General features: G+C 45.6%; 3 protein-coding genes and 2 long non-coding RNA genes across 15 annotated transcripts in view; 2 read left to right on the top strand and 3 right to left on the bottom strand.

Annotated features, from left to right (window-relative positions):
• The window catches only part of MOV10L1 (Mov10 like RNA helicase 1), a 432,265-nt gene extending 426,459 nt beyond the window's left edge, over positions 1-5,806 (bottom strand). The window contains exons 1-2 of the mRNA XM_063929997.1: positions 5,653-5,806; positions 5,390-5,527 (exon numbers count right to left, since the gene is read on the bottom strand). Coding sequence (XP_063786067.1) covers positions 5,390-5,527; positions 5,653-5,806 — 292 coding nt within the window. The remainder of the gene's footprint in view (positions 1-5,389; positions 5,528-5,652) is intronic.
• Positions 5,807-47,364: 41,558 nt separating this feature from the next.
• MLC1 (modulator of VRAC current 1) lies at positions 47,365-218,478 on the top strand. 8 transcript variants are annotated; one of them, XM_063927133.1, is made up of 13 exons: positions 47,372-47,627; positions 64,856-64,952; positions 65,690-65,860; positions 75,912-76,001; positions 77,091-77,144; positions 79,027-79,128; positions 101,648-101,749; positions 110,547-110,618; positions 149,303-149,419; positions 181,823-181,879; positions 185,598-185,720; positions 208,586-208,753; positions 217,936-218,478. In XM_063927133.1, exons 3-13 carry the CDS (start codon positions 65,696-65,698, stop codon positions 218,008-218,010), a joined length of 1,125 nt encoding a protein of 374 aa, XP_063783203.1. In that variant the 5' UTR covers positions 47,372-47,627; positions 64,856-64,952; positions 65,690-65,695; the 3' UTR covers positions 218,011-218,478. The 8 variants fall into 8 exon arrangements, with proteins under 8 accessions (XP_063783209.1, XP_063783206.1, XP_063783207.1 ...); XM_063927134.1 differs by lacking the exon at positions 47,372-47,627 and adding an exon at positions 47,912-48,848 and having other exon boundaries at positions 64,888-64,952; XM_063927132.1 differs by lacking the exon at positions 64,856-64,952.
• Positions 210,432-293,724, bottom strand: LOC134932585 (uncharacterized). Its single transcript, XR_010179412.1, has 4 exons — positions 293,663-293,724; positions 277,463-277,592; positions 216,732-216,846; positions 210,432-212,642 (listed from the first exon to the last, which is right to left on the bottom strand). It is a non-coding gene; the product is annotated as an uncharacterized LOC134932585 (long non-coding RNA).
• IL17REL (interleukin 17 receptor E like) lies at positions 259,745-379,195 on the top strand. 4 transcript variants are annotated; one of them, XR_010179411.1, is made up of 11 exons: positions 259,745-259,839; positions 295,759-295,786; positions 303,912-304,061; positions 314,440-314,549; positions 325,723-325,837; positions 334,009-334,053; positions 339,023-339,162; positions 340,888-340,959; positions 341,698-341,752; positions 377,458-377,514; positions 378,970-379,195. XR_010179411.1 is itself a non-coding variant. In XM_063927142.1 (10 exons), exons 1-10 carry the CDS (start codon positions 259,768-259,770, stop codon positions 379,029-379,031), a joined length of 729 nt encoding a protein of 242 aa, XP_063783212.1. In that variant the 5' UTR covers positions 259,745-259,767; the 3' UTR covers positions 379,032-379,195. The 4 variants fall into 4 exon arrangements, 3 of the variants coding, with proteins under 3 accessions (XP_063783212.1, XP_063783210.1, XP_063783211.1); XM_063927142.1 differs by lacking the exon at positions 377,458-377,514 and having other exon boundaries at positions 339,023-339,042; XM_063927140.1 differs by lacking the exon at positions 377,458-377,514.
• Positions 356,383-358,236, bottom strand: LOC134935361 (uncharacterized). The gene is made up of 2 exons (XR_010180090.1): positions 358,090-358,236; positions 356,383-356,536 (listed from the first exon to the last, which is right to left on the bottom strand). It is a non-coding gene; the product is annotated as an uncharacterized LOC134935361 (long non-coding RNA).
• Positions 379,196-465,511: the final 86,316 nt, after the last annotated feature.

The raw sequence follows: 465,511 nt of genomic DNA, 5'->3' as shown, positions 1-465,511 counted from the left end.
TTCCCAGCATCCACTAGGACGTCAGAGAAAAATATAAATGTATTTGCTCCCCATGCATGGCAACATAGGGTGTGATTCAGACCGGATGCGGAGGGACACCCAGCACAGGTACAGGTCTATTCCTCCCCGCATATCAGGCCCTGCACAGGAGCGCAAGCACTGCATGGCGGCAATGCTTTCGCACCTGCCAAGTAGCTCCCTACCTGCACAGCCTAGCTACCTGCCACTTTCTGGGTTGCGGCGGCCCGCTCCCGCAATGGTCCGGACACACCTTTGTTGTCCGGACCGTACCCAACGGCGTTCTAACACTGCTGGCATGTCCCCTCCCGCCCCGCCTCTGCCTGTCAATCACAGAGGCAATCGCACCAGTGAGATGCTTTAGCATCTCACTGGGTGCGCACGCGCAGTACGCCCACTGTAGGCAAAGGGCTTCAGACTGCAAATCGCTGTCGTTGCAGCCATCGGGTCTGAATTAGGCCCATGGTTTGTACCAGACACAAAATTACATACTTTTTTTTTTGTTTGCCAATGTCGCTTTCAGACATGTGACCCGGGATTTGGCCGGATCTAGCAAGCTGACAAATTCCCAGATCTCAGCTCCATGAACTTGGTCGGGAGCAATGTCGTGGGTTGTTTCCTTTTACACACACAGAAATCCCAGGGGTGGTGCGGCTTCACATGCAAAAACCCGGGATATAGCTGCATGCGTGAAAGGGTATTAGAGATATGTGCTTTCTTGCAAACATGAATCAAACCAAATCGAATTGATCGCTAGCTGCCGAAGTTCGCTGCATTGCGATCATTTTTAAAAAAAGGCACAACTACGCATGCGTATGGGGCGCAATAAACACACGCGGTGTATGGGTACAAAGAGCATTGTTGTTTTGCACTGCTTATAGCGACAATTCCATTCGCACAGCCGATCGCAAGGAGATTGACAGGAAGTGGGAGTTTATGGGTGTCAACTGACCGTTTTCAGAGCGTGTTTGGAAAAACGCAGACGTGTCCAGGCGTTTGCAGGGCAGGTATCGGACGTCAATTCCGGGACCTTCGTCGCTGCAATCATCGCACAGAATAAGTAACTACAGGGCTGGTCCTGCTCTGCACAAAATGTGTTTGTACCCGCTCGGCTGTACAGGCGTTCGCACACTTGCAAAGCAAAAATACACTCCCCCGTGGGCGGCGACTATGCGTTTGCACGGCTGCTAAAAGTAGTTAGCGAGCGATCAACTCAGAATGAGGGCCTACATCATGAAAATGTGAATCACCCTTCCTCCAGGGAATCTACACCGTGGTGAAAACTGGTAGTGACATCCTTTCACACATGCAATCAGATCATAGATATGTCCTCATACTCCTAGCCTCAATATGCCAAGCGGTGCGAGACACCTGCCATGCATCTTTTGTGCAAATGTGCGTCTTAAGGGGGGGTACACACGTGGCGATGTGTACTGAGCAATGTAGCACAGACCGCTCTGCACGCATCTCAACACCAGCTCAGCACACAGCGCGATGTGTGCTGAGCGAGGGGAGGGGAGGACGCTCACTTCACACAGCGGTGAAGTGAGTGATCTACTAGATTGATTTGCATGCAGGCCCAATCTAGTAGCGGCGATATGTCCGTGTCTGTCATGCAGCTGGGCAAGCATTTGAATTTGCACATCCAGCTGTGATGCAGCAAGCATACGGACAGTGGGCAGACTGCCTATGCACACAGTACGATGCGCAGATATACCGGCCATCAGCTATGCTGCAGGGCCAACATACACGATTTTGGAGGATATACATCATCCACTGTGTACACAAGCATAACTCACACTGTACGAGCACCCAGCTTCTGTATGTACAGAGCTGGAGTTGCGATTGAGGTGCATTGTCTCAGAAATGTTTTAAAATAGGATTTTAATTACCTACCGGTAAATCCTTTTTCCGTAGTCCGAAGAGGATACAGGGGTCCACATTAGTTTAGTTTAGAAACTGTGCCTGAGGAGGCGGACATACTTTGAGAGAAGGATATAAAAAAGGATAGTGGTGAGATTCCAAACCAGCACACAAACAAGAGGAAAGCCATGCTAACCAAACTTTAAACCAGGAATAGCAACCGCTGAACCAACAATACTTAACCAAGTAACAATGCAGGAAGAAAACAAAGAACTGGGCGGGCGCCCAGTATCCTCTACAGACTACAAGAAAAAAGGATTTGCCGGTAGGTAATTAAAATCCTATTTTGTTTCGAGTCCTAGAGGATACTGGGGTCAACATTAGTACCATGGGGATGTAACAAAGCTCCCAAACCGGGTGCAGAACTGATTGGCCTCTGAGGACCTTCAGTTTGGTCAAGGTAAAGTATCGAACTTGTAGAACTTAGCAAACGTGTTCAAACCTGACCAAGAAGCCGCTCGGCAGAGCTGTAAAGCCGAGACAACCTGGGCAGCCGTCCAGGAAGAACCCACCGATCTAGTAGAGTGGGCCTGCACAGATTTTGGAAACTGCCAACCTGCCGTGGAATAAGCATGCAGGATAGTAAGTCTGATCCAGCGTGCAATAGTCTGCTTTGAAGCAGGACACCCAATTTTATTGGGATCATAGAGAACAAACAGCGAGTCAGATTTTCTGTGACGAGATGTCTGCGTCACATAGATCTTCAAAGCCCTCATAACATCCAAGGACTTTGAAGTAGCAGAGGTGTCGGTAACCACCGGAACAACAATGGGCTGGTTGATATGCAATGCAGACACCACCTTTGGAAGAATTTGCTTACGAGTTCTAAGTTCAGCCCTATCTTCATGGAAAATCACATAGGGCTTTTGTGAGACAATGCTCCCAGCTCCGACACACGCCTCGCAGAAGAAAAGGCCAACAGCGTGACGGTCTTCCACGTAAGAAAACTTGATGTCAACGTCCTGTAAAGGCTCAAACCAGTCCGATTGCAGGAACTGCAACACCAAGTTCAGATCCCAAGGTGCAGTAAGAGGCACAAAGGGAGGTTGGATGTGCAGAACCCCCATCAAAAAGTACTGAACCTCAGGGAGGGAAGCCAACTGTTTCTGGAAGAAAATGGATAAGGCCGAACTCTGGCCTTTTATGGAGCCCAAACGTAGGCCCACATCCACACCTGACTGCAGAAAAATGAGAAAACGTCCCAGTTGAAATTCCACCGCAGGAAATTTCTTGTACTCACATCAAGAGACATTTTTTTCAAATACGGTAGTAATGTTTAGACGTTACCCCCTTTCTGGCTTGGATCCCAGATATGGTTATTCCAACCCTGATCCGTTTCCGGGGCGAGAATTTGACGCTCAACCTACATGTCGTCAAACGTAGCCGTGATAAGTCTTGATAGACCAACGGCCCCTGTTGGAGAAGGTCCTCGAAGAGGTTGAGACCATGGGTCATCTAGGAGCATCTCCAGTAGATCTGCATACCAGGCCCTTCTTGGCCAGTCCGGAGCAATGAGAATTGCTTGAACCTTTTCCCTTTTTATTCTTTTGAGACTCTTTGGGATCAATGAGAGTGGTGGAAACACGTACACCATCTTGTAGACCCATGGAGTCACAAGAGCGTACACCGCCACTGCTTGCGGGTCACTCGACCTAGAACAATACCGCTTGAGCTTGTTGAGAAGAGGACATCATGTCGATTTGTGGCATTCCCCACCGTCGTGTCAAGCACCCGAACACCTCCGGGTGAAGGCCCCACTCTCCTGGGTGGAGGAAGTGTCTGCTGAGGAAGTCTGCTTCCCAGTTGTCTACTCCCGTAATGAAGATCGCGGACAACGCCACAGCATGTCTTTCTGCCCAAAGGAAAAACCTTATTACCTCCGACATTGCTGCCCTGTTCTTCATTCCGCGTTGTCGGTTTATGTACGTTACTGCCGTCACTTTGTCCGACTGAACCTGAATGGCTTGATCTTGAAGATGCGATGCCTGTAGAAGGGCGTTGTATATGGCCCTTAGTTCCAGAATGTTGATTGGAAGAATGGCTTCCTGACTTGACCATTTTACTTGGAACTGTTCCCCCTGGATGACTGCTCCCCCACCTCTGAGGCTTGCGTCTGTGGTTAGCAGAATCCAATTTTGAATCCCAAACCTTCTGCCCTCTATCAGGTGAGAAGTCTGGAGCCACCACAAAAGAGAAATCCTGGCTTTTAGCGACAGACTAATCCTCTGGTGCATGTGAAGATGAGATTCAGACCATTTGTTCAGCAGATCCAACGGGAAGGGCCTTGCGTGAAACCTTCCGTACTGCAGCACCTCGTAAGCTGCTACCATCTTCCCCTGAAGGCAAATGCAGATGCACCGATGTCTGGGTTTGTCTTAGAACATCCCGCACCATTGACTGGATCACCAATGCTTTTTCCAACAGAAGGAATACCTTCTGCTACCCCATATTAAAATATCATCCCCAGGAAAAGAAGCCTCCGTGTTGGTTCCAGATGAGATTTTGGTAGGTTCAAAATCCACCCGTGATCCTGGAGTAGTCGGGTTGAGAGGGCAATGTGACTTTCAACCTCTCCCTGGATGCTTTTATCAACAGATTGTCCAGGTATGGTATTATGTTCACTCCCTGTTTGCGGAGGAGAAACATCATCTCTGCCATTACCTTGGTGAACACACTCTGTGCCGTAGATGGGCCAAATGGCAGGGCCTGAAACTGGTAGTGACGGTCCCGTAATGCAAACCTTAGATAAGCCTGATGAGGCGGCCTAATCGAAATATGAAGGCACGCATCCTTGATATCCAGAGACACCAAGAATTCCCCCTCCTCCAGACCGGAGATCACCACCCTCAAAGACTCCATCTTGAACTTGAACAACCGTAAGTACGGGTTCAATGACTTGAGATTTAAAAATGAGTCTTACCGAACTGTCTGGTTTCTTAACTACAAACAGGTTGGAATAATAATAACCATGGTTTTGCAGCTGAAGTGGAACTGGAACAATGACCAGAGTCTGTGCCAATTTCTGAATTGCTTCCTGTAAAGTCATACTTGCTTCTGGAGAAGCTGGTAAGCCCGATTTGAAGAATCTGTGAGGTGGGAGTTCCTGAAACTCCAGTCTGCAGTCCTGGGCTATAAGATCTTTGACCCAGAGATCCTGGCATGATGTTGCCCACATGTGACTGAAGAATCTCAAATGGGCTCCAACCTGCCTGTCTTCAAGGCAGTGCGGTCCACCATCATGCCGAAGGCTTAGAGGAAGCAGAACTGGGGTTCTGTTCCTGTGAACCCACAGTTTATGGTTTTCTGGGTTTACCTATATTGCCTTTGAAGGCTGTAGAAGAACCTTTGGTTTTGTTTTTAAACTTTGCTGTCCGAAAGGACTGCAGAGTTGGAGCAGTGTAATTTTTTCTAGCCTGGGGAGCTGCGGAAGGTATGTATGTAGACTTACCCGCCATTGCCTTGGATATCCACGTATCCAGTTCATCTCCAAAGAGGGCTTCACCTGTGAATGGTAGGCTTTCCACAGCCTTCCTGTAATCCGCGTCCGCAGTCCACTGGCGTAGCCACAAGCACCTGCGTACTGACACTGCCATGGCAGTGGAGCGTTCATTGAGTAAACCAATTTCCTTTATGGCCTCCACAATAAAGTTAGCAGAATCCTGTATATGCTGTAGGAGTAAAATTAACTCCCCCCTGGATAAGGAATCTAACCAGTCAATTTAGCAATGGCCATATAGATCCATGCACAAGCTATAGTGGATCTCTGGGCCACCACCACAGCTGTGTACAGATATTTGAGTGTGGTCTCAATCTTGCGGTCTGCAGCATCCTTCAAGGAAGCTGCCCCAGGAACAGGTAAAACCATCTTGTCACGATCCGGGTATCTGGACGCCATTACTTACCCTTCAGATGCCTCCTAAGGCTGGCTCAGCGTTCCAGGACCGGATCCCGCTGTTCCTGAGTTTCCACATGCAGAATGTCAGAGTGATGATTTCATCAGCTGCGGCCTCCGCTGTGCCCGCGTGGTTAAATGTGCGCTTGTCAGTCTGGCGTCTGTCTCCTGTGGCCGGCGTCGCCATTACTGTTTCAATTCTCACATGGATTACAAACCAAACTTCCCTCCAAGTGTCTGCATGGGCGCAGCCATCTTGGATTTTGTCATCTGAGCATTTCCACCAATCTGCTGTCTGTATTGTTGATTTGCATAATTGCCTAGCCAACCCCTTCCTTGCTGCAGGTATAAGTAAGCTGTGCCTGAGCAAGGAAGGCGTCAGTGCTTTGGTTGTCTAACCTAGTTCCAGTTTGTCTCTCTCCTGTGGTTGTCTTCCAGGTTCCAGCTCCTGTCTCCAGACTTCTGCTATAGAGACCCGCACCAGCATTCCATCTGCGGTGTAGCCTGACTCTCCGATCCATTCTGGACTCACTTGTTTCCAGCTACAACAATCACCTGCTTCCAGCCCAGCTTCCAGCAGTGTACAGCTTCTCTTAAAGGGCCGGTGTCCTTTCTGCAGTTTACCACTCTCCACCGGTATTATTTCACCGCTCTCAAACAATCACCTGCTTCCAGCCCAGCTTCCAGCAGTGTATAGCTTCTCTTAAAGGGCCGGTGTCCTTTTCTGCAGTTTACCACTCTCCACCGGTATTATTATTTCACCGCTCTCAAACTCCAAACTTCATTATTATTTTATCGCTCTCAAGTTCGTTTATTATTTAACTGGTTCCAGCCAGTATCCACTCCGTACCAACAACAGTCTGGTTCCAGCCAGTATCCACAGCAGCCGTTTTACCTTCAGCAGCCCAGCCTTTCCTGGAACATCAGCTGGTACGATCCTGGGTTCTCTCCATTGCTACAGTCAGGCCTGGTAAGGACTTTCCAACTAGAAGATTATAAGAACTGTCTTACCCTACCAGTGCCTGTGGCCCTTGCCACCCTGTAGTACCCAGGAATTGTATTTATCCTCTGTTGACTTTTACGTTTCCTTTTACTGCTGCTGTGTTACGGAGTTTGTCATAATAAACATCATTGACTTTTATCCTGGTTGTCGTGGTCACGCCTTCGGGCAGTTATTCTACATGTTACTTACATGTCTAGGGGTCTGATACAACCTCCCAGGTTCCGTTACATCTCAGCCCCTACAACTGAGGCTGCCTCCAGTCAGCTCAGGCCCTCAGTTGTGACAGTAAGCACTGACCTAATGAATCCAGCCGGAGACCAGGATCAAGTGGCCAGGCCGATGCAAGAACTGGCAGCCCGACTTGAACATCAGGAGGCAGCACAGGGCCACATCATCCGCTGTCTCCAGGATCTCTCTACACGGCTGGATGGGATTCAAACGACCCTCCGTGGACCTGGCACGTCCGGTGCGTCCACTACAGTGACACCAGCTGTAACCCCACCCACCTTACCCATTTCCAGTCCACATCTTCATCTTCCAACGCCAGCAAAATTTGATGGATCTCCAAGGTTCTGCAGGGGATTTCTCAATCAATGTGAAATCCACTTTGAGCTTCTACCTGGCAATTTCTTCAGTGACCGTACCAAAATTGCCTATATCATCTCCCTTCTCAGTGGCTCAGCCCTTGACTGGGCATCACCTTTATGGGAGAAGTCTGATCCCCTGCTATCCTCCTATACTGACTTTGTAGCTACATTCAGGCGCATCTTCGACGAGCCAGGCCGGATAACATCTGCTTCATCTGAGATTCTCAGTTTACGCCAGGGAACACGTACTGTGGGACAGTATCTTATACAGTTTAAAATCCTGGCATCCGAACTGGCATGGAACGACGAGGCCCTGTATGCTGCATTCTGGCATGGCTTATCAGAACGCATCAAGGATGAGTTAGCTACCAGAGACTTGCCCTCTAAGTTGGATGAGCTAATTTCTCTTTGCACGAAGGTTGATCTACGTTTCAGAGAGAGAGCAACCGAGCGAGGAAGATCATCTACTCCTAAATCTTCTGCTCCTCCTCCTCGTCAACCATCTCCATCCAAGGATGAGCCTATGCAAATTAGTCGTTCCCGTCTATCTCCCGCTGAGCGCCGAAGACGTCTCTCTGAGTCTCTCTGTCTCTACTGTGCAGCTCCGTCGCACACTATCAATGCCTGTCCCAAACGTCCGGGAAACTCCAGATCCTAGCTCGCCAAGGAGAGGGCCGGCTAGGAGTAATGATCTCCTCTCCATCTCCTCATGACTGTAACCTCCCAGTGTCGCTCCAAATTGCTCAACGTTACAGGAACGTCATTGCCCTCCTCGATTCCGGAGCAGCTGGGAATTTCATAACCGAAGCTTATGTTAAACGGTGGTCCCTACCCACCGAGAGACTGTCCTCGTCCATCTCTTTGACTGCCGTGGATGGCAGCAAGATTTTTGACGCAGTCATTTCCTTAAGGACTCTTCCAGTTCGTCTGAGAGTGGGAGTTCTTCATTCGGAGTATATTTCTTTTTTAGTGATTCCAAGAGCCACACATCCAGTGGTTTTAGGCCTTCCATGGCTCCGTCTCCACAACCCATCAATTGACTGGACGACTACGCAAATACTGGCATGGGGTCCCTCCTGTGCTGAGACTTGTTTAGCCAAAGTTCTTCCTGTTTGTTCTTCCTTCCCCAGGTCATCTGATGTTCCGCCTCCTCCATATCAAGACTTCACGGACGTGTTCAGTAAAGCCTCTGCTGATATCCTTCCTCCTCATAGAGAATGGGACTGCCCAATCGACCTCATTCCAGGGAAGGTTCCACCGCGAGGCCGAACTTATCCGTTGTCTCTGCCTGAGACACACTCCATGGAAGAGTACATCAAAGAGAACCTGGCGAAGGGTTTCATCCGACCATCTTCTTCTCCAGCCGGCGCAGGCTTCTTCTTCGTTAAGAAGAAAGACGGTGGTCTGCGTCCGTGCATCGACTACAGAGGTCTGAACGACATTACCGTCAAGAACCGATACCCTTTACCCCTGATTACCGAGCTCTTTGATAGAGTTAGTGGTGCAACTATTTTCACAAAGCTGGACTTGAGGGGTGCCTACAATCTCATCCGAATCCGTGAGGGTGACGAGTGGAAGACCGCCTTTAACACCCGTGACGGACATTATGAGTACCTCGTCATGCCCTTCGGATTGAGCAACGCTCCAGCAGTCTTCCAGCACTTCGTGAATGAGATTTTCAGGGACATCTTGTACCGCCATGTCGTGGTTTATCTAGACGACATCCTCATCTTTGCTAATAATCTCGAAGATCATCGTTTCTGGGTAAAAGAGGTTCTTTCCCGTCTCCGTGTCAATCACCTCTATTGTAAATTGGAGAAGTGTGTGTTTGAAGTTAAAACCATTCCGTTTCTAGGTTACATTGTGTCCGGTTCCGGACTAGAGATGGATCCTGAGAAACTCCAAGCAATCCAGAATTGGCCTATACCCTTAAGCCTCAAAGGGGTCCAGAGGTTCTTAGGGTTCGCCAATTATAGAAAATTTATACGAGACTTTTCCACCATTGTGGCGCCTATCACTGCATTAACCAAGAAAGGTGCTAATCCGTCCAAGTGGTCCGAGGAAGCTACACAGGCCTTTCACCTTCTGAAGCAACGGTTCATCTCTGCACCAGTTCTGAAACAGCCCGACACCGACTCTCCTTTTATCTTAGAGGTAGATGCCTCCTCCGTTGGAGTAGGAGCAGTGTTATCCCAGAGGGCCAAAGATGGACATCTACATCCTTGCAGTTTCTTCTCCCGGAAGTTCTCCCCAGCTGAGCGCAACTATGCCATTGGCGATCAGGAGTTGCTAGCCATCAAGCTCGGTCTGGAGGAGTGGAGATACCTGTTGGAGGGAGCTTCCCATTCAATCACCATACTTACCGACCACAAAAATCTTTTATATCTCAAAGGCGCACAATGTCTGAATCCTCGTCAGGCCAGATGGGCACTTTTCTTCTCTAGGTTTGACTTTAAACTCCAGTTCTGTCCGGGTTCTCAGAATCGTAAGGCCGATGCCCTTTCCCGCTCATGGGAGCAAGAAAATGAGTCCGAGTCTGCAGACAAGCATCCTATTATTAATCCGTTGGCATTCTCCACGGTAGGGATGGACTCTACGCCTCCACCAGGGAAAAGTTTTGTTAAGCCAGTTCTAAGGAAGAAGCTCATGCATTGGGCCCATGCTTCCCGTTTTGCTGGACATACAGGCATTCAGAAAACCCTTGAATTTATTTCTAGGTCCTACTGGTGGCCAACTCTGAAGAAGGACGTTATGGAATTTATTGCCTCCTGCCCAAAGTGTGCCCAACACAAAGTCTCCCGCCAGTCGCCTGCGGGGCAACTGGTTCCATTATCTGTTCCCCGTCGACCTTGGACCCATTTGTCGATGGACTTTGTTTCCGATCTACCTATCTGCAACAAGTTTAATACCATCTGGGTGGTAGTTGACCGGTTCACCAAGATGGCACATTTCATCCCTCTCACCGGTCTTCCGTCAGCTTCCAAGTTGGCTCAAGTGTTTATACAAGAGATCTTCCGACTTCACGGTCTTCCTGAAGAGATCATCTCGGATCGTGGAGTACAATTTGTAGCCAAATTTTGGCGAAGTTTGTGTCAAGCCCTCCAAGTCAAGTTAAAGTTTTCCACGGCTTACCATCCTCAGACCAATGGTCAAACAGAGAGGGTGAATCAGGACTTGGAGGCCTTCCTCCGTATATATGCGTCTTCCTCTCAAGATGACTGGGTTCAACTCCTTCCTTGGGCCGAGTTCAGCCACAACAATCAATACCATTCCTCATCTTCTTCTACACCATTCTTCATTAATTATGGATTCCACCCTAAAGTCCCAGAATTCCAACCGCTTCCCGCAACTTCTGTTCCAGCAGTGGATGTCCCCTTGCGTCAGTTTTCAAATAACTGGAGGAACGTCCGCGCAACCCTGCTTAAAGCCTCATTCTGGTATAAGAAGTTTGCCGATAGGAAGCGTAGAGCGGTTCCAGCTCTCAAGGTGGGTGATCGTGTGTGGCTGTCCACGAAGAATATGAGGTTGAGAGTTCCCAGCATGAAATTTGCACCTCGCTACATCGGACCCTTCAAGATTGAACAAGTCATCAATCCTGTTGCCTACAGGTTACAGTTACCATCCTTCTTGAAAATACCCAGGACATTTCATGTTTCTTTGTTGAAACCGCTGATCCTGAATCGGTTTCATTCCGCACTTCCTCCAGCTCCCAAAGTTCAGACTCAACGGGGAGTCGAGTACGAGGTGGCCAAGATTTTGGACTCACGTTTCCGTTACGGTCAGTTACAATACCTCATTGACTGGAAGGGCTATGGTTCTGAAGAACGCTCTTGGACCAATGCCTCAGACGTCCATGCTCCTGCCTTGGTCCGAAATTTCCACGCAAAGTTTCCTTTAAAGCCTAAGAAGTGTCCTGGGGCCACTCCTAAAGGGGGGGGGTGCTGTCACGATCCGGGTATCTGGACGCCATTACTTACCCTTCAGATGCCTCCTAAGGCTGGCTCAGCGTTCCAGGACCGGATCCCGCTGTTCCTGAGTTTCCACATGCAGAATGTCAGAGTGATGATTTCATCAGCCGCGGCCTCCGCTGTGCCCGCGTGGTTAAATGTGCGCTTGTCAGTCTGGCGTCTCCTGTGGCCGGCGTCGCCATTACTGTTTCAATTCTCACATGGATTACAAACCAAACTTCCCTCCAAGTGTCTGCATGGGCGCAGCCATCTTGGATTTTGTCATCTGAGCATTTCCACCAATCTGCGGTCTGTATTGTTGATTTGCATAATTGCCTAGCCAACCCCTTCCTTGCTGCAGGTATAAGTAAGCTGTGCCTGAGCAAGGAAGGCGTCAGTGCTTTGGTTGTCTAACCTAGTTCCAGTTTGTCTCTCTCCTGTGGTTGTCTTCCAGGTTCCAGCTCCTGTCTCCAGACTTCTGCTATAGAGACCCGCACCAGCATTCCATCTGCGGTGTAGCCTGACTCTCCGATCCATTCTGGACTCACCTGTTTCCAGCTACAACAATCACCTGCTTCCAGCCCAGCTTCCAGCAGAGTACAGCTTCTCTTAAAGGGCCGGTGTCCTTTCTGCAGTTTACCACTCTCCACCGGTATTATTATTTCACCGCTCTCAAACTCCAAACTTCATTATTATTTCATCGCTCTCAAGTTCGTTTATTATTTAACTGGTTCCAGCCAGTATCCACTCCGTACCAACAACAGTCTGGTTCCAGCCAGTATCCACAGCAGCCGTTTTACCTTCAGCAGCCCAGCCTTTCCTGGAACATCAGCTGGTACGATCCTGGGTTCTCTCCATTGCTACAGTCAGGCCTGGTAAGGACTTTCCAACTAGAAGATTATAAGAACTGTCTCACACTACCAGTGCCTGTGGCCCTTGCCACCCTGTAGTACCCAGGAATTGTATTTATCCTCTGTTGACTTTTAGGTTTCCTTTTACTGCTGCTGTGTTACGGAGTTTGTCATAATAAACATCATTGACTTTTATCCTGGTTGTCGTGGTCACGCCTTCGGGCAGTTATTCTACATGTTACTTACATGTCTAGGGGTCTGATACAACCTCCCAGGTTCCGTTACATCTCAGCCCCTACAACTGAGGCTGCCTCCCGTCAGCTCAGGCCCTCAGTTGTGACACATCTTACGTGACAGCCTAGAAACCGATGCGTCAACTATCGGTGGGTTTTCACATTTTTTTCTATCATCCTGAGGGAACGGGAAGGAGGTGAGTAACTGTTCTGGGACCTGAAACTTCTTGTCAGGATTTACCCAAGTTGCTTCAAATAGGGAATTTAGGGGGTAATTCCAAGATGATCGCAGCAGGAAATTTTTTAGCAGTTGGGCAAAACCATGTGCACTGCAGGGGGGCAGATAAAACATGTGCAGAGAGAGTTAGATTTGGGTGTGGTGTGTTCAATCTGCAATCTAAATTGCAGTGTAAAAATAAAGCAGCCAGTATTTACCCTGCACAGAAACAAAATAACCCACCCAAATCTAACGCTCTCTGCACATGTTATATCTGCCCCCCTGCAGTGCACATGGGGGTCATTCAGAGTTGTTCGCTCGTTATTTTTTTCTCGCAACGGAGCGATTAGTCGCTAATGCGCATGCGCAATGTCCGCAGTGCGACTGCGCCAAGTAAATTTGCTATGCAGTTAGGAATTTTACTCACGGCATTACGAGGTTTTTTCTTCGTTCTGGTGAACGGAGTGTGATTGACAGGAAGTGGGTGTTTCTGGGCGGAAACTGGCCGTTTTATGGGTGTGCGCGAAAAAACGCTACCGTTTCTGGGAAAAACGGAGGAGTGTCTGGGCGAACGCTGGGTGTGTTTGTGACGTCAAACCAGGAACGAAACTGACTGAACTGATCGCAGATGCCGAGTAAGTCTGGAGCTACTCAGAAACTGCTAAGAAGTGTCTATTCGCAATTCTGCTAATCTTTCGTTCGCAATTTTGATAAGCGAAGATTCACTCCCAGTAGGCGGCGGCTTAGCGTGTGCAAAGCTGCTAAAAGCAGCTTGCGAGCGAACAACTCTGAATGACCCCCATGGTTTTGCCCAACTGCTAAAAAATTTCCTGCTGCGATCAACTTGAAATTACCCCCCCTATTCCTTAGATGCAGGGAAAGTAGCTGAGAATTTATTTTTTACATTAAAATAAGAATTTACTTACCGATAATTCTATTTCTCGGAGTCCGTAGTGGATGCTGGGGTTCCTGAAAGGACCATGGGGAATAGCGGCTCCGCAGGAGACAGGGCACAAAAAGTAAAGCTTTAGGATCAGGTGGTGTGCACTGGCTCCTCCCCCTATGACCCTCCTCCAAGCCAGTTAGGTACTGTGCCCGGACGAGCGTACACAATAAGGGAGGAATTTTGAATCCCGGGTAAGACTCATACCAGCCACACCAATCACACCGTACAACTTGTGATCTAAACCCAGTTAACAGTATGATAACAGCGGAGCCTCTGAAAAGATGGCTCACAACAATAATAACCCGATTTTTGTAACTATGTACAAGTATTGCAGATAATCCGCACTTGGGATGGGCGCCCAGCATCCACTACGGACTCCGAGAAATAGAATTATTGGTAAGTAAATTCTTATTTTCTCTATCGTCCTAGTGGATGCTGGGGTTCCTGAAAGGACCATGGGGATTATACCAAAGCTCCCAAACGGGCGGGAGAGTGCGGATGACTCTGCAGCACCGAATGAGAGAACTCCAGGTCCTCTTTTGCCAGGATATCAAATTTGTAGAATTTTACAAACGTGTTCTCCCCTGACCACGTAGCTGCTCGGCAGAGTTGTAATGCCGAGACCTCTCGGGCAGCCGCCCAAGATGAGCCCACCTTCCTTGTGGAATGGGCCTTAACCGATTTAGACTGTGGCAGGCCTGCCTCAGAATGTGCAAGTTGAATTGTGTTACAAATCCAACGAGCAATCGACTGCTTAGAAGCAGGCGCACCCAACTTGTTGGGTGCATACAGTATAAACAGCGAGTCAGATTTTCTGACTCCAGCTGTCCTGGAATATATTTTCAGGGCCCTGACAACTTCTAGCAACTTGGAGTCCTCCAAGTCCCTAGTAGGTGCAAGGCACCACAATAAGCTGGTTCAGGTGAAACACTGACACCACCTTAGGGAGAGAACTGGGGACGAGTCCGCAGCTCTGCCCTGTCCGAATGGACAAACAGATATGGGCTTTTTTGAGAAAAAACCACCAATTTGACACTCGCCTGGTCCAGGCCAGGGCCAAGAGCATGGTCACTTTTTATGTGAGATGCTGCAAATCCACATATTTGACTGGTTTTAAACCAATGTGATTTGAGAAATCCCAGAACTACGTTGAGATCCCACAGTGCCACTGGAGGCACAAAAAAGGGGTTTGTATATGCAATACTCCCTTGACAAACTTCTGGACTTCAGGAACTGAAGCCAATTCTTTCTGGAAGAAAATTTACAGGGCCGAATTTGAACATTAATGGACCCCAATTTGAGGCCCATAGACACTCCTGTTTGCAGGAAATGCAGGAAACGACCGAGTTGAAATTTCTTTGTGGGGCCTTCCTGGCCTCACACCACGCAACAAATTTTCGCCACACGTGGTGATAATGTTGTGCGGTCACCTCCTTTCTGGCTTTGACCAGGGTAGGAATGACCTCTTCCGGAATGCCTTTTTTCCCTTAGGATCCGGCTTTCCATCGCCATGCCGACAAACGCAGCTGCGGTAAGTCTTGGAACAGACATGGTACTTGCTGAAGCAAGTCCCTTCTTAGCGGCAGAGGCCATAAGACCTCTGTAAGCATCTCTTGAAGTTCCGGGTACCAAGTCCTTCTTGGCCAATCCGGAGCCATGAGTATAGTTCTTACTCCTCTACGTCTTATAATTCTCAGCACCTTAGGTATGAGAAGCAGAGGAGGGAACACATACACCGACTGGTACACCCACGGTGTTACCAGAACGTCCACATCTATTGCCTGAGGGTCCCTTGACCTGGCGCAATACCTGTCCCGTTTTTTGTTCAGACGGGACGCCATCATGTCCACCTTTGGTATTTCCCAACGGTTTACAATCATGTGGAAAAAACTTCTCAATGAAGTTTCCACTCTCCCGGGTGGAGGTCGTGCTGAGGAAGTCTGCTTCCCAGTTTCCATTCCCGGGATGAAAAACTGCTGACAGTGTTATCACATGATTTTCCGCCCAGCGAAAAGTCCTTGCAGTTTCTGCCATTGCCCTCCTGCTTCTTGTGTCGCCCTGTCTGTTTACGTGGGCGACTGCCGTGATGTTTTTCCCACTGGATCAATACCGGCTGACCTTGAAGCAGAGGTCTTGCTAAGCTTAGAGCATTATAAATTTACCCTTAGCTCCAGTATATTTATGTGGAGAAAAGTCTCCATACTTGATCACACTCCCTGGAAATTTTTTCCCTTGTGTGACTGCTCCCCAGCCTCTCAGGCTGGGCTCCGTGGTTACCAGCATCCAATCCTGAATGCCGAATCTGCGGCCCTCTAGAAGATGAGCACTCTATAACCACCACAGGAGAGACACCCTTGTCCTTGGATATTGGGTTATCCGCTGATGCATCTGAAGATGCGATCCGGACCATTTGTCCAGCAGATCCCACTGAAAAGTTCTTACGTGAAATCTGCCGAATGGAATTGCTTCGTAGGAAGCCACCATTTTTACCAGGACCCTTGTGCAATGATGCACTGTTTTTAGGAGGTTCCTGACTTGCTCGGATAACTCCCTGGCTTTCTCTTCCGGGAGAAACACCTTTTTCTGGACTGTGTCCAGAATCATCCCTAGGCACAGCAGACGTGTCGTCGGGATCAGCTGCGATTTTGGAATATTTAGAATCCACCCGTGCTGATTGTAGCAGTATCCGAGATAGTGCTACTCCGACCTCCAACTGTTCCCTGGACTATGCCCCTATCAGGAGATCGTCCAAGTAAGGGATAATTAAGACGCCTTTTCTTCGAAGAAGAATCATCAATTCGGCCATTACCTTGGTAAAGACCCCGGGGTGCCGTGGACAATCCAAACGGCAGCGTCTGAAACTGATAGTGACAGTTCTGCACCACGAACCTGAGGTACCCTTAGTGAGAAGGGCAAATTTGGGACATAGAGGTAAGCATCCCTGATGTCCCGGGACACTATATAGTCCCCTTCTTCCTGGTTCGTTATCACTGCTCTGAGTGACTTCATCTTAATTTGAACCTTTGTAAGTGTTCAAAAAAAAATTATTTTTTTTTTTTTTTTTTTAGAATAAGTCTCACCTAGCCTTCTGGCTTCAGTACCACAATATAGTGTGGAATAATACCCCTTTTCTGTAGTAGGAGGGGTAATTTAATTGTCACCTGCTGGGAACACAGCTTGTGAATTTTTTCCCATACTACCTCCTTGTCGGAGGGAGACTTGGTAAAGCAGACTTCAGGAGCCTGCGAAGGGGAAACGTCTCGACATTCCCATCTGTACCCCCGGGATACTACATGTAGGATCCAGGGGTCCTGTACGGTCTCAGCGCCATGCTGAGAACTTGTCAGACGTGGTGGAACGCTTCTGTTCCTGGGAATAGGCTGCCTGTTGCAGTCTTCTTCCCTTTCCTCTATCCCTGGGCAGATATGATCTTATAGGGACGAGAGGACTGAGGCTGAAAAGACGGTGTCTTTTTCTGCAGAGATGTGACTTAGGGTAAAAAACGGTGGATTTTCCAGCAGTTGCCGTGACCACCAGGTCCGATGGACCGACCCCAAACAAATCCTCTTCCTTTATACGGCCATACTGTGCCGTTTGGAATCTGCATCACCTGACCACTGTCGTGTCCATAACATCTTCTGGCAGTTATGGACATCGCGTTTATTCATGATGCCAGAGTGCAAATATCCCTCTGTGCATCTCGCATATATAGAAATGCTCTATAGTCAATAAAATACTGTCCCTGTCAAGGGTATCAATATTTTTAGTCAGGGAATCCGACCAAGCCACCCTAGCTCTGCACATCCAGGCTGAGGCGATCGCTGGCCGCAGTATAACACCAGTATGTGTGTATATACTTTTTATTATATTTTCCAGCCTTGTCAGCTGGTCCTTGAGGACGGCCCTATCTATAGACGGTACCGCCACTTGTTTTAATAAGCGTGTGAGCGCCTTACCCACCTTAAGGGGTGTTTCCCAACGCGCCCTAACTTCTGGCGGGAAAGGGTATACCGCCCATAATTTTCTATCGGGGGGAACCCACGCATCATCACACACTTTATTTAATTTATCTGATTCAGGAAAAACTATGGTAGTTTTTTCACATCCCACATAATACCCTCTTTTGTGGTACTTGTAGTATCAGAAATACGTAACACCTCCTTCATTGCCTTTAACGTGTGGCCCTAATAAGGAATACGTTTGTTTATTCACCGTCGACACTGGATTCAGTGTCCCTGTCTGTGTCTGTGTCGACCGACTAAAGTAAACGGGCGTTTTAAAAACCCTTGACGGTGTTTTTGAGACGTCTGGACCGTACTAATTGTTTGTCGGCCGTCTCATGTCGTCAACCGACCTTGCAGCGTGTTGACATTATCACGTAATTTCCTAAATAAGCCATCCATTCCGGTGTCGACTCCCTAGAGAGTGACATCACCATTACAGGCAATTGCTCCGCCTCCTCACCAACATCGTCCTCCTACCTGTCGACACACACGTACCGACACACAGCACACACACAGGGAATGCTCTGATAGAGGACAGGACCCACTAGCCCTTTGGAGAGACAGAGGGAGAGTTTGCCAGCACACACCAAAAACGCTATAATTATATAGGGACAACCTTATATAAGTGTTTTCCCTTATAGCATCTTAATATATATATAAGCATATCGCCAAATTAGTGCCCCCCCTCTCTGTTTTAACCCTGTTTCTGTAGTGCAGTGCAGGGGAGAGCCTGGGAGCCTTCCCTCCAGCCTTTCTGTGAGGGAAAATGGCGCTGTGTGCTGAGGAGATAGGCCCCGCCCCTTTTTCGGGCGGCCTCGTCTCCCGCTCTTAACGGATTCTGGCAGGGGTTAAATATCTCCATATAGCCTCCGGAGGCTATATGTGAGGTATTTTTAGCCAAAATAGGTATTCATTTGCCTCCCAGGGCGCCCCCCTCCCAGCACCCTGCACCCTCAGTGACTGCCGTGTGAAGTGTGCTGAGAGGAAAATGGCGCACAGCTGCAGTGCTGTGCGCTACCTTTAGAAGACTGAGGAGTCTTCTGCCGCCGATTCTGGACCTCTTCTTACTTCAGCATCTGCAAGGGGGCCGGCGGCAAGGCTCCGGTGACCATCCAGGCTGTACCTGTGATCGTCCCTCTGGAGCGGATGTCCAGTAGCCAAGAAGCCAATCCATCCTGCACGCAGGTGAGTTCACTTCTTCTCCCCTAAGTCCCTCGTTGCAGTGATCCTGTTGCCAGCAGGACTCACTGTAAAATAAAAAACCTAAGCTAAACTTTCCTAAGCAGCTCTTTAGGAGAGCCACCTAGATTGCACCCTTCTCGGCCGGGCACAAAATCTAACTGGCTTGGAGGAGGGTCATAGGGGGAGGAGCCAGTGCACACCACCTGATCCTAAAGCTTTACTTTTTGTGCCCTGTCTCCTGCGGAGCCGCTATTCCCCATGGTCCTTTCAGGAACCCCAGCATCCACTAGGACGATAGAGAAAATAAGATTCCTCATCTTCCTCTGTCACTTTGTCAGGGATGTGCAGGACATCTCTAATAGCTTCCATCAGGGCCTGCATTCCCTGTGACAAAGCTGCACCCACTCTCCCGAGTCCACCTCACCCTCCTCTAGGTCTGATACATCGTCATCATCGGTATCAGCCTGCATGATTTGGGCCAGAGTACACTTCTGTGGACAAATGGCAGGGGTCTAAGACACTGGAATAACCGCTGAATCTCTATTCATCAGGTCATCAACAAGTATTGTTAAGTATACTTAAGTATTAAGTATTGCGTCTCCTTCTCATTTTGGGATAATTTATTCAAAATCATCCCTTTTAATGAATCTAACCATACTGGTTCAGATCCACTAGCCTGAGAATGTGTACTGTCCTGAGTACATGGCAGTGATCCCCCAGATTGAGAAAAACACCCTGCTGTGCATGATGCACACTCCTTTGATATAGTAAATGTGAAACACACACACACACACACACACACACACACACACACACACACACACAGGAAATTAGGGTAAAACACAGTTAACCCACACACAGCCTTCTAGGGAGACACAGAGTATATTGGAGCCAGCCACATAGCACCCCTGTAGCTAAAGTACACATTCAGCTGGGTCACAAACTAAGTACCCTTAATAGGGTTTTGGTACACCAAATATTGCTCCTCCCCCTGGTACAGCTGAGGTGCTCTGGAGTCCTTGTGGAGGAGCAGTGCTTCCCTGCCAGACTGGCAGTGTTCAGCTGTAGAGGAAAAATGGCGCTGGTGAGCTGCTGGATCCGCTCTTAGTGAAGCCCCGCCCCCTTAATGGCACGCAGTCTTCCCGGGTTTTTTTTATACTGGCTGAGGTAATTTCTGTCCTACAGTGGGTTAAAACCCCTGTAGAAGAAGCGCTGCCACTGTGGATATATGGATGTTGTGGCTTCAGCTCGCCCCTCACAGCGGAACACACACCCTGTATGCCTCTGAAGCCTGGAGCCGCAGCCTGCTCGTCAGCGCTGCGCTCCTACCCTTGTGCTGCCATTATAGCCGTGACCCGCTAACCGGGACGCCGGCCACCTACTCACTACTCTTCATTCTTCTGGCTCTGTTAGGGGTGGCCGCGTGCTGCGGGTCTGTACACTCACCGTGGTGGGGCTTGTGAATAGAACCCTCAGGAGCTCAGTGTCCTGTCAGCGGGGAACGGTACCATTAACCCTAGGGAGGTTGGGCCGTTCCCCCCCTTAAGTCCCACGAAGCAGGCAGTCTGGTGCCAGTCAGACTGCCTGAAAACAACAACAAAAAGAAAATAAATGCAGAAAACTCTTCAGGAGCTTCCCAAGCGTGACCGGCTCCTCCGGGCACATTTTCCAAACTAAACTAATGTGGACCCCAGTATCCTCTAGGACATAAGAGAAAAATGTATTGGGCATTCCTGGGCAGTAATAAGGAGGTGGCTAAGCAGACATACATAGATGGTCCCTCTTATGGTAGTGTCGCTGCTAGCAGTTGCATAGAGAGATGCAGAATCATTCGCAATATTCAGAAAAGATAATGTGCACCTGCCATAGGGCTGGTGCAAGGTTCGATGATGCAACCAATGGTGTGTCTAAAGAAGCACTAAGCGGTATTGGAGCATTTGAAGACGCTCAAAATGGGCGCCTCAGTCCTTGCACATGTACACCAGAGATGAACTTGCAGCGGTATTTGCATAAAGTTAAAGAAGAAATACTGGCAAAAGACGCACACACGGACGCTACAGTGTGCAACTCAAAATCAGGCCCATAATTGGTTCATTTATAGACTAGACTCAGAGCTTAATTCAGAGATAGACACCATATGCAAGCAGCATTGAGTTTCCATCCGATCGATTGGAGGGGCATGCAGGAGAAGTCTCAGTAGAAGTGACGCCACCTGCATGTACTGTAGATGTGCTCCCAGCACTGCAACCGGCGTCACAAGCTGGGATCCAACATCGCGACCATAGCAGAAGGCCAGCTGAGTAAATATCAGCTTGCGCAGCTGGCTAACGGAAACGGGAGCTGCAAGGCATGCTCCTGTTTTCTGGAATGCAGCCCTCCCGCCACCTACCCCCTCAACGCAAGGGAACTGTGGGCGACAATGCAAGGCCCATTCTGGGCATGCACAGAAAGGACCTTGCACAGCTGCAGATTCCTGGTAACTGGGAATCTGCGTGGGAAGCAAGCACTACTCTGAATCAGGCCCTAAATCATTAAAAACATAATACCAGTGTACAGACCTATGGTTGGTAAAGGGTCAAGATGATTTAGCAGTGCCTGTTTAGAGGCTCTCCCCTGAGACTGGAGGACTACACCCTAGTAAACTGTTGTTGTGCTAATCTGGTCTCCCGCAGCTAGGCCTTTCATTGCCTGATTGCACAACAAACATGTCCTCATTTTCCAAAAGCTGCCCAGTAGGATTCTGCCTAGTTTACACAAAGATCTTTTATTTAATCCTGAAACTGTACTGAGGCAGCACAAATTCACAGATTACAACACAATTATTTAACTCAATCCTGTGTCCAATAGATGTAACACTTATACACACAAATGCAATTCATGTGGTCACATTTTATAGGCATCAGAGAGATTCATCCAAGTGTCTCATTACTGTATAACGTTAACGGACATGGAAATCTACTTCTGGTTCTTTTCATGCAGGATGCTTGCTAGGACTGGTACCTGATGACTACTGTCATCTTTTGGAAACAGTAAATGCACACCTGCAATTGGCAGTAGACTGGAAATCTGCTCTTTTCCTGCTGTTGTACATTTATCAAATAAAATACACGACTGATTCTAAACTCAGCAAACTCATTCCATAAGACTTGGAAACCCTGGGTTATCAATAACAACATTCAACTGCCATTCTCCAAATGATTCATTTTACATTTCTCACTGCTTTTTTTCATATATTAAAACCTCCTTCAGGTCATCCTCTGCAAGGAACGCATACATTAACTTTGCGGGTGATTCAGACCTGATCGCTGGGCTGCTAACTTTGCTGTCCTGCGATCAGATAGTCGCCGCCTCCAGGGGGAAGCGTAAATTTGCCATGCAAGTGTGCGATCGCATGTGTACGCAAAGCTGCAAAAATCCACTGTGTGCAGTCTCTGTGCAGCCCAGGACTTACTCCTACAGTGTGATGAGAACAGGCTGATCGGGGCAGGAGCCGACGTCAGACACCCTCCCTGAAAACACTCGGGAAAGCCTGCATTTTTCCGGACACTCCCAATAAACGGTCAGTTACCACCCACAAACGGCTTCCTCCTGTCAATCGCCTTGCGAACGCCCATGCGATCGGATTTGTTGCACCATCCAGACGCTGACCGGCGATGCCCTTTGTTGTTGTCCGACGTGCGTGCATGCACTGTTATGACCTGATCGCCCGCTGTGCGAAAACGCACAGCAGTGATCAGGTCTGAATCACCCCCTATGATTGATCAAACTAAACACTATGGAGGAGATGTACTAAGCAGTGAAAAGAGTTGAGAAAAGAGCCAGTGGAGAAGTTGCCCATAGCAACCAATCAGCATTGAAGTAACATTTAGAATTTGCGTACTATAAAATTATACAAAGCAGCTGATTGATTGCCATGAGCAATTTCTCCACTCTTTTCACTGCTTAGTACATCTGCCCGTATTTCTTCAATCCTAGTGTAGAAAACTTTTCCCCCCCAGATTACTGGCTCACTGAACAGCATAGCTGCAGGCATGTCAACCGGTCAGCGCAATCTAACTGGTTCCAGTGACCATATGGATTAAACATCTGAATTTTTCGGATTTAAATTTTTTTTTAAATGCTTTGTCCTAGGATCATTGTAAGTTTTAGGTCAGTGATAACGGATATTTCCAGATCATCCGTACAGCATGGGCTGATAAAATTTTAATTTTTCTATTTGAATACATAACATCTTACCTTAATTGCTTTCCATCCTCCAGATGTCTTGTCCTTTTTATAAGTAACAGTAACTTTTTGTCCAACACTTAAAGGCTCTCGACCAATCACAACTTCACTTGTGAAGTAAATCTGGTCATTTATCATTCCATAATCATTACAAAAGCGAGTAACTACTCCATCTGTATCCATTCCAGTCTCAGAATCTGCATAGAGAAAGATATAATACTATAGTTTCAGTATCTGAAGTGAAAAAAATAATTTAATACAAGTATGACCACCTCTAACATGCTAACATTTACCCAGACTAACATTTACCCAGATCTAATTTAAGAGTCAAAAAACCCTTCCAATAATTATATATTCTTCCTACAGTAGTCTGCTAATTACGAGGGATGTGTAATAAGTTTCCAGATACATAAAATAAGAATTTACTTACCGATAATTCTATTTCTCGGAGTCCGTAGTGGATGCTGGGGTTCCTGAAAGGACCATGGGGAATAGCGGCTCCGCAGGAGACAGGGCACAAAAAAGTAAAGCTTTACTAGGTCAGGTGGTGTGCACTGGCTCCTCCCCCCATGACCCTCCTCCAGACTCCAGTTAGGTACTGTGCCCGGACGAGCATACACAATAAGGGAGGCATTTTGAATCCCGGGTAAGACTCATACCAGCCACACCAATCACACCGTACAACTTGTGATCTAAACCCAGTTAACAGTATGACAACAGAAAGGGCCTCTTAAAGATGGCTCCTTAACAATAACCCGAATTAGTTAACAATAACTATGTACAAGTATTGCAGATAATCCGCACTTGGGATGGGCGCCCAGCATCCACTACGGACTCCGAGAAATAGAATTATCGGTAAGTAAATTCTTATTTTCTCTATCGTCCTAAGTGGATGCTGGGGTTCCTGAAAGGACCATGGGGATTATACCAAAGCTCCCAAACGGGCGGGAGAGTGCGGATGACTCTGCAGCACCGAATGAGAGAACTCCAGGTCCTCCTTTGCCAGGGTATCAAATTTGTAAAATTTTACAAACGTGTTCTCCCCCGACCACGTAGCTGCTCGGCAGAGTTGTAATGCCGAGACCCCTCGGGCAGCCGCCCAAGATGAGCCCACCTTCCTTGTGGAGTGGGCTTTTACAGTTTTAGGCTGTGGCAGGCCTGCCACAGAATGTGCAAGTTGAATTGTGTTACAAATCCAACGAGCAATCGACTGCTTAGAAGCAGGTGCGCCCAACTTGTTGGGTGCATACAATATAAACAGCGAGTCAGATTTTCTGACTCCAGCCGTCCTTGCAATGTATATTTTTAAGGCTCTGACAACGTCCAACAACTTGGAGTCCTCCAAGTCGCTAGTGGCCGCAGGCACCACAATAGGTTGGTTCAGATGAAATGCTGATACCACTTTAGGGAGAAAATGCGGACGAGTCCGCAGTTCTGCCCTATCCGAATGGAAGATTAGATAAGGACTTTTATAAGATAAAGCCGCCAATTCAGATACTCTCCTGGCAGAGGCCAGGGCTAGTAACATAGTCACTTTCAATGTGAGATATTTCAAATCCACCTTTTTCAATGGTTCAAACCAATGGGATTTGAGGAAATCTAAAACTACATTTAGATCCCACGGTGCCACCGGAGGCACCACAGGAGGCTGTATATGCAGTACTCCCTTGACAAAAGTCTGGACCTCAGGGACAGAGGCCAATTCTTTTTGGAAGAATATTGACAGGGCCGAAATTTGAACCTTAATGGATCCCAATTTGAGACCCATAGATAATCCTGATTGCAGGAAATGTAGGAAACGACCCAGTTGGAATTCCTCCGTCGGAACCCTCCGATCCTCGCACCACGCTACATATTTTCGCCAAATGCGGTGATAATGTTTCACGGTGACTTCCTTCCGTGCCTTAATCAAGGTAGGAATGACTTCTTCTGGAATGCCTTTCCCTTTTAGGATCTGGCGTTCAACCGCCATGCCGTCAAACGCAGCCGCGGTAAGTCTTGAAAAAGACAGGGACCCTGCTGTAGCAGGTCCCTTCTCAGAGGTAGAGGCCACGGTTCGTCCGTGAGCATCTCTTGAAGTTCCGGATACCAAGTCCTTCTCGGCCAATCCGGAACCACTAGTATTGTTCTTACTCTTCTTTGCCGTATGATCTTCAATACCTTTGGTATGAGCGGCAGAGGAGGAAACACATACACTGACTGGTACACCCAAGGAGTTACCAGTGCGTCCACAGCTATTGCCTGTGGATCTCTTGACCTGGCGCAATATTTGTCCAGTTTCTTGTTGAGGCGAGACGCCATCATGTCTACAATTGGTCTTTCCCAACGGTCTATTAACATGTTGAAGACTTCTGGATGTAGACCCCACTCTCCCGGATGAAGATAGTGTCTGCTGAGGAAGTCTGCTTCCCAGTTGTCCACGCCCGGGATGAACACTGCTGACAGTGCTATCACGTGATTCTCCGCCCAGCGAAGAATCTTGGCAGCTTCTGCCATTGCACTCCTGCTTCTTGTGCCACCCTGCCTGTTTACATGGGCGACCGCCGTGATGTTGTCCGACTGAATCAACACCGGCTTTCCTTGCAGGAGAAGTTCCGCCTGGCTTAGAGCATTGTAGATTGCTCTTAGTTCCAGAATGTTTATGTGAAGAGACTTTTCCAGACTCGTCCATACTCCCTGGAAGTTTCTTCCTTGTGTGACTGCTCCCCAGCCTCTCAGGCTGGCGTCCGTGGTCACCAGGATCCAATCCTGAATGCCGAATCTGCGGCCTTCTAATAGGTGAGCCTTCTGCAACCACCACAGAAGTGACACCCTTGTCTTTGGTGACAGGGTTATTCGCAGGTGCATCTGCAGATGCGACCCTGACCATTTGTCCAACAGATCCCTTTGGAATATTCTTGCATGGAATCTGCCGAATGGAATTGCTTCGTAAGAAGCCACCATTTTTCCCAGGACTCTTGTGCATTGATGTACTGACACTTTTCCTGGTTTTAGGAGGTTCCTGACCAGATCGGATAACTCCTTGGCTTTTTCCTCTGGAAGGAAAACCTTTTTCTGAACCGTGTCCAGAATCATTCCTAGGAACAGCAGACGAGTTGTCGGGATTAAATGGGATTTTGGAATATTCAGAATCCACCCGTGTTGTCTTAGCACCTCTTGAGATAGTGCTAAAGCTGTCTCCAGCTGTTCTCTGGACCTTGCCCTTATTAGGAGATCGTCCAAGTATGGGATAACTAATACGCCTTTTCTTCGAAGAAGAATCATCATCTCGGCCATTACCTTGGTAAAGACCCGAGGCGCCGTGGACAATCCGAACGGCAGCGTCTGAAACTGATAGTGACAGTTTTGAACAATGAACCTGAGGTACCCCTGGTGTGCGGGGTAAATCGGAACGTGTAGATACGCATCCTTGATGTCCAAGGATACCATAAAGTCCCCTTCTTCCAGGTTCGCTATCACTGCTCTGAGTGACTCCATCTTGAACTTGAACTTTTTTATGTAGAGGTTCAAGGACTTCAGATTTAGAATAGGCCTTACCGAGCCATCCGGCTTCGGTACCACAAATAGAGTGGAATAATACCCCTTTCCTTGTTGTAATAGGGGTACTTTGACTATCACCTGCTGAGCGTACAGCTTGTGAATGGCTTCCAACACCCTCTCCCTTTCGGAAGAGACGGTTGGTAAGGCAGACTTCAGGAAACGATGAGGAGGATCCGTCTCTAATTCCAACCTGTACCCCTGAGATATTATCTGCAGGATCCAGGGGTCTACCTGCGAGTGAGCCCACTGCGCGCTGTAATTTTTGAGACGGCCCCCCACTGTCCCCGAGTCCGCTTGAGAGGCCCCAGCGTCATGCTGAGGTTTTTGCAGGAGCCGGGGAGGGCTTCTGTTCCTGGGAAGGAGCTGCCTGTTGGTGTCTCTTCCCTCTTCCTCTGCCTCGTGGCAGGTACGACAAGCCCTTTGCTCTCTTATTTTTGTAGGAGCGAAAAGGCTGCGGTTGAAAGGTCGGTGCCTTTCTCTGTTGGGGAGTGACTTGAGGTAAAAAAGTGGATTTCCCGGCAGTAGCCGTGGCCACCAAGTCTGATAGACCAACTCCAAATAACTCCTCCCCTTTATACGGCAAAACCTCCATGTGACGTTTTGAATCCGCATCGCCTGTCCACTGTCGTGTCCATAAGGCTCTTCTGGCTGAAATGGACATAGCACTCACCCGAGATGCCAGTGTGCAAATATCCCTCTGTGCATCACGCATATAGATAAATGCATCCTTTATTTGTTCTAACGACAGTAAAACATTGTCCCTATCTAGGGTATCAATATTTTCAATCAGGGATTCTGACCAAACTACTCCAGCACTGCACATCCAGGCAGTTGCTATAGCTGGTCGTAGTATAACACCTGCATGTGTGTATATATTCTTTTGAATAACTTCCATCTTTCTATCTGATGGATCCTTAAGTGCGGCCGTCTCAGGAGAGGGTAACGCCACTTGTTTGGATAAGCGTGTGAGCGCCTTGTCCACCTTAGGGGGTGTTTCCCAGCGCGCCCTAACCTCTGGCGGGAAAGGGTATAATGCCAATAACTTTTTTGAAATTATCAACTTTTTATCAGGAGCAACCCACGCTTCATCACACACGTCATTTAATTCTTCTGATTCAGGAAAAACTGTTTGTAGTTTTTTCACACCATACATAATACCCTGTTTTACGGTATCTGTAGTATCAGCTAAATGTAACGTCTCCTTCATTGCCAAAATCATATAACGTGTGGCCCTACTGGAAAATACGTTTGAATTTCTACCGTCGTCACTGGAATCAGTGCCCGTGTCTGGGTCTGTGTCGACCGACTGAGGCAAAGGGCGTTTTACAGCCCCTGACGGTGTTTGAGGCGCCTGGACAGGCATTAATTGATTGTCCGGCCGCCTCATGTCCTCAACTGACTGTTTAAGGGAAGATAAACCATCACGTAATTCCACAAATAAAGGCATCCATTCTGGTGTCGACCCCCTGGGGGGTGACATCTGCATATTTGGCAATTGCTCCGCCTCCACACCAATATCGTCCTCATACATGTCGACACCACGTACCGACACACACCGCAAACTCACAGGGAATGCTCTAATGAAGACAGGACCCACTAGCCCTTTTGGGGAGACAGAGGGAGAGTCTGCCAGCACACACCACAAAGCGCTATATATACAAGGGATATCCTTATATTAAGTGCTCCCTTATAGCTGCTTTAATATATATATATATAGCCATTAATGTGCCCCCCCTCTCTGTTTTACCCTGTTTCTGTAGTGCAGTGCAGGGGAGAGACCTGGGAGCCGTTCTGACCAGCGGAGCTGTGACAGAAAATGGCGCCGTGTGCTGAGGAGATAGGCCCCGCCCCTTTTTCGGCGGGTTCTTCTCCCGCTATTTTTCCAGTCAGGCAGGGGTTAAATATCTCCATATAGCCCCTATGGGCTATATGTGAGGTATTTTTAGCCTTGTATAAGGTTTATATTTGCCTCTCAGAGCGCCCCCCCCCAGCGCTCTGCACCCTCAGTGACTGCCCAGTGAAGTGTGCTGAGAGGAAAATGGCGCACAGCTGCAGTGCTGTGCGCTACCTTATGAAGACTGAGGAGTCTTCAGCCGCCGGTTTCCGGACCTCTTCACGCTTCAGCATCTGCAAGGGGGTCGGCGGCGCGGCTCCGGGACCGGACTCCACGGCTGGGCCTGTGTTCGATCCCTCTGGAGCTAATGGTGTCCAGTAGCCAAGCAGCAAATCCACTCTGCATGCAGGTGAGTTTACTACTTTCCCCCTAAGTCCCACGTTGCAGTGATCCTGTTGCCAGCAGGACTCACTGTAAAGAAAAAAACCTAAACTAAACTTTCTCTAAGCAGCTCTTTAGGAGAGCCACCTAGATTGCACCCTTCTCGTTCGGGCACAAAATCTAACTGGAGTCTGGAGGAGGGTCATGGGGGGAGGAGCCAGTGCACACCACCTGACCTAGTAAAGCTTTACTTTTTTGTGCCCTGTCTCCTGCGGAGCCGCTATTCCCCATGGTCCTTTCAGGAACCCCAGCATCCACTTAGGACGATAGAGAAAATATATTATATTTACAAAGTGAACATTACATTTTTTATTTTTTATTTTTTTAAGTATTCGTCAGAGGAGTCTATGCAAAATTGCATGTGCTCAAACCACTTGGTGGAGCAGCTGGACCAGTCCAAAGCAGGTATGTCTTCTACATGCTGGATGAAGGTCTCCACACATTTTGCGCTTGATTCGTGGGAATACAAAGAAGTCACAGGGAACCAAGTCTGGACTGTATGGCGGATGACCAAACTTCTGGATGTGTTCATGGGCCAGAAAATTCACTACTTCCTGAACTTGTGGGCAGATGCATTGTCAGAAAATATTGGAGGAAAATTTGCAATCATCAGCCCGGAAGCTATGCATGGGACGTACTTGGACGTTCCAACATGACAATGATCCAAAACACAAGGCCAAGTCGACCTGTCATTGGCTACAGCAGAATAAAGTGAAGGTTCTGGAGTGGCCATGTCAGTCTCCTGACCTCAATATCATTGAGCCACTCTGGGGAGATCTCAAACGTGCAGTTCATGCAAGACAGCCCAAGAATTTTCAGGAACTGGAGGCTTTTTGCCAAGAAGAATGGGCAGCTTTACCATCTGAGAAAATAAAGAGCCTCATCCACAACTACCACAAAAGACTTCAAGCTGTCATTGATGTTAAAGGGGGCAATACACGGTATTAAGAACTGGGGTATGTAAACTTTTGATCAGGGTCATTTGGGTAGTTTCTGTTGTCATTATGATTTAAAAAGAGTAAACACAGTTGTTTGACAATAAATGGCATCACCCAACCACTAACCATGAGTGAAAGAAAAGTTTGTGAGCTATCATTCATATTCTCTGACAAATGGACAGAAAATCACAAATTCTGCTAGGGTATGTAAACTTATGAGCACAACTGTAAATAAGAAATACAGACACCTCCCACAGCTTTAGAATATTAGTTGTATGGTATTGCAAATCCAATTCCATGTACATATTTGAATTAGGCCCATAGTGTATAACAGGCCTGGCCAACCTGTGGCTCTCCAGCTGTTGTAAAACCATCATGCTTTGCCACAGTTTTGCTATTAGGGAATGCTATAACTGTGACAGGGCATGCTGGGATGTGTAGTTTCACAACATCTGGAGAGCCACAGGTTGGCCAGGCCTGGTGTATAAGATACAGTATTTTGGATTAGTTTTTTGTTATTGCAAAAGAATTGGTATAAAGTTGAAAATGATGCATAACATTGCACGTCATCACATCGGACTTGTCTTTTGCGTTTTTACACTAGATTGTGTATTATTTCAAAAATTTCGTTTTTGCCTCCTCTTTGTTTGCTTGTTAGTGTACTAGGTACTAATGTGAAGTCTGCAGTGTCCCCACTCGTTTAAAGATTTTGGGAATGTCAAAGTTGCCATGATTTGATCCATAGGATAGATACACCATATAGAATTGATATGTGAATAAGATTGCTCATCAATAGATTTCCAGTGGGGAGTTATCAAACACCTAGATGAATTTAACACATCCTAGATCTGAATGAATTAAATATTCTTATTAAATACTTTGTTCTTCACATAGTTGAATATGCGGACAACAAAATCACACAAAAATTATCAATGGAAATCAAATTTATTAACCATGGAGGTCTGGATTTGGAGTCACACTCAAAATTAAAAGTGGAAACACACACTACAGGCTGATCCAACTTTGAGGTAATGTCCTTAAAACACGTCAAAATGAGGCTCAGTAGTGTGTGTGGCCTCCACGTGCCTGTATGACCTCCCTAGAACGCATGGGCATGCTCCTGATGAGGTGGCGGATGGTCTCCTGAGGGATCTCCTCCCAGACCTGGACTAAAGCATCCGCCAACTCCTGGACAGTCTGTGGTGCAACGTGGCGTTGGTGGATGGAGCGAGACATGATGTCCCAGAAGTGCTCAATTGGATTCAGGTCTGGGGAACGGGCGGGCCAGTCCATAGCATCAATGCCTTCGTCTTGCAGGAACTGCTGACACTCCAGCCACATGAGGTCTAGCATTGTCTTGCATTAGTAGGAACCCAGGACCAACCGCATCAGCATATGGTCTCACAAGGGGTCTGAGGATCTCATCTCGGTACCTAACGGCAGTCAGGCTACCTCTGGCGAGCACATGGAGGGCTGTGCGGCCCCCAAAGAAATGCCACCCCACACTATTACTGACCCACTGCCAAACCGGTCATGCTGGAGGATTTTGCAGGCAGCAGAACATTCTCCTTGGCGTCTCCAGACTCTGTCACGTCTGTCACATGTGCTCAGTGAGAACCTGCTTTCATCTGTGAAGAGCACAGAGCGCCAGTGGCGAATTTGCCAATCTTGGTGTTCTCTGGCAAATGCCAAACGTCCTGCACGGTGTTGGGCTGTAAGCACAACCCCCACCTGTGGACGTCGGGCCCTCTTACCACCCTCATGGAGTCTGTTTCTGATCGTTTGAGTAGACACATGCACATTTGTGGCTTGCTGGAGGTCATTTTGCAGGGCTCTGGCAGTGTTCCTCCTTGCACAAAGGTGGAGGTAGCGGTCCTGCTGCTGGGTTGTTGCCCACCTACGGCCTCCTCCACGTCTCCTGATGTTCTGGCCTGTCTCCTGGTAGCGCCTCCATGCTCTGGACACTACGCTGACAGACACAGCAAACCTTCTTGCCACAGCTCGCATTGATGTGTCATCCTGGATGAGCTGCACTACCTGAGCCACTTGTGTGGGTTGTAGACTCCGTCTCATGCTACCACTAGAGTGAAAGCACCGCCAGCTTTCAAAAGTGACCAAAACATCAGCCAGAAAGCATATGAGCTGAGAAGTGGTCTGTGGTCACCACCTGCAGAACAACTCCTTTATTGGGGGTGTCTTGCTAATTGCCTATAATTTCCACCTGTTGTCTATTCCATTTGCACAACAGCATGTGAAATTGATTGTCAATCAGTGTTGCTTCCTAAGTGGACAGTTTGATTTCACAGAAGTGTGATTGACTTAGAGTTACATTGTGTTGTTTAAGTGTTCCCTTTATTTTTTTGAGCAGTGTATATGGGGTAGGTCTAAAAAGTAGGGAGTAAAAGGAGAGTCAGAAATTTGTATTCCAATAATTGATTTTATTAGGTTGTGAATGGTCTGCCAATAGCTTTGTATTCTTGGAGAGGAACACAATATGTGCAGCATAGTGCCCTAATGTTTTCAAGATCGACAACATAGAACTGAGGAAGTTGTAAAAAATGGAGTGTATGCAAGTCAGAACAAAGCACCAACTGTAAATGATTTTAAAAAGCATTTTCTTTCATTTTAAGAGATTGAGCTTTTAGCCAATGCTAAGGGAATGGTGGAACAGTCCTCAGGATCCAGTTTCCTCGTCATCCTTTCCCATGCAAGTTTGCAGGGCTCTTTAAGAAGGCGTTTTTATACTAGATTGTGATAGAACAATAGTAGTTTATATAATGTAGAGATGAAGCCTTTAGAATAACTATTATCGGCATAATGAGTCCAGCTGGGAGGTATCGGCACCTCGAAGACTGGTGTATATAAATGACAAAAATGCAATTATTGAAAGAAAGAAAGAAAGAAAGAAAGAAGAAAGAAAGAAAGAAAGAAAGAAAGGAAAAAAGAAAGGAAAAAAAAAATCTTTAGGGAAGAGATAGTCTAGACTCCACGTCATTTTTTTTATGGCACTGCAGTAACACCTACAGTTACCTGGAGTGAGCTGGAAAGCAGTGTTTGACAGCAGGCAAAGGAGAGAGCCACCAGCACTGTTTGGCTAATCCTGGTGGTAGAGTAGAGGCATGAATAAAAGGACCTTATTAAATGACTGTTAGGGCTCTGCCATTTATGTTGTCTGACCTGCAGTACCTCTGAGGATCAGGGCCAGTTAGCCTGTCACAGTTTGAGTCCTGTTAGCCTTGTCCTGTTCTGGAATCCTGTACCCTGCCTACACCCCATTTCAGAGAATGTAACCCTTGCCTTAGGTGTGTGTTCTCCAAGTGAAGTAACCGGATTCTGTGTGCCTATGTTTTTGCATCTTCCGTTTTCCTGCAAAATAGTTTTGTTTTGATACAATCATCCTGGCATCAGTAGTTTGTGCTACCCCAGTTGTAATCTCGGTCTTGCAGTTCACCCGTCTGAATTTATAGGCAGGTGAAACATTATAACTGGTTATAAACAGACTTGCTGGAGGTAGAACCTATGATTTATGTTCCTCTCCTGCCTTGTGAGATATTGTCCAGATGGATCCTGTTTTAGAGGATCCTACTCCAGCCCTGGCAAGGTAGATTCTGAACTTGCTTCAGCAGTCATGAGATTTAACTCCTCAAATCACCTCCCAGGAAGAGAACAGAAAGTTGGTTGCTCCTGCTCAGAGAATTAAAAAGGAATCAAAGCTAAATCTTCCAGATCGGTTCTCAGGAGACCAAGGGCAGTTTTCACTTCAGGGAGAGGTGCAAACTGTACTTCAGGCCACTCCACTTGTCATCTCGTTCCGAGTCTCAGCATGTGAGAACGGTCATCTCACTGCTCCAAGGGGATTCCCAGACTTGGACCTTTTGTTCGGAGGATAACAATCAGTGTTACATTCAGTTGATTCCTTCTTTGCTGCCCTTGGCATATATAGCGGTGTCTCCGACGATGTTGAGACTCCAAGAGCCGTGACTGATGTTGCTGACAATGTTCTGACCCCAGGAGGGGTGTCCAATGTTCCCGTCGATGCTCTGACCCCAGGAGGGGTAACCGATGCTCCTACCGATGGCTTGACCCGAGGAGGGGAGTGCGTGGGGCAAACCCCAGGAGTGGAGTGCATGGTGCCAACCCCAGGAGGGGAGTCTGATGTTCTAGATCCAGGAGTGATCGCCATAGCCATAGACCCAGGAGGGGTCTCGTGTGGCAAACCCCAGGAGGAGTCTTGTGTACCTCCGGGCCCGACGACCTGCCTGCCCTTGCCTCCGGGCCCGACGACCTGCCTGCCCTTGCCTCCGGGCCCGACGACCTGCCTGCCCTTGCCTCCGGCCCGACGACCTGCCTGCCCTTGCCTCCGGGCCCGACGACCTGCCTGCCCTTGCCTCCGGCCCGACGACCTGCCTGCCCTTGCCTCCGGGCCCGACGACCTGCCTGCCCTTGCCTCCGGGCCCGACAACCTGCCTGCCCTTGCCTCCGGGCCCGACAACCTGCCTGCCCTTGCCTCCGGGCCCGACGACCTGCCTGCCCTTGCCTCCGGGCCCGACGACCTGCCTGCCCTTGTTTTTAGGCATGAGGACCTACCAGCCTTTGCCTTCGGGCATGAGGACCTACCTGCCGTTGCCTCCGGGCATGGGGAGGTTGCCACCATGCCGGCCACCATTTCGGGTGTATTTTCTTTTAGACCTGTCCAGTCACCCAAGGCTTTTGGCTCGTCAGAGAGCCAACCGACGTCTGCCGTGCCCGAGGGGTCATAGATTCCTGTTCTGCCAGATATTCAGTCTAAAGCCACTTTGTCTGATGTACCACAGATGGTCGTTCTGTCTATGATTATCACCTTGCTGGGAATTTGTGGGACGTCTGCTGCTAGCCAAGTGATGTCTGTCTGCCCAGCCTTGTCTCTCAGAACTGACTGTTCCACCTGGAGAGGAGAGCCTGAAGTTTTGCCTCGAAGGAGTATTTGGAATCCGCTCCTTAAAGGGGGGGGGGCTATGTTAGGACTCTGCCATTTATGTTGTCTGACCTGCAGTACCTCTGTGCTGCTGCTGCTGTTCTGTCTGGTCAGCAGTACTTCTGGGTGGCCAGAGGTGCAGAGGTCACATTTCGGCCTGCAGTACCTCTGGGCCGCCAGAGGTGCTGCTGTTGTATTCTGGCCTGCAGTACTTCTGGGTGGCCAGAGATGCTGTTGTCTGAGAGCAGTCCCAGCTGGTGTAATCAGCTGTAAAAGGCTGCTCTCATAATTACCTTTCTCCAGCTGCAGCACATTGGTGCAGATGTATTAAGCCTGGAGAAATGATAAAGCAATGAGAAGTGCAAGATGATAAATGCACCAAACAATCATTATGGGTTTGAAAAATGACAGGAGCTGATTGACTGGTGCGTTATCACCTTGCACTTATCACTGCGTTATCACTTCTCCAGGGTTAATACATTTGCCCAAGAGTGTTTTAGGGGCTAGCCTTTGTGTGCTGTAGTGATTGGCCCTGGCCTACTTTAAATGTGTGTTAGCCCTGAGGATCAGGGCCAGTTAACCAGCCAGTTTGCCTGTCACAGTTTTTGAGTTCCTGTTAGCCTTGTCCTGTTCTGGAATCCTTGCCATAGCGGGAATCTTGTACCCTGCCTGCACCTGTTTTCAGAGACTTTAACCCTTGCCTTAGGTGTGTGTTCTGCAGGAGAAGTAACCCGATTCTGTGTGCCTATGTTTTTGCATCTTCAGTTTTCCTGTATGCCTTTCCTGCAAAATACAGTTTTGTTGCGATACCATCATCCTGGCATCAGTAGTTTGTTCTACCCCAGCAGTAATCTCTGTCTTGTAATTCACCTGTATGACTGACTTTATAGGCAGGTGAAACATAACAATGACTCTGGCTCCTGTCCTATAACCATGTAAGTCTGGAGTATATGCAGACAATCTCTAGTCCTGAGAACTTTTCTGCTCTCACTTTTGTCACAATGCACTAATGTGCTTCCAGTCTACAGTTACATGGGACATATCCAAAAAAGGCAGTTAGTTTCCCGCTGTCGGGATGCCGGCAGTCAGGATACCAACGCCGGAATACCGACAGCCAAGAGAATCCCGGCGGTTGGAATACTGACCGGGGTCCGGAATCTCCACTCGGGGGTTGGTCCATGCCACTCTCCGAGGGAGAATATTTTAGTGTGGCGAGCTAACCAGACCAAAGTGTGGCAAGCGCAGCGCGCCTGATAGGGGACATGCTGCCCTCCCCATCGGGATCCCGCCTGTCGGGATTCCAGCGCCAGTCTTATGACCACCGGGATCCCATACTGAATCCTCCAAAAAGGTTATTACAATAGGATACAAAAAGTTATCCGAAAGTGGAATGCCTTCATATAATAAAATCAGAATAATCTGTGTCTTTTTATGCGCTTACTGATCAAAGTACTAATGTCTCCTGTGAATTTTGATTATATATTCAAAATGACAATTAATTATCAGAGAGCGCATATAGCTATTTAGCTCAAATTTATTATATATATAAAATAACACACATATATACTAATTAATACAAATAAATATAAATATAAACTCATATACACATATAAATAAAAAATCAATAAATAAAAATCAATAAAAATGCCCCCTGCTGCAGCGGATACCTGGACGTTATTCTTATGTCCAGATTTGTAGTTGGTACAATTTTATTAATAGTTAAAGAGTCCTGAACGGTGTACCGTCTAATATAGGAACACTTTGTTGCCTGTTGTTTTTAACAGCTGTAGACGTTTTGTACTTGTTAATAGGTCTCCTTATATATCTAATAGCACCAGCTTCCCACTCCGTTAATTAATGTAGCTGAACGGCCAAGAATTTCAAGTGCTTATACTCCGGTATCTGTGTCAAATAGACCTTTTCATTCATTCCCACTGTGCTGATGGGCCATGATTGCAAATGTCCACTTTATACTCACAGCCAGGAGTATATCCTTTAGGTATCCGTGGACGGCCCCCGTTGCAGATCTCAGTCACAGTTGCAGGGAAACACCTTTGGCGAGGTGTACCGGAGAGTCACCACAGTCGACCAGCATGCAGACGGAAACGGCACCAAGGGATATTGCTTGCTCGTAAGCCGCTGATAACAGGAGGGACACTGATCTGAAGTAAGCCCCGGGACTGAGATCTGCAACGGGGGCCGTCCACGGATACCTAAAGGATATACTCCTGGCTGTGAGTATAAAGTGGACATTTGCAATCATGGCCCATCAGCACAGTGGGAATGAATGAAAAGGTCTATTTGACACAGATACCGGAGTATAAGCACTTGAAATTCTTGGCCGTTCAGCTACATTAATTAACGGAGTGGGAAGCTGGTGCTATTAGATATATAAGGAGACCTATTAACAAGTACAAAACGTCTACAGCTGTTAAAAACAACAGGCAACAAAGTGTTCCTATATTAGACGGTACACCGTTCAGGACTCTTTAACTATTAATAAAATTGTACCAACTACAAATCTGGACATAAGAATAACGTCCAGGTATCCGCTGCAGCAGGGGGCATTTTTATTGATTTTTATTTATTGATTTTTTATTTATATGTGTATATGAGTTTATATTTATATTTATTTGTATTAATTAGTATATATGTGTGTTATTTTATATATATAATAAATTTGAGCTAAATAGCTATATGCGCTCTCTGATAATTAATTGTTATCTTCCGTAATACGTTTTTATGTGGATAGGTCAGTACTGTCCGGTTGAGAGCAGCATAAGTTCAATCCATATGATCCATATTGTATAAATTAGGTGGTTTTGACGCGCTGGAATTATTTGTTTCTTATATTCAAAATGCCCTATAGTTTATTCAAATATTAGGTCTTCATTTAAAAAACAATCTGCCAGTTTGTGTGAATTGTATTATTTATGTAAGGATTTAAGGACTCCATAAATCTGCTGTAGATTGATGCAATTACCTGATCCCGATGCCTGGGAGGGAATTTTAATATGCAGAATTTCCCCGATTCCCAGACGGATCGCCAATAAACATATTTGATTGGCATAACAGGAAAATTAATCAGATCGGGGAATCAGGGATAGCTATCGCAGATGTTTGCGGAACTTTAGGCCAAAAAATAAGGGCTAAGGGAAGCACACTGGCAGGTGGTAGCTTAGTTTGACTTTAATCCTGATACAGCATTAAAATGAGGTCTGTTGAATGTATCATAACTTGTCAAATACTGTATGTATTTCAAATTCAGAACTAGTAACATTTAAGCAATATTATTTATTTGCAGTTTGCTAAATAGGCAAAGGTGTCAGATGGGATGTAGTTATGTGACCGGCAGTCAGGAGACCGCCGGTCACAAATCAGACGCCGGGATCACGAACCCTCACAATCCCGACAGTTGGCATGTGTCAGCGTCCGGAGTCTTACCGGTACGCTGGGGCCGCGGGGCTGGCTTCCGTGGCGTTGTGCGGGCAGCGGCGGAGGTGGGCTGCTGCGCCGGATCCGTGGGCAGCAGTAGCGGAGGTGAGGGGGTCCGCTCGTGGCGGCGGGACGCCGCTACAGCGGGTCGCTCTTGCTGAACCGTTGCTTGGAGACCAGGGGCAGTGAGCAATGTGGCTTTGCAAAAAGGTCTGCATTACTGGGCGCCGCCATGTTGGAGACCAAGTTTTAAGCATAGTTCCTGTTTCTTCCAGCCAATCCAGGGGAAGCTCTCCCTATAAAAGGGGGCTGGTTTAGGACAGGGATGCCAGTGCTTCAAGTTACAACCCTGTTGTAGGTGCTTTAGCCTGTGCTCCCAGGATCCTTGTCATATTCTGGTTACTCCTGCTCCTGCTTGGTCGATTCCTTATTGCTGCTGCAGTCCTGCCGTTCCTAACCTGCTACTGCCTGTGGAAGCGCTCCTGGGAAACCCGGTCCAGTAAAACTCTTTGGGCACAGTCGGCCCCGGATCTTCTGCCTCGTCTTTCAAGCCACACTCCACAGATCTTTCACAAGCCACGCCTTTGTACCACCGACCATAGCCTGCAGATTACCTTCAGCCTCATTTTCCAAACCACAGTCCACAGTCCTTGTCTCCAGCCACGTCTTCATCCACCATCCACAGTTCATCATCTACAGTCTCGTCTTTCAAATCACAGTCCACAGTTCTTCGCCCCCAGCCACGTCTTTAACCATCGTGCTCCAGCCTCGGTTCTTTACCTCAGCCCTGTACATAATACTTTTCATTGACTCTCAAACCCCGCCTACGTTCTTCATTGCTCCGTGTCCCATGCGAAGGAACTATATCCAGCCCCCTCATCTGGTTTATTCATAGCCTGCTACCTCCTCGGGCAAATCTCAGCTGCCGGATCCTCAAACCCTGCCAGACGTAACAGCATGCCGACTAACAGGGACTATTCCTACTCGTGGGTGTCCACGACATCAACAGAGCGGGAATATAACCTGTGGCGAGCATAGCTCTCCGGGGCTTTGTTGCGCTCGCTCGCTCGCCCCCCACCCCCACCCGGGCATCTAAAAGCCAGGATCCTGGTGTCAGTATAGTGACTGGCGATCGCAACCCGTGTTAGATATCCCCGTTATCTGATACTTGGTGCAAGATCAAAAGTCTGCATATGCATAACTCTGCACAACCCCCAATTAAATCTATTTGCCCTTACTAAACTTAATAAGTGCAAACATCCTGTTATAGCAATTTCTTAATGCGACTGAGAGGCGTATGACTGAGGGGTTTATTTACAACAACCAGGCACTTCTGATTGACACTATGCAAGATATACAAAAAGGGCAATGCTTTTACTAGCACAACACTGCTAATAAAAGCACTGCCCTTTTAAGTATCATGCAAAAACAATTAGAAGCACAGGTTTTACAATGCAACGCTTTCTAAATAAACCCCTTAGGGACAATTTTAAGAATGAGACATTACCCCTTTAGCACTCTCTAACTAGACTATGTTATCCTTACAGTAGACAACAAACAGTGGTAAACTTTACACTACAGTACTGGGTAGATATACTGTATGAAGCGGCAATATGGGGAGGACGTGGCATCAGCGCATGTTATGTGCACGGATACCACTTCCTCCCCATGTATTAATGTGGCGGTGTGTGCAAGGTGACAGGGCAATATGCCCCTGCTTCATTATCGGCGCTGCTATCTTTAAGATAGCGCGCTGATGTGCAGGGCAATGTAAGAACGGTTAGTGCCGTTACCCCATTGACCGCTGTGGCTGTGCGCAGGATATCTCATGATAGTAGGGAGATCTCGTGCATGCTCACTGGAGCCAGGTGGACAGTTAGACACAGCGCATCAGCAATAGGATGATGCTCTGTGGAGCTGGCAGGGATCGCCAGAGGGAGGTGTTTTCACTCCCCCTCTCCAGCGAACGAGATGTTACATCTCGTCTGTACTGTTCCCTGCGTCGTCTCGGTAAAGAGGCGAAGCAGGAAGCCCTATAACGGTACGTGCTGCATAATATATCTGCCTTTATATAAGCTTATGCCATGATTGCCATCAATAGATGATTGGGGTAATATGGTCCTCATTGCCAGCAGTGGGGACCCAGAGCTGCCTTTCCAACTTCAGTGAAGCATTCCAGGCATGGGCGGTTCACGCACAGGCGCAGACTTGTCATTGTACTTGCATGACTCAGCAGCCGTCGCTGGTAGCACTAGGTTGCCAGCTGCAGAGCGGAGGATGACACTGAATAGAGGGAAGCTGCTGGACCACATTGGCGAGGTAATTAATGCTGAATACTAACGGCATATTTGTTAGTATCACTGCGATACTAAACTAAATATGCTGCTGGTATTAAGACTGCTTGTTAAATGGGGCCCTTAGTGTCTTGGAAGAAAAAATAAGAATTTACTTACCGATAATTCTATTTCTCGTAGTCCGTAGTGGATGCTGGGACTTCCGTAAGGACCATGGGGAATAGCGGCTCCGCAGGAGACTGGGCACAAAGTAAAAGCTTTAGGACTAGCTGGTGTGCACTGGCTCCTCCCCCTATGACCCTCCTCCAAGCCTCAGTTAGGATACTGTGCCCGGACGAGCGTACACAATAAGGAAGGATTTTGAATCCCGGGTAAGACTCATACCAGCCACACCAATCACACCGTACAACCTGTGATCTGAACCCAGTTAACAGTATGATAAAACTTAGGAGCCTCTAAAAAGATGGCTCACAACAATAAACAACCCGATTTTTTGTAACAATAACTATATACAAGTATTGCAGACAATCCGCACTTGGGATGGGCGCCCAGCATCCACTACGGACTACGAGAAATAGAATTATCGGTAAGTAAATTCTTATTTTCTCTGATGTCCTAGTGGATGCTGGGACTTCCGTAAGGACCATGGGGATTATACCAAAGCTCCCAAACGGGCGGGAGAGTGCGGATGACTCTGCAGCACCGAATGAGAGAACTCCAGGTCCTCCTCAGCCAGGGTATCAAATTTGTAAAATTTTGCAAACGTGTTTGCCCCTGACCAAGTAGCTGCTCGGCAAAGTTGTAAAGCCGAGACCCCTCGGGCAGCCGCCCAAGATGAGCCCACTTTCCTTGTGGAATGGGCTTTAACAGATTTTGGCTGTGGCAGTCCTGCCACAGAATGTGCAAGCTGAATTGTACTACAAATCCAACGAGCAATCGTCTGCTTAGAAGCAGGAGCACCCAGCTTGTTGGGTGCATACAGGATAAACAGCGAGTCAGATTTTCTGACTCCAGCCGTCCTGGAAACATATTTTCAGGGCCCTGACTACGTCCAGTAACTTGGAGTCCTCCAAGTCCCTCGTAGCCGCAGGTACCACAATAGGTTGGTTCATGTGAAACGCTGAAACCACCTTAGGGAGAAATTGAGGACGAGTCCTCAATTCTGCCCTGTCTGAATGAAAAATTAGGTAAGGGCTTTTATATGATAAAGCCGCCAATTCTGAGACACGCCTGGCTGAAGCCAGGGCTAACAGCATTACCACTTTCCATGTGAGATATTTCAAGTCCACAGTGGTGAGTGGTTCAAACCAATGTGATTTTAGGAACCCTAAAACTACATTGAGATCCCAAGGTGCCACTGGTGGCATAAAAGGAGGCTGTATATGCAGTAACCCTTGACAAACGTCTGAACTTCAGGCACTGAAGCCAGTTCTTTCTGGAAGAAGATCGACAGGGCCGAAATTTGAACCTTAATGGATCCTAATTTTAGGCCCATAGACAGTCCTGCTTGCAGGAAATGTAAGAAACGACCCAGTTGAAATTCCTCTGTGGGGGCCTTCTTGGCCTCACACCACGCAACATATTTTCGCCAAATGCGGTGATAATGTTTCGCGGTTACATCCTTCCTGGCTTTGATCAGGGTAGGGATGACTTCATCTGGAATGCCTTTTTCCATCAGGATCCGGCGTTCAACCGCCATGCCGTCAAACGCAGCCGCGGTAAGTCTTGGAACAGACAAGGTCCCTGCTGGAGCAGGTCCTTTCTTAGAGGTAGAGGCCACGGATCCTCCGTGAGCATCTCTTGCAGTTCCGGGTACCAAGTTCTTCTTGGCCAATCCGGAGCCACGAGTATAGTTCTTACTCCTCTCTTTCTTATGATTCTCAGTACTTTTGGTATGAGAGGCAGAGGAGGGAACACATACACCGACTGGTACACCCACGGTGTTACCAGTCTGCTGAGGAAGTCTGCTTCCCAGTTGTCCACTCCCGGAATGAACACTGCTGACAGTGCTACCACATGATTTTCCGCCCAGCGGAGAATCCTTGCAGCTTCTGCCATTGCCCTCCTGCTTCTTGTGCCGCCCTGTCTGTTGACGTGGGCGACTGCCGTGATGTTGTCCGATTTGATCAATACCGACTGACCCTGAAGCAGAGGCCTTGCTTGACTTAGGGCATTGTAAATGGCCCTTAGTTCTAGGATATTTATGTGAAGAGACGTTTCCATGCTTGACCACAAGCCCTGGAAATTTCTTCCCTGTGTGACTGCTCCCCAGCCTCTCAGGCTGGCATCCGTGGTCACCAGCATCCAATCCTGAATGTCGAATCTGCGGCCCTCTAGAAGATGAGCCCTCTGTAACCACCACAGGAGAAACACCCTTGTCCTTGGAGATAGGGTAATCCGCTGATGCATCTGAAGATGCGATCCGGACCATTTGTCCAGCAGATCCCACTGAAATGTTCTTGCATGGAATCTTCCGAATGGAATCGCTTCGTAAGAAGCCACCATTTTTCCCAGGACTCTCGTGCATTGATGCACTGACACCTGGCCTGGTTTTAGGAGGTTCCTGACTAGCTCGGATAACTCCCTGGCCTTCTCCTCCGGGAGAAACACCTTTTTCTGGACTGTGTCCAGAATCATCCCCAGGAACAGTAGACGTGTTGTTGGAATCAGCTGTGATTTTGGGATATTTAGAATCCACCCGTGCTGACGTAACACTACCTGAGACAGTGCTACTCCGAACTCTAACTGTTCCCTGGACCTTGCCCTTATCAGGAGATCGTCCAAGTAAGGGATAATTTAGACGCCTTTTCTTCGAAGAAGAATCATCATTTCGGCCATTACCTTGGTAAAGACCCGGGGTGCCGTGGACAATCCAAACGGCAGCGTCTGAAACTGATAATGACAGTCTTGTACCACAAACCTGAGGTACCCTTGGTGAGAAGGGAAGATTGGGACATGGAGATAAGCATCTTTGATGTCCAGAGATACCATATAGTCCCCTTCTTCCAGATTCGCTATCACTGCTGAGTGATTCCATCTTGAACTTAAACCTTTTTATGTAAGTGTTCAAGGATTTTAGATTTAAAATTGGTCTCACCGAGCCGTCCGGCTTCGGTACCACAAACAGCGTGGAATACCCCATTCCCTGTTGTAGGAGGGGTACCTTGATTATCACCTGCTGGGAATACAGCTTGTGAATAGCTTCCAATACTGCCTCCCTGTCGGAGGGAGACGTTGGTAGAGCAGACTTCAGGAATCTTCGAGGGGGAGACGTCTCGAATTCCAATTTGTACCCCTGTGATACTACCTGCAGGATCCAGGGGTCCACTTGCGAGTGAGCCCACTGCGCGTTGAAATTTTTGAGACGGGCCCCCACCGTGCCTGAGTCCGCTTGTAAAGCCCCAGCGTCATGCTGAAGACTTGGCAGAAGCGGGGGAGGGCTTCTGCTCCTGGGAAGAGGCTGCCTGGTGCAGTCTTTTTCCTCTTCCTCTGCCCCGGGGCAGAAATGAGTGGCCTTTTGCCCGCTTGTTCTTATGGGAACGAAAGGACTGAGTTTGAAAAGACGGTGTCTTTTTCTGCTGAGAGGTGACCTGGGGTAAAAAGGTGGACTTTCCAGCCGTTGCCACCAGGTCTGATAGACCGACCCCAAATAACTCCTCCCCTTTATACGGCAATACTTCCATATGTCGTTTGGAATCTGCATCACCTGACCACTGTCGCGTCCATAACGCCCTTCTGGCAGAAATGGACATCGCACTCACTCTTGATGCCAGGGTGCAAATATCCCTCTGTGCATCACGCATATATAGTAATGCATCCTTTAAATGCTCTATAGTTAATAATATACTGTCCCTATCCAGGGTATCAATATTTTCAGTCAGGGAATCCGACCAAGCCACTCCAGCGCTGCACATCCAGGCTGAGGCGATTGCTGGTCGCAGTATAACACCAGTATGTGTGTATATACCTTTTAGGATATTTTCCAGCCTTCTATCAGCTGGTTCCTTGAGGGCGGCCGTATCAGGAGACGGTAACGCCACTTGTTTTGATAAGCGTGTGAGCGCCTTATCTACCCTAGGGGGTGTTTCCCAACGTGCCCTAACCTCTGGCGGGAAAGGGTATAGTGCCAATAATTTGTTAGAAATCAGCAGTTTTTTATCGGGGGAAACCCACGCCTTATCACACACCTCATTTAATTCATCTGATTCAGGAAAAACTACTGGTAGTTTTTGCACACCCCACATAATACCCTTTTTTGTGGTACTTGTAGTGTCAGAAATGTTCAATGCCTCCTTCATCGCCGTGATCATGTAACGTGTGGCCCTACTGGACATTACGTTCGTCTCCTCACCGTCGACACTGGATTCAGTATCCGTGTCTGGGTCTGTGTCGACCATCTGAGGTAACGGGCGTTTTAGCGCCCCTGACGGTGTCTGAGACGCCTGAATAGGCACTAACTGATTTGCCGGCTGTCTCATGTCGTCAACAGTTTTTTGCAAAGTGCTGACATTGTCACGTAATTCTTTAAATACAACCATCCAGTCAGGTGTCGACTCCCTAGGGGGTGACATCACTAACACAGGCAATTGCTCTGCTTCCACATCATTTTCCTCCTCATACATGTCGACACAATCGTACCGACACCCAGCACACACACAGGGAATGCTCTGACAGAGGATAGGACCCCACTAGCCCTTTGGGGAGACAGAGGGAGAGTTTGCCAGCACACACCAGAGCGCTATATATATTCAGGGATAACCTTATATAAGTGTTACTCCCTTTATAGCTGCTGTATTATATATTAGCTGCCAATAGTGCCCCCCTCTCTTGTTTTACCCCGTTTCTGTAGTGTAGTCTGCAGGGGAGAGTCAGGGAGCCGTCCTTCCAGCGGAGCTGTGAAAGAAAATGGCGCTTGTGTGCTGAGGAGATAGGCTCCGCCCCCTTCACGGCAGCCTTTTCTCCCACTTTTTTCTGGAAAACTGGCAGGGGTTAAATGCATCCATATAGCCCAGGAGCTATATGTGATGCATTTCTTTAGCCACATAAGGTTTTTATCAAGTTTTATTGCGTCTCAGGGCGCTCCCCCCCAGCGCCCTGCACCCTCAGTGACCGGAGTGTGAAGTGTGCTGAGAGCAATGGCGCACAGCTGCAGTGCTGTGCGCTACCTTATCTGAAGACAGGAACGTCTTCTGCCGCCGCTTTCTCCAGACCTCTTCGCTCTTCTGGCTCTGTAAGGGGGCCGGCGGCGCGGCTCCGGGACCCATCCAGGCTGAACCTGTGATCGTCCCTCTGGAGCTAATGTCCAGTAGCCAAGAAGCCCAATCCACTCTGCACGCAGGTGAGTTCGCTTCTTCTCCCCTTAGTCCCGCGCTGCAGTGAGCCTGTTGCCAGCAGGACTCACTGAAAATAAAAAACCTAAGTATACTTTTACTTCTAAGCAGCTCAGGAGAGCCACCTAGATTGCACCCTTCTCGGCCGGGCACAAAATCTTAACTGAGGCTTGGAGGAGGGTCATAGGGGGAGGAGCCAGTGCACACCAGCTAGTCCTAAAGCTTTTACTTTGTGCCCAGTCTCCTGCGGAGCCGCTATTCCCCATGGTCCTTACGGAAGTCCCAGCATCCACTAGGACGTCAGAGAAAGAGTGGTAAGAAAAAAAATATGTCAAGCAGGGCAGCGTCAGGCTTTTATATACAACATTATACAGTAATGTCATGTATAATGATCATATGTTCTAGAGGTATATTTGCTAAATAATTAAACAACAGCACAGGTATAGAAACTAAGGGGGTGATTCAGACCTGATCATAGATGTGCTAAATTTAGCACATCTACTATCGGTTTCTCTGACATGCGGGGGGGACGCCCAGCACAGGGTTAGTCCTCCCAGTATGTCAGGCCCAACTCCCCACCCCTGCATGGGTGCGAAAGCGGTCACGCCCGCCAAGTAGCTCCCTACCTGCGCAGATGCGTTCTGGGTCGCAGCGGCTCTGTGTGACATCACGCAGCCACCGCAACAATCCAGACACGCCTGCATTGTCTGGACCTCGCCCCACCAACAGCGTTCTAACACTGTCAATCAGGCAGAGGCGATCGCATCTCACTGGGTGCACACGCGCAGCTGTGATCGCTATTGTACCAGTGATCGGGTCTGAATTAGACAAGAAATTAAAAATTGTATACTAACTATAGAGAACAAGTTTGAACAAGATGCGGAGGTTTAGACCTAGCCAACACCTCCAGAGGGTTAGAATACTTCTCTGTGTGATGTCGGGTTCTTCGGTGTCTGTAATGTGACTGCCGGCATCCCACCTGCAGGGATTACATACCGAACCAGTTCACACAGGTCAAGGACATACACATATTATGTAACCTAAATGCATGGGATGCTAGGAATGTGGAAAAATATAAATATTAATCAAAAAATATTTAGTTCTGACATAACACTGCACATACATACATACATATCATATATGCATCATCAGTCGTCCATAGCATCATATAATCGTATCATCCTTACCACTATTATACAATACATAGTCAGATATGCAGCTCCCCACAGAGAGCAGGTGTATGTGTGTGACAGTGTTATGCACATCCCTTACATGCCTGCCAGGAGGTGACCGGCTCCCCAGTCAGGAACCACAGTGACTGTTCCTTATGTACCTGTGAGACAGGCCAGGCCGTGCCGCGTATCCGCTCTCCTCCAGAAGAACGCTCCCACACTGTGGAGCAGGCTGAGCATGTTCCGTCACTCAGGGGCTTCCAGCTGTGCTGTGTGCGGCCAATGGGCGCGTCGTGTCCCAGTGCTGCTGCTGCTGCGTGCGGTTACAGGCCGGCCTCTGCCCTTCCGCTCCGTACAGCCAATGCTATTAGCGCCGAGCAGCAGTAACAGGCAGCGTTCCTACGGAATAACAACAGTAGGCGTGTAACGGTGTTTAATAGGCGGTGGCGCTTTTTTATGTCGTCATCACTGCGCTGCCCATGCGGGTCCGGTGTACAGTGCGCCGGCACACCGGCCACTGCCTGAGTGGAGGCGTGCTGCTGTCTCGAGAACAGAGCGTTCTCTGTGAAACTCTGCGTCCTTAAAAGTTGTGGTACTACGAAATTCAGCATGCCATGGCCATCCCTTACCTGTGTGCCGAGAAAGGGATTGGGGGGTGCCTGGTATGCTAGTGACCAGCTGGGGTTAGGCTAAACAGCTTATGTGTGACGTGTGCTGTATGGCACTAGCCCATGTATCTTTCTTCTAGAACGTTATGAACTGTATACACTTTATTACAAAAAAGTTTTGATACGTCTTGTGTGAGAGCAGTGCCTGCATGCGGTTCAGGGCAGCAGCCTGTACAGTAAGGGCTGTAACACACTACCCAATTTTTCCCGGATGGCAAAAAGCCGGACAAACTTTGTCCGGCTTTTTGCCATCCGGGAGGGTCTTTCACACACAACAGCTTTGAGCTGTGTGTAATGCTGTGCGCATGCGCAGCAGCAGTGGCGGCGGCTAAAAAAACAGTTGTGTGTGAAAGCTCCCCTTCACACACACGGTTCACTGCCTCCAAATATGGACCTTCCAGTGGATAGTTCCGGCAGCCCGGGCCGTGCCGTGTGAAAGGACACATTGCAATGCTGCATGTGTCTCTGCAGCACGGCAGCGTTAAAAAGCCGGGCGGGATTTTGACAGGCGGCGGGAGCCGGCGCGTGTGAAACAGTAAGTGCTGTAACACACGCTCCAGTTTTCCCCGGATGGCAAAAAGCCGGACAAACCTTGTCCGTTTTTTTGCCATCCGGCAGAGTCTTTCACACACAACGCTTTGAGCCGTGTGTAATGCTGTGCGCATGCGCAACAGCAGACACGGCTTGGAAAAAAAAAGTTTTGTGTGAAAGCTCCCCTTCACACACGGTTCTCTGCCTTCAAAGACGGCATGGCCCCAGCCCGGCAGCCGGACCTTACAGTGGATAGTTCCGGCTGCAACCCGGCAGCTGGGGCCGTGTGAAAGGACACATTGCACTGCATGTGTCTCTGCAGCACGGCGGCGGTAAAAAGCCGGGCGGGATTTTACCGGGCGGCGGGAGCCGGCGTGTGTGTTTCAGCCCTATGGGCTCTATTTAAAGAGGTTAGTTAGTGGCAGGCAGCTGCCTGAGACCTATGAACAGTTAAATATGTTTTAGACTGCTGGGACACAGCTTGCGGCACTGGTCTTTCCTGGCAAGGAAAAAAGAAGCCTGCAGTGGCCTCATTGCCCACTGTATTTTACAAAAGATGTCACTGAATTAATCTTACCCACTCCCAAGGACTGAGTGGGTGTCCCTGCCAAAGAAACAGACGGAGCGAAGTACTGTGGGAGACAGTAGGAAGAGAATGCACGTTACCAGTGTTATGGTGTTTGGGTATGTTATGCCTGCGCTTGTGATCATGGCGCCCAGCATACCGACTCTGGGATACCGACCGCCAGCATGCAGGCAGCGGGGTGAGCGCAAAAGAGACCCTTGTGGGCTCGCTGCGCTCGCCACTCTGTGGGCACGGTGGTGTGCCACGCTATTTTTTTCTCCCTCCAGGGGTGTCATGGACACCCCAAGAGGGAGAATAGTTGTCAGTATGCTGGCTGTCGGGATTCAGGCGTCGGTATAGTGAGTGCCGGGATTCTGACACCCGGCATATCAAATACCTCCCATGGTTTTTAGTATTGTTTTCAATTACAAAACTATCGTTTCTCCTTTTAAATTGGGAACATGCCCAGACCATATTGTAAGCTATGAGGCAACGATGTGGGCATTCCCGATCAATGGGAACGACCAATCGTTCAAATCGTTCTGTGTGTATGAACGAGGATAATGATGATGCGCGCAGCCGCTGGTCGCTAGGGACACCCTCAGATCTTTTGTACATGCAAAAATATCTGAGGCTGTCGCCAGCGATGCCATGCTGCTAAATGCAGCATTGCAGCATGGCCCCCGGTCCACCCCCTGCCGTCGTTCGTCGCAGCCGGCATCGGCAAGTGTGTATGCACTTGTCACTGCCAGCCCCGCCGCAAGGTCCCTGCGTTGACGATTTTGAATTAAACACAGCACAAGGTGAAACCGCATAGACATCTGTTTTTTTTGTTTTTGTTTTTTTTTAAAGTGGAAGAAAATTTCTTTATTTCATAAATAAATAGAGCCCCAATTCTTTAACATGGGTGGAAATATTTGTGTCTTTTATAAAGAGATTTTTTTCTATGGGACAATATAAAGTTTAGGTAGTAACAAAGCAATAGATTTTAAAAAACCTTCATTTTTGCAGATTTTGCCTGCCAGATTTAAAAGAGCAATCGTATTTAATGTAAAACAAGCCTGATTTTGCTTTTACTATTATTACACTTTTAAATATGGCAGGGAAAAATGAAGGGTTTTGAAAATCCATTGGTTAGTAAATATACCCTCAGTTTTGCTATAAAGTCATCCTGTCATTTGGTATTTTAGCATTATTATTATTTTTCCGTTACATAGTGCATTGTACTGTGCAGTTTGTGTAAAAAATACTTGGGTTTTCTCTTCATTTTATCCAGTCCATTGTGCTCTCTCCAGTGCAGACTTCTTTATACTCAGTCATGGGTTGGTTTATGTGACCGCTACTCACCATACCAATGGCGGGATCCCGGCTCTTTGATGGCCGGCGTAGGGGCGGGGGAGCGCAACAAAGCCCCTTGCGGGCTCGCTGCGCTAGCCACACAGCGGGCTCACCACAGGTTTTATTTCTACTCTATGGGTGGACACCCATGCATGCCGACCGCAGGGCTATTCAGCCTTCGGGTTCCCGGCATCAGTATAGTGACCGGTGGTCTCCCAACCGCCGGTCACATAACTGCATCCCCCAGGCAGGAGTAGAATTGAGACCCAAAAGCGAGCAGCATAGTACAGATGGGATGTAGTTATGTAGGATGTAGTTATGTGACCGGCCTCCACATTACCTTCACCTACATGCCGACCAACAGGGACTATTCCCACTCATGGGTGTCCATGACACTGCGGTCGCCACGAGACCGCAGCGTGAAGAGCGCAGTGAGACCACAAGGGGCTTCTTCTGCTCTCCCCCCCCCCCCCCCCCCCCCACACCGCCGGGATCCTGGCGTCGGGATGCTGACTGCCGGGATCTCGGCCACCAGTAATGTGTTTAACACCCATACGTACAGCTCAACAGTCTTTCAGGCTAGCACAGTAGTTCTCAACTCTAGCCATCAAGTACTCCCAACAGGTCATGTTTTCAGGATTTCTGGACACAGGCTGGACTTCTGCACTTCACAACCACTGCTTCACTTTTGCGCCAATCTTCTCTATACCAGCACAGTAGTAGAGCTGTGACATGTAAAGCATATTGCAGTGCTCTGGTTCTAATGCTAGGTACACACTAGACGACTTGCAAATGATCAATCTCAATGGTTTCTCTTGAACTCTCGGACAAATGTTTTACTGCATACACACTGTGCAATCTTACAAAAGATATTGGGGGTAATTTAGACTGCATCGCTGCAGCGGCAGCGATCGCAGTCTGAATTTTTTATTGGAGTACGCTCGCGCACCCCGGGAGCCCAGTGAGATGCTAAAAGCCTGATTCACAGGCAGAGGCGGTCGTAGGGTGGGAGGGTGCATGCCAATGGCGTCAGAACGACGTTGGCGGGGCATGGTCCGGACAATGCAGGCTTGTCCGGTCAGTTAGGGGGGCGGGTCACGGCGACTGCGTGACGTCACACACAGCCGCTGCGACCCGGGATGCGGCAGGTAGCTCTCAGCCAGAGCGCAGGAGCTGCGCAGGCAGGGAGCTACTCAAAGGGTACAAAAGCATCGCCACTGTGCGATGCTTTTGCACCAGTGCAGGGGGGGGTAGCCCTGTGCTGGGCGTTCCCCCACATGTCTGAGAAAATGATCATATATGTGCTAAATTTAGCACATCTATGATCTGATCTGAATTAGGGGCCTAATTCAGATCTGATCGCTGTAGCAAATTTGTTTGCTAATGGGCAAAACCATGTGCACTGCAGGGGGGGCAGATATAACATGTGCAGAGAGAGTTAGATTTGGGTGGATTATTTTGTTTCTGTGCAGGGTAGATACTGGCTGCTTTATTTTTACACTGCAATTTAGATTTCAGTTTAAACACACCCCACCCAAATCTAACTCTCTCTGCACGGGTCTGGGACTCAAGGTTGACACCAATTGGTCGACACACCTTAGGTCGACACCCAAAATAGGTCGACATGGACAAAAGGTCAACATGAGTTTTTCATGGTTTTTTCTCATACGTCCTAGAGGATGCTGGGGACTCCAAAAGGACCATGGGGTATAGACTGATCCGCAGGAGCTTGGGCACACTATAAAGACTTAAACTGGGTGTGAATTGGCTCCTCCCTCTATGCCCCTCCTCCAGACCTCAGTTAGTCTTTGTGCCCAGGAGTGATGGGTCACACACTAGGGGAGCTCTCCTGAGTTTCTCTAAAAGACTTTATGTTAGGTTTTTTATTTTCAGGAAGACCTGCTGGCTACAGGCTCCCTGCAGCGTGGGACTGAGGGGAGAGAAGCAGACCTACTTCTTCTTCGTTCAAGGGCTCTGCTTCTCAGCTACTGGACACCATTAGCTCCAGAGGGTTCGATCACTTGGTGCGCCTAGCTGCTTGTTCCCGGAGCCACGCCGTCACCCCCCTCACAGAAGCCAGAAGAAAGAAGTCGGGTGAGTATGTGAAGAACAGAAGACTTCAGTGACGGCAGAAGACTTCAGTAACGGAGGTACAGCAGTCGTGCTGCGCTCCATGCTCCCAAACACCAACGGCACTCACAGGGTGCAGGGCGCTGGGGGGGGAGGAGCGCCCTGGGCAGCAGGTTGCTGATTTCTTTTTGTGGCTGGCATAAAAGCATTTGGGTGCCTGAGCACCGTGTCTCATACCCCAGCCAGCATATACTGCGCGCTGCGTGCCATTACTTCCCCGCCGCCGGCTCCCACGGGTGCAGGGCGCTGAGGGGGGAGCGCCCTGGGCAGACATTTTACAGGTCTCTGTGTGACTCTGGCGGTGCCGGGGCTCCGTGTCCCGGACGCCCGCCAGCATGTATAGCGCACTACGCGCCATTTCTTCCCCGCCGCCGGCTCTCACGGGTGCAGGGCGCTGGGGGGGAGCGCCCTGGGCAGCATATCACAGGTGATTATGAATGGTTAAGCTGGCGGTGCCGGGGCTCCGTGTCCCGGACCCCCGCCAGAGTGTTGTAGCGCAATGTGTGCCATCTCTCCACCGGCTCCATGGGTGCAGGGCGCTGGGAGGGAGCGTCCTGGGCAGCATTTCTTGAATCTTCCCGGGCGGGGGAACATACTCGGACTCCGGGTGTCTACACCCCGCCAGGGCACCGCAGCGTGCGCGCTGCGCTCCATCGCTCCCACACACCAACGGTTTCCGTGGGTGCGGGGCACGGGGGGGGGGGGGGGGGGGGCGCCCTGGGCTGCATTTTGGACATATAAGGGTATATACAGGGGATTAATCCCTATATATAAGCCCCCAGCTCAATTTAAGATATATGTTTGTGCGGGCTTAAGCGCGCCGGGAGGGGGCGGAGCTTAGCCCTTACAGAGGAGTCAGCGCCATTTTCCTCAGGTCCCCGCCAAGATTTACTGTATAGTAAGAAGCAGGGGGGGCACAGTGTTTTTAATGCTATATGGGTGTCATATAGCATTATGTTAATAATAGACGCATAATCCTTGTTGTGTTACATAAATTCACTGTTTCCCTGTTTATTTACCCACTATTGGTTAGTCGACATATGTCGACAGGTGTGAGGGTTTGTCACAAGCTCCTGTGGGGGCCGACGCTTGGCGGTACTTGATTCGAAAAACTAAGTATTAGCAGGTTGCTTTTGTGTGCTTAAAAACAAGTAAACACGCTAGGGGAGACACAGTTGTCTGTCGATGCCCTGTCGGCATCAACGGTATTTCCTGGGTAAAAGAATTAACAGGCTGTTATTGCCTTGTACCTGTATTTGTATATATATATATATATATATATATATATATATATATTTATAGGTATATGTGGGGGGAGTGTTATTGAAATTGTATATGTATGCTTCCCTCAGACCCCTCGGGGTTCCAAGATTATTATTATTTCTTGCCCGCTTACTATTCCTTGCTGTCGACATTTACTCAGTTTCTGTCGACCGTAACGTTCCTGGTAGATCCACATCGGGGGCACGTCAGTACATGGTCATACACATTCACAACACATTGCTGTCACTAGGGACCTGACGGGTCTGGACAATCCACTTGCGTATAGGTTATATCTATATGTATATATATGTAGATATATGTTTATATATGCATGGTTAGGATATGTGTGTTTTATTGTATATTACATTATGTATATCCATGAATGCTGAAATAATGGTATTCTTCTCATGTGCTGATCGCTCTGTTGATTAAGCTCTAGATTGGCCGTGACGAGTTGGTTTTCGATCCTCTCGAGAAGTCCGAATATTATTCTCTTCCCGACGCGGAGAGAACATTACGGCAGTCAACTCCTGGTCGACGCAGAGTCCGGTCGCAAAGGATCATACACAGGAAAGCTAAGTGATATTTTATTTCTATACTTTGGCCTTATTTGCACTGTATGCACTTGAGGGAGTGTTGTATTCGGGTAGGCATCCGATAGAATTACCCTACCCAGAGTGGGTAAGCTTGCTTATGTTGATTCTATTTTATAACATTGCAGCAGGCTGCCGCGTGACAGCAGGAGGTGTAGCCGGGAAAATGCTGAGGTTGTCTCCGAGAGATACTCGAGGGAGGTATACAGCTGTTTGGTGAGCTCTCTGTTCAGTCACTATTTGCGGATACAACTGGTAAGTCTAACTTCGTGAGTTAGACTCCTTCACAACGGTTGGTGACGCATTCTTTTGTGGGATACAGTCGTTTTAACCGGTTCAATACCGTTCTTTTTTTCCTTTTCTGTGCAGACAGTGGAGGGTTGAAAGGTAAGAGTTCTGCAGCCTTGTTAGGTTCGCAGAAGTGGATGTCGTTTTCTGTTTCCAACACATCCAACACTTGTCGCTGAGTCTATCTGGCTAGTTGCCACTCCGGTGAGCACTCGTCTACTTATTTTCAGTTAGTCCAGGAATAGACTAAGACCTGTGAGTTATTTATAGAATCCAAAAGGGGAGCTTTCTAAGTTCCGGTTGTTCTCCTTACTGTTTTTTCTAATAGATCTTGCCGTTCCCCTCTGGAAGGGGAGGTAGTACGCGACGTCATACAGAGAGGTGCGTCAGGTTCAGGACATTGTCCTGTTGTCCCTGTATAAAGGTGCAAAGCGTTGTTTCTCTCTGACTGTTCTTCGACACAGGGATTGGCTGTTGTTCCCATCGACACAGTTGTCGGAGGTGGGTTTCAGAGTAGATACTGACCGGTTAATGTTCGGTGTTTTTCCTGTGGAAAGAGGTCTGGGGATCCAGAGTTGGATCAGCTTTGCTGTGACACTTCATCAATATGTTCTGTTACTAAAACAGATGGGTGCAGCCTACGAGGTTTGTTTTTTGGTGAGCAGGTCTACTGCCAGAGGGGCTTTCAAGGGGCCAGTTGGAATTGTGGTCCGGGTCTCACCTGCACATGCACCGGAATATAATCCTAAAGGCCAGGACATCACTCCTGTGGTGTCTGCTCGGTTCTCTCCTTCTAGAGGGATGAAGGTTCGGGATCCAGGTTTAGATCCTGGTGTCCGTGCATACAGATCTCCGAGGCTGGGGAGCAGTCCTTGCAAGGGACGTATTTCCAGAGGATAAGGTTAAGTTGGAAAGCTTGTCTGCAATAAGCTTTCTTGATTTAAGAGCTATTTTAGACGAACGTATTCTTCGTGTTCGGCCCATGTTAGTTCTGCCAGACCACTTGTCAGCAGTGGCGTAAGTAAGCCGCTATGCCGGAACAAGGAGCAAAGCGGCAATGGCAGAGGATGCACAGTTTTGCCGTGGGGCGGAAAGTCTGGTAAACACTATATTAGCAGTATTCGTTCCGGAGGTAAACGAAAGAAAAATAGATTTCCTCTGCTGACGCGATCTCCATCCGGGAGAAATTCAGTTATCATCGAGAAGTTTTCACAGACGTGACAACTTTTTGTGGAGTGTCGCAATTGGTCAGGTTGGCGTCTCGCTTCAACGAGAGGCCTCAGGGATATTGTTTCAGGTCAAGGGACACTCAAGCTATAGCAGTGGACACCCTTGTGACACCGTGGGTGTTTTTAGTCGGTCTATGTGGCCTCTCCTCTTTCATTTTTCTGAAGGTGATGTACGTAAGAAGAACAAAGGTTCAGGCGATCCTCTCAGATCCGATCTAGCCAAGGAGGGTTTGCTATCCAGTTTTTCATGATTTGCTCATGAAAGATTCCTGCCCTCTCCCTTTACATGAGGAACTGTTACAACTAGATCAGGGCGTGTATCAAGACTTACCGCGACGGCGTCTGCCGGCGTGGCGGTTGAATGCCATGTCCTAAGCCGGAAGAATGTTCCCAGTGAAGTCATTTCCTCAATGTTTCAGGCTAGGAAAGAAGTAACGGCAAAGCCTTACCGCCGTAGTTGGCGTAACTCTGTGTCTTGGTGAATCCAGGATGGTTCCTACGGAAGACTTTCAGCTAGGTCGTTCTTATCCATACTTTACAAGCCGGTGTGGATGCAGGCCTACAGTTAGGCTCCATTTCGGTGCAGTATGGCCTTATTATTATTTTCTTTAAAAAAATATTAATAATAATTTCTCTCTTGGAAAGTGGTTATGCTATTGGCTTTGGCGTCCACAAGGCGGGTGTCGGAAGTGGTGGTATTGTCTTACAAGAGCCTTGTTTGATCTTCCATGTGGATAGAGAGGAATTGTGAACTCGGATTGTAGTTCTGCCAAAGAGTGGTTTCTGGGTTTCGCAGAAATCAGTCTATTTTGATGCCGGTGGTTACTTAGGCATTAGCTGATTCAAAGTCTCTCGATGTTACCGGGGATTTGAATATTTAGGTCGCCAATTTGGCTCAGTTTGGAGAAACAGAGGCTCTGTGTGTCCGGTATGCTCCCAGCATGTGGGGCGACTGCAGTATGCAGTCTGTTACACGCTGAATCTGTGATGCGATTTGGCATGTTTGTTCTACGGCTAGATTGCCGTTCCCGAAGTCGGTGGAAGCCCATTCTACTGGAAAGATGGGCTCTTCTTGGGCGGATGCACGAGGAGTCTCGGCGGTTCAACTTTGCCGAGCAGATTATTGGTCGGGATCAAACTCTTTTGCTATGCTCTACAAGTTTGATACCCTGGGTTTTGGGGACCTTTTGTTTGCTCATTCGGTGCTGCAGAGTCGTCCGCACTCTCTCACCCGTTTTGGAGCTTTGGTATAAACCCCATGGTCCTTTTGGAGTCCCCAGCATCCTCTAGGACGGATGAGAAAATAGGATTTTAGTACCTACCGGTAAATCCTTTTCTCTTAGTCCGTAGAGGATGCTGGGCGCCCGTCCCAGTGCGTACGGTGTCTGCAGTTATTGTCTTTGGTTACACCCTGGTGGTGTGTCTTCTCTGTCAGGCGGTTGCTACCGTTTTTCATGCCATGGCATGCGGGGTCTCATTTTTGCTTATATGGACACACGGTTTGTGTTACATATTCTCTCAGCATGTGGCTGTGTTTTCTTCATGCCGTTGGCTGGTATTCTACTGAATGCCACGTTCTACGGTGTGTTTGAGGTGTGAGCTGGTAGGACACTCACCGTGTTTATAACAATAAATTCTTTCCTCGAAATGTCCATCTCTCCTGGGCACAGTTTTCTAACTGAGGTCTGGAGGAGGGGCATAGAGGGAGGAGCCAATTCACACCCAGTTTAAGTCTTTATAGTGTGCCCAAGCTCCTGCGGATCCGTCTATACCCCATGGTCCTTTTGGAGTCCCCAGCATCCTCTACGAACTAAGAGAAAAGGATTTACAGGTAGGTACTAAAATCCTATTTTTGGTGTCATTTTCTCTGTAAAGTGACCGGAAACCCCAATTAGTGCACCTTGGGGGTCATTCCGACCTGATCGCACGCTGCAGATTTTCACAGCGCAGCGATCAGGTCAGAACTGCGAATGCACTGCATTGTGCAGGTGCATCGTACGAGTGCAAAGCAGATCGGCACCCAGCAATGGATTCTACGACGATTCCGTTTGCACAGGTGTTCGCAAGGAGATTGACAGCAAGGAGGCGTTTCTCGGTGTCAACTGACCGTTTTCCAGGAGTGGTTGGAGAAATGCAGGCATGTCCAGGCGTTTGCAGGGCGGGTGTCTGACGTCAATTCTGGGACTAAACAAGCAGAAGTCATCGCAGCGGCTGAGTAAGCTCTGAGCTCACTATGCGTTCGCATGGCTGTTAAAAACAGCTAGCGAGCGATCAACTCGGAATGACCCCCTGTGTCCCCTCGCATGGCTCGCTTCGCTCCCCATGCTTCGGGCAAGATGCCTCGCTGCGCTCAGCACAGGTTTCCGTTCCCAATTGTAGTCCACGTGGATCATAAAGTATGAAAAAGTTTAAAAAATGAAGAAAAAAAAGGGAAAAACTCATGTCGACCTTTTTCCATGTCGACCTTGTTCGTGCCGACCTTTTGCACATGTCGACCTATTCCGTGTGTCGACCAATTGGTGTCGACCATTTGTTTGGATACCCTCTGCACATGTTATATCTGCCCCCCCTGCAGTGCACATGGGGGGTAATTCCAAGTTGATCGCAGCAGGAAATTTTTTAGCAGTTGGGCAAAACCATGTGCACTGCAGGGGGGGGCAGATATAACATTTGCAGAGAGAGTTAGATTTGGGTGGGTTATTTTGTTTCTGTGCAGAGTAAATACTGGCTGCTTTATTTTTACACTGCAATTTACATTGTAGTGTGAACTCACCACACCCAAATCTATCTCTCTGCACATGTTATATCTGCCTCCCCTGCAGTGCACATGGTTTTGCCCAACTGCTAACAAAAATCCTGCTGCGATCAACTTGGAATTACCCCCATGGTTCTGCTCATTTGCTAACAAATTTGCTGCTGCGACCATTCTCCTCTTTCCTAAGCTCAAAAGGGGAAAAATCTTGGAGGTGAGACCAAGTCATCACCGTGACCTCTGTCATGTTCCTTAAACCGTTTCTTAACAATTGCAGGGCGCTTTATCCTGCTATAAGAGGCCTCTACCATTAGGGAATACCGTTGCCATGAAGGGGTGTACTTGGTCTACAACAATATATAGGTAGTTGGTACGTGTCAAAGTAACATCCACATAAATGCCAGGACCTAAAGCTTCCCAGGAGAACATTGCCCTGAGATCACACTGCCTCTGTCGGCTTTCCTTCTTCCAATAGCACATCCTGGTGCCATCTCTTCCCTAGGTAAACAAAGCATACAAACCTGGTGCGTCCTAGTCACATTGTGTTGCGACTTAGATGCGTTTTTGGCAAAAAAAAAACACGTCAGATGCTAGCAGAGTTGCACGGGACTTGTCGGCTCACTCCTGCCAGGCATCTTCTGCTGCATGGTGTATTGAGGCTAGATGTATGCGGACAGATCTGTATGTATGTGATTGTAGTGGAAGTGGATGTTGATCTGTTGGGGTCACTGGATTCTGTTATATGTGGGGTCTGATATACGTACAAAAAGACAGATATAGGTTTGGTACAAATATGCTGATGTAAGACACTGTTGCTGTCAACGTTAAGATTACCGTACGAAGATGTTAAAAAAATAAAAAGCACAGTTGCTAGCAAGCTCACCGAATATTCTGTATGTCTGTGGATGGGTCCGACATGCAGATGCAGCCTGGGGAAATGAATGTCCACGTAATTTTTCTATGGCTAGTGCACCTCTAAAGCAAAAGACCTCTCTAGAACCAGAAGGTAGGGGGGTCATTTAAGATAAAGAGTGATCGACAGTCATAGCTGCCAGAAGCAAAGGCGAAACTACCGTTATTCCAGGGCCTGTGGCACTTAAAGGTCCCGCTGCCGGCATTAGCAGTACTTATAACGAGTCTGAAGGACTCCATATATTATGCAGGCCAGCTGCAGTCAATTACTGCATAAGAATACACAGCATGAAAATCTAGCGATGCTCTATCTATAAATAGTGCTTGTGATGAGGCGGTACTAACATTCTGTCATTCTCCCCAGTTCTAAACACCTTTTAAGAGTCCTTCTACCCCTCCGTCATGTATCCTTTGTCACGATCCGGGTATCTGGACGCCATTTCTTACCCATCAGATGCCTCCTAAGGCTGGCTCAGCGCTCCAGGACCGGATCCCATCTGTTATCCTAATGTTCACATTCCTGCATCCTCTCCTGTCTCTCTGAGACGCTGTCACAGTAACGCCTTATTACATCTGGCATGGCGTCTCCCGCGGCCTCCGCCGCCGTCCCTGAGCTTCTGCATGCAGAGTGTCAGAGTGGCGATTACGTCAGCCGCGGCCTCCGCTGTGTCCGCGTGGTTGGATGTGCACTTGTCAGCCTGGCGTCTCCTGTCTCCAGTGGCCGGCGCCGCCATTACTGTTTTCATTACCACATGGATTACAAACCAAACTTCCCTCCAAGTGTCTGCATGGGCGCAGCCATCTTGGATTCTGTCAGCTGATCATTTCCTCCAATCTGTTGTCAGTATTGTTAATCTGCATAATTGCCTAGCCAATCCCTTCCTTGCTGCAGGTATAAATACACTGTGCCTGAGCAAGGAAGGCGTCAGTGCTTTGGTTGTCAAACCTAGTTCCTGTTTGTCTCTCTCCTGTGATTGTCTTCCAGGTTCCAGCTCCTGTCTCAAGACTTCCACCATAGAGACCCGCACCAGCATTCCACCTGCGGTGTAGCCTGACTCTCCAATCCATTGTGGATTCATCTGTTTCCAGCTACAACATTACCTGCTTCCAGCTCAGCTTCCAGCAGAGTACAGCTTCCCTTAAAGGGCCGGTGTCCTTCCTACACTTTACCACTCTCCACCGGTATTATTATTTCTCCGCTCTCAAGTTCTACATTTCAGTTCATGTTTCATCGCTCCCAAAGTTCATTTATTATTTAACTGGTTCCAGCCAGTATCCACTCCGTGCTAACTCTGGTTCCAGCCAGTATCCACAGCAGCTGTTTTATCTTCAGCAACCCAGCTTTTCCTGGAACACCAGCTGGCACAATCCTGGGTTATCTCCATTGCTACAGTCGGGCCTGGTAAGGACTTTCCATCTAGAAGATCATAAGAACTATCTCACACTGCCAGTGCCCTGTGGCTCCTGCCATCCTGTAGTACCCAGGAACTGTATTTATTCTTTGCTGACTTTTACGTTTTCTTTTACTGCTGCTGTGTTGCGGAGTTGTCATAATAAACATCATTGACTTTTATCCAAGTTGTCGTGGTCACGCCTTCGGGCAGTTATTATTCATGTTACTTACATGTCCAGGGGTCTGATACAACCTCCCAGGTTCCGGTACATCTCAGCCCCTACAACTGAGGCTGCCTCCCGTCAGCTCAGGCCCTCAGTTGTGACATCCTTCACAAGTCACCCTCCAAATGTTCACTCCTTGTGCTCCTTATAGAAGACTCAGTTACATCGCATTGCGATTAAGATGTATTTCATTAAAAAAAGAATTCCCACTGCTAGCACTGTGGCTCAGGATCTGTCAGCTCACTCGCACCAGTCTTTTCCCATTATGTGGCTATTACAGCAGCGGCGTGCAGCTCCCACTGTCCGGTTGTCACTAGGTGACCGGAGCACTCCCGTGGTTGCTGGTGGACATGGAGCAGCGCAGCTGCTTAGAATTGGTCCTTGAGGGAGGCTAGCTGTGTTGTGGCTCATTGGTTCATTCTACCTTTATATTCTGTATCTGTCCCTCACTCCTTGCTGGTTATAGTTCCTAGTTGCAGCGGGAGCTCTTGACATCTGGGTTTAGTCTCAGTCTGTGGATTTCTCCTCCTGCCTGTCAGCACTCATTTCCAGAAAGTGTTCCTGTGCCCAGCCTCAATTCAGTACCAAAGTCTGTTTAGAAAATTCCTGCATTTCTTATTTTATGCCCTAGGTTAAATTCTGCTGTACAATTGTGCACTGGTGGTTAGCAGGAGTTAATGCTCCTCCCTTTCCGGAGGCAGCTCCCCGGTTTGGGGTTCTTTAGTTTATTATTCTCTCAGTGTCTCCCACCCCTCAGTCTTTTTATTTCCCTTTTTCCCTTGTACCTCAGTTTCAGACCTGTCTCCATTGTTTGCCTTCCCTTTGCTTCACTCTTCCCAACTGCTCTCTTGCTTTCAAACTCTTTCTTTCACCGGCATTGATTCAGGACACTCTGGGATTGAGCTCATACTACCGTCAATGGTGTAAGTTCTGGTGTTCAGGGGTCACTGCCAGAAGATCCTCGGAGTTCTCAGTTTAAATCAAAGGAAGACTCTCCAGTTGTAACAGTGGTGTATTGAGGCTAGATGTATGAGATAACATCTGTACTTGTCCTGCATTCTCTTGTACTGTAAGTAGCTGTTTTCTTGTTTTGCTCATTTGTTTATGTACTTGAGGAACCGTTGTGGTGCCATATAAATAAAGGATAATAATAATGCGGTTGTGATACAGAAGATACACATTAAAAAGATAGTCATTAGGTCGACAGGGTCAAAAGGTCGACACAATTTTTTTGGGTGTTTGTAAACATTTTTTACCTCAATTTGTTAAAATGCGTCCCATCCCAGGCTCGCATCGCTCTCCATGCTTCGGGCGCGGTAGCTCGCTCTGCTTCGTTCACCACAAGGTTACTAATGGTGATAGTTTGTGACATGAAGTCAATTTGATGAAATGCGTTCGCTCGCCACGCTTCAAGCTTGGTGGCTCGCTAAAGGTAATAGTTTGTGACATGGATAGTAAATGCAACAAAACTTGTAAAAAACCCTAAAAATGTGTCAACCTTTTGATCCTGTAGACCTAATGCGTGTCGCCCATTATTGGTCGATCTATTGACTGTAGACCTTTTTAGTATAGATCTATAGACCAGATCCTTAATAATGCAGGGCAGCATTATCAAGCCTTTGAGGGAGATACAGTGTAGTAGTTGCCCAAAGCAACCAAACTGCCATTTCAAAGACTGTGTTAGATAAATAGCAGAGGATGATTCGTTGCTTTGGGCAACTACCCCACTTTATCTCTCTCCAACACTCGATACATCTCTCCTGCACTATCCATGTCTCCCCACTGCTTCATTCCTTTGTCTCCTCTCTGTCAGCAACTCTAGCACTGCTTATACAGCTTTCACATCACAGATAGCAGGTCGCACCTGGGACTTGTCCACTGGAAATTCCCGGGTGCGACCCCTTTCATACAAGCTCCCGAACACGACATTTTGGCGCATCCATGATGTCACTGCGTGCATTTGATCCTGCATTTGTCAGGATTAGTGGTGACTATTATATTCTACATGAGAAAATCCACAGAGGTGATAGGGAATCGATTCATCAATAATGCAGTCCTACCCTGCTCCTAGTGATAACATATAATTCTCCAACTGGGATGCAGTTAATTTGCCAGCTGTCAGGATCCCGGTGATCAGGATACCGACGCCGGAATCCCGGCTCACGGGCTATTCCCATTCATGGGTGTTCACGACACCCATAGAGTGGGAATCAAACCCTAGGACGTAAGAGAAACTAGGATTTTAATTGCCTACCGGTAAATCCTTTTCTTGTAGTCCGTAGGGGATACTGGGAATCCAATTTAGCAGCAGGGGGAAGTACCAAACTCCCAAACTGGGTGGGAGAGTGCTGAGGTTCCTGCAGAACAGATTGACCAAACTGATGGTCCTCAGAGGCCAAGGCGCCTGGTGCTTCGTTCTTCCTGCAAGGTAACTTGTTTAAGTACTGTTGTTTGGTTCAGCTGTTGTTGTCCCTGTTTTCAAGTTTGGTTAGCATGGCTTTCCTCTTGTTCTGGTTGTGCTGGTTCGAAATCTCACCACTTTCCTTATCTATTTCCTTCTCTCAAAGTATGTCCGTCTCCTCGGGCACAGTTTCCTAGACTGAATCTGGTAGGAGGGGCATAGAGGGAGGAGCCAGCACACGTTATCAAACTTCTGTAGTGCCCATGGCTCCAAGTGGACCCGTCTATACCCCCATGGTACTAAATTGGATTCCCAGTACCCCCTACAGACTACGAGAAAAGGATTTACCGGTAGGTAATTAAAATCGCTGTACGGCTCCCGTCAGTGGTTACCGTCAGCGGCTCAGCTAGAATGGAGCCGCTGCCAGGGAAGGAGTCGCTGCCGGGGAGGAGGAGCAATGTCACATTGTGCACATCGCTCATCGCGGCTCCGTACACACATGCCGTAATGAGCGATGTCACAAGTGACATTGGGGGTCATTCCGAGTTGTTCGCTCGTTATTTTTTTCTCGCAATGGAGCGATTAGTCGCTAATGCGCATGCGCAATGTCCGCAGTGCGACTGCGCCAAGTAAATTTGCTATGCAGTTAGGAATTTTACTCACGGCATTACGAGGTTTTTTCTTCGTTCTGGTGATCGTAATGTGATTGACAGGAAGTGGGTGTTTCTGGGCGGAAACTGGCCGTTTTATGGGAGTGTGTGAAAAAACGCTACCGTTTCTGGGAAAAACGCGGGAGTGGCTGGAGAAACGGAGGAGTGTCTGGGCGAACGCTGGATGTGTTTGTGACGTCAAACCAGGAACGACAAGCACTGAACTGATCGCACTGGCAGAGTAAGTCTCGAGCTACTCAGAAACTGCACAGAGAAGTCTTTTCGCAATATTGCGAATCTTTCGTTCGCTATTTTGATAAGCTAAGATTCACTCCCAGTAGGCGGCGGCTTAGCGTGTGCAAAACTGCTAAAAGCAGCTTGCGAGCGAACAACTCGGAATGACCCCCATTGCTCACATTGAGCTGCATGCACGGCTGACCCGCGACCTGCTCTTAATGAGCACGAGTACACGCATCGGCCGTCGAAGTAGCCATATCGTCCATATCTTTTAAAAAAGTCGTTTAGTGTGTATAGCCCTTTAGATTGCGGGAGAAGGGAAGGGATTTTAGAAAATAAAAAAGGCATGGATTGCTTGAACACATGACATAGTAATAAGAATGACCTTATCCAGTTAACAAGGTCTGCAGCATGATATTTGCTAAGTGTAGAGGTGACTTTCCAGGACCAAGTATATTCTTGTTTTACCCCTTATGCACATAACAGCATGTTTTTACTGTCTACTAAATGTATAATTGCTCCCCTGGCACAGAACAATGACTTATGTACAGAAAATGTAGATGAAATGTCCTTATTTACTAACTTGGTATGCTGGAACACTATTAAACCTTACACAACCATCTTCTACACTTTTCCTCCTCATTAAAATTCAAGTGGCATTTGTGTTCTCTGGCTAAGGTCAGTTTTTCCCCTGCCTTTGTCCTGCATGTGAATAGAGGCAATCTCACAGCAAACATTTCCAATACAGCATGAAACTCTGACTGCCTACGGGGTACTCAGCACTACTTCTGTCTGACGTCCATACAACCAGAGGTATGTATCATTGTGTGACATATGGCTAGCACTTCATCATACATTGACGTATTCTTAATATTCAGCTGAACATTAATGTTACCTTGTGAATAAAACCACCCACTTTTGATTCGTTTATGTCAGTTTGTTGTTTTTAATCTGCAAGTACAGTATTTTCTGTAAACTTTTACACATTCTTACTGCAGCACTGCATAAAAATGTGTATTTCATTTATGATTTAAAGAAAATGTTTTGCATTTGGGTTTGTTTATTATGTATTACACTTAACCATGAATTCCCTATATGTACACACCGTATGTCCAGAAAACATTTTGTACAAGCGAAAAGAAGGTAAAATAACGTTGTTTTATGGTAGGGGTTCAGTATGATATACCGGCAGTCGGGATGTGGGTGTCAGTATACTGACAACGGCATCCCGGCCACCAGTATGCCGGCAGCGTGGCGAGTGCAAAGAGTAACTCCCTGCGCTTGCCACAGATTTTGTTCCTACTCTATGGGTGTCGTGGACAACCACTAGTGGGAATAGCCCCTGTTAGCCGGGATTCCGGCTGGCGGCATTTTCAGCGGTCGGGATTCTGGCGTCGGTATCCTGACCGCCGGGATCCCGACTGCTGGCAACCTAACTGCATCCCTATGGTAGTTGTTACATTTTGGTAGAGATCTCAGTATAGTGAACTGTCTGAAATAAAGTTGGGTAACTGTTAACAAGTCCTATGATCCTGTGTGTTTGTTTTTAGGTCAGGATGAGGAGAGGAGAAGGGTACAGTGAAGAATATAGCAGTGGCACAATGGCCACTTTGGAACTTGGCATGCCAGAAAGTAAGAAGTTCTATGCAGATCTGAAGTCACTTGATGGTGTACACCCTTGTGTCAAGTACAAAACCTGTGTATTTTCTCTACTGATTGGGGTAGGTGTTGGTAATTGTTATCTGCTAAAAACCTGTATCCTATGTGAATGATTATTTATTATTATTATTATTATTATTATTTATTTATATGGCGTCACATGGGATCAGCAGCGCCCAATTACAGAGTAAACAAATAAGCAAAACATGAAGACAATGACTTACAGTTCAATACAATATAGGACAGTACAGGGTATATAAACATAGCTGCATCACCAGACAACACTGAAATAAGTATCAGGGTGGCAGAAAACTGAGGGTTTTGGTGCCATCAAAGGGAGTACTGAAAAGAAGAAAGGCTAAGTAAGAAACGTAAAAGCATGTGAGGGAAGAGGGCCCTGCACATGAGAGCTTACATTCTAAAGAATGCCTACTATAGTTCACACTCTAAGGGGGATATTCAATTGTTTGAAAAGTCAGTTGGGTGTCTGTTTTTTCCTGTCTAATTGACAGGGGAAAAAAAGACACCCAACCGACTTTTCAAACATTTGAATTCCCCTCTAAGAGCGATATTCAATTGTTTATAGTTCCCGATCTCCCGTCTAAAGTGACGGGAGATCGAATGTGGCGATATCCCATTGTTTCTTTTTATCAGGCATGTCGCGTCCAGACAGGTTGGGTTTAGTCGTGTGACGCTAAAAGTCCGGTTTGAGTGCTCAAACGGGTAATTTTTTACTAATTTCAGCTCGCCACCCCCAGGGGGGTTTGAGCTGAAATGCCAACACCGGCAGCCGATCGCACCTGAACGGAGCATTCATTGAATAGCTCCGTTAGGTGCCATCTACTGATTTCCAATGCTCTAAACGATTTAATATGGCCCTAAATGTAAATATCTAGCTAAATTAGGTAAAGTAACCTTTTTCTTTTGTATGTGTGATTAATTATGAGAAAATTAGTACAGTAATCAGGGCCAGCTCTACCATTAGGCAGCTTTAGGCAGCTGACTAGAGGCGCCAGCCCCTTGAGGGCACCACTGAAATCATCAACCAAAAAAGGGAAGGATGTCTCCCTATGTGGCCTCCTACTTTTACATTGCGCTGGCTGCTGCTGCAGGTCTAATCGGGTGCAGCTGCCGCTATCAGGCTGTACCACATAGTGTCTCAGCACTTCCTCCGTGCTGACACATGTACCATCAAGTCATGTGAAGGCACATAGGAGGCGGATGTAACTATGGCTCCCAAGCAGCGGTGCAAGTATGCGGGTACGGGTGGGTACGGCGTACCCTTAAGAATTTTGCCGTGGGTACGCCGTACCCACACCGACGGGCCGCCGCTCGCTGATGTGAGGGGAGGAGAGCGCAGCCTGCGCCTCTCCTGCCCCTCAATGTCTTCGTTCAAATCAGCACCGCCCGTGAGCCAATCAGAGCTCGCGGAGCTTTCATTGGCTCACGGATCGGCGCTGAATTGAACTCACCCGCACCCGCCGGAGACTGAGGGGAAGGAGAGGCGCAGGCTGCGCTCTCCTCCCCTCACACACACAGGAGACAGGACAGCAGCAGCAGCGGTGAGCAGCAGTGGGGGGGCTTCATGAATACCTGGCACTTGGGGCATATCTGGCACTGGGGGGGCATGTATACCTGGCACTGGGGGCATACCTGGCACTGGGGGGGCATGTATACCTGGCACTGGGGTCATATCTGGCACTGGGAGGGGGGGAATGTATACCTAGCACTGGGAGCATATCTGGCACTGGGGGGACATGTGTATCTGGCACTGGGGGCATATCTGGCACTGGGGGGACATGTGTATCTGGCACTGAAGGCATATCTGGCACTGGGGGGGACATGTGTATCTGGCACTCTGGGGCATATCTGGCACTGGGGGGACATTTTATGTATCTGGCACTGGGGGGCAACGTATATCTTACACAGTGGGGGCATTTGTGTATCTGGCGCTCTGGGGGCATTTGTGCATCTGGCACAGTGAGGCAATGTGTATCTGGCACTGTGGGGCAATGTATATCTGGCACTGTATGGCAATGTGTATCTGGCACGCTGGGGGCATTTGTGTATCTGGCAATGTGTATCTGGCACTGTGAGGCAATGTATATCTGGCACTGTGAGGCAATGTATATCTGGCACTCGGGGCATTTGTGTATCTGGCACTGTGAGGCTATGTATATCTGGCACAGTGAGGCAATGTATATCTGGCACTGTGAGGCAATGTATATCTGGCACTCTGGGGGCATTTGTGTATCTGGCACTGTGGGGCAATGGATATCTGGCACTGTGGGGCAATGTGTATCTGGCACTATTGGGGTCATATATGTATCTGCCCCTCCCCCATATGTGTATCACGCCCACATTTTCACTGGCCACGCCCCATGTGCATTTGGCCACACCCATTAAGACATTTTTTCTACTTGCACCACTGCTCCCAAGGGGCACCCCCGCAGCTGCTACTCATGGCCCTGATGCATCTTCTCCAGGCCCCTGGATCCCAGCTGTCCAGCAGCAAGCAGCACCTGACTATACAGTATGTCTGTCTGCACCCAGCAGTGTTGCTGTAATGCTGCTGCTGTCTGTAGGAGGAACCATGGCAATTACGAGTTAAAACAAGAAAATAACTGTAGATGTGTAACAACAAAATCAGGACGACACTTGTAGCATGAATGTAATACAGGTCTTTACTCAGCATGAGCCAGAAATACAGTGGAAGTAACAGGAGACAAACAGGAAGTGAGTCACCTCGGCATGACATCATCTCCCATGATGCGCAGCATGCATTTACATCCCCTCTTTCAAACTGGAAGGATGCAGAACATAGATGAAACAAATGCAACAATGTGACAATGTTAGGCGTGAACAAAAGAAAAGACATTGGCCCTCATTCCGAGTTGTTCGCTCGGTAATTTTCTTCGCATCGCAGCGATTTTCCGCTATTTGCGCATGCGCAATGTTCGCACTGCGACTGCGCCAAGTAAATTTGCTAAGAAGTTTGGTATTTTACTCACGGCATTACAAGGTTTTTTCTTCGTTCTGGTGATCGTTGTGTGATTGACAGGAAGTGGGTGTTTCTGGGCGGAAACTGTCCGTTTTATGGGAGTGTGTGAAAAAACGCTGCCAGTTCTGGGAAAAACGCGGGAGTGGCTGGAGAAACGGGGGAGTGTCTGGGCGAACGCTGGGTGTGTTTGTGACGTCAAACCAGGAACGAAACTGACTGAACTGATCGCAGTGGCAGAGTAAGTCTCGAGCTACTCAGAAACTGCTTAGAAATTTCTATTCGCAATTTTGAGAATCTTTCGTTCGCAATTTTGCTAAGCTAAGATTCACTCCCAGTAGGTGGCGGCTTAGCGTGTGCAATGCTGCTAAAAGCAGCTTGCGAGCGAACAACTCGGAATGAGGGCCATTATACAATAAAGTCTTGGAACTTTGAGTTGGGTTTGGACACACGGCCCAATCTGGTAGTGGTACACTGGGAACCTATAGGCATGTCCACTGTGACACCAGAGGGCTCTATTACTTCAGAAGTGGTCTCTGAGGAAGGACTGTCCATGCAATGTGAATCATCAATGACATTGGTTGCAGCTGTGGTAGAAACTGATGAGTCAGGCTGTGTAGAGCTTTCTTCAGGTACACTTTAACAGATGGCGGTAGTTGCGTTCATAGAGGGCATTATCAGACTGTACCACGTAGCTATTTGGACGACCTGCAGGATGCTGATCCTCTGCCATTCTGTCAAATCCTTGCTTTGTTTGCATGCGGACAGGCTGGCCTGGAGACAGTGGGGGCAGGCGATATGCTGATCTGTCATAAGAAGCTTTGGCAGCCATTCTGTGCTTGCTGATATTCTCCCATACCTGTGGCTCTACTCTGGGTTGCAGGAGCTGCTTTGCTATTGGGATGCCTGTGCGGGTTCGCCGTGCTAAGAGGCACTGTTCAGGGGATGGAAGTCCATCTCGGGGCATGTTTCTCAAGTTTAACAGTGCCAAGTATATGTCCGATCCATCTTGTGCACAATTCTCCATTAGGTGCTTTGCAGAGCGGACTGCACGCTCTGCCAATCCATTTGACTGTGGGTAGTGTGGACTACTAGTGATGTGCTGGAATTCCCATGTATTCGCAAAGTACTTGAACTCTCTACTCTTAAATTGCATGGCATTATCAGTGATCAGCTGCAGTGGGGTGCCATGTGCTGCAAAGTGTCTCCTCAACTTTGCAATGATCATTTGACTTGTGGTGCTGGGCAAGTAGTTTATCTCGAACCATCCTGAATAGGAGTCAACTAGCACCAGGTACTCCTTCCCCCTCCATTCGAATAGATCAGCCGCAAGAATGGACCACGGAAGATCAGGAATGTCATGGAGCAATCATGGGCTCCCGTGGCAGGTGTGGACGCAAGGCATTGCAGGGTGCACAAAATGAGAAAGCAGTCAATGTCACCGTACATGGAGGGCCAGAACATGGTTTCACAGGCCCTACGCTTGGTAGCCTCCAGGCCGGCGTGGCCCTGGTGCATCTGCTGGGTGTAGAACTTCTGAAAGGCAGCCGGAATCACGAAGCGATGACCCCACAGGATGACACCATCAGACACGGTGAGCTCATCTCTCATACAGTAGAAGGAGCGAAGGCAGCGCGGCAGTTCCTTGGAAGAGGATGGGCAGCTGTTGAGAATTACAGCAGAGAGACGCTGGCAAAGATCATCAGCAAGTGTAGCAGCACGCAGCTCTTCCAGCCGCTTGGTAGGGAGCACCTCCACAGCCATAACCTCAAGTCATCCTCAGCAGCGTTCATGTCAGTAGTCGAAAGGAAGGCTCGAGACAGAGCATCAGCAATGTACATTTCTTTGCTTTGGTTATATATGACATCCAGGTTGTACCGCTGCAGCTTGAGCATCATGCCCTGAATATGGGAAGAAGCAGAGTGGATGGGCTTCTTCAGTATGGTGATGAGAGGCTGATGGTCGGTTTCCACCAGGACAGGACGGCCATAGCTGAAGTAATGGAAAAGGTTGCAGGCGAACACCAGTGCCAACAGTTCTTTCTCAATTTTTGCATACCTGGTTTAAGTGTCAGTGAGAGCCATGGAAGCAACAGCCACCGGTCTGCAGTGTTGGAGGCACACGGCCCCTACACCACTCTGTGAAGCATTGGCAGAGAGGACTACCGGATCATGCACGTTGAAGTATTGCAGGACCGGTGGATTTGTCAGCATGGTCTTCATTCGATCAACAGCAGCCGTGTGTGTGCGTCCAGCCAGCACTATTCTGAGTCCTGGTGGAGTAGCCGCCACAAAGGTGTTGTGGTTTCACTGTATTACGGAACAAATTTAGACAGGTAGTTGGTCATCCCCAGGAAGCGCTGCAGTGCCTGTTGGTCAGCCGGAAGCTGCATTTGCTGGATGGCAGTGATTTTATTTGGGTCCGGTTTGACGCCTTGACTAGTGAGCACGTGGCCCACGTACGCCACTTCTGTAATTCTAAACTTACATTTGTCTGGGTTGAGCTTGAGGTTCAAAGCACGGGCCCGTTCAAGTACCTGGTGCAGCCGCTGGTCGTGTTCTTCCTTGGTGCGGCCCCATATCAGGATGTCATCGATGATGATTTCACAGGGATAGCCTGCAAACAGTTGCTCCATTCAACGCTGAAAGGCCTCACTGCCCGTAGTGATTCCATAGGGCATGCGAGGGAAGACATACTGCCCTTTTTGGGGTCATGAAAGCAGTGAGCAGGGACGAAGCTCTGTCCAAAGGGATTTGCTAGAATCCGCACTTTGCATTCTGGGTACTGAAAACTGTGGCACCTGGCATGTCAGCAATCACTTGCTCGATGGTGCGGAGAGGGTGATATGGACACAGCAGTGCTTTGTTCAAGTGTAAATATTTTACCTGCGCACTGAGTGTCTTTTTGTTCGGATAAGCTGCTGTACTTATAAATGACCAACTTATCAAATTTCAATATAGTTTTCAGTACTGCGCTCAATCGTAGACTATGTGGTTGATTCTATCTGAGGCTGTTCCTGATGTACGTTAAATGTACCCCTTGAGTCCTATAGATTGATCCCTATAAATTACATTCAATGTGATTTGTTCAGGTGTACTGGATCAATACAAAGACGTACAGTCCCTTCCTTTTTTGATGTGGCCACCATAGCGGACACCCACTGTGTTGCTTCCTCTATGGGGGCAAAGACACCCAATTGAGTCATTCTGTGGATCTCTTTAATGATTTTGTCTTTCATTGCGATAGGAACCCTCCAGGGGCACAGACAGGTACAATGGAGTCATCCAGCCTCATATGATACACAACGGGAAGCTTGCCAAGTGTACTGCAATCAAATAAATCCTGAAAGTCTTTTATCTCCAGGAAGGTCATCTGTATTGCGTGTACCTCAGGCCCCAATTTGAGAAGGCCTAGCTTCATACTGTCAGGGAGGCCTAGCAATGGTTTAACCTTTTGATCCACAATGTGGAATAGCAAATCAGTATGGGTAAACTTTAGCTTTGTGGTACCCAGTGTTGTGATGATCTGGCCACCATAAGCTATCAAGTTGATCTTGTCTCGTGGGTTTATCTGTGCAGTTGGATCTAATTCACGTAGTTGTTTGTAGGATATGACATTGCACTTTGCTCCTGAGTCTATTTTGACTATGGCCACCTTGTTCGCATGCTTTGTTCTCAGTTTGATAAATATTTCGCCCTTCTCATCCAAATATTTCGCCCTTCTCATCTACACTAGCACAAACTGTCATGCAAACCAATTCACACCCTGGCTCTGTTTCAACCTGGTTAATCTGCCGTTGTGAGCGGCTATAGCACTACTCAGACTGTCGCTTTATGGCAGTTTGATCCTTGGAGCGGCAGCACCTTGCAAAATGATTGCATTTGCCACATGCATTACATCGTTTATCATATGCGGGGCAGATTTGTTTGTCAGTAGGGTGCTGTGCCGCGCAGTTTGCACACGTGGAGGATCGGCGCAGAACGGCCACCATGACACACAACTCAGCGTCCTTTCTTAGTTCCCTTGTGCCCTTTTCAGACTGCTCATTTAACATACAGATACTTATGGCAGTTTCTAATGTGAGACCCTTCTCCCGCAGCAGCTGTGCACATACCTTGTCGCTGCGTATGCCGCATTCGATTCTGTCACAGGTGAGCTCCTCTGTGAGGATAACAAAATTGCACTTATTTGCCAGCAGCTTTAGCGTGGAGACGTGGGACTGTATAGTATCATCACCCTTTTGGTTTATGCTGTTGAAAACATGCCTGTCCATAATTACATTCTTTACTGGCATGCAGATCTCTTCAAACTTTGCAATTAGGATGTGAGGATCCTCTCTGTCTTCTCCGTCAGCGTATACAAAAGCATCTGATTTGCCCACAGCATCAGTGCCTGTGAGGTTCAGCAGCGTGTATGCCTGGACTTTTTTTGATTTGTCTGAAAGGCCTGCTATAGAGTGTACGTGCCATTCCCTTTTATACCTCAGCCAGTTGTCAGCCACGTTTTCATCAAATTTCAAGGATCTATTCTCCTCAGACCTTGTGCCATGGCTTCCCAGTTCTGACACCATGTAGATGTGTAACATCAAAATTAGGACGACACTTGCAGCATGAATGTAGTACAGGTCTTTACTCAGCATGAACCAGACACACAGTGCAAGTAACAGGAGACTATCAGGAAGTGAGTCACCTCGGCATGACATCATCTCCCATGATGCATAGCATGCATTTACAATAACTTTTAGGAAAGTAACCCATGGGGGTTTCTGTGGGACCACAGACAGTACAGATATTACAGACCGATGGGTGGTTTGCACCTGTAAACAGCATAATAGGGAAAACACAGGCACTGGAGAAGAATACAGTACACATGGAGGGGGGGGCAGTAAAGAACTTGCAAATGGGGTGGTGCAATAGGGAGCATACAAATATACTGTATGTGTATATATGTATGTACAGTATACATATACGATTAAATATCCACACAAGACTCCATATGCAGATGCAGTGTGTGTGTGTGTGTGTGTGTGTGTGTGTGTGTGTGTGTGTGTGTGTGTGTGTGTGTGTGTGTGTGTGTGTGTATTATCCCAGCACTCAGTGAAAATGTGAAATTGGCCTCAGTGTCCTGTACAACTCCTTATATGCCAGCTAGCGTATATACATAGGCAGAAATAATGGCTGTCACTCAAGGGGTTGAAAGTAAATGTATATTGAGAACAAAGTAACAAAATTTAGTGACTTTGTTTACAATATACTTTTTCATTTTAAAATTGCTTGAGTGCTGTCCCTTTTCTCTGTATATGTATAATGGTGTAATTCACCCCAGACCAGCTAGAGGCCACCTGTATCTCCCCTCCGAGAGGTGGTGGTGGTGGTGGGGATTGCAGGTTAGGGGGCGCTAGGCTGAAGTTTTGCCTAGAGTGCAGAGAGATCCTGCATCGTCCTGACAGTAATGCATAATCAATAATAATAAAACAACTACCAAATGAACTCGGGAGAAATGCAAGACATAAGAGCTGCTGTATCACATGAAACATTGTCTGCCACACTCTTTCCAATCCATTTCACTCAGTCTATTACTATATGTGGGCAAGTGAAACATTCACACTGTAATAAATTTGCAATATGTATTTGTGAATATTATAGAGTACATTCTTTTATTGGCGTAATATGTTTTTGCTTGTGTGATCTGTTGAGATTTCTCTTAGCCACTTTTTAAATACTTTTTACATACATTATTTATGTATGTAAAATGCATATATACAGGGTATGATGCTAGAAATTACTCTTTCTATTCTTACAAAACACTCTGGGGCAGTCCGGTTGTTACTGCTGCCCGCGTCAGTATTGCGAGCCCAATGGCAGCATGATTTCTGCTCACAGCGTCCTGAAGTGGCGAGCAGAAATCTGCAAACAGTCCATGCTGCTGCTTGTGTGTGCTAACCAGGATGTTAGATGAGTTCAGTTGCTTTATGCAGCTAAACCCAGTCTATTTGGGCACAACATATGCAAAAAACATGCCAATTGAATCCCATCCTGCCAGTTTAGAGAAAGCGCCCATCAGGTGCTTAAAACCAGTTGAATTGCCCTCCCTGACTTACTTTCTTTTTTTCTTTTGCATTGTATTTGAGTAATATTTTTTGAATGCTACTTGTTACCTTTTCCATTTACCATGGGATTACATGTTAATAAGCTTGCAGGGATCTTTTTACTGTAGCTCTAGTAAAAATGCATGTCTGATGTGTAAATATGATTAAATTGCTTATCTCTCACAAGCAGTGCTCACTCTATCCTCTGTCTCACTACTTCCTTATCTGGGATGTAGTTACAAGACTGCTGGGATCCCGACTGCCAGAATGCCGACAGGGCGTTGAGCCTATTCCCACTCGTGGGTGTTCACGACACCCATAAAGTGAGAATAGAACCTGTGGCGAGCTCAGCGAGCCACCGAGCCCGCATCTTGGCAAGCGCAGCGATCCCACAAAGGGCTTCATTGCGCTCTGCCCCCCTGTCGGTATTCTGACGGTCGGGATCCTGGCATCGGCATGCTGACCACTGGGATTCCGACCACCGGTCTCGCATACCCAACGCCCTTCTCTTATTAAGTACTTGTTCTGTATTTACGTATGACTTTTTATGGATGATTTGTTATGACTGGCTTACACAACACAATGTTGTATTGCTCCGTAAATAATGAGTAGTTGCCCAAGGCAACTATTGGCTTCTGTCATTTCATAGACTTTGCTAGATAAATGAGTTACAAGGTGATTGATTGGTTGCTTTGGGCAATTTCTCCACTTTATCACTCTCCAAGGCTTGATACATCTCTCCCTTCTTCCCAAATTAGATCATCTTCAATGTGATCAGGAGTGCTGCTATATTTGTGGGTCACTTACTGTACTTGTGCTTATCTTCCATGCCAGTTATCACCATCCCTGTTTCCCATAGACTGTAAGCTGGCAGCCAGGTCCCTCTTACCGCTTTGTCTGTGTTATACCCAGTATTTTGTTCCCTATTGTAAAGTGCAATGGAATATGCTAGACTATAAAGTAAATGTTAATAATTACTCAATGTGTTTCTTATTACTGAGCCTTCTGCTTTGCTATATCATCGCAGAGTTGTCTTCTTGCTACATCAGGATTTTCACTTTACCTCGGTAATGTATTCCCCTCAGAAATGGACTACTTAAGATGCGCTGCAGGGTCTGTAAGTATGACTGACAGTAAGCTTACCTGTCATCCACACACAACTGCATATTAAACAAATGTCTGACCAGGCAAGAAATAACTACATTTACATTCAGTGTGCCTTACATCTGTATAGTTTCTTCTATAGCCACATTTGGGTTGGGTAGGTGTTACCGGTGACTGGGATCCCGGCGGTCAGCATTCCGACGCGGGGATCCTGGCTGCAGAATAGCGGGGGGGGGAGGGCGACTGCATCAAAGCCCCTTGCTGCAGGTGCCACAGGTTCTATTACCACTCCATGGATGTCGTGGACACCCACGAGTGGGAATAGTCTCTTGTAGTCAGCATGCCGACTGTCAGGATTTTCAGAGGCCGGGATGTAGGTGGAGATATTATGACCACCAGTCACTTAACTACATCCCCCACATTTATACATGTCATGTGCGTGGAGTCGGCCATTTTGCAGACAGCTATGAATATTAATGAGGGTATATACTGTACTGTCCAGATTAAGCGCAGTGTGTTTGTGAGAAACATTCTGGGACCTCCTAATGCTCCCTGTTATCAGGATGTTGGCTCTGTATGATCATGTGAGATCACTGTCAGGCATTCATAACACAGAGAAGGAGTGACACAATTTTATAGCTTTATTCTCAAGAATGCTGGATATATTAATAACTTTACATTGCAATTTATCGTGTACACAGTGCAGATAATACTACATTTGAGTTCGAGTAATGTTTAGGTTTATTATTACATAATGTTTTGTTTTTAGATAGTTGTTATGTGACGATTATTGAGACATTATATGGACTAATCTGTTACTTCTCCCAAGAATTGAGCACCAGGTCCATCTTTTATTTTAAGCATTCATATCTTAAAGATCTACAGGTGGAAATAATTATTTCACTTGTGATTCTGTGAGGAGATCTGGAAAACTTGAACTGTTGGGGATCCTTGATGACTGAGTTTGGGAACAACTGCGCTAATGTTTACTTTTCAGGACCAATTCTTGAAATTGTGTGCTCAAGCATGCTTTAGTTTACTGCAATATTTAAGCATACTATAAAGAACAATGATTGACATAAAATGTTTATTTTACTTCCAGTGTATACCTTCTGCTGTGGTAAATTTTGCGGTACTAAAGAACAAAGAAAATGTGGTAAGTCATTCACTTTTGCAAATTGCTATTAACCTCTTCTATATCAGCATGTAGTTTAATTGAAAAGCAATCTTAATATAAAGCACACAGATGCTAATTCTCATTGTTTTTAACTCAGACTGTTAAAATAGCAATAATACTAGTTGCAAAACATGTTTTGTGAAAGCCACTGCTTAATAAATCTAGAGCAGAGTGTGTGTTGACCTGTGGTTAACCAAAGACATACTCCAATACCAAGCAGAATGACGGCCACTCAACTCCTTTTACTTGTAGTAAACAAATTCCCATACTTACTGCATGTGTCCCAACACAAGATCACTGATATACTCTAGGAAAATTGTTTCATTTATTTATTTGTGTTACTGTAGCTGTATTTAATAAGTTTATAAATTGAGATAGTTTCTGCTGTACTATGGATGCAGAGTCACACTGACAAACAGGGGTACAGGGGAAACCCTCAGTGGGCTCCACTGCCTTAAGGCCCACAACCTCCTCTAGGGATAAGGTTCCAGACTCTGCACATGAGTTATACATATGTTACATTATACTGCACAGTACCAGTGCCGTTTCTTGCTGCGGGTGAGGCGTGTCGTCTCACGAGGCACCCGTCGCGGCACTTTTCAATGCTTTGGGTGCTCCCCCTCCTCCCTGTCATTAGTACTCCGCTCGGGGGGCAGAATGAAGCGTTTGCCGCAATACGTCATTTTGCGAAACTTCACCCCTTGAGCGGAGTACTATGACGGGGGGAGCAGGGTAGCTGCTGGTGGGCTGGTGCTGTACACACACATGACAACGAGCACTACACATCCCTGGCAACTAGCACACACTTCTGGCACTACACACCCCTGGCAACTAGCACACACTCCTGGCACTACACACCCCTGGCAACTAGCACACACTCCTGGCACTACACACCCCTGGCAACTAGCACACACACCTGGCAACTAGCACACACACCTGGCAACTAGCACACACTCCTGGCATTACACACCCCTGGCAACTAGCATTACACACCCCTGGCAACCTGCTTTACACACCCCTGGCAACTAGCATTACACACCCCTGGCATTACACACCCCTGAGCCCTGACAACGAGCATTACACACCCCTGGTAACTAGCATTACACACCCCTGGCAACTAGCATTACACACCCCTGATTCCTGACAATGAACATTACCCCTGGTAACTAGCATTACATACCCCTGAGTCCTGACAACAAGCATTACCCCTGGCAATGGTAATTTACAAGTAATTAGAAGCTTTACTGTAGGGCACAATGTATCACGGGCATTTCGGTGTGTGGCATAATATGGTGCATAGGGCATTACTGTGTGGGGCTAAATATGGTGGAATTATTATTTTGTTACCCTGTGGTGGCAGGGTCAAAAACATGGGTGTAAGGTAGACTTGTCAGGCGAGAACATACCCATCTTAGCAAGACCACACCCATTTAGCTAAATTTGGGTTTCTTATATCTATGGGGGGTGGGGGGCATTTTTAAATCTCGCACTAGGAGCCAAATTAGCTAGAAAACAGCCCTGTACAGTGCTATGGTGTATTTTCTACAGTGCATTTCTGTTATTAATGTGGTATGTTACCATGCACTAGCAGTATTTACCATATATATTAATCAAGGGCCCAGACAATGCACTTTCTAATGGTTAGCCAAGCCTCTGTGGTGGCTAGCCACGTGGGCCCTTCTTACCACTGCATTCTCCCGGTGGGCCCTTCATGCCACAGTCCGACACTGTATGGATATACAGTATATAACAAATATTAAAATATGTTATGATTGTCTACTAGAACAAAATGTGCAGATTCTCCTGTTTATACTTTAGTTTGCTAAATATAAAATCACATTTTTTTTTCTTCATTTTTTAGATTTCTCATTACCAGATTTTATTTGTGTCAGCTTTTTCTATTACTACCACCTGTCTAATATGGTTTGGTTGCAAACTTGCAATTAATCCAACTGCAATTAATGTAAGTAGCAGATTTGTTTATTACATTCTTAACTTCTCACCATTGTCATCTATACTGCATCCTGTAAAAAATATGTAATATAAAACACTGGACACAAAATAGGGTAAAATTGCTTAGCCCAAAAGTTTGCAACACAAAAAGAGGGTTTGACAATGTTGTGTAAGGCAATATGTAACAGTCCCTTCAAATTTACAGCCGTGGCAGAATATGAAATATAGCCAAAAGCTTAATTCTGTATCTGACCTCCGATAAGATACCTTATTAATACAAGTAAGCTCACTCTAAGCCAGATCCATACAGCCAGGTACTTTAGTAAGTGACCTCTCTCCCCTGTCCTGGAACTTAGAGATTTGGGCAAAAAAAAATTTCTAAAGAATAGACAACTCTTTCAAGCTATGTGACCTTTAACCACTTGCCTGGCATGGTTGCATCAGATGCGACAACACCAGCAAGTGCCTTATCTGATCTGGTCATGCAGGAAGTGACCTGTCCGATAGACAGCGTGTGCTGCTGCAGGGAAGAGAAACTTCCTGCTGCTTCCACCAATCTGGTCCTTCTGCCTCCCTGCACTCTCGCCCAGTGTTTGCCATGCAGCCGATCACTGCTGATCGCTCAGTACGGGTCATAGATCCACATTTGAAAGTAGTTTTCTCTGACGTCCTAAGTGGATGCTGGGGACTCCGTCAGGACCATGGGGATTAGCGGCTCCGCAGGAGACAGGGCACAAAACTAAAGCTTTAGGATCAGGTGGTGTGTACTGGCTCCTCCCCCTATGACCCTCCTCCAAGCCTCAGTTAGGTTTTTGTGCCCGTCCGAGCAGGGTGCAATCTAGGTGGCTCTCTTAAGGAGCTGCTTAGAAAAAGTTTTTAGGTTTCTTATTTTCAGTGAGTCCTGCTGGCAACAGGCTCACTGCATCGAGGGACTTAGGGGAGAGAAGTTCAACTCACCTGCGTGCAGGATGGATTGGCTTCTTAGGCTACTGGACACCATTAGCTCCAGAGGGAGTCGGAACACAGGTCTCACCCTGGGGTTCGTCCCGGAGCCGCGCCGCCGACCCCCCTTGCAGATGCTGAAGATTGAAGGTCCAGAAACCGGCGGCAGAAGGCTTTTCAGTCTTCATGAAGGTAGCGCACAGCACTGCAGCTGTGCGCCATTGTTGTCACACACTTCACACCAACGGTCACGGAGGGTGCAGGGCGTTGCTGGGGGCGCCCTGGGCAGCAATGTATAATACCTTATTCTGGCTAAAAATACATCACATATAGCCCCTGGAGGCTATATGGATGTATTTAACCCCTGCCAGGTCTCAGAAAAACGGGAGAAGAAGCCCGCCGAAAAGGGGGCGGGGCCTATTCTCCTCAGCACACAGCGCCATTTTCCCTCACAGAAATGCTGGTGGGAAGGCTCCCAGGCTCTCCCCTGCACTGCACTACAGAAACAGGGTTAAAACAGAGAGGGGGGGCACTTATTTGGCGATATGTATATATATATTAAAATGCTATAAGGGAAAAACACTTATATAAAGGTTGTCCCTGTATAATATAGCGTTTTTGGTGTGTGCTGGCAAACTCTCCCTCTGTCTCCCCAAAGGGCTAGTGGGGTCCTGTCCTCTATCAGAGCATTCCCTGTGTGTGTGCTGTGTGTCGGTACTTGTGTGTCGACATGTATGAGGACGATGTTGGTGAGGAGGCGGAGCAATTGCCGGTAATGGTGATGTCACTCTCTAGGGAGTCGACACCGGAATGGATGGCTTATTTGAGGAATTACGTGATAATGTCAACACGCTGCAAGGTCGGTTGACGACATGAGACGGCCGGCAAACCAATTAGTACCTGTCCAGGCGTCTAAAACACCGTCAGGGGCGTTAAAACGTCCTTTTTACCTCAGTCGGTCGACACAGACACGGACACTGACTCCAGTGTCGACGGTGAAGAAACAAACGTATTTTCCTTTAGGGTCACACGTTACTTGTTAAGGGCAATGAAGGAGATGTTACATATTTCTGATACTACAAGTACCACAAAAAAGGGTATTATGTGGAGTGTGAAAAAACTACATGTGGTTTTTCCTGAATCAGATAAATTAAATGAAGTGTGTGATGATGCGTGGGTTTCCCCCGATAGAAAATTATTGGCGGTATACCCTTTCCCGCCAGAAGTTATGGCGCGTTGGGAAACACACCTTAGGGTGGATAAGGCGCTCACACGCTTATGAAAACAAGTGGCGTTACCGTCTCCAGATACGGACGCCCTCAAGGAGCCAACTGATAGGAGGTTGGAAAATATCCTAAAAGTATATACACACATACTGGTGTTATACTGCGACCAGCGATCGCCTCAGCCTGGATGGGCAGCGCTGGGGTGGCTTGGTCGGATTCCCTGACTGGAAATATTGATACCCTTGACAGGGACAGTATTTTATTGACTATAGAGCATTTAAAAGATGCATTTCTATATATGCGAAACTCTGGCATCAAGAGTAAGTGCGATGTCCATATCTGCCAGACGATGTTTATGGACACGACTCTGTCAGAGGGGTTGGATACCCTGGACAGGGATACCGTATTGCTAACACTTAGCCATATTAAAGACGTCGTCTTATATATGCGGGATGCCCAGAGGGACATTTGCCTGCTGGGCTCTCGAATAAATGCAATGTCCATTTCTGCCAGGAGGGTCTTATGGACTCGGCAATGGACAGGGGATGCCGACTCTAAAAAACACATGGAGGTTTTGCCTTATAAGGGTGAGGAATTGTTTGGGGACGGTCTCTCGGACCTCGTATCCACAGCGACAGTTGGAAAGTCGACTTTCTTGCCATAGGTTTCCTCACAGCCTAAGAAAGCACCGTATTACCAAATGCAGTCCTTTCATTCTCAAAAAAGCAAGAGAGTTAGAGGTGCATCCTTTCTTGCCAGAGGCAGGGGTAGAGGAAAGTAGCTGCACCATGCAGCCAGTTCTCAGGAACAAAAGTCCTCCCCTGCTTCCACTAAGTCCACCGCATGACGCTGGGGCTCCACAGGCGGAGCCAGGAGCAGTGGGGGCGCGTCTCCGAAATTTCTGCAACCAGTGGGTTCGCTCACAAGTGGATCCTTGGGCTATACAAATTGTATCTCAGGGATACAAGCTGGAATTCGAAGTGACGCCCCCTCACCGTTACCTAAAATCCGCCTTGCCAGCTTCTCCCACGGGGAGGGAGATAGTCCTGACGGCTATTCACAAGCTGTACCTCCAGCAAGTGATAATAATGGTACCCCCCCTTCAGCAGGGAAGGGGTTACTATTCCACACTGTTTGTGGTACCGAAACCGGACGGTTTGGTAAGACCCATTCTAAATTTAAAATCCTTGAACATTTACATGAAAAAGTTCAAGTTCAAAATGGAATCGCTCAGAGTGGTCATTGCCAGCCTGGAAGAGGGGGAGTTTATGGTATCTCTGGACATCAAGGATGCGTACTTGCATGTCCCCATTTATCCGCCTCACCAGGAGTACCTCAGGTTTGTGGTACAGGACTGTCATTACCAATTCCAGACGTTGCCGTTTGGTCTATCCACGGCACCGAGAGTCTTTACCAAGGTAATGGCGGAGATGATGGTACTTCTCCGGAAGCAAGGAGTTACAGTTATCCCGTACTTGGACGATCTCCTCATTAAGGCGAGGTCCAGAGAGCAGTTGTTGGTCAGCGTAGCGCACTCTCAGGAAGTGTTGCTACGGCACGGCTGGATTCTGAATATTCCAAAGTCGCAGCTGATTCCTACGACGCGCCTGCCCTTCCTGGGCATGATTCTGGGCACAGAACAGAAGAAGGTATTTCTCCCGGAGGAGAAGGCTCAGGAGTTAGTGACCATGGTCAGGGATCTCCTGAAACCAAAGCAGGTGTCGGTGCATCACTGCACGCGAGTCCTGTGAAAGATGGTAGCGTCATACGAAGCCATTCCTTTCGGCAGGATCCATGCCAGGATCTTTCAGTGGGATCTGTTGGACAAGTGGTCCGGATCGCATCTTCAGATGCATCGGCTGATCGCCCTGTCCCCAAGGGCCAGGGTGTCTCTTCTGTGGTGGCTGCAGAGTGCTCATCTTCTCGAGGGCCGCAGGTTCGGCATACAGGACTGGGTCCTGGTGACCACGGATGCAAGCCTCCGCGGATGGGGGGCAGTCACTCAGGGAAGAAACTTCCAGGGGCTGTGGTCAAGTCAGGAGACTCGTCTGCACATAAACATACTGGAATTAAGGGCCATATACAATGCCCTGAGTCAAGCGGAGCCCCTGCTTCGAGACCAACCAGTGCTGATTCAGTCAGACAACATCACGGCAGTCGCCCCTGTAAACCGACAGGGCGGCACAAGAAGCAGGGTGGGCGATGGCGGAAGCCACAAGGATTCTTCGTTGGGCGGAGAATCACGTACAAGCACTGTCAGCAGTGTTCATTCCGGGAGTGGACAACTGGGAAGCAGACTTCCTCAGCAGGCACGACCTCCACCCGGGAGAGTGGGGACTTCATCCAGAAGTCTTCGAGCAGATTGCAAATCGGTGGGAACGGCCACAGGTGGACATGATTGCGTCTCGCCTAAACAAAAAGCTAAAAAAATATTGCGCCAGGTCAAGGGACCCTCAGGCGATAGCTGTGGACGCACTGGTAACTCCGTGGGTGTTCCAGTCGGTATATGTGTTTCCTCCTTTTCCTCTCATACACAAGGTACTGAGAATAGTAAGAAAAAGAGGAGTGAGAACGATACTCATTGTTCCGGATTGGCCAAGAAGGACTTGGTACCCAGAACTTCAAAAGATGGTCACAGAGGACCCATGGCCTCTGCCTTTCAGACAGGACCTGTTGCAGCAGGGGCCCTGTCTGTTCCAAGACTTACCGCGGCTGCGTTTGACGGCATGGCGGTTGAACGCCGGATCCTAGCGGAAAAGGGTATACCGGATGAAGTAATTCCTACGCTGATAAGAGCTAGGAAGGATGTGACAGCAAAGCATTATCACCGCATATGGCGGAAATATGTTGCTTGGTGTGAGGCCAGGAAGGCCCCTACAGAGGACTTCCAGTTGGGTCGTTTTCTGCATTTCCTACAGTCAGGTGTGACTATGGGCCTCAAATTAGGGTCCATAAAGGTTCAGATCTCGGCCCTATCCATTTTCTTTCAAAAAGAACTGGCTTCACTGCCTGAGGTTCAGATGTTTGTAAAGGGAGTGCTTCATATTCAGCCTCCTTTTGTGCCACCAGTGGCACCTTGGGATCTTAACGTTGTGTTGGATTTCCTGAAATCCCACTGGTTTGAGCCACTTAAGACCGTGGAGCTAAAATATCTCACGTGGAAAGTGGTCATGCTATTGGCCTTAGCTTCGGCTAGGCGTGTGTCATGTAAAAGCCCCTATCTGATCTTCCATATGGACAGGGCAGAATTGAGGACTCGTCCCCAATTTCTCCCTAAGGTGGTATCATCGTTTCATTTGAACCAACCTATTGTGGTGCCTGCGGCTACTAGGGACTTGAAGGATTCCAAGTTGCTGGACGTAGTCCGGGCTTTGAAAATTTATGTTTCCAGAACGGCGGGAGTCAGAAAGTCTGACTCGCTGTTTATTCTGTATGCAGCCAACAAGGTTGGCGCTCCTGCTTCGAAGCAGACTATTGCTCGCTGGATCTGTAGCACGATTCAGCTGGCTCACTCTGCGGCTGGATTGCCACATCCGAAATCAGTAAAAGCCCATTCCACAAGGAAGGTGGGCTCTTCTTGGGCGGCTGCCCGAGGGGTCTCGGCTTTACAGCTTTGCTGAGCTGCTACTTGGTCGGGTTCGAACACATTTGCTAAGTTCTACAAGTTTGATACCCTGGCTGAGGAGGACCTTGAGTTTGCTCATTCGGTGCTGCAGAGTCGTCCGCACTCTCCCGCCCGTTTGGGAGCTTTGGTATAATCCCCATGGTCCTTACGGAGTCCCCAGCATCCACTAGGACGTCAGAGAAAATAAGAATTTACTCACCGGTAATTCTATTTCTCGTAGTCCGTAGTGGATGCTGGGCGCCCATCCCAAGTGCGGACTTCTTCTGCAATACGTGTATATAGTTATTGCTTACTAAAGGGTTATTGTTATGAGCCATCCGTTGATTGAGGCTCAGTTGTTGTTCATACTGTTAACTGGGTATGGTTATCACAAGTTATACGGTGTGATTGGTGTGGCTGGTATGAGTCTTACCCTGGATTCCAAATCCTTTCCTTGTAGTGTCAGCTCTTCCGGGCACAGTTTCCCTAACTGAGGTCTGGAGGAGGGGCATAGAGGGAGGAGCCAGTGCACACCAGATAGTACCTAATCTTTCTTTTAGAATGCCCAGTCTCCTGCGGAGCCCGTCTATTCCCCATGGTCCTTACGGAGTCCCCAGCATCCACTACGGACTACGAGAAATAGAATTACCGGTGAGTAAATTCTTATTTTCGGGAACATCGACTTAATATCCTGAAAAAATATCCGTTCCACAGTGTGTCCAGACACATTATGGAAGAACATGGAGGTCACATTAAGGGACTCACAGTAATGGGGGTTCAACACATTAAGAATACAAAAAGAGGGGGAGATAGATATAGAACCCTCAGTTTCAAAGAGGCCTTGTGGATATTCAAATTGAAAACCATATATCCATATGGATTGAATGAGAATATCGATTTTGAATCGTTCATGTAATAGCATCAAAAATTGTGAAGGATTTTCATTGTTAGACATTTAGAAATAGGTTCTGGTTTAGGGATCAAGTGACCCATAGGAAATAGGGAAAGTACGTTTAGCATTAAAATAGTGGTATATACGGCATGAATTACAAGTGCCGACTATATCATAAGAGGTGTAGGTATTATAGAGGGTAAATGTACAAGGGATTTTTATGCAAGCCCACAAAGTTATTTTTAGGTGCTGTGTTGCACATATTAATGGTGAAACAACATACACTAAGTAGTGACATGGAATTGAGAATGGGAAGGATCAGACAACTATCGTTCGGATTGTCGGCTTTTATTATTCAAACATCTGGGGTCTAATCTACGGAGAACCTTTGTTAGTGCCGCATAATTCAGTACCATATAACCTTGTGGTTGCGGGATAGAGTTTCAGGGAAGATATGGCATTGTTCTCGGGTGGGAATTGAAGACTCAGATGTAGGAAGGATGATGATAGTGAAGGGGAGGGGAAGAATTTGGGTATGTGTGTACATGTATCTGGGGTTGTAAACAACCGATAGCCTAGTGGTTAGAATGTCAGCTTAGCGTTGAGAAGGTCCAGTGTTCGATACCCATATGGATGTGTTTTATAATTCATTATATCATTATTGTTATTATTATTTCTCTATCGTCCTAGTGGATGCTGGGGTTCCTGAAAGGACCATGGGGAATAGCGGCTCCGCAGGAGACAGGGCACAAAAAGTAAAGCTTTTTCCGATCAGGTGGTGTGCACTGGCTCCTCCCCCTATGACCCTCCTCCAGACTCCAGTTAGATTTTTGTGCCCGGCCGAGAAGGGTGCAATCTAGGTGGCTCTCCTAAAGAGCTGCTTAGAAAAAGTTTAGCTAGGTTTTTTATTTTACAGTGATTCCTGCTGGCAACAGGATCACTGCAGTGAGGGACTGAGGGGAGAAGGAGTCAACTCACCTGCGTGCAGGATGGATTGGCTTCTTGGCTACTGGACATCAAGCTCCAGAGGGACGATCACGGGTACAGCCTGGATGGTCACCGGAGCCACGCCGCCGGCCCCCTTGCAGATGCTGAAGACAGAAGAGGTCCAGAATCGGCGGCTGAAGACTCCTGCAGTCTTCAAAAGGTAGCGCACAGCACTGCAGCTGTGCGCCATTTTCCTCTCAGCACACTTCACACGGCAGTCACTGAGGGTGCAGGGCGCTGGGAGGGGGGCGCCCTGGGAGGCAAAATGATTACCTATAAAGGCTAAAAATACCTCACATATAGCCCTAGAGGCTATATGGAGATATTTAACCCCTGCCTGATTTCTCTAAATAGCGGGAGACGAGCCCGCCAGAAAAGGGGCGGGGCCTATCTCCTCAGCACACGGCGCCATTTCCTCTCACAGTTCCGCTGGTCAGGACGGCTCCCAAGTCTCTCCCCTGCACTGCACTACAGAAACAGGGTAAAACAGAGAGGGGGGGGCACATTTATGGCGATAATTTGATATAACAAAGCAGCTATAAGGGAGCACTTATTATAAGGCTATCCCTGATATATATATAGCGCTTTTGGTGTGTGCTGGCAAACTCTCCCTCTGTCTCCCCAAAGGGCTAGTGGGTCCTGTCTTCGTTAGGAGCATTCCCTGTGTGTCTGCTGTGTGTCGGTACGTGTGTGTCGACATGTATGAGGACGATATTGGTGTGGAGGCGGAGCAATTGCCAAATATGAGGATGTCACCCCCTAGGGAGTCGACACCGGAATGGATGCCTTTATTTATGGAACTACGGGATAGTGTCAACACGCTAAAGCAGTCGTTTGACGACATGAGGCGGCCGGACAATCAATTAGTGCCTGTCCAGGCGACTCAAACACCGTCAGGGGCTGTGAAACGCCCTTTGCCTCAGTCGGTCGACACAGACCCAGACACAGGCGATGACTCCAGTGGTGACGGTGACGAATCAACCGTATTTTCCAGTAGGGCCACACGTTATATGATTTTGGCAATGAAGGAGGCGTTACATTTAGCTGATACTACAGGTACCACTAAACAGGGTATTATGTGGGGTATGAAAAAACTACCTATAGTTTTTCCTGAATCAGAAGAATTAAATGACGTGTGTAATGAAGCGTGGGTTGCCCCTGATAAAAAACTGATAATTTCAAAGAAATTATTGGCATTATACCCTTTCCCGCCAGAGGTTAGGGAGCGCTGGGAAACACCTCCTAGGGTGGACAAGGCGCTAACACGCTTATCTAAACAAGTGGCGTTACCCTCTCCTGAGACGGCCGCACTTAAAGATCCATCAGATAGGAGGATGGAAAATATCCAAAAAAGTATATACACACATGCAGGTGTTATACTACGACCAGCTGTAGCGACTGCCTGGATGGGCAGTGCTGGGGTAGTTTGGTCAGAGTCCCTGATTGAAAATATTGATACCCTGGACAGGGACAATATTTTACTGTCGTTAGAACAAATAAAGGATGCATTTCTTTATATGCGTGATGCACAGAGGGATATCTGCACACTGGCATCACGGGTAAGTGCTATGTCCATTTCGGCCAGAAGAGCTTTATGGACGCGACAGTGGTCAGGTGATGCGGATTCAAAACGGCATATGGAAGTTTTGCCGTATAAAGGGGAGGAGTTATTTGGAGTCGGTCTATCAGATTTGGTGGCCACGGCTACAGCCGGGAAATCCACCTTTCTACCTCAAGTCACTCCCCCACAGAAAAAGGCACCGACTTTTCAACCGCAGCCCTTTCGTTCCTTTAAAAATAAGAGAGAAAAGGGCTATTCATATCTGCCACGAGGCAAAGGTCGAGGGAAGAGACAGCAACACGCAGCTCCTTCCCAGGAACAGAAGCCCTCCCCGGCTTCTACAAAAGCCTCAGCATGACGCTGGGGCTTCTCAAGCGGACTCGGGGATGGTGGGCGGTCGTCTCAAAAATTACAGCGCGCAGTGGGCTCACTCGCAGGTAGATCCCTGGATCCTGCAGATAATATCTCAAGGGTACAGGTTGGAATTAGAGACGGATCCACCTCGCCGTTTCCTGAAGTCTGCTTTACCAACGTCCCCCTCCGAAAGGGAGACGGTTTTGGAAGCCATTCACAAGCTGTACTCTCAGCAGGTGATAGTCAAGGTACCTCTTCTACAACAAGGGAAGGGGTATTATTCCACTCTTTTTGTGGTACCGAAGCCGGATGGCTCGGTAAGGCCTATTCTAAATCTGAAGTCCTTGAACCTGTACATAAAGAAGTTCAAGTTCAAAATGGAGTCACTCAGAGCAGTGATAGCGAACCTGGAAGAGGGGGACTTTATGGTATCCTTGGACATCAAGGATGCGTATCTCCACGTTCCAATTTACCCCTCACACCAGGGGTACCTCAGGTTCGTTGTACAAAACTGTCACTATCAGTTTCAGACGCTGCCGTTCGGATTGTCCACGGCACCTCGGATCTTTACAAAGGTAATGGCCGAGATGATGATTCTTCTTCGAAGAAAAGGCGTATTAATTATCCCATACTTGGACGATCTCCTAATAAGGGCGAGGTCCAGAGAACAGCTAGAGATGGGATTAGCACTGTCTCAAGAAGTGCTAAAACAGCACGGGTGGATTCTGAATATTCCAAAATCCCAGTTAATGCCGACAACTCGTCTGCTGTTCCTAGGGATGATTCTGGACACGGTTCAGAAAAAGGTTTTTCTCCCGGAGGAAAAAGCCAAGGAGTTATCCGAGCTTGTCAGGAACCTCCTAAAACCAGGAAAGGTGTCTGTACATCAATGCACAAGAGTCCTGGGAAAAATGGTGGCTTCTTACGAAGCAATTCCATTCGGCAGATTCCACGCAAGAATTTTCCAAAGGGATCTGTTGGACAAATGGTCAGGGTCGCATCTTCAGATGCACCTACGGATAACCCTGTCTCCAAGGACAAGGGTGTCTCTTCTGTGGTGGTTGCAGAGTCCTCATCTATTGGAGGGCCGCAGATTCGGCATACAGGATTGGATCCTGGTGACCACGGACGCCAGCCTGAGAGGCTGGGGAGCAGTCACACAAGGAAGAAACTTCCAGGGAGTATGGACGAGCCTGGAAACGTCTCTTCACATAAACATTCTGGAACTAAGAGCAATATACAATGCTCTAAGCCAGGCAGAACCTCTGCTTCAGAGAAAACCGGTGTTGATCCAGTCGGACAACATCACGGCAGTCGCCCATGTGAACAGACAGGGCGGCACAAGAAGCAGGAGTGCAATGGCAGAAGCTGCAAGGATTCTTCGCTGGGCAGAGAATCATGTGATAGCGCTATCAGCAGTGTTCATCCCGGGAGTGGACAACTGGGAAGCAGACTTCCTCAGCAGACACGATCTTCACCCGGGAGAGTGGGGACTTCATCCAGAAGTCTTCCACATGCTGGTAACCCGTTGGGAAAGACCAATGGTGGACATGATGGCGTCTCGCCTCAACAAAAAACTGGACAGGTATTGCGACAGGTCAAGAGATCCGCAGGCAATAGCTGTGGACGCGCTGGTAACGCCTTGGGTGTACCAGTCGGTGTATGTGTTTCCTCCTCTGCCTCTCATACCAAAAGTATTGAGAATTATACGGCAAAGAGGCGTAAGAACGATACTAGTGGTTCCGGATTGGCCAAGAAGGACTTGGTACCCGGAACTTCAAGAGATGATCACGGAAGATCCGTGGCCTCTACCTCTAAGGAGGGACTTGCTTCAGCAGGGTCCCTGTCTGTTTCAAGACTTACCGCGGCTGCGTTTGACGGCATGGCGGTTGAACGCCGGATCCTAATGGAAAAAGGCATGCCGGAAGAAGTCATTCCTACTTTGATTAAAGCAAGGAAAGAAGTAACCGTGCAACATTATCACCGAATTTGGCGAAAATATGTTGCGTGGTGCGAAGATCGGAGTGCTCCGACGGAGGAATTTCAACTGGGTCGATTCCTACATTTCCTGCAATCAGGATTGTCTATGGGTCTCAAATTGGGATCTATTAAGGTTCAAATTTCGGCCCTGTCGATTTTCTTTCAAAAAGAATTGGCTTCAGTCCCTGAAGTCCAGACCTTTGTGAAGGGAGTGCTGCATATACAGCCTCCTGTGGTGCCTCCAGTGGCACCGTGGGATCTCAATGTAGTTTTGGATTTTCTAAAATCTCATTGGTTTGAACCACTAAATAAGGTGGATTTGAAATATCTCACTTGGAAAGTGACCATGCTTCTAGCCCTGGCTTCTGCCAGGAGAGTGTCAGAATTGGCAGCTTTATCTTACAAAAGCCCATATCTGATTTTCCATTCGGACAGGGCAGAACTGCGGACTCGTCCGCATTTTCTCCCTAAGGTGGTGTCAGCATTTCATCTGAACCAGCCTATTGTAGTGCCTGCGGCTACAAGTGACTTGGAGGACTCCAAGTTACTGGACGTTGTCAGAGCATTAAAAATATATATTGCAAGAACAGCTGGAGTCAGAAAATCTGACTCGTTGTTTATATTGTATGCACCCAACAAGATGGGTGCTCCTGCGTCTAAGCAGACGATTGCTCGTTGGATCTGTAGCACAATCCAACTGGCACATTCTGTGGCAGGCCTGCCACAGCCTAAATCTGTAAAGGCCCACTCCACAAGGAAGGTGGGCTCATCTTGGGCGGCTGCCCGAGGGGTCTCGGCATTACAACTTTGCCGAGCAGCTACGTGGTCAGGGGAGAACACGTTTGTAAAATTTTACAAATTTGATACTCTGGCTAAGGAGGACCTGGAGTTCTCTCATTCGGTGCTGCAGAGTCATCCGCACTCTCCCGCCCGTTTGGGAGCTTTGGTATAATCCCCATGGTCCTTTCAGGAACCCCAGCATCCACTAGGACGATAGAGAAAATAAGATTTTACTTACCGATAAATCTATTTCTCGGAGTCCGTAGTGGATGCTGGGCGCCCATCCCAAGTGCGGATTATCTGCATAAATTGTACATAGTTATTGTTAACTTATTCGGGTTATTGTTGTAGGAAGCCATCTTTCAGAGGCTCCGCTGTTATCATACTGTTAACTGGGTTTAGATCACAAGTTGTACGGTGTGATTGGTGTGGCTGGTATGAGTCTTACCCGGGATTCAAAATCCTCCCTTATTGTGTACGCTCGTCCGGGCACAGTACCTAACTGGAGTCTGGAGGAGGGTCATAGGGGGAGGAGCCAGTGCACACCACCTGATCGGAAAAAGCTTTACTTTTTGTGCCCTGTCTCCTGCGGAGCCGCTATTCCCCATGGTCCTTTCAGGAACCCCAGCATCCACTACGGACTCCGAGAAATAGATTTATCGGTAAGTAAAATCTTATTTTTCTGCAGTTCAAGAATTATATACAGGTTGAGTATCCCATATCCAAATATTCCGAAATACGGAATATTCCGAAATACGGACTTTTTTGAGTGAGAGTGAGATAGTGAAATCTTTGTTTTTTGATGACTCAATGTACACAAACTTTGTTTAAAACACAAAGTTATTAAAAATATTGTATTAAATGGCCTTCAGGCTGTGTGTATAAGGTGTATATGAAACATAAATGAATTGTGTGAATGTACACACACTTTGTTTAATGTACAAAGTTATAAAAAATATTGGCTAAAATGACCTTCAGGCTGTGTGTATAAGGGGTATATGAATATTAAATGCATTCTGTGCTTAGATTTAGGTCCCATCACCATGATATCTCATTAGGATATGCAATTATTCCAAAATACGGAAAAATCCGATATCCAAAATACCTCTGGTCTCAAGCATTTTGGATAAGGGATACTCAACCTGTATTATATATATTTTTTTATATATGTATATATATATATATATATATATATGTTTTTTGATATGTAAAATATGTCTCTCCTTGACAAATAGAGTTTTTATTTATTGTATTCAGTATGGAGTTGTGTAGAAACACTATGCTGAATGGTAAAGATCTATTATATATGATGTATTACACCTGTGTATATATCTGGACGAATGGAAAAGGGCAACCAATTAGGATGATCAGGTATATAAAGCAATCTAAATACAAAGCATATTACTCTTTGAGGAAGCACCCAGGTGCGAAACTAGTTAGAGGGAAAATTTGCTGATCATTCTACAAATTCCTACAACTGATGGTGATCTGGTCCATAAGCTGGGAACCAAGGACGGCCAAACGTGACTCCTTAAATCACAAACCGGACGGCTGGGTCTTCTGCAACGAGGACGCAGCCAACCAGCTGATGGGGAGAGTCAGATCTGCACAGCCGTCCGTATACAAGCGGCTCCAGCTTCCCGTGCTCTGTTGAGCGGACATAGACGGGTGAGAGACAGCACCACACACCGCTGAGTGCAGCGCAAGCTCCTGCAAAACAGCCAGTTGGGCTGCAGTGGTAAGCTGCCATACATGGCACATAAGCAGCAATCACATTACGGTGCTCTCAGGATCGTTTGCACATAACGTGGGACACCATACTTAGTGCCACTGCTTGTATATACAAGAGAATGCACCTTAAAACTGAAAAGCATACGAGTGTGCAAAAGTTTTCATACCATTTTAAGAAACATATATATCATGTAACAATAAGCTGTGTGCATACAGCATATGAGTGGTAACCACAATTTGGGACAGCATCTTTAAACACAATTGTTTTTACAATATCTACATGGATAACATTTTAAAGTTAAATCGCACTTTTTTATGAAAGATGTATACTTAAGATTGGATACTATCTAGAGTGTTCATAAGTATTCATACTACATGTGGTAATATATATCAGGTGTTTTCCATTGTTATAGCAATTGGGAAACGTATTTGATGACTTGTACACATGAATTCTATATCGTAAAAGCAGAACGTTAACCAATTTTTTAATATATATATTTTTTATTGAATAAATAAATCAATCAGATGGTTATATATTATACAGGAGTTTTCATTCATATATGCACCATTTAGTATTTTAGCGCAAAACAGTCATTTTTTTGTTCTTTAACTTAGAGATTTGGGCAAAAAAAAATTTCTAAAGAATTGACAACTCTTTCAAGCTATGTGACCCTTAACCACTTGCCTGGCATGGTTGCATCAGATGCGACCACACCAGCAAGTGCCTAATCTGATCTGGTCATGCAGATAATGACCTGTCAGATAGACAGCGTGTGCTGCTGCAGGGAAGAGAAACTTCCTGCTGCTTCCACCAATCTGGTCCCTCTGCCTCCCTGCACTCTCCCCCAGTGTTTGCCATGCCATCACTGCTGATCGGTCAGTACGGCAGGACCCCCTACCCGGTGGTTGCAGACAATAGTAGCTGCTCGGGAAATGTAAATTGAACCCCCCCCCCACCCCAGCCCCCTGAGTGTGCAGCCCCTGTTGATGCTAATGGCGTACACTCTCAACACTTGCTCTGACTTCCTCATGTTTCTTATAGACCAATGTATGTCCGTGCCAAATTTTACTAAATTATAGCAATTACTTTAAAAGTAAAAAAGAAAAACGTTAGGGCCTATAGTGAGTGAAACTCCCTGTATTTTAATTTAAAAGATGGGTTTTGAAAGCCCTTTTCCTTTTTGAGCATACCAAACTTCTGCTAGCAGTTGTGACAGCCATTTTGTGGTCTGAACCAGTAAGCCTTAAACTACAGTCTACCAAGTCACCAGAAATTTGTAACAGCTCTGTGGCACTAGTTCATAGTGAATCGAAAAAGCTAAATATTTGTTAAACCTGCAATATTTGCTGCCTCCACTGTACTTATTTCTGCAAACTTGGTAACAGTGCCGTAACTAGGCATTTTGGCGCTGTGTGCAAGAAACGACATTGGCGCCCCCCCTCCCCCATGTAAGATAGGGGCAGTGCGCGTCGTAGGCGCGCGAAAAATATATAGGGGCGTGGCTTCATGGGGAAGGGGCGTGGCCACAAAATAATAGCAATTCATACTACGGTGCACAGTAGTCTCTATTATTCAAATTACGCTGCACAGTAGCGCCACTACACCAGGTAGAGCCCCTTTTATACATTACAGCAGACCGCATCCCCCTTTTTACACATTACGGCAGCCAGTCCCCCTTTTTACACATTGCGGCAGCCAGTCCCCCTTTTTACACATTGCGGCAGCCAGGCCCCCTTTTTTACACATTACGGCAGACAACGTCTTCTTTTTTACACATTGCGGCAGCCAGGCCCCCTTTTTCTCTATCGTCCTAGTGGATGCTGGGGTTCCTGAAAGGACCATGGGGAATAGCGGCTCCGCAGGAGACAGGGCACAAAAAGTAAAGCTTTAGGATCAGGTGGTGTGCACTGGCTCCTCCCCCTATGACCCTCCTCCAAGCCAGTTAGATTTTTGTGCCCGGCCGAGAAGGGTGCAATCTAGGTGGCTCTCCTAAAGAGCTGCTTAGGAAAGTTTAGCTTAGGTTTTTTATTTTACAGTGAGTCCTGCTGGCAACAGGATCACTGCAACGAGGGACTTAGGGGAGAAGAAGTGAACTCACCTGCGTGCAGGATGGATTGGCTTCTTGGCTACTGGACATCAGCTCCAGAGGGACGATCACAGGTACAGCCTGGATGGTCACCGGAGCCTTGCCGCCGGCCCCCTTGCAGATGCTGAAGTAAGAAGAGGTCCAGAATCGGCGGCAGAAGACTCCTCAGTCTTCTAAAGGTAGCGCACAGCACTGCAGCTGTGCGCCATTTTCCTCTCAGCACACTTCACACGGCAGTCACTGAGGGTGCAGGGCGCTGGGAGGGGGGCGCCCTGGGAGGCAAATGAATACCTAATTTGGCTAAAAATACCTCACATATAGCCTCCGGAGGCTATATGGAGATATTTAACCCCTGCCAGAATCCGTTAAGAGCGGGAGACGAGGCCGCCGAAAAAGGGGCGGGGCCTATCTCCTCAGCACACAGCGCCATTTTCCCTCACAGAAAGGCTGGAGGGAAGGCTCCCAGGCTCTCCCCTGCACTGCACTACAGAAACAGGGTTAAAACAGAGAGGGGGGGCACTAATTTGGCGATATGCTTATATATATATTAAGATGCTATAAGGGAAAACACTTATATAAGGTTGTCCCTATATAATTATAGCGTTTTGGTGTGTGCTGGCAAACTCTCCCTCTGTCTCTCCAAAGGGCTAGTGGGTCCTGTCCTCTATCAGAGCATTCCCTGTGTGTGTGCTGTGTGTCGGTACGTGTGTGTCGACAGGTAGGAGGACGATGTTGGTGAGGAGGCGGAGCAATTGCCTGTAATGGTGATGTCACTCTCTAGGGAGTCGACACCGGAATGGATGGCTTATTTAGGAAATTACGTGATAATGTCAACACGCTGCAAGGTCGGTTGACGACATGAGACGGCCGACAAACAATTAGTACGGTCCAGACGTCTCAAAAACACCGTCAAGGGTTTTTAAAACGCCCGTTTACTTTAGTCGGTCGACACAGACACAGACAGGGACACTGAATCCAGTGTCGACGGTGAATAAACAAACGTATTCCTTATTAGGGCCACACGTTAAAGGCAATGAAGGAGGTGTTACGTATTTCTGATACTACAAGTACCACAAAAGAGGGTATTATGTGGGATGTGAAAAAACTACCATAGTTTTTCCTGAATCAGATAAATTAAATAAAGTGTGTGATGATGCGTGGGTTCCCCCCGATAGAAAATTATGGGCGGTATACCCTTTTCCCGCCAGAAGTTAGGGCGCGTTGGGAAACACCCTTTAAGGTGGATAAGGCGCTCACACGCTTATCAAAACAAGTGGCGGTACCGTCTATAGATAGGGCCGTCCTCAAGGACCAGCTGACAAGGCTGGAAAATATAATGAAAAGTATATACACACATACTGGTGTTATACTGCGGCCAGCGATCGCCTCAGCCTGGATGTGCAGAGCTAGGGTGGCTTGGTCGGATTCCCTGACTAAAAATATTGATACCCTTGACAGGGACAGTATTTTATTGACTATAGAGCATTTCTATATATGCGAGATGCACAGAGGGATATTTGCACTCTGGCATCATGAATAAACGCGATGTCCATAACTGCCAGAAGATGTTATGGACACGACAGTGGTCAGGTGATGCAGATTCCAAACGGCACAGTATGGCCGTATACAGGAAGAGGACTTGTTTGGGGTCGGTCCATCGGACCTGGTGGTCACGGCAACTGCTGGAAAATCCACCGTTTTTTACCCTAAGTCACATCTCTGCAGAAAAAGACACCGTCTTTTCAGCCTCAGTCCTCTCGTCCCTATAAGATCATATCTGCCCAGGGATAGAGGAAAGGGAAGAAGACTGCAGCAGGCAGCCCATTCCCAGGAACAGAAGCGTTCCACCGCGTCTGACAAGTTCTCAGCATGGCGCTGAGACCGTACAGGACCCCTGGATCCTACAAGTAGTATCCCGGGGGTACAGATGGGAATGTCGAGACGTTTCCCCTTCGCAGGCTCCTGAAGTCTGCTTTACCAAGTCTCCCTCCGACAAGGAGGTAGTATGGGAAAAAAATTCACAAGCTGTATTCCCAGCAGGTGATAATTAAATTACCCCTCCTACTACAGAAAAGGGGTATTATTCCACACTATATTGTGGTACTGAAGCCAGAAGGCTAGGTGAGACTTATTCTAAAAAATTTTTTTTTGAACACTTACAAAGGTTCAAATCAAGATGAAGTCACTCAGAGCAGTGATAACGAACCAGGAATAAGGGGACTATATAGTGTCCCGGGACATCAGGGATGCTTACCTCTATGTCCAAAATTTGCCCTTCTCACTAAGGGTACCTCAGGTTCGTGGTGCAGAACTGTCACTATCAGTTTCAGACGCTGCCGTTTGGATTGTCCACGGCACCCTGGGGTCTTTACCAAGGTAATGGCCGAATTGATGATTCTTCTTCGAAGAAAAGGCGTCTTAATTATCCCTTACTTGGACGATCTCCTGATAGGGGCATAGTCCAGGGAACAGTTGGAGGTCGGAGTAGCACTATCTCGGATACTGCTAAAATCAGCACGGGTGGATTCTAAATATTCCAAAATCGCAGCTGATCCCGACGACACGTCTGCTGTGCCTAGGGATGATTCTGGACACAGTCCAGAAAAAGGTGTTTCTCCCGGAAGAGAAAGCCAGGGAGTTATCCGAGCAAGTCAGGAACCTCCTAAAAACAGTGCATCATTGCACAAGGGTCCTGGTAAAAATGGTGGCTTCCTACGAAGCAATTCCATTCGGCAGATTTCACGTAAGAACTTTTCAGTGGGATCTGCTGGACAAATGGTCCGGATCGCATCTTCAGATGCATCAGCGGATAACCCAATATCCAAGGACAAGGGTGTCTCTCCTGTGGTGGTTATAGAGTGCTCATCTTCTAGAGGGCAGCAGATTCGGCATTCAGGATTGGATGCTGGTAACCACGGAGCCCAGCCTGAGAGGCTGGGGAGCAGTCACACAAGGAAAAAATTTCCAGGGAGTGTGATCAAGTATGGAGACTTTTCTCCACATAAATATACTGGAGCTAAGGGTAAATTTATAATGCTCTAAGCTTAGCAAGACCTCTGCTTCAAGGTCAGCCGGTATTGATCCAGTGGGAAAAACATCACGGCAGTCGCCCACGTAAACAGACAGGGCGACACAAGAAGCAGGAGGGCAATGGCAGAAACTGCAAGGACTTTTCGCTGGGCGGAAAATCATGTGATAACACTGTCAGCAGTTTTTCATCCCGGGAATGGAAACTGGGAAGCAGACTTCCTCAGCACGACCTCCACCCGGGAGAGTGGAAACTTCATTGAGAAGTTTTTTCCACATGATTGTAAACCGTTGGGAAATACCAAAGGTGGACATGATGGCGTCCCGTCTGAACAAAAAACGGGACAGGTATTGCGCCAGGTCAAGAGACCCTCAGGCAATAGATGTGGACGTTCTGGTAACACCGTGGGTGTACCAGTCGGTGTATGTGTTCCCTCCTCTGCTTCTCATACCTAAGGTGCTGAGAATTATAAGACGTAGAGGAGTAAGAACTATACTCATGGCTCCGGATTGGCCAAGAAGGACTTGGTACCCGGAACTTCAAGAGATGCTTACAGAGGTCTTATGGCCTCTGCCGCTAAGAAGGGACTTGCTTCAGCAAGTACCATGTCTGTTCCAAGACTTACCGCAGCTGCGTTTGTCGGCATGGCGATGGAAAGCCGGATCCTAAGGGAAAAAAGGCATTCCGGAAGAGGTCATTCCTACCCTGGTCAAAGCCAGAAAGGAGGTGACCGCACAACATTATCACCACGTGTGGCGAAAATATGTTGCGTGGTGTGAGGCCAGGAAGGCCCACAAAGAAATTTCAACTCGGTCGTTTCCTGCATTTCCTGAAAACAGGAGTGTCTATGGGCCTCAAATTGGGGTCCATTAAGGTTCAAATTCGGCCCTGTAAATTTTCTTCCAGAAAGAATTGGCTTCAGTTCCTGAAGTCCAGAAGTTTGTCAAGGGAGTATTGCATATACAAACCCCTTTTTTGTGCCTCCAGTGGCACTGCGGAATCTCAACGTAGTTCTGGGATTCCTCAAATCACATTGGTTTAAAACCAGTCAAATATGTGGATTTGAAGCATCTCACATAAAAAGTGACCATGCTCTTGGCCCTGGCCTGGACCAGGCGAGTGTCAAATTGGTGGTTTTTTTCTCAAAAAAGCCCATATCTGTTTGTCCATTCGGACAGGGCAGAGCTGCGGACTCGTCCCCAGTTCTCTCCCTAAGGTGGTGTCAGTGTTTCACCTGAACCAGCTTATTGTGGTGCCTTGCACCTACTAGGGACTTGGAGGACTCCAAGTTGCTAGGAGTTGTCAGGGCCCTGAAAATATGTTCCAGGACAGCTGGAGTCAGAAAATCTGACTCGCTGTTTATACTGTATGCACCCAACAAGTTGGGTGCGCCTGCTTCTAAGCAGGCGATTGCTCGTTGGATTTGTAACACAATTCAACTTGCACATTCTGAGGCAGGCCTGCCACAGTCTAAATCGGTTAAGGCCCATTCCACAAGGAAGGTGGGCTCATCTTGGGCGGCTGCCCGAGAGGTCTCGGCATTACAACTCTGCCGAGCAGCTACGTGGTCAGGGGAGAACACGTTTGTAAAATTCTACAAATTTGATATCCTGGCAAAAGAGGACCTGGAGTTCTCTCATTCGGTGCTGCAGAGTCATCCGCACTCTCCCGCCCGTTTGGGAGCTTTGGTATAATCCCCATGGTCCTTTCAGGAACCCCAGCATCCACTAGGACGATAGAGAAAATAAGAATTTACTTACCGATAATTCTATTTCTCGGAGTCCGTAGTGGATGCTGGGCGCCCATCCCAAGTGCGGATTATCTGCAATACTTGTACATAGTTACAAAAATCGGGTTATTATTGTTGTGAGCCATCTTTTCAGAGGCTCCGCTGTTATCATACTGTTAACTGGGTTTAGATCACAAGTTGTACGGTGTGATTGGTGTGGCTGGTATGAGTCTTACCCGGGATTCAAAATTCCTCCCTTATTGTGTACGCTCGTCCGGGCACAGTACCTAACTGGCTTGGAGGAGGGTCATAGGGGGAGGAGCCAGTGCACACCACCTGATCCTAAAGCTTTACTTTTTGTGCCCTGTCTCCTGCGGAGCCGCTATTCCCCATGGTCCTTTCAGGAACCCCAGCATCCACTACGGACTCCGAGAAATAGAATTATCGGTAAGTAAATTCTTATTTTTACACATTACGGCAGACAGCGTCCCCTTTTTTACACATTACAGCAGACAGCGTCCCCTTTTTTAACATTACGGCAGACAGCGTCCCCTTTTTACACATTACAGCAGACCGTCCCCGTTTTTACACATTACGGCAGACGGTGTCCCCCTTTATACACATTGCGTCAGCCAGGCCCCCTTTTTACATATTACGGCAGACGGTGTCCCCCTTTTTACACATTGCGGCAGACGGTGTCCCCCTTTTTACATATTGCGGCAGCCAGTCCCCCTTTTTACACATTGCAGCAGCCAGTCCCCCTTTTTACACATTACGGCAGCCAGTCCCCCTTTTTACACATTACGGCAGCCAGTCCCCCTTTTTACACATTACGGCAGCCAGTCCTCCTTTTTACACATTACGGCAGCCAGTCCCCCTTTTTACACATTACGGCAGCCAGTCCCCCTTTTTACTCATTGCGGCAGCCAGGCCCCCTTTTTACACATTGCGGCAGCCAGGCCCCCTTTTTACATACTACGGCAGACGGTGTACCCCTTTTTACACATTGCGGCAGCCATGCCCCCTTTTTAAACATTATGGCAGACGGTGTCCGAGAGAGAGAGAGAGACTTACCATCTCCCCGCTGACAGGCTCCTCGTGCAGCTTCCTCGGTGCAGGCAGGTGAGAAAGAGGAGGAGGGAGGGGGACTGGTGCCGCAGCAGCGCTATTTCATTAGTAGTAAGCGCCGCTGCAGCAGCCCCCTCTCCTTCCGTATAGGCTGCCTGGCGCTGCTGTGGATGCTGGGATGAAGGAACCGCATCCCAGCATCCACAGCAGCGCCGGGCAGCCAATACGGAAGGAGAGGGGGCTGCTGCAGCGCGCTACTACCAATGAAATAGCGCCACTGCGGCTCCAGTCCCCCTCCCTCCTTCTCCGCTGCCCGGCGCTGTAGCTCTCCTCCTCAGTGCGGCGGCGGTGCACGGCGCAGACTTCAGAGGTGGCATGTAATGAGTCAATTTGACTCATTACATGCCGCTGGCCGTGCGCCCTCAGGGCAACTGTGCTGTGTGCCAAGCCCACTTGGCACACACGTAGTTATGGCCCTGCTTGGTAATGTAATAAGATTAAGTTGATTTTCTAATGCCCTTTGTTCACATGCTCTTACATAAGACATGCCTTTTTCCTAGATACATTTCAATTTGATTCTTCTTACTCTGATGGAAATTCTTATGGCAGCAACATTGATTATTGCTGCAAGATCAAATGCACATTGCTATCCTGTTAAAAGTGTAAGTATTGAAAATGCCATTTTCCCCCTACTTCTTTGTGATTATGTGAGTTTACTGTCCTGCACTAGTATTTGTCACCGACTGGCTGTGGAGCCAGGTATTTGCTGGGCTTAATTAGTATTTTTCCACTAAATAAATGGATAGGTAAAATTGTGCAGTATATTGTTTTAACTCTCAACATGGCTGCCTTAACTATGTTTCAGGAATGAAAAAAAAATTATATATATATATATATATATATATATATATATATATATAAAATTAGTGAAGAAAAAGGGCGACTATTTAGTGTTTTAAAGAATTAATAAAAAGTGAACCAAATGGTAATGTATGGACATCACTTATCTGATATAATCACTGTCTTCGGTCGCATGACCAATGCACAAATGTGAATAAAAATAGAACAGAAATAACATAGCGCGTACAGTTTTTAGAGCATATTCAACCATAAAAAACACTTGTATCTAAAAAAACCTCCTAAGGATAAGAAACTCCTCAATGGTAAAAATCCACCAGCAGGGATTCTGTAAAGGTTTTTCACAAATTTTAATACAACATATAAAACATAAAAACAGATGGTAAAAATTCAAGGGTACAGGATATAATAAGAATTCAAGCTTATCAGTCCGTATGTGCAATCGGATACATCCTGTTTTCCATGAAAATCCAATACTGGTAAAAGTGCAAACGTATAGGAATATTATAGTTAAAAAGCTTATCTGTCCATACGGAGGTCTCAGGTACAGCAGTCCCAACGCGTTTCGTCAGCAATATGACTTCATCATGGGGATAGGATCAGTGGTGACAAGTAGCCTTATTTATACCTGTGAACAGTGTGAGAGTCTGGCACATGGCCAGGCCAATAGTGACCTCACTTCCTGTCAAAGGTGGTGAATAGGTTCCAAGATAATAACTAAAATATATTGTGTATATAAAGAAATAATCTCAACAAGATTTACATTTAATTTATAAATCAATTAGAAACTGTTTTAATAAAGGATGTAGATAGTTGAGGAAGGAATAACATTTCTCTATCGTCCTAGTGGATGCTGGGGTTCCTGAAAGGACCATGGGGAATAGCGGCTCCGCAGGAGACAGGGCACAAAAAGTAAAGCTTTAGGATCAGGTGGTGTGCACTGGCTCCTCCCCCCATGACCCTCCTCCAAGCCTCAGTTAGATTTTTGTGCCCGGCCGAGAAGGGTGCAATCTAGGTGGCTCTCCTAAAGAGCTGCTTAGAAAAGTTTAGCTTAGGTTTTTTATTTTACAGTGAGTCCTGCTGGCAACAGGATCACTGCAACGAGGGACTTAGGGGAGAAGAAGTGAACTCACCTGCGTGCAGGATGGATTGGCTTCTTTGGCTACTGGACATTAGCTCCAGAGGGACGATCACAGGTACAGCCTAGATGGTCACCGGAGCCTCGCCGCCGGCCCCCTTGCAGATGCTGAAACAAGAAGAAGGTCCAGAATCGGCGGCATGAAGACTCCTCAGTCTTCTTAAGGTAGCGCACAGCACTGCAGCTGTGCGCCATTTCCTCTCAGCACACTTCACACGGCAGTCACTGAGGGTGCAGGGCGCTGGAAGGGGGGCGCCCTGGGAGGCAATGAAAACCTATTTTTGGCTAAAAATACCTCACATATAGCCTCCGGGGGCTATATGGAGATATTTAACCCCTGCCAGAATCCGTTAAGAGCGGGAGACGAGGCCGCCGAAAAAGGGGCGGGGCCTATCTCCTCAGCACACAGCGCCATTTTCCCTCACAGAAAGGCTGGAGGGAAGGCTCCCAGGCTCTCCCCTGCACTGCACTACAGAAACAGGGTTAAAACAGAGAGGGGGGGCACTAATTTGGCGTTAGAAATATATAAAAAAGATGCTATAAGGGAAAACACTTATATAAGGTTGTCCCTATATAATTATAGCGTTTTTGGTGTGTGCTGGCAAACTCTCCCTCTGTCTCTCCAAAGGGCTAGTAGGTCCTGTCCTCTATCAGAGCATTCCCTGTGTGTGTGCTGTGTGTCGGTACGTGTGTGTCGACATGTATGAGGACGATGTTGGTGAGGAGGCGGAGCAATTGCCTGTAATGGTGATGTCACTCTCTAGGGAGTCGACACCGGAATGGATGGCTTATTTAGGGAATTACGTGATAATGTCAACACGCGGCAAGGTCGGTTGACGACATGAGACGGCCGACAAACAATTAGTACCGGTCCAGACGTCTCAAAAACACCGTCAGGGGTTTTAAAACGCCCGTTTACTTTAGTCGGTCGACACAGACACAGACAGGGACACTGAATCCAGTGTCGACGGTGAATAAACAAACGTATTCCTTATTAGGGCCACACGTTAAGGGCAATGAAGGAGGTGTTACATATTTCTGATACTACAAGTACCACAAAAGAGGGTATTATGTGGGATGTGAAAAAACTACCGTAGTTTTTCCTGAATCAGATAAATTAAATGAAGTGTGTGATGATGCGTGGGTTCCCCCCGATAGAAAATATGGGCGGTATACCCTTTCCCGCCAGAAGTTAGGGCGCGTTGGGAAACACCCCTTAGGGTGGATAAGGCGCTCACACGCTTATCAGAACAAGTGGCGGTACCGTCTATAGATAGGGCCGTCCTCAAGGAGCCAGCTGACAGGAGGCTGGAAAATATCATAAAAAGTATATACACACATACTGGTGTTATACTGCGACCAGCGATCGCCTCAGCCTGGATGTGCAGAGCTGGGGTGGCTTGGTCGGATTCCCTGACTAAAAATATTGATACCCTTGACAGGGACAGTATTTTATTGACTATAGAGCATTTAAAGGATGCATTTCTATATATGCGAGATGCACAGAGGGATATTTGCACTCTGGCATCAAGAGTAAGTGCGATGTCCATATCTGCCAGAAGATGTTTATGGACACGACAGTGGTCAGGTGATGCAGATTCCAAACGGCACAAAGGTGTATTGCCGTATAAAGGAAGAGGAGTTATTTGGGGTCGGTCCATCGGACCTGGTGGCCACGGCAACTGCTGGAAAATCCACCGTTTTTTACCCTAAATCACATCTCTGCAGAAAAAGACACCGTCTTTTCAGCTTCAGTCCTTTCGTCCCTATAAGAGTCATATCTGCCCAGGGATAGAGGAAAGGGAAGAAGACTGCAGCAGGCAGCCCATTCCCAGGAACAGAAGCGTTCCACCGCTTCTGACAAGCTCTCAGCATGAAGCTGAGACCGTACAGGACCCCTGGATCCTACAAGTAGTATCCCAGGGGTACAGATTGGAATGTCGAGACGTTTCCCCTGCGCAGGCTCCTGAAGTCTGCTTTACCAAGGTCTCCCTCCGACAAGGAGGCAGTATGGGAAACAATTCACGAGCTGTATTCCCAGCAGGTGATAATTAAATCACCCCTCCTACAACAAGAAAAGGGGTATTATTCCACACTATATTGTGGTACTGAAGCCAGAAGGCTAGGTGAGACCTATTCTAAATCTAAAAAAATTTGAACACTTACAAAGGTTCAAGTCAAGATGGAGTCACTCAGAGCAGTGATAACGAACCGGGAAGAAGGGGACTATATGGTGTCCCGAGACATCAGGGATGCTTACCTCCATGTCCCAAATTTGCCCTTATCACTAAGGGTACCTCAGGTTCGTGGTACAGAACTGTCACTATCAGTTTCAGACGCTGCCGTTTGGATTGTCCACGGCACCCCGGGTCTTTACCAAGGTAATGGCCGAAATGATGGTTCTTCTTCGAAGAAAAGGCGTCTTAATTATCCCTTACTTGGACGATCTCCTGATAAGGGCAAAGTCCAGGGAACAGTTGGAGGTCGGAGTAGCACTATCTCGGATACTGTTACAACAGCAGGGGTGGATTCTAAATATTCCAAAATCGCAGCTGATCCCGACAACAAGTCTCCTGTGCTTAGGGATGATTCTGGACACAGTCCAGAAAAAGGTGTTTCTCCCGGAAGAGAAAGCCAGGGAGTTATCCGAGCTAGTCAGGAACCTCCTAAAATCAGTGCATCATTGCACAAGGGCCATGGTAAAAAAATGGTGACTTCCTTCGAAGCAATTCCAGTCGGCAGATTTCATGCAAGAACTTTTCAGTGGGATCTGCTGGACAAATGGTCCGGATCGCATCTTCAGATGCATCAGCGGATAACCCTATATCCAAGGACAAGGGTGTCTCTCCTGTGGTGGTTACAGAGTGCTCATCTTCTAGAGGGCCGCAGATTCGGCATTCAGTTTTGGATGTTGGTGACCACAGAGGCCAGCCCGAGAGGCTGGGGAGCAGTCACACAAGGAAAAAATTTCCAGGGAGTGTGATCAAGTCTGGAGACTTTTCTCCACATAAATATAGCTAAGGGTAAATTTATAATGCTCTAAGCTTAGCAAGACCTCTGCTTCAAGGTCAGCCGGTATTGATCCAGTGGGATAAAACATCACGGCAGTCGCCCACGTAAATAGACAGGGCGGCACAAGAAGCAGGAGGGCAGTGGCAAAAACTGCAAGGACTTTTCGCTGGGCGGAAAATCATGTGATAGCACTGTCAGCAGTGTTTCATTCCGGGAATGGAAACTGGGAAGCAGACTTCCTCAGTAGGCACGACCTCCACCCGGCAGAGTGGGAACTTCATGGGGAAGTTTTCCACATGATTGTAAACCGTTGGGAATTACCAAAGGTGGACATGATGGCGTCCCGTCTGAACAAAAAACGGGACAGGTATTGCGCCAGGTTAAGAGACCCTCAGGCAATAGCTGTGGACGTTCTGGTAACACCGTGGGTGTACCAGTCGGTGTATGTGTTCCATCCTCTGCTTTTCATACCTAAGGTACTGAGAATTATAAGACGTAGAGGAGTAAGAACTATACTCATGGCTCCGGATTGGCCAAGAAGGACTTGGTACCCGGAACTTCAAGAGATGCTCACAGAGGACTTATGGCCTCTGCCGCTAAGAAGGGACTTGTTTCAGCAAGTACCATGTCTGTTCCAAGACTTACCGCAGCTGCGTTTGACGGCATGGCGGTGGAACGCCGGATCCTAAGGGAAAAGGCATTCAGGAAGAGGTCATTCCTACCCTGGTCAAAGCCAGAAAGGAGGTGACCGCACAACATTATCACCACATGTGGCGAAAATATGTTGCGTGGTGTGAGGCCAGGAAGGCCCCACGAAGAAATTTCAACTCGGTCGATTCCTGCATTTCCTACAAACAGGAGTGTCTATGGGCCTCAAATTGGGGTCCATTAAGGTTCAAATTTCGGCCCTGTCGATTTTTCTTCCAGAAAGAATTGGCTTCAGTTCCTGAAGTCCAGAAGTTTGTCAAGGGAGTATTGCATATACAACCCCCTTTTGTGCCTCCAGTGGCACTGTGGGATCTCAACGTAGTTCTGGGATTCCTCAAAACACATTGGTTTAAAACCAGTCAAATCTGTGGATTTGAAGCATCTCACATGAAAAGTGAACATGCTCTTGGACCTGGCCTGGACCAGGCGAGTGTCAAATTGGTGGTTTTTTTCTCAAAAAAGCCCATATCTGTTTGTCCATTCGGACAGGGCAGAGCTGCGGACTCGTCCCCAGTTCTCTCCCTAAGGTGGTGTCAGTGTTTCACCTGAACCAGCTTATTGTGGTGTCTTGCGCCTACTAGGGACTTGGAGGACTCCAAGTTGCTAGATGTGGTCAGGGCCCTGAAAATATAGGTTCCAGGACGGCTGGAGTCAGGAAAACTGACTTGCTGTTATCCTGTATGCACCCAACAAACTGGGTGCTCTTGCTTCTAAGCAGACTTTTGCTAGTTGGATGTGTAATACAATTCAGCTTGCACATTCTGTGGCAGGCCTGCCACAGCCAAAATATGTAAATGCCCATTCCACAAGGAAGGTGGGCTCATCTTGGGCGGCTGCCCGAGGGGTCTCGGCTTTACAACTTTGCCGAGCGGCTATTTAGTCAGGGGCAAACACGTTTGTAAAATCCTACAAATTTGATAACCTGGCTAAGGAGGACCTGGAGTTCTCTCATTCGGTGCTGCAGAGTCATCCGCACTCTCCCGCCCGTTTGGGAGCTTTGGTATAATCCCCATGGTCCTTTCAGGAACCCCAGCATCCACTAGGACGATAGAGAAAATAAGAATTTACTTACCGATAATTCTATTTCTCGGAGTCCGTAGTGGATGCTGGGCGCCCATCCCAAGTGCGGATTATCTGCAATACTTGTACATAGTTACAAAAATCGGGTTATTATTGTTGTGAGCCATCTTTCAGAGGCTCCGCTGTTATCATACTGTTAACTGGGTTCAGATCACAGGTTGTACAGTGTGATTGGTGTGGCTGGTATGAGTCTTACCCGGGATTCATAAATCCTTCCTTATTGTGTACGCTCGTCCGGGCACAGTATCCTAACTGAGGCTTGGAGGAGGGTCATGGGGGGAGGAGCCAGTGCACACCACCTGATCCTAAAGCTTTACTTTTTGTGCCCTGTCTCCTGCGGAGCCGCTATTCCCCATGGTCCTTTCAGGAACCCCAGCATCCACTACGGACTCCGAGAAATAGAATTATCGGTAAGTAAATTCTTATTTTAATCAGCGTGGAACGCACGCTGGAACGCAGTATACTTCCGGGTTCGGAGGAGGTAGTTAAGACGTAACTTCCGGTGACGGGAAGGCCTTTAGAGAAATATAAAGTTATAACACTGCATGCCCGCTGTGATCAGCCGCCGCGGATGCTAGGCGCGCTGACACAGAACGGGCTAATGATGGGGCGCGCTGTGTAGGCGCTAGGGCTTCAGGAACGATATTGAGGCGGCCGGTGACGTCAGCCCGTCGGTCACGTGGTGCGTCATGAAGCTGGTGGAACGCACACGTGACCACTTGGCTGAACCGCACCATCATCTAGTGGGTGCGGTTCTTTTGTTTGCCCTTGATGACCTCCTCTTCGATATGTTCTATTTTTCTAGTAAGTGTGAGATCGTTCACTTTGAATTCCTCCTTGTCTTGGTGTTGCACAAGCACGATCTCACACTTACTAGAAAAATAGAACATATCGAAGAGGAGGTCATCAAGGGCAAACAAAAGAAGTACCTTAGAGACAAAGAAGATTACCTATAAAATAAAGTGAACAATTGGAGTAGGTTTCAAGATAGAAACACATACCACATTCCAGTGTTCCAAGATCAGAGGAAGAAAAGATGGAAGACAACTTCACACCAAAAGAAAAATATAGGACTACAAAGAACAATGGCCAATCATGCCTCTCCATACATAAAAACCGTGCCCTTAAGAAATAGATTCTCTGCACTACAACGCCTTGAATCAAATAGCGACTCTGATTTTTTGTCACCACTGATCCTACCCCCATGATAAAGTCATATTGCTGATGAAACGCGTTGGGACTGCTGTACCAGAGACCTCCGTATGGACAGATAAGCTTTTTAACTATAATATTCCTGTACGTTTGCACTTTTACCAGTATTGGATTTTCATGGAAAACAGGATGTATCCGATTGCACATACGGACTGATAAGCTTGAATTCTTATTATATCCTGTACCCTTGCATTTTTACCATCTGTTTTTATGTTTTATATGTTGTATTAAAATTTGTGAAAAACCTTTAAAGAATCCCTGCTGGTGGATTTTTACCATTTGAGGATTTGCTTATCCTTAGGAGGTTTTTTAGATACAAGTGTTTTTTATGGTGGAATATGCTCTAAAAACTGTACGCGCTATGTTATTTCTGTTCTATTTTTATTCACAAAAATGCAACTGCTGATGATCGTGTTCTGGGGGCCACACAGCATGCTAAGGGCCGCCAGCGAGGCAATCACAATTCAATTGCGATTGCATCGCTGGCCCCACAAAATAAGTGAAGCCCCCTCCCTCCTTTGCAGCGGGTGAGTGTGACGTCACACAGCCACCCCAAAAAATGCCCAGACTTGTCTGTGTTCCCGACGCCACACCCTGCAATGCCTCCGACTGCCCCGCGAACGCTTCTGCCTGTCAGTCAAGTGGAGGCATTCGCATCGATGCTATGTGACCACATTGCCCTGCCTGCGCACATGCAGATCGGGCCCTGCGCATCTGCATTGGGCTTTATAATTGGGAAATGCGATCACATCTCAGATGACTCGTTAAAATATGCAATTATTGCAGAAATGTTACAGGTTTAGGACCAATATGTTGCTATAATACAAGATAAGACCGGTTAACAAAACAAGCAAGATGACACAATATGTCATTATTTTAATATGAATCTAGCTAAAATGACTTGGCATAAGTGTTACACAACAATAATACAGGGGTTACAGATCAGGTTACATTGTTAAATTCAGACATGTGCATGAGGACAGTTGGGAAACTGACTTGAGGGATAGAGCAAAATTGTGTCTGAGATGTAAGAAATAGATAGTGAGAAGTTAATGGGGGTACTCAAGGAGCGATAATCTAAGCAATGTGACTAGATTACTTAGATTTTAAGCATGATCACTCTATGTGTACCCCCTACAGCGATAGCGATGCGCAGCCCCGCGCATCGCTATCGCTGGTGGTAATCTAGCAGGTTGCTCATTTCACCCGCTGGGTGAAATGAGCACCCCTTCCCCATCTCCCCCCGCACGCTCCGCACACATCGTGCTGTGCTGAGCGGTGGGAGAGATGTGTGCTGAGCGGTTCGCTCAGCACACATCTCTCCCACTTCGGCCCGTGAATACGGGCCTTTAGGGTATTTGTGCTGGTCCTTTTCCTGTAGTGATGTTGCAAAGCTTTATTGTATTATTCATGTCGCAGACTACTTCATTAATTATACTCTCTTCCTATAGGGCACAACTTGTGGAAGCTCGAATAGTCTAAGGCATGTCCATTTTCCTGTCCGAATGATAAAGTCTTATTCTGTAAGAAACAAGACCTTTCCATGATAAATGGTTTCTAGAAAATTAGTTATATGTAGGGATATAATACTGTAGTTCTGTTACTCGTACAAGTATGCCGGTAAAATTAATAGTTGTTCCCACACATTTTATGCTTTGCACTTTTACCAATGCAATCAATAACACATGAAATTTAAAGTGTGGGCATGCTTCGATCTAGAGTTTGGCTTAGCATTATGGTACGGGCATACTACGATGAAATGTTTACTGTAGCATTATAATTTCTCTATCGTCCTAAGTGGATGCTGGGGTTCCTGAAAGGACCATGGGGAATAGCGGCTCCGCAGGAGACAGGGCACAAAAAGTAAAGCTTTTACAGGTCAGGTGGTGTGCACTGGCTCCTCCCCCTATGACCCTCCTCCAGACTCCAGTTAGATTTTTGTGCCCGGCCGAGAAGGGTGCAATTCTAGGTGGCTCTCATAAAGAGCTGCTTAGAGAAGTTTAGCTTAGGTTTTTTATTTTACAGTGATTCCTGCTGGCAACAGGATCACTGCAACGAGGGACAGAGGGGAGAAGAAGTGAACTCACCTGCGTGCAGGATGGATTGGCTTCTTGGCTACTGGACATGAAGCTCCAGAGGGACGATCACAGGTACAGCCTGGATGGTCACCGGAGCCTCGCCGCCGGCCCCCTCGCAGATGCTGAAGCAAGAAGAGGTCCAGAATCGGCGGCTGAAGACTCCTGCAGTCTTCTAAAGGTAGCGCACAGCACTGCAGCTGTGCGCCATTTTCCTCTCAGCACACTTCACACGGCAGTCACTGAGGGTGCAGGGCGCTGGGGGGGGGCGCCCTGGGAGGCAAATGTAAACCTATATAAGGCTAAAAATACCTCACATATAGCCCCCAGAGGCTATATGGAGATATTTAACCCCTGCCTAAATACAATAAATAGCGGGAGACGAGCCCGCCGAAAAAGGGGCGGGGCCTATCTCCTCAGCACACAGCGCCATTTTCTCTCACAGAAAGGCTGGAGAGAAGGCTCCCAGGCTCTCCCCTGCACTGCACTACAGAAACAGGGTTTAAACAGAGAGGGGGGGCACTAAATTGGCGACATAAATATATTAAAGATGCTATAAGGGAGAAACACTTATATAAGGTTGTCCCTATGTAATTATAGCGTTTTTTTGGTGTGTGCTGGCAAACTCTCCCTCTGTCTCTCCAAAGGGCTAGTGGGGTCCTGTCCTCTGTCAGAGCATTCCCGGTGTGTGTGCTGTGTGTCGGTACGTGTGTGTCGACATGTATGAGGACGATGTTGGAGGAGGCGGAGCAATTGCCTATGATGGTGATGTCACTCTCTAGGGAGTCGACACCGGTATGGATGGCTTATTTAGGGAATTACGTGAGAATGTCAACACGCTGCAAGGTCGGTTGACGACATGAGACGGCCGACAAACAATTAGTACCGGTCCAGGCGTCTCAGAAACACCGTCAGGGGTTTTTAATAACGCCCATTTACCTCAGTCGGTCGACACAGACACCGACACTGAATCCAGTGTCGACGGTGAATAAACAAACGTATTCCTTATTAGGGCCACACGTTAAGGGCAATGAAGGAGGTGTTACATATTTCTGATACTACAAGTACCACAAAAAAGGGTATTATGTGGGAGTGAAAAAACTACCTGTAGTTTTTCCTGAATCAGATAAAATAAAATAAAGTGTGTGATGATGCGTGGGTTTACCCCGATAGCAAATATTGGCGTTATACCCTTTCCCGCCAGAAGTTAGGGCGCGTTGGGAATGAATAAGGCGCTCACACGCTTATCAAGTGGCGTTACCGTCGCCAGATACGGCCGCCCTCAAGGAGCCAGCTGATAGGCAGCTGGAAAAATATCCTAAAAAGTATATACACACATAAGGTGGTTATACTGCGACCAGCGATCGCCATCAGCCTGGAGATGCAGTGCTGGGTTGGCTTGGTCGGTTTCCCTGACTGAAAATATTTGATTGATATAGAGCATTTAATAGGATGCATTATATATTTATGTATGCGAGATGCACAGAGGGATATGTGCACTCTGGCATCAAAATAAGTGCGTGATCCATATCTCCCAGAAGATGTCATGGACACGACAGTGGTCAGGTGATACATATCCCATACGACACATGGAAGTATGGCCGTATAAAGGGAAAGAGTTATTTGGGGTCGGTCCAACGGACCTGGGGGTCTCGGCAACAGCTGGAAATCCAACCTTTTTACCCCAAGTTACATCTCAGCAGAAACAGACACCGTCTTTTCAGCCTCAATCCTTCCGTTCCCATGAGGGCAAGCGGGCAAAAGGCCAGTCATATCTGCCCAGACATAGAGGAAAGGGAAGTAGACTGCAGCAGACAGCTCCTTCCCAGGAAAGGAAGCCTTCCACCGCGTCTGCCAAGTCCCCAGCATGACGCTGGGGCCGTGTAAGCGGACTCAGGTTAGGTGGGGGTGTAGTCTCAAGAGTCTCAACGCGCAGTGGGATCACTCGCAAGTTGACCCCTGGATCGTACTAGTATTATCCCAGGGGTACAGATTGGAGAGTCGAGACATCTTTTCCTCGCAGGTTCCTGAAGTCTGCGTTACCAACGGCTCCCTCCAACAGGGAGGCAGTATTGGGAAAAATTCACAAGCTGTATTTCCAGCAGGTGATAATCAAAGTACCCCTCCTACAACAAGGAAAAGGGTATTAGTCTTCCACACTATATGGTGGTACTGAAGCCAGACGGCTTGGTGAGACATAGTCTAAATCTGAAATCTTTGAACACTTACATAAAGGTTCAAATCAAGATGGAGTCACTCAGAGCAGTGATAGCGAACCGGAAAGAAGGGGACTATATGGTGTCCCTGGACATCAAGGATTACCTCCATGTCCAAATTTGCCCTTCTCAACAAGGGTACATCGGGTTCGTGATACAGAACTGTCAATATCAGTTTCAAAAGTTGCCGTTGAATTATCCACGGCACCCCGGGCCTTTACCAAGGTAATGGCCGAAAAGATGACTCTCTTCAAAGAAAAGGGCATCTTAATTATCCCTTACTTGGACGATATCCTGAAAGGGGCAAGTTCCAGAGAACAGTTGGAGGTCGGAAAAGAACTATCTAAAGTAGTTCTACGATAGCACGAGTGGATTCTAAATATTCCAAAAATCGCAGCTGTGTTTTCCGATGATACGTCTGCTGTTCCCAGGAATGATTCTGGGCATAGTCCAGAAAAAGGTATTTCTCCTGGAGGGGAAAGCCAGGGAGTTATCCGACCTAGTCAGAAACCTCCTAAAACCAGGCCAAGTATCAGTGCATTAATGCACAGGAGGCCTGGGAAAAATGGTGGCTTCTTACGAAGCGATTCCATTCGGCAGATCTCACGCAAAACATTTTCAGGGAGATTTGCTGGACGAATGGTCCGGATCGCATCTTCAGATGCATCAGCGGATAACCCTGTCTCCAAGGACAAGGGTATCTCTTCTGTGGTGGTTGCAGGAGGCTCATCTACTGGAGGGCCGCAGATTCGGCATACAGGATTGGATCCTGGTGACCACGGACGCCAGCCTGAGAGGCTGGGGAGCAGTCACACAGGGAAGAAACTTCCAGGGAGTGTGGACGAGCCTGGAAAAGTCTCTTCACATAAACATTCTGGAGCTAAGAGCAATCTACAATGCTCTAAACCAGGCGGAACCTCTGCTTCAAGGAAGACCGGTGTTGATCCAGTCGGACAACATCACGGCAGTCGCCCATGTAAACAGACAGGGCGGCACAAGAAGCAGGAGTGCAATGGCAGAAGCTGCCAGGATCCTTCGCTGGGTGGAGAATCACGTGATAGCATTGTCAGCAGTATTCATCCCGGACGTGGACAACTGGGAAGCAGACTTCCTCAGCAGACACGATCTTCACCCGGGAGAGTGGGGACTTCATTCAGAAGTTTTCCTCATGATAATAAACCGTTGGGAAAAACCAATGGTGGACATGATGGCGTCTCGCCTCAACAAAAAACTGGACAGGTATTGCGCCAGGTCAAGAGATCCGCAGGCAATAGCTGTGGATGCGCTGGTAACACCTTGGGTGTACCAGTCGGTATATGTGTTTCCTCCTCTGCCTCTCATACCAAAGGTATTGAGGATTATACGGCAAAGAGGAGTAAGAACGATACTAGTGGCTCCGGATTGGCCAAGAAGGACTTGGTACCCGGAACTTCAAGAGATGGTCACGGACGATCCGTGGCCTCTACCTCTGAGAAGGGACCTGCCTCAGCAGGGTCCTTGTCTTTTTCAAGACTTACCGCGGCTGCGTTTGACGGCATGGCGGTTGAACGCCAGATTCTAAAAGAAAAAGGCATTCCTGAAGAAGTCATTCCTACCTTGATTAAGGCAAGGAAAGAAGTCACCGCAAAGCATTATCACCGCATTTGGCGGAAATATGTGGCATGGTGCGAGGGTCGGAATGCTCCGACGAAGGAATTTCAACTGGGTCGTTTCCTACATTTCCTGCAATCAGGATTGTCTATGGGTCTCAAATTGGGATCTATTAAGGTTCAAATTTCGGCCCTGTCTATATTCTTCCAAAAAGAATTGGCCTCAGTTCCTGAGGTCCAGACTTTTGTCAAAGGAGTACTGCATATACAGCCTCCTGTGGTGCCTCCGGTGGCACCGTGGGATCTAAATGTAGTTTTAGATTTCCTCAAATCCCATTGGTTTGAACCACTTAAGAAGGTGGATTTGAAATATCTCACATGGAAAGTGACTATGTTACTGGCCCTGGCTTCGGCCAGGAGAGTATCAGAACTGGCGGCTTTATCTTATAAAAGTCCTTATTTAAGTTTCCATTCAGATAGGGCAGAGCTGCGGACGCGTCCGCATTTTCTCCCGAAGGTGGTGTCAGCGTTTCACCTGAACCAGCCTATTGTAGTGCCTGCGGCTACAAACGACTTGGAAGACTCCAAGTTGTTGGACGTTGTCAGAGCTTTAAAGATATACATTTCAAGGACGGCTGGAGTCAGAAAATCTGACTCGCTGTTTATACTGTATGCACCCAACAAGTTGGGTGCACCTGCTTCTAAGCAGTCGATTGCTCGTTGGATTTGTAACACGATTCAACTTGCACATTCTGTGGCAGGCCTACCACAGCCTAATTCTGTTAAGGCCCATTCCACAAGGAAGGTGGGCTCATCCTGGGCGGCTGCCCGAGGGGTCTCGGCATTACAACTCTGCCGAGCAGCTACGTGGTCAGGGGAGAACACGTTTGTAAAATTTTACAAATTTGATACCCTGGCAAAAGAGGACCTGGAGTTCTCTCATTCGGTGCTGCAGAGTCATCCGCACTCTCCCGCCCGTTTGGGAGTTTTGGTATAATCCCCATGGTCCTTTCAGGAACCCCAGCATCCACTTAGGACGATAGAGAAAATAAGAATTTACTTACCGATAATTCTATTTCTCGGAGTCCGTAGTGGATGCTGGGCGCCCATCCCAAGTGCGGATTATCTGCAAGACTTGTACATAGTTATTGTTAACTATTTCGGGTTATTTTGTTTAGGGAGCCATCTTTCAGAGGCTCCTCTGTTATCATACTGTTAACTGGGTTTAGATCACAAGTTGTACGGTGTGATTGGTGTGGCTGGTATGAGTCTTACCCGGGATTCAAAATCCTCCCTTATTGTGTACGCTCGTCCGGGCACAGTACCTAACTGGAGTCTGGAGGAGGGTCATAGGGGGAGGAGCCAGTGCACACCACCTGACCTGTAAAAGCTTTACTTTTTGTGCCCTGTCTCCTGCGGAGCCGCTATTCCCCATGGTCCTTTCAGGAACCCCAGCATCCACTACGGACTCCGAGAAATAGAATTATCGGTAAGTAAATTCTTATTTTTAGAATGTATTTGTGGAAATCCATAAGATTGACCCTTTTTAGGGCTTTACTTACTGTGTGACAAACATAAAACAAAAAATGGATGGATATAAACCAGTGGTGCTCACACTGTGTGCCGTGGCACACTGGGGTGCCTCAGGGCACATGCAGGGGTGGCTTGGATTGGTGGTCCAAGACCAATTAAAATTATTTATGGTCAATGTAATAGGCAAACCAGTGCTGGTGACTGCTAATCATAAAATATGTGGACAAACAGACGCAAATCTTGTCCCTCATCACATAACTGGACCTAAGGATGACATATAAACACAATCTACTTAATTAAATATTTCTTTCTAAATTTCTCAATAAGAAACTTTTGTCCTAGGGGTGCCGTGAAAAAATTCTGATACTCTAGGGTGCTGTAATTAAAAAAAGTTTGGGAACCACTGGTATAAACAAATCCCCTACCTTCTCTGGAATTGCTAGTGCATAGAATATACCAAAATATTAAGCTAACAAAATCAAATTCTAACCTGTCTGCTCATTTACTACATTTACTGTGGGCAATGTGTAGTGCTTTTCAGTCAGCCTTATACGCCCTACACACTTGCCGATGCTTTTAATTTTGACGATGATCAATCTTTATGATGATCGATCATCGTACAAATTGACTTGCATTGCAAAGCGACTGAGAACCAACAATGAACGATGCAGGGCCGTGCATCGTTCATCATTGGTGCATACACACTGAGCAATATGAACGAGGTCGTTCATATAGCCTGCACACATCGGCAAGTGTGTAGGGCGCATTACAGAACTTAATTGTCCCATGCACCAGATTTTGCCACATATTCTGCCTATGCGTACACTGGAAGTAGCTACTCACATTTATGTTGAAGTTGCCATAATTGCATTATTTATGCAACTAAATTTGTGGAAATTCCTTTCTTAGTTTCTGCTTAATGTGATACAGATGCTTCGGTTTTCATAATTTTTGATTCGAGGATGAGTAAAATGATATCTGTCAATTATTAGTACATTTAAATGTCTCTGGTTAGAGCATTAGAACATCTATATAATAAACGAGAAAGTGTGTGTTTGACCTTTATGCATGGCCAGAGTTTGGCACCTATCTCCACCAAATTTGGCATTGTGGTGGAATTTGACTAGGATTAGATTTTTGGCTATGTTTCTTCTTCAAAATAGAAGTGAGTTCAGAAAGAATGCACAATAAAACATGGAGTGCAGCTAAAACAATGAAAAATTCATTCAACGTACACAGTAGCGGATCTTGCCACGGACAAGCAGGACTTTTGCCCGGGGCGCCGCCTTCCGGAGGGCGCCGCACCATGGCAAGATCCGCCACTGTGCCCCCCCCCCCCTCCCGCTGGTCCCCACAGGGAAGGGAACCAGACGCTACGCGTCTAGTTTCCCTTCGTGGAGAGGACCTTTGCTGTGTGGTGCGCGATGACGTCATCGCACACCGTACAGCATTGTGGCACAGACGCTAGGGGTCATAATTGACCTCTAGTGTCTATGCATCCGAGGAGAGGAACGGCGCCGGCGGAGGTCTGCAGCGGTCTGGAATCGGGAGCGGGGATGTAAGTATACTTTTTTTTTTCAGCGGCGCTACAAATGGGGGCGTAACTGACCACGCCCCGTATTAAGCCACGCCCCTAACGTTTTGCCCGGGGCGCGACAAGGGCAAGAACCGGCCCTGTACATACAGTATACTCAAAATACAAATGAGACAAGAAAGATTTGCAGTAAGAGCAAAGCGCTCTCCAATTTCCACATTTACATATACACAATCACCTTAAGTGATAAACAGGGAGAAATATTCACCATTAACAAAAAAAGTCCTGTTTAGTCAAGTCCTGTTGGAGGCAAATCTCATAGTGTACACAGCACTCAGGCTTAGGATTCTCTTCTTTTTAGATATGACAAGTTCCTCCAGAGTCGTAACTAGACCTTTTTGTGCCCTGTTCCAGAGAAAGAATTATCCCCCCCCCCCCCCCCATTATTTACAATAGGGACATAAAGCGCATGCCTCGTAGGGATGGGGTATGACAAGATTGATCACAGAGAAAGTACATGCTATGATGCCCCTTCCCACATTTTTAATATATATTATATAAATAATACACACACATTTATAGACCACTACAAGAAAGTGGATTTGAACACAAATCCTTTTTATATTACATTCGTGCACTTAACTTGAGAGCTCATTGTCATTCAGTTACAATACCCTTTATTAAATAACACATTTCAATATACTGCTATACCCAGGATTCAAATCTATAACCTGCTTAATTATAATCATATTCCCTACTCCTTGAACTATTTGATCCTGCATAAAAACTATGAACACTATATGAAGCTACTTGTACTTTGTAAAAAAATAAAAAAAAATAATCAGCATTGCAATTGAGCAGATCTATGTAGTGTGCAGCCACACATCCAATATCTTGCAGCCACACACTACATAGATCTGCTCATCCAAAATGCTGATGATTTTTTCACAAAGTACAAGGTAAGCTTCAAATAATTAGAATTCTCTAACTTAGAATGATGTACCTTTCTATGCAAGGGTATCTAGATCAATGAATAGATTGTCTGACTGCAATGCCACAGGCAATGGGTTTGAATCCCAGGTATGTCAGCATATGGAAATGTAATAAAGGACAGTGTGAATAACAAAGAAATCTCACATTGATTTAATGAATGTTGTATAGGTATTAGCGACAGAAGGGGTATGGGTAAAAGACAGTGGCGGACAGGAGATGCTGGGCTTTAAAAAGGGGGGCGGAGCTGCAAGTGAAAGTAATTAAAACAGATAATTGACAAGTGCCACCAACAGCGCCCCCTACACTGCAGCGCTATGTGCGGTGCCCCCTCTGCACACACCTAAATATGGCCTCCTTTTATTGGCTGTGATGTATCTGTGAAAGTAGTGTTTTGCCTCCCTTATAAACTCATCAAAGCAAGTATGGGTATAGGAAGACACACAGAGAAAACACAGAGATTGTGCAGATTTCCTTTAAAAATATGATTTTAATAACAGATTGCACTAACACTTTTAAAGCAGATACAAGTGCAAATTATGTCTCCAAAGGCAAACATAAGTTGAGGGGTCCCCCTGAATTCACTAGATGTTTCTAAGGTATTGTCAGGATCTGTAGGTCTAACATAGGGAAAACGCCACCACCAATCGCTGCATACACTTGGAGTCCACAAAAAAAGTACACGCTTAACGCTTTTCAGACTGTGGTAGTCCTTAAGAAGCTCATAAACCCTAATGTTTAAGAGTTACAGCTGGCGCCCCCCACCGCTAATCAACATTTTCCGTGAACTGTGCATGCGCGCAGAACCAGAAAGCGGAAAGCATGCATTGAAAGGCACCCAGAAGTTGTATTATGCGTTCCACACATGTTCCATCCAGTTCCACAGCGAGATACAGCATTATAGTCATCCTGGGTTAATCGTACAGATGTGTCCTCATACATCCCTGCTGCAGTCACTCTAAACAGCACCATGCCATGACGGGACTCGGTAGCACCAAGTGTCTTTTTCATTTTTCACGAAAATGTAATAGGACGTGCAAGTAGCTTCTGCTGATTAAAATAATGGGGGTAATTCCAAGTTGATCGCAGCAGGAAATTTTTTAGCAGTTGGGCAAAACCATGTGCACTGCAGGGGAGGCAGATATAACATGTGCAGAGAGAGTTAGATTTGGGTGTGGTGAGTTCAATCTGCAATCTAAATTGCAGTGTAAAAATAAAGCAGCCAGTATTTACCCTGCACAGAAACAAAATAACCCACCCAAATCTAACTCTCTCTGCACATGTTATATCTGCTCCCCCTGCAGTGCACATGGTTTTGCCCAACTGCTAAAACATTTCCTGCTGCGATCAACTTAGAATTACCCCCAATATGCAGCATGCCTATATTCTGTGAGTAATTGCAGCTCTATCTGCATCTCAAGTGCCACGTGTCAAAGTCAGAAAAATGTCTCAATGCACGTTGCCATATTTGCACCGCACACTGGTCCGCGCTGCGCGTGCGTACGCTCTCCCGTGGAGGCGCATACCCGCAATAGCGTGCACTCGCAGGCGCGGTATGCGTATTTACGGTAGAGTTTATGTAGTCGTAGCGTGCGACTCATTCGTTACAAATGTTCACAATTAATGTAGTTTATAGATCATGGTCCCTTTGATAGATTCTGAAAGTTTGGTTAAAATACAATGTCCCAGAGCTGAGGAATCCCTCTTTATATCGTACGAAGGGTCTAACAGGAATCATACAGCAGTGTTTGGTACCCATCGGAAGAGTATTTAATTAGCAATATTCCGGTGTTGGTTTGGAGCGTATTAATCGCTCGTGCGAATAGTTATGGACATAAGAAGTTTATGTCCATTTCTATTATTTACACATACTCAGGTATGCGGCGGGAAACCCAGTTTCCCACCCACCTGAGCTGTTGGAAATCGTCACAGCCCACCTGTATGAATCACCCTATGACCTTTTGTTATGATGCAGGGCCGAATTCCTTCGGCCAATGGACAATGGGATTGTAGGACCAGGAGATTGCATTGTGTGTGGGGCATAAATAGGCAGGCCGACCACATCCAGCTCTCACTCTTCAACGGTTCTCATTGCTGAAAATCGGGTGCTGGATGTCCAGGCGCATGCGATCGTTTCCCCTTGTGCGTAAGTTTCTCTCCGTAATCATTGTCTTTCTGTGAGCCAATTTCTCTCTATCTCTCTCTCTCTCTCTCTCTCCCTCTCTCTCCTCTTTTCTCTTATATCTCCCATAGTATTATAGTATTGTATTGTATTTCATTTAGGTCAGAGTAGTATTGTCTTTTTGTATTTTAGTTCTGTGGTTAGGAAGTCTCTGTTATATTGTAGTGTATCATTTGTACTGTTATCCCCTTTTACAAGTATATTAGATATAATACAGTTAATAGGCTTTGGAACCTAAACCAGTATCTGTGTGTTTTCTATAGTGTTAAGTGTTCACATTGAGCGTCGGTGACGCTCAAGCAGCTTTGTAGTTAGTCAGGTTACACAAGGTTGCACTTACACCCTGTACTCACATTAAGGTATTCTTTGTATTTCTTTGGTATAAGGTTTAAACATTAAGGTATAGCGTTGTGAGCGTCTGCGCCGCTGGTGATCTCCTCGTGGTCTCGAGCGTCCGCTACGCCATAGCGAATCATTACTCTAGTCATAGCCAATAACGTGTCCTGTGATCACTGGGCCGTGAGCGAACGTGACGCTTGAGCGTCTCACCTACGGCTGAGCGATCGCTACGCCAATAGCGTACCATTACGGTACTTCTTAAGCAAACAGCGTACAGTGTTCTTAGCTTCATAAAGGGTTGTTATACGACAAAGGAATTTAGCATTGTCAATTGGGGACTCGTCCTATCCTTCTCATATCTGCACTAGGTAGATCAGCAGACATTATCCCTCCAGCAAAGGGTGGGAGGTTGTCTCACAGTGCTGACGGGATAAGCGTCTGCTTCGCTTAGATAAAGAGTGCTGAAGGAATCCGGGAACCGGAAGTAAGAACAAAACGCTTGTGTCTTTTAAAACTGTTTATTTCTCTTCTGTCTTGCGTATACACGCACGCATACATATATCTGCATTTTCTGTTTCATTTTCGTATATCACTATTCCTGTTTGCCAAATTTTATAGTTGATAGAAAGTGCTAAAAAGAGATTTGCTGTTATTTCATAGTAGAGGTGATAGTTAAAGTATAGAACAAACACACGGTTTGTCTGAGATACAAGGCAGTCAGTGTGGATTGCGGTAGATGATCAGGGATCATTTACATTGATAAAAATAGAAATTGTGTTACGGTGGATCTTTATATTGCGTACACGTGTCGCTAACAAAGACTAGCGTACGCAATCCAAAGGCAGACGCACGCAGCGTTCATTACGCAACGTAGCGTCCGGTTACGCCCACGTAGCTCAAGCTGTGATAAAGTGAAGTAACGCAAAGGCGATAATTAACGCACAGCGGTAGATAACGCGACGCGGTAAATAACGCAAATCTATTTTTGGAAAAATCTGAAATTTAGTTTAACAGATCCTGCTCCTAATTGGTAACACTTTTGGCCTAAAGACAATTTCTGCGCAGAAATAGATATAGAAACAAAAGTGTACATGTGTTGAGTGAGTGTGTTTTGTATACAAAAGTTTATATAACTTTAAGGTGGAACCAAAAGGAAAGCCGGGTACTCGTCAAGGGACATACGTGTAAGTGACATATACGGTGGCTAGGGAGGCATCCCTGGTTAAATAATATTTGAGCATTAGAGTATAGCGGACCATAAGGTAACAAGACCAGGAGGTCATAAGGTAACAGACCAGGAGGTCATAAGGTAACAGGTAAAATAGACAAAGAGGTCCGCTATAAAAGTCCAGTGGCACAACGCCTGGGGCGTTGGTGCAGAACCCATATAGGCCATACAAGCTCTTGCTGAAGGAATCGCGGCCGGAAACATCGATTCCATTGATCTTTCAGTACATGACAAGTAGTGCTCGTGTACTGAACGATTGGACCGCACGTAATTGTGTGCAGTAGTTAGTAATCTGACCTAATACCATTAGAGTAAAGTGGTCACAAACGCTATTTGTACATTCTGACGTGATTTGTGTAATTTTTTATTTTTGGAAGGGAAGTTCGCTGGTCACTCAGGAACTATCCAACAACCGATACTTGCTGGGGAACGCGCCCCAGTAAATAAAGGTTCACAGGGGCCCTAGGTTGGGTACAGCAGCTCTGGTTACAGTGATTGCAGTACTGGCCAACGTGGGCGAGAAGTAAGTGGGGTACTTGATAAACCACCACCGCCGGCCTGCCCAAGGACATCTTGGTTTGTTTGTAAGGGTTCGCTGAAAACCTTGAGATAAAGATCCAAGGAGGAATAAGCAACGCCTGCAGATTATGGGGGCCATTTGTTCAGGTAGGGGGCGATCAACCTCGGTTCGGGTTGATTCAGAGAACCGACCAGTTGGGTCGGCACGATATGTAATGTGTGAAAAATACGGTAGTCACACAGAGGTTTTATGTGATGAATGGGAGAGAATGACTGTACAAGACAGGGACAAATTCCCAAGAATAGGTAGCTTCAGTCCAGAAGTGTTACAAAATTTAAGGAGGAGGATATGTCTCGTAAAATCAACAAAGAGACGAATTCAACATCATGATTGTTTACAGTTATGGCACCAGGAAGGTGAGATACAGAGAGGTTTGGCTCTGGCGGCAGGATCTGGGGCAGTCAGGAAGTTGATTGCCACAGCTCCTCCTCCACCATACATTGCAGGAGAGAAGTTGATTGCGGAGAGAAACGCACTGGGTTGTAAAACACAAACTCTTAGTAACACTGTAAATGTTAATGATGTTAACCAAATAACTCATGCAAGTATTAACCCGTGCAAGTTGTACCCTGTTTTGAACCTTCCTCAGGAGTGTGATCAAGAAGACGATTCAGCAACAATTTCAGCTCTCTCTCTTGCAGCCACCATAGCAGAAACCACAGTAGGCACAGCGACACCCACGAGATTAGTGAAAGCCCCTAGCGGAGGGATAGGTGAGGTCGTGTCAACGGGTAAGTACGGCACCATGCACTACACTGAAACAATTGTACCACAACAAGCAGTAGAATCTACACAGGAAGAGGCTGTTAGAATTGCTCCTGTAAGGGTAATAGCAGTTCCCAATGGAAAAACAGATGTGTCTGGAGCCACTCCCATAAGGAACATTGCCATGTACACTCCATTTTCCCGAATGGAATTAAGAACAATAGTGTCCGAATTTCCTGACCCCAGGAAGGATTTAGTTGCTAGCCAAAAATACATCAGGGATCTAGGTAACACTGTAGAACCCAACAACAAGGATTGGCAGATACTGCTAAGAGCTTGTTTACCTTCCAATGTTGACGCAACTCAATTTTTAGCTGATTGTGCATTGGATAAAGATGTACCGCTTACAGACGTGTACAACAAGGATAATGTAAAAAGGATAAATTTACAGCTAAAAGAGTATTTCCCAGCCGTTGTTAAATGGAATAAAATATTTTCCATTAAGCAAAAGGAGTCCGAAACGGCAATAGAATATTTTCACCGGGCACTATTAGAAATGGCAAAGTACACGGGTATAGAAGACATAAAGACCAACCCAAACCATCGGGAAGTAGCAGTATCTGTACTGATGGATGGTTTAAAGGAAACATTAAAGACTAGGGTTCAGACCACGCAACCATGCTGGCGAGGTCTGTCAGTGTCCGGCTTGAGAGAGGCTGCTATTGATCACGACAGAAACATCACTAGGCACAGAGAGTCGCAAAGTGATAAGTTGATGTCCGTAAGTATACAGGCGCTGACCACAAGGCAGCCTGCGTATGTACCACCGAATCCTGTGGGTAAGGCAAGTGTAATAACATGTTTTTCTTGTAACAGACCGGGACACTATGCACGAGAATGTAGAACAAAGAATGTACAAAGATCTTTTCAACCCCCTAGACAACAACACAACACACGACATTGGGAGCAGGGTCCACAGAGGCGGAGTTTTGAGCCACATACAGGGGAAACAAAAAGATATCCCCCGAACAGAGATTGGCATGCCTCTGGTAGTTCCCAGCTAACTCCCCCACAAGTAGTTGCTGCCAATAGGATTCAGGGAGGTCAGCATACCCAATAGGGGTATGGCCATACCTGTAATCTGCAGCCAGTTAAGTTGATTGCCAGTCTTGGAAGCGAACCAGAGATTGCAATCAATGTGGCTGGTAAAACTTTAAACTTTCTTGTAGACACAGGGGCGGCCAAGTCAGTGATAAATTCGACAGTGGGCATGAGAACCACTGGTAGGACAATTCCAGCCATGGGAGTAACAGGAGTAGTCCAGCACTACCCTGTTAGCAAACCAGCCGAGATTACAATAGGGCCTTTGCATACCAAGCATTCCTTTTTGCTGGCTGCATCTGCACCAACTAATCTCCTGGGAAGAGACTTACTATGTAAAATGGGTTGCGTCATTTATTGTACTCCTGAAGGTGTATTCTTGGACATTCCTGAGAATCACGCTCAGGAAGTACGAGACATGCTAGACTCCCCATCAAAATTAATGTCACATTCCATTATGACAAATAGGAATCCATCCCAAGTAGAAGAGATGACATCTCAGATACCAGAGTCGCTTTGGACAAAAGATGGACAGGACACTGGATTAATGGCAAACGTAGCTCCAGTAGTTGTGCAAGTAAAAGATGGTAGGATAGCTCCAAAAATCCCACAGTATCCTCTGAAGCCAGAGGTGGAGCTAGGAGTTTTTCCCGTAATAGAGCGCTTGCTACAACAGGGCATTCTAGTAAGAACGTCCAGCACCGCAAATAGTCCCATCTTCCCTGTTAAAAAGAGTGGGGGGAGGGGTTACAGGCTAGTGCAGGATCTAAGGGGGATTAACAAAATAGTTGAGAGTCAGTTCCCCGTAGTGCCTAATCCAGCTGTCATCCTAATGCAAATTCCTCCCACTGCCAAATTTTTCACTGTTATTGACCTCTGCTCCGCTTTCTTTTCGGTACCTCTGCACCCTGACAGCCAATATTTGTTTGCATTCACATACAGAGGAGTCCAATACACGTGGACTCGGTTACCCCAAGGTTTCATAGACAGTCCAAGTATATTTTCTCAGGCTTTGCATGATTGTTTACAGTCTTTCCAACCGGAGAGTGGATCAGTGTTGATACAGTACGTGGATGATCTACTACTGTGTTCTGATTCATTGGAAGCTTCCCTGAAGGATACGAAACAGCTCCTGTTTCATCTTTCAGACACAGGTCACAAGGTTTCCAAAGACAAGTTGCAATTATGCCAAGCTAAGGTAAAATATTTGGGACACTGTCTAACACAAGGACTGAGACACCTGACCGCTGATAGAATCCAAGCCATTAGAGACATGACACTGCCACAAACCCAACAACAGATCAGGACGTTTCTAGGAATGTGTGGGTATTGCCGTAATTGGATCCCAGGGTTTTCCATATTGGCGCTACCTTTGCAGGAAATGGTCTCTTCAAACAAACCTGATCGGATTTCGCATACAGACGAATCTGAAACAGCATTTGAGAGACTCAAACAGTGCCTAACGCAGGCACCAGCACTAGGTATGCCAGACTATGGGAAACCCTTTGAACTATACGGAACAGAAAGTGCTGGGTGCGCAGCAGGTGTACTAACACAAAAATACGGTGATGCCAGCAGGCCAATTGCATACTACAGCGCTCAGCTAGATACGGTAGCGCGATCCCTCCCCACATGCTTGCGTAGCGTTGCGGCGATAGCATTGCTAGTGACAAAAAGCGAAGATGTCGTGCTAGGCCACAACCTCACAATCCATACACCGCATGCGGTATCTGCCTTATTGAATTCTGCCCAAACCAGACACGTCTCATCAGCAAGGTTTACAAGATGGGAATTGGCATTAATGGCCCCCGTAAACATCACCATAAGAAGATGCAGTGCATTAAACCCTGCAACATTTCTCCCAGGTGTGCCTGGTCAGACACAAAGGGTGGAAGGTGAGAGTGATGGGGAAGGAGGATTTAATGCAAAGGAAGATACACATGATTGTATGGAATATTTGACCCAAAATTTTACCGCAAGGCCTGACATCAGTGACAATCCACTGGAAGATGCAGAACTCACGTTCTACACGGACGGTAGTTGTCACAGACAGTCAGACTCGGGAGACTTGTGTACTGGATACGCAGTCGTAGATGACCAAGACACCATAGAAGCGGAACCGCTAGGCCCACCTCACTCAGCCCAGGTTGCTGAACTGGTCGCCCTAACCAGAGCATGTGAATTGGCTAAGGGTAAGTCTGCCAATATCTACACCGATTCTAGATACGCGTTCGGGGTAGTACATGATTTCGGAGCGCTATGGCGTCTCAGAAATTTCATGACGGCAGCTGGTACACCGATAGCGCATGCAGCTCACATAAAAAGGCTTCTAACAGCGATACAGGAACCCGACAGAGTGGCTGTTATCAAATGTAAAGCACATACATATAGCCAAGACCCAGTATCCCTTGGTAACAGCCGAGCAGACGAAGCCGCAAAGCTTGCAGCTGCTACCCCCACACGGACAAACACCACACAGTTGATGGTATTTAATACCATCAACACACAGAAGTTGTGTGAGATGCAGAATTTGTGTTCCACACAGGAAAGAGCAGTCTGGAAGGCAAAGGGATATGGCCAGGAGTCCTCAGGGCTCTGGACGGATGGACATGGTAAACCAGTGGCCCCCAGGGCATACCTTCCATGTCTGGCTGAAGCAGCTCACGGGCTGACTCATCTAGGCAAGGAGGGGATGTGCAAATTGGTAAGAGCATACTGGTGCGCCCCAGGATTCTCCTCTCATGCGGGTAAAAGAGCAATGTCATGCCTTACCTGTCTGAGAAAGAATATTGGAAAAGCAATACCTACAGAACCATCCCATATCCCACCTGCCGGCGGCCCTTTCCAGGTAATACAAATTGACTTCATTCAATTACCCCCATGTAGAAATTTGAAATATGTACTTGTCTGTATAGATGTTTTCTCGAATTGGGTCGAAGCTTTTCCAGCAGCTACAAATACCGCTATGTTTACAGCTAAGAAAATTGTGCAGGAATTTGTATGTAGATATGGTATCCCTAGAATCATTGAAAGTGATAGGGGTACCCATTTTACCGGTGATGTCTTTCAAGGAATGTGTAAATTGATGGGAATTGATAGCAAGCTGCACACTCCGTACCGTCCACAGGCGAGTGCGAAGGTCGAAAGAGTGAACAGCACTATTAAAAATAAATTGAGTAAAGTAATGGCAGAGACAGGATTGACGTGGCCAGAAGCTTTACCCATTGTTTTGTATAGCATCAGAACCACTCCCAGGTCCCCTCTTAACCTGTCCCCTTTTGAAATTCTGTTTGGTCGACAACCGCATGTCATGATTAACCCTCAGGATGATTTGAAATGTAACAATGAAGTAACTGTAAAATACTTGATTAACATGAGTAAACAGTTGAGGAATCAAAATGATAATCTGAAGTTGGTGATTCCTGATTTACCAGATAGTAATTGTCATGACATTGAACCTGGGGATTATGTAATGATACGAAATTTTCTACGCTCAGGTTGTCTTATTGATAGATGGGAAGGACCATACCAGGTCTTATTGACTAGCACCACAGCATTGAAGGTTGCTGAGAGAGAGACTTGGGTCCATTCATCCCACTGCAAAAAGGTTGCCGATCCAGAGAAGTCCCGTGATAAGGAACAGACGGTAGAGGTTGTATCACTGGAGTGTCTGTTCCAGGAGGACTGAGGCGGCACCTGAGCCTTGAAGACCGAAAGCAGTTGTCGACTCCCTTCTCCCTTTTATTGTTTTTCTCCACTTCCCAGCCCCTCTCCCTTAAGATTTCTTTTTCCCCCTTCTCATTCTTCTCTATTTTTTTCCTCAAAGATGGACTTGCCCCAAGAGACTGTGATCCGGATTTTGATGTTAACCATGATGTTGACCAGAGCAGTCTGTTCCGGCGAGAGTACCATAGAGGTCGAGAGAGGTTCTGGAATGGGTTCCGATTATGATGATGGAGGCGTAGTTTTCCAAGATCAACCAAACCAACAAGCAAAGGCGAGTATCAGAAAACGATCCGATAGAAGAAATTGTGATGGATTGTTAGCTGAAGAAAATTGTATCTGTAGGCTCTGTGATAATCTGGTTGAAGATGGATGCATAAAGAAATGCCAATCTAGTTTTAATATCCATATGGACCGGCATCCATTGAGTGACTATCACTCTCTAGTGGGTAACGTGTTAAACCAAACAGATTGTTGGGTATGCTCTCAAGTACCTCAGGGTCACAGTAAATCAGGGCTAGTACCATTTCCTTTAACGTTAGGGGAGGTACTTGAGCTAAGTGGTGGGAGACCGGTGGACCGGAGGTTTAACATCTCCAGCCCTCCTAGTTTGAAGCTCCACCAATACCATGTGGATAGGTCCCTCTTATGTTTTAACATCTCCAATCCCAGAAAACCGGGAAATTGGGAAGTGTCATGGAGCAACCTTACCATGACCTTTTCACACAGAGCAGATAGAATGCCTACAGATACAGAGCTCGTACGCCACATAGCCAGTAGAGGAAAATCTTTCCGGTATCGATATACCTTAGGAAATAGGATTACTAGAGTTGGAGAGGTATCACCAGGATACTGTGCACATATCGTACAAACCGATACGTGCATTAGGCAGATGGAAGAATTAGGGTCAGGAGATTTCACCTGGAAGGTTTGTAACATGGTCATGTCCTTCTCCGTCCCCTATGTTCTCCCCGATGACGCATATTTCATATGTGGGAGAAAGGCGTACAAGTGGCTTGCCCCAAACTCTGAAGGATTGTGTTATATTGGAAAAGTATTGCCTGAAGTGATGACTGTTACACATGACAAAATGAAGGACATACACCGTGGTGCCCAAGCTCCTTATACTCACACTCATTACGAGCACCGAGTTAAAAGACAACTGTCAGAAAGGTTAGAGCATCCGGCCTCTGATCTTATCCATGAATCCACCGGGATTCAGGTTCTGGTAGCGTTAGATTTCACTCGTACCGCTCGAGGAGTGATGAATTATAGATACATTTCCGCACTCGCCAATTTGTTAGATAATATCACTGAAATGTATGATGACACGTTTAGATACACTGGAAGAGAACTTCAAGCTTACAAAACAGAACTAGTTCAGCATAGGATGGTTCTTAATTATCTTACAGCAGTAACAGGCGGATATTGTGTTACATTGGCAACACAGTACGGCATAAAGTGTTGCACGTATATCACAAATAGCACCGAGGATCCGGTAGAGGTCATAGACCAAAAGATGGACGATATTCTCCAATTGAAGTGGGAATTTCGTTGAAAACACAATCTCACCCTTGCTGCTGTAGGTAATGAGCTGACTGGTTGGGTGTCATGGTTGAACCCGCGAAATTGGTTCTCCGGTTTGGGAGAATGGGCTCAAGGAGTCATAATGGATGTTGGAAAGTTTCTACTATGTATCTTGGGTGTCGTTATATCGATTGGATTGATATTTAGATGCGGGCAGGCTTTAATGAGGTGCAAGCAAAGTACAAAAGTGATGAGCTTGAGGAGCGAGGAAACTGTAATTAACCTGGATTTGATTTATGACCCAATGATAGAAACCAGAATGTGATGAAAATGCGATTATACGGTCCGTTTCTTTCACCTGTTTTTCTGCTTTTCTCCAAGATACAAAGACCCCCTTGGACGAGGAAGTTGACGAGACGCTATACAGACAACAGACAAGCACCAAAGAAGAAGATTTGACAACTTTAAATATGGACACTTGATGAACTTTGCCATGGATCCCCAGTTTCCCTAGTATCTTTAAACTCACGCTAGCCCAACATTTTTGTAAATCTGATGGCACTGACAAAGCTTGTTGCTCATGCCTAAGGAGCAAAACAGCGCAAAGAAGACGACTCTCAACAGATACCGAACACAACTTCAACAACAGATGTACATTTCCCTGACATAGAATATCATTGCATTTTTCGTAAGTGTTCTTTATCTTCATCTCTACAACCCTCAGGTAACGACACACATAGACGATAGGGAATACAGGCACAGATATCAGCAACCACATACCTCCCCCATTCATGTATCATCAACTAAAATGTGCATCCCCATTTTGTTACAACCACAGCCGAAACGAGCTCGGTAGAGTTTGACAGCCCATCCACAGACCTGTACCACAGGATAAGAAGGAATTCAAATGTATACTTCGCAATACCTCGAAGCTAGATTTACCACACGTACGGCACGATGATACATGACCCTCCAAACATGGACTCATACACACATGCTTCTACTTTCTCACTAAGTCATACCCTCTTCACACCTACTCCACTCTTCTCCCCTACCCAACCATGGAAATCAATTAACCCCTGACTTACATTTTTCTCCTTAAATGTTTTGTGGCAGTTATTATTGACTGCCAAAGGGTGGACTGTCAAAGTCAGAAAAATGTCTCAATGCACGTTGCCATATTTGCACCGCACACTGGTCCGCGCTGCGCGTGCGTACGCTCTCCCGTGGAGGCGCATACCCGCAATAGCGTGCACTCGCAGGCGCGGTATGCGTATTTACGGTAGAGTTTATGTAGTCGTAGCGTGCGACTCATTCGTTACAAATGTTCACAATTAATGTAGTTTATAGATCATGGTCCCTTTGATAGATTCTGAAAGTTTGGTTAAAATACAATGTCCCAGAGCTGAGGAATCCCTCTTTATATCGTACGAAGGGTCTAACAGGAATCATACAGCAGTGTTTGGTACCCATCGGAAGAGTATTTAATTAGCAATATTCCGGTGTTGGTTTGGAGCGTATTAATCGCTCGTGCGAATAGTTATGGACATAAGAAGTTTATGTCCATTTCTATTATTTACACATACTCAGGTATGCGGCGGGAAACCCAGTTTCCCACCCACCTGAGCTGTTGGAAATCGTCACAGCCCACCTGTATGAATCACCCTATGACCTTTTGTTATGATGCAGGGCCGAATTCCTTCGGCCAATGGACAATGGGATTGTAGGACCAGGAGATTGCATTGTGTGTGGGGCATAAATAGGCAGGCCGACCACATCCAGCTCTCACTCTTCAACGGTTCTCATTGCTGAAAATCGGGTGCTGGATGTCCAGGCGCATGCGATCGTTTCCCCTTGTGCGTAAGTTTCTCTCCGTAATCATTGTCTTTCTGTGAGCCAATTTCTCTCTATCTCTCTCTCTCTCTCTCTCTCCCTCTCTCTCCTCTTTTCTCTTATATCTCCCATAGTATTATAGTATTGTATTGTATTTCATTTAGGTCAGAGTAGTATTGTCTTTTTGTATTTTAGTTCTGTGGTTAGGAAGTCTCTGTTATATTGTAGTGTATCATTTGTACTGTTATCCCCTTTTACAAGTATATTAGATATAATACAGTTAATAGGCTTTGGAACCTAAACCAGTATCTGTGTGTTTTCTATAGTGTTAAGTGTTCACATTGAGCGTCGGTGACGCTCAAGCAGCTTTGTAGTTAGTCAGGTTACACAAGGTTGCACTTACACCCTGTACTCACATTAAGGTATTCTTTGTATTTCTTTGGTATAAGGTTTAAACATTAAGGTATAGCGTTGTGAGCGTCTGCGCCGCTGGTGATCTCCTCGTGGTCTCGAGCGTCCGCTACGCCATAGCGAATCATTACTCTAGTCATAGCCAATAACGTGTCCTGTGATCACTGGGCCGTGAGCGAACGTGACGCTTGAGCGTCTCACCTACGGCTGAGCGATCGCTACGCCAATAGCGTACCATTACGGTACTTCTTAAGCAAACAGCGTACAGTGTTCTTAGCTTCATAAAGGGTTGTTATACGACAAAGGAATTTAGCATTGTCACACGTTACAGTGTTTTCCATGATTTCCACTGTAGCAAAGCATTTTGTATGCAAATATAGTCGCAGTAAATAATCACGCAGAAAAGGTTCTGTAACCCATAGCAACACAATGAACTGTTGCTTTCATTTTCTAAACTGTAGAGTGTAACTGCAGGAGAACATCTATTTCCAGATAGGAAATAGTTTTTTCACCATTAGCTGGATCACAGGTCATCCTTGATAGAAACATAGAATTTGACGACAGATAAGAACCATTTGGCCCATATAGTCTGCCTTAAACACATGTACATACACACTTGGGTTAATTTTCTGTCTGGAGCCATTTATCCCACCAGTATATTTTTGGATTGTGGGTGGAAACTAGAGTACCCGGAGGAAACCCACGCAAACCCAGGGAGAATATACAAACTCCACACAGCTAGGACCATGGTGAGAATCAAACCCATGACTTCAGTGCTGTTAGGCAGTAAAGCTAACCATTCACCATCACATACATTTGCACCCATATTGTGCTGGTCACCGGTCTGGTAAATTGTCCAACACCCCAGCATCCCGGATGTCCTCCCAGCTCCCCAGTTGAGATAAACTCGAGCCATAGGCACCTCTGGGTGCACCCCACCCTCTCCCCGCACAGCAGTAGTCTTCCCTGGGATAATGTTCTCAGGAACCACTAGTGCTGGATGCATGAGAGTCAGGTTGCCCCCAGAATCCAACTTTGGTTTCCTAAAACTGAAAACAGCTAGTGAACAGATATATTTAAACCAATTAAAAAAAAAAAAATCACATAACACTGTGTAGAACAGATGTGGCAGTATAGCCAGTATACTGTATACTGTGACAAGGAGTCTAGCAGAGTCTTGGATTGCGCAGGAGATTCAAACATCATTCTTTCACAACGATCACTTAGCTGACACCTTGTTGATGATCTCAGACAACAGTTCAATATTCCTTAAATACTCAGCTGGGTCAGGCCAACCATTGATTCTCTAGACTGCCATTCTAACACACTGGTGTTACATGCAATGTGGAACTACTGCTTCTGAATTTTGGACACTGGACGGATTTGCTTTATATAGAATGTTATAACAATTTGTTATCATGGAAGCTTAAAGATTAAGAGATATACAGAGTTGTTTTCATTTCTCTATTTTATGCTCAAACTATTGCCATTACTTTGTAGATAGGATCATTGTCATGATGAATTAAAAAAAAAAAAAAAAAAAAACCTCCCATTTGGAATAATGCTGTAGCATTTGATAAAGATGATCACTAGAACTTTTAAATAGTGATTAGCATTGGTATTGCCTGTAAGAGGATGGCTGCACCAAAACTGTGCCAGACTGTTGCATCCACTACATTACAGAAACCTTCACTGTTGGAAACAAATACGTAGAGGTCTTTAAGCTGGTGTTACATTTGTTGGGAGAGGCTGAAGGATAATTCATCGTATCAGTTGCCTTCTTTCACAATCGTACATTACCAGATGTTATGATTAGTTTATATACTGCAACTCTACAGTGATATCTTGCTCTATAGATTTCTCTTACGTCCTAGAGGATGCTGGGGACTCCAAAAGGACCATGGGGTATAGACGGGATCCGCAGGAGACATGGGCACTTTAAGACTTTAAATGGGTGTGAACTGGCTCCTCCCTCTATGCCCCTCCTCCAGACCTCAGTTAGATTCTGTGCCCAGGAGTGACTGGACACACACTAGGGGAGCTCTCCTGAGTTTCTCTGGAAAAGACTTTGTTAGGTTTTTTATTTTCAGAGAGACATGCTGGCTGCAGGCTCTCTGCTTCGTGGGACTGAGGGGAGAGAAGTCAGACCTACTTCTGCTGAGTTAAGGGCTCTGCTTCTTAGGCTACTGGACATCATTAGCTCCAGAGGGTTCGATCACTTGGTGCGCCTAGCTGCTTGTTCCTGGAGCCGCGCTGTCACCCCCCTCACAGAAGGCAGAAGCCGGGTGAGTATGCAGAAGGCAGAAGACTTCAGTAACGGAGGTACAGCGCAGCGGTCGCGCTGTGCTCCATTCTCCCACACACACACCAACGGCACTCACACCCTGGGGGGTAGTGCCCTGGGCAGCAAGTTACTGAGGGTCTTTTGACTGGCAAGAGATGCATATTCGGTGCCCGAGCACCGTATACGATACCCTCGCCAGTATAAAAAAAAATCAAATTTAAGCGGGACTACAGCGCACTGGGAAGGGGGGGGGCTTAGCCGCACAGCTTACCAGCGCCATTTTATCTCTTCACAGCCGCTGCAGAGACGCTGGCCCGGACCTCCACTATCCTTACAAGTACAAGGGAGCAAAACTTTGGGGGGGGGGGGGGTTTGGCACAGTCAATTTGGTGCTATATATGTATGTGTATTTACAGCGCAGCCATCCTATATTATCGATTTAGTAGTATATGGGCGTTGGGCTGTGAGCTGGCATACTCCCTCTGTGTTCTCTCTGCAGGCTTCCCTGTGGGTCTGTCCCCTTTTGGCTGGTGTGAGTGTGGGTGTGTCGGTACTGCGTGTCGACATGTCTGAGGCTGAGTGTTCCTCCCCGGGGGGAGTTACTGGGGGTGCGGAGAAAGATTTGGGAATGACTCTGTCGGCACAGCCGACTGCTGATTGGGTAAATATGTTGAGTACATTGAATGCAAACGTGGCATTGTTATCTAAGCGGCTAGATAAATCTGATTCTCAGACACAAACATGGAGAAAATCCATGGAGGACGCTTTGTCTCAGGTACAGACCCCCTCAGGGTCACAAAAACGTTCATTTACCCAGATGGCAGATACAGATACCAACACAGACTCTGATTCCAGTGTCGACTTCAATGAGGCCAGTTTATATCCGAAGGTGGTAAAGAGTATTCAGTACATGATTGTGGCTATTAAAGATGCTTTACATATTTCTGAGACACCTCCTGTTCCAGATACAAGGGTTAGTTTATTTAAAGGGAAAAAGCCGGAGGTGAAGTTTCCCCCCTCTCATGAACTGAACGCTCTTTGTGAAAAGGCTTGGGAGTCGCCTGACAAAAGATGGCAGATTCCCAAGAGAATTTTTATGGCATATCCTTTCCCCTTTGACGACAGGGAGAAATGGGAGTCGTCTCCCAATGTGGACAAGGCTCTGTACCGACTGTCCAAGAAGGTGGCGCTTCAGTCTCTTGACACGGCTGCCCTCAAGGATCCGGCGGATCGCAAGCAGGAGACGACATTGAAGGCCATTTTTGTTACTACTGGTGCACTACTCAGACCTGCTGTGGCGTCGGCGTGGGTGAGTAGTGCTATTGCTAAGTGGGCTGCTAATTTAGCTTCTAACATGGATACCCTTGATAAGGATAACATTCTTTTGACTCTTGGTTATATCAAGGACGCTGCTGATTACCTAAAGGATGCGGCGAGGGATATTGGCCTCTTGGGATCAAGGGCCAATGCCATGGCGGTCTCGGCCAGGAGGGCGCTGTGGATTCGTCAATGGAATGCTGATGCCGACTCCAAGAAAGCTATGGAAGCTCTCCCTTTCAAAGGTAGTGTCTTGTTTGGTGACGGTCTTGCTGACCTGGTGTCTACCGCAACTGCGGGTAAGTCATCTTTTCTTCCTTATCTTCCCACACAACAGAAAAAGGCGCCCCATTATCAGACGCCGTCCTTTCGGCCTAATAAGTACAAAAAAGGAAAGGGCTCGTCCTTCCTCGCTTCAAAGGGTAGAGGAAGGGGAAAAAGGTTGCATACTGTGTCTGGCGCCCAGGACCAAAAGTCCACCCCCGCCTCTACCAAGTCCACCGCATGACGCTGGGGCTTCCCTGCGGGAGTCCGTGCCGGTGGGGGGCCGTCTACGAATCTTCAGTCAGGTCTGGTTTCAATCGGCACTGGATCCTTGGGTCTTAGACATAGTGTCCCAGGGTACAAACTGGAGTTTCAGGAGATGCCCCCCCCCGCTGCTTTTTCAAATCGGCCTTGCCAGTTTCTCTTCCAGAAAGAGAAGTGGTAAATGCTGCGTTACAAAAGCTGTGTCAACAGAGGGTCATTGTCCCGGTTCCCCCGTCCCAGAGGGGGGAAGGGTTCTATTCGAGCCTCTTTGTCGTGCCGAAGCCGGATGGCTCGGTCAGACCGATTCTGAAACTAAAATCCCTCAATCCATACTTGAAAACTTTCAAGTTCAAGATTGAATCTCTTCGAGCTGTGATCTCCAGCCTAGAAGGGGGGGATTTTATGGCGTCAATCGACATAAAGGATGCCTACTTACACATCCCGATATATCCTCCTCATCAAGCCTTCCTAAGATTTGCGGTGCAGGATTGTCATTACCAATTTCAGACGTTGCCATTTGGGCTTTCCACGGTTCCGAGGGTATACACCAAGGTGATGGCGGAAATGATGGTACTCCTACGCAAGCAGGGGGTCACAATTATCCCGTACTTGGACGATCTCCTGATAAAGGCGAGATCAAAAGAGTAGTTGCTACGAAATGTGGAACTCTCCCTGACGGTTCTGCAACATCATGGTTGGATTCTAAATTTGCCAAAGTCTCTTTGATTCCGACAAATCGCCTGCCCTTCTTGGGCATGATTCTAGACACGGAACTACGGAGGGTGTTTCTTCCGGCGGAAAAAGCTCTGGAAATCCAGACCATGGTCAAGGACATTCTGAGACCGGCAAGAGCATCGATTCATCAATGCACTCGTGTGCTAGGGAAGATGGTTGCGGCTTACGAAACCATTCCGTTTGGCAGGTTTCATGCCCGGGTGTTTCAGTGGGATCTGCTGAAAAAATGGTCCGGGTCTCACCTGCACATGCACCGGAAAATAAGTCTATCTTCCAGGACCAGAATTTTTCTCCTGTGGTGGCTGCAAGGTTCTCACCTTCTAGAGGGACGCCGATTCGGTATCCACATAAATGTTCTCGAGTTAAGAGCCATTTACAATGGCCTCCTGCAAGCGAAAAACATTCTTCAAGGCCTCCCTGTCCTGATCCAGTCGGACAACATAACAGCGGTGGCGTACGTAAACCGCCAAGGCGGAACAAAGAGCAGGGCGGCAATGGCGGAGGCCACAAGAGTTCTCCGCTGGGCGGAACAGCACGTGAGCGCTCTGTCAGCAGTCTTCCTTCCGGTAGTGGACAACTGGGAAGCAGACTTCCTCAGCAGACACGATCTCCATCCAGGAGAGTGGGCCCTTCATCAAGAGGTATTTGCAGAAGTAACAAGGCGTTGGAGAATTCCTCAAATAGACATGATGGCGTCTCGCCTCAACAAGAAGCTTCCAAGGTATTGTTCTAGGTCTAGGGACCCCCAAGCCAGTGCAGTGAATGCCCTGGTAACTCTGTGGGTGTTTCAGTCGGTGTATGTGTTCCCTCCACTTCCTCTCATTCCAAGAGTGTTGAGGATTATAAGACGAACAAGGGTTCAGGCAATTCTCGTCGTTCCAGATTGGCCACGGAGGGCCTGGTATCCGGATCTTCAGGAATTACTCGTAGAAGATCCTTGGCCGCTTCCTCTAAGAGAGGACCTGTTACTGCAGGGGCCATGCGTGTTTCCGGACTTACCGCGGCTGCGTTTGACGGCGTGGAGGTTGAACGCCAAATCCTAGCTCGGAAAGATATTCCCGGGGAAGTCATCCCCACTCTCCTTAAGGCTAGAAAGGAGGTCACGGCAAAACATTATCACCGTATTTGGAGAAAATATGTGTCGTGGTGTGAAACCAAAACAGCTCCTGCGGAGGAGTTTCACTTGGGTCGTTTCCTCCATTTTTTGCAGGCAGGCATGGATGCAGGCCTGAAATTGGGTTCCATCAAAGTGCAGATTTCGGCTTTACCTATTTTCTTTCAAAAGGAATTGGCCGCCCTTCCTGAGGTTCAGACTTTCGTGAAGGGAGTGCTGCATATCCATCCCCCGTTTGTGCCACCCGTGGCCCCGTGGGATCTTGAAGTGGTGTTAAAGTTTCTTATGTCTCACTGGTTTGAACCTTTGCGAAAAGGTTGAGTTAAAGTTTCTCACTTGGAAAGTGGTCATGCTTTTGGCCTTGGCGTCTGCCAGACGAGTGTCAGAATTGGCGGCTTTGTCTCACAAGAGCCCATATTTGATTTTTCATGTGGATAGAGCGGAATTTAGGACTCGTCGACAATCTGCCGAAGGTGGTTTCTTCGTTTCACATAAATCAACCTATTGTGGTTCCTGTGGCTACGAAGGCTGTCGCGGTTCCAAAGTCTCTTCAAAAATTTATGTCGCCAGAACGGCTCTTGTTAGGAAAACGGAAACATTGTTTGTCCTGTATGCTTCCAACAAGATTGGTAATCCTGCTTCCAAGCAGACTATTGCACGCTGGATTTGTAATACGATTCAGCATGCTCACTCTTCGGCTGGGTTGCCATTGCCGAAGTCAGTAAAGGCCCATTCTACCAGGAAAATGGTCTCGTCTTGGGCAGCTGCCAGAGGGGTCTCGGCACTTCAGCTTTGCCGAGCAGCTACGTGGTCGGGTTCAAACACGTTTGCTAAGTTCTATAAGTTTGATACCCTGGCTGAGGAGGACCTCATGTTTGCTCAATCGGTGCTACAGAGTCGTCCACACTCTCCCGCCCGTTCTGGAGCTTTGGTCCTTTTGGAGTCCCCAGAATTCTCTAGGACGTAAGAGAAAATAGGATTTTAATACCTACCGGTAAATCCTTTTCTCCTAGTCCGTAGAGGATGCTGGGCGCCCATCCCAGTGCGTCTGTTACTTGCAGTTGTATTGTTGTTTGTTGGTTTCGGTTACACGAAGGTTGTGTATTGGTTATGTTCAGCTTGTTGCTGTTTTTCGTTCATACTATTATCTGGGATTCCTGCTAATCCAGTTGTACGGTGTGTTTGTGGTGTGAGCTGGTATGTATCTCACCCTTAGTTAACAAAAATCCTTTTCCTCGAAATGTCCTTCTCCCCTGGGCACAGTTCCTATAACTGAGGTCTGGAGGAGGGGCATAGAGGGAGGAGCCAGTTCACACCCAGTCAAAGTCTTTTAGTGTGCCCATGTCTCCTGCGGATCCCGTCTATACCCCATGGTCCTTTTGGAGTCCCCAGCATCCTCTACGGACTAGGAGAAAAGGATTTACTGGTAGGTATTAAAATCCTATTTTTTCTTTGAACCATTTTTTAAGATACAGTTTTTGCTGCTCCTACCACAGTTTAACATTTGTGGAGAAATGAGTTGCAATTGTTATTTTTGCCTTGCATTTGGAATGTATGTACGCATCTCAAAATCCTAAGTGATGCCCTTCCAACAACTGTTGCTCTTTAATGATGATGGTTTTCCTTAGTTGCAAGCTGACATTGCCTTTTCCACCATTGCGTGTGAAACATTAGCAAGTTGAGCAGTGTCCTCTTGCAGCCATACTAGCCATTGTAAGAGCCAGCTAGGTCAGCCTAGATTCTGACTGTGGGGGTCATTCCGAGTTGATCGCACGCTGCCGATTTTTGCAGCGCAGCGATCAGGTTACTACTGCGCATGCGTGTCACAACTGAGGGGTGGTGTCGGTAGCTAGAGGCCTCAGTTGTAGGGGCTAATGGGTACATGAATTTAGGAGGCAGGAGGGGACTCCTAGACATGTGCTGAGTTTGTAGTACCAAGTGCCCGAAGGCGTGACCACGACAACAGGAAGTGCCTTTGAGGGATTTTATTAAATCATAAGAATGTGCAACCAAACAATAACAGTCACAAGTGAGTCTCTGAATCACAACTGGTAATGACCAGTAATCCGGAGTGTAAGTGGGAGTACTTAATAACACTTGGAAATACAGGTGGAATATAAAGTGATGCTGGGGATCGTAGATAAAGCCTGAGCGATGCTAGGGATCGCAGGTAAGGCTTGAGTGATACTAGAGATCGCAGGTAAAGCTTGAGTGATGCTGGGGATCGCAGGTAAAGCTTGAGTGATGCTAGTGATCACAGGTAAATACTCCACTATTGGAGTGAGTAATGGAGACAGAGGACTACTAGAGAGTGGCTGCTGGAAGCCGGAGTCGTACACTCTGCTAGCGCTGGGTGCAAGAACTAGAGAGTCAGGTTGCACCACAGAGCCTCAGCACCAGAGAACTGGAGCTGCACCGCAGAGGGTAACCACCAGGGAGTCAGGCTATACTGCAGGGAGAGTTCACAGGAGAGTCCTTAATGAAGCTGCATACTGGAACGCTGGAGAGACAATGGAAGCACTGACAACCCTCTGGGTGCAGAGACAGGATATTTATACCTGCTCAATAGCAGGGATTGGCTGACAATTAGGTTCAGACTCCAGCAGCACTGTAGATAGGTGAGGAGTGTATCATGTGATTAGATCCAAAATTGCTGCGCCCATTGACGGGGATTGAAGGGGAAAAGCACTCTGAGACCATGTGTCAAACGGTAATGGTGGCAGAGGCCGCAACAGCAGAAACTCCACGCGCGCACAGCAGCCACAGGGATGATGGTGGCGGCCGCGGCACACAGAGGATGCACATCCAGCGGGGAACCACAGGCGCGGCAGTGACGACCGCAGCGGGGCTGAGAGCGCCACACCACCGCAAGTGAGTACACTGAGGAGGCCGCTAAACCAGCGCTGCAGGCCATATTATCTGTTACCTACTTGGCTGTTGTATAGCAAACCGAAGACAAATTCCTAGTATACGCAAGTATACCTGGCCAATAAAGCTGATCCTGATTCTGATAAGCAAGAGATGTAAGCTAAAACATAGCTATAGCCCGGCCCAGGCTCACTGAGCCAACCTCAGGAGACAGCTAACAGGCAGGAAACGGCGTCCAGTTACCCGGACCGCGACAATGCGTATGCACCGCAATGCGCATGCACGTCATATGGGTACAAACCGCATTGTTGCTGTGCAATGCTTCTAGCGACAATTCCATTTGCACAGCCATTCACAAGGAGATTGACAGAAAGAGGGCATTTATGGGTGTCAACTGACCGTTTTCTGGGAGTGGTAGGGAAAACGCAGGCGTGTCCAGGCGTTTGCAGGGTGGGCGTCTGACGTCAATTCCGGGACCGGAGAGACTGAAGTGAACGCAAGGGCTGGGTAAGTCCAGAGCTACTCAGAAACTGCAAAAAACTTTTTCGGCCCACTCGGCTGCACATGCGATCGCACACTTGTAAAGCTAAAATACACTCCCCCGTGGGCGGCGACTATACGTTTGCATGTGTCACGAACCGATCTCTCACCTCTGCGGGTTCTGGGGTTCATCCGTTGCCGGTGCGGTTGCTCGCGGTGCTGTGCGGCCGTGTGGGGACGCTGCGTGATCGGTGGCACAGGTGATGCAGGAGCTGGGAGTGCAGGGACCAAATGGCCAAAGGCACCGCTGTGTGTCTGCAGTATAGGAGGCGGCCATGTTGGAGACCAAATAAGCAATACAGAGCACTTGTGAAAACACCTGTGGGTAAGTGTAAGCCAATCCCGTGCTTGTGCTGCCTTTAAGTAGGCTGGGATTATGCTACTCTGGGCCAGTGCTTTGTTGTATTTACTCTATGCCCTAGCTCTGTGCTCTCTCCATGCATTCCTGTGTGATTCCCGTGGTCCAGATATCGCCTCCGCTCCCAGAGGTCCGTCTGCAGCCTTCACTGCTAAAGATCCTCCAGCTCCCTGCTGTGCTGTCAGTCAATCACTCTCCCAGTGGCAAACAAGTGGATTCCCAGAGTCTTGCAAGAGGTTACCCTGTCTGCCTGCTTCAACCACACAGACTTTGGAGGATTCTACTAACATCAGCTGTTCGTTTGCTCTGCTCTAAACTTAACCCATTCATCACCATTGTCGTCTGCTGCAGTTTCACAGTGATCTTCAGAACTCGCAAGTAACCCATTTCAGTACTGTATTTTCTGTGTTGCTACAATCAAGGACAATTCTTCACAGCCTCTCAGTTAAATCTCTAAACTTCATTACAAATCTCTACAGTTACTTATTTATGTCTGCATTATCCAGTTAACACATTTTACAGTTCAGCATTAAATCTTGTTTTTTTGGACAATTGATCATTCATTCACAAGCCTGTTTAAAACTCAGTTCTATGAACATTTCCTCAATTTATCTTTAAGATTGTTCCTGCTTATCATTTCTACCACTTTATGCAATACGTCCATTTATATATGGTGATTTATAATTTGTCATTTAACTCCTTACTGGAATTGTTGCTTACAATAAATATATGAAACAGAACTTTCTTCGTCCTCCCTGCTTTCATCATACCCCAGCACCTACACCTGTGGTTGGTCCAGGGTTAACGGATTCACAAAAACACCCGGCCCTGACAGTAAGCACTGGCCACATGGATCCGTCAGGTGACCAATTCGCAGGAGGCGGTGCTACGACAGACATCCTTTCCCGTCTGGAAAATCAGGAGTCTATTCAGACACAAATAGTTCAGTTTATGCAAACTATGGCAGATCGTTTGGAGATTCTTCATACGGCTATAAAGACGTCTCAAGTCCAAGTCCCAACTCCGGTTGTTTTGGCTACCACAACGGTTTCTCCTGTGACGCTGCCTATGTCCCGTTTGCAGTTACCCTCTCCGAGTAAGTTTGACGGGACTCCAAAGCTTTGCAGAGGATTTCTGAACCAATGCGAGATCCAGTTCGAACTGTTGTCCGCTAGTTTTCCATCAGCCCGTTCTAAGGTCGCATATATTATTGCCCTCCTGTCCGGTCAGGCTTTGGAGTGGGCGTCGCCACTATGGGAGAGGGGAGATCCTATTCTCTCTAATTACAAAGAGTTCGTATCATCCTTCCGGAAAATCTTCGATGAACCAGGCAGAACCACCTCAGCATCTTTGGAGATTCTCCGTCTACGTCAAGGTTTACGTCCTGTCAGTCAATATATTATTCAGTTTCGCACGTTATCTTCAGAGTTAAACTGGAATGAGGAGGCCCTGATCGCGGCGTTTTGGAATGGACTTTCAGAGAGAATCAAGGATGATTTAACCATTCAGGATGTGCCAACTAAGCTGGATGAATTGATTTCTATCTGTAATAAACTTGACCTACGCTACAGAGAGCGATGTTTAGAGAAATCCAAGGCAGAGCGATCTAGTCCGCGCTATCATCCTAGACCTCGACAAGATTCTTCATCTCAGTCTCCTGTAATGACAGAAGAACCTATGCAGATCGGGCGCTCTCGCCTCACAGAGGAGGAACAAATTCGTCGTCGACAGGGTAACCTCTGCATGTACTGCGGGTCCTCCGAACATTTAGTTAAGTCTTGCAAACTCCGGCCGGGAAACTCTCGCTTCTAGCTTATTCAAGAGAGGTTAAGCTAGGAGTTACTTTGGAATCACGTTCTGGGAAAGAGCCGACTTTGCCTATTCATTTAGAAGTTCCAAGTTCTACAGTTAAAAGTTTCAGCTCTTCTAGATTCTGGTGCAGCCGAGAACTTCATCACCTCAGCCTTTGTCATACGATCTAAAGTTCAAACTATGCCTCTGGGAGCGGCAGTTGCTGTTACAGCAGTGGATGGAAGTCGAATTCCAGATGGTATAATTAGTCATCGAACCGTATGTCTCAAGATGAAAGTAGGTGTGCTCCATTCCGAATATATTTCCTTCTTCGTGATTCCCAAAGCCTCTCATGATGTGATACTTGGATTACCTTGGCTACAGAAACATAATCCATAATTTAATTGGCAAACCATGGAAGTTCTTTTGTGGGGTAAATCCTGTACCAAGGACTGTTTAGCTGCAATTATACCTCTCCGGTCAGTTAGTCTTCCCGACTTACCCTCAGTCTATCAATCCTTTGTGGATGTTTTCAGTAAACAAGCGGCAGACTCCTTACCCCCTCATCGCGAATGGGACTGCCCAATTGTTTTGGTACCGGGCAAAACACCTCCTAGGGGGCGAATTTATCCGCTATCCATCCCAGAGACTCAAGCTATGTCTGATTATATACAAGAGAATTTAACCAAAGGATTTATCAGACCATCTTCTTCACCTGCAGGAGCCGGATTCTTCTTCGTTAAGAAGAAAGATGGTGGGTTACGACCATGCATAGATTACCGTGGACTTAATGAGATCACTGTGAAAAACAAGTACCCATTACCATTAATTCCAGAATTATTTGACCGGGTAAAGGGAGCTTCTGTGTTTACAAAATTAGATCTTCGAGGGGCCTACAATTTAATCCGCATCCGTGCAGGGGACGAATGGAAGACTGCCTTTAATACCCGGGATGGGCATTACGAATACCTTGTAATGCCTTTTGGTCTTTGTAATGCGCCTGCAGTTTTCCAAAGCTACGTGAATGAACTTTTTCGTGATCTTCTCTACAAGTGTCTAGTAGTGTACTTGGATGATATCTTAATATTCTCCAAGGATCTGAAGTCTCACCGTCACCAAGTTAAAGAGGTACTGACACGTCTGAGGAAAAATCGACTATATTGTAAGTTGGAGAAGTGTACTTTTGAAGTATCCTCCATACCGTTCCTTGGTTACATAATTTCCAAATCAGAGCTATGTATGGATCCTGTAAAGGTACAAGCTATCCGAGACTGGTCCACTCCTACGACTCTCAAGGGGATTCAGCGATTCCTTGGCTTTGCTAATTTCTATAGGAGATTCATTAAGAATTACTCTACGTTGGCCGCTCCCATCACAGCCTTGACTCGCAAGGGAGCAAATCCTATGAACTGGTCTTCTGAAGCAATCAAAGCCTTCTCTGATTTAAAACAAGCCTTTGTGTCAGCCCCCATTCTTCGGCAGCCAGATTTGAACCGTCCCTTTCTACTGGAGGTGGACGCATCTACGGAAGCAGTAGGAGCTGTGTTGTCACAAGTCTTTGAAGATAAAAAAGTCCATCCCTGCGGATATTTCTCCCGTAAGTTCCTACCGGCTGAACGTAATTATGCAATTGGGGAGCAAGAATTACTTGCCATCAAGTTGGCATTTGAGGAGTGGAGATACCTTCTAGAGGGAGCACAACATCGCATTACAGTATATACCGATCATAAGAATCTTCTATATCTGCAGTCAGCTCAGTGTTTGAATCCATGACAAGCTCGATGGGCGCTTTTCTTCACACGATTTAAGTTCAAGCTCACCTATCGTCCAGGGTCTCAGAACAAAAAGTCAGATGCCCTTTCTCGGTCCTTCACTTCTGAATTAAATGATGCTACCACAAATCAAGCCATTGTGAGTCTTACGTCCTTTTTAATGACTCGAACCTCTCCGGTTCCTCCGCCTGGCAAAACCTTTGTCGCCACAAATCTTCGAAAACGACTGCTTACTTGGGCTCACTCTTCATCCTTCATGGGTCATCCTGGGGTTCTAAAGACTCTCAAATTTATTCAACAGTCTTACTGGTGGCCACGTCTTAAAGCCGATGTTCAAGAGTTTATAGCAGCATGTCCTAAATGTGCCCAACATAAGAGTCCAAGGGGTTCTCCGCCAGGTTTGTTACATCCATTATCTATACCCAAACAGCCGTGGACTCATATCTCAATGGATTTCGTGACCGATTTACCTCCATCAAAAGGGCGGAATACCATTTTGGTGATAGTGGATCGATTTTCGAAAATGGCTCATTTCATTCCATTAACTGGATTACCGTCCGCTCCTTCACTAGCCAGATTGTTCATTTCTGAGATCTTCAAGTTGCATGGCCTTCCTCGAGAAATCATCTCTGATCGGGGAACACAGTTTGTAGCCAAGTTTTGGAGGTCGCTTTGTTCATCTTTAAACATTAAGTTAAATTTTTCTTCGGCATATCATCCTCAGACAGATGGACAAACTGAGAGAGTAAACCAAGATCTTGAAACCTTTCTCCGGCTATACATATCGTCCTCACAGGATGATTGGGTTGACTACCTTCCATTGGCAGAATTCGCTCATAATAATCTCTTTCATTCGTCTTCAGAATCTACTCCATTTTATACTAACTTTGGTTTTCATCCTCGTGTGCCAGAGTTCCATCCGTTGCCAGCCCTAGAGGTTCCAGCAGCAGATCAAGAGCTTCAACGTTTATCTAGAATCTGGAGTTGTGTGCGCAAGTCGTTGGTCAAATCTTCTGCTCGTTATAAATCTTTCGCAGATAGAAAACGTAAGGCTGTACCAAACTACAAGGTAGGAGACCAAGTTTGGATTTCTACTCGCAATCTTAAGTTCAAAGTTCCTTCTAAGAAATTTGCTCCCAAGTTTATTGGCCCATTTCCCATTGTAAAGGTACTCAATCCTGTGTCACACAAAGTCAAGTTACCACCGTCTTTGAAAATTCCTAACGCCTTTCATACATCTTTATTGAAACCTTTGATTCTCAATAAGTTTCGTACTACCCTGTCCAAACCTCCTAAAGTTCACTCTTTGCAGGATGAGGAATTTGAGGTTAAGGAGATTGTGGACTTACGTCGCCGATATGGACGTCTGCAGTTTTTGGTCGACTGGAAGGGTTATGGTCCAGAGGAGAGGTCCTGGGTTTTGCCGAAGATGTTCATGCTCCAAGACTGGTACAGAAATTCTATTCCAAGAATCCTGATAAAGTTCAAAGGTGTCCGGAGACCACCCTTAAAGGAGGGGGTACTGTCACGAACCGATCTCTCACCTCTGCGGGTTCTGGGGTTCATCCGTTGCCGGTGCGGTTGCTCGCGGTGCTGTGCGGCTGTGTGGGGACGCGGCGTGATCGGTGGCACAGGTGATGCAGGATCTGGGAGCTGGGAGTGCGGGGACCAAATGGCCAAAGGCACCGCTGTGTGTCTGCAGTATAGGAGGCGGCCATGTTGGAGACCAAATAAGCAATACAGAGCACTTGTGAAAACACCTGTGGGTAAGTGTAAGCCAATCCCGTGCTTGTGCTGCCTTTAAGTAGGCTGGGATTATGCTACTCTGGGCCAGTGCTTTGTTGTATTTACTCTATGCCCTAGCTCTGTGCTCTCTCCGTGCATTCCTGTGTGATTCCCGTGGTCCAGATATCGCCTCCACTCCCAGAGGTCCGTCTGCAGCCTTCACTGCTAAAGATCCTCCAGCTCCCTGCTGTGCTGTCAGTCAATCACTCTCCCAGTGGCAAACAAGTGGATTCCCAGAGTCTTGCAAGAGGTTACCCTGTCTGCCTGCTTCAACCACACAGACTTTGGAGGATTCTACTAACATCAGCTGTTCGTTTGCTCTGCTCTAAACTTAACCCATTCATCACCATTGTCGTCTGCTGCAGTTTCACAGTGATCTTCAGAACTCGCAAGTAACCCATTTCAGTACTGTATTTTCTGTGTTGCTACAATCAAGGACAATTCTTCACAGCCTCTCAGTTAAATCTCTAAACTTCATTACAAATCTCTACAGTTACTTATTTATGTCTGCATTATCCAGTTAACACATTTTACAGTTCAGCATTAAATCTTGTTTCTTTTGGACAATTCATCATTCATTCACAAGCCTGTTTAAAACTCAGTTCTATGAACATTTCCTCAATTTATCTTTAAGATTGTTCCTGCTTATCATTTCTACCACTTTATGCAATACGTCAGTTTATATATGGTGATTTATAATTTGTCATTTAACTCCTTACTGGAATTGTTGCTTACAATAAATATATGAAACAGAACTTTCTTCGTCCTCCCTGCTTTCATCATACCCCAGCACCTACACCTGTGGTTGGTCCAGGGTTAACGGATTCACAAAAACACCCAGCCCTGACAGCATGGCTGCAAAAAGTAGCTAGCGAGCGATCACCTCGGAATGAGGGCCTATGGGGGTAATTCCAAGTTGATCGCAGCAGGAAATTTTTTAGCAGTTGGGCAAAACCATGTGCACTGCAGGGGGAGCAGATCTAACATTTGCAGAGAGAGTTAGATTTGGGTGGGTTATTTTGTTTCTGTGCAGGGTAAATACTGTCTGCTTTATTTTTACACTGCAATTTAGATTGCAGATTGAACTCGCCACACCCAAATCTATCTCTCTCTGCACATGTTATATCTGCCTCCCCTGCAGTGAACATGGTTTTGCCCAACTGCTAAAAAAAATTCCTGCTGCGATCAACTTCTTGGAATTACCCCCTATGGTTGGATGTTACACCTGTTATGTAAAGCCCTTGCTTTCAATATGCTTGGAATCCCTCGGTTACCATGTGTTTCCATATACTGTATAGGGCACTACCTCTATGATGTTTAAATTTAGCTTTATTGTGTAACAGAGATTTAATTCTTGTCAGTGCTTCTCCTTTATTTCCATCCTCTTTTGATGCATTACAGAGACCATATCATCTCTTTGCGTCTTTGGAAAATAATACTTTTATCTTTAAGCTTTATTATTTTCTTTTTCTCTTTTGCCTACTTTCAGCAATGCCTTTTAGGTGTGATTCAAATTACAACTTTTTTTTTTTTTAATTGTGTTTTTCAGATTGTTGAAGTGGTTATGGGAATTTCTGTATTGTTTGGAGGCGTAATTGCATTACATATTGACGCCCTATTACACAGCCCTTATTTATATGTGTCCATATTTTGGGTACTAGCAGCTGTAAGTATAAAAACAACATTTCTCTTCTTGTAATGCTTAAATCCAGGACAGGCAGCTTTTGTTAAAGCTAAATGTACTGTGACACCTGCATGACTGACCTACTTGATCTCAGCTTGGATAGCATGATTATATTCTCCAGTGACTCACTGCATGGTCAGAAACAGACCTGAATCGTCTCCTGCTTTGTAACCGATACACCTTTCTGTGTATTGCACATACCTGTAACCTCTATCTTTAGCTTAAAGATGTCTAGTGTACATTTATTTATTTGTTGCTAAGCTCAGATTTCCTTTCTTATCTGCTGGAATTCATTTATAAAGTATCAAATAACTCCACTCCATGTTATTATAGGAAAATAAATGTCTTGCCAGTAGTTTTAAAAAGGTCTGTCTGAACTGATCTGTGATGACTCTTAGTGAAATTATGATATATTGCTAGTAGTGTGTGCCTCAAACTTATAATGATTGTATAAGCCCACATGACCAACTATGGTAGAAAGCTTTCCTGTGGGGAGGTATTTGATATGCCGGCTGTCAGGATCCCGGCGCTCACCATGCCAACGCCGGAATCCTGACAGCCGGCATACTGACAACTATTCTCCCACGACACCCCTGGAGGGAGAATAAATAGCATGGCCGCAGCGTGGCGAGTGCAGCGAGCCCGCAAGGGGCTCTTTTGCCCTCACCCCGCTGCCTACATGCCGGCTGGAGCCACCCATAGTGTCTGCTAACAAGCAGAAACTGCGATGCGTTCGTAATTTCTGCTTGTTCAACGGTCAGCATGCTAGGCGGCCTTTCTCAGTGATGGGCGGCCCCCAGCATGCGTATCCAAAGTTTTGGTAATTCTGCTAATTAGCAGAATTTGAAGACAAACAGTGGCAGTTGCTCGATCATTACTGGAGATAATTATATATCAGGTGCTAGAAAGGGGGAGGGGTCATAGACAAACAGCAGACATAGAGGTGCTTTTTCCCCCCCGGTATCCCCCAGCACACTAAAAATTACCTGTAACCATACCTGTACCTATCTGGTAATAGAAATTCAGAGAATTGGTCACACATGTTTGCAAATGCATGTTTAGCTTCTGAGCCACTTCACGGCTTCTCTGATATCAACAGTCCTAACACTACATAATAGCAGTGCCCACATAGGGCCATGTGATTTGTCTAAAGTAGGGCCTCATGATAAAGGCTATTACTAAAACACATCCTGACAGAGCTAACTTACCCAGGAGCCACCCCCAGGATCTCCCATTAGCACTACAAGGAACAGCATGTCTTCCAAATACTGCTCCCATTCAATGCCTTTCTCACACAAGCAGACAAACCGTGTCAGTTGCTCGATCATTACTGGAGATAATTATATATCAGGTGCTAGAAAGGGGGAGGGGTCACAGACAAACCGCAGACAAAGAGGGGGGGTGCTGGGGTGCTTTCCTACCCCCTGGTACACTAAAAAATTACCTGTAACCATACCTGAACCTATCTGGTAATAGAAATTCAGAGAATTTAGATTTGGGAACCAACTGAGAGTATATGAATCTCTCATTTCCAGGGCAATCCCTGATCCTATAGCCCAAGTAAATACATATAACTCTGTTATCCAGAAGGAGCCATCTTGCCTGCCGGTCCCATGGAAGGACTGCTTATTAATCTGCCCAGCCGGAGTCTCCACCCAGAGCTGTACAGCCAGAGTCTCCACCCAGAGCTGTACAGCCAGAGTCTCCACCCAGAGCTGTACAGCCAGAGTCTCCAGCCAGAGCCGCCCAGCCAGAGTCTCCATCCAGAGCTGCCCATCTGAGTGGCTATGCCCCTGGAGGGGTCCCTAGTGCCCTGGCCTCTGGGCCTGAGGTTCTCTCTGCCTGGGCTCTGAGCCTAAGGTTCTGTCAGTCCTGGCCTCCGAGCCTGAGGTTCTGTCTGCCCTGGCCTCTGGGCCTGAGGTTCTGTCTGCCCTGCCCTCGGGCCTGAGGTTCTGTCTGCCCTGCCCTCGGGCCTGAGGTTCTGTATGCCCTGGCCTCCAGGCCTGAGGTTCTGTGTACCCTGGCCTCCGTGCCTGAGGACCTGCTTGCCTTGCAGCATGAGGACCTGCCTGCCCTTGCCTTGCATCATGAGGACCTGCCTGCCCTTGCCTTGCATCATGAGGACCTGCCTGCCCTTGCCTTGCATCATGAGGACCTGCCTGCCCTTGCCTTGCATCATGAGGACCTGCCTGCCCTTGCCTTGCATCATGAGGACCTGCCTGCCCTTGCCTCGTGGCATGAGGACCTGCCTGCCCTTGCCTCGCGTCATGAGGGGTTTCCGAGCTGTGCCGTGCCTGAGGGGTCTCCGAGCTGTGCAGTGCCTGAGGGGTCTCCGAGCTGTGCTGTGCCTGAGGGATCTCCGAGCAGTGCCATTCCTGAGTTTCAGCTGAGCCCAGGAGGGGAGTCTCAGGTGCCAACCCCAGGAAGGAAGTTTCAGGTACCGACCCCAGGAGTCTGATGTCCGGACCTCAAGCCGTGTAGCCCCAGGAGGGGCATCTGTTTCTGTATCAAGTTATGTAGCCCCACAATGCGCACCTGTCTCTGTGTCAAGTCTTGTAGCCCCAGGAGGGGCGTCTGTCTCCATGTCTAGTCCTGTAGTCCCAGGAGGCTCATCTGTCTCAATTCCTGTAGCTTCTTGTGGAGTATCTGATCCTGTTAAGTTCCCAGCAGAGGAAATTCTGCCCAATACCCCAGTATGGGTAGATCCTGCTGAGATCTCAGAAGGGGAGATTCAAGCTATGATCCCTGTCTTGTCTCCTAAAGTGACTTCTAGGCAATCAACTTCTAAAAGAACTGCTGACCCTGCAAGATCTGGGGAGCAATCCCAACAAGTTACCTCAATGGGGAATTCACAATCTCTTTCTACACACCAGTGACGTGCGGTGGGGTGAGGCAGGTTAGGCAGAGCCTTTCCTTTCATACTAACGTTTGTGCCAGGGTTTTGGCTGGAAGCTGGCTGCTACATATGTAGCACACCTGTTTGAAATGCTTTTGTTACCTGACTCCTCCTGTGATTGGTCTCTTTCCCTTATATTAGGGATTCTGCCCTGTTCCTAGAACCGGTGATATTACTCAGTTTCTGCACCTAGTGAGCCTGCCACACGGTTGCTGCATACTGTGCAGTTCCCATTTCTTGTAACCCTGGTTTGTCTCTCTCTGAATCCCACATCTGTTCCTGAGTCCTAGTTCCTTGCCAGTCCTAGGACCCTTGCCTCATTGGATCCTGCCATCCTGTGTCTGTTTCTGCTCCGTGTCAACATCCAGCTATAGCCCTCCAATTATACTCATGCATGTTCCTGATACTTGCCTAACTCCTGCCAAGTCTTTGTGAGTTTATCCTGCTACCTCAGGTCTCGTGTACATCCAGCCTGTGTGCCCTTGGTTGTCGGTAAAAAAAAACTTTATTCACTTCAGCTGTGCCTATATTCACAGTCCTGCAGCAATTTCTGGATAGCTGTATCAGTACTCAAAGCTACAACTCTGCCTCTGTGTGTTATTACAGCCCAATCACTATTTATCAAGCAAGTTTCTCTGCTCAAACTGACAGAACTTTGCTTCTAATCAAAACACACACACGCACTCACCTGGTTACTCCCAGCAGTTATCACCTCATTCATTCATTTCTCATTGTTCAGTTACCAATGCATATTCAATCCTGTGGCTTCCAGTTATCATACCTTGTCAAGCCTGTCTGCAGTAACCATTTCAGTATCCTGTTAACCTGACCTGCAATAAACCCATGCTTTGCTATCTGATTTAATAAAGCCTTGCTGTCTTCATGTTAGGTTCCTGGTGCTCAGAACAAGGGAGATGTTCATGAAGTGAGTCCAGAGCACCAGGACGTAACGCTGGGAAAGGGGAATGGAAAGGGAATAGCCCCTGGCACCCTAACTCTGTTGTCTCACCCGTGCTGTCAGAAATCCCTTGCGAGACTATGGTTTCTTGAGCCCTTGGCAGCCGCGTTTGAAGGGCGGATTATGTCTGCCCAACTCCGATGCCCCCCGGTCTTAGTGAGAGACAAAGGGAAATCCGAGACAGGATGATAACAAGAGGCCCTCTAACTAAGCAAACAGGCCAGGGGCTACAAGCTAACTAAAAACCTAAAGTATGTGCGGAGAAACCGCCAAAGGAAAATAACAACAAAGGAAATGCTGATCACACGCCGACACAATACCTTTGTGTACCGGCGGTGACAGCATAAGCAGAACCCTCTGCAAAACACCAGGGACAGAAACAATAATGAAATACAGCGGCCTAGGCCAACGGACGCGGGAGAGCCGCTACTCACGGAACCGGTACGAATACTGGCAAACGGACAGGAACCCTCAATGATGCCAACACACTCTCAGAACTGGAGGACAGGCAGAATCCCAAACGACAGACCGGTGGACACCAGGAAACCAGGAACTTGACCAGGGATAGGCAAAGCCACTGGACCTCAGGGCAGGAACGCCTCACAGCAGGACACGGGAACAGACACAGGAATCGACACAGGGACTGACACAGGAATCAACACAGGAAGCAGCTAGTCAGACACTGCTATACAGGAGCTCAGGGACTGGCAGGAACCAGGTCAGACTTCAAGCAGACTGAAAACCAAGAAATATCACCAGCATCTGTGAATTGCAGTCAGCCAGCATATAACAGAGAGGCCTAATTAATAATCCCATGCAGCTGCCCTGTTGCATGATTCCAAACTGACAAGATGCAATTAGCAGCCAGGTGAGGCTGAACACATGGGAACAAGCTGCAATTACACAGACTCACCAGCGGCAGCAGACAAGAGTATTCTAAAACAGAGCAACAGGAAATCCTGGCATGCAAGACAACTTTATAAACATAAAATACAGAACAAAACTGCAAAACAGGAATGAGCCACAGCCGTGGCTCATAACATTACCCCCCCCCCTTGAGGAGGGGTCAAAAGACCCCAAAATTCAGACTATCCAGAACAAGGGATACAAAAAAAAAACCTGACACACTGGTCTAACAGACAAGAAAACAAAAACAAGCTGTAGCAACAACTTGTAACAGTGCCCTCCCCTTGATGGTGGCCACTGGACACAAGACAAGGGGGAAAAAAAAATCTTTTTTTTTTTTATCAAGGCAAGAGTCAAAAATTATTTCTTTTTCTTCTTCTTTTTACAAAGCTCTTTAGGTCTGACCAAGGTAATTCCCCACACATTGTCTGAACTGATGGTACCACCCAGCAAGGCTGCGTTCAAATCAGAGACAGGTCTCTTACCCTTGGGAGCTGAACTTTCTGGTAAAGTACTATTATTAGAAGAAGTCAGAAAAGCACATCCTGCAGTCAAAACAACGGGCTGAGACTCTTGTGCTGAGTTTACAGTATTTGGTGGACTCTCAGCATATAAGACGGGTGACCTAGAGGAACCTGAACCAATTTCTTTGGAACCATATCTTTTAATAATTGCATCACTGAATGCTAGGGGATCCTGAAGAATGGGATCTTCAGCTTTTATTAGGCTGGTTGCCCACTCAAAAGGCTCTCCTCTAAAAGAATAAATCAGATAGAGCCCAAGGTTTTCTGAAGTGATGCCCAGAAATGGTCTAGACAACATAATAGTGTAATAGTGTTTGAAAAGCGCCAGAAATTGGGCGAAGTCCCCATCAAAGGTTATGGATGTTGAGATATCAGAGTCAGGATCTGTTTCCTTCTCATCTGACTGACTGGAGTGCTTTGCTAGGACCTGGTCACTATTGACCTTACTCGAGGCTGAGACTCTCTGAACCCCACCCGGGGCAGTGACTTTCTGAACCCCACCCGGGGCAGTGACTTTCTGAACCCCACCCGGGGCAGTGACTTTCTGAACCCCACCCGGGGCAGTGACTTTCTGAACCCCACCCAGGGCAGTGACTTTCTGAACCCCACCCGGGGCAGTGGCCTCCGGGAACCCCGCTGGGGCAGTGGCCTCCGGGAACCCCGCTGGGGCAGTGGCCTCCGGGAACCCCGCTGGGGTCAGCACCTCGTATTCTTTTACTGGGACCGGGCCGTTGGCCTCCCTGACTGGGATCGGGCCATCGGCCTCCCTCTCCGAGTCGATAATTATCGAAAGTTCTCCCGGGACTATGACTTCCGGGACTTTTGCTGAAGCAATAACGTTCAGATCCTCCACTAATGCTATGCTTCTTAAGTTCTTTCCTGGGGAAGCGACTTCTAGACCCTTCTTTGGGGCTGCGTCTCTCGAGACCCCACTTGGGGATATTACTTCAAAGATTCCTTCTGGGGTTTTGCTTCTCGAGTTCCCTTCAAGAACTATGGTTTTAGAGACCCTTTGTAGGGTTGCGCTCTTCAAGTCCCTACCTGGGGTAACAGCTTCTGAGACCCCTTCTGGTATGGACACCTGAACTACAATATTTGATGTCCCTCTATAAGCTTGGGCATCGGGTACCGCACCAGCACTCTGGGCATCGGGTACCGCACCAGTACTCTGGGCATCGGGTACCGCACCAGCACTCTGGGCATCAGGTACCGCACCAGCACTCTGGGCATCAGGTACCGCACCAGCACTCTGGGCATCAGGTACCGCACCAAGATCCTGAGCTACGGGCACCACTCCAGGACCCTGGGCTACGGGCACCACTCCAGGACCCTGGGCTACGGGCACCACTCCAGGACCCTGGGCATCGGGCACCACTCCAGGACCCTGGGCATCGGGCACCACTCCAGGACCCTGGGCATCGGGCACCACTCCAGGGGCTTGCAACTCCGCTTCCACAGGAACCTCAAGAGAGGAGAGAAACATTCTCTTTTGATTCCTGAATCTATAATGGGGCTCCCTTGCCCAAGGACCCCAATTATAGGACAGACAGCTTTTTAGTGTGGGTTGTGTGACAAGTACCTCTGCCACAGTAGAGACAGGAGTAGGTCTTGTATCCTGACTCAACTTGGCCAGAGGGCAAGACTCGTCACCACACTTTGGCTTGCGCAACTCACAGGTCAGCAGATAGTGGCCTAAACCCCCACAATATAGGCATAAGTTTAAGTTTCTGCGACGCAGACGCTCCTCTTCTGAGAGCCTGGGCCGCAGAAAACTTTTAAACCTTTTCTCTTCAATTAAACCAGAGGATTCTCTTGTCACCATACTGTGAACAGGAGTCTCTTTAGAGATAGATGTACTCTCAACGACTTCTGGCAAGATGAGCAAGATTTTAGTCAGAAGGTTTTGCAGTTGCTTTAGGGATTGCTGCAAAACTTCTAGTCGCTCTGGTCTCAAAGCACTGAAAACAGAGTTCAGGGCTGCGAGAGATGCCTGCAGGGCTTGCATAGTAGACATAGGAGGATTTAAAACTAGACAAGACAAGGCAAGACTAAATTTTGCTAAACAAAACAAGACTTTTTTTTTTTTTTTTTTTTAACACCGGACTGGATTCTAAACATCGGACTGGATTCTAAACACCGGACTGGATTCTGCACACTGAATTCTAGACAGGACTGGATTCTAAACATCGGATTGGATTCTGAACACTGAATTCTAGACAAGACTGGATTCTAAACACTGGATTGGATTCTGCTCACTGAATTCTAGACAGGACTGGATTCTAGACTAGACACTGGACTGGGCCAAAAAAGAAAAAAAGTTTTATTTCTTTTTTGTGGTATGGCTGGTGATAATGTTAGGTTCCTGGTGCTCAGAACAAGGGAGATGTTCATGAAGTGAGTCCAGAGCACCAGGACGTAACGCTGGGAAAGGGGAATGGAAAGGGAATAGCCCCTGGCGCCCTAACTCTGTTGTCTCACCCGTGCTGTCAGAAATCCCTTGCGAGACTATGGTTTCTTGAGCCCTTGGCAGCCGCGTTTGAAGGGCGGATTATGTCTGCCCAACTCCGATGCCCCCCGGTCTTAGTGAGAGACAAAGGGAAATCCGAGACAGGATGATAACAAGAGGCCCTCTAACTAAGCAAACAGGCCAGGGGCTACAAGCTAACTAAAAACCTAAAGTATGTGCGGAGAAACCGCCAAAGGAAAATAACAACAAAGGAAATGCTGATCACACGCCGACACAATACCTTTGTGTACCGGCGGTGACAGCATAAGCAGAACCCTCTGCAAAACACCAGGGACAGAAACAATAATGAAATACAGCGGCCTAGGCCAACGGACGCGGGAGAGCCGCTACTCACGGAACCGGTACGAATACTGGCAAACGGACAGGAACCCTCAATGATGCCGACACACACTCTCAGAACTGGAGGACAGGCAGAATCCCAAACGACAGACCGGTGGACACCAGGAAACCAGGAACTTGACCAGGGATAGGCAAAGCCACTGGACCTCAGGGCAGGAACGCCTCACAGCAGGACACGGGAACAGACACAGGAATCGACACAGGGACTGACACAGGAATCAACACAGGAAGCAGCTAGTCAGACACTGCTATACAGGAGCTCAGGGACTGGCAGGAACCAGGTCAGACTTCAAGCAGACTGAAAACCAAGAAATATCACCAGCATCTGTGAATTGCAGTCAGCCAGCATATAACAGAGAGGCCTAATTAATAATCCCATGCAGCTGCCCTGTTGCATGATTCCAAACTGACAAGATGCAATTAGCAGCCAGGTGAGGCTGAACACATGGGAACAAGCTGCAATTACACAGACTCACCAGCGGCAGCAGACAAGAGTATTCTAAAACAGAGCAACAGGAAATCCTGGCATGCAAGACAACTTTATAAACATAAAATACAGAACAAAACTGCAAAACAGGAATGAGCCATAGCCGTGGCTCATAACATTACCCCCCCCTTGAGGAGGGGTCAAAAGACCCCAAAATTCAGACTATCCAGAACAAGGGATACAAAAAAAAAACCTGACACACTGGTCTAACAGACAAGAAAACAAAAACAAGCTGTAGCAACAACTTGTAACAGTGCCCTCCCCTTGATGGTGGCCACTGGACACAAGACAAGGGGAAAAAAAATCTTTTTTTTTTTATCAAGGCAAGAGTCAAAAATTATTTCTTTGTCTTCTTCTTCTTTTTACAAAGCTCTTTAGGTCTGACCAAGGTAATTCCCCACACATTGTCTGAACTGATGGTACCACCCAGCAAGGCTGCGTTCAAATCAGAGACAGGTCTCTTACCCTTGGGAGCTGAACTTTCTGGTAAAGTACTATTATTAGAAGAAGTCAGAAAAGCACATCCTGCAGTCAAAACAACGGGCTGAGACTCTTGTGCTGAGTTTACAGTATTTGGTGGACTCTCAGCATATAAGACGGGTGACCTAGAGGAACCTGAACCAATTTCTTTGGAACCATATCTTTTAATAATTGCATCACTGAATGCTAGGGGATCCTGAAGAATGGGATCTTCAGCTTTTATTAGGCTGGTTGCCCACTCAAAAGGCTCTCCTCTAAAAGAATAAATCAGATAGAGCCCAAGGTTTTCTGAAGTGATGCCCAGAAATGGTCTAGACAACATAATAGTGTAATAGTGTTTGAAAAGCGCCAGAAATTGGGCGAAGTCCCCATCAAAGGTTATGGATGTTGAGATATCAGAGTCAGGATCTGTTTCCTTCTCATCTGACTGACTGGAGTGCTTTGCTAGGACCTGGTCACTATTGACCTTACTCGAGGCTGAGACTCTCTGAACCCCACCCGGGGCAGTGACTTTCTGAACCCCACCCGGGGCAGTGACTTTCTGAACCCCACCCGGGGCAGTGACTTTCTGAACCCCACCCGGGGCAGTGACTTTCTGAACCCCACCCGGGGCAGTGGCCTCCGGGAACCCCGCTGGGGCAGTGGCCTCCGGGAACCCCGCTGGGGCAGTGGCCTCCGGGAACCCCGCTGGGGTCAGCACCTCGTATTCTTTTACTGGGACCGGGCCGTTGGCCTCCCTGACTGGGATCGGGCCATCGGCCTCCCTCTCCGAGTCGATAATTATCGAAAGTTCTCCCGGGACTATGACTTCCGGGACTTTTGCTGAAGCAGTAACGTTCAGATCCTCCACTAATGCTATGCTTCTTAAGTTCTTTCCTGGGGAAGCGACTTCTAGACCCTTCTTTGGGGCTGCGTCTCTCGAGACCCCACTTGGGGATATTACTTCAAAGATTCCTTCTGGGGTTTTGCTTCTCGAGTTCCCTTCAAGAACTATGGTTTTAGAGACCCTTTCTAGGGTTGCGCTCTTCAAGTCCCTACCTGGGGTAACAGCTTCTGAGACCCCTTCTGGTATGGACACCTGAACTACAATATTTGATGTCCCTCTATAAGCTTGGGCATCGGGTACCGCACCAGCACTCTGGGCATCGGGTACCGCACCAGTACTCTGGGCATCAGGTACCGCACCAGCACTCTGGGCATCAGGTACCGCACCAGCACTCTGGGCATCAGGTACCGCACCAAGATCCTGAGCTACGGGCACCACTCCAGGACCCTGGGCTACGGGCACCACTCCAGGACCCTGGGCTACGGGCACCACTCCAGGACCCTGGGCATCGGGCACCACTCCAGGACCCTGGGCATCGGGCACCACTCCAGGACCCTGGTCATCGGGCACCACTCCAGGACCCTGGGCATCGGGCACCACTCCAGGACCCTGGGCATCGGGCACCACTCCAGGACCCTGGGCATCGGGCACCACTCCAGGGGCTTGCAACTCCGCTTCCACAGGAACCTCAAGAGAGGAGAGAAACATTCTCTTTTGATTCCTGAATCTATAATGGGGCTCCCTTGCCCAAGGACCCCAATTATAGGACAGACAGCTTTTTAGTGTGGGTTGTGTGACAAGTACCTCTGCCACAGTAGAGACAGGAGTAGGTCTTGTATCCTGACTCAACTTGGCCAGAGGGCAAGACTCGTCACCACACTTTGGCTTGCGCAACTCACAGGTCAGCAGATAGTGGCCTAAACCCCCACAATATAGGCATAAGTTTAAGTTTCTGCGACGCAGACGCTCCTCTTCTGAGAGCCTGGGCCGCAGAAAACTTTTAAACCTTTTCTCTTCAATTAAACCAGAGGATTCTCTTGTCACCATACTGTGAACAAGAGTCTCTTTAGAGATAGATGTACTCTCAACGACTTCTGGCAAGATGAGCAAGATTTTAGTCAGAAGGTTTTGCAGTTGCTTTAGGGATTGCTGCAAAACTTCTAGTCGCTCTGGTCTCAAAGCACTGAAAACAGAGTTCAGGGCTGCGAGAGATGCCTGCAGGGCTTGCATAGTAGACATAGGAGGATTTAAAACTAGACAAGACAAGACAAGGCAAGACTAAATTTTGCTAAACAAAACAAGACTTTTTTTTTTTTTTTTTTTTTTAAACACCGGACTGGATTCTAAACATCGGACTGGATTCTAAACACCGGACTGGATTCTGCACACTGAATTCTAGACAGGACTGGATTCTAAACATCGGATTGGATTCTGAACACTGAATTCTAGACAAGACTGGATTCTAAACACCGGATTGGATTCTGCTCACTGAATTCTAGACAGGACTGGATTCTAAACATCGGATTGGATTCTGAACACTGAATTCTAGACAAGACTGGATTCTAAACACCGGATTGGATTCTGCTCACTGAATTCTAGACAGGACTGGATTCTAGACTAGACACTGGACTGGGCCAAAAAAGAAAAAAAGTTTTATTTCTTTTTTGTGGTATGGCTGGTGATAATGTTAGGTTCCTGGTGCTCAGAACAAGGGAGATGTTCATGAAGTGAGTCCAGAGCACCAGGACGTAACGCTGGGAAAGGGGAATGGAAAGGGAATAGCCCCTGGCGCCCTAACTCTGTTGTCTCACCCGTGCTGTCAGAAATCCCTTGCGAGACTATGGTTTCTTGAGCCCTTGGCAGCCGCGTTTGAAGGGCGGATTATGTCTGCCCAACTCCGATGCCCCCCGGTCTTAGTGAGAGACAAAGGGAAATCCGAGACAGGATGATAACAAGAGGCCCTCTAACTAAGCAAACAGGCCAGGGGCTACAAGCTAACTAAAAACCTAAAGTATGTGCGGAGAAACCGCCAAAGGAAAATAACAACAAAGGAAATGCTGATCACACGCCGACACAATACCTTTGTGTACCGGCGGTGACAGCATAAGCAGAACCCTCTGCAAAACACCAGGGACAGAAACAATAATGAAATACAGCGGCCTAGGCCAACGGACGCGGGAGAGCCGCTACTCACGGAACCGGTACGAATACTGGCAAACGGACAGGAACCCTCAATGATGCCGACACACACTCTCAGAACTGGAGGACAGGCAGAATCCCAAACGACAGACCGGTGGACACCAGGAAACCAGGAACTTGACCAGGGATAGGCAAAGCCACTGGACCTCAGGGCAGGAACGCCTCACAGCAGGACACGGGAACAGACACAGGAATCGACACAGGGACTGACACAGGAATCAACACAGGAAGCAGCTAGTCAGACACTGCTATACAGGAGCTCAGGGACTGGCAGGAACCAGGTCAGACTTCAAGCAGACTGAAAACCAAGAAATATCACCAGCATCTGTGAATTGCAGTCAGCCAGCATATAACAGAGAGGCCTAATTAATAATCCCATGCAGCTGCCCTGTTGCATGATTCCAAACTGACAAGATGCAATTAGCAGCCAGGTGAGGCTGAACACATGGGAACAAGCTGCAATTACACAGACTCACCAGCGGCAGCAGACAAGAGTATTCTAAAACAGAGCAACAGGAAATCCTGGCATGCAAGACAACTTTATAAACATAAAATACAGAACAAAACTGCAAAACAGGAATGAGCCACAGCCATGGCTCATAACACTTCACTTGCATCGCCTTGCCAGTATCACCTAGCCAAAGTGTACAATTAATCCCAGCCTTGCTAGTCATCTTGCATCCAGCCTGTCTGCAATTAACCCTTGCCTTGCCAGTTGCTATACTCCAGGTAAATTACCCTAGTGGATCTCTTCCAATCACGAACTGGACAGGCATATCCTAACACTAATAGAAGGCTAGCCCTGTACTCCATTGAGGAGAGAGTGAGAGAGACCCGGTGTGGTGGGTGGGACAAGTGGAGCAGACATGTACCTCAGACTCTGCTCAGTGAGAAGGATCCCCCAGCCATGAGGCATACCTTCCAACTTTTCAATGACGGGAGGCAGGACCCTTGCGCAACGAAACCGTGTGGCAACCCGGAAAGGGGTGTGACCTTGGGTAGGAGGGGTGTGGCTTCTGCATAGTGGGCTGGGCCTTGTGACATGGACCCATTTTTCATCATTTTGGAGGCATGCCCAGCGCTCCCAGAGCAGCTGGGCAGCCCCTTCTCACTTTCCCTCAACTAACCCCCGCCCGCGGGACACTGCGACCCGCGGGTGGGACAGTGTCCGAATAGGACAGTTGGGAGGAATGCATAAGGTGAGAAGTGTGCAGCCGAACAGATAGATCCTCCGATGAAGCTCCCTTCTCTGATCCACATCCAGTTTTAATTTTGACAAGGATTTTAAATGTGGTTTTAGTCTTAGTCACTTACTTAAAATTGTACTTGGTTTAAAGTCACATACTGAGTTTGACTTACCATAGAACTCCCTTATATCATATACCAATGAATGCCTTAAGTTTGTTAGAGCAATCATATTTCCTTCACAGTAGGTCATACTTATTTTCTGCAAATATCTAAAACATATCATTGTTCTTTCAAAATGTAAATCTCTATTTTCCAGTGTTAGTTTTGACAAGGTTTTTAAATTTAGTTTTAGTCGCTTTTTTGTTTTTTGCTTTGTTTTTGTCAAGATTTAGTCACTGGATCTCTGTTTTCATTATAGTCTAATTTAGTCAAAGTTGATTACTTTTAGTCAAAGTTCTTGTCAACAAAATGAACACTGTCCCTCCCTCATGAGGTCATCGCTACCAGAGAGGAGGGTGGCTTACTGAAGAAGGAGGACTGTCCTCCGCTACAGAACACCTCCCAGCCTAGATCCTGAGGGACGGACCTGTGCTCTGCAGTTGGCATGACTATATTTATAGATTGCGCATAGCTGCCTATCTTTAGACAGCGGCGCAGCTGTCGAGTTGACCTGGCATGTGGCGGTATGCCCGACATTAGGGTGTGTCTGTGCACACAAGGCACCCCACGTTCGCATGCCCATGTTTAGCAAACAGATGCACTGTTATACTACCTTTCCCTGTTTTTTTTGTTACACTGTTAAAGTTTATTGTAGTAGGTGGCGCTTCTCGCCTGTATGATACATTAAGTAATATGGTAAGATAGAGTCGGTTAGTGTTCAGTACGGTTGATGTTTCAAGTATATTGTAGATAAATAATTGGAGGAGTATGCAAAGAACGGGAGGGAGTGTTGCAAGCAGAATGTCGGCTTTCATAGACATGACAATTTTTATCTATAAAAAGTAACTGCCTACATACTTGTTTTGCCACTAGCTTTACCTGGTTGTTAGTTTTTTGTTGTGTTTTTTTTTTTTTGGGGGGGGGGGGTTTAGGTACTGCTAGAATCTAATCAGCGGGGTTGCTTTTAATATTCTTGTTTCAACCAGACCTCTGTCAGCGAGGTGGTTAAAAATTAAGTCAGTGACTTGCCTTACAAGTATGACATATAGTAAACTGATCTATTTCAGAGCTTTACAATATCAACAAACCAATTACAACTTTGTATCAATTGTAATTTACGTTTGAATAATGTACCGTATAGTGTTCAGAGATACCACTAGATGTCAGTACAACTCAAAGTAAAAGGAAGTGTACAGTATACTGTTAATTGTAGTACTGATGTGAACAAGTACCTTGTAACTCAACAATTCAATTTAATATGTTGTGACCTGCTTTATTATTATTATTATTACTATTATAATAAAAAGTAATTTCTCCTAAATGTATTTGATCCAAATAAACTCTCCTCTCCTCTTCACTATTGTTTCTTGATACCACATAGGTTTACACGGTCAAGTCACAATATTATGACCACCAGCTAATAACAAGAGTAACTGTTAGGTGCCGCGGTCTGCGGCGCCGCTCGGTCTGCTTCCGAGCGACGCTCACGGCCGCCACACCTCCCTCCCTGCCCGCCCGGCGCCTAGCAACGCCAGGACGCCGTGCGTCCTGTAGCCGCCGGGTCCCTGGCAACGCTAAGACGCCGGGCGTCCACAGATGCTGGGTCCATGGCAACGGGGACGCCATTGGCGGACCGCGTTCCCCGTTGCCAGATAAGATTGATTAGTTGTTCGTGCAGCAGGGCAGCTGCACGGCAAATAGTAATTAGGGTCTGGGGGCTGGCCTTGCTGGCCCTCCTGTCATTGGCCAGCAGGGCCTTTTTATGGGAGCCAGCACACTGCAGCCTCGCCGGTGATAGCTTCCTGCATGCTGTTCCTGCCTTGCAACGTCTGTTCCTGGTCAGCTGTATCTGGTCGATCCTGCTCCCTGTGCTCCTGAGTCCTGGAGTTCTGAAGCCGGTCCTGGGAATCCTTCCAGTCCAAGTGAACCTGTTGCAGTCATCTGGGGGTTCTCGCTTATTGGAGTTCTCTCCCGGTTTCGTGAGTAGCGGCTTCTGCCGCGCGTTTATTTTGTACTGGTGGTTTTGCGGAGGTTTCCGCTTTTCACTGTCCTCCCCGGTACACGACGGTACCGTGTGGGGGTGTGGACAGTGGTATCTTTTGTTGTTCTTTTCCTTTGGCGGCGTGCCGCACATATATTTAGTTTTAGGGTTGTTAGTAGCCCCTAGCTTTATGTTTGCTTTAGTTAGAGGTCCCCTTGTTATTATCCTGTCTCGGTTCACGCTTTGTCTCACTCTAAGACCTGGGAGCATCGGAGTTGGGCAGACCTAATCCGCCCTTCAAACGCGGCTGCCGTGGGCCCAAGAAACCATAGTCACTCAGGCGTGAACTGACCACACGGGTGAAACAATGGAGGTAGGGTGCTAGGGGCTATTTCCGTACCACACCTTATTTCAGCGTCACGTCCTGGTGCTCTGGACTCACTACGCAACATCTCTCTAGTTCTGAGCACCAGGAACGTACCATTATCACCGGCCAACACAAAAAAAAACAAAGAGTTATTTGTATTTGGTGGGCCTTGAAATTCGGCCTCATGAATCCGGCAGTATTAGAACCGAATCCCAGCCAGCTTTTGGCCAACCAGATTCAGGAACTAACTCAGATGGTTCAGGATCTTACTCTTCGGGTGAGATCGCAGGAAGATCTTTTGCGAGCCTCCCCGAGTATGATTCCAGAACCAAAGATGCATCTTCCTGACCGTTTTTCAGGTAACCGAAAGGATTTTTTTAATTTCAAGGAAGCTTGTAAGCTTTATTTTCGTTTAAGGCCCCGATCCTCTGGTACTGAGTCTCAACGGGTCGGGATTGTGATGTCATTACTACAAAGCGATCCGCAAACCTGGGCTTTTGGGATAAAAGCCGATGATGTTGCCTTGCTATCTGTAGATGCCTTTTTTAAGTCCTTAGGCCTTTTGTACGATGACCCTGATAGAGAAGCGTCGGCTGAGAGCCACCTGCGTGCACTTAAGCAAGGGAAAAATCCAGCAGAGGCGTATTGTACCGAGTTTCGCCGTTGGTCGAACGACTGTGGCTGGAATGACCCGGCCCTGCGCAGTCAGTTTCGCCTCGGTTTGTCTGAAGTTATTAAAGACAGTCTCCTTCAGTACCCCGCTCCAGAGACTTTAGACAAACTCATGGAGCTTGCTATTAAAATTGATCGTCGTCTCCGGGAGCGGAGGGCTGAAAGAGGAGCTAGTTTCAGGCCTAGTCCATGTGTGTATACTTTCCCTGAGGACGTCGAGGAGCCCATGCAAATGGGTCTCTCCCGGCTGTCCCCAGAGGAAAGAACCAGAAGGCTAAATTCTGGTCTCTGCTTGTATTGTGGTGGCAAGGGACATATCGCGCGTAATTGCCCGAATAAGCAGGGAAACGCTCTGACCAAGTGAATTGTGAGGGGGTTCACTTGGGTCTGCAATTGATCTCCTCTAATGATTTCTTATTAGTTCCTGTAAAAATTTCCTTTGGTAGTCTCAGTTCGTTGGTGTTGGCCTTCGTCGACAGTGGAGCTGCGGGAAATTTCATGGATCTTGGTTGGGCTCAGGCTTTGGGCGTTCCACAGATACCTTTGTATAAATGTATCACCATGCTCGGCTTGGATGGTGGTCCGCTTTCTAATGGGGTAATCACTCACCGCACACCTCCAGTACAACTGACAGTAGGGGCCCTACATTCGGAGAAAATCGAGTTTTACCTTACCCATTGTCCGGCTGTCCCCGTAGTTTTGGGTCACCCCTGGCTTGCTTTTCATAATCCCACCATAGATTGGCGGTCTGAGGAGATTTCCCGATGGGGTCCCTTTTGTGTTAAGGAATGTATTTCCCGTCCAGTCCGGGTTACGGCTGTCACCCCAGAACTTATTCCTTTGGAATATCAGGACTTTGCCAATGTTTTCTCCAAGGGTAATGCGGATATTCTGCCCCCTCATCGGTCCTATGACTGCGCCATTGACTTAGTTCCCGGTGCCTCTTTGCCTAAAGGGAGACTATATGCCCTGTCTGGGCCGGAAACTACGGCAATGAATGATTATGTACAGGAGAGCCTGAAAAAGGGCTTCATTAGGCCCTCGAAATCTCCATTGAGTGCAGGGTTCTTTTTTGTTGAGAAAAAAAGATGGGTCGCTCAGACCATGTATTGATTATCGGGCTCTGAATAAGATTTCTGTTAAAAACACCTACCCCTTGCCACTGATTTCAGTACTATTTGATCAGCTCCGTACTGCCGTTATCTTTTCCAAAATCGATCTTAGAGGGGCTTACAATCTCATCCGAATAAAAATCTGGGGATGAGTGGAAGACGGCTTTCAGCACACAGTCGGGACATTATGAATACCTGGTGATGCCGTTTGGGCTGTCTAATGCTCCTGCTGTATTTCAAGATCTCATTAACGACGTCCTTCGCGACTTTCTAGGAAAGTTCGTAGTCGTTTATTTAGACGACATTTTGATTTACTCTGAGTCTTTTGAACAACATATTACCCATGTGCGACTGGTCCTTCAGAAGTTACGGGAAAATCATTTGTACGCCAAACTGGAGAAATGTGATTTCCACATCACAGAAGTGTCCTTCCTGGGGTATATTATTTCTCCAAAGGGGTTTTTCATGGAATCAAAAAAACTCCAGGCCATCCTAAATTGGGCAGAACCCACGAACTTAAAAGCAATTCAGCGCTTTTTAGGGTTTGCAAATTATTATAGGCGTTTTATTCATACCTTCTCAGATTTGGTTGCTCCTATTGTGGCATTGACTAAAAAAGGAGCGGACCCTTCCAATTGATCGCCTAAAGCCAAGTCTGCCTTCCTGGCCTTGAAGCAGACCTTTGTCTCAGCTCCAGTACTCAGACACCCTAACCCGGATCTCCCCTTTATTGTCGAGGTAGATGCCTCAGAGGTTGGAGTGGGGGCTATCCTTTCTCAGGAAGACCCGGAGTCTCGGGAATTACACCCATGTGCCTTCATGTCCAGAAAATTCTCCTCCGCAGAATCCAACTATGATGTTGGTAATCGAGAATTGTTGGCAGTTAAATGGACTTTCGAGGAGTGGAGGCACTGGCTGGAAGGAGCAAGGCATACCATTACTGTGTTTACTGACCACAAGAACCTGCAGTATATTGAGTCAGCTAAACGGCTTATTGCTCGACAGGCACGTTGGGCGCTGTTTTTTACTCGTTTCAGGTTTATCATCACCTTCAGGCCCAGTTCCAAGAATACGTAAGCCGATGCCCTGTCACGTTGTTTTCTTCCGGTTCACAATAACCACCCGGCTACTACCCCCATAGTCCCATCGTCTGTCATCCGGGCTGGCCTCACACAGGATTTATTTACACAGCTAGTCCAGCTTCAGCAGCAGGCTCCCAATGTCACTCCTGCAGATCGTCTCTTCGTCCCTGAATTTCTGAGAGGCACTATTCTAGCTGAGTTTCATGATAATAAGGTTTCTGGTCATCCGGGTATCACTAAGACCTTGGAGTTAATCTCTCGCTCAGTGTGGTGGCCTAATCTTTCTAAAGATGTAAGGGAATTTGTCCGTTCCTGTCAGGTTTGTGCTCAGTACAAGGTATCTCGATCGTTGCCGGTTGGGCAACTCATGCCTCTAGCCGTTCCTCTCAGGCCATGGTCACATATATCCATGGATTTCATGGTGGACCTTCCTCTTTCAGCTGGGTTTCGAGTCATTTGGGTGGTAGTAGACCGTTTTAGTAAGATGGCCCACTTCATTGCTCTCCCCCGATTACCCTCTGCTCAAGGGTTGGCAGTTTTGTTTCTCCGCCATGTGTTCAGGCTCCATGGTTTACCCAGGGATATTGTCTCTGATCGGGGACCGCAATTCATCGCCCGTTTCTGGAAACGTTTTTGTGTCTCATTAAATATTTATTTATTTATTTATTTATTAACAGTTTCTTATATAGCGCAGCATATTCCGTTGCGCTTTACAATTAGAACAACAGTAATAGAACAAAACTGGGTAAAAACAGACAGACAGAGGTGGGAAGGCCCTGCTCGCAAGCTTACAATCTATAGGGAAATAGGCATAGATACACAAGGATTGATGCTAACTATTGCATAATGGTCCACCAGATTGCTAGGTTCTTAATGTATTGTATGATGATACCCCACAAAGTTATCCAAGTGTCAGGAGGGTGTGAGACTAAAGAAAGACAAGATATGTGATGTTATGAATACTCTACAGAGGATGTAATTAGATAGGGAAGCACTGAAGGTTATGTGGGTGGGTCTGGAATTTGATAGGCTTGTCTGAAGAGGTGAGTTTTCAGGGAACATTTAAAGGTTTGGAGACTAGAGGCGAGTCTTACTGTGCGTGGGAGGGCATTCCACAGAGTGGGTGAAGCCCGGATAAAGTCCTGTAATTTTGAGTGTGAACAAGTAATGCGTGTGGATGAGAGACGTAGATCTTGTGCAGAGCGGAGAGGTCGGGTAGGGAGATATTTTGAGATGAGTGAAGAGATGTATGTTGGTGCAGTTTGGTTAATAGCCCTGTATGTGAGTAAAAGTATTTTATATTTAATACGGTAGAATACCGGTAACCAATGGAGGGACTGACAGAGCGGATCTGCAGACGATGAACGTCTGGCAAGGAAGATTAGCCTCGCAGCTGCATTCAAAATGGATTGTAGTGGTGAGAGCCTATGTTTGGGAAGACCGGTCAGGAGACTATTACACTAATCAATGCGGGAGATAATGAGAGCATGGATTAGAGTTTTTGCTGTGTCTTGTGTAAGATAAGGGCGTATTTTGGATATGTTTCTTAGATGTATGTAACATGATCTTGAGACAGATTGAATGTAGGTAACAAAGGACAGTTCAGAGTCAAGAATGACACCTAGGCAGCGAGCTTGTGGGGTAGGGGTGATTGCAGAGTTCTCAACAGTGATAGAGATATCAGGTTGGAAACTACTATTGGCCGGTGGAAATATAATTAATTCTGTTTTGGAAATATTAAGTTTGAGGTGGCGAGATGTCATCCAAGATGAAATGGCAGAAAGGCATTCAGTGACACGGTCCAATACAGATGGTGACAAATCAGGGGAGGATAGGTAGATTTGAGTATCATCCGCATACAGATGGTACTGAAATCCGAAAGAGTTGATTAGTTTGCCAAGAGATGTGGTATAGATAGAGAAAAGCAGAGGACCTAGGACTGAGCCTTGCGGTACTCCAACTGAGAGAGGTAGCGAAGGAGAGGTGGAATCAGAGAAACGAACACTGAAGGAGCGATTAGATAGGTAGGATGAGAACCAAGAAAGGGCTGTGTCCTGAATACCTAGGGATTGTAGTGTTTGTATGAGAAGAGAGTGGTCAACAGTGTCAAAAGCAGCAGAGAGATCAAGGAGAATAAGGAGAGAGAAATGTCCTTTAGATTTAGCAGTGACCAAATCATTCACTACCTTAGTCAGTGCTGTCTCTGTGGAGTGTTGGGCACGAAATCCTGACTGAAGTGGGTCCAGTAGGCTGTGTGAGTTAAGAAAGTGTGTGAGGCGAGTGTAGGCAAGTCTCTCCAGTAGCTTGGAGGGGCATGGGAGCTGAGAGATGGGACGGTAGTTAGAGAGAGAGTTCGGGTCAGAGTTTTGTTTTTTCAGAATGGGAGTAATCACTGCATGCTTGTATAGAGAAGGAAAGATACCAGTAGACAGGGAGAGATTACAGATTTTCGTTAAGGTTGGGATGAGCACAGTAGACAGAGCTTTACTAATTTGTGAGGGTATAGAGTCAAGGGGAGAGGTATTAGAGTAGGCAGATGAAAAGAGTGCAGATACTTCATCTTCATTTGTATGATCAAAAGAAGAGAAGGTGTTAGAGGGTTCAGGCAGGGAATTGAGCAGGTCACTTGCTGTGGAAGAGCATACCATTTAATTTCGGATCTTGTCAATCTTGTCCTTGAAATAGGAAGCAAGATCTTGCGCATTGACAGTGGCTGGTGGGTTAGGTGAGGGAGGGACAAGAAGTGATTTAAATGTATTAAAAAGTCGCTTGGGGTTAGAGGCTTGAGCAGAGATGAGAGATTGAAAATATGTTTGTTTGGCAGTGTCCAGAGCAGTACGATAAGAGTGGTAGGTGGTCTTATATGTGAGAAAGTCACTTGAACTACGAGATTTACGCCACTGGCGTTCAACTTTTCGTGAGAGTTTTTGTAAGTGTCTAGTGTATTTAGAGTGCCACGGTTGACATCTAAGTCTACGTGGAGTGTGATGGGTAGCTGGAGCCACTTCATCAAGTGCTGTTACTAGAGTTTGGTTAAGGTGTGACACAGCAGTCTCTGGAGAGGTGAATGTAGAAATTGGTGAAAGCAGTGGTTGCAGAGAGGTAGATAGTTGTTGAAAATATGAAACTCTCTTTAACATCTGGGTACCATCCACAGTCTAACAGACAAACTGAACGTGTTAATCAGTCGTTAAAACAGTATTTACGGCTATATTCGGCCAAACTTCAGAATGATTGGTCTGAATTTCTTCCTTTGGCCGAGTTTGCCTATAATAACTTTTGTCATTCTTCCACCAAGGAGTCCCCATTCTTTTCGGTCTTGGGCTTTCATCCTAGAGCCAATTCTTTTTACCCTCATTTTCCAGTCTCTTCGTTGACCTTAACTTCCCATCTCAGAATGATTTGGAAAAAGGTGCACCTTGCCCTTAAGAAGGCTGCCTTCCGAGAAAAAAAAAATTCTGATAGGTTCCGACGCCCATGCACTTTTAAGGGGTTTCCGGTATGAATGGTCGACCATGTTATGGTCGACAGTCATTAGGTCGACCACTATTTGTCGACATTGACATGGTCGACATGGACACATGGTCGACACATGAAAAGGTCGACATGAGTTTTTTAACTTTTTTTGGTGTCGTTTTTTGCGTAAAGTGACTGGGAACCCCAATTAGTGCACCGCGTCCCCTCGCATGGCTTGCTTCGCTCGCCATGCTTCGGGCATGGTGCCTTCGCTCCGCTACCGCATCGCTCGGCACAGATTACCGCTCCAATCGTAGTCCACGTGGATCGTAAAGTATGGAAAAATTCCCCAAAAGAAAAAAAGTTAAAAAACTCATGTCGACCTTTTCATGTGTCGACCATTTTCATGTGTCGTCCATGTCGACCATGTCAATGTCGACCAATAGTGGTCGACCTAATGACTGTCGACCATAACATGGTCGACCATCTGAACGGATACCCTTTTAAGGTGGGAGATAAGGTGTGGTTGTCAACCCGCAACATCAAGCTCCGACTACCCTCGGCTAGATTGGGACCCAAATTTATTGGACCGTTCCTTATCGTTAAGAAGGTCAATCCAGTTGCTTTTCGGCTACGCTTGCCTAAATCACTCAAAATTGGCAATACTTTTCACTGTTCCCTTCTGAAGCAATATATTTCTTCCAGGAGATTCCCTCGGAAGACTTCCCAGGGTAGACCTCCGGTGGATGTTCAGGGGCAACAAGAGTTCCTGGTGGAGAAGGTTTTAGATTCCAAATTTTCTCAGGGCCGGCTTTATTTTTTGGTTCACTGGAAAGGCTATGGCCCGGAAGAAAGGTCTTGGGTCCTGGATAACAATTTACATTACAGTTGGGCAAAACCATGTGCACTGCAGAGGAGGCAGATATAACATTTGCAGAGAGAGTTAGATTTGGGTGTCGTGAGTTCAATCTGCAATCTAAATTGCAGTGTAAAATAAAGCAGCCAGTATTTACCCTGCACAGAAACAAAATAGCCCACCCAAATCTAACTCTCTCTGCAAATGTTATATCTGCCCCCCCCCCCTGCAGTGCACATGGTTTTGCCCAATTGCTAACAAACTTGCTGCTGCGATCAACTCAGAATTACCCCCTATGTGCAGCACGGACAGAAGCTAGATTGGCTGAACTGTCATTTTAGACACACACCTGGTGGTGAGCTGCTCCACTGTAGTGTGTCGGGTATCCCTCATGCACCTTCGTAGCCGATGTTCATCTCTCACGCTGTTTCAGAAATACTACCACCCTTGGCCCAAAAGCCGATAATCATCCCTTTTTGCAACTCGGATAAGTCATCCCTTTTACCTATGACAGCAACGAGTGATATGTGGGCAGACGGCCTATCGCACACCTTATATACCCATCAAGCCAGTGCATGACGTGACGTACTTCATGGGCTACAGTGATCGCGCTGAGCCAAAAAAAAAGTGGGTCCCAGGGACCCCTCACTTTTTAAAATTGGGGTCCTAACAGTCTTTTTCTGGGTCCCATCGGAATGAAGGTTTTTATTAATCTTAATCTTATTTGGACACTACAAAAGTGGTGCAAGGTGTAGTATGGGGTGACGATGCTGCTGGGCTGTGTAGCATGCAGGACACCCTGCACCAGAGGTGTAACTAGACATTGTTGTGCCCTTAGGCAGAAAGTGAATTGGTGTCCCACCTCCCAGACCGCAAAGCATAGGCAATGCGCGCCGCAAAATTTTATGGGCGTGGCTTCACAGGGAAGGGGCGTGACCACATAAGTGACAATTCACATTACACCACACAGTAGTGCCGCTTATACACATTGCGCCAGGTACAGCACGTTATACACATTGCGCCAGGTACAGCACATTATACACATTGCGCCAGGTACAGCACGTTATACACATTGCGCCAGGTACAGCACGTTATACACATTGCGCCAGGTACAGCACGTTATACACATTGCGCCAGGTACAGCATACAGCACGTTATACACATTACACAAGGACAACTAACATTTAATGATGTGAACGTAAATCTGAGGCGGTTAGCAGATGGTGACTTCAGTAGTATATTATGGAGAAAATTAAAACCTTTCCTTACCATATTAAAAAATAAAAATAAAAAAAGACGATCAATTGTCATTTTGAAACAAATACTCCTGCTGCTAGCTAGGTAATGCCAACCTAAACAACATGGCATGTAATAAATGCATTTAAAAGCTGAAACCCTCCACAAAACACATATACATAAATAGCAATATCGTGCTTGGCAAGGCCTCTCCAGCTGTGATGGCACTACAAGTCCAAGCACATCCAGTGGACAGGAACAGACATTATACAGCATTATGGTTACTGAAGACCCCCATGGCTGCTTACTTATTTTTACAGAGCTCTAGGACCAGATTGCATGGGACTTACAGAAGGTAACCCCAGGACAGGGCCGGTTCTAAGAGTTGTGGCGCCCCGGGCAAAATATGGGGGCGTGGCTTCAATTGGGGGCGTGGTCATGACGCTGCAAGAAAATAAATAAATAAATAAAAAGAATACTTACCATCCCCGTTCCTGATCCAGACCCCCTCCGCCGGCGGCACCGCTCTTCTCCCCTCTCTCTTCTCTTCGATCTATGGGAGAGACGTTATTACGTCTCTCCCATAGAACAGCATAGACACTAGAGGTCAATTATGACCCCTAGTGTCTGTGCCACTATGCTGTGCGGTGCGTGATGACGTCATCGCGCACCGCACAGCAAAGGTCCTCTACACGAAGGGAAACTAGACCGTAGCGTCTAGTTTCCCTTCATGGAGAGGACCTTTGCTGTGCGGTGCGCGATGACGTCATCGCGCACCGCACAACTAAGGTCCTCTCAATGAAGGGAAACTAGACGCTACGCGTCTGGTTCCCTTCAAAGCGGGGGGGCACAGCAGGGCACTGCGGGGGGCACAGTGGCGGATCTTGCCCTGGTGCGGCGCCCTCCGGATGGCGCCGGCGCCCTCCGGAAGGCGGCGCCCCGGGCAAAAGTACCGCTTGCCCGTGGCAAGAACCGCCACTGCCCCAGGACCAGGCTATACTGGCATCTATTCACCCCCTGCAGCACGCCGCGACCCGACTGTCACACACACACACACTCCCCGGCAGTTAGCTGTACACTTTGCCAGGGAGTTGCGCCATGCTGGACCCCATGGGGAGACCCCACTGGCGTTCACAAGTGGTCCACCCACCATATCAGCTCCCCGCGGGAACCCCGCAACGGTCATGACAGTAAAAACAGTCACCACTGCATAGCCAGCCTCCCTCCCCTCAGATCGCGGCACCGTGGGAAGCTTAGCCCCCTCAGCAAGAGCAGTCTAACACGGCCGTGACTAACACGCGTCACGGCCGGCACCTAATCACCCGCAGCAGACACAGGCAGGCAGCTACCGCATAGCCAGCCCCCCTCCCGCCAGAGACTCCAGATCTGCGTCCGTGATTGAGCAGGTAAAGCTGGGCTTAGTGAGAGGAGCTTCCCACTGTGCCGTCTGAGGCTGTGGCCGTGCTGCCGCGCTTGGTTTGAGGAACCCTCAAAGCAAGCGCGGCAATGCGCCCACCGGCTCAGACGGCACCGCGGGAAGCCCCTCTCACTAAGCCCAGCTTTACCTGCTCAATCACGGACGCCGATCTCTGCATTGTGCCACATCGACAGCACTCCCCAGACGCTGTGGCAATCCCCCTGTTCAGCAAGTTAGACCCGCTCCCCGCTTCACTCATCCGCCGCGAGCAGCGCCATGCACAGGAAAGGAGAGGAGAGGCGCTAAAGAGGAGGGGAAAGGATCCACCTCCTCTTTAGATCATTCAGCCGGGGCCAGCATCAATCAATCAGATTGGCTAATGAGGAGCGCGTCCCCGGGGACCCATCCACTTTGGAAACTTGAGTCCCAGGTCTTCAAAATTGGGTAAAAAACGCGCCATGGCGCGTTTTTGCGATCACTGGGCTACGTGCTGTCGACGTCGAATGTAGGAGGTGGTCATAATAATGTGACTCAACTGTGTATCTTTTTACCATCTCCTAAAATATCTCTTCAAGCCCAAAGTATTGATATTGCTTTGAAATATAGGTTATTGTAAAGTTTAGAGCTTTGTGTTTACAGCAAGCTGTGTTTTAGGTTGTTTTCATCAGGATTTTTGTTTTATGTAAGATCTGTGCATATTGTGGGGGGAATTCAATTAGTCCAAATCATTTTTCGGGAGAAAAAAAAACCCACTTGGTTTAAACCATGGTTTAAAATAGACAACCCTGCCATTTAAGGTCAGGATGCTGGCAGTGGGATCCCGACAGTGAAAATGCCCGCAGATGGTATTGTGAGCGTCGAGATTCTGACCATCGGGATGCTGACTACACTCCTGACAGTTGCATGAGGGACAGCATATGGAGATGTCTAGGCCATGGAGCATGTTACACCCTTCATTACCGATGGGCAGGCTCATAGTATACACATGTTGTGGACAACATGGCTCAACACCTTTGCGGGCATGGAGAGGGCTTATTTCATTTGTATTGGGTCCCACAGTTTCTGAAGGCAGCTCTGCCCGGAATAAAGACTCTTTCCTTCTATGAGTTTCTCTGATTTGTGTGTCAAAAGTTGTTCTGCTAATCTGATCAATGTCAACATTTTAATAACCCATGAACACTGGAGATTAGTAACTTGATGAGGAGAATAGATTCTGTATAATGTCATTTACATAACAGTGTTTTGACTCACTTCTTTACCCACTGTGATTTTTGGCGCATGACATTGGTTTATAATAATACAGATTATTCTGATTCCAATTGACGTGTTAGTACCCTTTTGGTTAGCGTCGAAGGGAAGATAAAGGCTGGCTTATTGAGAACAGTTAGGGAAGCTTTTCTACTAACCCCAGAGAACAATATTCTAATAAACCACATGGTGTAAACCAGCTGTTTGCAGGTGGATATTAGGCACAAAGCTTAAGCTCTACAAACATCATGGACAGTAGCCAGGATATTCTTCTAAACAAGAACATTCTGCATATTGTCAATAAAAACTCATTGTACATACTTGTATGTACATTGTACTGTACATACTCATTGCTTACCAAGTATTATTGCAAAGTACTGTACACAGATAATGTCACAGCTGAACTGACTATATTAAACAAATGAGCTGGAATAATGTAACAACATCTATATATACTGTAGTTAACAGGAAGAACTGCAAGAGGGTTGTGGCCTCAAAATAATAGTAAGTACCAAGTAGAGACAGTTATGTGCAAACAGTTACAGGCTTGTGCAATCTTGCAACTAAAATACCGTACATTATCCTCAAAAAGAGAACAATGGCTTCTCTACCAAAGTTTATCTTTATAGTTGCATTCTGAACACCTTTTCTGTATTCTTGAGTTCTGTCCAGGTGCACCTTGTCTGTATACTCAAACAATCCCTTTTATGTCCAGCTCCACATTACCCGCCAAATCTCTAGCTCTCTTTCTGTTGCCTAGAACTACTGGTACAGTGTGTGTCTTTTTGTAAAACCTCGAAAAGCTACCACTTATGCAAGCTATAGCTTTGTACAAAGTTTAGTAGCTGTCCATATATTCATTTTAGGTTTGGATTTATTTGATAAAATAACTATTTGTCAAACTAATTCATAGAGGGAATAAAACTAATTCATAGAGGTAATAAAATCCCCATGTACCGCCACTTTACAGGAAAATATATTGTATGCTATCATGGTGAATTATTTTTATCACTAGAGAAGAAAAATTATTTTTATTGCCTCAGCAAAGTGTGATGCATTTGTGTGAAATTTAGGAAGTTTCCAGAGAAAGACATAGGATTTCTGGGGGGGGGGGGGGGGGGATTTATGGAAACTGTTGAGAGCGCCCTGCAATGATGACTGGCACTGATAGTGACTCAGGAGTACTCTGGAAACTGTGGAGAGCGCCCTGCAATGATGACTGGCACTGATAGTGACTCAGGAGTACTCTGGAAACTGTGGAGAGCGCCCTGCAATGATGACTGGCACTGATAGTGACTCAGGAGTACTCTGGAAACTGTGGAGAGCGCCCAGCAATGATAACTGGCACTGATAGTGAATCAGGAGTATTCTGGAAACTGTGGAGAGCGCCCAGCAATGATGACTGGCACTGATAGTGACTCAGGAGTACTAGTAAATTGTAGAGAGTGCCCAGTAATGGTGATTGGCGCTGAGAGTAACTGCACTGGAACAACAACACTGAGGAAGTTAGATAACAGATTACAGCAGAAGTTGTTCTGGCTAGAAACAAAGATCAGGGAGAGACAAATATATAGGGCATTGACTGATGATAGACCAGGTGACTGAGGCAACATGGTGGCGTCTATGTCCCTGCGAAGGCGGACCCCACATGTTAAAACAAATAACGTTTGACAGCAACACAGTGTGGGACACATCCAGGCAGCTTGGGAGACAGAAGTAAAGCAATGAAGTGACAGCGCAAAGTATGGTAATGGGGTCTGCCAGGTCGGCATGTGACAATTGGGAGCTAATTTCATGACTAACATACATCACATAACAAGTGGAAAAACATGTGCTTCTGACCAGTAGTGGAACTTACTGGAGGGAGCTGTGTAGCCTATGTAAATGGTTACTCATTGCCTCTTTAATGCTATAAGCAGTGTGCAGCCAGGATTCCTGAGACTGCACCTATGCTATACCTCGGCACTTGACACTCAGAAGCAAACTCTTCCAATGTCTCTGGGAGTTATGCCGCTGACTAACTGGTTCTGCAACGTAACTGTGCCCTGTTCACATTGCATCTATGGTACAGTAGTCATGTACATCTCAAGGGCTCATACTCCACAATGGGACATGATTCACTGCCAGACAGTTTGGTGAGTGGTTGTGAACAGCCAGGGTAATTTATGAGTGCTATTGCAGTAACCCAGATCAGTAACTGAACATTCATAGGTGTTGATTTCTACAATGGCTGACTTGGTGACTGCAGCCCCCAGTGATGGTACATCTATCCCATTAGTGAAATGTCAGCTTTCACTAGGTCTGGGAGACAGTGAATTGGATTCATGGTGAAAACAAGCTATCATGTCTCATTATACTGAAGTTGGTTGTGGCACACCATAGTCTTTGATTGAGATAGCTCATACAGCTAGATCTCCAGCTACTTGTCTTAATTCAAATAATAGCAGCTGCTGATCTTGTGGAGCACTTCATCTGTTGATTCAATTATAAGCCCAGGGCTCCTTCTCACAGCATCCCCCATTCTACCTCACCAGGAATGAGAATACACTAACCATGCTGCTCTCTCCAGTGATTGGTATCTCTGGTCCATCTATTGGCAGGGCAGAGTTGCTGCCGGTGTCATTTTCTATGGGAACTGTGTTACCCACTTAACTGGCATAGTCGCATGTGATGCAACTGGAGCCAGGTGTACGTTACCTGGCTTGGTTGCTTTACATGTGACGTGCTCCCCCCTTCTTTGGAGCCCCCGGCGTCCGTTGCCCCCATTGTGCCCCAGACAGGCAGTGTGTGCTTATTGTACATAGCAGAAAAGGCAGTACAGCACTCCAGTCCCCACTATATACTGCAGTGTACCTTTTAGCAAGTTAAAGTTAACGCACAGTAGTGTTAAACTTTCAAATAGTTCTGTATGTCCTGCATCACCTCTGGTGAATGGGGTGTCTTCACATAAGGCTTAACCCCTAATTAATCAGAGCTGTGACCAATTTGCTCTCACCCCAGGAAGATCTATATTTTGGTGAGGTTTGTCCTGTGTGGTTACTTGAAGGTCGTCCTGTCTTAAAAAAAATATTTACAAAGTTTACATTGATTGCGCTGCTACTTAGTGTCCTGATTAGTTTTGTGATTTGCTTCCAGTTCTGACCTATATTTTCCTTAGTTTTCTAACTGGACTCTCCCCAGCAAGCCCCCAGCCCAAACTCAAAGGCGTTGTTGGCTCATTGTGATCTTTCACTGTATTCCATCCTCTTCTTTGTCTTTTAGCTTTGCCTTGACATTTTGCTACCTAACCCTTGTTCTGTAGCCTCTAGACCATTCATATTTATTATGCATGTCTGTGATTTCAACAGTTGTCTTTTTGTTGTGGTTCTGTTAAATCTGTTTTTTTTACATAGTTAACTCCTGGCAACCTCAGTCTATTCAGAGACATTTCATGAAGAATAAAGGGGCTGTCTTAGACATACGTTTTATGATCACATCTGGGCAAGCAGTGGTGCTGGTTTTCCTATATTGTCTCTCATTGGAGAGTTAATAATAAATAATTCTTTCTACAGCAGATTTCTTCTGATAGTACTCAGTGCACTTTACAGTATATTATTGTAGAGGACGAGACAACCATCTTGGGCATGCTCAGTTGCTATTCTTCAAGTAATCAGTCCCTGTCCCTTAGAACTTACATTTTTAAATTTCCTGCCTTTTGGCCACCTTTTTGTTGTTTGTTATAGAAACAGTCCCACTTTAGTGGTCAGATAACACACGTAATTCAATGAACTATACACATCTAGCTGCAACAATAACATTATTGAAGAGAAAAGGAAGTATGGACTTTGGCAAAGTCACTTTGTCTCTCTGTAGCTCAGGCACCAAAGATTCAAATATAAGAGGGAGGTTGCCGACACATTCTTCATAAAGTTGTAAATCCTATATAAAATCAGTAAACAAATATATGGAACTGTATGTATTGTTAAATTTAATTATTTGCTAAGAATACACAGGCTGAATTATTGACTCTGAGAAACTTGCTCATTAACCTGGTTCGAATCCTTGTGACTTTGGACAAATATAAATATATTTTACTATGCCCCAAAATGACCATATGTAAGCTCATTTTGGCAAGGAATATGTAGCTGATGTATTTATTACAGTACTAAATACAAGTGTACAGCCCTTGTAAAAAAAAATAAAATGAACAAACTGTGGTAGGTACAGTAGAACAGGAATTTTACTGTTATGCCCAAACTGAAATTGACCTATACATATACTTGCTGTACAGGGGAGACAAGCAACATTATTGATGTACAAGAGAAGCTAGCTGGGGTTGCACTATTGCATGAAAGTACGTACTGTTTTCCCTATGTAATATCAATAAATAAATCAAATCATGTAGTAATAATAATAATAATAATAATAATAATACTACAGGTTGAATCTCCCATATCCGAAATGCTTAGGACCAGAAGCATTTCGGATCTGGAATTTTCCTGGATTTTGGAACATTTGCATAGGGATTGGGTGGAGGAGAGTCCCAAAGAGCTCACACGGCAGCTGCAGGGAACTAATACCCCTTTTCCACTAGCTAAATTTACCCATGTTTTTGCACGGGGGCGCGCATCAACACGGGTGTTTAGTAAGTAGACACGGCTCAACACGGGTTGAGTGACCCTGGAATCCTACCCGGGTAGCTACCTGGGTTGAATACGATACCATGGTAATGACCCGGGTATTGTGCAGTGGAAACGGTCATTACCCATGTTTCAGAACCGAGTAACGAGTGACATCAATAGGGCTTTGACGGAGCTTACCCGGGTTAAGTGCAAACAGATCTGACCCGGGAATAACCCATGTCGCAGTGCAGTAGAAAAGGCGGGGCTGACAGGGGTTGTAGCCGGGTTAAACATCCCCGGATCGGACCCGATACTCAGGTGGAAAAGGGGTATAAGATGGCGGCAACTAATGCATGGAGATTGCAGAGAGACCACTGGTGAAGTGCCAGTAGTATGTGTGACGGGTCTCAGCTTGACATATTCCTTTTTTGGAACATTTTGGATTTTAGAATAATGGATATGGGAGACGCAATCTGTAATGCTGGAAAATGACTTCAGCTGCCAAATAAATAAATGAATCCCTTGGAAACTGGCAAAAAACAGAAGGGTGGAGGTGATTGATAAACATACTTTGCTAAATAATAAGAACCAGTATATGATCAGGCACAAAACATTTGTATGGCCACCCTGGATTCCAGTATGACACAGGCTGTCTAGAAGCATAGCACTTATCCATCGCTGATTGTGAAACTACTGTTGGCAGTCTTTATAACGAAGGACATTAATGAGTGGTTTCACTAGATCATTTTTTTACCTTGAAATGAGCAGCTCTTGTGATACATTTAATACAGTATATCTGATAAATGTGATAATAAATAGTTAATATATTTGTGTATACTATTAACCTAAACTATATGTTGGCTTTCAGTGTTTCCCAAGTGCCATTGCCAGTCATGTTGCATCGGAATATCCAAGTAAATGTGTGGTAAGAATTTGACAGGAAACTAAACATTACAATTCTACTTAAATACTAATTATTTAATTGTTTTGGTGTTTTATATTAAGTATAGAGAGGAAAATGTAGTAACATCTTGTCTGCCGATGCTCCCCCCTCCGGCGATGTCCCCAGAGCACACAGCCCGTCAGCTACTCACGTGAGATCCCCAGCGCAGTCCGGAGCTGGCACCTGCCACAGGCAGGACAGCTCTGTCCCTGCTGTGGTGAATGGGCATTGCCACCTGCAACTGATGTAATTGACAGGTGCAGGTGTCGGAACGGTCAGTGATGCTGACCATTCATACATTTCCTGTGCATATCGGCTTGGTATCTATTAGATAGGAGCGCCAATATAGACAGGGGCGTATCATGCCATTGTCATTGTGCACACTCAGCAGCCATCATACATGGGGAAGAAGCTGTAAAGCGCACATAACGTGTGCTGATACCGCTTCTCCCCCATGCCGCCACTTTATACATTTACCCCATAGAGAGAACCTGAGGATGAGGAGTAATGCTGTAAGGATAACCAGTTCCAGAATAGTAACTGAAGAGCCACAATTCAGTTTGTTGGCCACAACAAACAGTGGGGCAGATGTATTAAGCCTGGAGACGGCATAAGGAAGTGATAAGCCAGTGATATGTGCAAGGTGACAAACACACCAGCCAATCAGCTTCTAACTGTAATTTACATATTGGACCTGATTGGCTGGTGCGTTTATCACCTTGCACATATCACTGGTTTATCACTTCCTTATGCCTTCTCCAGGTTAATACATCTGCCCCAGTATGCCCACTGCATTCTGTGATGCTCTTCTCTCTAAGCTATTAGATGGGTAGTTAACAAGAGTGTAACCCCTGAAGTGGCATCTTTGACATTCCAATTGTAACTGTGTGAAGAAAAAAATCCCCAAACTATTGTTCACTGCTTTATTAAATATTAAATTTTATCTTTTGCAAACATGTCTGTACGAGTCTTAACAATGGGTTTTCTAAGTCAGGACCCCGAACAGTTTGTTTTCCTGGTCTCTTCACAGAATCATAAGTGAAATAATTAGCTCCATCTGTGGATCTTTTAAAATGAGTAATTAATGAATACACCTGTGTACCTGCTATGTGATCGGTTTGAGGTCCTGAGGACCAAGTTTGAGAACCTCTGGTCTAAATGAGTGTACAGTATTCCAATAATAGTGACTCATCACTCACTATGAAGGGCAACTGTTAAATGAACAGGAGTAACTTGGAGTCCCCTTAACCTCCAATCACAAGCAGTATACTCAAGCTTGGTAATTAAACCAGCTTCTAGGTCGTTAGAGCTGGGCTGTTAGCGTCTGTAAAAAAGGGGGCATGCATTTCTTAAGGCAGCCGTATCCATTTCGGAGGCTTCCCTACTTCCAGCCTGGGATGTGTTTTGACAACAAAATAGATCTTGAGATCTATATACATCTATGTGTGTGTGTGTGTGTGTGTATATATATATATATATATATATATAATATATTTACAGTGTATCCGGAAAGTACTCACAGTGCTTCACTTTTTCCACATTTTGTTATGTTACAGCCTTATTCCAAAATGGAATAAGTTCATTTTTTCCCCTCAGAATTCTACACACAATTTTTGGGAGTTTTTCGCAAATTTATTAAATATGAAAAAATAAGAAATCACATATACATAAGTATTCACACTTTTGCCATGAACCTCAATATTGAGCTCAGGTGCATCCTGTTTCCACTGATCATCCTTGAGATGTTCCTACAGCTTAATTAGAGTCCACCTGTGGTAATTTCAGTTGATTGGACATGATTTGGAAAGGCACACACCTGTTTATATAAGGTCCCACACTTGACAGTGCAAGTCTGAGCACAAACCAAGCATGAAGTCAAAGGAATTGTCTGTAGACCTCCGAGACAGGATTGTCTTGAGGCACAAATATGGGGAAGGGTACAGAAAAATACCTGTTGCTTTGACTGTCCCAGTGAGCACAGTGGCCTCCATCATCCGTAAATGGAAGAAGTTCGGAACCACTAGGACTCTTCCTAGAGCTGGCCGGTCATCTAAACTGAGTGATCAGGGGATAAGGGTCCTAGTCAGGGAGGTGACTAAGAACCTGATGGTCACTCTATCAGAGCTACAGCATTCCTCTGTGGAGAGAGGAGACTCTTCCAGATGGACAACCATCTCTGCAGCAATCCACCAATCGGGCTTGTATGGTAGAGTGGCCAGATGGAAGCCACTCCTTAGTAAAAAGCACATGGCAGCCCACCTGGAGATTGCCAAAATGTATCTGAAGGACTCTCAGACCATGAGAAACAAAATTCTTTGGTCTGAAGAGACAAAGATTGAACTCTTTGGCGTGAATGCCAGGCGCCATGTTTGGAGGAAACCAGGCACCTCTCATCACCAAGCCAATACCATCCCTACAGTGAAACATGGTCGTGGCAACATCATCGCTGATGTTTTTCAGTGGCAGGAACTGGGAGTCTAGTCAGGATAGAGGGAAAGATGAATGCAGCATTGTACAGAAACATCCTGGATGAAAACCGGCTTCAGAGTGCTCTTGACCTTAGACACACAGCCAAGATATCAAAGGAGTGGCTTCAGGACAACTGTATGAATGTCCTTGAGTGGTCCAGCCAGAGCCCAGACTTGAATCCGATTGAACATCTCTGGAGATATCTGAAAATGGCTGTGCACCAATGCTTCCCATCCAACCTGATGGAGCTTGAGAGGTTCTGCAAAGAGGAATGGGCGAAACTGCCCAAAGAAAAGTGTGCCATGCTTGTGGTATCATATTCAAAAAGACTTGAGGCTGTAATTGCTGTCAAAGGTGCATCAACAAAGTATTGAGCAAAGGCTGTGAATACTTATGTACATGTGATTTCTTAGTTTTTTATGTTTAATAAATTTTCAAAAATCTAAAAAAAACTTTTTCACAATGTCATTATTAAACTTTTTTGATGTTGCCATTATGGGGTATTGTATGTAGAATTTTGAGGGAAAAATGAATTTATTCCATTTTGGAATAAGGCTGTAACATAACAAAATGTGGAAAAAATGAAGGGATATCAATACTTTCCGGATGCACTGTATATAGTAATTCTGGACTTGAGGAGCCTGTGCAAATTCCAGCCAATTTTTTTTTGGTCTCCATAGTTTATAAACAGTCCCTAGAAGTACTGTATATTTGTCCCAAAGAAATTATGTTTATATACATATAGTCATTTTGGACACCTGGGTAGGAAATGCCGGCGTTTGTGATGCCGGCAGTCAAAAGACCGACAGCGGCATCATGATGCTTAGAATCCCGACAAAATGCACCCATAACCCCCCACTGCAGCATAACCCTAAACCTAACCCCCCCCCCCCACACACACACACACACCTCCCCAGCGTTGCCTAAACTGAACAGTATGTACAACTTCTTCTTAGATTAATAAAAGCATTGCACGAAAATACTGCATATTGATATGTCCATGTTTATTATACTGTGTATAGAAAGTGACTGTGTAATATCACAACACAGGCAGAACTTTAGGTGAAATGCAGCTTTCATTGTGTCACTGTTCTCATACTGGCAAGTGTTTTGTTTTAATTTTGTAAATTGTTCCATTAATGACATTATTTATTCAAGGCAGGACAGCTAGTTCTCTGTGTTCGGCCTATCTTCATTATGATCTTATTGATTCTTGTATGTATTAAACTAGGTGGAAGTTCTTATCGCTACTAGCAGTATTACATCTCCATTACTATTTACTACATCAGCTTACCTATCTGTCAGTATCGTCCGGACGATTGATATTTTTAAAACCTACCCACCTGCTGTTACTGTAAGTTTACTATTTTTCCTGTAATTTACTGTAGATCTACAGATCAAGATGTGTATCAGGAAATAATATTCCACCTATTTCCATGCATTTGTATAGGAGAGAAGGTTGAACACGTCATTTTTTCTGTGTAGTCTTTGACTCTGAATATATGCGTAGCAATGTAAATGAATGTGACAAGTTTTTGGTGTGTTACCAGGAACCATTGTAGAGGGAGTGTAAAGGTGCTTCTATACCAGGAGGTTGAAATGTGACATGCATTCTGTATACTACAGTATGTGCAGGGTAATGTATTAGCAGTATATTTCAATCAGGCGTTAGTCTACCAAGGCAGCTGTGATAAAGGAGAGAGTCAGTCTACACAGGTAAACATATTGCAAAAAGAAGAACAGCTCACTAATGGCCTAAGTTCTATAATATATCACAAGAAATAAAAACAGCATGTCTAAAAACATAAAATGTTCAGGTAGAAATCTGCCTGCAGTAAGGCTCTCCATGTCCCCCTTGATGGTATCACTGAGATCACTGCTATTTGTTGTGCTTCAGTCCCCCAGTAATGTCAGCCACTTATATGTAGTGACCTGATCTGAATCACTGATATCCCATGACCTGAATCATAAGACAGAGAGGACACATTTCCAGTGCAATGTACCTATAGTGTCGTTTGGTATGGTATGGTCCTAACTGACAAAGTTGGCCAGGCCACCAGATGGCAGTAATTTTCAAAGTGACGGAATCGGAGTTGGAAGAAACATCTATGCTTATCAGAATGGTGCATGTGAGTTTATAGGTGTTTGCATTTCAAACTAAACCCGATACTGTAGGGGCAGCAAAGCCTGTCACATACATTGCTATTAACAGGGCTGTTTATTTAATAATCCAGTTCTGTGACTTTCAGTGCACGTCATTCAGTGGTATAGTATAATAAGTCAGAGCAATTCACACACGTCTGTAATTTATCAATATACTTTTTATTCAGTTTCACATTAATTTGGATTTTAGATAATACTCCTTTTCAATGTTGCTTAATGTTCGTGTTGCATAGCTGTATTTTTGATTTATAATTCTGCGTTTCTCCAAGTTTCAATATTCAATGCAAAGAAAATAGTCTACATTTCAAAATACTGACGTCAGTTTAGTGGCTTTTCCATTTCTTTTACAAACCTCATATTACTATTATTTCTCTAACGTCCTAGAGGATGCTGGGACTCCGTAAGGACCATGGGGATAGACGGGCTCCGCAGGAGACATGGGCACTTTAAGAAAGACTGTGGGGTAAATTTACTAAGATTCGTAATTTCCGAAAAAAGGTCAAAGTTCAATCACGAATGACATCGACAGTGTAAAACTGCAACTTTTTGAATTGATTACGATGGATTTACTAAGCTGTCGTATTCGGGTTTTTCTTTTCTTCCGATGTCGATGTCATTCGTTTTTTTTTACCTATTTTTACGGCAGTGATTAGCAAAACACTGCCGTTTTTTTTTACAATCAATCTCGGCCGGATCTGTGTGATCCGTGCTGGGGTTTTTATTTTTTTTTTTTTTAATTAAACACTGTAAAATAATTAAAAAAAATGCGTGGGGTCCCCCCTCCTAAGCATAACCAGCCTCGGGCTCTTTGAGCCGATCCTGGTTGCAGAAATATGGGAAAAAAAATGACAGGGGTTCCCCCATATTTAAGCAACCAGCATCGGGCTCTGCGCCTGGTCCTGGTCCCAAAAATACGGGGGACAAAAAGAGTAGGGGTCCCCCGTATTTTTAAAACCAGCACCGGGCTCCACTAGCTGGACAGATAATGCCACAGCCGGGGGTCACTTTTATATAGTGCCCTGCGGCCGTGGCATCAAAAATCCAACTAGTCACTCCTGGCCGGGGTACCCTGGGGGAGTGGGGACCCCTTCAATCAAGGGGTCCCCCCCCCCCAGCCACCCAAGGGCCAGGGGTGAAGCCCGAGGCTGTCCCCCCCCATCCAATGGGCTGCGGATGGGGAGGCTGATAGCCTTTGTTGTAAAAGAAAAGATATTGTTTTTAGTAGCAGTACTACAAGGCCCAGCAAGCCTCCCCCGCATGCTGGTACTTGGAGAACCACAAGTACCAGCATGCGACGGAAAAACGGGCCCGCTGGTACCTGTAGTACTACTACTAAAAAAATACCCAAAAAAAGACAAGACACACACACCGTGAAAGTATAATTTTATTACATACATACACACATACATACATACTTACCTTAAGTTCCCACGCAGGTCGGTCCTCTTCTCCAGTAGAATCCAAGGGGTACCTGTTGAAGAAATTATACTCACGAGATCCAGGGGTCCAGGCTCCTCGGGAAATCCAGGGGTAATCCACGTACTTGCATAAAATAAGAAAACGGAAAGCCGAGCCACGAACTGAAAGGGGCCCCATGTTTTTACATGGGACTCCTTTCCACGAATGCCAGAAACCCACTCTGACTGATGTCTAAGTGGGTTTCTTCAGCCAATCAGGGAGTGCCACGTTGTAGCACTCTCCTGATCAGCTGTGTGGTCCTGTCCTCACTGACAGGCAGCACACGGCAGTGTTACAATGTAGCGCCTATGCGCTCCATTGTAACCAATGCTGGGAACTTTCTGCCCTGCGGTTGACCTAAAGTGACGTCACCGCTGAGCAGAAAGTTCCCAGCATTGGTTACAATGGAGCGCATAGGCGCTACATTGTAACACTGCCGTGTGCCGCCTGTCACTCAGTACAGGAGCACACAGCCGATCAGGAGAGTGCTACAACGTGGCGCTCCCTGATTGGCTGAAGAAACCCACTTAGACATCAGTCAGAGTGGGTTTCTGGCATTCGTGGAAAGGAGTCCCATGTGAAAACATGGGGCCCCTTTCAGTTCGTGGCTCGGCTTTCCGTTTTCTTATTTTATGCAAGTACGTGGATTACCCCTGGATTTCCCGAGGAGCCTGGACCCCTGGATCTCGTGAGTATAATTTCTTCAACAGGTACCCCTTGGATTCTACTGGAGAAGAGGACCGACCTGCGTGGGAACTTAAGGTAAGTATGTATGTATGTGTGTATGTATGTAATAAAATTATACTTTCACGGTGTGTGTGTCTTGTCTTTTTTTGGGTATTTTTTTAGTAGTAGTACTACAGGTACCAGCAGGCCCGTTTTTCCGTCGCATGCTGGTACTTGTGGTTCTCCAAGTACCAGCATGCGGGGGAGGCTTGCTGGGCCTTGTAGTACTGCTACTAAAAACAATATCTTTTCTTTTACAACAAAGGCTATCAGCCTCCCCATCCGCAGCCCATTGGATGGGGGGGGACAGCCTCGGGCTTCACCCCTGGCCCTTGGGTGGCTGGGGGGGGGGGACCCCTTGATTGAAGGGGTCCCCACTCCCCCAGGGTACCCCGGCCAGGAGTGACTAGTTGGATTTTTGATGCCACGGCCGCAGGGCACTATATAAAAGTGACCCCCGGCTGTGGCATTATCTGTCCAGCTAGTGGAGCCCGGTGCTGGTTTTAAAAATACGGGGGACCCCTACTCTTTTTGTCCCCCGTATTTTTGGAACCAGGACCAGGCGCAGAGCCCGATGCTGGTTGCTTAAATATGGGGGAACCCCTGTCAATTTTTTCCCCATATTTCTGCAACCAGGATCGGCTCAAAGAGCCCGAGGCTGGTTATGCTTAGGAGGGGGGACCCCACGCAATTTTTTTTAATAAAATAACAACTTTCCCACCCCTTCCCACTGTTATACATGCACGGATCTCATGGATCCGTGCATGCCTATCCAATCACGAATAAAAAAAGCAGGTCTGTTTTTTTTTAGCACTTTTTTACGAGTTGTAATTTTTCACGGCAGTGTTTGTTCTTTTTTTGCTTTGCACTTCTTAGTAAATGACCGAGATTCATACTTAAACAGCCGCGTTTTGACCGATGGTGTATTCATTCGTAATTTTTTACCTGAACTTGCAAAAAATTACGAATGCCCTCATCACTGCCGTGATTATTGCTTAGTAAATTACCGAGATGACACTTTGATGAAAAAACGGCATCTCGGTCAAAATCGGGAGCTTAGTAAATTTACCCCTTTGACTCTGGGTGTGCACTGGCTCCTCCCTCTATGCCCCTCCTCCAGACCTCAGTTTGATACTGTGCCCAGTGGAGACTGGGTGCATTTCAGGAGCTCTCCTGAGTTTCCTCTAAGAAAGCATTTTTGTTAGGTTTTTTATTTTCAGGGAGCCTGCTGGCAACAGACTCCCTGCATCGAGGGACTGAGGAGAGAGAAACAGACCCACTTCTCTGAGATCAGGGCTCTGTTTCTTAGGCTACTGGACACCATTAGCTCCAGAGGGATCGGTACGCAGGTCTCACCCTCGCCGTCCGTCCCAGAGCCGCGCCGCCTACCTCCTCGCAGAGCCGGAAGAAAGAAGCTGGGTGAGTATGTGAGGAAAAGACCCATCTGAGGCGGCAGAAGACACTTGAATCTTCACTGAGGTAACGCACAGCACTGCAGCTGTGCGCCATTGCTCCCCTTCACCTCACACACTCCGGTCACTGTAAAGGTGCAGGGCGCAGGGGGGGGCGCCCTGGGCAGCAATATAAACCTCTCTTATGGCACAGATGTATATATACATGTACAGCTGGGCACTGTACATGTATAAAAAGAGTCCCCGCCATGTATTGAAAAAATTGAGCGGGACAGAAGCCCTCAGCACTCACCAGCGCCATTTTTTCTCCACAGCACCACTGAGAGGAAGCTCCCCGGACTCTCCCCTGCTTGACACACGGTGACAGAGGGTTTTAAAGTAGAGGGGGGGCACATAATTGGCGCAGATACATAAAACAACGCTGCTGGGTAAACATTAATTTACTGTGTTATTCCTGGGTCATATAGCGCTGGGGTGTGTGCTGGCATACTCTCTGTCTCTCCAAAGGGCCTGATGGGGAACCTGTCTTCAGAAAAGAGCTTCCCTGTGTATGTGTGGTGTGTCGGTATGTGTGTGTCGACATGTCTGAGGTTGAGGGCTCACCTAAGGAGGAGGTGGAGTTTATGAATGTTAGGTCTCCGTCGGCGGTGCCGACGCCGGACTGGATGGATATGTGGAATGTTTTAAGTGCAAATGTTAATTTATTGCACAAAAGGCTAGACAAAGCCGAAGCTGGGGCACAGTCAGGGAGTCAACCCATGCCTGTCCCTATGTCGCCGGGACCTTCGGGGTCTCAGAAGCGCCCACTATCCCAAATAGTTGACACAGATACCGACACGGATTCGGACTCCAGTGTCAATTACGATGATACAAAATTACAGCCAAAGGTGGCTAAAGGTATTCGATATATGATTATCGCAATAAAAGATGTGTTGCATATCACTGAGGAAACCCCTGTCCCTGACACGAGGGTACACATGTATAAAGGAAAGAAACCTGAGGTCTCCTTTCCTTCCTCACATGAGCTGAATGAAGTATGTGAAAAAGCGTGGGAAACTCCAGACAAAAAACTGCAGATTCCCAAAAGGATCCTAACAGCGTATCCTTTCCCGTCGCAGGACAGGATACGGTGGGAATCCTCCCCTAGGGTGGACAAGGCCTTGACGCGCTTATCAAAAAAGATAGCGCTTCCATCCCAAGATACGGCTACCCTCAAGGATCCTGCTGACCGCAAGCAGGAGGTTACCCTGAAGTCCATTTACACACATTCTGGTACGTTACTCAGACCGGCTAGTGCGTCGGCCTGGGTTTGTAGTGCTGTAGCAGCTTGGACAGATTCCTTATCAACGGATATTGAGACTCTTGATAAGGATACCATTTTATTGACCCTAGGGCATATAAAAGATGCGGTCTTGTATATGAGGGATGCTCAAAGAGACATTAGTTTACTGGGTTCCAGGATAAACGCTATGTCTATTTCTGCTAGGCGTGTCTTATGGACCCGACAGTGGACTGGTGATGCCGACTCCAAGAGACATATGGAGTTGTTGCCTTACAAGGGTGAGGAATTGTTTGGAGAGGGACTCTCGGATCTCGTCTCCACGGCTACGGCAGGTAAATCAAATTTTTTGCCATATATTCCCTCACAATCTAAGAAAGCGCCTCATTATCAAATGCAGTCCTTTCGTTCCAATAAAAGCAAGAGAGCACGTGGATCGTCCTTTCTTGCCAGAGGTAAGGGCAGAGGGAAAAAGCTGCATAACACAGCTAGTTCCCAGGAACAGAAGTCCTCCCCGGCCTCTGCAAAATCCACCGCATGACGCTGGGGCTCCCCTGAGGGAGTCAGCTCCTGTGGGGGCACGTCTTCGACTGTTCAGCCACGTCTGGGTCCACTCACAGGTGGATCCATGGGCAATAGAAATAGTTTCCCAGGGTTACAAGCTGTAATTCGAAGAAGTGCCTCCTCGCCGGTTTTTCAAATCGGCCCTACCAAAACAACCCCTGGAAAGGGAGATAGTGTTACATGCGATTCACAAATTGTGTCTTCAGCAAGTGGGAGGTTCCCCTGCTTCAAAGAGGGCAGGGGTACTACTCAACTCTGTTTGTGGTTCCGAAACGGACGGTTCGGTCAGACCCATTTTAAATTTAAAATCCCTGAACCTTTACTTAAAACGGTTCAAGTACAAGATGGAATCGCTCAGGGTGGTCTTCGCCAGCCTAGAAGGGGGAGATTTTTTGGTATCTCTGGACATAAAGGATGCATACCTGCATGTCCCCATATATCCTCCTCATCAGGCGTACCTGAGATTTGCGGTACAGGATTGTCATTACCAATTTCAGACGTTGCCGTTTGGGCTTTCCACGGCCCCGAGAATTTTCACCAAGGTAATGGCGGAAATGATGGTGCTCCTGCGCAAGCAAGGTGTCACGATTATCCCATACTTGGACGATCTCCTCATAAAAGCGAGATCACGGGAGAAGTTGCTGAACAGCGTATCACTTTTACTGAATGTGTTACAGCGACACGGCTGGATTCTCAATATTCCAAAGTCGCAGCTGAATCCTACAACTCGTCTGCCCTTCTTTGGTATGATTCTGGACACAGACCAGAAAAGGGTTTTTCTTCCGACGGAAAAAGCGCAGGAACTCATGACTCTAGTCATGAACCTGTTGAAACCAAAACAAGGGTCAGTACATCATTGCACTCAAGTTCTGGGAAAGATGGTGGCAACATACGAAGCCATTCCATACGGCAGATTCCATGCAAGGATCTTCCAATGGGACCTATTGGACAAATGGTCCGGGTCGCATCTGCAATTGCATCAGCGGATCACCCTGTCCCCCAGGGCCAGAGTATCTCTCCTGTGGTGGCTAAACAGTGCTCACCTTCTAGAGGGCCGCAGGTTCGGCATTCAGGACTGGATCCTGGTGACCACGGACGCGAGCCTCCGAGGTTGGGGAGCAGTCACACAGGGAAGAAATTTCCAAGGACTTTGGACCAGTCAATAGACTTGCCTTCACATCAACATCCTGGAACTAAGGGCCATATACAACGCCCTACGTCAAGTGGAGATCTTACTTCGCAATCGACCAGTTCTGATCCAGTCAGACAACATCACCGCAGTAGCTCATGTAAACCACCAAGGCGGCACAAGGAGCAGAGTGGCAATGGCGGAAGCCACCAGATTTCTTCGCTGGGCGGAGAATCATGTAAGCGCTCTGTCAGCAGTGTTCATTCCGAGAGTGGACAACTGGAAAGCAGACTTCCTCAGCAGACACGATCTGCATCCGGGAGAGTGGGGACTTCATCAGGAAGTCTTCGCGCAGATTGCAAGTCAGTGGGGACTACCCCAAATATACATGACGGCATCCCGTCTCAACAAAAAGCTACAAAGGTATTGCGCCAGGTCAAGAGACCCTCAGGCGGTAGCTGTGGACGCCATAGTGACACCGTGGGTGTTTCAGTCGGTATATGTGTTTCTCTGACGTCCTAGTGGATGCTGGGTACTCCGTAAGGACCATGGGGAATAGACAGGCTCCGCAGGAGACTGGGCACTCTTAAAAGAAAGATTAGGTACTATATCTGGTGTGCACTGGCTCCTCCCTCTATGCCCCTCCTCCAGACCCCAGTTAGAATCTGTGCCCGGCCAGAGCTGGATGCACCTAGTGGGCTCTCCTGAGCTTACTAGAAAAGAAAGTATTTGTTAGGTTTTTTATTTTCAGTGAGATCTGCTGGCAACAGACTCACTGCTACAAGGGACTGAGGGGAGAGAAGCAAACCTACCTGCTTGCAGCTAGCTTGTGCTTCTAAGGCTACTGGACACCATTAGCTCCAGGGGGATCGAACACAGGGCCCGACCTCAATCGTCCGTTCCCGGAGCCGCGCCGCCGTCCCCCTTGCAGAGCCAGAAGACGGAAGATTCCAGGAGAAAATCGGCGGCTGAAGACTCCGGTCTTCAATAAGGTAGCGCACAGCACTGCAGCTGTGCGCCATTGCTCCCACAGCACACCACACGCTCCGGTCACTGGTGGGTGCAGGGCGCTGGGGGGGGGGGGGGGGCCCTGGGCTGCAATATGTATACCTTTGTTGGCAAAATGCACATAATACAGTTATAAACTGTATATGTGCCTAATCCCCCGCCATAAATATTATTAAAAAAGCGGGAGAAGCCCGCCGCTGAAGGGGCGGGGCTATCTTCCTCAGCACAGCCAGCGCCATTTTCTCTTCACAGCTCCGCTGGAAGGACGCTCCCCAGGCTCTCCCCTGCAGTATACACTACGGAAAGGGTAAAAAAGAGAGGGGGGGGCACATAAATTTAGGCGCAAAAGGTGATATAAGCAGCTATTGGGGGAAAATTCACTGTGTATTAGTGTAAATCCCTCTGTTATATAGCGCTCTGGTGTGTGCTGGCATACTCTCTCTCTCTGTCTCCCCAAAGGACTTTGTGGGGTCCTGTCCTCAGTCAGAGCATTCCCTGTGTGCGGTGTGTCGGTACGGCTGTGTCGACATGTTTGATGAGGACGCTTACGTGGAGGCGGAGCAGGAGCCGATAAGTGTGATGTCGCCCCCTGCGGGGCCGACACCAGAGTGGATGGATATGTGGAAGGTATTAACCGACAGTGTCAACTCCTTGCATAAAAGGTTCGATGACGTAACAGCTTTGGGACAGCCGGCATCTCAGCCCGCGCCTGCCCAAGCGTCTCAGAGGCCATCAGGGGCTCAAAAACGCCCGCTACCTCAAATGGCAGACACAGATGTCGACACGGAGTCTGACTCCAGTGTCGACGAGGATGAGACAAATGTACAATCCACAAGGGCCATCCGATGCATGATTACGGCAATGAAAAATGTGTTGCACATTTCTGACATTAACCCGGTTACCACTAAAAAGGGTATTATGTTTGGGGAGAAAAAGCAGCCAGTGACTTTTCCCCCATCTGATGAGTTAAATGAATTGTGTGAAGAAGCGTGGTGTTCCCCAGATAAGAAATTAGTGATTTCTAAGCGGTTACTAATGGCGTACCCTTTCCCGCCAACGGACAGGTTGCGTTGGGAAACATCCCCTAGGGTGGACAAGGCGCTCACACGCTTATCAAAAAAGGTGGCACTGCCGTCTCAGGATACGGCCGCCTTAAAGGAGCCTGCAGATAGAAAGCAGGAGGCTATCCTGAAGTCTGTGTATACACACTCAGGTACTATACTGAGACCTGCTATTGCTTCAGCATGGATGTGTAGTGCTGCAGCAGCATGGTCTGATTCCCTGTCAGATAACATTGATTCCCTTGACAGGGATACGATTTTGCTAACCATAGAGCATATTAAAGACGTAGTCTTATATATGAGGGATGCATAGAGGGACATTTGCCGGCTGGCATCTAGAATTAATGCAATGTCCATTTCTGCCAGGAGAGTATTATGGACTCGGCAGTGGACAGGTGATGCTGATTCTAAAAGGCACATGGAAGTTTTGCCTTATAAGGGTGAGGAATTGTTTGGGGACGGTCTCTCGGACCTCGTATCCACAGCAACAGCTGGGAAGTCGACTTTTTTGCCTCAGGTTCCCTCACAGCCTAAGAAAGCACCGTATTATCAAGTACAGTCCTTTCGGCCTCAGAAAGGCAAGCGGGTCAGAGGCGCGTCCTTTCTGCCCAGAGGCAGGGGTAGAGGGAAAAAGCTGCACCAGACGGCCAGTTCCCAGGAACAAAAATCCTCCCCTGCTTCCACTAAGTCCACCGCATGACGCTGGGGCTCCACAGGTGGAGCCAGGTGCGGTGGGGGCCCGTCTCCGGAACTTCAGCGACCAGTGGGTTCGCTCACAGGTGGATCTCTGGGTTCTACAAGTGGTATCTCAGGGATACAAGCTGGAGTTCGAGACGTCTCCCCCTCGCCGTTACCTCAAATCAGCCTTGCCAGCTACTCCCAAGGAAAGGGAGGTAGTACTGGCGGCAATTCACAAGCTGTACCTCCAGCAGGTGATAATCAAGGTTCCCCTCCTTCAACAGGGACGGGGTTACTATTCCACAATGTTTGTGGTACCGAAACCAGACGGTTCGGTAAGACCCATTCTAAATTTGAAATCCTTGAACACTTATATAAGGAAGTTCAAGTTCAAAATGGAATCGCTCAGGGCGGTTATTGCAAGCCTGGAAGAGGGGGATTTTATGGTATCACTGGACATCAAGGATGCTTACCTACAGGTCCCCATTTACCCACCTCACCAGGAGTACCTCCGGTTTGTGGTACAGGACTGCCATTACCAATTCCAGACGTTGCCGTTTGGTCTGTCCACGGCACAGAGGGTATTTACCAAGGTAATGGCCGAAATGATGATACTCCTTCGAAAGAAGGGAGTTATAATCCCGTACTTGGACGATCTCCTTATAAAGGCAAGGTCCAAGGAGCAGTTGTTGGTCGGAGTAGCACTATCTCAGGAAGTGCTACAACAGCACGGCTGGATTCTGAATATCCCAAAGTCGCAGCTGGTTCCTACGACGCGTCTGCTGTTCTTGGGCATGATTCTGGACACAGAACAGAAGAAGGTGTTTCTCCCGGAGGAGAAGGCCAAGGAGTTGTCATCTCTGGTCAGAGACCTCCTGAAACCAAAACAGGTGTCGGTGCATCACTGCACGCGAGTCCTGGGAAAGATGGTAGCTTCTTACGAAGCAATTCCCTTCGGCAGGTTCCATGCAAGGATCTTTCAGTGGGATCTGTTAGACAAGTGGTCCGGATCGCATCTTCAGATGCATCGGCTGATCACCCTGTCCCCGAGGGCCAGGGTGTCTCTGCTGTGGTGGCTGCAGAGTGCTCATCTTCTCGAGGGCCGCAGATTCGGCATTCAGGACTGGGTCCTGGTGACCACGGATGCCAGCCTCCGAGGTTGGGGGGCAGTCACTCAGGGAAGAAACTTCCAAAGACAATGGTCGAGTCAGGAGACTTCCCTACACATAAATATTCTGGAACTATGGGCCATTTACAATGCCCTAAGTCAAGCAGAACCCCTGCTTCAAAACCAGCCGGTGCTGATTCAGTCAGACAACATCACGGCTGTCACCCATGTAAACCGACAGGGCGGCACAAGAAGCAGGATGGCGATGGCAGAAGCCACAAGAATTCTCCGATGGGCAGAGAATCACGTGATAGCACTGTCAGCAGTGTTCATTCCGGGAGTGGACAACTGGGAAGCAGACTTCCTCAGCAGGCACGACCTCCACCCGGGAGAGTGGGGACTTCATCCAGAAGTCTTCCAGCTGATTGTAAATCGTTGGGAAAGGCCACAGGTGGACATGATGGCGTCCCGCCTCAACAAAAAGCTAAAAAGATATTGCGCCAGGTCAAGGGACCCTCAGGCGATAGCTGTGGACGCTCTAGTGACACCGTGGGTGTACCAGTCGGTTTATGTGTTCCCTCCTCTTCCTCTCATACCAAAGGTACTGAGGATAATAAGAAAGAGAGGAGTAAGAACTATACTCATCGTTCCGGATTGGCCAAGAAGAACTTGGAACCCTGAACTACAAGAAATTATTTCAGAGGACCCTTGGCCTCTGCCGCTCCGACAGGACCTGCTACAGCAGTAGTCTGCGGCTACTCGGGACTTGGAGGATTCTAAGTTGCTGGACGTGGTCAGGGCCCTGAAAATCTATGTATCCAGAACGGCTAGAGTCAGAAAAACTGACTCGCTGTTTATCCTGCATGCACCCAACAAGCTGGGTGCTCCTGCTTCAAAGCAGACTATTGCTCGCTGGATCTGTAGCACGATTCAACTTGCACATTCTGCGGCTGGACTGCCGCATCCTAAATCAGTAAAAGCCCATTCCACGAGGAAGGTGGGCTCTTATTGGGCGGCTGCCCGAGGGGTCTCGGCTTTACAACTTTGCCGAGCTGCTACTTGGTCGGGATCAAACACTTTTGCAAAATTCTACAAGTTTGATACCCTGGCTGAGGAGGACCTTGAGTTTGCTCATTCGGTGCTGCAGAGTCATCCGCACTCTCCCGCCCGTTTGGGAGCTTTGGTATAATCCCCATGGTCCTTACGGAGTACCCAGCATCCACTAGGACGTCAGAGAAAATAAGAATTTACTCACCGGTAATTCTATTTCTCGTAGTCCGTAGTGGATGCTGGGAGCCCGTCCCAAGTGCGGACTTTCTGCAATACTTGTATATAGTTATTGCTTAACTATAGGGTTATTGTTCTGAGCCATCTGTTGAATGAGGCTCAGTTGTTGTTCATACTGTTAACTGGGTATAGTTATCACAAGTTGTACGGTGTGATTGGTGTAGCTGGTATGAGTCTTACCCTGGATTCAAAAATCCTTTCCTAGTAATGTCAGCTCTTCCGGGCACAGTTTCCCTAACTGAGGTCTGGAGTAGGGGCATAGAGGGAGGAGCCAGTGCACACCAGATATAGTACCTAATCTTTCTTTTAAGAGTGCCCAGTCTCCTGCGGAGCGCGTCTATTCCCCATGGTCCTTACGGAGTACCCAGCATCCACTACGGACTACGAGAAATAGAATTACCGGTGAGTAAATTCTTATTTTCCTCCTCTCATACCCAAGGTGTTGAGGATAATAAGAAAAAGAGGAGTGAGAACAATTCTCATTGTTCCAGATTGGCCACGAAGGACCTGGTATCCGGATCTGCAAGAAATGCTCACAGAAGATCCGTGGCCTCTTCCTCTAAGGCAGGACCTACAAATGTGTGAATACAGTTGGAGAATATTCTCAAACTATATAACCTGGCGCTATATATAGTAGTATTCAAAAAGATAGTTGTGAACTATGGAGCCGCTGAGCAAGAACAGTTGATTAGACTGAAATAAAATATGGTGCGAAACAGAAAGAAGGGATGCTCTGCGCTCCAAGAATCACTTAGGATTAATCAATTAATTAATTAATTAATTTAATTAAGTGCAGTCTAGCCGGGAGAATGATTGACTCAATGCAACTCACTTTAAAAATGAATTTCTTTATATCAGAATATTGTGTGAAACAGACACACAGCTTAAAAAAGCAATTGATACATATAAAGCAGGTTAAAAAGAAACAAAAGTTGCAACTTCTTACATGCACAATAGGAAATAGTACTCACTGTCTCAAGAATGTGCTAATTGAGACAGCATGTAATGGAACTGAGTTAAAATTAAGACAAGGACAAAGCTCTCTCTAAAATAAATGATTACTAATTAAACCACTGGCATCCCAGTGTAACATTGAATCATAAAGCTCCACACTGATTATAAAATTATTTGAGGCATACAAGCCGTGATAGTTACCACCGTGCTGGTTCCTGAATATTGCTACAGGGTCCTGTGTGCAAATGCACGTGGTAAGTAGAAATGATGTATTTGTTGCCTCTGGAAATGAATGTAGAGCAAACCCACTGGTAATGAAAACTCGATGTTATGAAGGCCGTCAGTCATCAGCGGGATGTAGTTACATGAAAAAGCCTCACAGCGGAGGACGTCATCCGTTTGGCTGGCGGCAGCGGTGTGTGACAGTATACCCGCAATTGCCCAGCGCTGTCTCAGCCTTACAGCGGGGGTCTGTAAGTGTCCGGCTCCCGGAGATAGTGTCCAGAAATCAGCTGTGCAATAGATGATTGTGGTGATCGTACCTCACTGCGGAGGTTTAGCTGAGGTAGACTGGATGGCTGGGGTGTAAATGAGCAAGGAAGTGCGGGAATAATGAAAATGGAGAGCTGGTCCGTGCTGCTGTGCTGTTCATTCAAACGAACTCAATTGTGAAAAGGGGCGTCAACGCGTTTCGTCTCCTAGCAACCGGAGACTTCCTCAAGACGAGAGTGGGGACTTCATCAGGAAGTCTTCGCGCAGATTGCAAGTCGGTGGGGACTACCCCAAATAGACATGATGGCATCCCGTCTCAACAAAAAGCTACAAAGGTATTGCGCCAGGTCAAGAAACCCTCAGGCGGTATCTGTGGATGCCCTAGTGACACCGTGGGTGTTCCAGTCGGTATATGTGTTTCCTCCTCTTTGTCACAACTGAGGGCCTGAGCTGACGGGAGGCAGCCTCAGTTGTAGGGGCTGAGATGTACCGGAACCTGGGAGGTTGTATCAGACCCCTGGACATGTAAGTAACATGAATAATAACTGCCCGAAGGCGTGACCATGACAACTTAGATAAAAGTCAATGATGTTTATTATGACAACTCCGCATCACAGCAGCAATAAAAGAAAACGTAAAAGTCAGCAAAGAATAAATACAGTTCCTGAGTACTACAGCATGGCAGGAGCCACAGGGCACTGGTAGTGTGAGATAGTTCTTATGATCTTCTAGATGGAAAGTCCTTACCAGGCCCGGCTGTAGCAATGGAGATAACCCAGGATTGTACCAGCTGGTGTTCCAGGAAGAGCTGGTTGCTGAAGGTAAAAACAGCTGCTGTGGATACTGGCTGGAACCAGACTGTTGTTAGCACGGAGTGGATACTGGCTGGAACCAGTTAAATAATAAATGAACTTTGGGAGCGATGAAATGTGAACTGAAATGTAGAACTTGAGAGCGGAGAAATAATAATTCCGGTGGAGAGTGGTAAAGTGTAGAAAGGACACCGGCCCTTTAAGGGAAGCTGTATTCTGCTGGAAGCTGAGGCTGGAAGCAGGTAGTGTTGTAGCTGGAAACAGATGAATCCACAATGGATTGGAGAGTCAGGCTACACCGCAGGTGGAATGCTGGTGCGGGTCTCTATGGTGGAAGTCTTGAGACAGGAGCTGGAACCTGGAAGACAATCATAGAAGAGAGACAAACAGGAACTAGGTTTGACAACCAAAGCACTGACGTCTTCCTTGCTCAGGCACAGCTTACTTATACCTGCAGCAAGGAAGGGGTTGGCTAGGCAATTATGTAAATCAACAATACAAACAGCAGATTGGTGGAAATGATCAGATGACAGAATCCAAGATGGCTGCGCCCATGCAGACACTTGGAGGGAAGTTTGGTTTGTAATCCATGTGGTCTGGGAAACAGTAATGGCGGCGCCGGCCACCGGAGACAGGAGACGCCAGGCTGATAGATGCACATTTAACCACGCGGGCACAGCGGAGGCCGCGGCTGATGAAAACACCACTCTGACACTCTGCATGTGGAAACTCAGGAACAGCGGAATCTGGTCCTGGAACGCTGAGCCCGCCTTAGGAGGCATCTGAAGGGTAAGTAATGGCGTCCAGATACCCGGATCGTGACAGCACCCCCCCCTTTAGGAGTGGCCCCAGGACACTTCTTAGGCTTTAAAGGAAACTTTGCGTGGAAATTTCGGACCAAGGCAGGAGCATAGACGTCAGAAGCATTGGTCCAAGAGCGTTCTTCAGGACCATAGCCCTTCCAGTCAATGAGATACTGAAGTTGACCGTAACGGTGACGTGAGTCCAGGATCTTGGCCACTTCATACTCAACGCCTCGTTGAGTTTGGACTTTCGGAGTTGGTGGAAGTGAGGAATGAAACCGATTCAAGATTAGCGGTTTCAACAGGGAAACATGGAATGTCCTGGGTATTTTTAAGAAGGGAGGTAACTGGAGTCTGTAAGCAACAGGATTGATGACTTGATCAATTTTAAAAGGACCGATGTAGCGAGGTGCAAACTTCATACTGGGAACTCTTAACCTCAAATTCTTCGTGGATAACCATACCCGATCACCCACCTTGAGAGCAGGAACTGCTCGACGCTTCTTATCCGCAAACTTCTTGTACCTGAACGATGCCTTGAGCAGAGCTGATCGTACGCTCTTCCAGATATTGGCAAACTGATGCAAGGTGATATCCACTGCGGGAACAGAAGTTGCTGGAAGCGGTTGGAACTCAGGGACTTTAGGGTGGAATCCAAAGTTGGTGAAGAATGGTGTTGAAGAAGATGAAGAATGATACTGGTTGTTATGACAGAACTCGGCCCAGGGAAGTAATTGAACCCAGTCATCTTGAGAGGAGGACACATAGATGCGGAGGAAGGCCTCCAAGTCCTGATTCACCCTCTCAGTTTGACCATTGGTCTGAGGATGGTAAGCCGTGGAAAACTTTAACTTGACTTGGAGGACTTGACATAAACTTCGCCAGAATTTGGCTGTGAATTGAACTCCTCGATCTGAGATAATTTCTTCTGGAAGACCGTGGAGTCGGAAGATCTCTTGTATGAATACTTGAGCCAACTTGGAAGCTGACGGAAGACCGGTGAGAGGAATGAAGTGTGCCATCTTGGTGAACCGGTCAACTACCACCCAGATGGTATTGAACTTGTTGCACATGGGCAAATCTGTAATAAAATCCATCGACAAATGGGTCCATGGTCGACGGGGAACAGATAGTGGAACCAGTTGCCCCGCAGGCGACTGGCGGGATACTTTATGTTGAGCACACTTTGGGCAAGATGCAATAAACTCCAAAACGTCCTTTTTCAGAGTTGGCCACCAATAGGACCTAGAGATAAACTCCAGGGTTTTTTGGATACCTGTATGTCCGGCAAAACGGGAAGCATGGGCCCAATGCATGAGCTTCTTCCTTAGTGTCGGCTTCACAAAACTTCTCCCTGATGGGGGCGTAGAGTCCATCCCTACCGTGGAGAATGCCAACGGATTTATAATAGGATGCTTGTCTGAAGACTCTGACTCATTTTCTTGCTCCCATGAGCGGGAAAGGGCATCGGCCTTGCGATTCTGAGAGCCCGGACAGAACTGGAGTTTAAAGTCGAACCTGGAAAAGAAAAGTGCCCATCTGGCCTGACGAGGGTTGAGACATTGTGCGCCTTTTAGATATAGAAGGTTCTTGTGGTCTGTAAGGATGGTGATTGAATGAGAAGCTCCCTCCAACAGATATCTCCACTCCTCCAGAGCGAGCTTGATGGCTAGCAACTCCTGGTCGCCAATGGCATAGTTGCGCTCCGCTGGGGAGAACTTCCGTGAGAAGAAACTGCAAGGATGTAAATGACCATCTTTAGCCCTCTGAGATAACACCGCTCCTACTCCAACGGAGGAGGCATCCACCTCTAAGATGAAAGGAGAGTCGACGTCAGGCTGTTTCAGGACAGGTGCAGAGATGAACCTCTGTTTTAAAAGATGAAAAGCTTGCATGGCTTCTTCAGACCACTTGGACGGGTTAGCACCCTTCTTGGTGAAAGCAGTAATAGGCGCCACAATGGTGGAAAAGTCTCGTATAAACTTTCGGTAATAATTGGCGAACCCTAAGAACCTCTGGACCCCTTTGAGGGTTAAGGGTACTGGCCAATTCTGGATTGCTTGTAGTTTCTCAGGATCCATCTCTAGTCCGGAACCGGACACAATGTACCCTAGAAACGGAATGGACTTGACTTCAAAGACGCATTTCTCTAATTTGCAGTAGAGATGATTGACACGGAGACGGGACAGAACCTCCTTTACCCAGAAACGATGTTCCTCTAAATTGTTGGCAAAAATGAGGATATCATCTAGATAGACCACGACATGACGGTATAGAATGTCTCTGAAGATCTCATTGACGAAATGCTGGAAGACAGCTGGAGCATTGCTCAATCCGAAGGGCATGACGAGGTACTCATAATGTCCGTCACGGGTGTTAAATGCGGTCTTCCACTCGTCACCCTCACGGATCCGGATGAAATTGTATGCACCTCTCAGGTCCAGCTTTGTAAAGATGGTAGCTCCGCTAACTCTGTCAAAGAGCTCAGTAATCAGGGGTAAAGGATAGCGGTTCTTGATGGTAATGTCGTTCAAACCTCTGTAGTCGATGCACGGCCGCAGACCACCATCTTTCTTCTTTACAAAAAAGAAGCCTGCGCCGGCTGGAGAAGAAGAAGGTCGAATGAACCCCTTTGCTAGGTTCTCTTTTATGTATTCCTCCATAGAATGCGTCTCGGGGAGAGACAACGGATAAGTTCGGCCTCGAGGTGGAACCTTCCCTGGAACGAGATCAATCGGGCAGTCCCATTCTCTATGAGGGGGAAGGATATCAGCAGAAGCTTTACTGAACACATCCGTGAAATCTTGATATGGAGGAGGTGGAACATCAGACGACCTGGGGGAGGAGGAACAGACAGGCAACACTTTAAACAAACATGTCTTAGTACAGGAGGAACCCCATGCCAGGATTTGCGTAGTCGTCCAATCAATTGTAGGATTGTGAAGACGGAGCCATGGAAGGCCCAGGACCACAGGATGTGTGGCTCTTGGAATCACTAAAAGTGAAATAAGTTCGGAATGAAGAACTCCCACTCTCAGACGAACTGGTAGAGTCCTTAGAGAAATAACTGTATCAAAAATTTTACTGCCATCCACAGCAGTTAAGGAAAAGGACGAAGGAAGTCTCTCGGTGGGTAGGGACCACCGTTTAACATAGGCTTCGGTAATAAAGTTCCCAGCTGCTCCGGAATCCAGGAGGGCAATGACGTTCTGATAACGTTGAGCAACTTGAAGCGAGACTGGGAGGTTACAATCTTGAGGAGATGGAGAGGAGATCATTACTCCTAGCCGGCCCTCTCCTTGGCGAGCTAGGATTTGGAGTTTCCCGGACGTTTGGGACAGGCATTAATGGTGTGAGACGGAGCTGCACAGTACAAACAGAGAAACTCGGAGAGACGTCTTCGGCGCTCAGCAGGAGTTAAACGGGAACGGCCAATTTGCATGGGTTCATCTTTAGTTGGTGACAGTTGGCGAGGAGGAGGAGCAGAAGATTTTGGAGCAGATGATCTTCCACGCTCAGTTGCTCTCTCTCTGAAACGTAAGTCAACTTTCGTACAAAGTGAGATTAACTCATCTAACTTGGAGGGTAAGTCTCTGGTAGCTAACTCATCTTTAATACGCTCGGATAAACCATGCCAGAATGCAGCATACAGGGCCTCGTCGTTTCATGCCAGTTCGGATGCCAGGATCTGGAACTGTATAAGATATTGTCCTACAGTACGTGATCCCTGGCGTAAACGGAGAATCTCAGACGAAGCTGAAGTTACCCGGCCTGGCTCGTCGAAGATGCGCCTGAATGTTGACACGAATGCAGTGTAAGAAGATAGCAGGGTGTCGGACCTCTCCCATAACGGTGATGCCCAATCGAGGGCTGAGCCACTGAGAAGAGAAATAATGTAGGCAATTTTTGTACGGTCACTGGGGAAATTGCCAGGTTGTAGCTCAAACTGAATCTCACACTGGTTGAGAAATCCCCTGCAGAATCTTGGAGATCCGTCAAATTTTGCTGGCGTTGGAAGATGAAGACGTGGAGCAGGAATGGGTAAGGTGGGTGGGGTTATAGCTGGAGTCACTGTGGTTGACGCACCAGACGCGCCTGATCCACGGAGAGTGGTCTGAATCCCATCCAGCCGAGTAGAGAGATCCTGGAGACAGCGGATGATGTGGCCCTGTGCAGCCTCCTGATGTTCTAGTCGGGCTGCCAGTTCTTGCATCGGCCTGGCCGCTTGATCCTGGTCTCCGGCTGGATTCATTAGGTCAGTGCTTACTGTCACAACTGAGGGCCTGAGCTGACGGGAGGCAGCCTCAGTTGTAGGGGCTGAGATGTACCGGAACCTGGGAGGTTGTATCAGACCCCTGGACATGTAAGTAACATGAATAATAACTGCCCGAAGGCGTGACCATGACAACTTAGATAAAAGTCAATGATGTTTATTATGACAACTCCGCATCACAGCAGCAATAAAAGAAAACGTAAAAGTCAGCAAAGAATAAATACAGTTCCTGAGTACTACAGCATGGCAGGAGCCACAGGGCACTGGTAGTGTGAGATAGTTCTTATGATCTTCTAGATGGAAAGTCCTTACCAGGCCCGGCTGTAGCAATGGAGATAACCCAGGATTGTACCAGCTGGTGTTCCAGGAAGAGCTGGTTGCTGAAGGTAAAACAGCTGCTGTGGATACTGGCTGGAACCAGACTGTTGTTAGCACGGAGTGGATACTGGCTGGAACCAGTTAAATAATAAATGAACTTTGGGAGCGATGAAATGTGAACTGAAATGTAGAACTTGAGAGCGGAGAAATAATAATTCCGGTGGAGAGTGGTAAAGTGTAGAAAGGACACCGGCCCTTTAAGGGAAGCTGTATTCTGCTGGAAGCTGAGGCTGGAAGCAGGTAGTGTTGTAGCTGGAAACAGATGAATCCACAATGGATTGGAGAGTCAGGCTACACCGCAGGTGGAATGCTGGTGCGGGTCTCTATGGTGGAAGTCTTGAGACAGGAGCTGGAACCTGGAAGACAATCATAGAAGAGAGACAAACAGGAACTAGGTTTGACAACCAAAGCACTGACGTCTTCCTTGCTCAGGCACAGCTTACTTATACCTGCAGCAAGGAAGGGGTTGGCTAGGCAATTATGTAAATCAACAATACAAACAGCAGATTGGTGGAAATGATCAGATGACAGAATCCAAGATGGCTGCGCCCATGCAGACACTTGGAGGGAAGTTTGGTTTGTAATCCATGTGGTCTGGGAAACAGTAATGGCGGCGCCGGCCACCGGAGACAGGAGACGCCAGGCTGATAGATGCACATTTAACCACGCGGGCACAGCGGAGGCCGCGGCTGATGAAAACACCACTCTGACACTCTGCATGTGGAAACTCAGGAACAGCGGAATCTGGTCCTGGAACGCTGAGCCCGCCTTAGGAGGCATCTGAAGGGTAAGTAATGGCGTCCAGATACCCGGATCGTGACACTCTTCCTCTCATACCCAAGGTGTTGAGGATAATAAGAAAAAGAGGAGTGAGAACAATTCTCATTGTTCCAGATTGGCCACGAAGGACCTGGTATCCGGATCTGCAAGAAATGCTCACAGAAGATCCGTGGCCTCTTCCTCTAAGGCAGGACCTGTTACAACAAGGTCCCTGTCTGTTCCAAGACTTACCGCGGTTGCGTTTGACGGCATGGCGGTTGAACGCCGGATCCTAGCGGAAAAAGGTATTCCAGATGAGGTCATTCCTACGCTAATAAAGGCTAGGAAGGACGTGACGTCTAAACATTATCACCGAATATGGCGAAAATATGTTGCTTGGTGTGAGGCCAGGAATGCTCCTACGGAAGAATTCCATCTAGGCCGTTTTCTTCACTTCCTACAAACTGGAGTGAATTTGGGCCTAAAATTAGGCTCCATTAAGGTTCAGATTTCGGCCTTATCCATTTTCTTTCAAAAGGAATTGGCCTCTTTACCTGAAGTACAGACTTTTGTGTAGGGAGTACTGCACATTCAGCCTCCTTTTGTACCTCCGGTGGCGCCTTGGGACCTTAATGTGGTGTTCAGTTTCCTTAAGTCACATTGGTTTGAACCACTTAAAACAGTGGAGTTGAAATATCTCACTTGGAAGGTGGTCATGTTGTTAGCCTTGGCTTCGGCTAGGCGAGTTTCGGAATTGGCGGCTTTAAAAGCCCCTATCTGGTTTTCCATATGGATAGAGCGGAGTTGCGGACCCATCCTCAATTCCTACCTAAGGTGGTCTCATCCTTTCATATGAACCAACCTATTGTCGTGCCTGTGGCTACACGTGACTTGGAGGATTCCGAGTCCCTTGATGTGGTCAGGGCTTTGAAAATTTATGTGGCCAGAACGGCTAGAGTCAGGAAGACAGAAGCACTGTTTTTCCTGTATGCAGCCAACAAGGTTGGCGCTCCCGCTTCAAAGCAGACTATTGCTCGCTGGATCTGTAACACGATTCAGCAGGCGCATTCTACGGCAGGATTGTCGTTACCGAAATCGGTTAAGGCCCATTCCACTAGGAAGGTGGGCTCGTCTTGGGCGGCTGCCCGAGGGGTCTCGGCACTACAGCTGTGCCGAGCTGCTACTTGGTCGGGGTTAAACACCTTTGCAAAGTTCTATAAGTTTGATACCCTGGCTGAGGAGGACCTCCTGTTTGCTCAATCGGTGCTGCAGAGTCATCCGCACTCTCCCGCCCGTTTGGGAGCTTTGGTATAATCCCCATGGTCCTTACGGAGTCCCAGCATCCTCTAGGACGTTAGAGAAAATAAGATTTTAAACCTACCGGTAAATCTTTTTCTCGTAGTCCGTAGAGGATGCTGGGTGCCCGTCCCAAGTGCGGACTACTTCTGCAAGACTTGTATATAGTTATTGCTTTCATAAGGGTTATGTTATAGTTTCATCGGTTTTGGGCCGATGATATGTTGTTCTTCATACTGTTAACTAGATAATATATCACAAGTTATACGGTGTGATTGGTGTGGCTGGTATGAGTCTTGCCCTTGGATTACAAAAATCCTTTCCTTGTACTGTCCGTCTCCTCTGGGCACAGTTTCTCTAACTGAGGTCTGGAGGAGGGGCATAGAGGGAGGAGCCAGTGCACACCCAGAGTCAAAGTCTTTCTTAAAGTGCCCATGTCTCCTGCGGTGCCCGTCTATCCCCATGGTCCTTACGGAGTCCCAGCATCCTCTACGGACTACGAGAAAAAGATTTACCGGTAGGTTTAAAATCTTATTTTTTCATTCAGAATGATGGATTTCTTGACTTTCTCCCCATTAGCATTTTCATGAAGTTTTGCTCTTACTTTTGATGCTGATCCTGCTGGTACAGGCTGTGCTCACAAACATCACTGCCATCCAGTGTGTGCATTACAAATCACAAATGATAATGCAGGGTTCATCCTGGAATGTGTCACAGTTGGACAAGTCTGATTACAGAAATAATGACGTGAGTGCCATATGAAATACACAATATTTACAGTTGAAATCCATAATTTAAAATAAGAAGACCTCATAATTAGAGGAGTAATTTACTGTGACATGACTTAATTCACCAACTGGGGAACTATAAGCTAGGTCACAGGTCTTCAACCTGTGGCCCTCCAGCTGTTGTAGAACTACACATCCCAGCATACCCTGCCACAGTTTTGCTATTAAGGCATGCTAAACTGAGGCAGGGCACGCTGGGATGTGTAGTTCCACAGCTGCTAGAGGGCCGCAGGTCGAAGACCCATGTGCTAGGTCATGTAATATATATAAACAAATGGGAAAAGCCTTTGGTTTGCTGATATTTTAATTCCCTCCCCATTTATAATCAGTTTTTTCATGCAATATTCATATTGTTTTTATCTTAATTTACAAAACATTCAGACAGTCTGTAAATATCATGATTAAATAAATATTATGGTAGGTAAAGGGTTGGTGCTTTTTTAAATGTTTTCAGAAGTTAAAAGAAACATTATGTAAATGTGTGAAAGGAAGAGGTTGAATAATGCAGGAGGTAATGCTAATGATGTGTCTGCATTGTCTTGTTAAATTCTGGGTATAGAAAGTGCATACTGTAATCCATTCATAAAAGACAATGATGACCCTACCAAACACACTTTGAAACCTGTGTTGAGGCTTTATTACAAGTATAACCAATACATTATGTGTTTCTGAATGTGCCTAACACAAAATGAATATTATTACAAATAATCCCAATATTCTACTGACCCCTTTACAATCCATAATTTCTCCAAAGCCTCCTCTAATATACTTTGATACTCTAACCTGAACTCTAGCGATCTCATTTATACTAATATAATTGCCCATTTTAGTTTATCCATTCCAGCATTCTCCTAAACTTCCTCCCAAGTTACGTGAGAAATGGATTACTAAGTAATGCCTTTGGCGCTAGCTATGAGCTGCTTGACTAAAAAGCTGCTAATATACCGGGGTTAGTTAGGCCCCACAACTAGAACAACACAAAATAAAAATTAGCGCTAGAAAACTGGATATTAAATTTATCACAATTTTAATAAATTGATTTAAAAAATGGTACTGTTGCAACAGATTAGTAAAACACAATATATATGATTGAATTAGGGCATATCTTAGCACTGCAGATAATGAAAAGTTCCATAAACTTTATATATTGCAAGTTTTTTGCCGGTACTTAAATGAAACAGTTCATCCCCAGGAATGCTGCCACAGTCCAGGAACAAATGTAAGCGAATGGAATATTACCAACTGCTGTTGGAGGTGACCTTACGTAGCTTGGTTCAAGATGCTGCTTGGTCCAATTAATTGCTCAGGTCCATTGGTGCAGGTATCCAATTCGCAGATGAAAGGATGCCTATATCAGACTTCCAGGCTTTTAATATTTTCTCCACGCAATATCTGATTTCAATAATGCATCTACCAAGTCCGGATCCTTAAACCTCTTCCTCTGATTCTCTTTAATAAGCTCCGCATCCCCACCCTTGTCCTCACGAAACAAATCTAGATCTAAAACCATAGCGTAAAGAGAAGTAGGGACTGCAGACAAATCCTACGTGAATGTGGCTCCAACCCGCCGGTGATTAATGAGTGTGCCTCCCAAGTTATCATGAATCATATTAGAAAGTGTTAACTTACCCGAACAATAATTTTATTTATTTTTTTAATATAAATTTTATTTGTGAGAAGACATGGATATAAATGAAAATGACAAAAGACCTATGCAGAGGCCATTGAAAACATGAACAAACAGCGTACATCAAAGCCCGATTGGGATGTATTAGTAGGCCATTTGGGCACAGATCTCAAGATAAATCAAAACTAAGAACTAATAAAAGATTTGTAGGTAATACCTCTCAAAGTCTATCTCATTTTTTTTCCTATAGTATTTAAAAAACCCAAAAACCATTTGGAGTAAAGGAGTCACTAGAGAAACTAAAATTCAGAGTGACAATAACAGTTAGAGAAAGAAGAAAGGAAAGAGAAGACCAGAGAAAGGAGTAGATAGAGAGTAGGGGAGGTAAAGGGATGGGAGGGAACAGTCCGACAGGTCATCCCAAGTCCCAATCGAAAAAAACCCAAGAGAATTGGACATATTAATCTGGTTCAATATACTCTAGATGTTACTCTATCACTTTAAGTAAAGGCGAGAGGGGTGTTAAAGAATAAGGACCATGGGCTCCACACCTTTATAATCCGAACAATAATTGAAATAACTTTTCTAAATATATTAAAAACATTTATGCATCTGGAAAGTTTCCATCTATAACTAATAAAATCATTACAATCCTCCTAATAATACTTCCTCTAGTCAGTTCTGACAGCATTAACCAGATCAAGAGAAAATGGGGAGGACTGCAAGCCTGTCGCTCTGCAAATTTTGTAACCAGTCAGATCACTAGTTACCTTGCTCCGAATATCACTATAACATGGAAACCAGCAGAGTGACAATATAATTATGCCCAGGGGTGGAAACCCTGTTATTTTATCGCTGATGAAGGGCTGTAGGGCAAAAATAAGACATTAAAATAGAAATTGGACTGCCCAACCTTTTCAAAGAATTAACTCTCTATGGAGACCTCTCCGGCTATAAGGTTAACAACGACAAATCAGAAGCGCTCCCCCTACATATCCCAACTGACACACTGACTCTTCTTAAAACCAACTTCGCTTTCACTTGGCGTCATACCTCCATCAAATACTTAGGTATCCACATCACCAAATCTTATCACTCTCTATACGAAGCGAATTACCCGCCCTTATTTAAAGAGATATCTCAGGGTATTCTATCTTGGAAAAAGCATTTTATCTCTTGAATAGGCAGTATCAATGCTATCAAAATGAATGTTCTCCCCAAGATATTATATCTTTTCCAGACTCTCTCTGTCCCTGTTCCTCTCCGAATTCTAACACAAAAGAAAATATACTTCAATAGGCGCTGTGCAAGATTACATGCAACAAAGATTTGGTATGACCAAAATTAATGAACCAACTTCCCTTTAACAATATAAATGATGGTTTAATTCCTCCTTGTTTCTCTGTGGTCTTCTCTCTGGTCTTCCTCATCAAAGAACTCAGAGAGAAGGAGAAAACAACATCTAGTGCAATGATGTTTGATACAAATAAATTGAAGATTTGAGCGGGGGGTTTCACACTCACATTCCACAGATGTTATACAAGCGTATCTCTCACCAAATGGTGAGTATCTCTTGATAATTCAGTAGTTCACCACAAATCACAGGTAACACTTGATTGGAGATAATAAGTTGTAGAGATACCACCGATCCTCCAAATAAAAAAAGCAAATAATAGTGCAGATCCTTATTTAAAAAGGGATAACAATTTTAATAAAATGCACTCACAAACATAAATTTTCAAAGTCGCATATCTACCAACATGGGTATCCATAAACTAAATAGAAGTGACAATCAGTCCTGATAGATGATAAAATAGGCAAAGGATGGAGTCCGGATCAATCCATATGCTTGTCAGGAAAAGATGTCATCTACTGGCCTCGGTCCCGTTCGGTTAATCAGCAGCTTAACGCGTTTCAGACCCTCATGGGTCCTTCCTCAGAAGCATGCTGTCCTACTCATCTTTATCTCTATTTAAAGAAATCCTTAATTGATTCCCGTCCACCTCCCTTAGCGGCTCCCTCCCACGATCTTCGCGGGAAAACGGTATAGCGGAAGTGACGTACATCGGAAGTGACGTCTGGACCGGAAGTCGAGCCCGGCCGGAAACAGGAAGTACCCGCCGCTGTCATTGGATATGCATTCCACATGCGGGTCAGCGGTCTCACGGCCATAATTACTGTATCGGACCTGTCCTTCTGGATCAGATGCCACCAATATTACCTCAAAGAAAGAATATAAATATTAAAAACACAAAGAATATTAAAATAACATATAAATAAAAAACATAGCTGAGAGAATTATGTTAGTTTAGAAAATGTTTTAACTCGAAGTCCCCATTCCCCAAAATTCTGACATCCCTCCAGACACAACTTGGCAAATTCATCTGGAATGACAAGAAGTTGAGGTTACGCATGGAAACTCTTCAGAAGAGCTCTATAAGTGGTGGTCTCGGCCTTCCCTCCATCTCAAGATACTATCACTCCTCAGCTTTTAGCCAAATGGTTGCTTGGCACTCCTCACGATACCTGAAACGTTGGGTTGACTTGGAGAGTGACCTAGTTCAGGTTGATTCTATTTCTTGTCTCCCGTGGCTCCCTAGACCCCACAGGCCTAAAATCATCCAGTCAGTCCCGACGGTATCTCTCACACTATCGGTTTGTGACTTGCAATGTGGCAGGCTTTCCCTTCACACATCCCCCTCCCCGCTAACTCCTATCTGGAATAACCCCTCCTTCGCCCCAGGTCGTTCCTCTCATATGGCTTCCATTTGGTCTAAGGCAGGCATCACCTGCTTTCACCATATAATACATAATAACATACCTCACTTCTTCACAGACCTTCAAACAAAATACTCCCTCCCCACGTCCCCTTTCTACCAGTATCTTCAAATTCGAAATTTGGGCTTGTCCTCCACAAGGAAAGCGCCTCTTCCTACTGTCCCGACTCCAATGGAACGTCTCTGTATTTACAGCCCCTTGGATCGAGGCATTAATTCTATCCTGTATCAGTCCATTCTGACACCAGATTCTCCCCCCCCCCCCCCCCCCGCGCCTTACATGAAATTGCTTGGGAAACTGATTTGGGGACCTCCCTTGATGTCGACACATGGTACATGATACGGCTAAACATCTCTAAATGTTCTATCAGCGTCTCCGTTAAGGAGAACTCCTTAAAAATATACACGCACTGGTATCTCGTCCCAGAATGATTACACCAAATGTATCCCAACTCGTCTAACCTTTGCTGGCGCCATTGTGGCCAAATAGGCTCTCATTTTCATATTTGGTGGAGTTGCCCCAGGATCGCTCCCTTTTGGTCCTTGGCCCAAACTCTCATTAAGTCAGACATACCTGCCTGTCCCCCACTCTCCCCTGAGATGCTTCTCTTGTGTTCCCCAGCCTGCCGGCTATCTAGATCTGAAAACAAACTGATCCTTCATATAACATGTGCAGCTAAGCTCCAAATAGCTAAGTCCTGGAAACAATCCTCCCCCCCCACCCGTCATGAACTTTTGAGCTGTATATGGTTCTTAGCAAAAATGGAGTACCTTTCCTCCCTGATGAACAATGCTATAGACAAATTTCATGGCATTTGGACGCCCTGGTATGCCAAATTTCAAATGGCTCTCCCAGGCCTCCGCTAATTCTCCCTACCCTTCCACTCGTTTTTCCTCCCCCCCAGCTCGCTCTCTGCTCTATTCTTTTCTGTCTCCCCCTCTGACTTCTTATCTTTACCTTTTTTACTCTCTTCTCCTACTTCTTTCTCTTAGCCCACCTTTCTCTCCTACACTTGTCTTTTATATTCTTTTCTCAAGCTCTCTCAGGTGCTCCACTGGTTGGCCCTTAGAGACGCACTTTTTCTATACATGTTGAATACTTAGTGCATATGATTTTCCAGTTTACGTAACTCATTCTACAATTGTTTTTTTTCACCTGGATTTCGGATTGTATCAATATGTACCTTTTTATTCACTCTTTTTTTTTTTACTCCACTATGACTGTATCTATGTTCTCTACTTGTCAAAGATGGTTTCTTATCAATAAAAATTTGTGATTGAAAAAAAAAATAGAAATTGGAGAAAAACTATTATTTTTTTTGTAACTTCTTTTATTCTAGAAACATTTTTTAGTTTGTATTAATCTGTTAAAATTAGGTATGCACATTTTGTACTACATAAGTGTATATCCTCCATTCCTTACTTTAAAGATCAGTAGTGCTCCAAAGTCTGCAGCTTGCTAACTGTCCTCCACCAATCCATAGTGATCTTAATAAGATTCATGGCTACACACCAAACAGGCAACCACAGTCCAAGTTCTCTACGCTCATTCTGACATGCACACAGAACAATATATTGAATACTGAACACTATACAAAGCAGCATACTGTTTTGAGAAAATTACTGTAGCCATGGAAAGAATCAAGGGGGTTGTTAATTTTGTCTGTTATATGCTCTTTCAAATGTATGTACAGGTTGAGTATCCCTTATCCAAAATGCTTGGGACCAGAGGTATTTTGGATATCGGATTTTTCCGTATGTTTGAATAATTGCATACCATAATGAGATATCATGGTGATGGGAACTAAGTCCAAGCACAGAATGCGTTTATGTTACATATACACCTTATACACACAGCTGGAAGGTAACTTTAGCCAATATTTTTTGTAACTTTGTGCATTGATCAAAGTGTATCTATAGTCACACAATTCATTTATGTTTCATATACACCTTATACACACAGCCTGAAGGTCATTTAATACAATATTTTTAATAACTGTGTGTATTAAACAATGTTTGTGTACATTGAGCCATCAAAAAACAAAGGTTTCACTATCTCACTCTCACGCAAAAAAGTCCGTATTTCGGACTATTCCGTATTTCGGAATATTTGGATATGGGATACTCAACCTGTATTAACAAGGAGAAATCGATCCTCTGCACTGCATTTTGTGAAACAAAAATGTTCATTAAATAGTTTGAAGCCATTCCCATCCACATGAGTTCAGAATAATTATTGCTAAGCTTTTTATATGGGTTGGGTCTTGCCTACAATTTTTCAAGGCAAGTACTCCCCAAACAGTAGTAGCTAATTGGACTTGAAGAGAACTTTCAGAAGCTATAGGAACTTACAATAAGAGTTTGTTCATGAATGCCCTGTTGAGCAAAAATAGGAATATATCTCTCTCAACACCACCAATAAATCTAAATTGTCTGTAATAAAGGTGTGACCACAAGTTACAAATAAGAAAAATATATCATCCACGTTCAAATAACACATCTAAAATACAAATTTACTTTTTTATTATGCTAACAATAGAAAACTCTATCTGCCAGGAAAACAATAACATTTACAGATACAGATGAAGCAACTAAAAAATGTTTCCTTAGTTTAACCAACGCACCACAAAACTGTTAAATGTGCTTTGGTTATGAATGTATGAAATGCAAAAGGGTTTTAAAAATCAATAAAAAAGGTAAATCTGTTCCTCCATGTATGTATTTCGCCCACAGAAGTACTCTCCCTTCTGTCTTGTTGCAACAGTACAAAGAAAGAACAGAAAATGTAAAAATTAAATGTCCCCTGATGCACATACTAATATCAACCAGCACTAAATGTAAATGTTTTTCAAATCGCCTGATTTACTAAAGGGAAAACCACAAAGTAACTTTTTTTTATAAGCACCACAATATACCAGATTTATCAACCTGTGAGTTTACAAACCTCTTAAATACTGTAATGCTACGGGTACCAATTAATATATGATTATATTAAATGGCAAATATGTTTTTAACTTTTATTTTAGGGTGAAATAGTAGTAAATTAAGTGGGCAGTAATAATTAATTTATGATTGGGGCATACTTATTATTTTGTGTGACTGTATATGACTCCAAATAATGAAATAATAAATGTAGCACCTCCTCTTATGTTCTCAATGGCAGATAGCTTTTCCATGGTTTTAACCAAACCAACACCTGTGTTGCCAATTTTAAACCGCCACATCGGTGGTGGTTTCAGAGCCATCTTCCATATTGCAAAATAATAAACACGCCACTGATCAGAGCTAATTTTTCCCTTTCAACCTATAAAAACACTGTGGAAAATTAGCAATTTTTCTGATTGATTGTCAATAATTCATACAGATGGTTAGCATCCATTTCTAAAAGTAATGTCCTTCAATTTCTGTTGACGGATCTACAGCTAAATTGACTCCATGTATAAAGGTTGTAATTCGAAAACAACTAATCATGAGCTGGGGAAAATATTCCATACAGTAGTTACCAGTGTCAGACTGGGACAAGAAGGGCTCACCAGGGGGATGCAGTGGTAGGGGTCCATGTTCAGGGGTGTGACCAGTCTCCAACGGGGGTGTAGCCAGATGCCACATTGGTTTTCCTAACCATTAGAAATTGCATGAGCTTGGACCCTTGAAAAATATATATAAATACTGCATTATAATATATCAGATTAATAACAGCAATGCATTGTAGAAAATACACCATAGTCCTGTGCAGTATAAGGTAACATATGTATAATTCAAGTACACAGACTAGAACCTGATCTCTAGAAGATGAGGTGGGGCCCACATACAGTGGGGCGTATGCATTTAATTTCCCGAATGTCGGGATCCCAGCATTCGAAATACCAATACTAGAATCCCGACAGTGGAAACAATGCCGGTGGACGAAATCCCGACAGATACCCAATACGAGGGGATACGATGCGCTCGATGTTGGGATTTCAACTGTCGGGATTCCGGCATTGGTCTCCTGATCGCCGGGATCCCGACAGTTGGGAATTCATACTGAATCCCCGTGGCCCACCGGGGAAGGGGTATCCCTGCACCCCTATGGACCAGTACAAGCCTGGTAGTTACTGATTGGCTTGGTAGGAAAGTTGGGTCTTTGATGTTCTTGGCTTGTTAGTATGTTTTTATTCACAGGCTTTCATGGGGGTGTTTATACTCCCTTATGGACTGCATCAGATCAAAACCAAAAAGGATGATGGCTTTTCTAAAAGGGAAAACCCGGACTGCACTCCGCATTTTTCGGCACAGAAAACTATTTTGTTTATATCGAACTTAGTGAATAATATTGTTTTTTTTTTGGGGTAGCGATATGTATTTTCTTCATTAAAACATAACTTTCTAAAATAGTTTGCATATAATTTTATTTTTCCATGGAAAGATATGGGTGTACAGTGGTGCTCTCTTGGGTGGAGATGGGAAAAATGTATCAGAGTAATTTATTTTGATTCTTTATTTTTTAGAGAACAATAAGCCTTGATAAAATTTGCTGTTCTTGGCAAAGTAAAATAGTTGAAAGCGCAATCGGCATTTGCACTGTTGTTTGTGCACACCCACGTTAATTATTATGTACTACTCCATATATACAGTACAAAAGGTGCATGTTACAAACAGAGCATTCTGTAATTTGGTGTTATAAGTACCTTAAACAGAATGATTACTGAAAATATTAATGCAGGTTATACATAGAGTAATTCTCTCTATTTGCAGGTTGCCAACAAAACCCTGAGGAATTTTGACAAAGAGGGTGCATGGAAAGCCGTTATGGTACAAATGACCCAGTAGCCTGATCTCTGTAATTGATATTAAATAATTTCCTTGCAACCAGGCCATTCTTTACTGACAATATGTTGCGCACATGTATCAATCTATGTGTAAATTCATGTAGACAAATCCCTAGTCCTTCATGTAACTAACCTCAAAGTTCTCTGCATGTCTTCACATCTGTGCACCATTGTAACGGTGCTTAGTTTTCCCCAAAGTTATTTCCATGTCTTTTAAGATATTTTTATATAGTGTAGTCTACGTCAAAGTCTGTCCCATTTTTATACGATTATATACAGTAGGCAGACCACTAACAGCTGAGAAACCTATAAAGCTTATAGCTATGCTTCTCACTCATATGTATAAATTGATTATTTTAGAAACCCAGATGAAAACATTTCACTGCATTGCTCAGTCTTATGTATTTATTTCAGTTGTTGTGTAAAAGTATCTGAGAAATGTAATAAATTTAGTGAGTTGTCTGCCTCATATTTTTTAAAATGGGTGCAATTACTGTTCTATGCAAACAAAATTGTAAGCCAAAAATAAAGCATACTGTAATTATATACATATAACAATGTAATTAACAATTTTTGAGCAAGTAAAATAGTTTGAACTTCCATGTGAATAACAGGCTAGATGGAATGCGATCTTGCACAGGCCTGGACATTGGGGGTTATTCCGAGTTTATCACTCGCTAGCAACTTTTTGCAGCGCTGCGATCAGATAGTCGCCGCCTATGGGGCAGTGTATTTTTGCTTTGCAAGTGTGCAAACGCTTGTGCAGCCAACGGCACAAAAAAGTGTTTTGCATTTTCTGAGTAGCTCTGGACTTACTCCGCCGCTGCGATCACTTCCATCATTTTGGTCCCAGAATTGACGTCAGACACCCGCCCTGCAAGCGCTTGGACACGCCTGCGTTTTTCCAAACACTCCCAGAAAACGGTCAGTTGACACCCATAAACGCCCTCTTTCTGTCAATCACCTTGCATTCAGCTGTGCGAATTGATTCCTTGTTAAATCCATCGACCAGCACCGATCCTCTTTGTACCCGTACGACGCGCTTGCGCATTGCGGTGCATATGCATGCACAGTTTTGCAGCGATTTAACCTGATCGCAGCGCTGCAAATAGTTGCTAGCGAGCGATCAACTCGGAATGACCCCCATTGTGTGGCTCTACAGGTGTTGTGTAACTACAATCCCCACCATGCATTGTCATATTATAGAATGCAGTGAGGAGAGAATAAGATATGTGTGTATGGCTATGTATGTGTGCACACACACACAAATATGTAGTAATAATAATGGATATGCGCAAAGTCTTTTTAGTTTCAAATATTAAGCGTCAGTTTCCACTTTCATTATTGATGTCAGTCAGCATCATCTAGTAAGCCTCAGTCACAGGCAGAGAATGTTCACATACAAAAAGAATGGAGCACGTACAGTTGAGTAATATTTGAAAAAAACAACTTTATTGGTATATATGCTCATGTACATCAAAAAGAAGATATTTGCTCTTAGACCAGCTTTGGCCCCAGGTTCAGTCTGCACCTGTGTCTCTGGCACACACCAAGATGCCGACCTTCTGCTCTAGTAAGTTCAGATAATGCCGGCAGCTTCCTGAAAAGTTTCCCAGTGTTGGAAACAGCGTGTGATGTCACCGAATTGGAGCGTCTGTTTAGCCACGGCCGAAGCCTTTTGTCATAGAGGACTACGTCAGGGGGTGTGGCAAAACACATCCCTCTCTTCCTTATATAGGTTACATTAAAACAATCAGCTTCAAACATATAGCGATATTTGCAAAAAAAACATCACTATATATGAAATACAATATAAATATTACCAAAATCTATACAGTACATCCAACATGTTAAAATTTTTTATATATATAAAAAATTTTAACTGCATTACTTTACAATAATGAGTTTCCTAACATTATAGGCACATGCCCTGTGAGGTTTGCCTTGACAATTGGTGGGCAGGCTCATAATATTAGTCAATTTTATGCCAAAAAACTCAGATATGATGTATAATTATTAAATATATTATAAATCCAATGGTTGTATGGTGCACCTGCTCTCTTTTTCTATGTTGTAGTGTTAAGCCTCAGCTAAGTAGCACATCCCATTGTAAGCAGTTAGGGTGAGCAGTCCAGGCCCACCTCTATCTATCTATCTATCTATCTATCTATCTATCTATCTATCTATCTATCTATCTATCTATCGGTTCTATATATGAATTCAGGCTGGAGAATGGCAAAGCTGTCAGAGGAGGCAACTGGCCATGGGAGAAGCAGTCACTCCTCAGATCTGCACGAGCCACTTTCAAACTATGCCCCTGAGCTTTGTTAATGGTCATGGGGAACTGCAGCCGTTTGAACTGGAAATGGTAGTCTGATGGGATCAGAGGAATTCTCGGAATGAAGACAAGTGGATGCTAAAGAAAACCCTAACAATCCTCCTCCATATGTGCTCGCAAAAACCAACCGTTCAATGTCCTCTTCCCTCTTTTTAGGGGTGAACAGGTTCTCACGCTTGTATTGCATGCATCTCGCCACCGCTCGGTTTACCTCTCGTTTGTCATATCCTCGATCAATGAAGTTTTGTCCCATCTTAGCCAGAGCCTCAGGTATTTTAGCCACGTCCGAAGTGATACGTGCAACTCGTAATAGCTGAGAAAAGGGTAGACCCCTCTTCAGGGGTTGTGGATGGAAACTGGTTGATAACAACAATGTGTTTTTATCAGTTGGTTTTCTAAATACATCTTTAGTAAAGGGGAGAAGAGGACATTGAACGGTTGGTTTTTGCGAGCACATATGCCATTACAGCAGGCATGGTTAAAAAGTCTATATTAAAGCATTTTCACATCCTGCAAACGGATCCCGCACTGAGTAGATTTTGTGAAAAGCTCCTTTATTCAGCTACAGAAGGAGTAGAAATCTGAAAGAAAGAGTATCCTATTCGGACATTAGTCCAAGAGTGACAGCAAATACGGGATGGCTGAATCCGCAAGTCGGTGCCTTTAAATGTGGTAATTGTGTCAATTGTTGCTTTATGATGATTGGAAGCAATTTCATACATCCTGCCATGGGTGAGATCTATCCTCTGCGACACAGAATGACCTGTGAGACCAAATATGTAACATATGCGATAGTTTCCTCGTGCAAAAAGATATACGTTGGCAAAACAATACGTATGTTAAAAGAGAGGATATCGATGCACCGATCCTCGATCAAGAAAATAAGATTTTACTTACCGATAAATCTATTTCTCGTAGTCCGTAGTGGATGCTGGGGACTCCGTCAGGACCATGGGGATTAGCGGCTCCGCTGGAGACAGGGCACAAAAATAAAGCTTTAGGATCAGGTGGTGTGCACTGGCTCCTCCCCCTATGACCCTCCTCCAAGCCTCAGTTAGGATACTGTGCCCGAACGAGCGTACACAATAAGGAAGGATTTTGAATCCCGGGTAAGACTCATACCAGCCACACCAATCACACCGTACAACTTGTGATCTGAACCCAGTTAACAGTATGACAACGTAGGAGCCTCTGAACAGACTGCTCACAACAATAACAACCCGATTTCTTTGTAACAATAACTATGTACAAGTATTGCAGACAATCCGCACTTGGGATGGGCGCCCAGCATCCACTACGGACTACGAGAAATAGATTTATCGGTAAGTAAAATCTTATTTTCTCTAACGTCCTAGTGGATGCTGGGGACTCCGTCAGGACCATGGGGATTATACCAAAGCTCCCAAACGGGCGGGAGAGTGCGGATGACTCTGCAGCACCGAATGAGAGAACTCCAGGTCCTCTTTAGCCAGGGTATCAAATTTGTAGAATTTTACAAACGTGTTCTCCCCCGACCACGTAGCTGCTCGGCAGAGTTGTAATGCCGAGACCCCTCGGGCAGCCGCCCAGGATGAGCCCACCTTCCTTGTGGAATGGGCCTTGACAGATTTAGGCTGTGGCAGGCCTGCCACAGAATGTGCAAGTTGAATTGTGCTACAAATCCAACGAGCAATCGTCTGCTTAGAAGCAGGAGCACCCAGCTTGTTGGGTGCATACAGTATAAACAGCGAGTCAGATTTTCTGACTCCAGCCGTCCTTGAAATATATATTTCTCTGACGTCCTAGTGGATGCTGGGACTCCGTAAGGACCATGGGGAATAGCGGCTCCGCAGGAGACAGGGCACAAAATAAAAGCTTAAGGATCAGGTGGTGTGCACTGGCTCCTCCCCCTATGACCCTCCTCCAAGCCTCAGTTAGATTTTTGTGCCCGGCCGAGAAGGGTGCAATCTAGGTGGCTCTCCTGAGCTGCTTAGAATAAAAGTTTAGTTAGGTTTTTTTATTTTCAGTGAGTCCTGCTGGCAACAGGCTCACTGCATCGTGGGACTAAGGGGAGAAGAAACGGACTCACCTGAGTGCAGAGTGGATCGGGTTTCTTAGGCTACTGGACACTAGCTCCAGAGGGACGATCACAGGTTCAGCCTGGATGGGTCACCGAAGCCGCGCCGCCGTCCCCCTTACAGAGCCAGAAGAGACGAAGAGGTCCGGTGAAATCGGCGGCAGAAGACATCCTGTCTTCAGACTAAGGTAGCGCACAGCACCGCAGCTGTGCGCCATTGCTCTCAGCACACTTCACACTCCGGTCACTGAGGGTGCAGGGCGCTGGGGGGGGAGCGCCCTGAGACGCAATATAACAGAATACCTTAGGTGGCAAAACAGAATACATCACATATAGCTCCTGGGCTATATGGATGTATTTTAATCCCCTGCCATTTTACACAAAAAAGCGGGAGATAAGGACGTCGTGAAGGGGCGGAGCCTATCTCCTCAGCACACAAGCGCCATTTTCCCTCACAGCTCCGCTGGAAGGACGGCTCCCTGACTCTCCCCTGCAGTCCTGCTTCAGAATCAGGATAAAAAAAAGAGAAGGGGGGGCACGTTTGGCAGCAAATAAATATATTAACAGCAGCTATAAGGGAGTAACACTTATATAAGGTTATCCCTGTATATATATATAGCGCTGGGTGTGTGCTGTCAGACTCTCCCTCTGTCTCTCCAAAGGGCTAAGTGGGGTCCTGTCCTCTATCAGAGCATTCCCGGTGTGTGTGCTGTGTGTCGGTACGCGTGTGTCGACATGTATGAGGAGGAAAATTATGTGGAGGCGGAGCAGTTGCCTGTGTTGGTGATGTCACCCCCTAGGGAGTCGACACCTGACTGGATGATTGTATTTAAACAATTAAGTGATAATGTCAGCAATTTGCAAAAAACTGTTGACGACATGAGACAGCCGGCAAATCAATTAGTGCCTGTCCAGGCGTCTCAGACACCGTCAGGGGCGCTAAAACGCCCGTTACCTCAGTGGGTCGACACAGACCCTGACACAGATACTGAGTCTAGTGTCGACGGTGACGAGACAAACGTAATGTCCAGTAGGGCCACACGTTACATGATCACGGCAATGAAAGAGGCATTGAACCTTTCTGACACTACAAGTACCACAAAGAAGGGTATTATGTGGGGTGAGAAAAAACTACCAATATTTTTTCCTGAGTCAGAGGAAATAAATGAGGTGTGTGAAAAAGCGTGGGTTTCCCCCGATAAAAAACAGCTAATTTCTAAAAAATTATTAGCATTATATCCTTTCCCGCCAGAGGTTAGGGCGCGTTGGGAAACACCCCCTAGGGTAGATAAGGCGCTCACACGTTTATCAAAACAAGTAGCGTTACCGTCTCCTGATACGGCTACCCTCAAAGAACCAGCTGATAGAAGGCTGGAAAATATCCTAAAAAGTATATACACACATACTGGTGTTATACTGCGACCAGCAATCGCCTCAGCCTGGATGTGCAGTGCTGGAGTCGCATGGTCGGATTCCCTGACCGAGAATATTGATACCCTGGATAGGGACAATATTTTGTTAACTATAGAACATTTAAAGGATGCATTACTATATATGCGTGATGCACAGAGGGATATTTGCACCCTGGCATCAAGAGTAAGTGCTATGTCCATCTCTGCCAGAAGAGCGTTATGGACGCGACAGTGGTCAGGGGATGCGGATTCCAAACGGCACATGGAAGTATTGCCGTATAAAGGGGAGGAGTTATTTGGGGCTGGTCTATCGGACCTGGTGGCCACGGCAACGGCTGGAAAATCCACCTTTTTACCCCAGGTCACTCCACATCAGCAGAAAAAGACACCGTCTTTTCAAACTCAGTCCTTTCGTTCCCATAAGTACAAGCGAGCAAAAGGCCATTCTTTTCTGCCCCGGGGCAGAGGAAGAGGAAAAAGACTGCACCATGCAGCCGCTTCACAGGAGCAGAAGCCCTCCCCTGCTTCTGCCAAGTCTTCAGCATGACGCTGGGGCTTTACAAGCAGACTCAGATATGGTGGGGGCCCGTCTCAAGAATTTCAACGCGCAGTGGGCTCACTCGCAAGTGGATCCCTGGATTCTACAGGTTGTATCGCAGGGGTACAAACTGGAATTCGAGGCGTTTCCCCCTCGTCGTTTCCTGAAGTCTGCTTTACCAAAGTCTCCCTCCGACAGGGAGGCAGTTTTGGAAGCCATTCACAAGCTGTATTCCCAGCAGGTGATAATCAAGGTACCCCTCCTGCAACAAGGAAAGGGGTATTATTCCACGCTGTTTGTGGTACCGAAGCCGGACGGCTCGGTGAGACCAATTTTAAATCTGAAATCCTTGAACACTTACATAAAAAGGTTCAAATTCAAGATGGAGTCACTCAGAGCAGTGATAGCAAACCTGGAAGAAGGGGACTATATGGTGTCTCTGGACATCAAAGATGCTTATCTCCACGTCCCGATATACCCTTCTCACCAAGGGTACCTCAGGTTTGTAGTACAAAACTGTCGTTATCAGTTTCAGACGCTGCCGTTTGGATTGTCCACGGCACCTCGGGTCTTTACCAAGGTAATAGCCGAAATGATGATTCTTCTACGAAGAAAAGGCATTTTAATTATCCCTTACTTGGACGATCTCCTGATAAGGGCAAGATCCAGGGAACAGTTAGAAGTCGGAGTAGCACTATCTCAGGTAGTGTTACGTCAGCACGGGTGGATTCTAAATATTCCAAAATCGCAGCTGATTCCAACGACACGTCTACTGTTCCTAGGAATGATTCTGGACACAGTCCAGAAGAAGGTGTTTCTCCCGGAGGAGAAGGCCAGGGAGTTATCCGAGCTAGTCAGGAACCTCCTAAAACCAGGACAGGTCTCAGTGCATCAGTGCACGAGGGTCCTGGGGAAAATGGTGGCTTCTTACGAAGCGATTCCATTCGGAAGATTCCATGCAAGAACATTTCAGTGGGATCTACTGGACAAATGGTCCGGATCGCATCTGCAGATGCATCAGCGGATAACCCTGTCGCCAAGGACAAGGGTGTCTCTCCTGTGGTGGCTGCAGAGTGCTCATCTACTAGAGGGCCGCAGATTTGGCATTCAGGATTGGATCCTGGTAACCACGGATGCCAGCCTGAGAGGCTGGGGAGCAGTCACACAGGGAAGGAATTTCCAGGGCCTGTGGTCAAGCTTGGAAACGTCTCTTCATATAAACATTCTGGAACTAAGGGCCATTTACAATGCCCTAAGTCAAGCAAAACCTCTGCTTCAGGGTCAGGCGGTGTTGATCCAATCGGACAACATCACGTCAGTCGCCCACGTAAACAGACAGGGCGGCACGAGAAGCAGGAGGGCAATGGCAGAAGCTGCAAGGATTCTTCGCTGGGCGGAAAATGATGTGATAGCACTGTCAGCAGTATTCATTCCGGGAGTGGACAACTGGGAAGCAGACTTCCTCAGCAGACACGACCTTCACCCGGGAGAGTGGGGACTTCACCCAGAAGTCTTCCACCTGATTGTAAACCGTTGGGAAAAACCAAAGGTGGACATGATGGCGTCACGTCTAAACAAAAAACTGGACAGATATTGCGCCAGGTCAAGGGACCCTCAGGCAATAGCAGTGGACGCTCTGGTAACGCCGTGGGTGTACCAGTCAGTGTATGTGTTCCCTCCTCTGCCTCTCATACCAAAAGTACTGAGAATCATAAGAAGGAGAGGAGTAAGAACTATACTCGTGGTTCCGGATTGGCCAAGACGGACTTGGTACCCGGAACTTCAAGAGATGCTCACGGACGAACCGTGGCCTCTACCTCTAAGAAAGGACCTGCTACTGCAGGGGCCTTGTCTGTTCCAGGACTTACCGCGGCTGCGTTTGACGGCATGGCGGTTGAACGCCGGATCCTGAGGGAAAAAGGCATTCCAGAAGAAGTCATCCCTACTCTGGTCAAAGCCAGGAAGGACGTAACCGCAAAACATTATCACCGCATTTGGCGTAAATATGTTGCGTGGTGTGAGGCCAAGAAGGCCCCTACAGAGGAATTTCAACTGGGTCGTTTCCTTCATTTCCTGCAAACAGGACTGTCTATGGGCCTAAAATTAGGGTCCATTAAGGTTCAAATTTCGGCCCTGTCGATTTTCTTCCAGAAAGAACTGGCTTCAGTACCTGAAGTTCAGACATTTGTAAAAGGGGTGCTGCACATACAGCCTCCTTTTGTGCCTCCAGTGGCACCTTGGGATCTCAATGTGGTGTTGAGTTTTCTAAAGTCACATTGGTTTGAACCACTTTCCACTGTGGACTTAAAATATCTCACATGGAAGGTGTCGATGCTGTTAGCCTTGGCTTCAGCCAGGCGTGTGTCAGAATTGGCGGCTTTATCATATAAAAGCCCTTACTTAATTTTTCATTCTGACAGGGCGGAATTGAGGACTCGTCCTCAATTTCTACCTAAGGTGGTTTCTGCATTTCACATGAACCAACCTATTGTGGTACCTGCGGCTACCAGGGACTTAGAGGACTCTAAGTTGCTTGACGTTGTCAGGGCCTTGAAAATATATGTTTCCAGGACGGCTGGAGTCAGAAAATCTGACTCGCTGTTTATCCTGTATGCACCCAACAAGCTGGGTGCTCCTGCTTCTAAGCAGACGATTGCTCGTTGGATTTGTAGTACAATTCAGCTTGCACATTCTGTGGCAGGATTGCCACAGCCAAAATCAGTAAAAGCCCATTCCACAAGGAAAGTGGGCTCATCTTGGGCGGCTGCCCGAGGGGTCTCGGCTTTACAACTTTGCTGAGCAGCTACTTGGTCAGGGGCAAACACGTTTGCTAAATTCTACAAATTTGATACCCTGGCTGAGGAGGACCTGGAGTTCTCTCATTCGGTGCTGCAGAGTCATCCGCACTCTCCCGCCCGTTTGGGAGCTTTGGTATAATCCCCATGGTCCTTACGGAGTCCCAGCATCCACTAGGACGTCAGAGAAAATAAGATTTTACTTACCGATAAATCTATTTCTCGTAGTCCGTAGTGGATGCTGGGCGCCCATCCCTAGTGCGGATTGTCTGCAATACTTGTATATAGTTATTGTTACAAAGATTCGGGTTATTATTGTTGTGAGCCATCTTTTCAGATTCTCCTTTGCGTTTATCATACTGTTAACTGGGTTCAGATCACAAGTTGTACGGTGTGATTGGTGTGGCTGGTATGAGTCTTACCCGGGATTCAATATCCTTCCTTATTATGTACGCTCGTCCGGGCACAGTATCCTAACTGAGGCTTGGAGGAGGGTCATAGGGGGAGGAGCCAGTGCACACCACCTGATCCTTAAGCTTTTATTTTGTGCCCTGTCTCCTGCGGAGCCGCTATTCCCCATGGTCCTTACGGAGTCCCAGCATCCACTACGGACTACGAGAAATAGATTTATCGGTAAGTAAAATCTTATTTTTCAATGCCCTGACAACGTCCAGCAACTTGGAATCCTCCAAATCGCTAGTAGCCGCAGGCACCACAATAGGCTGGTTCAGGTGAAACGCTGACACCACCTTAGGCAGAAAATGAGGACGCGTCCGCAGTTCTGCCCTGTCCGAATGGAAAATCAGATATGGGCTTTTATACGATAAAGCCGCCAATTCTGACACTCTCCTGGCTGAAGCCAGGGCCAGTAGCATGGTTACTTTCCATGTAAGATATTTCAAATCCGCCGATTTGAGTGGCTCAAACCAATGGGATTTGAGAAAATCCAAAACTACATTAAGGTCCCACGGAGCCACTGGGGGCACAACCGGGGGCTGTATATGTAGTACTCCTTTTACAAAAGTCTGGACTTCAGGAACTGAAGCCAATTCTTTCTGGAAGAAAATCGACAGGGCCGAAATTTGAACCTTAATGGACCCCAACTTGAGGCCCATAGACAAACCTGTTTGCAGGAAATGTAGGAATCGACCCAATTGAAATTCCTCCGTGGGGGCCTTCCTGGCCTCACACCACGCAACATATTTTCTCCAAATGCGGTGATAATGTTGTGCAGTCACCTCCTTCCTGGCTTTTACCAGTGTAGGAATGACCTCTTCCGGAATGCCTTTTTCCCTTAGAATTCGGCGTTCAACCGCCATGCCGTCAAACGCAGCCGCGGTAAGTCTTGGAATAGACACGGTCCCTGCTGAAGCAGGTCCCGTCTTAGAGGTAGAGGCCACGGATCTTCCGTGAGCATCTCCTGAAGTTCCGGGTACCAAGTTCTTCTTGGCCAATCCGGAGCCACGAGTATCGTTCTTACTCCCCTTTGCCGTATAATTCTCAGTACTTTTGGTATGAGAGGCAGAGGAGGAAACACATACACTGACTGGAACACCCACGGCGTTACCAGAGCGTCCACAGCTATTGCCTGAGGGTCTCTTGACCTGGCGCAATACCTGTCCAGTTTTTTGTTGAGGCGAGACGCCATCATGTCCACCTTTGGTTTTTCCCAACGGTTCACAATCATGTGGAAGACTTCTGGATGAAGTCCCCACTCTCCCGGGTGTAGATCGTGTCTGCTGAGGAAGTCTGCTTCCCAGTTGTCCACTCCCGGAATGAACACCGCTGACAGTGCTATCACATGATCTTCCGCCCAGCGAAGAATCCTTGCAGCTTCTGCCATTGCTCTCCTGCTTCTTGTGCCGCCCTGTCTGTTTACGTGGGCGACTGCCGTGATGTTGTCCGACTGGATCAACACCGGCTGACCCTGAAGCAGGGGTTTTGCCAGGCTTAGAGCATTGTAAATCGCTCTTAGCTCCAGTATATTTATGTGAAGAGACATCTCCAGGTTTGACCATACTCCCTGGAAGTTTCTTCCCTGTGTGACCGCTCCCCAGCCTCTCAGACTGGCATCCGTGGTCACCAGGACCCAGTCCTGTATGCCGAATCTGCGGCCCTCTAACAGATGAGCACTCTGCAACCACCACAGAAGAGACACCCTTGTCCGTGGCGACAAGGTTATCCGCTGATGCATCTGCAGATGCGATCCGGACCATTTGTCCAGCAGATCCCACTGAAAAGTTCGTGCGTGGAATCTGCCGAATGGAATCGCTTCGTAAGAAGCCACCATCTTTCCCAGGACTCTTGTGCATTGATGCACAGACACTTTCCCTGGTTTTAGGAGGTTCCTGACAAGTTCGGATAACTCCTTGGCTTTCTCCTCCGGAAGAAACACCTTTTTCTGAACCGTGTCCAGAATCATTCCCAGGAACAGCAGACGTGTCGTCGGGGTCAATTGAGATTTTGGAAAATTCAGAATCCACCCGTGCTGTTGCAGCACTATTTGGGTTAGTGCTACTACGTCCCCCAGCTGTTCCCTGGACCTTGCCCTTATCAGGAGATCGTCCAAGTAAGGGATAATTAATACGCCTTTTCTTCGTAGAAGAAACATCATTTCGGCCATTACCTTGGTAAAGACCCGAGGTGCCGTGGACAATCCAAACGGCAGCGTCTGAAACTGATAATGACAGTTTTGCACCACGAACCTAGGGTACCCTTGATGTGAAGGGCAAATTGGGACATGCAGGTAAGCATCCTTGATGTCCAGGGACACCATAAAGTCCCCTTCTTCCAGATTCGCTATCACTGCTCTGAGTGACTCCATCTTGAACTTGAATTTTTGTATGTACAGGTTCAAAGATTTCAGATTTAGAATAGGTCTTACCGAGCCGTCCGGCTTCGGTACCACAAATAGTGTGGAATAATACCCCTTTCCCTGTTGTAGGAGGGGTACCTTGACTATCACCTGCTGAGAATACAGCTTGTGAATGGCTTCCAATACCGTCGCCCTGTCTGAGGGAGACATTGGCAGAGCAGACTTTAGGAACCGGCGAGGGGGAGACTTCTCGAATTCCAACCTGTAACCCTGAGATATTATCTGCAGGATCCAGGGGTCCACCTGTGAGTGAGCCCACTGTGCGCTGAAATTTTTGAGTCGACCCCCCACCGCCCCTGAGTCCGCTTGTAAAGCCCCAACGTCATGCTGAGGGCTTTGCAGAAGCCGGGGGGGGGCTTCTGCTCCTGGGAAGAAGCTGCTTGGTGCACTCTCTTACCCTTTCCTTTGCCTCGGGGCAAATATGACTGTCCTTTCGCCCGCTTGTTCCTATAGGAACGAAAGGACTGCGGCTGAAAAGACGGTGTCTTTTTCTGTTGGGAGGGGACCTGAGGTAAAAAGGTGGATTTCCCGGCTGTTGCCGTGGCCACCAAATCCGATAGACCGACCCCAAATAATTCCTCCCCCTTATACGGCAATACTTCCATATGCCGTTTGGAATCCGCATCACCTGACCATTGTCGCGTCCATAAACTTCTTCTGGCAGATATGGACATCGCACTTACTCTCGATGCCAGAGTGCAAATATCCCTCTGTGCATCTCGCATATATAGAAATGCATCCTTTAAATGCTCTATAGTCAGTAAAATACTGTCCCTATCCAGGGTATCAATATTTTCAGTCAGGGAATCCGACCAAACCACCCCAGCACTGCACATCCATGCAGAGGCGATGGCTGGTCGCAGTATAACACCAGTATGAGTGTATATACTTTTCAGGGTAGTTTCCAGCCTCCTATCTGCTGGATCCTTGAGGGCGGCCGTTTCAGGAGACGGTAACGCCACTTGTTTTGATAAGCGTGTGAGCGCCTTATCCACCCTAGGGGGTGTTTCCCAGCGCGCCCTAACCTCTGGTGGGAAAGGATATAATGCCAATAACTTCTTTGAAATTAGCAGTTTTCTATCGGGGTTAACCCACGCTTCATCACACACTTCATTCAATTCGTCTGATTCAGGAAAAACTACAGGTAGTTTTTTCAGACCCCACATAATACCCCTTTTTGTGGTACATGCAGTATCAGAGATATGTAAAGCCTCCTTCATTGCCGTGATCATATAACGTGTGGCCCTACTGGAAAATACGTTTGTTTCTTCACCGTCGACACTAGATTCGGTGTCTGGGTCTGTGTCGACCGACTGAGGTAAAGGGCGTTTTACAGCCCCTGACGGTGTCTGAGACGCCTGTACAGGTACTAACTGGTTTTCCGGCCGTCTCATGTCGTCAACTGATTTTTGTAATGTGCTGACATTATCACGTAATTCCATAAATAAAGCCATCCATTCCGGTGTCGACTCCCTAGGGGGTGACATCACCATTACCGGCAATTGCTCCGCCTCCACACCAACATCGTCCTCATACATGTCGACACACACGTACCGACACACAGCAGACACACAGGGAATGCTCTTATCGAAGACAGGACCCCACTAGCCCTTTGGGGAGACAGAGGGAGAGTTTGCCAGCACACACCCAAGCGCTATAAATATATAGGAACAACCCTATAGAAGTGTTGTCTCCCTTATAGCAGCTTAATATATATCAAAAAACGCCAAAAAAAGTGCCCCCCCCTCTCTTTTTTACCCTGTTTCTGTAGTGCAGTGCAGGGGAGAGTCCTGGGAGCCTTCCTCGCAGCGGAGCTGAGCAGGAAAATGGCGCTGTGTGCTGAGGAGATAGGCCCCGCCCCCTATTTCGGCGGGCTCTTCTCCGGAGTTTGTGAGACCTGGCAGGGGTTAAATACATCCATATAGCCCCAAGGGCTATATGTGATGTATTTTTTAGCCAGAACAAGGTATTCTCATTGCTGCCCAGGGCGCCCCCTGCAGCGCCCTGCACCCTCCGTGACCGCTGGTGTAAAGTGTGTGACAACAATGGCGCACAGCTGCAGTGCTGTGCGCTACCTCATGAAGACTGAAAAGTCTTCTGCCGCCGGTTTCTGGACCTCTTCGCTTTTCGGCATCTGTAAGGGGGTCGGCGGCGCGGCTCCGGGACCGGACTCCATGGCTGGGCCTGTGTTCGATCCCTCTGGAGCTAATGGTGTCCAGTAGCCTAAGAAGCCAATCCATCCTGCACGCAGGTGAGTTCACTTCTTCTCCCCTAAGTCCCTCGTTGCAGTGAGCCTGTTGCCAGCAGGACTCACTGAAAATAAAAAACCTAAAAACTTTTTCTAAGCAGCTCTTTAGGAGAGCCACCTAGATTGCACCCTGCTCGGACGGGCACAAAAACCTAACAGGCTTGGAGGAGGGTCATAGGGGGAGGAGCCAGTGCACACCACCTGATCCTAAAGCTTTATTTTTGTGCCCTGTCTCCTGCGGAGCCGCTAATCCCCATGGTCCTGACGGAGTCCCCAGCATCCACTAGGACGTTAGAGAAAGCAACATTAAAAATGGAATCCAGCACTCCACCTGTAGCGAAACACTTTGTTCTGGCTGGTCATACGCTGAAGGATTTCAAGTGTATACCACTTGACCATGTCCCGCCCTTGAGGAGAGGGGGAGACAGAAATAAAATTCTGCTGAGACAAGAAAGTAGATGGACTTATCATTTAAACTCATTGGCTCCTCATAGACTAAATGAGGAACTGTTGATGTCATAATATCTGTAGTAATGAAGACAGTTCAGGTAGTGAGTGGATTGACCCTGATCCACCTTGGGACGTATTATATGTATTGTAGGGTTAGAAAGTGTTTTTTTGAATGCAACGATTTAGCTCCTCTCTTTCAGTATCTTGATGTTGGTGCTCCTTCAATGACTGTTTTAAACATGTGTTTAATGTTTACATGCGGCATGTTTGCACATTCATGTACTTTAGAATAGATGATTGATACGCTTTGAGTGGAATACTGATTATAATAGAGGATTAAGACATTATGTGTATATGTAATCAGAAGATGATGTGCACACATGCCGGTGTTATATTAATATTTATATTAATGTTCACACAACTGATGTTTATTATATTTACATTATTGTATATTATTGTTGGTGGTATTTGGGCCCTCATTCCGAGTTGTTCGCTCGCTAGCCGCTTTTCGCAGCAGTGCACACGCTAAGCCGCCGCCCTCTGGGAGTGAATCTTAGCTTAGCAGAATTGCGAACGAAGTATTCGCAATATTGCGAAAAGATTTTTCTTTGCAGTTTCTGAGTAGCTCGAGACTTACTCTTCCAGTGCGATCAGTTCAGTGCTTGTCGTTCCTGGTTTGACGTCACAAACACACCCAGCGTTCGCCCAGACACTCCCCCGTTTCTCCAGCCACTCCCGCGTTTTTCCCAGAAACGGCAGCGTTTTTTCACACACACCCATAAAACGTCCAGTTTCCGCCCAGAAACACCCACTTCCTGTCAATCACACTCCGATCAGCAGAACGAAGAAAAAACCTCGTAATGCCGTGAGTAAAATACCAAACTTCTTAGCAAATTTACTTGACGCAGCCGCAGTGCGAACATTGCGCATGCGCAGTTAGCGGAAAATCGCACCGATGCGAAGGAAAAGAACGAGCGAACAACTCAGAATGAGGGCCCTGGACCACTGATGTCGGCTTTGGTGTGGACTTTGTATTTATTGATATTATCCACATTGTTATCACAGCTATTCCCGGTCCCGCAGTGTTCACGATCTTCTCGTAACACAGACAGAATGTACTGCAGTTTGGGTTGCTGGGCAGTGCGGCAAGATTGTTAGTTGTGCTGTCTAGTGATCACACAGCAGATTATGCTTTGTTGAGCAGTAACTAGGCAATGCTGGGAGAGCGGCACGGACGTCACTTCTGGGTGACGTCAGAACGCCGCGTCCAGCGGCGGCAGGCTGCCGCGATACAGGCATGTTCGGTCTGGTGGTGGGAAGTCAGTGAACGCTGGGGACCAGGTGAGCACACACTTATGGTTATTAGCTATGGTATAAGAGTACTGTGAGTTATGGTGGATTCTCCCCTGACGACGGCAATGTCCAAAACGGCCGTTGGGAGTCAACCCTGGACAGGAGTCTCGCTTCCCCAGTTTGGATGGTGTTCATGAATTGGACTGTTAAGTATTGGATATTCTGACTCACTTCCTGTTTGCCTCTGATATGGCATTAATAAATACCTTGTGATATGGGATTTAAGAGGAGTGCTGGTCCTATTTTACCATAGCCCCTGCTGGAGCCTCATGGTGATTGTTATACATCCAATGGACTGACCGGGCACCTGTGGATTGGAAATACACTAGTGTTGTGCGGCTTCAACATATATATATATATATATATATATATATATATATATAGCAATGCAGGGACTGGCACTCCTTAAGATCCAAAAAACCAGTAAAGGTGCCCAGGTGCCAGATATAGTAATTAGTAGCAAAGTAGAAGAGTACGGCACTCAGAGGACTTCGTTTGAAGCAGCAAGCTGGTTTAGAGATAAAGCTGACAGCGCAGCATTTATAGGTCAACGTTTCATTTATTTACTAAATTTTGTCAGGACAAGATAACATAAAACAGAACAATCTTACCTTAAGTAGCACCCCACACAGACCATCATGCACGCTGTGTGTGCTTCCTGGACGGGGGTTGATGAGGTCACCCCGAGGCGACGCGCGCTCTCCAGCGCCGTTTCCATGGTTACCCGCTGGAGGCAGACACAGCGCTGTAGATAGCAACAAAGTATAATCACCATAAAAACAGTACATAAAACGTGAAAAAACAAGTGTCAACAACAGCTTAGAAGTGATCAAGAGGCATGGCATGAATTATTATATGCATATTGATAATACAGGCATACTGAATAATTATATGTATAAATGGCAAGAAACACACGCCCCCTAAACATAAACTGTTTTGAAGTGGCATGAATGGAAATAATCATTAAGTATCAAGCTAGCAAAAAAATATATATAGCCCTGGAGGAATTGATAGCCTGAGTTATGATATGAGGAATAAATCCTCAGACACAATAATCAAGTAAAGATTAAATTTAGATTACATGATAAAAGAACATTACATAACTAAAGAAAGTACCCCAAATTATTGGACTCATTGAGACCGTAAAGTGAGAGTGTGCGGAGCTCAAAAATCCAGCTGGCTTCCCTGCGTAGTAACAGAGCACCCCGGTCACCTCCACGTAAATGGCAGGGACATGGTCGATGACCTTATGTCGTAAACTGGCCAATGTGTGTTTTGCTTCACGAAAGTGGCGGGCAACCGGTTGTTCTTGGGGGTTGCCTGCAAGGGCAGAGCCTATGGCTTGGCGGTGTAGTGCCATCCTCTCCTTAAATTGGCGGATGGTCTTACCCACGTAGAGTAAGCCACAGGGGCATTTAATGTAGTAAATGACAAAAGAGCTTTGGCAAGTTAAAACATGCTTAATGTTGATTTTGGATCCAGAATGTGGGTGAGTAAAAGATGAACCATATTCCATTGAACGACATGTCGTGCAACCTAAGCACTTGTAACAGCCAGGCTGTCGTGTTAGAAATGTCCTGGGGGTTATTGTGTCCATGTTAGAGATGTCATTTTTGACGAGCAAGTCTCGAAGGTTACGTTTGTAGCTTGGCATCAGCTTACAGTCCTGAAAGGATTTTAGGTCGGGATCTGCCGTGATTATGGGTCACAGACTCTTGCCATTTTGCATGATCTTATGGCAGAGAGGATGAAATTCCAGAACAAATGGTACCCTTTTGTCCAGTGTTCCAGTTGGACAGAGAGTGTCCTCACGTTGAATAGCTAACATCTGTCGTTTAGTGTCCATCAGACGGGTAACATCATACCCTCGGGTGACAAATTGCAGGATCATCAGATCTATTCGTTGCTCCGCTTTGACAAGCGTATCACAGGTGCGGATTGCACTGAGAAATTGAGATTTGGGAAGGCTCTGGGACACGAAGCCCGGGTGTTGGCTGCCTGCCCTCAAAATGGTGTTTCGGTCGGTGGGTTTTCTATATAAATCGGTTGTGAGCTTCCCATCCTGTATGGAGACTTCCACATCAAGGAATTGCACCTGTTTTTCACTGATGGAATAGGTGAAGTGTATGTTGTCATCCAAAGTATTGACATGGTCCATTGCAGTTTTGAAGACCTGGCTGGTGCTTGTCCAAATGATGAATAGGTCATCTATGTACCTGGTGAGGTACAAGATGTACGGTTGCATCATGGGGTTTAATAAAAAGAGATTGTGGTCAATATCAAACATAAAGATGTTAGCTAGGGAAGGCCCCACGCAAGATCCCATGGCGCAGCCTCTCAGTTGGATGTACCATCGACGGTCAAAAAGGAAATAATTCCTGGTTAAAGACAAATGTAATAACTCGCAGAAAAGGTTGATGTCTGGACCACGGTATGCCAAATTCCCAGTGAGAAACTTACGGACGGCCTGGACCCCCCTATCATGGGGGATATTAGTGTATAATGACACCACGTCCACTGTACAGAGATGGCAGCCCTCTGGTAGTGTAGAAAACGAAGATAATTTCCTGAGGAATGTGGAAGAATCCTTTAGGAACGTAGGTTGATCCTGGATCAGTTCCTGCTGGAAACTGTCCAGGTATTGGGATATGATGTAATAAATGGATTCTCGTGCACTAATAATGGGTCGTCCGGGCGGGCAACTGGGATTTTTATGTCATTTAGGGATGGAGTACAAGACAGGTGTTTTTGGGTGATTGGTGGTTAAAGCTTGGCGGACAGTCTCTGTAATGAGCCCATTTTCAGTGGCCTCTTTAAGGATGGCATCCAATTCACTTTGGAATGAAATTGTGGGGTCTGACCCCAACTCCTTGTACACTTCTATGTCGTTTAGTTGGGATTGCATCTCTTGGCGGTAATATTCAAGATCTAGAACAACCCCCCGCCCTTGTCTGCGGGGCGGATGATAATGTCCTTGTAGCTTTGTAGGTTCTTCAGGGCTATTCTTTCAGCTCTGGTGAGATTATTTCTGGGAGGGACAAAATTATTATATTCATCCATGGCACTTTTGTTAAGAGTCCTTGTAAAGACTTTAAGTGAGTTATTGGAGGAGGAGGATGGATCAAAAAATGATTTTGGTTTAAATCTTTGCAGTTGAGATGCCGGGAGTTGCACAGGTTGTTTTTCAAAGAACTCCTTCAATCTAATCTGTCGAGTAAATTTGTGTAAGTCCACAGTCCAAGAGAATTTGTCAAAAGTAGTAGATGGTATAAAGGAGAGACCTTTATTAAGGACACTTCTCTCGTCAATAGATAGGATTCTTTTAGACAGATTGAAGACTGTCTTTTTCTTGGCTGCGCACTTCTTGTTTGTGGATCCTTTTCCATTGGCCGCCTCGCCGGGTTTTTTTGTTGGGACCCCGCGTTGAGCGTGGGTACGAACCCCTAAAGGGGGTTTGCCATGATCTTTAGAATGTTCACCATCCTGATCGCTTTGCGAGGATTGAGTGCCAGAAGAATCATTAGAGGCCCGGTCACGCCGTTGTCGCCATCTGGATGTCCTTGTCGTTTGGTCGAGACTCCTGGGTTATTAACCCAGGGATATACAGTACCTTGTTGATAGTCCCTTTGAACCACTGTAAGTTTGTCACGCTTAAATTTCAGCAACTCCTGTTGGTACTTGTCGACTTGCTCCTGGAGTTTAATCATCCATTGGGTGTCCGGGTCATCTTTAAACGAGTTGTCCAAATTGGCCTCAAAGGCATTGATATTTTCTTTAATCTTGGTTAGTTCACGTTGAGATTCTTCAATAACGAGTAAAAGTAGATCAAAACTACATTTGTTTAATACTGCCACCCACCGTCGGCAAAACTCTGAGTTGAATTTACCGATGGTGGGGGCATTTTTGATCCGAAAACCCCTGGGAATTTATTTTTTGCAGTAATAATCGCTCAGAGTAGAGCCATGCAAGAAATAGTCAATGTCTTTCTTTTTTAATTTGAAAAGTTTAAAAAAGATTTGTTCATTAGGCAGGAAATTATCTTCGTTTGCTACACTACCAGAGGGCTGCCATCTCTGTACAGTGGACGTGGTGTCATTATACACTAATATCCCCCATGATAGGGGGGTCCAGGCCGTCCGTAGGTTTCTCACTGGGAATTTGGCATACCGTGGTCCAGACATCAACCTTTTCTGCGAGTTATTACATTTGTCTTTAACCAGGAATTATTTCCTTTTTGACCGTCGATGGTACATCCAACTGAGAGGCTGTGCCATGGGATCTTGCGTGGGGCCTTCCCTAGCTAACATCTTTATGTTTGATATTGACCACAATCTCTTTTTATTAAACCCCATGATGCAACCGCACATCTTGTACCTCACCAGGTACATAGATGACCTATTCATCATTTGGACAAGCACCAGCCAAGTCTTCAAAACTGCAATGGACCATGTCAATACTTTGGATGACAACATACACTTCACCTATTCCATCAGTGAAAAACAGGTGCAATTCCTTGATGTGGAAGTCTCCATACAAGATGGGAAGCTCACAACCGATTTATATAGAAAACCCACAGACCGAAACACCATTTTGAGGCAGACAGCCAACACCCGGGCTTCGTGTCCCAGAGCCTTCCCAAATCTCAATTTCTCAGTGCAATCCGCTCCTGTGATACGCTTGTCAAAGCGGAGCAACGAATAGATCTGATGATCCTGCAATTTGTCACCCGAGGGTATAATGTTACCCCTGGCACACTGGACAAAAGGGTACCATTTGTTCAGGAATTTCATCCTCTCTGCCATAAGATCATGCAAAATGGCAAGAGTCTGTGGCCCATAATCACGGCAGATCCCGACCTAAAATCCTTTCAGGACTGTAAGCTGATGCCAAGCTACAAACGGAACCGTAACCTTCGAGACTTGCTCATCAAGAATGACATCTCTAACATGGACACAATAACCCCCAGGACATTTCTAACACGACAGCCTGGCTGTTACAAGTGCTTAGGTTGCACGACATGTCGTTCAATGGAATGTGGTTCATCTTTTACTCACCCACATTCTGGATCCAAAATCAACATTAAGCATGTTTTAACTTGCCAAAGCTCTTTTGTCATTTACTACATTAAATGCCCCTGTGGCTTACTCTACGTGGGTAAGACCATCCGACAATTTAAGGACAGGATGGCACTACACCGCCAAGCCATACGCTCTGCCCTTGCAGGCAACCCCCAAGAACAACCGGTTGCCCGCCACTTTCGGGAAGCAAAACACACATTGGCCAGTTTACGACATAAGGTCATCGACCATGTCCCTGCAATTTACGTGGAGGTGACCGGGGTGCTCTGTTACTACGCAGGGAAGCCCGCTGGATTTTTGAGCTTCGCACACTCTCACTTTACGGTCTCAATGAGTCCAATAATTTGGGGTACTTTCTTTAGTTATGCAATGTTCTTTAGTTATGTAATGTTCTTTTATCATGTAATCTAAATTTAATCTTTACTTGATTATTGTGTCTGAGGATTTATTCCTCATATCATAACTCAGGCTATCAATTCCTCCAGGGCTATATATATATTTTTTTGCTAGCTTGATACTTAATGATTATTTCCATTCATGCCACTTCAAAACAGTTTATGTTTAGGGGGCGTGTGTTTCTTGCCATTTATACATATAATTATTCAGTATGCCTGTATTATCAATATGCATATAATAATTCATGCCATGCCTCTTGATCACTTCTAAGCTGTTGTTGACACTTGTTTTTTCACGTTTTATGTACTGTTTTTATGGTGATTATACTTTGTTGCTATCTACAGCGCTGTGTCTGCCTCCGGCGGGTAACCATGGAAACTGCGCTGTAGAGCGCGCGTCTCCTCGGGGTGACGTCATCAACCCCCGTCCAGGAAGCACACACAGCGTGCATGATGGTCTGTGTGGGGTGCTACTTAAGGTAAGATTGTTCTGTTTTATGTTATCTTGTCCTGACGAAATTTAGTAAATAAATGAAACGTTGACCTATAAATGCTGCGCTGTCAGCTTTATCTCTAAACCAGCTTGCTGCTTCAAACGAAGTCCTCTGAGTGCCGTACTCTTCTACTTTGCTATATATACAGAGCCGGCCCTAGTTATAGGCAGACTAGGCAATTGCCTAGGGCATCTGCCTTTACATAGTTGCCGTTTCCAGCTACCATTGGGAGTGAGGGGGGGGGGCACCCGCTGTTTGGCGCTGTCGGCGTCTCTGCTCTTCCATTATTAGAGCAGAGCTGCCTGCGGTAGCGCCGGAGGATGGAGCGGGTGAGGGCGGAAAATGTACTGTGCGTGCCGCGTGCGGCGTTTCACTGTGTTACGGCGCCGGTGCTACTCAGGGGCAGTGTGGGTATTCCAGCAGCGTCTGCTGCCGGCTGCCCCTTACAAAGATGGCCGCCGCTCCGGGAAGAGGGCTGCTGCGCATGTCCGGCCGCAGCAGCTCGTCCTCCCATGGTCCTTAGCGGAGTCAGTAAGACTCCGGGCACTGCGCCATCAATGTAGGTGGAACTTAAGGGAGCGGGCCGCGGCTAATTCCACCCTGACCCCACCACCGCAAAGCAGCAAAAGTACAGCTGCGGACCAACCCTGCGGACAGTAAGGCAGTCTAATTGTCAGTGTCCACTCTGTAATTTTGGTAATATATATATATATATATATATATATCCTGTAAATACATAATATATATTATACAAATATATATATATATATATATATATATATATATTTTTATATATATTTTTTTCTCAATTTTCCGGCACTCTTATTGTAACCTTTGCTGAGGTGCCATCCTAAGGCCTGTAAACCTATGTATATCGGCGGCAAAGAGGCGGAACTCATCAGAATTCTGTAAACATAAAATTTGCGTCATTTAATCCTACGTTTGAGGCTTGCGCCAGTTGTCAGGGACGAGTATCGTAGCAAGTCTGGTGAGTGTCGCCTCACCGCCGATATATATTTATTAGATAAATATAATATATACCATATATACTCGAGTATAAGTTGACCCGAATATAAGCCGAGGCACCTAATTTTACCACAAAAACCTGGGAAAACTTATTGACTCGAGTATAAGTCTAGGGTGGGAAATGCAGCTCTACCCGTACACAGACCTCATAGTGCCAGATATGCCCCACAGTGCCAGATATGCCCCACAGTGCCAGATATGCCCCACAGTGCCAGGTGTGCCAGATATGCCCCACAGTGCCAGATATGCCCCACAGTGCCAGGTGTGCCAGATATGCCCCACATTGCCAGATATGCCCCACAGTGCCAGATATGCCCCACAGTGCCAGATGTGCTAGATGTGCCCCACAGTGCCAGATATCCCCCACAGTGCCAGATGTGCCCCACAGTGCCAGGTGTGCCAGATATGCCCCACAGTGCCAGATGTGCCCCACAGTGCCAGATATGCCCCACAGTGCAAGGTGTGCCAGATACCCTCCGTCGCTCCCGCGCTGTCTTCTGAAGGAGGGACACGGAGAGCGCAGCGCGCGGCTCTCCTGTGTCCCTCCTGCGTCTCCGGCGGCAGTGGCGTGTGTTTAAAGGAAGTGCCGGTTCGTGCACTTCCTTCACCACACACACGCCGCTGCCGCCGGAAATGCAGGAGGGACACAGGTGCTCTCCATGTCCCTCCTAAAGCTGACTCGAGTATAAGCCGAGGTGGCTTTTTCAGCACAAAAAAAGTGCTGAAAAAGTCGGCTTATACTCGAGTATATACGGTATCTATATTATAAATACATATGTGTATATAAAATATATACATATATATAATATACATGGCAAAGCACACTCCAGTGGTACTGTTATAATAGTCAACGTTTCAGATGTCTTCTATTCATACATATTTTGTCAGAACCTGACGAAAGATGTATGAATAAAAGATATATAAAATGTTGACTATGTATGTGTGTATATATATATATATATATATATATATATATATATACCCCAATAGTGCATGGACCGGCACTTCAATCAGCTGGTCGTTATGGGGTGGCGAGCTAGAAGTGAGTGTTAGGGGCATATGTTCAGGCTGGGAGGCTGGATGACAGGCTAATGGAACGATGGAGATGATTCCAGAGGTAAAGAGGGGCCTAGGTTACATCCGAAGCTCACACATACACAATAGACTAGTACACAACATAACGATCAAACACTAAATAAATAGTAATCTCTCATCTGAAATAAATCCTTTACATTAGATGTGCATTGCCCCCAGAAACATAAAAGGGTTCTGCACCTAATTGTGTTTCACCTATACAGGAAGGACCCCTCTCCAACATAGCCCATTTCATACCTAACTAGTAGCCACTATCCAGTTCTGATTGCCACCTCTGAGGTCACCTCAGCTGCACCGCCCCCTCCCATCCTGTTATTCTTGCTTCCTATTCCTGGTTCTATTCTGTACAGTTGCTGCGGCGCGCAGCTGCAAATGTGATGATCAATCAGGCTCTAATTTTATAGTAATAGATATAATAGAGATGAATGGAAAGTCCCGGGTCAGACATGCTCAGTGGATGTCGGAACTCTCAGGGAATGACAACACTGACACTGGTAGGAGGAGTCAGAATACAGACCAACTGTCAATCACTGTAATGTACAGTGCCTGCTACTTAGCAACAGTCTTTGTTTCTCCCTTCGTTAACAGCAATCTACAGAGACAGTGGTAAGATGGGGAACATTCCAGGAGTAATGTCCGTGATGACGTACAATGAGTGTGACTGCAATCGTTTGGACCCGCAATCATATTTCTATGCATTTTTGCATAGTCACGACTAGATTGCTTAGAAATTAAGCATGGATCTCTCCGTGTGTAGGGTGCCGGCGACAGCGATGCGCGGTCCCCCGCGTCGCTATCGCCGGCTCTAGATTTGGCATGCATGCTTGCAAATCTAGTGAGATCGCTCATTTCACCGCTGGGTGCTGAGCAAGCAGTGTGCTGAGTGGTCTGTGCTAGATCGCTCTGCACACATCTCCCCTGTGTGTGCAGGGCTTAACTGTCAACATATTAAAAATAAGTAGCAGCTCTTCCAACACACCCATCAGGTGGCTGCCCAGTGTCGTTTTTGTTTTTGGGCTATCGCCAGCAGCCCTAATCCCCATATATGTATTTTTTTTGTGTATTTTATGTTTTGGTTATGCAGATTTGTGTTTTGTACATTTATGTGTATGTTTTTTGTTTTGTTTTTCAAGAAGTTTATTTTTGTGTTATTGATTTTTGTGTATTTTTTTTTTTTGTGTTTGCAGATGAGTATTTTTGTGTGTGTTTTTTCTTAATTTTTTTTTTTTGCTTTTTGCCGATGTGTCAAAAAGTATATTTTTGTGTTTTTTCTTTATTTTTGTGTATTTTTATGGTTTTGTATTTGCAGATGTGTATTTTTTGTTTTTTCTTAATTTTTGTGTTTTTTTCTATTTTCTCTTGCAGATGTGTTTACTTAATACAAGACAACTATCACATAAAACAAAACAACTTTGACCAAAAACTAGCATTGGATGGCCTGGCCTTCTGGACCGGGCTAGGGCCCGCCGGCTGAACAGCGCTAGTGCCTGCCGGCTGGACAGAGCTAGTGCCCGCCAGCAGGTCCGGGCTTGTGCCCACCTTCTGTGCTGTACTTTTGACTGCCGGCTGGGCTGGGCTTAGGCCCGCCTTATGGGCTGGTCTTAGGCCCACCTTCTGGGCTGGTCTTGGGCCTGTCTTTTGGGCCGAACCTGGGTCTGCCATCTTGGCCGAGCTTGGGCCCGCCTTCTTGGCTGGACTTGGGTCCGCCTTCTTGGCTGGGCTTGGGCCCACCTTCTTGGCTGGGCTTGGGCCCGCCTTCCTGACCGGGCTTGGGCCCACCTTCCAGGGTGATCTGGGGACCGGTGGCTTGGCCTGGTTGGGGGCCAGTGACATGGCCTGGTTGGGGGCCGGTGACTTGGCCTGGTTGGGGGCTGGTGACTTGGCCCAGCTGGGGGCCGGAGACTTGGCCCGGCTGGGGACCGATGGCTGGTTAAAGTAGAACTAATTTAAGTCCAACTAGTAATACCAGGGAGTGAATAATGGATAGTAGGCACAGCAGCTGGCAAATCAGAGCACCAATATAAACTGATATCTATCCAATAGTAAGCAGTGAAAATAGAGGGCCTCTGGCACCGTTTGCAGGACATAATGATGACCAAGGCAGTGCTCTCAGGTATCCATCAAGGCAATTTCAGGAATTCATAGTTTTACCGCAGATTCTGGGCACCTGGACAGATACAGGACATCAGGAACAGGCCTTGTTATCTTCAGGAGTCAAGGCAGCCATAACTGGCGGCTGCGATCTGGAAGCATAGTCCACATCCCCACCAGCCACTCTAGACCTCAAATCTGGAGTGTTTTGAAAAATTCCCCAGGGCTCCTCTAAAGAGCCACCACTCATACCCCATGGCACTTGGGTACTGCTGGTGTCTAAGTGAAAGCCAGCCAATAAGTAAAAGCCTCACTAATCAGCAATCTAAAAGACAAAGCTACAGGAGCTCCACCATTGCATGTCCGCCTTTGAAATCAGGCCACTCCCCCCCATTTTATATTTTTATACTGTATTAATGCACTAAGAATTTTTGTCATGACACACTACCAACAAATGTATTAGTGTGACACTCTGGAAGGGATACTACAGATACTTGTCTTACCGGATGTACCTTGACCGATGTTGACCACTTTTCTTCGCAGAGTGGTAAGTGTCACCTTGACTCATGTATTCGTGATGAATAACCAACGACAAATACTTAACTGCTTCAAATTTATTTAAACTTTTAAAGCGATAACAGGTTTTAGAAACTTTAGCCTTGGATAGGCTGACTCTAGGACAATTGCACATATCAGGTAAATACTTGGTGTAACAACATACTTTCCAATATCACAAAACACATGAGCTCAACATTATTTCTGTAACCATACGCTTTTCCTTTTTAGTGTTGTTAATACTGTTAGGCAAGGTCAGGTGGCGCACCGGGTAAAGTGGCACTAAATAATACTCCACTGGTATAGTAGAGAAATGAGTCTCGCTGCTCCTGACTTAGCGTAACAGTAGCACTGGAGTCAGTTAACCAATTGTCAATAACACAATATCAATATCACAACAGAATAAACCCACAACTGTAAGCAATGTATTACCCTAACACCGGGTACCCTCTTATTCTGTCACTTAAGAACGTGAGTTCAGGAATCTGACATGTGCACAGTGTTTTTCTGGTAGTGTTTCCGCAAGAACAGTTTATTCCAAAACAATGTGCAAAAATCACCTTGGGCAACAAGCCCGGCTTTATCCGGAATTGGGGTAAGTAAAGCCACTATCCACAAGGAAGCCTGGGCTAATCACGGCTCAATACCTTTCTCCTTAATACAAAGCAGATGATTGTGAATTTATTGGTGGCCACAAGTTGACACTGGTTTATTTCTGAATACTTGACTTTCCACAGCTTAGCTTCAATATAGGCAGTTAGAACAGTTTGGTGAAGCCGACAAACATGCTACTGTCCCAGCTTCTTCCATGAAAAGATCACTGAAAGAAGTAACAAGACAGAGATTATCTGACACCTCAAAGAGTCTGATTTGAGCTACTGACAGAGGCTCACCTCTTACACACCCTGTTCTCACAAAGGGAGCAGTTCCCTACAATTAGGGCATAATGAGGGCACAGGAATGTTTGCAAAGTCTTTACACATTTTCCCAGTGTCTTTTTCAGTTCAGGAGCCCTTTGTTACCGGCTGGTGTGGGCCTGACTGGCAGTGGATGTGAGCATGAATTGGGTCAGGGCCACTAAAACAGCGGAGGCATTAGGTCTTGTTGGTAGAGGTTATGGCTACCCCAGTACCTGTGCGTCTGCTGCCGCTGCTGGCTCCTGTCAGTCACGTCACCAGTCTCACGATGTGCTGGAGTCCCCAGCTTCAGAAGTCACCCCCTTCCTTGCCACGCTCACGTGCAGCTTTTCCTCTCCCTGTCCTGGGCTAGTATGGGCGCAGCTACGTTGCCGTACTCAGCCGGACACCAGGGTCTTAATTGGGCAGCGGGGCAGGAGTCACCACCCGCTGCTCTTTCCATAGGCCCCAGTCAGGTCAAAGGCGCGGGGATCAGATGAGCGCAAATCCCGCACGCCGCACTTCACTTCAGCGTTGCTCAGTCTGACCTATTCTCACACCATTTCCCCGGCATCTGACGTCGCCAGCCAATCCGCTCCTACTAGCCTTTCCGTGCTCATTCTCCAGGCATCTGCAGTTCCCTCTGGGTCTGAAAACCCTCCAGGTGGCCTTTCTCTGTCCCACCCGGGTTGCCTAGCAACTGGGTTAGAAGTGCATAGTCGCTGCATACAGTGCATCAAGTTTATAAGTGGCCCGGGGGCAGTTACTGTTCACAGCCACCAGTGGTACTCCACAAGGGGGTCTCCTAGCAGTGGGATGCCACATTAGTATTGTTTTTATCTTCAAGTTTAGTAATAATTTAGTTTGATGCAAAGAAAACCCTTATCATGGGTTGTATATACGTCTGGAAACTTATCCAGCATTTATTGATTGTATGGAGAGCAGTAGAAAGCCTGGCTGGGCCCAGGTATTTTTCAGGGCGTATTGCCTAATCACAAGAGGCGTGATCATGCACCCGTAAAAAAAAATACTGCCACAAGATTGTATTTTAAGCGCTTCCATGGCCACACTAAAGCCCAGCACACAGAAGCGTGTGCTGGGCTAAGAAGAGCTGCTGCCAGGTAACCTTGGCCTGGGTAATTTGTATCCTCCCCCACCCTCTCTCGGCAACACTTGTATGGAACAGTGAATGGACCGTAACTTCATGGTCCCTGTTGTGTTCAGATTGAACTATAGGGCTGATACAATGTTGAAAGCACACCTGTTCACATAGTTCTTTCATGGATTTGCACTGGGTATACTCACAAAATGAATGCACATAAATGAGGCTGTGCAGAGTTGTATGCAATTTCACTCATGGTCAGTCAATGGCAAATGTCTGGTACACTTATGTGCATGCACAAAATCTGGAAAAGCTACAGCCAAATTCCTGGCTTAATCTAATGACTGAGGTGCACTATGGACTTCTGAATCCATATACTGTATGTAGTTAACTCCATCAGAACACAAACAGTACATACACATACTGTACATACATATATACATAGAGGGCTATTTTGGAGCCGGACCGCCATTCCTGAAGGTCTTTTGTAAAATGATGTAACCAGGAACGGCATTCCAAACCTCCTGCAGCCCACCTGAAATGCGCCCCTGTGCAGTGCCTGACCAGAGACTCGACACGCAGGCAGTGGTGTTGGCACCGCAACGCCGTGTCTGTCAGCGCACCCCACTACTATAGTTCTGTGAAGAAATGCAAAAGAAACTACTGCTTCCAGAAGCCTTTACCGGCAGCAAGACAGCAAGAGCTGCTGGAATTGGTAGTTTATTTTGAAATTCTGCACAGTACTGTAGTGCGGTGCAGGGCCGGGAACGGTGCGGCTGCACCAACAGCACTGCCTGCTTTGCGAGTCTCCAGGCATCCGGACAGGCACTACACAGGTAAAACAGTAAGCATTACTGTGGGGGCATAATATGGTGTCAAGCATTACTGTGGGTGCATAATAAGGTGTTGAGGATTAAAGGGAGGCGTTGTTGTGTTCAGATTGAACTATAGGGCTGATACAATGTTGAAAGCACACCTGTTCACATAGTTCTTTCATGGATTTGCACTGGGTATACTCACAAAATGAATGCACATAAATGAGGCTGTGCAGAGTTGTATGCAATTTCACTCATGGTCAGTCAATGGCAAATGTCTGGTACACTTATGTGCATGCACAAAATCTGGAAAAGCTACAGCCAAATTCCTGGCTTAATCTAATGACTGAGGTGCACTATGGACTTCTGAATCCATATACTGTATGTAGTTAACTCCATCAGAACACAAACAGTACATACACATATGAGTTAGATTTGGGTGTGGTGTGTTCAATCTGCAATCTAATTTGCAGTGTAAAAATAAAGCAGCCAGTATTTACCCTGCACAGAAATAAAATAACCGACTTAAATCTAACTCTCTCTGCACATGTTACATCTGCCCCCCCTGCAGTGCACATGGTTTTGCCCAATTGCTATCAAAAATCCTGCTGCGATCAACTTGGAATTACCCCCCATGTGCACTGCAGGGGGGGCAGATATAACATGTGCAGAAAGAGTTAGATTTGGGTGGGTTATTTTGTTTCTGTGCAGGGTAAATACTGGCTGCTTTATTTTTACACTGCAATTTAGATTGCAGATTGAACTCACCACACCCAAATCTATCTCTCTGCACATGGTTTTGCCCAACTGCTAAAAACTTTCCTGCTGCGATCAACTTGGAATTACCCCCTAAGGGTCTACATAGCGATTAGCAAATTATCGATTAGCAAATAGCGATCCAACCAGAATTTTTACAATCACCCCGCGGGCGCATGTGCAGGGCCCGTCCTGTGCATGCGTCGGCATTTACTATGGGCTCCATGCAGAAAATGCGAACGTCTCTGCCGGTCAATCAGGCAGACGCTTTCGCGGGGCGTGTGCGAAGGGTGGCAATGCTCTGTTTCCTAGGCAGAGATGGAGCGTTGTGCGGGCGCAGCTTAAAAAACGGGGGCGGTGGTAGTCTAACCGGGGGCGTAGTGTGGCAATGATTGGGGCGGCTGCGTGACATCACACGCAGCCTCTGTGATCACAAAAATGGTGGCGGGCTTCCTGCGGATGCAGCACGGCTGCACCGGCAGGATGGTACCCTATTTTTAGCAATCACAATTGATTGTAAGTTAAAAATACATATGAATGTGCGTAAATGTCACTTATCCAGCTCCAGAGGTTGTATATTTTCTAAGCTATTACAATAGCTGCTACAGTAATTACTATCCCTGATATGTTTTTCTCATGTCTTGTAATATGCAAACTAGAGGTGGAACTACCATTGGTGCAGCAGGTGCGTTGCACCGTGGCCCATGAGGACTAACCCTCACCATCATCCTTGTCTACTTAATCCTTTATTTTGCCCCTTCCTCCCACCTCTGGGCCTAATTCAGCATGAAACGCTGCTGCTGTGGCAGCGTTTCATGCTGAAGCCCTGTGAAGTGTGCGCATGCGCAGAAGCCGCACTGCGTGCACACAGTGAGATGTGACAGCATCTCACTTGTGCGAAACGCCTCTGCCTGATTGACAAGCAGAGGCATTCGCGGGGCATCATGGAAGTGTTTAAGGGGCATTACGGAGGCTTTTGCAGGATAGGCTGCCGTCGTGCGATGCTTTGGCATGGGGGGGGGCTCGGCATGTGCAGCTGACTTGCCCTGTGCTGGGCATCCCCCCACTTGTCAGTGTAATGGATTGTAGATGTGCGATTTTTTTGCACATCTACAATTCATGCTGAATTAAAGGAAAGATATAACGCTCTAACTCAGACTTCCTCCATTTCAAATGTATGCTCCCAGTCTTAAAACCCCCAGTGCCTCTTTGCCACTCTCATCTCCCTCCTCTGCCCACCCCCACCTTATCTCCCCTCTTCACTCTCTGTTCTTGTCACTTAATTCACATGTCAGGACATGACATCCCACCAAACCATCAGCAACTAGCCACCTCCTTTTCCTCACCACCCCTTTTACCAACTCTGACATATTTCTCCCATGTATCTGGTGAGGAAGTCATGGCCCTCATCTGTCCCTCCCCACCTCCCCCCCCACCCCCCACTTGACCCTATCTCCTCCCACCTCCTCTACTACCTCTCACGTTCTGCCTGTTCCCATCTTACCCACCGCCTCAATCTCTCCCTCTCATCAGGCACTCTGCCTTCAAGCATGCACTTGTCTCCCCCTAGTCTTAAAAAACCTATCCTTTATCCACACACTCTCTCCAACTATCGACCCATATCGCTCCTCCCTTTTGCCTCCAAACTCCTTGGGCGTATTGTCTACAACAGCCTTACTGCCTTTTTTTCGTCCCACTCATTGCTTGACCCTTTCCAGTCTGGCTTCCATCCTCTCCTCTCCACTCCACTGAAACTGTCCTCACAAAAGTCTGCAATGACCTCCTTTCTGCTAAATCAAAGGGCCACTACTCTCTGCTTATTCTTCTTGACCTCTCTGCTGTGATCCTACCTCTCTACGAGCACCTTCTCTGCCTCATTACTCCGCCTCCCCCCCTTTTTACTAAATGTAGGTGTCCCCCAAAGTTCTGTTCTTGGTCCGTTTACTCTCTATATACATCCTCTTTCAGTGAGATCATATCTCTATGCTGATGATACTAAAATCTACCTTCCACTCCTGATCCTCCCCGCTGCTCTCATCACTCGTGTCTCCAACTGTCTCTCTGCTATCTCTTACCAGCACTTTCTTAAACTTAACATGTCTAAGACTGAACTGATCATTTTCCCACCCTACCACACAACCTCACCTCCCACAATTTCATTATCTATTGATGGCACTACTGTCTCCTCTAGCCCCACAATCCGCTGTCTTGGAGTTATCCTTGACTCCTCCCTCTCCTTCAAACCACATATTCAGTACCTCTCATAAACCTGTAATTTTCATTTTAAAAATATTTTCCAGGATCAGACACTTTCTCACCCAGGATGCCAATAAGACCCTTATCCACTCACTGGTTGTCTCCAGACTGGACTACTGTAATATTTTATCTGGTATCCCTGACAAATGCCTCTATCCACACCACTCTATCCTGAGTGTTGCTACCCGATTCATCTTCCTTACCAAACGTACTACGACCACCTCCCCTCTCTTACAAGCCCTTCCTTTCCCCTTCAGAATCCATTTCAAGCTTCTTATTCTCACTTACAAAGCCCTCACAGACTCCTCTCCTATTTACATCTCTGACCTTATCTCCCTTTACATTCAGACACATCCTCTTGCTCCGCTAATGCACACCGCCTCAACTGCCTACTGAGTATCTCCTCCCACTCCTACTTCCAAGACTTTGCACGTGCTGCTCCCTTTCTCTAGAATTCTCTTCCTCTCCCCTTTAGACTCTCCAACTCTCTACAAAACTATAAAACGGGCTCTCAAGACCCACTTCTTCACCAAACCCTGCCCTCTCTCATCTTCAGCCCTCTGTCCCATGCTCACTTTATACCCCATCTGTGTCACGCCTGTCTGTATGCCTCTCCCCTTTAGAATGTAAGCTTGACGAGCAGGGCCCTCTTTCCTCATGTGCTTTTCCTTCTCTTACTTAACTAATCTTCTATTCTATTCAATACTTCCTTTGACTGCCCCTAATCCCTTGGTTTTCTGCCGCCCTGCTACTTATTTCAGTGACGTGTGCTGACGCAGATATGTTAATATGCACTGTACCTGTCCTGTATTTTCTTGAATTGTAAGTCACTGCTTTCTTGTTTTGCTTATTTGTTTATGCACTCTTTAATAGGACACTGCGGATGCCATGTGGCAACATATAAATAAAGAATAAAAATAATAAGGGGCCCACTGCTGCCCAGACCAGCAATGAGTTATCCTTGAAACCCCCCACCCCTTCCTCGCAGACCATTTTGAGCAATGTTGGATGAATGGCCCACTTCAGAGAGCAGAGTGGACCCCACTGCCTGAGGGACATGCCCCTTAGCCTAGTGGGGCAGGGCTGGCCTTGTCTGTGCCAGACTGATAGATGAGTCCTGCCACCTATGAGCGCTGATAATCAAAGCCACATACTGCCTCTAATTAACAAACAGCTGTACATTTTTTTCTGATTCACTGCTGTGAATTAAAGGCAGCTCACAACCTATCTAACTGGCATTGTCAGAGTCTACCTGACTGAGTGCCGAACTGAGGAAAGCACAGACAGAGCAGAGGCTGCTGTTTCCTGCCCCCACCAAAGTACATGCCCCCTGTTCTCCACCCCACACAATATGTTGTGCTTGTACCCCTGTCACCCACTGTCTATCCGTCACTCACTGCTTCCTCCTGTCCCCTTTGCCTCCCCTAGCTTTCTGTTGTCACACTCTAACTCCCGCTGCCTTATGCTGTCTGCCTCTCCCTGTCACCCACTGCCATGTGGCATACTGTGAACTTGGGTTAGGGTGGAGGGAGGGGGCCCAAATATTTATGCACCTGGGCCCACCACTCGCAAGTTCCGTCACTGATGAAAACTGTAAAATAGGCAGATGTGTGTATGCCTGATATATAAAATGTGGGTATCACAATAATCTGATTTAATATTGAAAGATAATTTAAATTTATGGAGAATGGCAATTTTTGGTATGTGGTCCACTTTAAAATGCTATTTGTAGAACGCCTGTGATTACCAGGAAATTTAGTTAATTGGTTGACAGTGTGTCAATAGGAGCAATGTGGTACACAGGAACAAGAGGTATTTATCTTATAAACCCAGGGAAATCATATATTTGGAGGATAAAAAATATGTGTCTTACCTGCAGTGCACCTCACCCCTGCAGCCTGCTGCAGCTGAAAATATGTCAGTGATCAACCAGAGCACCTGTGAGGAACAGGCAGGGTGGGTATGTTGTAAGTCTGTCAGTCTGGGAGAGGAAAGTGGAGTCCAAGGTATAAAAAGACTGTTTATCTTTATGACCGATGCCAAGAAAGCTGGCTGGTGACTAAGGAGTAGATCTCTGTTATACCCCTTTTCCATTGCTTCAATAACCTGAATTATTGTTGGGTCTTCCTGGGTTGTGGCTCAGTGTAAAAGGATCCTTAAAAAATAACCCAAGTCGACCGACCAGGGAATCTGTTCCTGGTAGCTGCCAGGGTCGGACCCAGGTAAGGGTGCCGTGTAAACGGTACGACCAGGGTTATGCTTAAACGCTGCTAATTGGCTCTGTATGCAGAGGTCCGCCTCATGGGAGTGTCTGTGAGTGACATGCAGGGCAGACACGGATTCAGTATAAGCTGGGTCCAAGGTGCACTGTAAACGGGGTCTGACCCGGGTCTGACCGGGGTTGGAACTATGGCCCTCATTCCGAGTTGTTCGCTCGCTAGTTGCTTTTAGCAGCATTGCACACGCTAAGCCGCTGCCCTCTGGGAGTGTATCTTAGCTTAGCAGAATTGCGAACGAAAGATTCGCTTAATTGCGAATAGAAATTTCTTAGCAGTTTCTGAGTAGCTCCAGACTTACTCAGCCATTGCGATCAGTTCAGTCAGTTTCGTTCCTGGTTTGACATCACAAACACACCCAGCGTTCGCCCAGACACTCCCCCGTTTCTTCAGACACTCCCGCGTTTTTCCCATAAACGCCAGTGTTTTTTCACACACGCCCAGAAAACGGCCAGTTTCCGCCCAGAAACACCCACTTCCTGTCAATCACACTACGATCACCAGAACGATGAAAAATCCTTGTTATGCCATGAGTAAAATACCTAACTTTTGTATAAAATAACTAACCGCATGCGCTCTGCGAACCTTGCGCATGCGCAGTAAGCGACTAATCGCAATATAGCGAAAATCGGCAACGAGCGAACAACTCGGAATGACCACTTACAGTATATTACTAAACCTGGGTTGAACCTTGGTATTTGGTGGAAAAATGGTAGCGCCCTGAGTCCTGTTGAAGAAAGAGCACTATATAAATAAAATTATTATTATTAGATAGTGATAGAGCCGTGAACAGTTACTATATGATGGTTACTGATCTGTGGTCATCCTTACTAAATAAACTGTAGTGGAAAAGTCCTGAGTAAGTGTAAGCTTCAATACACAGCTGTGGACATCATTATGTCAGACACACAATGATCATACAGTTAAAGTGCTTTAAATCACATTACTACCATGTTGACATTCTGCTGTCCAGATTCTCAGTGTCGACAGTAGATACTGATCTCCTTAACAGATTTGAGTTCATTTTTTACTTAACTGGTGTAATGCAAATGTCAGTTTAGCCAACACCCATGTCCTACTCAGCCCTCTCTCGGTCTAAAGGCCCGTACACACTGGTCGATATATCGGCCGTTCTCTTGAACGGCCGATATATCGCGGGACCGTCGGGCAGTGTGTACGGCCGATACGTCTGTGAACTCCGTCGTTCACAGATGTATCGCGTCGGGCGCGCAGCACAGCCAACGGCCAATATATCTACCGTTATATTGGCGCGTCGATGTGTGTGTACGGGGCGGTTGGCCGACCGCCCGTACACATGCTGCGGTGGATGGCGGTGATTGACAGCTGAACTGGGCGGGCGTGGGTACACGCCCGCCCAGTTCATGACGTCAGTCCCCGACAGATCGGGCAGTGTGTATGCACAGCACACTGCCCGATCCGTCCATAGATATATCTGCAGATCAATTGATCTGCAGATATATCTATTAGTGTGTACCCACCTTAAGTCACATTCTTTTTATGGTAGGCCAGAATTGGGACAGTTGTCACATATGATTGTATAGTGAGCTTACAGTATGTTATGTTGAGGAAGTGAGTTGATTTATTTATTTATTTTACACAAAGCACAGACGTATTACTCTCTGACAGCAGTGTCCTGGAAATTACTTCCAGCTATACTTTTCATGCATACTTTTGTATGTAAAGGATTAAATGATCTTACTATGGCCCTCATTCCGAGTTGTTCGCTCGCTAGCTACTTTTAGTAGAAATGCAAACAAAAAGCCGCCGCCCTCTGGGAGTGTATCTTAGCATAGCAGAATTGCTAACGAAAGATTAGCAATTGCTAACGAAAGATTAGCAATTCTGATATAAGTTTTTCCTTGCAGTTTCTGAGTAGCTCCAGACCTACTCCTAGATTGCGATCACCTCAGTCCGTTTAGTTCCTGGTTTGACGTCACAAACACGGCCAGCGTCCGACCAGCCACTCCTCCGTTTCTCCAGCCACTCCTGCGTTTTTACCTGGCACGCCTGCGTTTTTTAGCACACTCCCTGAAAATGGCCAGTTTCCGCCCAGAAACACCCACTTCCTGTCAATCACACTACGATCAGCAGAGCGATTGAAAAGCTTTGTTCGCTCGTGAGTAAAATAGCATAGTTTTGTGTAAAATTGCTTAGCGCGTGCGCCCTGCTGTGCATACGCATGCGCAGAACTGCCGGATTTTAGCATATTAGCAATTCTGCTAAAAATAGCGAGCGAAAAACTCGGAATGACCACCTATAGCTCGAAGTTTAGTAAACCATGTACTGAGAAAGTCCACTAATGTGAATCTGTATATTTAGATTAGATTACATGGAGCTAACAGGCCCCTTTCCAACTGATTGCTATGCACATACTGTAAGTATTTCAGTAATGCAGAATGGAAAAAAATTATTTCCTTGAAAACATAAATAGCAAGTCCACAGTCCTATACGTCTAATTTGTTGATCAGGTTTGCATTTAACTTTTGAATTAAACAAATTCAAGAGTACAAACAATGCCTAAGGCACATACAAAGGTGGCCAGACATACAGTATGCTGGAATTTCCAGAGTGCATATTATAAGAATTGCTAAGGATGTTAACATATGAACAATTGGATTTTCCACTAATATGCTATTAAGTCATTTCTAAGCCTATATCAGCTTAATTGCATTATAAAGCCATCATTCTGGATAATGGGCTTAATTCAGATCTCTGATTAGAGAATTCCAAATTGAGTGATTATCGAATGACTGCGCATGCATAGCGTTTGTAAATGCAGTGTAGCCGTTGTTTAACTGAAAGGAAGGCGTTGTTGGGGAGGGTCTATGATGTCAGCACAGACCACTTCCAGCTTGTCTCAGTCGCAGATTACTGACAACCTCAGACCTACTCACATTTGCTCAGACGACAAGAAAGTACTAATAGGCATACAATGAGACTAAATTTGTAAAATGTAACTTTTAAAATTCTCGTTTAGATAAAATCTTGTGATATTCAATCACAGTTGAGTTGGATGTAACAGTGAAAATTAGAGGATAAAATCAGACTGACACAGACGTACAAATATGTGCTTATGAAAATAAAGAGTGTGATAAGATTAAAAAGGAGAAAGCAATGTCCACCTGTTGTTGCTGTCCTGTGTGCAGTATTAGCCATATAACCAACATAACCTAATATCAGACTGGGTTTAGTTTATACACAATACATGTCCTGAATTGTCTTGTTACACACTGGTAATTATAATAGATTCTAATTCATAGATTGTCAAGTTGTTACTCTAAAATGATGTTACAGTATGGTGTCTGTAAATGTATGGCTATATTGCTCCAACAAGACACTGCACCAGTAAAAGTACATTGTATTGGACTTTTGACAATCTATTGACATAATGATGGAATCAATACATGATATAATGATTATAACCGATGCACTACAAATCCTCCATAAGAGGTGTGTCATTAAATAGCAGAATGTTCACTTGGGTGCCTGCTGTTATTACCAACATCAATTAGATTTTTACATATAAAATATTTTTTTATCATGCATTATTCGGGACAAGGAATACATGGATATGAACATAAGTATATCCTCCTTCAAGTGTCAGTAGTATTCTTCTATATTTCAATAGTAAATTTGATTACCACTGAGGTGATTATATTATTGTTAGATTACAGTTTATTCCTAGTCCACACAGAGGCTATTTTGATCCAAGCTTCATTGTCGTATAGGGTTCTTATTAGAGCAGTTGTTATATTATTATTATTATTATTATTATTATCCTTTATTTATATGATGCCACAAGGGTTCCACAGCACCCAATTACAGAGTACATATGCACATAATCAAAACAGGAAAACAGTGACTTACAGTTGAAGACAATATAGGACACGTACAGGGTAACTAAGCATAACTACACCAGTAAATGACAGAGATAAGTTCCAGGGTCACCAAAAAACTGCAGGATTTGGGCAGTTGAGGATTATTAAAGTAAGAAAAGGATAAGCACATGAGGGAAGAGGGCCCTACTCGTGAGAACTTACATTCTTATTTGCAATGCACCAAACGTGAAACAATTCCAAAGTATAATAATATAGTATCACCATTAATGTACGAGGTGTATAATTAGCCAACATAAAATCCTATGTAGCCTTATAGTGATTGATTGATTGATTGATTTAGTTAACAGTGCTGTACAGCTGCATCAAAGCAAATAGTGTGTATCTGGAGTTTATGTTAAATCATAGCTCTGATCATTATCAGCTTCCCCAGGTCTGTGTTTCAGTAGGCTGGTTTATGAACTGGCAACACTACAAGCCTTTAATCATAACAGAATATACATTCATTTGTATTATAGAGGCACTATAGCATTCGTGGACAGTACACAGTGATTATGCTAACCGTCAACATGCATGTTTCAATGTCCAGAACAACTTCGTCAAGGCTGATACACAGAAGCTGCTTGTGCATCTTATTACATTACTTTGCGTCTAAGATGCATTTTCGCAGAAAAAAATGCAAAAAAGATGCTGTGCGCTACTGAGTCCCGCCACGGCACGGCGCGACTTCAAGGGCTGTTTAGCGTGATTGCAGTACGGATGTAAGAGGACACATCTGTAGCTTGTCCTCACCAGGCTAGATTGTAAGCTCTTCTGACCAGTCTCATTCTCTTGCTGAGGGTGATTACAACCTTATCTTTCCCCCATGCCTCTGTTTCTCTTTCCCCATGCCTCTCTTTCTCTTTTTCTCCATGCCCCCCCCCCCTCCCCTCCCCTCCCCTTCCCCCTTCTCTCTCTCTCTCCTTATCCCCGTGACTCTATGGGGTAAATTAACTAAGGCAGCAATAAAGATATGCAAGTATTTAAAGAAACAAAATTCATATTAGTTTATTAATGTATAATTATTTGAGATTTGTTAGTTTCAGATGAATATGTGTATCTTTTTTCAATTTTAATGAGTCATTATAAGCCAAGTATTGTAATGCCATGTTGGTAAATAATTAGTAGCCTCCTCCTACAATTTGATTGGATAGAGAATGCTGCTCCTGTAACAGCGACATGTGGCATGTTTAAATGGGGAGGGGGAGTGTACTTGTCAAACTGTAACGCAGGTGTCCCAAGGTGAGCTCAGGGAGGGCACAAACCTCCGGTGGAGCAGAAGGAATGCATACTCTACGTACTGTAAGTTATATTTTGGTCTTTCTATGGTTATTTTCATCTCTAGGCAGAAAATGTATAAAAGGCTTGCTTTACAAAACTGCAGCATTGTGGTGGTTTTACTGGTGGTTTGCTAAACCCCCAATTTACAAAGGCAGAAATGAGAGAGCCACTGTTTTACAATGATTTACACTTCACATCACCACCTAGATACAAACCACAAACCTCTTGGAAATACACAAAACAAAAAAGGTGGTTGTGACAGGTGTCATAGTTCAAACTGCATGCTGTCTGAGCTATTATGTCTTTAGAGGAAGTAAAATACTGTACATGTATTAAGGGTGAAAATATTTACTGATTACAGGGAAAAAACATTATACCTCAATTTATTTTACTGGGGCAAAATATTTTTTAAGTATGTGAGAAAGGGACAATATGGAATTATATGAAGAAGTCATTATGATTTCCATGCTATTTTAAGAAGGGCATTATTATTTAAGAATTAAAGTATGGAGGTTTAAGATAAAATAATAAGTGATGCTCCAGACATAATTAATTATTGTATAAAGCATTTAGAATTGTTAAATTAATATGAGAATGTATTAATTTTTACATCACTAAACTGCATATACGATATGTCTGAGCACAGACCTGTGTGTATACATTTAGAAATAATATAGGAGTATGATTTGGAAGTGTGTAAATGACACTTTACAGATTATTATAAAGAACAAGATACACCTGTGTATTTAATTCACACTTTGGTATGAAGCTCGTGTCTCTACAAGCCATCAATTACCTTATGAGTTTCCCCATCTTTAGAAAAAGTTCTGTGCACTATTAGGTTAAACTACTGTACGGTATGTTTTATATCAGAAGTTTTTACAGTATTGTTGTAATGTTTCTTGCATTTTTTTTTGAGGACTGTTTCTAATCAATAATGGTAAAATATTTTGTAAAACGTGTGTGTGTGTGTGTGTGTGTGTGTGTGTGTGTGTGTGTGTGTGTGTGTATATATATATATCTATATATATCTATGTATGTATCTCACCAGGATACACACACACACACACACACACACACACACACACACACACACACACACAACTTTACAAGTTTAACTCACTTATATGTATATGGGTTTTATCAGTATCAATAATAGATTACACCAAAATGTCACCAATTACACATGCAATTCACCCACATGTTCTGCATTAAAGTTTCACAATGTTATAAAGAATCTTTTTTTTTTGTACACTAGTGTCCTTATGTCTTTATTTTTAATTGAGACCAATTCATTATTTAAAATTATGATGGATTACTGTATATTACTGCTTTATCAAATCATTCTTTAAATCTCTGATTATATGTCAGCTGATCTCCTTTTGTACATGCTGGTAGTATCACAGACCAGGGAAAGTACTCTTACGTAACTCAGGAATCACAGTGTGATTCATAGAATACTGTGCGTTTCCTCGTACAGCAGGGAACATCCTACTAGAGAGGGTGTAGGTTGATAGGGAGGGTGTAGGTTGAAACATAGTATATATATAAGAAGCTAGTTTACTCTTCTAGTTCCCCTATGTACACATAACTATCACTAGCAGTGAGAATAGACATGACATTTCACAATGGAAACTGTTGTTTTCTATATTGGAAAAGTTCAGGGTCTCATTTTTTCATTATGTTATTTTTTGGAATTGCAAATTGCCATTCATTACAGAGAATTAAAGAATGTGGCATCACGTGTTCCCAGGTAAGTTGCTATCACTGGTTTTATCTTTGTAATTACCACATCAATAATATCAATATACACTTTAGTTTACTATTGAATTAAGTCACTTGACATCTACCAAAACCAAATACATTATATTTCTGTAAGCAATTTTTAATTATTATACTGTATAAGAAAACAGCTTGATGATTAGAATACCCCATAGTGCTTTCATGATTTAAAATGTTTGTATTTAATTTGTTCGCCTTGCTAATTTAACCTTTAATTGTTGGAATGTTCTTTTAATATGTTATTCTTCTTCTTTTGCATTCTATCTTATATATATATATATATATATATATATATATATATACTTGAAACCTATAGATAGACATGTGTGTACAGTATGTGTCCTAATATTTGCATCTATGTATTTGTTACTGAATTTGTGCACAAAGCAGAAATCGGCTATGTTTGTGACATTGCTGCATCTACTTTCATATGCAGAGATGTCTATATATAGTAATATGTTCACTTTGCAGATGACTATATAGGGGACGGTGTGGTGGTGTAGCTAAGCACCTGGTGACTCGGGATGTATTCATTATGCTGAGAGTAACATAAAGCCACTCCATTGCCAACACCACAATGTTGTCAAAGTTAATGTTATTCTTAAATCATTTTAATTTTGTCAGCACTATAACTTTAACAGCATGTTTCAATTTATACTACTGACACCATTAAAATGCTTTAAGTAGTATTTTAGCCTTGTCCACATTGTGGTTCCGGCATAGTGTTGCGAATAGTAACGTCATCAACAATGTCACTGTCAACATACTGTATCACATCGATTCCAGTGACTCTGTGAGCCTAGTATCAATGAGGACAAAATATTGTTCACATAGGGGATGTAACCCAGTCCCAAAAAAGAACTGGTGAAATCAATGCACACATAATATAACTGCAAATATGCCTACTAGGTTTAATGTGCACCTGCCACATACCTTATCGCTTTTAAAGTTACACTAGTCAGCTGACACTGGCTGATAAATTACTACGGAACAGCTGACACAGATTTAGAACAATTGAGTTTACACAGGGGTGCATGAAAAGGCCTGTGGCCACAGTTAATAAGAGTTAACCAAAGATTAACCCTGCAATATGCAAACAAATATAGAAAACGACAGCACTCGCCACCCCAGAAGCGGGGTGCAATGTCTGCACTCCCCACTCATAGGGTGGGGTGCATGCAGCCCATGGCCACCTATCCAAATACATACAAACAGAGAGTTCAGCACTCACCATAGCAAGCTCACTTATCCTCACAACATCAATGAATAAATGATGGGGGTTTAGTTAGTGAATTGGCCAATGCACGGAAGCCTGCAAACCGCTCGCCAAGGTACCTCATATAAAAGGTACACATACTTACATATATATATATATATATATATATATATATATGAATGTAAGTATGTGTAACTGTATACAGTATGCTGCTGCAAAAGCTTCACTGTTTGCATGTACAGTAGTGGAATGGTACTTTCCAAACACTAGATGTCACTGTTGTTAATCATAACATAATACTTAACTGATAATATATTTCTCTAAAAAAAAATTCCATTAAAACAAACACCCTATCCACTTGCTGTATTGACTGATTTACATATTTTTTATTCATAATGGTTTCAGAGAGGCTTGTTACAGTATATATAATAAATTTAATATGTTTGCTATGTTATTATGGAATACGGTCGTTAGGTCGACCCAACTTAGGTCGACACTCATTAGGTCGACCGCTGAAGGTTGACATTGCCATAGGTCGACATGCATTAGGTCGACATGTACTCATGTCGACAGGTCAAACGGTCGACATGAGTTTTTAAATAAAATAAAAAAATTCATACTAGACGATCCACGTAGACTACGATTGGAATGGTAACCTGTGCCGAGCGAATCGGTAGCGGAGTTCGCTCGTCATGCAAGGGCACACGGTGCACTAATTTGGGTTCCCCGTCACTTTATGGAGAAAACAACACCAAAAACAGTCAAAAAACTCATGTAGACCTTTTGACCTGTCGATCTAATGCATGTCGACCTAATGGAAATGTCAACCTAAGTTGGGTCGACCCAACGACACATACCTGTTATTATTATTACTGTAAGTGCTTACTGTATTTGCATATCTAATACATATATTAAGCAAAGCAGGTCTAAGTAAGCACATTTATGGGCAAGAATTTTTTCTGATCTTACAAGATGAATTATGAAATGATTAAGCTGTTAGGGTCTCCTGCTCTGTGCTGCCACGTCGTCATGGCAACCGGGAGACAAGTGCTAGCGGAGTAACCTGAGCGTAGCTGATACTCCGGTTCGGATCTTTTGCTGTGCAGTGGTTACAGGCTCTGTGCACGGCAGGGGATCCGGTGCTGGTTTTTGTGCTCACAGTCTGTGAGGTCTGAGTGGGGCGTGGACAGCACCTGCTATATAAACCCTCTTCTCAGGTTAGGCAGATGCTGCTGAATCTTTGTTGGTTAGTCAGTTCCTGAAAGCTAGCTAGTACTGTGTAAACTTTGTATTTGTTTGTTGCTTACTGCAAATAGGCCTTGGGATTTGGTATTACACTCTGCCAATCCAGACCTAGCAGTAAGACTGGAGTCAGTCGTTTAACCTGCTGGGGTTCTTTTGCTACTCTGTGAACCTAGCAAGTTTGCGGCTGTATTCTCAGACTTGCCTGCCAAAATCCTTTCTCACTGTGCTAGGTGTTCAGGTGTCAGTTTAGTGGCAGTAAACTGAACCAGTGCACTGCAAGTGAGGACTAGGATTGTGGAGACTCTCCTTGTGTCTATTATTCCATCTCTGACCAAGGAGTTCACTGCCACACCCGTTGGTTACCCTTTAGGGTTTTGCTGTTGCCCTTAGCAACAGCATTTCGGGTTCTCTACGTATTAAATCACTACATCTCGCTTCTTTCCATCTGAGCATTCCTAATACTAGGGAGACACCCAGTTTCTTAGCCTTTGGGCTTCTCTGTTCACTTTATGTTTATTTTATTACCCTATCACCTTCTGTGTATGTAATGTCATATTCCCCAGTCTGTCTGTGAGTTCATTTGTTTTGCATCCCTCACCGTTCAGACACCAGTACATTCCTGCTGGCACTGGTGTGCATAACATATTCAGCAGCCTAATACTCCTGTTGAAATTTTGTGGGAATATGGAGCATACCCCTCAAAATACTTTGCAACAGGTGGTCGATCAGGTGCAGGTCCTGACTCGACAATTTAATGATTTGTCCATTAAAATGCACACTTCGCAGGCCGCTGGCGGAGCTCCCGCAGCAGCAGTACCTTCAGGGGTTAAGGAGCCGAAAGTAAATCTCCCGGATCGTTTTTCTGGAGATCGCTCGCAGTTCTTTTGTTTCAAGGAGAGCTGCAAGCTATATTTCCAGCTTAGGCCTCAGACTTCTGGGTCGGAGATTCAGCGGGTGGGCATAGTGATTTCCTTGCTACAAGGAGACCCACAGGTCTGGGCATATGGGTTGCAGCCTGACTGTCCGTCGCTTAAAAGTGTTGATGCTTTTTTTACGGCACTGGGCATGTTGTATGATGACCCTGACAAGACTGCCTCAGCCGAGGCTCAGATTTCGATCCTTAAGCAAGGGCGAAGGCCAGTTGAGGTTTATTGTACGGAGTTTCGGAGGTTGGCCCATGATACCCAGTGGAATGACCCAGCCCTGAGACACCAGTACCGAAGAGGTCTTTCTAACCAGTTAAAAGACCAACTGGTACAATATCCCTTGCCTGATAGCTTGGATCAGCTCATGCAGTTCTCCATTCGGGTGGATAGACGGCTGAGAGAGCGCAGGCTTGAAAGGGAGACCGAGGTTTCCTTCTTTCCCAAGGGAACCTCAGACTCTGAGGAATTTTCCGAGGAGCCTATGCAGATTGGGGCTACCCGCCTCTCCTCGCTTGAGAAGACGCGGAGGAGACAGCAGGGGTTATGTTTGTACTGTGGGAATAAAGGTCATGTGGTAGTATCATGCCCAGAAAAGCCGGAAAACTTCAGGGCCTGAGGGTGATGGGAAATATCCTGTCAGGCCAGAAGTCAGAATTTCCCAAGAAGACTTTTATAATTCCGGTGACCTTGAAGATCCTCGATCAAACTGTCAAGACTGAGGCCTTTGTGGACAGTGGGGTCGACGGGGTTTTTATGGACCGCCAATTCGCCCTGAAACACTCTGTTCCCTTAGTACCCTTGGCATCGGAAATTGAGATTTGTGGGTTAAACGGGGAACCATTGTCCCAGGGTAAAATTACCTCTTGCACTAGCCAGATTTCTTTGTTTATTGGAGCCACACACTCTGAAAAATTGTCCTTTTATGTGACTGTCTGTACTTTTGCCCCATTGGTGTTGGGGTTACCCTGGTTAAGGGCCCACAATCCTCAATTTGACTGGGTCTCTGGGGAGATTCTTAGTTGGGGTACTGATTGTTTCAGGAGTTGCTTGAGCCTTCCAGTCAGGCTTTCGCAGCTAAGTTTGCCAGGATTGCCAGGATGTTATGCAGATTTTGCGGACGTGTTCTCCAAAAGAGTTGCAGAGGTACTACCTCCCCATCGCCCCTATGACTGTGCCATTGATTTGTTGCCGAATGCTAAGCTTCCCAAGAGCAGGTTGTACTCCCTGTCACGTCCTGAGACTCAGGCTATGGCAGAGTACATTCAGGAGAACTTGGCTAAGGGATTTATCAGACCTTCACAGTCTCCAGTTGGGTCGGGGTTCTTCTTCGTGGGTAAAAATGACAGTTCGTTGCGACCCTGCATCGACTTCAGGGAATTGAACCGTATCACGATTAAAAACTCATACCCACTGCCTCTCATTTCGGTCTTGTTTGACCTGCTTCGTACTGCCACCATTTTTTCTAAGATTGACCTACGCGGTGCGTACAATCTAATCCGAATAAGAGAGGGGGATGAATGGAAGACTGCCTTTAATACCCACTCAGGGCATTATGAATATTTGGTGATGCCTTTTGGGCTCTGTAATGCCCCGGCAGTCTTCCAGGACTTCATGAACGATGTGCTCAGGGAATATTTGGATAGATTCTTAGTTGTATACTTAGATGACATCCTAATCTTCTCCCATTCCCTGGAGGAACATCGGAAGCATGTACGCTTAGTCCTCCAGAAACTCAGAGACCACCGGCTTGGGGCGAAGCTGGAGAAGTGCGAATTTGAAGTTCAGCAAATCGCATTTCTAGGATATATTATCTCCCCAGAAGGTTTCCAAATGGAGGGTTCCAAGGTACAGGCAGTCCTGGATTGGGTGCAGCCCACTAGTTTGAAGGCGCTTCAGCGTTTTCTGGGCGTTGCAAATTTTTATAGATGATTTATCGCTGGATTTTCGTCTATAGTGGCGCCCTTGGTGGCACTCACTAAGAAAGGGGCGGTTGTTGCTCACTGGTCTTGTCTCAAAAGGGTATTTGTCTCGGCCAAGGTGCTGCGACACCCAGATCCAGAGCATCCTTTTGTGGTGGAGGTGGATGCCTCTTAGATGGGTATTGGGGCAGTGCTCTCTCAGATGGGGGTGTCTGATAATCGCCTTCATTCCTGTGCTTACTTTTCCCGTAAATTTTCGCCTGCCGAGATGAATTATGACGTGGGTAACCGGGAATTGTTGGCTATTAAGGATGCACTCGAGGAGTGGAGACACTGGCTTGAGGGGGCTAAGTTTGTGGTCTCAATTCTCACCGACCATAAGAATTTAGCATATTTAGAGTCAGCGAAGCGCCTCAATGCCAGGCAGGCACGATGGGCTTTGTTTTTTGCTCGCTTTAATTTTTTTATAACATATCGCCCTGGGTCAAAAAACATCAAGGCTGATGCGCTCTCGCAGAGTTTTGCTCCAATCCAGGAGACCACCGAGGAGCCATTGCCCATTGTGTCCCCATCATGTATTAAAGTGGGCATTACCCAGGACCTCTTGTCATTAGTCCTTAGAGCACCGGAGCAGGCTCCTCCAGACCTTCCGGTAGGTCTTTTATTTGTGCCTCCTAGGTTAAGACAGCGAGTGTTCCTGGAATTCCATGCCAAGAAGTCGGCAGGTCACCCGGGTATTGCCAGAACTCGGGAGTTGCTATCTAGGGCGGTGTGGTGGCCCTCGGTGGCTAGGGATGTGGATCAGTGGGTTCGGGCATGTGACATCTGTGCCCGAAATAAGACTCCTAGAGGGGTTCCTGTTGGCCCATTACATCCACTCTCTATTCCATCTAAGCCATGGACCCACATTTCAATGGATTTTGTGGTGGACTTGCCCAAATCCTTGGGGATGACAGCCATCTGGGTTGTCGTTGACAGGTTTTCGAAGATGGCGCACTTCGTTCCATTGGTTGGGCTGCCATCGGCCAGACGCCTGTCTGAATTATTTATGCTGCATGTTGTGCGCCTCCACGGGTTGCCACTTGATGTGGTCTCTGACCGCGGATCCCAGTTTGTGGCCAAATTCTGGAGGGCATTTTGTTCCGATCTCCAGATTTCTGTCAGCTTGTCGTCAGGCTACCATCCGCAGTCTAATGGGCAGACTGAAAGGGTGAACCAGTCCTTGGAGCAGTTCCTCAGGTGTTATGTCTCCAAGTGTCAGACTGACTGGGTTGCTCAGCTGTCCATGGCGGAGTTTGCCTATAACAACGCGGCTCACTCTGCTACAGGGATCTCTCCCTTCCTTTTTGTGTATGGGCATCATCCTAAGGCCAATTCTTTTGACCCCCTGGACTCCACGCCTGGTGGTTCCTCTGTGGTTTCGGTCCTTAGAGGTATTTGGAGGAAAGTGAAGAAAGCCCTTGTGTCTGTGTCATTAGTGACCAAAAGGGTTTTTGATAAGCGGAAAAGACCCTGCAGCTTCAAATTAGGAAACTTCGTCTGGTTGTCTACCAAGAATTTGAAGTTGAGACAGCCATCTCATAAGTTAGGCCCCCGGTTCATCGGTCCTTATAAGATCACTAGGGTTATCAATCCGGTGGCATTTCAGTTAGATCTACCCCGTTCTTTGGGTATCAATAAAACATTTCATTGTTCCCTTTTAAAACGGGCGATTAGTAATCCTTCTTCCAGTGGAAGACCTTCCCCTCTTCTGATACGTGGCCAGAGGGAGTTTGTTGTTGAAAGGATTCTTGACTCCAAGATGGTTCGGGGTCGGCTGTCATTTTTGGTGCACTGGAAGGGGTATGGCCCGGAGGAGCGGTCGTGGGTGCGCAGTTGTGATCTTCATGCCCCCAGACTGTTACGCTCTTTCTTCTCGCAGTTCCCCGATAAACCCGGTGGTAGGGGTTCTTTGACCCCTCGTCAGAGGGGGGGTACTGTTAGGGTCTCCTACTCTGTGCTGCCACGTCGTCATGGCAACCGGGAGACAAGTGCTAGCGGAGTAACCTGAGCGTAGGTGATACTTCGGTTCGGGTCTTTTGCTGTGCAGTGGTTACAGGCTCTGTGCACGGCAGGGGATCCGGTGCTGGTTTTTGTGCTCACAGTCTGTGAGGTCTGAGTGGGGCGTGGACAGCACCTGCTATATAAACCCTCTTCTCAGGTTAGGCAGATGCTGCTGAATCTTTGTTGGTTAGTCAGTTCCTGAAAGCTAGCTAGTACTGTGTAAACTTTGTATTTGTTTGTTGCTTACTGCAAATAGGCCTTGGGATTTGGTATTACACTCTGCCAATCCAGACCTAGCAGTAAGACTGGAGTCAGTCGTTTAACCTGCTGGGGTTCTTTTGCTACTCTGTGAACCTAGCAAGTTTGCGGCTGTATTCTCAGACTTGCCTGCCAAAATCCTTTCTCACTGTGCTAGGTGTTCAGGTGTCAGTTTAGTGGCAGTAAACTGAACCAGTGCACTGCAAGTGAGGACTAGGATTGTGGAGACTCTCTTTGTGTCTATTATTCCATCTCTGACCAAGGAGTTCACTGCCACACCCGTTGGTTACCCTTTAGGGTTTTGCTGTTGCCCTTAGCAACAGCATTTCGGGTTTTCTACGTATTAAATTACTACATCTCGCTTCTTTCCATCTCAGCATTCCTAATACTAGGGAGACACCCAGTTTCTTAGCCTTTGGGCTTCTCTGTTCACTTTGTGTTTATTTTATTACCCAACACCTTCTGTGTATGTAATGTCATATTCCCTAGTCTGTCTGTGAGTTCATTTGTTTTGCATCCCTCACCGTTCAGACACCAGTACATTCCTGCTGGCACTGGTGTGCATAACATAAGCTCACCTGCTCTTGTGGCATCCTTGTAGCCACTTGTACAGTATATGATAACATCACTGCACACACATGAACAAACTGTAATAAGGGGTGCGGACCTAGCCAGATTAAGGTTGGTGCGCAGGGTACAATGTACCCCAGGCCCCCTTTTGTCAGGGGGCTTCCTGGACGGAGCACACTGACATCACTCACTCTCTCACTTGTGCAGCAGCAGAACCAGGCAGCCAGAATGTGAGCAGGACAGTATGCAGTGCAGACAGAGACATAGGAGTATCAGCAAACATGAGCTACTGACCAAAGGAGAGATAGGAGGGGTAAAGAGCTCTCAGTAGCACAGGGATCCCAGCTTCTCCTCCTCCCCGCCTGGGTGTCTGGGTACTATGTACCCTGTTATCTAATGAAAGTATTCTGGTCTAGAGAGAGACACACAAAGAGTATTCCTCTGTAGAGGCTGCTGCTATTCTTGCATGTGACAAGATAAGTTACTGTAGATTTTATTTTTCTGTGTGTATTTTAAGGTTACGTTGTCTTTGTTCCACTACAAGAAAACTCAGGCATTATTAAACTATTAGTTTAAATCTCATATACACCATTGGTTTCAATTTAATATACACAATTCATACCTCCAGTCCTAACATGACCTATTGCAGGAGGGACAAAATCACCTATGTTGAAATAACTTTCATATCAATTAAATAGTAAAATACAAGTGGCACCAATATATTATTAAGAGGGAAGTCCAGGTAGAGAACATTTTGTTCCTCCTGAATTGGGTTATGTTGAAAGGTATGTATAATCTAATATACAACCCCCTTCCACTCTGTCCTTCCTGTCTTAAGTGCCCAGGGCCCTCCCGAGGCTTAATCCGTCCCTGGGTGCGGACAGCTATGCAGGGCCCAGGTACTGGGAGAGGACATGGTCAATGCAGGGAGGTGTGGCCAGCCTACCTCCTTATGAAATATTACAAATATGGGTGGGGGGGTGCTGGCAGGTTGGCGACGCAAAGTAAGATCGACCACCACCTGCACATCAGGGTGAGTGACTGCCTTTGCAGCTGTCTCTCTCCCCAGCGCAGCACACAGCTGCAGTCACTCCTTTCTCTCCCCACTCCAAGTTGCCACTGCCTGCAACGGTGAAGGGGGGAACTGACTGTAATACCCTTTTCTCACTGCCGTAAAAACCCGGGTTATTGCCAGGTTAACCCGGGTCGCAGCTCAGTGTGAAAGCAGTGACCCGAGAATGCAATTCATCCAACCCGGGTCCCATTCACTGCATAGGGAGAGCTGCATTCCCACAATTCGAAGATGCTGTAATCTACCACCGGCATAGGTAAGCACCAGCAATAACCTGTATCCAGCCTCAGGTTTGAACATGTTTCAAGCCACTGTGTGAAACCTGTATCCAGTGACCTGGGCTGAACCCGGGAATGTGGCCTGAAAAGGGTATTAGTCAACTGTGTGCAAGGATTTTATCCAGTGACTGAAGTTGGCTTACACAATGGCAGGTACTATAGGTGGTGCTCCGCACCAGGGTCATTACTAGGGGTGTGCGAGTGATGCCATCACACAGGACCCTGGGGCCAGCACTGACGCTGCCACACGGCAACTGCATGTGGATTTCGGGGGGCCTGTAACCAGGGGCGTAGCCAGATTTTTTTTGGCTCCACAGCAACATTTTGAAGGGGTCCCTATACCAATGCTTCTAGGAACACATCTCCACAGCAGTTTTTAATTTTATGCCCTTTTTTAATGCCCTAGTTCATTTTCTGAACCATAGTAGTGCCTTGGTTAATGTTGTAGAAATGCCCTAGTTTACTTTATGAACCATAGTAGGGCCCTAGTTCACATGATGTCAGATTGTAGAGCTGCCAGTACACATTATATAGCACAGTACCCCAATTCACATTATCGGGTATATGCAATTGCGGTCGAATTCCGGCTGGAATTCGACTGTTTTTTAATTCGACACAATTCGACAGTCAGACACCCTCCCGCCGGGACCCGAATTCGACATATTCAATAAAAAACGGATTCGACAGTCCCGCTGTCGAAAAACGGACCAATTGACGGATAGTGTGCGTCCTGGATTCGACTTCATGGACGGCACAAAAGTGTGCAAAAAATCATGAAGAAAAATGCGTGGGGTCCCCCCTCTTAAGCATAACCAGCCTCTGGCTCTTTGAGCTGGTCCTAGTTGTAAAAATACGGGGACAAAAATGACAGGGGATCCCCCGTATTTTAACAACCAGCACCGGGCTCTGCGTCCGGTCCTGGTGCCAAAAATACGGGGGACAAAAAATGTAGGGGTCCCCCGTATTTTTAACACCAGCACCGGTCTCCACTAGTCAGAGATAATGCCACAGCCGGGGGACACTTTTATCTCAGTCCCTGCGGCCTTGGCATTAAATCACTAACTAGTCACCCCTGGAGGAGTGGGGACCCCTTAAATTAAGGGGTCCCCCCCTCCAGCCACCCAAGGGCCAGGGGTGAAGCCTGAGGCTGTCCCACCGATCCAAGGGCTGCGGATGGGAGGCTGATAGCCAAGTGACAAAAGTAAAGAATATTGTTTTTTGTAGCAGAACTACAAGTCCCAGCAAGCCTCCCCCACAAGCTGGTACTTGGAGAACTACAAGTACCAGCATGCGGGGAAGAAAAAAAAATACCCAAATAAAAACAGTACACGCACACCGTGAAAGTAAAACTTTATTACATACATGCACGCTGACACACACATGCTTACCTATGTTGACACGCAGACTCGGTCCACTTCTCCACGTAGAATCCATGGGGTACCTGAAAATAAAATTATACTCAAAAAATCCTGTGTAGCATCTGTCCTCTTCTCCTTGTAATCCACGTACTTGGCAAAATAATAAAACGCAAAACCCGGACCACGCACTGAGGCGGGGCTGCTGGCTCTGATAAGTAGAGCACTGCTGGAAGCGTCCTAAGGAAGCTTCGGGCAGCTCCACAGTCTACGGGGTGCCTCCCTGGAGCCTCCTTTGGCAACTACGGGTGGCTCTGCATTAGTACTACTGACTGCAGGGTGCTTTTACAGGCAAGGGCGTAGCTACCATAGGTGCAGGGAGTGCAGCTGCTATGGGGCCCAGAGTTTAGAGGGGCCCACCTTCCCTGTCACATGTATAATATACATCTTTAACCAATGGGTGGTACATACGGACCCTTACAAATTTGACTATATCTAACTATTGCCCTTGGACCTGCTCATTGTAATGTGGTAGAAAATGACATTGTAATGTTACATGATCTATACTAGAGCACTGTAATGTGGCACAATATGTGGAAGCACTATAGTGTGGCATAATAGAAACTGGTGGCACTGTAAGTCAAAGGGGTATATGCAATTGCGGTCGAATTACCGCAAATGTCGAAAAACGGGGCATTTCGGACACAAAAAAAATGAATCGACAATGTAATACAGTACTTTTCGACAAAAAAAACGGCCGTTTCAAATTCGACTTTTTGCAATTCGACAGTTGTCAAATTCGACATGTCTGCAATGGTAAAAATGCGGCTTTCCGACAAAAGTATATTCAATTGAAGAATGAAGATTCGACAACAGTGCTTTTCGACAGTCATTTCGTCAATTTCAATCCGCCTCATTTTGCTGGCGGGATCTAATAAAAAATTTTTAAAACATGTTTTTTTTTGTGTTTTTTTTTATTGCTAATAGCATATCTATTTATATTAGAAGGGATTATGTACTTGGTTTGTCTATTAGGAGCCACAAGTATTATTTATATATTTTTTAAAAGAATATTTTTTTTTTTAATGACTAAAATAATATGGAGAGATCAGAGCACATTTTTTTCAGTGGGAAGGGGTGGGAATGTGTAAAAAATCCTGAAAAAAAATGCGTGGGGTCCCCCCTCCTAAGCATAACCAGCCTCGGGCTCCTTGAGCCGGTCCTGGTTGTACAAATACGGGAAAAAAATGACAGGGGATCCCCCGTATTTTAGTCTTATCTCTCTGTGCCCCTTTAAGATTTACTGTATCCAGGGGTGTATCTAGGCGTCCGAGCGCCCCTGGCAAAGTAAGGGGCTGCCCCCCCATGCACATTTGAACTAAGGTGTGAGTATTGGAAATGGGGCATGGTCTTGTGGGGGAAGGGCGTGGACACAATAGTACTTCCAATTCAAATGATGCCACACAGTAGTGTCCCTTATTCGCATTACACCACACAGTAGTGTCAATTATTAGCATTACACCGCACAGCAGTGTCTCATATTCACATTACACCATCCCTACCCCCTAACCCTAACCCACCTTTCCCACAGCCTGACCTTAACCGACCCCACCCCCTGAAAAGCCTCTTCAGTGGTGCCTAACCTTAACCCACCCTTCCTAATCTCCCTCCCTGCAGCCTAACCCTAACCCTCCCACCCTCGCAGCCTAACCCTAACCCTCCCACGCGGCTTGAACCAACTAGATCCGGATTTTGGCATTCTGCATCGCTACCTATGTTGGGATGCCAGCATCAGCATTCCAAGCAGTTTTGGTATGCTGGAGTTAGCTTTCCGACCACCTGGATGCCAAACGCCGGCATCTTGACTGCATCCCAAATGAAATGCTAATGAGCTGCTGTGAGATGAGCCTCAAATGGACCCAGCAATTAACCAAACACCATTAGTTGGATGGTAGAAGTGCTTCCTGTTAGAAAAAACATCAGGGTGCCATCACTTCCAGGATAAAATTATCAATTATACAATTAACTGATATACATTTCTTTGAACCTGGCCTGTAAATAGGTAAGATATGTATTTTCTTTATTACACTCAACAAGTTAAAGTTTTCGCTTACTTACTACTTACATCTAACATGCATGAAAATTGTGTAGTTTTCCAGGTACTACAGTCCCTTCTCCCAAACACTGCCACTTTTTTATTATCTTCAACAACATCTATAGCACTGTGCTATATAACAATTGCTGTGTACCTGGTGAGAGTCTGTTACTGCTGGCGCGACGCCGGTGTCCGTCAGCACCGCATACCGCACTGCACTAGTGATCTGATTAGTGTCCGGCAGCACCGCACTTGCAATCAGACTCAAAATAAACTACAGGAGCTCCCAGCAACAAGGGCTGCTAGGAGCTGTAGTTTATTTTGAGTCTGATTACAAGTGCAGTGCTGCCGGACACCGACGCCGCTCCAGCAGTAACAGACTCTCACCAGGTACAGCCTGACAGTACTATTTTTCTACCCTTTGGCCACGGGTGGCACAGCCAGGAGGCGCCCCCTCCTTGCCTGGCGCCCCTGGCGAGTGCCATCCTGGCCAATGGGTAGATACACCCCTGACTGTATCAATCACTTTGTGAACCCTAGCATCAATTTAACCATGGATTAGTGAAATAGGAAAACTGAACAGTGCTTAGGAGTAAAAAGAAAAAGTACAACATAATGAAAAGTGTGGTTATGGGCAAGACCAATCCCAAATGAGGCCAATCCCAGGCCATTTTTTCAATCCTGGGATTTGGGATTGAAAATGCTCAATCTCGGGATTCCCGGGATCCCGGGATTGCAGTAGGGATCAGTGTAGGGAGCAGGGAGAGTGGATGTGGAGGGCAGCGAGGGAGTGTGGGTGTAGGGAGCATGTAGGCAGCAGCAGGAGGGTAGGTGTAGAGCGCATGTAGGGAGCAGCAGGAGGGTGGGTGTAGGGAGCATGTAGGGATCAGCGGGAGGGTGGGTGTAGGGAGCATGTAGAGAGCAGCGGGAGGGTGGTTGTAGGGAGCATGTAGGGAGCAGCGGGAGGGTGGGTGTAGGGAGCAGGGAGGATGTAGGGAGCAGCACAGAAGAATGGATGTAAGGAGCAGGAAGGGAGGGTAGGTGTAGCGAGGAGGGAGGGAGGATGTCGGGAGCAGTGAGGGAGGGTGGGTGTACAGTAGGTAGCGTCAGCGATACTTAAATATTACTTAATACACTTACTATTTGGCGGGGAGCAGCCATGGACACATACAGTAACCGCGCCGGCGGCATTGCAAATGTAGCGCTGGTCGCCAGCCAGTCAGAAATGGCAGTCCGTCAGCCAATCAGGAGCCGCGGCTAATGCCGCTTCCCTGATTGGCTGCCGGTCTGCCAGCGCTGATTGCCTGGTGGCTGGCGCTACATTTGAAATGCCGCCGGCGCGGTCACTGTGTGTCCATAGCTGCTGTAAATACCTCGCTGACAGCGGGCAGCGCTGTGCTATAGTGCTCAGCGCTGCCTGGCAAAACTGCGTATGCACCACCTAATCCCGGGATCCAAATCCCAACGTTTTTGTACCACAATCCCAGGATCCCGCCGATCCCAGGATTGGCCTCCCTACTTGTGTACAGTATAGAATAGATGTTACTCTGATATATTGTTTGCCTAGAATGATGAACACATACATTTTTGTGCATGCTCCAAAAACCCAGTTTATATTGTATTAAATCAAAGAGCTGCCATGTAAAAGAAATTACCCTGAAGTCTTTTTCTTCTTGGGTGATCTTATTTGGGTGCAATCCATAAGGGAGTATTATTCATTGTTTTAGTGAGACTACACAAAATACACAAAATGACACCATCATACCACACGAAACTGTAGTTTAAAATGATCCTTTTGAAAAGTGTACAAAACATGATTTGTTACCATATAATCCAACCTGATTCTAAAATAGGATAGAAGTGTTTGACTAGAGTGCAATATGTTGTGTATCAAAAAATGTATTCTTTAAAAGCAAAGTCTTTTGTTTAAAATATTTCTAATTTATATCAAATCATTTTACTGCTTTCATGGTTAGAATATGAATTCTTCTAGTGCAGTTCACTGCAATATTTACAATTGATATCCCCTTTACACTTCAATCCCAAGTCCAGCCCGGGTCACTAAACACAGGTTTCCAGCAATGTGAAACAGCATATTAAAAATCAAATTGACATCACAGACTTGGCTTAGGATATTGCCGGTTCCCCTTTGCTGGCGCTTGTAGATGATGTCATCTCCAAGCGCAGGACAGCTGGCCCTCCATACATTGTAAACGAACGTTACCCTTTCCACAGCCCCTTACATGGGTCCAGCCCTGCTCGCTACCTGGGTTAGACTGCTGGGTCAGTTGACTCGTGTTTTTCCTCAGGTATCCTTTTATACTGATGGTCAACCCGGCAATAACACAGATTATTTGGGCAGTGAAAAAGGGGTATAATTAATACAGTTGAGGAGTTAGCTCCTCAGCTCATTGGGTCACCAGGAGCATGGAACAGTTACCGCTGGCAGTCCCATGCTCTCTCCATGGTTTGCCACAGCCCCTGGCTCTCACCCCCAATCCCCCCCCCCCCCCACCCTCCCACACCTCTTGAGCCGATTCCTTCTGGTTGCCAGCTGCCACAATCAGAGCTCATCTCCAAATGGGCAGCATATGGAGGTTCTGCACATGCCCAGACACAGCAGCTCTTCCCAAGGGCCTTTGTGGAGTTTGAGTCACTTCTCATGTCTCCAGCCACCAAGAGCAACACAGGACGTAAGGAGCAGCTAGCACTTCTGTTCTGACTGCGCCACATAGTCGTGACATTCAGTAAAAATTGCATGATAATCTAGTATAGATATATAATATTTAACACACACACAAATACACACACGCGCACGCACGCACTCATAATAGCATGGTATAATGACAGAAAACTCAGAAACATGATTGAACACATTAGGTCACATGACTGTCATTATTTCCCAATGGCCGCACAGTTCTCAATGTAACTGCACCCTTCAACTTCTTATAACTGTCACCAAAACCTCATAACACAGCCACAGTATCACTCGCAGAATCACTAATCACTGACAACAGTACATCCCTGCCTCACTGACAGCAATGGATCCCTGCCTCACTGACAGCAGCATATCGCTGCCCTACTAACAAGAGAACATCAATGGTCTTGCTGACAGCAGCACATCTCTGCCTCACTGTCAGCAGCACATCCCCGCCTCACTGACAGCAGTACATAGCCACCTCCCTGACAGCAGCACATCACCGCCTTACTGACAGCAGCACATCCCTGCCTCACTGTCAGCAGCACATCCCTGCCTCACTGTCAGCAGCACATCCCCGCCTCACTGACAGCAGTACATAGCCACCTCCCTGACAGCAGCACATCACCGCCTTACTGACAGCAGCACATCCCTGCCTCACTGGGGCAGGAGATTTTTCCTGCCCCTCTAACATCATCTCTCTCTTTCCATGCTATCTCTTACCCATCTTTCCCATTTTGTCTGTTCCTATTCACCACTTTCTTTCTATCCCACTACATTTTGGGCCCGATTTAGCATGGAACGCAGGTACGATTGCATTCGTATGCTGGTGCCTTTTGAAGTGTGCGCAGGCGCAAATGCACTGTGCATGCACACACTGTGAGATGCGACGGCATCTCCCATCTGCAAATGCTGCTGCTTGATTGACACGCCGTCGACACAGCATTTGAAGAGCGTTGCTGCGGCCTGGGGGGGGGGGGGGGGGCATGGTCTGGTCACACGCAGCTGCTGCAACCCGAAACATGTCGGGTAGCCACCTGCCTTCGTAGCTAGGCTGCGTAGGCGGAGGGCTACCCTAAACATGCAAAAGCATTGCCACTGTGGTGCTGTGGGCTGGATCTGCCATGCTGGGTCGACTTGCCCTGTGCTGGGTGTCCCCCCGCTTGTCAGAGTAATGGATCATTGATGTGCAATTTTTTGCACATCTACGATCCACGCTGAATTAGGCCCAGTGTCTATATACCCTCTCTCTCCTTCTCCTTCTCTATCATGCTGTTTCCCTCCTGTCCCACCTGCCTCTCAGTTTTCTTCCCCTTCATCTTTTTACCTCATGCTGGTGCATGTTGTCATCTAACATGTTTGGGGTGCACCCACACATCCGGTAAGCAATGCCTGCATGGATTTGATGTGTCACAGTAGCGTAGTAAGTGTGCTGCTGGGGATAATACATGTGTGTGGGCAGGGGAGGGTGTCTCAGGGGTGGTTGGGCAAAAGGGGGTACATATTATTAGTAAACTAAAAGGGGCACAGACTATTATAAAACTATGCCGTATCCTTTGTGGGTTTGCCACACCCCTCTAGTAAATGACCACACCTACCCAATGGCTGGTCACGCCCCTGCCATTGCATTTCCCTGGTGTACCCTTCTGGTACCTATCCGACCCTGTGCCTGCATTAACCCAGTGTTGGTCTGAATCCTGAATCCGACTCTGCAGCACACTGGATGGCGATATATCTGCAGATAGATCGGGCCATCTGGCTATGAGTACGCTGTAAACTTGCTGGTGTCACAGCTGGGCCAGGGGTAAGGATCCTGACTGGCATGTCAAAGAGCTGATCGGTAAGTGTGTATACTTACCTTGATCGGCCGCTCGGTCGACGGTGGGTCCTCTGACGGTCAGGTGTGTACCCAGTCTTACCTTCAATGAAGCATGCTTTGTTCTGTAGACAGTGAACCTTGCAGTTAGGGGGCCCAGTACAAGCTTGTCCTTGTCCTGACACCTCACCCCATCACTGATAGGCTGCATCTCCCTCCAGGCACTCTTCTCCCTGAAATAAAATAAATGTTGGGAAATATGACAAAATGATGCTCTGTATTCTGCAGTTAGAAGAAAGATGATCCCTGAAGGATATCATTTAACCATGATGGAAATAGTTCTAAATCTAATTATAATTTATAAGCACTGTAAAATAAAGTCGCCTGCATGGATGAAGGGGTTACTATCCTTGTTACACTGCATTAGATGTACACAAGCTGTGTCTGGATGTTTATTTTTATGTTGCTTTCCTCTACAGCACAGTCATTGTACTTATTTCAGAATGAAGGCTCTGTGTTGAAATAATATGCCAATTGCAGCAATCAGCTGTCTTTCTAGTTAATTGTCTTTTATGCCATTCAGCACCATGAGTAATGCCTCAATAAACATAGTTACCATTTTATAAGTTCTAGCATTAAGGAAGGAACAGCTATTAGTTGTGAACTTCCCTATGTACTATTTCCTTGTGAAGTTCTCTTTGTGCTACAGTAAATAATTTGCATGATACCTTTCAATTCCTGCCTGTACTTCACACCTGTGCAGGATTACAAAAACAAACAGAAAAACAAACAAAGAAATGCACAAAAAGTGACTAACTCACCTGGCAACAATTAGTGAATGTTTTTGGGCATTACCCGGGGCACTGAGAGGGGTGGTGAGCAGGTACTAACCACCCAGGCTTTTTGGAAGGGCCTGGCGCGTGGGACAAATGTCCCTATGAAGCACATGGAGCAGCTTCGCAGAATCATGCAAAGTACTAGAGGTATGGACACAACTCCAAAATGTAGGTAAACCCCATCAGTATCACCAGGGCCACACAGATGTCTCAACGGCCCCAGGAATTTTAAAATATATCAAATTTATGGCACATTGAAGTTGAATTTAAAATGAACCACATAATGCCCTAATTACTTTTTCCTAAAATATACAGTACATGGAATAATTTTTTTAAAACTCAGAAAATTCCATATGTACCAAGATCGCATTCCGGAGCTTGGAGCCAGTGGGTGACACCATCTTTGGGTTGCATTACACAATAGAAACCTATGCAAGTCTCTACACAATTTCCTATGCAATTGGATCCCCCCAAGGAGCCCCCGCAGCCACCATGACACTATGTGCATGCACAGATTGGCTCTCGGGTCCTAAACCCAGTAGTCCTTCTATCGCAAAGAACAGCTCTTATCAGGAGAGATACTAATCACATTTGTATGTACTGTACATACCTGGTAAGTAGCGGGGTGTAAGCGGCGGGATCCCGCCCTATATATGAAAACTGTAAAATTTAAGTTTCTAGCTAATTATATTTGTAAATCTACTCTGAATATACTTAGGATGGATTTCCCATTTGTATGATACCAAAAACACGTTTATTCTCAAATTAGAGCAATTGGAAGCCTTATCTTTTTTTCAATTGGCAGTCTTCTATAGGAAGTATCCAATTAGCCAAGAATGCCAATTTAACGGATATCGCTATTAATGACCGATGGTCATTATTGCGGTATCCAATTAAAGCCCATTTTGAATGGCCAAAATTGGACTCGGGATTGTGCGAAAACACATTGGATCTGGGATGAGTCCTCGAATCCATGTGTTTCATGACCCTGGCAGCCCGCTTATTGCGGATTATGCTTCAGGTGCCTGAGGCACCTGAAGCATTATCCCCAATAAGTGACAGCATCGGGGGTAGGAGCGTGCTGCATTGGGGCTAACAGAATAGCCCCCAGTGATACAATTACCAGCAGCCATTGGATACCCCCTTACTGTCTAATTATTATTATTATTATAATATTTATGAATATGGTGCCACAAGGAGCCCGCAGCACCTTTTAAAATACATAAACAGAAACAGTATGAACATAACAAGAAAACAGTGACTTACAGTACAGAACAGTGCAGGACATGGACAAGGTTTAGAAATATTGCTGCATCAGCAATCATAATACCCATATAAGTAGCACTGTGACAGAATCCAAAGATTTGGTGTTTGGTGCACCGGGATTTCGGCTTTCAGTATTGTCGGCTGTCAGGATTCCGGCGTCGGTATCCTGCCCGCCTGGATCCTGACAGCCGGCAAATTGATTGCATCCCCTTCACACATTGGGGGTAATTCCAAGTTGATCGCAGCAGGAAAGTTTTTAGCAGTTAGGCAAAACCATGTGCACTGCAAGGGAGGCAGATATAACATGTGCAGAGAGAGTTAGATTTGGGTGGGGTGTGTTCAAACTGAAATCTAATTTGCAGTGTAAAAACAAGCAGCCAGTATTTACCCTGCACAGAAACGAAATAACCCACCCAAATCTAAAGGGGGGTACTCACGGAGCGATATTCTAAGCAATCTGACTAGATTGCTTAGAATATCGGCATGATCGCTCCGTGTGTAGCCCCCTCGGCGATAGCGATGCGCGGCCCCGCACATCGCTATCGCTGCTGCTAGATTGGCCTGCATGCAAGCCAATCTAGCGGGTCGCTCACTTCACCCGCTGGGTGAAATGAGCGGCCCCCCCGTCTCCCCCCGCACGCTCAGCACAGATCGCGCTGTGCTGAGCGGCAGGAGAGATGTGTGCTGAGCGGTTCGCTCAGCACACATCTCTCCTGCATCGGCCCGTGGGTACTGGGCTTAACTCTCTCTGCAAATGTTATATCTGCCCCCCCTGCAGTGCACATGGGCCCTCATTCCGAGTTGATCGGTCGCAAGGCGAATTTAGCAGAGTTACACACGCTAAGCCGCCGCCTACTGGGAGTGAATCTTAGCTTCTTAAAATTGCGACCGATGTATTCGCAATATTGCGATTACTAACTACTTAGCAGTTTCAGAGTAGCTCCAGACTTACTCTGCCTGTGCGATCAGTTCAGTGCTTGTCGTTTCTGGTTGACGTCACAAACACACCCAGCGTTCGCCCAGGCACTCCCACCGTTTCCCCGGCCACTCCTGCGTTTTTTCCGGAAACGGTAGCGTTTTCAGCCACACGCCCCTGAAACGCCGTGTTTCCGCCCAGTAACACCCATTTCCTGTCAATCACATTACGATCGCCGGAGCGAAGAAAAAGCCGTGAGTAAAAATACTTTCTTCATAGTAAAGTTACTTGGCGCAGTCGCAGTGCGAACTTTGCGCATGCGTACTAAGCGGATTTTCACTGCGATGCGATGAAAAAGAACGAGCGAACAACTCGGAATGAGGGCCATGGTTTTGCCCAATTGCTAACAAACTTGCTGCTGCGATCAACTCAGAATTACCCCCATTGCCTATTGTAAGTCATACAGAAGGCAGTGCATGCTTCCTCATGGTCTCCACTGTATATACAGCAATGTCAAGAGTCTGTATATTCTCTGGCTTTATCTGAGGGTAGAGCATGGGGAGTGTTACAATGTAACAGGTGTCTCCAGCTGAGATGTGATATGATAAACTCACAGCAGAAAGGAGAATAGACTGCCTGAGATGATTTTCATCCTTTCACAATTTCAGAACAGGTTGGTTTGCTTTATGTGCGTATGTGTGCCCCTCCTTTACGTTGTTTGTGTGTATGTACTGTACAGTGCATCCGGAAAGTATTCACAGCGCTTCACTTTTTCCACATTTTGTTATTGTTACAGCCTTATTCCAAAATGGAATAAATTGATTTTCCCCCTCAAAATTCTACACACAATACCCAATAATGACAAAGTGAAAATAGTTTTTGGAGATTTTTGCAAATTTATAAAAAAACAACAACTAAGAAATCACATGTACATAAGTATTCACAGCCTTTGCCATGAAGCTCAAAATTGAGCTCAGGTGCATCCTGTTTCCATTGATCATTCTTGAGATGTTCCTATAGCTTCATTGGAGTCCACCTGTGGTAAATTGAGTTGATTGGACATGATTTGGAAAGGCACACACCTGTCTATATAAGGTCCCACACTTGACAGTGCATGTCTGAGCACAAACCAAGCATGAAGTCAAAGGAATTGTCTGTAGCCCTCTGAGACAGGATTGTTTTGAGGCACAAATCTGGGGAAGGGTACAGAAAATATCTGCTGCTTTGAAGGTCCCAATGAGCACAGTGGCCTCCATCATCTGTAAATGGAGGAAGTTCGGAACCACCAGGACTCTTCCTAGAGCTGGCTGGGAGGTGACCAAGAACCCAATGGTCACTCTGTCAGAGCTACAAGCAATTCCTCTGTGGAGAGAGGAGAGCTTTCCAGAAGGACAACCATCTCTGCAGCAATCCACCAATCAGGCCTTTATGGTAGAGTGGCCAGACAGAAGCCACTCCTTGGTAAAAATCACATGGCAGCCTACCTGGAGTTTCACCTGAAGGACTCTCAGACCATGAGAAACAAAATTCTCTGGTCTGATGAAACAAAGATTGAACTCTTTGGCGAGAATGGCAGGTGTCATGTCTGGAGGAAACCTGGCACCGCTCATCACCAGGCCAATACCATCCCTACAGTGAAGTATGATGGTGGCAGCATCATGCTGTGGAGATGTTTTTCAGCGGAAGAAACTGGGAGACTAGTCAGGATAGAGGGCAAGATGAATGCAGCAATGTACAGAGACATTCTGGATGAAAACCTGCTCCGGAGCGCTCTTGACCTCAGACTGGGGCGACGGTTCATCTTTCAGCAGGACAACGACCCTAAGCACACAGCCAAGATATCAAAGGAGTGGCTTCAGGACAACTCTGTGAATGTCCTTGAGTGGCCAGCCAGAGCCCAGACTTGAATCCGATTGAACATCTCTGGAGAGATCTGAAAATGGCTGTGCACCGACGCTTCCCATGCAACCTGATAAGCTTGAGAGGTGCTGCAAAGAGGAATGGGTGAAACTCCCCAAAGATAGGTGTGCCAAGCTTGTGGCATCATATTCAAAAAGACTTGAGGCTATAGTTGCTTCTAAAGGTGCATCAACAAAGTATTGAGCAAAGGCTGTGAATACTTATGTACATGTGATTTCTTAGTTTTTTATTTTTAATAAATTTGCAAAAATTTTAAAAAAATTTTTCACATTGTCGATATGGGATATTGTGTGTAGAATTTTGAGGGAAAAAAGAATTTATTCCATTTTGGAATAAGGCTGTAACATAACAAAATGTGGAAAAAGTGAAGTGCTGTGAATACTTTCCGAATGCACTGTATGTTTGTTTTATGTGCACAACTTTCTACTTTGGATGTGTCTCTCTGCAGGGCCATATAGAGTTTGCCTGGGCCCGGCAATGAAGGGGACATAGGGGGTCATTCCGAGTTGTTCGCTCGTTATTTTTTTCTCGCAACAGAGCGATTAGTCGCTAATGCGCATGCGCAATGTCCGCAGTGCGATTGCGCCAAGTAAATTTGCTATGCAGTTAGGTATTTTACTCACGGCATTACGAGGTTTTTTCTTCGTTCTGGTGATCGTAATGTGATTGACAGGAAGTGGGTGTTTCTGGGCGGAAACAGGCCGTTTTATGGGTGTGTGCGAAAAAACGCTACCGTTTCTGGGCAAAACGCGGGAGTGGCTGGAGAAACGGAGGAGTGTCTGGCCAAACGCTGGGTGTGTTTGTGACGTCAAACCAGGAACGAAACTGACTGAACTGATCGCAGTTGCCGAGTAAGTGTCGTGCTACTCAGAAACTGCTAAGAAGTGTCTATTCGCAATTTTGCTAATCTTTCGTTCGCAATTTTGATAAGCTAAGATTCACTCCCAGTAGGCGGCGGCTTAGCGTGTGCAAAGCTGCTAAAAGCAGCTTGCGAGCGAACAACTCGGAATGAGGGCCATGGCCTAATCATTAAGGTGTGGCCACAGCCCCTTTTTAAATAATAAGTTTAGAAAGCGAAGCAGCTCCAACCTGCACAGGGGAGCACCATGTGCCCCTCAGCCAGAGTCAGATACAGGGGAGGGGGCACGATTAGTACGATCACCCCCTTCTTACCTCACAGGTAGAGCAGACTACTGTGTTCTGCAACAGCAGCCTCCCAGGAACCACTGCAGCCTGATACATAGCAGTGTGTGCTGGACTGGGGGAAAAGGCTACTGCCGGCTGGTATGGCCACTGCCTCTCTCTGGGCTCTGAACACACCCTGCCAATATCAGTACCTGTGCAGGCACAGACTACATTAAGTGAGAATAGCATCCCCAAGTGTGTAACACTAAAGATAGACATACACTATACAATTATCTGGCAGATAATCTGCCTGATCTGGCTGGTTGCAATGGAAATCTGGTAATGGATGAGAGCAAATGGCAATCGACCATTTGCTACCAAACACTGGAAAATGGACAAAACCTGTCCATCATTTAACCAATTTGTATGAACAACAGTTTTTGTCCATTTTCCAGTGTTTGGAAGCACATGATCGATTGTCATGTGCTCACATCCAGAGGTGTAGCTAGGTGCCATAGTGCCCGGAGCAAGGGTATGTTTTGGCGCCCCCTCCCCTGTGCTGAATTGTGGGTCTAGCCAACATGTGGGGGCATGTTACATTTGAAAATAAAAAATATTAACAATTTCTAAATTGGTGACAGGGCCGGTTCTAGACCTTGTGGAGCTCAGGGCGAAAGTTTCCAGGTTGTGGCTTCATGGGGAAGGGGTGTGACCACAGAATAGTACCAATTCACATTACTCCGCACAGTAGTTTCCATTATTCATGTTACACCACACAGTAGAGCCGCTTATATACGTTGCACCACACAGTAGAGCCGCTCATATATGTTACACACAGTAGAGCCATTTATAGATGTTATGTTGCAGCTTCTAATGCAGAGAGAGAGGTGCTGCAGTGGCAACAGCAACTGGGGCATAGAGAGGTGCTGCAGCATCAATGTAGAGAGAGGTGCTGTAGCATCCGAGGCAGAGAGGGGTGCTGCAACAGCTGGGCAGAGAGGTCTGCAGCAGCGGAGGCAGAAAGTTGTGCTGCAACAGCCAGGGAAGACAGAGGTGCTGCAGCAGCTGCTGCAGAGAGAGGTGCTACAGTATCCGGGGCAGGGAGAGGTGCTGAAGCAGTGAGGGCTGCAGGACAAAAGTAACCCGGCTGCACAGCTACAAGCAGACAGTGAGATATATAAAGAGGGTGGGCAGAGCTCCAGCATGTGCTGGATGTCCGTGTCTCCTGCTGTCACCACTGGCCTGACCTGTTCCCTACCTAGTCTCTGAGTCCGAGTCAGTGTGCACCCCATCTGCGCCTTCTAACTTTTTTGGCGCCCGTAGCTCGCGATCTACTGGAGCCACCCTCGCTACACCCCTGCTCACATCCATTACCAGGTTTTCATTCCAACCAGCCAGATCTGGCAGATTATCTGACAGATAATTGTATAGTGTATGCCCAGCTTTTCTAATAGGTATTTAGCATAGATACATCTTATGCACACAAAAGGACAGTATTAATGTCTTCTAAATGGGAAAAAACAGCAAAAACATAAAAAGTAAAACAATGTTCCAGATGGTCTTCTGACCTGCAAACTTTTGCCATAGCAGGACTTTATACTGTATGTGATCCCTCTCTGATTTCCCATAACGGGAACTCATCCAGTTAAAGCACCAAACATGTGAACTAGAGAAAAAATCTCATTGTATAATGTTTGGGAATTTAATACAACACAAATCCATTGCCTGTACATTTGCTTATATGTCAGTCCTGAAGCCCATGGGATAGCATTGCTGGTGACGGAGAGAATGCAAGTCACCGCAAGTCGTTTAGGGGGAGATTTACTAAGCAGTGATAAAAGTGGAGAAGTGAGCAAGTGGAGAAGTTGCCCATGGCAACCAATCAGCATTGACGTAACATTTATATTTTGCATACTATAAAACTATACAAAGCAGATGATTGATTGCCTTGGGCAATTTCTCCACTGGCTCACTTCTCCACTTTTATCACTGCTTAGTATGTCCCCCTTAGTCTCTTAAGCTGGTATATAGCCAGATTTGGGGGTAATTCAGACTTGATTGCTGGGCAACGTTTTTTTGCTGCCCTGCCATCAGATAGTCACCGCCTGCAGGAAGAGGCTATTTTCGTTATGCAAGTGTGCGATCGCATGTGTAGCAGAGCTACAGCGTCTGCAGACACACTCAGTGGTAGTACAGCATCTACAGGGTTGGGGCTGGGTGACAGGCGGTGGGGATCCTGCGCTCACCACATAGCGGGCTCGGTGGCTTGCTGATTTAGCCACAGGTTCTATTCCAACTCTATGGGTGTCATGGACACCCATGAGTGGGAATACTCCTGTTAGTCGGCATGCCGAATGTAGAGATGTTGATCGCTCGGGATTCCGGCATCGGCATGGTGACCGCCGGGATCCCAAGCATCGGTCACATGACCGGATCCCCATCTACAGTGGTATTACAGCATCTAAAGACTCTCAAAATGGTGTTAGTCCTTGCACCTTCATATGCATGTTTGTATACCAGGGGAAAAGCTATTACTAGAATTAGCATATACAGTAGTCACATAAATAACTATGGCTAAAGTGGTCACAGTAGCATGAGACTCTGAATCAGGCCCTAAGTGGCATAACCATTTTTTATGCCTGGCAGAAAGTATTTGCACCTACTGTACCGTCATAGCAATAAACTGAAACAGGGGAACCTGGGTGTTTTTGCATAATGATCTTTCCAAATGATACGATTGCTAGAGCCACAATCCAGCATTAAATATCTCACTGTACTCTTGTATAAATACTTTTTTTTGAAACTACATTAAACAGTCCAGGTTCCAAAAGCAGTTTTTGGAAGTGCCAGTGGTCTGCTTACTGCACTATTTGGCAATGTCAATGTCAACATTTCTCTGTTAAACATTTTATTTGCTCCAACCAACATTAAATGATGGCAAACTTCTTTATAAACTAATTATCAGGAATCTGTATCTGGCACATTAGTTCAGTTGTGGCAATTAGAAGAATGCTTTCTTTTTTTGTATAATAGTCTCAAACAAATTATTTTTATTATATGGTGATTACTAGGATGAAATCTGTATTGCATTGTAGTCACAAGAATGCTCCTTGTATTGTATGGGTGTCACAAGAATACTTCTTATACTGTATGGTGGTCACTATGATAGTATTATATTGTGTGGTGGACAAAATGATGTTCTTAATTGTGTGACAGTCATAAGTATGCTCACTTTTTTATATGACAATGTGAATGAGAATTTTAACCCCAGTAAGAGGTCTCAATATCGCCATGTGGTAGGACTACACTCAACTCCAAAAAGTTACCAAAGTCAGGGCAGACTAGGAAGCATTTATGGAAGCTGGAAATTTGAGAATGTAAAACTACATTTTCCAACTATATAGATGTGTCCTTATACACTGTGACTTCAGTTGCACCAAACAGCCCAATTCAGCACTCCAGGTCCTGTGTGACTCAACCACACCAAGTGTCTTTCTTGCTCAAAATGTGCACCATATTTGTAGAAATAAACAACTGGAATGAACAAAACGCTGCTAGATTGCACTGATTAATTTGATGTGCGACATTTGTACATCTGTGTATGATTGAGTCTGAATCTCTATCCACGAATGCTCTTCCTTGGCACAGGGCACCAAAATGTCTACTTACAGCTCTGTATATTCCTGTGTGGTTACAGCCCAAGATCTGTAGTATACTGTACTTTTGAGTGGTGTTTTGCTGTGTCTGTGATGCACATTAGGTGCTAAATCTAAAGAAAAAGTTGGTACACACTACACCTTTCAAAGAGTCTGTTACAAAGGACGTCTTGCGCATTATGGGCCTAATTCTGAGTTGATTGCAGCAACAAATTTGTTATCAGTTGGGCAAAACCATTTGCACTGCAGGGGGGACAGATATAACATGTGCAGAGAGAGTTAGATTTGCGTGGGGTTTATTCAAACTGAAATCTAAATTGCAGTGTAAAAATAAAGCAGCCAGTATTTACCCTGCACAGAAACAAAATAACCCACCCAAATCTAACTCTCTCTGCAAGTGTTATATCTGCCCCTCCTGCAGTGCACATGGTTTTGCCCAACTGCTAACAAACTTGCTGCTGCGATCAACTCAGAATTACCCCCTATGGTGTATAGACGCTAGGTGTATGAGGACAATCTGTAGTTCTGAACTTCTAAGTTTATCATGCTACTTTTAACTGTTAAAGTATTATATGTTAGCATTTAGTAATAATAATTCTTACTATTAAATTGTTATTGCTAACAATTAAAAGTAATTTATCACAGTTGCATCTAAAGTATGTGTTTTTGCCCTTGAAGGCCGTCCCTGGCCCCAAAATGAGGATCAGAGGGCATTGAGAGGGTACATCCTTGAGGGCAGGTCATGCTCTTCACTATACAGGCACACCCTAAAGTGTTTGGCAAAAGGTAGTAGAGGCAAAGAGAGTTACATTCTTTATACTCAGAGCCGGCCCTAGCCAATATGATGCCCTAGGCAAGATTTTGGCTGGTGCCCCCTAGCACCACCGCTGGTTCCGCCTCTGACCTTGCACCTCTTTCCCAGCACCATCACTCATTTCAATAGCAGTCCTTATTTTGGGGTTTGTACCCCCTATATTTTAAATAGGAACAGTTCGCACATTTGGCGCACAGCCCAAAAAGGGGGGTGTTTTTGCTGGCAAGGGGCATGGCCACACAATAGTAACCCCAATTCCAATTACGCCACACAGTACTGCAACTTTATTCACATTTGATCATTCGATAGTGTCCATAATTCATATTACATCCCACAGTAGTATCACTTTACCTTAGAAACGTTACTCCTCACAGTAGAATCCCTTATTCATATTACATCATACTGAATTGCTCCTTATTCACATTACACCACACCTTATTGCTCTTTATTCACATTAGATGACACAGTAGTGCCCTTTCTATACGCAATGCCACATAGTAGAGCACCTTATACACATAATGCCACACAGTAATGCCCCTTACACATATGAGACACATTATTAATGTCCTTATAAACATAATGCACCTTACACATTATGACAACCTTTATTAATGCCCTTTTACACGTAATGTCCCTTACACATATGCCGCACATTATTATTGCCCTTATACACATAATGACACACATACAGTAGTATCCTGTTACACATATGCGCACATTATTAATGCCCTTATACACATAATGACACACATAGTGCCCCTTACACATATGTTGCACATTATTAATGCATTTTTACATGACACACATAATGCTCCTTACACATATTCCGAACACTACTGCACAACCAACCTACTCACATGCACACAACACTCTCACTGCCACTAACACTGTGACCCCTGCCTCTGCTTGAATACAGATGTGTCCTCATAAATCTTGCCTCATTGCTTACGTCGGGCACATTTTGTTTTCATGACAATGCCTCTTATTTGCATTGCTATGTGGCTAGGATGCACAAGCAGCTTCTGCTGATTAAAATGATATGCAGCATGCCTATATACTGTGTGAGACTGTGGCTGTATCTGCATATGAAATGCTACACACAGAATATAGGCATGCTGCATATCATTTTAATCAGCAGAAGCTGTTGATGCCCCTAGGGATATCAAATGCCCTAGGCAATTGCCTAGTTTGCCTATGCCTATGGCCGGCTCTGTTTATACTGCTAGGATGAATTTGAAGCCAGTGGTTGATACCTCAGTTACAGTGATCTATGTTATGATGGGCAGATTTCTTTGACAGCAATGATGTCTCAAACTCGGCTACAAATCACAGCTACAAATCACTTAAGTGCTAATCTTGGGAGTTACTTGCTGCTGGATGAAGCTGTACCACTGCTACTGTATAACTACCTAATGTGGGTACATCACCCTCTGGTGCAATACTTTGTCTACTTGTGTGTCCACCTACTGATACATAATGATACATCTAACTAACTAACTAACTAACTAACTAACTAACTAACTAACTAATTACCTAAAGCTACTTTACTCATAGGCATCTATTTTCATTGCACCAATGGTCACCAGATTTGGGCCCAGATTTATCAAGCATTGTAGAGTGATAAATTGCATGGTGATAAAGTGCCAGCTAATCAGCTCCTGTCATTTTTCAAACATAGCCTGTAACATGGCAGTCAGGAGCTGATTAGCTGATACTTTATCACCCTGCAATTTATCACTCTCCAAGGCTTGATAAATCAGGGCCTTGGTTAGGGATCAAAGTGAATCCTCTAACAGTAGATATGGTGCACTCCTAGTTTTGATATCAGAAAAATAAATACATTTTGTGGTTGAATTCATTTGCATTATTATTTAAGGTCGTCATGATTTTGATCCGCAAAGCAGTGCACAAATTGAAAAGTTTCAAAACCAATCTAAGACCTAAACTATTGTCTTTAATACCTGGCTGTATATGTCTATTTGGGTGCATGCCACACAGTGAGGACTTTTTAGCAAGTTTATGGGTACTTTGGGTAATTCCAAGTTGATCGCAGCATCAAATTTGTTAGCAGTTGGGCAAAACCATTTACACTGCAGGTGTGGCAGATATTACATTTGCAGAGAGAGTTAGATTTGGGTGGGGTGTGTTCAAACTGAAATCTAAATTGCAGTGTAAAAATAAAGCAGCCAGTATTTCAGAAACAAAATAACCCACCCAAATCTAAAGACCCATACACACTGGTCGATATATATCGGCCGTTCTCTTGAATGGCCGATATATCGCGGGACCTTTGGCCAGTGTGTACGGCCGATACGTCTGTGAACTCCGTCGTTCACAGACGTATCGTGTCGGCCGCGCAGCACAGCCGACGGCCATTATATCTACCGATATATTGGCGCGTCACTGTGTCTGTACGGGGCGGTAGGCCGACCGCCCGTACACATGCTGCGGCGGCCGGCGGTGATTGACAGCTGAACTGGGCGGGCGTGGGTACACTCCCGCCCAGTTCATGACATCAGTCCCCAACGGATCGGGCAGTGTGTATGCACAGCACACTTCCCGATCCGTCCATAGATATATCTGCAGATATATCTACTAGTGTGTACCCACCTTTACTCTCTCTGCAAAAGTTATATCTGCCCCCCCTGCAGTGCACATGGTTTTACCCATCTGCTAACAAATTTGATGCTGCGAATTACCCCCATTGTGTAGTCATTTTTAAAGAAAGAAAGCCTGCTGTCAAATTATATATATAGCAAATCTTCAACATGTCCTCTGTGACAGAGATTAAGCTACATGCAACTACACCTCAAAATTCTCCCCTCCATCTGATATTAAAAACAATATAACTCCCCAGATTTCTAAATTTTATTATAGAATATTAATATCTTCTTTTAAATCCTTCTATTATGCTTTAATCCTTTGTAAATGTGACATAAATGTAAGCCTAGGAGCATAACAAGTGCTGCAAACTGTTACTGTACAGTCTTCATCAAACAACCAATAAATCTGCCGCTTGGAATAGAAAGGTGATTCCCAGGCAGCTGTGAACTTGCAAAAGGGGTTTTCTGTTGGGTAATAAAGACTGTAGTATATTTTCGTTACTCACTTCCACTTTTCCCTATAAGCCTTTTTTTTTTTTTTTTTACACAGACACCTTTCGTCACTCCCTGTCTCCAACTACAGTACAATTCATACTTGCCTACCTGACCCTCTCCATGAGGGAGAAAATATTCTGTTCCTGGACTTTCCAGGTAATGTATGATTGCCATCACCTGTGGTGAAACACCTTTCTTATCAATTAACTATCTCACCACAGGTGATGGCAATCATACATTACCAGGAAAGTCCAGGAACAGAGCATTTTCTCCCTCATGGAGAGGGTCAGGTAGGCAAGTATGGTACAATTACAACAGCTAAATGGAGTCAATCACACAAGTCTTTAGCCTGCCTTCTATACTTGGCTTTGAGAATACAAGATTATATGAAAATGCTTTACCTCACATGATTATTGAGTTATATGGAAAGCATCTAAAGTCTAAGGTAGAAATATAATGCAACTGAGTGGGTTGGCCCAGCAATAGGCATTTGCAGAACAACAACCATTAATTGTAGAATGGCTCTTATAAGATATCTTAAATTTAGGACGATCTTGTTGCTAATGTGTTGCCTCCACCCTTCCTCCTTCTTCATCATATAGTAATTAGTTGGGTGTTGGTCTAGGGAAGTAAGTTGTAAACTGTGCACCTCTGGGTGTCCTGGAAAACATGAACTGTTGGGGATCCTTGAGGACAGAGTTTTGGAACCACTGGTCTAGGGGATCAATAAATGGTAAATTCTGTCCATCTGGCTCCTCTTTTTAATACGTAAAAGCTACTTCAAAATAAATAATTATATATATATATATATATAAACGTTTAGTTTTAGAAAATGGTGTTTTCTTACTATGGGTCTAATTCAGTATGAGTTGTAATATTGCTGAAATCGCAAATTAATGTTTTTTCGCCATTTGCACATGTGTAGAGTCAGTGGCGCGCAGGGCCGGGCACTATGATTATATCCCAGTAGGATGCGATCGCAATGTGATTGACAGGCAGAGGGCATTTTTGGCGTGACGACGCGGTATTGGGGGTGAGGGGAACAGGAAACGCATGACAGTTTTCGGGGTGGCCCGTTGATGTCACCTGCTTATCCTGCAATAGGAAACATGCCAGCGGTGCACCTGTATATGCAGCCTGGCTGCGTATGCTGGGGGCTTCCACTAACTGCTGCTTTCTGCGATGCGGTCGCAATTGCATTGTGATTGCATCACTGGGCAGCACTTAACATGCAGGACAGCTTTGCCCTGTGCTGAGCGACTCCCTGCATGTGATTATAAGCAGTAGCAGTTTTTCTATTTGATCAAAACTGCTAATGAAGCTGAATTAGGCCCTATTATTTAAATGAAAAAAAAGAATCTGTATTATTTGTTTTTATTCTGTATTGTTTTCTGAAGTTTATTGTTGTATATGTTCACATTAATGTGATGTTTTAATATGTATTAAGCCTGGAGAAGTGATAAAGCAGTGATACGTGCAAGGTGATAATGCACCAGCCAATCTGTAAATATTTATGACTGCATTATCACTTCTCTAGGCTTAATACATCTGCCCCATGTGTTTGCAGCATGCAGATTCTTATCCACATCTGCAGAGCACTTCCCAGGTGCATTCCAGCCTAAAATGCAAATGCTGTCTCCCCTCCCCTGTGAGGGAACAATAATATGACAAAGCCCAGCAGGTTTTCAGGACAAAAAAATCTGTGGGTTGCGATGAAATAACTGTCAGTGTATGGCTAAGATATCTGACACTTTCCTTACACATACCTCCCAACATGACCCTCTCCAGGAGGTACAGAATGCTCTAATTCTGGACTTCCCTCTTAATGTATGATTGCCATCACCTGTGATGAAACACCTGTCTTATCCATTAACCTGTTTAACACAGGTGCCGGCAATCATACATTAAGAGAAAAGTCCAGGAGCAGAGCATTGTGTCCCTCCTGTAGAGGGTCATGTTGGGAGGTATGATATATTATAAATGTGTAACAAAACCAGTTGAATATTTACTCCCATGTCATGTTGCTGCTCACCACGTACCCCTATGGGCCTAATATACCTTGAGTTGGAAAATAAAAATGACAAAACTTGCAGATGGCCACTTTCCAGCCATCTGCGCATGCGTGAACTTTCACTTTGCGATCGCATCCTGGGGAGATATTTCCTTATCTCTCTGACAAGCAAATGACAATCAACCTTTTGCTCCCAAACACTGGAAAATGGACAAAAACTCTTGTTCATACAAATGTTAAATCACGGACAGGTTTTGTCCATTTTCCAGTGTTTCTGAACAAATCGATTGTCATTTGCTCTCATCCTTTACAAGGTTTTCATTCCAACCAACCAGATCTGGCAGATTATCTGACAGATAATTGTAAAGTGTATGCCCAGCTTTAGGCCTTATATGCAAATATTAAGTTTTGCAGTTCTATGTGAATTTGCTTCTAATTCACTCACCTGAACAACATCCTCATTGTCAGAATTTAACCATCCATACTGTATCAGTAAATAGCACAATAATAAAAACACAGAACAAAACCTCATGTACTACAGATAGATATATCAGCATTATCCCTAGTCAGATAATAACAACAACAGTACAGTATTTTCTAAATAATATAAGACTAATAAAAATCATATTTTAAAATGTGTTTCCTATAGCTATACACATACCTCCCAACATAACCCTCTCCAGGAGGGACACAATGCTCTGCTTCTGGACTTTTCTTTTAATGTATGATTGCAGGCACCTGTGTTGAACATGGTAATGGATAAGAAAGGTGTTTCAGCACAGGTGATGGCAATCATACATTAAGAGGGAAGTCCAGGAGCAGAGCATTCTGTCCCTCCTGGAGAGGGTCATGTTGGGAGGTACGCTATACAGCACATGGAGAGGGCTGGTTTACAGACAGCTTGTCTTTCCTGCATGTATGCTGGAAATGGAATACAGGTGTGGGTAAAATATCCAGCTGTCACATGACACTGATGGCCAGGAAGCAGCATTTTAAAATTGTTCCATTATTTAAATGAAAAAAGAATCTGTATTATTTGTTTTTATACTGTATTTGTTTTCTGAAGTTTATTGTTGTATATGTTCACATTAATGTGATGTTTTAATAGAAATGTGTAACAAAACCAGTTGAATATTTACTTTTTATCTCCATGTCTCCCATGGCATGTTACTGCTCACCGTGTATTGTACCCCGTTTCTTCACATGTCTTAAAGAAGACGTAAAGTTATTGGGATGAATAAAACACATGAAATGCCTGGAGTCTGTATATCATATTAAATAAGTACATAATGACTTGTACTACTTTTCTGGAACAGGTTTTTTTTCCTGTTAGGAAAAGTTTTTCTCTAACAAAGCAAACAGAATGACCGACAGCGAAACAGTTTTGTGTTGCAGAAATACATTGGGGGTCATTCCGAGTTGATCGCTCGCTGCCGATTTTCGCAGCACAGCGATCAGGTGAAAAATTGGCATTTCTGCGCATGCGTATGGGCCGCAATGTGCACGCGCGTTGTACGGGTACAAAGCCCGTTGTGGTTGTGCACAGGTTGTAACTAAGTTTTCAGTCGCACTGACGGCCGCAAGAAGATTGACAGGAAGGGGGCGTTTCTGGGTGTCAACTGACCGTTTTCAGGGAGTGTTTGCAAAAACTCAGGCATATCTGAAAAAAAGCAGGCGTGGCTGGGCGTTCACTGGGCGGGTGTATGATGTCAAATCCGGACAGGAATAGGCTGAAGTGATCGCAAGCGCTGAGTAGGTTCAGAGCTACTCTGAAACTGCACAAACTGTTTTTGCAGAGCTCGACTGCACAAGCTTTGGCACTTCTGCTAAGCTAAAATACACTCCCCAGAGGGCGGCGGCATAGCGTTTGCACGCTGCTAAAACTAGCTAGCGAGTGATCAACTCGGAATGACTCCCTTTGTGAGGATTATTCGTTTCATGCAGAGGCTAGTGATGTCACAGCAGCTACAATAACTGCATTCTGAACTTTTTGATCCAGTTTAAATTTTATTAGGACACTTAAAGCTGTGGGATGAGCTTTAGATGTCTGTTATTCAGTAAGAAGTTATTTTAACTTTTAACTGAGATCCAGTGAAAGTTAGGTTAATGCTAATCTATTTTATCTTCACAGTTCATATCTAAAAATATCCATTTTGGGGACTACACAGATGGATTGGTTGTCTAATGTAGATTTATTACGGCGACACAGTAAATTCTTACTGTGACAAGGTTCTGATTCAGAGGTGCTCATTAATAGCACGGCTGCTGCGTCTTTGTATGCAAATTTACCATCACTTGTATAGACACACCCACTGCTGTTTTCTCAGATGCACCACTTGCGTACAAAGATGCAGCATAAGATGCACATCGTACCTTTGGGAGACTCTATGGTTGCTCAGAAAGCCTCTTGCAACTAAGCTGCCGGGGCTGTGAAAGTGCATCTGAAGATGAAGTCTTTGGCTGTGACACGCCCCCAGAATGAGTGCAGCACTGCCCCCTTACCTCCCCCAGACAGTCCTGTCTGTCAAACCCTCTGTGTCCTAATCCACAATGCAGTCACCGCTGCAAGACCATCGCGACACATGTACAGTGCAAATCAGATGCATGCGCAGTAGAAAAAACATTTCCCATTTGTTAAAATATCAGAACTGCATCCACCACTTAACCAAGCGCAAGGTCTATAAGATATGTTGTACAATAGCAAATATGTATGTTCAACACTATAAGTAATTTTATTTATATTTTGTTTTGTTTTAGGCTGTTCACTGTAAAAGTAAACCAGCATGTAAGTACATTTATATTTAAGAAAATTATATTTTTTGAACATTAGCTTAAAGCATGCTATTCATAATGTAATAACATTGGCATTGTTACCTAAATACGGGATGCGCACAGCAGGAGCAGGAGACTGGCGTCGGATCAGGTATGGGTCATTTGGTCGACTTAACTTAGGTCGACAGTAATTATGTTGACCACTAAAGGTCGACATGGGCATTAGGTCGACAGGTGAAAAGGTTGATATAAGTTGTTTTACTTTTTTTGTGTCGTTTTCTTCATAAAGTAACGAGGAACCCCAATTAGTGCACCGTGTCCCCTCGCATGGCTTGCTTCGCTCGCCATGCTTCGGGCAAGGTTACCGTTCCAATCATAGTCCACATGGATCGTCAAGTATGGAAAAAAAAAAATTGTGAAAAACTCATCGACGTTTTGACCTGTCAACCTAGTACATGTCAACCTAATGACCATGTCGACATATTGACCATGTTGACCTAATGCATGTTGACCTTTAGTGGTTGACCTAATGACCGTATCCCGTCAGATCACCATCAGCCAACATCCCGAAGGTGAGTATCGGGGTTCAGGGTTAGGGTTAGAGCCCGGTTGGTGTGTGTGTGTGTGTGTGTGTGTGTGTGTGTGTGTGTGTGTGTGTGTGTGTGTGTGTGTGTGGGGGGGGGTTAGGCTAAGGCAATAGAGGGGGGTAGGGTTAGACACTAGAGGGGGTAATTGGCCCTAGCCGCTGCCGCCCTAGGGTTAGCCCTAGCCAACACCCCTGGAGGAATAGCCTTAGGGGGTTATTCAATTCTTGTCGGAAACTGCCGTCTTGTCAGAAGATGGCAGTTTCTGACAGGTTTAGGTCGGAAGGGGTTTCCGACCTATTCAATGTCGGCTGTTTTTTCCGACAAGTCGTGAATTTCGGACTGGTCAGAAAACACGTGGATTGTCGGAAAACATGTGTTCTGTCGGAAGTGTGGCCAAACCCGACAGGTTTTAGCCCCATTTCCAACAATGTCAATCAGACGTTAAAAAAAGTTGGATTGGCATTGTCGGGAACAGGCCAAACCTGTCGGGTTTGGCCGCAGCATTGAATACTGACCTGTCGGACCCTTTCCATCAGAAAGGATCCGACAGGAATTGAATATACCCCTAAGCCACCTTCCCCTGAGGGTTGGGTTAGGGGACAGGGGGAAGGTAGAAATACCTACTCCCTCCTATGTTGGCATCTTCAGCGTCAGGATGCCGCTGTCTGTCATGTGACCGCCGGCAACTCGACCACCGGGATTTTGTATGTATTCCTATAAATACAGCTAATAGTGCAAATGGTCCAAGCATTTGCATTTTTATATATACTTCCTATAAACAGTGTCCTGCAGTAATTATTTCATTTAGTGTGAGAATCAGGAAGTTAGAGATTTTTGCCCAGAGTTATCAAGCCTCGGAGAGTGATAAATAGCACGGTGATAAAGTATCAACCAATCAGCTCTTAACTGTCATTTTTCAAACACAGCATTTACATACTTCCCAATATCGGGAGGTTTGAAGTCGGGAGATATCACAGGGCCTGTGGAAAAGGGGTGTGGCTTCACATAAATGCAGTGATCGCGAGCCACGCCTCCCATTATCATAGTGGGGGCACGGCCAGCGCTCTGTGAACTGCTGGCCATGCCCCCAATCCCTCTGGTTCACTGGAATAGATGCTGTGCGCACTGCGTGTATTCAACACTGATCTGCTCTGAACTAAGCAGAGCAGTGAGTAAAAGGGAGCCTCTCAACTTGGTTTTGCCATGTAAATTATTGACATTTCAAAAAGACAGGACCTATTACATTCCCCCAGTGGTTACAGATATTCTGTTAAATGTGGGAGTTTTCCCAGGGCTATTTATGTTCATCACATGTACTGTAGGTCTTCCGTTTCCTTATCTCCCTGACAAGTCACAGACCATAAATCTTTGCCCATGCTCTTTATTATGACTTCTGCAATAGAAAGAGGGAAGGGAATACAGTGGAAAAAGTATGAGTCACCACACGCGACATACGTAGTAATATTGTATTATGTTGTAATGAATAGTACGTTGATGGATTACAATACAAATTTGAACAGACTTACTTAGGCTTAGTTATAACAGTGTGAGAGTTATTAGCCTGAGGCTGAAGCCACTTACATAATGCTTTTATTTCACAAATCCATAATGGCAAATTTCTGGATTTCATGTAACTTTCAAAGCAGTGGGGCCATTAATGAAAACAATTATACAACAAAAAGCAGTTTTATTCCTTTATGCAATGTCATGTGACATGTCCTTGTATAAGGATCTGCATCTGCATGTGAACTAGTGATGTGCACCGGACATTTTTCGGGTTTTGTGTTTTGGTTTTGGATTCGGTTCCGCAGCCGTGTTTTGGATTCGGACGCGTTTTGGCAAAACCTCACCGAAAATTTTTTGTCGGATTCGGGTGTGTTTTGGATTCGGGTTTTTTTTCAAAAAACCCTAAAAAACAGCTTAAATCATAGAATTTGGGGGTCATTTTGATCCCATAGTATTATTAACCTCAATTACCATAATTTCCACTCATTTTCAGTCTATTCTGAACACCTCACAATATTATTTTTAGTCCTAAAATTTGCACCGAGGTCGCTGTGTGACTAAGCTAAGCGACACAAGTGGCCGACACAAACACCTGGCCCATCTAGGAGTGGCACTGCAGTGTCAGACAGGATGGCACTTCAAAAAATTGTCCCCAAACAGCACATGATGCAAAGAAAAAAAGAGGCGCACCAAGGTCGCTGTGTGACTAAGCTAAGCGGCCTTACGTACCGTACTGCTATATATACTGGTGGTCACTGTGTCAGCAAACTACAAAACTAAAATGCACCACAGGTATAGAATGTAGATTTATAGTATACTTAATGACGACACAGAGGTAGGTACAGCAGTGGCCTTCCGTACCGTACTGCTATATATACTGGTGGTCACTGTGTCAGCAAACTGCAAAACTAAAATGCACCACAGGTATAGAATGTAGATGGATAGTATACTTAATGACGACACAGAGGTAGGTACAGCAGTGGCCTTCCGTACCGTACTGCTATATATACTGGTGGTCACTGTGTCAGCAAACTGTAAAACTAAAATGCACCACAGGTATAGAATGTAGATGGATAGTATACTTAATGACTACACAGAGGTAGGTACAGCAGTGGCCTTCTGTACCGTACTGCTATATATACTGGTGGTCACTGTGTCAGCAAACGGCAAAACTAAATGCACCACAGGTATAGAATGTAGATGGATAGTATACTTAATGACGACACAGAGGTAGGTACAGCAGTGGCCTTCCGTACCGTACTGCTATATATACTGGTGGTCACTGTGTCAGCAAACTGCAAAACTAAAATGCACCACAGGTATAGAATGTAGATGGATAGTATACTTAATGACGACACAGAGGTAGATACAGCAGTGGCCTTCCGTACCGTACTGTTATATATACTGGTGGTCACTGTGTCAGCAAACTGCAAAACTAAAATGCACCACAGGTATAGAATGTAGATGGATATTATACTTAATGACGACACAGAGGTAGGTACAGCAGTGGCCTTCCGTACCGTACTGCTATATATACTGGTGGTCACTGTGTCAGCAAACTGCAAAACTAAAATGCACCACAGGTATAGAATGTAGATGGATAGTATACTTAATGACGACACAGAGGTAGGTACAGCAGTGGCCTTCCATACCGTACTGCTATATATAGTATACTGGTGGTCACTGTGTCAGCAAACTGCACAACTGAAATGCACCACAGGTATAGAATCTAGATGGATAGTGTACTTAATGACGACACAGAGGTAGGTACAGCAGTGGCCTACTGTACCGTAATGCTATATATTATATACTGATGGTCACTGGTCAGCAAAACTCTGCACTGTACTCCTCCTATATAATATTATACTGGTGGTCCCCAGTCCCCACAATAAAGCAGCACACTGAGCACAGATATGGAGTGTTTTTCAGGCAGACAACGTATACTGGTGGTCACTGTCAGCAAAACTCTGCACTGTACTCCTCCTATATAATACAGCTGCTCCCCAGTCCCCACAATTAAGCAGTGTGAGCACAGATATATGCAGCACACTGAGCACAGATAAGGAGCGTTTTTTTCAGGCAGAGAACGGATAAAAGTGGTGGTCACTGATCAGCAAAACTCTGCACTGTACTCCTCCTATATTATACAGCTGCTCCCCAGTCCTCCCCACAATTAAGCAATAAAGCACAATCAAGTTCAACAATAACGGAGAGGACGACAGCCACGTCGTCTCCCTAACATTTCCAATGCACGAGTGAAAATGGCGGCGACGCGCGGCTGCTTATATAGAATCCGAATCTCGCGAGAATCCGACAGCGGGATGTTGACGTTCGGGCGCGCTCGGGTTACCCGAGCCATATGGGAGAATCCGAGTATGGCTCGGACCCGTGTAAAAAGTGTGAAGTTCGTGAAAGTGTGAAGTAATGTGAACGAGGTATATTTTGCAAAGGACAATATGTGCTTTATATGGCAGATGGATGTAGTATTATAGTGCATAAATAATACCATTGAAGCACGTACTTGCATACCAAAAGAGCTAAAACAATATTTTATAATGAGCTCTAAATATTTACATGAGCTGGTGGGGAAACTTGAAGGTATTGGAATGTTTTCAGACGTCTCATTGATCACTCTGCAAAAGGGACAGATTTTACCATCCAATCAACGGTAGCGTTTTCATTAACTTAGATGGCAAAGGTGGCATGGACTGCAGTTTTTAGGTAGCGGTGCTGTCAGATGCCCAACTTTGCACTGCTCCATCTGGTCATGACTGAGTAACCTTCTGAGATGTAAGACTGAGAGCAATTGCACGGCTGGCCCGGCCCTAATAATGGCACTGTTGAAGCCAGGTTATTCCTGAAAAACGTTGTGACGCTTCGGGTGTCACACAGGTGGGTGTGTGTGTGTGTGTGTGTGTGTGTGTGGGGGTGTGGGGGGGGGGTGGTGGTGGGATAATTCAGAGTTGATCACAGCAGCAAATTTGTTAGCAGTTGGGCAAAACCATGTGCACTGCAGGGGGGCAGATATAACATGTGCAGAGAGAGTCAGATTTGGGTAGGTTATATTGTTTCTGTGCAGGGTAAATACTGGGGTATATTCAATAACTGTCGGAAGCTGCCGTCTTGTCGGAAAGACGGCAGCTTCCGACAGTTTTAGGTCGGAAGGGGTTCCGACCTATTCATTACGGCCCCCATTTATTCCGACAAGTCGGGAAACCTGACTTGTCGGAATGCTGTCGGAATGCACGCTGATCGGCGGCTTCATCCGCCGATCAGCGTGCATTGTCGGAAGCAGGGCCAAACCCGACAGGTTTTAGCCCCGTTTCCAACAATTGCAATCCGACTTTAAAAAAAGTCGGATTGAGATGAGTGAGCTGAGAGCAGGAGACGGGGGAGCAGTGGGGAGAGCAGGAACCCAGCGGCAGCATCCACCCGGCTCCAGCAAGCGAGGTCCCGCTTGCTGGAGCCGGGTGGACGCTGCCGTGAGCCTCCGCTGCTGCAGCCGCTGCTCCCCGTCTCCTCCTCTCCTCCCCCCGTTCGCTCCGTCTACTCCGCTGTCTCATCCCTGGCACCGCTGACTCACCTCCTCCCGGCGCAGCTGTCATCCCCTCCTCCCAGCGCCGCTGTCATCCCCTCCTCCCGGCGCCACTGACATCGCCTCCTCCCGGCGCGGCAGATGGCTCCCTCCCCTAGGCGCCGCTGACAGTAGCAGCAGCACATGACAACAGGAGCTGCCAATTTTGAATAGAGGTTGTCGGGTCCATTCCGACAACTGCATGTCGGAATGGACCCGACTCTTATTGAATATACTCCACTGGCTGCTTTATTTTTACACTGCAATTTAGATTTCAGTTTGAACACACCCCACCCAAATCTAACTCTTTCTGCACAGGTTATATCTGCCCCCCCCCCCCCCCCCCCCCTTCCTGCAGTGCACATGGGCCCTCATTCCGAGTTGATCGCTCGCTAGCTGCTTTTAGCAGCATTGCACACGCTAGGCCGCCGCCCTCTGGGAGTGCATCTTAGCTTAGCAGAATAGCGAACGAAAGGTTAGCAGAACTGCTACTAAATAATTCCTTGCAGTTTCTGAGTAGCTCCAGACCTACTCCTAGATTGCGATCAGCTCGGTCCTTTTAGTTCCTGGTTTGACATCTCAAACACGCCCTGCGTTCAGCCAGCCACTCCTGCGTTTTTACCTGGCACGCCTGCGTTTTTTTAGCACACTCCCTAAAAACGCCATGTTGCTGCCCAGAAACACCCACTTTCTGTCAATCACACTACGATCACTCGAGCGTTGAAAAAAGTCGCTCGAGCTTGTGTAAATCTCCAAAGTTTTGTGTAAAATAACTAAGCGCATGCGCGCTACGTACCATGCGCATGCGCATTTTCTACCTAATCGCTCCGTTGCGAAAAACGGCAACGAGCAAACAACTCAGAATGACCACCATGGTTTTGCCCATCTGCTAACAAATTTGCTGCTGTAATCAACTCTGAATTACCCCGTGTTTGAAAAATGACAGTTACTGTAGGAGCTGGTTGGTTGGTACTTTATCTTTCTCCACTTTATCATTCTCTAAAGCATAGCACATTTGCCCCCACAGTGTGTTTTAATATGAGCTGAGCTGCACTATTACCCTACCAGTTACAGAATAACACCCACTATCATGTTGTTTCTCAAGATAAGTGGACAGTACCTTGTTTAAAAATGACTGATTTTCTGTGAAATGTTATACTTTTTCCCTCTCCACATCGCAGAATACAGCATGTCACTCCACTTTCCCCCATTGGATCCTGCATCAGCAAGTGTGTATGTACTTGCTGCAGCCGAGTCCCGTCAGTGCCGATGTTGGTGTGGGTACACATTGTCCTGTGCAGAGGTTCCCAAACGCAGTCCTCAAGGCACCCCAATGGTTCTGGTTTTAAATGTATCCATGGTTAGCCACAGGTGACTTAATTAGCTCCTTAGTCAAGTTGATTTAACCATAGGTGCTGAGCCATGGATATACCTAAAACCTGGACTATTGGGGTGCCTTGAGGACCGCGTTTGGCAACCTCTGGTCTAGTGCACAGGTTCTCAAACTCGGGGGTAAATTTACTAAGATGGGGGTTCTATTTGAGATGAGATGTTGCCCATAGCAACCAATAAGATTCCAGGTATTATCTTCTAGAAGGTGCTAGATAAATGAGAAGTAGAAGCTGATTGGTTGCTATGGCCAACATCCCATCTTAAATAGAACTTCCATCTTAGTAAATTTACCCCTCGGTTCTCAGGACCCCACACAATGCATGTTTTGCAGGTCTCCTCACAGAATCACAAGTGAAATAATTTGCTCCACCTGTAGACCTTTTAAAATGTGTCCGTGAGTAATTAATACACCTGTGCACCTGCTGGGTTACCTGCAAAACATGCACTGTGTGGGGCAGGGCTGAATTAAGGTCTGTGGGGGCCCCTGGGCTACAAATTTGTGGGGCCCCCACACACTGCCCTCACAACTGCAAAAAAAAAAAATCGGAGTAAGAGTACAGCATTTACCTGTCTCCTCTCCGTCCTCCTCGGCTGCTGAGCTGTTCATTTACTGCTGCGGCCGCCGAGGAGCTTCACTCACAGCAGTGTGAAGTCTTGCGAGATAATGTCAAATCTCGCGAGACTTCACACTGCAGTGAGTGAAGCTCCTCGGCGGCCGCAGCTGTAATGGAACATCCCAGCTGCCGAGGAGGATGTAGAGGAGACAGGTAAATGCTGTACTTCTACTCCGATGGTTTTTTGCAGTTGTGAGGACAGTGTGTGGGGGCCCCTGGACGACTGCCCCTTCCGCCCTGCCATTAATCCGGCTCTGCTGTGGGGTCCTGAGGACCGAGTTTGAGATCCTATGGTCTAGTGTGTACCCAGCCTTACTGACGGCTGGCCTGACCTCTGACTTTCTCCCACCAGTGGCAGTTTTATTGTTAGCTGAGAGTTTTGACACCTACTGAGCATGTCAGAGACAGGATGAACTTAAGCAATTATTATACAAATTATCTTGTTTTTCCTTTTGTTTTTTTCAGATGACATTTTTTTCCTCTTTTGCCGGACTGCTCCTGATTCTTTATCACCTCATGCCCTGGAAAATATGAAAATATCTACAGTTATGAAGTGTACAGAGCAAAATCGATGTTCACTCTATTTAAATGTGATTGGAACAGTAATTCTAGATGGTACTATGAACCTCTTGTCTTGATAATACCACTGTTTAGTATATCCTGGTATGTAAATAAGCAGAGATGAGCTATTTATAAAGTAGCATAACAACTAGTGATGTGCACCGGACATTTTTCGGGTTTTGTGTTTTGGTTTTGGATTCGGTTCCACGGCCGTGTTTTGGATTCGGACGCGTTTTGGCAAAACCTCCCTGAAATTTTTTTGTCGGATTCGGGTGTTTTTTTTTTACAAAAAACCCTCAAAAACAGCTTAAATCATAGAATTTGGGGGTCATTTTGATCCCATAGTATTATTAACCTCAATAACCATAATTTCCACTCATTTCCAGTCTATTCTGAACACCTCACACCTCACAATATTATTTTTAGTCTTAAAATTTGCACCGAGGTCGCTGGATGACTAAGCTAAGCGACACAAGTGGCCGACACAAACACCTGGCCCATCTAGGAGTGGCACTGCAGTGTCAGACAGGATGGCAGATTTAAAAAATAGTCCCCAAACAGCACATGATGCAAAGAAAAAAAGAGGTGCAATGAGGTAGCTGTGTGACTAAGCTAAGCGACCCAAGTGGCCGACACAAACACCTGGCCCATCTAGGAGTGGCACTGCAGTGTCAGACAGGATGGCACTTAAAAAAATAGTCCCCAAACAGCACATGATGCAAAGAAAAAAAGAGGTGCAATGAGGTAGCTGTGTGGCTAAGCTAAGCGACCCAAGTGGCCGACACAAACACCTGGCCCGTCTAGGAGTGGCACTGCAGTGTCAGACAGGATGGCAGATTTAAAAAATAGTCCCCAGACAGCACATGATGCAAAGAAAAAAAGCGGTGCACCAAGGTCGCTGGATGGCTAAGCTAAGCGACCCAAGTGGCCGACACAAACACCTGGACCATCTAGGAGTGGCACTGCAGTGTCAGACAGGATGGCACTTCAAAAAATAGTCCCCAAACAGCACATGATGCAAAGAAAAAAAGAGGTGCAATGAGGTAGCTGTGTGGCTAAGCTAAGCGACCCAAGTGGCCGACACAAACACCTGGCCCATCTAGGAGTGGCACTGCAGTTTTCTAACGAGAGGATGAGTGCTTCCATCCTCATGTGAATCTGAACCACTAGCCATGAACATAGGCCAGGGCCTCAGCCGTTCCTTGCCACTCTGTGTCGTAAATGGCATATTGGCAAGTTTACGCTTCTCATCAGATGCTTTTAATTTGGATTTTTGGGTCATTTTACTGAACTTTTGTTTTTTGGATTTTACATGCTCTCTACTATGACATTGGGCATCGGCCTTGGCAGACGATGTTGATGGCATTTCAACTAGAGATGAGCGGGTTCGGTTTCTTTGAATCCGAACCCGCACGAACTTCACTTTTTTTTTCACGGGTCCGAGCGACTCGGATCTTCCCGCCTTGCTCGGTTAACCCGAGCGCGCCCGAACGTCATCATGACGCTGTCGGATTCTCGCGAGACTCGGATTCTATATAAGGAGCCGCGCGTCGCCGCCATTTTCACACGTGCATTGAGATTGATAGGGAGAGGACGTGGCTGGCGTCCTCTCCATTAGAATAGATTAGAAGAGAGAGAGAGAGAGAGAGATTGTGCAGACAGAGTTTACCACAGTGACCAGTGCAGTTGTTGTTAAGTTAACTTTTATTTAATATATCCGTTCTCTGCTATATCCGTTCTCTGCCTGAAAAAAACGATACACAGCAGTCACACAGTGTGACTCAGTCTGTGTGCACTCAGCTCAGCCCAGTGTGCTGCACATCAATGTATAAAAGCTTATAATAATTGTGGGGGAGACTGGGGAGCACTGCAGGTTGTTATAGCAGGAGCCAGGAGTACATAATATTATATTAATTTAAAATTAAACAGTGCACACTTTTGCTGCAGGAGTGCCACTGCCAGTGTGACTAGTGGTGACCAGTGCCTGACCACCAGTATAGTAGTATATTGTTGTATACTATCTCTTTATCAACCAGTCTATATTAGCAGCAGACACAGTACAGTGCGGTAGTTCACGGCTGTGGCTACCTCTGTGTCGGCAGTCGGCACTCGGCAGGCAGTCCGTCCATCCATAATTGTATAATTATATACCACCTAACCGTGGTATTTTTTTTTCTTTCTTTATACCGTCGTCATAGTCATACTAGTTGTTACGAGTATACTACTATCTCTTTATCAACCAGTGTACAGTGCGGTAGTTCACGGCTGTGGCTACCTCTGTGTCGGCAGTCGGCAGGCAGTCCGTCCATCCATAATTGTATTATTATAATATATACCACCTAACCGTGGTTTTTTTTTCATTCTTTATACCGTCATAGTGTCATACTAGTTGTTACGAGTATACTACTATCTCTTTATCAACCAGTGTACAGTGCGGTAGGTCACGGCTGTGGCTACCTCTGTGTCGGCAGGCAGTCCGTCCATCCATAATTGTATTATAATATATACCACCTAACCGTGGTTTTTTTTTCATTCTTTATACCGTCATAGTCAGTCATACTAGTTGTTACGAGTATACTACTATCTCTTTATCAACCAGTGTACAGTGCGGTAGTTCACGGCTGTGGCTACCTCTGTGTCGGCACTCGGCAGGCAGTCCGTCCATCCATAATTGTATTACAATATATACCACCTAACCGTGGTTTTTTTATACCACCTAACCGTGGCAGTCCGTCCATAATTGTATACTAGTATCCAATCCATCCATCTCCATTGTTTACCTGAGGTGCCTTTTAGTTCTGCCTATAAAATATGGAGAACAAAAAAGTTGAGGTTCCAAAATTAGGGAAAGATCAAGATCCACTTCCACCTCGTGCTGAAGCTGCTGCCACTAGTCATGGCCGAGACGATGAAATGCCAGCAACGTCGTCTGCCAAGGCCGATGCCCAATGTCATAGTACAGAGCATGTCAAATCCAAAACACCAAATATCAGTAAAAAGCCTCTTTTTTTCTTTGCGTCATGTGCTGTTTGGGGAGGGTTTTTTGGAAGGGACATCCTGCGTGACACTGCAGTGCCTCTCCTAGATGGGCCCGGTGTTTGTGTCGGCCACTAGGGTCGCTAATCTTACTCACACAGCTACCTCATTGCGCCTCTTTTTTTCTTTGCGTCATGTGCTGTTTGGGGAGGGTTTTTTGGAAGGGACATCCTGCGTGACACTGCAGTGCCACTCCTAGATGGGCCCGGTGTTTGTGTCGGCCACTAGGGTCGCTTATCTTACTCACACAGCGACCTCGGTGCAAATTTTAGGACTAAAAATAATATTGTGAGGTGTGAGGTATTCAGAATAGACTGAAAATGAGTGTAAATTATGGTTTTTGAGGTTAATAATACTTTGGGATCAAAATGACCCCCAAATTCTATGATTTAAGCTGTTTTTTAGTGTTTTTGGAAAAAAACACCCGAATCCAAAACACACCCGAATCCAACAAAAATAATGCGGTGAGGTTTTGCCAAAACGCGTTCGAACCCAAAACACGGCCGCGGAACCGAACCCAAAACCAAAACACAAAACCCGAAAAATTTCAGGCGCTCATCTCTAATTTCAACGTCTCGGCCATGACTAGTGGCAGCAGCTTCAGCACGAGGTGGAAGTGGATCTTGATCTTTCCCTATTTTACCCTCCACATTTTTGTTCTCCATTTTTTAATGTGTGGAATTATATGCCAGTAATATTTCAATAGCAATGGCCTACTGTACCGTACTGCTATATATTATATACTGGTGGTCAGCAAAATTATGCACTGTCCTCCTACTATATATACTGCGCAAAACTTAAATGCACCACAGGTATGGATGGATAGTATACTTGATGACACAGAGGTAGGTAGAGCAGTGGACTACTGTACCGTACTGCTATATATTATATACTGGTGGTCAGCAAAATTATGCACTGTCCTTCTACTATATATATACTGCGCAAAACTTAAATGCACAACAGGTATGGATGGAAAGTATACTTGATGACACAGATGTAGGTAGAGCAGTGGACTACTGTACCGTACTGCTATATATTATATACTGGTGGTCAGCAAAATTATGCACTGTCCTCCTACTATACATACTGCGCAAAACTTAAATGCACCACAGGTATGGATGGATAGTATACTTGACGACACAGAGGTAGGTAGAGCAGTGGACTACTGTACCTTACTGCTATATATTATATACTGGTGGTCAGCAAAATTATGCACTGTCCTCCTACTACTGCGCACAACAACTAAAATGCACCACAGGTATGGATGGATAGTATACTTGACGACACAGAGGTAGGTAGAGCAGTGGCCTACTGTACCGTACTGCTATATATTATATACTGGTGGTCAGCAAAATTATGCACTGTCCTCCTACTATATATACTGCGCAAAACTTAAATGCACCACAGGTATGGATGGATAGTATACTTGACGACACAGAGGTAGGTAGAGCAGTGGACTACTGTACCGTACTGATATAATACTGGTGGTCACTGGTCAGCAAAATTCTGCACTGTTCTCCTACTATATACTACAATGCAGCACAGATATGGAGAGTTTTTCAGGCAGAGAACGTAGATATTTTCAGTATACTGAGCACAGGATAGTATACTTGATGACACAGAGGTAGGTAGAGCAGTGGACTACTGTACCTTACTGCTATATATTATATACTGGTGGTCAGCAAAATTATGCACTGTACTCCTACTATATATATACTGCGCAAAACTTAAATGCACAACAGGTATGGATGGATAGTATACTTGACGACACAGAGGTAGGTAGAGCAGTGGACTACTGTACCTTACTGCTATATATTATATACTGGTGGTCAGCAAAATTATGCACTGTCCTCCTACTACTGCGCACAACAACTAAAATGCACCACAGGTATGGATGGGATAGTATACTTGACGACACAGAGGTAGGTAGAGCAGTGGCCTACTGTACCGTACTGCTATATATTATATACTGGTGGTCAGCAAAATTATGCACTGTCCTCCTACTATATATACTGCGCAAAACTTAAATGCACCACAGGTATGGATGGATAGTATACTTGACGACACAGAGGTAGGTAGAGCAGTAGACTACTGTACAGTACTGATATAATACTGGTGGTCACTGGTCAGCAAAATTCTGCACTGTTCTCCTACTATATACTACAATGCAGCACAGATATGGAGAGTTTTTCAGGCAGAGAACGTAGATATTTTCAGCACACTGAGCACAGGATAGTATACTTGATGACAGAGGTAGGTAGAGCAGTGGACTACTGTACCTTACTGCTATATATTATATACTGGTGGTCAGCAAAATTATGCACTGTCCTCCTACTATATATATACTGCGCAAAACTTAAATGCACAACAGGTATGGATGGAAAGTATACTTGATGACACAGAGGTAGGTAGAGCAGTGGACTACTGTACCGTACTGCTATATATTATATACTGGTGGTCAGCAAAATTAAGCACTGTCCTCCTACTATACATACTGCGCAAATCTTAAATGCACCACAGGTATGGATGGATAGTATACTTGACGACATAGAGGTAGGTAGAGCAGTGGACTACTGTACCTTACTGCTATATATTATATACTGGTGGTCAGCAAAATTATGCACTGTCCTCCTACTACTGCGCACAACAACTAAAATGCACCACAGGTATGGATGGATAGTATACTTGACGACACAGAGGTAGGTAGAGCAGTGGCCTACTGTACCTTACTGCTATATATTATATACTGGTGGTCAGCAAAATTATGCACTGTCCTCCTACTATATATACTGCGCAAAACTTAAATGCACCACAGGTATGGATGGATAGTATACTTGACGACACAGAGGTAGGTAGAGCAGTAGACTACTGTACAGTACTGATATAATACTGGTGGTCACTGGTCAGCAAAATTCTGCACTGTTCTCCTACTATATACTACAATGCAGCACAGATATGGAGAGTTTTTCAGGCAGAGAACGAAGATATTTTCAGCACACTGAGCACAGGATAGTATACTTGATGACACAGAGGTAGGTAGAGCAGTGGACTACTGTACCTTACTGCTATATATTATATACTGGTGGTCAGCAAAATTATGCACTGTCCTCCTACTATATATATACTGCGCAAAACTTAAATGCACAACAGGTATGGATGGAAAGTATACTTGATGACACAGAGGTAGGTAGAGCAGTGGACTACTGTACCGTACTGCTATATATTATATACTGGTGGTCAGCAAAATGATGCACTGTCCTCCTACTATATATACTGCGCAAAACTTAAATGCACCACAGGTATGGATGGATAGTATACTTGACGACACAGAGGTAGGTAGAGCAGTGGACTACTGTACCGTACTGATATAATACTGGTGGTCACTTGTCAGCAAAATTCTGCACTGTTCTCCTACTATATACTACAATGCAGCACAGATATGGAGAGTTTTTCAGGCAGAGAACGTAGATATTTTCAGCACACTGAGCACAGGATAGTATACTTGATGACACAGAGGTAGGTAGAGCAGTGGACTACTGTACCTTACTGCTATATATTATATACTGGTGGTCAGCAAAATTATGCACTGTCCTCCTACTATATATATACTGCGCAAAACTTAAATGCACAACAGGTATGGATGGAAAGTATACTTGATGACACAGAGGTAGGTAGAGCAGTGGACTACTGTACCGTACTGCTATATATTATATACTGGTGGTCAGCAAAATTATGCACTGTCCTCCTACTATACATACTGCGCAAAACTTAAATGCACCACAGGTATGGATGGATAGTATACTTGACGACACAGAGGTAGGTAGAGCAGTGGACTACTGTACCTTACTGCTATATATTATATACTGGTGGTCAGCAAAATTATGCACTGTCCTCCTACTACTGCGCACAACAACTAAAATGCACCACAGGTATGGATGGATAGTATACTTGACGACACCGAGGTAGGTAGAGCAGTGGCCTACTGTACCGTACTGCTATATATTATATACTGGTGGTCAGCAAAATTATGCACTGTCCTCCTACTATATATACTGCGCAAAACTTAAATGCACCACAGGTATGGATGGATAGTATACTTGACGACACAGAGGTAGGTAGAGCAGTGGACTACTGTACCGTACTGATATAATACTGGTGGTCACTTGTCAGCAAAATTCTGCACTGTTCTCCTACTATATACTACAATGCAGCACAGATATGGAGAGTTTTTCAGGCAGAGAACGTAGATATTTTCAGCACACTGAGCACAGGATAGTATACTTGATGACACAGAGGTAGGTAGAGCAGTGGACTACTGTACCTTACTGCTATATATTATATACTGGTGGTCAGCAAAATTATGCACTGTCCTCCTACTATATATATATACTGCGCAAAACTTAAATGCACAACAGGTATGGATGGAAAGTATACTTGATGACACAGAGGTAGGTAGAGCAGTGGACTACTGTACCGTACTGCTATATATTATATACTGGTGGTCAGCAAAATTATGCACTGTCCTCCTACTATACATACTGCGCAAAACTTAAATGCACCACAGGTATGGATGGATAGTATACTTGACGACACAGAGGTAGGTAGAGCAGTGGACTACTGTACCTTACTGCTATATATTATATACTGGTGGTCAGCAAAATTATGCACTGTCCTCCTACTACTGCGCACAACAACTAAAATGCACCACAGGTATGGATGGATAGTATACTTGACGACACCGAGGTAGGTAGAGCAGTGGCCTACTGTACCGTACTGCTATATATTATATACTGGTGGTCAGCAAAATTATGCACTGTCCTCCTACTATATATACTGCGCAAAACTTAAATGCACCACAGGTATGGATGGATAGTATACTTGACGACACAGAGGTAGGTAGAGCAGTGGACTACTGTACCGTACTGATATAATACTGGTGGTCACTGGTCAGCAAAATTCTGCACTGTTCTCCTACTATATACTACAATGCAGCACAGATATGGAGAGTTTTTCAGGCAGAGAACGTAGATATTTTCAGCACACTGAGCACAGGTATTTGCAAGCACACTGAGCACAGATATTTGCAGCACACTGAGCACAGATATTTGCAGCACACTGGACACAACTGAGAGATCGCTGCACACGTCCTCTCCCTATCATCTCCAATGCACGAGTGAAAATGGCGGCGAAGCGCGGCTCCTTATGTAGAATACGAATCTCGCGAGAATCCGACAGCGGGATGATGACGTTCGGGCGCGCTCGGGTTAACCAAGCAAGGAGGGAAGATTCGAGTCCGCCTTGGAACCGTGTAAAATGGGTGAAGTTCGGGGGGGTTCGGATTCCGAAGAACCGAACCCGCTCATCACTAATAAAAACAATTCTCTGATGTGAGATATGTCATAAATAGGTCTGTGATAAGGGTCATGAGGTCATTCGGCTTGTGTAAAGTTAGAACAACTGCGTGAGGAAATTGCTCTAAACAGCAATAAATCTGTGTACTGATCTTGCCGGCTGCACAATCAGTACAAAATAAGTACAATGTCACTAGTCAGTAAAATATAGTGATTTATAGTCTGTAGATTCCCTTTAATTTGTAAATTACATTTTCTCTCATCTAAATTCCCAAATATACTACAGTATTTTAATTCCTGTTTATTATACATTCGGAGTGTAAAAAACTTGAATTTTCAGAAGTTTAATTGGTTCTCTCAACATGTATACTTTGTTGAATTACAATACTTTTATTCTGTGGGGTATATTTACTAAAGTGCAGGTTTTCAGATTTGGAGATGTTCCCTATAGCAACCAATCAGATCCTGGCTATTATCTTCTAGAAGGTACTAGATAAATGATAATTAGAATCTGATTGGTTGGTATGGCCAACATCTCCGCTTCTAAAATTCTGCACTTTAGTAAATATACTAAACTAAATATACTAAATAGACTTAACTAAGAAAACCATTTATGCAGTTGAAATAAAACTGTTCCCACAAAATTCAAAATACAGAAATACACCAAATTCCCTGCATATAGGAACTGTGGGTAAACACATGGAAATGACAACCGAACCTTTCATGTTGCTCATATCCAGATCAGTCACTCAGCCTGTGCACCAAGTTCTATAACTAGAACTGTGCCCAATTTGGCCAGCAACCTTGGATGGTCAATGCTCAGACTCAGATAATGAAATCACATGCTACCAAATTATTGTGAATGAATAATAATTGTATAAATTACCATATTCTAATCATTAGCTCATTACATCAACCGGTATTTCAATTAAAATCTACAGTAATTAATCTTCAACACATTTTGATCAGAACTGCTGGTCTGTTCATGTAAAACCCTTGTTTGTCTTGATAAAATATGAAAAAGAGCACCGCAATTAACATATTTTATATGTATCCTTTTTTTCTGGGTTTCCTGTGAATAAAATAAAAATTCTGACTACTGGGAGCAATACAGTAATTGGTGAACTCTTAAGGTGCATACACACTTAGCGATATCGTAAATGATATCGCTCATTTTCCACCTCCTGAGTGATATTGTTTACTATATTGCCCAGTGTGTATGCAGCTGACAACGGCCGATGCGTAGCCCCGCGGGTCGTTAACGACCTTCGGTGTTGGCCGTACATGCAGCTCAATTTGGACTCATCGTCCAAAGCTAGCGATATCACGCGGTGTGTATGCCCGCCGCTGGGTGGCCTGGCCCGGGAGGGGACACACTAGGCAATGTCGCTCACGAAGCATATAGCATAGTGTATACCTTTGGACAATATCCCAAAGATTGTGGTGTGGAAAAAGTAGTATAATGTCTTGCTTTATGTAAGCTATATGCTCTCATGATGACATACTGTACTATAAATAACATTCAGGAATTGCTGCAACCAGTTTAGGCAATGCAAATGACAATGAAATATCTATTTGCTTTATATAGATCAAAGGAAAAAGCATAATGGCATATTTTAAATACTTAGGACACAACTATGCAAAATCAAAGTTTTATCTTCAACTTAAATTAGGCCCTTAAGTAATTTGTACTTTTTTTTTTGCTTTTTAGGTAAGCTATTATGTTATTTATCTTACATAGCTTAAATAAAATACACTAGGAATAACAATACATTTACCGAATATAAAAATAATATGTAATATTAATATGCATGTCAATTAGTAACATTACTTGCCTGTTTGACAAATTACCCATAATTCTCACAGTGGACACCAAATGGAGTCTTTAGAATGATTGGCACACAAGTAAAAACACTAAAAAAGACCATCATCTATTTTCTGTAATGACTCAAGATTTCTATAACTTTTCCTGCCTCCCCTAAACATTCCTCTGATAATTGAAAAGTAACAATACTCCTTTGTAACAAAATGTAATTTTATTTTAGAAAATATTCGCGGTGTGGAAATTTGCTCCATGACATTGGGCTCCCAACATAATCAATGCATCCATGTGAGGATTACAAAGAACAAACTAAAAAAATCCCACAAGCAAAAGGTAAACTAAAATTAACATTGCGGATGACAAAAAAATGTGATGAGACATTGGGACTACCTTTATTAAACTGTAGACATTTTATGGTAAACTATTTCTTAGCATACAATTGAAAATCCTGAAATGCAACAGTGAGTAATTGGTCCCATTAAAAGTATAGATTGAAACAGGAAAAAGAGGATTTTTGGTCACTTACCGTTGAATCCTTTTCTCTGAAGCAAGCTAGGAAACACTGTACGATGGGATTGCAGGTTGGCGGGAGGAGTTGGCACATAAACTGTACTGTAGCTTTAAATTCTAAACTCCTCCCCCCTGCAACCCCAGAATTCCAGTCCTTCTTTAAAAGAGTCTGGAAAGGAGTAACAGGAACCCATTGAAACTGTTATAACAATCAGACAAACCAGTAAGGAAAAGATGGTCACAGAGGCGGAACTGTGGGAGGCAATGGAGTCGGCTACCACCGGGCTCCTGACCTGCAGGGGGCACTTCTCCATTGTCTCCCACTGCCCGACAATCCATCCCCGCATCTGACTGGATGGAGGAGCGTGTCAGTGTCGTGACACGGCAGCAGCAGCTGCCTCCTCGTATGCAGAGAGACGAGCTGGCAGCTGGGTGCAGCTAGGGGGAGCTCCAGCACACAGCTGCTCACAGAGACTTCCAATTGAGCTGAGCCGTCTGAAGCTCTCTGTTCCTCCGTACTGGTGAAAAGCAACAGGTAGGCACTGGCACCACCTGCCTCCAGCTGCTGCATTGTGTGTGTGTGTGTGTGGTGTATGTCTGTGTGTGTGGGGAGGTGGGGGGTGATTACCGGGGGTATCTTCAATAAATGTTGGCAGCACTGTGTTTATGTGTGTGAATGGTTTTAAGTGAGGTGTGTATGTCTGTGTTTTTTCAAGGAAAGTTGTGTGTTTAAGTAAGAGAGTCGTGTGTGTGTGTGTAATTGTGTGTATGTGAAAGTGGCGTGTGTGTGTAATTGTGCATGTGTAAGTGAAAGTGTCATGTGTGTGTAATTTGTGTGTATAAATGAAATAGGCATGTGTGTATTTGTGTGTGTGTGAAAGTGATGTGTGTGTGTGTGTAATTGCGTGTAAGTGAAAGTGGTGTGTGTGTAAGTGAAAGTGGCGTGTGCGTGTAATTGTGTGTGTGTAAGTGAAAGAGGCATGTGTGTGTGTAATTGTGCATGTGAAAGTGACGTGTGTGTGTAAATGTGTGTAAGTGAAAGTGGCACGTGTATTTGTGTGTAAGTGAAAGTGACGTGTGTGTAATTGTGTGTAAGTGAAAGTGGTGTGTGTGTAAGTGAAAGCGGCATGTGTGTAAGTGAAAAAGGTGTGTGTGTGCTCGTGTAAGTGAAACAGGCACGTGTGTGTAAGTGAAAAAGGAGTGTGTGTGTAAGTGAAAAAGGCACGTGTAAGTGAAAAAGGTGTGTGTGTGTGTGTAAGTAGAAGTGTGTGTGCAAGTGAAAGAGGGATGTGAGTTAGGGAAAAAGGCACGTTTGTGTAAGTAAAAGAGGTGTGTGTTTTAAGTGAAAAAGGCATGCGTGTGTGTGCAAGGAAAAGAGGCATGTGTGTGTGTATAAGTGAAAGGTGTGTGTGTATGTCTATACTACTATTGTGAAAGGCATCTGAGTACGCTGCTACTGTTCAACCTGAGTACCAGATATCTACATATAGCATATATGTGTGTGTGGGGGGGAAAGGGGGGTACCAACATGTTATCATGCCTCCGGGCGACTGGGGCGAACTTACGCCACTGGACGGTCATGAACCAAACCTTGCATGACTGAGCATGAGGGCAGGAACACAGTGATCCTCAGTCTGCTTCAGAGAAAAGGATTCAATGGTAAGTGACCAACAATCCTCTTTTCTCTTTAAGCAAGGCTGGAGAACACTGTACCATGGGACGTTCAACAGCTGCCTCCAGGGTAGGGAACGCTCAGGCTGCTTGACCAGAGAACTGTATGCCTAAAGTGGGTGTCACTGACGGCAAGAATCTAAACACTAAAAATGTGTGGACAGAGGACTAGAAATCTGCACAACAGACTTGTTTCACCAAAGCTTTATGTTGTGCTAGCCTTACGCAGACACCCTTTATGGTGTTGGTTGCCTTGCACTATGTATGTGCGTTATACAGTGCATCCGGAAAGTATTCACGGCGCTTCACTTTTTCCACATTTTGTTATGTTACAGCCTTATTCCAAAATGGAATAAATTAATTTCTCATACGTCCTAGAGGATGCTGGGGTCTATTTCATGACCATGGGGTATAGACGGTTCCGCAGGAGCCATGGGCACTTTAAGACTTTTCAAAGGGTGTGAACTGGCTCCTCCCTCTATGCCCCTCCTCCAGACCTCAGTTTTAGTAATGTGCCCAGGCAGACTGGGGAGCTCTACTGAGTTTCTCTGAAAAGACTTATGTTAGGTTTTTTATTTTCAGGGAGAACTGCTGGCAACAGTCTCCCTGCTTCGTGGGACTGAGGGGGAAGAAGTAGGAACCAACTTCCTAAAGAGTTTCATGGCTCTGTTTCTGGCTGACAGGACACCATTAGCTCCTGAAGGGGTACTGTACACTAGCTGTGTCTAGATGCTCACTCCCACGTAATGCATCACCCCCCTCACAGAGCCAGAAGTCAGAAGACAGGTGAGTGTTAGAAGATGAATCTTCAATCAAGATAGTGACGGCTAAAGTTACAGCGCAGCTGGCGGGAGCACAGCGCACCATTGCTGCCCACATATACACAGAGCACTGCAGGGTGCAGGGCGCAGGCGGGCGCCCTGGGCAGCAAATAACCTTGTAAACAGGCTAAAAGGGGGCATAAGATGCCACGGCACAGCCCTACCCCCGCCAGTATAAATATTAGGTGAAAAGTCTCTGAGGGGAAACGTGCCATTGCGTGGGTGGAGCTTCCTCCTCAGTCAGCCAGCACACTGCTCAGCACCATTTTCTCTCTCTCCTCAGCTGCAGAGACCACGCTGGTCCTCCTCCACTACTGAATGTAGGTATCAGGGTGCAAAACAAGGGGGGGGGGCACAGTAAATTTGGTGTTTTACAGGGTGTATTTACACTATAAAAAAGCGCTTGTGTCAGTGGGCATTTTGTGTTCACAGACATTGTGTACTGGCACTGGGGTTGGGAACTGGCTGCTCCTAACTGTGTCCTTCTGACAGATTTTACTGTGGGTCTGTCCCCTATAAGTCCCAGTGTGTCTGTGGTGTGTCTGTGGTGTGTGTGTGCACGACACTGAGATGTCTGAGGCAGGGAGTTCTTCCCCTGAGGAAGCCATTTTAGGGACATAGAGTTGTAATGTGGTGGCACTGCCGGCACACCAAGAGCCTGCATGGGTGAAAGAAATACGCGATAGTGTGCATCATATCAATAGGAGATTAGATAAGTCTGAATCTCATGCAGAATGCTGGAGAAAATCTGTGGAAGATGTGATTTTTCAAGGTTCTGGTCTCCCATCCGCAGGCGACCCCGCTGGGTCACATAAAAGACAGTTTGCAAATATTGTAAATACTGATACCGACACAGACTCTGATTCCTGTGTCGACGATAGTAACTCCAGGGAAATAGATCATAAATTGGCGAAAAATATACAATATATGATTGTGGCTATAAGGGAAGTTTTGGAAGTTACAGAAGCCCCTCTTGTACCTCAGGGGAATGCCTATTTCTATAAAGAAAATAAATCTAAGGTTGTTTTCCCTTCTTCCCACGAGCTAAATACTCTCTTTGAAGGGGTGTGGGTGAATCCTGAAAAGAAATTTCACATTCCCAAAAGGATTCAGATGGCTTACCTTTTCCTTTAGAGGACAGGAAAAAATGTGTCACCCCTGGTGTTAGACAGTGCCCTGTCTAGATTGACAAAGAAGGTGATTCTCCCGGCACCTGGGGCGGCTTCGCTAAAGGAGCTGGCAGACCGCAAAATGGAGACTACATTAAAATCCATTTATGTTGCCAATGGTACACTGCTCAGGCCCACAATTGCTTGTGCATGGGTGAGTCGTGCGATTGAAAAATGGTCAGACAACTTGTCATCAGAAATTGACACGATTGATAAAGATGAGATACTCCTAAAGTTAGGTAATATCAAAGACGCGGCCGCATACATGCTAGAAGCGATGAAGGATATTGGACTCTTGGGTTCAACTGCTGCTACCATGGCAGTGTCGGCTCGGTGGGCATTATGGATTCGCCAGTGGAACGCGGATGCAGATTCCAAAAAGAATATGGAGGCTCTCCCATATAAAGGTGAGGCCTTATTTGGTGATGGGTTGGATGCGTTAGTCTCGGCGGCTACCGCAGGTAAGTCGAAATTTTTGCCTTATGCTCCTGCACTGGCAAAAAAGACACATCCCTCTCACATGCAGTCCTTTCGGCCCAACAAATACAAAAGGCCAAAGGTTCCCCCTTCTTTGCAGGTAGGGGAAGGGGAAAAGGAAAGAAGTCCGCAGCGTCTCCAGGATCCCAGGAGCAGAAGTCAACCCCTACTTCTGCCAAATCTACAGCATGACGCTGGGGCTCCCTTGCGGGAGGCCGCTTGGGTGGGGGCACGTCTGAAACTGTTCAGTCAAGGTTGGATTCAATCTGACCTGGACCCATGGGTTTTACAAATAGTATCCCAGGGGTACAAGCTGGAGTTTCAAGACGTCCCCCATGACGATTTTTCAAATCGACCTTGCCAGCTTCTCTTCCAGAAGGAGAGGCAGTAACAACGGCAATTCAAAAGTTATGTCAGGATCAGGTCATAATCCTGGTACCCTTGTCGCAACAAGGAGAAGGGTTTTATTCAAGCCTCTTTGTAGTTCCGAAGCCGGACGGCTCGGTCAGACCAATTTTAAACCTAAAAAATCTGAATCTCTAGTTGAAAAGGTTCAATTTCAAAATGGAATCACTGAGGGCAGTGATTTCCTGTCTGGAGGAGGGGGACTTCATGGTGTCTGTAGACATAAAGGATGCTTACCTGCATGTTCCCATTTATCCTCCTCACCAGGCTTATCTGAGATTCGCGGTTCAGGACTGCCATTACCAGTTCCAGACGTGCCTTTCGGTCTCTCCACGGCGCCGAGGGTATTCACCAAGGTGATGCCGGAGATGATGGTCCTCCTTTGTCAAAAAGGAGTCAATTTAATTCCTTATCTGGACAATCTCCTGATAAAGGCGAGATCCAGGGAGCAGTTGCTGCAGAACATCACATTTTCCCTGTCCATACTCCAACAACACGGTTGGATCATAAATTTTCCAGAGTCTCAGTTGGATCTGACGACGAGATTGTCCTTTCTCAGGATGATACTGGACACAGAAGTTCAGTGAGTATTTCTTCCTGTGGAAAAGGCTCTGGAGATCCAGAGTATGGTCAAACAGATACTGAAACCAACAAGTGTGTCGATCCATCAGTGAATTCAGTTGTTGGGAAAGATGGTGGCGGCCTACGAGGCCATACAGTTTGGCAGATTTCATGCCAGAGTATTCCAATGGGACCTGTTGGACAAGTGGTCTGGATCCCACCTACACATGCACAGGAAGATAATCCTGTCGTCAAAAGCCAGGATTTTGCTCCTGTGGTGGCTGCACAGTTCTCACCTACTAGAGGGACGCAGGTTTGGGATTCACGATTGGGTCCTGGTAACCACGGATGCAAGTCTCCGAGCTGTCACTCGAGGGGAAAGCTTCCAAGGAAAATGGTCAATTCAGGAAGCCTGCCTTCACTTAAATGTTCTGGAGTTGAGAGCCATTTACAATGGCCTTCTACAAGCGGTGCATTATCTTCAAGATCATCCCGTGCAGATCCAGTCGGACAATGTAACAGCAGTCGCGTACATAAACCGGCAAGGCGGAACAAAAAGCAGAGCAGCAATGGCAGAGGTGTCAAGGATTCTCCTCTGGGCAGAAAGACAGAGCTCTGTTGGCAATTTTCATTCCGGGAGTGGACAACTGGGAAGCAGACTTCCTCAGCAGACACGATCTCCATCCAGGAGAGTGGGGCCTCCACCAAGAAGTCTTCGCAGAGGTGACAAGTCTCTGGGGTGTTCCTCAAGTAGACATGATGGCATCTCGTCTCAACAAGAAGCTTCAGAGATATTGTTCCAGGTCGAGAGACCCTCAAGCAATATCAGTGGATGCACTGGCGGCCCAGTGGATATTCCGGTCAGTGAATGTCTTCCCTCCGCTTCCGCTGATCCCAAAAGTTCTCAAGATAATAAGAAGAACAAGAGTTTGAGCAATCTTCATTGCCCCAGGCTGGCCAAGGAGGGCTTGGTACCCAGATCTTCAGGAGTTGCTCATAGAAGATCCTCGGCCTCTTCCTCCTTGCGAGGACCTGCTACAGCAGGGGCCGAGCGTGTATCAAGACTTACCACGGCTACGTTTGACGGCATGGCTGTTGAGCGCCAGATCCTAGCCCAAAAGGGTATTCTCAAGGAAGTCATTCCCACTCTTGTTCAGGCCAGGAAAGGAGTAACGTCTAAACATTACCACCGTATTTGGAGAAAATATATATCTTGGTGTGAATCCAAGAAGGCTCCTACGGAAGAATTTGAGTTGGGACGTTTTCTCCATTTTCTGCAGGCTGGTGTGGATGCTAGCCTTAGATTGGAGTCAATCAAGGTCCAGATTTCGGCCTTATCAGTTTTCTTTCAAAAACAATTGGCTTCTCTTCCAGAAGTTCAGACCTTTGTGAAAGGGGTTTTGCACATCCAGCCTCCATTTGTGCCTCCAGTGGCACCATGGGACCTTAATGCGATTTGCAGTTCCTTCGATCAAGTTGGTTTGAACCTCTACAGGAGATAGAGTTGAAATTTCTCTCTTGGAAAGTGGTGATGCTTTTAGCCTTGGCATCCGCAAGGCGGGTGTCTGATTTGGGGGCCTTGTCTCACAAGAGCCCTTACCTCATCTTCCATGAAGATAGGGCGGAGTTGAGAACTCGCCAACATTTTCTTCCGAAGGTGGTTTCATTTTCCACATAAACCAACCTATTGTGGTGCCAGTGGCTACTGACACGTTCACTGAGTCAAAGTCTCTAGATGTGGTTAGGGCTTTGAAGATTTATGTCGCTAGAACAGCTCGGATACGGAAAACAGAGGCTCTGTTTGTCCTGTATGCTCCCAACAAGATTGGGTGTCCTGCTTCCAAGCAGACCATTGCGCGCTGGATTAGAGGTACGATTCATCACGCTCATTCTTCGGCTGGGTTGCCCTTGCCGAAGTCTGTGAAGGCCCATTCTACTGGGAAGGTGGGCTCGTCCTGGGCGGCTGCCCGGGGGGTCTCGGCATTACAACTTTGCCGAGATGCTACTTGGTCAGGGTCAAACACTTTTGCTAAATTTTATAAGTTTGACACTTTGGCCGATGAGGACCTCAAATTTGGTCAATCGGTGCTGCAGGGTCATCCGCACTCTCCTGCCCATACTGGAGCTTTGGTATAAACCCCATGGTCATGAAATGGACCCCAGCATCCTCTAGGACGTATGAGAAAACAGGATTTTAATACCTACCAGTAAATCCTTTTCTCCTAGTCCGTAGAGGATGCTGGGCGCCCGACTCAGTGCGTACTTTACCTGCAGTTTTGTTCAGTTAGTTACACAAGTTGTGTTTCATTTGTTTTCAGCTTGTTTCTGTAAATGGTTCATGCCTGTTGGCGTGTGTTATGTTGAATGCCATGTTGTGCGGCATGGCTGAGGTGTGAGCTGGTATGAATCTCACCATTAGTTTAAAAGTAAATCCTTTCCTCGAAATGTCCGTCTCCCTGGGCACAGTTCCTATAACTGAGGTCTGGAGGAGGGGCATAGAGGGAGGAGCCAGTTCACACCCTTTGAAATGTCTTAAAGTGCCCATGGCTCCTGCGGAACCGTCTATACCCCATGGTCATGAAATGTACCCCAGCATCCTCTACGGACTAGGAGAAAAGAATTTACCGGCAGGTATTAAAATCCTGTTTTTTATACACAATACCCCATAATGACAGCATGAAAAAAAAGTTTTTTTGTGATTTTGCAAATTTATTAAAAATAAAATACAAAGAAATCACATGTACATAAGCATTCACAGCCTTTGCCATGAAGCTCAAAATTGAGCTCAGGTGCATCCTGTTTCCACTGATCATCCTTGAGATGTTCCTACAGCTTAATTAGAGTACATCTGTGGTAAATTCAGTTGATTGGACACAATTTGGAAAGGCACACACCTGTCTATATAAGTCATGGTGGTGAATCATGGTGGTGGCAGCATCATGCTGTGGGCATGTTTTTTAGCGGCAGGAACTGGGAAAAATGAATGCAGCAATGTACATAGACATCCTGGATGAAAACCTGCTCCAGAGCGCTCTTGACCTCAGACTGGGGCGACGGTTCATCTTTCAGCGGGACAACGATCCTAAGCACACAGCCAAGATATCAAAGGAGTGCCTTCAGGACAACTCTGTGAATGTCCTTGAGTGGCCCAGCCAGAGCCCAGACTTGATTCCGATTGAACTTCTTTGGAGAGATCTGAAAATGGCTGTGCACCGATGCTTCCCATCCAACCTGATGGAGCTTGAGAGGTGCTGCAAAAGAGGAATGGGCGAAACTGCCCAAAGATAGGTGTACCTAACTTGTGGCATCATTTTCAAAAAGACTTGAGGCTGTAATTACTGACAAAGGTGCATCAACAAAGTATTGAACAAAGGCTGTGAATACTTATGTACATATGATTTCTTAGTTTTCTTATTTTTAATACATTTGCAAAAATCAAAAAAAATTTTTTTACAATGTCATTAGGGGGTATTGTGTGTCAAATTTTAAGGGAATAAATGAATTTATTCCAATTTGGAATAAGGCTGTAACATAGCAAAATGTGGAAAAAGTGAAGCACTGTGAGTCCTTTCCGGATGCATTGTAAATAACTAGCAGAGAATCTGTGCAATGTACAGAAATAATCTTGTCTAACTAAAACTACAGAGGTCAAATTACGTCTAGTAGAGACAGATCATCTCATTCACGGTAAATCGCTGAAGGAGGAAAAACTGGAAAATACTATTTCTAGTTTAGGTGAAAAAATAAAACAGCTTTCTGCCTGAACGTATGAACAGTAAGGAGAACCGCTTTCACATTATGGAATAGGAGACAAGATGGCTTACAAGACAAAGCCCCCAACTTGGTAACAGACTGGGCTGTGGCACTAACCATAAGGAAGATAGCTTTGCTATAAAGATTTGAAGATCTGCTGAATGTAAAGGCTCAACTGAAGGCTGTTTGAGAGTTGACAGGACCAGATAAAGATCCCACTGTGCAGTTGTCAGATGAAAAACAGTAGTGGAATATGCCCACACCCTGTAAAAAGCGACAGACCCTAGAAAGAAGGGCCAAATGCTGTTGGAAATGTTTTTTTGACAGGGCTGAAATCTGCACCGGTAAAGAACGAAGCTTAAAATTAACCAAAAAACGTAAAAATAAAGTAAAAACATTTAGCTACAGTAAGGACTACACAGTAGCCCCTGAAAACATGCCCTACTCCATGAGGAATATAAAGAAGACTGGAATTCTGGGGTTGCAGGGGGAAGGAGCTTAGAGTTTAAAGCTACAGTATAGTTTATGTGCCAACTCCTCCAGCCAACCTGCAATCCCATGGTCCAGTGTTCCCCAGCCTTGCTGAAAGAGAAATATTGTTCTGGTCAGGTGCAAAACTGTGTTTTTGCTTTGTTGCAATGCATATGAGCACCTCTCTGCTTTATCACATGACATTTATCTTGCTTCAAAAATTGATATCTTATTTCTACACTACTCTACAAAATGACCAGCATAGATGTGCCTACTCTTTACTTGTCTTCACAACCGCCAACATCTCTCTGCATAAATAAAGGTCTGCTTTTCCGTAAATGTTGACCTCTTATGCTATAAAACCATGCACCACAGCAGCAATGTGGTACACTTGTTCAAAAACAAGGCGCACAGTGAGCCCAATGCTGCTTTTACATTGCTCATACAGTGTGCTAATGATCTTTTCAGGATACAAGCAGTTACAGGTAAAATAGTCCAAAAATAAGAGTAAGTTAATTTTGTATATTCTTGAAATGTTCTGTAAAACTTGTACAGGAAATCTTTCTTCTGAGTATATATGAGAAAGCATTTAGAGACACCAGCTGCATGTGCCCATAATGGTCAAATGATCAAGATGAACTGGTAAATGTATATGTATAGGGCAGAATTTCCAGTGGCCCAAACAGAGGGGATGCTGTGTGAGTTGTAGCCCTTTTGCTGTAGCCCCCCCCCCCCCCAAAGTTTGACACTGTGTGTGTGTGTGTGTGGGGGGGGGGGTATCAAAACTTCTAAGAATTGAAGACGTTGCCCATAGTAACCGATAAACATCTAGTTAGCATTTACCAAGTGCATGCTATAAAATGTTATGCATGAGCTGATGTGCTGCTATGGGCCCCCTCCTCTGCTTGCCCGCTTCTGTACTCTTTAGGTTTAATACATGTCCACCTATCTATGTTGTATACATATATTTTTAAGTAGAAATGTTAATTTTCATTTTAAATATTAACAGTTGACAATTAGCCTACATGTTTATGAATAACATCCAATCTTCTACAACAGATTTATCATTATTTTCCCACCAAATATTCCCTTATGCTTATAAATTTGTAATGAGTGCCCTATTACCTAGCAGCGTTTGTCAATGCTTATTGAACATATTTCAGGATTTATTTAACTGATGCCTCTCTTATAATATGTTTATTTAAAGTGCTTTACTAATGCCAGAAACAAATTTAAAATGCTATGGATTAGATTTGTTGAACCCATTTTATGTGTCGCTGCAGGACACAGTCATCATTATCAAAATCTAGATTCTTCCGCAAAGACATTATGTTAAATATGTCATAGCATATTATTTTACTACATGATTATGTATAATAATTTTTAGAACTTATGATACCTTTACGTATGTGGATGCAGTCTCTGTACTGGCTCAATAATAAATAATTAAGGAAGTGTCTTTTCTCGGTTATACTGCGGGAAATCCCAGAAGCAGCAGATAATGGGAAGTAAATCTAATTGTAATCTAGCTCTTACTTGTGTATACCTGGCACTCTGAGTTGTGTTATCACACCTGGCACACGCAATGTATTGACAAGAAGGAAGCTTTGCTAACAAGTTATGATTCTGAGTTTTTACTATAATGTACCATGTGTTTGTCTATTACAGATACATGTTCAGGCTAACTGCTTTGAAGTTGGTGTTTCTGACCATGTTTATGTAACGATGAAAACAGTCCCATATTATTGTAGCATTGAATTAACACAGCAGTATCAGGTGGAAGGTAAGATCATAGCTTTTATTAATTGTTATATGAAATGCACAAGGGTATAGTTACTGCACAGTTTGTGTTGACAGAAACCATGGTGAATAAATCTGCTTATTCCAGTATTTGCAATTTCCAAACCACCCTCTACTTAATGATCTCTGAATAGTAATATGCTGTCTTGTATACCTATAGGCACGAGTTAAAGTCATAGGGGTTTATTTATGAAGCGTTAGGTTATAAAATCCCTAAGATCATGTTTATCCTAACCCTAATGGCAACCCTACACCTAATGGAAATCCTAACCCTGATGACAACCCTACACCTAATGGCAATCCTAACCCTAATGGCAACCCTACACCTAATGGAAACCCTACACCTAATGGCAATCCTAACCCTAATAACAACCCTAACTCTAATGGCAATCCTAACCCTAATGGCAATCCTAACCCTGACAACCCTACACCTAATGGCAATCCTAACCCTAATGGCAACCCTACACCTAATTGAAATCCTAACCCTGATGACAACCCTACACCTAATGGCAATCCTAACCCTAATGGCAACCCTACACCTAATGGCAATCCTAACCCTAATGGCAATCCTAACCCTAATTGCAACCCTACACCTAATGGCAATCCTAACCCTGATGACAACCCTACACCTAATGGCAATCCTAACCCTAATGGCAACCCTACACCTAATGGCAATCCTAACCCTGATGACAATCCTACACCTAATGGCAATCCTAACCCTGATGACAACCCTACACCTAATGGCAATCCTAACCCTAATGGCAACCCTACACCTAATGGCAACCCTACACCTAATGGCAATCCTAACCCTAATGGCAATCCTAACCCTAATGGCAACCCTACACCTAATGGCAATCCTAACCCTGATGACAACCCTAACCCTAATGGCAATCCTAACCCTAGCTGTAATGCTAACACTAATGGGCCCTACAGACTCGGCGATGTGCCGCTGAGCTGCCCGACCGCCGACACGGCAGACGGGCGACCCAGCGGCGGGGGGGGGGGGGGGTTTGCAGTGACAGAGGGAGTGAAGTTTCTTCACTCCTCCTGTCACCCGTGGGGCCGCGTATCGTTCATCACTGGTGCCTCTACACTGACAGATATGAACGTTATCTTGTTCAATAATGAATGAGATCGTTCATATCTTTCAGTGTTATCGCCCAGTGTGTAGGGCGCATTAGCCTCCTGGAGATGTCGACATTGTGACAATTTCAACATTTCTGATATCAAATTTCTGTTATTGTGGATATATTCAAGCATATTGTGCGCCAGAGTAGAATTTTTTTTTCTACACAAAGGGGTTAAATAATGGGCAAGATTCAATTCTTATCCCGACGGCAGCAAGTAGATGGCGCACAAACGGATCTATTCAATTGTATCTCTGTTGGGGTGTGATGGGTGCCGGCATCTGCATTTCAGCTTGCACCCTCTGGTGGTGGTGGCAAGCTGAAATGCACGAAAAGTAACCCATTTGGCACCCTAACAGCACTTTTTGAAATCGCGCCCAGCACTCTGGTCACATTTAGCTGGTTTATGTGGCTAAAACCAACCCTTATGGGCGCGACCAGCCAGAGAAAAAAACAACTGAATTACGCTCTGCGATATTACATCATTTTAGATGGGAGATCGAGGGTGCAAAACAATTGAATACCGCCCAATATGTTTATATGTTAAAAATAAGTAATATATCTACTAACCGTATAATGGGAGTAATCATCCTTTAGATGTTCCTTTTTTCTTTTTCATCTGTGACCACAATACCAGGGACTATCCACACTCCACCAAGGTTCTGTATCGTATAAATGCAGTATTCACATAATTCAGATAGTTTAATAGTAGCATGAAAAGTTGAAAACTAAGCAAAATTTCCATTTCAGGAAGTATGTTTATTACCAAAAACCAAATGTAGTCACAAGAAAACTCCTGCATAAACCAGAGAGAAGTGACATCAATATGAATACAAAAAGTACCAGAAAAAGATCTTTATTTCCATCTTCACTGATAATATATTACATGAAAGGTGACATCTGCATGGACATTGAAATACATACGTATACTCATAACAGAGAGAGGAATATTGAAGAGCATATCACAGATGTATAGGACCCATACCCGGAACAGAGTGGCAGAACCGGCTTCCACTGCTGTTTGTGCACCGCCGTCACTCTCCTCTCCTGGCTTGGGTAGAAATGATGCACGCTAGTATGGCACAGTTGATGCGTTTCAGTCTTACTAGACCTTAGTCAGGACTGCCACACCAGTGTGTAAACGTTTTCATTTATCCTCTCCTAAATTAGGGAATTCCAACCACATGAGTTTGATTCTCCCCAGCCGGCAATTAACATCAAGGTGCTGAACAGTGCTATTTGTGCTTGCTTATATAACAGCAATACTGTACATTGGGGGGTATTTATCAAAGTTTGGAGAGGGATAAATTTGAGAGAGGTAAAGTACCAACCTATCAGCTCTTATTATTTTTCAAACACAGTCTGTAAAAGTAAGGCAGAAGGCGATTGGCTGGTCCTTTTATCTCTCCCTGAGCTTTGATAAATATCCCCTATATGAATGCTTTTTTTCCATCTATGGGGGAGATTCAAATGTTTGAAAAGTCGGTTTGGTGTCTGTTTTTTCCTGTCTATTAGATAGGAAAAAACAGACTCCCAATTGACTTTTCAAACATTTGAATCTCCTCCTATGAGTTTAGAAAATAGCATAAAATGGATACAGATATGTGTGGCAGGTGTCGGTAAATGGAGACAAGGAGCAGAAACGGGAATTGTGGGTGGGGATACCACCAAAGGTACTGCAGTCGGCACACTGGACGCCCCTGAACCACGGAGGGTTACTTGTATTCCATCCAGCCAAGAGGAGAGGTCCTGGAGACAGCGGATCACATGGCCCTGTGCAGTCTCCTGACGTTCAAGGCAGGCTGCAAGTTCTTGCATCGGCCTGGTCGCTTGGACCTGGTCTCCGGCCGGATCCATTAGGTCAGTGCTTACTGTCACAACTGAGGGCTGGTGCTGACCAGGGGGAAGCCTCAGTTGTAGGGGCTGAGGTATATGTGTGTACCTGGGAGGCAGTACAGGGTTCTTGGACATGCAGGGAACCTTTAGAACAAATGCCCGAAGGCATGACCACGACAACAAGGGAAAGTTCAAAGGTTTTATTAAACACAGTTCAGAGGAATACTGATGACTTGGCACTGGTAATAGGAAACACAGTTCAGAGAAATACTTGGGATCGATGACGGAACACCGATGGTGACTTGGAATCGATGACGGAACACCGATGGTTACTTTGGGATCGTTGGTAAGCTTTGAGTGAAGCTGGGGTTCGCAGATAGAAATGCACTATTGTACTTAAAAGCACAGGTGAAGCATGAAGTGATGCTGGGGATCGCTGGAGAATGGCTGCTGGAAAGCCGGAGTTCAGACACAGGTGAATCAGGGTAGACTGTAGAGGGTTAATAACTGGAGTGTCGGGTTACACTGCAGAGTGTAATCACCAGGGAGTCAGGCTGTACTGCAGAGAAAGTCCATGGGAGAACTGCACACTGGAATCACTGAAGACAATTGAAGCACTGACATCTTTCCACCCCAGGAACAGGATATTTATACCTGCTGGGAAGCAGGGATTGGCTGGCTGATTAACCAGAGACCAGAGTGCAGCTGCTGTGTAATCAGGCTGAGAGCAGAGTGCAGCTGATAGGCTGAAAGGTAACATGTGATTAGGAAAACATGACTGCGCCCATGGTAGCTTTTGGAGGGAAAGATTGTTTGTAACTTGAATGTGAGCTTTAACCATGAAGCTGCCAGAATCACAGTAAAGAGATTTGAGACAATGAGATGCAGCGTGCTGCACACAGACAGTGCAGATGGAATCCAGGCTTGGAACACTGGGACAGTCTCAGGAGGCATTTGGAAAGTTAATACTGATAAGGAATTACCTAGATCGTGACAATGTGTAAATAAATAATTTTTTTGTAGACATTTCGCTTCTATATTCACCCCATATTATTCTAAATAACTTTTAGTTAATTTACTCATAATGAGAATTATATTTTATACATATTGTGTGTGGCAGATTAACCTGAATTCCTGACAAATAGAAGTATATACTGTAGATTCATAAACTACTTTCCAATTCATTTATTTATAATAAAATCCTAACTTTCATGTGCAGAATCTAAGGGTGTGTACACACGGTGAGATCCTTGCTATGCCCGATTTTCACTTACGATTTCCCTTGAACTCCCTGGAGCCCAGATAGCACAGATTTTGACTAACTTTTCTTGAGATATGGACTATGTGTGCTTACGATTTTATGTGAGATGTCATTGACATGTGAGATGAACTAGATAGTACACCGATCTAGCAAGGATTGACTTGCCTGCACAGTCTATCTTTTCTTGCGATGCCGACCTGGCGGGACCGCGCATCTGGATCAAATCGGGATCGCAAGGTGACTTTCACCTTGCGATCTGCACTAACTTTTCTTGCGATTTTGACTATATAGTCAAAATCGAAAGAAAATATCTCACCGTGTGTACACACCCTTAGACTGATTTAGCGGTAATCTGCATTTTTCTAAGGAGGGTATACACCTGTCAGATTGATATATATATTGATGGGAGTAGTATTTGATTTGTATTTAAGGATTATATACAAATAAGTTAAATAACCCTATTATATAGTGGGTAATCAGGAGTGAAATCCCATTCAATAACACATGAGGGTAAATTTACTAAGATGGGATTTCTATTTAAGATGGGATGTTGCCCTTAGCAACCAATCAGATTCCATGTATTATCTTCCAGAAGGTGCTAGCTAAATGTGAAGTAGAATCTGATTGGTTGCTATGAACAACATTCATCATAAATAGAATTCCCATCTTAGTAAATTTACCCCATGGTATAAGATTACAAAAGGATATGTGTATATTGTTAAAATATTTGGATATTGGGAAAACCTATACAGCACAGATAGTATGTGCTCTCCTGTCTGATTCAGCCTATCTTCATGCATCATGATTGCATACCGATAAAGAGCCTCATTTAGTATATGATTTGTTTTTGCTCTTAATGTATGAATGAAAATTATGTTGTACAATTGTGGTCTTATCTGTGTGTGTTGAGTTACACATTTCTCAAGAACTGTCTTACTTACAATGTAGCAGTATCTCTACATCAGGTGTACAAATGTATATACTTATACTCAAGGATTGACAAGCAATGCTGCATGACAGTATTAGTAATACATGGGGAAGTTACACTACCATAAAATATAATGCAACACAATGTCAAATTCACAAGAGAAAATAATAGTGTCTAAACATTAATGAGTGTTAAAGTGGTATTTACTAGAGATGGGCGGGTTCGGTTTTACTCGGATTTACTCGGTTCTCAAAACGGCATCTTATTGGCTTACGGATGTCTTGTGTTTTGGATAGCCTATCAGATACCGTTTTGATAAGCGAGTAAATCCGAGTAAAACAGAGTAAAACCCGAACCCGCTCATCTCTAGCATTTACCTATCTCATGTACATAGAATGTATTCTACTACTTCAAGATTTCATAGAGTTATCAAAGTCTGTTGACTATTCTCTAAAATGATCTATTTTCCTAAATATTGTAACATTATTTGTACTTACCTGACAGACGTGTATTATTTTAATTTGACATTCATCGCGGGTGATTCAATTGTTTTTGCACGCCTGATCTCTCATCTAAAGTGACAGGATATTGGGAGTCACAATTCAAATGTTTTTTTTTCATTGCGCTGATTGCACCCAAATAGACGAGGTTTAGCCATGAATAGCGGCTAATATCAAGTGTTGAAATTTTGGCTGTCGAGATTCACAATGTCAACATTCTGACAATTTAGGCATAATTTCAGTGTCGGCATTGTAAATGTAGACATTCTGACAGCATACACCTGATGGAGGTAATGCTTTTCCAGTTACAAAGATGTATAGGTTTATTTTTAAAACCACAGGTGTCATTTACTAACATTACAGCTAAGTGTAACTTTTGCACTGGAACCAATCAGCAATTAGCTCTTATCTGCTTAGCAGAGTCAGACAATGAAAGCATCTGTTTGGTTGCTGTGGTTAGTGTAAATGTTGCATGTACATACAATGTTAGAAAGTAAGCAAGCCCTTCTGTGGTTTTTCATGTGTTCATGGGAGCGAGGGGGAGACATTGGAGGAAATGTATCAAACCTTCAAAAGTGTGGAGAAGTGGGCAAGTGGAGGAGGTGCACATAGCAACTAGTTACTTTCTATAATTTTGTAGCATGTACTTGATAAATGCTAGTTAGAAGTTGATTGGTTACTAAGGGCAACTTATCCACTTGTCCTCTTTTCTACTCTTTAGAAGGTTTGAAACATGTTCCTCCTTTGCCTGGTAGTAGATGGTTGATAAAGTGTCTTGCTTTCTGTATATAATTTCCTTTTTATATAATTACCGTTTACGTGTAAACAATTAACTTGTTAACCTGGGCACATTATTAACATCAATAATAGACATATTTTAATAAACTAGGGGGTATATTTACTAAAGTGTGGGTTGCAAAAAGTGAAGATGTTGCCCATAGCAATAAATCAGATTCAACATATTATTTACATTGCTCCTTCTAGAAGCTAATAGCTACAATCTGATTGGTTGCTATGGGCAACATCTCCACTTCTGTAGACCCACACTTTAGTAAATATACCCCTAAACTGTCCATTTATGAATTTAGTCACTTTTATCTAGTATGCATGTCCTTTATAATAAGACAAAATGAGCCAAGGTGCAGTAAGATGGTAGCAGCCACTTAATAGAATGTTTATTTTTTGTAGTTTCCTTTATTACTGTATACCCCAAGATTTTTGTAAGTTTGCAAAAGGTATAAAGATGGCAAAATATTAATCACAATGTTATTTGTTGCCAAAACCATATTTACCTGTATTTCTCCAATCCTTTGCCAGGTCACCTCAAACCTCAAATAGGGTATAATATGGTTAAAAAAGGGCAGACTAGATGGTGCCAAGTGGTTCTTATCTGCCATCAAATTCTATGTTTCTAAATTTATATATTTGATTGCACAAAAGGACAAAAGGCATCACATTAATGCAGGGCCGGACTGGCCATCTGGCACTTCTGGCAAATGCCAGAAGGGCCGATGGGCAGGTGGGCCGGTCCGGTCCCCCAGAGAGCTGGTAAGGCCGCATGCAGCGCAGCCTCCGGCACTGTGGTTTAGCTGCCCCCTGGTCTCCATGGAAATGGGGGCGTACCGTGAGGCCACGCCCCACGAACTTGCGGTGCACCCCTGCCCCCCGCAAGTGTCACCATAGAAATGGGGCAGTGCCACGAGTCCATGCCCCCCTGACTTGCGGCACCTCCGTACATCGTGTACATCATGGCGGCGCTACCGAAACGGAGGCCCAGTCTGTCGCTGCATTAATGCATATACTGTAGGGTTATATTTTATAAAGCTTTACCTTTTGTCTTCTCACGCATGTGTGATGATGTCACTTTCTCCCCAAAAAAACGGCTATAAGTACATTAGTGATTAGGCTGACTCCATCACCCCATTAATTGTGCATATATATGTGGGGCAATACGTATAGGGGGAATCTAATGCCCTACACATAAAATCGTGTTTTTCATTATTTTGGAAAGCAGGATTAATGACTAAATAATAAACAATATTTATGTGTATAAAAAATAAATACATTTGTCTTTATTTCACTTTCTGGACTTTTCAGTTTTGCCCATTTTGGTTACATTTTATTCAACATGTTAGAAAGAGCAAAATAAGTATTTTTTCATTTACAGAAAATTCCAAGGCAAAAAAAAAAACAAAAACAAAAAAACAAAAACAAGGTATAATTGGTGTGTGTATCGTATGAATAAATTCAAATATGGATGTTGGAATGTGACTAGAGCAAACACAGAACAGGGTGGGAAAACCCTTTGCAGCAAAGGGGTCAGATTAGGTCATTCAAAAATAAATGTCATTTCCTAAATCTATGTATTTTTGGTATTAAATATCATTGTAAAATAATTGAATTGCAACATTTATTATTGTGTTTGACTCCTTGAATTCTACTTTAACATTTCTTATTTTGTGTTTTCTGGATGCTATAAAATGAATTATGTTTTATTTTCAGATTGTCACAACAAGGATGTGGGAAACAATGTAATATCATGTATATGTAAGTTACAATATTATGTTATTACGCAATCAGAAATGCTGTTGTAATAGGCAGGTTCCCATAAAGTACATCATGTGCCTTAATAACATGCTATATGAATAATACACCAACTAGTGTAGCAAATAAGCTTATTACAAATCACCACTGTATATGCATAAAAATCATATGGTCCTATGTTAGGGCAAGGCTAAAAGAGAAATCCAAGAATTAGAGAACCACTACCATGTGTCAGCAGCTGTGAGTAGCAGGTAACTCCCCTAAGCCTGACCCAATATGTGCACCATGTAATGTTTGAACAATTGCTAATGTCTGCTCATTAAGGGGTCTATTCATGAAGCAGTGAAAAGAGTGGAGAAGTGAGCACAAGGAGAAATTGCCCATGGCAACCAATCAGCTGCTCCATACAATTGTATATTATGCAAATTATAAATGTTACTTCAATACTGATTGGTTGCCATGGGCAACTTCTCCACTGGCTCATTTCTCCACACTTTTCACTGCTTCATGAATAGACCCCTCAGTGACCAGAATGAAAGAACATTCATGGGTGAACCTACTGTACTGTTGGTGATGGTTACAATGTATACTGTTTTGTTTCTGCCATTATGGGGTCAAACTGTTAGTGGAGATACATCAAACCTGTTAAAGAGCAGAGAAGTGGAGCTGTTCATGTACATTCTATAAAAAGATAGGCCGCTGGAATTGTGGGCTATGCAGAGTTGTGGGTATATGTGTAAATATCCCTGTTGTGAGTTGGATCTGTAAAGCTATAATTGGGCTGGTGCAAGGTCACACTGATTACAATGACTGGTACTGTATAAAACCAAGCACACAGATTGGGGTAGTTTGGCGCATACAGGTGCATACTGTTCTGTGCACAGAGGGGGAGAAGTATTACAGTGCAGCTATAATGCTTCCTGCTTTGCTTCTTTGCCGAGGTGAAGCAGGAAGGTACACCAACAAGATGTATTACCATCTACATAGCTGGAGTGGGGGTGTATTAGTGCATATGTGCTGTGTCTCTCCCCCAGTCGGCTCCAGTGGGTATGTGCATTGTATACAGCGTGACAAAATATTTACTTTAATAACCTATTTGGATGTGTTATGTCATATCTGTTTTTTTAAACTTAGCAGATGCACAGAGTTACTATTGAAGAACAAATAAAAAAACAGGATTCTGTACTTGTCAAAACATGTTTTATAAGTTCAGTATGTGTGGCAAAGCCCTTTTACATTTCTAAGAATACTTATTGCCTGAAAACTAGATGCTCGCTGAATACTGCCAGAAAGTAAGCAGTTTTAAGAAAACATACCCAACAATTTCAGATTTATTTTCTGTGAAGCATTGTAGTCAATTCAACATTAGAGATCTTTGATGTGCATAGAGACAAACTAATACAATCTAGTACAATCTCTTTGATATGCACTTTTTTAACAAACACAAGTACCTGTAAATACATCTCCAAACAAAACATTTTGCTTTATGAAATTTGTATAAACACGCATCCTTTTCTGTGCCAAATACTGTATATACAGCAGAGCTTCTACAGTATATAAACAAAAAATGTTTTTATACTATGACTCCTAGAAGAAAAGGTGCATCAATTGTGAGTTGTCTCATGTAGCAACTTAGAAAGGACCAAAAAATAACAAGGTTGGGTTTTTTTCTTAACCATTTTGACCCATTTCTTGATGGCTCTATGTGCTTTGCCTATTGATATTTCTGTTACTGCTATATACACAGAGCCGGCCCTAACCAATATGATGCCCTAGCAGAGCCGGCCCTAACCAATATGATGCCCTAGGCAAGATTTTGGCTGGTGCCCCCTAGCACCACCGCTGGTTCCGCCTCTGACCTTGTACCCCCTATATTTTAAATAGGAACAGTTTGCACATTTGGCGCACAGCCCAAAAAGGGGTGTGTTTTTGCTGGCAAGGGGCATGGCCACGCAATAACCCCAATTCCAATTACGTCACACAGTACTGCAACTTTATTAACATATGATCATGCAAAAGTGTCCATAATTCATATTACATCCCACAGTAGTATCACTTTACCTTATAAACGTTACTCCTCACAGTAGAGCCCCTTATTCACATTACATCACATTGAATTGCTCCTTATTCACATTACACAACACCCTATTGCTCTTTATTCACATTAGACGATACAGAAGTGCCCTTTCTATACGCAACGCCACATAGTAGAGCACCTTATACGCATAATGCCACACATTAGTAATGCATTTACACACATTCCACACAGTAATGCTCGTTACACATGAGACACCTTATTAATGTCCTTATAAACATAATGCACCTTACACATTATGACAACTTTTATTAATGCCCTTTTACACATAATGTCCCTTACACATATGCTGCACATTGGGGGTCATTCCGAGTTGTTCGCTCGCAAGCGGATTTTAGCAGATTTGCTCATGCTAAGCCGCCGCCTACTGGGAGTGAATCTTAGCATCTTAAAATTGCGAACGATGTATTCGCAATATTGCGATTACACACCTCGTAGCAGTTTCTGAGTAGCTTCAAACTTACTCGGCATCTGCGATCAGTTCAGTGCTTGTCGTTCCTGGTTTGACGTCACAAACACACCCAGCGTTCGCCCAGACACTCCCCCGTTTCTCCAGCCACTCCTGCGTTTTTTACGGAAACGGTAGCGTTTTTTCCCACACGCCCATAAAACGGCCTGTTTCCGCCCAGTAACACCCATTTCCTGTCAATCACATTACGATCGCCAGAACGATGAAAAAGCCGTGAGTAAAATTCCTAAGTGCATAGCAAATTTACTTGGCGCAGTCGCAGTGCGGACATTGCGCATGCGCATTAAGCGGAAAATCGCTGCGATGCGAAGATTTTTACCGAGCGAACAACTCGGAATGACCCCCATTATTAATGCCCTTATACACATAATGACACACATAGTGCCCCCTACAAATTTTCTGCACATTATTAGTGCCCCTATACACATAATGACACACATACAGTAGTTCCCTGTTACACATATGCCGCACATTATTAATGCCCTTATACACATAATGACACACATAGTGCCCCTTACACATATGTTGCATATTATTAATGCATTTTTACATGACACACATAATGCTCCTTACACATATTTCTGAACACTACTGCACAACCAACCCACTCACATGCACACAGCACTCACACTGCCACTAACACTGTGACCTCTGCCTCTGCTTGGATACAGATGTGTCCTCATAAATATTGCCTCAATGCTAACGTCTGGCACCTTTTTTTATGAAAATGCATCTTATTTGCATTGCTATGTGGCTAGGGCGCACAAGCAGCTTCTGCTGATTAAAATGATATGCAGCATGCCAATATACTGTGTGCGACTGCGGCTGTATCTGCATATGAAATGCTACACACAGAATATAGGCATGCCGCATATCATTTTAATCAGCAGAAGCTGCTGGTGCCCCTAAGCATGCCAAATGCCCTAGGCATTTGCCTAGTTTGCCTATGCCTAAGGCCGGCTCTGTATATACAGTACTAACTACTATATGCTGTTACTGACATTATTACCCCACGTATGTAGCCTGATTACATAAAAGCTATTATGATGTCTTTCTATTTATTTATTTATTTATTTGCTCTGAAAATTATAAGTACATCTTATCTTTTTTTTAAATTAAATATAAGGTTTAATTTTTTTATTAGAAATTAATGTGTTTGACTTGGTGATTCTAGTAATAACAGTTGCAGTTTTAGTGCTTACTTTTTTTTACTACATTATATTAATACAAGGGTTTTATTTATTTAATTTCTTCATTATTCTTGAATAGTAAAATGGACCTGGCATATGTTAAATCACATCCCCTGCTCCAAATCCCTCCCAGCCGCTCCTCGTTCCCTACCCGCTACACTTACCCCCTGCTGCCAACACGATCATCCTTCAGTCCTGGTAGTCTGTCCAGCTGATTATTATATAGATTAATTTCTTTTATTTTCCCCAGTTACAAATATTGTATCATTTAAAGTACTCAATAAGATACACACAGTACAGTATAAAACCTTTCATTCATTTGTGATATTTATATTCATGGCACCTTATATATTTCTTAGATACCATAACTACTTAAACCAAATTTAGTTGCGTAACAAAAATATGATCTCAGTTTGGGGTGAGAAGCGTCTGTTATGTGTGTACTGCATATGGTTGTCACATTTTCAGAACACAGGAACAGAGGGAAATGTCATCTTACAGAGGAACTGAATAAAACGGGTGTGGTAAGGATGGTCGACCACACTTAGGTCGACAGTGTCTGGGTCAATCAGTATTGGTCGACAGGGATTCTAGGTCGGCAGGGTTTCTAGGTCGACATGTTCTAGGTCGACAGGTCAAAAGGTCGACATGAGTTTTTAAAACAATTCTGGTGTTGTTTTCTCCATACAGTGACCAGGATCCCCAATTAGTGCACAGTGTCCCCTCGCTTTGCTCGCCATGTTTGGGCAAGGTGCCTCGCTCCGTTACCGCTGTGCTCGGCACAGGTTACTATTCCCAATTGTAGTCCACGTAGATCGTTAAGTATGAAAAAGTTTAAAAAAAAAAAAAAATTGTGAAAAACTCATGTAAACATTTTGACCTTTCGACCTAGAACATGTCAACCTAGAGACCCTGTTGGCCTAGAAACCCCGTCGACCTAGTTACTGACGACCAATAGTGGTCGACCTAGACATTGTCGACCTAAGTATGGTCGACCTAGAGACCAGATACCAAATAAAACATACACATTACAGCATCTTCTGATGCATTACAGGAATTCCGCATATATGAAGGCCTCAATCTCACAGATATTGTATTGTATTATAGTTACTGTAACATCGCTATTGTGTCTTGCTGACTGTAGGATACTTTTCATATTTGAATAATGTAAATTTCAATAATGGAAATTAATTTTCTAAAACATTTTTTTTCTTTTAGCTGGGAGACTAGATTACACGGTCAGTGAGGAAAATAAAACTATAACGGTACATGTTTCAAACTTCCTGGAAGAGTATGATTACAATATCCGGCTCTGTTTGAAACATTACAGCTGCCGTGATATTGGGGCTCATGCACTGGTTAGTATAATTGTTTAGTAATGCTTAGATATATTTGCACAGTTTTGTGTAGCCTGTTGGACTTCTTATCCATAGAAACAACAATATAATATGGGTAAATCAGTATCCATTGTGCTCCACAAATAGTAATAATAATTCTTCTTCTTTTTCTTCTTCTTCTTCTTCTCTCTCCCTGGGAACCTTCTGGGTGACCTGAAACATTTGATCTGCTGGGTGGTCTGGAAACTGTGACAGTTATTTGCGGCCACCCACTAAGGAATGTTTTGAAATTCGATTACTAGGTGGATGAAAACCTGGCACAGCAGCTAGTTGTTATTATTATTATTTATTTATTTGCAACTCCTAACAAAATACACAGTCAAATGAACAGAACAAGAAAACAGTGACTAACAGTACAAGATAATGCAGGACAAGTTCATGGTTTGTATAGAGTAGATGATAGTATAAGTAAGGAAGAAATAGGACATGAGGGTAGAGGGCCCTGCATGCGAGATCTTACAATCTAAAGGGGAGCTGCACACAGACAGGGCTGACACAGATGGCGTAGACAGTGAGGAAGGAGCAAGGAGCAGTGGGTTAAGAGGAGAGCTGCTTGGCTTTGATGAAGAAGTGGGTCTGAAGAGACTGTTTGATATTTTGTAGAGAGGTGGAGAGTTTGCTAAGGAGAGGTAGAGAATTCCAGAGGTAGGGAGCAGCATGTGCATTGTTACTTATCACAGCATACTCTTTAAGATCACCAGATGCTACTTGATTAGAAATTGTAACATAATGTTAACTTAAGAGAAATCTCTCCGCCATGGCCATCAAACTCTTATAGAAGAACTAGTACACATTTACATAGTAGTATAAAGCCAGTTTTATCAAGTAGTGGATTTTCTCTAAACCTTCCTACACATCACCTTATCATATATTTAGTGGTTTGCTGATTATTAGTTGGGAACTTTGGTTACGCTAGGGTTGTGTCCTGTCTTCCTAGATCTTAGCCTATGCAACTTCCTATTCCACTACAAAATAAACAACATTCACAAGTAAAACCCATATTTGTGATAGTTGCATGAATACATATATTTTTAGAAAAGTTGCATTAAAATGATTCCACTAGAACTAATGATGTCAATGTACTATTTATGTACAGATAAACTCTTGGGTTTCAGTATACAACACTGAAATAACTTTATAGGATGGGTGCAGAGTGGTGAGGAGAACAGATTGGTCCACCTTTATAATCTTTGTGGCAGTAAGAGTCACCATTGGTGGCTTACTGCGGTAAGTCATGCATTGCACTGTTAAGTCACGGCTGTATAATGCCAATATTTATGACTCATCAATACTGTCATTATACAGCTGTGACTTACCAATACATAGCTTAACATACAGCACATGCCCTTTCTACCAACCAAACCAAGTTCTGCTCGTATTCCCAACTGTAGTCCTATAATGGTCTCTTCTGTTTACATTATTTACCTTTATCTGTTATGTGACTGCCTTTTATTGCACATATCCCGGTTTTGCCTGTACTGATTTGGCAGAATTTGCTGCTCTGTGAGCATATCTGTTTCCCTATCCTACCATATGTCCCAATCCATGCTCATACTACATGGTGCACATCATTGTACTGTGGTATACTGTGACCATAAACTAGGGGAGTGCAGTATTCCTATACTGTTGTTACAGGTCTGTACCAATAATCAATGTTTATTCATTTTACCATTTTTTGTGTTATAGATAAAAAGGGAAAACTCTACAAAATCTGTCATATTACCATATTCAAAGATTTTACCTTGTCTGTGCATTGAGGTAATATATTAGTTATGATGTATTTGTTTTCTTACTACAGTATCTTCTTCACATCATCTGCAGGATGTAATGGCGTCCAAGTTTGCTGGAGGTGCGGGATGTCGGATGAACTCAATGTTTTTTTAAAGCGACAGTCATTTAACAGGAAACAGTTTTGCCGTGTAAATGACTGCCACTTTAAAAAACGTCTATTTGGCTGCATCCTGCACCTCCGGCAAGCTCAGACGCCATTACATCCCGCCACACATTTTAATAAGACATGTTTGTATTTTAAAAAGTTAGTCTATTACTTTCTGTATACACACAATGCAGAATTTGCTTAATATTTGATTCATATTTATAGGCTTGGATAAAGAACATCCTACTAATGCATCCTATTACTACATCCTGCTAATATAAATATCTAATCAAACCTTCTGTAATCTGTATATACATTATGTATGTCTTCCTCTGTTCTTTCCACATGTCTAGTTAGCAATACAAATGTGTTACTTTATCCCACATAACTGTATCCTAAATGTGCATTGAGTGTGCAGGTCTTCCAAGCAGGCTGCATCCATAAAGAGTTCCATTTATTAACATAAGCTAACAGTATACTTTTTTTTTCAAAAGCAAAAAAAACAAAACCTAAACTATGTTTTGTTTGCTTTCAAAGCTTTTGTCATTCTCTCTCAAATCCATCTCTTGGTAATTTTTTTTGTTGCATAAATACTGTCAAAAATTATTTTACTCATCAAGGGATGGACAGCGCTTCCTGATTCGAGAAGGACACGGCTTTGCCCCTTTAAGGATGGTGAGTATTAATTATTCAAATATTTGCAGATTCTTTTCAATTGTGATTACTGTTTTATTGCACTGTAAGAAGCTGATTAATAGTTCTAATGAGTCTACTCTTGATGAATAGACTCTATGAATAGAATTTTTTTTACATTTATAAGAGCATAAATATATAAACTGCCACTTATAATATGTCAGAAAAGTGTGTATATATATCGTTCAGATCCACAATGGATGATAGATTGTATAGTCTGCATTCAGCTTAAGATATGGGCATAATACATTTATACATGTAGCAGTTGCTAAACAGCTAAGAACCCATTTAAAAAGTATGCAAACTCATGGATTTGTATATGAATTCTGAAAGATTTCTTTTGCAAAAAATATATATATTTTGAGAAGCATTATGTTTGAGTATAAAATAGTACAAATACAACCTGCTTTTCTACTGATCTACTGTTCTACAGATGCTTATAACTGGTATTACATACAGTATTTGATATAATTGCAGACTCTGCTTTCTTTTGCTAAGAGCCAAATTGCAATTAGGCCAAGGAATGTGACAGCAATGTGTCTTAAGCCATGTATAAAACTCAAAGCTGTGTAATGTGTTCATGTTCTGTATTATGGAGGTCAGTGACATGATTCAAATACATTTTTCATTCATACTTTTGGACTTATGTTACTGTACGATCTGTGGTTTTGAAGTTATACAATTGTATGACTGAAAACATTTAATAAACAATTTGAAGAGACTCCTTTCAACTGAGCAAGTTTATGTTATCCAGAGACTTTAAATAATTCCTACTGTAGGTATTGGCATCATAATTTAAATATAGTTTGTACTGTATATACTTCTTTAGTTCACATAAAGTCATTCAGCATTCGTTCTAAAATAAACTACCACTATGTGGCCCAGAGCTGAGAGAGGCCACCTTCCCTGTCACAGTTACATGTGTTATATATAGGGGTGTAGCTACCATAGGTACTGTGACTGCCTACCAGTGCAGTGCTTCACCTACTGGTGTGATCTCCACCTCCTGTGACAAGATCCTCCTGCTGGTGCTGTGACTGCCTACCAGTGTAATGCCTCACCTACTGGTGTGATCTCCACCTCCTGTGACATGATCTTCCTGCTGGTGCTGTGACTGCCTACCAGTACAATGCCTCACCTACTGGTGTGATCTCCACCTCCTGTGACAAGATCCTCCTGCTGGTGCTGTGACTGCCTACCAGTGTAATGCCCCACCTACTGGTGTGATCTCCACCTCCTGTGACATGATTCTCCTGCAGGTGATGTGACTGCCTACCAGTGCAATGCCTCACCTACTGGTGTGATCTCCACCTCCTGTGACATGATCCTCCTGCTGTTGCTGTGACTGCCTACCAGTGTAATGCCCCATCTACTGGTGTGATCTCCACCTCCTGTGACAAGATCCTCCTGCTGGTGCTGTGACTGCCTACCAGTGTAATGCCCCATCTACTGGTGTGATCTCCACCTCCTGTGACAAGATCCTCCTGCTGGTGCTGTGACTGCCTACCAGTGTAATGCCCCACCTACTGGTGTGATCTCCACCTCCTGTGACAAGATCCTCCTGCTGGTGCTGTGACTGCCTACCAGTGTAATGCCCCACCTACTGGTGTGATCTCCACCTCCTGTGACAAGATCCTCCTGCTGGTGCTGTGACTGCCTACCAGTGTAATGCCCCACCTACTGGTGTGATCTCCACCTCCTGTGACATGATTCTCCTGCAGGTGATGTGACTGCCTACCAGTGCAATGCCTCACCTACTGGTGTGATCTCCACCTCCTGTGACACGATCCTACTACTGGTGCTGTGACTGCCTACCAGTGTAATGCCCTATCTACTGGTGTGATCTCCACCTCCTGTGACATGATTCTCCTGCAGGTGATGTGACTACCTACCAGTGCAATGCCTCACCTACTGGTGTGATCTCCACCTCCTGTGACAAGATCCTCCTGCTGGTGCTGTGACTGCCTACCAGTGTAATGCCCCATCTACTGGTGTGATCTCCACCTCCTATGACATGATCCTCCTGCTGGTGCTGTGACTGCCTACCAGTGTAATGCCCCATCTACTGGTGTGATCTCCACCTCCTGTGACATGATCCTCCTGCTGGTGCTGTGACTGCCTACCAGTGTAATGCCCCATCTACTGGTGTGATCTCCACTTCCTGTGACATGATTCTCCTGCAGGTGATGTGACTGCCTACCAGTGCAATGCCTCACCTACTGGTGTGATCTCCACCTCCTGTGACAAGATCCTCCTGCTGGTGCTGTGACTGCCTACCAGTGTAATGCCCCACCTACTGGTGTGATCTCCACCTCCTGTGACATGATCTTCCTGCTGGTGCTGTGACTGCCTACCAGTACAATGCCTTACCTACTGGTGTGATCTCCACCTCCTGTGACAAGATCCTCCTGCTGGTGCTGTGACTGCCTACCAGTGTAATGCCCCACCTACTGGTGTGATCTCCACCTCCTGTGACAAGATCCTCCTGCTGGTGCTGTGACTGCCTACCAGTGTAATGCCCCATCTACTGGTGTGATCTCCACCTCCTGTGACAAGATCCTCCTGCTGGTGCTGTGACTGCCTACCAGTGTAATGCCCCATCTACTGGTGTGATCTCCACTTCCTGTGACATGATCTTCCTGCTGGTGCTGTGACTGCCTACCAGTACAATGCCTTACCTACTGGTGTGATCTCCACCTCCTGTGACAAGATCCTCCTGCTGGTGCTGTGACTGCCTACCAGTGTAATGCCCCATCTACTGGTGTGATCTCCACTTCCTGTGACATGATCTTCCTGCTGGTGCTGTGACTGCCTACCAGTACAATGCCTTACCTACTGGTGTGATCTCCACCTCCTATGACATGATCCTCCTGCTGGTGCTGTGACTGCCTACCAGTGTAATGCCCCATCTACTGGTGTGATCTCCACTTCCTGTGACATGATCTTCCTGCTGGTGCTGTGACTGCCTACCAGTACAATGCCTTACCTACTGGTGTGATCTCCACCTCCTGTGACAAGATCCTCCTGCTGGTGCTGTGACTGCCTACCAGTGTAATGCCCCACCTACTGGTGTGATCTCCACCTCCTGTGACAAGATCCTCCTGCTGGTGCTGTGACTGCCTACCAGTGTAATGCCCCATCTACTGGTGTGATCTCCACCTCCTGTGACAAGAACCTCCTGCTGGTGCTGTGACTGCCTACCAGTGTAATGCCCCACCTACTGGTGTGATCTCCACCTCCTGTGACAAGATCCTCCTGCTGGTGCTGTGACTGCCTACCAGTGTAATGCCCCATCTACTGGTGTGATCTCCACCTCCTGTGACAAGATCCTCCTGCTGGTGCTGTGACTGCCTACCAGTACAATACTATTGTTGGGTTATCTGAACACTGAGATCCTAATGTGTGGACGAGCTGCTAACACTTGTAGGCGACCAGACTACAGATTGTAGAAATAGTTGAATTGTAGTGTAGCGCTCAGTCCTAGCTCCTAGTTTGGTTGTCTAAATGGAGATAGTGCTGTCTGAGAGGGTCTTTGGGTTAACTATATTCAATAGGTTTAGAAAAAGCGGATAAGATCAGAGCGACCACCGGTGGTAAAAAAGTATAAAACTAGAGATATATATTTAAAAGCACAGGCGGGATTTATTCAAAACAAACGTAATCAGTTAAAAAAAAATTTTTTTTTTTTTTTTTTTTTTTTTTTTTTTTTTTTTTGACACACATGTCAATATATAAAAAAAGGGGGTTATTTTTTCCAACAAAGTTTTCTGTTTAAAAGTGAACAGTAAAACATATATTCAGAGAAAAAGGCATAAAAAGGACATAAAAAAACATAAATGAGTGCTAAAAACGGGCCCTCATGGTAATAATAAAGGTATTGTGCAAAGTATAGATATATCTAAAATCAATTAGAACAAGAGAAGTAATGAATAGAATGAGTAGCTTATCTTTGGATTTTCAGTAATAGCAGGAATCACCCAACGCGTTTCGTCTTGTTTGACTTCATCAAGGGGTAGTGAGCACAGTGGGACATGTCAGTTATTTATACCCCTATGGGTCAGGAAATGATTAGTGACCTCATTTCCTGTGACAGGATGTTCAGGATATAAAAACCGTTATTATTTTAAGAAGTGCAATATACATAGTGTCAGCATATAGTGATAATGGCAGCATGTAAAGCGCCTTAATTGCGCTAAGAAAATGTGTCCAGAAATCATGTTAAATGCAGAAATACTTTTTGTTTACTAAAGTCCGGTTTTGTGACGCGAATTGCGTCATTTCCGCCCCACTTCCGGTGTCAGTGGATCCTTTCCGCGCATGCGCCGTTCGTTGTGAGAGGAAGTGCGGCGGCCATTTTCTTGGAGTCCGTGTATGGAGACCGTTGATCAGACTGGAAGCGGATGCCGGCGGCCATATTTTCATAGTTCATATGCATAGACTTCTACAGTTTGGATGCACTGACTTCGTCTCCACACAGGAGATCACAACATAAGGATGGGAGAAACAAGTGTCAGTGAAACCGCAGATACTTCTAAAAACGTGTCATTTTACTGTCTTTATTTGCAAGGAATATTAATTTAGTGAAAATTGTATTGGGACTATGCATCACAATACTTGTCACTGGATCATAAAATACTTTGATGCAGATAATAGAATGACATGTATTTTGCGACACCAGATAATTTCTATGGGTTCGCATATATTAGTATTATACAGGTTTATGTTAAATGAAGGAAATTTATATGGTGAGAATGGCATTGCAATAGGATTCATAAATGCATATGCATAATTTAGGGAATCATATGAACATTTTAATTAGATGGATGAAATAATAAATATAGGGTGAGAATCGAAATGGGGTGCGGGTAAAGGGAAAGGGAAAAAGGGGGGGGGGGAGGCGAAGAGAAACGAAGAGATGATATGAAGGAGATTGCAGAAAGAACACTGTCCCATATTCCAACTATTATTACAGTACCCGGTCTTCTTGGGATGTTCCCATACCCAGTACTGGCCGGGCCAACACTGCTTGGCTTCCAAGATCGGACGAATTTGGGCATATCCAGTGTGGTATGACTGTAATCTGTGGTCAGGGTAGTGGAGGAAGTGGTCCAGAGGTTGGGGTGCCCATTGCTCCGTATTCCAACCCGGACTGAGCTGGAAAAAGGGGATGCGAATATGATCAGGAGTTTAAGGAATCAGGCTTACGTTTATAGAAAGGGGGCTATTTCATAGCCTTCGTTCAGTCCATTCGGATGGAGGGATTTCAATTCATGTATCCAAAACATTTCCCTTCTTGACAGGAGGTTGGAGAGGTCCCCCCCTCTTTCTCCTAGTGCCACTAGTTCCAGGCCTTTGAATGTGAGTTCTTCCGGGTTGGAACCGTGATGTTGTAGGAAGTGCCTCGAAACTGCGTGAGTTTGGACCCGGTTCTTTATATTCCTTATATGTTCCTGTATGCGGATTTTCAGTGGTCTTTTAGTCTTTCCAATGTACTTCATCTTGCATGAGCATTCCAGAAGATATATGACGGAGCATGTATTACAGTTAATAAAGTGCTTGATTTTGTATTCCTTGGTATCACCTGTATTTTTAAAGGTTTTCCTGTTGGGGTTCACAAATTTGCAGATATTGCAGTGACCACATTTAAAGCATCCCACACATCTCGGTAGTGTGTTCCTTGGAGTGTCGTAGTTCTTTAACATACTTGGTGCGAGGAGGTCCTTTAGATTTTGTGATTTCTTAAAAACCACTTGTGGTTCAGTTGGTAGGTAATCTTTAAGGATGGGGTCCATTAGTAATATGTTCCAGTGTGATTTAAGTGTCTGTTTGATCAGGTTGTCATGTTTGCTGTAGGTGGTAATGAATCTAACCGTGTCTTTAGCATTTTCCTTTGGTTTGTATTCCAAGAGTTTGTTTCTTTCCAGGGTTTTGGCTTTTGCATTTGCAGCTGCTGTAATATGTTCAGGGTATCCCTTCTCTTTAAATCTCTCTGTGTAAACTGTCAGTTGGGCATCACGATCATCCGTCTTCGTACAGTTCCGTGCAATCCTTGTGAACTGAGAAAGGGGAATATTATTCTTCCATTGTTTATGGTGGTTACTATGGTAGTGGACATAGCTGTTTGTGTCCACCTTCTTAATAAAATTCTTCGAGATGATTTCATTCCCTTGGTGAGTCAATATTAGGTCTAGGAACTCTATCTGTTCCGTGCTGTTATTGGAAGTGAATTTCAAGTTCCTGTTATTGTCGGATATATATACGAGGAAGTTATTGAATGAGGTTTCATCTCCGTCCCATATAATTAAGATGTCATCAATGAATCTTTTATAAAATATTAGTTTAGTGTTGAAAGGATGATCCGTGTAAATACAGTCATTTTCCCAGTGGCCCATAAAGAGATTCGCGAAACTGGGCGCGAAAATTGTTCCCATCGCTGTCCCGCAGGTCTGGAGATAAAATTGGTCCTGAAATTTAAAATAATTGTGTTTTAAAATGAATTCCATAATATCACAAATAAAAATCCGGTGGTCGTCCTTAATAAAAGGGTCCTTTCTCATAAAAAAGTTGCATGCTTGAATTCCTTGGTCATGTTTGATGCACGTATATAAAGACTGTACATCTATAGTGGCCCACCTGTAAGTGTCTTTCCATATTTGTGATTCCATTAGGTTCAAAACTGATGTAGTGTCCTTAAGATACGCAGGTAGGTCCATGACATATTTTCTGAGGAAGATATCCACGTATTCTGACAGGTGAGATGTTAGAGAGTCAATTCCTGCCACGATTGGCCTCCCTGGTGGATTAGTCATAGATTTATGCACCTTTGGGAGAAAGTAAAAAATGGGGGTGACGGGGTTGGTGCTAAGGAGATACTGGTATTCCTCCTTGGTAAGTGTCTCGTTCCTGAGGCCTTTAAGGAGGATCGCTCTAAGTTCATCCACGAATGATTCTTTTGGATCTGCTGCTAGTGGTTTATAGGATGATTCATCTCCCAGTAATCTCTCAGCTTCCATGATGTACGCCGTGCGATCCATGATCACCAACCCCCCCCCTTTGTCAGCTGGTTTTAAAATAATGTCTTTATTTCCCTGGATTTGTTTGATTGCTTGTCTTTCTTTATTAGTTAGATTCTTCTCCTTAATAGGTTCGATCTCAACCTCACATAGGTCTTTTACCATTAGGTCATAAAACATGCCTATGTTGTTCCCCTTAGATTCCAGGGGATAAAATTTATCCCCTGGAATCTAAGGGGAACAACATAGGCATGTTTTATGACCTAATGGTAAAAGACCTATGTGAGGTTGAGATCGAACCTATTAAGGAGAAGAATCTAACTAATAAAGAAAGACAAGCAATCAAACAAATCCAGGGAAATAAAGACATTATTTTAAAACCAGCTGACAAAGGGGGGGGGTTGGTGATCATGGATCGCACGGCGTACATCATGGAAGCTGAGAGATTACTGGGAGATGAATCATCCTATAAACCACTAGCAGCAGATCCAAAAGAATCATTCGTGGATGAACTTAGAGCGATCCTCCTTAAAGGCCTCAGGAACGAGACACTTACCAAGGAGGAATACCAGTATCTCCTTAGCACCAACCCCGTCACCCCCATTTTTTACTTTCTCCCAAAGGTGCATAAATCTATGACTAATCCACCAGGGAGGCCAATCGTGGCAGGAATTGACTCTCTAACATCTCACCTGTCAGAATACGTGGATATCTTCCTCAGAAAATATGTCATGGACCTACCTGCGTATCTTAAGGACACTACATCAGTTTTGAACCTAATGGAATCACAAATATGGAAAGACACTTACAGGTGGGCCACTATAGATGTACAGTCTTTATATACGTGCATCAAACATGACCAAGGAATTCAAGCATGCAACTTTTTTATGAGAAAGGACCCTTTTATTAAGGACGACCACCGGATTTTTATTTGTGATATTATGGAATTCATTTTAAAACACAATTATTTTAAATTTCAGGACCAATTTTATCTCCAGACCTGCGGGACAGCGATGGGAACAATTTTCGCGCCCAGTTTCGCGAATCTCTTTATGGGCCACTGGGAAAATGACTGTATTTACACGGATCATCCTTTCAACACTAAACTAATATTTTATAAAAGATTCATTGATGACATCTTAATTATATGGGACGGAGATGAAACCTCATTCAATAACTTCCTCGTATATATATCCGACAATAACAGGAACTTGAAATTCACTTCCAATAACAGCACGGAACAGATAGAGTTCCTAGACCTAATATTGACTCACCAAGGGAATGAAATCATCTCGAAGAATTTTATTAAGAAGGTGGACACAAACAGCTATGTCCACTACCATAGTAACCACCATAAACAATGGAAGAATAATATTCCCCTTTCTCAGTTCACAAGGATTGCACGGAACTGTACGAAGACGGATGATCGTGATGCCCAACTGACAGTTTACACAGAGAGATTTAAAGAGAAGGGATACCCTGAACATATTACAGCAGCTGCAAATGCAAAAGCCAAAACCCTGGAAAGAAACAAACTCTTGGAATACAAACCAAAGGAAAATGCTAAAGACACGGTTAGATTCATTACCACCTACAGCAAACATGACAACCTGATCAAACAGACACTTAAATCACACTGGAACATATTACTAATGGACCCCATCCTTAAAGATTACCTACCAACTGAACCACAAGTGGTTTTTAAGAAATCACAAAATCTAAAGGACCTCCTCGCACCAAGTATGTTAAAGAACTACGACACTCCAAGGAACACACTACCGAGATGTGTGGGATGCTTTAAATGTGGTCACTGCAATATCTGCAAATTTGTGAACCCCAACAGGAAAACCTTTAAAAATACAGGTGATACCAAGGAATACAAAATCAAGCACTTTATTAACTGTAATACATGCTCCGTCATATATCTTCTGGAATGCTCATGCAAGATGAAGTACATTGGAAAGACTAAAAGACCACTGAAAATCCGCATACAGGAACATATAAGGAATATAAAGAACCGGGTCCAAACTCACGCAGTTTCGAGGCACTTCCTACAACATCACGGTTCCAACCCGGAAGAACTCACATTCAAAGGCCTGGAACTAGTGGCACTAGGAGAAAGAGGGGGGGACCTCTCCAACCTCCTGTCAAGAAGGGAAATGTTTTGGATACATGAATTGAAATCCCTCCATCCGAATGGACTGAACGAAGGCTATGAAATAGCCCCCTTTCTATAAACGTAAGCCTGATTCCTTAAACTCCTGATCATATTCGCATCCCCTTTTTCCAGCTCAGTCCGGGTTGGAATACGGAGCAATGGGCACCCCAACCTCTGGACCACTTCCTCCACTACCCTGACCACAGATTACAGTCATACCACACTGGATATGCCCAAATTCGTCCGATCTTGGAAGCCAAGCAGTGTTGGCCCGGCCAGTACTGGGTATGGGAACATCCCAAGAAGACCGGGTACTGTAATAATAGTTGGAATATGGGACAGTGTTCTTTCTGCAATCTCCTTCATATCATCTCTTCGTTTCTCTTCGCCTCCCCCCCCCCCTTTTTCCCTTTCCCTTTACCCGCACCCCATTTCGATTCTCACCCTATATTTATTATTTCATCCATCTAATTAAAATGTTCATATGATTCCCTAAATTATGCATATGCATTTATGAATCCTATTGCAATGCCATTCTCACCATATAAATTTCCTTCATTTAACATAAACCTGTATAATACTAATATATGCGAACCCATAGAAATTATCTGGTGTCGCAAAATACATGTCATTCTATTATCTGCATCAAAGTATTTTATGATCCAGTGACAAGTATTGTGATGCATAGTCCCAATACAATTTTCACTAAATTAATATTCCTTGCAAATAAAGACAGTAAAATGACACGTTTTTAGAAGTATCTGCGGTTTCACTGACACTTGTTTCTCCCATCCTTATGTTGTGATCTCCTGTGTGGAGACGAAGTCAGTGCATCCAAACTGTAGAAGTCTATGCATATGAACTATGAAAATATGGCCGCCGGCATCCGCTTCCAGTCTGATCAACGGTCTCCATACACGGACTCCAAGAAAATGGCCGCCGCACTTCCTCTCACAACGAACGGCGCATGCGCGGAAAGGATCCACTGACACCGGAAGTGGGGCGGAAATGACGCAATTCGCGTCACAAAACCGGACTTTAGTAAACAAAAAGTATTTCTGCATTTAACATGATTTCTGGACACATTTTCTTAGCGCAATTAAGGCGCTTTACATGCTGCCATTATCACTATATGCTGACACTATGTATATTGCACTTCTTAAAATAATAACGGTTTTTATATCCTGAACATCCTGTCACAGGAAATGAGGTCACTAATCATTTCCTGACCCATAGGGGTATAAATAACTGACATGTCCCACTGTGCTCACTACCCCTTGATGAAGTCAAACAAGACGAAACGCGTTGGGTGATTCCTGCTATTACTGAAAATCCAAAGATAAGCTACTCATTCTATTCATTACTTCTCTTGTTCTAATTGATTTTAGATATATCTATACTTTGCACAATACCTTTATTATTACCATGAGGGCCCGTTTTTAGCACTCATTTATGTTTTTTTATGTCCTTTTTATGCCTTTTTCTCTGAATATATGTTTTACTGTTCACTTTTAAACAGAAAACTTTGTTGGAAAAAATAACCCCCTTTTTTTATATATTGACATGTGTGTCAAAAAAAAAAAAAAAAAAAAAAAAAAAATTTTTTTTAACTGATTACGTTTGTTTTGAATAAATCCCGCCTGTGCTTTTAAATATATATCTCTAGTTTTATACTTTTTTACCACCGGTGGTCGCTCTGATCTTATCCGCTTTTTCTAAATTTCTTTTATCCTACACACGTACAAGTGTAGGTTTTATTTGAGATTGAGCAGACACCCCATAAAGAAAGGGGAGTGGTATCATAGAGAAATAACATTCCACAGGGGAGTATAATAGACATACTGTGAAAAACTATATCTACAAATTTTTCTGGCGCTGTCAGTTCACCCCATACACATATATTCAATAGGTGTTTATAACTCTTAAATGGTATATAATATATACTATCACAGAAAAATTTATGTTTCCCAAATAGAATGTCCACATATAGCTCATTAATAATAACGATTATTTATTGTCAGTATTACTTAAATAGAGGAGTTGTGAATGAACTCGTTGTGTAAGAGTCTATTGAGTGTGTGCTGCAGCCTGTGGCGTCCCACACAGATGCTGACAGTCTTATTGTCCGTGGTAGGTTCAAATTCTGTGTTAGATCCAAGGTGAAGTAAATAAAATATAAACAAAAATACAGTCTTGGGTATCTTCACGGTAGGAGTGTTTAGGGTTATGCAGGGATAAGTAGGTTGCTCCGGACTGGTCTTTCTCTCTAGTCTCCGCTTCTCATGGTGTGTCCTGGTGCAGACACGCCTGGAAGCTGGAGGGTTCGAGAGGCTGACCTGCCTAGGGTGAGGGGGGAAACTCTGTCAGCGCTCTACGGAGCAGCTTCAAGAGTGACACCCGCCGCATACGGAGACTCACCTTCTGTTTTCTCCTGTTTCCCCGCCGCACACCGTCACCGGCTTCTTCTCTCGATCTTCCGTCTGTTGCTAGGCAGCGTAGTTGATTTCCGGGTTTACAATGCCTCAGCTACTGTGTGATCTCCACCTCCTATGACATGATTCTCCTGCAGGTGATGTGACTGACTACCAGTGCAATGCCTCACCCACCGGTGTGTTCTCCACCTCCTGTGACACTATCCTACTGCTGGTGCTGTGACTGCTTACCATGCTGCATTAGCCTTGCTTACTACCACTGTGGGTAATGCTAACAGTTTGCTTAAGCTCAATTTGTGTTGGGCCCCGCTTATAGCTGACTTCCTCCAACCTACATGAGGCCGCTTTTCATATATTTCCAGGGCCACTTTACGTTCCCAATCCACCCCTGGCTGGCATGGAAGAAATGTGAATGATAAATCAATGTAAATGTACCAGGAGGTATTGACAAGCCTTTATAACATTATCTTATACTGTGAATTTCTTACCCTGTTTCCAAGACAATTAATTAATTTAACTTGTTAATTAAGTGAAAGGAAGACATGATATTTTCCGGTAGATGTATCAAGCCGTGGATAGAGATAAAGTTGAGTATTTGCCCAAATCAAATGAAGCTTCTAACTACAGGTATCATTTCATGTACTGTGCTAGATAAGTGACAGAAGATGATTGGGTGGTTTAGACATCTGCACTTTATCTCTCTCCAAGGCATGATACATCTCCCCAAGAGTGCTGTATATAAAATATATGTCTGGCTGCTATACAGCAGGCCAGGAGCACCAGCAGGACAGTAGAGTAACAGTCATATCAGTAATAATATGTGGACCCTGTGAAGTTAGCATTCACTAAAGACAGGAGACACAGTCAATAAATACATAAAACATTTTTTAGTTTATGTTAAAATATAAAAAGTTTATTAAGTGGAATATTTAATAAATAATATTTGTGAGACATCTCCAAAAACAGTCGGTTTTGGGGGCTGCCCACAAATATTAATCAGCCCCTGAATGTATGTATTGGGGACTACAATGGATATTTGTGATATCTATTGCGTACCTCCTATTTTGAACACAAAAGCAGCCACCAAAAGTTTCTACGGCAGATGGTAAACTGTGAAACTCGGCAAGCTCCAGAATGCAAAGCATTTCTGAGCTTGGCCCGGCAACTAATGCCATTTCTAAATGGCTTTTGTAGCCTGTGGGCTACATTATGCAATAAGAGGGATCCTTGGGATCCCTCTGCATTACTGTCTGCTCTCACATATGCAGTCTGACAATTGCACATGTGAACTAGCGCAGCCGGAGTCTAAACCCAGAAGTAAAGTGATCGCATTAGCAATTATTTTACTTCTTATACATTGCAGGGGCGGGCATGAGATTGGTACTCATTATGGCATAAAAGCTACACCTCTGGACTCACAAAGAGTCATCCTTCAGCACTCAGGAGAGGAAAACCCCCTTGGGGGGAAACCTCTGGGGAACCATGGCCTTAGGATCGCCCTTCCCTCTGGGCATTAAGAGGTGTACTAATAGAGGGGTCAGTATGCTATCCCAGCGCATGGGATCCTGGGGGTTGTCATACCGATGCCGGGATCCCAGTAAAGACTTACAGGGGTGAGTAAGGGATGTTCTCCCCTCTCCCCACCCCCCATACCCTGCCTGTCCTCCCCCCTTTGTGCCTAACCCTCCCGTGGAGGTGCCTAATCCTAACCTCCATCCCTGCTGCCTAAACCTAACCCTCCCTTCCCCGTAGCCTGACCACTCCCGTGGGTGCCTAACCCACCCTACCCACAGCCTAACCCTAACTTCCCCCCACCAACAGCCTAACCCTATCCTCCCCACAACTGCAGCCTAATCCTAACCCCCCGCCTGATGCCTAAACCTAACCCCCACCTGATGCCTAAACCTAACCCTCCCTTCCCCGCAGCCTAACCACCACCGGGGGGTGCCTAACCCTAACCATCCCTACCCGCTGCCTAACCCTAACCCCCCCCACCCACAGCCTAAACCTAACCCCCCGCCTGACGCCTAAACCTAATCTCCCCACCTGATGCCTAAACCTTACCCTATCCTACCCCGCAGCCTAACCACCCCCGGGGGTCCCTAACCCACCCTACCCGCAGCCTAACCCTATCCTCCCCCTACCCGCAGCCTAACCCTAACCCCTCTGCCTGATGCCTAACCCTCTCCCCACCCACCTAACCCTGCCTGTCCGCAGTCTAACCCTAACCTCCCCCTTTGTGCCTAACCCTCCCACGGAGATGCCTAATCCTAACCTCCATCCCTGCTGCCTAAACCTAACCCTCCCTCTCCCACAGCCTAACCCCCCCCCCTCTGTCCCTGCTGCCTAAACCTAACCCTCCCTTCCTTGCAGCCTAACCACTCCCGGGGGTGCCTAATGCTAACCTCCCCCCACATGCAGCCTAAACCTAACCCAGTGCCTGACACCTAAACCTGCCCCCCCCCGCCTGATGCCTAAACCTAACCTTTCCTCCTCCGCAGCCTAACCACCCCAGAGGTGCCTAACCCTAACCCACCCTACCCGCAGCCTAACCCTAACCTCTGCCCACCCACAGCCTAGACCTAATCCCCCTGCCTAAACCTAACTCTCCCTCCCCCGCTGCCTAACAACCCCCTGGGGTGCCTAACCCTAAACTCCCCCCACCCGCAGCCTAAACTTAACCCCCCCACCTAACGCCTAAACCTAACCCTCCCGCCTGATGCCTAAACCTAACCCTCCCTCCCACACAGCCTAACCTCCCCCGTGGGTGCCTAACCCACCCTATTTGTAGCCTAACCCTAACCTCCCCCCACGTACAGCCTAACCCTAACCACCCGCCTGACGCCTAAACCTAACCCCCCGCCTGACGCCTAAACATAACCCTCCCTTCCCCACAGCCTAACCACCTCCCCTCCCCCCCGTGCCTGGTGTCTAAACCTAATCCCTCTTGCCCAGTCCTAAACCTATGATCGTAGGGATACGGGCGTCGGTATCCTTGCCCATTCGAAGTTCCAACGTCGGGATTCCTAAGAGTGTCGGGATCCCAGTGTCAGTATTCTGACTGCCGTAATCCCGACAGCCGGCATCTTTACGTCATATGTCCCAACATTTGGAGCATGTGTCCACAGCTCTCCTCCCAGGGCAGCTATTCAGGGTTCACCCACTGCATGTAGACGAAGAGGAAGAGATGAAAAATCATTGTTAGAGGATGAACAAGTAGAGAGACAAACTGCAAACAGTGGTGTGGTTGTGTAGAGAGAAAAATCTCTCTATGTAAATATGTTACTCTAACTACTGAGGACATGGAAAATACCTAAAATAAGGACAATTATCCCAAAGGACTCATTGTTTTTATACCACACACACATTGGGGGGATAAGTTCTCTCTTATAGTAATTAGTGGGTACCTTCAGAAAAGAAATTTGACCAGTAAATAATAAAAGCTATAAATTGCTAACATTTAGGGGTCAATCCAATTAGGTACGCGTTACCATTGCTGCAACGTTTCAACAGAATCCAAACTCACACCCTTCGTGGCCAGATTCAGCCTATGGGGCTACCGGAAAGTGCGTCTGTTGTAAGACAAACTCGTGCCTAATTAAACTGACCCCTTAGTTGTTAAATGTGATAAAATAGTAAAATGTAATGGTGTAATTGTGGCCTGATTCAGGTTGTGGTTGTTGAAGCGATCGCTGCTGCAATCTTGCCATTCACAATTGCATTGTGAGTCTGCAATCGTAGGCTGAGCAAGTCTCCTAGACACAGGGGGCTCTCCAGCAGCAACACAGGTCGCAATGGGTAATTTATGCACGCACATGGAACAGCGTCTGAATGGACCTGACACGCCTGTATACAGTTAGCAACCCCCGTTACCTCCTCAAACGCTGACTTCCTGTCAATCACTTTGTGATGGGATCCTCTATGTGAGCATGATTTCATTATGTGCGCAGTACAGCTTACACGCATGCACAGTAAAAAAAGCATTGAGCCACTTGGTGCAACAGCAGCTCTGCATCCGCATCTGAATCAGGCCCCCTGAGCGGTAAGGAGAAGGACTCTAGGGAAAGGACTGTGTCACCTTTATTATATGTAAAGATAGGGAAACAGTCACTTGTTACAGCACCAATTCACATCATTTATACCATTCTGTACCATTTCATCATTTGGTTATTCTATGGGGGAGATGTATTAAGCCCCCCTGCAGAGTGTTAAGTGGAGAGAGGTAAAGTACCAGCCAATCAGCTCCTAACTGCCATGTTACAGGCTGTGTTTAAAAATGACAACTAGGAGCTGATTAGTTGTTAGTTTATCTCTCTCCACTTTATCACTCTCCCAGGCTTTGTACACCTGCCCCCAGTTCATTGATATACTGTAAATGTCAGCCATTTCACTATCTCCCCCGATCTGTATTGTTCTTCCCCCGATCTGTATGTTCCGTGTCATGCTCTCCCCACCCTTCCTGTTTTTCTGTACTACAGTATGTTCTACATCTCGCAACCCCCAAAAGTCTATGTCCTTCCTCTATATGTCCTATAGAGTACGCCACAATTTCTATGTTTTTGTATTGTGCCCCCACACCATCTGTATGTGCTATACCAAGTTGCCCCCTTCTGCATGTTTTGTATTGCCCGCTCTCCCCACCACAGTCTCTATGTTTTGTACTGTGCTCTCAATACCCCCCACCACACACACAATTACACAAGTATGGTAACTTACCTCCTGCATGCTATTCTCCAGTCACTAATTCCTCTGCGACCCCTCCCGTCGTCTTCAACTGACACTTTGCAGATCTCTTTGCCGGTCACCCGACACTCTGCAAATCTCTTTGCCAGATGATCTAAAAAAGACAAAAGACTATCATTAAGCATAGTACTAGTTTAAGTACAATAAAATGGCGATGAGTGAACCAGTTTCCCAATTTTCCTTAAACCAAACAAGATACTTTCAAAGTTATCAATATCCCATTTATCTATTTTATTAACTTATTCCTCCCAAAGCCACGATCCTGCCTCATAGAGACCCAGGTTATCTGCATCCCCTATATGTGTGCCCTCTTTATTCCTGTAACGCTACATTTTTATTCCTAAATATGTCGTTCCTTCCTGCGCTTCTCCTATTTATGTGTCCTTTGTACCTGTATTCCCTGTTCTGTCTATCTTGTCTTGCCTTTCAGCTGACTATACTGCACTCTGTCTTCCTTACCCCTCTCCATCATACCCTGCTATGTAGGACTCACCTCCTCCTACCTGTCTTCCTGCATGGAAACTGGAAACGTCAGCAGCTGTAGATAGAATGTTACATGGAGAAGCATTGTGATGTCACGGGTTAGTGATGTCACAAGCTAGGAGTGATGTCACAGTAACCAGCAGCAAAGCTACAGAGTTACAGCTATCTTACATATGCATTTTCTACATCAATTACAACTGGATATACATGAGTTTATAGTTTCAAAAAATGAGACTAGTGTAGAAAATGAAGTATAAGGCAATGTTGTACAGAGTGCCTCAATATATAGGTAAAGGGAAAATATAAGTGACAGGAATTTATAGACTAAATCACCACTTATATTATATAAGGAAATAAAGCTCTTTATCTAAGAGGCTGAATTAATAATTTTCCATTATGTGCGTGTATATATATATATATATATATATATACCAAATGTATATCCAGACCACAGATCCAGAATAGAGGGCACTCACTGGTGAGTGCCCTCTATTCTGGATCTGTGGTCTGGATATACATTTGGTATGTGTGGATGTCCGTATTTGGGCTTTCCTTGAGGAGCACCCCGATGGTGACTATTGACTGCTGTGAGTGCGGACATTACAAATCGATATATATATATATATATATATATATACATACCTGTATATAAAAAAAAAAAAAAATATATATATATATATATATATGTGTATATATATGAGAGAGAGAGATAGCTATACTAACTATACTATCCCATTAAACCAGAAAACGAAACGAATTATACAGTTTCTGTGGCTGGCTGACCTCAACTCTGTATTTCACCTGGTTTAATCAGCCACAGAACCTGTGTAACCCATGAGCGTATAAAGAGAAGAAGAACTAAGAGTTGTATTTTTTGTGGCGCACTAGAAATTTATTATTCAGTACCAGCATATATAAAACTGTAAGGCGGGCCCACAAGGTGACATTCACAGGGAATAGGTAATGACATCCACTCGACTTCTTCACACCCGCTGGACGTGTTGGAAAGAGGTTGAGAGGTCAGTGAGCGTGGCTCTGCCCTGTGGCACCACGTGGCACCATTGTACTGACAGCCGGACTGCTGAGAACGGAACCTGGAGGGTACATAACTTTTTTGTTTTCATTTTATCTCATAACACTCCACCCAAAGCTACTCTTCTGGTTATCCTATCAACTAGGACAACAATGAAGGTGACTCCATAACATTTCTTCCATTGTTTTTCCATGTCACAGAAACACTGCATGTGTGTTATGGTGTGTACACTAGAGATGAGCGCCGGAAATTTTTCGGGTTTTGTGTTTTGGTTTTGGGTTCGGTTCCGCGGCCGTGTTTTGGGTTCGACCGCGTTTTGGCAAAACCTCACCGAATTTTTTTTGTCGGATTCGGGTGTGTTTTGGATTCGGGTGTTTTTTTAAAAAACCCCTAAAAAACAGCTTAAATCATAGAATTTGGGGGTAATTTTGATCCCAAAGTATTATTAACCTCAAAAAACATAATTTACACTCATTTTCAGCCTATTCTGAACACATCACACCTCACAATATTATTTTTAGTCCTAAAATTTGCACCGAGGTCGCTGTGTGAGTAAGATAAGCGACCCTAGTGGCCGACACAAACACCGGGCCCATCTAGGAGTGGCACTGCAGTGTCACGCAGGATGGCCCTTCCAAAAAACCCTCCCCAAACAGCACATGACGCAAAGAAAAAAAGAGGCGCAATGAGGTAGCTGACTGTGTGAGTAAGATTAGCGACCCTAGTGGCCGACACAAACACCGGGCACATCTAGGAGTGGCACTGCAGTGTCACGCAGGATGTCCCTTCCAAAAAACCCTCCCCAAACAGCACATGACGCAAAGAAAAAAAGAGGCGCAATGAGGTAGCTGTGTGAGTAAGATTAGCGACCCTAGTGGCCGACACAAACACCGGGCCCATCTAGGAGTGGCACTGCAGTGTCACGCAGGATGTCCCTTCCAAAAAACCCTCCCCAATCAGCACATGATGCAAAGAAAAAGAAAAGAAAAAAGAGGTGCAAGATGGAATTATCCTTGGGCCCTCCCACCCACCCTTATGTTGTATAAACAAAACAGGACATGCACACTTTAACCAACCCATCATTTCAGTGACAGGGTCTGCCACACGACTGTGACTGATATGACGGGTTGGTTTGGACCCCCCCCAAAAAAGAAGCAATTAATCTCTCCTTGCACAAACTGGCTCTACAGAGGCAAGATGTCCACCTCATCTTCACCCTCCGATATATCACCGTGTACATCCCCCTCCTCACAGATTATCAATTCGTCCCCACTGGAATCCACCATCTCAGCTCCCTGTGTACTTTGTGGAGGCAATTGCTGCTGGTCAATGTCTCCGCGGAGGAATTGATTATAATTCATTTTAATGAACATCATCTTCTCCACATTTTCTGGATGTAACCTCGTACGCCGATTGCTGACAAGGTGAGCGGCGGCACTAAACACTCTTTCGGAGTACACACTTGTGGGAGGGCAACTTAGGTAGAATAAAGCCAGTTTGTGCAAGGGCCTCCAAATTGCCTCTTTTTCCTGCCAGTATAAGTACGGACTGTGTGACGTGCCTACTTGGATGCGGTCACTCATATAATCCTCCACCATTCTATCAATGTTGAGAGAATCATATGCAGTGACAGTAGACGACATGTCCGTAATCGTTGTCAGGTCCTTCAGTCCGGACCAGATGTCAGCATCAGCAGTCGCTCCAGACTGCCCTGCATCACCGCCAGCGGGTGGGCTCGGAATTCTGAGCCTTTTCCTCGCACCCCCAGTTGCGGGAGAATGTGAAGGAGGAGATGTTGACAGGTCGCGTTCCGCTTGACTTGACAATTTTGTCACCAGCAGGTCTTTCAACCCCAGCAGACCTGTGTCTGCCGGAAAGAGAGATCCAAGGTAGGCTTTAAATCTAGGATCGAGCACGGTGGCCAAAATGTAGTGCTCTGATTTCAACAGATTGACCACCCGTGAATCCTTGTTAAGCGAATTAAGGGCTGCATCCACAAGTCCCACATGCCTAGCGGAATCGCTCCGTGTTAGCTCCTTCTTCAATGCCTCCAGCTTCTTCTGCAAAAGCCTGATGAGGGGAATGACCTGACTCAGGCTGGCAGTGTCTGAACTGACTTCACGTGTGGCAAGTTCAAAGGGCATCAGAACCTTGCACAACGTTGAAATCATTCTCCACTGCACTTGAGACAGGTGCATTCCATCTCCTATATCGTGCTCAATTGTATAGGCTTGAATGGCCTTTTGCTGCTCCTCCAACCTCTGAAGCATATAGAGGGTTGAATTCCACCTCGTTACCACTTCTTGCTTCAGATGATGGCAGGGCAGGTTCAGTAGTTTTTGGTGGTGCTCCAGTCTTCTGTACGTGGTGCCTGTACGCCGAAAGTGTCCCGCAATTTTTCTGGCCACCGACAGCATCTCTTGCACGCCCCTGTCGTTTTTTAAAAAATTCTGCACCACCAAATTCAAGGTATGTGCAAAACATGGGACGTGCTGGAATTTGCCCATATTTAATGCACACACAATATTGCTGGCGTTGTCCGATGCCACAAATCCACAGGAGAGTCCAATTGGGGTAAGCCATTCCGCGATGATCTTCCTCAGTTGCCGTAAGAGGTTTTCAGCTGTGTGCGTATTCTGGAAAGCGGTGATACAAAGCGTAGCCTGCCTAGGAAAGAGTTGGCGTTTGCGAGATGCTGCTACTGGTGCCGCCGCTGCTGTTCTTGCGGCGGGAGTCCATACATCTACCCAGTGGGCTGTCACAGTCATATAGTCCTGACCCTGCCCTGCTCCACTTGTCCACATGTCCGTGGTTAAGTGGACATTGGGTACAACTGCATTTTTTAGGAGACTGGTGAGTCTTTTTCTGACGTCCGTGTACATTCTCGGTATCGCCTGCCTAGAGAAGTGGAACCTAGATGGTATTTGGTAACGGGGGCACACTGCCTCAATAAATTGTCTAGTTCCCTGTGAACTAACGGCGGATACCGGACGCACGTCTAACACCAACATAGTTGTCAAGGACTCAGTTATCCGCTTTGCAGTAGGATGACTGCTGTGATATTTCATCTTCCTCGCAAAGGACTGTTGAACAGTCAATTGCTTACTGGAAGTAGTACAAGTGGGCTTACGACTTCCCCTCTGGGATGACCATCGACTCCCAGCGGCAACAACAGCAGCGCCAGCAGCAGTAGGCGTTACACGCAAGGATGCATCGGAGGAATCCCAGGCAGGAGAGGACTCGTCAGACTTGCCAGTGACATGGCCTGCAGGACTATTGGCATTCCTGGGGAAGGAGGAAATTGACACTGAGGGAGTTGGTGGGGTGGTTTGCGTGAGCTTGGTTACAAGAGGAAGGGATTTACTGGTCAGTGGACTGCTTCCGCTGTCACCCAAAGTTTTTGAACTTGTCACTGACTTATTATGAATGCGCTGCAGGTGACGTATAAGGGAGGATGTTCCGAGGTGGTTAACGTCCTTACCCCTACTTATTACAGCTTGACAAAGGGAACACACGGCTTGACACCTGTTGTCCGCATTTCTGGTGAAATACCTCCACACCGAAGAGCTGATTTTTTTGGTATTTTCACCTGGCATGTCAACGGCCATATTCCTCCCACGGACAACAGGTGTCTCCCCGGGTGCCTGACTTAAACAAACCACCTCACCATCAGAATCCTCCTGGTCAATTTCCTCCCCAGCGCCAGCAACACCCATATCCTCCTCATCCTGGTGTACTTCAACACTGACATCTTCAATCTGACTATCAGGAACTGGACTGCGGGTGCTCCTTCCAGCACTTGCAGGGGGCATGCAAATAGTGGAAGGCGCATGCTCTTCACGTCCAGTGTTGGGAAGGTCAGGCATCGCAAACGACACAATTGGACTCTCCTTGTGGATTTGGGATTTCAAAGAACGCACAGTTCTTTGCGGTGCTTTTGCCAGCTTGAGTCTTTTCAGTTTTCTAGCGAGAGGCTGAGTGCTTCCATCCTCATGTGAAGCTGAACCACTAGCCATGAACATAGGCCAGGGCCTCAGCCGTTCCTTGCCACTCCGTGTGGTAAATGGCATATTGGCAAGTTTACGCTTCTCCTCCGACAATTTTATTTTAGGTTTTGGAGTCCTTTTTTTTCTGATATTTGGTGTTTTGGATTTGACATGCTCTGTACTATGACATTGGGCATCGGCCTTGGCAGACGACGTTGCTGGCATTTCATCGTCTCGGCCATGACTAGTGGCAGCAGCTTCAGCACGAGGTGGAAGTGGATCTTGATCTTTCCCTAATTTTGGAACCTCAACTTTTTTGTTCTCCATATTTTATAGGCAGAACTAAAAGGCACCTCAGGTAAACAATGGAGATGGATGGATTGGATACTAGTATACAATTATGGACGGACTGCCACGGTTAGGTGGTATAAAAAAACCACGGTTAGGTGGTATATATTATAATAATAATACAATTATGGATGGACGGACTGCCTGCCGACTGCCGACACAGAGGTAGCCACAGCCGTGAACTACCGCACTGTACACTGGTTGATAAAGAGATAGTAGTATACTCGTAACAACTAGTATGACACTATGACGACGGTATAAAGAATGAAAAAAAAACCACGGTTAGGTGGTATATATTATAATAATAATACAATTATGGATGGACGGACTGCCTGCCGACTGCCGACACAGAGGTAGCCACAGCCGTGAACTACCGCACTGTACACTGGTTGATAAAGAGATAGTAGTATACTCGTAACAACTAGTATGACACTATGACGACGGTATAAAGAATGCAAAAAAAACCACAGTTAGGTGGTATATATTATAATAATAATACAATTATGGATGGACGGACTGCCTGCCGACTGCCGACACAGAGGTAGCCACAGCCGTGAACTACCGCACTGTACACTGGTTGATAAAGAGATAGTAGTATACTCGTAACAACTAGTATGACACTATGACGGTATAAAGAATGAAAAAAAAACCACGGTTAGGTGGTATATATTATAATAATAATACAATTATGGATGGACGGACTGCCTGCCGACTGCCGACACAGAGGTAGCCACAGCCGTGAACTACCGCACTGTACACTGGTTGATAAAGAGATAGTAGTATACTCGTAACAATTAGGATGACACTATGACGGTATAAAGAATGAAAAAAAAACCACGGTTAGGTGGTAGGTATATAATAATAAATAATACAATTCTGGTCGGACGGACTGCCTGCCGTGTGCCGACACAGAGGTAGCCACAGCCGTGAACTACCGCACTGTACACTGGTTGATAAAGAGATAGTAGTATACTCGTAACAATTAGGATGACACTATGACGGTATAAAGAATGAAAAAAAAACCACGGTTAGGTGGTAGGTATATAATAATAAATAATACAATTCTGGTCGGACGGACTGCCTGCCGTGTGCCGACACAGAGGTAGCCACAGCCGTGAACTACCGCACTGTACACTGGTTGATAAAGAGATAGTAGTATACTCGTAACAATTAGGATGACACTATGACGGTATAAAGAATGAAAAAAAAACCACGGTTAGGTGGTAGGTATATAATAATAAATAATACAATTCTGGTCGGACGGACTGCCTGCCGTGTGCCGACACAGAGGTAGCCACAGCCGTGAACTACCGCACTGTACACTGGTTGATAAAGAGATAGTAGTATACTCGTAACAATTAGGATGACACTATGACGGTATAAAGAATGAAAAAAAAACCACGGTTAGGTGGTAGGTATATAATAATAAATAATACAATTCTGGTCGGACGGACTGCCTGCCGTGTGCCGACACAGAGGTAGCCACAGCCGTGAACTACCGCACTGTACACTGGTTGATAAAGAGATAGTAGTATACTCGTAACAATTAGGATGACACTATGACGGTATAAAGAATGAAAAAAAAACCACGGTTAGGTGGTAGGTATATAATAATAAATAATACAATTCTGGTCGGACGGACTGCCTGCCGTGTGCCGACACAGAGGTAGCCACAGCCGTGAACTACCGCACTGTACTGTGTCTGCTGCTAATATAGACTGGTTGATATTTAAAGAGATATTAGTAGTATACAACAATACTATACTGGTGGTCAGGCACTGGTCACCACTCCTGCAGCAAAAGTGTGCACTGTTAATTAATATAATTGTACTCCTGGCTCCTGCTAACAACCTGCAGTGCTCCCCAGTCTCCCCCACAATTAATTATAAGCTTTTAATTTATACATTGATGACTGTGCAGCACACTGGGCTGAGCTGAGTGCACACAGACTGAGTCACACTGTGTGACTGACTGTGCTGTGTATCGTTTTTTTTTTCAGGCAGAGAACGGATATAGCAGAGAGAAGTGAACGGATATATTATATTAAATAAAAGTTAACTAGCAACTGCACTGGTCACTGACTGTGGTAAACTAACTCTGTCTGCGACTCTGCACAATCTCTCTCTATCTAATCTATCTATCTCTATTCTAATGGAGAGGACGCCAGACACGTCCTCTCCCTATCAATCTCAATGCACGAGTGAAAATGGCGGCGACGCGCGGCTCCTTATATAGAATCCGAGTCTCGCGAGAATCCGACAGCGTCATGATGACGTTCGGGCGCGCTCGGGTTAACCGAGCAAGGCGGGAAGATCCGAGTCGCTCGGACCCGTGGAAAAAAAAGTGAAGTTCGTGCGGGTTCGGATTCAAAGAAACCGAACCCGCTCATCTCTAGTGTACACACGGTGAGATATTTTCTTATGATATTGACTATATAGTCAAAATCATAAGAAAAGTTAGTGCAGATCGCAAGGTGAAAGTCACTTTGCGATCCCAATTCGATGCCGATGCGCGGCCCCGCGTGGTCGGCATCGCAAGAATAGATAGACTGTGCAGGCAAGTAAATTTTGACTATCTCTGTAGAAAAGATAGTCAAAATTGACACATAGCCAAAATTGCACATAGTCAGTATCGCAAGCACATAATGAGTGTACTTGCAATACTGACTATGTCCCGATCTAGCTCCTGTCGCATAGTGAGAATCGGGCATAGCCTGAATCTCACCGTGTGTATGGGCCTCTACAGGTGACCATCCTAATCATCTCTCCTTCACTTCACAGTAATGTCATTGTTAGTGATACATTATTTGCATCAAGCATCAAAAGGAAACTTGGGTATAAGAGTCTGGCCGGCATATCACTTATTGCATGACGACCTTGTGCCTGCACTGTACTGTATGTAGACGGAGCATTTGGTTTTGCTAATGACTTACATAGACTCCATAAGAGGGCATGCCGACATAGCATATTGTTGAATGTTAACATGTATGATCTTAAACTCCATCTATAAATGTTCTGTTGCCAGACTTCCAATATGCTCAGAATATTGGGGGTAAGTTGATCGCAGCAGGAATTTTTTTAGCAGTTGGGCAAAACCATGTGCACTGCAGGGGAGGCAGATATAACATGTGCAGAAAGAGTTAGATTTGGGTGGGTTATTTTATTTCTGTGCAGGGTAAATACTGGCTGCTTTATTTTTACACTGCAAATTAAATTGCAGATTGAACACACCACACCCAAATCTAAAGGGCCCTACAGAGCTGCCCGGCGGCGGATACGGCTGACGGACGACCCGGCGGCGGGGGGGCAGTGACGGGGGGAGTGAAGTTTCTTCACTCCCCCCGGCACCCGGCTCCATAGAACTGCAGGCAAATATGGACGAGATCGTCCATATTGGCCTACATGTACAGCCGACGGGGGACCAGCGATGAACGAGCGCGGGGCCGCGCATCGTTCATCGCTGGAGCCTCCACACTGAAAGATATGAACGAGTTCTCGTTCATTTATGAACGAGATCGTTCATATCTTTCAAACAAATCGGCATGTGTGTAGGGCCTATAACTCTCTCTGCACGTGTTAAATCTGCTTCCTCTGCAGTGCACATAGGGGGTAATTCCAAGTTGATCGCAGCAGGATTTTTGTTAGCAATTGGGCAAAACCATGTGCACTGCAGGGGAGGCAGATATAACATGTACAGAGAGAGTTAGATTTGGGTGTGGTGTGTTCAATCTGCAATCTAATTTGCAGTGTAAAAATAAAGCAGCCAGTATTTACCCTGCACAGAAATAAAATAACCCACCCAAATCTAACTCTTTCTGCACATGTTATATCTGCCTCCCCTGCAGTGCACATGGTTTTGCCCAATTGCTATCAAAAATCCTGCTGCGATCAACTTGGAATTATCCCCATGGTTTTGCCCAACTGCTAAAAAATTTCCTGCTGCGACCAACTTGGAATTACCCCCATTGCTACTGTGACAGATGATTTAGTTAGTATATGCTAGCTGGAGTACCTGGGATTTTAAGAATGTCTGTTTACAAAAATAAATGTAAATATTAAACACACAGTATTAATAACATTGTAGATAGCTGAATACCCGTGCTTTGGTACGGGATGAGGATGGTAAATTATAATGATAGTTTGTTAATTTACGTTGATTGGAGATCTAGTATATAGGCATATCTTGCTTCCCTGATGTACTTTGTGTAGTAGTGGTACACCCCTTTTTGGTCCACCAATGGACCCTGCTCTTCCCACTATAGAACTCTCAGTCTGTGGCTTCCTGCTGCCTCCATTCCCCTCCTCACATCATGTCACTGGCCCTGTCACATGCAGCCCTGTCATCACTGAGATATCATGCATGTCCTGATATAGTGTGTGCTGCTGGCCTACCCCTAGGGGTGCTCCTGGTGTGTTACCCTCACAGTGTTTGTTCCGAGAGTGTAAGTCATATGTGTAGCAAGTTTGGTGTAAATTGCTCCAGGCATTCCAGAGTTATGCTGACTGCTGAAAAACTCTGTGCTGCTGCATCACCCCTAGGGGGGCTAGGGGTGTCTTACCCCCACAGTGTTTGTTCTCAGCATGCAAGTCATATATGAACCAAGTTTGTTGTAAATTGGTCAAGGTATTCGGGAGTTATGCTGGCTCCTGACATACTCTGTGCTGCTGTCCCTCCCCTAGGGGTGTCTAACCCCCACAGAGTTTGTTTGCAGATTGTAAGTCAGATGTGTAGCAAGTTTGGTGTAAATTGCTCCAGGCCTTCCACAGTTATGCTGTCTGCTGACATACTATGTGCTGCTGTCCCACCCCTAGGGGTGCTAGGGGTGTCTTACCCCCACAGTGTTTGTTTCCACTGTAAAAGTCATATGTGTACCAAGTTTGTTGTAAATTGCTGCAGGCATTCCAGAGTTATGCTGTTTGCTGAAATACTCAGTGCTGCTGCCTCACCCCTAGGGGTGCTAGGGGTGTCTTCCTCCAACAGTGTTTGTTCCCAGATTGTAAGGCATATGTGTACCAAGTTTTGAGTACATTGCTCCAGCAATTCTGGAGTTATGCTGTCTCCTGATATACTCTGATAACACCCTAGGGGGTGTTAGGGATTTCTAATTGTTTTAGTTGCCTCCGCCATGTTTTAATACGCTCGTATGTAAAATTTCACGATCGTCGCTTGTAAACTGTGGATTTGTATAGAAAGACAGAATTACGGATTTTCGCTTTTATATAGTAGATACACTTAGAGTTTACTTTGATATGTGACTGTCATACTTGCCAACATTTTATAACAAGTTCCAGGGATGCTTGGTGGCTGAGCCCAGTGCATGGTGGAATGTCAAGTGCGGATATCTGTTTAGGATGTCTTTGGTGCACTACAACTCCCATCGTGTCATTTTTACTGGACTTCATTATAATGTGATGATTTGTTTTTAATTCATGTTAATTACTCATGTTTCATACATGTTCATTTATACCTCTTAATGTGCACATAACACAGTGTTTATAGGGCTTAATTCAGACCTGATCGCTCGCTAGCGTTTTTTGCAGCGCTGCCATCAGGTCAGAACTGCGCATGCGTATGCACCGCAATGTGCAGGCACGTTGCACAGGTACTAAGCGGTTCGTTGCTCTGCGATGGGTTTGTGCAAAGAATCCATTTGCATGGGCGATCGCAAGGAGATTGACAGGAAGAAGGCATTTGTGGGTGTCAACTGTCCATTTTCTGGGAGTGGTTGGAAAAACGCAGGCGTTCCCAAGCAGGTCCCGGACAGGTTGAGGTGACCGCAGCGGCTGAGTAAGTCCTGAGCTACTCAGAAACTGCACAAAATCTTTTTGTACCGCTCGGCTGCACATGCGATCGCACACTTGCACAGCTAAAATACACTCCCCAGTGGACGGCGACTATGTAAACGCAGGACTGCAAAAAACAGCTAGCGAGTGATCAGGTCTGAATTGGCCCCATAGATCCTCCAGAAACCCCATGGGGCTGTTTTACTGGTCCATGTCAGGTTTGGCCATACAAGTGTGAGGTCAAATTGATGAATAATCCTGGGCCACAGCTCCAGAGGCGGGATGGACCTGCGTGTGGCCAGCTGAACAGTGGAGACATCAGATAACAGCCGATGTCCTCTCATGCTTTACAGTGTTTAGTTGCAAAATTGGTGGTGGTGGTGGTGGGTGTTTGGTAGGCTAAAGCACTGGGGCACCTTACAAATACTGGAGTCTATTTACTAAGCCTTGGAGAGAGATATAGTGGACGGAGATAAGTACCAGCCAATCAGCTGCTAACTGTCATATTATAGGCTGGGTTTGAAAAATGACAGGAGCTGATTGGCTGGTACTTTATCTCCATCCACTTTCTCTCTCTCCAAGGCTTAGTACATAGACCCCATTGTATGCAGTGGATGTGGTGGTGATGAAATGGTTAAAAAATAGATACTTTTTTGCTGGTGAGCTACAGGGCCCAGATATCACACACTTACCAAGTTCTTGGCTGCTAGTTTGGAGAGGTATGACGCAACCATGTGGGCAGTGCAGGGGCATGACAGCAGAATGGCATCATCACGGCACAGTATATAAAGCCACGATTACATCATTGTAAAGCGGAGGAAGGGGCCATGATGATGAGACTCAGCAGGAATAGCGTCATCAGCTTGCCTGGACTGGTCACTTTACACGGGAAGTTGGCATCAGCGTGTGGAACTGAGGCATTACTGTAGATATGCATACACCTTGGTGCCTGCTATCCTGGAGTCTTCAAGACATTGCGGGAGAATAGGCAAGTACCATATGCTCTATCATGCTTTGGGATCGTGTAACCGTCGGTTGGGATCCCAGCAGTCAGCATCTTGATGCCGGGATCCTAGCCGCCAGATTGCCAGTGGGGGTACGAGTGCAACAGAGCCCCATGCGGGCTCGCCAAGGGCGTAGCTACCATGGGTGCAGGGAGTGCAGATGCTATGGGATCCAGAGCTGAGAGGGGCCACCTTCCCTGTCACAGTTACATGTGTTATATACAGGGTGTAGCTACCATAGGTGCAGGGAGTGCAGATGCTATGGGGCCCAGTGCTGAGAGGGGCCACCTTCCCTGTCACAGTTACATGTGTTATATACAGGGTATAGCTACCATAGGTGCACGGAGAGCAGCTGCTATGGGGCCCAGTGCTGAGAGGGGCCACCTTCCCTGTCACAGTTACATGTGTTATATACAGGGTTTAGCTACCATAGGTGCAGGGTGTGCAGCTGCTATGGGGCCCAGTGCTGAGAGGGGCCTCCTTCCCTGTCACAGTTACATGTGTTATATACAGGGCGTGGCTACCATAGGTGCAGGGAGTGCAGCTGCTATGGGGCCCAGTGCTGAGAGAGGCCACCTTCCCTATCACAGTTACATGTGTTATATACAGGGCGTAGCTACCATAGGTGCAGGGAGTGCAGCTGCTATGGGGCCCAGTGCTGAGAGAGGCCACCTTCCCTGTCACAGTTACACGTGTTATATACAATGGTTGCAGCTACCATAGGTGTGAGGAGTGCAGCTGCTATGGGGCCGAGTGCTGAGAGGGGCCACCTTCCCTGTCACAGTTACACGTGTTATATACAATGGTTGCAGCTAACATAGGTGCAGGGAGTGCAGATGCTATGGGATCCAGAGCTGAGAGGGGCCACCTTCCCTGTCACAGTTACATGTGTTATATACAGGGTGTAGCTACCATAGGTGCAGGGAGTGCAGATGCTATGGGGCCCAGTGCTGAGAGGGGCCACCTTCCCTGTCACAGTTACATGTGTTATATACAGGGTATAGCTACAATAGGTGCACGGAGAGCAGCTGCTATGGGGCCCAGTGCTGAGAGGGGCCACCTTCCCTGTCACAGTTACATGTGTTATATACAGGGTTTAGCTACCATAGGTGCAGGGTGTGCAGCTGCTATGGGGCCCAGTGCTGAGAGGGGCCTCCTTCACTGTCACAGTTACATGTGTTATATACAGGGCGTGGCTACCATAGGTGCAGGGTGTGCAGCTGCTATGGGGCCCAGTGCTGAGAGGGGCCTCCTTCCCTGTCACAGTTACATGTGTTATATACAGGGCGTGGCTACCATAGGTGCAGGGAGTGCAGCTGCTATGGGGCCCAGTGCTGAGAGAGGCCACCTTCCCTATCACAGTTACATGTGTTATATACAGGGCGTAGCTACCATAGGTGCAGGGAGTGCAGCTGCTATGGGGCCCAGTGCTGAGATAGGCCACCTTCCCTGTCACAGTTACACGTGTTATATACAATGGTTGCAGCTACCATAGGTGTGAGGAGTGCAGCTGCTATGGGGCCGAGTGCTGAGAGCGGCCACCTTCCCTGTCACAGTTACATGTGTTATATACAAGGATGTAGCTACCATAAGTGCAGGGAGTGCAGCTGCTATGCAGAGCTGAGAAGGGCAACCTTCCCTGTCACATTTACATGTGTTATATGCAGGGTGTAGCTACCATAGGTGCAGCTGCTTTGGGACCCACAGCTGAGAGGGGCCACCTTCCCTGTCACAGTTACATGTGTTATATACAAGGGTGTAGCTACCATAGGTGCAGGGAGTGCATCTAGAACCAACCAACCAACCAACCAACCAACCAACCAACCAACCAACCAACCAACCAACCAACCAACTGTATAGCAAAAACAAAACCTGTGTCATTACCAAGAATAAAAGGATTCAAATATTTCAAACCTGTGCATGCTGTCTCACAATTACTAGCAGGGATGCAGCAAAGAGGGTGATATGCCCTGGGTGACAGAAGGATGGGATCCAGGGTGCAGCTGTGAGAGCAGAGAGAGCAGGCAGGGTGCAGCTAGAGAGCAGGGATGGCAGGCCAGCCTACAGTTATCCCCTCCCAAGGACTGTGCTCTGCAAAAATAGGCTTCATGGCACTGTCTCCTCTGCCTATCCATGCATGGTTTTGCCACCTTCTCACTGATAGCAACAACCTCAGTGGGACCTGCCTGTCAGGCAGATGCTTCCTGATTCCTGAACAGAGTGGCTGCAACAGGAGATGAACATATTTAGGGGATTAGATCTCCAACATTTATTAGGATTAAGGTTTTTTTAATGAGACCGAGGAATGTAATTAGGAGTTACATAGCAGACACTAATGCTGTCTGTATTAAATCACTGTTGTTAATGTACAGTATGGTGTAACTAATGCTGTCTGTAGTATACTGTGGACACTAATGCTGTCTGTGGTATTTGGCAATCGCTAATACCATCTGTAATATATGGCAGACACTAATGCTATCAGTAGTATATAGTGGACACTAATACTGTCTATATTGGACACTAATGCTATCTGTAGTATAGGTGGTTGCTAAAGCAGTATTATTTAACAGTTACTAATGCTTGAATGCATTATATAGTAGTTGCAAATGCTGTCTGTACAGTATGGTGGCCCTGTAGGTAGAGGGGGACTACTATCACCTGGGATGGGGACAGCGGTATGCGTAGGGAAGGGGTGAGGCATTTATGGAGTCTTTGCCAGAGGTAACAGAATGCTACAGTAGCTTTTGCCCTTATTACTACTGTACATTGGTGATTCTACAATGGGTGCAATGTACCCATGGTTTAATACGTAACTTTCCGGAGTCCTGCGTGGGGTGCTGCAGCCGCAGCAAAGATTACAGCCAAAATGGATGCGCAATAGTGAAATTAGTCTCTGGACTATGGCAGGCGCCATGTTTCCGGAGACCTGCACATGTGCAGTAGTCTCCGGCACAATGCCATACCCTACTGCTCTGTGGAGAGGAGGGGGCTTATCCGGAGTCTGCACATGGAGCCCCTCCTCTGTTAAAATGCCTCTGCTACAGTTGTATTTGAATTTCAACAATGTGTGCCTAAATTTCTTTCTATTGATTGGAGATGGATGTACCATGCATTAGAATAGCTGGCTGTGATCTGATTAATGGTGTGTACACACGGTGAGATATTTTCTTACAATTTTGACTGTACAGTCAAAATCGTATGAAAAGTTAGTGCAGATGGCAAGGTGAAAGTCACCTTGCGATCCTGATGCAATGCCGATGCGCGCTCCCACGTGGTCGGCATCGCAAGAATATATACACTGTGCAGGCAAGTAAATTTTGACTCTCTCTATAGAAGACATAGTCAAAATTGACACTTTGCCAAAATCGCACATAGTCAGTATCGCAAGCACAAGCACAGTCATTACGTGCTTGCGATACCGACTTAGGGGGTCATTCCGACCCGATCGCTCGCTGCAGTTTCTCGCAGCACAGTGATCAGGTCAGGTCGGAACTGCGCATGCACCGGCGCTGCAGTGCGCCGGCTCATGGCAGCCGTCATTGTCTAGCGATCACCTATGAGGCAGAGGCGGTCGCTGGGCGGGAGGGGGCTGGACGGCAGCGTTAAGCCGCCGTTTAGTGGGAGCAGTTTAGTGGGACTGTTGGGGAGCGGTCCACGGTGGCTGTGTGATGTCACACGCAGCCACTGCGGGCCAGGGAGTGATGAGTAGCTCCCGGCTAGCATGCTAAATCTGACCTGGTCGGGAGCTACTCTTGAAGTGCAAAGGCATTGCCACTGTGTGATGCCTTTGCACTTCTGCGGGGGGGGGGGGGGGGAGGGCTGTACTGACATGCGGGGTGGACTAGCCCTGTGCTGGGCGTACCCCCTCATGTCAGTGTGAATGATCGTAGCTGTGCTAACTTTAGCACAGCTACGATCAACTCGGAATGACCCCCACAGTCCCTGTCACATGGCGAGATTCGGGCTATCCCCGATTCTCACTAAGTGTACACACCTTAAGAAGCAAAATCATAAATGACTGACAGGGTCATGGATTGAGGGGAGTGCTTTTAATTCTTTAATTTAGGACAAATTTATATATACAGTATATAGTATTGTGTTTTTTTTATTATTATTTAATACAGGCATTCCCAACCTCAGTCCTCAAGGCACACTAACAGTCCTGGTTTTAGTGATATCCAGGCTTGAACACAGGTGACTTAATTAGTACCTCAGTTATTTTGATTTAACCAAAACCAAAATTTGTGCTGAAGCCTGGATATCACTAAAACCTTCACTGCTGGTGTGCCTAGAGGACCGCGGTTGGGAATGCCTGATTTAATAGAATGATCACTTTCTTTATTTCCAAAACTAGAAAACAAACATACAGCACCATACACATATAAACCAGGTCACAAAGGAGCTCACAGTGTAGGAGGGATGAGATCTACGATAAATATTCCCAATGGGCGCATAATAATTCATATGCACAACAAAATGTCAAAGTATATAAACATAATTTATTCACATAAGTTGATGTTGGTAAACCTCCTGGGGGTATACAATTGCAGTTTATACATGCAAAACAGCTAATATAAAATAGACAATTAAAAAAGGCACTGCTGCTGTGAAGTTTCTCCAGCACATGATAATCAATAATGCTACTTTTTAAGGGACCTGCAATATGAAACGACTCCAATGAGAATAAATGCCAGGAAATGGTATATTACCAAATGGGGTACATCCAAACGATGGAGACCCTCAGTCCTAAGCAGCCAATGTCAACGCCCACAGGTGGTCACTGTGTGTAGAAGCCCCGCATGCACCAGTATGCTTGGTGGCAGCACATGATAGATGCCAGTTAGCTGGTCAGGGATGTCGCCACACCGATCAATGTAAGTATGCAGCCAGTTCGTTTTAGCACCGCTAGGGTCCACACAGAGCGGCGGCAAGGCTAGAGTGGCACATGATGGTGAGCAGTGAGGGTTTATCTCCCACAGTGTCAGCAGCAAACGGAGCTGTAACCCACTGATCGCAAATGTAGCTGCAGTTGTAAATTCTGGATGAAAGGTGTTTACACAGCAATATCCCCTTATGTTCCTTCCTGCTTCATATGGAGTCTGTTTGTAAGTGCAGGATATTCTTAGTAGCAAAGAGGTACCAACAGCTTTGTATCTTCGACGCGTTTCCCCGCACTACAAGGCGGCTTTTTCAAGAAGCAAAGTAGGAGGGACGGGATCTGCATGAAATGCAAGGAGAAAAATAGTGATGTGCTCTCATTCACCTAGCATTTTTGCACCATATGGGGCGTGATGTTTGGTGTGAACTTAGATGCTCCGCTAAAGTAATGATTACATTTCCCCCCCCTAAATTTTACATCATGGCCACACAGTGGCGTAAGTTTGTCCCAGTTGCCTGGAGGCAAGATAAATATTGTTGAAGAAGAGGTGCCCCCCTCAAAGCAGGAGCCCGGCGGCAGTTGACTCCATTGCTTCCCACAGTTATGCCTCTGTGGCCACATACAAACTCATTCAAAGAGTACTAGACACACTTAGTCACAAAGAATTAAGCATAAAGATACATGGCGCAAGGCAAGTACTCGTCGCTCACAATGGAACTTTTGCCCTGTTTTCTAATTCTATTAGTGATTTAGTCGCATACAGAAGTATATGAAAAGTCAGCACCAGTAGACAGCATACCCTCGTAATGTATGTTTGTTGCATATTTTGAGGAAAAAAGTCTCTGGCGGTATGCTTGCAATATAAATAAATAAGTTGTAATAATGATCATTAACATATTCTCCAACTTATTTACTTCAGGACAGGTCCCTCAAATGATCTGAAACATTAAGGGACTTTTGTGGCTAATCAGCAAGCATGCTAAGATGCTGTCAATGTGTCAGTCCAACACCCCCTGCATATCAGTCCCAACTCATACAGTATCATGCAAATCAGGAGTGGGCAACCTTGTAGCAGTAATATCATTATTTATCTTCTATGTAAGAAATAGCCATATTATTTGAAGCAGACCAGTAGTGAATCTTTGGGTGTACTTGCTCAATAACAGATTATATATGCTATATCTACACTGTTTATGGAATTTTATTACCCAGTATTTAACATTTTATATATTTGTTTTCATGCGTAGCTAAAATATGCTAAGTTGCTTTAGAAGTACACATATAAGTTTCTTTATAGACTATTGACAAGCTTGAAGTAAATAGAAGTAATTTACAATAGACAGTATAAGCAACAATGGGGCAGATGTATTAAGCCTGGAGAAGGGATAAAGAAGTTATAAGTGCAAGGTGTTAACGCACCAACCAGTCAGCTCCTAAACGAGGTTACACATGGAGAGATCCATGCTTAAATTCTAAGCAATCTGACTAGATTGTTTAGAAATTAAGCACGGATCTCTCCATGTGTAGGGTGACGGCGACAGCGATGTGCGGTTCCCCGCGTCACTATTGCCGGATCTAGATTTGGCATGCATGCATGCCAAATCTAATGAGATCGCTCATTTCAACGCTGGGTGAAATGAGCGGCTCCCCCTCACTCAGCACACATTGCGCTGTGTGCTGAGCGTGGGGAGAGATGTGTGCTGAGCGGTCTGTGCTAGATCTGTAATTACTGGTTGGTGCGTTTTCTGTAATGACTGGTTGACTGGTTGGTGCGTTTTCACCTTCCACTTATCACTGCTTTATCATTGCTTTATCCCTTCTCCAGGTTAATACATCTGCCCAATTGCTGCTTTCTACAATCTCTGGATTTTTATATTTCATAGTAAGTTGACTGAAAGGTGTCAAACATTGTTATTACATTTTGCATGCAATTTGGATGCAGTGTTCATACTTGAATCCTAACAAGAAGTTTATTTTTCCCTACATACATTTTCTATTACAATAACCATTACATGTGTCCTTAGAAATGTACAGCATAGCTAGTCATACATTGCACAATGGGGGTAATTCCAAGTTGATCGCAGCAGGAAATTTTTTAGCAGTTGGGCAAAACCATGTGCACTGCAGGGGGTGGCGGGGCAGATATAACATTTGCAGAGAGAGTTAGATTTGGGTGGGTTATAGTGTTTCTGTGTAGGGTAAATACTGGCTGCTTTATTGTTACACTGCAAATTAGATTGCAGTTTAAAAACACACCACACCCAAATCTAACTCTCTCTGCACATGTTAAATCTGCCTCCCCTGCAGTGCACATGGTTTTGCCCAACTGCTAAAAAATGTCCTGCTGCGATCATCTTGGAATTACCCCCAATGAGTAGGTATTTTGGGAAATGTCATCCTACACACAAAGAAGGGGAACTGCCCCTGAAATGTTAGTGTGTTCTTTTATGTTCTTGCACAAAGGTACTGTACCTCTAATGATAATGAATTACAAACTGTGTCCAACCTCTAGACATATTTTTCATGCATACTTCTAGAGATTTTTTTGGCTACGCCCTGATCTTGTGAAGCACAAGACACACAGGGAGATCAGGAAAAATAATAAGCAGAATGTGAACTATGGTGGTCATTCTGAGATGTTCGCTAGCTGCATTCGTTCAAAAAAAGGCACTTCTGCACATGCGTATGTGGCGCAATGTGTACGTGCGGCGTACTATTACAACGAATGAAGTTTTACACAGGGTCTAGCGATGCTTTTCAGTCGCACAGCCGCAGAGTGATTGACATGAAGGGGGTGTTTCTGGGTGTTAACTGACAGTTTTCAGGGAGTGTTCGGAAAAACGCAGGTGTGCCAGGGAAAATGCAGGCGTGGCTGGCCGAACGCAGGGCGTGTTTGTGACGTCAAATCAGGAACTGAACAGTCTGCAGTGATCCCAAGAGCTGAGTAGGTTTTGAGCTACTCTGAAACTGCACAATTTATCTTGTAGCCGCTCTGCGATCCCTTCGTTCGCACTTCTGCTAAGCTAAAATACACTCCCAGTGGGTGGCGGCATAGCGTTTGCACGGCTGCTAAAAACTGCTAGCGAGCGATCAACTCGGAATGACCACCTATGTCACTTACAGTATATGGATTAGATTGATTGTATCTGCACTTTGCATGTAAACAAGCACAGAAAAATACACATAAAGTGAACATGACCAAGCCTTAAGGAGTATTTGAGTTGTTATAGTTTTGCAAATCACATTTACACATGGGATGTTGATGGAGTTACCTCACTGTGTAGACAGACAATCTTTATAGAACAGATGTGTAGAGTAATCTCTCCTCTTATTTTAGGTGACAATAATCTAAGTGATCCTGTGAATATCATCCTACCCGAATCCCATCTATGTGCCTGATTGGAGTTGTGTTTGTGCTGTTTTGTATTTATTTTGTTTGTTTTTTGTTTTTATGTTTTTTTTTCAGCTTCTTTCTACTGCACATTGTTGTCCTCTTCACTGTAAATAGCTGTAAATAATAAGATTTTAGGAATTTATACATTAAATTAATACATTTTTTACAATACTGTTTTTGTAAACTTTATCCTAGAGCATTTTCTGATAACAATAATATAAAATTGCTAAACAATACATATTATATATATCCCCAAAATTGTTTATGTGCTTTCAACCAATGTGAAACATGTATGCTTCAATACTTTTAGTACATTTTAACTGTTACAGGTACTGAATTACCCTCACACTGGCCTGAAGTGATTTTAAGAGCAATCTTTGTTACTGTTTGTGAAATGTAAAGAGTAAGTTATGCAACTTTAGAGCAAACACTGCACCAGGAAAGTAAATGTATAAAAGTCACACTATACATAGAAACAAAAGTAGTTGCAAGTATAGTGTACTGTAGTTCTTCCACATACATTCTGAGTTCTGACACAATACTATTTCCAAAACATCTATACAATAACTATCTCCCTCACATTACCATAACTTCCGTGGGGACTCGTTACAGTACTTCCTTCACAGGAAAACCGTATGGCCATGCAAATGTGACTGTCAAATATATGCCCTTTGCTTTTCAGCCTGCTCTGCCATCTTGACTGCTCCTGTTCACTACCTTACTTCATTAGAAGACATAACTAAAGCAGGGGCAGAACTATAATTTGTGCAGCAGGTGCATTGCACCCGGGTCCGTGAGGACTAAGGGGCCCACTGCTGCCCAGACCAGCAATGAGTTATCCCCTGGCTCCTCCCCCTGCAGACCATTTTGAGCAATGTTAGATGCATGGCCCAGTGCAAAGAGCAGGATTGCCCCCCCCCCCCCACACTGCCTGAGGGACCTGCCCCTTACCTTAGGGAGAAAGGGTTGACCTTGTGTGTGCTGGATTGATAGAGGAGTCCTGCCACCTACTAGTGCTGATGATAGCAGCCACTTACTGCCTTTAACAGAAATCTGTACACTATTTCTGATTCACTGCTGTCTGTGAATTAAAGGCAGCTCACAACCTGCGTTACCGGTGCTGTCAGAGTCTGCCTGACCGAGTGCCAAACTGAGGAAAGCACAAGGGGCAGGGGTCCCTTTCACAGACAGAGCAAAGACCACTGTGTTCCTGCCCCCACCAAGGTACATGTCTCCTGTTCTCCACACCACACAGGACATTGTGCCTGTACCCTTGTCACCCACTGTCTCTGTCACCCACTGTCTTTCCCTGTCACCCACTGCTTCCTCCTGTCTCCCTCTGCCTCCCCTTGCAATCCAGTGTCATCCTCTGCTTCCCCCTGCCTTATGCTGTCATTCTCTGCCTCTCTCTGCCACCCACTGTGCACATAACGTCTGCCCCACATTCACATAGGGTGGGATGTACTAAACATTGCATCCGCAATGCGGTATATGCCGCCACACAATGCATACATACCTTTCGAGTAAATACTTACAAATGCAAAGTAATTTGCAGAAGACAGCCCTCTCGATCAGAGCTGTCCTTTGTGATAGAAGGACTTCCGGGTTTAGAACCCGGGAGCCCTTCTGCATATGCACAGCGTGATACACACCACTGCAGAGGGTGCCGAGGGGATCTTATTGAACCCCTCTCAGAGGAAAATGTGGAAAGAAGCCCATAGGCTTCCACAGGGTAATCACCTCATCCAAGCCCTGGAATGCTTTGCATTCCAGAGGTTGGTACATATGGTAAATGCGGCCAAAGTCTGAAGGGGTCTGTTTTCAGAGTTTTGCCTGCATTTTCCCCTTAGTACATCCCGCCCATAGTGTACTGTAACTTAATTTTCTGGTCTCACTTTGTGGTTTGCTTGTGTGGAATACCTGGCGTGTAGTAAGGTCAGTGGCTTGACAGGCAAAGTTTCACCTCACAAAGATAACTACTTTTATTACATTTAAATAAAATGTACATTCATTACCTAAACCATCCACTCAGCATCAGACTTGGCCCTCTGAAGTGGGTGGTATGCGGAAAAAAAGTGGGTGAAAAAAGATAGTGGTGATGCATATAGAGAGTACTGGCACAATAGTGTCTGGCACTGTGTCACTTCTGGTACCCCTGGCTATTGGGTGCCAGGGTACAAAGGTAAAATATAGTGGTATCCATTGTGGCACTGTATGCCAATGTTTACTTATGTCATGATAACATAACATACAGTCATTTCACAGAAAGGTATGCAGTCATGTTCCCGGCTGTCAGGATACCGATGCAGGAATCCTGACATACTGGTGGTCGGAATCCCAACTGCTGCCCAGAATCCTTACTTGGGTGGTGGTCCACGCCACCACCCGAGGGGGAATAGAACCTTGTTTCGCCAATGGGCCTGAAGCATGGCTTGCGCAACATGCCCACGAGGGGACACACTGCACTCGCCACCGGTATTCCAGCTGTTGGGATCCTGGTATCGGTCTCCTGACTGCTGGGATCCCGACCGCCAGGATATAATACTGAACCCCACAGAAACACTTCATCTGCTCCAAATGTTCCAATTGATTACAGTAGTCCACAAGAAAATTCCATGATTTAATAAATTCATTGAAAACCACTGATTGATACACAATTCTTAACAACTCTATGGAATATTAAAAAAAATTTCTTCATGAAATATGAATAAAATATATCACAAAGAATTCATATGTGTGTCATTATAACAGGAGTTATAAATGAACAGTCTTTTGTTTAAAAGCGTTTATAACATAAGTTTTATCAAGAAGAGAGAAATGATCCAGTCGTGTAGTGCTCCCTTACATTCAGATTGCTTCCTTGTCTAAACAATTCCATACATTTTTTATAGTCAAACATATTGTTGATATTACATGTACATGTATTGTAACTGGGTTATAACAGCAAAGTATAGTTATGACAGCATTTGTAATAAATTTGGTGTAACACAAGCATAAATCAAACAATCTAAACTACGATAATAATAATAATTATAATAATATGGGCCCTCATTCCGAGTTGTTTGCTCGCAAGCTGCTTTTAGCAGCTTTACACACGCTAAGCCGCCACCTACTGGGAGTGAATCTTAGCTTCTTAAAATTGCGAACGAAAGATTCGCAATATTGCGAAAAGACATCTCTGTGCAGTTTCTGAGTAGCTCGAGACTTACTCTGCCAGTGCGATCAGTTCAGTGCTTGTCGTTCCTGGTTTGACGTCACAAACACACCCAGCGTTCGCCCAGACACTCCTCTGTTTCTCCAGCCACTCCCGCGTTTTTCCCAGAAACTGTAGCGTTTTTTCCCACACGCCCATAAAACGGCCTGTTTCTGCCCAGAAACACCCACTTCCTGTCAATCACAGTACGATCACCAGAACGAAGAAAAAAACGTGAGTAAAATTCCTAACTGCATAGCAAATTTACTTGGCGCAGTCGCAGTGCGAACATTGCGCATGCGCACTAAGCGGAAAATCGCTGCGATGCGAAGAAATTTACCGAGCGAACAACTCGGAATGACCCCCAAAAAACATTGGTCGGCTCATGACAATCTAGAGTCTGTGTATACCAAGTTTTAATTATTTATTAATAGTTATTTATATAGGGGGTCATTCCGACCCGATCGCTCACTGCAGTTTATCGCAGCGCAGCGATCGGGTCGGAACTGTGCATGCGCCGATGCCGCAGTGCGCCGGCGCATGCCAGCCATTGTTGCCAGCGGTCGCTAAGCGGGAGGGGGCTGGACAGCGGCATTAAGCCGACATTTAGGGGGCGCGGTCCAGCCAACGCAGGCGTGGCCGGACTGTTCGGGGGTGGGCTGCGACGGCTGCGTGACGTCACACGCAGCCGCAGCGACCCGGGGGCAGCGAAAAGGTTCTCCCGGCCAGCCGCAGGAGCTGCTCTGGCCGGGAGTAACTCCTGAGATGCTTGCATTATGGTGGGGGGAGGGGGCAGGGGGGTTGGCACTGACATGAGGGGCGGACTAGCCCTGTGCTGGGCATCCCACTACACGTCTGAGTGCCTGATCGTAGCTGTGCTAAATTTAGCACAGCTACGATCAACTCGGAATGACTGTCATAGTACACATATATTCTGCACAGTTTTACGGAGGATAGTCAATTCACATCAGTCCCTGCCCCAGTGGAGCCTACAAACTATAGTACCTATCACACGTACAGCACACACATACACACTTAATTTTTATTTTTTGTAAGAATCCAATTTTCCTAGCAGTATGTTTTTTGGCTGGAGAACCTGGAGGAAACCCATGCAGACACAGGAAGAACAAATAAACTCCACTCAGATAGGGACTTGGGGGGTCATTCCGAGTTGTTCGCTCGTTGCCGATTGTCGATATACTGCGATTAGTCGCTAACTGCGCATGCGCAAGGTATGCAGAGCGCATGCGCTTAGTTATTTTACTAATAACTTAGCTGTTTTGCTGTGGCTTCTGCGGCGCATTTCAGTCGCACTGGTGTTTGGTAAATGATTGACAGGAAAGGGGCGTTTTTGGGTGGTAACTCTGCGTTTTCCTGGCGTTGGCAAAAAAACGCAGGCATGTCATGGAAAAACGCGGGAGTGTCTGGAGAAATGGGGGAGTGGCTGGCCGAACGCAGGGCGTGTTTGTGACATCAAACCAGGAACGAAACGGGCTGACCTGATCGCAGTGTAGGAGTAAGTCTCGAGCTACTCAGAAACTGCTAAGAATTTTCTATTTGCAATTCTGCTAATCTTTTGTTCGCAATTCTGCTATACCAAGATTCACTCCCAGAGGGCGGCGGCCTAGCGTGTGCAATGCTGCTAAAATCAGCTAGAGAGCGAACAACTCGGAATGACCCCCTTGGTGAGAATTAAATCCCTGAGAATTAAACCCAAAACTCAGAGCTGTAAAGCAGCAATACTAGCTATTATGCCAACTGGGCTTCCGTATATAGAGAGAGAGAGAGAGAAAGAGAGAAAGACATGTCCTTATAGAGAGGAGTATGCATCCATCCACTCCCAATAGTAAAGGAACAGGCGGCACTCCAAGGGTCTTGTAAAAACAAACTTGTATTCAAAATGATAAATCAAATAAATGGCATATTGTGGCCAACGTTTCAGCGCCGCGCAGGGCGCTTTTTTCAAGGAAATATGCTGCAAGACACCTGCACGGGAATGAGTTGGAGTTTCCGTGCAGGTGTCTTGCAGCATATTGCCTTGAAAAAAAGCGCCCTGTGCGGCGCTGAAACGTTGGCCACAATATGCCATTTATTTGATTTATCATTTTGAATACAAGTTTGTTTTGACAAGACCCTTGGAGTGCCGCCTGTTCCTTTACTATTGGGAGTCGATGGATGCATACCCCTCTCTATAAGGACATTTCTTTCTCTGCATTTCTACAAAGGAAGGCACCAGGGCAGTTGCATTGTTATCCAGGGCGTGCCGACCATACTAACTCCTGTATATATATATATATATATATATATATATATATATATATATATACAGGTTGAGTATCCCATATCCAAATATTCCGAAATACGGAATATTCCGAAATATGGACTTTTTTGTGTGAGAGTGAGATAGTGAAACCTTTGTTTTTTGATGGCTCAATGTACACAAACTTTGTTTAATACACACAGTTATTAAAAATATTGTATTAAATGACCTTCAGGCTGTGTGTATAAGGTGTATATGTAACATAAATGAATTGTGTGAGTGTACACACACTTTGTTTAATGCACAAAGTTATAAAAAAAAATTGGCTAAAATTACCTTCAGGCTGTGTGTATAAGGTGTATATGTAACATAAATGCATTCTGTGCTTAGATTTAGGTCCCATCACCATGATATCTCATTATGGTATGCAATTATTCCAAAATACGGAAAAATCCGATATCCAAAATACCTCTGGTCCCAAGCATTTTGGATAAGGGATACTCAACCTGTATATATATATATATATATATATATATATACAGGTTGAGTATCCCTTATCCAAAATGCTTGGGACCAGAGGTATTTTGGATATCGGATTTTTCCGTATTTTGGAATAAATAGATACCATAAAGAGATATCATGGTGATGGGACCTAAGTCTAAGCACAGAATGCATTTATGTTTCATATACACCTTATACACACAGCCTGAAGGTCATTTTAGCCAATTTTTTTTATAACTTTGTGCATTAAACAAAGTGTGTCTACATTCACACAATTCATTTATGTTTCATATACACCTAATACACACAGCCTGAAGGTCATTTAATACAATATTATTAATAACTTTGTGTATTAAACAAACTTTGTTTACATTGAGCCATCAAAAAACAAAGGTTTTACTATCTCACTCTCACTCAAAAAAGTCCGTATTTCGGAATATTCCGTATTTCGGAATATTTGGATATGGGATACTCAACCTGTATATATAAAAGTTATTTTTCTCTCAACAGTAGAGAAAATTACAAGCACCAGAAACCTCTGAGTTGTAGCACAGGTATAGGATAAATACCGCAGCACTTTCCCAATGAAGGCTCCGGACTCCTGGAGCAGGATTGATTTCTAGGAATAAAACATAATGGAAAAGGCGCTCATAGTGCAGACTGTTTATTCAATTTAAAAACAGTAACAGGTCCACGGACAAATTCTATAGGACTCGTACCATATAGCACACGCTGTGGGCTGGTTACCACACGGTTCAAAGAAAATCCACTGGCACAAACTGCATACCCGCTGGCTGCCACCCGGGACCACACACCGCGCCGCCGGCTATGGTATAGCCGTGACTCGTTGGGAAACCTCTCTGGATCAGACAGTGGGAGCAGCTGCACAGGTGGACACAGTGCGTCAGACAGGCCACGCCCCAACGCGTTTCGTATCACACTTCGTCAGGAGGCTGGCCTGTCTGACGTTGAGCTCATGTTTTATGTCCCTGGGCTGTGTGTGCGCATCAGCCCACACTGCTTAATTAGTGGCAAGCACAGCTGAGCACTATTATGGCTCCAGGTAAAAGTGTTTAAGACATGCCAATAAAGCACTTTTTTTTTCTAAAAACATAACAACAGAACATTTTGAAAATTTTTAACACTTTTTAGCCTAATAGCAGCAACTTTTAGCTTAAAAGACCATACATAGATCACAGGCAATGAATAGCAAATACTAATGAACATTTCATGACATGTACACAAAACACATACATATAATGCAATATAAAATATATCTATAAAAAAATCTTTACTTATAGGAGGGAGATCACAGTAGTTAGATTCAGGGAGTGCACACAGAGAGAAGGTACCAGAAGATACTTCAGAACACTAAACTACACAACTGACAGGAGAACTTTCTCTTAAGCATTTCTCTCAGTTAATCACAGCTAGATCTTAAAGACTCTTTTGTTTTTTCCCACGTATCTTAGTCCACATGGGCAACTCAATACATATATGCAAAAAGGTGTATTGCAGTTAATAAAAGACCTGATGTTATTGGGAGAACTCTGCTTATTATTTCCAGAAAACGTCTTTTTTCCATTTTCTGCATTATTACATACCTTACATTTCACACAACTAAAGAAGCCTTTTAGACCATCCAGGATTTTTTTTCCCATATTTCCATGAACCTTTTTTAGTTTACTCTTAGATATCATGGATTTGATGGTTTTAGCCTTTTTGTAAATGATCTCTGGTTTGCTGGTAAGTTCAGGTCCCAGGACTGGGTCTAGCTGGAGGATATGCCAATTTTTTCGGACTATCTTTTCCAGCTCTCGGAATCCTGCACTGAATTGTGTGACTAAGGGGCAAAATAATTTCTTTTGATTCTCCCTTTTCTTATACTGAAGTAGGCCAGTCCTTTCTTTTAGCCTAGCTTTTTTTCTAGCTGTTGACACTAGTTTTTCTGGGTAGCCCCTTTCAGTAAATCTATCAGTATACTGTCACGATCCGGGTATCTGGACGCCATTACCTGCCGTTTAGGTGTCTTCTGAGACTGGCCCAGCGTTCCAAATCCGGATCTCATCTGTGTCAACACTCTGCACATCCCTCCTGTCATTCTGAGATACTACCACAGCGGCGCCATGTTTGAATCCAACATGGCGTCTCCCGTCCTCCGCGGCCTCCGCCGCCGTTACTGTGTTTAATGCTGCAGGTTCTCAGAATCATGTATCATGCCTGCCGCGGCCTCTGCTGCCCTCCAAGTGTCTCAGCATATAACTGTCATCTGGCGTCTCCTGTTCTCCGCGGCCGGCGCCGCCATTATCATTATGTTTGCACATTTCATTTCAAACCAGTTTTCCCTCCAGGTTCCAGCATGGGCGCAGCCATGTTGGATTTAATCACATGCTCCAATTCCTCCAATCCACCGTCCCTGGAATCTGCATTATTGCCCAGCCAATGCCTGCATAGCAGCAGGTATAAGTATCCTGTGTCTGGGCCAGATAGATGTCAGTGCTTTGAATGTCATACCTTGTTCCAGTCTCTCTCTCCTGTGGCTTGTTTTTCCAGGTTCCAGTTCCTGTCTCCAGCATCCACAAAGAGACCCGCACCTGCTTTCCATCTTGCAGTGCAGCCTGACTCTACAGCCTTCCGTGGCTGTCCAGTTTCCAGCTATCTACTATCTGCTTTCAAGCAGCCAGCTTTCTACTGATTCCAGCTTCTACCAAACACCGGTGCTGATCCAGCGGATCCTATCTTACCAGCAGTATCCACTACTACCGGTAACCATCTTTCAGCTATTCTGTTTCTACGCTCCCTAGCATCTCACATCATTCACTCTGTGTTTTATCACCTGGCTGATTCCATTCAGCATCCACTCTGCATTTCATCACCTGGCTGATTCCACTCAGCATCCACTCCGTGTTTTACCACCTGGCTGGTTCCATCCAGCTGATACAGCAGCATACTCAAGTTACAGATTCACCTGCTACAACTACTGGCATGTTCCTTGGCTATTTCTACAACTACAACCAGGCCTGGTAAGGTGATTCCATCAAAGGACTTTTACATCTGTTCTAAACCTACCAGTGCTCTGAGAAACCTTCTATGGTTATGTATTCCAGGAACTGTGTTATTTGCCACTGTCTTTGCTAAACTTGAATACTGCTTGTTATCACACGGAGTCTGTTAATAAACTTTTATTTTGAATTTTAAACTGGTTGTCATGGTCACACCTTCGGGTAATCATTCTGCACTTACATGTCCAGGGGTCTGATTAAACCTCCCAGGTTTAATTTCATCTCAGCCCTACAACTGAGGCTTCCTCTCGTCAGCCTAAACCCTCAGTTGTGACAGTAAGCACTGACCATATGAATCCAGCCGGAGACCAGGATCAAGCGGCTAGACCTATGCAAGAACTGGCAGCCAGACTCGAACATCAGGAGGCTGCACAAGGTCACATCATCCGCTGTCTCCAGGATTTCTCTACTCGGCTGGATGGGATTCAGACGACCCTCCGTGGACCTGACACATCTGATGCATCCACCACAGTGACTCCAGCTGTAACCCCACCCACCTTACCCATTTCCATACCACATCTTCATCTTCCAACGCCAGCAAAATTTGACGGATCTCCAAAGTTCTGCAGGGGCTTTCTCAACCAATGCGGAATCCATTTTGAGCTTCAACCTGGCAACTTCCCCAGTGACCGTACCAAAGTTGCTTATATTATTTCTCTCCTCAGTGGTTCAGTCCTTGATTGGGCATCACCGTTATGGGAGAAGTCTGATCCCCTGCTGTCCTCCTATACTGACTTTATAGCATCCTTCAGGCGCATCTTCGACGAGCCGGGCCGGGTTTCCTCTGCTTCATCTGAGATTCTCCGTCTACGCCAGGGAACACGTACTGTGGGACAGTATCTTATACAGTTCAAAATCCTGGCATCTGAACTGGCCTGGAACGACGAGGCCCTGTATGCTGCATTCTGGCATGGCTTGTCAGAACGCATTAAAGATGAGTTAGCTACCAGAGACTTACCTTCTAAGTTGGATGAGCTAATTTCACTATGCACGAAGGTTGATCTACGGTTCAGAGAGAGAGCAACCGAGCGAGGAAGATCATCCGTTCCTAAATCTTCTGCTCCTCCTCCTCGTCAACCATCTCCATCCAAGGATGAGCCTATGCAAATTGGTCGTTCCCGTCTATCTCCCGCTGAGCGCCGAAGACGCCTCTCCGAGTCTCTATGTCTCTACTGTGCAGCTCCGTCGCACACTATCAACGCCTGTCCCAAATGTTCGGGACTCTAGATCCTAGCTCGCCAAGGAGAGGGCCGGCTAGGAGTAATGATCTCCTCTCCATCTCCTTATGATTGTAACCTCCCAGTGTCGCTCAAAATTGCTCAACGTTACAGGAACGTCATTGCCCTCCTTGATTCCGGAGCAGCTGGGAATTTCATAACCGAAGCTTATGTTAAACGGTGGTCCCTACCCACCGAGAGACTGTCCTCGTCCATCTCTTTGACTGCCGTGGATGGCAGCAAGATTTTTGACGCAGTCATTTCCTTAAGAACTCTTCCAGTTCGTCTGAGAGTGGGAGTTCTTCATTCTGAGTATATTTCTTTTCTAGTGATTCCAAGAGCCACACATCCAGTGGTTTTAGGCCTTCCATGGCTCCGTCTCCACAACCCATCGATTGACTGGACGACTACGCAAATACTGGCATGGGGTCCCTCCTGTGCTGAGACTTGTTTAGCCAAAGTTCTTCCTGTTTGTTCTTCCTTCCCCAGGTCATCTGATGTTCCACCTCCTCCATATCAAGACTTCACGGACGTGTTCAGTAAAGCCTCTGCTGATATCCTTCCTCCTCATAGAGAATGGGACTGCCCAATCGACCTCATTCCAGGGAAGGTTCCACCGCGAGGCCGAACTTATCCGTTGTCTCTGCCTGAGACACACTCCATGGAAGAGTACATCAAATAGAACCTGGCGAAGGGTTTCATCCGACCATCTTCTTCTCCAGCCGGCGCAGGCTTCTTCTTCGTTAAGAAGAAAGACGGTGGTCTGCGTCCGTGCATCGACTACAGAGGTCTGAACGACATTACTGTCAAGAACCGATACCCTTTACCCCTGATTACAGAGCTCTTTGATAGAGTTAGTGGTGCAACCATTTTCACAAAGCTGGACTTGAGGGGTGCCTACAATCTCATCCGAATCCGTGAGGGTGACGAGTGGAAGACCGCCTTTAACACCCGTGACGGACATTATGAGTACCTCGTCATGCCCTTCGGATTGAGCAACGCTCCAGCAGTCTTCCAGCACTTCGTGAATGAGATCTTCAGGGACATCTTATACCGCCATGTCGTGGTTTATCTAGATGACATCCTCATCTTTGCTAATAATCTAGAAGATCATCATTTCTGGGTAAAGGAGGTCCTTTCCCGTCTCCGTGTCAACCACCTCTATTGTAAATTGGAGAAGTGTATGTTTGAAGTTAAAACCATTCCGTTTCTAGGTTACATTGTGTCCGGTTCCGGACTAGAGATGGATCCTGAGAAACTCCAAGCAATCCAGAATTGGCCTATACCCTTAACCCTCAAAGGGGTCCAGAGGTTCTTAGGGTTCGCCAATTATTATAGAAAGTTTATACGAGACTTTTCCACCATTGTGGTGCCTATCACTGCATTTACCAAGAAAGGTGCTAATCCGTCCAAGTGGTCCGAAGAAGCTACGCAGGCCTTTCACCTTCTGAAGGAACGGTTCATCTCTGCACCAGTTCTGAAACAGCCCGACACCGACTCTCCTTTTATCTTGGAGGTAGATGCCTCCTCCGTTGGAGTAGGAGCGGTGTTATCCCAGAGGGCCAAAGATGGACATCTACATCCTTGCAGTTTCTTCTCCCGGAAGTTCTCCCCAGCTGAGCGCAACTATGCCATTGGCGATCAGGAGTTGCTAGCCATCAAGCTCGCTCTGGAGGAGTGGAGATACCTATTGGAGGGAGCTTCTCATTCAATCACCATACTTACCGACCACAAAAATCTTTTATATCTCAAAGGCGCACAATGTCTGAACCCTCGTCAGGCCAGATGGGCACTTTTCTTCTCTAGGTTTGACTTTAAACTCCAGTTCTGTCCGGGTTCTCAGAATCGTAAGGCCGATGCCCTTTCCCGCTCATGGGAGCAAGAAAATGAGTCCGAGTCTGCAGACAAGCATCCTATTATTAATCCGTTGGCATTCTCCACGGTAGGGATGGACTCTACGCCCCCGCCAGGGAAAAGCTTTGTTAAGCCAGTTCTAAGGAAGAAGCTCATGCATTGGGCCCACGCTTCCCGCTTTGCTGGACATACAGGCATTCAGAAAACCCTGGAGTTTATCTCTAGGTCCTACTGGTGGCCAACTCTGAAGAAGGACGTTATGGAATTTATTGCCTCCTGCCCAAAGTGTGCCCAACACAAAGTCTCCCGCCAGTCGCCTGCGGGGCAACTGGTTCCATTATCTGTTCCCCGTCGACCATGGACCCATTTGTCGATGGACTTTGTTACCGATCTACCTATCTGCAACAAGTTTAATACCATCTGGGTGGTAGTTGACCGGTTCACCAAGATGGCACATGTCATCCCTCTCACCGGTCTTCCGTCAGCTTCCAAGTTGGCTCAAGTGTTTATACAAGAGATCTTCCGACTTCACGGTCTTCCTGAAGAGATTATCTCGGATCGTGGAGTACAATTTGTAGCCAAATTTTGGCGAAGTTTGTGTCAAGCCCTCCAAGTCAAGTTAAAGTTTTCCACAGCTTACCATCCTCAGACCAATGGTCAAACCGAGAGGGTGAATCAGGACTTGGAGGCCTTCCTCCGTATATATGTGTCTTCCTCTCAAGATGACTGGGTTCAACTCCTTCCTTGGGCCGAGTTCAGCCACAACAATCAATACCATTCCTCATCTTCTTCGACACCATTCTCCATTAATTATGGATTCCACCCTAAAGTCCCAGAATTTCAACCGCTTCCCGCAACTTCTGTTCCAGCAGTGGATGTCACCTTGCGTCAGTTTTCAAATAACTGGAAGAACGTCCGCGCAGCCCTGCTTAAAGCCTCATCCAGGTATAAGAAGTTTGCGGATAGGAAGCGTAGAGCGGTTCCTGCTCTCAAGGTGGGTGATCGTGTGTGGTTGTCCACGAAGAATTTGAGGTTGAGAGTTCCCAGCATGAAATTTGCACCTCGCTACATCGGTCCCTTCAAGATTGAACAAGTCATCAATCCTGTTGCCTACAGATTACAGTTACCACCCTTCTTGAAAATACCCAGGACATTTCATGTTTCCTTGTTGAAACCGCTGATCCTTAATCAGTTTCATTCCGCACTTCCTCCAGCTCCCAAAGTTCAGACTCAACGGGGAGTCGAGTACGAGGTGGCCAAGATTTTGGACTCACGTTTCCGTTACGGTCAGTTACAGTATCTCATTGACTGGAAGGGCTATGGTCCTGAAGAACGCTCTTGGACCAATGCCTCAGACGTCCATGCTCCTGCCTTGGTCCGAAATTTCCACTCAAAGTTTCCTTTAAAGCCTAAGAAGTGTCCTGGGGCCACTCCTAAAGGGGGGGGGGGTGCTGTCACGATCCGGGTATCTGGACGCCATTACCTGCCGTTTAGGTGTCTTCTGAGACTGGCCCAGCGTTCCAAATCCGGATCTCATCTGTGTCAACACTCTGCACATCCCTCCTGTCATTCTGAGATACTACCACAGCGGCGCCATGTTTGAATCCAACATGGCGTCTCCCGTCCTCCGCGGCCTCCGCCGCCGTTACTGTGTTTAATGCTGCAGGTTCTCAGAATCATGTATCATGCCTGCCGCGGCCTCTGCTGCCCTCCAAGTGTCTCAGCATATAACTGTCATCTGGCGTCTCCTGTCCTCCGCGGCCGGCGCCGCCATTATCATTATGTTTGCACATTTCATTTCAAACCAGTTTTCCCTCCAGGTTCCAGCATGGGCGCAGCCATGTTGGATTTAATCACATGCTCCAATTCCTCCAATCCACCGTCCCTGGAATCTGCATTATTGCCCAGCCAATGCCTGCATAGCAGCAGGTATAAGTATCTTGTGTCTGGGCCAGATAGATGTCAGTGCTTTGAATGTCATACCTTGTTCCAGTCTCTCTCTCCTGTGGCTTGTTTTTCCAGGTTCCAGTTCCTGTCTCCAGCATCCACAAAGAGACCCGCACCTGCTTTCCATCTTGCAGTGCAGCCTGACTCTACAGCCTTCCGTGGCTGTCCAGTTTCCAGCTATCTACTATCTGCTTTCAAGCAGCCAGCTTTCTACTGATTCCAGCTTCTACCAAACACCGGTGCTGATCCAGCGGATCCTATCTTACCAGCAGTATCCACTACTACCGGTAACCATCTTTCAGCTATTCTGTTTCTACGCTCCCTAGCATCTCACATCATTCACTCTGTGTTTTATCACCTGGCTGATTCCATTCAGCATCCACTCTGCATTTCATCACCTGGCTGATTCCACTCAGCATCCACTCCGTGTTTTACCACCTGGCTGGTTCCATCCAGCTGATACAGCAGCATACTCAAGTTACAGATTCACCTGCTACAACTACTGGCATGTTCCTTGGCTATTTCTACAACTACAACCAGGCCTGGTAAGGTGATTCCATCAAAGGACTTTTACATCTGTTCTAAACCTACCAGTGCTCTGAGAAACCTTCTATGGTTATGTATTCCAGGAACTGTGTTATTTGCCACTGTCTTTGCTAAACTTGAATACTGCTTGTTATCACACGGAGTCTGTTAATAAACTTTTATTTTGAATTTTAAACTGGTTGTCATGGTCACACCTTCGGGTAATCATTCTGCACTTACATGTCCAGGGGTCTGATTAAACCTCCCAGGTTTAATTTCATCTCAGCCCTACAACTGAGGCTTCCTCTCGTCAGCCTAAACCCTCAGTTGTGACATATACACCTGAGCTTGTTCATCAAACTTAGATACATGGGTGCAATTCCTACGAAGTCTAATGTATTGGGACAGGGGAATGTTTTCCTTCCATTGCGGAAGGTGACAGCTAGTGTATTCTAAGTAGCTGTTACTGTCTACCTGTTTGAAATGTGTGGAGGTTTCAATAACACCAGAGCTTTGAAAATGCATCTTTGCATTTTTGAATGACCATTTATGTGCAGACAATATTTACTGAATTGAAGAGATTTTACCCCCGATGAAGTCTTGGAACAAGACGAAACGCATTGGGTTATATATCTATCGATTGTCTGATGTTACCTCCGAATATACAATAAGGAGAAGGAGGAGATTGTAGGGTCATATCTACATCTTTCCTCATCACTACAAATTGATTGTTCAAAATTTGCGACAAATGTAAATGTATCAACTCTGTATATTCATGGACATTGATATTGAATGTATGTTTTTATAAATACATTTTTATGTTAGTACATGCTATCGGATGAAATGTATCTTGAGGATACTGTAAGGGTCCATTTTAAAGTAGGGTGTTGATACAACCCCCTTGGCGCCATTACCTCTACTTGTTTCACATTTCCACACATTTAGTTCCTCATAACAGGGAACTTGGAGGTTACAGGCAGCCTTATAGTAATTTTAGTGTTTTATCTAAAATAGCGCAGTGGGAGAGTAATTTTTGTCATATATATATATATATATATATATATTTATTTGACATGCACAATTCACCACATTTACATACGTGTTATTTTCATAGTCACTCTCTTTTTGCTAATACTAGTTTATTAAATCAATTAAAGTATAACAAATTAATTCCATCCCATTTTGAGGCACAATATGAGATTATATACCCACATTTACAATATGAGTTCAGTTATTTCACTTTAATTTACAGTACAGTAACTCTTTCATTTAAGCCGTCTATTCATTTATTGTGCTTGACATTAACTATAAACTTTAAGATAGTTTATCAACTAAAATTAAGACACGGACACAACTGCGTTGGATTAAATGGTCATTGAATTTATTAATTGGAATGACCTCACTCGTAGTGGGTGGCCAGGAAGACGCTACCACTAACCAGCTCTAGTCACGATCTTACAAAATGGCGGCGACTAAACGCCCCAAATGTCATGGGTGCGACTGAAACGCCCCATCTATATATATCAGCATAACCTGTGTTGTGAAGGTCTCACCACCCTTTCCTATAGCAGAGTGAGGACGCTCCCCGAGGAAGCGCCCCTCGCCCCCCCACAAGGGCAGGACACACTCGCCGTCCTTCAAAAGGGGTAAGTGTCACACAACACCACTTATGCTACAAGTGACTGCTGGCCAGTAGCGCCTTCCCGCCACTGCCAGTTTCAGAGAAACGCAGCCCGCCAACCCAATACGAATGAAATCCAACCAGAACCAACTAACCAAACAAGAACAAAAGACCCGTCAAAACAACTCCCATCCCTAACTACAAAGATAACAAACTAATCCAGACAAGAAAACAGAGCCCTCAGAAAAACTCCAATCCCAAGATGGGAGAGATGTACACCATCCTTCCTAAAATAAAAGGGACTCTGGAGCACCAACAGCGGATGTCTGTCAAACCGCCAGCAGCCAACGCAAACTTCGACACAGCAAAGTTAATCTTCTTCCTAGCCCTGTCAAGCGCTGTGCCGTTCCGGGATCCACTCCAGACAAACCGAGGAATAATGTCAGACCAAACCAAGCGTACACCAGGCCAAAGCAAGCTAAGTTCCCCAAACTCCGCCTGAATCCGAAGGATAAGATCTATACCCTTAAGGTGACCCACATCGTTACCACCCAGGTGCAGCAGCAACCATTGGGGACGCCCCCAACGCTGCTCCTGCTGAAACAACAGATCCAAAAGTCCAGACCACCTGAGACCTCTCACACCTAACCATCTCACTCTGCGACCACCTAACAACTCAGACGACCTATCAGCAAGGGGATGACGCTCGGACCAAAATACGTAAGAATGGCCAACTACCCAAATCTGTTCGGTGGAATCAGTGGACACTGTAAAAGAAAAAGTAACCTAGCTGTCAGGCAGTGACCATAAACCGGTAAAGTAGAAAAGTTAGACCGAACAGAACAGTTAGTAACAAAAAACCCAAGTGAAGGGGAAAACTTAAAAAACCTCCCGTGGACCTGAAGTGTCAGCCAATTGTAATTAGGCCCCGTCGGAGGAAAAATTAAAAAAATCCCTTCACACCTCCAATTGTGGAACGCTAACCATTCCAAAATTGGCAGGTAAACAACGTTTTTGGGTTAGCGCAAGTAGCGCAACATTAAACCTTATCTAATCTAATATAAGACTTAAACGCGGCAGACTTCCATTGACCCATTTCCTGAATGGCTGGCGGTGGAAGGCCACGCGCCGCAGCGCAAGTTGCCACACCGATGCGGAAGGAATGCGTCCCATATTCTGCGCTATTAAGCCCCAGGGCGGCCAAACAGCGCTTCAACAAAGCGGCAAACTGAAACCGAGTAAGAGGCAATGCATCCCCGTGCAGCAGTACTTGAGCACCACAATTAGGCCGTAAGGGCAAATACATTTGCGTGAGCAGTACAGGGCACAAGTCGTCATCCTCCTGAGCCTTCAAAGTCACCCAGCGTCCTCGACCCAGCTGGTCGGTCTTGGACCGGGGTAGCCTACACATAACGACACCGTCCTTGAGCACCAGGTCCCTGAAAAGCATGCCTGTATCAGTGGACCGTTTATTAGCGGCCACCAGCTTGCCAACCGGAAAGGCCCCCCAAAAATGCGAAGGAATAGGCTGCACGGAAAAGGGACGCCTCAAACGCGGAATCAGTCACCGCCAGCAGAATCGCCATGAGCTCGCGCAACAACTGCATGTCAATAGGTCTGCGCGTATCTGGCTGGGATGGACTTAACCTTGCCCAACCCCTGAGCGCCTTGGATAAAGTAAACGACCTGGTGGGGTCCGTCCCCTGCTGCAACCGAGAATGGAACGAAATCCCCGCCAAAGCCGCGGACATGGATGCCTTGGACCTACCACTCTTGTAACACTCCCAAACAAAGGCCAACAAAACATCCTCCTCTGACTTACCCCCGGCCCCACACCTAAGCTGGTGCGCCTGCCACTCACGCCAAGCCGCAGCATATGCCCGCCGGGTCGAAGGAGCCAAGGAATTCAGTGCCAAGCTGACTACGCCAGTTCTATAATCTGCCAAACAGAAGTTGGACATGTCAAGCCTAGGGCCTCCGCCCCGTGGGCCAACATGCGAAACCTGGCAAAGTCGAAACGCGACAGCGCATCATGCCGTTCTCAACCCCAGGCACGTGCTTCGCCGTGAAATTGATGTTAAAACGTAGACATTGTAACACCAAAAATCTCAACAGCCACAAAGCCTGTGGCGATGATGCACGTTGATTGTTTACCGCCTGCACCACCCCCAAATTGTCGCACCAAAAGACGATCGTCCGGTTTGCCAACTTGGAGGCCCACAACTCCACCGCCACAATTATCGGTCACAGCTCCAATAAAAGTAGGTTAGCAGTAAAACCACGAGATACCCAAGACTGGGGCCAGGCCGAAACACACTACTCGCCTTGGAAAAAAGCACCAAAACCCGTAGAACCTGCAGCATCTGTGAACAGCTCCAGGGAAGAATTAGCGACGGGCCGGAGGGGCCACAACAATTCTGAATTAAAGGTAACCAAAAAGGTCGACCAAGTTCTAAGGTGGTCCTTAATCTCACAAGACAGACGAATGGTGTGATGCGGCCCAGTCACTCCAGCCGTGGCCCACTCGAGCTTATGGCAAATAACTCTCCCCATAGGAATGACCAGGCAAGCAAAATGAAAGCTTAAAAGAGACTGCACCTGACGAATTCTAACTCTACGCTTACTCAAGCAGTCCTCGATCTGTCCCAAAAGCTTCCTGACCTTGTCCGCAGGAATGCGACAACAACCCGCGCTAGTGTCAACCTCGATACCCAGATAAGAAAGGGAACACGTGGGTCCCTCCGTCTTATCGTGGGCAACAGGCACTCCCAGAACCCTTAACAAGGCGACTGCCGAAAAAAGGAGCTCCTGGCAAATGCTGCTGTCTCTTGGGCCTACAAAAAGAAAGTCATCGAGATAGTGGGCGATCCCAGCGTGCCCAGTTCCCGCAGAAATGCACCAATGCAGGAACGAGCTGAATTTCTCAAAATAGGCGCAAGAGACAGAGCAACCCATCGGCAAACATTTGTCCACATAGGAAAAAACCGCCTAACCGAAAACCCATGAACCTGAAAGAGTCGGGGTGAAGGGGAAGAAGGCGAAAAGCAGACTCAACATCTAACTTGTCCAACAGTGCTGCGGGCCCAAAACCCCGAATCAACTCAAGTGCCTCATCAAACAACTGATACCTGACCGTGCAAAACTCCTCAGGAATGGCATCGTTAATGGAGCCCCCATGTGGGTAGGACAAATGCTGGATCAAGTGGAATTTGCCCGGTGCCTTCTTGGGAACTACCCCCAAGGGGGATACGCATAACCTGGGCAGAGTCTCACATGTGAAAGGGCCGCACATGCGACCCAACTTCACCTCCGCCTCCACCTTCTGCCTGACCACATGGGGAAACTCCCTTGCCGACTTCAAATTCCTGCGAGACACGACCTGAACTGATTTCGAAATGGGCAAACGAAAACCGCAACTAAACCCGGCTAACAAGAACTCGGCATCCGCCCTCTTGGGGTAATGGTGCAACCATTTAGCCAACTCCGGTACAACTATAGGGGAGGGTGCCCTATTTCGCACTGCCGGCAGCAGCACCCTGGTTGGCCTGCTTAACCCCGCCTCCGGACTTACAATCCTTGGCAAGGTGATTGGCTCCACAGATGCGGCAGGAGTGACGAAAACGACAGGCCGCACCCCTAGTGCATTTAGAGTCGTTAAACGCGAAACACTTGCCCTTCGCTGCCGTCCCGGGGACATTCTTACCCCCCGAAAACTTCCTTTTGGTCTGCCCCTCAACTGTACTACCCCCTTGGTTGGAAACCTCCATCCAAACCTCGACATCCTTAAAACCCAAAAGGTAACGTCGGATTGCCATCGTGATTTTTACGGAATTTTTCATCATAATCCCTCCAGACAGAACCTTTGTACTTTAAGACCGTCTCGTTAATCAAAAACATGTATTTCACCACATTCAGATGTTCGTCGGGACGAGTTTTCAGGTAAACAGCAGAAAAGACTAAGAAACCTCTCAACCAGTGATGAAAACTCCGGAAAGCATTTTCACCGACACCCTCCTCCTTCTTAGCCTTTTTGAAGTCCTTCCTCATGTCGTCCGTGAGGGTGAACAGGTCGACAAATTTCCCTTTAACTATTTTCTCCTTCATCCTCTTCCGTAAGCCCCAAAGTAACAGCAGTGTTGGCGCAGCGCACCATCTCCGAAAACAACGGCGGCTCGTCAGGAGCCGCCGCCTTTTTCGGCACCTTATCCTTGCCCACCACCTTGGCGACCTCGCGCGCAACTAATTTCGCAAGCTTGCACGGGTGTTTGGGCGAATCAGACCCCTCGCTGCTACCTGAGGATTCAGATGATGACACAACAGATGAATCAGCCGCAACATCATGCTCACCAGAACCTGAAGGGCCAGGGGTGTCGGCCATCTCAGCCACCTACAAGAGACCAGGAAACTAAGTACTGGCACCTGCCGGAGATGGGTCCGCGTCTCTGCGCCTCCCAGATCCGTCCTGCACCGGAGCAGCCTGAGGGGGCGAAGAGCTGTCTGCGCTAACCTCGGGAACAGAAACAAGTGGTATTAAGTTACCAGGAATGTCAGCCAAACCAACCAATGGACCGGGGAGGGGGCTCGGCGCTTCCCTGCCCGGGGCCCCCAAAGGTAATGGTGTACCCGGCACGGACGGTACCGCCTGAGCTGGCGGCGCATGGGATGGGGGAAGGTACGGAGGCACGGTACCTGCCTGGCTAACGCTGGGAAAGCGACCATTTGGGGACCCAAAACCAACCTGCCAAGGATACCCGTAGGGCCCCGGCTGCGCCGGGGGATAAGGCGGTTGATAGTACGGAAACTGATGGAAAGGTGGCGCCAGAAGGGAAGTGGACTGGAACCCTCCCCCGAAAGAAGAAACATTAGGGGGGTGGCCGGAAGCTTGCCCCATCCCAGAGGACCAGACTGACTGGACCACCTGTGGGGTGGAAACTAGTGGGGGAAAACTTTGAGAAACTGCTGGGGCAAACGGAAATTGCAAATAAGGTAGGCCCATACCGCTGGGGGAGGAGAATGCCGGCAAGCCAAGGGTGCCTGTAATAAAACAGTCCCCCGCCACGGACCTGAAAGCTGTAAAGGACGCAGGTTGGCCTGGAAAAGACACAGAGGCTGCTGCGGAGCCTTGTATAGAAAAGGCCCGCAGCACCTCCAAGTGTCCAGCAGATGGCTGCCCCTCCCCACCCAGCATAGCACTAGCAGCTTGCCATGGGGGGAGCCTGTCCTCAGAGCACAGTACTCCCCCAGCTAGATTATTCAAATGCCCGCTGACACCCCCGGCCACTGGGGCCCTGTGATGCCCTTCAGCAGCCAAGGGTGCATCAGGGGCCACAATAGCACCGGGCGTGGGACCCACAGGGTAGCCGCGCCCACACGCACCCCTATAATTGAAACCAGCGCGGCCGGGGGTACCAAATCCCCGCCGCGCATGTAGCCCGCAGCAGCACCGGTGACCACCGTCCCATAGCCGCTGATCGTGGGAGAGACGCGGCCGGCCAGTGCTGCAGCCACAGGGACACTCGAGGCTGGGGGTGCCGAATACCCGCCGTGAGACATCAGCCCCCCAGCGCCAGCGGCCGCTGTGCCAGATCCCCTGACCGCGGGACGCACGGAGCTGCCGGGCGCTGCAGTGTGCATGGAGAAGGGAGGCGCTGACGGATCATGCGCCGTCGCGTCTCCTGCTCCGGAGCTGAGAGCGGGACTGTCAGGGAGAGCAGCAGGGCGGCGGAGGCGCACAGCCCCCGGCGGGGGAGCGGAGTCCACCAGCCGCTGGGGACGGGGAGCAGAGCGCTTGGGCCTGGGCATGCTGCAGGGGACACACGAGCTGGCAATTTGAAATGGCAGGGAGGGGGGCAAGAGAAGGCAGCAGGGGGGGAATAAATAATTTAAAACTGTACAAAAGTATAAAATGACAAAATGAAAGTAGATAAGGAAAGGGATAGATAAAGAAATAGGGAATAAAGAATAACTGAAAAGGAGGGAAAAGAGAAAAAATCAGAGCAAGAAATCTCAAGGGGTAGAAAGAGTGAGAGAGACAGCAATAATACAGCCTTCACTTATCACTTCCAAAATCAGAGCAAGAAATCTCAAGGGGTAGAAAGAGTGAGAGACAGCAATAATACAGCCTTCACTTATTGTTCAGCCTCTCACTAAGCCCTTTCTGGCAAATTTGAAGCCTACAGTATAACCACCTTTACTTTTCAATAATCTGTTCAGAAGAGTTGTCTGTAGAACGGTGTTTTATTATTCAGTAAAGGGATCACAGATATGATGCGTTGATTTGATGTACAATACGATATGATGATATGTGATAATGAGGTAAAACTGTTAATGAAACAAGAATATGCAATTATGATATGCATGTGAAAAGCAAAATGGATATACACAAGTACATATAACATGGGCTGTGCAAACATGTGATTACATGTGCAAGTATAAACTACAGTGCAGCTAACATTACTCACTGGCTAAACAGGTTGAGATGAGACATTTAATATACAAACTCACCATCGAATGCTATATGAGAGTTGGACCCATGTAAAGCATGACTGTCTGGGACCATGAGGGAAGTAGAAAGGCTGATCCCAGCTTCTTCATCCCAGAATGCATTGCAAGACTGGCTACAAGAGGCTATGAGGGTCAAATTAATTGATGGGACTGACCACCAGATGGGGCAATAATACAACTTTCTGTAGTAAAAGTAATCAGATCTACACAAAGCAAATGCTGAAGGCATGACACTCCCCGTCTGGTATCACTGGTACCTTATTTTAAACTCTAAACAGATAACAATAAGAATAGTTCAGTCACTGGTCTGAGGAACAACTTAGTCTCTCCTCGCTTACAGATCTTGACCTCAACCTTACGAACCTTCCCATCCTTGCTTGGGAACGTCTTGGTGACAAGACTTAAAGGCCATTCGTTGCGTTGTGACTGGCAATCTCTGACGAGCACAATGTCACCTGGTTTTAAGTTGGGTTTGGCAACTTGCCACTTGCTCCTTGACTGCAGGGTAGAAAGGTATTGTCTTTTCCATCTGTCCCAAAAGGTGTTTGCAAGGCTTTGAACTTGTCTCCATTGACGTTTGAACAGGTCTTTGGTATTGAATTCTCCAGGAGGAGCATAGGTAATCCCGGTCTTCTGTGTAAGAAGAGTGGCCGGAGTAAGTAGAAGTGGGTCTTCTGGGTCATTAGACACTGAAGTCAATGGTCTTCCGTTGACAATAGCTGAGACTTCAGCCATGAAGGTTGTTAAGCTCTCGTGAGTAAGTCTTGCAGTTCCCACTTGCAAGAATATGGAATCAAGGATTCTGCGTATCATGCCGATCATCCTTTCCCAGGCACCTCTCATATGAGAAGAATGAGGCGGGTTGAAGGTCCATGTACAACCTTGCTCACTGAGATATCTCTCTATGCTTTTAGTGTCAATGTTCTAATTAATTTGTAATTCTTTGGCTGCTCCAATGAAGTTGGTACCTCTGTCGGACCGGATGTGTTTTACTGGGCCACGGATAGCAATGAAGCGTCTAAAGGCATTGATGAAGCTTGAAGTGTCCATTGATTCTATAACTTCGATGTGAACAGCTCTGATGCTCATACAAGTGAATACAACCGCCCAGCGCTTGCTGTTCGCATTCGCACCTCTAGTATGTCGTGTGATGACAGTCCATGGACCAAATACATCAAGACCAACATTGGAGAAAGGAGGGTCTGTACTAAGTCTGTCTGTTGGAAGATTAGCCATCTTCTGAGTTTGGGAAGTACCACGAAGTCTACGGCAAATGATACATTTGAAGATTGTGCTGCTTACACACCTTTTCGCTCCAATAATCCAGAACCCAGCTGATCGTAGAGCTCCTTCGGTAAACAATCGTCCTTGGTGTTTGACTTCGTTGTGATAGTGTTGCACAATTAAAGAAGCTATGTGGTGACTCCCAGGAATGATTAAAGGATTTTTCTCATTTGTCTCCAAGTTTGCTTCTTGAAGACGGCCTCCTACTCTCAATAAATGATTTTCATCAAGAAAAGGGTCTAGCTTTTTTAAGGTGCTGTCTTTGGGAATAGGATTTCCACTGTTAATGCAGTCGATCTCTCCGGAAAAGATTTGGTGCTGCACAACACGGATGATAAGGTTCTTGGATCGTTGTGTTTCTTCTGGTGCGTAAACATTTTGACAGTGGTGCCAACCTTTACATCCATTCACACTTACAGATGCGTTGCGTTTAAATGAATGGACTATGTGAGTTAAGCAGGTAATGGCTCTGACAAGTGATTTCCAAGTTGAAAATCTTTGGAATCTGTGAGGCTGAAGTTGACAATCTGAAGTTACGGTATGGATTGTAGTTATTTGTGGACGAATTTCAACATCTGAGTCTGCGTCTACTAGCTTGAATATGCTACTTTCAGGATTGTTCGAATCTGCCTTGTACAGGAATTCAGGTCCTCTGAGCCATGTAGTGTCTTTGAGGATACTGGCTGGGACAGCTCTTGTAGCGTGATCTGCTGGATTGTGAGCAGTAGATACATAGTGCCACTGTTTTGGATTGGTGGATCTTCTGATTCTTAGCACACGATTGCTGACATAAACATGGAACCGTCTGGTCTCGTTGCATATGTAGCCTAATACTACCTTACTGTCTGTGTAGAAATCTGCTTCAGAGAGTCCAATTGGTAACTCAGATGAAATGAGCTCAGCTAATTCTACAGCTAGTACTGCAGCACAAAGTTCAAGTCTGGGCACTGTGTGTTCTGGACGTGGAGCTAACTTTGCTTTGCCCATGACAAATCCAATATGACATTGTCCCTTGATGTCCATGGTCTTAAGATATGCAACTGCAGCAATTGCTTGGGTTGAGGCATCAGAGAATACACATAGTCTCTGGTTTTGTACTGCTGTAGAAGGCACGGGGGCATATGGACGTGTAATGCGGAGGTTGGTTAAGGTAGATAGAGAATCTTTCCACTCTTGCCACAAGTTTCTTTTCTGGGGAGGCAGTGGGGCATCCCAGTCAATTGACTCACAGGTTAGGTCTCTGAGCAAAGCTTTACCTTGGATAGTGACAGGAGCTGCAAATCCTAAGGGGTCGTACAAGCTGTTTAGAGTAGAGAGAACACCTCTGCGAGTGAAGGGTCTTTCTTCGCTGTTTACTTGGAAGGTAAAGGTGTCAGATTTTAAGTCCCACAAGAGTCCAAGGCTACGTTGAGCTGGTGGGGAATCTGTTCCTAAATCCAAGTCTCTTAAATCGCTGGTATGATCTTGGGAAGGGAAGGCTTCCATCACTACTTTGCTGTTGGAAGCTATTTTGTGAAGCCTCAGGTTTGAACAAGCAAGCATTTCCTGAGCTCTTTTGAGGAGGCTGATTGCTGTCTCGGCTGTTGGCATAGATTTTAGGCAGTCATCCACGTAGAAGTCTTTATCTACAAGTTGTCTAACATCAGAACCATACTCTAGCTCACCCTCTTGAGCTGAACGTCTGAGTCCATAGATGGCAACTGCAGGTGAAGGGCTGTTACCAAAGATGTGTACCTTCATGCGATACTCCGTGATGTCTTTTGAGGGGTCATTGTCTCTGAACCAGAAGAATCTTAGGAAATTCCTGTCTTTTTCTCTCACAAGAAAGCAATGAAACATTTGTTGAATGTCAGCTGTGAAGGCAATAGAGTCTTTTCGGAAACGGATGAGTACTCCTAGGAGTTTGTTGTTAAGGTCTGGTCCTGTCAGGAGTACGTCATTTAAAGAAACACCTTCAAACTGGGCACTGGAATCGAACACCACTCTTATCTGACCTGGTTTCTTCGGGTGATATACTCCGAACATTGGCAGGTACCAGCATTCTTCTGTGTCTTTAAGAATGGGAGCTATCTCGGCGTGACCATTCTCAAATATTTTAGCCATAAAGGAGAAGAAATGATCTTTCATCTCTGGTTTCCTGTGAAAGTTGTGTTTAAGTGAAGAGAAGCGTTTGAGTACTTGTTCTCTGTCATTAGGAAGGCGTTGTCTGGGTGTTCTAAAGGGTAGAGGAGCAACCCAGCTGTTGGCATCATCCTTGACTAGTCCTTTCTCCATTATTTCCAAGAATAGTTTGTCCTCTATGGACATTGCCACCTGGTCATCCTTCTTTGTTCTCTGGAAGACTGCGTGTCCCAGATGATCTTGATAGTTGTCACAGATATGGTTGTCACTAGTTGAGTCTATGAAGGTACAGTGTGGTAATTCCTTTATGAGGAAATGGTTATGACATGGCTGGAATAGAGAAGGGCGTCCATTTTCTAAAGTACAGGTAAGCATGCTGTTGACAGAATCTGGTTTATGCACATCTCCAAGACATACTTCTCCTATTATTACCCATCCCAGATCCAGTCTTTGAGCGTAAGGTGCGTTATGTGGACCATTAATCTGACTTCTGGCTTTGTGGACTTGTAGGATATCCCTCCCAATGAGTAGATTTATTTGGGCATGTGGATCCAGTTCTGGTATCAGATGTGCTATGCGTTTCAAATGTGTATGGTGTTTAGCTACATCTGGTGTAGGAATCTCACTCCTATTGTCTGGAATCTCGTCACACTCTGTGATAGTTGGTAAAGAGAGACATGTCTTCCCATCCAAGGACTCAATTTGATAGCCAGTTGCTCTCCTTCCTGTTGTCTCAAAACTCCCTGCGCAGGATCTTAAGGAGTAAGGAGTGCTGGGTCCTTTAACATTAAAGGTCTCAAAGAAGATTGATCTGGCTAGAGACCTGTTACTTTGGTCATCTAGGATTGCATAAAGTTTAACGGCTTTGTCTGGATGGCCTTTGGGGTAAACTTTGACTAAACATATTTTGGAGCAGGATCTACCGCTAATGGCATCTTTGCAGACTTCGGTACATTGTGAAGTTATTTCTGGTGTGACTGCAACAGTGTCTTTTTGTTCTACACTGTGCTCCCCGCCATGCTCTGTATCGGTATAACTGTGTTGCAAAGCCCATGGGGGAGGACCAGGGTGTAGAGCGGTATTGTGGTCTGTGCTGTGGCATTCTGTGCAGTTAGCACTAACCTTGCAGTCCTTGGCGAGGTGTGATGTGGAGGAACAGCACTTGTAGCAGATCCTATTCTCCTTTAAGAAGGCTTTGCGGTTCTCCAGGGACTTTTCTCTGAAGGTTCTGCATTTCAGGAGAGGATGCGGTTTGTGATGCAGAGGACATTACTTGGCTGGATCTTTGTCTGTGGTCTCTTGGCGATTAAAGCTGGTAGACCTGCGGAAAGAATCTGAATAATGCACATTAGTCTTGTGAACTGCAACTGATGTTTTGCGGGGGTTAGGTACCATAGGTGCAGTATTTGTCAAGGTAAAGGCAAAACTAGGATCATTCCTGGTCATAGCTTGCTGGTGTACAAAGTCCACGAAAACTGAGAATGGTGGAAATTGCACTTTGTTCTGCCGCTTATATTTGGAGCCATGGTTGATCCATTGTTCCTGCAGATTATACGGTAGTTTCTGCACTATAGGGTTAACGCCTCTGGCTGTGTCAAGGAAGGCAAGTCCTGGTAAATCTCCCTCACATTTAGCTACTTGAAGTTCTTTTAGTAAGTCACTTAGTTCTCTGAGTCTCTGATAGCCTTTGTTGGGTAACCTGGGGAAATCGTCTATTCTTTTGAACAGAGCACTCTCTATTATCTCTGGTGAGCCATAGCACTCATTAAGTCTATCCCAGATCATCCTAAGTCCATTCTCAGGGTGGTTAATGTTAATCACTCTTATCCTTCTAGCATGTTCTGCAGATTCATTCCCAAGCCATTTAATTAAGAGGTCTATCTCTTCACTATGTGAAAGGTCTATTCCTCTGATAGCATTTTGAAAAGAGGACTGCCAGGCTCTGAAGTTCTCAGGGCGATCATTGAACTTTGAAATACTAATCGTGACTAATTCACGGCGGGTGAGAAATTTAGCAAAGTCTAATGTGTCCTGATTGGCTCTTGGAGATGTCGGTACATTAACACGGTAGGTATATGGTGTGTAGTCATACCTGTTAGTGTTGTCTGGTTCCCGACGGTTGGTATCACACCGCTTCTGTGTGAAGTAGGCTGTGTCTTTCTTGGAGTTTGCAGATTCAGACATCTGAGGTGGGGAAGAGTTGTCCCTCATAGGTTCACAGTGTCTAGGATTCTCTTGCTTGCAAATGTGTGGTCTGTTGTCCACTGGTGGTGGCGCTGTAGAGTGTACTTGATTTGTTTGCATGAAGTCTGAATGCGTACCTTGTAAAGATGGAGGGTTGCTGCTCCTTTTTGAGACTTGACGTACGTATTCTGATGTGCGTTGCAGTGAATCCTGAGATCCATTCTCTGTGTCAAGTACATTGGTTCTTCTTATATCAGGGAGTTCTGCAGTCTCCAAGATTTCTGCTTCAGCTATGGCAGCCGCTGCCTCCTTCTCTGCAGCGAGCTTCTCGCCGATTGCTTCTAAGCGTTTGCTCTCGATTTTTAATTGCATCTCCTGCTCGGCAAAGTTAGCCCTTACTTTTGCGGCTTCCGCTTTTGCACGTGCCATGATGGCTGCATTACTGACAGACAAGGATTTGGAGGAACCAGAGACTTGGGACCTTGTTTTGTATGAGGATATCGTTTTCTGTGACATGGTGATCTGGTAGAGATGTTTGATTGTGTAGAGACTGCTGTAATGCTGTCTGCAAGTAACTGTTCAGACTGTGTCGCAGATCTCTGAGGAGTCAGTATCTTTGAACTGTTATGAAGCTGCTTGACTGTGAAGAGACTGTTGTGTTGCCTTATAAGCGTGGCTGCACTGACTTGTACAGGTTTCTGTGTAGTCAAATGGCGGTACTCCTATTGCTGAGCTGCCATAGTTGGTAGACTGTATAGAAACTGTGTGGCTGTCATATGCAGATAGCTGTGGCTGGCAGTGTAACGGCTCTGTAAGTCAGTATATGTCCCCACTGCTGACAGGCAATGATTTACTGACGGAGTCAGTGTAAGAGAGTCCATCTGCTTGTAGCATTCGATGTTTTACTGTTCAGCCTCTCACTAAGCCCTTTCTGGCAAATTTGAAGCCTACAGTATAACCACCTTTACTTTTCAATAATCTGTTCAGAAGAGGTGTTTGTAGAACGGTGTTTTATTATTCAGTAAAGGGATCACAGATATGATGCGTTGATTTGATGTACAATACGATATGATGATATGTGATAATGAGGTAAAACTGTTAATGAAACAAGAATATGCAATTATGATATGCATGTGAAAAGCAAAATGGATATACACAAGTACATATAACATGGGCTGTGCAAACATGTGATTACATGTGCAAGTATAAACTACAGTGCAGCTAACATTACTCACTGGCTAAACAGGTTGAGATGAGACATTTAATATACAAACTCACCATCGAATGCTATATGAGAGTTGGACCCATGTAAAGCATGACTGTCTGGGACCATGAGGGAAGTAGAAAGGCTGATCCCAGCTTCTTCATCCCAGAATGCATTGCAAGACTGGCTACAAGAGGCTATGAGGGTCAAATTAATTGATGGGACTGACCACCAGATGGGGCAATAATACAACTTTCTGTAGTAAAAGTAATCAGATCTACACAAAGCAAATGCTGAAGGCATGACACTTATCACTTCCAACCGACAAGAGGAAGCAAATCTGGATGTTTCTACCCTTCATGCACTAAATCACCTCCCCTACACTCACCGATAGGCTGGCCCTAACCAATTACAACTCACTCAAAACTCTGATCTGCCTAGCAACAAAGACATCTTCAACCAATCACAAAAATGTAAGATTCTTATAAGATTTCGTGCCTAGCCACGCACTCTCCTTATCTTCTTCTGCATAGATAGGCAGGGCCATCTTAGAAGCATTGTATGTCCTGGGCAAAGCAGTGCCACTACCCACCCATTCCTGGGAATACATTTAGAAATCATAATTTACCCCTCCTGCGGTCCTGTGCCATCAATCCACGTTTCTCTACAGTGAATGGCTGTCAGCACTGTGATTGGTGCATAGCTGCAGACTGAGAGGCAAGTAGAGAATGTTGCTAGGACGCTCTAATTTTGTGTAATTCACAATCAGAGCGGCCAGACAGCATTCTCTACTTGCCCCCCAAGCACCCCTGGAGGCACCATTCCTCCTCAAAGGCCCCCAGAATCATAAGCCCTGGGCAGCTGCCCAGTAACACCATACGTTAAGATGGCCCTGTAGACTGGTATCCCATAGAGAAGTGGAATACTCAAAATCATTTTTATTATTATATAAGCAGGGGTGTCAGTTTTGGGTATGTATGGACGGTCAACCACACTTAGGTTGACAGTGACTTGGTCGACCACTATTGGTCGACAGTAACTAGGTCGACAGAGTCTCTAGGTCGCCATGCTTCAAGCAAGGTACCTCGCTCTGCTACCGCTGCGTTCGGCACAGACTACGGTTCCCAATCGTAGCCCACGTGGATCGTAAAGTATGAAAAAGTTCAAATAAAGTAAAACATTTCTAAAAACTCATGTCGACCTTTTGACCTGTCGACCTAGAACATGTCGACCTAGAGGCCCTGTCGACCTAGAAACCCTGACAACCTAGTTATTGTCGACCAATAGTGGTCGACCTAGACACTGTTGGCCTAGTTACTGTCGACCTAGAGACCGGATACCGTCCATTTTAGTGCATGTGTCAGAATAATGTACAGCATGCTGCATAAACAATGCAATGCTCTTTATTAAAAACACTTTCACTAAGAGAGGATAGAACATATACGGGTATATGCAATTGCGGTCGAATTGCGCCTTTTTTTCGTCCGTTTAAAAATTCGCCTGTACTCGACAGCCGCAGCCCTGCCGCCGGGACCATGAAATCACCATATGCAATGCAAAACGGATTCGACACTCCCCTTGGCGGATAACGGACCAATCGGCGAGTAGTGGGCGTCCTGAATTCGACCTTCCGACGTTTGCAGCCCTTTATTAGGGCTTGTTTGCTGCATGCTCAGCAGCCATTTTGTGAACCTGCAGAGAGGTGTGAGGAGGTGCAGAGCTAGCAAATTGGTTGTTTGCTGTGGTATCGTTTGGACACCCAGCAGGCTTTATTCCAGGACAGACAGGAGGATACCTGTTACCCCGGAGGAGAGTCGTTTTTGGAGCTATTTCTACATTTGTAGGTAAGTACCACATGTGGGTCTGGTGTTGCATGTATGGGTTTGTGTAGTGGGGGTTGCCATGAGGTGTACATGGGGTGTTTGGGTATGTGTGCAGGTATGTGTATAGCTCCTGCTTGTTTTGCTGCATTTTTTTGTGGAGTTTTGTGTTTTGGGGTAGTTTTTCACGTTTTTTTTCTTCTTAAAATGACTTTTTGGGTCATGCTTTTGCATTGGTGTACCTCCAGCATGTGCAGGAATGATTTTGGGCTAGTTTGGGCTGATTTTAGTGTGTGTCGGTATCAATGTGGTCGACATGTCTTGTCGTTTGTTTGCTAAAACAGGTTTTTTCCCTCCTATTTTAGCACTGGTGTACCTCCAGAATGTGCAGGGATGCTTTTTGGCTTGTTTGGGGTGACTTGGAGCAAGTTTGTGTCAGACATGCGGTCGACATGTGGTGTCGTTTGTTTGCCAAACATGTTTTTTCCCTCCTATTTTAGCACTGGTGTACCTCCAGAATGTGCAGTGATGCTTTTTGGCTAGTTTGGGGTGATTTTAGAGTGTGTCAATATCAACGTGGTCGACATGTCATGTCGTTTGTTTGCTAAAACATGTTTTTTCCCATCGGAATGAATGCCCGTCAGCACGGCCGCCGGTGCAAGGGTGTTCGGCGCCCTCCTGCAAACTATAAAATTGGGCCCTCCCTTAACTCATAAAGGGACAGCGTGCATCACAAAAGAGGGGTGTGGTCTCACAAGGAAGGGGTGTGGGCACACAATAGCACCTCACAACAGTACCTCCAATTCAAATTACGCCACACTGTAGTGCAATCTTATAAACATTACACTGTACGTAGACCCCATGATTCATTTTATGCGACATATTAGTGTCCCTTATAATTATGTCCAGCATTGCCTGGGTTTCTGTTCCTTTTTTTTAAGCTATTATCCCCAGCACTTTTTTCTTCTCTCTTTTTACTCCTCTCTCTCTCTCTCTCTCTCTCTCTCTCTCTCTCAACAACCCCTTTACCCATCTATTTCCCTCCCCTCTTTCCCTTTCTTACTCCCACTACTTTGAGAGTTACAATGGAGGTGAGGGCAGGGACGCTGAGGGGGAGATACAGGGAGGGTGAGGGCAGGGACGCTGAGGGGGAGATACAGGGAGGGTGAGGGCAGGGATGCTGAGGGGGAGATACAGGGAGGGTGAGGGCAGGGATGCTGAGGGAGAGTTAGATGGCAAGCGAGGGTAGGGATGCTGAGAGGGAGTTACAGGGAGGATGCGGGCATGGATGCTCATGGGGTGTTATAGGGAGAGTGAGGGCATGGATGCTGACTGGGTGTTAGAGGAAGGGTAAGGGTAGGGACGCTGACAGGGAGTTGAGGGATCATGAGGGGCACTGAGGGGAGAGTTACAGGGAGTGTAAGGGCCTAAAAAATATCTTTATTAGAATAAACAAATGCTCTAAATCTCCCCAACCGTCACTTACCAGATATATGCAGTGCCTCCTCACTTCTTCAGGAAGAGGCAGCAGTCTGTCACACGTGGGTCTCTATCAGTGATTGTGCAGGACAGGACTCGGAGCTGATAGTGTGGTTTCTGGTTTCACTGGGCAGGCGGTGCATGTTAATTACATTTCTGGTGGCACCACTCTTCATGCTGCCATCGCGCTGCTGCCTGTGATCAGAGCCGGCCCTAACCAATTTAGTGCCCTAGGCAAGATTTTGGCATGTGCCTCTAGACCAGGGAACGTGCCTTCTCGGTAAAAGCTCCAGAGGGATAGATGTGTGTGAGCACATGTGCTGAATGTTAACCTCCGCTCACCACTGGCAAAGCTTTTGACTGTGGGCTGGGTCTGGATCCCATCTTTATATTACGATTGAGCGCGTTCGGTTTTACTCTGATTTACCCGAATCTCCTTATTGGCTCACGGACATCACGTGTTTTGGTTAGCCAATAAGATAAATCCAGAAAAAAAGAACTTGCAATATTTCTGGCGTTAAGAACCGAGTAAATCCGAACCCGCTCATCTCTATTTTATATGCCTGTGGGCCTCCTTCCAGATCAGTTCTGTGTACCGCCACTCCACTAAAATGGCCATCGAGCTGTTACTGTCTTGGGGGTACATGACGACATACACACTGGGGCCAGAGGAACAAGGTGACATACACACAGGGGCCTGAAAGGGATATAGTGACACATACTGGGGCCTGGGACGATACAAGAGGAGACACACACACTTTAGCTTGGAGGGCAGGGGGGAGACATGGCACACACACACACACACACACACACACGAATGGAACATGATCCGTCCTTATTAGCATAAACAAGGATGCTAGCGACAGGCACTAAATTTGATGTGCAGCACATCAAACAGAGCCGTATTAAGGGGGGGGGGGGGGTGGGGATACGTACCCCCGGGCCCCCCTTTCCAAAAGGGCCCCCTGCCACACAACAGATCGGATCTCTTTTCCGATCTGATCTGTGGTGCTGTACTCCCGTCCGCACTGCAGCATATGTGACCCCCCCCCCACCCCGCCCTCTTCCTACATGACCTACAGATGGAAGGTATGTTCATGGAAGAGGCAACTCCCCCTGTACAATGTATATGTGTTTCACTGTGCCCCTGGTCCTTTATAGTGTGTGTGTCAGTGTGCCCCCTATACAATGAGGCGTAACGTGTATAAGCGTCTCCTCTGTGGCGTAACGTGTATAAGCATCTCCTCTGTGGTGTAACGTGTATAAGCGTCTCCTCTGTGGTGTAACGTGTATAAGCGTCTCCTCTGTAACGTGTATAAGCATCTCTTCTGTGGCGTAACGTGTATAAGCATCTCCTCTGTGGTGTAACGTATATAAGCATCTCCTCTGTGGTGTAACGTGTATAAGCGTCTTCTCTGTGGCATAACATGTATAAGTGTCTCATCTGTAACGTGTATAAGCATCTCTTCTGGGGCGTAAAGTGTATAAGTGTCTCCTCTGTGGCGTAACGTGTATAAGTGTCTTCTCTGTGGCGTAATGTGTATAAGCGTCTCCTCTGTAGCGTAACATGTATAAGTGTCTACTCTGTGGCATAACATGTATAAGTGTCTCCTCTGTGGTGTAATGTGTATAAGCGTCTCCTTTGTGGCGTAATTTATATAAGCGTCTCCTCTGTGGCGTAAAGTGTATAAGCATCTCTACTGGCGTGTGACCTATATAAGCAGTTCTACTGTGCAGTGTATTCTGAATTTATGCTATTCTGTGGCCACGCCCCTTCCCCATGAAGCCACGCTCCTATATATTCCACTAAGGGGCACCAAAATATATATTCGCTTACCAAAAAGTTAGTCTCGGGCCGGCCCTGCTAACTAAAGATGCAGACTCTCAAGGGACCTGGCACATTGAGAGGAGTTGTTTGGTGCACTTGCAACAATGATGTATGAGGACACGTGTACAGTACTGGTTCTCCCTGGTTCAGCCATTGGCATACACTACTATTAACATGAAAAAAGAAAGATAATTTCAGAACTTTAAATGCCCAGAAACCTTTTCTTAAATAGCAAAGTGTGTTCTTGTAGATGTAGCTCATGAGGATCATGAGGCATATCTTTTGCACCTACTACTGTATACTGTAGGCCAGAATTAAACAATAATTAATGACTTGTCTAAATGACTGCCAATGCAGAGGCGTACCCATCATGAGAAGCACACAGTTCTGCATTTGATGCTCTATTTCCTTGCACTATTCTTTTGAGAAATGTAGACCAATTTACTTACTTAATGTAACAACATCACAGTGTCACCTTGCGTTCAAATTGCTGCTGTGTGCAAATAATTCATACTATTATACAGCAGAGGTGGAACTTCATTAACACTGGTACGGTAGGTGCATTGCACTGGGGCCCCTGAGAACTATGGGGCCCACTGCTGCCCAGCAATGAGTTATGGCCATCTTGTGTGTGCCGAACTGACACCTATCAGCACTGACGATGACAGCGATGTACTGCTTTTAACAGACAGCTGTACGTTTTTTTCTGATTTACTGCTGCCTGTGAATTAAAGGCAGTTCACAACCTGTGTAACTGGCACTGTCGGAGTCTGCCTGACCGAGTGTCAAACTGAGAAAAGAACAAGGGGCAGAGGGCCACTGTTACAGACAGAGCAGAGACCACTGTGTCCCCCACTGTTTCTTCCTGTCACCTACTGTCTCTTCCTGTTTCCGACTGCCTCCTTCTGTCACCCTCTGCCTCCCCTTATCTTCCGTTGTCAAACTCTGCCTCCCCCTGCCTTATGCTGTCAACTTCTGCCTCTCCCTGTCACTCTGCTTTATTGCATACTGTGGACTTGAGTTGGGGAGGGAGGGGCCCAAGATATATTTTTTGCACCTGGGCCCACCACTAACAAATTCCGCTACTGTTATACAGTACAGAGATCTGACAGATCTCTTGCACCCAGGATACTTAGGGTGAAAATGCACCCTGATAGTGATTACAGCTACTTTCACAACTGGATAGATAGGGGAGTGCAGCCAGCTGCATGGATGTGGAAAATATATGTATGGTTGTGTCATAAGAATGGCGCTACTCAATATAACCAAAGTGGTGGTGAAATATAGTGTGGTAAGCATGAAGTATGCAATGTTAAAGTCAAATAATTATGAAGAGACTTCCTTTTGTGATGATATTCAGCATATAGAATTTATTATCAAAGAGGGTACCATGCCCAATATTCTGCGCAAAGGAGCATGGACCAAGACAGGGTTCATCAATGAGCCCCTGTGTCTTCAGAGCATGGAACATACATATTTATACCTTAACATTATACATAAAGATAAAGTAAGAGAGATACATTGGTTGATGGACAAAAAGGGAGAAATGCCAAATATGGTCAGATTAGCTAATTGTAGAGAGTGGTTTGGTTTTATCCAAAAGATGGCAGACTTGTCCATGAATGTTAAATCTCCTATACATACCAATTAGGTTCTCTAATAGGCTTCACTGTCATAAAGGTCATTCTTGTTCATAATAACGTGTTGTTGTCCAAAGTGAAGGTCCAACAGATATTCCATAATATGTCCTTCTTGTTCTGCCACAAAGTCTCAAACAATATCATTGAGCCCTAGTTATCTACATAAAGGCCTTACTACTAGCCACGTAAACACCTAATCAAATGATGTTCAAGGGTTGAGGGAAAATATTACCCTGTGCATATTAACTCTATACTAAAATCAGACACTGGTTAAGGAAACATAGAATATCAAGAATCATAGCACAATTAACGAGTCAATACAGGATATTTGATGTAACTTCAACATTCCACCATTTTGTTTACTCTTTAAACAACAATTCTTTAATAAATCAAATAGTCATTATATATATATTCGTTCTCTGGATGCGATCACTGGTTAAGCCACTGAGCATCGATGCAAAAAAGTCTCCACCCTACTGAAAACAGATAGACTTGGAAATTAAAGAGGTAGCGACAGTTTTGTTCTCCAACCTAGAGTCAGGCTGAGGCTCTTATTACTATGGGGGTCATTCTGAGTTGTTCGCTCGCTAGCTGTTTTTAGCAGCCGTGCAAACGCATTGTCACCGCCCACCGGGGAGTGTATTTTCACTTTGCAGAAGTGTGAACGCCTGTGCAGCAGAGCACCTGCAAAAACATTTTGTGCAAAACAAGACCAGCCATGGTACCAAGAGATTTAAGGAAAATTAAGTGCGCAAAAAATGGGCTGCTGGACACTCCCCTTTACTAAGAAGGTTCCCAAAACCTCCACCACAAGTGATAAAAACAAATAAAAGAAAGGGGACTTATCCTGCGCTCCACAATTCGGTCACAATGCAAGCAATTACAGAGTCGTTTTAAAAACTCATAGATGTGACATAAAATAGAAAGACATATGTGTACATGGTGAAGTACAGTTTAATATGACACATATACAACAAACAGTTAAAACATAATTTATAGCAGCATTTTTCTGACAATGAGGACTATTTGATGGGAAAAAGTTGCAGTGAATAATTACAGAATTTAAAGAACTGTAAACACAGTTCTAATCCATCTTGCAGGTTGTTATCGGTTCAGGGAAACCCAGAAATCCCTTATCCACGCTGCACTGGAACGATAAGTACACCGTTATTCTCCCACTGCAAGTCCTCTGTCCACCTACGCATTTCCACCCCTCACAGGGGTCTTTGTCAAGGTGCAAAAGTGTTCATGATGCTGCTCCCAAACTGAATATAAATGGTTGTTGACCAATCATTCCATAGCCCGCACAGCTGGATCCTATACATGGGATTACCTAGCCAAGTCCCATGATCCTTTGCTGTGTGGGACTTCCTGTTAGATCCGCTTTGTTGTTATGTAGTCATGGCAACCTCCACAAGTTCGTCCTAGTGCGGCATCGCCAGTCTCCGGGAGCGAAGACCCCGGCGTCCTATAATACCGCCGTACGCCTGTGTGCTTTGAGGCCGTGGATAGTAAGATCCCGCTGAAGATGTCTTATCTTCATACAAGTCCGCCCCAGGCTTACAGCGGCATGTAAACATTGGGAAACGTAACGTCACTACCGGTGACGTTTTTAGTGAATGTCGTCAGTGTAATGTCCTTTCCAGTTTGTGGAGTGAGAATATGATCCTTAAATGGAAGATAACATATTACTGGCAAATACTAATGCCCTTAAATAGTAGATGTGTGGTCAAAAGGACTTATAGATTTAGAAAGAATAGTGTATTTTAAAAACAGTAGTATATATTAAAAAAAATGTATTGTATATTAAAAAGAGTTGTATCTTAAAAAGAATGCATTATTGGTATATATATTAGAAGGTGATGTATGCTATCAAGGAACAATAATTGATACAATATGGAAGTTTAAATGAGATAAAATAAAATGTGAAAGGATCCTGATAACAATATTAAATATCTATAAAGGCCCCCATATTAACTCATAAAAACCATTTTACTTCAAAGTCAGAGTTAAGGCCCTCAGGTTTTAGCGTTCTTAATTTGTAGATCATTTTCATTTCTGTTTTTGCTAATTGGGTTGCTACATCTTTGCTTCTCCATGTCACGATCCGGGTATCTGGACGCCATTTCTTGCCCATCAGATGCCTCCTAAGGCTGGCTCAGCGCTCCAGGACCGGATCCCATCTGTTATCCTAATGTTCACATTCCTGCATCCTCTCCTGTCTCTCTGAGACGCTGTCACAGTAACGCCTTATTACATCTGGCATGGCGTCTCCCGCGGCCTCCGCCGCCGCCCCTGAGCTTCTGCATGCAGAGTGTCAGAGTGGCGATTACGTCAGCCGCGGCCTCCGCTGTGTCCGCGTGGTTGGATGTGCACTTGTCAGCCTGGCGTCTCCTGTCTCCAGTGGCCGGCGCCGCCATTACTGTTTTCATTACCACATGGATTACAAACCAAACTTCCCTCCAAGTGTCTGCATGGGCGCAGCCATCTTGGATTCTGTCAGCTGATCATTTCCTCCAATCTGTTGTCAGTATTGTTAATCTGCATAATTGCCTAGCCAATCCCTTCCTTGCTGCAGGTATAAATACACTGTGCCTGAGCAAGGAAGGCGTCAGTGCTTTGGTTGTCAAACCTAGTTCCAGTTTGTCTCTCTTCTGTGAATGTCTTCCAGGTTCCAGCTCCTGTCTCCAGACTTCTGCTATAGAGACCCGCACCAGCATTCCATCTGCGGTGTAGCCTGACTCTCCGATCCATTCTGGACTCACCTGTTTCCAGCTACAACATCACCTGCTTCCAGCTCAGCTTCCAGCAGTGTACAGCTTCTCTTAAAGGGCCGGTGTCCTTTCTGCAGTTTACCACTCTCCACCGGTATTATTATTTCTCCGCTCTCAAATTCTACATTTCATCTACATTGCATCGCTCTCAAGCTTTATTTATTATTTAACTGGTTCCAGCCAGTATCCACTCCGTGCCAACACCTGTCTGGTTCTAACCAGTACCCACAGCAGCATTTTATCTACAGCAGTCCAGCTTTCCCTGGAACACCAGCTGGTACGACCCTGGGCTTTCCTCATTGCTACAGTTGAGCCTGGTAAGGACTTTCCAACTTGCAGATAATAAGAACTGTCTCATACCACCAGAGCTCTGTGGCCCCTGCCACCCTGTAGTACCCAGGAACTGTATTATTATTTCTCTGCTGATTTTTATGTTACTTTTTACTGCTACTGTGATGCATGGAGTTTGTCATAAATAAATATCATTGACTTTTACTCAAGTTGTCGTGGTCACGCCTTCGGGCGGTTTCTCTTCATGTTACTTACATGTCCAGGGGTCTGATACAACCTCCCAGGTTCCGGTACATCTCAGCCCCTACAACTGAGGCTGCCTTCCGTCAGCTCAGGCCCTCAGTTGTGACAGTAAGCACTGACCAAATGAATCCAGCCGGAGACCAGGATCAAGCGGCCAGGCCGATGCAAGAACTGGCAGCCCGACTTGAACATCAGGAGGCTGCACAGGGCCACATCATCCGCTGTCTCCAGGATCTCTCTACTCGGCTGGATGGGATTCAGACAACTCTCCGTGGATCAGGCGCATCTGGGGCGTCAACCACAGTGACTCCAACTATAACCCCACCCACCTTACCCGTTTTTGCTCCACGTCTTCATCTTCCAACGCCAGCAAAATTTGACGGATCTCCAAGATTCTGCAGGGGATTTCTCAACCAGTGTGAGATTCAGTTTGAGCTACAACCTGGCAATTTTCCCAGTGACCGTACAAAAATTGCCTACATCATCTCACTTCTCAGTGGCTCAGCCCTTGACTGGGCATCACCGTTATGGGAGAGGTCCGACACCCTGCTATCTTCTTACACTGCATTCGTGTCAACATTCAGGCGCATCTTCGACGAGCCAGGCCGGGTAACTTCAGCTTCGTCTGAGATTCTCCGTTTACGCCAGGGATCACATACTGTAGGACAATATCTTATACAGTTCCAGATCCTGGCATCTGAACTGGCATGGAACGACGAGGCCCTGTATGCTGCATTCTGGCATGGTTTATCCGAGCGTATTAAAGATGAGTTAGCTACCAGAGACTTACCCTCCAAGTTAGATGAGCTAATCTCACTTTGTACAAAAGTTGACTTACGTTTCAGAGAGAGAGCAACTGAGCGTGGAAGATCATCTGCTCCAAAATCTTCTGCTCCTCCTCCTCGCCAACTGTCACCAACTAAAGATGAACCCATGCAAATTGGCCGTTCCCGGTTAACTCCTGCTGAGCGCCGAAGACGTCTCTCCGAGTCTCTCTGTCTTTATTGTGCAGCTCCGTCTCACACCATTAATGCCTGTCCCAAACGTCCGGGACTCCAAGTCCTAGCTCGTCAAGGAGAGGGCCGGCTAGGAGTAATGATCTCCTCTCCATCTCCTCAAGATTGTAATCTCCCAGTCTCGCTTCAAGTTGCTCAACGTTATCAGAACGTCATTGCCCTCCTGGATTCCGGAGCAGCTGGGAACTTTATTACCGAAGCCTATGTTAAACGGTGGTCCCTACCCACCGAGAGACTTCCTTCCTCCTTTTCCTTAACTGCCGTGGATGGCAGTAAAATTTTTGATACAGTTATTGCTCTAAGGACTCTACCAGTTCGTCTGAGAGTGGGAGTTCTTCATTCCGAACTTATTTCACTTTTAGTGATTCCAAGAGCCACACATCCTGTGGTCCTGGGCCTTCCATGGCTCCGTCTTCACAATCCTACAATTGATTGGACGACTACGCAAATCCTGGCATGGGGTCCCTCCTGTGCTGAGACATTTTTGTTTAAAGTGTTGCCTGTCTGTTCTTCCTCCCCCAGGTCGTCTGATGTTTCACCTCCTCCATATCAAGATTTCACGGATGTGTTCAGTAAAGCTTCTGCTGATATCCTTCCTCCTCATAGAGAATGGGACTGCCCGATTGATCTCGTTCCAGGGAAGGTTCCACCTCGAGGCCGAACTTATCCGTTGTCTCTGCCCGAGACGCATTCTATGGAGGAATACATTAAAGAGAACCTAGCAAAGGGGTTCATTCGACCTTCTTCTTCTCCAGCCGGCGCAGGCTTCTTTTATGTAAAAAAGAAAGATGGTGGTCTGCGGCCGTGCATCGACTACAGAGGTTTGAACGACATTACCATTAAGAACCGCTATCCTTTACCCCTGATTACTGAGCTCTTTGACAGAGTTAGCGGAGCTACCATCTTTACAAAGCTGGACTTGAGAGGTGCATACAATCTCATCCGGATCTGTGAGGGTGACGAGTGGAAGACCGCATTTAACACCCGTGACGGACATTATGAGTACCTCGTCATGCCCTTCGGATTGAGCAATGCTCCAGCTGTCTTCCAGCATTTCGTCAATGAGATCTTCAGAGACATTCTATACCGTCATGTCGTGGTCTATCTAGACGATATCCTCATTTTTGCCAACAATTTAGAGGAACATCGTTTTTGGGTAAAGGAGGTTCTGTCCCGTCTCCGTGTCAATCATCTCTATTGCAAATTAGAGAAATGCGTCTTTGAAGTCAAGTCCATTCCGTTTCTAGGGTACATTGTGTCCGGTTCCGGACTAGAGATGGATCCTGAGAAACTACAAGCAATCCAGAATTGGCCGGTACCCTTAACCCTCAAAGGGGTCCAGAGGTTCTTAGGGTTCGCCAATTATTACCGAAAGTTTATACGAGACTTTTCCACCATTGTGGCGCCTATTACTGCTTTCACCAAGAAGGGTGCTAACCCGTCCAAGTGGTCTGAAGAAGCCATGCAAGCTTTTCATCTTTTAAAACAGAGGTTCATCTCTGCGCCTGTCCTGAAACAGCCTGACATCGACTCTCCTTTCATCCTAGAGGTGGATGCCTCCTCCGTTGGAGTAGGAGCGGTGTTATCTCAGAGGGCTAAAGATGGCCATTTACATCCTTGCAGTTTCTTCTCACGGAAGTTCTCCCCAGCGGAGCGCAACTATGCCATTGGCAACCAGGAGTTGCTAGCCATCAAGCTCGCTCTAGAGGAGTGGAGATATCTGTTGGAGGGAGCTTCTCATTCAATCACCATCCTTACAGACCACAAGAACCTTCTATATCTGAAAGGCGCACAATGTCTCAACCCTCGTCAGGCCAGATGGGCACTTTTCTTTTCCAGGTTCGACTTTAAACTCCAGTTCTGTCCGGGCTCTCAGAATCGCAAGGCCGATGCCCTTTCCCGCTCATGGGAGCAAGAAAATGAGTCAGAGTCTTCAGACAAGCATCCTATTATAAATCCGTTGGCATTCTCCACGGTAGGGATGGACTCTACGCCCCCATCAGGGAAAAGTTTTGTGAAGCCGACACTAAGGAAGAAGCTCATGCATTGGGCCCATGCTTCCCGCTTTGCCGGACATACAGGTATCCAAAAAACCCTGGAGTTTATCTCTAGGTCTTATTGGTGGCCAACTCTGAAAAAGGACATTTTGGAGTTTATTGCATCTTGCCCAAAGTGTGCTCAACATAAAGTATCCCGCCAGTCGCCTGCGGGGCAACTGGTTCCACTATCTGTTCCCCGTCGACCATGGACCCATTTGTCGATGGATTTTATTACAGATTTGCCCATGTGCAACAAGTTTAATACCATCTGGGTGGTAGTTGACCGGTTCACCAAGATGGCACACTTCATTCCTCTCACCGGTCTTCCGTCAGCTTCCAAGTTGGCTCAAGTATTCATACAAGAGATCTTTCGACTCCACGGTCTTCCAGAAGAAATTATCTCAGATCGAGGAGTTCAATTCACAGCCAAATTCTGGCGAAGTTTATGTCAAGCCCTCCAAGTCAAGCTAAAGTTTTCCACGGCTTACCATCCTCAGACCAATGGTCAAACTGAGAGGGTGAATCAGGACTTGGAGTCCTTCCTCCGCATCTATGTGTCCTCCTCTCAAGATGACTGGGTTCAATTACTTCCCTGGGCCGAGTTCTGTCATAACAACCAGTATCATTCTTCATCTTCTTCAACACCATTCTTCACCAACTTTGGATTCCACCCTAAAGTCCCTGAGTTCCAACCGCTTCCAGCAACTTCTGTTCCCGCAGTGGATATCACCTTGCATCAGTTTGCCAATATCTGGAAGAGCGTACGATCAGCTCTGCTCAAGGCATCGTTCAGGTACAAGAAGTTTGCGGATAAGAAGCGTCGAGCAGTTCCTGCTCTCAAGGTGGGTGATCGGGTATGGTTATCCACGAAGAATTTGAGGTTAAGAGTTCCCAGTATGAAGTTTGCACCTCGCTACATCGGTCCTTTTAAAATTGATCAAGTCATCAATCCTGTTGCTTACAGACTCCAGTTGCCTCCCTTCTTAAAGATACCCAGGACATTCCATGTTTCCCTGTTGAAACCGCTAATCTTGAATCGGTTTCATTCCTCACTTCCTCCAACTCCGAAAGTCCAAACTCAACGAGGCGTTGAGTATGAAGTGGCCAAGATCCTGGACTCACGTCACCGTTACGGTCAACTACAGTATCTTATTGACTGGAAGGGTTACGGCCCTGAGGAACGTTCATGGACCAATGCTTCTGATGTCCATGCTCCTGCCTTGGTCCGGAGATTCCATTCCAAGTTTCCTCAAAAGCCAAAGAAGTGTCCTGGGGCCACTCCTAAAGGGGGGGGGGGTGCTGTCACGATCCGGGTATCTGGACGCCATTTCTTGCCCATCAGATGCCTCCTAAGGCTGGCTCAGCGCTCCAGGACCGGATCCCATCTGTTATCCTAATGTTCACATTCCTGCATCCTCTCCTGTCTCTCTGAGACGCTGTCACAGTAACGCCTTATTACATCTGGCATGGCGTCTCCCGCGGCCTCCGCCGCCGCCCCTGAGCTTCTGCATGCAGAGTGTCAGAGTGGCGATTACGTCAGCCGCGGCCTCCGCTGTGTCCGCGTGGTTGGATGTGCACTTGTCAGCCTGGCGTCTCCTGTCTCCAGTGGCCGGCGCCGCCATTACTGTTTTCATTACCACATGGATTACAAACCAAACTTCCCTCCAAGTGTCTGCATGGGCGCAGCCATCTTGGATTCTGTCAGCTGATCATTTCCTCCAATCTGTTGTCAGTATTGTTAATCTGCATAATTGCCTAGCCAATCCCTTCCTTGCTGCAGGTATAAATACACTGTGCCTGAGCAAGGAAGGCGTCAGTGCTTTGGTTGTCAAACCTAGTTCCAGTTTGTCTCTCTTCTGTGAATGTCTTCCAGGTTCCAGCTCCTGTCTCCAGACTTCTGCTATAGAGACCCGCACCAGCATTCCATCTGCGGTGTAGCCTGACTCTCCGATCCATTCTGGACTCACCCGTTTCCAGCTACAACATCACCTGCTTCCAGCTCAGCTTCCAGCAGTGTACAGCTTCTCTTAAAGGGCCGGTGTCCTTTCTGCAGTTTACCACTCTCCACCGGTATTATTATTTCTCCGCTCTCAAATTCTACATTTCATCTACATTGCATCGCTCTCAAGCTTTATTTATTATTTAACTGGTTCCAGCCAGTATCCACTCCGTGCCAACACCTGTCTGGTTCTAACCAGTACCCACAGCAGCATTTTATCTACAGCAGTCCAGCTTTCCCTGGAACACCAGCTGGTACGACCCTGGGCTTTCCTCATTGCTACAGTTGAGCCTGGTAAGGACTTTCCAACTTGCAGATAATAAGAACTGTCTCATACCACCAGAGCTCTGTGGCCCCTGCCACCCTGTAGTACCCAGGAACTGTATTATTATTTCTCTGCTGATTTTTATGTTACTTTTTACTGCTACTGTGATGCATGGAGTTTGTCATAAATAAATATCATTGACTTTTTTACTCAAGTTGTCGTGGTCACGCCTTCGGGCGGTTTCTCTTCATGTTACTTACATGTCCAGGGGTCTGATACAACCTCCCAGGTTCCGGTACATCTCAGCCCCTACAACTGAGGCTGCCTTCCGTCAGCTCAGGCCCTTAGTTGTGACACTCCAATTGCCGTTGATGTGTCTGATACCACAGAACTGCTTCTTCGCACTGCAGTTGCTTTGGTGAAAGACATCTCCAGATATCATTATTTTCTGGTACACATCCCTTTTCCCTTCCACAAGGATATTTCCTGTTATAAACAAGACTGGTACAATTGTATTAGATTTTTCATAGGTTTAACATTTCTCTATTAAACAATATTTTCTTCTGTCCCAACAGGATACTTTCTATGTTTCTCATAGGGGTCCATTGTCAAGTGAGATTGAATTAATGTCTTTATTGTGTTTTGTGACTGTATAGTTTTCCTTGAAATATCATAGTTCTGTGTAGGATGACTAGGTGTCATCTCATTCTCTTTTGTCCTTCTTAAAACAGACTTTCTTTTAGTCTAAACTTTTCCAATCACCTCTCTCTATACGGTCCATCTATTATCATCCTACATACTTTTCCTTTCTTCACTTGCATATCTTTTCTAAAAATAAAAACGCACTGGAATATGTGCCATACAGCTATTGATAGTAACGATATCTTTGCCTATAACAAATATGTCCTACTCTCTCCCACAACCTTGTCACAAAACAAAAACTGTGTGTTATATGGGCAAATAACCCTTGGGAACCTAGAGGATCATAAAATAAAATAAAAAACCATGTATGTGACTTCTGTGTGCATAAGCAGTAGCCAAAAGAAAAGAATAAGTTTAAAAAAAATTCACCACATGTATTTGGTAATAAAAAATATAACCAGGGTTGAATGTGTAGAGAAAAAAAAATATTTCATCATCGTCCAAACTACATGTGCTTAAACACTGGAAATAAATAGTAATGTTAATATCAAGTCTAAAATTCATAATAACGGGAATCATAAACTGCTTTTGATCATATATACATATACATACATGCCCATACATGTGCTTGTAGGAAAAATAATCTTTCAAAGAGTCAAATTTAATACTGTACTGTAAAACGCTGCACAAACAAAACAAAACAAAACAAAACATTTAACTTGCATATAAAGTTATGACAAATATGTTTCTGAAATAAGTTTTTTTAAGTATGTGTTCAAAGAATCAAATAGCTCTCAGTCAATGTCTGAAGGGAAGATGTCTGTAAGTAATATGATCTGTTTTTTTCTTTACCTTCAATAGTCCCTATTTGTAATCCTACCCAAAATGCCACATCTGTTCCTACAAAATCGTATGGCCTCCAACAGTAGTACGTGCTACTTAAGCTTACAATATATACTTACTCTATATGCAGTTTCTCAGGAGCTTCACTAGGTCATCCGTGACTTAAAGCATGAGAAAAAATATTAATCTCAGAGGTACCTCTCCATTGCTGCATAATTTATAGAAACTTCTAGTATCTCAGTTAATAACAAAATACATTATTAATGAGTAAAATCTGAGGAGAATATCTAAAAGCATAATACTATCTCACTCTCACTCAAAAAAGTCCGTATTTCGGAATATTCCGTATTTCGGAATATTTGGATATGGGATACTCAACCTGTATATGCATAGGGGTCTGGGACTCAGGGTCAACAACAAAAAGGTCGACACACCTTAGGTCGATGCCAATTGGTCGACACACCTTAGGTCGGCATGGACAAAAGGTCGACAGGAACAAGGTCGACATGGAAAAAGGTCAACATGAGTTTTTTATGTTTTTTTGGTGTTGTATTCTTTGTAGAGTGACCGGGAACCCCAATTAGTGCACCGCGTCCCCTCGCATGGCTCGCTTCGCTCGCCATGCTTCGGACATGGTGCCTTCGCTCCGCTACAGCTTTGCTCGGCACAGATTACCGTTCCAATCGTAGTCCACGTGGATCGTTAAGTATGAAAAGGTTAAAAAAAAGAAAAAAATCGTGAAAAACTCATGTCGACCTTTTCCATGTCGACCTTCTTCCTGTCGACCTTTTGTCCATGCCGACCCTTTGTCCATGTCGACCTAAGGTGTGTCGACCAATTGGCATCGACCTAAGGTGTGTCGATCTTTTTGTTGTCGACCTGGAGTACGGATACCTATGCATAGTACTATACCACTGTCTCCAACTACATAACAGCTGAGAACTCTTTTCTAAACCAAAACTAAAGTACACATTGCTTGTATGTAAAACAACTTATAGGAATATATAAATCTACGCATAAATCTACGTATAAATCTACGTACTGTAAGTATGGGTGATCACACATTAATATAATTTGCAGTAGCATGTTCTATTTAGTTAAACTTACTGTTTTCAAATTATTTTGAAGATCTTATAAGACATTCAGGAATGAAGTGACAGTTACTTCCCTAATGTAACTTTTATTTACTGCCATATTATCCATTTTTTGCAGTCATAAGCATTTACATCCATATGTATGTAAATATTACAGTATGCTCTTTCCCGTAGAAGCAGCTATGTATCTATACATAATGTTCCTTTTTTTTCCTCTGAGCAACATTAGAAACTATCAGCTCATAAATAAAGGGGCAGCAAAACTGCAGTTCACATTACATGACAACATTGCTGTTTTCCTGTATATACAGTGGTGTGCATGTAATATGATGATTGTGACAGAGGATCAGACATTTCTCTCTGATAAATCAATGCATGTACAAAGTCTGTTTTCTTCTAGGGGCATTATGTTGCCAAGACCTACAGCATTATTATCTCTTACATATACGGTGATGTTTCAAGAGGGGTAGTGAAAGTAAGTTTAGGTTGAGGAAGCAGAGAAAATTCAAGAGAAGAAACAGAGGAAGATTGTGAAGTAGCAGATATCATTTATATAAGCTCTTTTACTCTATATTTAATTTGTTTGTCAGGCTGTAAGAGCAAAGAGACTTGCTGTTCCGCGGCAGGGCTATGTGCCTTTGGACGTAGGAGTGAGTGACTGTGGGGCTGCTCCTGCTATTTCATGGGAGAAAGGACTATGTATCGGTGGGATTGCCTGTGCTATAGCATGTGGGACTATGTTATGGTGAATTATGTGTTGGCAGAAAAGTGCATCTTCCTCAATATGGGAGAAGTCATTCGTGTATCTAGCATTGAATTTGCTGTTATGCACACCAGTGCCTGCAGGAAAGTACTGGTGTCAGAACTGTTATGCACTCCAGTGTCTGCAGGAATGTACTGGTGTTTGAACTGTTATGCAAAACAGATGGACTCACAGACAAACTGGGGGATATGACATAACGTACACAGAAGGTGATAGGGTAACAAAATACACACAAAGTGAACAGAGAAGCCCAGAGGCTAAGGAACTGGGTATCTCCCTTGTATTAGAACTGCTCAGATGGAAAAGCAAGATGTTGTGTTTTAATACGTAGAGAACCCGAAATGCTGTTGCTAAGGGCAACAGCAAAACCCTAAAGGGTTACCAACGGGTGTGGCAGTAAACTCCTTGGTCAGAGATGGAATGATAGACACAAGGAGAATCTCCACAATCCTAATTCTCACTTGCAGTGCACAGGTTTTAGCTTACTGCCACTAAACTGACCCCTGACACCTAGCACAGTGAGACAGGATTAGACAGGCAAGTCTTAGAATACAGCCGCAAACTTGCTAAGTTCACAGAGTAGTAACAGAACCCCAGCAAGCTAAACGACTGACTCCAGTCTTACTGCTAGGTCTGGATTGGCAGAGTGTAATACCAAATCCCCAGGCCTATTTGCAGTAAGCAACAAACAAATACAAAGCTACACAGTACTGGCTAACTTTCATGAACTGACTAACCAACAAAGATTCAGCAGCATCTGCTTACCATGAAAAGAGGCCTTATAAAGCAGGTGCTGTCCACGCCCCACTCAGACCTCACAGACTGTGAGCACAAAAACCAGCACCGGATCCCCTGCCGTGCACAGAGCCTATAACCACTGCACAGCAAAAGACCCGAACCGGAGTATCAGCTGCGCTCAGGTTACTCCACTAGCACTTGTCTCCCGGTTGCCATGACGACGTGGCAGCACAGGGCAGGAGACCCTAACAGTACCCCCCCTCTGACGAGGGGTCAAAGAACCCCTACCACCGGGTTTATCGGGTAACTGCGAGAAGAAAGAGCGTATCAGTCTGGGGGCATGAAGATCTCAACTGCGCACCCACGACCGCTCCTCCGGGCCATACCCCTTCCAGTGCACCAAAAATGACAGCCGACCCCGAACCACCTTGGAGTCAAGAATCCTTTCAACAACAAACTCCCTCTGGCCACGTATCAGAAGAGGGGAAGGTCTTCCACTGGAAGAAGGATTACTAATCGCCCGTTTTAAAAGGGAACAATGAAATGTTTTATTGATTCCCAAAGAACGGGGCAGATCTAACTGAAATGCCACCGGATTGATAACCCTGGTGATCTTATAAGGGCCGATGAACCGGGGCCCTAACTTATGAGTGTTATGAACCACAGGTAGTGGTTCATTCCTATTTTATGTTTATTTAGTTGTCTTGCATGCCAGGATTTCCCATTGCTCTGTTTTGGATTACTCTTGTCTGCTGCCGCTGGTGAGTCTGTGTAATTGCAGCTTGTTCCCATGTGTTCAGCCTCATCTGGCTGCTGATTGCATCTTGTCAGCTTAGTCGTGCAGCAGGCCAGCTGCAAGAGATAATTAATTAGGCCTCTCTGATATATGCTGGCTCACTGCAGTTAGCAGATGCTGATGATATTCCTTGGTTTGCAGTCTGCTTTAAGTTTGAGCTGGTTCCTGTCAGTCCCTGTGTGGATTCCTGTGTCAGTCCCTGTGTGGATTCCTGTGTCAGTCCCTGTGTTGATTCCTGTGTCAGTCCCTGTGTCTGATCCCGTGTCCTACCCTGAGTTCCAGTGGATTCTGCCTGTCCTCCAGTTCTGAAAGTCGGTGTCGGCAGCTTCCTGTTTGCCTATGTCAGTTGCAGAAAGTATCCAGTCCTGCTCAAGCCGGTTGTTCCTGTCCTCAGTGGTCCTGTACTCAGAGATTTGTCATCTTTTCCTGGAGTCAGACTGAGCACCTTTAACATCCTGTGGTGTTCGTGAGTCACGGCGCAGCCGTGTGTTGCGGCTTGTCCGCTTACTGTTTATTATTTAGTATATTTGTGTCCTGGAGCTTTTGCGGAGGATTCCGCTCTCCCTGATCCACTCTGGTATCCAGCGGTGCTGGATAGGAGTAACGGATCAGTGGATCTTTGGTTGTCCTTTTCCCTGGCGGCTAGTCCGCACATACCTTTTTGATTTAGTTAGTTAGCTTGTAACCCCTGGCCTGGTTGCTTAGTCAGAGGGCCCCTTGTTATCACCCTGTCTCGGATTTCCCTTTGTCTCCCATTAAGACCTGAGGGGGCATCGGGGTTGGGCAGACATAATCCGCCCTTCGAACGCGGCTGCCATGGGCTCAAGCAACCATAGTCTCGCAGGGGATTTCTGATAACACGGGCGAGACAACGGAGTTAGGGCGCCAGGGGTTACTAGGCTTTCCTGCTCCCACAACCAGCATATCTTCCCAGTACTCTGACCTCAGCCATACGATCTCCTCTGGTCTGGAGTACGGGAATCATAACATTATCATCAGCCATACCACAAAAAAGAAATAAAACTTTTTTTTTTCTTTTTTGGCCCAGTCCAGTGTCTAGTCTAGAATCCAGTCCGGTGTTTAGAATCCAATCCAGTCCGGTGTTTAGAATCCAATCCAGTCCGGTGTTTAGAATCCAATCCAGTGTTTAGAATCCAGTCCGGTGTTTAGAATCCAGTCCGGTGTTTAAAAAAAAAAAAAAAAAAAAGTCTTGTTTTGTTTAGCAAAATTTAGTCTTGCCTTGTCTTGTCTTGCCTTGCCTTGCCTTGTCTTGCCTTGCCTTGCCTTGTCTTGCCTTGTCTTGTCTTGTCTAGTTTTAAATCCTCCTATGTCTACTATGCAAGCCCTGCAGGCATCTCTCGCAGCCCTGAACTCTGTATTCAGTGCTTTGAGACCAGAGCGACTAGAAGTTTTGCAGCAATCCCTAAAGCAACTGCAAAACCTTCTGACTAAAATCTTGCTTATTTTGCCAGAAGTCGTTGAGAGTACATCTATCTCTAAAGAGACTCTTGTTCACAGTATGGTGACAAGAGAATCCTCTGGTTTAATTGAAGAGAAAAAATTTAAAAGTTTTCTGCGGCCCAGGCTCTCAGAAGAGGAGCGTCTGCGTCGCAGAAACTTAAACTTATGCCTATATTGTGGGGGTTTAGGCCATTATCTGCAGACCTGTGAGTTGCGCAAGCCAAAGTGTGGTGACGAGTCTTGCCCTCTGGCCAAGTTGAGTCATGATACAAGACCTACTCCTGTCTCTACTGTGGCAGAGGTACTTGTCACACAACCCACACAAAAAAAGCTCTCTGTCCTATAATTGGGGTCCTTGGGCAAGGGAGCCCCATTATAGATTCAGGAATCAAAAGAGAATGTTTCTCTCCTCTCTTGAGGTTCCTGTGGAAGCGGAGTTGCAAGTTCCTGGAGTGGTGCCCGTAGCCCAGGGTCCTGGAGTGGTGCCCGTAGCCCAGGGTCCTGGAGTGGTGCCCGTAGCCCAGGGTCCTGGAGTGGTGCCCGTAGCCCAGGGTCCTGGAGTGGTGCCCGTAGCCCAGGGTCCTGGAGTGGTGCCCGTAGCCCAGGGTCCTGGAGTGGTGCCCGTAGCCCAGGGTCCTGGAGTGGTGCCCGATGCCCAGAGTGCTGGAGCGGTACCCGATGCCCAGAGTGCTGGAGCGGTACCCGATGCCCAGAGTGCTGGAGCGGTACCCGATGCCCAGAGTGCTGGAGCGGTACCCGATGCCCAAGCTTATAGAGGGACATCAAATATTGTAGCTCAGGTTTCCATACCAGAAGGGGTCTCAGAAGCTGTTACCCCAGGTAGGGACTTGAGGAGCGCAACCTCAGAAAGGGTATCTAAAACCATAGTTCTTGAAGGGAACTCGAGAAGCAAAACCCCAGAAGGGATCTTTGAAGTAATATCCCCAAGTGGGGTCTCGAGAGACGCAGCCCCAAAGAAGGGTCTAGAAGTCGCTTCCCCAGGAAAGAACTTAAGAAGCATAGCATTAGTGGAGGATCTGAACGTTATTGCTTCAGCAAAAGTCCCGGAAGTCATAGTCCCGGGAGAACTTTTGATTATTATCGACTCAGAGAGGGAGGCCGATGGCCCGATCCCAGTCAGGGAGGCCAACGACCCGGTCCCAGTAAAAGAATCCGAGGTGCTGGCCCCAGCGGGGTTCCCGGAGGCCACTGCCCCAGCGGGGTTCCCGGAGGCCACTGCCCCAGCGGGGTTCCCGGAGGCCACTGCCCCAGCGGGGTTCCCGGAGGCCACTGCCCCAGCGGGGTTCCCGGAGGCCACTGCCCCGGGTGGGGTTCAGAAAGTCACTGCCCCGGGTGGGATTCAGAAAGTCACTGCCCCGGGTGGGGTTCAGAAAGTCACTGCCCCGGGTGGGGTTCAGAAAGTCACTGCCCCGGGTGGGGTTCAGAAAGTCACTGCCCTGGGTGGGGTTCAGAAAGTCACTGCCCCGGGTGGGGTTCAGAAAGTCACTGCCCCGGGTGGGGTTCAGAAAGTCACTGCCCCGGGTGGGGTTCAGAAAGTCTCAGCCCCGGGTGGGGTTCAGAGAGTCTCAGCCCCGGGTGGGGTTCAGAGAGTCTCAGCCTCGAGTAAGGTCAATAGTGACCAGGTCCTAGCAAAGCACTCCAGTCAGTCAGATGAGAAGGAAACAGATCCTGACTCTGATATCTCAACATCCATAATCTTTGATGGGGACTTAGCCCAATTTCTGGCGCTTTACAAACACTATTACATTATTATGTTGTCTAGACCATTTCTGGGCATCACTCCAGAGAACCTTGTGCTCTATCTTATTTATTCTTTTAGAGGAGAGCCTTTTGAGTGGGCGACCAGCCTAATGAAAGCTGAAGATCCCATTCTTCAGGATCCCCCAGCATTCAGTGATGCAATTATTAAAAGATATGGTTCCAAAGAAATTGGTTCAGGTTCCTCTAAGTCACCCGTCTTGTCTGCTGAGAGTCCACAAAATACTGTAAACTCGGCACAGGAGTCTCAGCCCGTTGTTGTGACTGCAGGATGTGCTTTTCTGACTACTTCTTCTAATAATAGTACTTTACCAGAAAGTTCAGCTCCCAAGGGTAAGAGACCTGTCTCTGATTTGAACGCAGCCTTGCTGGGTGGTACCATCAGTTCAGACAATGTTTGGGGAATTACCTTGGTCAGACCTAAAGAGCTTTGTAAAAAGAAGAAGAAGAAAAAGAAATAATTTTTTGACTCTTGCCTTGATAAAAAAAAAAAAAAAAAAAAAAAAAGATTTTTTTTCCCTTGTCTTGTGTCCAGTGGCCACCATCAAGGGGAGGGCACTGTTACAAGCTGTGGTTGCAGCTTGTTTCTGTTTTCGTGTCTGTTAGACCAATGTGTCAGGTTTTTTTTTTGTATCCCTTGTTCTGGATAGTCTGAATTTTGGGGTCTTTTGACCCCTCCTCAAGGGGGGGGTACTGTTATGAGCCACGGCTGTGGCTCATTCCTGTTTTGCAGTTTTGTTCTGTATTTCATGTTATACTTCTGTTTATGTTCCCCGTGGGTGTCATGGGGTGCTCGGAGCTCACCCTTAAGGAGGGGATACTGTTATGAACCACAGGTAGTGGTTCATTCCTATTTTATGTTTATTTAGTTGTCTTGCATGCCAGGATTTCCCATTGCTCTGTTTTGGATTACTCTTGTCTGCTGCCGCTGGTGAGTCTGTGTAATTGCAGCTTGTTCCCATGTGTTCAGCCTCATCTGGCTGCTGATTGCATCTTGTCAGCTTAGTCGTGCAGCAGGCCAGCTGCAAGAGATAATTAATTAGGCCTCTCTGATATATGCTGGCTCACTGCAGTTAGCAGATGCTGATGATATTCCTTGGTTTGCAGTCTGCTTTAAGTTTGAGCTGGTTCCTGTCAGTCCCTGTGTGGATTCCTGTGTCAGTCCCTGTGTGGATTCCTGTGTCAGTCCCTGTGTTGATTCCTGTGTCAGTCCCTGTGTCTGATCCCGTGTCCTACCCTGAGTTCCAGTGGATTCTGCCTGTCCTCCAGTTCTGAAAGTCGGTGTCGGCAGCTTCCTGTTTGCCTATGTCAGTTGCAGAAAGTATCCAGTCCTGCTCAAGCCGGTTGTTCCTGTCCTCAGTGGTCCTGTACTCAGAGATTTGTCATCTTTTCCTGGAGTCAGACTGAGCACCTTTAACATCCTGTGGTGTTCGTGAGTCACGGCGCAGCCGTGTGTTGCGGCTTGTCCGCTTACTGTTTATTATTTAGTATATTTGTGTCCTGGAGCTTTTGCGGAGGATTCCGCTCTCCCTGATCCACTCTGGTATCCAGCGGTGCTGGATAGGAGTAACGGATCAGTGGATCTTTGGTTGTCCTTTTCCCTGGCGGCTAGTCCGCACATACCTTTTTGATTTAGTTAGTTAGCTTGTAACCCCTGGCCTGGTTGCTTAGTCAGAGGGCCCCTTGTTATCACCCTGTCTCGGATTTCCCTTTGTCTCCCATTAAGACCTGAGGGGGCATCGGGGTTGGGCAGACATAATCCGCCCTTCGAACGCGGCTGCCATGGGCTCAAGCAACCATAGTCTCGCAGGGGATTTCTGATAACACGGGCGAGACAACGGAGTTAGGGCGCCAGGGGTTACTAGGCTTTCCTGCTCCCACAACCAGCATATCTTCCCAGTACTCTGACCTCAGCCATACGATCTCCTCTGGTCTGGAGTACGGGAATCATAACAATGAGATGGCTGTCTCAACTTCAAATTCTTGGTAGACAACCAGACGAAGTCTCCTAATTTGAAGCTGCAGGGTCTTTTCCGCTTATCAAAAATCCTTTTGGTCACTAATGACACAGACACAAGGGCTTTCTTCACTTTCCGCCAAATACCTCTAAGGACCGAAACCACAGAGGAACCACCAGGCGTGGAGTCCAGGGGGTCAAAAGAATTGGCCTTAGGATGATGCCCATACACACAAAGGAAGGGAGAGATCCCTGTAGCAGAGTGAGCCGCGTTGTTATAGGCAAACTCCGCCATGGACAGATGAGCAACCCAGTCAGTCTGACACTTGGAGACATAACACCTGAGGAACTGCTCCAAGGACTGGTTCACCCTTTCAGTCTGCCCATTAGACTGCGGATGGTAGCCTGACGACAAGCTGACAGAAATCTGGAGATCGGAACAAAATGCCCTCCAGAATTTGGCCACAAACTGGGATCCGCGGTCAGAGACCACATCAAGTGGCAACCCGTGGAGACGCACAACATGCAGCATAAATAATTCAGACAGGCGTCTGGCTGATGGCAGCCCAACCAGTGGAACGAAGTGCGCCATCTTCGAAAACCTGTCAACGACAACCCAGATGGCTGTCATCCCCGAGGATTTGGGCAAGTCCACCACAAAATCCATTGAAATGTGGGTCCATGGCTTAGATGGGATAGAGAGTGGATGTAATGGGCCAACAGGAACCCCTCTAGGAGTCTTATTTCGGGCACAGATGTCACATGCCCGAACCCACTGATCCACATCCTTAGCCACCGAGGGCCACCACACCGCCCTAGATAGCAACTCCCGAGTTCTGGCAATACCCGGGTGACCTGCCGACTTCTTGGCATGGAATTCCAGGAACACTCGCTGTCTTAACCTAGGAGGCACAAACAAAAGACCTACCGGAAGGTCTGGAGGAGCCTGCTCCTGTGCTCTAAGGACTAATGATAAGAGGTCCTGGGTAATGCCCACTTTAATACATGATGGGGAAACAATGGGCAACGGCTCCTCGGTGGTCTCCTGGATTGGAGCAAAACTCCGCGAGAGCGCATCAGCCTTGATGTTTTTTGACCCAGGGCGATATGTTATCAAAAAATTAAAGCGAGCAAAAAACAAAGCCCATCGTGCCTGCCTGGCATTGAGACGCTTCGCTGACTCTAAATATGCCAGATTCTTATGGTCAGTGAGAATTGAGACCACAAACTTAGCCCCCTCAAGCCAGTGTCTCCACTCCTCGAGTGCATCCTTAATAGCCAACAATTCCCGGTTACCCACGTCATAATTCATTTCGGCAGGCGAAAATTTACGGGAAAAGTAAGCACAGGGATGAAGGCGATTATCAGACACTCCCATCTGAGAAAGCACTGCCCCAATACCCATCTCAGAGGCATCCACCTCCACCACAAAAGGACGCTCTGGATCTGGGTGTCGCAGCACCTTGGCCGAAACAAATGCCCTTTTGAGACGGGCAAAAGCCGCTTTAGCCTCACAAGACCAGTGAGCAACATCCGCCCCTTTCTTAGTGAGTGCCACCAAGGGCGCCACTATAGACGAAAATCCAGCGATAAATCGTCTATAAAAATTCGCAAAGCCCAGGAAACGCTGAAGCGCCTTCAAACTAGTGGGCTGCACCCAATCCAGGACTGCCTGTACCTTGGAACCCTCCATTTGGAAACCTTCTGGGGAGATAATATATCCTAGAAATGCGATTTGCTGAACTTCAAATTCGCACTTCTCCAGCTTCGCCCCAAGCCGGTGGTCTCTGAGTTTCTGGAGGACTAAGCGTACATGCTTCTGATGTTCCTCCAGGGAATGGGAGAAGATTAGGATGTCATCTAAGTATACAACTAAGAATCTATCCAAATATTCCCTGAGCACATCATTCATGAAATCCTGGAAGACTGCCGGGGCATTACAGAGCCCAAAAGGCATCACCAAATATTCATAATGCCCTGAGTGGGTATTAAAGGCAGTCTTCCATTCATCCCCCTCTCTTATTCGGATTAGATTGTACGCACCGCGTAGGTCAATCTTAGAAAAAATGGTGGCAGTACGAAGCTGGTCAAACAAGACCGAAATGAGAGGCAGTGGGTATGAGTTTTTAATCGTGATACGGTTCAATTCCCTGAAGTCGATGCAGGGTCGCAACGAACCGTCCTTTTTACCCACGAAGAAGAACCCCGACCCAACTGGAGACTGTGAAGGTCTGATAAATCCCTTAGCCAAGTTCTCCTGAATGTACTCTGCCATAGCCTGAGTCTCAGGACGTGACAGGGAGTACAACCTGTTCTTGGGAAGCTTAGCATTTGGCAACAAATCAATGGCACAGTCATAGGGGCGATGGGGAGGTAGTACCTCTGCAACTTTTTTGGAGAACACGTCCGCAAAATCTGCATAACACCCTGGCAATCCTGGCAAACTTAGCTGCGAGAGCCTGACTGGAAGGCTCAAGCAACTCCTGAAACAATCAGTACCCCAACTAAGAATCTCCCCAGAGACCCAGTCAAATTGAGGATTGTGGGCCCTTAACCAGGGTAACCCCAACACCAATGGGGCAAAAGTACAGACAGTCACATAAAAGGACAATTTTTCAGAGTGTGTGGCTCCAATAAACAAAGAAATCTGGCTAGTGCAAGAGGTAATTTTACCTTGGGATAATGGTTCCCCGTTTAACCCACAAATCTCAATTTCCGATGCCAAGGGTACTAAGGGAACAGAGTGTTTCAGGGCGAATTGGCGGTCCATAAAAACCCCGTCGGCCCCACTGTCCACAAAGGCCTCAGTCTTGACAGTTTGACCGAGGATCTTCAAGGTCACCGGAATGATAAAAGTCTTCTTGGGAAATTCTGACTTCTGGCCTGACAGGATATTTCCCATCACCCTCAGGCCCTGAAGTTTTCCGGCTTTTCTGGGCATGATACTACCACATGACCTTTATTCCCACAGTACAAACACAACCCCTGCTGTCTCCTCCGCGTCTTCTCACGCGAGGAGAGGCGGGTAGCCCCAATCTGCATAGGCTCCTCAGAAAATTCCTCAGAGTCTGAGGTTCCCTTGGGAAGGAAGGAAATCTCAGTCTCCCTTTCAAGCCTACGCTCTCTCAGCCGTCTATCCACCCGGATGGATAACTGCATGAGCTGATCCAAGCTATCAGGCAAGGGATATTGTACCAGTTGGTCCTTTATCTGGTTAGAAAGACCTCTTCGGTACTGGTGTCTCAGGGCTGGGTCATTCCACTGGGTATCATGGGCCAACCTCCGAAACTCCGTACAGTAAACCTCAACTGGCCTTCGCCCTTGCTTAAGGATCGAAATCTGAGCCTCGGCTGAGGCCGTCTTGTCAGGGTCATCATACAACATGCCCAGTGCCGTAAAAAAAGCATCAACACTTTTAAGCGACGGACAGTCAGGCTGCAACCCATATGCCCAGACCTGTGGGTCTCCTTGTAGCAAGGAAATCACTATGCCCACCCGCTGAATCTCCGACCCAGAAGACTGAGGCCTAAGCCGGAAGTATAGCTTGCAGCTCTCCTTGAAACAAAAGAACTGCGAGCGATCTCCAGAAAAACGATCCGGGAGATTTACTTTCGGCTCCTTAACCCCTGCAGGTGCTGCTGCTGCGGGAGCTCCGCCAGCAGCCTGGGAGGTGTGCATTTTAATGGACAAATCATTAAATTGTCGAGTCAGGACCTGCACCTGATCGACCACCTGTTGCAACGTATTTTGAGGGGTATGCTCCATATTCCCACAAAATTTCAACAGGAGTATTAGGCTGCTGAATATGTTATGCACACCAGTGCCTGCAGGAAAGTACTGGTGTCAGAACTGTTATGCACTCCAGTGTCTGCAGGAATGTACTGGTGTTTGAACTGTTATGCAAAACAGATGGACTCACAGACAAACTGGGGGATATGACATAACGTACACAGAAGGTGATAGGGTAACAAAATACACACAAAGTGAACAGAGAAGCCCAGAGGCTAAGGAACTGGGTATCTCCCTTGTATTAGAACTGCTCAGATGGAAAAGCAAGATGTTGTGTTTTAATACGTAGAGAACCCGAAATGCTGTTGCTAAGGGCAACAGCAAAACCCTAAAGGGTTACCAACGGGTGTGGCAGTAAACTCCTTGGTCAGAGATGGAATGATAGACACAAGGAGAATCTCCACAATCCTAATTCTCACTTGCAGTGCACAGGTTTTAGCTTACTGCCACTAAACTGACCCCTGACACCTAGCACAGTGAGACAGGATTAGACAGGCAAGTCTTAGAATACAGCCGCAAACTTGCTAAGTTCACAGAGTAGTAACAGAACCCCAGCAAGCTAAACGACTGACTCCAGTCTTACTGCTAGGTCTGGATTGGCAGAGTGTAATACCAAATCCCCAGGCCTATTTGCAGTAAGCAACAAACAAATACAAAGCTACACAGTACTGGCTAACTTTCATGAACTGACTAACCAACAAAGATTCAGCAGCATCTGCTTACCATGAAAAGAGGCCTTATAAAGCAGGTGCTGTCCACGCCCCACTCAGACCTCACAGACTGTGAGCACAAAAACCAGCACCGGATCCCCTGCCGTGCACAGAGCCTATAACCACTGCACAGCAAAAGACCCGAACCGGAGTATCAGCTGCGCTCAGGTTACTCCACTAGCACTTGTCTCCCGGTTGCCATGACGACGTGGCAGCACAGGGCAGGAGACCCTAACATTTGCACAATTGGTATTATATGGTGGAGGATTTTATATCACATTATTACCACAATTATTTACATTATTTGCTTTCCCGTGTTATTCAAGAGCCTATAATCAAACCTGGGACCTTCTCGTAGGGATCTTATTGACCTAGCAATATTTTCTGGAGTACTAGTAACATTAACACATGCATTATTATTATTTTCCATTGCAGTATTACTATAATTATTGACATTATTTATTTTCCAGTTCTACATTTCTTTTTCCATAAGTCTCAAATCTGTAAATGCTTTAATCAATCATTTGGTTCTATTTCTTTCTTTATCTGTCTCTCAAGGCACTCAAGGATACTGGGATCAAAACTCCCTGTTTCTGGAAGACTGGCTTTCTCATCCTTTGTGATGTCACACCATTTCTGTACATACTTAACACAGTCTTCACCATACAAATTTATCATGCATGAAACTGCAGTTCCCTGACTGAGCTTTGATGAGTCACTGCCCATTTTCAACAACAAAACAATATATTCTCTTTACACCACAATGTCTGCTGACGAAAGTTACAATTTATAGCCTGGATCGTTCTCTGTGGCCACAAAGAAACTTATTAAGACTGCACACTACGTCTTTAGTATGATTTTAGGTTCCCAAACCATAAGTTTTCTCAGCATGTGACTCCTTTATCCCCCACCTTTCGAGGGATAGTATTCTTCTATATTACCTGAATCTGTCCTTCAAGCATTCACAAAGTTTACACAACTTCTTATCTATGTACTTCTACTTTCAGATAACACACTTGCATCATTTTGGAAAGAAAGATTCAGTTTTCTCTTTTACTCAATATTTATAACAAATACTTACAGAGCCATGATAGAGAGTTGAAATAACTGCAATACTTATAACCATATACTGTATAACATTTGATATTTAGTTATGAGTATATATCACAAGAACTCACCAACCATCCGAGTTCACTATAGCTAGCTCTCCAGCAACCACAGAATGCTTTCCCAGGTACAACAGATTAAGGGAACAGCTTTGTAGAATATTTTACATAAAGGTGTATTTACCTTGGTGTAGCCGGCTGATGCTCCCCCTTTCTGGTGCGTATAGAAAAGCAGGTTTCCATGGAGCCAAGGTTGAAGATATTAGGACGAGATCCCCATCTGTTAAAGTCAATAATAATTATGAAGAGACTTCCTTTTGTCATGATATTCAGCATATATAATTTATTATATAAGAGGATACCACGTCCAATATTCTGCACAGAGGCTCGTGGACCAAGACAGGGTTCATCAATGAGCCCATGTGCCTTCAGAGCATGGAACATACATATTTATACCTTAACCTTATACAATTATTCATAACTGATTTACAAACAAGGCGTACATAAAGATAAAATAAGAGATATACATCGGTTGATGGACAAAATGGGAAATGCCAAATATGGTCAGATTAGCTAATTGTAGAGAGTGGTTTTATCCAAAATATGGCAGACTTGTCCATGAATGTTAACTCTCCTATACATAACAATTAGGTTCTCTAATAGGCTTTGTTGTTATAAAGGTCATTATTGTTCATAATAATGTATAAAACAGTATTTAAAAAAAAAGAGATGGCACTCTTTTAAACAAATGAAATAAAGAAATTGTTCATAAGGAGTATAGCGTACCGCAACTGGTGTGGTGGAGCCGCAGGTGTTGTTGTCTATGCAAGGTAACCGGTATACCCTGCATAAGGCTCCAGAGCTTTTACCAGTGGCGATGTAACCATCCCCAGGTCCAGTTCTTGTTGTCACAGGTGGAGTACGCCGATGCGTTTCGAGACAGCTGGTCTCTTTTTCAAGGCTTGTACTCCACACACAGGGGAGTACAAGAGAAAGCAGCATTACCAACATCTGTATTCAACTCAGAACCCCCGACCGCTCTTTTAAGAAATGATTCTCTAAATTGTGTATCTCAGTTGATCCTAAAAATTATCCATATTGAAAGCTTTGAAATGTAGAGCAAACCACAATGCTTAATATGTAATGTTCGTTTATTTAATGTAACCTGGGGGTACATTTACTAAGCAGTGATAAGAGCTGAGAAGTGAGCCAGTGGAGATATTTCCCCATCAACCAATCAGCAGCTCTATATAATTTTATAGTATGCAAATTATAGATGTTACTTCAGTGCTGATTGGTTGCCATGGGCAATTTCTCCACTGGCCCACTTCTCCGCTCTTATCACTGCTTAGTAGATGTACCCCCTAATCCTGTAATCAAATGTGAAGCTAACAGCTGCCCTATCAGTTTCCCAGAGTCTTGCTCTAACATAGTTGATGCTCTACCATGTGCTTTAGCTTTCACTTTCAATGATTTCTGACCATATCAAATTATTTCTTAATATACAAGAAAGTCTTCAGAAAACTGTGAAAACTAGGATTTTTTTTACTGCAATCGTATATTGTACAGCTGGTATATTGTTGTACATTATGTTACAGTTTAGTAAGAACATAGCTACAAGTTCCTCATAATTTATTGTAGTGTGGGCAGGGCTGCCATCAGACATTGTGGGGCCCGGGACTGACAAAACAGTCAGGACCCCCCCCCCCCTTCCCCAACCTCCCCGTATTGTGCCTAACCTTAACCTCGCTGCTGTAGTGCCTTAGTCTGGACTCTGGTGGGGCGGCTCCTCTTCTGTTCATTGGCGCGGTGTGACATCATGATGTCACGCTACGCCATACAATAAACTTTATTGTACAGCAAGCTGCAAGCTTGCTTGGAACTGATTTGATGCGCGGGTGGCAAGTTGCGCAGATGGGAGAAGAGCAGGCCCAGTGGCACCGGGGTCAGGCATAGGAGCAGCAGGGCAGTACAGCCAGCGCCGAGAATGCAGCAGTGGCAGCCAGTACGAGTGGCCTGGGCCCTCCACTCTCTATCAGAGTGGCCGGGCCCGGGACAAGTGCACCTATAGTACCCTTTGATGGCGGCCCTGACGGTGGGCCTGATTCAGATGCAGCATTGTATTTCCATCCGATTTGAAGGAGTGACATGTAGGATACATCGCAATAGAAGATCCCAGCACTGCGACCGACACCGCAAGCTAAGATCCACCATCGCAACCTTACTCAGTTGACCGACGGAAGTGGGGGCTGCAAGGCCAGGAAGTCTGTGTCCTATCCACCCCCTTAATGCTGCTGGCTATCATTTAGGCAGAGGAGAAGTGCGGGCGAGATTGCAAGGCCCATTCACTGCATGCACAGAACAGACTTTCTGCAATCACAGATTTTCGATAATCGTGAATCTGCGTGTTGCCCCAGACCTGCGGCCAGGTTTGAATCAAGTCCATTATTCAGTCAGAGATCTAGTTTCCCGAATAACATTCCTAACAATTAAGTGCACAAAAATCTTGTTACATGCAGTTTCACTTCAGTTGGAGGTAAAAAGGAGGGATGAAGGCCCATTATAAACACAATATCTGTCCAGGATCACCAGGCACTTGAAGCAGCCCTTATCATTGTGCAAAGCTTTTACACAATGCCCACATTAGTGCCTCTTATACACAATGATGGAGGTCATTCCGAGTTGTTCGCTCGCAAGGCGATTTTAGCAGAGTTGCTCACGCTAAGCCGCCGCCTACTGGGAGTGAATCTTAGCAACTTAAAATTGCGAACGACGTATTCGCAATTTTGCGATTACAAACTTCTTAGCAGTTTCAGAGTAGCTTCAGACTTACTCGGCATCTGCGATCAGTTCAGTGCTTGTCGTTCCTGGTTTGACGTCACAAACACACCCAGCGTTCGCCCAGACACTCCCCCGTTTCTCCAGCCACTCCTGCGTTTTTTCCGGAAACGGTAGCGTTTTTTCCCACACGCCCATAAAACGGCCTGTTTCCGCCCAGAAACACCCATTTCCTGTCGATCACACTACGATCGCCTGAGCGAAGAAAAAGCCGTGAGTAAAAATCCTAACTTCATAGCAAATTTACTTGGCGCAGTCGCAGTGCGGACATTGCGCATGCGCACTAAGCGGAAAATCGCTGCGATGCGATGAAATTTACCGAGCGAACAACTCGGAATGAGGGCCCATATTGGGCCTAATTCTGAGTTGATCGCAGTATCAAATTTGTTAGCAGTGGGGCAAAACCATGTGCACTGCAGGGGGGGCAGATATAACATGTGCAGAGAGGGTTAGCTTTGGGTGGGGTGTGTTCAAACTGAAATCAAAATTGCAGTGCATAAATAAAGCAGCCAGTATTTACCCTGCACAGAAACTAAATGACCCACCCAATTCTAACTCTCTTTGCAAATGTTATATCTGCCCCCCCTGCAGTGCACATGGTTTTGCCCAATTGCTAACAAACTTGCTGCTGCGATCAACTCAGAATTACCCCCATAGTGCACAGGTTCTCAAACTCGGTCCTCAGGACCCCAAACAGTTCATGTTTTCAAGGTCTCCTCACAGAAGGGCAAGTAAAATAATTAGCGCCAACTGTGGATGTTTTAAAACGTGTCAGTGAGTAATGAGTACACCTGTGCACCTGCTGGGTGACCTGCAAAATTTGAACTGTGTGGGGTCCTGAGGACTGAGTTTAAGAACCACTGATATAGGGGGTAATTCCAAGTTGATCGCAGCAGGAATTTTGGTAGCAGTTGGACAAAACCATGTGCACTGCATGGGAGACAGATTTAACATGTGCAGAGAGAGTTAGATTTGGGTGGGGTGTGTTCAATCTGCAATCTAATTTGCAGTGTAAATATAAAGCAGCCAGTATTTACCCTGCACAGAAACAAAATAACCCACCCAAATCTAACTCTCTCTGCACATGTTATATCTGCCTCCCCTGCAGTGCACATGGTTTTGCCCAACTGCTAAAAAAATTCCTTCTGCGATCAACTTGGAATTACCCCCATAGTGCATATCTCTTGTGCAGGGATGGGGAACCTTCGGCCCTCCAGCTGTTGTTGAACTACACATCCCAGCATGCTCTGCAACAGTTTTAGCATGGCCAAATAGCAAAACTGTAGCAAGGCATGCTGGTATGTGTAGTTCAACAACAGCTGGAGGGCCAAAGGTTCCCCATCCCTGCTCTAGTGCCACAAACATCATAGTCAGTTACTTTTCACAGATACATATTTCAAAGGTTCATAAACTGATTTATTTAGAGTTAAATTTAAAGCAAGGCAGAGTGCTACAAAGTCCACATAAGTTAAATCATAACATACATAAGACCGATAAATCTTGTTTATATGAATATATTGAATAATTATATTACAGTATATTTCAATGGAGTAGTCATTATTTCTCATACGTCCTAGAGGATGCTGGGGTCACATCAAGAACCATGGGGTATAGACGGGATCCGCAGGAGACATGGGCACTTTGAGACTTTCAAATGGTGTGACCTGGCTCCTCCCTCTATGCCCCTCCTCCAGATTCCAGTTTAGAATCTGTGCCCAGTGAGACTGGAAGCACTCTGAGGAGCTCTACTGAGTTTCTCTGAAAAAGACTTATGTTAGGTTTTTTAATTTCAGGGAGAACTGCTGGCAACAGTCTCCCTGCTTCGTGGGACTTAGGGGAGAGAAGTCAGACCTACTTCTGTGAGTTTCAAGGCACTGCTTCTTTGGCTACAGGACACCATTAGCTCCTGAGGGTTTGATCACTAGGTACGCCTAGGGGCTCATTCCCAGAGCCGGCCGTCACCCCCCTTGCAGAGCCAGAAGTCAGAAGACAGGTGAGTAGAAGAAGCAAAGAAGACTTCAGTGATGCCTTCTGAGGTACCGCACAGCGATCGCACGCTGCGCGCCATGCTCCCACACACAGAGGCACTACAGGGTGCAGGGCGCGGAGGAGGGGGGATGCCCTGGGCAGCATATATACCTCAATATAAGACTGGCAACAGGGGACATAGGTGCCAGGGCACTGTCCTAACACCGCCAGTATAAGGATTTTTAACAAAAACAGCGGGACTGAAGCGCGCCATTACGGGGGCGGGGCTTAGCCCTCACAGCTTACACAGCCAGCGCCATTTTCTCTTGCAGAGACGCTGGTCCTTCCTCACACTGCTGAAACTATCAGGGTGCAAAATGGGGGGGGGGGGGAGCACAGTAAAATTGGTGCAATATATGTTTAATATAAAAGCGCTGCAGGTTTGGGGCATTCTATAGTGTTCAGAACTGTTGATTAAGCGCTGGGTTATGAGCTGGCAAACTCTATCTGTGTCTCTCTGACATGTTTGGTACACGTGTGTCAGCATGTCTGAGCCGGAGTGCTTCCCACAAACGGCTGTGGGAGTGACCCTGTCTGCACCGCCGACTCCTGATGGTACTTGGTACATGTGTGTCAACATGTGGATGGATGAATGTTTTTCCCAAGAGAAAACTATATTAGGGAGGGACACAGACGTGTGTGGGTGGCCCTGTCGACACCACCAATATCTGACCGGGTAAAAAATTGCATGTTAATGTGATGCATATCAGAGAGGGCTATGTATGTATATATATATATATATATATATAGTAAGGTTGCATGAATCGGTGTCACAGACACAGACGTAGAAATATCTATGGAGGATGTCTTGTTCATAGCTATGTTTCCCTCAGACCCCTTGGGGTCGCAAACAGGTTATTTTGCCCAGTTACTACTCCTGATACCGACACAGATGCTAATTCCTATGTCGACCATAATGTTTCCCGATGAGATCCAGAAAAAGAAAAACAAAGAGTATTTAGTACATGATTAGTGCATAATAAGGACGTATTAATGTCACTGTGGACCCTGCTGTTCCGAGCAAAGGGGTCTATGTGTGTATATATACGTATATATTTGTATGTATATATATATATATATATATGTATATATATATATATAGATATATAGATATATAGATATATATAGATATATAGATATATATAAATTTATAATAAAGCTGAAGTAACATTCTTCATTCTCATGTGCTGAACGCTCTGTTTGAGAAAGTCTGGGTCAGCCCTGACAAGCTGGTTTCAAATCCTTAAGAGGATTCCGATTGTTTATTCTTTTCCCGCCGCGGATAGGATAAAGTGGGAGTCACCCCCTGTTCTGCATGGGGCCCTGTCACAAAGCCAGCGGATCATATGTAGGAAGCTATGTTATATTCTAGTTATGTGTCCACGCATACGTCAGTTAGACCTGCCATTACATGCGCATGGGGGAGTAGTAGTATTCAAAAATGGTCGGTTGCCTGGTCATCCGTTATAGATACCCTGGGAAGAGATGGGATACTCCTTACGTTGGGTCATATCAAGGACGCTGCAGCATGCTTTCGTGCGACTGCAAAGGATAGAGGACTCTTGGGTTCCTGGGCCGATTCTGTGGCGGTCTTGGCTAGGAGGGCGTTGTGGATTCACCAATGGAATGCTGAGGTTGACTCCGAGAAGATACGGAGTCTTTTCCCTATGAAGTTGAAGCCTGCTTTGGTGACGGCCTAGTTAATTTGATCTCGGCAGATGCCGCTGGTAAGTCTACCTTCTGGGCCTATGTACCCTCACAACGGATGATGACGCATAATTGTCGGATGCAGTCATGTCGGCCCAATAGATACTGATTCCCCTTTTCTTTGCAGGTAGTGGAAGGAGAAAAGGGAAGAGGTCAGCAGCCTCTTCAAGGTCACAGGAGCAGAAATCATCCTCTGTTTCTGCCAGATCCACCGCATGATGCTGGGACTCTCTGGCGGGAGCCCACACCGGTGGGGCCATGTCTAAAACTTTTCAGTCAGTCCTGGAACGGACTTGGAACCGTGGGTTTTACGAATAGTGTCCCAAGGGTGCATACTGGAGTTTCCAGACGTTTTCCCTCAAAATTCTTCAATATTACCGATTCTCCTCCGGACGGGGAGGTTGTATGCGATGCAACACAAGAGTTGTGTCAGGATCAGGTCATTGTCCTGGTGTACCCTGTCACAATAGGGAGAAGGCTGTTATTCAAGCCTCTTCATGCTCCCGAAGCCAGACGGCTCGGTCAGACCAATCCTAAAGCTGACATCCCTCAATTTCTACTTAAAAGAAATTCAACTCCAAGATGGAATCTCTCAGGGCGGTGATATCCAATCTGGAAAAAGGATAAAGGAGGTCTAATTACATTTTCCTCAGCATTAGATTCACCTGAGGTTTGCTTTTCAGGATGGTCATTACCAATTTCACCAGGGTGATGGCGGTAATGATGGTTCTCCTTTTCTAGTACGGAGTCACATTTATCCCATACTGGGACGGTCTCCTGATAACGCCGAGATCAAGAAACCAGTTGGTGCAACACGTTGCACTCTCCCTGACAGTTCTTCAACAACAGGGTTGGCTCCTGAATTTGCCAGAATCACTGATGGTCCCATCGACGCGGTTGTCAGTTTTGGGAATAATACTAGTTTCTACAGAGAGTTTTTTTCTTCCAGTGGAAAAGGCTCTGGAGATCCAGAGTCTGATCAAACAAATTGTGAAACTAGCAAGAGTGTCAATCCATCAATGCATTCGGTTGCTGGGGAAGATGATTGCGGCCTACAAGGCCATTCAGTTTGGCAGGTTCCATGCCAAAGTGTTCCAGTGGGACCTGTTGGACAAGTGGTCCAGGTCCCACATACACATGCACCAGAGGATAATCCTGTCTTCCAAGACCAGATTCTCACTCCTGTGATGGCTGCACAGTTCACACCTCCTAGATTGGCGAAGGTCCGGGATCCAGGACTGGATCCTAGGGACCACGGATGCAACCCTCCTTGGGGAGCAGTCACACAGGGGGAATACTTCCAAGGAAGAGGGTCAAGTCAGAAAACTTGTCTCCACATAAACGTTCTGGAGTTAAGGGCCATTTACAAAGGCTTTCTACAAGCGGAACATCTTCTTCGAGGTCTACCCGTACTGATCCAGTCGGACACTGTAACAGCAGTAGCATACATAAACCGTCAGGACGGAACGAAAAGCAGAGCGGAATGGCAGAAACCACAAAGATTTTCAGCTGGGCGGAAAAACATACAAGCTCTCTGTCAGCGAGGAGTGTACAGCTGGGAAGCAGACTTCCTCAGCAGACACGATCTCCATCCGGGAGAGTGGGGCCTCCGCCAAGAAGTCTTCACAGAGGTGACAAGTCATTGAGGAGTTCCTCAAGTTGAAATTATAGCATCTCGTCTCAACAAGAAGCTTCAGAGATATTGTTCCAGGTCGAGGGACCCTCAAGCAATAACAGTGGATGCACTGGTGACACCGTGGGTGTTTCAGACGGTGTATGTATTTCCTCCGCTTCCTTTCATTCCAAAAGTTCTAAAGATAATAAGAAGAACAAAGGTTCGAGCAATCCTCATTGTCCAGACTGGACAAGGAGGGCTTGGTATCCGGATCTTCAGGAATTGTTCATAAGAGATCCCTGGCCCTTCCTTTGTGCAAGGACCTGTTGCGGCAGGTGCCGTGCGTGTATCAAGACTTACCGCGGCTACGTTTAACGGCATGGCGGTTGAACGCCAAAATCCTAGCCGTAAGGGTATTCCCAGTGTAGTCATTCCCACACTTGTTCAGAAAAAAAAAAAAGGGGTAACATCTAAACTTTACCACCGTATTTGGAGAAAGTATATTTCTTAGTGTGAATCCAAGTAGGCTCCTACGGAAGAGTTTCTGCTAGAACGTTTTCTCCATTTTCTACAAGCAGGTGTGGATGCGGCCCTAAAATTGGGCTCAATTAAGGTTCAGATTTCAGCCTTATAGGTTTTCTTTTCTCCCTTCCAGGAGTTCAGACTTGCGTGAAAGGCGTCTTGCACATCCAACCCCTTTGTGCCTACAGTGGCACCATGGGATCTTAATGTGGTGTTGCAGTTCCTTCAATCACATTGGTTTGAACCTTTACAGAAGGTGGAGTTGAAGTTCCTCACTTGGAAAGTGGTCAACCTGTTGGCCTTGGCATCTACAAGGCGGGTGTCTGAGTTGGTGGCATGGTCTCACAAGAGCCCTTATTTGATCTTTCATGAAGATAGAGCAAAATTGAGGACACGTTAACAATTTCTGCCGAAGGTGGTTCATCTTTCCACATGAACCAATCTATTGTGGTGCCTGTGTCCACTGACGCCTTAGTTGAGTCGAAGTCTCTGGCTGTGGTCAGAACTTTTAAAATTTATGTCACCAGAACGGCTCAGATTAGGAAAACAGAGGCTCTGTTTGTCCTGTATGATCCCAACAAGATTGGTTGTCCTGCTTCCATGCAGACCATTGCGCGCTGGTTCTGTGGTAAGATTCAGCATGCTCATTCCACGACAGGATTGCCGTTACTGAATTAGGTGAAGGCCCATTTCTACTAGAAAGGTGGGCTCGTCCTGGGTGGCTGCCTGGGGGATCTCGGCATTACAACTTTGCCGAGCAGCTATTTAGCAAACACTTTTGCTAAAGTTTTACAAGTTTGATACCTTGGCCGATGATGACCTCATGTTGGGTCATTTGATGCTGCAGAGTCGTCCGCATTCTCCCGCCCACTCTAGAGCTTCGGTATAACCCCATGGTTCTTGATGTGACCCCAGCATCCTCTAGGACGTATGAGAAAATAGGATTTTAATACCTACCGGTAAATCCTTTTCTCTTAGTCCGTAGAGGATGCTGGGCGCCCGTCCCAGTGTGTACAGTATCTGCAGTTATTGGTTGTGGTTACACACAGGTTGTGTTTCGGTTTTTGTCAGCATAGTGCTGAAAATTCTTCATGCAGTTTGCTTGTGTTTTATTGAATGCCACGTTCTGCGGCATGCTTGAGGTGTGAGCTGGTAAGATGCTCACCGTGGTTTAACAATAAATCCTTTCCTCGAAATGTCCGTCTCCCTGGGCACAGTTTCCTTAAACTGTAATCTGGAGAAGGGGCATAGAGGGAGGAGCCAGGTCACACCATTTGAAAGTCTTAAAGTGCCCATGTCTCCTGCGGATTCCGTCTATACCCCATGGTTCTTGATGTGACCCCAGCATCCTCTACGGACTAAGAGAAAAGGATTTACCAGTAGGTATTAAAATCCTATTTTTTTTTTTTTTTTTTTACAGATATTGGGTATCTGTGGGACAACATTACTTACAATCTTATTACTCAAGTGCTAGCCTGGAAGTCACCCTGTCCTGTTAATGCCATAGTCAGTCTATGCTGGATGACAGATGAAAACTGTATGAACATCCCAAACTCATTAACTACGGCATGTAACCTGGTAAGGAATATATTCGTGAAAGGAAAGTTTGAAGCCAATGTTAATAGGCACAATATGACACTACAACAAAGTGATCTGAATGATTGCATATTTATCTCTCAGAAATATGTATACGCTAAGAGATGCCCGGCACTAGCAGATTCGCAGGGGATCTGGAGGCATCTCAAAGTCACATGGGGTAGATGTAAAAAGCGTCAATATGGGGGAGAAGTGGTATCAGCGCACATTATGTGCACTGATACTGCTTCTCCCCCCAGTGCATGTTGAATGAATCGCCTGTCATGAAGTTTTTCCCATAGTTCCGAGGAGCGGGTTCGCAATGGATGGCAGTGGTCGGATGCTGGAACGGGGCTTACGGTAAGTATACTAAAGGGGCATTAATACTGGGGGCACTGCTACTGGGGTCATTACTAGTGGAATTACTGCAGGGGGCATTACTAGGGGCAATACTACAGGGGCATTACCAAAAGGGCATAAATACTGGGGGCAGAGCCGGATCAAGGGGGGGGGGGTCCCGGGGATACGTACCCCGGGCCCCCCTTTCCAAAAGGGCCTCCTGCCACACCACAGATCGGATCTTTCTTCAATCCGATCTGCGGTGCTGCGCTCACGAGCCCCGGCTCCCCGCTGCCCTGTCCCTCCTCCTCCTTCAGTTCAGCGTGCGGCGCACCAATGACGGAGCCGCATGCTTGCTGAGCCGGACAGCAATTGGACAACTGAGCCGTCGCTCAGCTGCGCTGACTACAGCTCTAAGAAGTGTGCTCTAACAGGTGTAGTCAGGGCAGCTGAGCGACGGCTCAGCTGTCCAATTGCTGTCCGGCTCAGCAAGCCTGCGGCTCAGTCATTGGCGCGCCGCACGCTGAACTGAAGGAGGAGGGATTCTTAGCGATATATATATATATAAAATTATTATTATTTTAGTTTTTTAGTCCATGGGGGCCCCCCTGCTCTTTAGTACCCCAGGCCTCCCGGGGCCTTAATCCGGCTCTGACTGGGGGCACTACTACTGGGGGCACTACTTCTAAGGTATTACTAGGGGCACTATTACAGGGGGCATTACTTCTGGGGGCACTACTAATAGGGGCAATACTGCAGGGGGCATTACCACTGGGGGCACTACTACAGGAGGCATTACTAATGGGGGCACTACTACAGGGGGCATTACTACTAAGGCACTACTACAGGAGGCATTACTACTGGGGCACTACTAGTGGGGGCACTGCATAAGGGGCATCACTTTGGGGGGGGGGCATAAGGGGCACTGCATAAGGTGCACCACTACTATGGGCTCTGCATAAGTGGCACTGCATATGAGCACTACCACTACGGGCTCTGAATAAGGGGCATTACCACTGTGGGCATTGCATAAGGGGCACTACCACTACAGTGGGAATTGAATAAGGGTCACTACTGCTGTGGACATTGTATAAGGACACTACTGCTGTGGTCATTATGTGTATTAGTGGCACTACTACTGTGGGCATTGTGTATAAGAGGCACTAATGTGGGCATTGTGTAAAAGGGACACTACTGTGTGTCATAACATAAATAAGGGACACTACTATGTTGTGTGATGTGAATAAGATTGTGCTACTGTGCAGCGTAATGTGAATTGGGAATACTATTTTGTGACGACAACCCTTTCTTTTTGAGACAACAACCCTTTTTTTCCGGTGCATGCAGTCCCTTTATTTAGTAGGCACCGGGGAGGGGGGAAAGGGGGGTGAGTTCCACTACCTCTCTAGGACCACTTTAAGCACTGGAGAGCAGCACATCCTTGCCTCACTGACAGTAGCATATCCCTGCCACACTGACAGCAGCACATCACCGCCACACTGACAGCAGCACATCCCTGCCTCACTGACAGACATACTCATTCTAGCATAAATATTTAAACTGTTCTATTTACTTACATTGTTATCCAGTTATATGCTTATTCATTAAATATAATTTAAATGAAACAGCCTATTTTAAATATTTTTGTCTTCCTATTCTGTATCTGTTTCACCCTATTTCGTCACTACAGAGGCCATTTTATATGATAGATATACAACTCTTAGGTGGTAGGATGCACTCATATATATGCACGTCTTGGGTTGTTGAATGCACACCAAGGCATGTATATATCAGGTTGCACACCTAATAGTGGTATATATTACACATATTTATTTAGTAACAGTTTATTAACAGTTTTAGCATATTCCATTGCACTTCACAATTGGAAACAACAGTAATAGAACAATACTGGGTAATAACAGACAGACATAGAGATACTGTAGGAAGGTCCAGCTCACAAGATTACAATTTATAGGGAAATAGGCATTGATGCATATGGAAAGGTGCTACCTATTGCATAATGGTCCAGATTGCAAAGGTTCTTGGTAGACTGTATGAGATAGGGGCCCATTTATCGATGAGTGATAAAACTTTTTGTGAATTATAAAACTTGTTGCATATGATAAGTTGTACTTTATCCAATCAGCCCCCACCTTTCATTTTTCAAACACATGACCGTTAGGAGCTGAACACATGACAGGAGCTGATTGGCTGGAGCACAAATTATCATATGAAACAAGTTTTATCACTCGTTGATAAATGGTCACATACTGTAGCAATGTTGGACAAGGGACAGGAGGATGTGAAAGTGAAGAAAAGGTAATATTGTATGTGAGGCTATGTGTGGATCATACAGAGGGGTTGTTATTAGATGGGAAAGTTTATGTAGGCTATGATTGCCTGAAGACGCGAGTTTTCATGGAATGTTTGAAGGTTTGGAGACAAGAAGAGAGTCTTATTGTGCATGGGAGGGCATTCCACAGAGTGAGTGTAGCCTAAAAAAAGTCCTCTAAGCGTGAATGAGGGCAAGTAAAGCATGTAAATAAGAGACAAAGATCTTGTGCAGAGCAGAGAGGTTGGGTCGGGAGATATTTTGAGATAAACAAAGAGATATATGTTGGTGTAGTTTGGTTAATAGCCTTATGTGTATGCAAAAGTATTTTATATTAAATATAGTAGAATACAGGTAACCAATCGAGGACTGACAGAGTGAATCAGCAGAAGACTAATTTGCCCATTCACATCAGTCCCTGCCCCAGTGGAGCTTACAGTCTATATTCCTATCACATGTACACACAGACACATTCACACTAGGGTTAATATTTGTTGGGAGCCAATTAACCTACCAGTATATTTTTGGATTGTGGTAGGAAACCGGAGTACCCGGAGGAAACCCACGCAAGTACGGGGAGAATATACAAACTCCGCACAGTTAGGGCCATGGTGGGAATCGAACCCATGACCTTAGTGCTGTGAGGCAGTAATGCTAACCATTACACCATCCGTACTGCCCCAGTTACCCACTATATCCCTGTCACCCCTTTCTCCCCAGTCACCCACTATCTCCCTGTATCCTCTTCCTCCCCAGTCACCCACTATCTCCCTGTCACCCCTGCCTCCCCAGTCACCCACTTTCTCCCTGTCACCCCTGCCTCCCCAGTCACTTACTATCTCCTCATACCATTGGGCGTACTATTGTGTGGCCACAGCCCTTCCTTGTGAGACCACACCCCGTGCGCTATCCCTTTTATAAAACTTATTCCATCAAGGGGTGCCAAAATGTATATTCGCTTACCAAATTTTTTTACCTTGGGCCGGCCCTGCTGCCGCTGCAGCGATCCAGTCTGAATTAGCCCCATTGTTCTTTAGTGAACCCTGCAGTGGTAATATTGCTCCATAAATCCAGAAAAAGTGTAAAGCTAGGTACACACTGTCAGGTTTTATTTGGTCTGTCTGACAATCCGCCAATTTTTCTGGAAATTGTAGGCACCAATATCTGAACTACACACTAAAAGATTTCTTTTGTAAAGTTACCAATTTTCGGCCACATCACACTGCATTTGCATATGTCCACCCACAAGGAGGATAAACAGTGTCAGGTAAACAAAGGAAATATGGGCAGCTTATTAAGAATGCACACATACACTGCTCAATATCAGGAGATTGTGGCCGAGATTCTTTGTTTGGGATGACAGATTGGAAAATCGATCGTTCATGTGTGTGGGCAAGATTTTTGGAAATATCACCGAAACACTGAAACGATCATTCGAACACATTCTGCAATAACTGTGGTAATTTTTCCGATTATTGGCAAAATGGTCCAATAATTGTATAGTTTGTAGCTAGCTTTAGTTAGCTTTAGTGTTAGCATCTGATCTAAACAATATTTTGTGAAAATAATTATGTCTAATTCTTTCTATCATTTCACATTTTAGGCCTCGTATTCTCAAGTAGACACTCATCCCAGACTTTGCATGAAGGCAAGTATATTATTACCAGCAAATAATAGTGATAAATTATATTAATAATAAGCACTCATCATAGCATATTTAATTACAGTAATATAGATTTAGAATTCATCTTTTTACAGAGTTGGTTTTTTTTGTATGACTGCTGTGAATTTCAAGAACTCCTGTGGGAGTCACATGTCCTGTTATTTTAAATTAGATATCTGAGTGCTGGTTAATTGACAATTCTTAGTGAGTCAATGAGTGTCTGAAGTGAGTAATAAGTGGTGAATGTTATTTGTTTATTTAAGTGAGGTGAATAAGGATTGTAAACTCTTTGTTTCCGATTTCCCTTCAAGAGCAAGGAAGTGCACAGCTATGCATTCATTTTATCTTATTCACTGCTTGTTTGCATTTCCACCTTTTCACGGTTGTTGTTTTCGCTTCTCATGCCTTGATTTCTGTCTTGTCTTTCCTTTCTTGTTCTTTTCTTTCTTCTGCTTTGTCGCTCTCTTTTTTATTTCTTTCCTCAACTTTTGATCTTGGTTCGCCTTGTCACTGCTGCAAAGTATAACTTGTCACTCCCATACACCTTTAGTAACTGGTGTGTGGTCACATGTATGTGGGAGGCTGAGGTTGCACACTACCTTGATTTCGTGTTCACAGGCCCAGTGAGTTTGCCACTATGAGTTGCTTTACTATTCTTATTCCAGGACTTGTGTGCAGAATTTGTTTTTTTCTGTGGTGCCTGATAAGACTGAGGGCACGGTCACAAAGTTTTCTTACTTTGATAATGTGATTGACAGATTGGAAGGTTAGTAAGTTGTGTGTGTCCATCATCTTGGCACTAGTGGTTAGCAAGCTGACTATGTAGCAGAGAAAGAAAATTAATGAGTGTACAATTATAAAGGCACTAAAAATTAGTCATCCTTCAGGTGATAGATGTTCTCAAGGAAATATCACTCCTAATTTTCTGCTCTATCACGTGCACCTCAACGGAAAAAAACCAGAAACCATAATAGTATATTACTCCAAAATACAGTTAATGCATATAAGTAGGAGAGTGAGTGAAGGGATTTCTCCTGGAGTCACCATTAAGTTAACATACCAGTGACAGTCTTCACACTTTCTCCCTAAGGTATCAAACTCACAAGATGGAGATGCAAATAAGGGCCATCATGCCCTGAGTCACATCAACCACCACTATGTCAATCAAACAAATCACACCGTCCCTTTAAAGTAAATCACTTTGAAAAAGTAGAAATTGGACCTTTCAGGGAATAATCACATTACGCAGGTTTTCATAAAGTCCCTTTAATTGACAGAATAAGGCCCAGACAATGAAAGATTCCTCAAAGTGTGATATTGTTTAATTTCAAGTAAAATCTTCAAACATGAGAAACAAACAAACACTTCCGATAATCCGAAAACTGACCACTCAGAATGCCTGCTAGAAATAGATGTTTAATGAACATCTCATCAAGGTGAGGTTAGAAGTGATCAGGCACAGGTACACCACCGTTTACTGATGCTCCACCTTCAGGTAGTGAACTGGTTCCAGTAGATGCTCCTCCACTGATGTGTTTTGACTTATATAAGATCTTTTTTGAAGTATGGAGGAGCTAATGGGGTAGCCGGTATTTATACAGGAGGTAACTATCCAAATTGGAAGTTCAGCTGGTCATTACAAATTAAACTTAAAGTCACATAGTAAACTAAATCATACAGAAAAGAATCCTAGCAACTCGGTGTTCATTTTAGCCTTATCCCAAACACAATAAACATCTGTTTTAACCACTAAACTGACGGAAATTGTCAGGTTTTTTTAAGAGTGAATTAGGTGAAGAAAATGTATTTAATGTTATCGAGAATGATATACATTTTTTTTAATAAATACATTTTTGTTTTATAAATTTGTAAAAAAACCTCTTTTAAAAAAAACATTGGAACCATTGCAACATTACTTTTTTATGCTAGGACAGCCACCAGATACACAAGGAGGGGCTTGAGGGGGATGGTTTACACTTCCCCAGCAGCTTCTATTGTCTGCAGCCGCTGGGTGGGGTGGTCCTGCCATGCTAACCGAACAGCAATGATTGACAGCAAACACTGTGGGTGGGTGCGGGGAGGTCCCTCTGAGAGCAGCAGCAGGAAGTTTCCCATCCCTGCAGCTACACACACTGTCTATCTGACTGGTCGCATCCTGTGCGACCAGGTCAGATTAAGCACTTGCTGATGTGGTCGCATCTGATGCGACCATGCCAAGCAAGTGGTTAATGTACATTTTGGTTTTACTCCCAGCGTGTAAAACCAGATGTACACTCCAAAACATCCGGTCCGCAATAATCATGATATTTGGACAGTATTTTCCAGAAATTATCAGTCTCTTTCCTGTTTTAAAGATGTCTATCAAACGGGTACACAGACCATTACCATAGAGATACTCATCAACTAATATTTAAAGGGGAAGTCTTGTTCAAGTCATAATAATGAATCTAAAAAAGCTAAAAGATCTTATTGTTTGAAATGAGTGTAAAATAGAAAATATATGTTTAAAGTAAAGACCTAAGTAATTACAAAAACAGACATTTAGAACAATTTATATAAAACAAGAAATATCTATACCATAACAACCTCAGAAAAACCATTGTAATTCAAAATCACAAATCAGTCCAGACATTTAAAGTGTCCTCTGTGAATACATTTATTTCATTTCAATCTTAGCTACAGTGGTAGCCGAGTCATTGAATCTTATAATGCCATTAATATGTTTTAACCCACAAAAAACTTAATTCCAGAGGTCAAACAAAATTATGAACTAGGTGTGAGCATGGTAATAATTTACTTGAGAAACTCCGATCAGGATATATTTTTCAGGAGTTTCTGGTTAAGGACATTTTGTTTATTTGTCTAATAATTATGTTTTATTTGCTAATAATTTTACCTTCCCAAAAAAAGTTACTGCCATGAGTACAAAGTTTGCCCTCAGTTATGCTAACATCTTTATAGACCAGTTGTATAATGAGATAATCTTCAATATTAACCCCTTATGAGGCAAACCTGGTGTCCTGGTTAAGGTATATTGATGATATTTTATTTGTGTGGGGAACTACTGGTTCAATATCATACATTCATGCTAGTAGCTCCCACCATAAAAAAAAAGACTTAATTCCATACCAGGTGATGGGCAATTGTTAATATTAAAAAGGAATTGTGCTGAAGCAGAAGTTTTTCCAACACAAGCCAAGCAAATGATCAGATTCCTCTAGTATAATAATAACAACAATAAGTGCAACAGGCCTTTGATGTTGCAAACAGCATGGAAAGGGAGGCTCTTCTGGCGGTAGGCAATTACATTGCCAGCTGTCGGGATCCCAGTGGTCAGGATACCAGTGCTGGAATCCCGACAACTGCTGAAATGCCACCACCCGAGGGGGAAAAGATTAGTGTGGCAACCTAAGGTCGCCACTGGGCCCGAAGCATGGCAAGCACAGCAAGTCCGTGAGGGGACATGCTGTGCTGCCGCCGATATTCCAGCTGTCTGGATTCTGGCATCAATCTGCTGACCACCGGGATCTCGACAGCCGGGATAGCATACTGATCCCCTTCTGGCACCTAACAAGAAAAGGAGAAAGAAGGAATAGACATTTTATTACAGCTTTTAATGGCCAGTAAAAAAGAGATTGAAAGATCATTGAATACACACTGGCCCATTCTCCATAAGGATCCTCTTATTGGTTCTTTAATTCGAGATGACCCTACAGTAGATAGAGAAAGGCTCCTATCCTTAAAGTATAAAGGGGTAAAAGGAAATAATAAAAAGTGGAAGTGTTAGAAATAAATGATGTGAGTCACAAAATCAAAGAGTTCATTACACGCAATATGAAGAGTGTAGTATATGCCATTAAGTATACATTTAACATATTTTATATAGAAAGAACAACCATGCCTTTAAAACTTAGATTGGGTGGACAACCTCATTATATCCAGAACAAAACTTTTCACTTAAATATCAGTTTATGGGTATCTCTATGGTAATTATCTATCAACCCGTTTGATGGATGTTTTTGTAAATGAAAAGGGACTGAGATCATTTCCAGGTCATACTGCCCATGGGATCTTATTCTAGTGTTGCAGCCATGAGAGGGAGAATAAAATAGCCATGCCCGCAGCGTGGTGAGTAGCAGCGAGCCCGCAAGGGGCTCATTTGCGCTCGCTATGCTGTCGGTATGCCGGCGGTCGGGCTCCCGGCGCCGGTATGCTGGTCGCCGGGAGCCCGGCATACCATACTACACCCGATGGCACTGCAGGATAAGTCCCTTCACTCCTTCTAATTAAATACCATTAAATCTATTTTGGGGTAATAAACTTGATGAGGTGGACATGGCTTGTGAAAGAACAGAAAATTAGGAGTGAGAATTCCTGGAGAGCATCTATCACATAAAAATGGACATATTTGATTTTTAATACTAGTATAATTATACACCCATTCCTTTTTTTCTTGTCTCTATTTATAGTATTGGTTATACCACTGGTTCTGAAACTGTATGTCGTGGCACACTGGGGTGCATTGAATTGGTGGTCCAGGACCAATTCAAATTATTTATGGGGGTCATTCAGAGTTGTTCGCTCGCAAGCTGCTTTTAGCAGCTTTGCAGACGCTAAGCCGCTGCCTACTGGGAGTGAATCTTAGTTTATCAAAATTGCGAACGAAAGATTCTCAAAATTGCGATTACACACCTCTTAGCAGTTTCTGAGTAGCTCCAGACTTACTCGGCATCTGCGATCAGTTCAGTGCTTGTCGTTCCTGGTTTGACGTCACAAACACACCCAGCGTTCGTCCAGACACTCCTCCGTTTCTTCAGCCACTCCCGCGTTTTTCCCAGAAACGGTAGCGTTTTTTCGCACACACCCATAAAACGGCCAGTTTCCGCCCAGAAACACCCACTTCCTGTCAATCACATTACGATCACCAGAACGAAGAAAAAACCTTGTAATGCCGTGAGTAAAATACCTAACTGCATAGCAAATTTACTTGGCGCAGTTGCACTGCGGACATTGCGCATGCGCATTAGCGACTAATCGCTCCGTTGCGAGAAAAAAATAACGAGCGAACAACTCGGAATGACCCCCTATTGTCAGTGTAATAGGCAAAACCAGAGCTAGTAGCTACCAATCATAAACTGCTGACAAACAGAAGCAAATCTTGTCCCTCACTACACAATTGAACCTAAGGATGACATATTAATACAAATTACTTTTTTAAAATATGTATTTATACGTTTCTCAATAAGAAACATTTGGCCCAGGGATGCTGTGAAAAAAATTCTGATACTCTAGGGCGCCGTGATTCAAATAAGTTTCAGAAACACTGGGCTATACTATTGTGTCAATTGTGTAAAACTGCTCAGAGTGGTGCAAATAGGAGTTTTTTCACCTTTCTTCTTTGCAGAAGGGAAGTCTCTATTTGGTCTATTTATTTTTACCTATAGAATCTTTCCCACGGCGAAAGTCCTTTGCAGGAAATTGGAGCAGGCTACTGCTAGCATTGTATAGCCCAGTGGTTTTCAAACTGTGTGCCGTGGTCACTTGCAGGGGTGGCTTGGATTGGTGATCCAGGACAATTCAAATTATATATGGTCAATGTAATAGTCAAAAATAGTGCTGGTGAATGTCAATCATAAAATGTGGCCAAACAGAAGCAAATCTTATCCCTCACCACATAACTGTCCCTAATAATGACATATAAACACAATTTACTTAATTTAATATCTCTTTTCTAAATCTCTCAATAAGAAACTTTTGGCCTCACATTTGCCGGTTAATACTAAATATGATTTCAGGTTGTGAGACTCCTTTTTGGTCTCATTTTTATAGTCTTTTATTCAATCTTCATCCATATGTAGCAGTGCAGAACTGCAGCTTTTTATGAATGTAGCTGGTTCCACCAGATATTGTTTATATACTGTATGGATGCCATTTGGTCTTCCGCACCATTGCTTTGAGAAATAATTCAGAAGAATTTGACCAGGAACCATCCATCTCCTGCTTGAGCTCCGCCACTCTTTGTTGCCATGTAACATTAGTGGCAATGCTTGTGTAATATATGCATAGTTTTTGAGTTCATCGACCCTCTTGTCGTGAAGGCCATTAACTGGCAGCATACTCCCTTGCTGCCAGCTGTAAGCTTATTGGATAGTCTACTGCTGTACTGTTGTTCATTTTCCCCAGGTCTTGCCTTTAAGCTAAGCAAGTCCAGTGTTAATTTTGACAATAATTTACAATTTAGTTTTAGTCTTAGTCAATTGCTTAAAATTGTAGTTGTTTACCTTAAAGTCATATTTTTTTTTCATTATGCTCCATTTTAGTCAACATTTAGTCAGTGGATCTCCATTTTTATTGTAGTTTTATATTAGTAAATGTTTTAGTTGTAACTTTTGCAAATAGTTTGAGAAGGTTGCATACCTTTAACTATCAGTTTGTTAATCTAGGCTCAGTAGGTTTAGAATGTGTTACATACTGAGTCTGACTTACCGTAGCACTCCCATATATCATATACAAATGAATGCCTTATGCTTTTTAGAAGTTTGAACAAACAAGTGCAACACTCAATCCTATTTCATATTTCTGCAACTATCTAGAATTCATAATTGTTCTTTAAAAATGTCAAACTCCACTTTCAGTGTTAAGTTTGACAAGGATTTTTAGTCATAGTCACTTTTTTTTTGCTTTATTTAGTTAATATTTAGACAGTTCATCTCAGATTTCTTTTTAGTATAATTTTAGTTCTGGAAAAAAACCAAATACTTTTAGTAAAAATTTTAATTGACAAAATTAACACTGGTCCTGGGGATTAAGAGAACTATCTGTGACATGGTTTCTAGACATTATCTGGCTTTATCTGGGTTAGGCTTTATCTGGGTTAGATTAAGATAGTTGGCATCTCATATGGCTTTGATTGTTGATACTTGTCCTCCTTATGTTTGTCAGTTTATCAATCTGGTATGGATAATCTAGTAATGTGACCTGTTGACCAAAGGTCATCAAACTTCTTGACTAGAAAGGGATCACTTTTGTGCTGCTACACATAAAGGTGTTTTCCTGGAGCTCTATGCTCAAGGGTGGTCTTAGGCTGTGGTAAAGCAGAACTATGCCAGGATTTCTTATTTCATAAGTCTATGCAAATATTCTGACCTAATATCGAAGGCTGTGCATGGTTGGGTTGGGTTATGCTGATCCATGACAATCAGTTATTATCTGATTTACTAGTAGAAGTAGAGGGGCGAGGCTCCTCCTGTTCTGAAGTTATCATTCTCTCTGGCATTTCATCGGATGTTCAGGGGAAGTGAGCTTGTACTGCAAGGACATTTGGTTCAACCTGTCTTCTTGACACTGGCTCATCTAATGGTTTGACCTCAGGTTGATGGAGAATGACTAGTTCATGCTGATGATTTTCCTATCATAAAGTACAAGTTTGGTGCTATCGTGAATTGTTATGCCATCTCTTTGTGCCTCTCACCATATGACTTTGGGACTCCCTCATTCTAAAGTAGATTGGTGCTGCCATGCTGCAACTTCTGCCAGCTTTTGTGGTGCAGGATATTCAGGCACTTGGTTGTTGGCTATCATGTTGCTTTAGGCTATATATCAAGCAACAGCCTCACTTAATCCTCCGTAGCCCAGCTTTGTGTGCTGGGCTGTGGAGAGAGTCTACTGCAGAGACCAGCAGTAGTGGACAGATAAGAAGTGTTATGATTTTTGGTGATCACACTGATCATCCGTCCCCCCTGGGTCCACCCCTGGCTGTTGACACCTCTATAGGTTTTTGTTTCTTTCCTTGTGCTTGGTTATTATCTCCCCCACTGTACCTCCAGCAGCTATGTACTCCACTGGCTCTTCTTTGTGCCTATGAGATATTTAATAGTTTGATGTTTGTTGTCTTTAATCTGATTTTTTTTATACCATTTTTGTTCCAGGTGTATTCATTGTAAACCTCTATGGGTAATAAGAAACTGGTTTATAATTTGGGCATCTAAGCCTATTGCAACCCAGGTTGCTTGCTTTTGCTTGTAATGGTTAGGATTTTGAGGCATGTTTAGGGGTTCTTTGAAGGACAATCTGGTTTCTGCTGTGCAGTCTGTTGGAGCCCATAAAGGTACTTGTTGTCCACTTCGGGGGAGAATGACATTAGGAGGAAGTGAACATCTCTTGTTCTATTAATCAGATCTTGAGTTATTCATGGTGCCCAGCATGTTTGGCGCTTTGAGAAGAGCAAAGTAGTCAGAACCGGCCCTAGGCATAGGCAAACTAGGCACAAATGCCTAGGGCATTTGGAATGCCTAGGGGCACAAGCAGCTCATGCTGATTAAAATGATATGCGGCATGCCTATATTCTGTGTATGACTGCAGCTGTATCTGCATACCAAATGCTACATTACAGTGTATTCCTGGAAATCACTGTAATGTAGCATTTCGTATGCAGATACAGACACCGTTGCACACAGAATATATGCATGCCACATATATTTTGATCAGCAGAAGCTTCTTCTGCATCCTAGTCACACACCAATGCAAATAAAATAAATTTTCGGCAAAAAAAGGTGCCCGACATCAGCAAAGCTGGCCTAGAGCTGTCAAGTGACTCATGCCAGGTATCTCTATGCCAGGTGTCTCCTGCAATGCGTATTCAGGCAAGATGTATGAGGACACATCTGTATCTAAGCAGACGCAGAGGTCACAGTGTTAGCGGCAGTGTGAGTGCTGTGTACAGGTGGGTTGATTGTGCAATAGTGTTTGGCATATGTGTAAGGGGCATTATGTGTGTCATGTGTATAAATGCATTAAAAATGTGCGGCATATGTGTAAGGGGCACTATGTGTGCCATTATGTGTATAAGGTGATAAAGCCTAATATTTATCTTGCTTAATACCCTCTAAAAGGTGGAAGAACACAGTACGCTATTGGCGTATGGTATACCGTAAGGGTACGCACGTTGCGTAACAATCGCTTAGCCATAGTCGAGACGCTCGAGCGTCACGTTCGCTCACGGCCAAGAGATCACAGGCAGGCACGCTATAGGCTGCCGACTAACGTAATGATATGCTATTAACGTAGCGGACGCTTGGGACCACGAGGAGATCACAAGCGGCGCTGATGCTCACAATGTTAAACCTTTATAACTATACCATAAACAATGTATTTATGCAATAAACCTTGGTGCAATGATAGGGTGTAAATGTAACACAGTGTAACCTTATTAACTTGAAAGCTGTATGAGCGTCTCCGACGCTCTGAGAATACTTAGAAATATAATAAATACACAGATGCCGGTATTAGGTTCTAACACCTTATATGAACGTTCTTATTTTCAAAAGAATAATACAATACAAGTCATACACTACCAAAATAACATTGACTACCTAACCAGATAACTACACATGAAATACAATAGCTGTACAATAACACTTAAGAGAAAGAGAGAGAAAGAGGAGAAGAGAGAGAGAGAGATATGGCTCACAATAACAATAAAGGCAATATGGTTGCGGAGAAACTTACGCTCAAGGGAAACAATCGCATGCGCCTCTGGATATCCAGCTCCCGATTATCAGTGGTGAGAACCGTTGAAGAGAATAGAGAGCTGGCCCAGATCGGCTTGTCCTTTTATACCCTACACATAATACAGTACAATGGTCCCTATATTCTTAGTGTTCATTGGACACAGGAATTCGTCTTCGCATTATAACAAAAGGTCATAGGTTGATTCATACAGGTGGGCTGTGACTATTTCCAACTGCTCAGGTGGGTGGGAAACTAGGTTTCCCGCTGCATGGATAATAAAGTGCAAATAATAACAAATGTCCATAAACTTCTTATGTCCATAACTATTCGCACGAGCGATTAATCTGCTTCAAACCAACACCGGAATATTGCTAATTAAATACTCTTCCGATGGATACTAAACACCACTGTATAACCTCTGTCTGACCCTCCGTATCAAACAAAGAGGGATCTCTTTGTCTATGAACATGCTACATTAACTAAACTTTCAGATTCTATCAAAGGGACCATAATCTACAAAATACATTATATAGTTAAAATATGTTACGAACGAGTCGCCCGCTAGACGCACATAAACTTTACCGTAAATGCGCACACCGTGCGCCTGCGGGTGCCCGCAGCGGCGAGTATGCGCACGCACGGCAGGGCTCATGAACGTGCAACAGGCACTCGCATGAGGTGCAAATATGGCAGTGTGTAGCGTGATATTTTTCTGACTTTGACAGTCCACCCTTTGGCAGTCACCAATAACTGCCACTTTCTAAAACATTTCAAAACGAGAAAAATATATATGTCATGTGTTAATATTTCTATGGTTGGGTAGGGGAGGAGAGGAGAAGGTGAGAAAAGGGTATGACCTAGTGAGATAGCAGAAGCATGTGTGTATGAATCCATGTTTGGGGGGTCATGTATCATCGTGCCGTACGTGTTTTAAATCAAGCTTCGAGGTATCGCGAAGTATACATTTGAATTCCTTCTTATCCCGTGGTACGGGTCTGTGGATGGGCTGTCAAACTTTACCGAGCTCTTTTCGGCTTTTAGTTGCAACAAAATGGGGGAGCACATTTTAGTTGATGATACATGAATGGGGGAATATGTGAGTGCTGATATCTGTGCCTGTATTCCCTATCGACTATGTGCGTCATTACCTGAAGGTTGTAGAGATGAAGATAAAGAACACTTATGGTAAATGCATTGATAAACTATGTGAGTTTAATATACATTTGCCGATTGAGGTCTTGTCTTGAAGTACATGTTGACTGTAGTCTCTTTGTGCTTTTGCTAATAAACGTAAGCAAAGCTTTATCAATGTCCATAGACTTACAAAAAGTGTTGGGCTAGCGTAAAATTAAAAGTACTAGGGATATGGGGGGTCTATGGCATAGTCCATCAGTTGTCTGTGTAAGAGGTTGTCAAACTTCTTCTTTAGTCCATCTGTTGTTTGCATACAAGGTCGTCAAATTCCTTGTCCAAGTGGGTCTTTTTACCTTGGAGAAAAACGAGAAACAGGTGAAAGAAACGGACCGTGGAATCACATTTTCATCACAACATTGTCTCTATCGTTGGGTCATGTCTCTAATTGCTTGAATTCTATCAGCGGTCAGGTGTCTCAGTCCTTGTGTTAGACAGTGTCCCAGATATTTTACTTTAGGCTGGCATAATTGTAGTTTGTCTTTGGAAACCTTGTGTCCTGTGTCTGAAAGATGAAACAGGAGCTGTTTCGTATCCTTCAGGGACGCTTCCAGTGAATCTGAACACAGTAGTAAATCGTCCACATACTGTATCAATATTGATCCACTCTCTGGTT

The sequence above is a fragment of the Pseudophryne corroboree genome, chromosome 6 (genome assembly GCF_028390025.1).
Source record: "Pseudophryne corroboree isolate aPseCor3 chromosome 6, aPseCor3.hap2, whole genome shotgun sequence".
In the NCBI taxonomy this organism is placed as follows: Eukaryota; Metazoa; Chordata; class Amphibia; order Anura; family Myobatrachidae; genus Pseudophryne; species Pseudophryne corroboree.
The sequence above is the reverse complement of the archived record's forward strand: the minus strand, read 5'-3'. Positions and strand labels throughout refer to the sequence as shown.

Bases quoted from the DNA above. Each gene is read 5' to 3' on its own strand.
- MLC1 (XM_063927132.1), top strand. From the start codon at position 47,580: ATGGCCATCCCTTACCTGTGTGCCGAGAAAGGGATTGGGGGGTGCCTG. The intron at 76,002-77,090 runs GTAAGTATGACT...TTTTACTTCCAG, and splicing joins TAAGATGCGCTGCAGGGTCT to TGTATACCTTCTGCTGTGGT. The intron at 181,880-185,597 runs GTAAGAATTTGA...GTATTAAACTAG, and splicing joins AATATCCAAGTAAATGTGTG to GTGGAAGTTCTTATCGCTAC.
- IL17REL (XM_063927140.1), top strand. From the start codon at position 259,768: ATGTTATTTTTTGGAATTGCAAATTGCCATTCATTACAGAGAATTAAA. The intron at 259,840-295,758 runs GTAAGTTGCTAT...GTTTTGTTTTAG, and splicing joins GTGGCATCACGTGTTCCCAG to GCTGTTCACTGTAAAAGTAA. The intron at 314,550-325,722 runs GTAAACTAAAAT...TGTCTATTACAG, and splicing joins AAAAATCCCACAAGCAAAAG to ATACATGTTCAGGCTAACTG.